This window comes from Carcharodon carcharias, chromosome 16 (assembly GCF_017639515.1).
Source record: "Carcharodon carcharias isolate sCarCar2 chromosome 16, sCarCar2.pri, whole genome shotgun sequence".
NCBI lineage: Eukaryota > Metazoa > Chordata > Chondrichthyes > Lamniformes > Lamnidae > Carcharodon > Carcharodon carcharias.
The window spans coordinates 49636033-50212748 of record NC_054482.1 but is presented as its reverse complement, the minus strand read 5'-3'; the positions used below and the strand labels follow the sequence as shown (position 1 = coordinate 50212748).

General features: G+C 41.5%; 3 protein-coding genes across 26 annotated transcripts; 2 read left to right on the top strand and 1 right to left on the bottom strand.

The window, feature by feature from the left end:
* Positions 1–211219: 211219 nt before the first annotated feature.
* On the bottom strand, positions 211220–227890 carry mettl11b (methyltransferase like 11B). Its single transcript, XM_041208148.1, has 4 exons — positions 227644–227890; positions 218206–218381; positions 212096–212345; positions 211220–211531 (listed from the first exon to the last, which is right to left on the bottom strand). Exons 1-4 carry the CDS (start codon positions 227807–227809, stop codon positions 211275–211277), a joined length of 849 nt encoding a protein of 282 aa, XP_041064082.1. The 5' UTR covers positions 227810–227890; the 3' UTR covers positions 211220–211274.
* A 4304-nt stretch (positions 227891–232194) lies between these two features.
* kifap3a (kinesin-associated protein 3a) lies at positions 232195–463038 on the top strand. Of its 3 annotated transcripts, XM_041208145.1 has the most exons (21): positions 232228–232353; positions 235145–235267; positions 259763–259894; positions 283479–283633; positions 286835–286890; positions 287706–287847; positions 288410–288509; positions 299552–299676; positions 304107–304205; positions 304743–304921; positions 313526–313688; positions 333286–333386; positions 346904–347012; positions 350234–350346; positions 354213–354378; positions 362256–362381; positions 382589–382687; positions 385219–385304; positions 393927–394116; positions 404886–404982; positions 462255–463038. In XM_041208145.1, exons 2-21 carry the CDS (start codon positions 235239–235241, stop codon positions 462361–462363), a joined length of 2376 nt encoding a protein of 791 aa, XP_041064079.1. In that variant the 5' UTR covers positions 232228–232353; positions 235145–235238; the 3' UTR covers positions 462364–463038. The 3 variants fall into 3 exon arrangements, with proteins under 3 accessions (XP_041064078.1, XP_041064080.1, XP_041064079.1); XM_041208144.1 differs by lacking the exon at positions 235145–235267 and having other exon boundaries at positions 232195–232353; XM_041208146.1 differs by lacking the exons at positions 235145–235267; positions 404886–404982 and having other exon boundaries at positions 232195–232353.
* A 3649-nt stretch (positions 463039–466687) lies between these two features.
* On the top strand, positions 466688–563821 carry odr4 (odr-4 GPCR localization factor homolog). 22 transcript variants are annotated; one of them, XM_041208798.1, is made up of 20 exons: positions 466702–466811; positions 471453–471558; positions 472235–472332; positions 477433–477513; positions 486463–486618; positions 487686–487817; positions 491601–491699; positions 499356–499462; positions 507219–507255; positions 516830–516964; positions 522205–522300; positions 523769–523810; positions 525042–525170; positions 527706–527787; positions 542329–542514; positions 548405–548431; positions 555101–555157; positions 560595–560768; positions 561687–561760; positions 563691–563821. In XM_041208798.1, exons 5-20 carry the CDS (start codon positions 486520–486522, stop codon positions 563700–563702), a joined length of 1488 nt encoding a protein of 495 aa, XP_041064732.1. In that variant the 5' UTR covers positions 466702–466811; positions 471453–471558; positions 472235–472332; positions 477433–477513; positions 486463–486519; the 3' UTR covers positions 563703–563821. The 22 variants fall into 22 exon arrangements, with proteins under 22 accessions (XP_041064745.1, XP_041064739.1, XP_041064729.1 ...); XM_041208799.1 differs by having other exon boundaries at positions 466727–466801; positions 472165–472332; XM_041208795.1 differs by lacking the exon at positions 477433–477513 and having other exon boundaries at positions 466695–466801.
* The last annotated feature ends 12895 nt before the right edge of the window (positions 563822–576716 follow it).

Sequence of the window (576716 nt, the reverse complement as noted above, 5' to 3'; positions counted from 1 at the left end):
AGTTTAGGGGATAAAACAGTGAGAGTTCAGGAGATAAAACAGCGAGAGTTCAGGAGATAAAACTGTAAAAATTCTGGGTATAAAACAACGGGAGTACAGGGGATGAAACAACAAGAATTCAGGGGATAAAACAGCAAGAATTCAGGGGATAAAATAGTGAAAGTTCAGGATATAAAACTGCGAGAGTTCATGAGATAAAACAGCCAAAATTCTGTGGATCAAACAGCGAGAGTTCGGGAGATAAAACAGCAAGAATTCAGGGGATTAAAGAGCAAGACTTCAGGGGATAAAACAGTGAAAGTTCAGGGATAAAACGGCAAGAGTTTGGGGGATGAAATAGCGAGAGTTCTGGAGATAAAACAGAGAAAGCTCAGGAGATAAAACTGGCCGAATTCAGGGGATTAAACAGTGTTCAAGGGATAAAACAGTGAGTGCTCACGGGATGAAATAGCAACAGCTCAGGGTATAAAACACCAAGTATTCAAGGTAAAAAACAATGAGAGTTCAGGGATAAAAGAGTGTTCAGAGAACAAAACAGAGAGTGTTCAGGAGATAAAACAGCAAGACTTCAGTGGATAAAACACTGAGAGTTCCAGGGATAAAACAGTGAGAGGTCAGGGGAAAAAATAGCAAAGGTTTAGGACATAAAACAGCGAGTGTTCAGCAGATAATACAGAGAGAGTTTTGGAGATAAAACAGTGAGAGTTCAGGCAATAAAACATCGAGAGTTCAGGAGATAAAACTGCAAAAATTCTGGGTATTAAACAACAAGAGTTCAGGTCATAAAGCAGCAAGACTTCAGGGGATAAAACACAGAGATTTCAGGGGATAAAACAGATTGTTCAGGAGATAAAACAGAGAGATTTCAGGAGATTTAGCTGTGAGAGTTCAGGGTATAAAATAGTAAGAATTCATGGGATAAAACAGAAAGAATTCTGGGGTAAAACAGTGAGATTTCAGTGGATAAAACAGTGCAATTTCAGGGATAAAACAGCAAGAATTCAGGAGATAAAATAATGAGAGTTCAGGAGATAAAACAGAGAGCGCTCAGGTGATAAAACAGCTAGAATTCCAGGAAAAAAATAGTGGGCATGGGATGAAACAGCGAGAGTACAGGGGGTGATAAAGCAACAATTCAGGGGATAAAACAGCAAGAATTCAGGGGATAAAACAATCAGCTTTCAGGGATAAAACAGCAAGAGTTTGGGAGATAAATAACAAGAGTTTGGGAGATAAAACAGCAAGTGTTCAGGGGATAAATCAGAGAGTGTTCAGGAGATAAAACAGAGTGTTCAGAGGACAAAACGTAGTGTGTTCGGGAGATAAATCAACGAGTCTTCAGTGGATATAACAGTGAGAGTTCCAGGGATATAACAGCGAGAGTTCAGGGGAAAAAACAGCGAGAGTTCAGGAGATAAAAGCAAGAGTTTGGGACATTAAACAGTGAGTGTTCAGCAGATAAAACAGTGTGAGTTTAGGAGATAAAACTGTGAGAGTTCAGGAGATAAAACAGCGAAAGTTCAGGAGATAAGACTGTAAAAATTCTGTTTATAAAACAACGAGAGTACAGGGGATGAAACAGCAAGAATTCAGGGGATAAATGAGTGACAGTTCAGGGATAAAGCAGTGAGAATTCATGAGATAAAACAGAGAGAGCTCAGGAGATAAAACAGGGTAGCAAACCGAGAGTTCAGGAGAGAATTCAGTGAGAGTTTAGGGGAGAAAACAGTGAGAGTTCAGGAGATAAAACAGCGAGAGTTCAGGAGATAAAACTGTAAAAATTCTGGGTATAAAACAACGAGAGTACAGGGGATGAAACAACAAGAATTCAGGGGATAAAACAGCAAGAATTCAGGGGATAAAATAGTGAAAGTTCAGGATATAAAACTGCGAGAGTTCATGAGATAAAACAGCCAAAATTCTGTGGATCAAACAGCGAGAGTTCAGGAGATAAAACAGCAAGAATTCAGGGAATTAAAGAGCAAGACTTCAGGGGATAAAACAGTGAAAGATCAGGGATAAAACAGCAAGAGTTTGGGGGATGAAATAGCGAGAGTTCTGGAGATAAAACAGAGAAAGCTCAGGAGATAAAACTGGCCGAATTCAGGGGATTAAACAGTGTTCAAGGGATAAAACAGTGAGTGCTCACGGGATGAAATAGCAACAGCTCAGGGTATAAAACACCAAGTATTCAAGGTATAAAACAATGAGAGTTCAGGGATAAAAGAGTGTTCAGAGAACAAAACAGAGAGTGTTCAGGAGATAAAACAGCAAGACTTCAGTGGATAAAACACTGAGAGTTCCAGGGATAAAAAAGTGAGAGGTCAGGGGAAAAAATAGCAAAAGTTTAGGACATAAAACAGCGAGTGTTCGGCAGATAAAACAGACAGAGTTTAGGAGATAAAACAGTGAGAGTTCAGGCGAAAAAACATCGAGAGTTCAGAAGATAAAACTGCAAAAATTCTGGGTATAAAACAACAAGAGTTCAGGGCATAAAGCAGCAAGAGTTCAGGGGATAAAACAGATTGTTCAGGAGATAAAACAGAGAGATTTCAGGAGATTTAGCTGTGAGAGTTCAGGGTATAAAATAGTAAGAATTCATGGGTTAAAACAGAAAGAATTCTGGAGTAAAACAGTGAGATTTCAGCGGATAAAACAGTGTAATTTCAGGGATAAAACAGCAAGAATTCAGGAGATAAAATTGTGAGAGTTCAGGAGATAAAACAGAGAGCGCTCAGGTGATAAAACAGCTAGAATTGCAGGAAAAAAATAGTGGACATGGGATGAAACAGCGAGAGTACAGGGGGTGAAAAAGCAACAATTCAGGGGATAAAACAGCAAGAATTCAGGGGATAAAACAATCAGCTTTCAGGGATAAAACAGCAAGAGTTTGGGAGATAAATAACAAGAGTTTGGGAGATAAAACAGCAAGTGTTCAGGGGATAAATCAGAGAGTGTTCAGGAGATAAAACAGAGTGTTCAGAGGACAAAACATAGTGTGTTCAGGAGATAAAACAACGAGTCTTCAGTGGATATAACAGTGAGATTTCCAGGGATATAACAGCGAGAGTTCAGGGGAAAAAACAGCGAGAGTTCAGGAGATAAAAGCAAGGGTTTGGGACATTAAACAGTGAGTGTTCAGCAGATTAAACAGTGTTAGTTTAGGAGATAAAACTGTGAGAGTTCAGGAGATAAAACAGCGAGAGTTCAGGAGATAAGACTGTAAAAATTCTGGGTATAAAACAACGAGAGTACAGGGGATGAAACAACAAGAATTCAGGGCATAAAACAGCAAGAATTCAGGGGATAAAACAGAGTGTTCAGGAGATAAAACAGAGAGATTTCAGGAGATTAAACTGTGAGAGTTCAGGGTATAAAATAGTAAGAATTCATGGGATAAAACAGCAAAAATTCAGGGCATAAAACAGCAAGAATTCTGGGGTACAACAGTGAGATTTCAGCGGATAAAACAGTGCGATTTCAGGGATAAAAGAGCAAAAATTCGGGAGATGAAATAGTGAGAGTTCAGGAGATAAAAGAGAGAAAGCTCAGGTGATAAAACAGCTAGAATTCCAGGATAAAAACAGTGTGCAGGGGATAAAACAGCGAGAGTACAGGGGGTGAAATAGCAACAATTCAGGGGATAAAACAGCAAGAATTCAGGGGATTAAACAATCAGCTTTCAGGGATAAAACAGTAAGAGTTTGGGAGATAAATAACAAGAGTTTGGGCGATAAAACAGCAAGTGTTCAGGGGTTAAGTCAGAGAGTGTTCAAGAGATAAAACAGAGTGTTCAGAGGACAAAACATAGTGTGTTCAGGAGATAAAACAACGAGTCTTCAGTGGATATAACAGTGAGAGTTCCAGGGATATAAGAGCGAGATTTCAGGGGAAAAAACAACGAGAGTTCAGGAGATAAAGGCAAGAGTTTGGGACATTAAACAGTGAGTGTTCAGCAGATAAAACAGTGTGAGTTTAGGAGATAAAACAGTGAGAGTTCAGGAGATAAAACAGCGAGAGTTCAGGAGATAAAACTGTAAAAATTCTGGGTATAAAACAACGAGAGTACAGGGGATGAAACAACAAGAATTCAGGGGATAAAAAAGCAAGAATTCAGGGGATAAAAGAGTGAAAGTTCAGGGATAAAGCAGTGAGAATTCATGAGATAAAACAGAGAGAGCTCAGGAGATAAAACAGGGGAGCAAACCGAGAGTTCAGGAGAGAATTCAAGTGAGAGTTTAGGGGATTAAACAGTGAGAGTTCAGGAGATAAAATAGCGAGAGTTCAGGAGATAAAACAGAGAGAGCTCAGGAGATAAAACAGGAAGAATTCAGGGCATAAAACAGTAAGAGTTCAGGGAATAAAACAGTGAGAGTCCAGGGGTAAAACTGCAAGGGTTTGGGAGATAAAATATCGAGAGATCAGGGTATAAAACAGCTAGAGTTCAGGCTTTAAAATGGCAAGAGTTCATGAGATAAAACAGCCAAAATTCTGTGGATCAAACAGCGAGGGTTCAGGAGATAAAACAGCAATACTTCAGGTGATTAAAGAGCAAGACTTCAGGGGATAATACAGTGAAAGATCAGGGATAAAACAGCAAGAGTTTGGGGGATGAAATAGCAAGATTTCTGGAGATAAAACAGAGAAAGCTCAGGAGATAAAACAGGACCAATTCAGGGGATTAAACAGTGTTCATGGGATAAAACAGTGAGAGCTCACGGGATGAAATAGCAACAGTTCAGGGTATAAAACACCAAGAATTCAGCAAGTAAAACAATGAGAGTTCATGGATAAAACAGAGTGTTCAGAGGACAAAACAGAGAGTGTTCAGGAGATAAACCAGCAATACTTCAGCGGAGAAAACAGTGAGAGCTCCAGGGATATAACAGCGAGAGTTCAGGGGAAAAAAACAGCGAGAGTTCAGGAGACAAAAGCAAGAGTTTGGGACATTCAACAGTGAGTGTTCAGCAGATAAAACAGTGTGAGTTGAGGAGATAAAACAGTGTGAGTTCAGGAGATAAAACAGCGAGAATTCAGGGATAAAGCAGTGAGAATTCATGAGATAAAACATAGAGAGGTCAGCAGATAAAACAGGGTCGCAAACCGAGAGTTCAGGAGATAATGCAGTGAGAGTTTAGGGGATAAAACAGTGAGAGTTCAGGAGATAAAACAGTGAGAGTTCAGGAGATAAAACAGCAAGATATTCGGGGCTTATACAGAGAAAGTTTAGGAGATGAAACCAGTGAGAGTTCAGGTGATAAAACAGAGAGTGTGCGGGGGATAAAACAGTGAAAGTTCAGTGGATAAAACAGCGAGAGTTCAGCTGATGAAACAGCAAGGATTCAGGGGATAAAACAACAAGAATTCAGGGGATAAAACAGTGAGAGTTCAGGATTAAAACAGCAAGAGTTTGGGAGATAAAATAGCGAGACTTCAGTAGATAAAACAGAGAGAATACAGGGATAAAACAGCGTGAGTTTGGCAGATAAAAAAGCTAGAGTTCAGGAGATAAAAAGGAGAGAGATCAGGAGTTAAAACAGCAAGGATTCTGGGCTTAAAACAGAGTGTTCAGGGGATATTCAGGGGATAAAACAGAGAGTTCAGTGGATAAAACAGCGAGAGTTCAGGGGATAGTTCAGTTCAGTTTATCCCTGCAATTTCAGGGCTAAAACAGCAAGAATTCAGGAGATAAAATAGCTAGAGTTCAGGAGGTAAAACAGAGGGAGCTCAGGAGATAAAACAGCAAAGATTCGGGGCATAAAACAGTAAGAGTTCAGGGGATAAAACAGTGAGAGTTTCACGGGTAATCTGCAAGAGTTTTGGGAGATAAAACATCGAGAGTTCAGGAGATAAAACAGAGAGAGTTCAGGAGATAAAACAGCTAGAGTTCAAGATATAAAACTGCAAGAGTTCATGAGATAAAACAGCCAAAATTCTGTGGATCAAACAGCGAGAGTTCAGGAGATAAAACAGCAAGAATTCAGGGGATTAAAGAGCAAGACTTCAGGGGATAAAACAGTGAGAGATCAGGGATAAAACAGCAAGAGTTTGGGCGATAAAGTAGCAAGAGTTCAGGAGATAAAACAGAGAGAGTTCAGGGATAAAACAGCGTGAGTTTGGGAGATAAAAAAAAGCTAGCGTACAGGAGATAAAACAGAGAGAGCTCAGGAGATAAAACAGCAAGGATTCAGGACTTAAAACAGAGTGTTCAGGGGATATTCAGGGGATAAAACAGAGAGTTCAGTGCATAAAACAGCGAGAGTTCAGGGGATAGTTCAGGGGATTGTTCAGTTCAGTTTATCCCTGCGATTTCAGGGCTAAAACAGCAAGAATTCGGGAGATAAAATAGCTAGAGTTCAGGAGATAAAACAGAGAGAGCTCAGGAGATAAAACAGGAAGAATTCAGGGCATAAAACAGTAAGAGTTCAGGGAATAAAAAAGTGAGAGTCCAGGGGTAAAACTGCAAGAGTTTGGGAGATAAAATTTCGAGAGATCAGGGTATAAAACAGCTGGAGTCAGGATTTAAAACGGCAAGAGTTCATAAGATAAAACAGCCAAAATTCTATGGATCGAACAGCGAGGGTTAAGGAGATAAAACAGAGAGATTTCAGGAGATTTACCTGTGAGAGTTCAGGGTATAAAATAGTAAGAATTCATGGGATATAACAGCAAGAATTCAGCTGATAAAACAGCAAGAATTCTGGGGTACAACAGTGAGATTTCAGCGGAGAAAACAGCAGGAATTCGGGAGATAAAATAGTGAGAGTTCAGGAGATAAAAGAGAGAGCACTGAGGTGATAAAACAGCTAGAATTCCAGGAAAAAAACAGTGTGCATGGGATGAAACAGCGAGAGTACAGGGGGTGAAACAGAAACAATTCAGGGGATAAAACAGCAAGAATTCAGGGGATAAAACAGCAAGAATTCAGGGGATAAAACAATCAGCTTTCAGGGATAAAACAGCAAGAGTTTGGGAGATAAATAACAAGGGTTTGGGAGATAAAACAGCAAGTGTTCAGGGCATAAATCAGAGAGTGTTCAGGAGTTAAAACAGAGTGTTCAGAGGACAAAACATAGTGTGTTCAGGAGATAAAACAACGAGCCTTCAGTGGATAAAACAGTGAGAGTTCCAGGGATAAAACAGCGGGAATTCAGGGGATAAAACAGCATGAGTTTAGGACATAAAACAGCGAGTGTTCAGCAGATAAAACAGAGAGAGTTAATGAGATAAAACAGTGAGAGTTCAGGAGATAAAACAGCGAGAGTTCAGAAGATCAAAATGCAAAAATTCTGGGTATAAAACAACAAGGGTTCAAGGCATAAAGCAGCAAGAATTCAGGGGATAAAACAGGGAGCGTTCAGGGGATAAAACAGAGTGTTCAGGAGATAAAACAGAGAGATTTCAGGAGGTAAAGCTGTGAGAGTTCAGGGTATAAAATAGTAAGAATTCATGGGATAAAACAGCAAGAATTCAGGGGATAAAACAGCAAGAATTCTGGGGTACAACAGTGAGATTTCAGCGGTTAAAACAGTGCGATTTCAGGGATAAAACAGCAAGAATTCTGGAGATAAAATAGCGAGAGTTCAGGAGATAAAACAGAGAGAGCTCAGTTGATAAAACAGCTAGAATTCCGGGAATAAAACAGAGTGTGCAGGGGATAAAACAGCGAGAGTACAGGGGGTGAAACAGCAACAATTCAGTGGATAAAACTGCAAGAATTCAGGGGATAAAACAATCAGCTTTCAGGGATAAAACAGCAAGAGTTTGGGAGATAAATAACAAGAGTTTGGGCGATAAAACAGCAAGTGTTCAGGGGTTAAATCAGAGAGTGTTCAGGAGATAAAACAGAGTGTTCAGAGGACAAAACATAGTTTGTTGAGGAGATAAAACAACGAGTCTTCAGTGGATATAACAGTGAGAGTTCCAGGGATATAACAGCGAGATTTCAGGGGAAAAAACAATGAGAGTTCAGGAGATAAAAGCAAGAGTTTGGGACATTAAACAGTGAGTGTTCAGCAGATAAAACAGTGTGAATTTAGGAGATAAAACAGTGAGAGTTCAGGAGATAAAACAGCGAGAGTTCAGGATATAAAACTGTAAAGATTCTGGGTATAAAACAACGAGAGTACAGGGGATGAAACAACAAGAATTCAGGGGATAAAACAGCAAGACTTTAGGGATAAAATAGAGAAAGTTCAGGGATAAAGCAGTGAGAATTCATGAGATAAAACAGAGAGAGCTCAGGAGATAAAACAGGGGAGCAAACTGAGAGTTCAGGAGAGAATTCAGTGAGAGTTTAGGGGATTAAACAGTGAGAGTTCAGGAGATAAAATAGCGAGAGTTCAGGGGATAAAACTGTAAAATTCTGGGTATAAAACAACGAGAGTACAGGGGATGAAACAACAAGAATTCAGGGGACAAATCTACAAGAATTCAGGGGATGAAAGAGCAAGACTTCAGGGGATAAAACAGTGAAAGATCAGGGATAAAACAGCAAGAGTTTGGGGGATGAAATAGCGAGAGTTCTGGAGATAAAACAGAGAAAGCTCAGGAGATAAAACTTGCCGAATTCAGGGGATTAAACAGTGTTCATGGGACAAAACAGTGAGTGCTCACGGGATGAAATAGCAACAGCTCAGGGTATAAAACACCAAGTATTCAAGGAATAAAACAATGAGAGTTCAGGGATAAAACAGAGTGTTCAGAGAACAAAACAGAGAATGTTCTGGAGATAAAACAGCAAGACTTCAGTGGATAAAACAGTGAGAGTTCCAGGGATAAAACAGTGAGAGGTCAGGGGAAAAAATAGCAAAAGTTTAGGACATAAAACAGCGAGTGTTCAGCAGATAATACAGAGAGAGTTTAGGAGATAAAACAGTGAGTGTTCAGGCAATAAAACATCGAGAGTTCAGGAGATAAAACTGCAAAAATTCTGGGTATAAAACAACAAGAGTTCAGGGCATAAAGCAGCAAGAATTCAGGGGATAAAACACCGAGAGTTCAGGGGATAAAACAGATTGTTCAGGAGATAAAACAGAGAGATTTCAGGAGATTTAGCTGTGAGAGTTCACGGTATAAAATAGTAAGAATTCATGGGATAAAACAGCAAGAATTCTGGGGTACAACAGTGAGATTTCAGTGGATAAAACAGTGCAATTTCAGGGATAAAACAGCAAGAATTCAGGAGATAAAATAATGAGAGTTCAGGAGATAAAACAGAGAGCGCTCAGGTGATAAAACAGCTAGAATTCCAGGAAAAAAATAGTGGGCATGGGATGAAACAGCGAGAGTACAGGGGGTGAAAAAGCAACAATTCAGGGGATAAAACAGCAAGAATTCAGGGGATAAAACAATCAGCTTTCAGGGATAAAACAGCAAGAGTTTGGGAGATAAATAACAAGAGTTTGTGAGATAAAACAGCAAGTGTTTAGGGGATAAATCAGAGAGTGTTCAGGAGATAAAACAGAGTGTTCAGAGGACAAAACATAGTGTGTTCAGGAGATAAAACAACGAGTCTTCAGTGGATATAACAGTGAGAGTTCCAGGGATATAACAGCGAGAGTTCAGGGGAAAAAACAGCGAGAGTTCAGGAGATAAAAGCAAGAGTTTGGGACGTTAAACAGTGAGGGTTCAGCAGATTAAACAGTGTTAGTTTAGGAGATAAAACTGTGAGAGTTCAGGAGATAAAACAGCGAGAGTTCAGGAGATAAAACTGTAAAAATTCTGGGTATAAAACAACTAGAGTACAGGGGATGAAACAGCAAGAATTCAGGGGATAAAATAGTGAACGTTCAGGGATAAAGCAGTGAGAATTCATCAGATAAAACAGAGAGAGCTCAGGAGATAAAACAGGGTAGCAAACCGAGAGTTCAGGAGAGAATTCAGTGAGAGTTTAGGGGATAAAACAGTGAGAGTTCAGGAGATAAAACAGCGAGAGTTCAGGAGATAAAACTGTAAGAATTCTGGGTATAAAACAACGAGAGTACAGGGGATGAAACAACAAGAATTCGGGGGATAAAACAGCAAGAATTCAGGGGATAAAAAAGTGAAAGTTCAGGAAATAAAACTGCGAGAGTTCAGGAGATAAAACAGCCAAAATTCTGTGGATCAAACAGCAAGAGTTCAGGAGATAAAACAGCAAGAATTCAGGGGATTAAAGAGCAACACTTCAGGGGATAAAACAGTGAAAGATCAGGGATAAAACAGCAAGAGTTTGGGGGATGAAATCGCGAGAGTTCTGGAGATAAAACAGAGAAAGCTCAGGAGATAAAACTGGCCGAATTCAGGGGTTTAAACAGTGTTCATGGGATAAAACAGTGAGAGCTCACGGGATGAAATAGCAACTGCTCAGGGTATAAAACACCAAGTATTCAAGGAATAAAACAATGAGAGTTCAGGGATAAAACAGAGTGTTCAGAGGACAAAACAGAGAGTGTTCAGGAGATAAAACAGTAAGACTTCAGTGGATAAAACAGTGAGAGTTCCAGGGATAAAACAGTGAGAGGTCAGGGGAAAAAATAGCAAAAGTTTAGGACATAAAACCGCGAGTGTTCAGCAGATAAAACAGAGAGAGTTTAGGAGATAAAACAGTGAGAGTTCAGGTGGTAAAACATCTAGAGTTCAGGAGATGAAACTGCAAAAATTCTGGGTATAAAACAACAAGAGTTCAGGGCATAAAGCAGCAATAATTCAGGGGATAAAACAGCAAGAATTCAGGGATAAAACAGCAAGAATTCTGGGGTACAACAGTGAGATTTCAGCGGATAAAACAGTGCGATTTCAGGGATAAAAGAGCAAAAATTCGGGAGATGAAATAGTGAGAGTTCAGGAGATAAAAGAGAGAAAGCTCAGGTGATAAAACAGCTAGAATTCCAGGATAAAAACAGTGTGCAGGGGATAAAACAGCGAGAGTACAGGGGGTGAAACAGCAACAATTCAGGGTATAAAACAGCAAGAATTCAGGGGATTAAACAATCAGCTTTCAGGGATAAAACAGTAAGGGTTTGGGAGATAAATTACAAGAGTTTGGGCGATAAAACAGCAAGTGTTCAGGGGATAAATCAGAGAGTGTTCAGGAGATAAAACAGGGTGTTCAGAGGACAAAACATAGTGTGTTCAGGAGATAAAACGAGTCTTCAGTGGATATAACAGTGAGAGATCCAGGGATATAACAGCGAGAGTTCAAGGGAAAAAACAGCGAGAGTTCAGGAGATACAAGCAAGAGTTTGGGACATTAAACAGTGAGTGTTCAGCAGATAAAACAGTGTGAGTTTAGGAGATAAAACAGTGAGAGTTCAGGAGATAAAACTGTAAACATTCTGGGTATAACACAACGAGAGTACAGGGGATGAAACAACAAGAACTCAGTGGATAAAACAGCAAGAATTCAGGGGATAAAATAGTGAAAGTTTAGGGATAAAGCAGTGAGAATTCATGAGATAAAACAGAGAGAGGTCAGGAGATAAAACAGGGGAGCAAACCGAGAGTTCAGGAGAGAATTCGGTGAGAGTTTAGGGGATTAAACAGTGAGAGTTCAGGAGATAAAATAGTGAGAGTTCAGGAGATAAAACTGTAAAAATTCTGGGTATAAAACAACGAGAGTACAGGGGATGAAACAACAAGAATTCAGGGGACAAATCTACAAGAATTCAGGGGATGAAAGAGCAAGACTTCAGGGGATAAAACAGTGAAAGATCAGGGATAAAACAGCAAGAGTTTGGGGGATGAAATAGCGAGAGTTCTGGAGATAAAACAGAGAAAGCTCAGGAGATAAAACTGGCCGAATTCAGGGGATTCAACAGTGTTCATGGGATAAAGCAGTGAGAGCTCACGGGATGAAATAGCAACAGCTCAGGGTATGAAACACCAAGTATTCAAGGAATAAAACAATGAGAGTTCAGGGATAAAACAGAGTGTTCAGAGAACAAAACAGAGAGTGTTCAGGAGATAAAACAGCAAGACTTCAGTGGATAAAACAGTGAGAGTTCCAGGGATAAAACAGTGAGAGGTCAGGGGAAAAATAGCAAAAGTTTAGGACATAAAACAGCGAGTGTTCAGCAGATAAAACAGAGAGAGTTTAGGAGATAAAACAGTGAGAGTTCAGGCGAAAAACCATCGAGAGTTCAGGAGATAGATCTGCAAAGATTCTGCGTAAAAAACAACAAGAGTTCAGGGCATAAAGCAGCAAGAATTCAGGGGATAAAACAGATCGTTCAGGAGATAAAACAGAGAGATTTCAGGAGATTTAGCTGTGGGAGTTCAGGGTATAAAATAGTAAGAATTCATGGGATATAACAGCAAGAATTCAGGTGATAAAACAGCAAGAATTCTGGGGTACAACAGTGAGATTTCAGCGGATAAAACAGTGCAATTTCAGGGATAAAACAGCAAGAATTCGGGAGATAAAATAGTGAGAGTTCAGGAGATAAAACAGAGAGCACTCAGGTGATAAAACAGCTAGAATTCCAGGAAAAAAACAGTGTGCAGGGGATGAAACAGCGAGAGTACAGGGGGTGAAACAGCAACAATTCAGGGGATAAAACAGCAAGAATTCAGGGGATAAAACAATCAGCTTTCAGGGATAAAACAGCAAGAGTTTGGGAGAAAAATAACAAGAATTTGGGAGATAAAACAGAAAGTGTTCAGGGGATAAATCAGAGAGTGTTCAGGAGTTAAAACAGAGTGTTCAGAGGACAAAACATAGTGTTCAGGACATAAAACAACGAGTCTTCAGTGGATAAAACAGTGAGAGTTCCAGGGATAAAACAGCGGGAATTCAGGGGACAAAACAGCATGAGTTTAGGACATAAAACAGCGAGTGTTCAGCAGATAAAACAGAGAGAGTTAATGAGATAAAATAGTGAGAGTTCAGGAGATAAAACAGCAAGAGTTCAGGAGATAAAACTGCAAAAGTTCTGGGTATAAAACAACAAGAGTTCAGGGCATAAAGCAGCAAGAATTCAGGGGATAAAACAGCAAGAGTTCAGGGGATAAAACAGAGTGTTCAGGAGATAAAACAGAGAGATTTCAGGAGATTAAACTGTGAGAGTTCAGGGTATAAAATAGTAAGAATTCATGGGATAAAACAGCAAGAATTCAGGGGATAAAACAGCAAGAATTCTGGGGTACAACAGTGAGGTTTCAGCGGATAAAACAGTGCGATTTCAGGGATAAAAAAGCAAGAATTCTGGAGATGAAATAGTGAGAGTTCAGGAGATAAAAGAGAGAAAACTCAGGTGATAAAACAGCTAGAATTCCAGGATAAAAACAGTGTGCAGGGGATAAAACAGCAAAGGTACAGGGGGTGAAACAGCAACAATTCAGGGGATAAAACAGCAAGAATTCAGGGGATTAAACAATAAGCTTTCAGGGATAAAACAGTAAGAGTTTGGGAGATAAATAACAAGAGTTTGGGAGATAAAACAGCAAGTGTTCAGGGGATAAAACAGAGTGTTCAGAGGACAAAACATAGTGTGTTCAGGAGATAAAACAACGAGTTTTCAGTGGATAAAACAGTGAGAGTTCCAGGGATATAACAGCGAGAGTTCAGGGGAAAAAACAGCGAGAGTTCAGGAGATAAAAGCAAGAGTTTGGGACATTAAACAGTGAGGGTTCAGCAGATAAAACCGTGTGAGTTTAGGAGATAAAACTGTGAGAGTTCAGAGATAAAACAGCAAGAGTTCAGGAGATAAAACTGTAAAAATTCTGGGTATAAAACAACGAGAGTACAGGGGATGAAACAGCAAGAATTCAGGGGATAAAATACTGAAAGTTCAGGGATAAAGCAGTGAGAATTCATGATATAAAACAGAGAGAGCTCAGGAGATAAAACAGGGTAGCAAACCGAGAGTTCAGGAGAGAATTCAGTGAGAGTTTAGGGGATAAAACAGTGAGAGTTCAGGAGATAAAACAGCGAGAGTTCAGGAGATAAAAGTGTAAAAATTCTGGGTATAAAACAACGAGAGTACAGGGGATGAAACAACAAGAATTCAGGGGATAAAACAACAAGAATTCAGGGGATAAAATAGTGAAAGTTCCGGATATAAAACTGCGAGAGTTCATGAGATAAAACAGCCAAAATTCTGTGGATCAAACAGCGAGAGTTCGGGAGATAAAACAGCAAGAATTCAGGGGATTAAAGAGCAAGACTTCAGGGGATAAAACAGTGAAAGATCAGGGATAAAACAGCAAGAGTTTGGGGGATGAAATAGCGAAAGTTCTGGAGATAAAACAGAGAAAGCTCAGGAGATAAAACTGGCCGAATTCAGGGGATTAAACAGTGTTCAAGGGATAAAACAGTGAGTGCTCACGGGATGAAATAGCAACAGCTCAGGGTATAAAACACCAAGTATTCAAGGTATAAAACAATGAGAGTTCAGGGATAAAAGAGTGTTCAGAGAACAAAACAGAGAGTGTTCAGGAGATAAAACAGCAAGACTTCAGTGGATAAAACACTGAGAGTTCCAGGGATAAAAAAGTGAGAGGTCAGGGGAAAAAATAGCAAAAGTTTAGGACATAAAACAGCGAGTGTTCGGCAGATAAAACAGACAGAGTTTAGGAGATAAAACAGTGAGAGTTCAGGCGAAAAAACATCGAGAGTTCAGGAGATAAAACTGCAAAAATTCTGGGTATAAAACAACAAGAGTTCAGGGCATAAAGCAGCAAGAGTTCAGGGGATAAAACAGATTGTTCAGGAGATAAAACAGAGAGATTTCAGGAGATTTAGCTGTGAGAGTTCAGGGTATAAAATAGTAAGAATTCATGGGTTAAAACAGAAAGAATTCTGGAGTAAAACAGTGAGATTTCAGCGGATAAAACAGTGTAATTTCAGGGATAAAACAGCAAGAATTCAGGAGATAAAATTGTGAGAGTTCAGGAGATAAAACAGAGAGCGCTCAGGTGATAAAACAGCTAGAATTGCAGGAAAAAAATAGTGGACATGGGATGAAACAGCGAGAGTACAGGGGGTGAAAAAGCAACAATTCAGGGGATAAAACAGCAAGAATTCAGGGGATAAAACAATCAGCTTTCAGGGATAAAACAGCAAGAGTTTGGGAGATAAATAACAAGAGTTTGGGAGATAAAACAGCAAGTGTTCAGGGGATAAATCAGAGAGTGTTCAGGAGATATAACAGAGTGTTCAGAGGACAAAACATAGTGTGTTCAGGAGATAAAACAACGAGTCTTCAGTGGATATAACAGTGAGATTTCCAGGGATATAACAGCGAGAGTTCAGGGGAAAAAACAGCGAGAGTTCAGGAGATAAAAGCAAGGGTTTGGGACATTAAACAGTGAGTGTTCAGCAGATTAAACAGTGTTAGTTTAGGAGATAAAACTGTGAGAGTTCAGGAGATAAAACAGCGAGAGTTCAGGAGATAAGACTGTAAAAATTCTGGGTATAAAACAACGAGAGTACAGGGGATGAAACAACAAGAATTCAGGGCATAAAACAGCAAGAATTCAGGGGATAAAACAGAGTGTTCAGGAGATAAAACAGAGAGATTTCAGGAGATTAAACTGTGAGAGTTCAGGGTATAAAATAGTAAGAATTCATGGGATAAAACAGCAAAAATTCAGGGCATAAAACAGCAAGAATTCTGGGGTACAACAGTGAGATTTCAGCGGATAAAACAGTGCGATTTCAGGGATAAAAGAGCAAAAATTCGGGAGATGAAATAGTGAGAGTTCAGGAGATAAAAGAGAGAAAGCTCAGGTGATAAAACAGCTAGAATTCCAGGATAAAAACAGTGTGCAGGGGATAAAACAGCGAGAGTACAGGGGGTGAAATAGCAACAATTCAGGGGATAAAACAGCAAGAATTCAGGGGATTAAACAATCAGCTTTCAGGGATAAAACAGTAAGAGTTTGGGAGATAAATAACAAGAGTTTGGGCGATAAAACAGCAAGTGTTCAGGGGTTAAGTCAGAGAGTGTTCAAGAGATAAAACAGAGTGTTCAGAGGACAAAACATAGTGTGTTCAGGAGATAAAACAACGAGTCTTCAGTGGATATAACAGTGAGAGTTCCAGGGATATAAGAGCGAGATTTCAGGGGAAAAAACAACGAGAGTTCAGGAGATAAAGGCAAGAGTTTGGGACATTAAACAGTGAGTGTTCAGCAGATAAAACAGTGTGAGTTTAGGAGATAAAACAGTGAGAGTTCAGGAGATAAAACAGCGAGAGTTCAGGAGATAAAACTGTAAAAATTCTGGGTATAAAACAACGAGAGTACAGGGGATGAAACAACAAGAATTCAGGGGATAAAAAAGCAAGAATTCAGGGGATAAAAGAGTGAAAGTTCAGGGATAAAGCAGTGAGAATTCATGAGATAAAACAGAGAGAGCTCAGGAGATAAAACAGGGGAGCAAACCGAGAGTTCAGGAGAGAATTCAATGAGAGTTTAGGGGATTAAACAGTGAGAGTTCAGGAGATAAAATAGCGAGAGTTCAGGAGATAAAACAGAGAGAGCTCAGGAGATAAAACAGGAAGAATTCAGGGCATAAAACAGTAAGAGTTCAGGGAATAAAACAGTGAGAGTCCAGGGGTAAAACTGCAAGGGTTTGGGAGATAAAATATCGAGAGATCAGGGTATAAAACAGCTAGAGTTCAGGCTTTAAAATGGCAAGAGTTCATGAGATAAAACAGCCAAAATTCTGTGGATCAAACAGCGAGGGTTCAGGAGATAAAACAGCAATACTTCAGGTGATTAAAGAGCAAGACTTCAGGGGATAATACAGTGAAAGATCAGGGATAAAACAGCAAGAGTTTGGGGGATGAAATAGCAAGATTTCTGGAGATAAAACAGAGAAAGCTCAGGAGATAAAACAGGACCAATTCAGGGGATTAAACAGTGTTCATGGGATAAAACAGTGAGAGCTCACGGGATGAAATAGCAACAGTTCAGGGTATAAAACACCAAGAATTCAGCAAGTAAAACAATGAGAGTTCATGGATAAAACAGAGTGTTCAGAGGACAAAACAGAGAGTGTTCAGGAGATAAACCAGCAATACTTCAGTGGATAAAGCAGTGAGAGTTCCAGGGATATAACAGCGAGAGTTCAGGGGAAAAAACAGCGAGAGTTCAGGAGATAAAAGCAAGAGTTTGGGACATAAAACAGTGAGTGTTCAGCAGATAAAACAGTGTGAGTTTAGGAGATAAAACAGTGAGAATTCAGGAGATAAAACAGCGAGAATTCAGGGATAAAGCAGTGAGAATTCATGAGATAAAACATAGAGAGGTCAGCAGATAAAACAGGGTCGCAAACCGAGAGTTCAGGAGATAATGCAGTGAGAGTTTAGGGGATAAAACAGTGAGAGTTCAGGAGATAAAACAGTGAGAGTTCAGGAGATAAAACAGCAAGATATTCGGGGCTTATACAGAGAAAGTTTAGGAGATAAAACAGTGAGAGTTCAGGTGATAAAACAGAGAGTGTGCGGGGGATAAAACAGTGAAAGTTCAGTGGATAAAACAGCGAGAGTTCAGGGGATGAAACAGCAAGAATTCAGGGGATAAAAGAGCAAGACTTCAGGGGATAAAACAGTGAGAGATCAGGGATAAAACAGCAAGAGTTTGGGAGATAAAATAGCGAGAGTTCAGGAGATAAAACAGAGAGAGTACAGGGATAAAACAGCGTGAGTTTGGCAGATAAAAAAGCTAGAGTTCAGGAGATAAAAAGGAGAGAGATCAGGAGATAAAACAGCAAGGATGCAGGGCTTAAAACAGAGTGTTCAGGGGATATTCAGGGGATAAAACAGAGAGTTCAGTGGATAAAACAGCGAGAGTTCAGGGGATAGTTCAGTTCAGTTTATCCCTGCGATTTCAGGGCTAAAACAGCAAGAATTCAGGAGATAAAATAGCTAGAGTTCAGGAGGTAAAACAGAGGGAGCTCAGGAGATGAAACAGCAAAGATTCGGGGCATAAAACAGTAAGAGTTCAGGGGATAAAACAGTGAGAGTTCACGGGTAATCTGCAAGAGTTTGGGAGATAAAACATCGAGAGTTCAGGAGATAAAACAGAGAGAGTTCAGGAGATAAAACAGCTAGAGTTCAAGATATAAAACTGCAAGAGTTCATGAGATAAAACAGCCAAAATTCTGTGGATCAAACAGCGAGAGTTCAGGAGATAAAACAGCAAGAATTCAGGGGATTAAAGAGCAAGACTTCAGGGGATAAAACAGTGAGAGATCAGGGATAAAACAGCAAGAGTTTGGGCGATAAAGTAGCAAGAGTTCAGGAGATAAAACAGAGAGAGTTCAGGGATAAAACAGCGTGAGTTTGGGAGATAAAAAAAAGCTAGCGTACAGGAGATAAAACAGAGAGAGCTCAGGAGATAAAACAGCAAGGATTCAGGACTTAAAACAGAGTGTTCAGGGGATATTCAGGGGATAAAACAGAGAGTTCAGTGCATAAAACAGCGAGAGTTCAGGGGATAGTTCAGGGGATTGTTCAGTTCAGTTTATCCCTGCGATTTCAGGGCTAAAACAGCAAGAATTCGGGAGATAAAATAGCTAGAGTTCAGGAGATAAAACAGAGAGAGCTCAGGAGATAAAACAGGAAGAATTCAGGGCATAAAACAGTAAGAGTTCAGGGAATAAAAAAGTGAGAGTCCAGGGGTAAAACTGCAAGAGTTTGGGAGATAAAATTTCGAGAGATCAGGGTATAAAACAGCTGGAGTTCAGGATTTAAAACGGCAAGAGTTCATAAGATAAAACAGCCAAAATTCTATGGATCGAACAGCGAGGGTTAAGGAGATAAAACAGAGAGATTTCAGGAGATTTACCTGTGAGAGTTCAGGGTATAAAATAGTAAGAATTCATGGGATATAACAGCAAGAATTCAGCTGATAAAACAGCAAGAATTCTGGGGTACAACAGTGAGATTTCAGCGGAGAAAACAGCAGGAATTCGGGAGATAAAATAGTGAGAGTTCAGGAGATAAAAGAGAGAGCACTGAGGTGATAAAACAGCTAGAATTCCAGGAAAAAAACAGTGTGCATGGGATGAAACAGCGAGAGTACAGGGGGTGAAACAGAAACAATTCAGGGGATAAAACAGCAAGAATTCAGGGGATAAAACAGCAAGAATTCAGGGGATAAAACAATCAGCTTTCAGGGATAAAACAGCAAGAGTTTGGGAGATAAATAACCAGAGTTTGGGAGATAAAACAGCAAGTGTTCAGGGCATAAATCAGAGAGTGTTCAGGAGTTAAAACAGAGTGTTCAGAGGACAAAACATAGTGTGTTCAGGAGATAAAACAACGAGCCTTCAGTGGATAAAACAGTGAGAGTTCAGGAGATAATACAGCGAGAGTTCAGGGGATAAAAAGCAAGAGTTTAGGACATAAAACAGCGAGTGTTCAGCAGATAAAACAGAGAGAGTTAATGAGATAAAACAGTGAGAGTTCAGGAGATAAAACAGCGAGAGTTCAGAAGATAAAACTGCAAAAATTCTGGGTATAAACAACAAGAGTTCAGGGACAGAAAGCAGCAAGAATTCAGGGGATAAAACAGCAAGATTTCAGGGGATAAAACAGAGTGTTCAGGAGATAAAACAGAGAGATTTCAGGAGGTAAAGCTGTGAGAGTTCAGGGTATAAAATAGTAAGAATTCATGGGATAAAACAGCAAGAATTCAGGGGATAAAACAGCAAGAATTCTGGGGTACAACAGTGAGATTTCAGCGGTTAAAACAGTGCGATTTCAGGGATAAAAGAGCAAGAATTCTGGAGATAAAATAGCGAGAGTTCAGGAGATAAAACAGAGAGAGCTCAGTTGATAAAACAGCTAGAATTCCGGGAATAAAACAGAGTGTGCAGGGGATAAAACAGCGAGAGTACAGGGGGTGAAACAGCAACAATTCAGTGGATAAAACTGCAAGAATTCACGGGATTAAACAATCAGCTTTCAGGGATAAAACAGCAAGAGTTTGGGAGATAAATAACAAGAGTTTGGGCGATAAAACAGCAAGTGTTCAGGGGTTAAATCAGAGAGTGTTCAGGAGATAAAACAGAGTGTTCAGAGGACAAAACATAGTTTGTTGAGGAGATAAAACAACGAGTCTTCAGTGGATATAACAGTGAGAGTTCCAGGGATATAACAGCGAGATTTCAGGGGAAAAAACAATGAGAGTTCATGAGATAAAAGCAAGAGTTTGGGACATTAAACAGTGAGTGTTCAGCAGATAAAACAGTGTGAATTTAGGAGATAAAACAGTGAGAGTTCAGGAGATAAAACAGCGAGAGTTCAGGATATAAAACTGTAAAGATTCTGGGTATAAAACAACGAGAGTACAGGGGATGAAACAACAAGAATTCAGGGGATAAAACAGCAAGACTTTAGGGGATAAAATAGAGAAAGTTCAGGGATAAAGCAGTGAGAATTCATGAGATAAAACAGAGAGAGCTCAGGAGATAAAACAGGGGAGCAAACTGAGAGTTCAGGAGAGAATTCAGTGAGAGTTTAGGGGATTAAACAGTGAGAGTTCAGGAGATAAAATAGCGAGAGTTCAGGGGATAAAACTGTAAAAATTCTGGGTATAAAACAACGAGAGTACAGGGGATGAAACAACAAGAATTCAGGGGACAAATCTACAAGAATTCAGGGGATGAAAGAGCAAGACTTCAGGGGATAAAACAGTGAAAGATCAGGGATAAAACAGCAAGAGTTTGGGGGATGAAATAGCGAGAGTTCTGGAGATAAAACAGAGAAAGCTCAGGAGATAAAACTTGCCGAATTCAGGGGATTAAACAGTGTTCATGGGACAAAACAGTGAGTGCTCACGGGATGAAATAGCAACAGCTCAGGGTATAAAACACCAAGTATTCAAGGAATAAAACAATGAGAGTTCAGGGATAAAACAGAGTGTTCAGAGAACAAAACAGAGAGTGTTCTGGAGATAAAACAGCAAGACTTCAGTGGATAAAACAGTGAGAGTTCCAGGGATAAAACAGTGAGAGGTCAGGGGAAAAAATAGCTAAAGTTTAGGACATAAAACAGCGAGTGTTCAGCAGATAATACAGAGAGAGTTTAGGAGATAAAACAGTGAGTGTTCAGGCAATAAAACATCGAGAGTTCAGGAGATAAAACTGCAAAAATTCTGGGTATAAAACAACAAGAGTTCAGGGCATAAAGCAGCAAGAATTCAGGGGATAAAACACCGAGAGTTCAGGGGATAAAACAGATTGTTCAGGAGATAAAACAGAGAGATTTCAGGAGATTTAGCTGTGAGAGTTCAGGGTATAAAATAGTAAGAATTCATGGGATAAAACAGCAAGAATTCTGGGGTACAACAGTGAGATTTCAGTGGATAAAACAGTGCAATTTCAGGGATAAAACAGCAAGAATTCAGGAGATAAAATAATGAGAGTTCAGGAGATAAAACAGAGAGCGCTCAGGTGATAAAACAGCTAGAATTCCAGGAAAAAAATAGTGGGCATGGGATGAAACAGCGAGAGTACAGGGGGTGAAAAAGCAACAATTCAGGGGATAAAACAGCAAGAATTCAGGGGATAAAACAATCAGCTTTCAGGGATAAAACAGCAAGAGTTTGGGAGATAAATAACAAGAGTTTGTGAGATAAAACAGCAAGTGTTTAGGGGATAAATCAGAGAGTGTTCAGGAGATAAAACAGAGTGTTCAGAGGACAAAACATAGTGTGTTCAGGAGATAAAACAACGAGTCTTCAGTGGATATAACAGTGAGAGTTCCAGGGATATAACAGCGAGAGTTCAGGGGAAAAAACAGCGAGAGTTCAGGAGATAAAAGCAAGAGTTTGGGACGTTAAACAGTGAGGGTTCAGCAGATTAAACAGTGTTAGTTTAGGAGATAAAACTGTGAGAGTTCAGGAGATAAAACAGCGAGAGTTCAGGAGATAAAACTGTAAAAATTCTGGGTATAAAACAACTAGAGTACAGGGGATGAAACAGTAAGAATTCAGGGGATAAAATAGTGAACGTTCAGGGATAAAGCAGTGAGAATTCATCAGATAAAACAGAGAGAGCTCAGGAGATAAAACAGGGTAGCAAACCGAGAGTTCAGGAGAGAATTCAGTGAGAGTTTAGGGGATAAAACAGTGAGAGTTCAGGAGATAAAACAGCGAGAGTTCAGGAGATAAAACTGTAAGAATTCTGGGTATAAAACAACGAGAGTACAGGGATGAAACAACAAGAATTCGGGGGATAAAACAGCAAGAATTCAGGGGATAAAAAAGTGAAAGTTCAGGAAATAAAACTGCGAGAGTTCAGGAGATAAAACAGCCAAAATTCTGTGGATCAAACAGCAAGAGTTCAGGAGATAAAACAGCAAGAATTCAGGGGATTAAAGAGCGACACTTCAGGGGATAAAACAGTGAAAGATCAGGGATAAAACAGCAAGAGTTTGGGGGATGAAATCGCGAGAGTTCTGGAGATAAAACAGAGAAAGCTCAGGAGATAAAACTGGCCGAATTCAGGGGTTTAAACAGTGTTCATGGGATAAAACAGTGAGAGCTCACGGGATGAAATAGCAACTGCTCAGGGTATAAAACACCAAGTATTCAAGGAATAAAACAATGAGAGTTCAGGGATAAAACAGAGTGTTCAGAGGACAAAACAGAGAGTGTTCAGGAGATAAAACAGTAAGACTTCAGTGGATAAAACAGTGAGAGTTCCAGGGATAAAACAGTGAGAGGTCAGGGGAAAAAATAGCAAAAGTTTAGGACATAAAACCGCGAGTGTTCAGCAGATAAAACAGAGAGAGTTTAGGAGATAAAACAGTGAGAGTTCAGGTGGTAAAACATCTAGAGTTCAGGAGATGAAACTGCAAAAATTCTGGGTATAAAACAACAAGAGTTCAGGGCATAAAGCAGCAAGAATTCAGGGGATAAAACAGCAAGAATTCAGGGGATAAAACAGCAAGAATTCTGGGGTACAACAGTGAGATTTCAGCGGATAAAACAGTGCGATTTCAGGGATAAAAGAGCAAAAATTCGGGAGATGAAATAGTGAGAGTTCAGGAGATAAAAGAGAGAAAGCTCAGGTGATAAAACAGCTAGAATTCCAGGATAAAAACAGTGTGCAGGGGATAAAACAGCGAGAGTACAGGGGGTGAAACAGCAACAATTCAGGGTATAAAACAGCAAGAATTCAGGGGATTAAACAATCAGCTTTCAGGGATAAAACAGTAAGGGTTTGGGAGATAAATTACAAGAGTTTGGGCGATAAAACAGCAAGTGTTCAGGGGATAAATCAGAGAGTGTTCAGGAGATAAAACAGGGTGTTCAGAGGACAAAACATAGTGTGTTCAGGAGATAAAACGAGTCTTCAGTGGATATAACAGTGAGAGATCCAGGGATATAACAGCGAGAGTTCAAGGGAAAAAACAGCGAGAGTTCAGGAGATACAAGCAAGAGTTTGGGACATTAAACAGTGAGTGTTCAGCAGATAAAACAGTGTGAGTTTAGGAGATAAAACAGTGAGAGTTCAGGAGATAAAACTGTAAACATTCTGGGTATAACACAACGAGAGTACAGGGGATGAAACAACAAGAACTCAGTGGATAAAACAGCAAGAATTCAGGGGATAAAATAGTGAAAGTTTAGGGATAAAGCAGTGAGAATTCATGAGATAAAACAGAGAGAGGTCAGGAGATAAAACAGGGGAGCAAACCGAGAGTTCAGGAGAGAATTCGGTGAGAGTTTAGGGGATTAAACAGTGAGAGTTCAGGAGATAAAATAGTGAGAGTTCAGGAGATAAAACTGTAAAAATTCTGGGTATAAAACAACGAGAGTACAGGGGATGAAACAACAAGAATTCAGGGGACAAATCTACAAGAATTCAGGGGATGAAAGAGCAAGACTTCAGGGGATAAAACAGTGAAAGATCAGGGATAAAACAGCAAGAGTTTGGGGGATGAAATAGCGAGAGTTCTGGAGATAAAACAGAGAAAGCTCAGGAGATACAACTGGCCGAATTCAGGGGATTCAACAGTGTTCATGGGATAAAGCAGTGAGAGCTCACGGGATGAAATAGCAACAGCTCAGGGTATGAAACACCAAGTATTCAAGGAATAAAACAATGAGAGTTCAGGGATAAAACAGAGTGTTCAGAGAACAAAACAGAGAGTGTTCAGGAGATAAAACAGCAAGACTTCAGTGGATAAAACAGTGAGAGTTCCAGGGATAAAACAGTGAGAGGTCAGGGGAAAAATAGCAAAAGTTTAGGACATAAAACAGCGAGTGTTCAGCAGATAAAACAGAGAGAGTTTAGGAGATAAAACAGTGAGAGTTCAGGCGAAAAACCATCGAGAGTTCAGGAGATAGATCTGCAAAGATTCTGCGTAAAAAACAACAAGAGTTCAGGGCATAAAGCAGCAAGAATTCAGGGGATAAAACAGATCGTTCAGGAGATAAAACAGAGAGATTTCAGGAGATTTAGCTGTGGGAGTTCAGGGTATAAAATAGTAAGAATTCATGGGATATAACAGCAAGAATTCAGGTGATAAAACAGCAAGAATTCTGGGGTACAACAGTGAGATTTCAGCGGATAAAACAGTGCAATTTCAGGGATAAAACAGCAAGAATTCGGGAGATAAAATAGTGAGAGTTCAGGAGATAAAACAGAGAGCACTCAGGTGATAAAACAGCTAGAATTCCAGGAAAAAAACAGTGTGCAGGGGATGAAACAGCGAGAGTACAGGGGGTGAAACAGCAACAATTCAGGGGATAAAACAGCAAGAATTCAGGGGATAAAACAATCAGCTTTCAGGGATAAAACAGCAAGAGTTTGGGAGAAAAATAACAAGAATTTGGGAGATAAAACAGAAAGTGTTCAGGGGATAAATCAGAGAGTGTTCAGGAGTTAAAACAGAGTGTTCAGAGGACAAAACATAGTGTGTTCAGGACATAAAACAACGAGTCTTCAGTGGATAAAACAGTGAGAGTTCCAGGGATAAAACAGCGGGAATTCAGGGGATAAAACAGCAAGAGTTTAGGACATAAAACAGCGAGTGTTCAGCAGATAAAACAGAGAGAGTAAATGAGATAAAATTGTGAGAGTTCAGGAGATAAAACAGCGAGAGTTCAGGAGATAAAACTGCAAAGATTCTGGGTATAAAACAACAAGAGTTCAGGACATAAAGCAGCAAGAATTCAGGGGATAAAACAGCAAGAGTTCAGGGGATAAAACAGAGTGTTCAGGAGATAAAACAGAGAGATTTCAGGAGATTAAACTGTGAGAGTTCAGGGTAGAAAATAGTAAGAATTCATGGAATAAAACAGCAAGAATTCAGGGGATAAAACAGCAAGAATTCTGGGGTACAACAGTGAGATTTCAGCGGATAAAACAGTGCGATTTCAGGGATAAAAGAGCAAGAATTCGGGAGATGAAATAGTGAGAGTTCAGGAGATAAAAGAGAGAAAGCTCAGGTGATAAAACAGCTAGAATTCCAGGAATAAAACAGTGTGCAGGGGATAAAACAGCGAGAGTACAGGGGGTGAAACAGCAACAATTCAGGGGATAAAACAATCAGATTTCAGGGATAAAACAGTAAGAGTTTGGGAGATAAAACAGCAAGTGTTCAGGGGATAAATCAGAGAGTGTTCAGGAGTTAAAACAGAGTGTTCAGAGGACAAAACATAGTGTGTTCAGGACATAAAACAACGAGTCTTCAGTGGATAAAACAGTGAGAGTTCAGGAGATAATACAGCGAGAGTTCAGGGGAAAAAAAGCAAGAGTTTAGGACATAAAACAGCGAGTGTTCAGCAGATAAAACAGAGAGAGTTAATGAGATAAAACAGTGAGAGTTCAGGAGATAAAACAGCGAGAGTTCAGAAGATAAAACTGCAAAAATTCTGGGTATAAAACAACAAGAGTTCAGGGCATAAAGCAGCAAGAATTCAGGGGATAAAACAGCGAGCGTTCAGGGGATAAAACAGAGTGTTCAGGAGATAAAACAGAGAGATTTCAGGAGGTAAAGCTGTGAGAGTTCAGGGTATAAAATAGTAAGAATTCATGGGATAAAACAGCAAGAATTCAGGGGATAAAACAGCAAGAATTCTGGGGTACAACAGTGAGATTTCAGCGGTTAAAACAGTGCGATTTCAGGGATAAAACAGCAAGAATTCTGGAGATAAAATAGCGAGAGTTCAGGAGATAAAACAGAGAGAGCTCAGTTGATAAAACAGCTAGAATTCCAGGAATAAAACAGAGTGTGCAGGGGATAAAACAGCGAGAGTACAGGGGGTGAAACAGCAACAATTCAGTGGATAAAACTGCAAGAATTCACGGGATAAACAATGAGCTTTCAGGGATAAAACAGCAAGAGTTTGGGAGATAAATAACAAGAGTTCGGGAGATAAAACAGCAAGTGTTCAGGGGATAAAACAGAGAGTGTTCAGGAGATAAATCAGCGAGTCTTCAGTGGATAAAACAGTGAGAGTTCCAGGGATATAACAGCGAGAGTTCAGGGGAAAAAAACAGCGAGAGTTCAGGAGATAAAATCAAAAGTTTGGGACATTAAACAGTGAGGGTTCAGCAGATAAAACCGTGTGAGTTTAGGAGATAAAACTGTGAGAGTTCAGAGATAAAACAGCAAGAGTTCAGGAGATAAAACTGTAAAAATTCTGGGTATAAAACAACGAGAGTACAGGGGATGAAACAGCAAGAATTCAGGGGATAAAATACTGAAAGTTCAGGGATAAAGCAGTGAGAATTCATGAGATAAAACAGAGAGAGCTCAGGAGATAAAACAGGGTAGCAAACCGAGAGTTCAGGAGAGAATTCAGTGAGAGTTTAGGGGATAAAACAGTGAGAGTTCAGGAGATAAAACAGCGAGAGTTCAGGAGATAAAAGTGTAAAAATTCTGGGTATAAAACAACGAGAGTACAGGGGATGAAACAACAAGAATTCAGGGGATAAAACAACAAGAATTCAGGGGATAAAATAGTGAAAGTTCAGGATATAAAACTGCGAGAGTTCATGAGATAAAACAGCCAAAATTCTGTGGATCAAACAGCGAGAGTTCGGGAGATAAAACAGCAAGAATTCAGGGGATTAAAGAGCAAGACTTCAGGGGATAAAACAGTGAAAGATCAGGGATAAAACAGCAAGAGTTTGGGGGATGAAATAGCGAAAGTTCTGGAGATAAAACAGAGAAAGCTCAGGAGATAAAACTGGCCGAATTCAGGGGATTAAACAGTGTTCAAGGGATAAAACAGTGAGTGCTCACGGGATGAAATAGCAACAGCTCAGGGTATAAAACACCAAGTATTCAAGGTATAAAACAATGAGAGTTCAGGATAAAAGAGTGTTCAGAGAACAAAACAGAGAGTGTTCAGGAGATAAAACAGCAAGACTTCAGTGGATAAAACACTGAGAGTTCCAGGGATAAAAAAGTGAGAGGTCAGGGGAAAAAATAGCAAAAGTTTAGGACATAAAACAGCGAGTGTTCGGCAGATAAAACAGACAGAGTTTAGGAGATAAAACAGTGAGAGTTCAGGCGAAAAAACATCGAGAGTTCAGGAGATAAAATGGCAAAAATTCTGTCAATAAAACAACAAGATTTCAGGGGATAAAACATCAGGAATTCAGGGGATAAAACAGGGTGTTCAGGGGATAAAACAGAGAGATTTCAGGAGATTTAGCTGTGAGAGTTCAGGGTATAAAATAGTAAGAATTCATGGGTTAAAACAGAAAGAATTCTGGAGTAAAACAGTGAGATTTCAGCGGATAAAACAGTGTAATTTCAGGGATAAAACAGCAAGAATTCAGGAGATAAAACAGTGAGAGTTCAGGGATAAAACAGCGAGAGTTCAGGAGATAAAATAGCGAGAGTTCAGGAGATAAAACAGAGACAGTTCAGGAGATAAAACAACAAGAATATAGGGGATAAGACAGCAAGAATTCAGGGGATAAAACAGCGAGGGTTCAGGTGATATAACAGTGAGAGTCGAGGGGATAAAAATAGAGATTTCAGGGGATAAAATAGCAAGCTTTCAGGGGATTATACTGCAAGAATTCACGGGATAAAACAGCGGGAGTTCAGTGGAAAAAACCAAAAGAATTCAGGGATAAAAGAGCAAGAATTCAGGGGATAAAACAGTGAGAGATCAGGGATGAAACAGCAAGAGTTTGGGAGATAAAATAACGAGAGTTCAGGAGATAAAACAGAGAAAGCTCAGGAGATAAAACAAGAAGAATTCAGGGGATTGAAAAGTGTTCATGGGATAAAACAGCAAGAGTTCACGGGATGAAACAGCAACAGTTCAGGGTATAAAACACCAAGAAATCAGGGGATAAAACAGCGAGGGTTCAGGTGATATAACAGTGAGAGTTGAGGAGATAAAAGTGTAAAAATTCTGGGTATAAAACAACAAGAGTACAGGGGATGAAACAACAAGAATTCAGGGGATAAAGCAACAAGAATTCAGGGGATAAAATAGTGAAAGTTCAGGATATAAAACTGTGAGAGTTCATGAGATAAAACAGCCAAAATTCTGTGGATCAAACAGCAAGAGTTCAGGAGATAAAACCGGAAGAATTCAGGGGATTAAAGAGCAAGACGTCAGGGGATAAAACAGTGAGAGATCAGGGATAAAACAGCAAGAGTTTGGGAGATAAAATAGCGAGAGTTCAGGAGATAAAACAGAGAAAGCTCAGGATATAAAACAGAAGAATTCAGGGGATTAAACAGTGTTCATGGGATAAAACAGCGAGAGCTCACGGGATGAAAGATCAACAGTTCAGGGTATAAACACCAAGAATTCAGGAGATAAAACAATGAAAGTTCAGGGATAAAACAGAGTGTTCAGGAGATAAAACAGCAAGACTCCAGTGGATAGAACAGTGAGAGTTCCAGGGATAAAACAGCGAGAGTTCAGGGGGAAAAAAGCAAGAGTTTAGGACATAAAACAGCGAGTGTTCAGCAGATAAAACAGAGAGAGTTTATGAGATAAAACATTGAGAGTTCAGGAGATAAAACAGCGAGAGTTCAGAAGATAAAACTGCAGAAATTCTGGGTATAAAACAACAAGAGTTCAGGGCATAAAGCAACAAGAATTCAGGGGATAAAACAGCGAGAGTTCAGGGGATAAAACAGAGTGTTCAGGAGATAAAACAGAGAGATTTCAGGAGGTAAAGCTGTGAGAGTTCAGGGTATAAAATAGTAAGAATTCATGGGATAAAACAGCAAGAATTCAGGGGATAAAACAGCAAGAATTCTGGGGTACAACAGTGAGATTTCAGCGGTTAAAACAGTGCAATTTCAGGGATAAAACAGCAAGAATTCTGGAGATAAAATAGCGAGAGTTCAGGAGATAAAACAGAGAGAGCTCAGTTGATAAAACAGCTAGAATTCCAGGAATAAAACAGAGTGTGCAGGGGATGAAACAGCGAGAGTACAGGGGGTGAAACAGCAACAATTCAGGCGATAAAACAGCAAGAATTCAGGGGATAAAACAATCAGCTTTCAGGGTAAAAAAGCAAGAATTTGGGAGATAAATAACAAGAGATTGGGAGATAAAACAGCAAGTGTTCAGGGGATAAATCAGAGATTGTTCAGGAGATAAAACAGAGTGTTCAGAGGACAAAACATAGTGTGTTCAGGAGATAAAACAATGAGTCTTCAGTGGATATAACAATGAGAGTTCCAGGGATATAACAGCGAGAGTTCAGGGGAAAAAACAGTGAGAGTTCAGATTAAAGCAAGAGTTTGGGACATTAAACAGTGAGAGTTCAGGAGATAAAACAGGGTGAGTTTAGGAGATAAAACAGTGAGAGTTCAGGAGATAAAACAGCGAGAGTTCAGGAGATAAAACTAAAAATTCTGGGTATAAAACAACGAGAGTACAGGGGATTAAACAACAAGAATTCAGGGGATAAAACAGCAAGAATTCAGGGGATAAAAAAGTGAAAGTTCAGGGAAAAAGCAGTGAGAATTCATGAGATAAAACAGAGAAAGCTCAGGAGACAAAACTGGCCGAATTCAGGGGATTAAACAGTGTTCATGGGATAAAACAGGGAGAGCTCACGGGATGAAATAGCAACAGCTCAGGGTATAAAACACCAAGTATTCAAGGAATAAAACAATGAGAGTTCAGGGATAAAACAGAGTGTTCAGAGGACAAAACAGAGAGTGTTCAGGAGATAAAACAGCAAGACTTCAGTGGAGAAAACAGTGAGAGTTCCAGGGATAAAACAGCGGGAGTTCAGGGGATAAAACAGCATGAGTTTAGGACATAAAACAGCAAGTGTTCAGCAGATAATACAGAGAGAGTTAATGAGATAAAATAGTGAGAGTTCAGGAGATAAAACAACGAGAGTTCAGGAGATAAAACTGCAAAAATTCTGGTTATAAAACAACAAGAGTTCAGGGCATAGAGCAGCAAGAATTCAGGGGATAAAACAGCGAGTGTTCAGGGGATAAAACAGAGTGTTCAGGAGATAAAACAGAGAGAGCTCAGGAGATAAAACAGCAAGAATTCTGGGGACAAAACACGGTGTTCAGGAGATAAAACAACAAGAGTTGAGTGGAGAAAACAGCAAGAGTTCAGGAGATAAAATGGAATGCTCAGGGGTTAAAACAGGTAGAGTTCAGGAGATAAAACACAGAATGTTCAGGGCATAAAACAGAGAGTTTTCAGGAGTGAAAACAGAGAGTGTTCAGAGGACAAAACAGATAGTGTTCATGAGATAAAACACCTAGAGTTCAGGGGATAAAACAGGAAGCATTCAGGGGGTAAAACAGCGAGAGTTCAGGGGATAAAATAGAGCGTGTTCAGGAGATAAAACAGCAAGAGTTCAGAGGATAAAACAGTGAGAGTTCAGGGATAAAACAGTGAGAGTTCAGGAGATAAAATAGCGAGAGTTCAGGAGATAAAGCACAGACAGTTCAGGAGATAAAACAACAAGAATATAGGGGATAAGACAGCGAGAAATCAGGGGATAAAACAGCGAGGGTTCAGGTGATATAACAGTGAGAGTCGAGGGGATAAAATAGAGAATTCAGGAGATAAAATAGCAAGCTTTCAGTGGATAAAACTGCAAGAATTCACGGGATAAAACAGCGAGAGTTCAGGGGACAAAACCACAAGAATTCAGGGGATAAAAGAGCAAGACTTCAGGGGATAAAACAGTGAGAGATCAGGGATAAAACAGCAAGAGTTTGGGAGATAAAATAGCGAGAATTCAGGAGATAAAACAGAGAAAGCTCAGGAGATAAAACAGGAAGAATTCAGGGGATTAAACAGTTTTCATGGGATAAAACAGCGAGAGCTCACGGGATGAAACAGCAACAATTCAGGGTATAAAACACCAAGAATTCAGGGGATAAAACAATGAAAGTTCAGGGATAAAACAGAGTGTTCAGAGGACAAAGCAGAGAGTGTTCAGGAGATAAAACAGCAAGACTCCAGTGGATAGAACAGTGAGAGTTCCAGGGATAAAACAGCGAGAGTTCAGGGGATAAAACATCAAGAGTTTGGGCATAAAACAGCGAGTGTTCAGCAGATAAAACAGAGAGAGTTTATGAGATAAAACAGTGAGAGTTCAGGAGATAATACAGCGAGAGTTCAGGGGATAAAAAGCAAGAGTTTAGGACATGAAACAGCGAGTGTTCAGCAGATAAAACAGAGAGAGTTTATAAGATAAAACAGTGAGAGTTCAGGAGATAAAACAGAGAGATTTCAGGAGGTAAAGCTGTGAGAGTTCAGGGTATAAAATAGTAAGAAATCATGGGATAAAACAGCAAGAATTCAGGGGATAAAACAGCAAGAATTCTGGGGTACAACAGTGAGATTTCAGCGGTTAAAACAGTGCGATTTCAGGGATAAAACAGCAAGAATTCTGGAGATAAAATAGTGAGAGTTTGGGTGATAAAACAGCAAGTGTTCAGGGGATAAATCAGAGAGTGTTCAGGAGATAAAACAGTGAGTGTTCAGAGGACAAAACATAGTTTGTTCAGGAGATAAAACAACGAGTCTTCAGTGGATAAAACAGTGAGAGTTCCAGGGATATAACAACGAGAGTTCAGGGGAAAAAACAACGAGAGTTCAGGAGATAAAAGCAAGAGTTTGGGGCAGTAAACAGTGAGTGTTCAGCAGATAAAACAGTGTGAGTTTAGGAGATAAAACAGTGAGAGTTCAGGAGATAAAACAGTGAGAGTTCAGGAGATAAAACTGCAAAAATTCTGGGTATAAAACAATGAGAGTACAGGGGATGAAACAACAAGAATTCAGGGGATAAAACAGCAAGAATTCAGGGGATAAAATAGTGAACGTTCAGGATATAAAACTGCGAGAGTTCATGACATAAAACAGCCAAAATTCTGTGGATCTAACAGCGAGAGTTCAGGAGATAAAACAACAAGAATTCAGGGGATTAAAGAGCAAGACTTCAGGGGATAAAAAAGTGAAAGATCAGGGATAAAACAGCAAGATTTTGGGGGATGAAATAGCGAGAGTTCTGGAGATAAAACAGAGCAAGCTCAGGAGATACAACTGGCCGAATTCAGGGGATTAAACAGTGTTCATGGGATAAAACAGTGAGAGCTCACGGGATGAAATAGCAACAGCTCAGGGTATACAACACCAAGTATTCAAGGAATAAAACAATGAGAGTTCAGGGATAAAACAGAGTGTTCAGAGGACAAAACAGAGAGTGTTCAGGAGATAAAACAGCAAGACTTCAGTGGATAAAACAGTGAGAGTTCCAGGGATAAAACAGTGAGAGGTCAGGGAAAAAATAGCAAAAGTTTAGGACATAAAATAGGGAGTGTTCAGCAGATAAAACAGAGAGAGTTTAGGTGATAAAGCAGTGAGAGTTCAGGCGATAAAACATCGAGAGTTCAGGAGATAAAACTGCAAAAATTCTGGGTATAAAACAATAAGAGTTCAGGGCATAAAGCAGCAAGAATTCAGGGGATAAATCACCGAGAGTTCAGGGGATAAAACAGATTGTTCAGAAGATACAACAGAGAGATTTCAGGTGATTTAACTGTGAGAGTTCAGGGTATAAAATAATAAGAATTCATGGGATAAAACAGCAAGAATTCAGGGGAAAAAACAGCATGAATTCTGGGGTACAACAGTGAGATTTCAGTGGATAAAACAGTGCAATTTCAGGGATAAAACAGCAAGAATTCAGGAGATAAAATAGTGAGAGTTCAGGAGATAAAACAGAGAGCGCTCAGGTGATAAAAGAGCTAGAATTCCAGGCAAAAAACAGTGTGCATGGGATGAAACAACGAGAGTACAGGGGGTGAAACAGCAACAATTCAGGGGACAAAACAGCAAGAATTCAGGGGGATAAAACAATCTGCTTTCAGGGATAAAACAGCAAGATTTTGGGAGATAAATAACAAGAGTTTGTGAGATAAAACAGCAAGTGTTTAGGGGATAAATCAGAGAGTGTTCAGGAGATAAAGCAAAGTGTTCAGAGGACAAAACATAGTGTGTTCAGGAGATAAAACAACGAGTCTTCAGTGGATATAACAGTGAGAGTTCACGAGATAAAACAGCGAGAGTTCAGGAGATAAGACTGTAAAAATTCTGGGTATAAAACAACGAGAGTACAGGGGATGAAACAACAAGAATTCAAGGGATAAAGCAGCAAGAATTCGGGGGATAAAAAAGTGAAAGTTCAGGATATAAAACTGCGAGAGTTCAGCAGATAAAACCGCCAAAATTCTGTGGATCAAACAGCGAGAGTTCAGGAGATAAAACAGCAAGAATTCAGGGGATTAAAGAGCAAGACATCTGGGTATGAAACAGTGAAAGATCAGGGATAAAACAGCAAGAGTTTGGGGGATGAAATAGCGAGAGTTCTGGAGATAAAACACAGAAAGCTCAGGAGATAAAACAGGCCGAATTCAGGGGATTAAACAGTGTTCATGGGATAAAACAGTGAGAGCTCACGGGATGAAATAGCAACAGCTCAGGGTATAAAACACCAAGTATTCAAGGAATAAAACAATGAGAGTTCAGGGATAAAACAGAGTATTCAGAGGACAAAACAGAGAGTGTTCAGGAGATAAAACAGCATGACTTCAGCGGATAAAACAGTGCGATTTCAGGGATAAAAGAGCAAGAATTCTGGAGATGAAATAGTGAGAGTTCAGCAGATAAAAGAGAGAAAGCTCAGGTGATAAAACAGCTAGAAGTCCAGGATAAAAACAGTGTGCAGGGGATAAAATAGCGAGAGTACAGGGGGTGAAACAGCAACAATTCAGGGGATAAAACAGCAAGAATTCAGGGGATAAAACAATCAACCTTCAGGGATAAAACAGCAAGAGTTTGGGTGATAAATAACAAGAGTTTGGGAGATAAAACAGCGAGTGTTCAGAGGACAAAACATCGTGTGTTCAGGAGATAAAACAATGAGTCTTCAGTGGATAAAACAGTGAGATTTCCAGGGATATAACAGTGAGAGTTCAGGGGAAAAAACTGCGAGAGTTCAGGAGATAAAAGCAAGAGTTTGGGACATTAAACAGTTGAGTGTTCAGCAGATAAAACAGTGTGAGTTTAGGAGATAAAACAGCAAGAGTTCAGGAGATGAAACAGCGAGAGTTCAGGAGATAAAACTGTGAAAATCCTGAGAATAAAACAACGAGAGTGTAGGGGATGAAACAACAAGAGTTCAGGGACAAAACAGCAAGAATTCAGGGGATAAAATAGTGAGAGTTCAGGGATAAAGCAGTGAGAGTTCATGAGATAAAACAGACCGAGCTCAGGATATAAAACAGGGTAGCAAACCGAGAGTTCAGGAGATTAATTCAGGAGAGTTTGGGAGATAAAATAGTGATAGTTCAGGAGATAAACAGATAGAGCTTAGGACATAAAACTGTAAAAATTCTGGTATAAAACAACGAGAGTACAGGGGATGAAACAACAAGAATTCAGCGGATGAAACAGCAAGAATTAAGGGGATAAAATAGTGAACGTTCAGGATATAAAACTGTGAGAGTTCATGACATAAAACAGCCAAAATTCTGTGGATCTAACAGCGAGAGTTCAGGAGATAAAACAACAAGAATTCAGGGGATTAAAGAGCAAGACTTCAGGGGATAAAAAAGTGAAAGATCAGGGATAAAACAGCAAGATTTTGGGGGATAAAATAGCGAGAGTTCTGGAGATAAAACAGAGCAAGCTCAGGAGATACAACTGGCCGAATTCAGGGGATTAAACAGTGTTCATGGGATAAAACAGTGAGAGCTCACGGGATGAAATAGCAACAGCTCAGGGTATAAAACACCAAGTATTCAAGGAATAAAACAATGAGAGTTCAGGGATAAAACAGAGTGTTCAGAGGACAAAACAGAGAGTGTTCAGGAGATAAAACAGCAAGACTTCAGTGGATAAAACAGTGAGAGTTCCAGGGATAAAACAGTGAGAGGTCAGGGAAAAAATAGCAAAAGTTTAGGACATAAAATAGGGAGTGTTCAGCAGATAAAACAGAGAGAGTTTAGGTGATAAACAGTGAGAGTTCAGGCGATAAAACATCCAGAGTTCAGGAGATAAAACTGCAAAAATTCTGGGTATAAAACAATAAGAGTTCAGGGCATAAAGCAGCAAGAATTCAGGGGATAAATCACCGAGAGTTCAGGGGATAAAACAGATTGTTCAGAAGATACAACAGAGAGATTTCAGGTGATTAAACTGTGAGAGTTGAGGGTATAAAATAATAAGAATTCATGGGATAAAACAGCAAGAATTCAGGGGAAAAAACAGCATGAATTCTGGGGTACAACAGTGAGATTTCAGTGGATAAAACAGTGCAATTTCAGGGATAAAACAGCAAGAATTCAGGAGATAAAATAGTGAGAGTTCAGGAGATAAAACAGAGAGCGCTCAGGTGAAAAAAGAGCTAGAATTCCAGGCAAAAAACAGTGTGCATGGGATGAAACAACGAGAATACAGGGGGTGAAACAGCAACAATTCAGGGGTCAAAACAGCAAGAATTCAGGGGGATAAAACAATCTGCTTTCAGGGATAAAACAGCAAGATTTTGGGAGATAAATAACAAGAGTTTGTGAGATAAAACAGCAAGTGTTTAGGGGATAAATCAGAGAGTGTTCAGGAGATAAAACAAAGTGTTCAGAGGACAAAACATAGTGTGTTCAGGAGATAAAACAACGAGTCTTCAGTGGATATAACAGTGAGAGTTCACGAGATAAAACAGCGAGAGTTCAGGAGATAAGACTGTAAAAATTCTGGGTATAAAACAACGAGAGTACAGGGATGAAACAACAAGAATTCAAGGGATAAAGCAGCAAGAATTCGGGGATAAAAAAGTGAAAGTTCAGGATATAAAACTGCGAGAGTTCAGCAGATAAAACCGCCAAAATTCTGTGGATCAAACAGCGAGAGTTCAGGAGATAAAACAGCAAGAATTCAGGGGATTAAAGAGCAAGACATCGGGGTATGAAACAGTGAAAGATCAGGGATAAAACAGCAAGAGTTTGGGGGATGAAATAGCGAGAGTTCTGGAGATAAAACACAGAAAGCTCAGGAGATAAAACTGGCCGAATTCAGGGGATTAAACAGTGTTCATGGGATAAAACAGTGAGAGCTCACGGGATGAAATAGCAACAGCTCAGGGTATAACACACCAAGTATTCAAGGAATAAAACAATGAGAGTTCAGGGAATAAAACAGAGTATTCAGAGGACAAAACAGAGAGTGTTCAGGAGATAAAACAGCATGACTTCAGCGGATAAAACAGTGCGATTTCAGGGATAAAAGAGCAAGAATTCTGGAGATGAAATAGTGAGAGTTCAGGAGATAAAAGAGAGAAAGCTCAGGTGATAAAACAGCTAGAAGTCCAGGATAAAAACAGTGTGCAGGGGATAAAATAGCGAGAGTACAGGGGGTGAAACAGCAACAATTCAGGGGATAAAACAGCAAGAATTCAGGGGATAAAACAATCAACCTTCAGGGATAAAACAGCAAGAGTTTGGGTGATAAATAACAAGAGCTTGGGAGATAAAACAGCGAGTGTTCAGGGGATAAAACAGAGAGTGTTCAGGAGATAAAACAGCGAGTCTTCAGCGGAGAAAACAGTGAGAGCTCCAGGGATATAACAGCGAGAGTTCAGGGGAAAAAAACAGCGAGAGTTCAGGAGACAAAAGCAAGAGTTTGGGACATTCAACAGTGAGTGTTCAGCAGATAAAACAGTGTGAGTTGAGGAGATAAAACAGTGTGAGTTCAGGAGATAAAACAGCGAGAGTTCAGGAGATAAAACTGTAGAAATTCTGGGTATAAAACAACGAGAGTACGGGGATGAAACAACAAGAATTCAGGGCATAAAACAGCAAGAATTCAGGGGATAAAATAGTGAAAGTTCAGGGATAAAGCAGTGAGAATTCATGAGATAAAACAGAGAGAGCTCAGGAGATAAAACAGGGGAGCAAACCGAGAGTTCAGGAGATAATTCAGTGAGAGTTTAGAAGATAAAACAGTGAGAGTTCAGGAGATAAAACAGCGAGAGTTCAGGAGATAAAACTGTAAAAATTCTGGGTATAAAACAACGAGAGTACAGGGGATGAAACAACAAGAATTCAGGGGATAAAACAGCAAGAATTCAGGGGATAAAATAGTGAACGTTCAGGATATAAAACTGTGAGAGTTCATGAGATAAAACAGCCAAAATTCTGTGGATCTAACAGCGAAGGTTCAGGAGATAAAACAACAAGAATTCAGGGGATTAAAGAGCAAGACTTCAGGGGATAAAAAAGTGAAAGATCAGGGATAAAACAGCAAGAGTTTGGGGGATGAAATAGCGAGAGTTCTGGAGATGAAACAGAGCAAGCTCAGGAGATACAACTGGCCGAATTCAGGGGATTAAACAGTGTTCATGGGATAAAACAGTGAGAGCTCACGGGATGAAATAGCAACAGCTCAGGGTATAAAACACCAAGTATTCAAGGAATGAAACAATGAGAGATCAGGGATAAAACAGAGTGTTCAGAGGACAAAACAGAGAGTGTTCAGGAGATAAAACAGCAAGACTTCAGTGGATAAAACAGTGAGAGTTCCAGGGATAAAACAGTGAGAGGTCAGGGAAAAAATAACAAAAGTTTAGGACATAAAATAGGGAGTGTTCAGCAGATAAAACAGAGAGAGTTTAGGTGATAAAACAGTGAGAGTTCAGGCGATAAAACATCGAGAGTTCAGGAGATAAAACTGCAAAAATTCTGGGTATAAAACAACAACAGTTCAGGGCATAAAGCAGCAAGAATTCAGGGGATAAATCACCGAGAGTTCAGGGGATAAAACAGATTGTTGAGAAGATACAACAGAGAGATTTCAGGTGATTTAACTGTTAGATTTCAGGGGATAAAATAGGAAGATTCATGGGATAAAACAGTAAATATTCAGGGGATAAAACAGCAAGAATTCTGGGGTACAACAGTGAGATTTCAGCGGATAAACAGTGCAATTTCAGGGATAAAACAGCAAGATTCAGGAGATAAAATAGTGAGAGTTCAGGAGATAAAACAGAGAGCGCTCAGGTGATAAAACAGCTAGAATTCCAGGCAAAAAACAGTGTGCATGGGATGAAACAATGAGAGTACAGGGGGTGAAACAGCAACAATTCAGGGGATAAAACAGCAAGAATTCAGGGGATAAAACAATCAGCTTTCAGGGATAAAACAGCAAGGGTTTGGGAGATAAATAACAAGAGTTTGTGAGATAAAACAGCAAGTGTTTAGGGGATAAATCAGAGAGTGTTCAGGAGATAAAACAGAGTGTTCAGAGGACAAAGCATAGTGTGTTCAGGAGATAAAACAACGAGTCTTCAGTGGATATAACAGTGAGAGTTCCAGGGATATAACAGCGAGAGTTCAGGGGAAAAAACAGCGAGAGTTCAGGAGATAAAAGCAAGAGTTTGGGACGTTAAACAGTGAGTGTTAAGCAGATTAGACAGTGTGAGTTTAGGAGATAAAACAGTGAGAATTCACGAGATAAAACAGCGAGAGTTCAGGAGATAAGACTGTAAAAATTCTGTTTATAAAACAACGAGAGTACAGGGGATGAAACAACAAGAATTCAGGGGATAAAACAGCAAGAATTCGGGGGATAAAAAAGTGAAAGTTCAGGAGATAAAACTGCGAGAGTTCAGGAGATAAAACCGCCAAAATTCTGTGGATCAAACAGCGAGAGTTCAGGAGATAAAACAGCAAGAATTCAGGGGATTAAAGAGCAAGACTTCAGGGGATGAAACAGTGAAAGATCAGGGATAAAACAGCAAGAGTTTGGGGGATGAAATAGCGAGGGTTCATGAGATAAAACACAGAAAGCTCAGGAGATAAAACTGGCCGAATTCAGGGGATTAAACAGTGTTCATGGGATAAAACAGTGAGAGCTCACGGGATGAAATAGCAACAGCTCAGGGTATAAAACACCAAGTATTCAAGGAATAAAACAATGAGAGTTCAGGGATAAAACAGAGTATTCAGAGGACAAAACAGAGAGTGTTCAGGAGATAAAACAGCAAGACTTCAGTGGATAAAACAGTGAGAGTTCCAGGGATAAAACAGTGAGAGTTCAGGGGAAAAAAAGCAAGCGTTTAGGACATAAAAAAGCGAGTGTTCAGCAGATTAAACAGAGCGAGTTTAGGAGATAAAACAGTGAGAGTTCAGGTGATAAAACATCGAGAGTTCAGGAGATAAAACTGCAAAAATTCTGGGTATAAAACAACAAGAGTTCAGGGCATAAAGCAGCAAGAATTCAGGGGATAAAACAGCAAGAGTTCAGGGGATAAATCAGAGTGATCAGGCGATAAAACAGAGAGATTTCAGGAGATTACACTATGAGAGTTCAGGGTATAAAATAGTAAGAATTCATGGGATAAAACAGCAAGAATTCAGGGGATAAAACAGCAAGAATTCTGGGGTACAACAGTGAGATTTCAGCGGATAAAACAATGCGATTTCAGGGATAAAAGAGCAAGAATTCTGGAGATGAAATAGTGAGAGTTCAGGAGATAAAAGAGAGAAAGCTCAGGTGATAAAACAGCTAGAAGTCCAGGATAAAAACAGTGTGCAGGGGATAAAACAGCGAGAGTACAGGGGGTGAAACAGCAACAATTCAGGGGATAAAACAGCAAGAATTCAGGGGATAAAACAATCAACTTTCAGGGATAAAACTGCAAGAGTTTGGGTGATAAATAACAAGAGTTTGGGAGATAAAACAGCAAGTGTTCAGGGGATAAATCAGAGAGTGTTCAGGAGATAAAACAGCGAGTGTTCAGAGGACAAAACATAGTATGTTCAGGAGATAAAACAACGAGTCTTCAGTGGATAAAACAGTGAGAGTTCCAGGGATATAACAGTGAGAGTTCAGGGGAAAAAACAGCGAGAGTTCAGGAGATAAAAGCAAGAGTTTGGGACATTAAACAGTGAGTGTTCAGCAGATAAAACAGTGTGAGTTTAGGAGATAAAACAGTGAGAGTTCAGGAGATAAAACAGCGAGAGTTCAGGAGATAAAACTGTAAAAATTCTGTTTATAAAACAACGAGAGTACAGGGGATGAAACAACAAGAATTCAGGGGATAAAACAGCAAGAATTCAGGGGATAAAATAGTGAAGTTCAGGGATAAAGCAGTGAGAATTCATGAGATAAAACAGAGAGAGCTCAGGAGATAAAACAGGGGAGCAAACCGAGAGTTCAGGAGATAATTCAGTGAGAGTTTAGGAGATAAAACAGTGAGAGTTCAGGAGATAATACAGCGAGAGTTCAGGAGATAAAACTGTAAAAATTCTGGGTATAAAACAACGAGAGTACAGGGGATGAAACAACAAGAATTCAGGGGATAAAACAGCAAGAATTCAGGGGATAAAATAGTGAACATTCAGGATATAAAACTGCGAGAGTTCATGAGATAAAACAGCCAAAATTCTGTGGATCTAACAGCGAGAGTTCAGGGGATAAAACAACAAGAATTCAGGGGATTAAAGAGCAAGACTTCAGGGGATAAAAAAGTGAAAGATCAGGGATAAAACAGCAAGATTTTGGGGGATGAATTATCGAGAGTTCTGGAGATGAAACAGAGCAAGCTCAGGAGATACAACTGGCCGAATTCAGGGGATTAAAAAGTGTTCATGGGATAAAACAGTGAGAGCTCACGGGATGAAATAGCAACAGCTCAGGGTATAAAACACCAAGTATTCAAGGAATAAACAATGAGAGTTCAGGGATAAAACAGAGTATTCAGAGGACAAAACAGAGAGTGTTCAGGAGATAAAACAGCAAGACTTCAGTGGATAAAACAGTGAGAGTTCCAGGGATAAAACAGTGAGAGGTCAGGGAAATAATAGCAAAAGTTTAGGACATAAAATAGGGAGTGTTCAGCAGATAAAACAGAGAGAGGTTAGGAGATAAAACACAGAGAGTTCAGGCGATAAAACATCGAGAGTTCAGGAGATAAAACTGCAAAAATTCTGGGTATAAAACAACAAGAATTCAGGGCATAAAGCAGCAAGAATTCAGGGATAAATCACTGAGAGTTCAGGGGATAAAACAGATCGTTCAGGAGATAAAACAGAGAGATTTCAGGAGATTAAACTGTGAGAGTTCAGGGTATAAAATAGTAAGAATTCATGGGATATAACAGCATGAATTCAGGTGATAAAACAGCAAGAATTCTGGGGTACAACAGTGAGATTTCAGCGGATAAAACAGTGCAATTTCAGGGATAAAACAGCAAGATTTCGGGAGATAAAATAGTGAGAGTTCAGGAGATAAAACAGAGAGCACTCAGGTGATAAAACAGCTAGAATTCCAGGACAAAAACAGTGTGCATGGGATGAAACAGCGAGAGTACAGGGGGTGAAACAGCAACAATTCAGGGGATAAAACAGCAGGGATTCAGGGGATAAAACAATCAGCTTTCAGGGATAAAACAGCAAGAGTTTGGGAGATAAATAACCAGAGTTTGTGAGATAAAACAGCAAGTGTTCAGGGGATAAATCAGAGAGTGTTCAGGAGTTAAAACAGAGTGTTCAGAGGACAAAACATAGTGTGTTCAGGAGATAAAACAACGAGTCTTCAGTGGATAAAACAGTGAGAGTTCCACGGATAAAACAATGAGAGTTCAGGGATAAACCAGCAAGAGTTTGGGACATAAAACAGTGAGTGTTCAGCAGATAATACAGAGAGAGTTAATGAGATAAAGTAGTGAGAGTTCAGGACATAAAACAGCGAGAGTTCAGGAGATAAAACTGCAAAAATTCTGGGTATAAAACAACAAGAGTTCAGGGCATAGAGCAGCAAGAATTCAGGGGATAAAACAGCGATTGTTCAGGGGATAAAACAGAGTGTTCAACAGATAAAACAGAGAGAGTTTAGGAGATAAAACAGTGATAGTTCAGGTGATAAAACATCGAGAGTTCAGGAGATAAAACTGCAAAAATTCTGGGTATAAAACAACAAGAGTTCAGGGCATAAAGCAGCAAGAATTCAGGGGATAAAACAGCAAGAGTTCAGGGGATAAATCAGAGTGATCAGGAGATAAAACATAGAGATTTCAGGAGATTACACTGTGAGAGTTCAGGGTATAAAATAGTAAGAATTCATTTGATAAAACAGCAAGAATTCAGGGCATAAAACAGCAAGAATTCTGGGGTACAACAGTGAGATTTCAGCGGATAAAACAGTGCGATTTCAGGGATAAAACAGCAAGAATGCTGGAGATGAAGTAGTGAGAGTTCAGGAGATAAAAGAGAGAAAGCTCAGGTGATAAAACAGCTAGAAGTCCAGGATAAAAACAGTGTGCAGCGGATAAAACAGCGAGAGTACAGGGGGTGAAACAGCAACAATTCAGGGGATAAAACAGCAAGAATTCAGGGGATAAAACAATCAACTTTCAGGGATAAAACAGCAAGAGTTTGGGTGATAAATAACAAGAGTTTGGGAGATAAAACAGCGAGTGTTCAGAGGACAAAACATAGTTTGTTCAGGAGATAAAACAACGAGTCTTCAGTGGATAAAACAGTGAGATTTCCAGGGATATAACAGTGAGAGTTCAGGGGAAAAAACAGCGAGAGTTCAGGAGATAAAAGCAAGAGTTGGGACATTAAACAGTGAGTGTTCAGCAGATAAAACAGTGTGAGTTTAGGAGATAAAACAGTGAGAGTTCAGGAGATAAAACAGCGAGAGTTCAGGAGATACAACTGTAAAAATTCTGGGTATGAAACAACGAGAGTACAGGGGATGAAACAACAAGAATTCAGGGGATAAAACAGCAAGAATTCAGGGGATAAAATAGTGAAGTTCAGGGATAAAGCAGTGAGAATTCATGAGATAAAACAGAGAGAGCTCAGGAGATAAAACAGGGGAGCAAACCGAGAGTTCAGGAGATAATTCAGTGAGAGTTTAGGAGATAAACAGTGAGAGTTCAGGAGATAAAACTGTAAAAATTCTGGGTATAAAACAGCGAGAGTACAGGGGATGAAACAACAAGAATTCAGGGGATAAAACAGCAAGAATTCAGGGGATTAAAGAGCAAGACATCTGGGTATGAAACAGTGAAAGATCAGGGATAAAACAGCAAGAGTTTGGGGGATGAAATAGCGAGAGTTCTGGAGATAAAACACAGAAAGCTCAGGAGATAAAACTGGCCGAATTCAGGGGATTAAACAGTGTTCATGGGATAAAACAGTGAGAGCTCACGGGATGAAATAGCAACAGCTCAGGGTATAAAACACCAAGTATTCAAGGAATAAAACAATGAGAGTTCAGGGATAAAACAGAGTATTCAGAGGACAAAACAGAGAGTGTTCAGGAGATAAAACAGCATGACTTCAGCGGATAAAACAGTGCGATTTCAGGGATAAAAGAGCAAGAATTCTGGAGATGAAATAGTGAGAGTTCAGCAGATAAAAGAGAGAAAGCTCAGGTGATAAAACAGCTAGAAGTCCAGGATAAAAACAGTGTGCAGGGGATAAAATAGCGAGAGTACAGGGGGTGAAACAGCAACAATTCAGGGGATAAAACAGCAAGAATTCAGGGGATAAAACAATCAACCTTCAGGGATAAAACAGCAAGAGTTTGGGTGATAAATAACAAGAGTTTGGGAGATAAAACAGCGAGTGTTCAGAGGACAAAACATAGTGTGTTCAGGAGATAAAACAATGAGTCTTCAGTGGATAAAACAGTGAGATTTCCAGGGATATAACAGTGAGAGTTCAGGGGAAAAAACTGCGAGAGTTCAGGAGATAAAAGCAAGAGTTTGGGACATTAAACAGTGAGTGTTCAGCAGATAAAACAGTGTGAGTTTAGGAGATAAAACAGTGAGAGTTCAGGAGATGAAACAGCGAGAGTTCAGGAGATAAAACTGTAAAAATTCTGGGTATAAAACAACGAGAGTACAGGGGATGAAACAACAAGAATTCAGGGGACAAAACAGCAAGAATTCAGGGGATAAAATAGTGAAAGTTCAGGGATAAAGCAGTGAGAATTCATGAGATAAAACAGAGAGAGCTCAGGAGATAAAACAGGGGAGCAAACCGAGAGTTCAGGAGATAATTCAGTGAGAGTTTAGGAGATAAAACAGTGAGAGTTCAGGAGATAAAACAGCGAGAGTTCAGGAGATAAAACTGTAAAAATTCTGGGTATAAAACAACGAGAGTACAGGGGATGAAACAACAAGAATTCAGGGGATAAAACAGCAAGAATTCAGGGGATAAAATAGTGAACGTTCAGGATATAAAACTGTGAGAGTTCATGACATAAAACAGCCAAAATTCTGTGGATCTAACAGCGAGAGTTCAGGAGATAAAACAACAAGAATTCAGGGGATTAAAGAGCAAGACTTCAGGGGATAAAAAAGTGAAAGATCAGGGATAAAACAGCAAGATTTTGGGGGATGAAATAGCGAGAGTTCTGGAGATAAAACAGAGCAAGCTCAGGAGATACAACTGGCCGAATTCAGGGGATTAAACAGTGTTCATGGGATAAAACAGTGAGAGCTCACGGGATGAAATAGCAACAGCTCAGGGTATAAAACACCAAGTATTCAAGGAATAAAACAATGAGAGTTCAGGGATAAAACAGAGTGTTCAGAGGACAAAACAGAGAGTGTTCAGGAGATAAAACAGCAAGACTTCAGTGGATAAAACAGTGAGAGTTCCAGGGATAAAACAGTGAGAGGTCAGGGAAAAAATAGCAAAAGTTTAGGACATAAAATAGGGAGTGTTCAGCAGATAAAACAGAGAGAGTTTAGGTGATAAAACAGTGAGAGTTCAGGCGATAAAACATCCAGAGTTCAGGAGATAAAACTGCAAAAATTCTGGGTATAAAACAATAAGAGTTCAGGGCATAAAGCAGCAAGAATTCAGGGGATAAATCACCGAGAGTTCAGGGGATAAAACAGATTGTTCAGAAGATTCAACAGAGAGATTTCAGGTGATTTAACTGTGAGAGTTCAGGGTATAAAATAATAAGAATTCATGGGATAAAACAGCAAGAATTCAGGGGAAAAAACAGCATGAATTCTGGGGTACAACAGTGAGATTTCAGTGGATAAAACAGTGCAATTTCAGGGATAAAACAGCAAGAATTCAGGAGATAAAATAGTGAGAGTTCAGGAGATAAAACAGAGAGCGCTCAGGTGATAAAAGAGCTAGAATTCCAGGCAAAAAACAGTGTGCATGGGATGAAACAACGAGAGTACAGGGGGTGAAACAGCAACAATTCAGGGGTCAAAACAGCAAGAATTCAGGGGGATAAAACAATCTGCTTTCAGGGATAAAACAGCAAGATTTTGGGAGATAAATAACAAGAGTTTGTGAGATAAAACAGCAAGTGTTTAGGGGATAAATCAGAGAGTGTTCAGGAGATAAAACAAAGTGTTCAGAGGACAAAACATAGTGTGTTCAGGAGATAAAACAACGAGTCTTCAGTGGATATAACAGTGAGAGTTCACGAGATAAAACAGCGAGAGTTCAGGAGATAAGACTGTAAAAATTCTGGGTATAAAACAACGAGAGTACAGGGGATGAAACAACAAGAATTCAAGGGATAAAGCAGCAAGAATTCGGGGGATAAAAAAGTGAAAGTTCAGGATATAAAACTGCGAGAGTTCAGCAGATAAAACCGCCAAAATTCTGTGGATCAAACAGCGAGAGTTCAGGAGATAAAACAGCAAGAATTCAGGGGTTAAAAGAGCAAGAGATCGGGTATGAAACAGTGAAAGATCAGGGATAAAACAGCAAGAGTTTGGGGGATGAAATAGCGAGAGTTCTGGAGATAAAACACAGAAAGCTCAGGAGATAAAACTGGCCGAATTCAGGGGATTAAACAGTGTTCATGGGATAAAACAGTGAGAGCTCACGGGATGAAATAGCAACAGCTCAGGGTATAACACACCAAGTATTCAAGGAATAAAACAATGAGAGTTCAGGGATAAAACAGAGTATTCAGAGGACAAAACAGAGAGTGTTCAGGAGATAAAACAGCATGACTTCAGCGGATAAAACAGTGCGATTTCAGGGATAAAAGAGCAAGAATTCTGGAGATGAAATAGTGAGAGTTCAGGAGATAAAAGAGAGAAAGCTCAGGTGATAAAACAGCTAGAAGTCCAGGATAAAAACAGTGTGCAGGGGATAAAATAGCGAGAGTACAGGGGGTGAAACAGCAACAATTCAGGGGATAAAACAGCAAGAATTCAGGGGATAAAACAATCAACCTTCAGGGATAAAACAGCAAGAGTTTGGGTGATAAATAACAAGAGTTTGGGAGATAAAACAGCGAGTGTTCAGAGGACAAAACATAGTGTGTTCAGGAGATAAAACAATGAGTCTTCAGTGGATAAAACAGTGAGATTTCCAGGGATATAACAGTGAGAGTTCAGGGGAAAAAACAGCGAGAGTTCAGGAGATAAAAGCAAGAGTTTGGGACATTAAACAGTGAGTGTTCAGCAGATAAAACAGTGTGAGTTTAGGAGATAAAACAGTGAGAGTTCAGGAGATGAAACAGCGAGAGTTCAGGAGATAAAACTGTAAAAATTCTGGGTATAAAACAACGAGAGTACAGGGGATGAAACAACAAGAATTCAGGGGATAAAACAGCAAGAATTCAGGGGATAAAATAGTGAAAGTTCAGGGATAAAGCAGTGAGAATTCATGAGATAAAACAGAGAGAGCTCAGGAGATAAAACAGGGGAGCAAACCGAGAGTTCAGGAGATAATTCAGTGAGAGTTTAGAAGATAAAACAGTGAGAGTTCAGGAGATAAAACAGCGAGAGTTCAGGAGATAAAACTGTAAAAATTCTGGGTATAAAACAGCGAGCGTTCAGGCGATGAAACAGCAATAATTCAGGGGATAAACAGCAAGAATTTAGGGAATAAAACAGTGAGGGTTCAGGATATAAAACTGTGAGAGTTCATGAGATAAAACAGCCAAAATTCTGTGGATCTAACAGCGAAGGTTCAGGAGATAAAACAACAAGAATTCAGGGGATTAAAGAGCAAGACTTCAGGGGATAAAAAAGTGAAAGATCAGGGATAAAACAGCAAGAGTTTGGGGGATGAAATAGCGAGAGTTCTGGAGATGAAACAGAGCAAGCTCAGGAGATACAACTGGCCGAATTCAGGGGATTAAACAGTGTTCATGGGATAAAACAGTGAGAGCTCACGGGATGAAATAGCAACAGCTCAGGGTATAAAAACACCAAGTATTCAAGGAATGAAACAATGAGAGATCAGGATAAAACAGTGTTCAGAGGACAAAACAGAGAGCGTTCAGGAGATAAAACAGCAAGACTTCAGTGGATAAAACAGTGAGAGTTCCAGGGATAAAACAGTGAGAGGTCAGGGAAAAAATAACAAAAGTTTAGGACATAAAATAGGGAGTGTTCAGCAGATAAAACAGAGAGAGTTTAGGTGATAAAACAGTGAGAGTTCAGGCGATAAAACATCGAGAGTTCAGGAGATAAAACTGCAAAAATTCTGGGTATAAAACAACAACAGTTCAGGGCATAAAGCAGCAAGAATTCAGGGGATAAATCACCGAGAGTTCAGGGGATAAAACAGATTGTTGAGAAGATACAACAGAGAGATTTCAGGTGATTTAACTGTTAGATTTCAGGGTATAAAATAGTAAGAATTCATGGGATAAAACAGCAAGAATTCAGGGGATAAAACAGCAAGAATTCTGGGGTACAACAGTGAGATTTCAGCGGATAAAACAGTGCAATTTCAGGGATAAAACAGCAAGATTTCAGGAGATAAAATAGTGAGAGTTCAGGAGATAAAACAGAGAGCGCTCAGGTGATAAAACAGCTAGAATTCCAGGCAAAAAACAGTGTGCATGGGATGAAACAATGAGAGTACAGGGGGTGAAACAGCAACAATTCAGGGGATAAAACAGCAAGAAGTCAGGGGATAAAACAATCAGCTTTCAGGGATAAAACAGCAAGGGTTTGGGAGATAAATAACAAGAGTTTGTGAGATAAAACAGCAAGTGTTTAGGGGATAAATCAGAGAGTGTTCAGGAGATAAAACAGAGTGTTCAGAGGACAAAGCATAGTGTGTTCAGGAGATAAAACAACGAGTCTTCAGTGGATATAACAGTGAGAGTTCCAGGGATATAACAGCGAGAGTTCAGGGGAAAAAACAGCGAGAGTTCAGGAGATAAAAGCAAGAGTTTGGGACGTTAAACAGTGAGTGTTCAGCAGATTAGACAGTGTGAGTTTAGGAGATAAAACAGTGAGAATTCACGAGATAAAACAGCGAGAGTTCAGGAGATAAGACTGTAAAAATTCTGTTTATAAAACAACGAGAGTACAGGGGATGAAACAACAAGAATTCAGGGGATAAAACAGCAAGAATTCGGGGGATAAAAAAGTGAAAGTTCAGGAGATAAAACTGCGAGAGTTCAGGAGATAAAACCGCCAAAATTCTGTGGATCAAACAGCGAGAGTTCAGGAGATAAAACAGCAAGAATTCAGGGGATTAAAGAGCAAGACTTCAGGGGATGAAACAGTGAAAGATCAGGGATAAAACAGCAAGAGTTTGGGGGATGAAATAGCGAGGGTTCATGAGATAAAACACAGAAAGCTCAGGAGATAAAACTGGCCGAATTCAGGGGATTAAACAGTGTTCATGGGATAAAACAGTGAGAGCTCACGGGATGAAATAGCAACAGCTCAGGGTATAAAACACCAAGTATTCAAGGAATAAAACAATGAGAGTTCAGGGATAAAACAGAGTATTCAGAGGACAAAACAGAGAGTGTTCAGGAGATAAAACAGCAAGACTTCAGTGGATAAAACAGTGAGAGTTCCAGGGATAAAACAGTGAGAATTCAGGTTAAAAAAAGCAAGAGTTTAGGACATAAAACAGCGAGTGTTCAGGGGATAAAACAGAGAGAGTTTAGGAGATAAAACAGTGAGAGTTCAGGTGATAAAACAGCGAGAGTTCAGAAGATAAAACTGCAAAAATTCTGGGTATAAAACAACAAAAGTTCAGGGCATAAAGCAGCAAGAATTCAGGGGATAAAACAGCGAGCGTTCAGGGGATAAATCAGAGTGTTCAGGAGATAAAACAGAGAGATTTCAGGAGATAAAGCTGTGAGAGTTCAGGGTATAAAATAGTAAGAATTCATGGGATAAAACAGCAAGAATTCAGGGGATAAAACAGCAAGAATTCTGGGGTACAACAGTGAGATTTCAGCGGATAAAACAGTGCGATTTCAGGGATAAAACAGCAAGTGTTCAGGAAATGAAATAGCGAGAGTTCAGGAGATAAAACAGAGAGACCACAGGTGAGAAAACAGTGTGCAGGGGATAAAACAGCAAGAGTACAGGGGGTGAAACAGCAACAATTCAGGGGATAAAACAGCAAGAATTCAGGGGATAAAACAATCAACTTTCAGGGATAAAACAGCAAGAGTTTGGGTGATAAATAACAAGAGTTTGGGAGATAAAACAGCAAGTGTTCAGGGGATAAAACAAAGAGTGTTCAGGAGATAAAACAGAGTGTTCAGAGGACAAAACAGAGTGTGTTCAGGAGATAAATCAGCGAGTCTTCAGTGGATAAAACAGTGAGAGTTCAAATGATATAACAGTGAGAGTTCAGGGGAAAAACAGCGAGAGTTCCAGAGATAAAATCAAAAGTTTGGGAGATAAAACAGCAAGTGTTCAGCAGATAAAACAGAGTGAGGTCAGGAGATAAAACAGTGAGAGTTCAGGAGATAAAACAGCAAGAGTTCAGGAGATGAACTGTAAAAATTATGGGTATAAAACAACGAGAGTACAGGGGATGAAACAACAAGAATTCAGGGGATAAAACAGCAAGAATTCAGGGGATAAAATAGTGAGAGTTCAGGGAAAATTCAGTGAGAATTCATGAGATAAAACAGAGAGAGCTCAGGAGATAAAACAGGGGAGCAAACCGAGAGTTCAGGAGATAATTCAGTGAGAGTTTAGGAGATAAAACAGTGAGAGTTCAGGAGATAATACAGCGAGAGTTCAGGAGATAAAACTGTAAAAATTCTGGGTATAAAACAACGAGAGTACAGGGGATGAAACAACAAGAATTCAGGGGATAAAACAGCAAGAATTCAGGGGATAAAATAGTGAACATTCAGGATATAAAACTGCGAGAGTTCATGAGATAAAACAGCCAAAATTCTGTGGATCTAACAGCGAGAGTTCAGGGGATAAAACAACAAGAATTCAGGGGATTAAAGAGCAAGACTTCAGGGGATAAAAAAGTGAAAGATCAGGGATAAAACAGCAAGATTTTGGGGGATGAATTATCGAGAGTTCTGGAGATGAAACAGAGCAAGCTCAGGAGATACAACTGGCCGAATTCAGGGGATTAAAAAGTGTTCATGGGATAAAACAGTGAGAGCTCACGGGATGAAATAGCAACAGCTCAGGGTATAAAACACCAAGTATTCAAGGAATAAAACAATGAGAGTTCAGGGATAAAACAGAGTATTCAGAGGACAAAACAGAGAGTGTTCAGGAGATAAAACAGCAAGACTTCAGTGGATAAAACAGTGAGAGTTCCAGGGATAAAACAGTGAGAGGTCAGGGAAATAATAGCAAAAGTTTAGGACATAAAATAGGGAGTGTTCAGCAGATAAAACAGAGAGAGGTTAGGAGATAAAACACAGAGAGTTCAGGCGATAAAACATCGAGAGTTCAGGAGATAAAACTGCAAAAATTCTGGGTATAAAACAACAAGAATTCAGGGCATAAAGCAGCAAGAATTCAGGGGATAAATCACTGAGAGTTCAGGGGATAAAACAGATCGTTCAGGAGATAAAACAGAGAGATTTCAGGAGATTAAACTGTGAGAGTTCAGGGTATAAAATAGTAAGAATTCATGGGATATAACAGCATGAATTCAGGTGATAAAACAGCAAGAATTCTGGGGTACAACAGTGAGATTTCAGCGGATAAAACAGTGCAATTTCAGGGATAAAACAGCAAGAATTCGGGAGATAAAATAGTGAGAGTTCAGGAGATAAAACAGAGAGCACTCAGGTGATAAAACAGCTAGAATTCCAGGACAAAAACAGTGTGCATGGGATGAAACAGCGAGAGTACAGGGGGTGAAACAGCAACAATTCAGGGGATAAAACAGCAGGGATTCAGGGGATAAAACAATCAGCTTTCAGGGATAAAACAGCAAGAGTTTGGGAGATAAATAACCAGAGTTTGTGAGATAAAACAGCAAGTGTTCAGGGGATAAATCAGAGAGTGTTCAGGAGTTAAAACAGAGTGTTCAGAGGACAAAACATAGTGTGTTCAGGAGATAAAACAACGAGTCTTCAGTGGATAAAACAGTGAGAGTTCCACGGATAAAACAGCGGGAGTTCAGGGGATAAACCAGCAAGAGTTTAGGACATAAAACAGCGATTGTTCAGCAGATAATACAGAGAGAGTTAATGAGATAAAATAGTCAGAGTTCAGGAGATAAAACAGCGAGAGTTCAGGAGATAATACTGCAAAAATTCTGGGTATAAAACAACAAGAGTTCAGGGCATAGAGCAGCAAGAATTCAGGGGATAAAATGCGAGTGTTCAGGGGATTAAACAGAGTGTTCAACAGATAAAACAGAGAGAGTTTAGGAGATAAAACAGTGATAGTTCAGGTGATAAAACATCGAGAGTTCAGGAGATAAAACTGCAAAAATTCTGGGTATAAAACAACAAGAGTTCAGGGCATAAAGCAGCAAGAATTCAGGGGATAAAACAGCAAGAGTTCAGGGGATAAATCAGAGTGATCAGGAGATAAAACATAGAGATTTCAGGAGATTACACTGTGAGAGTTCAGGGTATAAAATAGTAAGAATTCATTTGATAAAACAGCAAGAATTCAGGGCATAAAACAGCAAGAATTCTGGGGTACAACAGTGAGATTTCAGCGGATAAAACAGTGCGATTTCAGGGATAAAACAGCAAGAATGCTGGAGATGAAGTAGTGAGAGTTCAGGAGATAAAAGAGAGAAAGCTCAGGTGATAAAACAGCTAGAAGTCCAGGATAAAAACAGTGTGCAGGGGATAAAACAGCGAGAGTACAGGGGGTGAAACAGCAACAATTCAGGGGATAAAACAGCAAGAATTCAGGGGATAAAACAATCAACTTTCAGGGATAAAACAGCAAGAGTTTGGGTGATAAATAACAAGAGTTTGGGAGATAAAACAGCGAGTGTTCAGAGGACAAAACATAGTTTGTTCAGGAGATAAAACAACGAGTCTTCAGTGGATAAAACAGTGAGATTTCCAGGGATATAACAGTGAGAGTTCAGGGGAAAAAACAGCGAGAGTTCAGGAGATAAAAGCAAGAGTTGGGACATTAAACAGTGAGTGTTCAGCAGATAAAACAGTGTGAGTTTAGGAGATAAAACAGTGAGAGTTCAGGAGATAAAACAGCGAGAGTTCAGGAGATACAACTGTAAAAATTCTGGGTATGAAACAACGAGAGTACAGGGGATGAAACAACAAGAATTCAGGGGATAAAACAGCAAGAATTCAGGGGATAAAATAGTGAAGTTCAGGGATAAAGCAGTGAGAATTCATGAGATAAAACAGAGAGAGCTCAGGAGATAAAACAGGGGAGCAAACCGAGAGTTCAGGAGATAATTCAGTGAGAGTTTAGGAGATAAACAGTGAGAGTTCAGGAGATAAAACTGTAAAAATTCTGGGTATAAAACAGCGAGAGTACAGGGGATGAAACAACAAGAATTCAGGGGATAAAACAGCAAGAATTCAGGGGATAAAATAGTGAACGTTCAGGATATAAAACTGCGAGAGTTCATGAGATAAAACAGCCAAAATTCTGTGGATCTAACAGCGAGAGTTCAGGAGATAAAACAACAAGAATTCAGGGGATTAAAGAGCAAGACTTCAGGGGATAAAAAAGTGAAAGATCAGGGATAAAACAGCAAGATTTTGGGGGATGAAATAGCGAGAGTTCTGGAGATGAAACAGAGCAAGCTCAGGAGATACAACTGGCCGAATTCAGGGGATTAAACAGTGTTCATGGGATAAAACAGTGAGAGCTCATGGGATGAAATAGCAACAGCTCAGGGTATAAAACACCAAGTATTCAAGGAATAAAACAATGAGAGTTCACAGATAAAACAGAGTGTTCAGAGGACAAAACAGAGAGTGTTCAGGAGATAAAACAGCAAGACTTCAGTGGATAAAACAGTGAGAGTTCCAGGGATAAAACAGTGAGAGGTCAGGGAAATAATAGCAAAAGTTTAGGACATAAAATAGGGAGTGTTCAGCAGATAAAACAGAGAGAGTTTAGGAGATAAAACAGTGAGAGTTCAGGCGATAAAACATCGAGAGTTCAGGAGATAAAACTGCAAAAATTCTGGGTATAAAACAACAAGAGTTCAGGGCATAAAGCAGCAAGAATTCAGGGGATAAATCACCGAGAGTTCAGGGGATAAAACAGATTGTTCAGAAGATACAACAGAGAGATTTCAGGTGATTTAAGTGTTAGAGTTCAGGGTATAAAATAGTAAGAATTCAGGGGATAAAACAGCAAGAATTCAGGGGATAAAACAGCAAGAATTCTGGGGTACAACAGTGAGATTTCAGCGGATAAAACAGTGCAATTTCAGGGATAAAACAGCAAGAATTCGGGAGATAAAATTGTGAGAGTTCAGGAGATAAAACAGAGAGCGCTCAGGTGATAAAACAGCTAGAATTCCAGGCAAAAAACAGTGTGCATGGGATGAAACAACGAGAGTACAGGGGGTGAAACAGCAACAATTCAGGGGATAAAACAGCAAGAATTCAGGGGATAAAACAATCAGCTTTCAGGGATAAAACAGCAAGAGTTTGGGAGATAAATAACAAGAGTTTGTGAGATAAAACAGCAAGTGTTTAGGGGATAAATCAGAGAGTGTTCAGGAGATAAAACAGAGTGTTCAGAGGACAAAACATAGTGTGTTCAGGAGATAAAACAACGAGTCTTCAGTGGATATAACAGTGAGCGTTCCAGGGATATAACAGCGAGAGTTCAGGGGAAAAAACAGCGAGAGTTCAGGAGATAAAAGCAAGAGTTTGGGACGTTAAACAGTGAGTGTTCAGCAGCTTAAACAGTGTGAGTTTAGGAGATAAAACACTGAGAGTTTGCGAGATAAAACAGCGAGAGCTCAGGAGATAAGACTGTAAAAATTCTGTTTATAAAACAACGAGAGTACAGGGGATGAAACAACAAGAATTCAGGGGATAAAACAGCAAGAATTCGGGGGATAAAAAAGTGAAAGTTCAGGATATAAAACTGCGAGAGTTCAGGAGATAAAACCGCCAAAATTCTATGGATCAAACAGCCGAGAGTTCAGGAGATAAAACAGCAAGAATTCAGGGGATCAAAGAGCAAGACTTCAGGGGATGAAACAGTGAAAGATCAGGGATAAAACAGCAAGAGTTTGGGGGATGAAATAGCGAGAGTTCTGGAGATAAAACACAGAAAGCTCAGGAGATAAAACTGGCCGAATTCAGGGGATTAAACAGTGTTCATGGGATAAAACAGTGTGAGCTCACGGGATGAAATAGCAACAGCTCAGGGTATAAAACACCAAGTATTCAAGGAATAAAACAATGAGAGTTCAGGGATAAAACAGAGTATTCAGAGGACAAAACAGAGAGTGTTCAGGAGATAAAACAGCAAGACTTCAGTGGATAAAACAGTGAGAGTTCCAGGGATAAAACAGTGAGAGTTCAGGGGAAAAAAAGCAAGCGTTTAGGACATAAAAAAGCGAGTGTTCAGCAGATTAAACAGAGCGAGTTTAGGAGATAAAACAGTGAGAGTTCAGGTGATAAAACATCGAGAGTTCAGGAGATAAAACTGCAAAAATTCTGGGTATAAAACAACAAGAGTTCAGGGCATAAAGCAGCAAGAATTCAGGGGATAAAACAGAGAGATTTCAGGAGATTACACTATGAGAGTTCAGGGTATAAAATAGTAAGAATTCATGGGATAAAACAGCAAGAATTCAGGGGATAAAACAGCAAGAATTCTGGGGTACAACAGTGAGATTTCAGCGGATAAAACAGTGCGATTTCAGGGATAAAAGAGCAAGAATTCTGGAGATGAAATACTGAGAGTTCAGGAGATAAAAGAGAGAAAGCTCAGGTGATAAAACAGCTAGAAGTCCAGGATAAAAACAGTGTGCAGGGGATAAAACAGCGAGAGTACAGGGGGTGAAACAGCACAAATTCTGGGGATAAAACAGCAAGAATTCCGGGGATAAAACAATCAACTTTCAGGGATAAAACAGCAAGAGTTTGGGTGATAAATAACAAGAGTTTGGGAGATAAAACAGCAAGTGTTCAGGAGATAAAACAGTGAATGTTCAGAGGACAAAACATAGTATGTTCAGGAGATAAAACAACGAGTCTTCAGTGGATAAAACAGTGAGAGTTCCAGGGATATAACAGTGAGAGTTCAGGGGAAAAAACAGCGAGAGTTCAGGAGATAAAAGCAAGAGTTTGGGACATTAAACAGTGAGTGTTCAGCAGATAAAACAGTGTGAGTTTAGGAGATAAAACAGTGAGAGTTCAGGAGATAAAACTGTAAAAATTCTGTTTATAAAACAACGAGAGTGCAGGGGATGAAACAACAAGAATTCAGGGGATAAAACAGCAAGAATTCAGGGGATAAAACAATCAACTTTCAGTGATAAAACAGCAAGAGTTTGGGTGATAAATAACAAGAGTTTGGGAGATAAAACAGCAAGTGTTCAGGAGATAAAACAGCGAGTGTTCAGAGGACAAAACATAGTATGTTCAGGAGATAAAACAACGAGTCTTCAGTGGATAAAACAGTGAGAGTTCCAGGGATATAACAGTGAGAGTTCAGGGGAAAAAACAGCGAGAGTTCAGGAGATAAAAGCAAGAGTTTGGGACATTAAACAGTGAGTGTTCAGCAGATAAAACAGTGTGAGTTTAGGAGATAAAACAGTGAGAGTTCAGGAGATAAAACTGTAAAAATTCTGTTTATAAAACAACGAGAGTGCAGGGGATGAAACAACAAGAATTCAGGGGATAAAATAGTGAAGTTCAGGGATAAAGCAGTGAGAATTCATGAGATAAAACAGAGAGAGCTCTGGAGATAAAACAGGGGAGCAAACCGAGAGTTCAGGAGATAATTCAGTGAGAGTTTAGGAGATAAAACAGTGAGAGTTCAGGAGATAATACAGCGAGAGTTCAGGAGATAAAACTGTAAAAATTCTGGGTATAAAACAACGAGAGTACAGGGGATGAAACAACAAGAATTCAGGGGATAAAACAGCAAGAATTCAGGGGATAAAATAGTGAACATTCAGGATATAAAACTGCGAGAGTTCATGAGATAAAACAGCCAAAATTCTGTGGATCTAACAGCGAGAGTTCAGGAGATAAAACAACAAGAATTCAGGGGATTAAAGAGCAAGACTTCAGGGGATAAAAAAGTGAAAGATCAGGGATAAAACAGCAAGATTTTGGGGGATGAATTAGCGAGAGTTCTGGAGATGAAACAGAGCAAGCTCAGGAGATACAACTGGCCGAATTCAGGGGATTAAAAAGTGTTCATGGGATAAAACAGTGAGAGCTCACGGGATGAAATAGCAACAGCTCAGGGTATAAAACACCAAGTATTCAAGGAATAAAACAATGAGAGTTCAGGGATAAAACAGAGTGTTCAGAGGACAAAACAGAGAGTGTTCAGGAGATAAAACAGCAAGACTTCAGTGGATAAAACAGTGAGAGTTCCAGGGATAAAACAGTGAGAGGTCAGGGAAATAATAGCAAAAGTTTAGGACATAAAATAGGGAGTGTTCAGCAGATAAAACAGAGAGAGGTTAGGAGATAAAACACTGAGAGTTCAGGCAATAAAACATCGAGAGTTCAGGAGATAAAACTGCAAAAATTCTGGGTATAAAACAACAAGATTTCAGGGCATAGAGCAGCAAGAATTCAGGGGATAAAATGCGAGTGTTCAGGGGATTAAACAGAGTGTTCAGGAGATAAAACAGCGAGAGCTCAGGAGATAAAACAGCAAGAATTTCGGGGATAAAACAGGGTTTTCAGGAGATAAAACAACAAGAGTTGAGTGGAGAAAACAGCAAGGGTTCAGGAGATAAAATGGAATGCTCAGGGGGTAAAACAGGTAGAGTTCAGGAGATAAAACACAGAATGTTCAGGGCATAAAACAGAGAGTTTTCAGGAGTGAAAACAGAGAGTGTTCAGAGGACAAAACATATTTTGTTCATGTGATAAAACACCTAGAGCTCAGGTATTAAAACAGGAAGACTTCAGGGGGTAAAACAGCGAGTGTTCAGGGGATAAAATAGAGTGTGTTCAGGAGATAAAACAGCAAGAGTTCAGAGGATAAAACAGTGAGAGTTCAGGGATAAAACAGCGAGAGTTCAGGAGATAAAATAGTGAGAGTTCAGGAGATAAAACAGAGGGAGTTCAGGAGATAAAACAGCAAGAATATAGGGGATAAGACAGCAGGAAATCAGGGGATTAAACAGCGAGGGTTCAGGTGATATAACAGTGAGAGTCGAGGGGATAAAAATAGAGATTTCAGGAGTTAAAATAGCAAGCTTTCAGGGGATAAAACTGCAAGAATTTACGGGATAAAACAGCGGGAGTTCATTGGACAAAACCACAAGAATTCGGGGATAAAAGAGCAAGACTTCAGGGGATAAAACAGTGAGAGATCAGGGATAAAACAGCAAGAGTTTGGGAGATAAAATAGCGAGAGTTCAGGAGATAAAACAGAGCAAGCTCAGGAGATAAAACAGGAAGAATTCAGGGATTGAAAAGTGTTCATGGGATAAAACAGCAAGAGTTCAAGGGATGAAGCAGCAACAGTTCAGGGTATAAAACACCAAGAATTCAGTGGATAAAACAATGAGAGTTCAGGGATAAAACAGAGTGTTCAGAGAACAAAACAGAGAGTGTTCAGGAGAAAAAACAGCAAGACTTCAGTGGATAAAACAGTGAGAGTTCCAGGGATAAAACAGTGAGAGGTCAGGGGTAAAAATAGCAAAGGTTTAGGACATAAAACAGCGAGTGTTCAGCAGATAAAACAGAGAGAGTTTATGAGATAAAACAGTGAGAGTTCAGGTGATAAAACATCGAGAGTTCAGGAGATAAAACTGCAAAAATTCTGGTATAAAACAATAAGAATTCAGGGCATAAAGCAGCAATAATTCAGGGGATAAAACAACAAGATTTCAGGGGATAAAACAGAGTGTTCAGGAGATAAAACAGAGAGATTTCAGGAGATAAATCTGTGAGAGTTCAGGGTATAAAATAGTAAGAATTCATGGGATAAAACAGCAAGAATTCAGGGGATAAAACAGCAAGAATTCCGGGAATAAAACAGTGTGCAGGGGATAAAACAGCGAGAGTGCAGGTGGTGAAACAGCAACAATTCAGGGGATAAAACAGCAAGAATTTAGGGGATAAAACAATGAGCTTTCAGGGATAAAACAGCAAGAGTTTGGGAGATAAATAACAAGAGTTCGGGATATAAAACAGCAAACATTCACGAGATAAAACAGAGAGATCTGAGGAGGCAATACAGCAATAATTCAGGGAATGAAACAGAGAGAATTCAGGGGATAAAATATTAAGAGTTCAGGGATAAAGCAGTGAGTGTTCAGGAGATAAAACAGAGAGAACCCAGGAGATAAAACAGAAAGCTCAGGAGAGAAAACAGCAAGAATTCAGGGGATAGGACAGCAAGATATCAGGGGATAAAATAGTGAGGGTTCAGGTGATATAACAGTGAGAGTCCAGGGGATAAAAATAGAGAGTTCAGGAGATAAAATAGCAAGCTTTCAGGGGAAAAAACTGTAATTCATGGGATAAAACAGCCAGAGTTCAGTGGACAAAACCACAAGAATTCAGGGGATAAAAGAGCAAGAGTTCAGGGGATAAAACGGTGAGAGATCAGGGATAAAACAGCAAGAGTTTGGGAGATAAAATAGCGGGAGTTCAGGAGATAAAACAGAGAAAGCTCAAGAGATAAAACAGGAAGAATTCAGGGGATTGAAAAGTGTTCATGGGATCAAAGAGCAAGATTTCACGGGATGAAACAGCAACAGTTCAGGGTATAAAACACCAAGAATTCAGCGGATAAAACAATGAGAGTTCAGGGATAAAACAGAGTGTTCAGAGGACAAAACAGAGAGTGTTCAGTAGATAAAACAGCAAGACGTCAGTGGATAAAACAGTGAGAGTTCCAGGAATAAAACAGTGACCGGTCAGGGGAAAAAATAGCAAAAGTTTAGGACATAAAACAGCGAGTGTTCAACAGATAAAACAGAGAGAGTTTAGGAGATAAAACAGTGATAGTTCAGGTGATAAAACATCGAGAGTTCAGGAAATAAAACTGCAAAAATTCTGGGTATAAAACAAGAGTTCAGGGCATAAAGCAGCAAGAATTCAGGGGATAAAACACCGAGATTTCAGGGGATAAAACCGAGTGTTCAGGAGATAAAACAGATAGATTTCAGGAGATTTAGCTGTGAGAGTTCAGGTTATAAAATAGTAAGAATTTATGGGATAAAACAGCAAGAATTCAGGGAATAAAACAGCAAGAATTCTGGGGTACAACAGTGAGATTTCAGTGGATAAAACAGTGCGATTTCTGGGATAAAACAGCAAGAAGTCGGGAGATGAAATAGTGAGAGTTCAGGCGATAAAACAGAGAGCGCTCAGGTGATAAAACAGCCAGAATTCCAGGAAAAAAAGTGTGCATGGGATGAAACAGCAAGAGTACAAGGGGTGAAACAGCAAGAATTCAGGGGATAAAACAGCAAGAATTCAGGGGATAAAACAATCAGCTTTCAGGGATAAAACAGCAAGAGTTTGGGAGATAAATAACAAGAGTTTGGGAGATAGTACAGCAAGTGTTCAAGGAATAAATCAGAGAGTGTTCAGGAGATAAAACAGAGTGTTCAGAGGACAAAATATAGTGTGTTCAGGAGTTAAAACAACGAGTCTTCAGTGGATATAACAGTGAGAGTTCCAGGGATATAACAGAGAGCGTTCAGGGGAAAAAACAGCGAGAGTTCAGGAGGTAAAAGCAAGAGTTTGGGACATTAAAGAGTGAGTGTTCAGCAGATAAAACAGTGTGAGTTTAGGAGATAGAACAGTGAGAGTTCAGGAGATAAAACAGCGAGAGTTCAGGAGATAAAACTGTACAAATTCTGGGTATAAAACAAGGAGAGTACATTGGATGAAACAACAAGAATTCAGGGGATAAAACAGCAAGAATTCAGGGGATAAAATAGTGAAATTTCAGGGATAAAGCAGTGAGAATTCATGAGATAAAACAGAGAGAGCTCAGGAGATAAAACAGGGTAGCAAACTGAGAGTTCAGGAGATAATTCAGTGAGAGTTTAGGGGATAAAACAGTGAGAGTTCAGGGGATAAAACAGCAAGGGTTTGGAAGATATAACAGCGAGAGTTCAGGAGGGAAAACAGAGAGAGCTCAGGAGATAAAACAGCGAGATATTCAGGGGCTTATACAGAGAAAGTTTAGGAGATAAAACAGCGAGAGTTCAGGTGATAAAACAGTGAATGTTCTGGAGATAAAACAGTGAAAGTTCAGTGGATAAAACAGCGAGAGTTCAGTGGATGAACCAGCAAAAATTCAGGGGATAAAAGAGCAAGACTTCAGGGGATAAAACAGTGAGAGATCAGGGATAAAACAGCAAGAGTTTGGGAGATAAAATAGCGAGAGTTCAGGAGATAAAACAGAGAGAGTTCAGGGATAAAACTGCGTGAGTTTGGGAGGTAAAAAAGCTAGAGTTCAGGAGATAAAACAGAGAGAGCTCAGGAAGTAAAACAGCAAGGATTCAGGGCTTAAAAGAGACTGTTCAGGGGATATTCAGGGGATAAAACAGAGAGTTCAGTGGATAAAACAGTGAGAGTTCAGGGGATAGTACACTTCAATTTATACCTGCGATTTCAGGGCTAAAACAGCAAGAATTTGGGAGATAAAATAGCTAGAGTTCAGGAGATAAAACAGCAAGGATTCAGGGCATAAAACAATAAGAGTTCAGGGGATAAAACAGTGAGAGTTCAGGGGTAAACTGCAAGGGTTTGGAAGATTAAACATCGAGAGTTCAGGGGGTAAAGCAGACAGAGTTCAGGAGATAAAACTGCAAGACTTCAGGATATAAAACTGCGAGAGTTCATGAGATAAAACAGCCAAAATTCTGTGGATCAAACAGCGAGAGTTCAGGAGATAAAACAGCAAGATTTCAGGGGATTAAAGAGCAAGACTTCAGGGGATAAAACAGTGAAAAATCAGGGATAAAACAGCAGGAGTTTGGGGGATGAAATAGCGAGAGTTCAGGAGATAAAACAGAGAAAGTTAAGGAGATAAAACAGGAAGAATTCAGGGGATTAAACAGTCTTCATGGGGTAAAACAGTGAGAGCTCACAGGATGAAATAGGAACAGTTCAGGGTATAAAACACCAGGAATTCAGGGAAGAAAACAATGAGAGTTCAAGAGATCAAACAGCAAGACTTCAGTGGATAAAACAGTGAGAGTTCCAGGGATAAAACAGCGAGAGTTCAGGGGATAAAACAGCAGCGGTTTAGGACATAAAACAGCGAGTGTTCAACAGATAAAACAGAGAGAGTTAATGAGATAAAACAGTGAGAGTTCTGGAGATAAAACAGTGAGAGATCAGGGATAAAACAGCAAGTGTTTGGGAGATAAAATAGCGAGAGTTCAGGAGATAAAACAGAGAGTTCAGGGATAAAATAGCGTGAGTATGGGAGATAAAAAAGCCAGAGTTCAGGAGATAAAACAGAGAGAGCTCAGGAGATAAAACAGCAAGAATTCCGGGGATAAAACACGGTGTTCAGGAGATAAAACAACAAGAGTTCAGTGGAGAAAACAGCAAGAGTTCAGGAGATAAAGTGGAATGCTCAGGGGGTAAAAGAGGGAGAGTTCAGGGATAAAACAGCAAGAGTTCAGGAGATAAAATAGCACGAGTTCAGGAGATAAAACAGAGAGAGTTCAGGAGATAAAACAGCAAGAATTCAGGGGATAAGACAGCAAGAAATCAGGGGATAAAACAGCAAGCGTTCAAGAGATATAACAGTGAGAGTGGAGGAAATAAAATAGAGAGTTCAGGAGATAAAATAGCAAGCTTTCAGGGGATAAAACTGCAAGAATTCACGGGATAAAACAGCGAGAGTTCAGTGGACAAAACCACAAGAATTCAGGGATAAAAGAGCAACAATTCAGGGGATAAAACAGCAGCGGTTTAGGACATAAAACAGCGAGTGTTCAACAGATAAAACAGAGAGAGTTAATGAGATAAAACAGTGAGAGTTCTGGAGATAAAACAGTGAGAGATCAGGGATAAAACAGCAAGTGTTTGGGAGATAAAATAGCGAGAGTTCAGGAGATAAAACAGAGAGTTCAGGGATAAAATAGCGTGAGTTTGGGAGATAAAAAAGCCAGAGTTCAGGAGATAAAACAGAGAGAGCTCAGGAGATAAAACAGCAAGAATTCCGGGGATAAAACACGGTGTTCAGGAGATAAAACAACAAGAGTTCAGTGGAGAAAACAGCAAGAGTTCAGGAGATAAAGTGGAATGCTCAGGGGGTAAAAGAGGGAGAGTTCAGGGATAAAACAGCAAGAGTTCAGGAGATAAAATAGCACGAGTTCAGGAGATAAAACAGAGAGAGTTCAGGAGATAAAACAGCAAGAATTCAGGGGATAAGACAGCAAGAAATCAGGGGATAAAACAGCAAGCGTTCAAGAGATATAACAGTGAGAGTGGAGGGAATAAAATAGAGAGTTCAGGAGATAAAATAGCAAGCTTTCAGGGGATAAAACTGCAAGAATTCACGGGATAAAACAGCGAGAGTTCAGTGGACAAAACCACAAGAATTCAGGGATAAAAGAGCAACAATTCAGGGGATAAAACAGCAAGAGTTCAGAGGATAAAACAGTGAGAGTTCAGGGATAAAACAGCACGAGTTCAGGAGATAAAACAGAGAGAGTTCAGGAGATAAAACAGAGAGAAGTTATGAGATAAAACAGTGAGAGTTCAGGTGATAAAACAGTGAGCGTTCAGGAGATAAAACTGTAAAAATTCTGGGTATAATACAATGAGAGTACAGGGGATGAAACAACAAGAATTCAGGGGATAAATCAGCAAGAATTCAGGGGATAAAATATTGAAATTTCAGGAATAAAGCATTGAGAATTCATGAGATAAAACAGAGAGAGCTCAGGAGATAAAACAGGGTAGCAAACCGAGAGTTCAGGAGATAATTCAGTGAGAGTTTAGGGGATAAAACAGTGAGAGTTTAGGGATAAAGCAGCGAACGTTCAGGACATAAAACAGAGAGAACTCAGGAGATAAAACAGAGAGGGCTCAGGAGATAAAACAGCAAGAATTCCGGGGATAAAACAGGGTGTTCAGGAGATAAAACAACAAGAGTTGAGTGGAGAAAACAGCAAGAGTTCAGGAGATAAAATGGAATGCTCAGGGGGTAAAACAGGGAGAGTTCAGGAGATAAAACAGAGAATGTTCAGGGCATAAAACAGAGAGTTTTCAGGAGCGAAAACAGAGAGTGTTCAGAGGACGAAACATATAGTGTTCATGTGATAAAACACCTAGAGTTCAGAGGATAAAATAGAGCGTGTTCAGGAGATAAAACAGTGAAAGTTCAGTGGAAAAAACAGCGAGAGTTCAGGGGATGAACCAGCAAGAATTCAGGGGATAAAAGAGCATGACTTCAGGGGATAAAACAGTGAGAGATCAGGGGCTTATACAGAGAAAGTTTAGGAGATAAAACAGCGAGAGTTCTGGTGATAAAACAGAGTGTTCCGGAGATAAAACAGCAAGAGTTCAGGGGATAGAAAAGAGAGTGTTCAGGAAATAAAACAGTAAAAGTTCAGCAGATAAAACAGTGAGAGTTCAGGGGATGAAGCAGCAAGAATTCATGGGATAAAACTGCAAGAATCCGGGGATAAAATAGTGAGAGCTCAGAGGATAAAACAGTGAAAGTTCAGGGATAAAACAGCATGAGTTTGGGAGATAAAATAGCTAGGGTTCAGGAGATAAAACATAGAGAGCTCAGGAGATAAAACAGCAAGGATTCAGGGCATAAAACAGAGTGTTCAGGGGATAAAACAGCGAGATTTCAGGGGATGAAACGGCAAGAATTCAGGCAATAAAACAGCAGGAATTCTGGGGTACAACAGAGAGGGTTCAGTGGATAAAACAGTGTGATTTCAGGGATAAAACAGCAAGACTTCCGGAGATAAAATAGCGAGAGTTCAGGAGCTAAAACAGAGAGAGTTCAGGTGATAAAACAGCAAGAAATTGAGGAATAAAACAGAGTGTTCAGGGGATAAAACAGCGAGAGTACAGGTGATAAAACAGCAAGAATTCAGGAGATAAAACAGTGAGAGTTCAGGGATAAAGCAGTGAGTATTCATGAGATAAAACAGAGAGAGCCACGGAGATAAAATAGGGGATAAAACCGAGAGTTCAGGAGATAATTCAGTGAGAGCTCAGGTGACAAAACAGAGAGGGTCCAGGAAATAAAACAGTAAAAGTTCAGCGGATAAAACAGCAAGAGTTCAGGGGATGAAGCAGCAAGAATTCAGGGGATAAATCAGCAAGAATCCAGGAGATGAAATAGTGAGAGTTCAGAAGATAAAACAGTGAGAGTTCAGGGATATAACAGCATGGGTTTGGGAGATAAAATAGCTATGGTTCAGGAGATAAAACAGAGAGCTCAGGAGATAAAACAGCAAGGATTCAGGGCATAAAACAGTGTTCAGGGGATAAAACAGTGAGATTTCAGGGGATAAATCAGCAAGAATCCAGGGGATAAAATAGTGAGAGTTCAGAAGATAAAACAGTGAGAGTTCAGGGATAAAACAGCATGGGTTTGGGAGATAAAATAGCTAGGGTTCAGGAGATAAAACATAGAGAGCTCAGGAGATAAAACAGCAAGGATTCAGGGCATAAAACAGAGTGTTCAGGGGATATTCAGGGGATAAAACAAAGAGTTCAGTGGATAAAACAGCGAGAGTTCGGGGGGTTGTTCAGGGGATAGTTCAGTTCAGTTTATCACTGCTATTTCTGGGATAAAACAGCAAGAATAAAAGAGAGTGTTCAGGGGATAAAACAGCGACATTTAAGGGGATGAAACAGCAAGAATTCAGGGGATAAAACAGTAAGAGTTCAGGGGATAAAACAATGAGAGTTCAGGGATAAAACTGCAAGAGTTTTGGAAATAAAACAGCAAGAATTCAGAGGATAAAACAGAGAGAGTTCAGGAGATAAAACAGGGAGTGTTCAGGGGATAAAGCAGAGAGAGTTCAGGAGATAAATAGCAAGCATTCAGGGTATAAAATTGCAAGAATTCATGGGATAAAACAGCCAGAGTTCAGGGGACAAAACCACAAGAATTCAGGGGTTAAAAGAGCAAGACTTCAGGGGATGAAACAGTGAAAGATCAGGGATAAAACAGCAAGAGTTTGGGGGATAAAATAGCGAGAGTTCAGGAGATAAAACAGAGAAAGCTCAGGAGATAAAACAGGAAGAATTCAGGGGATTAAACAGTGTTCATGGGATAAAACAGTGAGAGCTCACGGGATGAAATAGCAACAGTTCAGGGTATAAAACACCAAGAATTCAGGGGATAAAACAATGAGAGTTCAGGGATAAAACAGAGTGTTCAGAGGACAAAGCAGAGAGTGTTCAGGAGATAAAACAGCAAGACGTCAGGGGATAAAACAGCAAGAGTTTGGGCATAAAACAGCGAGTGTTCAGCAGATAAAACAGAGAGAGTTTAGGAGAAAAAACAGTGAGAGTTCAGGAGATAAAACAGCAAGGATTCAGGGCATAAAACAGAGTGTTCAGGGGATAAAACAGCGAGATTTCAGGGGATAAGACGGCATGAATTCAGGGGATAAAACAGCAGGAATTCTGGGGTACAACAGAGAGGGTTCAGCGGATAAAACAGTGCGATTTCAGGGATAAAACAGCAAGACCTCCGGAGGTAAAATAGCGAGAGTTCAGGGGATAAAACAGGGAGAATACAGGTGATGAAATAGCAAGAATTCAGGTGATAAAACATTGAGAGTTCAGGGATAAAGCAGTGAGAATTCATGAGATGAAACAGAGAGAGCTCAGGAGATAGAACAGGGGATATAACGGAGAGTTCAGGACATAATTCAGTGAGAGTTTAGTGGATTAAACAGCAGAAGTTCAGAGGATAAAACAGCAAGAGTTTGGAAGATATAACAGCGAGAGTTCAGGAGGGAAAACAGAGAGCGCTCAGGAGATAAAACTGTGAGATATTCAGGAGGTTATACAGAGAAAGTTCAGGAGATAAAACAGCGAGAGTTCAGGTGGTAAAACAGAGAGTGTTCAGGAAATAAAACAGTAAAGGTTCAGTGGATAAAACAGCGAGAGTTCAGGGGATGAAGCAGCAAGAATTCAGGTGATATAACAGCAAGAATCCATGGGATAAAATAGTGAGAGTTCAGAAGATAAAACAGTGAGAGTTCAGGGATAAAACAGCATGTGTTCAGAGATAAATTAGCTAGAGGTCAGAAGATAAAACAGAGAGAGCTCAGGAGATAAAACAGCAAGGATTCAGGGCATAAAACCGAGTGTTCAGGGGATAAAACAGAGAGAGTTCAGGGGATAAAACTGCGAGAGTTCATGAGACAAAACAGCAAGAATTCAGGAGATAAAACTGCGAGAGTTCATGAGATAAAACAACAAGAATTCAGGGGATAAAACAGAGAGTTCAGTGGATAAAATAGCAAGAGTTCGGGGGATAAAACAAAGAGAGTTCAGGGGATTATACAGCGAGAGTTCAGGGGATAAATCAGCAAAAGTTTGGGAGATAAATCAGTGAGAGTTCAGGAGATATAACAGAGAGAGTTCAGGAGATAAAACAGGTAGTGTTCAGGGGATAAAACAGAGAGAGTTCAGGAGATAAAACAGCAAGAGTTCAGGAGATAAATCTGCGAGAGTTCATGAGATAAAACAGCAAACATTCTGGGAATCAAACAGCGAGAGTTCAGGAGATAAAACAGCAAGAATTCAGGAGATAAAACAGAGAGTTCAGTGGATAAAACAGCGAGAGTTCAGGGGATAAAACAGAGAGAGTTCAGGGGATTATACAGCGAGAGTTCAGGGGATAAATCAGCAAAAGTTTGGGAGATAAAACAGCGAGTGTTCAGGAGATATAAGAGTGTGAGCTCAGGAGATAAATCAGCAAGAGATTCAGGGGATAAAACAGAGTGAATTCAGGAGATAAGACAGAGAGTATTGGGGGATAAATCAGGGAGAGTTCAGGAGAAAAAACAGTGACAGTTCAGGAGATAAAACATAGAGAGTTCAGGAGATAAAACAGAAAATGTTCAGGAGATAAAACAGCAGTAGTTTGAGAGATAAAACAGCCAAGTGGAGAAACCGTTGGGAATTGAAAATAGCACAAGTGCAGGAACATAAATTTTTAAACAAGCAGACGGAAAGCAAGAATTTATAGGCACAGGAGGGTGAGCTGATTTTTGAATAAGGGTGAAGAATTTCTACTTTCTATTAATCTCCAGTTTATAGTTCATAGTACAAGAGTATGGGTTAAATAAGTAAAAGTAACTAATGTTTAAGCAAAAAAAATTATTTAAATGTCTAAGCTAAAGACATGGCAGGACAACTCACCCAAGTGGAATGCCCATCCTGTGGCATGTGGGGAGTCGTGGACACCTCTCATGACTCAGTCAAACCCATGTGCAGGAAGTGTCACCAGCTGCGCTAGCTTCAGCTCTGTGTTTCAGAGCTTGGTCAGTGGCTGGAGTCACTGAGCTGCACCCGTGAGGCAGAGGACTACGCGGATGGCACATTCAGAGAGGTGGTCACATCGCAAGTTAGAGGCAAGCAGGCAGATAGTGAATGGGTGACCACCAGGCAGCCCAAGAGAAACTGGCAGGTAGTGCAGGAGTTCCCAGAGGTCTTGCTCACTAACTGGTTTTCCTTTCTGGGTATAAGGAAGGGCGATGGATTCTTGGAGGAGTGCAGCAAGAGCCCGTGACACCATGGGTGGCCCAGCTGTACAGGAGGGGAGGAAGAAGAGTGCAAGGGCACTACTGATAGGAGATTCTTTAGTTAGGAGAGCAAACAGGCATTCCTGCAGCCATCAACATGACTCTGGTTTGTTGCCTCCTTGGTGCTAGGATCAGGGATGTCACAGAGTGGCTGCAAGACATTCTTGTGGGGGAGGGCGAACAGCCAGAAGTTGTGATTCATATTGGTGCAAACAACATAGGTAGGAAGGGGGATGTGGTCCTGCAATCGGAATTCAGGGAGCTAGGTAGAAAATTAGCAAGCCGGACTTCTAAAGTAGTAATCTTTGGATTACTCTCAGTGCCACATTCAATTGAATACAGGCATAACAAGATAAGATAGATGAATGTGTGGCTGGAAAGATGGTGCAGAAGGGACAACTTTAGGCTCCTGGGACACTGGGACTGGCTCTTGGGGAGATGGCATCTGTACAAACCAGATGGATTGCATCTGAGCAGAGCCAGGACTGAGTTCCTTGCGGGTCATTTTGCTAGTGCTGTTGGCGAGGGTTTAAACTAACTCAGCAGGGGCGAGAGAACCAGGAGAGAAAATTGGAAAGGAATACTGGGGTGTACAGAATGTTGGGAGAGGAAGATAGCACTAAAATAGAAAATAGTAAGTTAATAGATGGAGTCGGAGTAAAAAAGCAAGTAATGAAGCCTAAATCAGGGTTACACTGCATGCACAGAGTATAGTTAATAAAATTGGACCGTTACAGGCACAGATTGCTTTGTGGGATTATGATATTGCAGCGATAACAGACACCTGGTTTAAGAAAGGGCAGATCCGGGTGCTAAATATTCCTGGGGGAGAATGTTCAGCACGGCAAGCGGGGGCAGACGTGCATCCCGACGTCACCACGCATCATTTAGATTTTCAGTTTGGTGGGTACGCAGCCGACTTGGATGCGCACCCGCCGAACTGTCAAATGCCTATTAAGGCCATTTAACTAACAATTAAAATAATTAATGAATCTGCCTGTCCAACTTAATGTTAGCTGGCAGATGAAGAGCCTAGGCAGCCCTCGCATTTTTCATGGAACCTCATCTATGGATGGGATGAGGTTTCATGGAATCATAGAGTCATAGAGGTCTACAGTACAGAAAAAGGCCATTCAGCCCATCGAGTCTGTGCTAGTCAAACAAGAACCTAATTATTCTAATCCCATTTTCCAGCACTAGGCCCATAAGCCTTGTATGCCATGGCATCACAAGTGCATATCCAAATACTTCTTAAATGTTATGAGGGTTTCTGCCTCTACCACCCTTTCAGGCAGTGAGTTCCAGATTCCCACCATCCTCTGGGTGAAAAAATTCTTCCTCACATCCACTCTAAATCTCCTGCTCCTTACCTTAAATCTATGCCCCCTGGTTATTGATCCCTCCACCAAGGGGAAAAGTTCCTTCCTGTCTACTCTATCTATGCCCCTCATAATTTTATACACCTAAATCGTGTCCCCCCTCAATCTCCTCTGCTCCAGGGCAAATAGCCCCAGCCTATTCAATCTCTCCTCATAACTAAAACTCTCCAGCCCAGGCAGCATTCTGGTAAATCTCCTCTGTACTCTCTCTAGTGCAATCACATCCTTCCTATAAAGCGGAATCCAGAACTGCACGCAATACACTAGCTGTGGCCTAACCAGCGTTTTATACAGTTCCAGCATAACCTCCCTGCTTTTATATTCTATGCCTCGGCTAATAAAGGCAAGTATCCCATATGCCTTCTTAACCACCTTATCTACCTGCCCCGCTACCTTAAGGGACCGGTGGACATGCACACCAAGGTCCCTCTGATCCTTGGTACTTCCCAGGGTCCTACCATTCATCATGTATTCCTGTGTTTGTTTGTCCGAGTCAAGTGCATCACCTCACACTTATCCGGATTAAATTCCATTTGTCATTGATCAGCCCATCTGACCAGCCCATCTATATCCTCCTGTAATCTAAGGCTATCCTCCTCACTATTTACCACCCCACTAATTTTCATGTCATCTGCGAACTTACTGATCAACCCTCTTACATTCAAGTTTAAATCGTTTATATATACCACAAATAGCAATAGACCCAACACCAATCTCTGTGGAACCCCATTGGACACAGGCATCCAGTCACAAAAACACCCTTCAACCTTCACCCTCTGCTTCCTGCCACTTATCCAATTCTGGATCCAATTTGCAAATTGCTTTGGATCTTACATTATCAGTCTCCCATGCGGGACCTTATCAAAAGCCTTGCTGAAGTCCAGACAGATTACGTCAAATGCATTGCCCTCATCTACACACTTGGTCACCTCTTTGAAAAATTCTATCAAATTGGTCAGACATGACCTCCCCATTAACAAAACCATGCTGACTGTCCCTGATTAATCCCTGCCTCTCCAAGTGTAGATTCATTCTGTCTCTCAAAATTGCTTCCAATAGTTTCCCCACCACTGAGGTTAGACTGACTGGCCTATAGTTCCTTGGTTTACCTCCTCCTTTCTTGAATAATAGTACCACAATGGCTGTCATCCAGCCCTCTGGCACCTCTCCTATGGCCAGAGAGGTATTGAAAATTATTGCCAGCACCCCTGCTATCTCCTCCCTTGTCTCGCTCAACAGCCTGGGATACATTTCATCAGGACCTGGAGATTTATCTACTTTTAAGCCTGCTGGACCACTTAGAACCTCCTCCCTTTCTATGCTGATATCTTTAAGTCTATCAGAGTCCTTCTGCCTGATTTCCATACCCACATCATCCCTCTCACTTGTGAACATTGACACAAAGTATTCATTTAGAACCCTACCTACGTCTTCTGGCTCCACACACAAATTACCACTATAGTCCTTAATGGGCCCTACTCTTTTCCTTGTTATCCTCTTAATGTACTTATAAAATAACTTTGAATTTTCCTTTATTTTACCTGCCAATGTATTTTCATGCCCCCTTTTTGCTCTCCTAATTTCCTTTTTAAGTTCCCCTTTACACATTCTATACTCCTCCAGGGCTTCTGTTGTTTTGAGCCCTCAGTATCTGCCATAAGACTCCCTTTTTCTCTTTATCCAACCTTGTATAGCCCTCAACATTCAGGGATCCCTGGATTTGTTGTTCCCACCCTTTATCTTTACTGGAATATGTTGGCCCTGTACTCTCCCTATTTCCTTCTTGAATGAGTCTCACTGCTCTGATGCAGATTTACCTGTAAGTAGCTGCTCCCAGTCCAGTGTGGCCAAATCATATCTGATCTTATTAAAATCGGCCTTCTTCCAAGTTAGAACTCTAATTTCTATCCCATCCTTGTCCCTTTCCATATCAACCTTGAATCTAACAGAGTTATGATCACTATCTACAAAATGCTCCCCCACTGGTACCTCTACCACTTGCCCGGCTTCATTCCCTAAAATTAAGTCCAGGACTGCCCCGTCTCTTGTAGGACATTCTATGTACTAGCTTAAAAACCTCTCCTGGATGCATTTCAAGAATTCTGCTCCCTCTAAACCTATCACACTATGACTAACCCAGTTAATGTTGGGGAAGTTGAAATCCCCCACTCTTACTACCCTATTATTTTTACACTTCTCTGAAATTTGCCTCCATATCTGCTCTTCTATTTCTCTCTGACTGTTTGGGGGCCTATAGTACACTCCCAGCAATGTGATTGCTTCTTTTTTGTTTTTTAGTTCTACCCATATGGCTTCATTTGAGGAGCCTTCTAAGATGTCATCCCTCCTTACTGCTGTGATTGATTTCTTGATCAATATTGTGATACCCCCTCCTATTTTACCTCATTCCCTGTTTCACCTGAAGACCCTATACCCTGGAATATTGAGCTGCCAATCCTTCCCATCTATCAACCATGTCTCTGTAACAGCAATAACATCATACTTCCATGTGTTAATTTGTGCCCTCAGCTCATCTGCCTTATTTGTCAGATCACTGCATTAAAATAAATACCATCCAACCTTGCCAAATTCCCTTTTGCCTTAACTGGCCTTTAATTTCTATGCCTTCCAGACTCACTTGCTCTCTCTTCTAATTTTGGCTGTGCATCTCCCCCTGCTGAACATCCTCTCAGAATCCTAAACCCCTGACAGGTTAGTTTAAACCCTCCCCAACAGCACAACCAAACCTCCCCGCAAGGATGTTGGTCCCATTCCGGTTCAAGTGCAACCCGTCCGCCTTGTACAGGTCCCACCACCCCCAGAAATGGTCCCAATGTCCCAGAAATCTAAAGCCCTCCCTCCTGCACCATCTCTCCAGCCATGCATTCATCTGGACTAACCTTCTATTTCTATCCTCACTAGCACATGGCACCGGAAGTAATCCAGAAATTGTCTTTGAGGTCCTGTTTTTTAATTTGTTTCCTAGCTCCCTAAATTCTGCTTGCAGGATCTCATCCCTCTTTCTACCTATGTCGTTGGTACCAATGTGTACCATGATCTCTGTCTGTTTGCCCTCCTCCTTTAGAATGCCCTGCAGCCATTCAGTGACATCCTTGACCCTGGCACCAGGGAGGCAACATACCATCCTGAATTCACGCCTTTGGCCACAGAAACGCCTGTCTGTTCCACTTACTATCGAGTCTCCTACCACTATTGCTCCTCCCCTCTTTTTTCTTCCTCACTGTGCAGCTGAGCCACTCACATTCCAATGAGCGTGGCTGCACTCCCCAGAGGAACTGTCACTCTCACCATTTTCCAGCACAGAAAAATGGTTCTCGAGTGAGATGCACCCTGGGGATTTCCTGACTACCTGCCTGACACCTTTCTTCTGACTGATGGTCACCCATTCCCTCTCTGTCTGCACTTCCGTAAGCTGTGGGGTGACCACATCTAAAAATGTGCTTTCCACGAAACTCTGCATGCACCTCAATGCCTCCAGCTGCCACTCAAGCTCCGAAACTCGGAGCTCAAGTAGCTGCAGCTGGTGACTCTTCCTGCACATATGGTTGGTCAGAGCGCAAGCAGCGTCTAAGACTTCCCACATGTTGCAGGCAGTACATATCACAGGACTGAGCTGACCGGCCATGCCTCTAGTTGAAAAAAAACCCTTACTTTAAGTTAAATACAGTAGAAAAAGTTAAATTATTTATGTACTTTCACTAAAATGTATGATTGAATCATGAATGATTTTAAATTTTCTCAAAAATTTTTATTGAAATTAATGCACATATCCCAGCTCATGTGACAGCTTCACATGAGGGGGTATATCATTAAAAAATTTTCAATACTTTATTGAACTGTTAAAACCTAAAACTGATCTCCCTGAGGCACCTCCGTGCTTTCGGGAGATTTCTGCATTCTTTTGCACGTATGCGCGAAAGAGCGCATTCCCGACTCAGGGAACACCCCATCTGCCTGCACAGGAAGTGAAAAGTGCTTTCAGGTGTGCATCACACTGGGCGGGCCAATTAAGGCATAAAATGGTGGCACGGACCAAATCGGGGGTGCCGTTCGGGTCCGTGCCTGCCCCCCACATAACCCCCCTGACGGAGGGAAAGGTCTACCTCTGGTTACAAAGTGGTCAGAAAAGATAGGAAAGGGAAAAAAGTAGGGGGGTGGTTATTTTGGTTAAGTAAAGTATTGCAGTACTGGAGAAGAGGATGTGTCAGAGGATTCAAGGATAGGATCGATTTGGCTAGAGCTAAGGAATAAGGATGTGATTGCACTAGAGAGAGTGCAGAGGAAATTTACCTGGATGCTGCCAGGTCTGGAGAGTTTTAGTTATGAGAAGAGATTGGATAGACTGGGGTTATTTGCCCTGGAGCAGAGGAGACTGAGTGGGGACATGACTGAGGTGCATAAAATTATGAGGGGCATAAATAGGGTAGACAGGAAGGAACTTTTCCCCTTGGTAGAGGGATCAATAACCAGGGGGCATAGACTTAAAGTAAAGAGCAGGAGGTTTAGAGTGGATGTGAGGAAGAATTTTTTCACCCAGAGGGTGGTGGGAATCTGGACCTCACTGCCTGAAAAGATAGTAGAGGCAGAAACTCTCATAACATTTAAGAAGTATTTGGATGTGCACTTGTGATGCCATGGCATTCAAGGCTATGGGCCTAGTGCTGGAAAATGGGATTAGAACAGTTAGGTACTTGTTTGACTGGCGTAGACTTGATGGGCCGAAGGGCCTTTTTCTGTGCTGTAGACCTCTCTGACTCTATGACTCTAAGAAGGGTGCAACTACATTGCTCGGTGTGACGTATAGACCACCAGCTCGTGGGAAGGATATAGGGGAACAAATCTGAAAGGAAATTACAAAGAGGTGTAAACATCATAAAGTAATCATAATGGGGGACTTTAATTACCCATACGTAGACTGGGATAGTGTAAGGGGCGGTGAGGGACAAACGTTCCTAGATTGTGTTCAGGAGAATTTCCTACAGCAGTACGTGTCCAGTCCAAAAGAAAGGAGGCACTGCTAGACCTGGTTCTTGGGAATGAAGTGGGCCAAGCAGATCAAGTGACAGTGGGGGAACATTTAGGGGACAGCTAAGTTTAGGATGACAGCGGAAAAGGATATTGGCCAATCCAGATTAAGTATAATCAACTGGCAGAGAGCGAACTTCATGGGGCAAGATAGACTGGAATCAAACAATAGCTGAACAATGGGCTACCTTCAAAGAGGAGGTGGTTTGGGCACAGTCAAGCTATGTCCCCTCAAAAGGCAAGGGTAGGACAAACAAATCCAGAGCTCCTTGGATGACAAAAGAGATAGAAATTAAGTTAAAGAAGAAAAAGTGTGCTTACAATAGGTGTCAAGTAGCAAATACAATTGAGAACCAAGCTGAATACAGAAGGTTCAGAGAGGATGTGAAAAAACAAATATAAGAAGCAAAGAAGGATTATGAAAAAAGACTGTCAGCTAACAGAAAAGGAAATCCCAAAGTATTCTATAAGCACATCATTAGTAAAAGGGTAGTCAAAGGAGGAGTAGGGCCACTTAGGGACCAAAAAGGGAATTTACACATAGTTTCAAGAGGCATGGTTGAGGTGTTAAATGAATACTTTCCTCTGTCTTTACCTACGAGGTAGATGCTGCCCAAGCCATGGTGATAGAGGAGGAAACTCAGTCACTAGAAGGGTTTAAAATTGTTAAGGAGGAGGTATTGGATAAGTTGTTGGTACTTAAAGTTGATAAGACACCGGGACCAGATGAGATGCATCAAAGAATATTGAAGGAAGTGAGAGTAGAAATTGCAGAGACACTGGCAATAATCTTTCAATATTCGCTGGATTCGGGGGAGGCACTGGAGGACTGGGGAATTGTAAACATTACGGCCTTGTTCAGAAAAGATTGTCAAGATCTGCCCTGCGATTTACAAATCATTCAGTTTAACTTTGGTGGTGGGGAAACTTCTCAAAACAATTATTCAGGATAGGATTAATAGTCACATGAAAAAATTTGGATTGATTTGGAAGAGTCAGCATGGATTTATTAAAGGAAAATTGTGTCTAACCAACTTGCTGGAGTTTTTTGAACAGGTAACAGAGATGGTCGATGAGGGCAAGGCCGTTGATGTGGTGTATGTGGACTTCCAAAAGATGTTTGATACAATGCCACACAACAGAATTGTGAGGAAAGTTACAGGTCATGGAATTAAAGAGACAGTAGCAATGTGGATACAATATTGGCTGAAGGATAGGAAACAGACAGTAATGGTTAATGGGTATTTTTTGGACCGGAAGGTTTGTAGTGGAGTTCCCCAGGGGTCAATATTGGGACCCTTGCTTTTCCTGATATATATAAATGATCTAGGTCTTGGTGTGCAGGGGACAATTTCAAAGTTTGTGCATGACACAAAACTTGGGAGAATTGTAAACTGTGAGGACAATGTAGAACTTCAAAAGTACATTGCCACATTGGTGGAGTGGGCAGATAGATGGCAGATAAAGTTCAATGTGGAGAAGTGTGAGGTGATGCACTTTGGTACAAAGAACATGGAGAGACAGTATGAAATAAAGGATACTATTCTAAAGGATGTGCAGGAGCAGAGAGACCTGGGTGTTTATGTACATAAGTCATTAAAGTATTCTATAAGCACATCATTAGTAAAAGGGTAGTCAAAGGAGGAGTAGGGCCACTTAGGGACCAAAAAGGAAATTTACACATAGTTTCAAGAGGCATGGTTGAGGTGTTAAATGAATACTTTCCTCTGTCTTTACCTACGAGGTAGATGCTGCCCAAGCCATGGTGATAGAGGAGGAAATTCAGTCACTAGACTGAGTTGGGACTGTTTTTCTTGGAGAGGAGAAGTCTAAGAGGAGACTTGATAGAAGTTTTCAAAATCATGAGGCGTCTGGACAGAGTAGATAGGGAGAAACTGTTGCCACTTGTAAATGGATTGAGAACCAGAGGGCACACTTTTAAAGTGTTTTGCAAAAGAAGCAAATGCGAGATGAGGAAAAACTTTTTTCACACAGCGAGTAGTTAGGGTTTGGAATGCACTGCCTGGAAGTGTGGTGGAGGCAGGTTCAATTGATGCATTCAAGAGGGTATCGGATGATTATTTAAATAGAAACAATGTGCAGGGTTACGGGGTAAAGGCAGGGGATTGGCACTAAGTTAGAATGCTCAGAGAGCCGGTGCAGACACGATGGGCTGAATGGCCTCCTTCTGCACCAGAACAATTCCATGATTCTGTGAAGAAACTCAGATTGAGGCCACACAGGGCAGCTGGTGACATGTCAGCCATCCTGATGTTCTAGATGTCCAGATCCAGCAGCATGCATCCAAAATCTTGATCACTGCAATTTAATCCAGATTTTTTTTTTGCAAAACACACGGGCCTGAAATTTACATTTCATCTCTTGTGGGTTTGTAGGTGCAATGAATGTGAAATAGCATGGATGGACTTCCTGGTGGGTTCCCGCCCACCCCGACCTCTCAGAAATTTTACACTCAGACAAATAAGGCCTCAGACTTTGCCCCAATTGAGGCCCTTAAGTAGCCAATTATTGACCACTTAAGGGCCATTCCTTGCCCAGCATCAATTTTTAGGCTGGCGAGAGGATTTCCCAGTTGATAGGGGAAGCCTGAAAATAATCAGGATTAGGCCTCGGGGTGGAAGGTGGGGGGAGGGTGCCTCCATCAGAAGCCCCCTTTTAAATTTTGGCACCCTCCCCTCCCCTTTGGATGCCCCTCCCCCCCCCTTAAGGTCCGCAAACCGCTGGACCTCCCTCTTCCCCGCCCACCTATACCTAGCCTCTCCCCAGACATCCCAATCCCCCGCTGTCCACCCCCAAATGTCTCCCCTACTCTCCCCACACTGAGACACCCAAAATGTACCTTTTCCTGGAATCCCGGGACTTTGGCTGCATGCAGTCCCAATCCTGTCCACTGCAGCTCCTAATGCTGCAGAGACTGGAGAGCTGGTGGCCAATCAGATTAACCAGCAGCTCTCTCAGTCAGGACTTCCTCCTGAGTCTCGCCTGCAGCCAAATGGCTGCAGTGCAGGCAGTTCTCCGCCAACTCTTCAGATGGCGAGACAGGTAATCCTACCATCTTTAAAATCCTGGCCATGATTCCTCTGAGCATACAACTCCAGAGTTGTTCATGAACTTAAGAATCAAGCAGAAACAAAAGTCTGAATCTGTTGGAACATTTAACAGTCAATAACAGAGGCTAAAGTACCTTCAAAGAGAATGGTTGTGTGATAATGTCTTTTTACCAAAATGAAAAAAATCTTAGTTTCTCCTTTTAAAAAAAGGCAACTCTTGAACCCACGTGTATAAACTTACAATTATTTGTGGTTCACTTACTTAAATCATTTTTTCAAGTTGTCAGTATCTAATGATTCTTATAATCCATATCAACCACCTCGGTACCACAGAAAGCTATTTAAAAATGGAAGGCCAAAATATGTAAATTATGAACAGCTCAAAATTCTCTCTATGCTTTTACATGTGTATACCTGTAAAAAGTTTTACAATCAAACCATTTAACATTATACACCGTAATGTTCTTTTTCCTTTTGCTCAACATAAGTTAGTGATAGCTTGAGGGGTAATTCTCTTAAAGGCAAGCAGGCCCAACTTCCAATATGGTTTAACTATTTGCTTTTTAGATTTAAGGAGTGATTACTGAAGACTTATTATATTAAACTATGACCTTGTAATTCTGAATGAGACTTGGTGCATTCTGATTTATATTAAAATTCCTGATGATTGCCATTTCCTCACCTGTTTTCAATACATTACTATTTAGCAGTGTTATCATTAAAGCACTTCAATGCAACATTAACGGGAAACTCAGAAATTGGAGCTGTACTTCTACACTTTGGTATTAATTTACAACAATATCAAAGCATGCAGCAGATGCAAAAAATAAAACTTGCAACTGACTTTATGAAAATGCAGCAGAGAATTTTCCTTGACAGGGCCACATTGAAACACCCTCGTACACATCTGCACACCATTATTAATACTGCAGATATACTAAACAGTATTCTCTCATCCTTCTTTCATTCTCACAGTTTTCAGGCCAGATGTTGATTAGAGATTTGTGACTTGCTTCATCAGATTATTTTTGTCTAAAGGTGCACATAGGGCAATATCAGAATCCGTTGTTCAATCAGAGTGAGAGGCAAAACTGAAATTATTTACCTTTGTGGACGCTGTCATATTTAATGATACCTTTCCTTTACAAACTGGATGTTTTATAATAGGATGGAATATTTTACATGCAGTAGGCAATTGAGCCTCACACATATCAAGATTATCTGTTGCATTCTTAGTCTTGTACATTTTTTTTACCCATTTTTTGAATTGGATCTCAGTCTTTGCATGGTCAGGAGAACAATCTCGTGGGTCATGCATGTATTTAAAATTGTGAAAAAGCATCCATACATAGAGATATTTCATTGCAAAGTTAAAGAGTTCATTTAAGAGTTTTCTTGTCACCTAATTGAATGATTTGCTGTTTTAAATAAGCATGGAAACTTTCACCTAAGTAAGCATGGTAATATTTATTAAGGGTAATTTTTGTTAGATAAGGGCATTCAAGGATTTGGTGCTAAGGTGCGTAAATGGAGGAGATACAGATCAGCCATGATCTAATTGGATGGCTTGAGATGCTGAACAGTCTATCCCTGTTCCTATGTTTACTCATGAAAACAGAAAGCTGGTTCCTGTTATAGTGTCTTCCCTTTTCCTCACCTTGAATTTCCTTGTGCAAGTACTTTCCCTAGATAATTTGGAACAAAAATAGTTGATTATGATTGGCAGGAATTGAATTGGCCACATTGCCAGTGATTGTACCATTAAGTTTTTACTAATTTTACATGGATTTTTATTTAAAAGATCAATTTTGAGTACATTCCCAATTACATGGAGTCTAAGCAATCTGCACTGGTCATGAAAAGCCTTTATCAATGGCCATCGTTCAAGGAGACAAAATGGTGTTTGACAACCAATGTATTTAACTGGATAGAGCTGGAAATTTACTTTTATAGAGATTAATCCACATGTAGTCAATTTGCTGCTCTCTTCAGGGAAGGTTTCAACTCTTATTCATTTGGGCTTGTGTTGCCTTCAAGCAGACTCACCTGGAAATATGATATTAAGAACATAGTAGACCATTTGGCCCCCCAAGCCCGCTCCACCATTCAATAAGATCATGGCTGATTTTCTTGTGTTTCAATTTCCACATTTCCATCTACCCCCGATAACCTTTGATTCCCTTGCCAAACGAGAATCTATCCACCTGCCTCTGCCTTAAAAATGTTCAATGACCCCGCCTCCAACGCCTTCTGAGGCAGAGTTCCAAAGTTGCACAACCCTTTGAGAGAAAAAATTTCTCCTCATCTCTGTCCTAAAAGGACGACCCCTAATTTTAAAACAGTGCCCCCTAGTTCTGGACTCATCCACAAAAGGAAACATCCCCTCAATGTCCATCTTGTCAAGGCGATTCAGGATCTTGTATACTTCAATCAAATCACCCCTCACTCTTCTAAACTCCAGTGGAAACAAGCCCAGTCTGTCCAACCTTTCCTCATAAGACAATCAACTCATTCCAGGAATCAATCTAGTAAACCTCCTTTGAACCATCTCCAGTGCATTTACATCCTTCCTTAAATAAGGAGACCAAAACTGCACACAGTATTCGAGGTGTGGACTCACCAATTCCCTGTATAACTGAAGCATAATATCCTTACTTTTATGTTCAATCCCCCTCATAATAAAGGATAGCATTCCATTAGCTTTCTTAATTACTTGCTGTATCTGCATACTAACGTTTTGTTAGTATGTACTAGAACACCTAGATCCCTCTGCACCTCAGAATTATACAGCCATTCTCCAATTAAGTAATATTCTGCTTTTTTATTCTTCCTGCCAAAGTGAACAACTTCACATTTTACCACATTAAACTCCATTTGCCAGATTTTTGCCCACTCACTCAACCTATCTATATCCATCTGCAACCTCCGCATGTCCTCTTCAAAACATACTCTCCCACCTATCTTGTGTCATCTGCAAATTTAGCTACCATGTCTTTGCTCCTCTCATCTAAGTCATTGATGTAAATCGTAAAAAGTTGAGGCCCCAACACAGACATGTGTGGGACTCCACTCATCACATCCTACCAATCCAACAAAGACCCATTTGTGCATACTCTCTGCTTTCTGCCAGCCAGCCAGCCAATCTTCTATCCATGCTAATATGTTACCCCTACACCATGCACTTTGATTTTCCCTAATAACCTTTGATGTGGCACCTTTTCAAATGCCTTTTGGAAATCCAAGTGCAGGACGTCTACAGGCTTCCCTTTATCCACTGAATATGTTACTCCTTCAAAAAACTCCAATAAATTGGTTAAACATGATTTCCCTTTCATAACACCATGCTGACTCTTGGATTGCTTTGAGTTCTTCTAAGTGCCCAGCTACAACCTCCTTAATGATCGGTTCTATCAGTTCCCCTATTGAAATCCTATTGATATTCTCAGTAAATTTAGTAATCTGATATATGTGTCAGGTACATCTGGAGAACTCCAAGGCACTAAATGATAGACAAACCAGACTGGCTCATTGATGGGATCTGAGTGGATAGAGCTGTCGTTCTCCATTTTTTAGGATTTCCTGGTCGGTGAGTGGAGGGGGGGTGGTGGGGCCCGCTCGCCAATGCATAAAATGACTTGCGGTGACGTCAGGCGGAACTCCCGATATCACCTTGCCTCATTTAGATTTTCAGGTCAGCGGGGACTCAGCCGAATCAGCTGTGCGCCCGCTGACCTGTCAATGGCCAAATGAGGCCATTGACAAAGCAATTAGCGTAATGAGTGGACCCACCCGTCCAACCTTAAGGTTGGTGGGCAGGCTGGGAACCCTGGTGGGCATTGGAAAAAGCATGAAACCTCATCCACAGGTAGGATGAGGTTTTAAGTAGGCTTTAAAATATTGAATAAAAGTGTAACTAAAAGTGATGGACATGTCCCAACTCATGTGACAGTGTCACATGGGGGGACATGTCAGGGAATTTTATTTTATGTTTTTAAAATTTTTTAATGTGCGCATGCATGAAAGAGCGCAGTCTCGGCTCAGGGAATCCCCCGCCCGCACAGGGAGCGCATAGCGCTTCCTGGCAGATGTCACACTGGGCAGGCCTTAATTGGCCCACTCATGTAAAATGGCGGCACGCCCCCAATGGGGGGCGCCGATCAGAGGCGCGCCTCCATGCGTCCACTCCTGAACTTCCCCCCCAATGGGGGGAAAATTCTGCCCTCTATTTTTATTTCAGATTTACAGAATCCAAAGCATTCTGTTTTCACTCTGTGCCAGGCAACTGTGCAAATTTAGTTGCTACTTCTGTACAGAGAGAGAGTGTGCACTTCACTTCAGGCAAACAGTATACCTGGATCAATTTCTCAGTAATAAGATTTGGAATCTTTCAGATGTGACGGATGGTTAAAATGTGGGTGTGTGGCAAATTTCACAATTTCATAAAATAATAATGCAAACCTAACATTAGATTCAGTCACTACTAGAGACTACTTCTACAGAACTAACACGGTAACTCTTTTGAGTACAAACATGTTTCTATCTGTTCCTATTCAGATGAAGTTACATTGTTTCACCATTGTGAGATTTGAACTCTTGATAATCTTTTAAATCTTTTAAATAAATGAAACATCTGATGAGTGTAATACTCTCTGATGTTAGGGACAATGTTTCATAGTTTACCATTGTGAGATTTGAACTCTTGATAATCTTTTAAATTCTTTTGAGTACAAACATGTTTCCATCTGTTTTTTCAGATGAAGTTACATTGTTTGCCATTGTGAGATTTGAACTCTTGATCTTGGGATTACAAGCCCAGTACTATGACCACTTGGCTATTTAGGCCAAGCAGAATTAATATGGTATCTAGCTTTCATTAACAGATAGTTTAGCTTAAAGCTGCTGGCTATTACCTGCAAGGACACCTGTGACCCATTTAGGCTTGATACATTTAATGGAAGCTTACATTTCATCTCTTATTAAGGTAAGTGCTGTGTTGGCCATCTGCTTTCAATGCAAAATTGAGGATCTATTGAATTAACTTATAGCTGTGTCTGAAAGTCTCTGAGTTAAGTCTTTAAATGGCTCATTGTTCTGTTTCATCCTTGCTGTCTGACTGGACTCTTGATTAGTGGACCTTAACTTCGTTAATTTCAGATTCTCTGTGCCCCCCCACCTACCCAGCTCAATTAATTCCATGTTCCCTATCTTACTAATAACTTGAAATTTTTCAATTGTAAAATGTAAATTATATATTGTGTCCCCCTTTCACTGTTCCCGCTAGTAAAATGACCACATACATTGAAGCACCAAAAAGATGGAAGCCACAGTTATCATTAATATTAGAGGAAAGTCCTCTAATTCAGGGAATCCCCCGCCCGCACAGGGAGCGCATAGCGCTTCCTGGCAGATGTCACACTGGGCGGGCCTTAATTGACCCACTCAAGGACATGAGTCCTTCTTGGTAAGGTTCTGGGAACTCCAACTGTTCTTTTGAACATTATACTTCTAATCTGCCAGGATTAGTTTATGCAGTTGATATGCGGGGGCTATTTGTATAAGCATTGCCAACCCATTCTCTTAATGCGGAACTTTTGACTCAAAAATATAATGATTGGATATGTATTCCTGACCCAAGCATAACTTTTGTTCAATTAAATATTTTACATCCATTCTTTCATTTTAGCCAAAGACGGTGACTTCTTTCAGCTTGAATTTGACAAACCCATATTTTCTCAAAAGGTTTTTTTTCGTTTTTATTTTGCTGAGCAGTTATTCAGCAGTTGATTCAATCTCTTTAGCCAACATTTCATATCTCTTTTCCTGTCATTAACACATATTGCTATCTCACCTTTATGCCACTTTCAGCACCTTCTTTAGTCTTTAACACTACCATTAATACGCCCTTTGCCTTGTGTCCATGACATCTTTGTCAATCTCTCTTCAGCTCCCCTCTATCCCTGACCTTCTATCTTGCCCTATCTGCTCTGCCCCTTCTTAAACAATATAAATTCCATCATATTTCTTTAGCTCGGAAGAGTCATACAGCCTTGAACTATTAACTCGGTTTCTCTTTCCACAAATGCTACCAGACCTGCTGAGTTTTTCCAGCATTTTCTGATTTTATATCGCATATCTCTTTTTGAGATAAATTTCAAAAGTTCAATTTATCCCAGAAACAAGGGACAAAACTAATAAATTCTCATGTTGGTTTAAATTATGGTTTTACCTTCATCCACCATTTTCTTATTGAGATACCTTGGTGAAAGGTCAAAGGCCCGTTGTGCTAGACCTCACCAGGTTAGGAGAGCTTTAAATTAGATTATACAAAAATAGTGGCAAGATGAGTGGCTTGGGTTTAAAAATCTGTTGGCTGTGAGAAGAAAGGAAGTGCTGAGGACTGGTTTTGAGGTCCTGAAAAATTAGGTATAGAAGATAGTGTCTTAAATATTCACATTAATGCAGGGAGGAGAAAGAGAATGCAAGATAGTGTATTTAGAGCTTGGGAGAAAAAACAAAGATGATGATTCAGAAGAGAAATGTCCTAAGCAATATGTAAAATGGAGAAAGACAATGGGCAGGCTTCTCCTGTGAGCTACGGAACCCTGCCGTCAGGCTCAAATGGGGGTTAAAATCCTGCATTGTGTAGGAAACAATCAGTCATTGTGATTTTTCCCAGAGTGACCCATTAATGACCAGAGAGTGGACTTGCCATCCAATTAAGGTTGACAGGTGGGGTCACGAAGCTGGATGACCAATCAGAGATCTTCCTGCTTGAATCCAGCAGCAGGATGCTAAAGTAAGTAGGTGAGGGAGAGCGCATTCCAAAATAATGGTGCCCTCTCTCCAACCTTTTTAAAATTTCAATAAAAAATGGCCTTTGTAGCCGGACCAACACAATGGGGGTAGGGGGAGGGGTCGTGAGGGGAGGCCCTTCACAGGTCAACCTGCAGTTGTTTTTGCACCTACGCAAGCAGAAAGAGCTTCTAATCTTGCCTGGAGTGCCTGGTCAGCCGCCAGTTGGCCACCTACAGATGTCCCCTGCACCTCTGGGAACCTGGAGGCTGACTGGAAAATCCAGTCGGTCTCTGTTAACTGGCTTTAATAGGCCTTTAGTTGGGTCAATTGGCTACGCATCACTTGCAAGTGGATAATCCTTCTCCATCTGGGAAAATCGCCTAAGGGTGGGATGGAGCCAGTGATCTGGCACACAGGCTGGGGGAACTAAATTCCATCCAGATTTTGTTGCAGCAGGGCATCTAATGTCATCTGCTGTTAGATAGATTTGCCACTGCAAGATTCAGCTCAAATTTTTGCCCAATAATTTGCTGGAAGCGTGAGCTGATAATAGCACAGTGAGGGAAAAGGGCAACTGGGACCTGAGTGATAAAGACAATCAACAGGGTATGACCTTAATCAATATTTAGTGATTGGGAAATGATCAGAGGAACGACTGAGGAGTTTGAATTCCATGTCAAATCAGTTTCAGAAAGAGAAACAGAGTGAAATAAAATAAGGAAAATAAAATTGAATTCAGAGAAACAGAACAAAAAGGACAAGACAAAAAAATCAAAAGTAAAATTTAATATTTTTAAACTCTCCTAAAACAATTCACAACCTTGAGGAATAAGACTCCAAACCTCTGATATTTAATTATTGGTGTCAAGGTTGATTGGCAGTCATTAACACTTACCTCATCATTAAAATCATATTTATGCTGGTAATGACTAGCACTAATTTTACTGTGGTGAGTTCAGTTTGGATTCACCATGCAAAGACAGCAACTTTACACTATTCAATGTATGTCAATAGTGAGGCAGAGAATGAAATCCTGTGTTTGCAAGACAATGCTGGAGTGGTACAACTTGGACAGTAACTTTTCTTTATTTACATTTAACCATGCTTCTGTCCACTGCAAGAAGTTGCTGTACCATTTATGCAGAATTAACAGCAAGGACAATAAATCTCACTTATTTTGCTGGCAAAATCTGGTCCAAAAATTAGCAATAGATTGAATTGTTAGAGGCTTGAGTCGAGGGAAAAATTGTCTTTCAGGTATCAGCTTGTTTTTCATCTTCTCTAGGAACACAAGGAAAGTGCAGGAAGAATCTTTAGAGAGTAGGATCTTGTCATTACAGTTGAGGCAAATCATTGAGGCAAACTTAATCCATCCATCCAGGAATATCTGAATTTCACTCCAGAGTGACATCCAATTGGTTGTTAAATAATTCTAGATCTTTTGCCTTCATTGCTTATTTAAGGTATTGACTTTTTTTTGTGGGAAGCAAAACTACCATCTCAGTCCTAAATTTGCCTTTTACTCATTTGAACCTGTGGGCAAGGTTTTGCTGTCTCTCGGGTGGAAGGCTACGAGGTAAGAGGCCAATAAAATCCTGGGGAACCACAATGAGAGGGCTCCTCAATGCAGACCACCAGCAAACCATTTTAGTGGGAATGGCAGCAGGCCAGCAATCTGTATAATTGAAAGCCCAGTTGAGGCCATTTCCCAGGCCACTGGCAATTTGCCGGCAGCAGAGAGGCACCCCACCACATAGGGAGTCAATCAGCTGCATGGGGGCGGCTTCCCAGTGGCTTCCAATGGGGAGGGTGGTGGTGTGGGCAGACTCACATCCAGAGGCTCCATGGCTCAAAGAGGAGACCCCAGCAGTAATGGCTGCCCCCACAGTGCCAATGCTGCCGCTGGAGAGGTTATCCCCCCTCGCCACTGCCCCACACCTCACACCCGATTGCCAGGGCCTGCTGTGCAAGCCCCGGGAGAAAAATGATTTGTCTTCCTCCTCTGTAAGGGTGCCTCAAAATAGAGGCACCCTTTGTTCTCTTTGCAAACTTAGCAGGGTCTGCCTGAATGGTTGTCACTGCCATGGCTGCAGAGCTGCTGGCCCTCTGATTGGGCCAGCAGCATGGAGAAACAGCCCAGCATCCTTAATTGGACAGTGGACCTGTTGGTGGGCAATTAAGAGGTTGCATCTAGAAAGATTGCCACCGTAGTCCTGTTGTTCAGCAGCGTGGACTTGTGACCTTCATTTGGTCCCAATATCAGGACTTAACCCCTATTAGTAAAATCCCAGCCTGTGTCTCTTTGTCTTGTTCATGTAATTTAAAGTAATTTTCCAGATTCTCTTCTTTCCTGCTGTTAACCATGTAATATTTTACAGGATCACATTTTAGAGATTCCTTTCAAGGTTAAAAATTTTAGATTTCACCTATCGTTCCTCATATATCAGAGCCCTGGCATTAGAGATCAACCACATACATCATGGTTGCATTCACTCCAATGCTTGAATATCTTCTCTTGCATCTCAGGTTTCGAACTGGACACGGTTGGTGTGGTCAGACTGGAGTACTGTACAATTTGGTCAAGACTTCCTCTAAGTTCTGTTCCACTGTTTTAGCTATATGATTCTATCTCACTCTCCTGATTTTGTTGATTGCTGCTTTGCATTAGTGGACATGTTGTGCATTGAGTCTACTGACGCCACATAAATCAGTGATTTTTTGGCGGATTTCTGAGGTACTTTGTGTAAATTATATTAAAAGCACTACCATTAATTTGACTATACTTCTAAATAGAAAAATTCACAATATGACAGTACTTGGAAATATAGGTTAGGATGCAGACAAAGTGGTTGAACTGAAGTGCTTTAGATAATGAAAGTTGCCTTAGTAATCACAGTGAGCATCCACACATTTTATCATTGGGATAACAATCCATTTAAAGACAGCATTGCTTTTTTCCTGAGAATCCGCATTTGTAAATACAGAGATCAAATAACTAGGTTTATTGGAAAATCACTGAATCAAGAAATCAAGAATTCAACATATCCACCTCCTGTGTCAGAAGAGCCAAAAAGGAAACAAAATGTAAATCGGCAGTTATCCTGTTAGGTCTGAGAAGAGTGCCAGGTCCAGCAAGGACAAACTTGCTCATTTTAACTTTGGGCCTCTAAGAAGGCTGACTACAAAGAGGTAATTTAAACTATTTACTTGGGGTTTTCTGGCAAGATTTTATTTTCTTCCTTATTCATAGGGTGATATTTTGAAGTTGAGTAAACTAAGTGAGTTTTCAGTATTTTTTTATGTTCACTTGTCACTAACAAAATAAGGCAGCATAAGGATTTGTATCGGGTCTTGTCTCCCTAAAACGCTTTCAATCTCCCTACTGAAAGATTGGTGAAGTGCACAAAATGGCATGTATGAAATACATGGACAGAGAAATTGGGCTGTGCAGAGTTAGTTTTTCACAAAGTAAGTGGCTTCCCAAGTCCCCAAAATGGTGGGCAGAAAGTGCGCTCAAACCACTAACTTGAAGTATACCATCTGCCATATTGGTAAAGCCAAACAAGAGGAGTCCTTTACCTGTGCCTGAAGCAGGTGTCATTCCATTTGCATGTACAAATAATGGAAATAATGAAAAATTGGTTTGCCCTGAGGCAGTCAACAATGACTCTGAGCACTTGTCAAAAATTGTCATTGTTATGGCCTTCAATGAGATATTTTTCCAGGAATTAAACCCTTCAGAGTGGGTTTTTAAACTTTTCAAAATCTGTCAGGGGCAAATGATTTGTTAGCTGCTTTTGATGCATGACAAAAGGTAATTATTGCCACATCCAGTAGTTCCTTGCTGATATTAATGAAATTGCATTTCTCACAGACACTTGGGTATGCTACACTTTGGCAGTTTTGATTTTGCCTTATTAAGTGATTGGAAAAACAACCTTTCCTCTATTTGTTTTCAAACTGTTGAATGTCAAGCCCTCAATGACCATCTGGGTTTCCACCTATCCTTATTATACATGCTTAGCTGAGAGCCCAGATCAATAAAATCATTGGGTAGAAATTTTCGCTTGGCGGTTGGGCATGTGCCTAACCTGCTCGACCACGAAATGACACGTGCAGACGTCGGCCGAGCATGCCGACGTCAATGTGCAGTTGCACGATAGTGCCATCTGCGAGCATGCACCAGAGCTGGCAGCGCGCTCGCCGACAGTTAAAAGACGGTTGGCAAGCAGGTAAAAAGGCCAAGTAATCCTTTCCTTTGTGTTTTTTGGAAACCTCATCCAGGGGTGGGATGAGGTTTCCAAAAGCAAATAAAAACTTTAATTTTTCATTAATAACATGTCCCTGCTCATGTGACAGAGTCACTTGAGGGGATATGAACCCTCACCAGCCACCACCTCCCCCCCCCCACACCCCACAACCTGCACAAGCAGCATTTAGCGCTGGAGCTCGCATTTCATGCTGGGCGTACCTTAATTAACCTGCCAGCGTGAAATTGCAGTACAGTGCCAATCGCGGGCAGCAGTTCGGCTTCCCAACTGCCCCTGCCTGCTGTAACCTAGCACCTCCACCAAGGGTAACGTTCTGCCCTTTAGCTCAGCAGAGAATCTGTTTTGACAAGTGAATTGTTGACTTTGCTTGATTGAAATCTTTAAGCGGTTCTGTGATCTTTGTTTATTCGGACAAGATTAACAAGTGTGAAGTGTTGGAAGCCCCTGTTATTGATACTTTAACGGTCTGTCTGATTGACATCTTTGTAGGGTTGTAGGAAAAGCAACTTTTTTTTTAAAAGCAAGATTTGTGAATGGGTACTTTTTCTTTTTAGCAGTTCCAAACTTGCCAATGTTATTCTTTTTGTTCATTCACGGGATGTGGGCTTTGCTGGCTGGGCCAGCATTTATTTCCCATCTGTAGTTGTCCTTGAGAAGGTGGTGGTGAACTGCCTTCTTGAACTGCTGCAGTCCAATTGGTGTAGGTACACCCACAGTGCTGTTAGGGAGAGAGTTCCAGGATTTTGACCCAGCGACAATGAAGGAACGGTGATATATTTCAAAGTCAGCGTGGTGAGTGACTTGGAGGGGAACTACCAGATGCTGGAGTTCCCATCTATCTGCTGCCCTTGTCCTTCTAGCTGGTAGTTGTCATGTGTTTGGAAGATGCTGTCTAAGGAGCCTGGTGAATTCCTGCAATGCATCTTGTAGACAGTACATACTGCTGCTACTGATTGTCGGTGGTGGAGGGAGTGAATGTTTGTGGATGTGGCACCAGTCAAGCGGGCTGCTTTGTCCTGGACGACGTCGAGCTTCTTGAGTGTTGTGAGAGCTGCACTCATCCTGGCAAGTTGGGTGTATTCCATCACACTCCTGACTTGCGCCTTGTAGATGGTGGACAGGCTTTGGGGAGTCAGGAGGTGAGCTACTTGTCACAGGATTTCTAGCCTCTGACCTGCTCTTGTAGCCATAGTATTTATACGGCTAGTCCCGTTCAGTTTCTGGTAATTGGTAACCTCCAAGATGTTGATAGTGGGGGATTCAGTGATGGTAATGCCATTGAACATCAAGGGGCGATAGTTAGATTCTCTCTTGTTGGAGATGGTCATTGCCTGGCACTTGTGTGGCGCGAATGCTCCTTGCCACTTGTCAGCCCAAGCCTGGATTTTGTCCAGGTCTTGATGCATTTGGACATCTGAGGAGTTGTGAATGGTGCTGAACATTGTGCAATCATCAGCAAATATCCCCACTTCTGACCTTATGATGGAAGGAAGGTCATTGATGAAGCAGCTAAAGATGGTTGGGCCTCTGACACTACCCTGAGGAACTCCTGCAGTGATGTCTTGGAACTGAGATGATTGACCTCCAACAATCACAACCATCTTCCTTTGTACTTGGTATGACTCCAACCAATGGAGAGTTTTCCCCGATTCCCATTGATTCCAGTTTTGTTAGGACTCCTTGATACCACACTCAGTCAAATGTGGCCTTGATGTCAAGGCCAGTCACCCTCACCTCACCTCGGGAATTCAGCTCTTTTGTCCTTGTTTGAAACAACGCTGTAATGAGGTCAGGAGCTGAGTGACCCTGGCGGAACCCAAACTGGGCATCAGTGAGCAGGTTATTGCTAAGCAAGTGCCGCTTGATAGCGCTGTTGATGACCCCTTCCATTACTTTCTGATGATCGAGAGTCGACTGATGGAGCAGTAACTGGCTGGTTTGGATTTGTCCTGCTTTTTGTGTACAGGACATACCCAGGCAATTTTGCACATAGCAGGGCAGATGCCAGTGCTGTAGCTACACTGGAACCGCTTGGCTAGGGGTACAGCAAGTTCTGGAGCACAAGTCTTCAGGACTATTGCCGGAATATTATCAGGGCCCATAGCCTTTGCAGTATCCAGTGCCTTCAGGCATTTCTTGATATCACATGGAGTGAACCGAATTGGCTGATGACTGGCATCTGTGATGCTGGGGTCTCTGGAGGAGGCCGAGATGGATCATCCACTTGGCACTTCTGGCTGAAGTTTGTAGCAAATGCTTCAACCTTATCTTTTACACTGATGTGCTGGGCTCCCCCCTCATTGAGGATGGGGATATTTGAGGAGCCTCCTTCACCAGTGAGTTGTTTAATTGTCCACCACCATCCACAACTGGATGTGACAGAACTACAGAGCTTAGATCTGACCTGTTGGTTGTGGGATCGCTTAGCTCTGTCTATCACTTGCTGGTTATGCTGTTTGGCAAGCAAGTAGTCCTGTGTTATAGCTTCATCAGTTGACATCTCATTTTTAGGTATGCTCATCAGTTATGTACATAGTACATATTGGGTGAATGTGCATGGAAGGGCATTGACTTGGCATGGAGGGAACATGGAAGGGCATGAGCGGCATGGATAAGACCTTTTAAATTTTCCCAAATGCAGACTATTAGGTTCATGAGTCTCTTCTAAGGGGTTGTGAACCATGAGTCATAAGGAAGCTGGCCCGACTTGATGAAAATTGCAGGGGGCTAAGAGGTGCCTACCCCAACAATGGAGCCAGCCAGTTCGGGAGTGCAGGGTGTGGGCTCACTAACTGCAGCCTTATCTGGCGCTGGTGAAAATTGCTGGAACAGAAATGGAGACAAGAATCCCAGAATCAGATCCCATTGCCATCTTTAAATGGCTCCAGAGTCATCCCCATCCTGTGAAAATTCCGACCATACAGTTTCTAGTATAATACATGTATCAAGGAGCGGATCTGAGATAGAATGGGTTATGTGACTCAGTACATCCATGGGTGGTACACTCAGCAATTAAGTCATTAGGGAAGCTTAACAAAACGAATTTTTAAAAAAAGGATGAAGCATCATGTTATGAAATCCCTCATCTTGTACAGCGAGTCTCAACTGATGGGGGTGCACATCAGGAAGTCAAGTGCCCACTATCCAGAACTTTCTGCCAATAATTCTAATGGATGGAATAACATGGGAGAGCATCACGCCAAAATTCCTGATATTCATTCCTGGCAGGCACTGTGTGCAATTTTCTAAATTGCTCCAGTGATTTTATCTGGGAATTCAATACTTAAATGTATTATTAAATTGCTTTTTTATTGTTAACATTGAATGCTTGCCAACTGCGTTTTATGGGTCTGTTGATTTTGCACTATTTGTTTATTAACATTTCAGACATATTTCAAGAATGAATACAACGAAGTGGGTTTTATCATAATTCTTGGTGAGCTTTCTTTTGCACCAATTTTTGACAATTAATTTTCAGGAAGAACATTTTGCAAACCTATCACGGATTTATACAAAAACGTAATTGACAATTACATTGGTCACTAGATGAAGGGAGTGCTGTTATTAGATGGAAAAGGCAAAATAAAATTGTTTTGAGAACCTGCTGTTATGAAGGAGGACAATTCCAGGTTGCTGTTTGTAATTATATAATCCAATCCATGAACTTTCAAGAGGCTGCTAAAAGATTGCAGTGCTAAACTAAGAAACTATGGGCAGGAGTTTCCCATCCGGTTTTAAGTGTGACGGCGGGCGGGAGAAGTGGAGTGTGGGTTTTCGTACTGCATTGTCCATTTTCTGCCTCATTAATTATGCAACAACAGGACAAGTCAGATTGCAGGCTGACGGCCTTTGATTTGCCCACCACACTGTGACCTCAGTGGATCTTTCCTCCGGGCGCCATATTTAAACTGCACCCGCACACAGCCTTCTCAAAGTCTCCAAGCCAGGAAAACCCCAGGGCAGACATGGCGCCAAAAGGCAAGAACTGTGCAGCTCCCAGATTTAATAATGCTTTGCCGGGCCACCTGCTGGTAGCTGTTGAGGCCCACCGGGATGTTGCGTACCCCAGTAATGACCGGAGGAGATCAACCAATGACACCACTCTGGCTTGGGAAGCAGTCAGCGGCGGTCAGCGTAAATGCAGCACAGAAAATGTTTGCAATCCAGTGCAGAAAGAGGATGAATGATCTCATCCATTCCGGCAGAATAAGTCAACCATCTCATCGCTCTCAACTCACACACTCAAAAGCCCATCAAGCCGCAGCAGGATGACACTCCACAGAGATCTCACACATTGCCAGCTTAAGGCACATCATCACTCACTGTCTCACACACACTTCACACCTCCATCTGGACTCATTTCCCATGTAGATCGCATCCTCATCCCATTCACCCTTCCACTCACCGCCTGCATAAGGCAGGCATCCTTATCACTTGCCTTAGCATGTATCCTGCTCACACTCTCTCCATTTGTCTTTATGCAGGAGAAGCTCGCACACAATAGAAGGGGGAGGTCCCAGACCGGGGTGGATTGGCCAGATTTAAGGTCCTTACTCCCTATGAGGAGTGTGCCATTGCACTGGCTGGAGAGGACAGAGAATGTGCATGTGGTGATGATGAGACTGGCAGCACCAACCCAAGTGAGGACCCTGCACCAGCTCATCCTTCAGACAACTATATTGCAAGTCCATTGTGCTATCTTCCTGTCAGTTGCCATGCTTAAGTAATCTCTACTTTCTTTCAAAGGCACCTCTGGAAAGTGCCCAAGGGAACCATCTAGTCAGGCCCTCATCTCCAGCCCTGAAGGCACCTCAGAAGGCAATACAGAGGCGAGTACTGGTGAAGACCCAGCATAGCGCTCACCCACACGTTCCACCAGCGCAGAGACACACACTTCAGTGGGACCTAGTTCTAGAGTAGCCTGTAGGGCACAATGCACAATCTGGTCCACAGCAGGTGAAGGCAAGGACATCTGAGGTGGCTGGCACTTGAAGGACTGCTAGAGGCCAGCTACTTTCCTCAGATTGCCACGTACGATGGAGGAGTCCAACTGAGTTCAGTCTGAGGTTATAGCGCTGGCATGCTAACACACTGAGGTCAACACTGGTTGGGTGGTAGCCACCATGGAGACCTTAGTCCAGTACATCAGTCCTGCACTGCGCCAGGAGCTGCTCTTCATTGGTGTAGGCACTGGTGGCATTCATCAGTGAGAGGGGTTAGGGCAACTTGATCTCACTCCTGCTGCCTCTTCTCCTCAAGGAGTCAGCCAGGGGCCCTCAGGTGCCCATAGGGAGGGAGATCAGCATCTGACACCCCAGGGCCATCCAACCAGGTGACTCCGGGAGTATTCAGCCGATCCCAATCCCCTCTTCTTTTGAGCCCCCTCACCTCTAGCTCCACAGGCCGAGGGGGGCGCACCCGCCCCACAGCAGGAGACCTAAAGCAGGCTGGGGCCCTCCAAGTCTCGGCCTTCCAAAGGATGCCTGCCAAATTCATCACAGACGCTAGGGCGTAGCAGTCATCAGGCTGCCTCCACCTCCGCTATGGATGTCAGGGATGCATAAGATGTAGCAGTAGGGTTAGGAAATTAAAAAATACTAGGAGCACAACAGTGGCATGGGCATTAACCACCTGTTATACACTTTTGCATCAATGTAAATAGAATCCCACCTGTTCCACATCTCTTGTTTTTGCCTCCTGTTTATGATCAGCTGTGTTGTCTATCAGGTGTGACACCATGGTCCTTACCCCCACTTTTTGCAGATGTTGAAACCAGGTATCTCTGGTAGGTTTTGTCAACTTCCATATCCCCCATGGTGTGTGTGCGTGCTTTCATATCATTTCGAACATCATTGATGCCGGGTCCTTAATGTCAAGTCTGCTTGGGTAAGGAACCTCATTCACATGATGTGCTGGTTCATGCTGTCTTGATTCTTGGCTGTTTAAGATTGAGGCTGAGGTGATCACCTGTTTCATCTGCATTATTGTAAGGTGAAGGTCTTGTTTCCATCGAGACATGTATAAACGCGTGGTGAAGGGTTATAGATCCTGACACTCCATATACTCACTGTATATTTAACCCACCTGCCAGTATTCTAACAGAATTGCAAAGTTACATCAATACTATTTTCCCTTGGCATTTTAATTACTCTCTGCTTACTCAGGGATAAATATGTGACAAAAATGCTACCAGACTGGAAGAGCTCAAACAAGTTCACTCTTGCTGGTCACCCTCAGTGACTTCAATTTTCTCTCACTTCTGTCCAGTAATAGAATTTAGTTATCCTTTTTGGACGGACACCAGAGAAAATCCTCTTGTGCTTGGATTTATCGCCGTACAGACTAATGGGCTTGCTGAAGTTGGTCTGCTCCATGCCAGAATCCGCCCACTACAGCTTTGATGAGATTTGCTGGATTGCCATCATTCCATAAAAATTTGGCCAAAAGAATACCGTCAGATATGGTGCTGCTTAAAGGAAAGCTGTTAGGTTCTACCAGGAAGATAAGATCTCTTCTGCTTTGTTCCAGCAGCAATACTTCATTATTATACCTCAGTGTGGAATCATCTTCCAAACACCATGGTGCCTGGAAATTGAAAGATGGAGTTGGCCTATACCTGTTAAACTTTGGTTGTTGAAACATCCTGTTGAAAAAAATCTATGAATTGCCTTTTGGTAGCTTGCTATAGGGTTTGCAAGATTTTCTGTATTCCTGACAATCCTGGAGTCAAAGTTGTGAGAAATTTGTCCTGAGTACAGTTGCCTCTGGCTCTGCCATTTTGTTTTGCCACTTAATATTAAAAATAAATTGTCCTTCTTCACCAAACAGCTACTCAAAAATAGACGCACCAACAAAGAATCCTCCCTAACCGTCTTGTCAAAAACAGCCAAGCCTCAAAATTGGCCTCTTTACCCAAGCATCCAATTAGAAACAGACAAACCACCAAAAGTTTTTCTCAACAAAGGGCTTGGGGCGATATGTTCCACCACTTGCTAATTTTAGCAAATATAGGCATGAGAGTAAACAAAAAATTATAAGTAGCAGCAAATTTCTGGTGCTCATGGTGAATCATATTATACAATGTTTTATAGTGACTGAAGTGTTGTACAAATAATGCACAATGTTACACTGCTGCCAATGTTGAACTGTGTTTAATTTGGCTTGTTTACGAAATCCAATTGTTGTCAACTCTAAGGTCAATATATGGTTATTTACTGTTGTTGAGGGAAGTTTGACATCAGAAGATATTAAAACATCATCTATTTCTCTTAAAAAAAACACTTTTGACACTTTAAATTGTGATACTTGTATTCTAACAGATGGATATCAGACACAAGCTATACAGACATATATATAATCTTTAATTCAATAATTTTGTAGATTCACGTAAGTGACAACACAAAGTTTCATTGGTTCCAAATGCCTGTTTATTGTCTTTGTTCTGTAATTTATATTTGGTGCTTTACTTTTACTCATCAAGATGCGAATATTAGCTTTGGACAATGGAAAACCCTTTCACTTTTGACACCACATAATAGAATTCAGCACTCATCATTCAGGTATATTAATAGTCATTTGGTAATACAGAACTTGAATATTGCTGAAAAAAGGCATTTTGTCAAAGCTTTTCATTTTGCACTCATCAGGACAATGGCAAGAGTACCAATGTCAGGGGAAGTAACAACTTTATACTGTATGAGAAGACAGTGCTGATTGGTTGGCAAATGAACACTGATTGGTAGAGGCCAATGCATTGAAAAGCCAACAGATTGAGGTGAACGAAACATTTCAATTGATGGCAGTTCCATAGGTCTCCCTCCCTTGGCTGAACTCTGAGAGAGAAAATTGATTGCGTTCTAGGCCCATAAACATGTTAATTTACAAATCTGCTGTCAAATAGAGCACCCCCTGTCACAGTCTCACCATCTGAACATCTCTGCAACTTGGTTCATAGCTTATAGAGCAGAACCCAGCTGGCCCACAGAGACTGGAACCTAACAACAAATCTAAATTGGGTAGACCACAGAGAAGATCCTTCCCACATGGAAGAAATGCACCTAGATATCCAACAGTCTGGGCAGGATTCAAAACTTGATCCTAAAGAATAGAGTTTGAAAGTGCCACACCATCCAATTTGCATAATGGACATTAATTTTTCATGTAGTGTGGGCACAGTATGAATTTTGCCACTTAGCTTCAGGGTAGTATTGTTGCTACAATTAATGAGATTACTCACGCATGTTAAGTTTGTGCCTCAGAGGACCTACAGCACTAGGAGATATTTTTGGACAATGAATGAAGGAAGAATTAAGTACAGGCTGCTATGAATTTACATTAAATGTACCACAATGAAATCTACAAATTTAATATTTAAGGCATGTAAACATCTTTGAGAAGGAATATCCAGTATTCAAATCCAATTAGGGTCATGATTAAAGAGTAGAAACTCCTGTCAGTGATGGACATTAAACCCATCCATCTTAAATTCCCCTCTCCACTACTTTAATGAAGCCATTAACTACGTTACAATAAATGGATTAGCACTTCCATTAAATTATTCGAGAGAAATTTGATACCAGCATGTTAAGCATTTGTGTAATAATATCACCAGCAGTACTTTCTAGCCCTGTCACTTTAGATAGATTTATTGAAACACATGATGAAATAATTGGAATTAGTAAAATTATAATCTGGCCCTTTAATTTAAAATTTCAATTGTTTTACTTGCAAACAAAATCCTTTAGAGTAAAATGTTCCAAAGCTTTTATTTATCTTTACCTTTTGTGTTGCAGCAACAGAGATAGTCAGGTCCATCAAATAGAACTGTTGGAACTAACTGATGTTCAGCTATCCCATAATGCACATTACATTGCTGTACTAATATGCTCCCTAAACTTAGGCTGTAGGAATATGCCAATTGGCTCCAGTGGTTAAACAGCCTACCAAAACTCTTGGGTGGAATTGCATTGTGGAATATTACATTTAAAAGAATGGGTAAATTTCTGTGGTGTTCTACCGCTTGTCCACAGTAACTTTGGAGGAAGGGCCGTAGAAATTCCTGAAAGAATGGTCTAAACACCATGGAGAAACTCCATGGAATTTACCCCTGAAAGCCACCAGGGACTAGCTTCAACTTTCTACTGGTACCAGAAAGCCTTTGTACAAATACAATCTAAATGAAGCTTGATGCATGGGGATGAAATTCACAGATCATCCTGCCTTTGTAGCCAATATTGCATTGTACAAATTGCCAAATTCAGTCAGTAAATTGTGGGTCATGTCACCTGCAGAAGTTCATGTCTGGCAATAACTTTCAACGAGTTCTACAGCTTGCATCCAGTTCCAGATATTCTGTGATACGCAATATTATTATGGACAGTAATAATATTGGTTAATTGTCCATGGTTTTGCATTTGGGGAGTCAAGACCACGGGGCAGTATTTATGCCAAACAAGGTACAATGTAGCAGGCAATTGTTTGTTTTGCATATCCTCACCTGGAGAATAGTGAGGAGTGTTGGAAAGATTTTGTAGACTGATTAACAACCTGCTTTGAGACATGTGAAAGTTCCTTCCATTGTTAACAAATCTGAAGTAGGACTTGAATCCTTTGTCTTCAAGCTCAGGGGCAGGAGCACTGTCAACTGAGCCATTTGGCTCTGGGAGTGAGGTGGGGGGGTTGGGAGGGTTGGGGGAGTGGTGGGGGATTGGGGGGTGGGGGGTTTGGTGGTAATGAAAGCAAAGTATGGAATAGGGAGAAGGAGGGATAAGGGAGGGGAGAATGGGAAATAGGAAGTGGGAAGAGGAGAAAGGATGGGAAACAATTACTCAATAAAACAAAAACAGATCACATGGGGCAAGTGAACTGGAATATAACTGTGAGGAATCTCTTTTTGATCCCTGGGTCTTGCCACATTTACTGAGTCTTGGGACGATGAACACACATTCTGGAAGGAAACATGAGGTCCATTGACACTGAACCCAAGTGACATGTCGAGCAAAAGAGAAAATAACATTGTGCTCTCTGTCACATTGCACTGACAACTTTCTGTTTCTGTATTCTTATCTCACCTCAGTCTTTGTGTCTTGTCAATGTATTATTCATGAATCATTCCTTCCCAACACTGCTCCTTTTTCTTTTTAATTCCTTTCAGTCTCTATTCCTCTTCAATTCTCATCTGCATTGAAGATTGTCTCTCGCCATGTGTTCAACTTTCTGTAGTTGCCACAGCAGCTTCAATCAAATGCAAGCTAAGTGAAATGTTGAAGAAGAGGAATGAAATTCACAGACCAGATAGTGTAATTGATGACAGAAAATTAGTGGCTCACTCACTGCTAGGCATCTTAATTATTATTAACTTTTGTCCAAATTTAAATTTAACTGCTGCATTTGTAAAATTATAATAAAGAAGGTTTACACCATTATTCCAAAGAAAAATTTTCAACTGTTGGACATTTTTCAGGAATTTCCGTGGCCCTTCCTCCAAATTTGCTGTGGACAAGTGGGAGAACATCACAGAAATTTACCCCTTCTTTTAAAGAGAAGGATCAGTGCATGTAAGTGTTGAAAGGAAAGAAGGTAAAGGTGGAAAGGAATGATCACCAGTAATGAACTGGCCAGATCAGTAAAATTGAGGCAAAACAGAGCCCAATAAATGTGAGTGCCAACAATGGAATTTGAGAAAGAAGGCATTGTTATTGTGGCTCTTTGGGATGGCTATTTGTCAGAATGATGCCAGCTGGCAGACTCGAGTCTTGGTTCCAAACTGTTCTGTGCCAGAGATAATTGAACACTGCAAGCGTACTTATATGCAGCTGCTGAATTCCATTTTTGGGCCATATGAATTTTGTCTCTTACAAATTCAAAAAACATTTAAAATTTTGCTGATAAAGGCCTTAGGTTGTTCAATTGAAAATTGTTTCCTACCAGCTGCTGTCCTCCCAATGGATGTTGGTTGGCCTCTGGTGTGTTTCCGGTATTTTCTGTTTTTGCTTCTGATTTCGACCATCTGTCATGTTTTACTTTATAAAGTGTGAGAAAGTTATGTTAAACCTTTAACAAACACTGGTTGGGCCTCTGCTGGAGTACTGTGTCCAACTCTGGGCACTACATTTTAGGAAGGATGCCGAGGTCTTGCAGAGAAGATTTATAAGCACAATAGCAAGGGTGAGGAACTTTAATTATGTGCAGAGATTAGATAAACTGAGATGGTTCTCCTTGGAACAGAGAGGTTTAGGGGAGAATAGAGGTCTTTAAAATATGTAGGGTTTTGATGGGCTAAATAAGGAGAAATTATTTCTACTTCTGAATGAGCTGATAAGCAAAGGATGCAGATTTATGATAATTGATTAAATAATAAAGCAGAGACAAGGAAAAAAGTTTTTACACAGGTTGCTATGATCTGGCTTGCACACCTGAAAGAGGAGAATTAATATTAATTTTCAAAAGGGAATTGGACATATACTTGAAAAGGGAAATTTTGAAGGGCTTATGCGGAAAGAGCAGGGAAATGGGACTTGGATATCTCTTACAAAAAGCCGGCATGGTTACGGTGGATCCGAATAGCCTCTTTCTGTACAATAAGATTCTATGATTCTAATTACATCAAGTGATTTCATATCTGAGTCATTCTACACAGTTTGTTGATGTGAAGCCAAAACCATGTCACCTTGATACAAAGTGTAACATAACTAGTCTTTAAAAGAAGGACGTGCAAGAGTTTAGTATAACAGTACAAGCAAAGTTAGGCTTGGTTAGTATCTAAATGGGAGACCGCCAGGGAATATCAGGCACTTTAATATTTTAAAAAGGATTTCTGTCTTTGAAATTGAGATTGAAGATTCCTGAGGAGAAGAGAAGGATGCCAAAATCCTTGACTAAAGGACCAGCAAAAAGCAACAAGAAATGGAGAAAGTTGAGCAAGGAGAGTTACTCCATTTACAAGTGATGAAGCAGGTTCACACCAACATCTCCTGAAAGGCTATAAGCATCACAAACTCTTTTGTGAATGAGCATCTATCATTGCAACAAGCATCACATCATCATCTCATAGGTGATCCAGACCTTTGTGTTCCTGCTTCTGCCCAGGAATGCTAGCCAAGTATGATGCGTTGGAAAGAACACAGCATCAGCTCCAAGTAAAACGCCAAAATGTACTGAAAAAACACAAAGCTTAGAGGATGAAGTGAGTTAAGAAAATTAGTGATTGACAGAGAGTGGGGAATAATTCCAAAATTAGCCCTCACAGAGTTACTGTGCCGTCAACAGTAACTGTAGCACTCTGGGTTTTATTGAGAACCAACTGCACATAGCCTAATATGTTAATGTCCAGAAACTCCACCACCCTCTACACCCAACCCACAGACATTCATGTGAAAAGAAGGAAAGCACATAGTACATTTCATGATGCCAGGATATTAGAAAGCACTTTTACGACACTTCGAAAATATTTAATCGGTTTTAATGTTGGAATGTAGAGTAAATTTGCACGTAGGGAGGTTCCACAAATAGCAACAAGATAATGACCAGATAACCTGCTTTTTAGGTATAGATTAAGAGATAAATATCAGCCAGGAAACGGGAAAACTCCCCAGCTCTTCGTCAAATAATGTCACGGGACCTTTTATGTCCACCAAGAGAACAGACAGGACCTCAGTTTAACATCTCACCTGAAAGTCAGCACCTTTGTAAGTTCAGCACACTCTCAGTACTGCACTAAACTATCAGCCTAGATTATGGCCTGAATTTTCAGTTCAGCGGGCAGGCGCAATCAGTGGGCCTGGGAGCAGTAGGGAAAAGGACTCTGATCGGCCCCCCAAACATGATTTCATGCTGGCTGGCTATTAGTTGATATGATCAGCGCTGCCCAGGTTGGGGGTGGGAAGAGGGCGAGCGCTGAAGTCAGCATGGGCATGGGGGAGCATGGAATGAAGGCTCCCTGAAGGCAGAGAGCTGCCTCAGGAAGCTGAAGAATTTAAATGCAAAATATAAAGATTTTAAAAACTGGGAAAAATCAGCCACCAGAACATATGGATGATGAAAATTCTGTGCAAAATTAATACCTCATCCTGCCCTTGGATGAGGTTTCCTGAAAAATGCAAAGGCCGCCTGGCCAATTCATCCACCCGGCAACCGTAATGTTGGACGGGCAGTGAAATATCACAGTTAATTGGCTTAATAGCCCTGTTAATAGTCAACAGGTGCACTTCTGAGTTTAGCACACACCCACTGACTGAAATATTGCACAAGCGCACAATGACATTGGGATGCTCACCTGACATCATCATGCACTATTTTACGCTCAAGCGTGTCAGGCGCACACCTGCATGCTGAGCAAACAATTCTGTCCTATGTGTTCAGGTCTCTGGACTTGAACCTATTACCTTCTGACTTAGTGGTGAGTGTGCTAACATTGAGCTAACTATGTAGCCTGTGGGGTAGATGTAAAACATATTGAAGAATTTCCAGCTAAGACTGACTGCAGGAAAATATTAAAAGCTAAATCCACCATGAATAAAATAACAAGTAAAATATTTTTTACAGAGGTAACATGGAAAACAACAGAGTCCAGTTTTGGGAACTTGGTCACTGTGCCTCAACAGTGTTCGAAAAACATCCAAACCGAAATTGGGTCAAATCATCTTTCTGGCCTGCCTGACAGCTCTTCGGTCCCTTAAATATTTAAATGAGTGGACCTAATTCCTGTTTTTAAGTCCTCTTAAAGAAATTTAGCATTGGTGAGGAAGTGTCAAAGCTGCCCCAACAGGATTATTCAACCACAATCTAAGCAGCCCCCACCAACAATAGGTAAAATTCCCTAGTGGAGATGCATTTTATCTCCCTTATGTCCGCTTATACACTTCCAGCAAGGTGCATCAGAACGTGTTAAGGAACAACAAGCCTAGCTAATTTAACCCTCCCTAATTCAAGATGCTTCGGGCAACTGTAAAACTCTTACCACCATTCAACTAATTTAACAATAATCAAGGATTGAACTTGGAATCTCCTTGGTCTAGCAGAACAATTCATTGAATAAACTTGCAGAGCTTGCAGGAAGCCCTGCAATATGATTTTCATTATTATTGTATTTTGTAATATAATGATAGTTAATACATTTCACTTTGTTTCAAAATTCTCTGATTGCACCATGTGCGTTAATAAGTTCCTACTGTTGAATGATTCACATCAGATTTATATTCACAGGAAAAGTCATGAGACATCTGTAAGCAAGTATTAGGAGTAAGACAGTGGGAAGTTTGAGATTCAATTGAGACAGGGAATTTTTAACAATGAAAAATGCGCAACAATACCACTCTTGCTCAAATAAAATCCATCCCAAATATTGGCTTAACTTGCTGTTTTAATGCTCCATCGGAGCTATGCTTAACACTTTATGGACAATGCAATATTTGGAAGGGGTGGTTCTTACCATCAGCAGTAATGAACCACAATTTGTGACAGACCTGAGAGGCCAATAGTTTCTAGACGCTATGGGTGAGGCCAGTTGTGAATCGTCTATGCTCCCCAACCAAACAAGCTTCACCCATGTTTGCTAGACAGTCCTCAATATTATCAACTGTGAAATCTGTCTGCTCACTACAAAACATTTTACATCCCACAGTCACAAATACTTGAACTGGGCTTTTTGCATTTTTTTTTGTCATGAAGCAGGTGGTTAGGGGGGAAAGCTGGAGATGGGAAGCATTATAAATGAGATGTAAAGCATTACTGAAGATGATAAAAAGCCCAGTTGATTTCCCCTTTAAAGTGGCTTGAGCTTTGCCTTTCCCTCTGCCTCGTTTCTGCCAGATAGATGGGGGCAAAATCAACACCAGTATATAACTGAGGGACTCATATTGAGAATGGAGTTTAATAGAAGATATGGAAGCTAATAATCCCAACCCTTATGGTGAATTACATGCCCTGGTAACCCGAGGTTGGGGAGAGATTCCCTATTGGACATTACAGAAAGCCCAGCATTGGAGTGCCTGGAGGGTAAGGGAGGGTGGAATATACTGGATTTCCTCCGGAAGAAATTTCTGGATTGTGGTTAGAATGCATGGCTGACCCAATTAACAGCTTGAGCCATAGTTCATGCTGAGACTTGAGCAAAATGAGTACAGAAAATTGCAGGAGTGAATTGACATCCTATCGTTCTCTGGCACAGCAGGATCTAGTTGCAAAGATATTCTCTGTTCTATAAAAAGAACACTGACCAGTAACCAAGGTCCAGGACGTAGCAGCATACTGGTTTTAGAATGTTAAAAATCACTGTTAAATGAACTTAATAATATAAAATCATCATGAATGGTACAAACACAGAGAGTTGATGAGTTTTAAATTGTGGTGCCTCAGTGGATTGGGTTCTTTATTCTTACACATTTAATATAGCCCATCTTTCTTTGATTCCCATATTTGCTTGATGAAGCGTGGCTATGCTTTCCCAAATCACACAGCCCGAAGTTAATAAGTTATTATCCATCAGAGAACCGTGAGATTGAATGCTGTTGATTAACTAACACTCACGCCATTACTACTGGTAATGAATGAACCATGTTATTTTGACTGTATAAACAAAATCATTGAAAATTGGCAATATGCATTCAGTGACCAGTGCAATCTCACTTATTTCCATTATGTGACCTTTGACCTACACAGGAGATAAACCTGTATGCATCACACTGTGTTTGAAGGATGCTGTTCCCCATGGATACAGTAAAAAATGCAATGTCAGGATAATATATTCCTGACCGACAATAAAGTAAGACATTTATCCTGCTTAACTGCAAAATATCATTTTTTTCTTAAAATATATTTCTATAAAATGTTTTCTGTGTGTTTGTGTGTGTGTGTGTGCGTGTGTGTGTGTGTGTGTGTCGAAACCCATCTTTGAATGCTTAACATTTTCCACTCTGCATGTTCAGGGCATTTACTGTTGGCACCAGAAGTCTCTCCTGGTTTGATCGAAGCACTTTGAAGTATTTGCGGTCCCGACACATCTGTAAGCAAGATGTTCTTCCTTGGCTGTTGGGGGGCTCGTGTTTGTACCATGAGCCAGCACTCTGACACCATGTGACTTTGAAAAACACTTTTAACCCCTGATTACTGGCAGTCTGTCACAGCAGGCAGCAAAACACTATGTATCTGTCAAGTTTAATATCTGACCGATTTAATACATTTTTTGCATTTAATAATGTACAAGAATCAAGATCAATTTATTTATTTTCATCTTTTTCAATTCACTTGCTTTTTTTCTGATTTGGTTTTCCATTCTTCCCCTAGATTTTCACTTCTGTTATGGTATAATTCTATAGGTGCTGGTTACCATCAAGTATCCCATTCAGTTGCTCACTAAATGCCCATTCTTCACATGTGCACTCAGCAGTGAATATTGACAGGCTATTTTACCAAGTGGTGTGGTGACACAGGTCAGCCTAAACCTGTCATCACATTGTGTACTCATTGCTCTTTCGGACAGGCATTGCTGAATAGCAAACTGGACGGGGAACCTAGGCTTTCCTATTCTATGCCCCCCCACCCCTACACCCGGCCACCCCACCCCCCCCCCCCAACACACCCCACCAGGGGTACTGATGCCAACTGCAATGTTCTTTCATTGCCTTGACTGAGGTCAGCTGTCTCCAGCAGAATCCAGGGATCAGACTATGACCTTCCAGTCTATATGGCTCAGTTCCATGTTACTACTTCTCCAGAAGACAGATCCACTGAGAGATTCATTTTCCCTTGTGCATTTTATACTTTTGATACTGGAATGACTCTGCATTCAGCCAAATCCAATATTAAAAATCTAACGAAGTGGCATCAGAACAAACAAAACCTTTGCTATGTGCAAGTTTGACTCCTATGCAAAATGAATCCAGCTGTAGTATAACAGCAAGCTGTGCACTTTTGAGCAGTGCCCGTAACATATCGAATAATAATGCAGCATTATATGTGAAAGCCTTGCATTGTTACATGGAAGTTTGTGAACCTTTTTGTTTAAGCACTTGTACCGAACAATTATCAACCTAGCAGCAGAAAAACATGCTGATAAGAGGAGGAGCTACAACACCTGACTTGTTTTCCCTGTGAATAGCATTCCATGCTGGGAGTATATAAGTGCAGAATTAATCCTTACTTAACTTTCTCACATGTGTTTAGCGGCCTGAGTTAGCACTGAGTTGGAGCTGTAACAATAACTACGAATCTGACTTCCAGTACAAAGTCATTATTGATTGTGCTCTCATGTAAACGGTTGCTATGCTACTTTGGGTAAAAGTGCTGGCTTTAGCTTTAGCTTCACATTTAACTCCATGGGCATGGTGTGCTGTTCAGTGCTGTAAAGGCCCCAGGTTCAATTTGTGGTTAACTTCTGCCTGGATGCCGATGATACCTAACTCTGCCTCTCCGCCTTCTCTTGATGCTTGACTGCCTATATGCTATCAGAATGCTTGTCTGACATCACATTTGAAGTAGCAGAGGAACTTACAGGTTCCCCAACTACCAGTAGGTTTTTCTAGTTTTTCATCCTCCCAGGTGATTACATGGCTTTCAGGTGGGATGGGGAGTCTGTTTTTTCTGACATGTATTGTGGGACAGGCTGGGTAGACAGTAGTTTTTTTCCTGTTCATCATTTTTCATTCATTTGAATGATCAAACCCTGTGATTAACAATTTCCTTCTGTCTCATCATTGGGACTGAAGCCAACATCTTTGCCCTGGGCATGATCCATTCTTCCTTATTACAGATTGCATTCCTCTTCCTAGTCTCTGTGTTGGACTGAATCTGACTGTTCACCATCTTGGTGTACTATCTGACCTGAGATGAACTCTAAATGCCACATCCTATCCATCACCAAGACTGTTTATTTTTGCATCTTCAACATTGGCCACCTCTGCCCCCATCTCAGACATTCAGCTGATGAAACTCTTAACATGACTTCACCACCCTAAAGCTCTTCCTTGCTGACCTTCCATCACCCTCCCTTCATAAACTCCAACACTTAAACCTCTGCCACGTGCATTCTGCCCACAATGAGTACCAATTGTCCAAAATTTGTGATAATTCCTGGTTTGTGTTGATTTGGCTGATCCCAGTCAAATAAGCAATTAAGAACTCTAAAGTTGGCCATATGTTATGGAAGGGGAAAGTTGCAAAGCATGATAAGTTGTACAGCCTTGGCCAAGGTGGCATGCATTTAAGAGGAATCTGGTAAACACATGAGCCAGGATTTTGCCCTTGTCAGGCGGGCTCGGTGGGGATGGGCGGGAGTGACCAGGAAGCCAACCCCTGCCCCGATCGGAGCTGGACCGCAATTTCATACCGGCGGGTCAATTACAGCCCACCCAGTGTGAAACGCATGCTGCAGCAGTCAGCATTGCCTGTGTGGGGCGGGGAGGAGAGCAAGCGGAGAACTTTGTGCATGACTGTGGGTGCACACAAGAAAAGTTTGCCTCAGGGAGATGAAGATTTCAAGAAATAAATATAAAGATTTCAAAATTGTTACAAAACATGTCCTTTCCTGTGGCTCTGTCACATGAGCATGTTATTAATGAAAAGTTAAAGTTTAAATTTATTTTTAATTGCTGTTGGAAACCTCATCCACTTTCCTAAAACATGCAAAGGCTGCTTGGCCTTTCCCCCTGCCTGCTAACCCTAAGGTTGGATGGGCAGTGAAAAATTACATTTAACTGGGGCTTTAGTAGCCTTAATATGTTAATGGTCGGCAGGTTACTGCCGACTCCCGCATGCGCCCGCCAACCAAAATATTGCATGAGTGCGTGATGACGTTGGAACGCTCACCCAATATCATTGGGTGTCATTTTACACTCGTTCTGGTCAGGCGCGCACCCGCCCAACGCGATAAAAATTCTGGCTATGATGAAGGAGAAAAGAATAAAAGAAAATGTCGATAGGGTGAAATGAAAAAGGGATGGGAGGAGGCTTGTGTGGCGCATAAACTTGTTCAAACACCAGTTCCCCACCAGCTGGAATATAGTGCTGAATTGTAGGTGCACACTTTAGGAAGGATGTGAAGATTTTGCTGAGGACACAGAAGAGATTTACCAGAATGGTTCCAGGCTTGGGGCTTTACAGTTACATGCAGAAGCTGGAGTTATTCTCCTGAGACCAGAGAAGGCTAACAGAAGATTTGTTACAAAAACAGAATTACCTGGATAAACTCAGCAGGTCTGGCAGCATCGGCGGAGAAGAAAAGAGTTGACGTTTCGAGTCCTCATGACCCTTCGACAGAACTTGAGTTTGAGTCCAAGAAAGAGTTGAAATATAAGCTGGTTTAAGGTGTGTGTGTGTGGGGGTGGGTGGGGGGGTGCGGAGAGAGAGAGAGAGAGAGAGAAAGATTTGTTAGAGGGGTTTAAAATCAAGAAGGGTTTGGCTAGCGTAAATAAAAAGAAACTGTTTTCAATGGCTGTAGGGAACCAGCGTGCATAGATTTAAGATGATTGGCAAAAAAAAAAGGTGACCTTAGAAATTTTTTTTCATGCAACCTGTGGTTAGAATTTGGAGTGCATTGCCTGATAGAGTGGTAGAAACAGATTTAAGAGTAGCTTTCAAAGCAAATTGGATTAAAAAAAAAATGTTGGAATCTGGGAAAAGAGTGGAGGGTTGGACTAACTGGATTGCTCTTTGAAAGAGGTCAGGACAGACTCAATTGGCTGAATAGCCTCCTTTTTAGCTGTTCTATTCTATTTCAATGATTCTATAAGTTGTTGTTCCAAAGGAAAACCAGTTGCTATCGAAACCATCCCATAATACTAATGGGATCTATAGCAATGGAAATTCAAAAAATATGGTGGTAACCAAAACAAATCAATCAAACTCAAGAGAAGTATGTAGGCTCTAATTTTGCAGACTTCTGAATTTGGATTTTGCTTGCCTTTAGCACATGCACAGCTGTGGTGAGAATGGGAATAACTGGCTGGGTCAAATTCTGCAATTGAAGAGGCTTTCCATGCCTTGAAAACATATGTGGGGTGTGAGGGATGAAAGTTGGCTGGCTGCCAATCACAAAATCTGGCCAGCCAGCAATTCCTAAAGGCTCGCTTATGACCTCTTATTGGAGCAGAAGGCCACCCTGCTGTGAATGTGGAGATCAAAACAGCTTTGAGGGTTACGTCCCAAACAAGTAAATGCAGTGCCTTAGGTCTCTCATACCTGGATAGCAAAAAAGGAAAATATTTTCAGTGTGATGTTAAGTTTATTTTTCTTTACACATATGGGTCCAGAGTTTCTTGTGCCAGTTTATTTGCATTTCTATTGGAGGAGTCATGGAACTCAGAAGGCACAGTATGATTAGACTGCAGATAACTTCAATCATCGCCATCCCCTGCATGATTATGACCAGATAATCAATTTTGAGGTATTGATTGAGGATAAATATTATTTTTTTAAGTCAACATCTCTGGTAAGGCCAAGCTCCCCACATAAAGGGGCATTTTAATGTTGCTTTTTTGATCCATCCTTTCCTTTTTAAACAAAAGTGTAGTGCATATGAATTAATGGCCATCCTGTGAATGGAAAAGTTTGCTTCAGTGGAATATTTCCACAGGCAAAGACTTTTTCCACATACATTCTGATGGAAGACCTGCTCACTTACAAGAACAATTTTATAGTGAGACTGTTGCTTAAAGAGCAAGGTTAAAAGGCCCATCTCAGTTCTCTGGGACTATGTCCCAGTTGTTCTGTTAAATATTAAGCCCTTTAGCCCTTACCCCTCAAACCCCCTCACCTCCCACCCACTCCCCATGCCCTATTCATGCCAACTAAAGCCCACAACCCACCCCTAATGGCCTCTTATACCTTGCATACCAAACCATGTCTCTCCACCCACCTCCAATGGCCCCTCATGCCTTCGATGCCAACCCATGCCTCCACTCATCCCTATGGCCCCTTATAACCCCTATTTCAACTTAGTACCAGCTTATGTCAATCCATGCCATCTACCCACCACCCTTTGCCCTACACTCTCTGTGCTAACTCACCCAGTACCTACCATGAGCAGACCTCAGGAGCCATGCTGAGATGAAATAAAATAGAGCGCTATGTATCTATTATAGAGTTCACTATATATAAAAAAAACTCTCATTCATGAAAGCCCATAAAATTAAATCCCATCAAGTACTGAATTCCTAATGAAAACAACCATTTGTACTCATAGCCCTATTTCAAAGGCAGCTAACCCTTTAATAACCTCTTTAAGCTGTCAATCAAACTGAACTTACAACTCTCCCCACTCACTGTGACAATGACAGGCTTTGGAAGCAGCCAAGCAATAATAATGCTACAGTGATAGCACCTAGGGTTATGCCAACAAACAGCAATTGAAACTGATAGAATTGTTTTTTACTTTCACAGACACAGGCAGGCAGCTTTTTTATCAATTTCTAAAGGTCCCCAGAAATACAGCCCTTATTTTTTGCCTGGTTTCTTTTAAAGAGGGTGTTGGTGGTGGTGGGGGGGGGTGGGCGGCAGGGTTGGAGGGGTGGCGGGGTAGTAGGAGTGGCATGCAGTGACTGAGGAGAGGCCAGAGGCATGCTAAATGTTGCTGCTGTCCTGAGACTCAGATTAGTTAATTCCAGTAGTTGAAATTGCATTAGACCCTAGATCTGTGGCCCCACTGATCAGCTGACTGGTTGATCTAATGGTAGATGTCAGATTATGAAAACCAGAAAGCTGACAGCCTACATCCCAGCTGCCACTATCTGGAAGCTGCTCCACAGTACTGCTTATCCTGTTTCCAACTACCACTAAGACAGCAGTTTGTATTTCGTTAGAAGAGAAGGCACTGACTTGTGCCTGGCTACTTCTTATGGGGAGAGAGGATTTCTACTACAGAATCCAAGAAATTGTCATTATTGTCAGCAACAAATAAAATCATCCTTGATGTAGACTGGCCAGCTTTAAACTAGGGAGCTCACCCAGTACCTACCATGAGCAGACCTCAGGAGCCATGATGAGATGAAATAAAATAAGAGCTCTATGTATCTATTATAGAGTTCACTATATATAAGAAAACACGTCCTCAGAAACTGATTTTAGCACTCCATCTAGATGTGTTAAAATATGTGTGCAGAAAAAGACCTTGCTCATTTTCGGTGGGTGTCCTGCTGCCTACTCGGTTGAACAGGTTAAAATCGGGACCAGTCAGTTCTTGGTAGCTTCACGATGTGAAAGCAACTTGGACTATTTTAACTGTCCACCAAACCAGTTTCCACTGAGTAAGTTTAAGTTAAAATCAGTTCCATATTCAGGATAATATTATAGGGCACCAAGTTTGTTTCATGCTCTTATTTCCTCCACTCCCAGCAAGGTAGCCCCTCACTATCACTTCTTAACTTGCCCTGCCCCTTCATCATGTCGGTGCAATCCAAACCTTCCAGAATGGACGGGTGTAAACAAATCCCTGCCTTGCTATTCCGCTCTGCAGAATCCAATTGGACAGTGCATTTGTATAATAAATAATGACCTTTGAATTTAGTTTATTGAAGGTAAATGTAGGGTTAGAAACAGTACAATCAGTACAAAAAAAGCCAAAGGAAATGTGCTTTTTGACAAGTTCATAACCAGTCACATATCCCAAAATGAAGAACTGAATCAACATCATGTCTACTAGTTCATAGACAAAACAATTCTCATTGAACCACAAGAATGCAAGTATACATGGAAAATGGGAAATGTATAAAAGTTCATCCTGAGATGAGCTGTTTGAATACAAATGCATCTGATAAGAATCTAGAATTGTGGTTGCAAATACTCTCCAACAAATATCAACCTTCAAGAAAAGTAATAACCAGGAAGAAGTCTGAAATAATGGAGCATTGATTTCAACGCAAAAGTTAGGCTTGACCAAGAGCACTGGCAAGGTGTCTTGGGCAGACATAGCATAAGCAGCTGTAATGATAATAGTCGACTTCAGCTGGAATTCTGCACAAAGCATGAACCCAACTTCACTAATTCTCTATTCCAGCAGAAAGGTCTTTTTAAGACCACTGGGAGGCACCCTTGCTCAAAGCATTGACGCCTTTTGGATTATATTCTGATGCGCCAATGTGATGGACTACACATCAGAGTTATGCCCAGTGCTGACTGTTACATCAACCATAGTCTGCTTTGAGCTAATGTTGCCTTCAGAATTAAACCATCACCCGAAAAGAAAGGCCCACAAACAAGGAAACTACAAGTCCATAGACTATCTACCAAAAGCAATTTTACAGATTTTACAGACAAAATTTAAAGATAGACTCCACAGTGACCTGATTCCAGGGCATTGATAATAATCCAGCAGAGAAATAGGAGCAGTTGAAATCCATCCAATAAGAAACAACTGTTTAAGTGGTTGACTTCTCAACTAGAAGAAACCAAGATTAGATTGATGAAAATGCAATAGAAATCCAAAATCTTCTTCAAAAGAAGTATTCCTGTCACAATAGATTATTTACATAACCCGATGACCAGGTTACAAAAGCTCTATATAGGGAAGCCTGCAGCACTCTACAAGCCAATCTCCAAGTGATCCAAAAGGACTGGTGGATGGTGCTTACAGCGAGCATGTATGTAGATATAGGAGATGTGAAATCCTTCTATGAAGCCTTCAGATCTGTAGATGGGCCTTCCTACTAGGTGCAGGTACCAGTAAATTCTTCAGGTGGCACAACCTTGCTCACAGATAAAGAGTCCACCTTGCTCCGAAAGAAACGTTGAGAACCTGGTGACCAGAGGATGGTGTGGGAGATATTTATCACAAAGATCTCCCAGAGGGAACTAAAGTTTGAGCTGGATGAACCACCAACCCATGAAGAGATCAAGACCACTGCAGCACAATTAAAACCACACAAAGCCCCTGGACTCCGGGGCATTGATAATAATCCAGCAGTGCAGGGAGGAGACTTGATCCATGATAGACTTACAGAGCATGCTGGGAGAGAAAGACAGTGTCTCAGGGCCTTGGAGATATATAGATTGATGCCCTCTACAAAAACAAGGGAGAGAGGTCTTATTGTTCAAACTACAGACGCATCACCTTACTCTCCATTGCAAGTGAAATCTTGGCCAGAGTGCTTCTAATTAGACTTGATTTGACAATGACTGACATAAGCCTCCCTGAAGGTCAGTGTGGATTCAGAACCAATAAGGAAACTACAGACAAGATTTTTGTGCTGAGGCAGATCCAGGAGAAGTGTTTAGAACAAAACATGGGCCTGTACGTTACTTTTATAAACTTCACCAAGGCATTTGATACAGTCAGCTGGGATGAACTTTGAAAGATTCTGTCCAATTTGGGTGTGTACCAATGGTGTGCTCACCATTCTCCGTCAACTGCATAAAGACCAGAAAGGTCAGGTCATTCAGAATATAGCCCTCTCAGACTGATTCCGTCTCCAATGGTGTTAAGCAAGGGTGTGTTCTGGCACCAACTCTTTTCTCTATTTTCTTCATTATGATGCTTCAAAAGACAAAGGCAGGCTTGACAGAGAGCACATACATCCGTTTCTGAGCAGATGGCAGTCATTTCAACTTGCAATGATTACTGACGCATATCAAAACCACAGAAGAGCTTATCCTGGAGTTTTGGTTTGCTGACAACTGCACCGTTCTGGCACACACAGTGGTGGCAATGCCGTTGATTGTAAACTCTTTCTCTGAGGAAGCAAGTGCCTTTGGTCTTAGTATTAGCCTAAAGAAAAGAGAACTGTTGAACCAACCATGGCCTCCAGGAAATTACAATCAAATGCAGGTCAGCATTGACAGTAACAACCTTAATGCAGTAGAACAGTTTATCTATCAAAGTAGCATTATCTTAAATGATGCCATGTCAACAAGGACATAAATACACAGTTGTCGAAGGCCAACAGCTCTTCTTGTCACCTCTCAAAGCACATCTGGTGAAACCATTCACAACTCATCTGTCAAGTATACAGACCGATTGTCTTCACTATCCTCTTGTATGGGTCAGAGGGTTCTGAACAAAAAACAAATGTAATTGCTGGAGCACTTTCAATCAATGCTGTCTTCGATACATCATAAACATCAGAAGATGGGACTATGCCACAAGCAATGAAGTCCTCAACAGATCCACTCTGCCCATTATTGAATGCATTCTGTTACAGCACTAATTGTGCTGGGCAGGACATGTGTCATACATGGAGAATTCCAAAATGCCAAAATCAATACTTTATGGTGCTCTGTTAAGTGAGATCTAGGTGCATCTCACAAATACTTCAAAGATTAGCTGACAAGACAGCTCTCCGTGGTGTAGGAGCAGGAGGCTGCACTAGAAGCAGCTGGCACAACAACCAGGAAAACAATCTACAAGTTCAAAACATACACGAGGCTGCTGAAGAAAGGCACAGACATTGGAAGGAGTCTGCTTATACTACAGCCCCTCCAAACCAGGAGTTCTGCAGATCATGAGTTAGCCTCTTCAGTTACTACAGAGTCAATCCTTCCCGTGACCTTCTCCTGCATCTTCATCATAGACACGCATACACATACATTCATATATACCCATACAGGCTAGGCTATTATTTCCTTTGTAAAGTAAAACATCATGGTACATCACACTGGGACTAAAATCTCATTTTTGCATTTTTTTAAAATTGAGAAACCTGGATCCATAGCAAAGGAACAGGGAAGCAGACAAGGTAGATTAAGAAGCAGTGGTCAAGTGATCTGAAACCAGCTTTCAATATCCAGTACATTGCAAGGAAAAGGGGTGACTGGACATAAAGCGTTCTACATTTTTGAAGTTTGGAGTAAAATTATTTGCAATTGGGAGATGCTATAGTACAGTGAGGAAGCAAAGAGGGAGTTAAGAGTGCAGGAAGGCATATATATAGATTAGAATAAACACAATTGGACTATTCAAATTGGGAATAGCCATTATAATACTGACGAAATTAAGAGGAAAAAGAAAGATTGTGATGTAGGGAAATCCCACTGGAGTTTGTGGTGCTTTTGATTTTTGGCTTGCAGGTAGCCCCATGTAAAAGTCCTCCTAGGTGGTTGCCTCATTTTAAGATGCCGGGTACTGTTCCTGGCACACTCTTGCACTCTTGATTCAGGGTTGATCTCCTGGCTTGATTGTGATTGTGGAGTAAGGAATATGCCAGGCTATTAGGTTACAGATTGTGGTGGTATGTCTACATTGTGCTGCAGATGGCCCACACACCTCCTGGATGCCCAACTTTGGGCGGCTAGATGTGTCCCACTTGGTATGGTGGTACTGCTACACAATGGAATGGATAATGTTTTCACCGGAGGATTGCCGAATTGCCAGTCCAATGGGTACAGTTGGTAGTGATTGGCAGAATATTCCCTTGCTGCTTGATTTGATAGCAGGAGTTAATATGAAGAACTCCCAAGGCTGTGTACAGCACTGTATTCTCACATGCTGTAGGTTCAGCTAGCCAGTGAAACAGGGCATTCTGAAAGATGGTGATGGAAGAATCTGAGATGTTGATTGACAGATATGATTCTTTAATTTACATGGAGGCAGTGGCATAGTAGTATTGTCACTAGACTGGTGATCCAGGGTAATGCTCTGGGGAATTGGGTTCAAATCCCACCATGGCAGATGGTGAAATTTGAATTCAATAAACAATCTGGAATTAAAAGTCTGATGATGACCATAAATTTATGATTGTTGTAAAAAACCCATCTAGTTCAGTAATGCCCTTTAGGGGAAGAAAATCTGCCATCCTTACCAGGGCCTACATATGACTCCAGACCCACAAAAATACGGTTCAATCTTAAAATGCCCTTTGATTAAGGGCAATTAGGGGTGGGCAATAAATGCTGGCCTAGCCATGAACAAATATTTTTTTAAAAAATTACCGTGATGCCAGGCGGTTGATTGACTGGCCTGTGGGACAGTTCTCCCAACTTGAACATTGGCTTGCAAATTTGAATGGTTAATGGGAGAAATTGCACTAGTATTGCAGTAGGCATTCAGTCCCAATGTACAATCCAATAACCATCATTCAGGAAATGATGAAGCAAGAGAAAAGATTCCAACTTACGACACTGTCATGAAAGATTCCACAATATAGAAATTTCACCACTGGTATTCTGCCTGGGTTTTTTGGACTGTATACACAGAAATGAGGAACAACTGTAGTGAAAGCTGTCACTTTTTCCAAAAGCAGACAGAGGGCAGGGCCAGGGATGATGTGATGCTTCATGGTTTGAATTCTGGAGGTCAATTTCCACATCCTTCCTGCTCAATTTTAGCCAGCAGTGCCTAAGTAATGTTGATTTTATTTGTTTTTTTACAGTAAAAGTATTAAAACATGAAATCTTATCACGCAATTCTTTGCATAGGTCACTGAGAACTTCATTTTTCTTTTTAGAAGTTATCAGTCTGTGCAGAAACCGTTAAAGCGTGCATTGAATAAACTTTTTTGGAAATGTCATGAGATGAATTTCCTGTCCTTAATGTCTTATCTAAGACAGCTGTTAGACTGATGGTGCATTGCTGATATTAAGCACAGGGAGGAATGGGGCTAATGTTAAGGGGCCGCCTAAAGATCATTGTAAGTCCATGGCCTGCTGGGTCATGAACTGCTTTGACCTCAAGAGCTATAGAAGGATTATCTCAGCAAAATCCCAATCAGAGCCAAAACAGAGTTGGTGGCTATAAGTTTCTTAAAACATTTATTTTGTCAATAGAAACAGATAAAGTTAAAGCTGGGAGGATTCACCAGCTTTGTTTGTTCCAGCTTTGTTTAGATGTAATTACGCCACAGGAAGATGAGAGTTTGTGCAGGAGAGAATCAGGTATCCTTATATAGTAGAAATCAGTCAACATATCATGATCAATCTTTCTTGACAGCATTTTTGCCTTAATCTTTTCCTTTTGACTATATCTGCCTGCACTGGAGGGGGTGGATTTTATGGAGCCTGCAAGAGTGAGAAATCGGCATGTGGAGTGACTGAATTGATGGGATGTGAAATTGTGATTTCCCAAAGATAGGTTGAGATGCAAAGATTAAGTTAGAGGCACATTTGCAGCATGTCATGCCTCATGCCATCCTGTGGTGGATTCATACTTGTATACATTTGCATTAATACCCATTAGCATAAAACTCTTAAAAATTACCTCCCTACCTTCAAGATAAAGTCATCAGCACATGAGAATCTAGTGGCACCTGGTTCACATTTGTATAAAAGATGGCATGCACCAATCGGTTTTGTGTAGTTATATCTGAGGTCAGTGGTTTTTTTTGCTGAATTCTGTGGCATAAGGGGTAGGAAGCAAAAGAATGGCAGCTTGCATGGACACTTGGAACCGGAAAAGGCGAGTCAGGGGTGAAGAGGTTGGGGGTGGGTGTTGAAAGTTTGGGGTTCAGGTGCATGGAGGAGTGGAAGAGCAATCCAAGGGAGGATAAGGTCGGAGGCATGGAAGAGTGAAGTGGGAAGGCTCTGGGTCCTGGGCGGTGGGAACAGTCAGTCAAGATAAGAAAATGAGGGGCCTGAAGGGCAAGATCATACTGTCCAAATATGGGCCCGTGGCAGGGAGTTGGCTGGAGGATTCCTTACAGGGCTTTGAGTTCACCTACAACATTTCAAATATCCCTGCTGAGGGCGATCTTGGACAATGTCCTTTGCAATGCATAGAAAGGAGAGCCAGCTGAGTCTGTAAGTTCAGCCATGTTCCCCAGAGTGGCGAGTACAACACCGGACACTAACATGAATTAAAGAGTGAACAAAAAACACAACATTGTTTCTTCAAAGATAAAGGAAATGTCCCTAACTCCCCTATAACATCAATGTATGCCAACTATGAGGTGTGCCAGTACATTTAGATCTCTGACTAAACTATACTCAACAAATAATGATGATGCGCACATGAATAAAGTGAAATCAATATAATGTGAAATATTTACAGGTGAAATTTATATTCGGAAAAACATCTGTGCCACCTTTGTGGTCTCAATAGTCTTATGCTAATAGCAATGGATTTGGGCAGGAAATTTTTGACTGTGATGCAGAGCTTCCTTGTTTGACCAGAAGGTTGTTTTACAGGCTGCAGCATTGTCAGCTGATGGCAGATTTCACCACTTGAAAAGCTTTCCCCACTGCAGAATTGCATATGTCTTCCGACACAGTAAATTTTAATTGTAATTATGTAGGATATGCATGGGAATGCCACCACTTGGAAGTTCCCTTCCAAGCCAAACACCATCCTGCCTTGGGACTAAATCACTATTCCTTCACTATCACTGGGTCAAGATCCTGGAACTCCCTTCCTAACAGCAATGTGGATGTACCTACACCACATGGACTGCAGCAGTTCAAGAAGGTGGCTCACCACTACCTTCTTAAGGACAATTAGTGATGGTCAATAAATGCTGGTCCAGCCAGCGACATCCACAATCTGTGAAAGGATAAATTAAAAAACACCACCCCTATTCCCAGGTCCACCAAGTGAAGCCATACTTCAACATCATTTGGGTCTTGAACACAGCCAGGATCATCATCATCATCACCCTGAGGAAATAGGAGGGTGGAGCAGAAGAAAATGGCTAAATGGCTAGCTACAGATTAAGCAAGATACAAAGATATTTAATTGTTTAGCATCATGCTGAATCCTCATTTGTAAAGGAAGGTAGATCCTGTGCACACCACTGCCATGTCATTGCTGCTAAGTGGGAATACCTTGATCTATAAAAGAATACAATAAAATGGGTACATTGAAGCTGGGACGCATGAAAACCACCATCAAAGAATGAATGAATGACTGTGGGAAAATAGAAATAGTTGAGAGAAGAAAAATGTATATTCACAGTAGAACATTGATTCATCCAATCATCATCCAGTCTTAACAATTGCTGTTGTTTGATCCTGCAGGTTTTGCAGGAAATATGCAAAGTGAAACTCAAATATGTGAGATCACTCCCTCAGTTATAGAAAAGCAAAGCTTACTATTTTCCAGTTCTGAGAATTTGAAGCCTGATGTAAATGCGTGCATGATGTGCAAGGCGTGTAGATTCCAAGAGGAATATGTATTACATTTAATAATATTCAAGGTACTGAGGAAGTGAGCAACTTCACTGGTACTTATTTGACTTTCAGTTTCTGCTGTGGAAATTTTAGGAAGCTGACACTGGATGGGGTGTTGAGGGAGACCTTTTTGAACATAGTACTAGTGACTCCAAGAGAGGCGAGCAATATTTTTATATTGAGTAATCAATAGGATGTGGAGTAGGTCATTTGGTTCCTCAGGTCTATTCTGTCATTCAGTTAAATCATGACTGATATGCATCTTAACCATTCTTAGCCTAGGTTCTGTAACCCTAATAACCTTACCCAACAAAAATCAATTAATCACAGTTTTGAATTTTTCAATTAATCTTACCTCAACAGAATTTCTGGGAGGAGAGCTCTGGATTTCCATTATCCTTTGTGTGAAGAAATGTTTCTTGACATCACCCTTGAACTACACAGTCCAGATTTGAAATTATGCTATTTGTGACTCGCCTTCCAACTCGTTTTTGCCTATAAATGCTTTAATCATCTTAAACGCCTCAGTTAGATCACCCCCTAATCTTTTACACTCAAGAAATACATGCCTAGTCTACATAACCTGTCTTCATATTTTAACCCTTTTAGACTCAGTAGCTTTATGGTGAATCTTTGCTGTACACCTTCAAAGACTAATATATCCTCGCTGAGGTATGTAGGAGGATATAAATATGATAGGGATGAAAACATTGGGAAAGATGCAGAGTAAAGAGTTAACATTAGAAGGCTGCATGACGCCGATATAATAGTGGCATCAGATCATATGACTGAGAAGTAAGAGACATCTGGAAGGAGGCTAGGTTTCAATCTTGTGTAGAGGTCCAAATATGTAAATACTTGCTGTAAATAAAGAGTAATGGTTTTGGGAAACTACAGACTTGAGCAGCATACTTTGGGAGAATGGACAATTCCCCAAATCCCTGTCTAGACCCTGACCACATAATGAAACATAGTAATAGTGAGTAAAAGACCCAACCGACCTTAAAAAATAAGATACAGGGCTGGCAAGAAAAGAGAACCTCGAAGGAAGGACAAAAGAAAAATATTTAAGACTCAGCAAGATGTTGGAACACCATAAAGTATCAAATTTCAAACGGAGACATGGACCTGGAGACTGGACAGCAGTGAGCACAGACCTGAAACAGAAAACAGCAGCACAGAAACAGGAACAATTCTAGGGCTCAGCAAAAGCATGGAATCCACACTACCACTCCCAGAACCATTTCAAAGTGCAGAAATCTTGCAACGTGCCCAGAACTGGGATAACTGGAGAAAAAGGTTCACAAGGTACAGAAATGTTTTAGGATTACACAAAAAAGATCAAAAAGACAGGTCAGTACACTACTTTATGCAATAGAATATTTCGCTGACAACAGGATAACAAGGCAAGGGGTTGATGAGACTTCACCTTTTTATGAAGGAATCCTGCAAGCTTTCCATTCTTATTTCTGTTGGAATCTATCAGAATTTAATAATAGAGAAGGCTAAATTTAATAAACCGAAAAAGATAAGGCGAAAGCATGGATTCATTCATCAACAATCTCTGTAGGCTGGCAGGGAGCTGCGATTACAGAATATTAAAGGATGAGCTGATTCGCAACAGAATTGTAATGGGGTCCTAGACAAAGTAGTATCAGATCTCTTACAGACAAAAGAGAATTTAACACCAGGAGAAACAGCACACATTGTAAGGCAAAGAAAACTTAGGAAACAGAATTGGGCATTTGTTCATGGGGAAGTAGAGGTCCTATGAAGAAGATTGAGTGAGATCATTCAGTTTGTAGGCCATAAAAGAGAAAGCGCGCCAAAACCTAAGTCTGCCAAATGGGGAAAAGCGTGTCAAGCACCATTTTGAAATGTCTTTGATGTGGTAGGAACAAACCACATAAGCAATAAGAATGGCCAGGAGTGGATAAAGAGTGTCACAACTGTGGAGAAATAGGCCATTTAAAAATTGCCACTTGCATATCCTGACAACCTGTAAAAAGAGGGAGAAAATTAAAAAATCAAAACCATATACAATACGTGGAAGAACCACAAGCAAAGGAATTAACCTTCCTGGGAGAGGTAAATGATACTGAAGACAAGTACTGGAGCATTAAACTCGAAGTGGATAGACACTCCACAGAGTTTAAACTAGACATAGGAGCAAGGGTTTCTGCTTTATCAGATGAAGCCAAATGGCACAACCAGATTGCATTACAATCCTCATCTATCAAATTACCTGGTCCTGGTGGGACAACTTTTAAAAGTCAAAGGTCAACTCATAGCAAAGCTGAAATATAAAGACCTAGAAATCTTCAAACCTCTTTATGTTATTCAAAATCAAGAGTGCTCTCTACTAAACAGAAAGGCATGCCTAAAACTGAAATTAATCTATAAAGTGGATGAAATTGCTGATAAGAACTACAGCAGTATATTTTGAAATCAATTTCCAAAACTTTACAGAGCTAGGCAAGTTATAGACCGAGTATTATATCACCCCCTCGAGCAGATGCTAAAACAATTTGCCTCTTTACAGCGAGGAATGACCCTCACCCGCTCTTGGACAAAGCTAAGAATCAAATTGAAAAGCAGCAAAGGGTTATCTCACTGGTCACCATGCCAACAAAATGGTGTTCAGGAATGGTTACGGTCTCAAAGCCAATGGCTCTATAAGAATTTGCTTGGATTTAACTCAGCTAAGCAAGTCAGTGGAATGTGAGAGCCACCCGATGGCCTCAGTGGATGAGAGCCTTGCCAAACTAACCAAGAACTCTGGATACAAACAATGGATTTTGGCAGTTGCCTCTGGACAAAGAATCCAGATTGCTGATCACATTTATAATGCCATTCAGTCATTATTGTTTCAAAGAGTGTTCTTTGGAATAGCGTCCATTCAAGAAATTCCCCAGAGAACAATGCCTCACACTCTGGAAGGCATGGAAGGAGTAAAATACCATATGGATGACATACTTATACATGGCTCTACAAGAGAAGAGCATGACCACAGAATTAGAGCAGTCCTGAGACTCTTACAGGATGCAGGCCTAATATTTAATGAAAAAATGTGAGTTTGCCAAACCTATGATCAAGTTTCTATACATAGTACAAGCCACTGGAATCACAGTTGATCCACAAAAAGCAAAAATAATCAGAGAATTTCCACAACCCAGGAACATCACTGCGCTTCCAAGATTCCTTGGGATGGTCAACCAAGTAGGCAAGTTCCTACCAAATCTAGCAGAGATCAATGAGCCCTTGAGATAGCTATTGAGACAGAGACAACAGTGGTACTGGAATATGGACCAGAGGAATACTTTCAAAAGGATTAAACAACCTTTTGTCTCTTATGAAACCTAGGCACATTACAACCCAGAATTACTGACCACAGTAGCAGCAGATTCATCATCTACAGGCCTGGGGACAGTTTTATTTCAAGTGCAAAGAGATGGCAAATGTAGCCCACAAGTGTGCCTCCAGGTTACTAACAGAAACAGAACAAGGTATGCCACAATAGAAAAAGAAGCATTGGTAGCAACATGGGCATGTGAAAAATTTTCAGACTATGTTACAGGATCGCGTTTCAAAATTGAAACAGAGCATAAGCCACTGTGAACATAAGAGAAATTGCGGAGATGCCGCCCAGAATCCAACAGTTCTAATTAAGATTGTTGAGACATGACTCCATCACACAATATGTGCAAGGGAAATATTAAACAATGGCAGACACACTATCACGAATATCACTAGAAGGAATCTAATAAGAGGATTTACACTTCGAGGAAGTTGAAGCATTTACTTCCTAATCATTCAGTACTTACCAGCTTTTGCAAAAAAGTTACAGGAAATAGAACAAGCCCAGAAATGAGATGGAGATTATCTCCAAGTCCAAGAATATTGCCTAGAAGGATGGCCATCCCCATTAATCCGATACTATGGCAGCACTTGAACAGTGCAAGCACCTCACTGACGCTGATGGCTTACTAAACTTCAATGAGAGAATAGTCATATTGAGAACACTTCGGTTTGATATTTCTTCAAAGACTTCACCAAAGTGATCTAGGAATAACAAAATGTCATGCGAGAGCACTGCAATCAGTCTACTTCCCAGGCATTTCTTGCTCTGTAGAAGAAAGTATTTCTAACTGTCTTACATGTGCCATAAACAGCCAAGAACAAAAGGAACCACTAATACCTCCTACTTTTCCATCAAGGCCGTGTGAATGGCTGGGAATGGACTTATTTCAATTTAGGAGGAAATCCTCCCTTATTGTCAATGATTTTTGCTCAGAGTGGATTGAAGTAAACAGATTGCATATTGTCACAGTGGAAGCAGTCATCCAACCCCTCAAGAGAATTTATGCAACCCATGGCATCCCAGACAAGGCTGTGTCTGACAATGAACCACAATTTCCAAATGAACTATTCCACAAATTTGTAAATGAATATGGCTTCGTTCATGTAACCAGTTCACCTTGCTATCCTCAAGTGAATGGAGAAGCTGAAATAGGGGTACGAACTGTCAAAGATTTATTGAAGGAAAATGAAGACCTTAATCTGGCTCTTTTGAGTTAACGAACTTCACCAATACAAAATGGTTTCTCATTATCAGAGTTAGTAATGGGTAGGACATTAAGAATACAGTTTCCATCTCTAGAACAAAATCTCAAACCCAATCATCACGAACGACCACAAGAGTGTAAAATAGCGTGAGGAGAAACAGAGAAGCAACCAGGCTCAGAACTTTGATCACAGGCATAGAGCCTGCGAATGAGTTACCAATGCTGAAGCCCAGAGAGAAAGTGTGGGTCTGCAACAAAGAGAAGGAAGGCACAATCATTGAAAAAACTCCAAAAGCAAGATTGTACAGGATTGAGACAGACCAGGGTATCATAGGGAGAAACTGCAGTGCCTTAATATCCTTGGAAAGAAAGCCAGTAGAACCTTGCGCTTACTTCCCACATCCTGATGATGAAGAAGAAAGGCTTACTACAATCTCTACAGCCACCCAGGAGCAGAACATTCACACCGACAGAAGGGAGAGTACAGAATGTTCTCAACGTCAAAGGAGATCAGAACAAAATCAAGGAGATTGGTCAAGGCACCTCATAGACTAAGCTTATGAAGTCTGAAACTTTGGGGGGAGATGTAGGAGAATGTAAATATGGTTGGGATAAAGACTTGGGGGAGATGTACAATAAAGTGTTAAAATCATTAACATCAGAAGCATACATGATGCTGATGTATTAATGATGTCAGATCACATGACTGAGAAGTATGAGAGATCTGGAAGAAGGAGAAGCTCGAACTTCATGTAAAGGTCCAAATGTGTAAATGCTTGCTGTAAATAAAGAGTCATGGTTTTGGGAAACTACAGACTTGAGCAGCATACTTTGGGAGAAATGGCAATCCCCAAAGCCTCCATGTAGACCCCAACCACACAACGAAACAAGGTGTGGTGCCCAAAGCTGAACCTAGTACTCCAGATGGGGACTAACCTGGGCTTTGCAAAACTACAACAAAACTTCCACCCCTTTGTATTCCACCTCCCTTAAGATGGTGACCATCTTAAGCAACTACCCATTAACCTTTAAAAATAATTTTGTATGCATGAAGAACTATTGGCATATATGGAACAATATTTGAGGAAGAGTTAGCATCGTCAACAAGGAAGTGAGAAAATCGGCAAAGATAAAAACCTACACACTGCCCATTGTTGCTGAAGGCTGTTTGAATTTTCAAAATGCAGCCGTAACACTGGCACAAGCAAACATTTCCATTCCTAAAGCCTTCCTGCTGCTTGGATTGCTTTTTATACAGGATACCATTGATGATTGCCTCAATTTTCTCATAAAATGACAATTGTGGTCCAGTTACTCGCATACATGGCTCTTTCACTGAAGCATTGCACAATATACCACAGCTCAAGTAATGCTGCAAAAGGAGCAGGAAATTAATCATGGTCCACATGGCAAAAATACATCATTTAGAATTTAGCCTAGAGTACTCTTTGTTTCATTTTACAATCATTCAATAACAGGACATGATGGTTTTTCTATAGGCTCAATGCCCAGACACAAAAGTATAGAATATCACAAAACACAGGGAAATCTGCATGTTTAATTTCACCAGTGAAGAAGATCAAGTAACAGGGAAATGCCAATGTTCTTCCTTCATTTGTGAAGTAATCTGCAGATGTTGGTGCTTGCTGTGACGTTAATCTCATGCCAATATTTATCTTTTTGTACTTTGTTGAAAGAAAGACTCACTTGGTTTTTGGAAAAAAATAATTGCATCAGTAAGCAAAATATTTCAACGATAAATATGATTGATAATTTACATATTTTTGCAGTGTGATTAAGTAGCTTATTCCTCCATTTGGTTTTCACAACTCTTATGTACCTCTCTGAGGCTCTTTTATTTGTAAGACTCTACAATAAAATGCGGCAGGCTTTACAGCTATGGAAGATGGAAAATATTTAGCCAGACTTGACCCCAGGGTTAAGATGGATTTTAACTATTCCAATCATGTGTGAAGTGGGAAGCAGTGGGTTGACCACCTGCTCAATTTTCATTTTGATGGCCTGAATGGAAAGGTAATTCAGATGGAGGGTTGACCTTTTGCTGCTGTGTTACAATTGACCATTCCTCTGTGAAATTGCACTGACAAACTGGACCACTGGGAGTGTTCAATAATAGGGTTCCCTGTCCATTTTGTTTTAAATTGTATAGTACTGACTGCACTTCCAACTAAGTCCAACCAGAGAATTGAAGGTGCACTGCCACTGGTTCAGATGTATGGCCAGAATCTTCGGGCACTGCTCGCCAACACGTAAAATGACGCGCGGTGACATCGGGCATGCATCCTGCATCCCTCAGATCCTCAGTTCGGCAGGCACGCACCGGAGTCGGCTGCGTGCTCGCCTAACTGTCAGAGGCCTATTAAGGCCATTTAAAGTCCAATTAAAATGACAAACTGAGCTGCCCATCCAATTTGAAGGTTGGCGGCCTTTGCATTTATCATGAAACCTCATCCACAGGCGGAATGATGTTTTATGAAGGTTTTTAAAGTTTAATGAAAATTTTTAATAAAATTCATCGTCACTTGAGGGGACGTGTCTTAAAAATGTTTTCTTCTTCATTAAAATTTTTAAAAATCACATTAATCTCCCTGAGGCAACCCTATGCCTCAGTGAGGTTTCTGCGCTTTTTTGTGCATATGCACGATAGAGCGCAGGCCCCAACTCAGCCTGCTCTCTCCACCTGCACATGGAGCGCAATGCGCTTCCAGGTGCACATAACACTGGGTGGGCCTTAATTGGCCACCCACGTAAAATGGCAGCAGGCAGCCGATCGCGGGCAGAAATCTGCTGCGTGCCTGCCCGTGCCCGCTCCCGCCCAACCTCCCCCCACACCCCCCCCACAACGGGGAGAAAATTCTTCCTATGTATGGTTTGCAGAAATACACACTATTGCCTTCATTTTGAGCCAAAGAGGGGCCTCTGAGCTGATCCTTTATAAAGGCTTGATCAAAAGGGGCCAAAGTTACTTTCCTGCCTTCCAAAAGATATGCTTTCGTGTAGATTTTGAATAGATTCAATTCATGGAAATAATCCCACTGTAAATCAAGAAAGTTTGCTTGTGGTATATGTGACACTTTCTGGGCTTCTAAAATGACGTTAGGTGATTAAAACTATGCTGTTTATCCATTTTCAAGCATAAAGCTTTACCATAGAAGAAAACAAGCCTAGAATCTGCCTAGGAATTAGTCATTTCTTTGTTTACCCTGCATCCACGTAATATTTCTTTACTGTTAGAGTTTGGGCGTTTTATGGTTCAGAATGGCAGTGAACTACACAAACAACGCCTCAATTTTAGGGAAAAATTATACTTAAGATCTTTCCATGGCTTCAATCTTCCCTAATCTATCTGTAAAGTTAAATATGGGAAGTTAAATGAATACCATCATGTCCACAGACCTGACAACATTGTGTGGTGGTCCCATTACTGGCTGTAGTGGGGCTATACACTCACTGGTCATGTGAAGGCAAAAACCTGCATTATCTCAATGCAGCTTTCATCATGCTGAAACCTTAAAATTTGGTAAAATACAAAGAACTTAGGAAGAAGGGAGTGGCACCAGAATTGTATCAATTTAGATTGGAGACTTTGGCCTTGAGCTCATCAACAATAGAAAGAGAGGTGAATAAAAGAACGATGGTAGCATGGGGAAGTGTAATAAAAATCTTCAGCTTTTATGCTAGCGTGGCAGTAAAAAGTCAGAATTGGAGACTTCAGCTGTTTGGTCAGAGATTAGTGATGTTGATTTCCCACCCATTTCCTGGTGCCACTAAAAATCAAGTATGATGTCAGCTTGCAAGTAAGAATTAGCAAGAAGCTAAAAATAGTATTCATGGAATCATGGAATTACAGAATGATTTAGTACAGAAGTAGGCCATTTGGCCCATCCTGCCTATGCCGGTCTTTGAAAGAGCCATCCAATTAGTCCCACTCCCCTCCACTTTACCTATAATTCTGTAATATTTGTGCTGCTTCACAGCCTTCCATTATCACAGAAGAGTGCCTTTCATCCACAGTTTGATTGACAGCTCCAAGTGCTTATAGACCCTTTGAATTGACTATGAATTCCAATGTTTGTTTTTATAAGGGATTAAGCTCTTCAAATAAATGTTTGTTTTTATAAGAGATTGAGCAAATGAATGAAATGTTTGTTTTGATAAGGATGTAGTTGAAGAAATGTAAATGTAGTGAATGGGTTTTATGAATGGGAGTGTTTTTTAAAAAATAATAAAGTCTGCAACACACATTTAGAACTTTATTTTCTTTAATCTCAGCATGGGCCCTGGGTTCCACCCATGGTGGATACTAGGGGAGTTGGCAAGGTAGGTTTAAGCATAAAGGGTGGGGGCATGGTTGGCATGAGTTGGCATGGATGGGGAACTGGGAGTACGTGGGGGCTGAGGGGGTGTGAAGGGTTAGGGCTGGAGAGCTGTCTTTTGTGTTATTGCTTTTCTTAATATCTTGGACACAGTGCCATAGCGTAGAGGCAGATTTATTGCCCAGCCCACCTTCGCACCCGGCAGCCTCCACACTCGTTCCGGGGTCGTGGGCACAACTCCCAAAGACCCACGCCACCCCAGAACAAAAACTGCAATTTCCAGGGTGCTTTGTCCTGGGTTGGGTTTGCGGAGCCAGGAAATGTCCTGACTTTGCAGTCCCAAACTGGGAGTGAAAATCCAGGCTTATGCCTCTGTTTATATAGCCAAATATCCCAAAAGCTTTTTTAACAACCTTCTCAACATGTCCTGCCATCTTCAAAAACTTATGCGCATGCAGCTCCTTTAAAATTATACCACTTAGTTCATACTGCCACTCCTACTAAAATGAATCTCTTCACTGACACCTGGGATGGAGGAGTTACAAGGAAAGGTTGGACAGACTGGACCTGTATCCATTGGAGTTTAGAAGATTGAAAGGTGATCTTATTAAAACATATAAGGTCCTGATGGTACTTGACAGGGTGGATGCTGAAAGGATATTTTCCCTTTGAGAGAGACTAGTACTAGGTGACACAGTTTAAAAAATAAGGGCTCTCCCATTTAAGACAGAGATGAGGAGAATTGTTCTCTCTGAGAGGATTGTGAATCTTTGGAACTCTCTTTCCCAGAGGGCAGTGGAGGCAGGATCAATGAATATTTTTAAGGCAGAGGTAGGTCAATTCTTGACTGGCAAGGGAGTCAAAGGGTATTGGGGGTTGGCGGAACATGGAGTTGAGACAACAATCAGATCAGTAATGATCTTATTGAATGGTGGAGCAGGCTCTAAAGGCCAAATGGCTTACTTCTGCTCCTAATTCATATGTTCATGTATATACATCTCTCTGCATTAAATTTCACCTGCCATTTGCCTGTCCATTTTACTAGTCTATTTTATGTCCCCCTGAAGTATATTACTGTACTCATCACTGTTTTACACTTTTTTAGTTTCATGTCATCTGCTGCGAACTTTGAAATTATGTCCTGTATACCCAAGTCTAGGTCATTTCTACATATCAAAAAGAGCAGTGGTCTCTACACCTACCCCAGGGGAACACTGCTGCACATTTCTATCCAGTCTTGAAAGCAACCACTCCCCACTACTCTTTGATTTATGTCACTGAGCCAATTTCATATTGATGCAGCCATTGTCCCTTTAATTCAATGGGCTTTAATTTTGCCAAAATGTTCATTATGTGGTACATAACAAATACCTTTTGAAAGTCCATTTGCAGAACATCAACTGTCTAACTGTCAATCCTCTGCGTTACTTTATCAAAGAACTCAATCAAGTTAGTCAAATACGATTTGCCTTCAATAAATCAATACTGTGTTTTTGCCAAGTGCCGATTAATTTTGTGCATGATTAGTATCTCTAAACGTTTCCTACTACTGACATTAGGCTGACTAGCCTATAATTGCCAGGTTTATCCCTCTTGCTGTTTTTGAACAGGGATTTGCAATCATTCTGTCCTCCAGTACCACCCATTAAAATAAGCAGCATAATGGAAAGCACATGTATTTCTGCTAGAATGTACAAGTTTTGTGCTATAAATACACCCATTGCAAGTGACACATGTTGAAAATGGGCTTCTAACAATTTTTAAAGATGCACTCTGCTGTGTCAAAAAAATTAATTTTGAAAGTGATTTTATTACAAGTTGTTTTTTTCATTTGTTTACACTTCAGAAACTTTGTTAGGAGCCAGGGTGCAGTTTTTATGGATGAATCATCCCAGATTTGCATTAAGTGCGGTAGGGGGCGGGAAAGAGGATGCTTTACCCACCAATCACAATGATGACTTTTCTCACCATGTTATCCCAATATCACCTCATTAATCATGCATTCCCAGGAAACACACTATGATATGCCTGCCCCATCAGCAACTCAGTCCTTTGTTAAACTGGGTGCCATATTTAAAAGCCAACCCTGCAAAGAGCTAGCACTCTTCAAGGGATAAGAATATGCTGCAAACTGATGGCCACCAAAGGGAGGAAACAGGCTGCAGCCAGATTTAGCGATGTTTCCCTTAAGCACCTAATGGATGCAGTGAAGGCCCACTGTGATGTCCTCTACCCCATCTCTGGGCAAATACCAGCAAGCAAGATCACCAATGTACATGGGAGGCGGTGGCAGTGGTGGTCAACGGCAATGCCTTGCAAAAGAGGGCAGCCATCCAGTACAGGAATAGGATGAATGTTCTCATCTGTTCCACAAGGATAAGTCATTCTTCTCATCACTGTCAACTCACACACTCACAAATGCATCACACATCCACAGGGATCTCACAGCTCAAGAGACAACACCACTAACTCTCACACATACCCTCACACCTCCATCAGATTCGTATTCTATGGAACTCACCCCCTCAACCTGTCCATGGCTCTGCTCACCACACAAACATTCTACGCAGTGACAAGTGTCCAGCTCACACTCTCTCCACCTATTTTCATGCAGGAGAAGCTGGCTCACAACAGCAGGGAGAGATCCCAGACTGGGAGTGGAATGACCCACATTAGGCCCCGCACTCATTTTGAGGAGTGTGCCATTGCACTGACTGGTGAGGCCGTGGTCTGTGCCTGCCGTGATAGTAAGGTCAGTAGTGAACACCCACGTGAAGATCCTGCACCACATCATCCCTCTCTTGGTGCAACTGTGAGTCCTTACCAGGTCCGAGTCAAATGATGAGCCTTTGGTTGTGGTCTTTCAACTTATCCTGGAGAGTAAGTAGAAGGCAGAGGAACATCACACCAGAGTGGCATGTAACATCACCAGAGTGGCATGTAAGTCGGAGGAGTGTGTCCATCTGATGAAATAGAGCCCACACATGTGCATATTGAGGTCTCCATGGGAAGGATGGCGGAATGCAAAGATGCGCGCAGACCTGCACTCCATCACGGTAGCCATGGGTGAGTTCCTGCAGTAGCAACACAAGAGGAAAACAGGGCACCTTGACATCTCTCCAGGTGCTCCTTCCCCTTAAGGAGTTAGGCCGGCACCCTCGGTCACTCAAAGAGAGGAGGAGCGGCAGCTGGACACCCCTGGGTCATGCACTCAGGAATCTCAAAGAATGTCCTCTCTCTCTGAGTCCCCTTTGCCTGAGGCCCCTTCAACCTCATCCTCTGTCACTGTCACAGAAGGAGTAGCTGGCTCACAGGAGGACAGCCAAACCAAATCCGGGCCCCCAAGGCCTTAGCTGTACAGAGGACCCACGTGGAAGTCATCAGAGGCAACAGGGCCAACCATTGCACTGGCTGTCTCCAACCCTGCTGCGGATGTCAGGGCAGCACCTAGAAGAAGCGGTAGGCTTAGAAAAATTAACAATTCCTGATCACAAGTGGTTGCATGGGTGAACATATTTTATCACTTTATAATCTGAAAATATATTGACTTTTACTGAATAATGTGTCATGGTGTCAATCAGCTTCATATACGGGCTTTGTGAGTCCTCCTGTGTTCCCCCACTCTAGCAGTTCAGCTGCATGCAGCTGGCCCATGAGTGATTCTGGAAGGAGCAGTGTGTATGGGCTTTGGAAGGCTCATGCAAACATTCTCCCACACACACAAATCTTTCCTCCATCACGCCCATCTCAATGTCCCGAGCATTTTCAATGCTGCCTGCTGGGGTTCTCTTTCAGTCGTCCAGCTGAGCTGACCTGCATCTCCACCCACCCACTGATCACACTCCCATGCAGCACCTGTGGCTGCCCAACATGAGGCTCTGCTTACTTTTGATCTTGCAAGGTGGTAGTAGTGAAGTATTTCTTCAGCTCCCACGTCCTTTCCCCTCCCCTGTCACCTTTTCCCTTCCCCCATCACTGCTGAGCTCACTGATATCACCTTCCACCTCCCCACCATCATCTAACAGCCAGAACCCTTTTCTTTTCAGGATGTCCAGGTTGCAATTTCCCTACCTTCCTGAGAATCCCACCCACATCCACATTGACCTCCCTGGCCTCCTCCTTCCCGCCTCAGAGTCCATGACTGCCTTCAAGTCCTGACCAACCACCTTCGCCATCCCTTGTACTGCGCCCTCCCGCCCTCCCGGCGCACTCTGCCCTCTCTCATTCTCACAATTCCCCTCATTTTGTTCACCAGGAGTCAGTCATCGACTCCACAGACCCCTCCCTTCACGTTCACCCTGCACATTTACCTGGACATACTCCCCCTTATTCCTTCCTCCATTCTTACTCCCTCCTCTACACCTACTCCTTCCTTCCCCCTTACTCCTTCCTCTACCCTTATTCCTTCCTCCCCCCACAACTCCTTCCTCCCCTTGGACTCCTTCCCCGCTGCAAACTCCTTCCTCCCCCCACCCGGACTCCTTCCTCCCCCCACCAATTCTTCCCCCCTGCGAACTCTTTCCTTCCCCTGGACTCCTACTCCACTGCAGACTCCTTCCCCCTACGGACTCTTCCCTCCCTCTGAACTCCTTCCTCCTCCGAGCTCCTTCCCTTACACCTTCTTCACCCCTTTCACCTACCCTCCCAGTTGCCCATTCTCCCCCCTTCCACCCACTTCCTCCCGTACTCCCTCCCCCTCCCAACCTCACCACCTACCCCCTGACACCGTCGTTCCCCCATCCCAACCTCACCGCTCCCGGTACACCTCCCTCTCCCAGTCAAACCTAAACCTTCTTTTCCCACCTACACCATCCCCCCACCCTGCCCAGTACACTTTCCTCTCCCACTCACAGCTGGACATTCCTCCCCACCCCCTTGATGATCATCCACAGAAGACCATGGCCAAGACACTGATATCCTGAAGCAGATCCTCAACGGTGACCTTCCACTTTCTGTGAGCTGCTTTGTGGCGGAGCCACATCCATCAGAATCCACCCACCATGCGATACACATGGGTCTGGTTACTGTAGGGCTCCAGCATCTTCTGCTCCTGGATGTGAGCAAGGCCCTAAACCCTGGCTTATAGAGCCATAGAGCAGAATTTTCAGGGTGACTTGCGGGGGGGCAGGCCCCGCATGTCGGCACATAAAATGGCGCACGGTGAAGTTAGGCGAGTGTCCCAACATCACCGCGCGCTATTACAATATTTAGTTGGGCTGGCACATGATGAAGTGCAACGCGTGCCCGCCAAAGGACTTCTATGCCTAGGGCTTGGTGGGTGATCTTTGCGGTGTCTCCCAAACAGTTGTCCACACTAGCCAAAGGGCTAGTTAAAGCCCTCAACTCGGCAATTGACGCTGATTTTCAGGCGCCCGTGTGATCTCCAGCTCGGCGCATGGGTGCAACGGGTAGGCAGTAAGCGACTTTTTAACAAAACTCATCCTTGGGAGGGATAAGAGGGCTCAGTGGGGTTGTCAATGTTTTATGTGAAGTATTTATTGCAGAAAGTGTTTTAAACTTGCCTTTGTGACCTTTATCAGTTCAGAACGAATTCCAGCAGCTTTCTCTGTACTTTGAAGCTTCAGCTCAGCAGTCTGCAGTCAGTAATCTTTATCGGGCCTGCAGCTTTCCAGAGACCTCCGTTTAGCCTGAGTATGGGTTCTGACATCTCCACTGGAGGCAGCTCATCTGAGGAGGAAGGGAGGGCTAGAATCAGGAGGAGGCCAGGAGTGGACAATCAGCCTCCAGGGGAGCCACCATTGGGAGGCCAGGCGCAGGCACAAGGGGCGCAGGGCCAAGAGGGAGTCGAAGGAGGAAGGGGCTGCAAAAGACTCCACTATCCATCTGCCAGGATATACACTGGCGAAGCAGCTGCGTCAATATGACTGAGGTGCAGTACCGAAGGAGGCTCCGACTGTCAAGGGTGACAGTACACTACACCTGTCAGATGATTTGCTCTGAAATCTCTCCTAACTGTGTGGGCAGAAACCGCATACCAGCGGCTCTGAAGGTCACAGTTGCCCTCAACTTCTATGCCTAGGGCTCGGTGGATGATCTTTGCGGTGTCTCCCAATCAGCTGTCCACACTTGTGTCAAGCAGGTCACAGGCGTTCTGTTTAGGCGTGCATTGACCTTCATCCACTTCTGCTACAACCAGGCAAGTTAGGCACAATGAACCAGGGGCTTCGTGGCCATTGCTGGCTTCCCCCATGTCCAGGATGCAATAGACTGCACATATGTGGCCATCAAGGCACCAGCAGGTGAGCCTGGTGCCTTCGTCAACAGGAAGAGCTTCCACTCCATGAACGTGCAGATAGTGTGTGATCACAGGATGCAGATTCTGCAAGTCCGTGCAAGGAGCCCAGACAGCTCCCACGACGCGTACATCCTCAAACACTCCCAGGTGCCAAGGCTCTTCAGTGCTCCAGCCTGGCTGGATGTATGGCTGCTGGGTGACAAGGGCTATCCCCTCAGAAGGTGGCTTATGACACCTCTCTGCCATCCAAGAACAGAAGCTGAGCAGTGTTACAATAGGAGCCACGGCTGCACAAAGGCTGTAGTGGAGAGAGCCATCTGTCTTCTCAAGATGCGCTTCTGATGCCTGGACCGCTCAGGGGGTGCACTCCAGTACCCCCCAGATCATGTCTTAATGATATTCATTATATCCTGTGCTCTACACAATCTTGCACTGGAAAGGGGAGATGCAGTGGGTGATGAAGACCTTGATGCAGTGGATGCAGCTGCACACGATGACTCCAGCAGTGGTTCGGAGGATGAGGGAGCACAGGATAATGTTGAGGGGCAGGACGCCAACCCGCAACTACACCAAGGAGACAAGGACATCTGGGAGACTTTAATCCAACAAACCTTCAGTTAGCGCCTCACAAATGGATCTGCAGGACCAGCATTGCCTGGTGCACCCATACACGGCACTTAAGTGCTACATCTTCCACTTCATCAGCTGCAAGAAAGGGCTTTGGACATAAAACTCAATGTCCACTCAAACACTCATGATATGTCTGTGAAACATACAAATGCAGCACAAAGGAGCCACCCTCAGCCATGGTAACACATCTGGATTTAATTTTTCCATCATATTGTGCAACAAAATGAATTCATAAAGTTGTTACAATGTTAAAAAATATAAATTCCCTAATCTAGGGCCAATGCAAAAGCACCAGTGAGAAACCCGCAGTGTGCCTAAGATGCCTTATGCTTATGTCTGCGGGTGCTATGTCTTGGTTCTACCCCATCGCTTGGAGTGGCTTGTGAGACAGCCTGCTGACTCTGCTGTTCTGTTGGACTTGATGACCTTAGCAGATGTCCTCTGGTCTGTGGAGCCTGTGCTGGCCCCACGTGGGAGGGAGTGGCCAGTTCCACAGCTGGCATCTCCCCAGTCGTCGCAGCCTCAACGGATGCAACAGTCATTGGCAGAGGGGCGGAGGAGATGCTGCCCTCATCCACAGCGCCCTGAGAGGAGCCCGCAGAGACGACAGGCAGCTGCTGCGCCGCCGTGAGGTCGCTTCAGACCTCCCTGCTCACCCCAGATGGATTGGCACCGAGCTGGGACACTTGGTGCCCAGACCATCTCCCACATTGCCAATGACCACCTGTGGCCACCCCTCTGCCAGGTAGGTCTGAAGCGACCTCACGGCTGCGCAGCAGCTGCCTGTCGTCTCTGTGGGCTCCTCTCAGGGTGCTGCGGAAGAGGGCAGCAGCTCCTCTGCCCCTCTGCCACTAGCACTGTGAGGGCTTGCAGGTCCGAACATATCCCCAGCAGAAGCTGGTTATTCTGCTGGAAGCCCCTCTCCATGAGAGTCGCCAATCTCTCCATGGAGGAAGCCTGATGCTCTGACATGAGGTTCATGACATTACTAACGCTCTGCGTGGATTCCTCCACCACAGAGACCAAGTGAAGCACACCCTCATGCAACACTCCCAGATGCTCCCGCACACCCGGCCACTTTTCCTGCAGCTGCTGCATGGTGGATGACTCCAGAGGCACATCATCATGCCCCGACTCAGCATGTGCCTGGTCCCCTACAGTCCTCGAGCTGCTGGCGCCATCGGCACTCTCTGTATATGCCATCTCCTCCAGCGATTGTGAAGTGCCCTCTCCACTGTGCCCCGGGACACTAGCTGATGTTGCAATTCCCACCGATGTGCTAGTCTCTGCGCTGGTGCCTGCATATTTCTTCTTCCACCTCTCTCCCACTATTAGGTGATCAATAGATTGATTGATCTTTTATCTTTTATTTCTATTCACAAAAATTCTATTTTGGTCTTGCTGGTGCCTTCCTTTTTCTGCTGCCATGATGTTATCCCAAATAAGTGCAGCTGCCTCACCTCTCCATTTCTCCTCTATATTTTTTCTACATACACGACAACATTTAATTCCCAGTACTGATTTTCCTGTAGCCATGTCTCAGTGATCCTGATTTTGTCTGGTTGCTTGTCATAGAGTCATAATCATAGAGGTCTATAGCACAGAAAAAGCCCCTTTGGCCCATCGAGTATGTAAGCACCTAACAATTCTAATCCCATTTTCCAGCACTAGGCCCATAGCCTTGTATGTCATGGCATCACAAGTGCACATCCAAATACTTCTTAAATATTATGAGGGTTTCTGGCTCTACCACTATTTCAGGCAGTGAGTTCCAGATTCCCACCACCCTTTGGGTGAAACAATTCTTCCTCATATCCCCTCTAAACCTCCTGCCCCTTACCTTAAATCTATGCCCCCTGGTTATTGATCCCTCCACCAAGGGGAAATGTTCCTTCCTGTTTACCCTAACTATGCCCCTCATAATTTTATACAACTCAATCATGTCCCCCCTCAATCTCCTCTGCTCCAGGGAAAATAACCCCAGTCTATCTAACCTCTCCTCATAACTAAAACTCTCCAGCCCAGGCAATATCCTGGTAAATCTCCTCTGCACTCTCTCTAGTGCAATCACATCCTTCCTATAAAGCAGATTCCAGAACTGCACGCAATACACTAGCTGTGGCTATACCAGCGTTTAATACAGTTCCAGCATAACCTCCATGCTCTTATATTCTACGCCTCAGCTAATAAAGGCATCCAGTCACAAAAACACCCCTCGACCATCATCCTCTGCTTCCTGCCACTCAGTCAATTCTGGATCCAATTTGCCAAATTGCGTTGAATCCCATGGGCTCTTACCTTCATTATCAGTCTGCCATGCAGGACCTTATCAAAGGTCTTGCTGAAGTCCAAGTAGACTACATCAAATGCATTGCCCTCATCTACACACCTGGTCACCTCTTTGAAAAATTCATTCAAATTGGTCAGATATGACCTCCCCTTAACAAAACCATGCTAACTGTCCCTGATTAATCCCTGCCTCTCCAAGTGTAGATTAATTCTGTCCCTCAGAATTGCTTCCAATAGTTTGCCCACCACTGAGGTTAGACTGACTGGCTTGTAATTCCCTGGTTTACCCTTTCCTCGCTTCTTGAATAATGGTACCACATTGGCTGTCCCCCAGTCCTCTGGCACCTCTCCTGTGCCCAGAGAGGTATTGAAAATTATTGCTAGTGCCCCTGCTATCTCCTCCCTTGCCTCACTCAACAGCCTGGGATACATTTCATCAGGGCCTGCAGATTTGTCTACTTTTAAGCTTGCCAGACCACTTAGACCCTCTTCCCTTTCAATGCTAATTTCTTTAATTATATCACAGTCCTTCTGCCTAATTTCCATACCTCTCACTTGTGAACACTGACACAAAGTATTCATTTAGAACTCCACCTACGTCTTCCAGCTCCACACACAAATTACTACCACGGACCTTAGTGGGCCCTACTCTTTCCCTCGTTATCCTCTTACTCTTAATGTACTTGTAAAATAACTTAGGATTTTCCTTTATTTTACCTGCCGATGCTTTATCATGCCCCCTTTTTGCTCTCCTAATTTCCTTTTTAAGTTCCTAATTTCCGTTTTAAGTTCCTCCCTACACATTCTATGCTCCTCCAGGGCTTCCGATGTTTTGAGCCCTCAGTATCTGCCATAAGCCTCCCTTTTTCTCTCTATCTAATCCTGTACACTCCTCGACATCCAGGGTTCCCTGGATTTGTTGGTCTCACCCTTTATCTTTACTGGAATATGTTGGCCCTGTACTCTCCCTATTTCCTTCTTGAATGAGTCCCACTGCTCTGATGTAGATTTACCTAAAAGTAGCTGCTCCCAGACAATTCTGGCCAAATCATATCTGATCTTATTAAAATTGGCCTTCCCTCAATTTAGGACTCTGATTTATGGCCCATCCTTGTCCTTTTCCATAACAACCTTGAATCTAACGGAGTTATGATCACTATCTGCAAAATGCACCCCCACTGATACCTCTACCACTTGCCCGGCTTCATTCCCTAAAATTAAGTCCAGGACCTTTCTTATAGGACCTTCTATGTAATGGCTTAAAAAGCTCTCCTGGATGCATTTTAATAATTCTGCTCTCTCTAAACCTATCACAACATAACTAACATGACAGTTAATGTTGGGGAAGTTGAATTCCCCCACCATTACTACCATATTATTTTTACACTTCTCTGAAATTTGCCTACATATCTGCTCTTCTATTCTTCTCTGACTGTTTGGGAGTCTATAGTACACTCCCAGCAATGTGATTGCTCCTTTTTTGTTTTTAAGTTCTGCCCCCATATGGCTTCATTTAAGGAGCCTTCTAAGATGTCATCCCTCCTTACTGCTGTAATTGTTTCTTTGATCAATATTGCGATACCCCATCCTCTTTTACCTCCTTCCCTGTCTCGCCTGAAGACCCTATTTCCTGGAATATTAAGCTGCTAATCCTGCCCCTCTCTTAACCATGTCTCTGTGACAGCAATGATTTCTGCACTTCACACTTGTCAAGCTTTGTTCCGCACCAACATGTTTTGCTGCCAACGTAGGAGGTAAGTTTGATGTAGGGGGATGGTTCCAATGAGCAGGACTTATAATAATGTGTAGATATATTAAAATGACATTCCCAATGTCCCGATGTGCAGTGGCGGGAAAGGCATCCTGCCATTGACAGGTGGAGCGGGTGATCACAAATTGGTTTCACGATGGTGTGATGTTTGGCCTTCCCGCCATATTGTCTGCTCGCACCTGCCATGACACCCGACGCCATTGGGCATGGAAAATTCCACCCTATATCATTGCCCATACTTTGAAATTGCAAACATGAGGTTCATCTTAGTAATCATTTTGCAATTATTCTTCCTCAAAGAAAAAGAGAAAAAGTGAAGAAGAGCTGCCTGACAGGTCAAGCTGCAGCTCTAATACATTTACTAGACAATCAACTGCTCTGCAAACTGTAGCTTTAACTGAGGTAATCAGATCTCAGTATAGCAGAGTAAGAGTGCTTTGGGACCACTCCACAGCTCACTGACTGCATCCGTCAGCCCTGTATAGTTGTACCCATACATAACAACTTTCAGCTTTTCCAGACAGATGGGCACAGTATACCTGATCATACCCTGCTGTGTGCTGAGAAAGCATATTTTTGTTGCAGCTGCATCAACTGGTTGTTCAGCTGAGGAACGTCTCAAACAGGCACTTCAGATTACAATCTCCAGCCTCTCTTCTGCCTCAATCAACAGATCCTCCTGCTGAATTATGCCTTGTGAGTGACCTAGTATATTCTTGTCACTGGAGAAATATCCCAGGCTGTGTTGATCAGAGGTATAGTATGAATGGGTAGGGTGAGTGATACTATTTTGAAGCATTTGGGAGGTCAAAAGGCAATGGTTTGATCAAATTGTTTCTGTTGTACATCTAGGGAAAGGAAAGGAGATTTTCTACAATGGCTTGTTGCGTGCAAAATGATTTCCAAGAGAATTTGCCACACATTTCACTGGATAAGTGCAGTGAGTAGAGACAGTGAGAATAAAAAGGATTGTTACAACTTCCAATCTCCCCAAAGACTTCGCAACATCTGTGACAAGATTGCTGCCTCTTCAAAACAACTGAAAGGTGAGTAATCACATGATCCTCCTCTTACATGGGCCTGTTCATTCTAGTTATGTCCGCCTTCTCTAGAAGGAAAGAAGCAAAAATAAGAAGTTCATATTATTAGAGGTAATTTAGTGTTCGATAGTGTATTGATTATGTTACTGGTCTAATAATCTCGAAAGTCTACCAATCCTAGAAGATTGTAGACTACCAATCCAGAAAAGATGAGTTCAAATTCCACTTCCAATTTGAGAATTTAAATTATGTCTTAAAAAATGGAAAAAATATATCTGGTATTGGTAAAAGTGAGCGTAAATCTGCCGGATTGTTGTTAAAAACTCAATTCGTTCACTCATGCCCTTTAGGGAAGGAACTCTGCATAATTAGCCAGGCCTCTATGTGACTCCAGTCCTCCACCAGTGTGGTTTCTCTCAATTGCCCTCCAAAAAGACCTAGCAAGCCACTAAGTCCACTGCCAAATTCTCAATTTAACAAGGGATGGGCCTCATCAGCAGCAGCCACATCCTGAGAATGAGGAACTATTGTAGATGTGTCTACAAAGACATGCTTCATGCATGATAAGGATGGTGAGACAATGGTGTAATGGTATTGTCTCTGGACTAGTAATCCAGAGACCCAGGGTAATGCTCTGGGGATCCAGGTTTGAATCCCGCCATGGCAGATGGTGGAAATTGAATTCAATAAAAATCTGGAATTAAAAGTCTAATGATGACCATGAAGTCATTGTTGATTGTTGTAAAAACCCATCTGGTTCACTAATGCCTTTTAGGGAAGGAAACCCTTAGTTCTTACTTGGTCTAGCCTACATGTGACTCCAGATCAAAAGCGATGTGGTTGACTCTTAACTGCCCTCTGAAATGGCCTAGCAAGCCACTCAGTTGTATCAAACTGCTACAAAGCCTCAATAAAGGAATGAAACCGGATGGACCACCAGGCATCGACCTAGGACCGGAAACAACAACGGCAAACTCAGCCCTGTCGACCCTAAAAAGTCCTCCTTATTAATATCTAGGGGCTGGTGCCAAAATTGGGAGAGCTGCCTCACAGACTAGTCAAGCAACAGCTTGACATAGTCCTCCTCACGGTATCATACCTTACAGATAATGTCCCAAACTCCACCATCACCATCCCTGGGTATGTCCTGTCTCACTGGCAGGACAGACCCAGCAGAGGTGGAGGCACAGTGGTATACAGTCAGGAGGGAGTTTCTCTGGGAACCCTCAACATCGACTCTGGACCCCATAAAGTCTCATGGCATGAGGTCAAACATGGTCAAGGAAACTTCCTGCTGATTACCATGTACTGCACTCCCTCAACTGATGAATCAGTGCTCCTCCTTGTTGAACACCACTTGGAGGAAGCACTGGGCACAGAATGCACTCCGGATGGGGAACTTCAATTTCCAACACCAAGAGTGACCACTACTGACGGAGCTGGCCAAATCCTAAAGGAAATAGCCGCTAGACTGGGTCTGAGGCAGGTGGTGAGGGAACCAACAAGAGGGAAAAACATACTTGACCTCATCCTCAACAACCTACCTGCTGCAAGTGCATCTGCCCATGACAGTATCGGTAGGTGTGACCACCACACAGCCGTTGTGGAGATGAAGTGCTGTCTTCACCTTAAGGATACCCTCCATCGTGTTGTGTGGCACTACCACCATGCTAAATGGGATGGATTTCAAACAGATCTAACAACTCAAGATTGGGCATACATGAGGCTCTGTGGGTCATCCACAGCAGCAAAATTATACTCAGCACAATTTGTAACCTCATGGCCCGGTATATTCCCCACTCTAGCAGTACCATCAAGCCAGGGGACTTATCCAACCCAGCCAATTATGGCCCTGTCAGTTTACTCTCGATCATCAGTAAAGTAATGGAAGGGGTCATCAATAGTGCTATCAAGCGGCACTTGTTTAGCAATAACCTGCTCACTGATGCTCAGTTTGGGTTCTGCCAGGGCCATTCAGCACCTAACCTCATTATAGCCTTGGTTCAAACATGGACAAAAGAGCTGAGCTCCAAAGGTGAGGTGAGAGTGACTGCCCTTGATATCAAGGCCACATTTGACTCAGTGTGGTATTCAGGAGCCTTAGCAAAACTAAAATCAATGGGAGTTAGGGGGAAAACTCTCCACTGGTTGGAGCCATACCTAGCACAAAGAAAGATATGTTGTGATTGTTGCAGGTCAATCATCTCAGTTCCAGGAGTTCCTCAGGGTGGTGTCCTCAGCCCAACCACCTTCAGCTGCTTCATCAATGACCTCCCTTCCATCATAAGGTCAGAAGTGGGGATGTTTGTTGATGATTGCACAATGTTCAGCACCATTGATGACTCCTCAGATACTGAAGCGCTCCAGGTCCAAATGCAGCAAGACCTGGACAATATCCAGGCTTGGGCTGACAAGTGGCAAGTAGCATTTGCGCCACACAAGTGCCAGGAAACTACCACCTCCAACAAGAGAGAATCTAACCATCGCCCCTTGACGTTCAATGGCATTACCATTGCTGAATCCCCCACTATGAACATCCTGGGAGTTACCATTGACCAGAAACTGAACTGGACTAGCCATATAAATACTCTGGCTACAAGAGCAGGTCAGAAGCCAGGAATCCAGTGATGAGTAACTCACCTCCTGACTCCCCAAAGCCTGTCCACCATCTACAAGGCACAAGTCAGGAATGTGATGGAATGCTCCCCACTTGCCTGGATGACTGCAGCTCAAGAAGCTTGACACCATACAAGGCAAAGCAGCCTGCTTGATTGGCACCACATCCACAAACGTTCACTCCCTCCACCACCGATGCACAGTAGCAGTAGTGTGTACCATCTACAAGATGCACTGCAGGAATTCACCAAAGCTACTTCGACAGCACCTTCCAAACCCACGACCACTACCATCTAGAAGGGCAAGGGCAACAGATGCATGGGAACATTCCCACCTGGAAGTTCCCCTCCAAGTCACTCACCATCCTTACTTGGAAATATATCGCCGTTCCTTCACTGTTGCTGTGTCAAAATCCTGGAACTCACTCCCTAACAGTACTGTGAGTGTACCTACACCACATGGACTGCAGTGATTCAAGAAGGCAGCTCACCACCACCTTCTCAAGGGCAACTAGGGATGGGCAATAAATGATGGTCCAGCCAGCAATGCGCACATCCCATAAATGAATAAGAAAAGATGAAATAGTTTGAGTTTAGTAAAGGCTCATTATAGGTAACTGTTTGGGATGTCAAAAGTCATGAATGGCAAGCATTAGAATGAACGAAAGATAGCATGACACATGCTTTAGAGAATGTGATATTGCTCTGACCATCCTTAGCAGACTTACTAAAGTCCCTAAATGTCTTTTGCACTTGAACCCTTGTGCTTTGGCAGCTATTGGGCACAATGACATGAGTGGCTACTCCCTACCATTCATTTTGAACCACTCTTCGTGGATCTACTGGGCTTGTGTGACAACAATTGCCCTTCTGCGACTTGCCTACTCTAACAGCACCTCAATGTTGATATTTGCGAATTTTACAGCTCTTTGTGCTGTTCTTTCAACCTATTACATCTTCTGAAGTATTGAAATGTATGTTGAGCCTCTACAAACCCTTAAAGATCCATCTGCAGGGTTTTCTACCACCCACAAAGTAGTGAGCTCCCGGTTTGAAAATCATACATGCCAGAAGCTGATGCTTAATAATAATGTGGTGGCCCATAGAGGTTTGAACATAATCTCCAATCAAATCAGATTTTTCAACTGAAGTTGCACTGTTTCCCCCAGAAATTGTGAAAAATTTTAAAATTTATGTAACTGTAACTTCACAAAGACTGAATGACTCAAGAAGTGTTTAAATAGTTGTAGATACAAGAAGTATAAGTAAAACAAAGTCTCTTATTGTTTATAAATGAAGAAAATGACTTTGGGGTTGCTGGTAGTGGCAACACATCAATCACATTCTCAGCTTTAATCAGTGCATTGAATCGATGGGCCACCCTTGTGAAAATACTTTCAAACCAAACAGTAAATGCAGTTGCCTTAAATAATCCACATAATTGATTTTGGAGCAAAAGATGGTACCTGTTTGGCTACAGTTAGAAGTCAGATTCCCATCACATTGTAAGAGTAAACATTACTTGAGTTCAACAAATGAATTGTTCCACAAAAAAAGTCCCAGAATAACTTGGCAGCAGTTTTGTTTGTCACAGTCTCTGTGAACCAGGATTTAAGAGAGTGGGATTTTTCTTTTAGATAGGCATTAAGGTGAGACAGACTTGCTCTTTATGAGTTGGGAGCAAGCTAGGTTATGCCCAATGCTTTTAAACTACTGCTCCAATGGATCTAAATGCCAACTAAAGTAGTGTTTTTAAAGGGGTACCTGGTAAAGTGCTGGAAACTAGGAAATCACTACCATTTGTATGAAGGAGATCCAGCTGCAAGTTATGGAATGGATTGATTAGAATGCATGAAGAAACTGGTCATTTCAATGGTTGGCGGAGAGGAGGGCTGTGGCTGCCAGGGTGACCAGGATCAGGGATGTGCTGGGTGGCGGAGGACTGGGCTGGATGCTCCCGCAGGAGTTGGCACGGAGCGGAGGAGCTTTTTGTACGGACTGCTGCTCCACGCTTTCCATTTTCTCGCCCTTGTCCGCCGCTCGGACATGCCCTGGCGTGCCTTGTTGGCGTCCAGCGGTGGAGGCCCCCGATGGGAGGCCCTCTATGGAGGTGTCCTCCCTCTTTCTATCGGGGACCTGGGTTGGAGGGTGTTGCATGCAGCAGTCCCATATAATCATAGAATGTGTAGGTTCGCGGACTCCCAGGACACCTGCCCTTTCTGTGGTCTTGTGGAGTCCGTGGACCACGCTTATGTAGGGTGTGGTAGGCTGAACTCCCATTTTAGTTATTTGAAAAACCTTTTATTAATGTTTTGTTTGCACTTCAGCCCCACGCTCCTGATCTACGGACACCCGGTGCGGAAGGGGGGTCGGGAAGGAGGAGGACTTCCTCGTGAACCTGCTCCTGGGCCTGGCCAGGTTGGCCATTAACAGGTCCAGGCAGCGGGCGATCGATGGGGGAGTCCCGCCCAACTGTTTGTCCCTCTTCCACTGCTACTTTCACGGCCGGGTGTCCTTGGAAAGGGAGCGCGCGGTGTCTGCCGGCACTCTCGAGGCCTTCCGTGCTCGGTGGGCACCGCAGGGACTGGGGTGTTTTATTGACCCCCTTAGTCACATTTTGGTTTAAAGTTTGTAAAAAAGAAACTGGTCATGTAAGTAACATTGTAGCAGGTGGGCCGTGGGGACATTATTCCTTGTCAGGCCTCATATTATGTGGGCAGAAATCACTGATCAAATATCAGGCAGTAGATGTTTATTTTCAGCTCAATCCAAATCAGTTAGATGAGACAATAGAAATCACAACCCCAATACTAACTTGAGAAGAGTTGATATCGCATGGGAAACCCAGAGGTAAGTCCAGTGAATCTGTAAGTGGCATTTTAACTCAGCCATCTCATTGTCATTTTACTTCTGAGTTTGACATTGATTGCATGGCAGCAGGCCTGATGAAGACCTGCATGAAGCAATCTCACCACCAGTATTTAAAGGGCTGATCTAATGATAGAATTTGGAGGAGTTGGAGTTTGTAGCAAGTGTGACAATAGATTCAGGACACTCATAGGTGCATCCCATTTCAATGACACCTCCCTTGATGTACTGGTGGGGTCTGTGTGGAGACAGAAAGATATTATTCCCCAGCAATGGAAGGAAGAAAACTGTTACTGCCACAAAGTAGACATGCCACAAACCACCATTACAGAGGAAATGGATGAGTCCACCTCAAGCATGAGATGAGTGGATGTTGCAGGGCATTGTGATGATTTCTTCTTGCATGGGTAAAGTGGAAAACTCTGTGGAACATCAATTGCAATAACCAAATGGCTCCATAGACACCTTGCATTTTGGATGCCATTATGTCTGCCACCTTAAATAGGATGATAAGTCCCTTAACCTTGGCCTTACAACATTCCACTGATCTGCACCAAAGTGCTTTCCAGTGAAATGGTAGCAACAAAGTACTGTTGAGGGATGATGGCTAAAGGAGACATGGAAATGGGAACTCCATTCAAACGCTTCCACTTCTTACCCATTGCCCCCTCCTCACAGTCAGTACCCAGTATGTTGCCTCATGTCCCAATGACTAAGTCTGCCCATTCAAAAGTGCAGGTGGGGCAGACTTTGTGAGGACCCTCACAGGCTCCAAAACTAAAGGAAATTGGCCAAGAGCATCTCTGTCAGAGTAGGAATCTGAGCTTCCTGCCTCTAATACTGCTGAAGCCACAGAGATTGCACCATGTAAATGAGATTGGAAAAGAAAGAGGAAAGCTTCGTAACTCTTTCAAGTACAAACCCATTTCCATCTGTTCCTATTCAGATGAAGTGACATTGTTTCACAGTTTGCCATTGTGAGATTTTGAACTCTTGATCTTGGGGTTACAAACCCAGTACCATAACCACTTGGCTATTTAGGCTTTGTAGTTGCACAAGAGTACGCATGCCTACATGAGAAAATGTTATGTAGTGAAGTTTCTGTTCTTTATTCAAATCACATACATTTTATTATTTTTGCATCACGTTTGCCTTGCTCATTCATTGAATCATAGAATGGTTTCAGCCCATAGTATGCTTGCCAGCTCTCTGGAAGAGTATATCAGCTAGACTCATTCCCCAGCCTTTTCCCAGTAACCTTGTAACTTTTATTCTTTTTTGGGTGCATATCCAATTCACTTTTAAAAGTCATTCCATGAATCTGCCTCCATCATGGTCTCAGGCCGTGCATTCCAGAACCTAACCATTCACAGTGTAAAAACATTTTTCCTCATGTCGCTATTGGTCCTTTTGCCATTCATCCTATATCAGTGTCCTCTGTTTCTTATCCTTTCTGCCAATGGGAACAGTTTCTCTCTATCTACTGTCTAGCCAGCTCATAATTTTGAATACCTCCATCAAACCTCCTCGCAACCTTCTCTTCTCTGAGAACAACCCCAGTTTCTCCAATCTATCCATGTAACTGAAATCCCTCATCCCTTGAATCATTTCCTTAAATCTTTTCTGCACCTTTTCTAGTGTCTTTACGTCCTTCCTAAAATATGTGGTGCCCAAAAATGTGGACAAAATACTCCAGTTGAGGTCAATAGGTCAATATATACAGTTTTGTCTTCACGTCCTTGCTTTTGTACTCTATTTATAAAGCCCAAGGCCACATGTGCCTTTTTAACCACCTTCTCAACCTGCCCTGCCACCTTCAGTGATTGCTTGGTTGCTGGGTGACAAATTGCCTAGTAACTTGCTTAATGATGAATGGTAAGGCATGAGTTCATGGAGATGAATGGGGAGGTGTGCAAGGAGTGATGGTGATTTGCAGGACTGATTTGGACTGTCAATGCCATTACTGGAGGTAGGGGTGTGGGAAGAGTGACCATTGTATAAGCTTCTGACAAGGGTGTCCTGTGCAACTGAATTGCATTAATGAGGGCAACCATGGTTATCTCAGGCAGCAGTGTGAGGAGCTGCTGCTGCATTGTTCTCCTGATCTTCTTCATCCTCGTCTTCCTCCTCTTTCTTGGATGTGTGCTCTGCACCCTGTTCCTCCTGCCAGTCTAACCTTACTATTGCGCAATGTTGTGCTGTGCAAAGCAGATCTCTGCCATTCTGGATTCCCTTGCTGGTACGTATTGAAGGCTGCCTCCAGATCTGTCCAGGCGCCTGAAGTGCATCTTCAGCATGCTGATAGTTTGTTTGATCACACATCTGGTGGTCATATGGGCTTCATTGCTTGGGCTTCTTACAAGTATATACAACCAAATTTGAAGTGGATATAATATAAAAGCAAAATACTGTTGATGCTGGAAATCTGAAATAAAAACAGAAAATGCTGGAAAAACTCAGCAAGTCTAGCAGCACCTGTGGAGAGAGAAACAGAATTAACATTCCAAGTCCATATGACTCTTCTTTCTCTCTCCACAGGTGCTACCAGACCTCCTGAGCTTTTCCAGCATTTTCTGTTTTTATTTGAATCCCTTGTCTCCTAACAGCCACCCATTAAGTGTGTTTGCAGGCCCAGAGATGTCAGGGAGATTGGCACAACTGCATGGCAAAAGCATCACACAACAGCTCCCCAGGAAGCTTTTGCACACCTGCTGAAATATTTTCTTGTGGTTGATGAATACTCCTGGTTGATTGGGGGTTGGTGGTGGGGTCGGTGGATTACTGCATGTGTGCAAAATCAAAGATTTCCTGCAACTGTGGGACACCAGACAGAAATGCAGATTTCCTGGGTGGCCCTCCCGTCCCAGACCTGTCTGCAATTTCACACAGGGTGGGCGAGGTCCAGGACAGCCCACCTGACCTCCCCCCAAATTATTGGCCACTTAAGTGCCACTTTTTCTGGCTGATATTATTGCAGTTGAAGTTGACAATCCATCAGTCACCAGTTTTGCACATTGGTGAGCCTCTGACTGGGATCCTGGAAAAGCCTACAGCAGAACCTTGGAAAGCCCTGGAGGAAAACAGTTGAGGGCAGTGGTCACTTAGTCACTGGTAATGTGTGGCCACCAGGTCCACCTGAGGAAGTCATTCTTCCAGAAGGCTACACATATCTGCCACCACCTGGTACAACAACCTGAGCTTCCTGAAACACTACTGTTCCAGCATGTCAAAGAAACTCAACCACTGCTTGCACAGCCTGTGCTTCCTATCAACTACACCCTTCTGCTTCTCCCTTCCCTGCTGTCCAGCTGCAAACCACTGAACAGCAGGTTGCTCTTCCTGCTGCTGCTTTGCTATTTGTGCTGGTTATATTGCTCATGTAGTCCCAGGTCCAATCGAAGGTAGCCATGTTCCACCCATCCTGATGTAACTCAGAAAACCTCCAAAGTGCAGATGATAAACTTTCATCAAAAGTACTATGATCAAAACCTTCTCCCATTGTATGTAAGAAAGCAGCTGTGATTACTGCTTAATTTTTGAGGAGATAACATAAAGAGTAGACAAGGTTCATGCAGTAGATGTAATGGATTTGACTTTCTAAAGGCCTTTGCTCAGGTATCACATAGTAGATTCATGAGTAAGGTTAGAATATATGGAGTCATAGAAGCATAGAAATTTTGTGGCACAGAAAGAGGCCACTTGGCCCATCATCTCTATACCAGCTAAAAAACGAGCTGACCAGTCTAATCCCATTTTCAAGCATTTGGTCTGTAGCCCTGCAGGTTACAGCACTTGAGGTGCATAACCAGACACCTTTTAAATGAGTTGAGGTTTTCTCATTCTACTATCCTTTTAGGCAGTTAGTTCTATTGCCTTCTGGATGAAAAAATCTTTCTTCACCTCCCCTTTAAACTTTCTACCAATGACTTTAAATCTATACCCCCTAGTCAATGAGCTCTCTGCTAAGGTAAATAGGCCCTTCCCATCCACTCTATTCAGACCCCTTACAGCTTTGTACATCTCAATCAGATCTCCCCTCAGCCTCCCTGTTCCTAAGAGAACAACACCAGCCTATCCAATCTTTCCTCATAGCTGCACCTTTCCAGTCCTGGCAACATTCTCATAAATCTCCTCTGTACCCTCTCCAGGCAATTACATCTTTTCTGTAATGAGGTGACCAGAACTGCACACAGTACTCAAGTTGTGGCCTAACTAATGAGCCAGGGGACAAACACCTGAATGAATAGCAAACTGGGCACAAAAGAAGAAATAGAAAGTAGAGGCAGAGTTTTATGGTCCCCACTGGTGGGTTTGCATGTGTGGGGGGAGCCCACCTGACCTCCCCTCAAAGTATTGGTCAGCCACTTACCACCCAACCTCAATGTTGAAGTCGGCAGGAGGAGTTCAGGGGCAGTGAGATGCTCGGCAGATCACCTAGCTCTGGCTCAGTCAGGAAAGGGGAACTACCACCCTCAACAGCTTCCTTTCCACATTGGGCACCCCCCCAAGGACTGCCCTCTGCCCCCACACCTCCCATGGGTCCTCCCTCCACACCACAACCTCCATCAAGAACTGCACCGCTCCTTAACCCCTCCCACCCCTCGGCCTCACCTTCCTCCCTGCTGTGAGCCCCCCTACCACTGAACACTCCTGGTCCTGAACTCTGGGACTTAACATCTGGGGACTGCTTGTAGTCCCAATCACTGCGCTGATGGAAGTACAGAGCTGGCAGCCGATCAGATTGGCCAGCAGCTCTCTGAGGTGGCACTTCTGTCCCTCACTCAGGTAGAAGAACCATCTCCAGACAATTAACACTCCATGGAATGTGAAATGGCTTTGGAGCTGCTATGATCAGTGGGGATATACCCCCTGCCGACTCTTTGAGTGCTGGGGTGGGGAAACACGTCATCCAAACAATCCTGCCCCAGGAATTCAAAGCTAGTTACTCAGATTGGCAAAAAGTGGGAAGTGATGTACCATCAGATACTGCAAAGGCTATGGCACTAACAATATTCTGGCAATAGTACTGAAGACTTGTGCTCCTGAGTATCCTGCACCCCTGGCCAAGCTGTCCCAGTACAGTTACAACACTGATGGAAGGGGTGGTCAGCAGTCCTATCAAGTGGCACTTGCTTAACAATAACCTGCTCACTGATGCTCAGTTTGGGTTCTGCCAGGGCCACTCAGCTGCTGATCTCATTATAACCTTGGTTCAAACATGGACAAAAGAGCTGAACTCCAGAGGAGAGGTGAGAATAACTGGCCTTGACATCAAGGCAGCATTTGACCTAGTGTGGCAACAGGGTGCCCTAGCAAAACTGAAGTCAATGGGAATCAGGGGAAAAAACTCTCCAATAGTTGGAGTCATACTGGCACAAAGGAAGATATGTTGTGGCTGTTGGAGGTCAGTCATCTCAGCTTCAGGACATCACCGCAGGAGTTCCTCAGGGTAGTGTCCTGGGCCCAACCATCTTCAGCTGCTTCATCAATGATCTTCCTTCCATCATAAAGTCAGAAGTGGGGATGTTCGCTGATGATTGCACAATGTTCAGCACCTTTTGCAACTCCTCAGATATTGAAGCAGTCCATGTACAACCGGAGCAAGACCTGCACAATATCCAAGCTTGGGCTGACAAATGGCAGTAACATTCAGGCCACAAAAGTGCCAAGCAAAGATCATCTCCAGCAAGAAAGAATCTAACCATCTTCCCTTGACATTCAATGGCATTACCATCACTGAATCCCCAGCCATCAACATCCTGGGTTACCACTGACCAGAAACTGAACTGGACTATTTATATAAATTCCGTGGCTACAAGAGAAGGTCAGAGGCTAGGAATCCTGCAGCGAGTAACTCAACTCCTGATTCCCCAAAGCCTGTCCACCATCCACAAGGCACAAGTCAGAAGTGTGATGGAATACTCCCCACTTGCCTGGATGAGTGCAGCTCCAACATTCAAGAAGCTTGACACCATCCAGGACAAAGCAGCCCACTTGATTGGCACCCCATCCACAAATATTCACTCCTTCCACAACCAGCGCATAGTAGCAGCAGTGTGTACCACCTACAAAGTACACTGAAGGAACTCACCAAGCCTCCTTAGACAGCACCTTCCAAATCCATGACCACTACCATCTAGAAGGACTGGGGCAGCAGACAGATCGGGACACCACCACCTGGAAGTACCTGTCCAAGCCATGCACCATTCTGACATGGAAATGTATCGCTGCTTCTTCATTGTTGCTGGGTCAAAATCCTGGAACTCCCTCCCTAATAGCACTGTGGGTGTAACTACACCACATGGACTGCAGCGGTTCAAGAAAGTAGCTCACCAGCACCTTCTCATGGGCAACTAGGGATCGGCAATAAATGTTGACCTAGCCAGTGATGCTCACATCCCATGAACGAATAAAAAAAGATAATAATCCGCGGTGCTGGGACCACGATTGTTCACTATTTACACAAATGATTTGAGCTCTGGAATTGGAAGTACAATTTCAAAATTTGTGTATGACACCAAAATGGGAGGAGTGGTTAATAGAGAGTAGGTCTGCAATAAAATAGTTGAAGGTGTTAATAAACTTGTAGAATGGGCAAATAATTTGCAGATAGACTTCAATATAGCTGTGTGTGAGATGGTACATTTTGGTAGGAAGGATAAGGAAGCCACTTACTCCTTGGGAAATAAAGTGTCTAAACGGGGTCAAGAAAAAGAGAGAATTGGGACAACATATAAATCACTAAAAGTAGCAATACAGGTTACAAAGTCGTAAGAAAAGCAAACAAAGCACTGGGATTCATATCTGGAGGTATTGAATTGAAAAGCAGAGTTGTTATGTTAAACTTATACTGAACCTTGATTAGGCCACATTTGGTCTCACCATCAAGTGAAAGCATCTGTGAACAGTTCTGGTCTCCAAATTAAAAAAAAATCAAAGCGCTGGAGAGGGTGCAAGTAGAGATTTGTAAGAATGATACCAAAGCGGTGAGGTTATACCTATCAGGAAAACTTGAATAGTCAGGGCTCTTTAATTCTAGAGAAGACGGGTTGGGTGGGGTGGGGGATGTGGTGGGGTGGATGGGGGGGGGGCAACCTGATAAGTGCCTTCAAGATTGTGGAAGGATTTGATAGGGTAGACATAGAAAAGATGAGGAGAAGTTTGAAGAGATGAGGCAGGATGATAGCAGGTGGGCAGGGTGGAGGTGGGGGGGTTTAGTGGTAAAATCAGAGGGAGCCCATCACAGATCAGCTCCACGATCATGTCCCACTGTCGGGGAATTTTACTGATGGTGGGACCAGCTTCAGACAGGCCTCCGGCCACAAAGTGACGGGAAGCAAATTTAAATATCAAAATGCCATATTAAGGATCATTTTACCAGGCACTTGGCATTTTGCAGATCAACCCCTTGAGGGGTGGGGAGGCTGCCAGCTGAATACAGGAAGCTGAGGTTTTGGGGAGAGGAGGGGAGAGCACTTCTTTATTCAAAGAGGGGCAGCAGGTAGGGAATGAAGCCACTGCATCCCCAGCAATTATATCAGCAAGGCCCTTTGGCCTATCTGGTATCGGCTGCAGGGCCCCTGCCTTCCTCAGGAGTGGCCACTCTTCCTGGTGCTGCTGCTTCTGAAGCTGCTCTGGCAGCTCTTAGGGCAACACCAACTGTAACTTATTCATGAGCTATCGCATGTAAAATCAAGGGGCAAGTCCTGCCGGCTGGTCGTGCATGTTGCTGACGCACATTTCCAGCCGCTGTCAGGACTCGGAACTTTTTTGGGAAAATTTTGCTGGATGCTTCCTCATGCTGGTGAGGCCAGAGTAGGGTTCATAAATGTAAGACTATCAATAATAAATCCAGTAAGAATTTGAAGAAAACGTCTTTACCCAGAGAGTGGTTTCAATGTGGAACTCAGTACTACGGGGTTGAGGGAAATAGCATAGATGCATTTAAGGGGAAGCTAAGTAAGCACATGATGGAGAAAGGAAAAGAAGAATATGTTGTCCAGGCTGAATGAACAAGGAGGGTGGAGACTCATTTAGACCATAAATACTGACATGAATCTGTTGGGCTGAATGGTCTGTTTTTATGCTGCAAATACCTTGTGCAAATACCTTGAGTGTTTGTTGCAGTATTTCCATGGGTTTTAATCAGCCTCTTCAGTTGAACTTGTGTTCTCGCCTTGCTTTCAATGATGAGTTTCTAGAAATCTAGAAACCTGTGGATGTGATATTAAATTTAAAGTTGTGTTTAAATATTACTCTATTACTCAACTGTCATCAGTAAATAGGCAACATGCCTCTCCTGGGCAGATTGTGTGTGAACAGCTTGATGCAGTTGAGTGAAGTGTGGTAGGGAGTGGGTTGGATCCAGCTTGCCGCTGATCCTGCGTTTTTTGCCGGTTTTAAACTCCCCCATGCTTCAACTCGCACACTCCTTCAGGTTAAATTCCATTCACTCCAGCCCCATCGAACACCTTATTTCTTTCAATTCTTCCAAGGTACATAGGATAAATTTTCTGCACTGCCCCACAATGGAATGAAAATGTGAGAAGAGAGCAGTTCAGATTGATCTCTACCCATGGCGCCCATAATCTGCACTTCACATTGGTTTTTCATCAGGTGCAATGCCAGAATTTAAGTAAATATAGTAATCCTACAGGAGGTTTTAGGGTGGCCACCAATTAATTACAAGCTTTTCTTTAAACCTAAGGACCAAGACTCAGGGAGATAAATATAAGACTGCAGAATGGAGTTTGATGGCAGGGGCCATGTTCAACTGATTTGGAGGCAATTTTCTAAGTGGCTCTAAAACCAAGAAAAGTTTCAGTTGGCTTTTGGCGAAAACTCTGGATGCAAAAATTTTAACTTCTTTCTTCTGTGCGGAATAGCCCAGAAGTAAGCAAAGAGGAAAGATAAACTTAAAGTTAGTTAACAAACTGAATTATATCAGTTTCTGAATTTTTTTCAATTTTTGTGTTAAAGCGAAGGGTATTCCAAAGTCTCTTAGATATTCAGTAGGTTGGGGCAGAATCGTCCCAGATTTGCACTAAGTGCGGTAGTGGTTGGGTAAAATGACATTTTACCCGCCGGCCGTGATGGTGGGTTTTCACGCCGTATTGTCTCATACCCATTGCATTACTTATGCGTTCCCGGGAAATACGCCATTTCCATGGCACACAGGCTCTCATTTGCCCGCTACACCATCACCTCGCTGCTTCAGCACGCCGGGCTACATATTTAAAGTCCAACCACGTGCATTCATTTCAGTGCTTGCAGCCCATGACTACTGCAGGCAAGATGTCCATTAAGGGCAAAAAGACTGCAGCCCCCAGGTTTAATGATGCATCACTGGAACGCCATTTGGACGTCATGGATATCCACTGACCGCAGGACGGGCAGCAGCATCACCAATCCAGCATGGCAGGTGGTGTCAGAGGTGGTCAGTGTCAATGCTGCACAGAGGAGGTTGCCATCCAATGCGGATAGAGGATGAATGATCTCATCCATGTAGCCAGGGTATGGCAACCATCTCATTGCTCTAAACTCTCACACTCAAGCCCATCACACATTCATTGGCATCTCACTCATTGCCAGCTCAAGGGACATCACCACCCATTCTCACACACATACTTTCATATGTCCATCTGGCCTCATCACCATTGGGGGCTGCCTCCACAGTCCTCACCACCTTGATACCACTTGCACAATCATCATGTGCCCCACACACACCCTTGGCTACTCTCCTTCTCCAGCACAGCCCTCGTCCTGCAGCCCCTTCCCTTAATTGAGGCCACTTCTCCCCCTTCCCCAAACAAGCCCTCGCCCTGCAGCCATTGAAAAGCCACCCATATATGGCTGGTCTGGTAGGTAGAGACATACCCGTGAGCCCCTCTAAAGGTGATGTGGTGCTGAAGCCTGGCACTGATGACTGTGAGTGCTGCCCGAAGCAAGGTAGCCAAACAAACCTTGAAGTCCGGAACGAAGTGCAGCCCGCCAGGTACATGTCGATTGTGTGCTGTTGTGAAACACATCGGCGTGTTTTCCTGCCAACATGGGTGGACGATGTAGCGGAGGGGGAATGAGTCCGGTGGGCTGGCCTTATAATGATACGCTGACGTATTACAATGAGATTCCTGACGTCCAATGGCGGAAAACGTGGACTGCCATTGGCATTGGAGTGGACGGTTGCAAACTTGTTTCACGACATCATAAAACTGAATTTTGGCCACCTCAGCATATTGTCCCCTCCTGGCGGGCATGGAAAATCCCGGCCTTGATTAAATAATTCGATGTCTACATGCTTTAATTTAGTTAACTAAAGCCACAGGACAGTGCAGGTTTTTCAATGTGTTTTGCGGCAAAGAAGACATACCTTCAGCTAGACAATAACAGGTGAAGGCAGAAGTTAGTCAACTTTTGGAAAGTGCAGCAATTACTTAAACCTTAAAGTTTCATTTTGCTACAAATTGTGGAAATGAAACGTTTTTTCCCTCCAGTAAAGTTGGCATAAAAATAGGAAAACAAACAATTGGCATTTTCTCCAAAGCCTTGCTATATATTCGTTCCTGCAGAGAAAATGGATTTTTAAATGCAAAGATCAAATGGCAGGAAATACCTGCTATTGAACTTCTCTTTTGGTTCAGTTGTTCCCTGAATTAATCTTCCAAGTACATTCACTTCACGCCCACAAATACTGGAAACTTCCATTTTATAACTGTAACCAATGTTGCCAAAGGTCCATGACTCATCTGGAAAACTGCTAATAACAGAGTGAAATGTTGTTTTTGTGGGTAATGAATCAGAATTCAGGCTATGTGAGTGAGACATTGTGGCTCATTATTTTACCATCTTGAAGGGTTATGAAAGCCAAAAGAGAGGAAAAGGTTCCCACTGTAATTTTTTTTATTTCATCCCAAACAGCCCACTAAAGATCAGTTAAAAAAGAAACTCCAGTGAATGCATTTTTGATGTATGATGTTACTGTGAGTCCTTCTTCATGTTACACCCTTATTGTTGTTGCCACAACCACTAATCTCACGTTATTCATGTGATTCAATGTTGCTCTTAAAAGAAAGAAACTTAAATAAAGTATTTAGCTTAAACTCTTAATTGTCTTACACAACAATAGGGAGGAAAAACATTATCATTAACTAACCATTGTTAACACAAAACGGACACATGCATCAGGATGTATTCATATAATGGATGACATTAATTAATAAACATATCACCATTGATGCATGGTGACAGCAGGCTTGTCCAACGTGTGGCCTGTGGGTCAGATTGTGGCCCCTGAAAGCATTCCATATTTGGAACTGTTCGAGATGCAGGTCAGACAGGTAAGTGAAGCTGAAGATTCTGAAAGAGGCTGCTCCTCCAATCACAGGCTGTTTCTCTCTCGCGTTTGTGGAGAGAAACAGGCTGTGATTGGAGGAGCAGAAAACACCAGCACCGATGAGTATGCTGGGGACAAAAGAGGGTTTTGGACGGGTGGGGATCAAAGGGCTGCCAGGGATATGGGGGAAGGAGAGGCTGCTGGGACCATGGGGGAACGAGAGAGAGACTGGAGTGGGGGAGGGGGGCACAGGGGAAGGAGAGATTTAAAGAGAGAGACTGAAGGGGCCTTGGGGGAAGGAGAGAGAGAGACTGCAGGACCCATGGGGAGGACAGACTGAGGGGACCATGTGCTGAGAGGCTGGTGGAGAAAGGATGCAGAGCCCAGAGTCAGGGGTGGAGGAAAAGACTGGCTGCTGTGTAAGTGAGTGAGAGAATGTGGGAGAGAGTGAGCGTGTGTGAGAGAGAAACAGAGATTGAGTGGGCAGAATTGTCCGTGCCTGTTGGCAACGGGCATGTTTGGTGGTGGGAGCGGACTATGTGGCGAGAAGGCCAAAAATCGATTTCACAATGTTGTGAAACCAATTTGCGCTCATCCGCTCTGCCCGCCAACGGTGGGCTGCATTCCCTGCCATTGGACATCGGGAACCTCATTGGAACACACCAGCATATCATTATACATCCAGCCCGCCAGACTCATCCACCCCTGCTGGATCGTCTGCCCACGTCGGCAAAAAAACATGCCGGTGTAAAACACGTCTTGCCAACCATGATGTGCAGAAGTTGGGACTTAACCGCCAGGGCCTTGCTCACATTGCGAACATCAAGGAGCAGAAGATGCTGGAGCTCGACAGCCACAGGACCCTGAAGGAACATCCATGGCATGCTGGGTGGATTCTCATGGACATGGCTCTGCTGTGAAGCAGCTCACGGAAGTTGGAAAGTCACCGTTGATGCTCACAATGGATGATGGTCAAGGGGGTGGGAGAGAAATGTCTAGGATTGGCTGGGTGGGTGTGGTAGGGAGAAGGGAATGAAGGTGTCCGTGGGTAATGTTGGGAGGGGGAGAACGAAGGTGTCATTGGGTGAGGTTGGGATAGGGGGACTGAAGGTGTCGAGGGGGAGGTTGGGAATGGGGGAAGGGAGTACGGGGAGAGGAGGGGGGAATGGGGGACAAGAACAGCAACTGGGGAGGTAGGTGTAAGGAGGATGGAAGATGGAAGGACTGCGGAGAGGGGAGGGAATAAGGATGAGGAAGAAGTAAGAGTGGAGGAAGGATTTGGGAAGGGGATGGAGTAAAGCTGGAAGAAGAAGTAAGGATGCCTGTGAGAGTCAGGGAGGGAGAAGGAGTTAGGCTGGAGGAAGAAGTGAGGCTGGAGGAGGAGGTAAAGCTGGAGGAAGGAGTCGGGAAGGGGGAAGGACTAAGGGTGGCGGGAGAAGTAAGGGTGGAGGAAGGAGTCAGGTAGGGAGATGGACTAAGTTGGGGGGAGTCCGGGGGTGGGGGGTATTGGGAGGACTAAGTGGGGGAAGGAGATCCATGGGGGAAGTGGGGCGAAGGGGGGAAGGGGTCCAGAGAGGGGAAGGGGTCTGAATGGGGGAAGGAGCCCTAAGTGGGGAAGGTGTCCGGAGGGAGGAAGGGGTCCAGATGGAGGGATGTGCAGGTGAAGTGCAAGTGAGGGGTTTGATAGGCCCATGTCTGCCTCCTGGGGAGCAAACTGAAGATGGGCGTGTATGAAGGAATGGTGAGAATGACCAGGGGCAGAATGAGGCGGTAGGGCGAGGGTTCAACGGTATCAGTAGAAGGGACGGTGAAGGTGGTTGATGGGGACTCGGAGGCAGACAGGGACCCTGGGGGTGCGAAAGAGGAGGTCAGGGAGGTGAACGTGGATGGGGGTGGGATTTTCAAGAAGGAAGGGAACATATACTTTCAACTGGAGATCCCTGAAGGAAAAGGGTTGCGGCAGGTAGGTCACGGAGGGGAGGAGCTGTCCAAAATGAAAGTGAAACAACAGTCATGTTGGGCAAGATGAGGTGCTGCATGGGAGTATGATCAGTGGGTGGGTGAGATGCAGGTCAGCTCAGATGGACAACTGAAAGCCAACCACAGCAGGCAGCATTGAAAATGCTCAGGACAATGAAGTGAGTGTGATACGTGAAGGATCCGCATGCGTGGGAGAGTGCTTGTATGAGGCTCCGAAATGTCCTGCCACACACACTCTTCTCCCTCTAGTATCATTCATGGGCCTGCTGCTCCCTCTGCAGAGACAGAGGACGAGGTTGAGGGGCTCACAGGCAAAGGGGACTCAGAGGGAGAGAACAGACTCTGAGATTCTATGGTGAATGACCCAGGGGTTTCCAGCTGCTGCTCCTCCTCCCTTCAGGTGCACGAGCCCCTGGACTGACTCTTTGAGGGGAAGGAGCACCTGGAGGGACATCAAGGTGCCCCGTTGCCCTCTCGCGTTGCCACTGAAGGAACTCACCCATGGCTTCCACGATGGAGTGCTGATCTGTACATATCTCTGTGTTCTGCTGGACCAGTGTCTCCATGGCATCTGCCATACTCCCCATGGAGACTTCCATACATGCACTTGTAGGCACCACTGCATCAGAGAGCAAGTGGACGCACTCCTCCAACTTGGGTGCCACTCTGCTGAGGGCTTCCAATAGCTCTGCGTGATGTTCCCCTGCCTTCTCCACAATGAGTCGGAAGGTCAAATCCAGAGGTTCAACATCTGACTCAAACCCCACAGATACCTTTTCCCTAGCAGTCCTCCAAGTCCTGGGGAGCTTGGCTGAACCTGCCTCCTCCTGCTGTGGATGCGTGTCCATGCGGTGACCACCAGATTATGAACCTGAGACTGCTCTAGATTTAGGTCCCACTGAGGTGTGTGTCTCTGTGCTGGTCAGGGTATGGGTAAGTGCTGTGATGGGTCTCTCAGGCTACTTATTTCCAGCTCTTCAATGGAGGAGGTGTCCTCCTGGCTGCAGATGAGGACATGGGTGGAGCTGAGGGACTGGCTGGCTGAGGGTGTCGTCCTATGGGAGAGCTCCCTGTGAACCAAAGTAGAGATAATAGTGCATGACAGCAGAGTCAAAAGCAGGAGAGGGAGCACTCATAGTTGTGTTGAGGAAGGGATGATGTGATGCAGGGTCCTCAGGTGGGTGTTCACCACCGACCTCACTGTCACCACAGGCAGGGTCCACATCCTCACCAGTCAGCGCAATGGTACACTCCTCAAAGTGAGTAAGGGGCCTAATGTGGGCCACTTCACACCTGGTCTGGAACCTCGCCCTGCTGATTTGATCCAGCTTCTTCTGCATGAAAACAGATAGAGAGAGTGTGAGCAAGAGGCATGGCACTGTGTGGAATGTTTGCGTGGTGCGCGGAGCCATGGATGGGATGAGGACTCAAGCCCGAGAGAGTATGAGTCTGATGGAGATGTGAGGGTGTGTGTGAGAGTTAGTGCTGTAGTCCCTTGAGGTGTGAGATCCCTGTGGATATATAAAAGGGTTTGTGAGTGTGTGAGTTGAGAGTGATGAAAAGAGTGACTTACCCTGGCGGAACGGATGAGACCATTTATCATGTAGTGACACTGGGTGGCTGTCCTCTTTTGCAGGGCATTGGTGCTGACCACTACTGCCAGTGCCTGCCATGCTGAATTGGTGATGTCACTGTGCGTCCTGCAGCCAGAATGGTGTTAGAAGACATCACAGCATCCAAAAGGCATTCCAGTGACCCGTTATTTAACCTGGGGACTGCAGTCTTTTTGCCTTTCGTGCAGCAGTCGTGGGCTGGAGCACTGAGAGGTATGCATGTGGCTGGACTTTAAATATAGCGCCCAGCGTGATGATGCGGTGAGGTGATGACGTGGTTGGTGAATGTGAGTCCTCTCGCCATGGAAACTCCGTGTTTCCCAGGAATGCATAACTAATGCGGCGGGTTTGGGACAATACTGCATGAGAAGCAGTCATTGCGGCCAATGGGTAAAATATCATTTTAACCACCCGCCACCACATTTAGTTCAAATCTGGGACGATTCCACTGTGTATCTGTGTGTGTGTGTGTATGTGTGTGTGTGTGTGAGATAGTGTTAGAAAGAGAGTGTGTGGGAGAGAGTGTGAGAGAGAGATAATGTGTATGTATATGAGTGTGTGTGTGTGCAAGATTGTGTGCGAGAGAGTGTGTGCGTGAGAGAGAGAGAAAGTGTGTATATATGAGAGAATGAGTGTGTGCGTCAGAGAGAGAGAAAGAAAGAGAGGGTGGGGTCATCTAAGATTTGCTCAAAAGATGTTTTACCTGTCAGCCGCAATGGTGGGTTTTCGCACTGTATCATTCCCTCCCCAGCGCATCCCGCCTCATTAACAATGCATTCCTGGGAAACATGCCGGATCGCTGGAGCTGCAAAGGCAAGCTCGGGAATATCAGGGAGGGATGTCCGCTGCACTCCTCAGATTGCAAGGCGTGATGGAGGAGTCTGTCCACCTTCAGTTTGAGGTGATAGTGTTGACATGCAATACACTGAGATCAACACTGGTAGGATAGCAGCCACCATGGAGGCCTTGGTCCAGGACATCAGTTCTGTACTGCTGCTTGGGCTCAATTCTATCGGTGACACCATAGTTGGCCTCCAACAGTGTCAACACGAAAGAGTTTTGTGGCAGCTCAATCTCACTCCAGCTTCCCCTTCTCCTCAAGGAGACAGCCAGGCACCCTAAGGCACTTATAGGGAGGAGGATCAGCAGATGCACACCCCGGGGCCATCCACCCAGGTGACTCTGGGATCCCCTCTTCTTGTGACATCAACAGCTCCAGCTCCACAGACTGAGGAGGGTGCCATTACCACACAGCAGGACCCTGAAAGCAGGCCTGGTACATTCAGCTCTCGGCCCTCCAGAGGACGCCAACCAAGGTCTTCACAGATGGGGCATAGCAGTCAGCAGGCTGCCTCTACCTCTGCTGTGGATGTTGAGGGGAGCACCAAGATGTAGTGGCAGAGTTAGGAAGGTTAAGAAGATGTAACTCTTTTGAGTCAAAACAAATAGACTAAATTAACAAATCAAGGGACAAATTAAAAGACAGCGTACAGCCTGGGCATGGGTGTTAATCACTTGTATATAATGTTCACAAATTGTAAATAAACTTCCAGCAATATCTCCTTGCCTATGATGAGCAGTGTTCATGTCACTCAGATGTGAAACCTTGTTCCTGCACAAGATAAAGGCAGGTGTCTCAGACCAGGGCCTCTTCCCTGTGCAGTGTGTAGCCCTCAGACCAAAGCCATGGTCCAGCTTCACTTACTGGATACATTAGTGATGCCTGAACCTTGATGGTGCTTGTCATTGCTGTCAGAATGTAGTAGGCAGGCATCACTGAGTTCTGTCATTCTCTCTGTGTGCTCTCAATACTTTTGAGGTGGGGCTGCCCCCCCATCTCTTCAGCATCTGTGACCGGTGACACTGTGCTCCTGAAGGGGTCAGGTGCTGAAGGCTGACAAAGGATCAGGTGCATTTAAAGTTTTGCGGCTGCGTCTCCATGATATGACACTCAGCACAGAACGCAGCCGAGCTGCCCTCAGCCAGACAGGAGTCAAACATTCTCAGAGGCTATGTGAAGAACTATGGAGTGTCCTCACTGCATGTTGTCATCATCCTCCTGCAATGTAGTGACCATTAGGGCCTCCACTGTGTCTTAATGACATGAGCCTGAGCACTGAGGGTACGTACGCTGCCATCAGCCATACAGGAGTCAAATGCTAGGACTGTCCTCACTGCATCTCATTATCATCCTCCATGAATCTTGTGGCTATCAGGGACCCCCAGAGCACGCCTGCCTCATCTGACCAGTGCGATGGCCTCATCTTGACACCCTCATCTTTGAGGACCTCATCATCATCAATCCCTTCAATGTCTTCCTCATCAGAGGATATGTGCAGCTCCTCCATCTCCTCCTCAGCCAGGACCTCCCCCCGTTGCAATGCTAGGTTGTGTAGCACGCAGCGAGTGATGATGATGTGTGACACCCTCAGTGGACAGCATTGCAGTGCTCCACCGGACCTGTCGAGGCACCGGAACCTCATTTTCAAATGTCTATAGTTTGCTCCACCAAAATACGGGTCACGGAATTAGGCTTGTTGTACTGTCGCTCTGCTGCCGTCTGAGGCCGCCACATGGGTATCATCAGACACATCCTCTGTGGGTAGCACTTGTCCCCGAGGAGCCAACACTGCAGCCTCTCTGGACCCTGGAAGATGTCAGGGATCTGAGACCTGCTAAGGATGTAGGAGTCGTAGACGGTCCCTGGGAATCGGGCGCAAACCTATAGGATGTGCTTGTGGTGGTCGCACATCTGCTGAACATTCAGCGAGTGGAAGCTCTTGCAATTGACATAGTTGACTGCTTGTTGCCATGGAGATCTAAGCGCCACCTGAGTGCAGTCGATGACACCCTGCACCTGTGGAAAACCAGAGATCTGTGCAAATCCCAGTGCTCTTGCTTCTTGGCTTTCCTGATCCCAGGCAAAATGCACAAAGTTCTGTGCCTTCACGAAGATGCCATCCATGACCTCTGGATAGACTTGTGCATGGAGACTTGCGAGACCCACAAAGGTCACCTGTGTAGCACTGAAAGGAGCAACTGGCATAAAAACTGAGCGTCGCGGTCACTTTCATGGCCACTGGCAGCGGATGCCCTCCATGTCCCCATGGTGCCAAACCCTGCAGCGGGTGGCATATGTGACCGGCCAGTTCTCTGGACATGTAGTCTTTGGCGCCACTGGTTCTCAGTCATCTGCAGGAATGACAAACGCCATCTGTAGACCCTGGGTCTAGCAAGGGGCCTACGAGTGATAGCTCATTATAGATCTTCAGCTGTGTGTGCAACAGGCCCTGCCACCCTTTCATCTTGAGGAAGGTGATTCTCCCTTTGCCAAGCCAGGCACCTCCACCTTCATGCTCTCTTCTTCTCAGGTCTCTGTAAGCCATGAGACATACCACTAAATCACCAGGCTCCATGATCGTGATGTTCTTCTCCTGCAGGATCAAAGAGAGAGCTGCATGGGTTAGCATATGTGTCTTAAGAACCTCTCTTGGTTAAGACTGACGGCCCCTTCACGCATGCAGGAGAGTGCTGGCCACCACTTGGATGGCCAGTGTGTAGCGCGCTCATTAGCTGTCCAAAACCCCAGCCACCTCTGCCCCACTCCATTTAACTGATTGGCGGCAGCTTCAGCCACTGGACTGCATGCTATGCTCTCAGCTCAGGCACAGGCATTATCCTAACCTGCATGCAAGGCTGCACAATGATGGATACTGGTCCAAATCTTAATAAAGACATTGCAAGGGGTTTTGAGTTCTTCCACCAGTGACTGCACCATAGCCACCTTTCACAAGGGGATTGTGCAACTTGCCCAGTTGGGCAATTACTCTGTTGCCCCCTAAAACGCACATTAATTTGCACTCTGCACCTGAGGGGTGAAAAGTTCTGGAGTATTTGGTGGCACTTTCATGCTGTTGCATTGCTTGAGTGGATGGGAAAGCTTCAGAGGCCTGACTCCAAGCATGTCAATTGAGCCGCAGCTGCTGAATAATGCTCTTTTGACAAGCTTTTCCAAGTGCATGGCCGCTTCCCTCGCTTCCCCTACCCCCATCTCCCTGGCATGTGCCTGAGTATTTCCTTCAGCCTGTGCTGCCTTGTCACCCACCCACCTCACCCAACCCAACCACCCCAGTCTGACCCACACTGGACCCCTTGCCCTGGCACCCCACTGAAAGCCAGCTGGGAAAGAGCAACTTACCTGTGCCTCTCGGGAATGCACAGTGCCTCTTCCTTGATATCCCACGGGCAATGCTTGCAAGTGTTGCACAAAATTGTGTGCATTCACCTCTGAGTTCCTCTCAAAGTTCAGGTTGCTAGGTGCACACCTCGTAAAGGCAGTGATGAAGCACGCCGCTCTGAAGTCACGCCAATGTGGGCAGTAAATTTGACGTAGGGGATGATTCTGCCGAGTGGGGCAGCTGTATTAAAACATGTATGCAAATGTATTAAAATGACATTCCCAATGTGCAGTGGCAGGGAACACGACTCACCATTGACGGGTGGAGCGGATGATCGCAAACTGGTTTCATGACCGCATAAAATCAATTTGGGCCTTCTTGCCATATTGCCCTCCCCCTCACCTGCCATGACATCTAACACCAATGGGGCCATAAACTTCCAGCCAGAGTGTGTGTGAACAGTATGTATGTGTGAGAGAGAGAGAGTGTGTGTGTGTGTGTGTGTGTGTGTGTGTTTGTGTGTGACAGAGAGAGAGAAGGACAGAGAGAGAGAGAAAGACAGAGAGAGAGAGAGTGTGCGAGAGAGAGAGTGTATCTGTGTTTGAGAGAAAGAAAGAGAGAGCGTGTGTGAGAAAGAGAGTGTATGTGTGTGTAAGAGAGAGTGTGTGAGTTATGTGTGTTGTGTGTATGGTGTGAGTGAGAGAGAGTGTGTTTGTGAGAAAGAGAAAGAGAGAGAGCGTGTGCGAGAGAGTGTATGTGTGTGTGAGAGAGTGTGTTGTGTGTGTGTGAGTGTGTGTGTGTGTGTGTGTGTGTGAGAGAGTGAGAGAAAGAGAGAGTGTGTATGTCAGAGAGAAAGAGAGAGTGTGTGTATGCTTGTATGTGAAAGAGAGAGAGAGAGTGTGTGTGTGAGAGAGAAAGAGAGAGAGTACGTGTGTGTATGTGTGTGTGTGAGAGAGAGAGAAAGAGAGAGAGTGTGTGTGTGTGTCTAAGAGAGAGAATGTGAGGGAGAGATACTGTGTTTGTGAGAGTGTATCTAGCTCACTTTCTAGTCTCAGATTTCTCACTCATTCTCATCCCACACACCAACAGATATTCATGTCCAATCACATTGAGAGTGAGGGTGAGTGAGTAAGTACCCTGAGACTGGCAGTGAGCCAGACACACACACTCTGACCCTCTCACACTCTAATGTTAATCTGTATTAATGACTCTTTTTTAAAATGGTCAATTTACTGCTTTGACAGTGCTTTATTTTTGCTCAGCAAGTTCCTTCTTTCCTTTATACTCATTTTTTTTTAAAATTCATGTATCTTTCAGAAATTTGCTCATCAGCTCCTTTAGTGAAAAATAATGGATATGTGGCCCCCATGCATAAAGGTTGGATAAACCTAATCTACAAGATGCACTGCAGCAACTCGCCAAGATCATGACAACAACCCCTGTGGAAATACTACTCTATGAAATGTTAATTAAATTCCAGGGTCCAAACTTACTCTACAGTGAAACAGAGTGAGACCACGGAATAATATTCATCTTCAGCCTGGGATCCAGTCAAGTCCTATCGCTGGCCTCAGGCTGCATTTGCACTATAGTTGTAGGGTTAATGTGAAGAGAAGCTGCTTCTACCGACACTACTATTGCATTGCTACTGAACCATTACATGTGCTGCATTGGTGAGGTTGAGGGGGAGGTAGTGGTTGGTTGTGGATTCATAATCACCCATTTTACACTATTGCACAAAGTCAGAATTACCTCCATTAACCCCTTTGTTAAAATAATTGGCAAGGGAATTTCATCAATATTAATGTTGCTAATATCCCACTGTGTGACTTCAACCCATAAATCAGGTGGAGTTTATAGGATCACAAATTTTACACATGCTATAAAAGCACAGGCTCCATGTGTCATATCAACTTCGCTCTTCCTGTCAATGCTCTTATATAAATGTAAATGTGTTTGTATTTTAGATTGCGCCTGGAGAAGCAGGAATAAAATTGCAAGTTTTAAAATACTTCAGCAGGGTCTTTTTGTTTCAAGTGGTGCCTAATTTTGGGGGCTAATGAATGATACATGAAACCAGAACCTTAAGCACCAAGCCATTAGCCTCTCTCAAAATGGTCTCAATATTTCTGATACTGTTAGCATTTGGGAAGATTTAATAATAACATAAAACAGTGAATGGTGTGGATTTGCTTATTCCATCTCATTTTAACATTCAGCAGTAAAATCAGAATTATGAGGGAATTAAAGCAATAATTACAGGGTAGCAGGGAAGGAAATGAGGATCACAATTTTTCAAATATAGATTACTTAAATACTGGTGACACTAAAGTCAGCTTGAATTTTCTAGTAATCTCATCAAATCTCTCAATCAAGAGGAAGAAGTATCGACATTCACCAGACATGTCCAGACCCATTTATTTGCTGTGAAATGGTGATTATAAAAGGAGTAGTGGCATTGTGGGAAGGAAAGGGGGAAGGCTCTTCTCCCTCACAGAGGCAAATGTGCATACCCTGGTCCATTTCAGCAGCTTTACAATCTATCGTTATGATTTTCATGGAAGCAAAGTAAAAATCACACTGATAGCAACACTTTGACTCTGGCAAGCACCATATTAATGGACTTGGCTCTAACCTACAGGAAATGCCTGAAGCTTTTTAGTCCCTGTGGACCATCCATGAAATAAATATTTTCACAAATGCAAACTGTAGAAGTATGTCTCAGCCATTTCTCAGATGTTGCTTGGTACCCTTAAAGTGACATCACCCTCAATTTTGTTACATGACTGCTTCTGCCACAATTTTAATGGTGAGTTAGGCAGCAGGGAGTCCAATATGGCTGCAGTGGATGTGGAAATCACTACTGGACAACACTTCAAACAAAATATAAAAGCTCTCAACAACCTACCTAATACAGAAATTTTAATTACAGAATAGATGATCACAAACTTAAGTAAAGATAATACTGCTGAACATTATTGTTTTATTTATAACAGGAAAGAGATGAAAGTTGAGTAATTAATATTGACTAGTTAGACTAAACATGTAGGAGGAAGAATTGATAGAATTTGTTGTGGCCTGGAATGTGCTGCCTGAAAAGATGGTGGATGGTAGATTCAATACTGGGCTGGATGTTATGGTCCCCCACCAGACATGTTTTCATCGGGGTGGGAACATGTAAATTATGTCGGGTGGCTAGCCCACCCACCCCCAACCTGGTCCCCTTAATACAGGGTGGGAGGGAAGGGGGATGTGGTTGGGTAAGGCGGCCACAAACTGGCCCGCCCTTAGGTTTATTAAGGGCCTGAAGCGGTGAATTATTGCCCATTTAAAGCCCTCAATCTCTCTTCACTGCCATAATATGCTGGGCAGTGGCAAGCAGGCAAGAGTGGGAATGCCGTTTTTTTAATAACTTTGGTGAAAAGGTGGGAAGGGAGGAAAAATAATTCAGAAATACTCTGTATGCATCAGGGGCACCCTCCGCAAGATGTTACCCCCTAATATATATCCCCGCCTGGACTCCAAAACCCACCCTCCACTCCCCTTGCACCCCACCCAAGAGTGCCCAGCCTCTCCCTGCTCTAAAGAACTGCCAGGTTTGGTGTCCATCTTCGATCTCCATGGGCCCCCTTACAATTGCAGTAGCACCCACTATTGAGTCATGGCGCTACTAGGACTGCTAGAGCTGCTGGTCAATCAGACTGGCTGGCACCTCTCGAGGGCGGGACGTCCTCCCACTGAGGGGTGGAAATCTGACCTTCAGCTTGTTTAGGCCACCCAGAGCAGGGCAGCCTTGTTTAAATTCGGTCAGTTTGAAACTGACTTTCTTTCTGAGGGACAAGCAGTATTCCTTCTCCCACCCTGTAAAATCCCACATAACTTTCAGAAGGGAATTGGATAAATATTGAAAGTGGAAAAAAAATCACTGAGCTATGGATAAAGAGCAGGGAAGTGGTACTAATTGGATCGCTTTTTCAATGGGCTAGCATAAGCACAAAAGACTGAATGGCCTCCATCAATGCTGTATTATTTTATGGTTCTATCTCTTATTTAGCAAGTACCCAGTCCACTTCAATAATCTTCCCAGGAAACTTATTCCACAAATCTAAATACGTTTCATTTGATCACTTGTCATCCTTCTAACTTCCTAATTTTTAAAATTATGCCCCTCTATTTGAATCTTTTGCTGAAGTAACCAATATTTCTGGATCAATTTTGTCAATTCACTCTATAACTGTAAATTATTATTCGTCACCTAGGATCTCCTCTTTTTTCAAAGAAAATGCATCCAATTTCCTTAAACATTCCATTTTCATATCCCCGATACAAGGATTTTTTTTTGTTTCTTCCCTCTATATCTTGCAATAGCTAAAAATGTCCTTTCTATGATCAGGTTACAGAACTACACCCATATGGAGTTTGACCTATCCATTGCATGACTTTTTGATTTGTACTCTATGTCTTTGATAATGTAAAACACAAAAGCAGTTGATAGGTGAATGTACGATATTCAGGTTAAGCATTAGTAAAAATGTATAACTGAAGTTGCAAGCGAGGAGAAGTTGAAAGGATGTGAAATGCTTGAAAGATGCTGAGAATGAATCACTGCTCCCCCCAGAGGATAGAAGATCACTCACAAACTACAATACATTATTCATCAGTACATTACCATAATACACCCACTGCCTGTGTTTTGCATTACTAGGTGTGTGGAGCACTCATGGAATCAACAGCTTCAAATTAAATATGTCCTGTTAAATTGGGCTTATCCCATCTTATTTTTTGACCTTTGCCTTCTTCCTGTACAGCAACTTTGATTCTTATTTTTTTCCTGCCCCACAACTGATTCTGCACACCTTCTGGATCTTTATTCCCTTGCCCTAACCCTATTGTCTCCTTTCTATTGCTAGTTTTCTAACAGGATATATGTATCTGAATCTTGCTACATAACTAGGCCTACATAACTTGCCTTTTTCCTGATTCCATGAATGTTTGGGCTGCTGCTTCTCACCCATCATGATTTCTAGTTCCACTTTGTCTCTCTCCTTTTTACTCCTTTTTTTCACCCTCCAGACTCCTGTCTCCTGTTACCATGCCTTCTTTCATTTATCCCCTTTGGTACTCTGCCCTCCTAAGTCTCTACCCCAACCCTTCAGCACTTTTCAAAGTTCTTTCTCTCTTGCTATTGTAACAGGCTTGACTGTCTTAGATAATCCTTCAGATTTTCCCTATGCTGCTCTTGGCATCTTCTGGAGTGCCCACTGGGGCACTCTTTCTGCCTTCTTACAAACATCTAGTCTAACTGCCCCATCCTACTCTCTCACTGACATTCTCGCCCAGCACATATTCTGGGGCCTAATTTTGCTAATCTCCTTCCTGATCAACTCACCACTCCCATTGCAAACCCTGTGAACTCTGCCACCAGATCAGCTCTCACTGCTCTTCTCTACATTTCCCTACGAAATGCCTGTTCTCTTGTGAACAAGGCCCTTGTCATCTATGAGTTTATTGTGGAGGATTGTATTGACATCATGGCTGAAGTGTGATGTTACCTTCTCCCTAAATGAAGCCTTCCTGCCTGGCTACACCATTCACCACTTGCCTGGCCAAACCATCATCATGGTGTTGTGACTTTTATCCCCATGTCACGCCTTGGCCTGCCCCCTTTTCCTCTGGCACTTTCTCTTGCTTTGAGCATATCACCTTGTTCCACCCATTCATCTCTCATTTAAAATCGTTGTTCTCTACCACCCATCCAAATACCACGGACAGAATTTTACGCCTCACAGGTGGGCAAACACATAACCCAATTAGGCATAAAATAACAGGAGAAGATGTTGGGCGAGCATCCCAATGTCATCCCGTGCTTGTGCGATATTTCGCTTGGTGGGTGCACGCAAAACTCGGATGCATGCTTGCCGACAATTAAGAGGGCAATTAAGCCCATTAAAGACACAATTGTCTCCGATTTTTCGTGGTCTTACAGTTGGTAGATGGGCAAATCGGCCAGGTGGACTTTGCATTTTTCATCAAACCTCATCCAAAGGTGGGATGAGGTTTCATTTATTAAATAAAATAAAAATCTGGGATCAACATTTTATCATCTGTATGTTCATGTGCCTGAGTGTGATGCTTGGACATTTTTTTTCCTGATTTTCAAAACTTTATTTCATGATTTTCAGGTCTGCAACTCCCTGTGACAGCTCTCTGCCTTCAGAGAGCTTTCTCGAAGCGCCCACCCGTGACTGCTTTGATGTCATTGCTTACCCTCTTCCCACCCCCACCCTGGCAGCGCTGAGCTTTTCAGTGTGCACTTCATGCTGGCTGGCTGTTAATTGGCCAGCCAACATGAAATCGCGGTCGGGGGCCAATCTTGGTCAGCAGTCCATTTCCTGGCCAATCCCAGGCTTGCTGATCACACCCGCCTGCTGAGCTGAAAATTTAGACCCATAAAAATTTTTTTCACTAAGCTATCTTCACTGTTGTCCCCCTTGTCCTCACTTATCACCCCACCAGCCTCCACATTCAAAGGATCATCCTCCGCCATTTCCGCCAACTCCAGCATGATGCCACCACCAAACACATCTTCCCTTCACCCTCGCGCACCCCCCCCCCCAACACCACCACCACCACCAACACAACCCCCCCAACCACCCCCCCCCCCGCCCCCCCCCCCCCACCCCCCCAGGTGGCATTTTGCAGGGATCCTTCCCTCCAGGACACCCTGGTCCATTCCTCCATCACCCCCTACACCTCAACCCCCTCCCATGGCATGTTCCCATGCAACCGCAGAAGATGCAACACCTGGTCCTTTACTTCCCCTCTCCTCACCGTCCAAGGGCCCAAACACTCCTTTCAAGTGAAGCAGCATTTCACTTGCACTTCCCTCAATTTAGTCTACTGCATTCGCTGCTCCCAATGCAGTTTCCTCTATATTGGAGAGACCAAACACAGACTGGGTGACCATTTTGCAGAACACCTTCGGTCTGTCCGCAAGTATTACCCAGACCTCCCTGTCGCTTGCCCTTTCAACACACCACCCTGCTCTCATGCCCACATGTCCGTCCTTGGCCTGCTACAATGTTCCAGTGAAGCTCAAAACAAACTGGAGGAACAGCACACCATCTTCTGACTAGGCACTTTACAGCCTTCCGGACTGAATATTGAGTTCAACAATTTTAGATCATGAACTCTCTTCTCCATCTCCACCCCCTTTCTGATCCCCCTTTTTCCAATAATTTATATATGTTTTTCTTTTCCCACCTATTTCCATTATTTTTAAATGTATTTCCATCCATTGTTTTATCTCTATCTATTAGCCTATTTCGATCTCTTCCCCCCACCCCCACTAGGGCTATCTGTACCTTGCTCGTCCTGCTTTCTACCTTTAATGTCCCCATTAGCACATTTCTTAGCTAATATCACCATCATCAACACCTCTTTGTCCTTTTGTCTATGACATCTTTTGGCAATCTCCACTATCACTGGCCCTCTATCCAGCTCTACCTGTCCCACCCCTCCTTAAATCAGCTTATATTTCACCTCTTTTCTATTTTTCCTTAGTTCTGACAAAGAGTCATTTGGACTCGAAACTTTAACTGTTCCTCTCCACCGATGCTGTCTGACCTGCTGAGTTTTTCCAGGTATTTTTGTTTTTGTTCTAGATTTCCAGCATCCGCAGTATTTTGTTTTTATCTTCACTGCTTTCCTCCCTCAGTCCCAATGCCAAACAACTTCTCACCCTCGATGATTTCAACCTCCATCTTGATCCGCCATTCTCCCTCACTCTGAGTTCACTGGCCTGCTATACTCCCTTCATCTTCTCTCCATATAAAATCCCTAACCCAGAATCAGTCGCTCCTTTGACCTTGTCATCTCATGTGGCCTCATTACTCCCAGCATGCGAATCAAACAAAAAGCCATATTTGATAACTTCCTTGAATTGCTCTCCACCCACATTGACCTTCTGCCTCCCAAATCCACTTCTGTGGCTGTCCGCCCTTGGAAAAGCTCTGTCCTACTTCACCTACAGCAATACTTTCAAAATCTCCACCGTCCAGCCATTGGCCTTTCATTCACCACAACATTTCTATAGAGCTATTGATCTGGCCCAATACACCCTCAGCTCCACTTTTGATGTCCTCGACCCTATTAAAAATTTTAATTTCTCTCACCTTCTTTCCCAGTATGAGCCTCATCTCTGCTCCCTCAAGTTCATTGAGGGATACAGTCTTGAATGGATGCGGCAGACACTGCTTTAGCAATTCACCACCAAATTTGGCTGGACCACATAAAGCACTTTTGTGTCCTTCTCTCACCTACCAAAACTGCTTGTTATTCTGTGATTATGCTGAAATGCAAAAATAACCCCTAGCTTCTTTAATTACCTGAAAGCCAGCTTCTTACCACCTCTCTGCGTGTCCCTCCATCCTCACCTCCAATAACAAATCTCACTAATATCTGATGAACTCCCTCCCGTCCCCTTGATGACTGGGCCAAGCTTCCTCTAAGGCTCCCTCCTGATGAAGCCCCAAATTTGCATTTTTTCCTAGTTTCTCTCCAATTTATCCAAATGCCCTCTCTGAGCTTATCATGGCCCTGGAGTTAGGTAACAGATCAGGCATGATCTCATTGAATGGTGGAACAGGCTCACGAGACAAAATAGCCAATTGCCATTCCTATGTTCTTATGAGATCCACCTCCTACTCCTTTGGCTCTATTCCCATTAAAGAGCTAACCATCCAACTTCTATTCCTGGCTCCTATGACTTCTGCAATGCAATCATCTGCAATGGCTTCTCTCCCTGCTACTGCACCATCACATCTGATGTCTCCCAAAAATCGATCCTTGGCTTCCTTCTAATTCTCATCTGCATGCTGCTGCTTAGCATCATCATCTGAAAATACAACGCCAGCCTCCACACCTGGACCTACCTCACCACATCTCTCTTGACCCCTCTAATGTCCCTAAATTGTCTCACTGTGTCCAAAATCCAGTACTGGATCAGTAGAAATTTCCTCCAATTAAACATTGGTAAGACCGAATCCATTGTCTTTAGTTGGGGTAAGTTGGAGAGAAAGAGAAAAAGTTTCTTGTTGAGGCATAAGAGAAAGAGAAAAAGTTTCTTGTTGAGACATTGTCTACTTCGGTGCTGCTTCATGCTCTCATCGGGACCTGGAAAATTTATTAATTTTGCTTCCAATCTCCACCCCTCCATTATTTTCACATGGTCCATCTCTGACACTTCCCTTCCCTTCCTTGACCTCTCTGTCTCAATTTCTGGTGATAGACTGTCCACCAATATCCATTACAAGCCTACCGACTCCCACAGCTACCTTGACTACAGCTCCTCACACCCCACTTCCTGTAAGGACTCCATCCCATTCTCTCAGTTCTTTCACATCAGTCGCATCTGTTCTGATGATGCTACATTCAAAAACAGTTCCTCTGACATGTCCTCCTTTCTTAACCGAGGTTTTCCACCCACGGTCGTTGACAGGGCCCTCAACCGTGTCCGGCCCATCTCCCGTGCATCCACCCTCACGCCTTCTCCTCCTTCCCAGAAACATGATAGGGTCCCCCTCGTCCTCATTTATCATCCCACCAGCCTCCGCATTCAAAGGATCATCCTCCGCCATTTCCGCCAACTCCAGCATGATGCCACCACCAAACACATCTTCTCTTCACCTCCCCGGTGGCATTCTGTAGGGATCATTCCCTCCTGGACACCCTGGTCCACTCCTCCATCACCCCCTACTCCTCAACCCCCACATATGGCACCTCCCCATGCCCACGCAAAAGATGCAACACCTGCCCCTTCACGTCCTCTCTCCTCACCGTCCCAAACACTCCTTTCAAGTGAAACAGCATTTCACTTGCATTTCCCCCAACTTAGTCTACTGTATTCGTTGCTCCCAATGCGGTCTCCTCTACATTGGAGAGACCAAACGTAAACTTGGTGACCGCTTTGCAGAACACCTGCAGTCTATCCGCAAGAAAGACCCAAACCTCCCTGTCGCTTGCGATTTTAACACTCCACCCTGCTCTCTTGCCCACATGTCTGCCCTTGGCTTGCTGCATTGTTCTGGTGAAGCCCAACACAAACTGGAGGAACAGCACCTCATCTTCCGACTAGGCACTTTACAGCCTTCCAGATTGAATATTGAATTCAACAACTTTAGATCTTGAACTTCCTCCTCCATCCCCACCCCCTTTCCATTTCTTCCCCTTTCCTTTTGTTTTTTCCAATAATTTATATAGATTTTTCTTTTCCAACCTATTTCCATTATTTTTAAAGTTATACCTTTTATGCCCTGTTAGTCTTTCCACCCCACCCCCACTAGAGCTGTACCTTGGGTGCCCTGCCATCCATTCTTAATTAGCACATTCGTTTGGATAATATCACCACCTTCAACACCTCTTTGTTCTTTTGTCTGTGACATCTTTTGATTATCTGCTCCTATCACTGCTTGCTTGTCCCTACAACACCCCCCCCCCCGCCACTTCTCTCCCCCCAACCCCTCCCCCGCTCCCCCCACCCCCCACCCCCCCCCCCCCCCCCCCAACCTTAAACCAGCTTATATTTCACCCCTCTCCTAATATTACTCAGTTCTTCTGAAGGGTCAGGAGGACTCAAAACGTCAACTCTTTTCTTCTCCGCCGATGCTGCCAGACCTGCTGAGTTTTTCCAGGTAATTCTGTTTTTGTTTTCCATTGTCTTTAGTCCCCACCACAAACTTTGTTCCTTGACCATCAGCTCCACCTTTTACCCTTGCTGAATCAGACTCTTCACAACCTTAATGTAATTTAGGAAGATGGTGGCAAAGTGGTAATATCACTGGGTTAGTAATCCCGAGGCCCAGGCTAATGGTCTGGGGATATGGGGTCACAATCCCACAGTGGCAGCTGGAGCAATTTTATTTCAATTTAAAAAAATCTGGAATTGAAAGCTGGTCTAAATAATGGTGACCATTAAACTATCATTGATTGTTGTAAAAACCCACCTGGTATCTGCTGTCCTTATCTGTCTGGCCTATATATGATTCCAGACCTGCAGTAATAATGTTGATTTTTAACTGCCCTCTGAAAATGGCCTAGCAAGCCACTCAATTCAAGGCCATTTAGGGATGTGTAGCAAGTTCTGGCCTTGCCAGCGATGTCCACATCCCATGAGAGAATTTAAAAAATGGTGACCCTGAAATGAGCTCTTGACCACAAATCCACAACATCTCTAAGGCCACCTGTTTCTCCCTTTTAACACTGGGCAACATTGCCCAGTCTCAGCTCATCTGCTGCTGAATCCATTATCTATGCCTCTGTCAAGACTTGACTATTAGTACCTAACCAATAAACCGACTATTAAAACCTGACCGGCCTCTCATCTTCTCCCTTTGCAAACGAGGTCATCCAAAACTCTGACATGAGTGTCCTAATTCCATATCATATTCACCTTTCACTCCTGTGCTCGCTGACCTATGTTGGTACCCAGTGAAGCAACATCTTTATTTTAAAATTCTCACCTGCCCCTACCTCAGTAATCTTATCCAGTACTGAAACTCTGTATATTATCTGCACTCTTCTTCTTAATCTCCATCAATTTTAATCATTCCATCACTGGTGGCCAAGCCTAAGCTCTGGAAATTGCCCCCTAAGCCTCTCCACTGGTCTAACCTTCTTTCCCCAAAAGACAGTCCTTCCTTGACTAAGCTTTCGGTCACTTGTCCCAACACCTCTGTGTGGCTCAGTATCAAATTTTGCTTGATTATGCTCCTGTGAAGCACCTGGAGAAATTTTACCATATTAGAAGGCTATATAAATGGAATTTGTCATTGTTGTCAATTGTCATTTCCTATTTTCAGGTTGCATCTATTATGCATTCATTATTTCTAACTATTCATCTATTCCCTCAGCAGTGCTTTGTCCTACTTAATTTTCCAGAGCAAAATTAGGTAACATTTCTTTTGTGTTTAGCAAGAAATATTTCTGAAATTTGTCACTTTGAGATGCGTCACTTTAAAATGCAACACGTCTAAGGCTATGAATACTCATCGGATATAAGACTTCAAAATAAATAGATCAATAAAATATGATCCACTCAATTTCCAGATGGGTTCTTTTTGCCTGACCTTGCCAAGTTCACAAAGTCAAAACTCTATACTTGTGCTTTAGATTAATGAGCCAGTTGATGAAAGGAGGTGTTTATGTGTTAAATTGTGATACTGCAGGATATAAATATTTCCAGTCAATCATCTCCCTTGTCCATAAATCTAGCATACAATCAAATGATTTCACCTAACAAATTTTTAATGCAATTTAGTCGAGCCTGTGTCTGTATTTTTTATGCAATGAGTTCTGATCTTTGATGTCTGGGAGTTAGCATTTAGCCAATAGCCAACAGGAGTGAGAGAGAGTCACATTTTTAGGGGCCAGTCACATCAAGCCATTTTCACCATGCTTTGCAGCAACCAGATACAGATGCTGAGGAGGAAGTTACTTCCTCATCTTATTGACAAACCTAGAAGACAGAAAGGTAAAAGAATTTGATTGAATGCACAAAAATAAAATTTACCACAAACTTCTGAATGTTCATTGTTCTCCTATCTCCCTTCCAAGATTCTACATTTCCAACTTTTCATTGTCTGTTATTTCTAACTGCAGGACATTAAAAATAAGGCTTGTGATGTATCTGTCTTTTGCATTAAGTCACCAGTCAAGGAATTGGATTATATTTCAAATATATGGCTAGAATAGCAACTTATTGCCAATAGAGGTGGAAAACAAACATCTACTGCATTTGAAACAGGATCTCTGAGACGCCCAATGCACTCATCACCCTTTGAACCACTTTTCTGCTCTTTGCTTTGCTGTGTCAGGATGCTGATTAGTTTCAGAATCATTCTCGGATATGAGGGTAAATTTCTGCAGGTATTTTACGCGCATTCACCGTGCCTTTGGTTGAAAAGGTATTGAAACCCAGGAAAACCAGCAAAGCGGGTTGCTTTAATGAAACACTCAGGGCATCTTCCCTGGAGGGCAGCAGTGCAGCATGCCTGAAAACATGTCTGCATGATCTGAAAACAAGTGCAGGAGAAGATGCCAAACCTGAAGGAAGCTATCATTGTAATGGAAGCAAATAGTACCATTTACTCAAAAGTGTATGTTACAAAACTTTGCCTGTCAGCCTATCCCACATATACTCCTGTCCCATGCTAAACCCTTAAATGATTTTACACGTATTCTCTCAAAGTTAATCATGTTTTTCCCTATCTTGCAGCACAATGCACATTCAAGCTCCAACTTGGAATTGAAGGCTTTGCTACACTGAAATATTGGAAGGGTTTTACAGACCAAATAATTCCAACATGATATAAACGCATGATGCTTCATGTGTATCACAAGAGGTCAGTCAGTTTAACCAGCTCTTGACTCATTCCCACGCTCACACATCACAACACACTGTTAGCATCTTGTAATGTGAGCTCAATTTGTTGGCATATCCTATCACCAACATTCTAAAATGTGGCAGGAAAGGTCTCACTGGGTGAAAATTTTAGTTTGTGTCAGACATAATATATACGCCAGGGGGCGTTTTCCTGATCGGCTGGGGTATCTGCAGAGGAAGATCAAATATCCCATTTATAACATTTATCCAGTGTTTCTATCAAAGTCATTGTGGCCACTCAGAAGAAACTCAAAAGAACTTCTGAGTTAGTTGCTCCAATATGTCACACTTTGTTCAACATTTCTTTTTTTTCAACTGGGCAGCAAAACTGGGCTGGAAATCATTTCCACTGGTTTTCTTCCCCCAATATTGTTTTGTTCAGTTTTCAGTTGATTTTTGGCCTTTGGTGCTATCTACTCTTATTGAATCTCCAGCTGTTTTAATGAGGGGCACTGCAACCCCCTGTTTCCTTATTTCACACTCATAATGCACTCAGGGTGTGTTACAATGAGAAAAATAAGGTGCAGCTCTTCCCAGGATAAGCCAAGAAGGGCAAAGTTTGAAGCTGAAATGTGTGAAGAGTTCAATTAATGCTTTCTGCAGCTAATTAAATCACTTTTGGAGTGTTTTGTTGCATTTTGCCTACATTCTTAGACAACCATTCTGGCATGAGATCACAGGGAAATTTTAATCCCCTCCACCCCCTACACATAGGCTTCTCATGAGCAGATATGCATTTCCTACAAGGATCAACGGTGCCTGTTTTGTCATGCCTGTATCAAATATAACACCGGTATTGTGATGTCTGTATCAGATACAGTGCCTGTGCCATGTTACCTGTATCAGATACTTTGATGATGATGTAGTGCCTGTAAAACAGTACCTGTGCTATATGCCTGACCTGTATGAGATACAATAACTGTACCATGGAAACCTGATGGCTGGATCATTTCCGGATGCTGACTCTGCACCGTGTCAGTGATGTGATATGATTTTTAAAGAGAAAGGCCCTAACTGGCCTGAAGGTGAATTTGTCACCCAGTTCGTGGTGCCGGGTGCAGGCTGAAGGTGGGAACTCGTGATGGAAGGAATTCTAAAAAGTAAAAGCCAGCCATGACTTAGCCTACTGTTGCCTTGCAGAATGGAGCTGGCAGAAGAGCAGAGAGCCAGCAGCCTTATGCTCCACTCAAGATCCAAAACTTTCAATTACAAGATACTCAAGCCAGTGTCCTCAAACAATGGCAACATTGTGCCACTGCCTGAGCACCTTAGTCTGACTATTCTTCTTCATATATTATTTTGCACCCACAGCCACAATAAATAACAACTCCCCTCTGTGTTCCCATCAGCTGTGCACAAACTTCCCCAGACCATTCGTTATGTACAGTGAAAAGTTTAATTCTGTCCCTGTCCGGCCTGTTAACAAGCTCTTCAATTAACTTAACAGTAACTTGCAATTGGTGGCATGAGTAGGCTACCAGCTCCCCACCAGTCCTCGCTTAAGAAATTCTAGCACATGGCAAGTCTGACACACCAACTGAGAACACAACATTCAATTATTCAATGCGTGCCCACACCCAACCTCACCGCCACCCCCCCCCCCCCCCCCCCCCCCCCCCCCCCCCCCCACCCCACCGACCCCCACCCACCCACCCCCCCCCCTTCCTGGACAATTGAAAATCCAGTCCTATGTCTGCACCATGGTGCCTACATCAGGTACAATGCCTGTATCACAGTGTCTGTATCACAGTGCCTGTGCTGTGGTGTCTGTATCAGAATCGGTGCCTGTATAATAGTCCAGCGTTGACTGTGATGCAAATTTGCCATAATGGTCAAAAGAGTGAAGAATTTTCAGTACAGTTTTTTCCAGGCTGACAGTTCCTCACGATTAGCTCCTCTGACATCATTACTATGAAAACTGTAGGTAGAAAATAATATTTTCTTGGCTCTTGGATTTATGTAGAAGTAAAACTTAATACCTTTGCACAATATGCTGGAGTTATAAGCAGGTGTGATAGCTGATGTGGCAGTTATTGAGTTAATGTGTGTGCATCTGAATTGGTGACTTGACTGTATATGAGACAGATTATTTTTGGCAAGCGTCAGGATGCTATTGAAGTCACATTTGAAAGATGGAGTTGCAGTGATATAATGTTACAGAGAAAAAAATGGGAGTAAGAACTGAAATAGGACTCACAGAAATAGAATGCCTGGACTGGCAGTAGTTCAGTTCATTTTTCACTTGAAATCTTGTTTTATTTGGTCTTGTCATCAAAGATTTACAATCTTCTTTTTTAGGAACTTTTTATATTGTATCATTATTTTCTTTGATGTTATCATGTGGTAATTTGACACACTTCACACATATGATTGGATAATTGTCAACAGGCAGTAATAGAAGCTGACTACTCTGCTATTCATCTGTGATTACATCATGTGGTGTCATGTGAAACCAAAATGCTAGATATTTTTAACCCAATAAAGTTAACTGAAAATCCCCGTCCAGTTCATTGCATTACCGATCACTTACGCTGTTGTGAATGTGAGTTCCATAAATGTAGTGCTCATTACGGTTGTTAGTGTTGAAAAAGGATACCATTTCCATTTTAATTGATTAACACTGACTTATGCAAAGTGAGAATGCTAATGGAAATTTGTACCCGCAGTGTCAATTTTTCTATTTTGTCTATAATGAAACGAGGGAGTTTATGTTGCTGTAGGAAAATATCAGTGCTGAAATGTTGCAGTATTTCTATCACCTCATAACTGCTTAATGAGAATTGCCATTCTGAAAAGTTGTGTCACATGTCACTAGAAAAAAAAATCCAACTTAAGGAGCTGATTTACACTGTGAGGAACTGAATAACACCTTTATTGTTTCATGAATTCTAAAAACTTGCAAAGACAGCTGCAATAATGAACATTCAGATTGTTACTCCTTAGGGTGGCCAGTACTTTGTTAAGTTACTTAGGCCCTGAGTAAGTGAGGTAGGAATTCTGATGCTGATGCCCAAGGTTGCTGATCCTATCAGAAGTTTGGGAAGGACAAGGCTATGGCCAGTGGCATCCACTCACGGGAGTACAGATGCGAGGACGAGGAAATGGCACTTAGTGAGACACAGAACACAAGAAAACCAGAGGATGGAGTTGCACAAGTGGATTCTGATGTAGCTGAGCAGCTGCAGAAACATCTGCAAATCTTTTTCTGCTTCATGAGCGATCCAGAAAAGTCAATCAATTTAACATGGAGGCATTTAATAAAGGGTGAGAAGTCTTTGGGATCATTTGGAAAGGCCCGTGTCAAATGGATTGCAACATATATAGATCAGTATCACGATAATATAAAAGCAAAATACTGCGGATGCTGGAAATCTGAAACAAAAACAATAATAGCTGGAAAAACTCAGCAGGTCTGACAGCATCTGCGGAGAGGAACACAGTTAACATTTCGAGTCTGTATGACTTCATCAGAACTAAAAAAAAATAGAAATGAGGTGAAATATAAACTGTCTGAGGAGGGTGGGACAGGTAAAGCTAGAAAGAGGGACAGTGATAGGTGGAGGCAAAGAAGAGATTGCCAAAGCTGTCTAGACAACAGGACAAAGAGGTGTTGACAGTGGTGATATTAGCTAAGGCATGTGCTAATGGTGACATTAAGGGTAGAAAGCAGGACAAGCAAGTGACAGATAGCCCTAGCAGGGGTGGAGTGGGGGGAAGGGATCGAAATAGGCTTAAAGGTGGAGATAAAACAATGGATGGAAATACATTTAAAATAATGGAAATAGATGGGAAAAGAAAAATAAATAAAAATAAAAAATGTATATATATTTAAAAAATTATAAATTATTGGAAAAAGAGGGATCGGAGAGGGGGTGGGGTTGGAGGAGAGAGTTCATGATCTAAAGTTGTTGAACTCAATGTTGAGTCTGGAAGGCTGTAAAGTACCTAACCGGAAGATGAGTTGCTGTTCCTCCAGTTTGCGTTGAGCTTCACTGGAAAATTGCAGCAGGCCAAGGACGGACATTTGGGCTTTAGAGCAGGGTGGTGTGTTGAAATGACAAGCGACATGGAGATCTGGGTCATGCTTATGGACAGACCGAAGGTGTTCCGCAAAGCGGCCACCCAGTCTGCATTTGGTCTCTCCAATGTAGAGGAGACCGCATTGGGAGCAGGGAATGCAGTAGACTAAATTGAGGGAAGTGCAAGTGAAGTGCTGCTTCACTTGAAAGGAATGTTTGGGCCCTTGGACGATGAGGAGGAGGGAAGTAAAGGGGCAGGTGTTACACCTTCTGTGGTTGCATGGGAAGATGCCGTGGGAGGGGGTTGAGGTGTAGGGGGTGATGGAGGAGTGGACCAGGGTGTCCCAGAGGGAACAGGCCCTACGGAATGCCGCTGGGAGGGTGAAGGGAAGATGTGTTTGGTGCCAAAGGATGATCCTTTGAATGTGGAGATTGGTGGGGTGATAAGTGAGGACAAGGGGGACCCTATCATGGTTCTTGGTGGGAGAGGAAGGTATGAGGGCGGATGCGTGGGAGATGGGCTGGACATGGTTGAGGGCTCTGCAAACCACCGTGGGTGGAAAACCTCGGTTAAGGAAGAAGGAAGACATGTCAGAGGAACTGTTTTGGAAAGTGGCATCATCAGAACAGATGTGACAGAGGTGAAGGAACTGAGAGAATGGGATGGAGTCCTTACAGGAAGCGGGGTGTGAGGAGCTGTAGTTGAGGTAGTGGTGGGACTCGGTAGGCTTGTGATGAACATCGGTGGACAGTCTATCACAGAAATTGAGACAGAGAGGTCAAGGAAGAGAAGGGAAGTGTCAGTGATGGACCAAGTGAAAATGACGGAGGGGTGGAAATTGGAAGCATAGAGTATAAAAGCAGAGAAGCCTTGCTACAACTGTACAGGCAGGGATGAGACTGCACCAAGAATACTGTGTACAGTTTTGGTCTCCTTACTTGCAAAGGGATATAATTGTATTTGAAGGAGTTCAGATAAGGTACACTAGGCTGATTCCTGGGATGAAGGGATTGCCTTATGAGGAAAGGTTGAGCAGTTTGGGCCTACCCTTGTATATTTGATATATTTGCTTAGCCTCAAAGCAATGCAGAGATGGCACTAGTTTGTAACTGTACATGAACTTTATTTACACAATGCTTTAAAATGTCAGCACCATGCTTCAGCTCTAGACTTCAGTTCTTTCTACAGCCTTGTTTTCTTTTCTCTGAGTCCACACCCAAGCTTAACCAAATAAGCACCTTGAGCATCTGAGGAGGCTTGACAGGATAGATGCTGAGAGGATGATTTCCCTCATAGGGGGGTGATCTAGAACTTGGGGGGGCACAGTTTAAAAATAAGGGGACTCCCATTTAAGATGGAGATGAGGAGGAATTTCTTCTTTCAGAGGGTTGTTGATCTTTGGAATTCTTTACCCGAGAGAGCAGTAGAGGCTGGGTCATTGAATATATTTAAGGCCAAGTTAGATTTTTGATCTTCAAGTAAGTCAAGGGCTATGGAGCTGGCAGGAAAGTGTTCTTACAACCACTATCAGATCAGCCATGATCTTATTGAATGGCAGAGCAGGCTTGTGGGGTCAAGTGGCCTACTCTTGCTCCTATTTCTTATGATCTTATGATCAGTTTCTCCAGCCTCCTGTTGGACATCCATGGTCAAGATTCCATCCTCCAAGATTCCAAAGTTATGAATATATAACATGGTACCAGAATTGCAAATCAGTGCTATCTTTACATATAGAACAGGACATCTTCAGATTTATCCAGGTACCATTTGTCACAAGTTTGTTGAGCTTCTTAATGGCTTGTTCAATTCTAAGTCTTGTCTTACTTGTGCTTCATTTTATTTCTCTTTTGCAGGACTGCCAGTCCTACCAAAAGTGGTCATGAGCCATGGGAGTAGAGAGTAGTCCTTATCACTCAGCAGCTAGCCTGCACCTTGCCCCATCATCAAAATAGAACTGGGACATTGGAGTGACCAAGTGTAAAAGCAGCATAAAGCTCCCAGCTTACTGTGAATTCATGGAAGGGAAGCTTTGCCTATGATTTGCATGTTTAGGAAATGACAGCCTTTGCAATTGAGGGTTTAAATTTGGGACTTGCAATGCCACTGCACTTGGGTGTAATCAGTAACTCCAATATCTTGGAGAATTCAGTGATTCTGAAATAGAATCATTGCTTTCTTAGTCATCTGTCCAGGACTACTGCTGAAGAACAAAATCTTAACTGTGTTTTTGCTATAGAGTTGATTTTCCAGGAAAGTTTTCTTGGTGGACACATTGAACTTTACTTACAAGACAGCAGCAGCAACTACATATGTGCATCAAACTGTATAACTAAAGAACAACTTTCCCCGAGAGTTTCCCTGCACTACTAACTCATTGGTTTACACAGGTCATGTGATCTTACAATGCAGGATTATTCTGAAAGCCACAGTCCTACGTTTATCAAAACTATAATACATATGTAAAAAAAAATTAGTGATTTGCCTTACAGAAGAGTGTACAACAAAATGTCTGATATGAAAGAAGTTCCTTATGGCTCTCCAGAATAAACCTTTAGTATAAAATATCTAAGCTGTGGTTATTCTGACTGCAACAGTCAGATAAGCCTATGCTTTGGGCGGTTTTTGCAGAACCGGTTACAGCAATGACAGAACTCGTTCGAGGCTTCATGACTGAAGTGCAGCCTCCTGACTTAAAGCTCGTGATATTGGGAATGTACCAGGGTTGGTGCACCCTGCTAGGTGGGTACTGTTGGAAAGATCTGCATATCCTCTCATGCTATCTGATTAATTTTGCTGTCCGTACAGCTTCCTGCTGCTCCTCTTCCTCCAACATTAAGAGCATGGCAGAGATTGGGTACTTGTGACAAATGGTTCATCTACTGATAAAGCCTTTTCGCCGTCTACAAGGGTCAAGTCAGATGGGTGTGAGCGGGCAATAGGGTGGGATGGCCAAAAATCAGTTTCATGATGCTGTGAAAGTCATTTTAATACATCTGCATATTATTATAAGCCCAGATTACCAGAATCATCCCCCCCACCAACTGTACAAAAACAATGTGCACCTGGCAAGCTGCACTTCACTTGGGACTTTGAGGCTTGTTTGCCTACCTTGCTTCAGGCAGCACTCGCAGTAATCAGTGCCAGGCTTTGCAGGCAGCACCACATCACTTTCAGGGGGGTTCACGGATAGGTCTCTACCTATCAGACCAGCCGTAAGGCAGGGGTGGCTTTTCAATGGCTGCAGGGCTAGGGCTTGTGTGGGGAAGGGGGACAAGTGGCCTCAGGCAAAAAAACAGGCTGCAGGGTGAGGGCTGTACTGGGGAGGGGGGTATCCACACCTGGATGGATGTAGCCATAACCACACCTAATGAAGTTTGATATTATCCAGGATGTAGCAGTTTAGTGTTCCTGTCACCTATTACTATCCACCCACTCTATTATCAACACACTGTGGCTGCAATATCTATGAACTACAGCAACGCAAGTTTACGTGGACAACATTTCCCTCCCCTGTGACCACTCCTAAGAAGGACAGAAGTTCCTCTTTAAGTCACACCATTGAATTAGACATAAATCATAAGTTCCTTTATCATCACTGGGTCAAAATCCAGGAAATCCCTACCAAATACCATCAGCACAAGAACTTCAGTAATTCCAATAGAAGACCCACTATCACCTCCTCACTGGTATCAGTCCAGTTGAACCTCATGATGCATATAATGCTGCCCTGCAATCTACCGTAGCTTATAATGTGGCACTTTTAAAGTGGAGACTGAGTGGTTCTTGGATCCTGTTCCAAATTCCTCTCCTCATTGCAAACGCTGACTTCTGCACTTCGCAACCTATCAATTCAAGGATTTTGTCCTCATTTTTAGCTTTTGGGCAGAATCATCCCATATTTGCACCAAATGGGGTAGCGAGTAGGGAAGAGGACATTTTACCTGCTGGCCGAGATGGTGGTTTTTCATGTTATACCATTAATTATGCAGACCCATGAAACACACCGTTTCACTGGCGGGCGGCCTCAGTATCGACCGCCACGCCATTACCATACTGTTTCCTCATTCTGGATGCCATATCTAAACAGTAGCCCTGCACACAGTTCTCAATGCTAGCAGCCCAGGACTGCTCCAGTGAAGACATGGCCCTGAAAGCCAAGAAAAGGTCAGTGACCCATCATTGGAATGCCTTTCAGAGACTCACCACGATGTCCTCCACCCCAACTCTGGCCACAGGAGGCCCAGCAATCTCACTGCTTCAGCTTGGGAGGTGGTGGCAGTGGTGGTCAGTGCCAACACTGCACAGAGGAGGTTGGCCATCCAGTGCAGAAAGAGGATGAATGATAAAAGCAAAATACTGCGGATGCTGGAAATCTGAAACAAAAGCAGAAAATACTGGCATGACAGCATCTGTGGAGAGAGAAACAGAGTTGACATTTCGAGTCCGTATGATTCTTCTTCAGAGCTACAGGGAAGTAGAAATGTGATGAAATTTATACTGTTTAAGGGGGTTGGAGCAGGTGAAGCTGGGTAGAAGGCCAGCGATAGGTGATTATAAAGGAGAGATTGACAAAGGTGTCATGAACAAAAGGACAAAGGGAATGATAATGGTAGTGGTAAAGTTTAAAAAAAAAGGTGCTGATAGTGGCATTAAGGTAAGAAAGCAGAATGTGATAATGGCAGAACAAGAGTAAGCACTCTGAAAAGAACAACATGAACAAGTAACAGTGGCCCTTGTGCGGGTGGGTGGGGGAGGGGATGGTGGTGGGGGAAAGAAAGGTATCGAAAATGGGATAAAAAGAGGGGATAAAAAGAGGGGGGATAAAACAATAAGTAAATGAACGAAAATAAAAATGAATAAAAATAAGTAGATAAAAAATAAAAATGAATGTTAAAAAAGGGCTAAAAATGGGGTCTACATTGGAGAGACCAAACGCAGACTGGGTGACCAGTTTGTGGAACACCTTCGATCTGTCCACAAGCATCTGTCCAGACCTTCCTGTCGCTTGCCATTTCAACACACCATCCTGTTTTCAAGCCCACATGTCCGTCCTTGGCCTACTGCAATGTTCCAGTGAAGCCCAACGCAAACTGAAGGAACAGCACCTCATCTTCTGATTAGGCACTTTACAGCCTTCTGGACTTAGCTTTGAGTTCAACAACTTCAGACCATGAACTCTCTCCTCTATCTACACCCTTTTTTTATACATATAGCATAAGTCAAAATGTCCAAATATGCTCTGTTAAGTATAAGGTGAACAATTTGAGTCTGATGGGGCAGAAAATGGTTTTTGTTGCACCTGTTTTATGGGCATAAAATGGGCGTAAAAATAATCAATTTCATGGCACAGCATCCTACACCCTAAGGAGTCTGTAAATGTTGGAGCCAAAATTGGATCAGGCCATTGTTTAGATGTTTACTGCAGCCACCTAAAAAGCATTGAGCCCTAGCATATGGTAATGAGGGGATTAACATCTGTTTAAGATGCTTACCAAAAATTGATCTGTTCCAGGACATACATAGGAACATACAAATTAGGAGCAGAAGTGGGCCACTCTCTTCCTCAAGCCTGCTCTGCCATTCAATAAGATCATGGCTGATCTGAACGTAACCTCAACCCCACATTCACCCCCGATAACCTTTCACCCCTTTGTTAATCAAGAGTCTATCTAGCTCTTCCTTAAAACTATTCAAAAACTCTCCCTCTGAAGAAAGTTCCAAAGACTCACCACACTCTGAAAGAAAAAATTTCCCCTCATTTCTGTCTTAAATGAGCAACCCCTTATTTTTAAACAGTGAACCCTAGTTCTGGAAACATCCTCTCCACATCCACCTTGTTAAGACCCCTCTGGATCTTAAAGGTTTCAATTAAGTTACCCCTTACTCTTCTAAATTCCAGTACATACAAGCCTAACCTGTCCAGCCTTTCCTGATAAGACAACCAGCCCATTCCTGGTATTGGTCTTGTAAATCTCCTCTGGACTGCTTCTAATGCATCTATATCTTTCTTTAAATAAGGAGACCAGTACTGTACACTGTACTCCAGATGTGGTCTCACCAGTGCCCTGTATAACTGAAGCATAACCGTCCTACTTTTGTAAACAATTCCCTTCACAATAAACAATAACATTCTGTTAGCTTTCCTAATTACCTACTGTACCTGCTTACTAACCTTTTGTGATTCATGCTCTAGGACACCTAGATCTCTCTGAATCTCAGAGCTCTACAATCTCTCATCATTTAGATAATAAGCTTCCTTTTTATTTTTCTGGCCAAAATGAACAATTTCACATTTGCTCACATTATACTCCACTTGCCAGATCTTTGTCCACTCACTTAATCTATATCTGTCACTTTGTAGCCTCCTTACACCCATTTCACAATTTACTTTCCCACCTATCTTTGCGTCATCAGCAAATTTAGCTGCCATTCCTTTGGTCTCTTCATCCGAACCATTGATATAAATTGTAAAAAGTTGAGGCCCCAGCACTGATCCCTGTGGCACAGCATTTGTCACATCCTGCCAACCAGAAACAGACCCATTTATGTCACCTCTCTGCTCTCTAACAATGCCAATATTATTTTTATTATTCATTCATGGGATGTGGGCTTTGCTGGCTGGGCCAGCATTTATTGCCCATCCCTAGTTGCCCTTGAGAAGTTGGTAGTGAGCTGCTTTCTTGAACTGCTACAGTCCATGATATATTTCCAAGTCAGGATGATGAGTGTTACCCCTATACCACGAACATTTATTTTCTGCAATAACCTTTGATATGGCACTTTATCAAATGTCTTCTGTAAATCTAAGTATAGTATATCCTGTTTATCCACAGCACATGTGATTCCTTCAAAGAACTCCAATAAATTGGTTAAACATGATTTCCCTTTCACAAAACCATGTTGACCGTGCCTGGTTGCTTTGAATTTTTCTAAGTGCCCTGCCATAACATCTCTAATAATAATTTCTAACCATTTCCCTTTGACAGATGTTAAGCTAACTGGCATATAGTTTCCTGCTTTCTATCTCCCGCCCTTTTTGAATAAAGGAGTTATATTTGCTATTTTCCTATCTAATGGAGCCTTCTCTGAATCTAGGGTATTTTGGAAAATTAAAACCAGTGCACCAACTATCTCACTAGCCACTTCTTTCAAGACCTTAGGGTGAAGTCCATCTGGACCTGGGGATTTGTCAGCCTACAGCCCCAACCATTTGCTCAATACCACTTTCCCTGGTGATTGTAATTTTCCCGAGTTCCTCCTTCCCTTCGATTTCCTGATTTATAGCTATTTCCAGGATGTTACTTGTGTCCTCTAAAGGGAAGACCAAAGCAAAATACCTGTTTAATTCATCTATCATCTCCCTACTTTCCATTGTCAATTCTCCAGTCACGCTCTGTATAGGACCAACACTCACTTTTTTAACTCTTTTCTTATTTAAATATCTATAGAAACTCTTACTATCCATCTTTATATTACTAGCTAGCTTTCTCTCATACTCTCATTTTTCCCTCCTTATTAATCTTTTTGTCATTCTTTGCTGTTCTTTATGTTCTTTCCAATCTTCTGACCTGCCACCCGTCTTTGCATAATAATATGCTTTTTCTTTAAGTTTGATACTATCTTTAACTTTTTTAGTTGACCTACGGTGGGCTCTCACCTTGGAATTTTTCTTTCTCATTGGAATGTATATTCTGAAATATCCCTTTAAATGTCTGCCACTGAACTTCCATTGACATATCCCTTAACCTCATTTGCCAGTTTACTTTAGCTGTCTCTGCTTTCATGCCCTCATAATTACTCTTGATTAAGTTTAAAATACTAGCCTTGGACACACTCATTTCTCCCTCAAAATGAATGTAAAATTCAATCATATAATGATCACTGCTAACTAGGGATGCCTTCACGAGAAGGTTATCAATTAATCCTATCTCATTGCTCAATACCAGGTCTAGTATAGCCTGCTCTTTGGTTGGCTCCACAACATGTTGCTCTAAGAAACGATCGCAAAATCATTCTATCTCTGCCCATCTGGTTTTTCCAATCTCCATGTAGATTAAAATCCCCCATGATTATTGCTGTAGCTTTCTGGCAAGTTCCCATTATCTTTTCTTTTAAACTCTGTCCTACTATGTAGTTACAATTAGGAGGCCTCAACACTAGTCCCTCAAGTGACTTCTTGTCCTTATCATTCCTCAATCTCAACCTTTGGGTTGAACATGCTGGTTTCCTGAACTTAAGTCATCCCTCTTTAATGTGCTAATATCATCATTAATTAACAGAGCCACCCCTCCGCCTTTTCCTGACTTCTTGTCCTTCCTAAAAATTACGTACTCTATGTCAATCTATGTCAACCATGTCTCTGAAATGACTATCAAATCATACTTATTTATTTCAATTTGCACTATAATTTCATCTGTTTTGTTTTGAATGCTATGTGCATTTAGATACAGAGCCCTTAGTTTTGTCCTTTTATTATTTTTGTAGTGTCTAGCCTTATCTGCTGATTTACTCTTAGAATTGTACTCTCTGTCCCTTCCTGTCAGTCTATTTATCATTTCCAATATTAATACCTGTCTCTCTTATCTTGTCTCTACTGTTTGGTTTACCACATCTTCCCAAATTCGATCACTTAGCCCCCACTATTCAGTTTAAAACTCTCTCTACTTCCCTAGTTAGGTGGCTTGTGAGGATACCAGCCCTAGCACGGTTCAGGTGTAGATCGTCCCAATGGTACAGACCCCACTTTCCCGAGTACTGGTGCCAGTGCCCCACAAACTGGAACCCACTTTTCCCACACCAGTCTTTGAGCCTTCAGTAATTCAGTAATCTTATTTGCTCTCTGCCAATTTGCACCTGGCTCAGATAATAATCCAGAAATTATTACCTTTGCAGTTCAGTTTCTTAATTTGGTGCTTAACTTCTCATACTGATTATGCAGAGCCTCCTACCTCATCCTGCCTATGTTGTTGGTACCTACATGGACCACGACCATTGGATCCTCCCCCTCCCACTGTAAGTTCCTCTCCATCCATGAGCAGATGTCCCGAACCCTGGCACCAGGCAGGCAAAAAAGCCATCTGGACTCTCGCTCTTTGTTGCAGAGAACAGTGTCAATCCCCCTCACTATACTGTTCCCGACTACACTATATTCCTTTTTGCTCCCCCCACTTGGACCTCAGTACCATGGTCAATTTACTCATCCACACTGCAGCCCCTGCTCTCATCCAAACAAGCTGAAAGAACCTCAAACCTGTTGGACAATTGCAGAGTCTCACACTGCTGAACTCATGCCCTCTGGGTCTCCTTAACTGCCCCTCTTTCAGTCACACCTTCCTGTCCCTGGCAATTGACAAAATCAGAAGACCCTATCCTAAGTGGTGTGACTGCCTCCTAGTACAAAGCATCCAGGTAACTTTCCCCCTCCCTAATGTGTCGCAGAGTCTGCAGTTCAGCCTCCAGCTCAATGACTCTGAGCTGAAGTCCCTCAAGCCAAAAACGTTTACTGCAGATGTGTTTGGCCTGGATTCCAATGTTATCCAGGAGCTCCCATATACTGCAGCCTTGACACATGCATTCAACCTAGACAGTTGCTACCTCCGAAAAGGTAAATAAATTTGAGGGTTTTTTACCAAAGAACAGAAAAGTTCCTTCCAGCTCCATTGTGCTGACAATAGTTGCTGCTGGCCACAAGCGGCTCAACTCCCAGGACTTACCTCAGGCTACTTCCAATGAGGGAGCTAACCTGAAAATCCATGCTTCCACCAGGCGAGCTACCTCGAGGTGCAGCAGATGCTGGCAACTTGCCCTGCCTATTTCAATAAGGTCCAAGGACCAAATACTTGTGATCTTTAGGCTGCCATTTGCAGGTGCAAGGTTTATTCTTTTCGCCCATTGGTCCATGACCAAAAGGAATTTCTAAGCCATTTTCTTTTGTTCATACCCCATAATGATTTCATTTAAAACCACTAAACTCACATAGTGTGGTCAATCTTGAGAAATGTACAGCTATGAAGTATTTCGTAACTTTGCATTCTGAAACTCATAATTATGACCCTTATGTTTTAGATTTGGCAGAGGAGTGTGCAGCTTTCCACAAAGGGTCAATCTGTGTAGTGTTGCGTAATGGTTAAGCTTTTGAGGTCTGAAATAACTTTTTGAACTTGCAAACTGCAGGATTTTTTTTAATAATGAGACAGGATATTCTATACAACTGTTATGCCTGATATATTATGAAGTCTAATTAATACAATATTGTGACAGCAAAGGAAATTTTCTTGGATAAACTGGAGTATTTGAACCTTGCTCACTTTTCTTATTGCCATGCAGCAATGCTGTTGTGTGTGTATTTCAAATGATTAGTTTTGTTTGAGAGCTTGGGACTGTTAGTTTAGGGAGCTTAGGCTTTGACTAACAATAAGGAGGTTGTGAGTTTCAAATCCTAGGGCACCTCTAGCTTAAATATATTTGTCTCAGTCAGTCTCCACAGTTCTTAACAAAGGCATTTGAAAGAGCTTTGCAATGTCCTTTCTGCATTAACAGGTGTAAAGAAATTCCTAGCTCAGGTTCATTTGTTCCTGGCTGACTTGTATGCTGAATCTCTTTACATGCTTGCATTTTTGTTTTGTTTTCTAAATGCTTGCTTCTTTCAAATTGAATGGAGGTTGGGGTGGTGGGAAGCATCAGTGAAGGTTGCAGTGATTAACAAGCAGAATATCCAGCAGCTAAACCCAGACAGGAAACAAGCACAGACAGTACTTCCAACCCTTCAGAGTTTTGAATTTGGTGATATAAAGATAGGAGAGCACTAGTTACCTAAACTGCACACTAAACAAACAGATACTTATTAAATGGGGAAAGAAAACTTCTGTATTGCAACAATGCATTATCTGCAATTTGTTTGACAAATGTAATATGTTTTATTTGCTGCTGAGGAATATGAATGTAGATTGACATAATGCCAATATTGCTTGGTGTGTATTGTCATCATTTTTTTCTCTCTCTAAGTTAGGGCAGTAGATCAAATTAGGAAATGTATTTGGTAGTCTAATAAATAGAGGACATGGCAAGGCACCTCAATCCCATGGAATGCACATCCTGTGCCATGTAGGAACTCCAGGGTGTTTTTCATGTCCTGGGCAACCACAGGTGGAACTGGAATTATCATCAGCTGGAGGAGCTTGAGCGGCAGTTGGCTCAACTGTGATGTATCTGTGAGGCTGAGAGATATGTGGAAAGAATGGATGACCACCAGACACACAAGGAGGAGCAGGCAGATAGTTCAGAAGTCCCCTGAGTGCATCTTGCTCTTTAACCGGCATTCAGTTCTGAATACTGGTGAAGGCGATGGATCCTTTGGGGAAGCCAGAGCCAAGGGCATGGCACCAAGAGTGGCTCAGCTGTAAGAAGTGGGAGGAGGAAGATCAGGCGTTAGGAGATTCTATAATTAAGAGAACAGACAGGCATTTCTGTAGCAGCAAACATGACTCCAGCATGGTATGTTGCCTCCCTGGTGCCAAGGTCAAGGATATCACTGAGCAGCTGAAGAATATTCCGTGCAAGGGAGGGTGAACAGCCGGAGGTCATGGTCCATACCAGTACCAATGACATGGGTGGAAAGACGGATGAGGTCCAGCAAGCCAGTTTTGGGGGAACTGGAAAATAAATTAAAAAGCAGGAACTCAAAAATAGTAATTGATGGATTACTCCTGGTGCCACATGCTAATAAATACAGAAATAGGAGGATAGTGCAGCTAAATGCATAGCCGGAGGGATGGTGCAGAAAAGAGGGCTTTAGATTCCTGGGGCTTTAGATTCTTAAGACCAGATCTGGAGGAACTGGAACCTACACAAACTAGGCAGGTTGCACCTCAACTGGGCCTGGACCAACACCATGGCAGGGAGGTTTGCCATTGCTCTTGGGGAGGGTTTAAGTAGGTTTGGCAGGGGGATGTGAACTTGAGTGTAGATTTAGGAGGGAGAGAAGCAAAGCTGGAAATGAAAGGCCAAAAATTAGGAAACAAGAATGGAAGGCAGAGGAAACAAAGGCGAGAAAATAGACAACAAAGGAGTTTGATAGTGCTTAATGGCACATACTTCAATGTGAGGAGTCCAGTGAAAACCGCAGATTAGCTGAGGGCACACATGGATATTGTAAGTATGATATAATGACTGTTACAGCAACATGGTTTAAAGGAGGACAAGAATGGCAGCTCAAAATGTCTGGTTACAAGGTTTCAAATAGGATAGAAAGGGAGATAAAATGGATGGAGTGTTGTAATATTGGTTTAAAAAATTGCAACTGTGAAAAGAGATCTATGTTTCATTAAATGAAGCCATATGCGTTGAACTGAAGAGTAAAAATGGCTAATAATACTGCTCGGAATATACGCATTCACTCTTCCAGAATCACTTCATCCAACCCAGGGTCACGGGAAGCCGGAGCCTATCCTGACAGTCAATAGACACTAGGTGGGGTACACCCAGGGCGGGGCCCCAGTCCATCACAGGGCACAAACTCACACACAAAGGGACAATTTATCATAGCCATCCACCTAACTAGCACGTCTTTGAACAGTGGGGGGAAACCAGAGCACCCAGCAGAAACCCATGCGAACATACAAACTCCACACAGATAGGCGCCTGAAGGCAGCATCAAACCCAGGTCCCTGGAGCTGTGAGGCAGCAACACTAACCACTGTGCCGTCATGCTGCTTGTTGGAGTATACTATAGACTCCTAAGCAGACAGAGGAAGATAGAAAAATAAATATGTAGGCAAATTGCTGAAAAGTGCAGAAACCATTGGCAGTAATTGCATGGGATTTCATGTATGCTAATATTTAGCATCGGTGCTAAAGGTATAGAGGGTTAAGAATTCTTAAAATATATTCAGGACAACTTTTAGGCAGTACATAACAAGCCCAACAAGAGAAACAAGTAACTCTGGTCTTAATTTTAGGGAAATAAGCCAGGTGGGTGGTAGGCATGTCAGTGGAAGAGTATTTTGATGGTAATGATCATAATTCAGTTAGATTTAGCATAATTATGGAAAAAGACAAAGATGGGCCAAGAGTAGAGTTTTAAATTAGAGAAAGGCCAATTTTCACTCAGTTGCGATTTCATTTGGCAAAAGTGAACCAGAAAACAGCTACTTGAAGGTAAATCAGTGTCAGAGCAGTGGGAGGGATTCAAGGTTCAGAACATAAAGGAAAAAGGTGGAACTCTCAAACCTAGGCCACCTCAACCCTCCCTCCAGGTGTAAAGGAGCATACAGGGTGGGGTTAGGCAAAAAAGGAAAATAGATAAATAGAGCTCAATTATGCAGAAAGCTGAGAGAGTATAGGAATTGCAGGGGTGAAATTTGCCAGGGAGGTGTTGAAGTTGTGATTCGATCACTGGGCTAGTAACCCAGAGGCCCAGGTTAATGCTCTGGAGGTATGGTTCAAATACCACCATGGCCAATGGTGGAAATTAGATTAAATTAATAAATCTGAATCAATTGTTGTTCACTCATGCCTTTTAAGGAAGGAAATCTGCTGTCTTTACGTGGCCTACATGTGACTCCAGAACCACAGCAATTGCCCCCTGAAATGGCCTAACAAGCCTTTCAGCAATATAAAACTGCTATGAAGCCTACAAAAAGGAAATAAAATGGACGGACCACTGGCATCGGCCTAGGCACCGGAAATGACAATGGCAAACCCAGCCCTGTCAACCCTGCCAAGTTCTCCTTATGAACATTTTGGGATTTGTGCCAAAATTGGGAGAGTTATCCCACAGACTAGTCATGCAACAGCCTGACATAGTCACACTCACTGAATCATATCTTACAGACAATGTCTCAGGCACCATCCCTGAATGTCCTGTCCCACTGGCAGGATAGCCCACCAGAGGTGACAGCACAGTGGTAAAAAGTCGGGAAAGGGAGTCCACTCCACATTGACTCCGAACCCCATGAAGTCTCACGGCATCAACTCAAACATAGGCAAGGAAACATCCTACTGATTACCAACACCCTGATCTCCCTCCTCAGCTGACGAATCATGTTGAACACCAACTGGAAGCGGCACTGAGGGTGGCAAAGGCACACAACGTACTCTGGGTAGGGGACTTCAATGTCCATCACTAAGGCCGGGGTTTTACTTACGGCAGGCGGACTGGGCGGGAGCGGGCACAGGTGGTCACAGAGCCGATCGCCGCCCGCGGTTGGCTCTGCACCGCTATTTTAGACTGGTGGGCCAATTAATGCTCGCCCAGCATGAATTGCGGCTCCCAAGAACAGCAGGAAGGGTGCACATGGCAGTGGGAGGCCAATGATTGCCAGGTCCAATGGCGACCCAGCGGCCTATTCAAAAACAATGCAAGCAGCCTTCCAAAGGCTGCCACCGATGTCGCACAGGAGGACATCAGACAGCGCTGTTGGAGAGCAGGCCAGACAGAATGGCAGATCAGCGGCACAGTATGTCCCAAGAATTTTGGATGCGTGCCTCGCTGCCGTCCTCGAGGAGGTGGCAGCATACCGTGACATCCTTGTGCCAAGGGACAGGAGGAGAGCCCCCCCCCCCAACATGATGAAACGTGCCTGGGAGGAGGTGGCAGAAAAGGTCAGCTCCCACAACATGGTGAGACCCACGTGGGTGCAGTGCCACAAGCGGTTTAATGACCTCTTGCAATTGGGAAGGGTGAGTACCGTGTTGGCATGGGTCATTCATCACAGCAGTAAGGTAAGCCCCTCCCGGCTCCACCCCCACCCCCCCCCCCCCCCCCCCCCCCCCCACCCCCCCCCCCCCCCCCCCCCGCCACTCCACCCAAGTTCAAAATTTTGTTTTTGCATTCATTCATTCATGGGATATGGCCTTCACTGAGTGGGCCAGCATTTATTGCCCATCCCTAATTGCCCCTGAGAAGGTGGTGCTGAGCTGCCTTCTTTATCCGCTGTATGTGGTGCAGGAACACCAACAGTAGTGTTTGGGGGGCGAGCTCCAGGATTATGATCTAGCCACAGTGGTGGAGATCCAAAACGTTTCAAAGTCAGGATGCTAAGTGAGTTGGACGGGACTTTCCAGGTGGTGATGTTCCCATCTATCTGCTACCCTTGTCCTTCTAGGTCGTTGTGCTCGTGGGTTTGGAAGGTCTTACAGCGTGAGTGGCGAATGTAATGGAGGCAATATCTGGGCAAGGGGGTCAGCCCTGTCTGCTTGGAATGAGTGTATGGCGGCTTCAGGGTCACAAATCGGATGAGCCCTGCAATGTTTCACTCAGGTTGGGGTGGCAATGCAGGTACAGGGTGGACTAATCCATGTTCCTCTCTCCTTTCAGGAGAAGAAAGCACACAATAATTCCAAGTGGCTGCGGACTGGAGGAGGGCAGCCCCACCTTCTCATCATCACCAGATAGGAACAGGAGGCTCTCGAGGTGGAGAGGCACCATGCGCCCAGGTCTACCGGCAGCGGTGAGGTTGGGGTGCCAGTGGGAGGTAAGAGTGCCGTGCACTGAGTTCACAACGTCCGTCAGTGCAAACATTCCACTGTTGACTGTATATTGATTTCAGCATCAAACATGGGTTTCCCATTGATAATGGAAGGAGGAATGCATCCTGATCCGGGTGCCAGGCATGCACATTAACAGTGTAACCACTTCAACTAATCTAATGTCCTTGTTCTTCTTTTCAGCCTCACCGGAGAATGCCCAGACTCAGGAGGCAGATGGACTGCCACTGACCCCTGAGGGCCCTGAAGATATAAACGCACCAATGTCACCCCATCTCAGCCAGGCAGGCACCAGCGCAGATGCCATCACCTTGGTAGGGATAAGATCATCGGTTAGTATCTCGGCGCAGACAGAGACAGAGAGTGCCCAGGGTGCCGGCAGTCGGAGGACTACTCGGGACCAAGAACGTGCTCAGTCGATGGCTGATGATGTGCCTCTGGAGTTGACCCTGAGGCAACAGACACTGGAGGTCCAGCAGGGTCTCCAGGAGGATCTGGCGGAGATACATGAGGCAATGCATGCCATGGAGTCCATGATGGAGGAGTCCATGCGGAGCATGAGCAATGCAATTAGCCTCATGGCCAAGCGCCACGCTTTCTCCATGGAGAGAGTGGCGGCTCTCATGGAGAGGCTCCTCCAGGAGACCAATCAGGGCTTCCTGGGGATGTGCTTAGGCCTGTAAACCCTCACAGCAGCAATGACCTCAGGTGATCAGTGTCAGTGTGGGAGATGGATTGGGTACCCAGTATCCCAGCTTGGTGCCCATTCATCAGTGGTCAGCCGGGAGGTCCAAAGCAACCTCACATTGGCACAAGAGCTGCCTGTCATCTCTGCAGGCTCCTCTCAGGGTGCTCCAGATGAGGGCAGCAGCTCCTCCGCCCCTCTGCCCCAGACCATGGCATCTGATGAGGCTGCAGCGACTGGGGAGATGCCAGCCGTGCCACTGGCTGCTCCCTCCCAGTCAGGGCCAGCATAGGCTCCACAGGTCAGAGCATGCCCACCAAGGTCATCAAGGCCAACAGGACAGCAGAGTGAGCAGGCTGTCTCAGATGCCGGTGCCAGTGAGGGGAAGCACCTAGGTGTAGCACCCTCAAATGTAAATGTAAAACCTTAGGCACCCCACGGGCTTATCACTGGTGGTTTTCTTTTGAGCCCCCTTTCAGTTGTTTTTAAATAGTTGTGCTGTTCAACACTTTTTAATGGACTTTGATTTCTGGATGCAAGTATGCAATCATTAAATGTGTTGGTTCTGAACAAGCCTCTGGGTGCTTCATTAGTTCTGCAGGTGGACGGGAACCCATGATGTTATGAGTGACTTGTTTGTCATTGAGCTTTATTGACAAGGCGCATAGTTAATGTTCCTAACCAGGCAAATGTTGCTCTCAGGTATTGAGTATGGAGCCTGCAGCCCTGGCATGTGTTGGAAGTTCATCTGTGGTAGGCTAGTTGAAGGAGCATTGGATCAAAGCCTCCTGAGTGTCCCTGCCTCCCTGAAGGTTGCCCAGGTCAGCATCTATCCCCTCAGCTTCTCCTGAGCTCGTCCTCGGACTCACTACTGGACTTATTGTCTGCAGCCAGAGCATCTGCGTCCATAGCTTCTTCCTCCACTGCGTCCCTCCCTTTCCAGCACCAGATTGTGGAGAGCGCAACATGCAACCACTGTAAGTGATACACGATCTGGGAGGTATTGCAATGCAATCTGAGCGGTCCAGGCATCGGAAGTGCATCTTGAGAAGACCGATGGTACTCTCTACCAAGGCCCTTGTGGTGCCATGGCTACTATTGTACCGCTACTTGGCCTCTGTTCTTGGATGTCGGAGAGGCATCATGAGCCACCTTTTGAGTAGATAGCCCTTGTCACCCAGCAGCCTTCCATCCAGCCGGGCTGGAGCACTGAAAAGCCTCAGCACCCGGGAGTGTCTGAGGATGTAAGCATTATGGGAGCTGCCTGAGTACCTTGCACAGACTTGTAGAATCTGCATCCTGTGATCACACACTATCTGCACGTTCATGGAGTGGAAGCCCTTCCTGTTGACGAAGGCACCGGGCTCACCTGCTGGCGCCTTGATGGCCACATGTGTGCGGTCTATTGCACCCTGGACACAGGGGAAGCCTCTGGCATGCTCTGCCTGGCTGGCTTCGTCTGAGCAGTAGTGAATGAAAGTCAATGCACACCTGAACAGAGTGTCTGTCACCAGCTTGACACAACTGTGCACAGCTGATTGGGAGACTCCACAAAGATCATCACCCACTGACCCCTGGAAGGAGCCGGAGGCATAGAAGTTGAGGGCCACTGTGACCTGCAGAGTTACTGGCATGGGGTATCCACCCACACAGTTGGAGCTGATCTCAGCGCCGATCGTCTGACAGATGGAGGTCACTGTCTCCCTTGAGAGGTGAAGCCTTTGGCACTGCACCTCAGACATATTGAGTAGCTGCATCGCTGCCTGTAAACCCTGGCAGCAGGATAGTGACGTCTTGTGTGGCCCCTTCCGCCTTGCACTTCCTGTTGGCCCTGCACCCCTTGTGCCTGTGCCTGTCCTCCCAAAGGCGGTTCCCCTGGAGGCTGAATATGGACTTCTGGCCTCCTCCCTCTTCTGGCCCTCTCTTCCTCCTCAGAGGAGGTGTTTTCAGTGGAGAGCACAATCCCCATTCCCAGGATAAGGGAAGGCTGTCTGATACCTGCAAGGCCCCAAGTGTTCTGACTCCTCCAGGATCCTCAACTGAAGCCTGTTCTTTCTGTCAAGTCGGCTCTGAAGAGAATTGAAGTTGTCCCGTTCACACAAGCAAGCAGCAGTAAGTTTATAACTAAAGTATTGACAACTCGCATCAGCAAGCCCACTCATCCCTCTTATCCCACCCGTGGATGAGGTTTTTAAAAATGTGGCCTACCCGCCTGCCTGTTGCACCAGTGCGACACATTGAAAATCGCACAGGCTGCAAAATATCACTGTCAACTACTGCCTCAAGGGCCTTAACTGGCCTGTTAATTAATGGCGGGCGGGCCTCAGAACTCATAGTATGCCTGCCCTCTGAAATATCGCAATGGCGCTCGGTGACGTCAGGATGCACGCCCGACATCATCCTGCCCCTGCACGCTGATGGCAAAATTCTGTCCTAAGAGTGTCTCGGCACTGACAAAGTTGGCCGAGCCCTACAGGACATAGGTGCTCGACAGGGTCTGCGGCAAGTGGTGAGGGAACCAACAAGAGGGAGAAACCTACTTGACCTCATCCTCACCAAATTGCCTGCCATAGATGCATCCGTCCATGAAGGTATAGGTAGGAGTGACCTCCGCACAGCCCTTGTGGAGACAGTCCCATCTTCACATTGAGGACATTCTCCAATGTGTTGTGTGGCACTACGACCATGCTAAATGGGATAGATTTTGAAAAGATTTAGCAGCTCAAAGCTGGGCATCCTTGAGGCACTGTGGCCATTAGCAGCAGCAGAGTTGTATTCAAGACAATATGTAACCTCATGGCCCAGCATATTCCCCACTCTACCAGTACCATCAAGCTGGGAGATGAACTCAGGTTCAATGAAGAGTTTAGAAGGGTATGCCAGGAGCAGTACCAGGTCTACCTAAAAATAAGGTGCCAACCTGGTGAAGCTACAACACAGGACTACTCGCATGGCAAACAATGGAAGCAGCATACAATAGACAGCTATGAGATAGCACAACCAATGGATCAGATCTAAGCTCTGCAGTTTTGCCACATCCAGTCATGAATTGTGGTGGACAATTGCAACTAATTGAAAATGACTAATGAGAGGAGGAGGCTCCACTAATCCTCAAAGATACTGAAGCAGTCCATGTCCGATAAGCACCAAGACCTGGACAACATTCAGGCTTGGGCTGACAAGTGGCAAATAACATTTGTGCCACACAACTGCCAGGCAATTACCATCTCCAACAAGAAAGAATCTAACCATCTCCCCATGACATTCAATGGCATTACCATCGCTGTTTCCCCACTATCAACATTCTGGGATTTACCATTGACCAGAAACTGAACTGGGCCACATAAATACTGTGACTATAAGAGCAGGTCAGAAGCTGGGAATTATGCAGTGAGCGACTCACCTCCTGACTCCCCAAAGCCTGTCCTCCATCTACAAGGCACCATACAGGACTGTGATAGAATACTCACCGCTTGCCTGGATGAGTGCAACTCCAACACTTAAGAAACTCAACACAATCCAGGACAAAGCAGCCTGCTCGATTGGCACCCCTCCCACCATCTTAAACATTCGCTCCCTCTACCACCAATGCACAGTGGCAGCAGCGTGTACCATCTACAAGATACATTGCAACTTGCTAAGGCTCCTTCGTCAGCACCTTCCAAATTCACAACCTCGATCACCTAGAAGGACAAGGGTAGCAGATATAAGGGAACACCACCACCTGCAAGCTCCCCACCAAGCCACACACCATTGACTTGGAACTAAGTTTCCATTCCTTCACTGTTACTGGATCAAAGTGCACAATCATCCCAGATTTGCACAAAGTGAGGTAGCGGGCAGGAAAAAGGATGTTTTACATGCCGGCTGCAATGGCGGGTTTCTGTGCAATATCATCCCTTTCCAGTCTCATTCATTATGCGTTCCTGGGAAACCCACTGGGTTGCTGCTGGGGCGTCCTCTGATTCACCCAACTCACTGTCGCCTCAAGCCTTCAGTAAACCAGGCACTATATTTAAAGGCCGTCCCTGAAAAGAGATCGAACTCTAGGAAGCTGCTGGGGACTGATGGCTTCCAGAGGGAGGAAACATGCTGCCCCCAAATTTAGCGATGACTCCCTCAAGTGCCTACTGGACAGAGTGGAGAGCTGCTGTGATGTCCTGTACCCCAGCTCTGGGCAAAGGCCAGCAAGCAAGGTCACCAATCTAGCATGGGAGATGGTGGCAGTGGTGGTCAGTGCCAATGCCCTGCAAAGGAAGAGAGCCATCCAGTGCAGGGAGAGGATGAATGCTCTCATCCGTTATGCCAGGGTAAGTCACTCTTCTCATCACTTTCAACTCACACACTCACAAACCCATCACACATCCACAGGGCTCTCACTCCTCAAGGAACAACACTGCTAACTCTTAGACACACCCTCATATCTTCACCCTCAGGCTCGTATCCTCATCCCATCCATCGCTCAACACACAAACATTCCATGCAGTGCCATGTGTCCTGCTCATACTCCTTCCATCTGTTTTCATGCAGGAGAAGCTGGCTCACAACAGCAAGGAGATGTCCCAGACTGGGGGTGGATTGGCCCACATTAGGCCCCTCACTCACTTTGAGGAGAGCGCTATCTTGCTGGCTGGTGAGGACTGGACTGCGCCTACAACGATGGTGAGTTCGGCAGTGAACATCCATGTGAGGATCCTGCATTACATCATCCCTCTCTCACCGCAACTGTGAGTGCTCTCTCTCTCTCCTGCTTTTAACTCTGCTGCAATGCACTAATTATCTCTACTTTGGTTCACGGGGAGCTCTGCCAAATGACTGGTGCCTTCAGCCAGCCAGTACTTCAGCTCCATCCACATCCTCACCCCCAGCCAAGAGGACACCTCCTCCATTGAAGAGCTGGAAATAAGCAGCGTGGAAGACCCATCACAGCACTTACCACACCCTCCACCTGCTCAGAGACATATCCTTCAGTAGGACTTAAATCTAGAGCAGGCTCAGGTTCACAATCTGCTAGTCATTGCACAGACACCTGACCACAGCAGGAGGAGGCAGGATCAGCCAAGCTCCCCAGCACTAGGAGGACTGCTGGGGAAGAGGTGTTTGTGAGGTCTGAGTCAGATGACGAACCTCTGGATTTAGCCTCCCAACTCATTCTGGAGAGTCAGCAGAAGGCAGGGGTGCATCAACAGAGCTGCTGGAAGCCCTCAACAGAGTGTTATGTGAGTTGGAGGAGTGCATCTGCCTGCTCTCTGATGAAGTGGCACCCACATGTACGCATATGGAGGTCTCCATGGGAGGGATGGCGGACGCTATGGACACCCTGGTCCAGCACAAAGCGGAGATGCACGCAGGCCTGCACTCCCATCGCGGTAGCCATGGCTGAGTTCCTGCAGTCGCAACGCAAGAGGGAAACTGGACCACTCAACATTCCTCCAGGTGCTCCTTCCCCTCAAGCAGTTAGGCTGGACCCTCGGGCACTTAAAGGGAGGTGGGGTGGCAGCTGGACATCCCTGTGTCATCCATTCAGGAATCTCAGAGACTGTCCTCTCCCTCAGAGTCCCCTTTGTCTATGACTCCCTCAACCTTGTCCCCTGTCTCCACAGAGGGAGCAGCCAGCCCACAGGAGGACAATCAAAGCAAGCTGGGCTTCTAAAGGCCTCAGTTATCCAGAAGACATATGCCGAAGTCATCAGGGTCAACAGGGCCAACCATTGCACAGGCTGTCTCCAGTCTTGCTATGGATGTCAGGGCAGCACCTCAAATAATTGGTAGGCCTAGAAAAGTTAAGAAATTCTGATCACAAGCGGTTGCACGGGTGAACACATTTTGTCCCAATCTGAAAAATACAATCACTTTCACCAAATAACTTGTAATGTTGTCTTTCAGCTTCATTTACAGGCTTTGCAAGTCCACACACTGCAGCATTTGTACCGCAAATGACACACCCTCACCCTCCCACTCTTCTGGCTCCCACTGCCCCCCTCTCATACTCACTATTCCATCCTACCACGTCCACCCTCAGTTCACTCCCCAGGAGGTAGCCATTGACTTCATAGAGCCCTCCTTTGCACATTCACCTGGACATCCCCCACCCCTTCCTCCCTTCTCCACACTTACTCCCTCCTCCACCCTTACTCCCCTCTCCCACCTCTCCACCTTCCTCCCCACCGGGACTCATTCCCTCATCTGAACTCCTTCCCTCTACCGATCTCCTTCCCCCCCCACTCCGAACTCCCTTCCTTCTCCCCCTTATACCTACATACCCACTTGCTGCATTCCATTACACTCTCCTTCCCCACTGTACAACCTCATCTCCCCTCACAACCTCACTCCCCACTCCAGTACACCTTCCTCTCCCACGCACAGCTGGACTTTCCTCTCCCCAACTTCGCTGATCATCCGTAGCAGCCCATGGCCAAGACTGTGAGGTTCTGAGGAAGACCAAGACATCAACAGAGACTTCTGACCTTTCATGAGCTGCTTTGCAGCAGAGCCATGTCAATGAGAGTCCACCCAACATGTGATGCATGTGTTCCTCCAGGGTCCGGTAGCTGTCGGGCTCCAGCATCTTCTGCTCCTCGGATGTCCACAATCTGAGCAAGGCCCTAACGGTAAATACTGACTTCTGCCCATCGCACTTGCCCAGCTGTGTTCTGGCCCAGCATGTTTTCCCGCCGGCATAATGGAAAATCTGGTATGGGAGGTGATTCCAGCCGGGCCTTACTTTGCATCCCATTAGTGGGATTCAAATCGAGTTCATGCCGGTCTCCAAAGGGATTCGTGTTCCGTCACGGTGGACACCAGCAGATGATCCCACTGTGCTTTCACACTGGCATGAAACCAGTTTTTGGCCTTCTCGCCATATTGTTCACCCCCCCATCACCCACCCACCATGACACCCAATGCCAAAATGGCGAGAAAATTCCGGCCTTTTTTCAACTGTTGGGAGGGCCAACATTTATCAGCAAACCTTCCAATCATCAACTACATTGACTGCATATGAACATGGCAATTTAATTATTTCATATTTTGTTGACAAAGTGAATCTGTGAAAACATCCACTTGATTGTTCACAATTTCCATTGTATGTTTCATTTTGGTTTGTCTATCTATTTTTTAACTGTTCTTATAAGGTTACATTTCATTTTCACTGTACATTCTCTGACGTAACCTTTTCACATGCCTGTATACTCAAAGTGAACTGCTTCTACGCATCCCTGATTAATGGTAAGATTATAAAAAATATTTTATGTGCAGCCTCCCCTCCAGTACAATATTTTTTGGAGCTTCCATTAGAAGTCACTTAGAAAACAGTTACCATGTTTAGCATTGGTATATTATGGTGACCAAAATTGAAAATCTGAATTACAGATTGACAAATTTTCTGTCAACATCTATTATGGAATGATTCTAAATTCTGTCATTCTCTCCACGACTAATTAAGCAGATCTTAACTGACAGAGTTAAAACATATGCAGCTGTGACTAACTGTAAGATTTTTATTTGTGGAATAAACAAGGCAGGAGAAAATTTTGCACATCTGACAAGCTGATACCATATTTGGCTAGGTTAACTTGTTTTTGTAAGTTCTGGGAAACAAACTTCAAATTTATGCTTTAAGAGCATTAGCTGACCTCACACTCCAGACCAAAGATGTATGTTCACAATTTTTATTACATGTTTCATTTTGGTTTGCCTATTTTTAAACTGTTCCTATAAGGTTACATTTAATTTTCTCTGCACATTCTCTGACGTAAACTTTTCACATGCCTGTATACTCAAAGTGAACTGCTTCTAGCTTTCTGCTACTGTAACTGGCCACTAGGAGCCATGTAAGAGCAATTGCATGGCAATTGTCCCTCTGCCTTTGCAGCAGTTTTCTTGAGCAGAGATCAGGAATTTACTGCTGTATCTGAGAATAGCAAACATGAGACTAAGTTATCTCTTCCCTCTAGCATGTTTTGGCCTGCAGAATATATTTTGAAGAATTATGTTGTGGAGACTTTCTGCCAGTCTATTTCTTATTAAAAACTCCAGTTGCCAAAACTTCAGTTGTAAAGATAATTTTCTGTCACAATTATTGCGTTGATTTCATTGACACCATTGGCGGGAAATTTTCTAAGTGTGCCATGTGTAACAAACCATAGACCTGTTTATAAAGAGTGAATTTACATAGAGCACACAGCACACCAATGATATCTTCCCTGCCTAAGTGATTGTGTAGTAAAATTGTACAAGGTAATCAGTGTAAATGATGTAGAATTGCATAAGTAGAAATTGCACAGAGTAGAAATATGAGCTGATGTAGTACAACCAAACTAAACCCATCATTAAGCCATAATGCTGTGAGCAAAAGTGTAACGTTCAATGAGAAGGCATGCAAAACAAGCTCAGGACAATGGAACTGTATATGCGGCAAAGTTTGCTGGACTGCAATATAATGAAAGAAGATGGTGCTAATGAAAGGTACTGTTTCTGGTTGTAACAAATGCAACCAAATCAGCATCTGATTAAAAAACACAATGTACTATGGTGAAAATCATCCTGTTGACAGTTTTCATGAAAAAGTCCCCATTTGGTCCACACAATAATAGTCATCACAGGTTGTTGCCATGCCATTCAACAGAATTGAATATCTCTCAGATACATCCCAAGCTGCTTCATGTACAATTAATTTCTTTGGCATGTTTTTACTCTTATGATAATCATCATATGTTAGTCAGAAGTGACGTACTTGTGTTTTTGGAAATCATATAAGTGTGTTTAATGTTGTAATTCAGAGTCAGCAGCTATTTTGCATACAGCAGGGTCCAGCAAATTGCAATGAGATTTATAATCAGTTTGTTTTTTTCTGTCAAATTAGGGTGAAGGAAGAATATTTTCAGAGCACTGAGAGAGCTTCATGCTCTCCTTCAAGTAGTATCTCGAGATCTTTGATTTGCACTTCAGCATTGCATTCGGCAGAAAGAACATAAGAACATAAGAAATAGGAACAGGAGTAGACCATTTGGCCCCTCGAGCCTGCTCTGCCATTCAATAAGATCATGGCTGATCTTCCTGCATTTTGATTCCACATTCCCATCTAACCCTGATAACCTTTGATTCCCTTGCATAACAAGAATCTATCTATCTCTGCCTTAAAAATATTCAATGACCCCGCCTCCACCACCTTCTGACCCAGAGAGTTCCAAAGTTGCACAATCCTCTGAGAGAAAAAAATTCTCTTCATCTCTGTCCTAAAAGGGTGACCCCTAACTTTAAAACAGTGACCCCTAGTTCTGGATTCATCCAGAAGAGGAAACATCCTTTCGACGTCCACCTTGCCAAGGCTGTTCAGGATCTTATATACTTCAATCAAATCACCTCTCACTCTTCTAAACTCCAGTGGAAACAAGCCCGATTTGTCCAACCTTTCCTCGTAAGATAACCCACTCGTTCCAGGTGTCAATCTAGTAAACCTCCTTTGAACCGCCTCCCAGTTTTATGTCTCATTCAAAGGACAGCACCTCTGACAACGTGGCATTTTCTCAGTGGTGGACATGAATGTTAGCCTAGATTACTCGTTCAACTCCTGGAGCAGGACTCAAAGCCAATGCTCATTGAACAAGAAACATGAAGCACTCTTCCAACAACTTTCTCTGCTCCTTTCACATTCTATAATTTTTCTGGTTTTACTTTCTGTTTAGCACTCTTTTTTTTTTCTCTCTATAGCTTTCTGAATTGAAGGGAAAGCACACACATGTGCTTCCTTGCAGGACTGCAAATACTCCCACTACTTTTGATGTTCATAAATTCACCATTTGTGAACCAGAAGTGGTGGGTATTTTAAAACATTTTTCAAGTGCATCCATGCCAGGCTAGGGCAATTTCTTTACGAACATTGGAAATTGGGTGGGTGGTGGGGGAGAAGGGGAGGTCATAATTCCCTGAACATGTTTGTAAATGGAAATGACCTGCATTTCATCACGGGAATCAACTAACTACTGGATGTTTGAAAACAGCACCTTGTACTTATTTACTGTCAGCTAAATTCTTGTTTTTGTTGTGCTTCTTAAAACTCTTTTCATGAGATGACCTTATGGCTGGGTAGGGGAAAGGAAACAGATAAATTCAAATGGTAGTTTCACACCATGTAAAAAGCAACTTAGGTCACCAGGCATTTTTTACACCTAATTAAATTAAAGTTTGCTCTGTAATAGCCGGTCATGTTATCGGTCCTTGGAGTTTACTGATTACATTCGAAGTATGATTGTCTGCTTAGCTGACATGAGAGAGCCTGAGATTCAGCAGTTGTGCAGCTGTTGAAACTTAAGAAACTCATTCTAGACTTTCTCAGCTGAAGCTCCTCATCCCTTTATATAAAACCTAATGCAGTTTTTGGTCACATTGCTGCAATGGTTCTCACAAAAAAAACCTATGTTTGATGTAGTTCATTTTATTTGAAGAGCAAAGGAATCTTTTCCATTAACCCTTGGGAGTATTGCTGTGTCACTTATTATTTTATTTAGTGACTGTGAGGAGGAATAGGGATGGCTGTGGGGGAGTTCCTTTCGGTTACTTCACCTTTGCAACACTCTAAAGATAGAACTGTTTCCTCCATTCATTTTCCAGCAAAATTGTAAGCTTGTCCTTTTAGAATTTTGTTAGAAATAGGGAACATGAGAATCCTTACCTTATATTTTTGCTGTTACTCACACACTTGCTCTGCCTGCCCCATCATCCCACTTGAGAATGAAGATATCACTGTGATGCTACGCACATTTGTAATTCCACTCTTCCAATGTAGTACAGGTACTGAAAAAAACATGGTAAGTTCTTCTACATTGGACACATAGGGCTGGATTGTCATAGAGTTGCAGAGATTCCACAGACCTTTAAAAATGGTGTTTGGGACCCGATTCTGGGATTCCCGGCCACACCCCAATTTTTACAAATGGGATAAGGGTGAGGGCTGGTGCAGGTTATGAGCCCACACCATGCACTCCCGACCTGGCCAGCTCCTGGCATTTCCTAGCTCTCCTCAATTTTCATGGAATTGGGCCAGCTTTTCAAGTACTTGTGGTTCTTCAGGGATGTTGTGAACTATAGTCTGGATAAAGGACCCTTTTCAAAGTTAAGTTCAAAAGCTCTTGCCTATGCCCCCCATGCAAAGCCATGCCCTTCTACGCACTTCTCCATGGCCCCTCATATCTTCCATGCCAACCTATGCCCCTTCAGCCAGCCCCCATGACCCCTCAGACCTTCCATTCCCATTCACCTAGTATGCACTCTGGTGAACCAATGAACTCTATAGTAACAATAGCATGTGTGAAAAAGCTTTAAAAACAATCATTCATTCATAAAATAGCTTTTATTACAGCCCTATAAAAGTGTCAATCATTCAGACCCTGTAAAGTATCATAGCAGAAACTGCAAGCACTTGATTCCTCTTTATCTTGTGTAAATAAATATTGTGCAATTGACAGAATAAATCACAGAGTAACAGCTGTTAATCAAATAATGGGTGGAATTTTCCTTGCTCATTGGCATCAGGAGTCATGGTGGGTGTGAGTGAACAATATGCCAGGAAGGCCAAAAATTGGCTTTACAACATTGTGAAACCATTTTGCGATCGTCAGCTCTGCCTGTCAATGGCAGACCACATTTCCTGCTGCCAGGCATTGGGAACTTCATTTTAATACATCTGCATATCATTATCAGCCCTACTTGCTGGAATAACCCCCCCACAATGTCAAATTTACCACCCAGGTGGTGGGAAAACACGCTGGTGCAGAACACATCTTGACAAGTGTGACATGCAGAAGTCGGGACTTACCATCAGGGCCTTGCTCACATTGTGTACATCAAGGAGCAGAAGATGCTGAAGCCCTACAGCTACCAGACCCTGGAAGAAAACGTGCATTGCATGCTGAGTGCATTTTTATGGACATGGCTCTGCTGCGAAACAGCTCACGGAAGGTGCAAGGTCACCATTGAGGGTCTGTTTTGGGACATCAGTGTTTGGCCATGGTCTGCTATGGATCATCGTCTAGGATGTGGAGAGGAAGGTCCAACTGAGAGTGGGAGAGGAAGGTGTAGGTTTGACTGGGAGAAGGTGTACTGTGGTGGGGGTGGGGGTGGGGGGGTAGCGGGTGGAGGTGGGTGAGTTTAGGAGGGAGTGGGAGTTCGGAGGGGACAGGGAGTTCAGAGGAGGGAAGGACTTCCAGGGGGAAGGAGTCTGGGGCGGCGAGGAAGGAGTAAGGGTGGAGGAAGGAGTAAGAGGGGTGAATGTCCAGGTGAACGTACAAGGGAGGGTCTGTGAGCCAAGCATTGCCTCCTGGGGAGCTAAATGAGGGCGGGTGTGGTAGGTAGGAATTGTGTGAATGAGAGAGGGCAGAGTGAGCTGGTACGGGGGGAGGGTGAGGATGCAACGGCGGTAGAAGGGATGGCAGGGGCAATTGGTGGGGTCTCAGAGGCAGACACGGACCCTGGGGGTGGAAAGGAAGAAGTCAGGGTGGTCATTGTGGATGTGGAATTCTCAGGAAGGTAGGGAACATGCACATTCACCTGGACGTTCTGGAAATAAAAGGATTGTGGTTGGTAGGTAATGGTGGAGAGGCGGAAGGTGATACCAAGGGGTCAACAGTGATGAGGAAAAACACATGTGTGACTGGGGAGGGATTAGGATGTCGGAGCTAAAGACATAGTTCACTAATACCACTTTGCAAACTTGAAAGTGAAAGGAGACTAGTTTTAGGCGGGAACAAGTGCTGCAGGGATCAGTGGGTGGGTGGAGATTCAAGTCAGCTCAGATGGACAACTGAAAGGGAACCTCAGCAGGCAGCATTGAAGGGGTTAGGAATCCTGTGATGAGTGTGATGGAGGAAGGATCTACGTATGTGGGAGGGTGTTTGCAAGAGGCTCCGAAAGGCCCTGCCGCACACACACTTCTTCCTCCAGAATCACTCGTGGGCTGGCTGTGTGCCACTGAGCTGCTAGTGTGGGGGGATGCAGGGGGAGGATTTGCAAAGCCTGTAAATGAAGTTAGTCAGAAGGAATTGCTATTTCAAGGCCAGCATCCACACAGGTACAAACTGTTCAGGGATGTCCAGCTGTTTCTCTGCACAGATGATCTCCAAATCAGCTTTAGCTATTATGTTCCTCAGAATCTCAATCTCCCGAATCACACTACTGTCTGTTTGATCCAGGATGCATCCCTGACGACCAACATTATCTTTAATGATGATAACTCCTTCATCCTTCAGGCTGCACTTGCATTTTATTAGGAATTCCATCAGATCCTTATCTGTTAAATGTCCTGCATTGGGAGAAAAGTTATACATAAAACCTAACCTTTTTGGTTTATTCTTAATGTGCTTATTGTTTCCCTCTCTGTTGCTCATCCTGTCCCATATGACAACCCCAGCCAAGAAAGTAAAAAGCCAAGCTTATCCCTGACTGCTCCAAATGCCATTTTATAATGTACAGTCATGTGGTGCACAAAGATGGCATGAGTGTTCTTTCTTTCCCTCATAATGAGGAATAGTTTGGTCTTTCCTTAGCAAATTGACATGGCCAGGCTTGATTACCCTATATATTTTTTTAAAAATCCAAAGTTATCGAATCAACTGTTCTTTGCGTTTTTATTAATTTTGGATCCTGTTATTTGCTCCATTCAATTTTCAATTATTTATTTTTTAAATTTCAGCAAAATATATTGGGAAAGTTTGGCACTTCCATGAAGAATGCACAATACACAAGACTATGTATGAAATATAAATGGATGGAAAATCTAGCAATAACTTTTAATTGTTAAAGGTATCAGCATAACAGCAGAGATATAACTGTTGTTACACCCTGCAGTACTCCAATCATGACTCACCTGTTACCCACTGGATCCAAATAACATCATATTTTTTGATGGGTGGAGTGAACTCCTGTAAAGCAACGCAGAAATAATCCTTCACTTTTCTCACATCTGTTCCTATGTAGGAAAGAGCTTCAAATAAAAAGTTATCCATCATGTCCACCACATCAACAGAGGAGAAAACAGGAAGCAGGACATATCTGGTGACTCTGCCAATTCCACAGCCACAATCCAAGGCATATTTGGTATTAGCCTTTCCTGGGCCCTATCAAAATTGAATGTACATTATTAGTTTTTCACAGGTTGATATTAGGCAGCCATATAATCAGAATGTTTATGCACAGGTACTGCCTTAAAAACATCTCTATTGTTGTAGATAAGTCACAGCAAATGATCCAACTCTAAGAAGGTAATTGGAAATGTTCTCAACTGTGATGAGGATAGTCTTGAACTTCAACCGGAATAGACATGTTGGTAGATTGGGCAGACACGTGGCAGATGAAGTTCAATGCAGAGAAGTGTGAGGTGATTCATTCTGGCAGGGAAAATATGGTGAGACTGCATAAAATGAAGGGAGATCCTTTAAAGGGGGTGCAGGAACAGAGGGATCTCGGTGTATATGTACAAAGGTCATTGAAGATGGCAGGGCATGTTGAGAGGTCAGTTAATAAAGCATATAGTAGCTTAGGCTTTATTAATAGGGGCATTGAGTAAAAGAGTAAGGAACCTGTTGAACCTGTATAAGACACTAGTTAGGCCTCATCCGGAGTACTGGGTGCCATTTTTGAAGAAGGATATGAAGGCATTGGAGAGAGTTCAGAGGAGATTCACAAGAATTATTCCAGGGATAAAGCACTGTAGTTATGAGGATAGGTTGGAGAAATTGGGACTCTTTTCCTTGGAGAAAATAGGGCTGAGAGGAGACTTGATAGAGGTATTTAAGATCCTGAGGGGTATGAACAGGGTAAATAGTGAGAAACTATTCCCACTCAAGAGAGCATCAAGAACTAGAAGGCATAGATTCAAAATAATTGACAAAAGGAGTAAATATGATGTAAGGAATTTTTTTTCACCCAGAGGATGGTTGGAGCCTAGAATGAGCTTCCTGAAAGGGTGGTGGAGACAGGTTCGATCGACGTATTCAAGAGGAAATTGGATTGCTACCTGAAAAGGAATAATGTGCAAGGTTACAGGGATAAGGCAGGGGAGTGGGACTAGGTGGAATGCTTTCAGAGAGCAAGTGCAAACTCAATGGGCTGAATGGTCTCCTTCTGCACTGTAAAGATTCTGTGATTCCGTGACATTTATTAAAACTCTCTATCAGAATCTTCAATAGACTCATAGGCGAGATGTTAGCTCAATCAAATCTGACCCACTTGCATAGAGTTAAAAATCAGACTCCATGCTCTTTTATCAGTTGGCTATATGAATTATTTCTAATTTGGAAAACGAGGTCAAACCAATCTGTAATGTACTTAAGCAAGCATGCATTGTTCTGTGTTCTCCATTTTGAAAAATGAAGACAGCTGACTAAAGCTGTTCCGCTTCGAGGAATGAATATAGAATATCAGAGCCAGTTTTAGTCTTTTGGTCTTTGACTGCTGATTTAACGCAGCAGTATTCAATATTATTCACTGGACTAAGCACAGGAACTTTCTGCATGCGGCTTCAGTGGAAAACTGGCCTAAAAGTAAGAAACGTAATCGTTTTTGAACTTGAAATTACACAAGTTGAGTCATTAGTATTTAAGGGAGCAAACATAAAAGGATATTTTTGAATAATGGAAAACAGTGTTTCTTAATAGGTGATAATGATGGATGCTGTTTCCATTGTTGCCTTAGGGTAAGAGAGTAGGTTGACATTTTGAGTACAACCCATCATTTGAAGGAGAGAAACTTGGCCTCTTCTCTTTGGAACATTGATTTATCTGCTGTGCGTTTGCAACAGTTGGATCTTATTTAGTGTTTTTATTATAATTTTCTTTTGTCTCTATATTGTCATTCTTTTTTATGAGCATGAGACCCTTGTTCCCTAACCTCCGAACCTATAAATCAACCAGTGTTATGTAAACGGCATGCAGCCAAGAAGGCAGGTGAGTGACTATCAATAATTTTTCTTTCTTCTCAGTTGAGTCTTTGACATTTAAAAACCATGCCGACCACACTACAAACCAAACCACTGAGAAAATGACCACAGATAGAGTTTTTTTTGTCCTTTATTGATTATGTATATTCATCTGTAAGGATATACCTAAGAACGTAAGAAATAGGAGTAGGATGAGGCCATTCAGCCCTCAAGCCTGGTTTGCCAGTCAATAAGTTCATGATTGATCCGATCATGGCTTCAACTCTGCTTTCCAGCCTGCTCCTTCATAACCTTTCACTCCCTTGTAGATCAAAAATCTACAGCTTTGAATCTATTCAATGACCCAGCCCCCACTGCTCTCTGCGGTAGAGAATTCCAAAGATTGATGACCCTTTAACAGAAGAAATTCCTCCTCACCTCCATCTTAAATGGGAGACCCCTCATTCTGAAACTGTTCCCCCAGTTCTAAATTCCCCCAGGAGGGGTAACATTCTCTCAACATTACCCTGTCAAGACTGCTCAGAATCTTATATATTTCACTCAGGTCACCAGTCATTCTTCTAGATTCCAATCAGTATAAGCCCAACCTGCTCAAACTTTCCGCATAAGACAACCCCTTCATCCCAGGAATCAATCTAGTGAACCTTGTCTGAACTGTCTAAATGTAAGTATATCCATCATTAAATATGATTAATGTGAGTTATGAAATAGTTCCTTAAATATTTGTCACTATTTATCAACCATCTTACATTTTAACCTATTTTCTTAGCTCATTTTATTCAACACTGTCTTTAAAGATCTGTAATTGCCTTTGTTTAAGTTTAAGGCACTAGTTTCAGACCCAAGTTACTCACTCTCAAACTGGATGTGAAGCTATATCATGTTATGATCACTTTTGCCTAGAGGACCCTTTACTAGGAGATCATTAATTAATCCTGCCTCATTATACATCACCAGATCTAAAATAGCCAGTTCCCTGGTTAGTTCCACACTATATTGTTCTAAGAAACAGTCCCAAATACATTCTATGAACACCTCCTAAAGGCAACCTTTGCCAATTTGATTCACCCAATCTATATTAAGATTAAAATCACGCATGAATATTGCAATATCTTTCCTACATGCCCCCATTATCTTTTTTATTTATACCCTGTCCTAGAGTGTAGCTACTGTTAGGAGTCCATAAACTACTCCCACCAGTGACTTTTTTCCCCTGCTATTTCTTAACTCCACCCAAATTGACTCTAGGGGTGGAAAGTCCTGGACTTGCACGAAGTGCAGTAGCGAGCGGGAGGCACGGCATTTTACCTGCTGGCCGCAATGGCAGCTTCTCATGCCATATCATCCTAATCGCGCCGTATCAATCATGCATTCCCGGGCAACATGTCGTTTCAGTGGTGGGCAGGCTGTCATTTGCCCGCCATGTGATTGCCTCACCATTTCATCAAGCTGGATGCTATATTTAAAGTGCAGCCCTGCGCACACTTCTCAGTGCTTCTAGCCCACAACTGCTGCAAAGAAGACATGGCCCCAAAAGGCAAGAAGACTGCAGCTCCTGCCCCAACCCCCACCTCCGGTTTAACGACGTGTCCCTTGAGCATCTTTTGGATACAGTGGAGGCTTGCTGTGATCCCTCTATGCCTGCTCTGACCGCAGGAGGGGCAACAGCATCACTAAACTAGCATGGGAGATGGTGGTCTGCACCAACGCCCTGCAAATGAGGACAGCCACCCAGTGCTGCAACAGGATGAATGGTCTCATCTGTTCCGCCAGGGTAAGTCACTCATCTCATCACTCTCAACTGACACACTCACAAACCCATCACACATCCACAGGGATCTCACATTACAAGGGACAACATCATTAACTCTCATACACACCCTCAAATCTTCCACAGACTCATATCCTCTGGAGCTCACACCCTCATCCTGTCCATGGCTCCACTCACCACACAAACATTCCACGCAGTTTCATGTGTCCTGCTCACGCTATCTTCATCTGTTTTCATACAGGAGAAGCTAGTTAACAACAGCAGGGAGAGGTCCCAGACTGGGGGTGGAGTGGCCCACATTAGGCCCCTCACTCACTTTGAGGAGCATGCTATTACGCTGACTGGTGAGGATGGGGACCCTGCCTGCGGCGACAGTGAGGTCGGCAGTGATCACCCTCGTAAGGACCCTGCACTACATCATCCCTCTCTCAGTGTAAATGTGAGTACTCTCTCTCATGCTTTTGAATCTGTGAAATCGCGGTCAGGGGGTCGATCGCGGGTGGCAGGCCATTCCCAACCACTCCTGGGCCCGCCCACTGCCCGACGACCAAAAAATCCTGCCCAATATTTTGTTCAAAGCTCTCTCCAGCTCTGGTTATTTGATTCATCTAATAGTTCAAGCTCATTTACTTAAGTCCAGAGAGCTTAGGTCTGGCTTGATAAAGCTAAGGCTTAAGTCCCTCAGGTGTGCACAAGCTTAGTGCTGGAGCTTATAGCTGCGCACACTATCAGTAGAGACCACTCATAAGCTTCCCAGTGTTCAAGCATCTTATCTATTATGTCATTTGTCTTCATGGTTATCTGGAGCTAAATGAGGAACATCTTAGCATCTACTGGCATATCTACATTCCCAGGATCCATTAGAGAGGCAGACTAACTGTCCAATCATCAACAGTGCACTTGTGTACTGTGGCCCATAAAAGCTCAAATATTAGAATACTGAGTGCACCACAGATCATTGGTTTGGTCCCAGACTTGCAGTTCCAGATATCCCACCTTGGGGTCAGCTCATCTCCTCCCATTATCAAGAATGATAGTTGCTATGTGGTTTACTAATCAACTGATAAGGCATCAATAGATAGCTACTAGAAACTTGTCATGACTGGCATGATGAGGAGTAACATTAAGTTGTGTGTGTTCATGCCATGGTCAGGAGGATGGTGGCAACATCTCACACCATCAACATCCTGGGTGTTGCCATTGACCAGAAAAGTAACTGGACCAGCCACATAATTACTGTGGCTACAATAACCGGTCAGAGGGTGGGTATTGGTGAATAACTCACCTCTTCATCCCACTATCCCCTCGCAAAATCTTGCCACCCTCTACAAAGCAGCAGTGAGGAGTGAAATTAAATACTCTCTACTTGCCCGAATGAATGCAACTCCAATAATACTCAAGAAACTCAAATCAACCAGAACAAAGCAAATCTACTTGATTGGCACCCCATTCACCACCATAAGCATTCACTCCCTCCACTACTGGCACAGAGTGGCAGCAGTATGTGCCATCTACAGGATGCACAGCAATTTGCCAAGGCTCCTTTGACAGCAGCTTCCAAACAAGTGACCTCTACCACCTAGAAGGACAAGGGCAGCAGACAGGTGAGAAGATAACCACCTGCAAGTTTCCCTCCAAGTCACACACCGTCCTGACTTAGAAATACATTGATGTTCCTTCATTGTTTCTGGTTCAAGGTCCTGGAGCTCTCTATCTGAAACCACCATGGGAATGGAGCACCCTCACCACATGGACTGCAAAAGTTCATAAAGGAGGTTTACCGCCATATACACAAGGGCAATTAAGAATGGGCAATAAATGCTGACTTTACCAGTGATGCCCACGTTCCCTGAATACATAAAAAGAGACTGAGCCCTGATGATGATTGCAAGTTTTTCAGCTTTGGGGCATTACAGCTAAGTTTGGTGCATTCTTCACATACAGATATCCACACTTACTGATTGGGTTTGATTGCTAGCAATGAGGAGTGGAAACACTGGCTGATTTAGGCTCTCCTAAAGCTAACTCAGTCCAGACTGAAACTGAAATTGAACTTGGGACCTTCTTGGCATGATTTCAAACCTTTCGAAAAGTTCTCAAAACTTTGTGCTCTATTCTCCAACTCTGGCATATTTCACTTACTTGAACTTTAAGTTGCCTCAGTATTACTACCATATTTATTTATATGCTTTAATTTAACAATACTCTCTTTTGGCACACATTGTTCACAGTATCAGTTAACTATCTGTAGCTACAGCTTTGGACTTACTCCTACAAACTTCCTTAGAAACACACTGGAGGCCTCCACATCTATGCTGTTGAGTTCCAAAAAGTCTCCCATCATACCCTCCTCTGTTGCTGGCACCTCTTCATAGAAACGTTTAGCTCTGGCGTAGAACTGCATTTCACCATTAATAACTTCACTTGTCATAGTGAACAGTTTCACTGAAAGAAAATACAAAAATATAAATATGGTTATATGAAAAGAAACTAAACTGTTTATCAAGTGTAAAACAGAATTACCTGGAAAAACTCAGCAGGTCTGGCAGCATCAGCGGAGAAGAAAAGAGTTGATGTTTCGAGTCCTCATGACCCTTCGACAGAACTCTTTTCTTCTCCGCCGACGCTGCCAGACCTGCTGAGTTTTTCCAGGTAATTCTGTTTTTGTTTTGGATTTCCAGCATCTGCAGTTTTTTTTGTTTTTATATATGATTACCAAGTGTGTCATTTAACATGCTCACTCTCTTCACTGTTTCACTTGTCCATTTTTCAACCTCAATGAGAGCATCATTACAGGATGCTGTCGGATCTGCTGAGTTTTTCCAGCAATTTTTGTTTTTGTTTCAGCTTTCCAGCATCTGCAGTACTTTGCTTTTATCGTTACAGGAAGCAATTTTAATATGTCACAAAAGTTGTCCAAATAATTTTCAATTAAATTTTACAATGAAATGTTGCTAGATAAAAACTGAATGCAGGCTACTATTGCCACTATACTGAAGTTGCCATGCCTAATAATATATACATATGATGCATTTAAAAGAAGTGTAAGATTATGCTAAGCTACTCAATACACTATCGGTTAAACCAAGCTTTTTGGCTTGCAGCAAATATAATAGCTGAGAAGTTGGCTATTAGTTAAATGAATTGGATCTTTGGACAATAAGATATATGATGTAGTTTCAAAAAATTGAAAGCATTACTGTCCTCTTAGTTTGAATCAAGATTGAATGCTTGGCGTTTAATAGCTAAGGACCAAAGACATTCAAAGTTTAGCATTTGGCAAGTTGTTTGGCAGTGATTTATCACCCTGCATCTCCATCTCCACATGTCTGTTTTTGTAAGGACAGTGTTTTCCTGAGCTCGTTTTTAGAGCTTTTGTTTTATTCTCCATGTGCGAGCAGGCAGAATCTGCCATCAATGTAGAATCAGACCATCAATCCATACTGCAACATCATGTGAAGTCATCCAGCTGGAGTTCACCGAGGATGTTGCTGTTTCTACACACATTTTTTTTTACAAAGTGAACTAAACAAACTCAGCTTTTCATACGTATATGTTGTGATGTCCCACTTCTCAGTCATTTCAGTTGCGAATGAAAGGTTCTAAGTTGTCCCAAAGGGAGAGAGGCCATGTGATTTTGGTATTGATTCTAAAGTATCTAAAGCTGGTTGAATGCAGGCACAATATAGCAGTGCTCCTATAAACTTTGTTAGGATATGGATTGCTCCCATAATTCTGCACAAGGCAATCAAGTTACTATTCCTGATCGTGTTTTCAGGATAGAGGTGCTAAATGAAGACCAGATGTTATTGTGCATCTTGTAAAAAGTAATTCCAAGCAGGATTTGCAGAAGCCTAGGGATCTGCCCCTGTCTACCATCTCATTCAATAAATGGTTCATTGCCTGACCCAGAAAGACAAAAACATAGGGGATGACAGTGTATAAAATGGAGGGCAGGAATGACAAAAAGAACAGGCACAATTGTTAATGTTGTCACACCTTGAGCCTATTCAAATGAATTGTAAATTTTAAATCCAGTGTAACCTCTCCAATGCTGCTATTATTTGAAGGATTTCCAAAAGGGATTTTGAAGTAAAAGTATCTACTGGGCAGTGCTTTTTTCAAAGGCTTCAAAAACATTACTATTACAATAATGTCTGGGGAGCCAAATTCTGTCACTTGGAATGTATAAATTTGACAGTTTGTTCCCTATACATAGCCTATTAAAACTTTCACTAATGTTGTCAATTTACTGTAGAAATTCTATGAAGGAAGCTCAAAACCCCTGGTCACGTTTAATGGGCAACTGTGTCCTTTGGATATTTCTACAGACTTTGGGACAGCTTACCTTGCTTCCCCCAGTTTTCAAACTTGGCTCTGCAGGAAATAAGAGGTCTACAAAAGGGATTCTAAGGATCACAAGATTTATGTCCTTGTGTCATTAGCTTTATATAAAGTTACATACAGCCTACAACAGGGAAACAGACCATTAAACCCACTTGTCAATGCTGGTGTTTATGCTCCATACTAGTTTCCTCCCGCACCTCTTCATCTAACTCTATCAGCATATCCTCCTATTCCTCTCTCTCTCATGTGTTTACTTAGCTACCCCTTGAATGCTATTCACCTCAGCTACTCATTGTGGTAAGGGTTCCATATTCTTGCCATTCTTTGGGTAAAGAAGTTCCTCCTGATTTCCTATTGGACCTATTGGTGACTATCTTATATTTATGGCCTCTAGTTTTGATCTCCTTTACAAATGGATAAATTGGGCGGAATGATAGGTGGGGGTTGGGGGGGTTGGGTGGACAGCATGACCGCCCGGAAACCACGTCAGCATGGAGCCGACATGCTTTGTGCCGCTTCGCAGACATAAAGCATTGCAGGACAGACTAACCAGGGCCGAGTAGGACTTCGGCCCTTGTTTGGGCAAAAGTCCTGACCTCCAGAGTTGCTGGCCAATCTGATTGGCTGGCAGGTCCATCAGTCCCAGCAGCACCAGGAAGGTGCCAGTGGCAGCTGCTGGGAGTGCAGAAGGAAAAGGAGGTGGATCCCTGGAGCAGGTAAGTCTGGGGTCTTGGGCCGGGAGGGTTTACATAGGTTAGGTAGAGGCATGGAGTGGGTGAGGAGGTGGGTTTAAGAGAGAGAGCGGGTCGGAAGGGGGGGTAGAAACTAAGTGGGGCTGCCCTGCGATCGGCAAAGGGCAATCCCTAAAAAGCAATGCCCCCTTTCCATCCTGCCATTTAAACATTTAATTTCAAAAATTGGCTGCCCGGTGCTGCCCTGCTGCCCACGCCAAATATTTTATGGAGTGGGCAGTGTATTATCAGGGTCAATTGGCTTGAGAACAAGCCTAATTGATCCTTAATTATTCATTTAAATATGGGGGACAGGCTGCCGATCTCAGCCCCTGCCTGCCACCCCCCCCACCACCCTGTATCACGGGGGAAAGCTTAGGGGTGGGCAGGAAAGTAGTGGGATGGGCATCCGCCCCATTTTACGTGCCCACAGGAAACACGCCCATCGGGGCACATAAAATTAGGTCGTTGTCTATATGTCCAATTTCACTGGTGGGAATTTCCCTTTGTCGGGCAGGCGGGCCTGGGAATGGCCCCGAAATGGACAACCGCCTGCGACCGGGCTTTGCCCACAAATTCGCTCCGGCTGGCCAATTAACAGGCAGCCACTTGAAACGCACGTTGAGAGCCTCAGCGCTGCCTGGGTGAGGGTTTGGAGGAACATGAGCACTGAAGTCTGCGCATACAAAGCTGCCCCAGGGAACTGAAGAATTTTAAAATGAAAGGTAAAGATTTTAAAAATAATGTAAACGTGTCCCCACACGTGACTCAGCCACATGAATAGGGACATGTTAAGAATGATATTAAAAAATTTTTATTGTTTTTTTATTTACTATTGGAAACCTCATCCCACCTGTGGATGAGATTTTGTAAAAAATGCAAAGGCCGCCTGGCCTATTTGCCCACCCGCCAACCATAAGGGCAGTGAAAAATAGCTTTCAATTACTTGCTTAAGGGCCTTAATAGACCTCTTAATTGTCAGCGAGCGCACTGCCAACTCTCATGCATGCCAGCCTACCAACGTATAGCGCAAGTGTGCAATGACGTTGGGATGCTCGTCCAATGTCATCGCACACTATTTTACACCCGATGGGGTCGGGCGCGCACCCCCCCCACGGGATAAAACATTCTGCCCTCTAATTTTAAACACCTCCATTGGATCACCCTCAGCATTTTCTTCCAGAGAAAAGAGCCCTAGCCTGTTAAGCCTTTCACGTTAGATATATCCTTTCAGTTCTGATATTACCCTTGTGAATCATTTTTTGCACATTCTCTAGTGTATCTATATTCTTTTGATAATATGGAGACCAGAACCGTGCACAGTACTCCAAATGTGGTTTAATAAAAGCTCAACACATGTTTGACATAATTTGCCTGCTTTTCAATTCCATCCCTCTAGAAATGAGCCCTAGAGTCCTAGTTTTTTTTATTAACGTCTACCTCAGTATTAACGATACCCACCAATTTGGTGTTGTCAGCATAGTTTGAAATTGTACTTCTGATCGTTGAGTCCAAATTGCTAATGTGAATTTGTTGTGTAACCAGCCCTTTATATAGCTGAAACATGACTTCTACCCCTTAGTATTCTGGTCCTATAAATATAAGGGCTAGCATTCCCATTAGACTTGATCTGTACCTGTTGTGACATTTAAAAGATCTATGTATCTGGGCCTCTAAATCTCTTTTGACCTCCACAGTTTCTAGCTTTTCACCATTTAGAAAGTACTTGAATATTTACCTACACTGAAATACATTTGCCACAGTTTTGCCCATTCACTTAATCTATTAATATCTCTTTGTAATTTTATGCTCCCATTGACACTGCATACAGTACCTTTGTGTCATTGGCAAATTTGGATGTGACTTTCTATCCCATTATCTAAGTTGTAAACAAATACAGTAAATAATTGAAGCCCCAACACAGATCTTTGTGGAACATAACTAACCACATGTTGCCAATTAAAGCCTATTCTCTGTCTCCTGCCGCTCAGTCAATTTTGTAATTGGGTCAATAATTTGCCTTCAATTCCATGAGCGTGAACTTTAGCTAAAAGCCTCTAGTAGGGGGCCTTATCAAGTGCCTTCTGGGTATCCATATAAATAGCCATTCCCTCGTCCACTATTTTAGTCACCTCTTCAAAAAATTCAATCAGGTTCATCAGACGTAGCCTACCCTTTACAAACCCATGCTGGATCTCCCTGATCAGCTGAAAATTTTCAAAGTGTTCAGTCACCCTATCCTTAATTGTAGACTCTAATAATTTCCTGACAACAGATGTTAAGCTAATTGATCTACAATTCCCTGGTTTTCGTCTCTCGCTTTTCATAAAAAATGGAGTGGCATGCACAATTTTCCAGTCTGAAGGTTACAACGATTTGATGTGTGAAAACCTTTGCACATGTGAATGTAACAAGGTTTTGAATTGTAAGTTGGAACTGGAATGTGTACACTACTGGAGTATGAGAAAATGCAATAAAAACATGATTAGGTTATGTGAAGGCTCAGCATCAGTCTGTAGTAAAGTGGAAGATATTGGTAGACTTTGTGGCATATATTCCTGGTTCATCTACCTGGTAAATATTATTACTTGGTAGATTTACCTTAGCAGCATTCTTAAGGTTTTCCACATCTGTTCCCAGATTGTACAAGTAATATACTCAGCACTGTTCTTGGCTACCACCTTCTGTCGGGCATCTCGTGCTGTTGTCCTCTGGACATGGACAAAATAATAGAAGTCTTCAAAGTTTTGAAAGGGTTTGAGAAGATAAATAAAAATTATTTTTACTAATCAATGAATTAGCAACTGGGGGCTGTAAATGAGGGATTGGCAGTCGAATCATAACATGGAGTGTTGGGGAAAATAAATTCATCCAAAGAGCTACTCAATTCTAATATGTATGACCAGGAGTAGCTATCGAAGCTGGCTCAATCACAACATTGTGAGATTTAGATAAACTCTTGAAGAGGATAAGATATTAAAAGGTACAGGGAAAGATGAAAGAAATGGGAGAAGTGTAAATAGCTGCATTGGGGAACTAGCACTTGCACAGTGTGATCAGCTGAATGGTCTCCTTTTGAGTTGAAATTGCTAATATAAATTTCCTGGTGACAAAGTCGTATTAGCTGTTGGAAGCAACAAAATAGGCTATGGAGGAAGTAAAACATTCAGGGATTGATAGCTTACGTGCAGAATTTAAATTAGTGTATTGCTTCACATCACTTTGATGACTCATGAAATGACGTTATAAATCATATATAACATTCCCAGTCCTGGGTAATTTCTGCTTTTAAAACCAGCTTCTTTTCTCATCAGATAAAAGCAAAAAACTGCAGATGTTGGAAATCCAAAACAAAAACAAAAATACCTGGAAAAACTCAGCAAGTCTGGCAGCATCTGCAGAGAGGAACACAGTTAACGTTTCGAGTCCGAATGACCCTTCAACAGAACTAAGTAAAAATAGAAGAGAGGTGAAATATAAGCTGGTTTAAGGGGGGTGGGTGGGACAAGTAGAGCCAGTGATAGGTGGAGATAAACAAAAGATGTCACAGACAAAAGGACAAAGAGGTGTTGAAGGTGGTGATATTATCTAAGGAATGTGCTAATTAAGGTTGGAAAGCAGGACAAGCAAGGTACAGATAGCCCTAGTTGGGGTGGGGTGAAGGAATCGAAAAAGGCTAAAAGGTAGAGATAAAACAATGGATTGAAATACATTTAAAAATAATGGAAATAGGTGGGAAAAGAAAAATCTATATAAATTATTGGAAAAAAAGGGGGGGAATCGGAAAGGGGGTGGGGATGGAGGATAGAGTGCATGATCTAAAATTGTTGAACTCAATATTCAGTCCGGAAGGCTGTAAAGTGCCTAGTCGGAAGATGAGGTGCTGTTCCTCCGTTTGCGTTGAGCTTCACTGGAACAATGCAGCAGGCCAAGGACGGACATGTGGGCATGAGAGCAGGGTGGAGTGTTGAAATGGCAAGCGACAGGGCGATCTGGGGAATGCTTGCGGACCGACTGAAGGTATTCTGCAAAGTGGCCACCCAGTCTGCATTTGATCTCTCCAATGTAGAGGAAACCACATCGGGAGCAACGAATGCAGTAGACTAAATTGAGGGAAGTGAAAGTGAAATACTGCTTCACTTGAATCCTCATTGCTTCATCAGCCCAGTGATTGACAGATGCAGACATCCAGGGACATCCAAGTGTATGCAACCATGCAGCTGGAGTTTAACAGTAAAAAATACACAATACACAACAGAACTCTGGTAATCTCCCTGTTCTAAGGACATTGACGCAGGATTATCTGGAAATGAGTGCTCTTCCTAGATAAAGTATGTTAATCAATATTTCAAAAAGGCAAAGCTTTGTAAATTTTTTTGAGAATGTTAAGTAATGATTCCACAAAATCTGCCATTACAAATCTAACAAAAAGCTCGTTGTGTGATGGATAATCCTTTCACCTCTACCCTCTGATCTCTCTCTGTCATACCCTTTCTTGGCTTTCTCCATTTTATTTGTCATAGGCAGAATTTATGTGTTTCCTTTTACTGCTTATGATCAGTATGTTTGTACGTAAGAGGTGTGTGTTTTCTTACCCTTGGACTGTGTCCCAATTAAATAATTCAGCAGCAATCTTTTGAGTTTAATAATAAATAAGAGTATTTATTATCAAATACTGGCCCTTAAATGATGCAACATTTCACTCACTCACCCCAGACACACACACACACATTCAAATTAGTACATATAAAGGTAATATACTGCTACAGCTTATAATTATCTCAGTCTCATTCATAGGCTTTTATAGCTGAAGTGAAGGTCTTATAAGGTGAATGATTATCAATAAGCTGTGAGGTCTCTTTTAGTTGAATTTCCAGGAGGTTGGTTTCCAGGTGAACTTGAAGTTGGAACAAGTAGAGGGTGTCCTCCCACTTTCAAGATATTGCTGTCTATTACATTGGTTACTTGTATGACTTGAAGCTATTTCAATTGATTTTGGTGGAATTTTCTTTCTGTCTGCAACCAGCTTCTTGCTGATTTAAGCAGACAACCAAAATGGTTTCCTCATCACGTGACTTCCGCAAATTCAAAATCCTTTTTCCAAACAAAGGCTGGTATGTCGATTACAAATCCTGTGTTGTCATTTGATACCTTGAAAGTTTGAGACAGCCAGTGTCTTTTTGTTTGAATGACCCATTCAATTGATGATACGCCTTTAAATTAGCATAGTAAGGCATTAAGTTACCACTGAGGGGTTCAAATGATGTTGCCATGAGTTCCTTCCTGTGCTTGTGTCAGCCATGGCTCAGTTGTTAGCTCACTCTCACTGCTTAGTCACAAGGTTCTAGGTTCAAGTTCTGCTCCAGGGCTTAAGCACAAAAATCAAGGCTTGCACTCAAGTGCAGTACTGAAAGAGTGCTGCATTGTTGGAGATGCTGTCTTTCAGATGAGATGTTAAACCAAAGCCCCATTTGCTTGTTTGAGTGGATGTAAAAGACCCCATGGCATAATTCTGAAGAAGAGCAGGGGATTTATCCCTGGTGTCGTTGTCAATATTTATTTCTGAATCAGTGTCACAAAGAAACAAATTACCTGGTCTTTATCACATGGCTGTTTGATGTGTGCAAATTAGACGCCTCATTTCATACATTACAACAATGACTGCGCTTAAGAAGTGCATCTTTGGCGGTAAAGTGCTTCGTGGTATCCAACAGTCGTGAAAGGTGTTATATAAATGTAAATCCTTCTTTCTTTATCTACCTTTAGCAGACTATTTTTCATTTGTCTGCTCGGATGTGACTGAATAATCAGGAACGACAAATACCAATTGCATCTGATGTGCAGTCACCTTGACAAAAAATGCTTGTTGGTGTCAATTTCCTCCCTCCTCCCTTTGCGTTTTTATGGAGATGTGGCCGGTTAAGGGATTTTTGATCAATGCCATCCTTTATATCAAGAGAAAAGGTAAACGGTTCTAATGTTGCGGGTTACAGTATTTGCTTCACATACACTCTTAACGAGATGTTGCCATACCTAATCACATTATGACCATCATATACTGTAAAGCCTTTTTCAGTTTTGCCGCATTAGTGATCATTTCTCTTAAAATGGAAATATCCTCAGTAATTTAAAAGTCTAAGTCTTATTCTGAATAATACATTCGACATTATTCGATGGGTGGCTTTGATTCCGGATGTAGACCAATATTTATCCCTCAATCAAAATCACGAAACACTTTAGCTGGTCATTATCACATTGCTGTTTATGGGAGCTTGCTGTGCGCAAAATTGACTGCAGAGTTTCCTGCATTACAACTTCGTTGGCTGTTAAATGTTTTGAGACGGCCGGTGGTCGTCAAAAGGCGTCATACAGATGCAAGTTATTTTTTTTTGTTCTGTTTAATTTGCAAAACGCTCCTGTACGATCGGGCGGTATTTCAACCGAATATGTAATAATAAAACTTGGCGAATACATTCCAGGGATCCGAAATATATTTAGCGCCTGTTTAATCAATTTTACGTTTTATATTAGAATTCAGTGGTAGCTTATCTTTACTGGGATATGTTCTCTCGCGCAGCCTCTCCTAGTTATATATAGGTAACTGGATAGCAGCGGTCACTCCAACTCACCCAAAGGCAGTTGCTCCAAGAGAAAGAGGTAACTCGAAAAGAAGTCACTCCTGATAGTTTTATGAAGGAAGAAAGACATGCTGTTGCGGCACATATGGTCGTCGGTCCTCTCCCACCGTGATTTAAAAGCATAGTGGGCTTTTTTCCATTCTACCTTTTCTTCCATTTTATGTGAGAATTTCTAAGGATTTTCTCTCTCTCTGCCTGGGTAGTTTGCGGCCGTTTCTCTCGGTGATTCAGATCCACAGTGTCTGGGATCTCTGCTCCTAACAGCTTGGCGCTGACCCTTCGAACGACTAGGCTCTGTTCTACTAGCAGGTGTTGAAAACGCGCCTCCGCATGAATTATAACCCTCCTAACCAACCAGATCCATGTAATGTCAGCTCTGCGCACAGTGATCTTTCTGGAAAGACTAAATCCTGGTGGACAAAAAAAACTTTTAGAAAAACTTCACTGAATGTGAAATTTACTGAATGTTGCACTGAAGCTGGTACACAGTTCAAACACTGTACCAGAGGTGAAGCAGGAAAAATGAGGCTCCGTGAGATGACAGTGAACACGTGCTCAGTTTACTTCAGTTACTGATTTGTCTTATTGTGAAAAGACGTATTTTTGCGCGTCAGCCAGTGTACCTCCCTTTTCCTTTCGGAGCCTGAGGGAATAGAAACATTTTTGCAAATAAACGAGGTCCTAAAATTGTAAGAGAGTATGACAGTTTGAGTGAAGGAGGGGGTGTTATAAAGTCATAGTGAGGAAATGCAGATGAGGGAAGATGGAGAAAGAGAAGTTTGTAAGACAGAAGTGTAAAGAATATGGCAGATTGACAGGTTAATTCATGAGAGGGATAATGATAAAGGAGGACAAGCTAAGAAATATGGAAAGATGGGAGCCAGCAAAGGATGTTTATGGATTTTGATCTTTCAAGCCTACTAACTCTCTAATCAAAACATCCTATTACATTGTGTATTACACGGTGTTTTTGTCTCAACCATCATGTCTGGCAAATTATTCCAGAGCTTTATTATTCTTTGAGTAAATGCATTTCTCCTGTGTTGCCATGGAAATAGAAGCTCATGAAATTTACTTCCAAAATATATAACAGAAGTAGGAAAGTGTTATAAAAACATGCCAAATAATTATTTTTAATCCACCAGATGGAAACCAGAATTGAGCTTTTTAAAAATTGAGCTCACAGCCAAAGATGGCTACCGAATTTACACCACTGTGCCTTCCACATTCCCATCCATTGAGATGGAGACACCATGCCTGCAAAGACCATCAAGGACAATGACCAGGGGAATATGAATGAACCACACATCCTGTCCCCATTAGCAAAGCATCCAAGGTAATCACCTGAGGCATTCAACTGGTGGAAACTCAATCACTTGAACAATGGGATCCTGGCTGAGAGAGGGGAATTCCCAGACATGGGCCTATTACTTTCCAAGGGGGAATATACTAGTAATGACCATCTTTGAATCATTGGGGGCTGGTCATGTGATGGATCCACTCTTTGTCTGTTTAAGCTTCTGCTTTCTGCAGTATGAAGACAAGAAGCTGAGGCGCTGATAAAAGAAGATCCAAGTGGGCTTTCTCCTTCCTCCTCTCTCCTGCCTGCTTTGTAAGTTTTTGAACCCTTTTTGCTGACTGGAACCATCCAGGAATGCCCTTGCTGCAGACAGAATCTTCTTGAAAGAAATTACCTTGTACTGTTGTCCCCAGGAGGAGAGCCAAATCAGCCAGCTTTGCTTTAAACTATATTCATGAGGGAAACAGCAGGACCACCAAATTCATCCTGAAGCCAGCAAAGTCACCAAACTCCATGGGCAGGATCTTCTGCACCCGCCCACTGCTGGGATTGTCCGGTCCTGCCGCAAGTCAATGGACTTCTGGCTGGGGTGCCTCCTCGCCCGCGGCGGGTCCTGCCCACAATGGGGTCTGAAAATACCAGCCCATGGATCATATATCCCTGAATTTGAATTTGATTAATCCGTCCTTCTACTTGTCTGTGTACAGGGTTTGAGTACGTGTGTGTGCAAAAGTTGTTGTGTATTTTATTACTTTACTTAGACCAGGTTAAGTAAAATAAAGCTAACCTGTTTCTTTGTTGAATTCAAGAACTCAAGAAAACCTGCCTGATTGGTATTTTATGATCATAGCATGTGAATAGTTAAACATTCGCTGATGGGCAATGTGAAAGCTGGCCTAGAATGGAAGAATAAAAAATAGGCAAGTGTATCCTTTTCATGAAAACCCTGCTACAGTCAAACGAGGAGTGGGAAAAAATGGGAGCAATTTGACCCCTCCTCACCTGATTGTAACAAAAGAAAACCTTAAGATTGGACTTTGAACTGTCACACTGCAAACTGAACTTGCACTGCACACTGGACTTGGGTGGAACAGTTTGGAAACAGTGTAATAGAGCAGAGGTGTGGAGAATACACCACATTATTAATGATTTGCATTAAAAAAAGGCATGCATTTATAAAACACCTTTCATGACCAGAGGATGTCAAAAGTGCTTTATAGTCAATGAAGTACTTCTAAAGTGCAGTTACTGCTGTCTTATAGGAAATGTAGGAGCCAATCTGTGCACAGCTCCCACAAACAGCAAGATGATAATGTTCAAATAATCTCTTTTGATGATATTGAATAGGGGATAAATATTGGCCAGGACACTGGGGTTAATCGCCTTACTATTCTAATTACTGCCATTGGACCTTTTACAACACTGTAGATTAGTCAGGGCCTTGGTTTAATGGCTCATCTGAAAGACAGCACCTCTGAGAGTGCAGAACTTTCTCAGTGCTGCACTGGAGTGCCAGCCTTGGTTATTGTGCTCAAGTCTTGGAATGGGCCTTGAATCCACAACCTTTCTGACTGTACTAAAATGTTCCAGGACACTTCCCAAAAGTGTAATCAGACAAATATATTGCAACCTAGACAAAGAAGGTGGTATTTGGAAGTGTGACTGAAAGTTAGGTCAAAAAGATAGGTTTTAAAAAGGACCTTAAAGGAATTGAGAGAGATAGAGTGGGGAGAGGTTTTACAGTTTAATTTCCAGCGCTTGGGTCCTTGACTTTTCAAGATGTGGCAACCAATAGTGGGACAAAAATAGTAGCGGATATGCAAGACTTCTGAGTTGGAGGAAAGCAGAATCTTGGATGGTTAGAGGACTGGAGTATATTACAGAAATGAGAATAGGTGATGTCCTGGAGGGATTTGAAGGTGAGGATAAGAATTTAGCATTTGAGGTGTCTGGCAACCAGGAACTCATGCAGGTTAGTGAGCTCAGGGGTCATGGGTGAGTGGTTACCTGGTGCAGAATATCATATAGGCAGCAAAGTTTTGGCTTGACTGAAGTTTATGGATGGCGGAAGATGGGAAGCCGTCTAGGAGAACATTGGAATAGTTGTGTCTGAAGGTGACAAAATACATGGATGAGTGTTCAGGCAGATCACTGAGGCAGGGATGGAAATAGGTGTTGATTTTAGTAACACACTTAATATTTCCTTCTTTGGCTGCGCATCATTGTTTCTCTGATTGCACCTCTCTGAAATGTCCTGATGTTTTGCCATGTTAGAGGTGCTAGGTAAATGCAAGTTGTTTTTGTTGCTGAAAGCAAAATACTGCAGATGTTGGAAATCTGAAAAAAATTGCTGGAAAAACTCAGTAGATCTGGCTGCATCAGTGGAGAGAGAAACAGAGTTAACGCTTTGAGTCCATATGACTCTTCTTCAGAGTTAATACAAATTGTTTTCTTAAATTGTAATTTTAATTATTTATTAATTCATTTTTGAAATCCTTTTTCCCCAAATCCCCACCCACAAATACCCCACAGGGCTATCTGTTACGGGTTTCTCCATTGTGCTTTCACAGAGCTCTGACCCTTGTTCTGCTATTAACACATTCTGCTCTAACCTTCATGCCACGATCAGCACTTTCTTTAGCCTTTACCAGCACCATTAACATTCCTTTTGTCTTGTGTCCATGACATCTTTGTTAATCTCTCCTTAGCTCCCAGCTATTCTTGATCTTCTTATCTTGCTCCAAGGTCTCTTAAACAGCATCAAATCCATCACGTTTCTACTTCTCTTTAGTTCTGAAGAGTCATACGGACCCGAAACAACTTCTCTCTCCACAGATGCTGCCAGACTTGCTGAGTTTTTTTTGCAGCGCTTTTTGATTTTGTGGCTGTTGGGCTACTTTCCTTGCAATGCCACATTGACCCGGGGTTATTCTTTTGTCTGTGACAGCTTTTGGTTATCTCCACCTATCATTGGCTGCTTGTCCCAAACCCCCCCACCCGCCTTAAACCAGTTTATATTTCACCCCTTTCCTATTTTATTTAGTTCTGTTGAAGGATCATGAGGACTCGAAATGTAAACCGTGCTCTACTCCGCCGATGCTGCCAGACCTGCTGAGTTTTTCCAGGTATTTCTGTTTGTTTTTGTTATTGTTCTTGGCCTAGTGGCGGCGCTGTAGGCGGAGTTTCCGCTGCTGTTCACCAGGCCCCACCCACCGGCTCAGGCCCCGCCCCCCAGCACCGCTGCGAATTGTGGGGCGGCTGCACTTGTCTCTGGTAACCCGGGGAGATGTTGTGAGGGCGGCTGCAGGGCTGAGGAAAGTAAGCAAACAAAGAAGCTGCTTGCAGACTGAGCGGGAGGGGCCGGAGAAGATGCAACCGGAGGATGCTCGCTATCTGAAGAGGTTGGTGCAGCGGCCAGGGAGTTGCCGGTTGTTTTGCTGACGGAGTGGGCTGGGCCCAGGAAACCTGCAGCCGCCGTTATTGCACTTTGTGACCAGGGCACCTTTTGAATTCTGCAGTTATTGCCCACTTTGCAGCTACTGTCTAGGGTGCAGGTTTGGCAGACATATTGTATAAATGTGCAAAGGACACAATCCCCGCTTCCTTGGAGATGCTGACACCGTTATGGGGCACATTTCCACTGGCGCAAGGTGACTCCCAGATACATTGTCTTGGTGGCATTATGTATGAGTCGGCCTGGAAAATGAATATTGTTCGGCCCCTTTTTGGGGGAGCATCATTCGTAGCGAAGCTGATTCCCACGTAGTTGATGGTGGCAATTTCGGTAACGTTGCTGATTAGGAACGCTGACCGATTTCATTCTCTACCTCGCCCTCGTTCGGCGAGGTCAGTTGTATCCTGTGTGCCTTTCTGGCTGTGATGATTTGGGGTTACTCACTAGATGCGTTCGTTGAGTCATTAGAACCAGTGCTGGTTGCTATTAGGCTGTTTATCAGGTGGTACATGGCGAATTTTTTGAGATCGGGCATTCTGTGTTGGCAGGATATGTGACATTTTGGGAATTTGGGGATGGGGGTGTGGCTTTAAACCACATATCCGCATCATCACTAAGATCACCCATTTCCCCTCCGTAACATAATCTGCCTGGACTCTTGCCTCAGCTCTTCTGCTGAAACCCTCATCCATGTGTTTGTTTTTCTCAGGCTTGGCCAGCCTTCTGTATTGTACCCTCTGTAAACTTAAAGACATCCAAAACTCTGCTGGCCATGTCCATACCTGCCCCAAATCCCTATCACCCATCACTCCTGTGTTTGCTGACCTACACTGGTTCTTGGTTAAGCAACACCTTTATTTTCAAAATCTCTTCCTCGTTTTCAAATCCCTTCATTGCCTGGCTCCTCCCTATCCCCGCAACTCCTCCAGCTCTACAACTCTCCAGGATATCTGTGCACCTCTAATTCTGACTTCTTGAGCATCCCGTGGTGGCTGTGCTTTCAACTCCCTTACCTTGGCTCTAGGTTCTGGAATTCCCTCCTAAAGCTTACCACCTTTCTACCTCACTTTCTCCCTTTAGGACACTCCTTAAAACCTGCCTCTACGAACAAGCTTTTTGTCAACTGCCCTCAGATCATCTGTGTCATATTTTGTTTTACGTTTCTGTGGAGCACCTTGGCACTCTTTCACAAATGGCAATTGATGCTAGATCAGTTGGAGAGCTGGAGGAGATTGCGGGGATAGGGAGGAACCAGGCCATGAAGGGACTTGAAAACAAGGAAGAAATTTTGAAAATACAGGTGTTGCTTAACCAAGAACCAGTGTTGGTCAGCAAACACAGGAGTGATGGGTAATTGGGATTTGGGCAGGTAAGGACATGGCCAGCAGAGTTTTGTATGTCTTTAAGTTTACAGAGGGCACAATGTAGGAGGCTGGCCAAGCCTGAGGTAACAGCAAATGGGGGTGAGGGTTTCAGCAGCAGAAGAGCTGAGGCAAGGGTCAAGGCAGATGATGTTATGGAGGGGGAAATAGGTGATCTTAGTGATGGTGTGGACATGTGGTTTAAAGACCTCCCCCCCCCCAAGCCCATGAGGTCAAGTGTGACACTGAGGTGCAAACAGTCTGATTCAGTCTCAGTTGTCAAGGTGAGGGATGGAGTTGAATGTGAGGGTGCGGAGTTTGTGATGAGCACCAAAATTAGAGGAAATTTCTGCTCTTCCAGCACTGGATGCTGGAAAAGTAATCTGACAATTTAGAGACAGTGGAGGGGTAGGGAGAGGTGGTGGTGAGATAAAGCAGGCATCAGACAAAAATTGACAGAACCGAAGGATGAGATATCAGGACAGATGACTAAAAGTTTGGTCAAAGTAGATTTTAGGGAGTGTCTTAAAGGAGGAGTTTTAAAAATGTGTGTAGTCAGCATTCCCAATTGTCCAAACATTGAAATGAATAGACACTGTGTAGGGAGCCCCTATGCTATTTTTGTAGTTTGACATCGCATTGAATTTATACTCTAGAAAGTACAAATCAAAGTGGTACAAGATTAACTCCTCTAGAAAATCTAGAAAAGTGCTCCAGTCTGCAGTCAGATTAGGCCCTGGCTCCAAAATTAAACTAAACTTTACGGTTGCTTTAAAACAAAAATTGCATTGAAGTATGATAATGCAACCAAATCATACTGTTGACATACCAAGCCAATTGACCTCTGTGTACAAGAAAATCTAGTGAAGACTTGGACATGATCAAAAAGGATAACTCATGTTAATACATCATTCTCTGTTATCATTAAACTTGTGAACATATATTTATTTTTATGGAAATCCAGCATTTTGGGTCTTCACTTCCGCCCTCTATTGATTTTACCATGTAGGAGGCTAATTTGTGTCTGGAGCAGCAGCTTGTGTGGGTCTAGTGCTAGGAAACATCACTTTCAGGCTTGGTCACTCTTAGCATAACCACTCCATCCAGGCCAATGCTTTTCATTTAGTTTAGCAGAAAATAGTAATCCACCTTCTGCTTCTCTACCTTCTTAAATTTGGCTACATAATAATCACTGAACTTCAAAGGTAAGTCATTATATGTGAAGTACTTTGCAATGTTCTGTTGTGATGAAGTGCTATATAAATCCAAATAAATGTTAACATAATGTGTCAGCTTCATTACAGACAGCTGTGAAACCAACTAAACATTGAAACTATATTAATAATGTCTTGGTGATTCTGTTTTATTTTACCACAGGTTGTTCTGTGCCTTATAATGTAAGCAATTTACAATATCAGTGGGGAAGAGAGATACTGAAGGAGAACATTTTTCAGATGTCAGCATTGTTTCAATGGCAGCACACTCAATCAAGCCAAAAAGGTTGTAGGGTGAAGACTTGAGATTTGAATGCATAATAGAGGTCAAAATATTGATTTATTTTTCGAGGGCTCTCCTTGTGATTTTCTCCAGGTCTACTTTTTGATTTTCTGGGGCTATGTTTTGGTTTTCAGGGGCTCCTTTTTCATTCTCATAACTCTGTTAGGTGATACAATAATATAGTAACCTTACCTTCTGCATTTGTGTTCATTTTTTAATGGTTTCCTTCTTTAAATAAGATAAGGTAGCACAAATACCAAGGACTATATGTAAAATCTTTTAACTTGAAATTTATAAATATGTTTTTTATTTATTATAAATAAATTTTCCATACTTTGTTTCAAAATTGAAAATTCTCTCTATTTGGCACAAGGTAACTTATTGGGAATGAGTCTCACATTTGCGGTCCTTTTAAAAAAAAAAATTGCAAGCAATTAGCACTCTCCAGCATCCTTTGGTTTAATTCTGCCAATTTCAACTTCTTTCTCCTCAATACCTCTGTCTAGTGAATGCTGACAAACATGTCAGGATACTGACTTCCAACTGTGCAACAAGAGAAATACACGCAAATTAATTCTGCAGCACCAAACTAATCATTAGATAACAAATGGTTTAATTCATATATACTTTACGTTTCCATGAATTTTGTTTTCCCGAGGTAATGCACCTCCTTTTGCATGATCATCTGTGCTTTAATGAGACATAGACGCGTAGATACAAGGAGCAGGAGTAGGCTTTCGGTCCTGCTCCGCCATTCAGTATGATCACAGCTGATTCTCTATCTCAACGCCATATTCCCACTTTCTCTCCATACCCTATGATGCCCCTAATATCCAAAAATTTATCTATTTCTTTCTTGAATATACTCAGTGACCCGGCCTCCACAGCCTTCTGCCATAGGGAATTCCACAGGTTGACCACCCTCTGAGTGAAGAATTTTTCTTTACCTCAGTCCTAAATGACCTATCCTGAGTCTGTGGCCCCTGGTTCTAGACTCTCCGACCAGGGGAAACATCCTCCTTGCATCTGCCTAGCCCTGTTTGAATTTTATACGTTTTAATCAGATTCCCCCTCATTCTTCTAAACGCTAGTGAATACAGGCCCAGTCGAACCAGTCTCTCCTCATATGACAGTCCTGCCATCCCCAGTATCAGCCTAGTGAACCTTCGCTGCACTCCCTACATGGCAAGTGTATCCTTTCTTAGTTAGGGAGACCAAAACTGTGTGCAATACTCCAATACTTAACTGCAGTAAGACATCCCTACTTCTGAACTCAAATTCTCTTGCAATGAAGGCCAACGTACCATTTACCTTCCTAATTGCTTGCTGCACTTGCCTATTTACTTTCACTGGCTGGTCTACAAGGACATCCAGATCCCTTTGTACATCCACATTTTCCAATATATCACCATTTAAATAATACTTTGCCTTTCTGTTTTTTGCTCTGAAGTGTATAACTTCAAGTTTATCCACATTATACTTCATCCGCCCATGTGTTTGCCCACACATACAACGTATCTAAATTGCCCTTAAGCCTCCTTGCATCCTCCTCACAACTTACAACCCTGCCCAGTTTTGTGTCATCAGTAAACTTGGAAATATTGCATTTGGTTCCCTCATCCAAGTCACTTACATATATCATGACTAGCTGGGGCCCAAGCACCGATGCCTGCAATACACCCCGAGTCACCGCCTGCCACCGGGGAAAAAGACCCATTTATTCCCACTATCTGTTTCTGGTCTGTCAACCAATTCTCAATCCATGCCAGTATATTACCCCCAATCCCATGTGCTTTAATTTTTCCCACCAGCTTCTTATGTGGGACCTTATCAAAAGCCTTCTTGAAATCCAAATACACTACATCCAATGGTTCTCCCTTATCGGTTCTACTAGTTACATCCTCAAAAAACTTCAGTAGATTAGTTAAGCATGATTTCCCTTTCATAAACCCATGCTGACTTTGTCTAATCCCGCTACTGCTTTCCAAGTGTTCTGTTACCATATCTTTATTAGCATTTTCCCCACTATTGATGTTAGACTAACTGGTTTGCAATTCTCTGTTTTTTCTCTCCCTCCTTTTTTAAATAGTGGGGTTACATTTGCCACCCTGCAATCTGTAGAAACTGCTCCAGAGCCTGTAGAATTTTGGAAGATGACCACCAATGCATCCAATATTTCCGCGGCCACTGCCTTTATTACTCTGGGATGTAGGTTATCAGGCCCTGGGGGTTTTTCAGCCTTTAACCCCATTAATTTCTCTAGCACCATTTTTTTTAAAACTAATGCTGATTTTCTTCAATTCCTCCCTCTCACTAGATCCTTGGTTCCCTAACCTTTCTGAGAAATTACTTGTGTCCTCTTTTGTGAAGACAGAACCAAAATGTGTGTTCAATTCTTCTGCCATTTCTTTGTTCTCTATTATAAGTTCCCCCGTTTCTGACTGTAAGGGACCTATGTTTGTCTTCGCATATTTTGAAGTCCTTTTCTCTTCACATATTTATAGAAGCTTTTACAGTCAGTTTTTATGTTCCTTGCTAGTTTACTCTCATACTCCATTTTCCCCTTCTTGATCAATTTTCTTGTCTACTTTTGCTGAATCCTAAACTGCTCCCAATCCTCAGACTTGCTGCGTTTTCTGGCAATTTTATATGTCTCCTCTATGGATCTACTACTATCCCTAATTTCTTTTGCAACCCATGATTGAGCCACTGTTTCTGTTTTATTTTTGCACCAGACAGGAATGAATAATTTTTGTAATTCATGCATACGTTCCTTAAATATTAGCCATTGCCTATCCACTGTCAACCCTTTTAGTAATGTTCCCTAATCCATCGTTGCTAACTCGTGCCTCATATCTTGTAGTTTCCTTTATTTAGATTCAGGACCCTAGTTTCAGATTTAACTTCTTCACTCTCTATCCTAATGAACAATTCTATCATTTTATGGTTGCTCTTCCCAAGGCACCCTGCCCAACAATATTATTAATTAATCCTTTCTCATTGCACAATACCCAGTCTAGAATAGCCTGCTCTCTAGTTGATTCCTCAATGTATTGGTCTAAAAAACCATCACAGGAAATCCTCCTCCACAGTATTATTGTTAGTTTGGTTTGCCCAATCTATATGTAGATTAAAGTCACCCATGATTACAGTTGTGCCCTTATTGCATGCATCTCTAATTTCCTACTTCCCTTATCTCCATTATTGTTTGGGGCCCTATAGACAACCCCAACCAACGTTTTTTGCCCTTTGGTGTTCCTTATCTTCACCCAAACAGATTCCACATCATGATTTTCCGAGCCAATATCTTTCCTCATTATTGCATTGATTTCCTCCTTTATTAACAATGGTACCCCATCTCCTTTCCGTATTTGTCTGTCCTCCTAGATTGGAACCCCTTAGCACAGAAGCATCCTAGTTATTTTAAAGACACATACCACTTTATAGAGGTGGTTAACTCATGAGCTGTAACCCCAATGTCATAATTTTTACAATGAACATTGAAAGTGTACACAAATATAGAAACAGTGAGAGGTGTACTGACAGTCCGAAATATCTTTAATAAATTTCCCCAGCCTGACAGACCAGATGAAACTATTATCCAGTTACTACACTTAGCTTTAACAAAATCTATTATCCAGTTACCACACTTAGGTTTAACAAAATCTATTATCCAGTTACTACACTTATGTTTAACAAAATATGACTTTGAATTCAACAATGAATTTGATCTACAAATCAAAGACACAGCTATGGAGGTAAGAAATTTTTCCTAGCCTATGCAAACGTTAACATGGCAGATTGAGAAGAGAGTTAATGAAAGTGTCCCTGGCTCCCTATGTGTTACTACAGATACTTGGATGACCTATGGGGTATTTTGACTCTCAGAAGCCGAATTAGAAGAATTCATCAATGTCCTCAATAATCATCACCCCTCCATTAAATTTAAATCCACAACACACAAGGAAAGCATTATGTTCCTTGACACCACAGTATTTAAACTGGCACAAGAAAACAGCAGGTATAAGCTTGCAACAAAAGTTTTTCAAGATACATGCACACACTTCACTCCTTGGAAATTATGGGCTTTAAACTAATATGATGAGACACTACCACAAAGGAAAAGAAAAGAGAAACAGTGGATTACAAATTTAGCAGTACAGTTACCAAATGGTGTGAACGAAGTATAAGGCAGGCCAGTTTTCACCCAGACTTAAAACTGAAAATACCCATATAAATCTCCTGCTTGACAGGATTCTTAATCTCCATGGGTATATAAACAGAAGTCATTTCTTATCTCTCTGAATCCTTGGAATTCCCATTGGCCCTGCTATTCTCACTGTTCTGATCATTTGAGTTTCTTGTTTGCAGAGGGTACCTACCAGCAGCATGACACTGATGACTGAAGTGAAGGATTATGGCAGCATTACTGCTGTCCTTGTTGGATTTAGAGAACGACAACTCTGACAAAATTCCATAACCCTCATCCAATAATTAGCCCTCCAGTGATTTATATCCACTAGAGAGCTCTTCACTCCCTGACTAACTTTAAACCTTTCTCATTGAAATGGCCTCCTTTTGATGGCGACAGTGGGACCAACCAGAATAACTGCACCAGGAATCCTCTCTCCTGCCCTTGATGCTCTTCCAATCATAGATTCTGCCGCTGAAGGAGGAGCAAGAGCAGGAGAATCTGTGATTGGAGGAGCAGCTCCTTATAGATTCTGTCACTACCACATGCGGGGGCAACTTTTCTCTCATTGGCTGCCCCAGTCATTGATTTTCCCTGGGCTTTTTGAGGCTTTTGCCTTTGCCTCCATGTATTTTGATAATCCAGGTTGACTCTTCAGTGCAGAAATGAGGAAGTGCTGCACTGCCAATGGTGTTGTTTTTCAAATGAAATATTAAATGAAGGCCCCTCCTCCCTTGTGGCTTGACATTAAAATCCAGAATGATTTTTACTTATAGCTTTGAATTAGATTTTTCTTGGAACTGTTCCCAGCGTTTAAAAAAAAAACTGTATGTTGGGTGTTTTCAGTATTCCTTGTGAAAGAAATTAAAATAATCTCTGCAATGCGCAAACTGGACAGGAGACATAAGTTGCATGATTTTTAGTTAGTTTAGTTTTTTGGGAATAATAATTTGGGAAGAGGATGTGTTAATAGTAAGAGCTCTGTGTGATGGGAAGTGCAGTAAGATGACTACATAGCCCTTCCTGTCCTTTCCCTGAATTCCCCTCCGTCCATCCCCCGACCCCCTACACTAAAAAAAACTGACTCATGGATCACCTGATAGTGGTAGGTGCATGGTTGTAATAGTAAGTTAAGTTGTAATAGTTAAGTCTTTTAAGAACTGCTTTGCTCTCCTTGCTAAGCAGGATTTAAAATTCACAAACCAAATAAGTAATGTCAGTGGTTGAATATTGGTCTAATAGCTGTAATTCAGGAAGTAAATTAGTACTGTAAGTCGAACACTCCTTGTTCTCTTTATTTTCCTTTCGAGCTCATTGCTTTATACCTTTTTTCTGTGGGGATTCAGTCTGAACATGTTTGCAAATGTCTTGCTGTTCCTACTGCATAGTTTAGCTGTTTAGCTTTACAAAGTGTTAATGGCCTGCAACATGAGTGAAACTGAGTTGTAACATCCAAGCTCCCCCGCGTCGTATTTGGGGGGGTATCCCAAAGTTGTGCTGGGGAGTCCCCTTGAGAAGCCCTCAGGTAAGTGTTTGCATGGCAATTGCCCAGAAGTGCAAATTTCCTCTGGGCAATTGCACTGCACTGGGAAACATCCAAAAACGTGACTTAAATTGTAAACTTTGGATGGTTCCAACAGGATTACATCAATAGTTACCCTGAAAAACTTAGCAGAATTAATACCTGTTCTAACTTCTGGGTAACTATTGTACAGATCCATCATACTCAGAACAACCCCCCTGCCACTCCTCAGGTCTCCCACCAGAGCCCTGACCGCCCCAGAGGACCCCCTCCACCTACCCGGCGACTAACTCCCACCCCTATCCCCAGCCCCCCGCCATGGGTTCACCCCCCCCCCCCCCCCCCCCCCCCCAAACTAAACGTTGTGCCCCCCTAAGGGATACCCCCCCCCCCCACCCGGATGAGACACCCCCCCCCCCCCCCCCCCCCCCCCCAACCCACCACGGGTCCGACTGTCACTCCCACACATGCCTGGGGCACTGCACACCCCCCCTCCCCCTGCCACAGACCTGACATTTTCCCTCCCTCATCTCCGTCCCCTTGAGGTCCGACTCCCTCAGCCCTTGAGGCCCGATTTTCCACCACCTACCCACCCCCAAATACTATCCACTTACCTTCTCCCTGGCCTGTCAAGGGCATTTAAATTTCAATGGGACCTTTAACTTAACTGGTGCCGTAAAAAGGGTTGTGTCTTCCTTCACTTGGATGGAGCTGGATGTCGACGCTGGGCCCTGGGGATGTTCTGCACCACCCGGATCTTGCCTGGCCTGAGTCGGAAGATTGGTTGAGAAAGGATTGGAAGAAAAATATAATTAGTTGGGCATGGAGTGACAATCTGATGCTTCTTGCCAATCCAAGGAAGTTGCAGCCAATGTTTTTCTGTCCCAATACCCTTAGATAATTCTGAAAACAGTAAAACAGGCATTGCGGAAGCTTTTATATCTAAATTTGTTTTTTAGCAACAAAAAAAGCATGCATTCACAGCGTTAGATTAGTCTTCAGATTGATATGTGACACTGTTTTTAGTTGGTGTCTGACCGAGATTGTGGAATTAGTTTATTGTTTTCTTTTCCTAAAATTTCAAATGCATTGGCTGTCCTTTGCACATCCCCCACAAAAATGGCTCCGATTGTCACTGAGATACACAGTTAATTCTTCTGATACTTTGCTTCCTGTCTGGATTATCCTCACATGCTTTCTTTGTTCTCCCCATTTCCATGTCTTCCATTGTTACTCCTGGCAAAACCTTTTCTCAATCGTCTTTTTAATCATTTTTGGTCTCTGAATTCTTTACTCCTGCTGTTTTCAACTATTTGAGCATCTGTGTCTCTTCTGCTTGTCTCCCATGACATTTTCTAGCTCACCTCCACTCACTTTGTTGTTCCCAGTACCTGTATAGCTTTAGTTTGAAATAAATGACTGGAATAGAATGCACCAGAATAGATAATTTAAGAAGAAAACCTAGTTAATGTTCTTAAAGCTGCTTTTGAAATTCTGGAAATTGAGGATTAGTGGTTAGAATAATTGCCATACCCTTGGGATATAAAATAATAAATTAGCTCTGAAATGTTTTTTAACAAAAAAGCTCTTCACTTTTACTGCATGGCCAAAATTATTTTGTAATGAAAACTGTTCAAGAGAATTGCCTTGCCAGATATGTAAGTAATGCAATATATCCCCAAAATTGTGTTGTAAAGGATTTAGGTTACATTGGCTTATTTCCTGACTGACTTCAAAACAGGAAAAAATGTGCAAGGCTAGCTATGGCATACAAGCAGTAAACTTGAGCCTGTAGTCAAGTGCATAGACTTAAATTTCTTTTCCCTTCAGTAACACATCAAAAGTAACTTTAATTAACTTAATGTTAACAATGTTGTATATACCAGATGTAATGTTTCCAATCTATCTAAATTTTAAATAGAAGTTCGCAATGCTGTAGTTTGAATCGTTATATGCAGTATTTTCAAACTTAAGATTCCTATACTTTTTATCTGTGAAAAAATGAGATGTTTGAGGGCTAAGTGGTCAGTAACATCCATGTTTTTCTAGATTTAAACATGCTTAGGTGTATCTTTTAAGCAGATTATTCAACTCATGGTTCATGCTGATGTGTTCAACGGTTTTCTTGATTTAAAACAGAAAATGCTAGAAAACTCAGGTCTGAGAGCATCTGTATGGAGAGGAAAGTCACAGACTCAAAATGTTAACTCTGTTTCTCTCTCCACAGATGCTCTCAGACCTGCTGAGTTTTTCCAGCATTTTTTAATTTCAGATTTCCAGCTTCCGCAGTATTTTGCTTTTATCTTAGTTTTTCTTGATTTGTTACATCTTAACCTTCTGTAACTGTTGTAATATATTCCAAGAAAGGTTTCTTAAAGATTGAATATGCAATGTTTCCATGTATGGGCTTATTTGCACTTGTCCTGGGAAAAATTTTAGAAAATAGAAAAGTTGTAGCCAAGTTAAAAGGCAGAATATTTTCATTATTAAGAACTGATTTAAATGAGTTGATAGCAACTATAGTGAAATGTTCTGATACGTGCAAAGAATAACAATGATTTGCAATTGGTTAATGTTTGTGACTGGAATAGCTGATTTGTCAATTGAAACTGAAGAATATTTTGTGCAATATCTATCAATATTTTATGGAAAATGATTAATGCTTTATTTCGTAGTTAGCAGTTTAAAGGATGCTGTGAAGCGTAGTGCTTTCTTTCCCCCCAGATTCAAAGTCCTACAGAAAAATTATATATATCTCTGGGACCTTATCTTTGCATGTGTATAGCGAGATGTTCTCTACTTTGCTTATATGTTCTGCTGAAGACATTTCAACTGGAAAGGAAGGTAATATGTCAGACGTAGGCAAAGATTAGTTGTTTGGTAGTACAGGACTTGAGTATTACTGAAAAAGGAGACATTTTTTGTCAAAGCTTTTCATCTTGCACTCATTGGGCCAATTTGCAAGAAAATTCCAATGTCAGGGGAAACAACAAATTGATACCATATGAAAAAAGTGTGTTGATTCTTTGGAATTGGACTCTGATTGGTAGAGGCATTGCCATGAGGAATGCACCAGTTGATGTTGACTGACAGTTCACTGCCAAGCATTGTCTGAAATTTTAAACCGTGCAGCTTGACTCTGGTCAAGACATTGCCCTGAGGAATAAACCAGCGAATGGCTGTCACTTATTTTGTTTAGCTGAAACAGGTGCAGTGCGTGTACATGTTCTTTCCGTCTGCAAAGAACAGGGCCCTGTGTTTTATTATATGTAGCTGCCAGTACATGCAAATGCACCATACTACGAGCCTGACTGGTTGTCAGCATAATTCTTAGCACACTGAGGATTATTTAGTAAATGTTGTCAGTTGTCCAATGGCGGAATCACATCTCATGCTGGACACTGAGTTTTGCAAACACAGGCTGTTTGGGTACGGTCTGTACCTTGTCCATTGCAAATAGCGGAAGGGATATGCTGTTTGATATGATCCGCTAGTCTTTGAGATGTATGCCCTACATACCTAACATCACACTAGCACTGAAATTCATACACCACATTGCTCATTTGTGAGATAGGCATCGTGTCTTTTTGGCTTGACGGCAGCATCCTGTTAGTGGTGAATACCCACTCGTGTTGCTGCTGCATCTTCACAATTTTAGCCTCAATATGGGCTTACCATCAATTTATTAGTCACTGTCACTGAGTGGCTTTCACTTAACAAGTGATGTTTCTGATTTTTGTGAAACTTATTGCAGACTTGGCCTCTCAATTCGCTATCAGCCAACTTTGTTGAGGATTGGATCAACAAGTTGTCATTCAAGTAATACCCTTGGATTCAGAAATCTCCCATTTGGCGAGGTCTCCTGCCGTTGTCAGTGAATGAAACATTGTATGTGTGCATGATCCTGATTGTCTCAAACTGTTATGGTATGTGGGAAAACACACTTCTAATGCCCCAGCTGTGAACTTAATCCACAAACTAAGTAACTTGTATGTTGCAAGGAAAACCAATAAGAGAAATTGAAAAAGAAAACTGACCCTCCCATTTTCCACGCAAACTAAGACTGAAACTGAGATTGGAAATCAAAACTTCTGAGTAGACTGAACCTGGTTGAAATCACTTATAAGGATACAGAGGACCCAAGCTCAGTGGTAGTTGGTGAGTCCAGTGGTACAATATAGGCAGACTGAAGAAAACAGAGGCTGGATACAGAAGCTGAGAATAAACAAATACACAGTTGCTGCAGCTGTTTCTGATACTTGAAGAAAGCATTGGATCTACGCCATCCAGACAGAGTTGAGGAGATTCTGCAAACCTGTCACACTTTTGGTGAAGACTATATGTGTGGAACTTGGGTTGATTGTGTGCAGCTGTCAACTGAGGATCAGGCTACTTCCTAGAAGAGTAGGAGCTGAAATTCTTCATGAGGAAGAAAGAGTTTTGAATGACTGTGATTGAATTTGATGACCTATATGCTGAGTAGATTGCTGAGCCAATTCATTAGATTTGTCTTAGTTGTATCTGCCATTTAGTTTGTAATCTATAATTAATGATCGACCACAATTTGCCTTGTAATTCATGTTTCACTTATGTTGATGCTGGATTTGAGTGTTTAGGAAGTCCTAAGATAGTATTTAATATTTGCTTTGCTTTATTCTTGTATAGTAAAAAAATCTTCTGTTTTAAACTGTGAAGTCTTATGGCTTCATTCTTTGAATAAATAACTGGGATTTCAGATTTTTTTTTTACTTACTGCTTTTTGCCAATATCATAACAATATGGATAGAGATAAAAGATAATAAAGGATCCAACACATTACAAGGTGTCATCTGCAGACCACCTAGTAATGGAAGGGAGACGGAGGAAGAAATCTGCAGACAAATTAGGGAATTGGGTAAAAAGCACAATAGTACCTATGGAGATTTTAACTACCCTGTTATTAATTGGTAAGAAGAGATGGGTAAAGGGCATAAGGGACTGGAGCTCCAACAAAGTGTACAGGGCTGCTTTTTAACCCAATATGTATAAAGCCCAACAATGGAAGAATTGCTATTGGATCTAGTAATGGGGAATGAGTCGGAGCAGATAGAAGTAAAAGTAGACAAACATCTCGGCAATAGTGATGATAATTTAATAGCTTTAAGATGACAGAAAATGACAAAAACCAAGCTGATAGATTAGAAAAAGCTGATTTCAGGGGCTGAAAATAGAACTTGGGAAAATAAAATGGGTAACTATATTGGCAAACATCGATGTGAAACAACAATGGGAAACGGTTAAAATAGGTTCAACAGAGTGCAGGAAAATATATTCAGCTAAAGGAAAGAACAAGCTAAATGCTAGTGGGATACTATGAATGAATAAAGACATAAGAGAACAACTAAGTGTTAGAGGAATACATTAGATACATTATGAAGGAACATGAAACAAAATACTGCTGTAAAATATATTACAGTCATATCATTAACAAAAAGAAGACTGTGATGGGAATCAGACCATTAGGCATAGACAGGATAATACCACAGGTAACGATAGAGAAATGGCAGAAATATTAAATAATTATTTCACTTCACCTTTTACCGGACAGAATGGGTAGACATGATGTTGGATGATGAGATGAATGATGAAATAAGTTCATTTAAACTTATTTAAAATAAAAAAGGGGAGGTATTGAAACTAAACAAACTCGGAGGACAAAGTCCCTTGTCGGTTTGGATTGCACCTAGTATTTTAAAAGAATCTAGGGAAGAAATAGCAGAGGGTATTACTACTCATATTTAATAATTCATTAGAAAAGGATGTAGTATCTATTGACTGGCAGATAGCTAATGTATTTCCTATGCTTGCAAAGAGAGACAGAACATATCCAGGGATTTATGAACCAGACAACTTAACGTCAGTGGTAGGGAAAATAATGGAATTTTTATTAAAGGGGAGAAGAACATATAGAAATGAGAAATGTAATAGTCAGCATGAATTTCAAAAGCAAAAGTCTTGCTTGACCAACCAAGGAGGAGGTAACAGAGGATAGACAGTGGTAATGCAGGAAATGTAATTTATCTGGATTTTCAAAAGGCCTTTGATGAGGTCTGCCATAATAGACTAATGAATAAGGTTGGACAATGTGGGGTCAGTGGACACAAGTGGCAGACTGGATTGCTAGCTGGCTTCCAAGACAAAGCAGAGAGTGGGAGTAAAGATGGTTATTCAGAATGACAATGTTGGGACCACTGCTGTTCACAATTTACGTTAATAATTTGAACTTAGAAATTGTGTTTTTGGTTCAAAGTTTGCAGATGACACCAAATTGTGGGTGGGTAGTCAGTACTGAAGAGGACCGCAACAGATTACAGGAGGACATTGATAAATAATTGGGAAACAAAGATCACAGATAAATGTGAAGTAGTATATTTAAGGAAGAATAGGGAGGCCACTTATTGGAAGGCACAAGTCTAGGTGAGGAACAAAGGGATCTCAGAGCACAAACACACAAATTGCTAGAAGTTGCACTGCAGGTTAGCAAGGCCATAAAAAAGCAAGCCAAGTGCTAGGCTTTACTTCTAGAAGATTAGAATTGAAAAGTAGAGAAGTAATGCTAAACCCAAGTCGAACCTTGTTTAGATCACATTTAAGAGTACTATGTGTACTTCTGGCCACCATGTTATAAAAAGGATTTAGAGACACAGGAAAGGGTGCAGAGAAGGTTGACAAGGATGATACCAGAAATGTGTGGGTACACATATCAAGAAAAGATTGACAGGCTGGGCTCCCTTCTCTCTTGAAAAAAGTAGGCTGAGGGGAGACTTAATAGAGGTCTTTAAAATTACGGAAGGATTTGATAGAGTGAATACAGAGAGAATGGCTCAGATCTTTGGAGCTGCAGCAGTGATGAGTGGATTGCTGCTGCGCTTGAAAATGTTCCTGACCTGATGCTGCTGTGCATTTCTTCCAGGGTCGTCTCTGGGGAACTCCGTCAGAATGGAGTAGAGGTTGTGGGGGAGGAAAGGACGCACTCTTTTTATGGCACTGGCTGCCGTATAGTAAGTTTAAAGGTCCTATCTTTGAATGTTAGTGAATGGGTGAGGTGTGTAGGAAGTTGTTCCGGTCAGGAGGCTAGCTTGTGGGGGCAGTAGTCTGTTTGGGTTGGCAGAGTGGCCAGGTCAGGGGGTCGTTGGGTTGGGGAGGAGGGGATTATTGATTTGGGTTGGGGGTTTTTTGGGTTGGGGTAGTCAGGAGGAGGTTGTCGGGATGTTGCCGTAGGGGGTTAGGTCAGGAAAGAAGGATAATTCGGTAGTCAGGGAGGGGGATTTGTTGGGTGGTCAGGGAGGTAGTCGGGCTGGGAGGTGGTGGTTGGAGAGGTCAGTCGTGTCAGGGTGGTCAGGTCAGGTTAGGGGTGGGTTGTGTTGGGAGGCCATTCAAATTGTGTCGGGCCGAGGGTGGGGAGGGCGGGGGGGGGGGAATTGGGGCTAGTAGGGTCAGGGGGAAGGCGCTTTGTCTGATTGGGGGATAGTTGTGGAGTTAGCCAGGGTGATCTGTTTTCTGGGTAACTATCCGGTTAAGTACTGTGGAACTGTCTGAAGTCTCTGACTGTAGATCAGAGTCGAAGGTATTCACGGAGGGTCGCAGGGAGCAGGGGAATTGTCCTGTGGAACTTTACACTTTTGAGGCCATTCCCAGGTAGGTCCATGTGTCAGCACTTCCACAGAGTCCCGGCCCACATCTTCAGTCATCTGTCCAGTCTCTGACGATCTGGAGACCAGAAGAATTGGCCCAATGTCTCCTCTTGTGGAGAAGAGCATAACTAGAGGCCATCTATATAAGATAGTCACCAATAAGTTCAATAGGAAATTTAGAAGAAACTTCTTTGCCTAGAGTGTTAAGAATGTGGAACTTGCTGCCACAGGGAGTAGCTGAAGTGAATAGTTTGGATGCATTCAAGGGGCAGTTAGGCAAGCATTTGAGAGATTAGGGAATAGGTGGTTACGAAGTTAGATTTGGATGAGAAAAAATGGGAGGAAGTAAGAGTGAATCATAAACATGAACTGGTTGGGACAAATGGCTTGTTTCTGTACCAACTATCCTACATGATCCTATAGTGAAACATCAGGATTGGCATGGAGCGTCATTTTTTGGAACAGCATCAAAGAGCCTGTAAAGGTGGTTTGCCATGTCTAATCACGCCATGTACTTTGAAATGCAGATAGTATTTTTTTTCATGAGAAGGCTGCAAGTTGCTCAGAGTTTTGACCTACTTATTTGTCTTTCTGTAGTAATGTTGCCACATGTTAGCCAGGGTGATCTGTCTAATGTTTTCTGGGTAACTATCCAGTTAAGTACTGTGGAACTGTCCGAAGACTCTGACAGTAGATCAGAGTCGTAGATATTCATGGAGGGTCCCAGGGAGAAAATATTTGCAGTTAGTTTGCAGCCATGTTTAAACATTGGAAGTACATGCTTATGAAATGGAAAATAAGATTGTGCGTACTAAAAATACATAAATCATAGAACCATAGAAAAGTTATGGTGCAAAAAGAGCCAAAAATGGAAAAAAGAAACTAGCCACTAATTTTTATCCCACTTTGCAGCACCTGGTCTGTTGCCTTGCAGTTTGCAGCACTTCAGAGGCAGATCCAGGAACCTTTTAAATGAGTTGAGTGTTTCAGCCTCAACCACCAACCTGGGCAGTGAATTCCAGACGCCCGCCACTCTAGGTGAAAAATATTTTGCTCATACCCGTCTAATCCTTCTACAAATCACCTTAAATCTATATCTCCTGGTAATTGACCCCTCAGCTAGGGGAAACCAGTCTTTCCTGTCTACCCTATCTAGGCCCCTCATAATTTTGTACATCTCAATTAAGTTACCTCTTAGCCTCCTCTGTTCTAAGGAAAACAGCCCCAGCCTATCCAATCTTTCCTCATAGCTGCAATTTTCAAGCCCTGGCAACATTCTTGTAAATCTCCACTGCACTGTCTCCAGCGTAATTATGTCCTTTCTGTAATGTGACAAGAACTGTACACAACATTCCAGCTGTGGCTTAACCAGCATTTTATACAGTTCCATCATTACATCCCTGTTTTTGTATTTAATACCTCATCCAGTAAAGGAAAGCATTCCATAAACTTTCTTGATGACCTTGTTCAGCTGCCCTGCCATCTTCAGGGACCTGTGGACGTGCACTCCAACTTGTCTCACATCCTCAACCCCTCTCAATAACTTCCCATTTATTGAGTATTCCCTTGCTTTGTTTGCCCTCTCCAACTGCATTATCTTTCACATTTCTGGATTGAATTCCATTTGCCACTTTACTGCACCTTCATCCAAGTCATTGATATCATTCTGGAGTCGACAGCAATCCTCTTCATTATCGACTACACGGCCAATTTTTGTGTCATCTGCAAATTTCCCAATCATGCTTCCCAGATTTAAGCCTAAATCATTAACATATACACCAAACAGTGAGGGCCCCAACAGTGAGACCTGTGGAACACCACTGGAAACCGTTTCCCATTCGCAAAAACATCAATCGACCATTACCCTTTGTTTTCTGTCACTGAGCCAACCTTGCATTCAACCTACCGCCTTCACTGTATCACATGAGATCACACTTTCTTGACCAGTCTGCCATGTGAGACCTTGTCAAATGCCTTACTGAAATCCATTTGGACAACATCCACTGCACCAACCTCAGCAACCCTCCTTATTAATTCTGCAAAAAATTCTATTCAGTTAGTAAGGCACAATTTTCCCCTAACAAAACCATACTGACTATTCTTGATCCTTCCATGCCTTTCTAAATGACAGTTTATCCTGTATCTCGGAATTGTTTCCAATAATTTGCCCACCATTGAAGTCATACTGACCGGCCTATAATTTTCTGGCCTATCCCTCACACCCTTTTTAAATAATGATACAACGTTCGCAGACCTCCAATCCTCTGGGACCTCACCTGTATCTACTGAGGATTAGAAAATGACCCTCAGAGCATCCGCTATTTCCTACCTGGCTTCCTTCAACAGCCTGGGATACAATCCATCTGGCTCTGGTGATTTATCCACCTTCAAGGATGCAAGTCCCTCTAGTACTTTCTCTCTCGCTATGTTTATTGTATTTAATATTTTACGCTTCTCCTTTTAACTAGAACGTCTGTATCATCCCTCTCCTTAGTGAAGACAGAGACAAAGTACTCATTGACAGCCCTGCCCACATCTTCTGCATCAACCAACAATTGACCATGTACATCTCTGATAGGCTCTACCCTTTCCTTAGTTATTCTCTTGCTCTTAATGCACTGGTAAAACATCTTAGGATTTTCATTGATTTTACCTGCCAATATTTTTTTGTATCCTTTCTTTGTTTTCTAACATCCATTTTTACTTCAATCCTGTACTCTTCTAGGCTTTCTACAGTATTAAGCCTTTTGTGACTGTCATAATCTTTTTCTGCTTTATCTTGGCCTTTATGCTTCTGGATAACCAGGGGGCTCTAGATTTGGTACTACTACCCTTTTTCTTTATGGGGCCATGTCTACACTGTACCCATTGAATTTTGCCTTTGAATGCCTCCCCCTGATTTGACAGTTTTTTGTAATAGTATCCAGTCCACTCTCGCCAGCTCACCTCTCAGCTTTGTAAAATTTGTCTCCCTCCAATTTTGAACTCTTACTCCTGTTCTATCTTTGTCCTTTTCCATAATGATGCTAAAGCTAACTCTATTATGGGCAAAATTTAATTTTGGCAAACCTGAAGTGTAATTTTTCCAATTGGTTTCATGTCTTGGATACCAGTTAGGGTGTTGGTTACTTGGAGGAGTGCAGTCAGAGCCAAGTTTCTGACACCACAGACAGCTCTGCTGTACGAGAGCAGAGAAAGAAGAAGAGAAGAGCAGTAGAAATAGGAGGTTCGTTGGTTAGGGGAACAGACAGGTGTTTCTGTGGCCATAGATGTGACCCCAGGATGGCATGTTGCCTCCCTGGTGCCAGGGTCAAGGATGTCATGGAGTAGCAGGACATTCTTCTGGGGGAGGGTGATCAGCCAGAGGTCGTGGTCCATGTTGGTATCAATGACTTAGGTAGGAAGGGGATGAGGTCCTGAAAGCAGACTTTAGGGAGCTAGGAAGGAGATTGAAAAGCATGACCCCCAAAGCAATAATGTCAGGTTTATTCCGAGTCCAAGGTGCAAGCGAGTATAGAATTTGGAAAATTCAGCAAATAAACATGAAGCTGGAAAGCTGGTGTAGGAGGGAGGGCAACAGATTTATGAGGAATTGGCACTGGTTCAGGAGAAGGTAGGACCTGTACAAGCTGCATGGTCGACGCCTGAACAGGACTGGAATGAATATCCTTGCAGGCATATCCGCTAGCGTTCGGCCACCCCCTCCAGCTGCTGCCTGGCATTCAGCCCTCCCCCGGCCCCCTGCCATTTGGGCCCACCTGGCACTCGGCACTTGGTGGGCCACTTCTTCCGACCCCCTGGCACTCTGCCCTCCCTCCCCTGGTCCCCCCAGCTCCCCAACTCTGCCACTTGCCCCACCCTCTCCGCAGGCCCCGGCACACTCCCCCGGCACTTAGCCCCTCCCTCTCCCGGCACTCAACCCCCGGCTGCCCCAGCACTCAACCCTCCCCTACCCCACCCCCACTCCCACGGACCTGGCACTTGGCCTCCTGGTGGAGATCAGTCCCCTCCTCTCCTCTCCTCCTGGTGCTCAGCCCCTTGTGATGCTCAGCCCCTGGTGCTTGCCTGCCCCCTCTAGTTCTAGTCTCTCCACAAGAGGAAACACCATCCTGGTATTGACCCCATCAAGCCCCCTCAGGATTCTAAATGTTTCAAAAAGATCACCCGTCATCCTTCGAAAATCCAATGCATATAAGGCCAAACTGTTTGACCGTTCTTCATGGGATAGGCCCTTCATCCCAGGATGCTTCTAATGTATTTATATCCTTTTTCAAATAAGGAGACCAAACAATACGCAGTACTCCAGATATGATCTCACCAAGGCCCTTTACAGCTGCAGTAAAGCTTCCCTAGTTTTATTTTCTACTCCCCTTGCAATAAACACCAACATTCCATTTCCCTCCTAATCACTTGCTGTGCCTGCATACTAACTTTTTGTGATTCATGTATCAAGACACCCAGATCTCTCTCTATGACCAAGCTTTGCAGTCTCTCTCAATTTAAGTAGTACACTGCTTTCTAAACTTGCTGCCTAAGTAGACAATTTCACATTTTCCCACATTATATTCCATCTGACAATTTTTGCTCACTCACTTAACCTATCTCTCCCTGGGTAGACGCTTTACCTCCTTTTGACAACTTACTTTCCTACCTATTTTGGTGTCATAGGCAAATTTAGCTACCATACATTTGGTCCCTTCATCCAAGTCATTGATATAGATTGTAAATAGTTGAGGCCTCAGCACTGTCCCTGTGGCACTCCATTAGTTACAGTCTGCCAACCTGAAAAAGACCCTACCTTCTGTTTCCTTTTAGCTAACCAATCCTTTATCAGTGATAATATGGTACCCCCGAAACCATGTGCTCTTATCTTGTGTAGTAACCTTTGATGTAGCATCTTATCAAATGCATTTTGGAAATCAAAGTACATAACATCTACAGGTTCTCCTTCATCAACCTTGCTTGTTACTTTCTCAGACAACTTTTAAAAAAAAAAAATAGCTAAACACAATTTCCCTTTCACCAAACCATGTTGACTCTGCCTGATCCCATTATGGTTTCCTAAGCGTCCAACGTTTATTGGTGCAGGTGTTTTCTTTTGATAACATTTTAGTTGGAGGCATTGTTGCACTTTAAGATCTTTCATAGATCAATTCAAAAGACTACAGAATACAGCATGTTAACAAATTCTAATGGAATAAGAAATCTGCAACAGAAATGATGCTGTAGTGATGACTGGGCATTCAGCCCAGAGCTTGCTCAGGACAGGATGTTGTTTGTGTGCTAAGTATATAGTCATGGTCATATGCAATGGAGCGAAGGATGAGGTTTGCTTATTCAAACACTGTGGGTACCAGGCAGGGTGGCAAGGTTGCATATTTGTCAAACTTTTGTAAAGGAGTAGGCTAAGAAATGGGATGGTTTATTTCAAATGTGTTTCATCATAAACAAATAAGCACTGTATTTGTTATAGACTCTTGTTCTCAAGCCTTTATGGTTGGAGCTAACTATTTATTGTACAGATTACAACAAAAAATTACTTTCAGCTGAAATTACTAGCTATTACCAGTTACTATGAACGCTTTCTACATACTTGAGTGTTCACATTATTTCTTGTTTATTCTATTTTATTGCTTTTTAAAATTAGATATGACTAAAACAGTGTTGGGGATTACATTCAAAACCATACTCTCATTTTTTTCTTTTGTTGCGAAAGCACATTAAAATATAGCAAAAAATGAATTTCATCGTAGTGCTAAACCATTGATTTATTTATCTGTTTTCCTACAGTGGTTTTAGGACTGAAGCACTCAAGTTTAAAGCAAAAAACTGGATAAATATTTGAGGGAGTGCTGGTCTTGATGGGCTGCATGGCCTCCTTCTGTGCTGTATTATTATAAATGGGTAATCAGGAGCTATACATTTTTGGGACTGTTCAAATAGTCTACAGTCTTCTGATTCTATAGAAGTTCCTATGTGAAATTTTGATAATTGGGCAAATGCAAAAGATACTTGAACTAGTTTAATATAGTAGATTAATTTGTTCTGCATTATTAATGCTATAATACAGCGCATAAGCTCTGCATAGAACTATTGGACTGAGTGGCTTGTTTCTGTGCTGCACGTTCTATGTAATCAACAAAATAATTACTTCTGCCATATTGTAGCTGACAGATATGCTACCACTGTAGGATTTTTTGGAGATATTTCCCAAAACTGCTCTTCATATTGCAGCTGTAGAGCTTTACTGTTTTCTTAAATAAAAATGTTTCCTATCTATGCTTGTTTTAGAAGTTGAAATATTAGAGAAATGATTAACGTAGTAAAGCTAAAATGGATACTGGGAAGAAAAACCTTAAGAAATAATTACAGACATCCAAGCTTTTTTCAAGGATCCTTGCTGAATTGTAAAAATATATTATTTTAATAGTATTTCACCCAAGGTATTTATTTTATGAAAATCTTGGCAACAAAATTCAGTTTTCAGTAAAATTCTTAACCTATTTTTGGAAAGAAAGTAGTAAGGAGCAAACTTGCATTCACATAGCACTTCTAATGAGCCCTGGATGTCCCGAGTACTTTACAATTAAATACTTTTTAGAATGTGGTCAGTGTTCTAATATAGGAAACACAACAGCCAGTTTGTGATCAGTGAGGTCCCACAAACAGCAACGAAATAAATTAACATATTTGAGGGACAAATGTTGTCCAGGACACCAGGAGAATGTCCCTACTCTTTGAATATAGCATCTACTCTTCTCAGAATGCTGCATCAAAAATCTATTATCTTAAATCTGACTGATTAAGTTCTATGAAATTAATATTTAAATGAAGCTCTCGATTGCAGAAATTGATAAATTCGACATATAAATTTTGATTTCAATTAAAGGTACCATTGCGCCTCTGCTTCACAAACTAAAATGACCAGGCTTGAGGAACTATTTCAAGGATGTTGTAATATTCCCATGACTTTGATGAACTTGAAACTAAGATTTGTCCTATAATGTAATTTAATTTATAAGTCAAGAGAAACTGGCTTGTTTAACTAATTTTGCTGAACACGATGCAAATAATTAATTTGATAGCATTATTAAATTACAGTGAGCAAGTGAGTGTAGGCTCATTACATAATGGCAATCACATAAGTGATATAGTTTTTCACTATATAGCTTTGACTATCAAATTAGAGGTGATTCTGTGCTGCATGTTTCCAGTAGTGCATCTATAAACATTGATAGGAAATTCAGGGATACAATTTTGCAGACCCAATAACCTGACCGACATTCCTTGTCAGTCTGTGCTCCCACTTGAAACATGAATTCATGGAATCACCCCTATAGTATATTTGCAATAATACTAAATATTCTTGAAACTCTTTACAACAAAGCACTGCTAATTTTGCCTTTTAGCTTTGAATCAGGGTGTTCTCTCAGTAGACTAGCCAGATTTCCTCTTCAACCATCAATTAACTGGTCATTATCATCTGAGAGATCTTGCTAGTTGTGAAATTGCTGCTACATTTCCCTAGATAATATTTAAAATAATTGTCAGAAGTTGAGATGTTGAAATATGCATCAAGGTGCTAAACAAATACAAACTTTCAAGGTAACATGAAGAAGCTGATGCATATTGTTCTTGCATGTTTTTTAAATCAGTTTTAGCTACTGAAAGCCTTCCAATCCATGAGTTTGGCAGGAAGAATAGAAAATCAGAATACTATTTAAATGGAGAGATATTGCAAAGCTTGGTGGTACAGAGAGACCTAGATGTCCTGGTACATGAATCACAAAAAATTAGAATGCAGGTATAGCAAGTGATTAGAAAGGCACATGGTATGCTGGTGTTTATTGCAAAGGGAATAGAATATAAAAGTAGTTGAAGTTTTATTGCAGCTGTGAGGGCCTTGATAACACATCTGGAATACTGTGTTCAGTTTTGGCCTCCTTATTTGAAAAGTTATATAATTATGTTAGAAGCAGTTCAGAGAAGGTTCACTTGACTCATTCCTGGGATGAAGGGCTTGTTTTGTGAAGGAAGGTTGAACAGGTTGGGCATATGCTCATTGGATTTTAGAAGAACAAGGATGATCGTATTGAAACATACAGGATTCTGAGGGGACATGATCGGGTAGATACCAGAATGTTTCCACTTGTGGGAGAGATCAAAACTAGGGGACACAATTTAAGAATAAGAGGTCTCCCCTTTAAGACGGAGATGAGAAATATTTTCTGAGGGTCATTAGATTGTGGAATTCTGTCCTCCGGGACACAGTAGAGGCTGGCTCATTGAATTTATTCAAGGCAGAGTTGGACAGGTTTTTGATAGACAAGGGAGTGGCGGGGGGGAGGGGGGGCAGACAGGAAAGTGGATTTGAGACCATAACCAGATCAGCCATGATCTTATTGAATGGCTGGGCAGGCTCGAAGGGCTGAATGGTCTACTCCTCCTAAGTCCTATGTTCCTTTGATACACAGTAAGAAATTTTATATGTGCAGTTTAGTCCACAAAGTAAAAATGATTGAGTATCGCAGTTGGATTAAAGGATGTGTCCTAAATAACTCTGAAAGCAGAACACGTTTCACAATGAGGCTGGTGGGTTACAGTGTTAATTGTAAGATATCTTTCCACGCTCTCCACCATTTTGGTGGGCATACAAGAACTTCTAACTAGCTGTCTGCAACGCACAATCTGTTATAATGTAATCTTAAGCCTCAGGAAAAGTAATTTTGTGTTTTACGTGTCCAAAAATATACAATTTGATATATATCAAAATCATATCTTCAATGTATTTAAAGAATCGATTCTAAGAGTTAAGAAAAGTTTTACTTTTTCTATATCGTCTTTTTGGGAGTATGGTTATTTGATATTATCTTCAGGCTTTGCACCTTACGAAGAGGAAGGGCTGCATATTTGAATGGAGGCTTCTGCCAATATAGCAATTTTTTTTTTTTGGAGGTGCTAACAGCTGCCGAAAGTGATGGGTTTTAATTTTTGATGCCCAAAGGGAAATGTTTTTTTCCCCTCAGTGCTTTTCAAGTGGTGAAGAATGTTAATGCTGGGGAAATAGAATGCTTTCCATTTGCAGCATCCACTTTCAGCACTACCAGGGATGGCGCAGCCAACAGAGTCCACTTCCCAGTTCTTTGCCTTAACAATGTACCTCAGTCCCAAACTCAGATGAGCACCCCCTCAATTGGTCCTCATTTCTCACCACCCATCCTTAAGCTCGTTTGTATGATCATTTGACATTCCCTGTCTAATTAGAGGCAGCAGGCCTATACGCACCAGGAACTGGATTTAAACAGGAAATGCTGGAAAAACTCAGTAGGTCTGACAGCAAATGTGGAGAGAGCAACAGAGTTGACACTTCGCATCCATATCACTCTTCTTCAGAGCTACAGAGAAGTAGAAATGTGATGAAATTTGTACTGTTTAAGGGGGTGGAGCAGGTGAAGCTGGATAGCAGGCCAGCAATAGGTGGTTGCAAAGGAGAGATTGACAAAGGTGTCATGAACAAAAAAACAATGGGAGTGATAATGGTAGTGGTAAGAGTTTAAAAAAAAAGGTGCTGATAGTGGCATTAAGGTAAGAAAGCAGAATGTGATAATGGCAGAACAAGGGTAAGCACTCAAAAGAACAAAATGAACAAGTAATAGATGGCCCTTGTGGGGGTAGGATGGGGAGAAAAGGGATCGAAAATGGGATAAAAAAGGAGGATAAAAACAATGAATGAAAATAAAAATGAATAAAAATAAGCGGATTAAAAATAAAAATGAATATTGAGAGAAGGGATAAAAAAAGGTGTGTAGGTAGAGGAGAGAGTTCATGGTCTGAAGTTGCTGAACTCAATGTTAAGTCCGGAAGGCTGTAAAGTGCCTAATCAGAAGATGAGGTGCTGTTCCTCCAGTTAGTGTTGGGCTTCACTGGAATATTGCAGCAGGCCATGGATGACATGTCGGCATGAGAACAGGATGGTGTGTTGAAATGACAAAGCAAGAGGAAGGTCTGGGTCATGCTTGTGGACAGACTGAAGGGTCCAGAGACATAGTGAAACAATGGATATTTGCATTCAAAGAGGGAAATATGCATAATGGAGAGAAGACTGTTTGCAAGGGAAGGCATTTTAAAATCTTACAACTGTGAAAAAGCCTTCAGCATCTATGCCTCAAGCAAATATCTTCAAAGGACTGAAGTTAAGAAAACTCACTTTGAATTCGACTTGTTCAGGGTATCATTTTTTTGCCTGAGTCTTTTAAAATCTGTGTCTTAATGTTGCTTTAATGAAAGTGTAACTGGCAGATAGATTGATTAGGGGATTTAGAAGTTATCATCGAAGTAGTTTGTAGATCTATGTATGTATTTAAAATCATTTCTCTTATTAATAAATGTTTAATCCAATTTTGTAAAAACCTATAAGACTTGGTGGTCTTATTAGTACTGAATTCAAGACACGCATCTTGAAATTTATACGAATTGAAAATTAGTTGTGACAGTTGTTTCAAGTTTCCTTCTGGGATTTGACCAGCTCAGCATTTACCATCTGTGTCATAACACTTGATGCTATTTTATAATTAATTTCTAGAATGTGGGAAACCAAGATAAAATCAGCTACATATGAGATGTGGTCTCTAATTGTAGCGATATACCTTATTCACAGTGTTGAGTATGATGTGCACTACCTTTGCAAGTAGAGAAAGCACAAGAAATAAATTGTGTTTCATTTAGCAAAACAGACATTGAGACGTTGACATCTTTAACTTGCACGCCATTGCAATGGAGTAGACAATCATCCTGCTGGCCCAGCAAAGCCCACGTCCCGTGAATGAATAAAAATAAATCCATTGATTCTGAGATACTGAGAGCCAGTAACAACCCTGGAAGTTAGGGGTTTTGTACTATGTATTAATTTTATTGATATGTAGTTAGTATGAATATTTCCCTGTGACCATGGGATTCAGTTATGAATGTTGTCTGAAACATCTGGTTTTAAAATTATGGCTATGGATCACTACATTGACGTATTTGAGGTTTTGTACAGCTGCTCATTTTTTCATTCCGTTTTGAATCTGTATGATTTTTGTAGCTGTGAATAACTATTTATTTCTCTTTAGAAAAGTGAAAGCGGGTAACATAGATGTCCACCCAACGGAGAAGGCTTTGGTTGTTCACTATGAAGTGGAAGCTACAATTTTGGGTGAGATGGGTGATGCCATGCTGGGAGAACGAAAGGAGTGTCAGAAAATGTAAGTAATAGCCGACAAGATCCTTTATTTGTCAGAATGTCATTTTTAAATGATTAAATGAAAGAATATTATCCATGTACTATAATGTATGACTCATAAGAGTACATTTTAAAACAGTTACAATAGCTTGCATTCACATAATGTCCTTAATGAAGGAATGGATAGGTGTGCAAAATATCAAACATGCAACAGAACAGAAGTTCAATAAGAAAAACTATTCAACAGGAAGGACACTAAAGGATAGTTTTCTCCTGGAAAATGGGAACTCTCCCGATGTTGTATAATTGCACACTGCAAAATGTCTATGACCTCTAGGAGGCTTTAAGTTTACTATGGAGGTTCTCTGTTGTCTGCAATTGTTATTTTTTAACTGTACCATTGGGTACATTCATCTGTTCTCGTTTTACAAAGATGTTGTTTGTTTCTCATGGCCTTTTTAGCAAAAAATACATGATCAGTAAAAATGCTGAACTCTCAGATGCCAAAAATTTATTTATAAATATTTATTTTTGGTCTTGAAAGACAATGTTCCAGATATCTTGCCTAATTTCTTTATGCTGGCATTGGTCGCTGTTGACATCGGTTTTTGTTCACTGTTTCTACTTATCAAACATTGAAGGAAGTGGCTAGTTCCATTAACGTTGTAATAGAGAATAAGTCCCTAGGCCAACAAGTAGAGCGTACAGTCATTTCTTTATTAGTGCTGATTAAGTGGATATGGCCTGACAAAGAGATCACTGTCTTATCCCACCGTCTAATTTCTTAGGAAGACCTTCATTGTTCAAACCTAAGGTAGGGGACCTTGGTGACCGGTGGCAAATGGCATTTTTATTTTTAACAGTGCGTGTCATATACCTGAATTAATTTTGAACACAATGGTAAATCTGATTTTGATAATTCTGAATCCTTTTTTAGTTTGTATACTTTTTGGGAAAACAAATATTTTAGAATTTGTTAAAGGGGCTCTTTTAAAATAAGCCTGCCTGTTAAGATTGTGTATAAAGTGTTGCTTTACAAACCAGTTGTACAAGTTCCAAGGCTGCTTGTCCTTGGAATCTACCTGTGACAGGTTTTTCAAAAAGAATAGTTTTGTAGTTACTGTAATGTAATAGATTTGCAATGCATTTTAATAATGTGCCATAATGTTAGTTTGTGTCTCACTATAACTATGTCAGTTCTTGTTCTTGCCTCCTTAGAAGTAACTATCCATATACTTACAATAAAATTTTGCAGATATTTGGAAAGTGCTATATAATGCTTATTGCACCAGTTCCATTGCCTGATGGCTGATGAAATAATCACATCAGAAATTCATATGGTTACATTTGACGAAATAATATCAAACTGTAAACTAATTGATTACTTGGCTAAAAGTATCCTAAGTTCTTGTTTTTGGAAACTTTGAGCCATTTTTTTCAAAATAGCAAGAACCTCCAAAATAGATAGTGAGACTGAGAAAGCTAGAAAGGGAATATAGAGATATCATACTAGTTCAATGAAAAGTTAAAATTGAAGTGTCTGTTGAAAATGTTGAGTGTCTTTAGGGAGCTGATAGTTCTTTGGAAAGGTGCAAACAGTGATCAGTGCATGCATAAAGACTGGTTTATTCAATATCATGGAGGTTTTCAGCAAGATCCAGATTTCTTAGTCTCTATGATGATAGAGCTTTCAAAAATCTGGACGCTCAGTCGTTATTGGGCAAGGTTGATCTTTAGCAACTCTGTGTCCAGTTTCTCCCTTGCATTAAGACATTTCAGTGATGTATTAAATCTTTCTGATATCCTAAATATTCAACAAGGATGTTATCCAAGGGGATGTGATTGATGGTGGTGGTCATTTGAAGTAACTTAACTTTCATGATCTAAGATGCCAAATGGAAATCAAAATCAGGGCAAAAGACATTTTATCTACCAGGGAACCAGCAGTACCTTTGTAAGGAGATGAACAATAGTGGAGCTGACAGCTGTGCAGCATTAGATGATAAACAAAACATGAGCTTTGGCCCATTCTTCAAGACATTTCTTTCTTGCACCAATGCAAAACAAAAATTGAAGTAGTTTGAGCCTTCCTTGATGCCTTAAGTATGGCAGTGTTTCCAGTATGACTGGAAAGGAAAGTAACCAGGAATGAGATCAGGTAATGGGACCCTTTATGAACAGATATGTGTATTTGCTAAAACCAGCACCACATTTTCACTGGCAACTATTTGTATAGTATCCTTAACCAGATCATACCAAAGTCATATAGACATGAAGGGAAACATCCAATTTATCTTTCTTAAAGAAAGGGGAAACAAAAATAATGAGAGTCTGCCAAACAGCAAGAGAAACTGTGACAAATGGATTTTATTGCAGGCAAGTTTGAGGTCATTCACTTAGGGCCTAAAAGGATAGAACTGAATGAGATAGAAGCAGTGCAGGACCAAAGAGACTTGAAAATAAGAAAAACTTGCATTCATATAAGACCTTTCATTACTATATGAAGTCCCAAAGCACATTGCTGCAAATGTTGCAGTTTTGAAGTGAAGCCGCTATAGTAGTGTTGGAAAGGCAGCAGCCAATTTGCGCTCAGCAGCTCCCACAAGCAGTAATGTGATAATAACAAGATAATCTGTTTATCTGAGGCGTCCTGGTACATAGATCACTAAAATTCCATGAACAGCTACAGAAAATAATTAAATAGAAAGCTGGTATTTATACCAAGAGAGCTAAAACACAATGGTATAAGTTATACCACAATTTTACAAACCTTCAATTAGACCACACCTGAAGTATTCTGAGTATAGCTGGGCATCACACCTAGAAAGGATATGTTGGCCTTTGAGGGAGTCCAACACAGATTTACCAGAATGATACCTGGACTTCAAGGGTTAAATTATGAGCCAGATTACAGGGTTGCATTCTCTGGAATTTAGAAAGTTGATTTGACTGAAGTTTAAGATATTAAGGGGAATAGATAGAGTGGAACTATTTATACTCATTGATAAGTCTAGGACTAGGGAGAATAGTTAAAAATTAGAGTCCAACCTTTCAGGGCTGTAGTTAGGAAATACTTTTACACAGAAAAGTCGGTAGAAGTTTGGATTACTCTTCCATAAATGACAGTTGATGCTAGGTCAATTGTTAATTTTAAATCTGAGAGAGATTTTTGGTGACCAAAGGTTTTAAAAGGAAAAGGCAGGAATATGGAGTTAGGTTTAGCTGCTTGGTCCCATTTACTGGAATTGTCTCCCTAAACTCTTCTGTCACACCATCACCTCTCTTCCTTTAACACATTCCTTAGAACAAACAAATGGGAGCAGGTATGGGCTATCTGGCCTTTCGAACCTGTTTTGCTAGTCATATGTACAGAACCGATCATCTACTTCAACCCAACTTTCCCACCTTATCCCCATATTTCTTGATTCCAAAATGTATTGATCTCAATGACTGAGCATCCCCAGTCCTCTGGGGTAGAGAGGTCCAAAAGTTCACAAACTTTTGAGCATAACAATTTGTCCTTATCTCAGTCCTAAATGACTGAACTCTTAGTATGAGACTACAACCTCCTAGTTCGAGACTTCCCACCTAGCCTCTCAAGCCCTCTAAGAATTTTGTTTCAAAGCAATAGCGCCTCGTTCTTCTAAATTGCAGAGAATTTAGGCCTATTTGTCTTTGGAATTCCCAAGCCTGGTTGTGAAGAAGACACTGACTAGGACGCGTTGGTGGACACTGTTTATTGTTTGCCACAGAGCTTACTTTTCCACTGTAAAATCTCACCCAGTGCTGGCTGACTCTTCTTTAGATACACATTTGAGTATAATTAATCAATACCCAGCACCTGTTCACCTTATTACCTTAAACTATTAGGTATTTAACACCCATCAACAGAACCTATTAGATACTAACAGATGTACCTCTTGAAATTAAATTGATATGCAAACAAATATTCAGAACAAAAGTTACTAAATCATAATGTTATCTTAAAAAATCAATCTTTAACATACTCCATATTTCTGGAATTGAAAACAAAAAATATTTAATAATGTTACAACATGAAAATGCTCGTGTTCTCTCAATCCATTTTAACACGAGGTGTCCCTCAAGGATATCCAACAATTTATTTGGATAAGCAATTCTTTTTGTGAAACAATCTGACAACTGGTTACTTGTGTCGATTCATTTTATTTTTGAAATCTCATTCCTTTCAAACATCTTTTATACTTGCAAGACCAATCCTCAACCCCCTTTCTGTAGCACACTGTCGAATGGATATAGACCCAGAGCAACGGTTATCTATATAGCATTGTATAGGCACATTTTTACCCCAATTGCCCCTTATATAGGAGTTCCTTTAAAGTACTTGATAAATTCACAGCCATATCTGTTGCTACTACTAGTGCAAGGTCTCCACAGCTAAGGTGCTTTTAACTACTCTTGATTCCCATGTTAATGGACAACATTTATCGTTTTTTCATTGAATCCTACTGTACTCAAATAACCATCAGGAAGGTTAGTGTGTGAGGTTCACTAAAAATGACTAACTTCATTCCTTCTGGGTCACCCAGGCTTGGCAATCTGAGTATACATTCTTCTAAACTTAATTTCTTCAATATCTTTCTTGCTTTTAGCACTTCCCCAGCAGTAGCATATTTCAGCATGGTGCTAAATTCTAACACATCATGACTGTCGTCCAGTCTATTTTTTTGCATAACTAGTCTAGTTGCCCAATTAAGCTTCTTAATTCATCTGCTTCTCCCTTGGTTGTCGTCTTCCTTTTGTGAGGATTTGGCCCAATTTATTGGGATCCTGTTAACATTCTTCAGGTAAGACTGCTGAGTTAGGGTTATTCCCAACTTAATCTGTTTTATGTCCAACTCTCTACCCTTAAAAGCTCCAGAAGCCTGACTTCCAATTTTGAATTCCTTTATAATTTTATCTGTCACAGATTTTTTAAATGTCGCATATCCTTCCGCCGCCCCCTACCCCCACCTTAGGAAATCATCTATGTGCATTAAGAAAAGTACAATAAAGTTTTCCTTCATCGTACCAACAAAGCATTGCTGAATCTGCTTTAGTTGAAGACAAACAACTTTTAGTAGGATAGACCTAACTGAAAAATACCACACCCTCGATGCATTATTTAGCTCGTAAACACACTTATTTAGTCTCCATAATTTCCCCTCTATCTCCAATTTCTTTTGGAGGTTTTAAGAATACTTCTATTAGAAATTGTTCCCCTTGCAAAAACGCTCCCATGAGTATATCACTAAAAGTGCTAGGAAAATTCTCAAACTTACTTTTCCTGCTGTTGGGGAGTCTACTCTAACTTTCTGGTTGCCCAGTTGTTCCTCAACTCCCCAAACTGCAAGCCTGGCCTTAGCTTTGAATGTACCATTCTTTGTACATATCCATCTATGGGACAACACAGGCTGTCATTTGTCTGGCACTTCCATGTAAATGCCAAACTCTCTCCAACTGTCAAGTTCTTTTTGTTTTGCCTCCTTTACCAATTTACCATCTAGTTTGTTAGTAGCCACTAGAGTTTCTCTATTGTAGGGGCTCCTACTACTTGTGTTGCCCCTCGCCTGTTCTTTGGCCTTGTTCATGTTAAACTATATCCTCTACTAGATCTCCTGTCCCTATTTGAACTACTTCTACTTGACCTGTCCCTGCTGTGACCAGATTTTCACAAGTTCGTGATCCTTTCATTGGGCTGTGATCACTAGTAAATCCACTGCTTGAACTTACACTAAGTTTCCTGGCTTTCCACATTTTTACTTCCTGCCAGTCCACAGATCTGATATTCTGCTTCTTGTTTGTACATTCAGCCAGTTTTTATATTTCCCTGTGGCCTTCCCTGCCCTTCCAATTATGGTGGCTTCCTTCCACTCACTGGCCCCTTCTGGTATATATACCACCCTAGTATCAACTTTCGGTAGTTAATCTTTGTGATGGCTCTATCCTGATCTTCATTATCACTTGGCCTACTCTCGGTTAGCCTGTTATCTGCCACAAATCTGGCATATTTGTGTATGAAGTGCACGGTACATCTTCAGTTTCCGTCCTCTGTTCTGGTTCCGTCAATGTGTAATCAGTGCCAGTAAGCTGTGGGGAATGTACTTTAATAGTTTGGTTACACCATGTTGCAAGATTATTGTTTTCCATCAGTGCCTTTAACTTTTCCTGGGCCTCTCCATTCTTTCTGCCTCCACTTATTATATGTCATGTTCCCAGGCTTAAAATTCATTTCCGACGGCCTGATCAGATAATCTCCAAGCCGTCCTGATATTTTTCTGAAACCTCTGCCTTAATAAACGCTGTCCTCCCTGCATCCATATGTTCTGCAAAAATGGAACTAATGATAGTCCCCTCCAAAGCTGGGGTATGGCCCCACATTATTGAAGCTATCTTTGGATTCTAGCCATAAACAAATTGATAGGGGCTGTAGTCCCCAAATAGCTGGAGCATGTTTTTTCCCCCATGTACTGCCTACAGTAGAGCAGTTGTCAATTTACAATTCATTTGGTCAGCTAAAATTTTTCAGAGTATTTCAATCACTGCATGATTTTTCTCACACATCCAATTGCTGAAATGGCTTTCTGCTGCTGTATGCATGGCTACAATGTTCAAATTTTCATACAAACTCCTGATTTCATCATTGGTAAATTCTCCTCCGTTCTGTTAAGAATTTAGCTGGTGCTCCCAGCCCCTTTCCTATTCATTATTTTATCGATAATTACATTTTTGTTTTTACTAAAAATGACCTTTGACAGATTAAATGTAGCCGTTATGTATTCAAATTGTAGAAAAAAATATTTGTTATCCCATACTTTGAGGGCCATCACTACAGTTTCATTAAAGTCTCTCACCAATGGAAGACTTAACTGCTGGTCATGATGGCGCTGTCCTGTATTTTATTCAAATATCGCATTTTTCACTAATGCCTTTGACAAGTCTGGTGTATTCTCCGTCCAGTATATCTACATCTTTTAGCAGAATCTTCAACCTATGGCCAGAAGAATGTGCATATTGTCGATGTAGTTTGGTAATAATTTGTTTCTTTTCCTTTAAATTCCTATCCCCAGCTGTCATTGATACCTCTTCAACATTCGGTCTAGAGATGATAGGCCTTAAAGAAATACAATAATGTCCTGACTGTGTAAATTGCAAATCTACAGATCTAGCAAAATCAGTTGCTTTATCATGCTCCATGTCCAACTTCTTTTGGGCCTTTTCATTGAAGGCTTACTAAACGGTAAAGGTATTTCACTTGATACCACATCAGTGCAGATAGTGATTCACCCCTGCTATTTTACACAGAATTACTATTCTCTTTAGTGATTTCAATGCGTTGCCATCACCAAACCTGAAACAAGTAGAACTGTCACATTCTTTGACCTTACTTAAGTCTGCCTTACTTAACGAATCCATGTAACATTTTAGCCAGTTCACCCCACATGCCATGGATGTACACCCACCAGCTCGAATTTCACAATTGAACAAATCTGCAACTAGGATACTCATTACCGGACTGAAGCTTCTGGTGACCAATATGATTACCTTTTGGTCAATATCATCCTTCACATGTCCTGTACCTTCCATGTCGTTTTGTCACAAAAACCCTGTTTTTCATTTTTGGGTAGTTCAACACACTGATACTTAGAGCTGCATTTGATGTACCTGTTGACCACCCCTTGGTGATTCCTGGGGTTCATCCTTCTTCCATAATTGTCCAGCTCCTGCTGCCTGATATAGCTCCCAGAAGGGTCTCCAGCCTCATACAATTCTCCTTTTGTACAGACATTTTGGGCTGTATTTGGAACAGTCTCGGAATGCTGATAGCAATTTATCCTCTATCTTTGGTGTTACTGCTGAAGAGCCCACCCACTTGTGCCATAAAAGCGGCTAGAAACAAATGACTTCCCAAAAATGTTTCAAGGCTTCGGACATTTGATCCAAAAGCATATCACTCTCTTTGAACCTAACTCCGGTTAAAACCAAGAGCCTTTGATATCCTAGAACAGTCCAATAATTTAGAAATTTCCAAGTTGAATCATTACAATTTTGTATATAGTCAGTTAAACTCCATGATGTATTCTTCAATGGAAGAATCATCCATTTTTAAAAAATTTATCAAAGTCTGACCAAGCCTCATAGACATTCTTTCATATAATTCTTATCCATGAAATTCAAGGGAATATGCAAACCTCCTCCATTGTCCAGTTCCTTAGTACCTAGTTCCAAGAACACTGTGCATCTGATCTTGCTCCTCGCAGGAAGTGAAGTGCCAGAGCCATCCCTTGCTTTCTTTTCATTTGAGACGTAACCCATGTTCATACATCAGCTTTATTTTTCCATCGATCATAATGTTCTGTTTCACAAAACATTGGTGGAAAATCATAACCTGCCACCTTAGACCTGGTTTCAGTCATCTTTCTTCAAAAAGTCTCCAATTACAGTTCAAAAAATATTAACTCCAATACTAGTCTTCTGTCTGGAAGTAAACCTTAGTCTCCAATCTTCACTTTCAGGTAAGCATCTTCTGTTACCAATTGTCAGTGGAGTTTCCAAGCTTGGTTGTGAAAACACAGAGACCAGGATGCTTTAGTATCTAAAAGCAAAAAACTGCAGATGCTGGAAATCCAAAACAAAAACAAAAATACCTGGAAAAACTCAGCAGGTCTGTGGAGAGGAGCACAGTTAACGTTTCGAGTCCGAGTGACCCTTCAACAGAACTAAGTAAAAATAGAAAAGCCAAACCAACTTATATTTCACCTCTTTTCTGTTTTTACCTAGTTCTGTTGAAGGGTCATTTGGACTCGAAACGTTAACTGTGCTTCTCTCCACAGATGCTGTCAGACCTGCTGAGTTTTTCCAGGTATTTTTGTTTTTGCTTTAGTATTTATTGTTTGCCACAGAGCTTACTTCTCCACTCTTGACACCTCACCCAGTGCTGGCTGATCCTTCTTGAAATACACATCTGAGTATCATTAACTAATTGATACTCAACACCTGTTCAGCTTATTACCTTAAACTGCTCGCTATTTTACATCCATCAACGGAAGCTATTAGATACTAACACTAATCAACCTAATATCTCCTCTTTGGACAGCCCTGTCATCCCAGGATCAAAAGCCACAACTTCGAGCAAACTTTTAGCCATCCCTTCTCTCATCATCTCCTTTCACTTAGTGTCCATTTTATGATTACATTCTGAATAACACCTTTAACATAGTGCATACCTGCTTCAAGCCGCATAAGGTGATATTATGACAGGTGACCAGGAGCTTAGCGGACAGGAGGACAAAGAAGTAGTGAGATGAAGAGGCTTAGCGAGGGAATTCTAGAGCACTGGCTGCTGCACCTCACTAAATGACCTGAGAACATTTGTTCTCCTTTTGTTGGTGCTGGTGATAGCCTCAATGTATTCCCTGTTGGCCCTGTCCTGGTGTTTATCTCTCTGCACTGGATTGTCTTACCCTGCTTTGTCTGAGGAAAACCAACATCCACTGACCCATCTCATCTGTAATCACTGTGGTGATTGACCTTGCATTGCCTGTCCAAAGCGTGGAATGCCAAGCAACTAGATTAATCGCATCTAACTTGGATGCATGAGTTTGGCAAAGATTGTCCATTAGGAGGATGGCAGATTGAAAGGTGGAAGAAATGTAAGTTTCAATTGGTGGAAATTATGGTGTTGTTTCTGCACGCCGTCAGCTGAGAAGCTCCAGTGTTCCATTAGTAAAAGCAGCTCTCCCTAATTCTGCAGTGCTAGCAGTTGGTGGCAGTGATCAGTCACAGATTATTCCACAAAGGTTTTTGTCTGGAAAGAGTGTTGCATCGTCTGCAAATCTCTTGGGATGGAGAAAAAAATTATTCAAAATTTTTGTCAAAATCTTTAGAGATTTGGAAGGAAATAAACTTTCGACTAACCACAGCGGCTTTTAAGTGTAAGCTAGCTCACTGCTGACAGATCAGCACAGGGAATTCTTTCAGTTGTTTGCAAATATTTTGTTGAAATGTTCTGTCTATATTATGGTAATTAATCTTCATAATACAAGTCCAATGGACCTAATCTAACACCATTAATCTCCCATCATCTTTCATCACCTAATGAAATAAATCAGGTAACATTCACCCATAGCAATGATCAAAATATCAGCAGGCTGATGGTTAAGGGCAAGAGCTTTCACTTTTTTAATTTGTGTACTAGAAGTATTTTAATACAACAAATGAAATGTGTAGCAACGTTGTTTTCATATTTTTAAAAAATGAATCATACTTTATAAAGTTTATTCAATCTTGAGATTAGCTTTTGAATGTGTATTTAAGTTTACCAGACTGCTTTTTTCAACAACAACTTATTAAAGGTGCTACATGAATACAATTAAAGGTCTCAAGGTGCTTCAAGGGAGTGTTATAAAACAAAATTTAACACTGAGCAGCAAGGGGACAATAGGGCAGATGATCAAAAGCTTGGTCAAAGAGAGAGGTTCTAAGGAGCATCTTAAAGGAGAGAAAAGAGGTAATGAGAAGGAGATATTTAAGGAGGCAATACCAGATGTTATGGCCTTGGCAGCTGAAGGCATAGGCACCAATGATGAAGTGAAGTGATTAAAATCAGGGATGCTCAAGAGGCCTCAATTAGCTGAACACAGATATTTGAGAGTTGTGGGCTGTAGAAGATTACAGAGATAGGGAGAGGTGAGGCTATGTGGGAATTGAATCAAAGGGTGAACATTTTAAAATTGAGCCATCACTTCATTGGAAGACAATTTAGGTCTGCGAGCATGGGAGTGAAGAGAATTTTAGTGCAAGTTAGGACAGCAGAGAAGGTCTGAAGTTTTAGGGAGGCGAGAACATGGGAGGCTCCCCAGGAGACAGCTGGAATAGTTGCATCTTGAGGTAACAAATGCTTGGATCAGAGTTTCAGCAGTGGATGAGCTGTGGTACTGGCATTGTTATGGAGGTCGAAATAGGTGGCCATAGTGCTGGCATGATGTAATGTTGCAATCTCATCTCATGGTCACATATGACACATGACAGATAAAAGCAAAAAACTGCGGATGCTGGAAATCTGAAACAAAAACAAAAATACCTTGAAAAACTCAGCAGGTCTGACAGCATCTGTGGAGAGGAATACAGTTAATGTTTTGAGTCTGTATGACTCTTCACCAGAACTAAGATAAAATAGAAAAGAGGTAAATTATAAGCTGATTTAAGCGGGGGTGGGACAGGTAGAGCTGGATAGAGGGCCAGTGATAGATGGAGATTGCCAAAAGATGTCATAGACAAAAGGACAAAGAGGTGTTGACGGTGGTGATATTAGTTAAAAAATGTGCTAATGGTGACATTAAGGGTAGAAAGCAGGACGAGCAAGGTACAGATAGCCCTAGTGGGGGTGGGGTGGGTCGGGGGGGAAGGGATCGAAATAGGCTAAAAGATAGAGATAAAACAGTGGATGGAAATACATTTAAAAATAATGGAAATAGGTGGGAAAAGAAAAATATATATAAAATTATTGGAAAAAGGGGGATCAGAAAGGGGGTGGGGATGGAGGAGAGAGTTCATGATCTAAAGTTGTTGAACTCAACATTCAGTCCAGAAGGTTGTAAGGTGCCTAGTCGGAAGATGAAGTGCTGTTCCTCCAGTTTGCATTGAGCTTCACGAGAACATTGCAGCAGGCCAAGGACGGACATGTGGGCATGAGAGCAGGGTGGTGTGTTGAAATTGGCAAGCGACAGGGAGGTCTGGGTCATGCTTGCAGACAGACTGAAGGTGTTCTGCAAAGTGGTCACCCAGTCTGCATTTGGCCTCTCCAGTGTAGAGGAAACTGAATTGGGAGCAACAAATGCAGTAGACTAAATTGAGGGAAGTGCAAGTGAAATGCTGCTTCACTTGAAAGGAGTGTTTGGGCCCTTGGACGGTGAGGAGGGGGAAAGTAAAGGGCCAGGTGTTGCATCTTCTGCGGTTGTATGGGAAGCTGCCGTGGGAGGGGGTTGAGGTGTAGGGGGTGATGGAGGAGTGGACCAGGGTGTCCCAAAGGGAAGGATCCCTGTGGAATGCTGCCGGGTGGGTGGGGGGGGTGCAGGCAGAGTGAAGGGAAGATGTGTTTGATGGTGGCATCATGCTGGAGTTTGTGGAAATGGTGGAGGATGATCCTTTGGATGCGTAGGCTGGTGGGGTGATAAGTGAGGGCAGGGGGGACCCTATCATGGTTCTGGGAGGGAGAGGAAGGTGTGAGGGCGGATGCGCGGGACATGGACTGGACACGGTTAAGGGCCCTGTTAACACCGTGGGTGGAAAGCTTCAGTTAAGGAAAAAAGAAGACATGTCAGAGGAACTGTTTTTGAAAGTGGCATCATCAGAATAGATGCAACGGAGGCGAAGGAACTGAGAAAGTGGGATGGAGTCCTTGCAGGAAGCGGGGTGTGAGGAGCTGTAGTCGAGGTAGCTGTGGGAGTCAGTAGGCTTGTAATGAATATTGGTGGACAGTCTGTCACCAGAAATTGAGACAGAGAGGTCAAGGAAGGGAAGGGAAGTGTCAGAGATGGACCATGTGAAAATGATGGAGGGGTGGAAATTGGAAGCAAAATTAATACATTTTTCCAGGTCCAGATGAGACACACATGACAGGTTGTGAACAGCCTGGTTTAGCCTCAGACTGTTGCCAGTGGGTCTATGTCGTGCTCATGCTCTCCCCCTCGCGTGCGCACAAACTCCATTGTGCATGGGCGCGATAATCCCCTTGCATGTGTGCGTGCTGCCTCTCTCGCGCCCTTCCGCCTTCACGCATGCGCCTTTCCTTCCTGCCTGTTTGCGCTCATGTTCCTTCCCACGTGGGGGATTGAAACAAAGGATGAACGTTTTAAAATTGAGTCGTCACTTCATTGGAAGCCAATTTAGGTCATGCGAGCATGGGAGTGAAGAGAACTTGGTGCGTGTTAGGATGGGGGCAGCAGAGAAGGTGTGAAGTTTTAGGGAGGCGAGAACATGGGAGGCTACCCAGGAGAGAGCTGGAATAGTTGCATCTAGAGGTAACAAATTCAGGGTCAGAGTTTCAGCAGTGGATGAGCTGTGGTACTGGCATTGTTATGGAGGTTGAAATAGGTGGCCTTAGTGATGTTGTGATGTATGGTTGCAATCTCATTTCATGGTCACATGTGACACCCAAGTGAACAGCCTGGTTTAGCCTCAGATTGTTGCCACTGGCTCACCCTTGTGCGCGATCTCATACTCTCCACCTTACGTGGACACTAACTCCATTGTGTGCAAAATCCATTGCGTGCGTGCATGCTAACCCCCTTGCACATGTGCGCCCTCTCTCCCTCTTGCGCCCTCCCTCCCTCCTGCCCTTGCGCCTGCTGACCTGGCGTCCGCCCACCCTCACGCCAGCGCCCCCTCACTTGTGCCTGACACTCCTTCCTCCCTCCTCTCTGTCGTATGCGCCTTCCCTCCCTGATCCTTCGCGCTTGCTTTCCCTTCCGTTTCCTCGTGCGCTCCTTTCCTCCCTCCATCTCCCCAGCTTGCACCTCCCCCCTGCCCTTGCGCTTTCCTCTCCCCCGCCCTTGCACCTTCTTCCTCCCCCCTGCACTTGCGCCTCCTCCCCTGCCTTTGTGCCTTCCCCCCCGCCAGTTATGATGTATTGGAACTTAGTACTTTGTTGAAACATGCTACAGTTGAGGTTCTAAAACATTCAAGAAATTAAATTCAGAGAAATGTGCGCTCAAATTTCCAACCTTGGGTGACTTGAAAGATATGATGTTAGCCCTTTTTAGTTGTGGAAACTGAAATATTGTCCCTTGGCCTAGGAAGCGAAGGAAATAAAAAGGTTGGTTAAATTATTGTTCCTTCATAAACTCCATCACAAAGACTGCCTACTCCCACGTCCGTAACATTCCCTCTGTTCCTACCTCAGCCTGTCTGCTGCTGAAGCTCTCATTTGTGCCTTTAACACTTACAAACTTAACTAATCTAAGGAACTCTTGGCTGACCTCTTATCCCTCACCCTTCATATACATCAGCTCATTCAAAGCTCTGTGCCTGTACCCTAATTGACACCACTTTCCGCTTATTCATCAGCCCCATGCTCGCTATCCTACAGTGACTGCTGGATCCCAAGACTTGTAATCTAAAATTATAATCCTTTATGTTTAAGTCCTTTAATCATTAATCATTGCTCCCTATCTGCAATCTCCAACCCTGCATCCCCTTTCTGCACCTGCAAACCTTGGATTCTTGCAGGTTTCCCTTTATGCTGTACTGTTACAGCTGTTCTTTCAGCAGCCTCGGCCTCGCACTCAGGAATTCTCTACCCTGGCCTGGGTATAGGAGCCCAGTCTGATCTTTCCCTCAGCCATTCTACCTGTTTCTTTTTGTTTAAAGCTGCCCTTAAATCTGACCTCTCCAAACGTACTTTTGTTCACCTTGTTCCTTATTGATATCTCCTTTGACTCCATTTATGGCTGAATACCCCTGTTTCCTACATGCCACTTGTACAATGAAAGTATGCTGTGATTTCTGTTCGTTCGGTTATCTGCATGAGTGTGAATTTTTCTTGGATTTAGCTGACAGCTAGTCAAATCATAATTTTTTTTTGGTATTTACTAATCCTGGGCTGTTTAATTTGTTATGATCCTGGACCAGACCCTCAGATTTTTGGTATGATCTGGTTAGGGACCAGTAACTTTCTGTTTCATGTAGACAAAGTTTGAGATCCCAGGTACTTACTAGGAGAATAAAGCCTCAAGATTCCACACTTTTTGAACAAACAAAATAAACTCTACTATATCAAGTCACAAAAGTAAAACAATGTACAATATCCATTGTAACATTCAGAATCAACATGAGGTACATGTGAATTAACAGACAAACTGTGGTCGAACACACCACACTGCACGATAAATGGCAGATGCAACCAAGACAAGATCCCACTGATTTCTCAGCAACCTACCCAAACGTCAGTATCCACTGTGAGTTACACAATCTTGTTGAAACTATGGCCGGGATTTTCCAACCCCGTGGCATTCCTGCCCAAAGTCAACGGACCTTTGACAGGCCTGTCACCTTTTCCATCCCGCCCACAATGATTCTCGCCGTGGGCTGCATTGGAAAATCCTGGCCTCTGTCTCCCTCATGGAGGAGTTCTAAGTCTTTTTCAAAGATCAAGGCTCTAAATTCTCTCCAAAAGTTGCTCTGACTCAGATTGGCTCAATGACTGCTCACCTCCTGATGGTTTAACCTTTTCTCCTGGGACTATGTCCTGCAAGCTTCCCAAGGCTGCACTGACACATGGGCACAACTCCAGCTCTTCAGTCACATCAAGCAGAACACCACCGCTACAAAGGGTTACCTTTGCTCCAACAGCCTACAGCACCAAGCCACTGACCTCCCGCTGCCTTTTAAGTCCTCCGGGGCTTCTCCTGAGCCCTCACTACTTGGGGCTTGCCAACCACAGCGCTTTTGCTGCATGCAGCCTCTTTCTTTGTTCCGCTCCCCAGTACCTAGTGGTTTCTCTTCCTGGAGGTTCTTAACGTTGGTCTCCTCCTCTCAGTGGACCCTGCCCTCAGCTACACAGTGGTCTCTCTCCCTGGGACCTCCCCCTGGGTCCCCCCTCTCTGGGTTCCTTCCCTTTCTCTGTCCTGGGACTCCCCATGTTATGGCGCCCAAAACTGAGATTCTGTGATCCCTGCTTTAGCACCACGCAGGTGCACTCCTGGGGCTGAATTTTCCCCCCGTTGGGGGGGAAGTTGATGGGCGGGCGTGTGCAGGTGTGCTTCTGAAAAGCGCCCCTGATCGGAGGCGCAGTGCCATTTTACGTGGGCGGGCCAATTTAAGGCCCGCCCAACGTGACGTCCGCAGGGAGGCGCTATGCGCTCCTTTGTGGGTTGGGGTTCCTAAAATCGAGAATGCGCTCTTTCACACATGCACACGAAAGAGCGCACTCATCTCCCTGAAACTAAGTGCAGCCTCAAGGAGATCGGCTCTAAATGTGGAAAAGATAAAAATAGAAAAATAAAATTTCCCTAACATGTCCTCTCATATGACAATGTCACATGAGTTGGGACATGTTCATAATTTTCAAAGTAACTTTATTAAAATTTTTAAAACCCTACATGAAACCTCATTCCGCTTGTGGATGAGGTTTCATGTTTTTTCCATTTCCCACCGGGGCTCCTGGTCTGCTCGCCAGCCTTAAGGTCAGACGGGCAGGCCCACTAATTACTATAATTGATCTGTCAATGGTCTCAATTGGCCATTGACAGGTCGGCGGGTGTGCAGCTGATTTTGCTGCGCCCCCGCCTTCCTGAAAATTTAAATGGGGCGCAGTGATGTCAGGATTTCCGCCCGACATCACCGTACATCATTTTAAGCGTCGGCGAGTGGGCCCCGCCCCCTCTCACTGATGGTAAAATGCAGCCCCTGATGTCCTGGATAGCCAAGCCTGATAACTAAAAACAAAACTAGAAAGAAGTACGCATGGCCTGTAACCCTGTTGCACTCCGCGCATGCCCAGAGCTCCTGGGCCTGCCAGGAAATGGAGTCCTTGGCCTCTGCCTGGACTAAAGTAAGTTCCTATTTCTTATCAAATACAAAAAAAAATGTTTACCTGGAACTAAGAAATGATTAATTAAAGCTTCTATAGCTGTTAAGATTACATGAAAACATCACTTTTGTTGATGCTGAGGTCAATTGTAAAATTATAAATTGGTATAGAGTTAGAAAGCCCTATTTTATTTATTGTTCCTATTCTAGCACTTGTGTCGTCAAGTACCCACTGTAAATATAGACATTATTTATATTTATCTATTTAATAAATTAGTCAATTAAAGATTATAAAGAGATCTGTTTATATGATTCTGCAGCTTTCAAAAATGAGAATTTGAAACAGACAAAGAATGGATCCAGTAGCTCGTTATTATCAGACATGTTCTAGGAAACAAGAATGCTCTTGAGGCATAGGGAATGAAAACTCACCTATAAGAGGAGTTTGCAATAAATTACGTAAAACAATATTATTAAACACTATTAATTGCAAGTTGTGCCTCATCTATGACGTTGGAAAGATTGAATGAAGAAATACCAGGAATGGGCAGGTTGTCTTATGAGGAAAGGCTGGACAGGCTAGGCTTGTATCCATTGGAGTTTAGAAGAGTAAGAGGCGACTTGATTTAAACCTTTAAGATCCTGAGGGGTATTGACAGGGTGGATGTGGAGAGGATGCTTCCTTCTGTGGGAGAACCTAGAACTAGAGGTCACTGTTTAAACATAAGGGGCGGCCTATTTAAGACAGAGATGAGGGGAAATTTTTTCTCTGAGGATAGTGATCTTTGGAACACCCTTCCTCAAAAGGCAGTAGAAGCGGAATCTTTGAATATTTTTAAGGCAGAGGTAGATTTTTCTTGATTAACAAGGGGGTGAAAGGTTATCTGGGTTAGGCAGGAGGTTACAATCGGATCAGCCATGATCTTATTTAATGACAGAGGAGGCTCGAGGGGCCAAATGGCCTACTCCTGCTTCAAAATCTAATGTTCTTATGTAAATACCAGCAAAAGACAGATATTCAGTTCAAGTCATTAAGGGGTTCTACGTGAATCCTGAGTTATAGTAACAAGTGTGGAGATTTTGGGAAGTGCAAGTCAATCCCCATAAAAGTAGGATACCCTGACTGATTACTGACATTGCTGAACCTGAGATGGTATCTAGGACAAAACGATGGGTAGAATTAAAGCTTGAGATAAAAACTAACATTTAAAAATCACATAGTTAACTATGTATGACTATTCTGTGAATGATACAATTTGGAAATTGTGGAACAGCTAGATGATTCAACTTGAGGAAAGTGTTCTAACTCATTTAGTTTAATCTTGTGCCTCAGCAGGGTTTTCGTACTTGTGGGGTAATGGAGTAGTCTGCTGTTTTCCAACTCATGACCTTCACTTTTTATTCATGACAACTTTTTTTGTTTGAAATTAGAAAAGACAGAAATTGTGGGCTCCTTTTGTTTATGAAAATAAAATATTATTTGGGTTTCATGCTGAACTGTAGATTACGTTAAATTGATGTCTGAAAATCTAGGTTTTCAGTAACTTGTAAATTACATGTATCTAGCAAGGAGATTATGTATTTCCCATGAGAAGTGGCCATAATAGTGATATGGAATGCCTAGCTTTGAGGTCCTTTATCATCTCCATATGTTGTCAGTCAAAGCCTTCAATCTTACATCTATGTACAGAGTCCCACTGGTTGGGTGGTGTTACTTTTGTTTTACTTGTAATTTTTGAAAACCTCCATTGACGTGCAGGAAAAGTTCTGTGTATTTAAGAAGGGTAGGGCAATTTCACAGTATAATTTACAAAATGCAGTTATAAATTTTTAATGTTGGAAATCCATATGTGTAATGAAAGCAAGTAGGCTTCTCATGGAGAAGTAAACTTTTTTTTTTGATTAAAGTTTGTGTTCCATTTGGCTTCATCCCATGCCTCCCCTGGATCCTACTATCCCTCAAAAATGGTAGAGTAACACTTTTGGGCATTAACTGCCACACAAATTTATTAAACAACAATAGACCAAGCAACACATCTATCTTCTAGTTCTTCACAGGAGACAAAGATATAATTTCAGTAGTAAAAATATGACTGTGATTACTGTTTACTTGTATGAAACCATTCCTTTGTTAACTACAGAGGGGGCATAGTCTCTGAGACTGAGACGAGGAGGAATTTCTCCAACAGAGATTGTTTGAATCCCTTCCAATCAGGTTTTTGCCACTGCCACAGTACCAATTTTTAACATTCATTCTTGGGATATGAATGTGGCAAGTCCAGCATTTATTGCTTATCCTTAATTACCCTTGAGAAGGTGCTGATAAGCTGCTTCTTGATCTGTTGCAGTGCATGTGGTGTGGGTAAACTCACAGTGCTGTTAGGAGGGAATCCCAGGATTTTGATCAAGTGACAGTGAAGAGGCAACGATTATGGTTTTCAGTCAGAATCGTTTGTTACTTAGAGTGGAACCAGTGGTGTCCTGTGCATCTGCTGCCCTTGTCCTTCTGGATGGTAGAAGTTGTGGGTTTGGAATGTGTTGTTGAGGAGCTTTGGCATGTTGCTGCACTGCACCTTATAGATCGTACACACTGTTGCCGCTGGGTGCCGATGGTGGAGGGAATGGATGGGGTGTTGATCAAGAGGGCTTCTTTGTCCTGGATAGCACTGAGCTTCTTGGGTGTTGTTGGAGCTGCTCTCATCCAAGCAAGTGGAGAGTATTCCATCACACCCTTGACTTGTGCCTTGTAGATGGTGGACAGGCTTTGGGGAGTCAGGAGGTGAGTTATTCACCATAGATTCCCCAGGCACTGACCTGCTGTTGTAGCCACAGTATTTATTTATATGGCTGGTCCAACTAAGTTTCTGGTGAGTGGTAACTCTCAGGTTATTGATGGTGGGGGATTCAGTGATGGCAATGCTGCTAAAATCAAGAGGAAATGCTTAGATTCTCTCTTGTTGGAGATAGTCATTGCCTGGCACTTGTGTGGCATGAATGTTATTTGCTACTAATTAGCCCAATCTTGAATGTTGTCCAGGTCTTGCTGCATGTGGTCATGGATTGCTTCAGTATCTGAGGAGTGGCGAATGGTACTGAACATTGTGCAATCAACAGCAAACATAGCAATCCAGATCATATGTTGGAAAGAAGGTCATTTGATGAAGCAGCTGAAGATGATAGGGCTTTGGGAAATATCCTGTGACCCTTCTGCAACAATGTCCTGGGACTGAGATGATTGTCCTCTGACAACAACACCCATCTTCCTTTGTACTCGGTATGACTCCACTCAGCTTTCTCCTTGATTCCCATTGATTTCACTTTTGCTAGGACTCCTTGATACTACACTTAACCAAATGCTGCCTTGATGTCTAGGATGGTTACTCTCACCTCACCTCTGGAACTGAGCTAATTTGTCCAAGGTTGGACCAAACCTGTAATGAGGCCTGGAGCCTAGTGGCCCATAGCTAAGTATCTATGAGCGTATTGTTGCTGAGTAAGTACCACTTGGTAGCACTGTCGATGACACCTTCCATCAGAAAGTAGACTGGTCATAATTAGCCGGATTGGATATGTCCTGCTCTTTGGGGACAGGATGTAAACTGGACAGTTTTCACATTATTGGTTAGATGCCTGTTTTGTTGCTTTACTGGGACAGCTTGGCTAGGGGCATTGCTAATTCTGGAGCACCAAGTCATCCGTATACAGTGTGATTTATCGTGGCTTGCAGCCACAAAGGGCATCCTAGGTGACCTCTAGACCTGACTATTCCAAAGTACCCCTGGCTCGCCTCCCACATTCTACTCTCAATAAACTTGAGATCACCCAAAACTCTGCTTTGTTGCATCAAGTTCCATTCACCTATCACCATTGTGCTCCCTGACCGACATTGGCACCTTGAAAAGTAATATCTCGATTTTCAAACTTTAATCCTTGCTTTCAGATCCCTCATGGCCTCACCCCTCCTTATCTCCCATCTCCTCCAACCCCATAACTCTGAGATATCTGCACTCATCTAACTCTTGTTTCTTGGCCATCCCTGATTTTAATTGCTCCATGGTTGACAGCTGTGTTTTCAGCTGCCTAGGCCTGAAGCTCTGGAATTCCCCCCTATCATCTTGCTTTCCTCCTTTTAATGCTCCTTACCTGATCAGGCTTTTGTCAGCCTGTTCTAATTTTTCCTTGTGCCTTGTGTGTCAAATTTTGCTTTATATTACTCTTGTGAAGTGCTTCTGGACATTTTATTACATTAATGGAACTATATAAATACAAATGTTGTAAGTTCTGTCGGTAAAGCTAGTGATTTAAGCAGTTTTGTGCTATAACAAAATGAAAGAATTTGCATTTATATTACACAAATCATGATGTTAGCATGTCCCAAAGTACTTCACAACCAATGGAGTATTTTTGAAGTGTAGTTGTAACTGTTGTAGGGAAATGGTGACATCCATTTTGCACATGGCAACCAAAATTGCAAGGAGATAAATGAGCAGATGATCTTTTCTGTTGGTGAATAATAAATGTTGTCCAAGACATCAGAGCAACTCCTCTGTTCATTATTGAAAAGTGCCAAAGGGTTCTTTTATGTTGACCACAGAAGCCAGAAGAGATCTTGTTTAATGTCTTGTCTAAATACAATCTCTGACATTATAGTGATGGCCCATGTGCATTTGGGGGAAAAAAGATATGTGGGGTGATGGTCCCTTTAAGAACTAGGTTTCTCTGAAAGGGAATTTATGGCAAAGCACCTGACTTGCAGAAAATGATCATGTGACAAAGCTGCATGGGAGATGAACCATACAGAACCACAGTAGGAGTGGTAAACTAAAGCAGTTTAGTTTAAATTTTTGGACCAAGAGGCTGCAGAAGAGGAAACATCTCTTTCAAACAATGTTCAGTTGAATTTGTGTGTGTTGGCTAAAAGAGAGTAAAACTTTTGTTGACTAAAGGACTCCTAAAAGTGAGTTGAACTTCTGGTATAGCCAAGCTGAGAGAGAGAGATTTGGAGGCAAAACTCAAGAGTTAAAGAATCTTGGAACCAGGAGAGTTCTGACCCGAAGTCACTACACTTAAGATGCTGGAGCCGCCTGTGTTGAATGGTGAGTTTGCAACCATAGGGGTGTTGGATATATGAAGGGACAACCTTGCCAGAAGTAAGCAGAAGGCCTAAGAAATCTCAACCCTTACATAAATCTTCAAAGTAATACTCAGACCAAGTGGTTAATCAAAATTTTTGATAAGTTTCTGGCTTGAGTTTTGCGATCCAAGTCTAATGGGGTAAGAAGGAAAATGGATTTAATGAGTTCAGTTTAGATTATAAGTATCTCAATTCAATAACAACTACTATTCAAAACAGTGTAGTTATTAGGATTTGTGTTCTTTGATCTTGGTAGTAAAGTTCTTTTGTTTTATACTGTGAACCTGTGGCTTCCTCCTTTTAGTAAATGCCTGGAGCTTGGTTCTAAAAAAGCTAAACGCATTACTGGTCTCTACAGATTATAACATTATTGAGGGAAGAGCAGCACTGCAGTGTCAACATTTAGAGATCAGTATTTTGTGCATCAGATTAGGCTCTAAAGTTGCTACATGTATATCATTAAATTTGCTTTTAAACGATTGACAGTTGGAGGGATCAAATATCAATCATTGAATATCAACAATCATACTATAATGACTGTTGCATCATTACAATTTATTCTGGAAACATAGCATGATAGATTGTAATTTGGATGCAGCTTTTCTGGAGGGAACATGTTTTGGAAATAGCACTCAAATATTGTAATGTATAGGTTATACCCCTCTAATTTACAACCATTGCTTTGCAACAATAGCTGCATTGTTTCAAATTAATTTCAAACTACAAATCTATTTTACTGCTGCAACTACTTTTTTTAGCTATGTATTAATTTTATTTGGGGCTGAGTGTGATTAAATCTTGGAATAAAAATCTGTTTCACTTTTTCTTTTAGACCGGCGTAATAAAGAACCAGAATGAACTGGCAGATTCTTGGCTTTATTGCACGTGCTCATTTTCAATGTTGAGAAATACCCTACACAAAGGACCCTTGACGTCTGTTTTCATTGCCAATTTTAAAACTCAGGCCTTTGCTGGTGTTTTCATTTTTTCACACCAAAATTTGAATCCTGGCATATGCAGACCAAATGTCATGTGCTGACATCATGAGGTTACACTGTAATCAGGATAGTGCACAGTATGATCATCTGGTTCCCAGTTGGCTGAACACAGTATCATTTGGTTGGGAATTTAGTGCCCTTTATTCCTACTTAATCATTCAAAGCTTTGCTTTCTTGAGCAAGTAGACAGAGAGATTTATGTTATTCAGAAAGTTTTTTAAGGTGAATTTAAAGTGGTTGATTTCAATGTCAAATTAGGTACAGAAAGAAAAATAAAAACAGAAAGAAAGATTATATTGAGAGAGAGGGAGAAAACGAGGCAAAAGGAAATAAATAAAAATTAACATTTTTAAAATAGCACTGAAAATTCTTAGTGGGATGAGACTCCACACTTAATTCATTTTTGGTGTCAGAGAGGTTGATTGGCAATCATTAACACCACATCATTAAAAGGTTAGTTATGGTACTGGGCTTGTAACCCCAAGATCAAGAGTTCAAATCTCACAATGGCAAACTATGAAACAATGTAACTTCATCTGAATAGGAACAGATGGAAATGTGTTTGTACTCGAAAGAGTTACATTTGTAATGATCAGCATTAATTTTCTGTGGTTGGTTTAGTGGCAATTGCTGCAAGTTCCTGGCGGGGGGAATGGCAATTGCTGCAAGTTCCTGGTGGGGGGAAAACAGGGAGGCTGAAACTGGGATGCCACTTTCGCAAAACAGAACAATAGTGGGACTCAACAGCTTTCGATATACCTATTTAACTGGTGCATCTGCTCATCACCTGAAATTGCTGTACAGTTTACCTAAAAATAACAATGAGTGCCATTAGCCATGCTGTATTTTGACACCAAGTGTTGGCACATTAACTCCACGGTTATTAATTTTCTTGGAAGATACCAACAAAGTTTTCTACTTTTCAGTATCCGTCTGAAAAGCCTGAATGCTAACACTGACATTGCGTCTCTGGCACGGAAGGTTGTGGAAGAGTGCAAGCTCATCCATCCAAGTAAACTAGCAGAGGTGGAACAGCTGCTTTATTACCTTCAGAACCGCAGGGAGAGTCCTCCAGGAAGAGGTAGGAAGTCACTTGTGGAACTCTTTGTGATTTGTCTAACCACTACTTTAAAGTAATCGGAAGGACTACAATCTGCATAGGTCTAATGTGTATATATATCATAGCTGCAAATATACTGTTATGGTAATTACATCTCTTTTGAAGTGATACTGTAAAATCCAGTATATGCATGTCCTATTTATGGAGCAGGTATAGTTCCATTAAGAGTTGGGGTTTTAACTACAAATACAGTACTCTTTTTTGAAAAGTGCTTTCAAGCATTTTGATGAATAATAACATGCTTGTTATCCTAGTCCACTTCTGAAGCATGATTACTTAATTGGTGAATGCTGGTTACATTATCTTGGAAAGTACCATGGAGGAACCGAATTGTTTTTAGCCCCACATCAACAAAAACTGTCAGTAACCCAAAGGGTTTCAGTGGATTAAAAACAAAAATAGCAGGTCTGACAGCATCTGCGGAGAGGGATACTGTTGACGTTTCGAGTCCGTATGACCCTTCATCATTGGTTTCAGTGGATTGATCACTTTACTATCTGTTCTCGCAGCAATGAATTCAGCACTCTCAAAATAAGCAGAACTGTTCCAAAATCCAATAGAAGTAGGCTGTGACCATAGAAAACTTGGCCTGTGCCTATCTGTCAGCAAGCATTTGAAACTTTTCATGACCTGGCATTGTACCAAGCATGCATTACCATAATGGAGACACAGTACCGTGAATGACAAATTGGTGCTGTTGCTCAGCTATTTTGATTACATGATAGGCCTTTGTTATTAACACTTCTAGGGAAGAAAGGGTTAGTAGTTTTCAGGAGTTTTGTACAGAGCTGGGTGTCAAATTGGAAAGATGGCAAAGCTGAAAAAGATGGTTCACTTTTCATTTTAATGAATTATATGGAGCCGGCAATCTTTGTGTCTGAAAATATATATTTTATTTAAGTGGGGTGAAACACCTATGACAGCATTAGAGGTCTGTTCAATTTTTAAACACTTTCAATACAACATGAAGTTTGCTTGGAATAGGCAGTAATCGTAATTTGCTGATCCACAATTACAGGGCAGGCATACACAGCGGCATGATTTCTTTCATGATATATAATGATGGAATGAATAATTTCAGGAAATTAAGAGAGATCTGTAATGCAGGTTTAGCTTCCTCCATGAGAAGAATGAAACGTGAGGGACTATGCATAGATTTTAATTTGTTGCTTGCCAGTTAAGCTATTGAAACTTAATTGAAAGATACACACAGCAGAAGCATACTACACTATTGATATTTATTTCAGTGCAGAATGGGATTCCTCCTTATATTTTTATATGTGGTGAATATAAAATCTTTACAGTGCAGAAGGAGGCCATTCGGTCTGTCGAGTCTTCATTGGCTCTCTGAAAGAGCCAGGAAAGAGCGGAAAATCACTTAACCAGATCATAATTTTAAAAAAAATGAATGAGCCCTATGATGGGTCCTCATCTGTGAATGCTACAAAATTATGACAGAGGTTGTAGAGTTAGATCAAAAATCCTGTCGTATAGTTACCCATTTTTTCTTGTTCCAATTTTTAGGAATTGTAGATTAGTAATGGTTTTGGACCAGTAACCCTTAGGTGGAAGACTTTCAAAAACATAAGTTTCTAAGTTTCCTAAGTTCGCTGAACATTGAATAGGATGGTGGCAGAAGAGAGATCTGTAATGCAGATTTAGCTCCCTCCAAGTATGAGAAGAATGAAACGTGAGAGAGTACGCATTGATTTTAATTTGTTGCTTGCCTGTTGGTCTAATGTTGCACTGCTATACTGCAGATTTCATTAAAAATTGGCACCCGCAGAGGTCAGCTCACAAGTATCTGAATGTGAGTTTTTTTTTATTAATGCTTATGAAGAGGTGACTTTTTGCTAATCTTGCGAATTGAGGTTTGAAAAAATCTTACTGGAGAATGTTTAAAAATTTGTCTTGCTCGCTATGCGATTAAATTACGACCAATGAGAAGCCGAAGTGGAGAATCCTTGAATACACCATCATATTAGCATTTTACCAGACGCTACCAGTAATGCTGTTTAAAAACTGTGATGCGTTGTTAAAATCATTCATATTATTGGACCTTCAGAAATTGGGGAACACAGGCAGTTTATAACTTGGTTTTGTTTTGTGGTACTATTCTAAGATAAGAAGCTAGTAGATACTAAATGAATGTTGCATTTTGATTAAGATGAGTGCAATTTTTCATGCCCTCTTCAGTTGCTTTTAGACATATACTCCCTCAGATATTGCCTGCTAATCTGAATTAGATTGGTCCTTAATTATTGGTTGCAATTTTGGATTAAGTTTTTAAAACATTTCAGATAATTTGACATTTTGTAAGTGCAACTGTTACTGTAGTGCTCCATTACTTGACTGCAGCAACTTGAATGCGATAGCATTGCTGTGCTATTTATTTGTTTGAGTAATCTCTGAAATACTAACCCCATTAAACATTGTGGGGAGGATTTTCTGGTTGGCGAGTGGGGCCCGCTTGCCGACGCGTAAAATGACACGCGGTGACGTCAGGCGGGCGTCTCGACGTCACCGCGGGTCATTTAGATTTTCAGTTCTGTCAAAGGCCTGTTTAAAACTGATTAAATCAATTAAATGAGCTGCCCATCCAACCTTAAGGTTTGCGGGCAGGTGAAGAGTCCAAGCGGCCTTCACATTTTTCATGGAACCTCATCCACAGGCAGGATGAGTTTCATGAAGTGTTTATAAATTAAATACATTTTTAAATTAATGTTCCTTGACATGTCCCAGCTCATGTGACACTGTCACATGAGGGGACATGTCTTAAAATACTTTCAATTCTTTATTTAAATGTTTGAACCTTAAATCCTTAAACAAAAACGAAAGAGTACAGGCCTGGACTCACGGAATCACCCCCCCGGCACAGGGAGTGCTCGGTGCTTCCGGGCGAGCGTCAAGCTGGGTGGGCCTTAATTGGTCCGCCCATGTAAAATGGCGGCGTGCACCCGATTGGGCGTGCCGATCAAGTCAATGCTTGCTCCCACTCGCCCCTGCGCAACCCCCACAATGGGGGGAAAATTCAGCACTATGCACTTGGTTACTAAGAACCATCTTATAATCAAGATGGTGTTTTATTTGTAGTTTGAACCATAACAAAATGTTTGCATTTCTTGCATAAGGTAAGATCCATTGACTTTGTCTTCTTTTCAGAAAAGCGGGAAAAGATCAGCAAACCTAAGGACCCACCTCCTTTTGAAGGAATGGAAGTGAGTGACAAAAATAAATTCAAATTGAAACTGAAAATGCTTTCGTAGTGAGACACAAGTGCAGTGTACGTTGTATAAATAAGTTGCAATGTAAGAGAAGCATGCAGAGTAGCAGCTATTGTGATTAAACATTCAACAGTTGTAATTGCTGTTAGTCATTTATGTAAATAATTTGAAGTCAATTCTATATTGATATGCAACTGAAAAATAAAAAATTATTGTAGCTTAGCCAAAACGTGATGGAAAAAATAAAGTAATTTTTTCAGAATGGAAATGATTCTATGTAGTCATAAGTTGGATAAGAAGACAATCAAGTAGTTTTCAATTCAGATATCATGATATTGTGTTAAATATGTGCAAAATACATTATATGGAGTATGAGACAAAACAGATGAAAAATTGAACCTTTCAGATTCTCTTCAATTGGCCAAAAGAATCAATCCTAATCAGTTTATAATATTATAAAATTCAAATATTGGAAAAAGTCCAAAATTTTGTCTGGATTATAGGTTGTTCACTTTCAATTATATATTTTAATTATAATAGCCTGTGTAAAATAAAATCCTGAAGGGGTGAAATTCTAGTTTCATGAAAAGTGACAGCATGCTATTTCTTAATGATCCTCGTAACAAAATAGCATTCTCATAAAATTTTGTTATAAAGTCATGTGTTTCTGTGGTTTTGTTAGTGGCAAATTATATTGGGGAAAACAGACACTTTCATTTTTGGCTGAGTCGTTACCCCCTCAGTTTTGACATTGGATGTGTTGCATAAAGAATATCTAGTTTCTGCTGCATGTTCTTCATTACTCATAGATTGATGAAATAGCAAATATTAATGATATAGAAGATTACATTGAATTGTTATATGAGGACATACCTGACAAAGTGCGAGGTTCAGCACTCATTCTTCAACTGGCTCGTAATCCTGACAACTTGGAAGAATTGCTACAAAATGGTAAGCAAACTTTACAGTCATAAAGCACCAATACCCTGCTTCAGGTATGTGCCTTTCACTTCTTGCTTGCCCTTCCCCATCAATCCCTTTTCCTCACCAATGTCACACTAGCTTCAACAAATCTCACTCCAGTTTTTCTCATTAATTACTTTCCTATATTCATTCTCTATCCACTTTATCTGGTAACTTTATTTCACATATTTGATCATTTATCTTCTAGCTTTCCACCCTTTATAAATAAATTAAATTCACTTATTTTTCCACTTCCAACTGTAGATGGCCTCAGAACCAAAGCATGGGAACAGTGGTAGACTAACCTATCTATTCTGCCGTTCAATTAAATCATGGCCAAGGCCTTGACTTTTGATCTAAGGCAGATTCTCTTGGCTGTTTATCATACATTCCCATTTAATACATACTTGCTCTTTTGGTTCCCTGCTTCCATTTTGATTATTTTATGCTTGTTTTAGAATGCATTACTCAAGTTTATTCTGTATTTGAATTCTCCACATTTTTGATGATTTTTCTTAACATGTTAAAATTTTAAAATTTCTGTCTTTAGAGACTGCATTGGGAGCTTTGGCTCGAGTGTTGCGAGAGGACTGGAAGCAAAGTGTAGAGCTTGCAACCAACATTATTTACATATTTTTCTGTTTCTCTAGGTAAGACTATCTTTGAAATTGTAATAGTATATGTAGCAGTTGGGATGTGTTAGAATTTGGAATCGCTTTTCTTACTTTGTCTCTCTAAAAGTTGCTTACAAATGGACTTTCAAATTTCTAAATGTAAATATATCAATATCACCAGGTAAATAACTTAAAACTTGGCAGATTTAAAAATCCAAAAGCAATAGCAGGTGAGAATTAGCAGAGATAAAAACAAAAAAACTGCGGATGCTGGAAATCCAAAACAAAAACAAAAACAGAATTACCTGGAAAAACTCAGTAGGTCTGGCAGCATCGGAGTTCTGTCGAAGGGTCATGAGGACTCTAAACGTCAACTCTTTTCTTCTCCGCCGATGCTGCCAGCCCTGCTGAGTTTTTCCAGGTAATTCTGTTTTTGTTTTTGTGTTGAGAATTAGCAGAGGATGAGAACAGAAATTTTCCTAGTTCATGTCTTAAGACTAATCTTTGGCTGTCCATTTGCTACAATATCTTTGCAGCCATCAATTTTCTCAACCATCTCTTCCTTTGTTGCACTTACTCCCAGTAAAAATTTTGCTGTCTGCCATCCAGTCCCCCTTTTCCCACATAGCTATCTTGCATTTAAAGAATTCCGACTTGGCCATCCATCACCAGATCCAACCATATTTGGCTTCAATGTCCTGTCAAAACCAACCAGTACTGTAAGCTCATCCTAAAAAGCAGACACAACCTTAAACTACTTTGTTCCACTACCAACATCTCCTTCATCCACTCTCCCTGCCCTTTCAATATTCTCCTCTGAATCCCTTCCCCTGATCTCTCCATTCCTGACTCTGGCTTCATATGTATCCCTCCTCCTTCACCTTGGCTGCTGCATCTTCAGGAAATCTACACCCCATGCTCTTAAATTGCTCCCACAAACCATTTTGCCCCTCTCGTTGCCCTCTGTTCCTTCAAGAATCTCATTAAAATCTAACTCTGAAACCAGTGTTGTCCAATGCTTGACCCAGTAGTCACTAGTCACATGTGAATCCAAGCGCGGGAAATTGCAATTCTGGTTAGTAGTGAAAAAATGAGTATTGGGCATTCCCATTCGGAATGTAATCTCAATGCTTATTTGGACGGCTATGCATTTGTACTTAATTCTTTTTGTACATTTATTGATAAAATGATAAGATGAAAAACAGAGTATGCGAGTGCTTTGTGATCAGTGTTTTAATTCCTTGGATACTGAATGGTGGTAGATGTTAGTTAAATACATATAGATGTGATATATATTTACCTTTGCCAGTGTACATGGGGTGTTTTCTACTAAAATTAGTGCATGTTGCCATAACAATGATGCCATAGCCACACCTGCTAGTCAGCGATTTCTGTTGGATAGCATTGTCTTGGATGAAGATTTAGATCACTTCTCCTAATATCTCCACTTGTTCAATGTCTGTTTTTTGATTATTCCTGTGTGAAGCTCTTTTGGATGTTTTTCTATGTTTAAAAAGTTCTGTATTAATGCAAGTTAGTTTTTGCTCTAAAACGCATATCAAGCTTTGCCATGTCAACAAATAAACTATGCAATTTTAACCTAAAAACTTGGGAGACTTACTCAGTATCTTTATAGTATCCTTATTAAAGGAATATTAGAGAAATATTTGTGAAATTTCATTTGTATTTGTATATATTTAAAGTATTGAGCTTGGGGTGTAGAAATATTGAGTTTATTTGTTTTATTTTGGCTCCCAGCACCTCCTTACTAATTTACTGAAATGGGTAGTGTGGGACACTCAGTGAGGTGAAGTATAAAGAAAGTTTTATTACGAGCTATGAATGTGATCAATTATTGACAAATTCAACCTACAAGAAAGCACTGTGTTGCTAATTTTAAAAATTGTTGGAATCAATTTTTGGAAAAATTATTTTAGGGGTCAGGGTGGGTATTATCAAACAGTGATAACACTTCAGAGTCCACAGGTAGAGAATGGTATATTTTGCACACTGATGTTTAAGGTGTCGATTTAGGATTGTGAACTTCTGAACATTGGCCTTCAATGGAATCAGCACAGGAGGAGATCATTTGACCTGTCTTGTGTGTGTCCACTCTCTGCAAGAGGAACTCAGCTAGTCCCACTCCCCTGTCTTTTACCCATAGCCCTACAAATTCTTTCCCATCATTGCTTATCTAAATCCCTTTTGAAAGCTAGAGGCGACCAGTCTCTATGGTTATTTGTGCAGGAATGCGGAAGGGAGCTTGCGCTGAGATTGAAAAGACCAAATTCATGAGGATTTAGAACAAGGCTGGAAGATTTGCCTAGCTTGAGCTAGAGGAAGAATCTCTAAGAAAACCCTCACAGTGAAAGACAGTTTTGGGATTAAAAGTTACCAGGATGAGAAAGGAAAAGAACAGAAGTAAATTCTCGAGAGCTATGGATCACTTTGGGCTGGTTCCAGGAGAATTGAACATCTACTTAAGGAACAGTGTAGAGTATAACCATTAAGTGGGATTTTCGGTTGTGTTAAAGGGGGAAGGACGTGGTGTAGTGGTAAAGTCACTGGACTAGTAATCCAGAGCTAATGCTTTGGAGACATGGGTTCAAATACCACCCTAGGAGCAGGTGGAATTTAAAATTCAAATAATAAATTCTGGAATTGAAAGCTAGTCTCAGTAATGGTGACCATAAAACTATCTTCGATTGTCATAAATTCTCATCTGGATCACTGATGTCCTTTAAGGAAGGAAATCTGCCAACCATAGTCTGGCCTATGTCTGACTCCAGACCCACAGCAATGTGGTTGACTGCCCTATGAAATAGCCTAGCAAGCCACTCATTTCAAGGGCAGTTAAGCATGGGCAACAAACCCTGGCTTTGCCAGCAATGCGCGCATCCCGTGAAAGAATAAATAAAAATAGTAAAAGGGAAGGTTCTGTTCTGTAGTTTAAAATGTAAGCTGCCTAGCCAAATAGTATTTAGTCAATGGGGTTTTTGGTTTGTTTATTACAGTAAAAGGCTTAAAACGTAAGACCTTGTTATGTAATCCTTTCAGCTATTCAATGGAATTTTGAATTTCTTCTTAAAAGTTAATGTTTTCTATAGGGATTGTAAGAAATTGGGGTCGTCTTCTGAATTTTGAATCCATAGCTGAGATGGGTTAACTGGATTGGCTTTTTTTACAGTGGCTTTTGATGGATATGTTGAAAAATTAAAATGGCTGTGTCTATTCCTGAAACATTCCTCAAAAGACAGGACCTGTCGTTGAGTGCTATGCAACGATCAGCAAACATTGCTTTGAAGGTGATAGCAGAGGAGTCGAAAATAGATTAAAAAGTAGAAAGCAGAGATAGTTGAGGTATTGGCTTAATTTTTCTTCCTTGAGTAATCCAGATGAAACACTGGTTGAGTTAACTCCGATTCAGGTGCAAATTAAGTAAATTGAATTGTAAAAATAAATGAAAAAATTTTGAGTTTGAGAAAGAAAGGGAAATGAGAGAACTTGAATTAGAATTCCAAAGGGAAGGAAAAAAAGAGTTTCAGAGTAAAAGAGAAAGAAAGCCTTGAATTGCAAAGAGAAAGGGAAGCCAGAAAATTTGAACTGAACAGAGAAAGGCTTTGTTTATGCAGACAAGGAATAGCATGCTGTATTGACCATGTGTCAGATTTAACTCCTGGTTTTGGTTTGGCAGGTAATATTTGTCTTGTGCCTAAATTCAGCAAGGCAGGAATTGAAATGACTTTTGCCTCGTTTGCGAAAATTTCTATGAAATCAGAATGGCTAAAAGACATTTGGACAATTCTGTTACAAAATGCTTTGGTAGAAAAAGCATTGGAGGTTTCTTTGACCCTTTTGGATGAACAGTCCACAGATTATGATACAGTGCTTAATGCGTATGAGTTAGTTTGAGAAGCTTATGGGCAAAAGTTTTGAAATCTATGGGAGCGACAGAATCAGACTTCTGTAGAATTTGCTGGAGGAAAAGAAATGGTGTTTGATAGAAGGCATAGGACGATGAAGCCTGAACAAGATTTTGAAAACCTTAAGAGGTGTTATTAATGGAAGAATTTAAAAACCGCACTCCTTTAGGTATCAGGTCCCACCTAGAAATTCGTAAAGCTTCCAAAATAAAGGAAGCTGCTGTTATGGCCAATAGTTACAAACTATCCCGCAAACGCATAGGTGGTAGCAAACCTTTATTTGCAAACCCACAGAAGTGGGGAGATCGGAGAAGTGCTAGCGAAGAGAACACTAATTACCACAAGGAGAATGACAGAATTGAAAAGAGAGATGCTTCTCAGAATAGTAAAAAAGACAAAGTGTGGAGGATAAATATGTTTTGAGGGGACCAAAATGTTACCTTTGTCGTAAGAGGCCATGTGAAGGCAAATTTCTGGAAATTGGAAGCAAGGGCTGTAGCTTTGATGGGTATTTCTCCAGAAAATGCTGTACCAGTGGGTGAAGCTTGTGACAAACTGATACCATGTAATGTATTTACAGTTGGTCTGAATTGGAACAGAAAAGATTATGTGAGTTCTATATTTGAGAGTGAAGCAACTCCATTTTTCTCTGATAAAGAAGCCAAAAAGATCATTATTCTTATAGATACAGGGCAGAATTTTACGGCCCTGGCAGAAGAGATGCAATGTTTTAAAACAACTTGACTTGGCTGTAACTAATACTGATACTGTGGAACTATGAGGATGGATTCAAGTTTTGGAGTGCATGTTAACACTTTAGAAGGATGAAGCCATTGCTCTTGTGAGAAAGGAGTTGAACTAAATTCATACTAATTGAGGAAAACAATTTAAATCAATCCAGGGACTGACTGAAAAGAGTATCAGGATTTTTTGACTGATCATTGATCTGACCTTCACAAGACTCTTAAAGCAGTGAAAGAACCTAAATCCTGCATTTCAACAGGATGGACGATTCAGCTATTTGGCTAGCTGAAATGTTTTTTTCTGATCAGGACAATAAGGAACCTACAGCCATGAAAGAAAATGGAGATCAAGCGTTAGAACCTGGACCAAGTGGTTCACAGACTGATTCTAAAGAAAAACAAAAGGTCATATTGAAGCCATACGAGAAAGAGTTCTGACAAGGATTTTTTCTCGGGTTATAGCTTACACCTAATGAAATTTGAAGATCATGGGGATTGTCTACAACTGACAGTTTTGACAATGTTACCCAAACTGAATCGATTGGGCTTTTAACCTAGGAAATGGGAACACAGGAATTTACTCAACAGGAGAAAAGAGAATTACCACAGCCCATAATGGAAGGTGAAGCCACTAGCAGCGAAACAAATTTTCATTCTCAGAAGAAGAACTTTAAGAATCGATATAAAGTGAATTTGAATTCCTAACTGTTGCATGCATTTTCTTGATACAGGTTAAACGTTGTGATACTGCCAAGAAGGACTGTTTAATGGAAAAATGTGACGACATGGGGGAGAATATTACTTGTACTATATGTCTTAAGTTAGTAATTAAAATGTGTTGAATGTTATAAGTTGTTATATTTTGGAGAGTCGTTTTGAAAACTCATTACTTTTCATTTCTTGGGGCGGTGTTACAGATACGTTTATAAAATTGTTATATTTTGGGACTGTATCTTTAATTTAGGGTTACTGGAGGAATGAAGTGGGTGGGGTGTCCTGTGACCTGGTCTGAATTCTTTGACAGTAATCCTGGGTGGTTTGATTATTAAAGATTAACAAGGGGCTCCAGGTTATTTTACTGAGAAGAAAGTGCATGAAGACTTGTAGATAATGGCAGAAGCATCTGTGCTGACAGTTGATAGACTGTTAGTCTCTAAAGTCTCAGGAAGGTGTTAATGTCCAATTTTGCAAACGATTGTACTTTATCAATTTAGAATCTGTATCCATCTTTCCTGGAACTTTGTGTTTGAAACCCTCCAATCAGATTTCTGCCACTGCCACTGTACCAAAGTGTCCCTTATCAAAATCACAAATGGCATGCTCTGTGACTGTGACAAAGGTAAACTATCCCTCCTCGTCCTTCTCAAACTTGTCTGCAGCCTTTGACGTGGTTGATCACACCATCCGCCTCCAACATCTCTCCACTTTCATTTAGCTGGGTGGGACTACTCTCACCTGGTTCTATTCTTAGCTATTTAATCATAGTCAGAGTTATCACTTGCAGTGTCTTCTCTTCCATTGACTCCCAGTCAAGCAAAGTCTTGATTTTAACATTCTCATCCTTGTTTATCACTGTAATCTCCAACCCTCTATGAAAATTATTCTAATTTAATTGTGGCCTCTTGAACATCCCTGACTTTAATTGCACTACCATTGATGGCCATACCTTCAGCTGCCTAGGTGCTAAGCTCTGAAATTCCCTCCCTACACCTCGCTGCTTCTATACCTCATTTTCACCCTTCTAGTCACTCCTTAAAGTCTACCTTTTTGACCAAGCTAATATATTCTCCTATGGCTTGGTACTATATTTTGTTTTACGATGCTCCTTTGAAGTGCCTTGAAATGTTTTTTTATGTTAAAGGCTGATAAAAGAGACATGTCTAAACTTTCTATCTTGCGCTCATCAAGACACTCGCAAGAATACCAATATAAGGGGAAAAACAACAATTTATACTGAATGTAATGAGAGTGTTTGTTTTTGCGCATGGTTTCAATTTTGGTGTGCCTTCATCCCAAATAAAATGGGAAGAGGTATTAGCTGAGTTTGAACTCCTCTTCTCCCAACTATCCCATCACAAACCAGTGTCCGTTGAAGAAGCTGAATCCTTGAAAGCGCACCTAGCTGATCTAGCGCATGCATATTGGGGGAGTCCAAACGACCTGGCCAACTTTCACATGCAACGTGAATGTCTTATAGTGTTGTGAGGCCTTAAGACAAACCCGGGCATACACATAGGTAAACCTGACAAAGGGATGGGAGTAGCCATCCTTAACAAGCGTGACTATATCAACAAAATGCATGCCATTCTTAATGTCCGGTCCAAATTTGTATCCTTTGGTCCTGCCGCTCAACATGACTGGACAGCCTTGCTCAAAAGTAAGCTTAAAAAACGCTTGCTGGATTTGTGTAAGAGCGATGAGCTACCGCATGATATATATGACAGTCCTCATGGGTCGCTACGTCTGCATATGTATGGCTTGGCTAAGACACATAAAAGTGATGTCTCTCTACCCCTCATCTTATCTGTGACTGTTTCTGTTCAGCATGAATTGGCTAAATGGTTGGACAAATTGTTGCAACCAGTTTTGACCAAGATTTTCACATACACGGTGAAAGACACCTTCACATTTGTGAAGGCCATACAGGACTTACATATCGATAGCAATGCTGTGTCCATATGCTGGTTTGACATTGCTAGCCTATTCACCAGTGTTCCACTTAAGGAAGCCATAGATATCTGTGCTGCAGTACTATATCATGGCGATCTAGACCTGCCACCATTGTGTGAATCAGTATTCATTGAACTTATGAACTCGGCAACTTGCGCAGTTGAGTTCAGTTTTAGTGACACTATGTATGCCCAAATAGATGGTGTTGTCATGGGATCCCCTCTAAGCCCGGCTCTTGCAAACATCTTTTTGTTGGGTTCCATGAGAAACGTGTCTTTGATGGAATGACACCCAACTTTTTACCCCTCGCATATTTCTGATCTGTGGATGATACTTTTGCTGTATTTAAATCTGCAGCTGCATGTCACAATTTCCTTACGTCTTAATGGGCTCCACCCTGCGCTCAAATTCACCTATGAAATGGAGCAGTCAAATGAACTCTCCTTCTTTGACTTACTAGTTGAGAAATCTGCCAGGGATACTCTACCATGGTCTACTGCAAGCCTACCTTCACTGGTCAATATACGTGTTAGGATTCTTGCAGTTCCACATGCTATCAGATTGGTCTTATTGGCAACCTTGTAAATAGGGCCCGAGCCATTTGTTCACCATACAAGCTTGACACTGAAATATGGTGTATCAAAGACACCCTGCAGGATAATGGCTACAATTATCAAATCGTTTCACGTTGTATATCATGCAAACACATGAAGGGGCCTAAGGCCATCACTTTCAGCCCTGAAAAGTGCCTAGTCTACTTCAGATTACCCGTATCTCAAAAATTTGAGCAACAGGTGAAGCTAGCTGTCTCACACAGATACTATGCAGTAGCAACATGAGTGGTATTTGCCACTAACAGCATGGTGCAGTCAAGCCAAAAAAGACATTCTGCCTCTCACATAAATGAGTAATGTGGTGTATGAATTTGTGTCAGTGTGATGCTAGGTATGTAGACTGTATATCCCAAAGACTGGTGGATTGTACCAAACAGCATGTCCCACCTGCTGTTCGCAACAGACTTGGTGCAGACTGTACTCAACCAGCCCATGGTTGCAAAACTCAAAACAGTGTGTCCAACATTAGATATATTTCTGCGATTGGACAATGTTTGCTAAGTAATCCTCAATGTGCTAAGAATTACGCTGTCAACCAATTTAAAATTGCCAGTCAGGCTTACAGTGAGGCACATTTGCATGTACTGGAAGCTACATATACTAATACACAGGGCCCTCTTCTTTGCAGACAGAATGAACATGCAGATACATTGTGCCTGTTTCAGCTAAACAAAATAAGTGACAGCCATTCACTGACTCATTCCTCAGGGCAATGCCTTAACCAATCGGGATCAAGCTGCATGGTTTAAATTTCAAACAATGCTTGGCAGTTAACTGTCAATCTCTGGCAACACCACTTGCCAACCAATCAACACACTTTTCGCATACAGTATAAATAGTTGTTTTCCCCCTTATATTGGTATTCTTGCGAGTGTCCTTTGAGTGCGAGATGAAAAGCTTAGACACGTCTCTTTTCAGCAAAATTCAGGTTATGTACTACCAAATAGCTATACGTTAAAGGAAATGTAAAATAAAAGTTGTCCTTGTTGAGCCAATGGCATGTAGTTGCTGGGTGTATCCATGCACCCTTTTTTGAATAACCATGTAACATTTGTAATTCTCCAGTCCTCTGGCACCACCCCTATATTTAAAGATGTTTGGAAGATTATGCCTAATCCCATCTGTAATTTCTGCTCTTAATTTCCTCAGCAATGTTGGATGCTCCCATCCAGTCCTGATGACTTATCAACTTTAAACACAACCATTCTTTCTAATACATCCTCTTTATCAATTGTCTACCATTCCAGTATCTCAATTACAGTACTTTCATTTTGTCCTTCACAGCATCTTCCTCCTTATTAAAGACAAATGCAGGCTACTCATTTAATACCTCAGCCATACCCTCTGCCTCTTCGTGTAGATCCCCTTTTTGGTCCCTTATGCCACCTGCCACCACCACTCTTGCTTCCTTTGTACTATTTATGAGCCCATCGGAGATTTTCATATTACCTTTTCTGTTAGCTGCCAATCTCTCATATTCTTGTTTTTGTCTATCTTATTTACTTTTTCACATGCTTGCTGAACTTTATACTCAGTCTGTATTATTAACTTGGTACTTTTCATATACATCCTTTCTCTGTTTTATCTTACTGTCTATTTTTTTTCATCGTCCAGCGAGTTCTGGCTTTGGATGCCCCGCCTTTCCCCTTGAGAATGTACTTTGATTGTACTTGAACTATCTCCTCTTTAAAGGCAGCCTATTCTTCAGTTAAAGTTTTACCTGCACTCTTTGATCCAAATTTAGCTGGGACAGATCTGTTGTCACCCCACTGAAATTGGCTCTCTTCCAATGAAACAGTTTTACTCCAGATTGCTCCTTGACCTTTTCCATAGCTAACCTAAGTCTTAGGAAACAATGATCATTGTTTCTTAAATCTTTCTTTCTTGATCTACTTGACCCATCTCATCCCCCAAAACTAGATCCAGCAATGCCTCCTTCCTTATTGGACCAGAAATATATGGATCTAGATAATTCTGCCGAGTACATATGAGGAACTCTTCACCCTTTCTGCTTTCGACTATGCCAGTACATATTAGGATATTTAAAGTCTCCCATTATAACTATTCTATAGTTTGGCACATCACTGTAATATCCCTGCAAATTTCCTCCTCCATATCTTTCCCGCTAGTTGGTAGTCTATAGAATACACCCAGTAGTGCAATAGCGTCTTGATTGTTTTTTAATGCTGACCAAATATATTTTGTCCTTGACCCATCTAGGACATCCTCTCTCTCCAGCTCTGTACATTCTCTTTAATGAATATTGTTGCCCCTTCTCCTTTCTACCCTTCCCTAACTTTACTGAATACTTTGTATCCAGGAATATTTAGGACTTGTGGTGCCCTTTATTGAGCTAGATCTGGGTTATAGCCATCATATTCCCATGTGACTATTTGCGCTTACATTTCATCAACCTTATTTAGCATGCTTTGTGCATTTTCATAAAAGCATTATAAACCTAATTTAACCTTATTGGCTTCACTCTTCACTAGTGCTACACGTTTCTCTTAGTCCTTTGTGCACCTTCTTACTACTTTCTCATGTCAAATCCTCATTCCCATCCCTTTGGCATCCCAAACAGCACTGACAAATAACCATGCCAGGACATTTGATCCCAGCCTTTATTGATCCTACCCCCCTCAGAGCTGTTTCCTTAGAATCTAAGCCCTCCCTCCTGCACCAACTGTCCAACCATGCGTTCATCTGTTTTATCCTCTTATTTCTGTACTCAGTGGCACATGATACTGTGAATAATTCAGATATTACTAAGTTTGAGGTCCTGCTTACTAAGTCTCCTTCTTACCTCCCTAAAATATGCCTTCCGGACTTCATCCCACAACCTCTGGCTGTTCACTGTCCTCCCATGGAGTGCTCTGCAACCACTTAGTGGCATCTTTGACCCTGGCACCAGTGAGGCACCAGACTCATTAGTTGTCGGTGTTTGGAATTACACTTTTTCAAGATTGTTCTTGCTTTCATAATCCTGCAGTGCACATTTCATAGGCACATTTTAGTTATATTAGATGGAAATTCTTCATAGTGTGACATTATAAGGATCAGTTGGGGCTTGGGATATTAAGAATACCAGTGTTGCTGTGCGCAAACTGATTCTACTTTGTGTCTTGTAGTTTTTCTCAATTTCATGGGCTAATCACTCACTATAAAATTGGTGCACTTTGTATGAACATTATCGACCATGAACTGAAGAGACATGACCTATGGCAAGAAGAGCTTCATAAGAAGAAGAAGGTAGATATCCTTTGCTGTATGTAACAAAATCTAATACCAGTAACAAATGGCAAAGTTGTCTATTTTACCTCAACTAAAAGGTTTCATAAATAATTGTCACAGCAGCACCACTCCACATAAAGTTTGACTTATTTGTATGTAAGAAATAGGAGCAGAAGTAGGCCATTCGGCCCCTCTAGTCTGTTCCATCATTCAATAGACCATGATTGAACCGATCACGGCCCCAATTCCGCTTTCCTGTCTACCCCCAAAATGGCTCCCTTGTAGTTCAAAAATCTGTCTAACTCTGCCTTGAATATATTCATGGACCCAGTCTCCATTGTTCTCTGAGGTAGAGAATTCCAAAGATTAATGATCTTCTGAGAGAGGAAATTCCCCTTCAGCCCCCTTTTAAATGGGGAACCCCATATTCTGAAACTGTGCCCCTGATTTTTAGCTTTCCCCATTGGGAAAAACATCCCCAACATCTAAACTGTCATGCCCTTTCAGAACCTGGTATATTTCAATAAAATCATTTTCATCAACTCTATTGACCTAATCTATTCAACTTTTACTTCTGAGACAACCCCTTCATCCCAGGAATCAAACTAATGAACTTCTTCTAAACTCCTCCAATGCAAGAATATCCTTTCTTAAATAAGGAGACCAAAACTGTATGCAGTATTCTTGGTGTGGTCTCACCAATGCCCTGTAAGTTGTAACAAGATTTCTTTACTTTTACACTCCACCCCACTTGCAAGAAAGGCCAACATTCCATTTGCCTTCTTAATTACTTGCTGTACCTACATGCTAACTTTTTGTGATTCATGTATGAGGAGACCCAGATCCCACTGTACCACAGTATCCTGTAGTGTGTCTCTATCTAAATATGTTGTTTTTCTATTATTCCTCCCAAAGTGGACAACCATATTTTGCCACATTATATTCCATCTGCCAAATTTTTGCTCACCTCACTTAACCTATCTACATTCCTTTACAGACTCTTTGTATCCTTCTCACAATTTGCTTTCCCACTTATTTTATTGTGATTTTCTATGTGTCCTCCTAAATGTCCTTCCTTAATAATGAATTCCAACACTTTCTCAACTCCTTTTTTTGAATAGGAGTGTTACATTTGCAATTTTCCAATTTTCAGTGACCTTTCCAGAGTTAAGAGAATTTTGGAAGATTCGTACCATAGAACCATAGAAAGTTATGGCACAGAAAAAGGTCAATTCAGCCCATCATGTCTGCGCTGGCCAGAAAAGAAAAAGTAAAGGAGTAGCTGCCCATTCTAATCCCACCTTCCAGCACTTGGTCCATAGCCTTGCAGGTTACTGCCTTCAGGTGCAGATCTAGGTACCTTTTAAATGAGTTGAGGGTTTTTGCCTCCACCACCAAACCAGGCAGCGAATTCCAGACACCTGCCACCCACTGGGTGAAGAAGTTTTTCCTTTAATCTAACTAATTACAACTAATGCATTCACTATCTCTGCAGCCACTTCTTTTGAGATCCTAGGATGTAGGCCGTCAGATCCAGTGGGTTTGTTAAGTCCTATTAATTTTCCTAGTATGTTTTCTGTATTGATAATGTTCGTTATAAATTCCTCCTTTCCTTTTGCCCCTTGATTTTCTTCTATTCTTGGGATGCTTTTAGTGTCTGTATGTGAAAGATCCAATACTGCTTGCTTCCTTGTTGGGTTGTCAATATGCAGGTTAAGAAAGTTCTATGTAAACATTCCAGGAGTTCCTCTCCCTCTTTGCCATTCACACTGTTATTTTCCCAATCTGTATTGGGTTAATTGAAGTTCCCCGTTACCGCTAATGTGAAGTTCTTGTATTTTTTGCAATTTCCCTGAAAGCATGCTATTTCCTTCACATTGTTTGATGGCCTGTTGTATACAACAGCACCATAATTGTTCCTCTTGACTCTGAATCTGAAGGTTATGGATTCAAGTCCCCACTCTAGGAATTGAGCACAAAGATCAAGGCTGACACTTCAGTACAGTACTGGGGGAATTCTGCACTTGTCAGCGGTTCTGTCTTTTGAAAGAGATGCTAGACAAATGTCCCATCCATCTTCTCAAGTGCACATAAAAGATCTAATTACACTATTTTGAGAAAGAGTAGGGGTATTATCCCAGGTGGCCAATATTTGTCCCTCAATCACTTTCACTGTTTTCACATTATCTGGTTGTTATCGCGTTGTTCTTTGTGGGGGCTTGCTGTGCACAAATTGGCATGATGTTTCCTATATGACAACAGTGACTATACTTCTCGGGCAAGATTTCCTACTCGGTGTGTGGGTGCGCACCCGACTTGCTCAAGTGTAAAATAGCGCGCGATGATGTTGGGCAAGTGTCCCAAAGCCATCATGCACTCGCGTGGCATTTCGGTTGGCTGGCGCGCACGAGAGTTGGCAGTGCACCCGCCGATACTTAAGAGACCTTTTAAGACCATTAATCAATTAATTAACTGCCATTTTTCACTGCCTGTCCAATCTTACAGGCGAATAGGTCAGGCGGCTTTTGCATTTTTGAGGAAACCTCATCCATGGGCACGATGGGGTTTCCGACATTAATTTTAAAAAAAAGTTTTGACAGAATTTTTATTATGTCTATATGTTCATGTGAGTAAGTCCTTTTTGGGGACATTTTTTTCACCTTTTCCATATCTTTATTTAAGTGTTTCATAATCTTCAGCTCCCTGAGGCAGCTCTATGCCTTTAGGGAGCTTTCATTGCGCGCTCCCCCTTGCATGCACGGACTTCGGTGCTCGCCCTCCTCCCACCCCCATCCCGGCAGTGCTGAGCTTCTCAATGCACCTTTCACACTGGCTGGCTATTAATTGACCGTTTCTCGGCTGCTCTTGGGCCCACCCGATGACCCGAAAATCCTGCTCCTGTAGCACTTCATTGACTGTAATTTGCTTTGGGCTGTCCCATGGCTGTGAAAAGTGCTATAATTAGTTGCAAGTCTTTTTATTAATTCTTCATTCTAACCAAATAGATTCAATGTTTGAACCCTCAAGTACATCACCCCTTTCTAGTGCTGCAGTAGTATCTTTGGTCAATACTTCCAGCAAATGCCAGTCCCTTATTTTCTCCTCTATCTTTCCTGAATAAATTGTAGCCAAGCATATTAAGTACCCATTCTGCTCCTTATTTGAACGAGGTATCTGTTACTGCCACCATATTACCCCTTATGGCTACTTGTGCTTGCACGTGACCAATCTGATGAATTAGTTTCCAGACATTTGGGCTCATGCACTCTAAACCCATCTTAGCCTGCCTTGCATTCCCTCATCTGATTCTCTCATTTCTGAACTGCTCCTCGTTCAAATGCTGTTTGTGTCTCCTAGTCCTCGGTGCACCTTGTATTCTCTAATGGTTCAACCTGGTGCTCCTGCCCTGCAAATTAATTTAAACTCTCATCCATTATTATCGAGGGAAATTGATGTTTATTCCAATGGAGATTTTTGATATGTTTGATTTTGGCCTTTGATGGTGAGATCAGAATTGCTCAATGCACCAGGCCTGAACCAAAGCAAATGGATACTTAAGGTATGACCAGTTGAGTACCTGACAGGGGGAAGAAACACTCTGGACACTGTTACACCAATGACTTCTTAAAAAAGAATTTCAAACCCTCCTTCAGAAGTTAGGAGAGAAAAACGTTGAGGGGAAGAAAGGTAATAATTGTGTAAAGGAGGAAGAATAAAAAATAAACTATTTGCACTTTATGAAATATTCCAAATGGATCATAGGAGATCAGGTATTTCCTAACCTTCAGTGCTCCCAGGGGCTCTGAACAGGCAAGTGTTACCCAGCTAGCTGTTAGGTTGCCTTAATGTTTGTTCTGATCTGACCCTCCCTGTGTGTCCTCTACAAATATAGTTTACAGTGGGTCTAGTCTGTTCTATGTAACTGAGCATGGTGCAATTAAAAGTAAAGTGTAATTCAACTTGCTGAATTTGAAGATACAGGAATTTTAATGTTGAAACTTCTTCCTAATACAGTGCCTTATTTAAATGAAAACAGTGAATTTCCTATTTTTTCATTAAATAATATTTCATAAGCATGATAAATTTATATCTGGTATATTGTTTAATTACATCTGCATTATCATTTTTAGTGAAATTAGTCATTTCTTCTGTATGTGCATTTATGGTTTTGTCAAAAATTAGAAATTGAAGAAATCCCCTTCCCCTTCCTCATGTGTTCTGATGTACCATAAAAATTGATGTATAATGAACATATAGTTGATTTATTTGCATGAAAATTCTGTTATGAATGAAAGCATTAAATAATATGTCATAAGCATGTTAAATATTTATGGTACTATTTAATTACACAGATTAACTAAAAAACATGAGCTTGGTGCATTTATATCTATGTATATTATTTAATCGCACAAATTAATGGAAAGGAAATGATTCCTTAACGTTAGTCTTCACTTGAGGATGATGCTGATAACCAAGTACTGAAGAAAGACTATGAGAAAACATACAAGAAATATCAGGGCTTAGTTATCAAGCAAGAACAACTGTTGAGAGGTAGGTAGTGCTTTTTTTAAGAAAAGTAAAAGTAAACTGCTTCAAGACATTAGAAGTAGGATTAAGGAATTTCTGATCTGTCATCTTCCTTCAAGCTATTGGAGAAGATTTTTTGTATTATAAGTAGTGAAAGAAGTCATTTCTTCTGTATGGACATTTATGATTTTGTTCAAAATAAATCTCTTTTCCTCTTTCTCCTGTGTTCTGATGTACCTACAAAAATTGACATATAGTTGATTTATTTGCATGAAAATTGTGATATGAACGAAGGCATTTTTTTCAGTTCCATTGAACAGTGTAATTATTTTCAAATAAATGGTACCTAATGTGTAACCTTTGTTTGAGTGAGACCAGTCATGGTCTATGTTGGTATATTTAGTTTAGTTTCATATATTTCCTTATTTTTAATCACTCTAGTGCTTGTGTGTAAATCTTTACATTTTACACTATTACTTATAGCCCAGAATTGTTTAATAGAACAGAATTCTGTTTTTTTTAGTGATTTTTAAAAAAAACTTCTTTTGTGTTCTTTACTAGTTGCTTTCTATCTTCTATTAAATCTGGCTGAAGACACGAGGACTGAACTGAAAATGAGGAACAAGAACATTGTCCACATGCTTGTGAAATCACTCGATCGAGAAAACTTTGAGTTGCTGATCCTAGTGATGTCATTTCTAAAGAAACTCAGTGTATTTGTGGAGAACAAGAATGATATGGTAGGTAGACTGGAGCATGTATACTGACCAGATTAGAAAGAAAAATTGTGGGTATCACAACATAGTTTTATCGCATTGAAATCAGTCACTGTCAAAATGGAGTTGAAAATATGCATATCAGACCAACAGTGGAATAAAACATGATGTCTCTGGCGAAACTAGGGATGAGCAGTAAATGCTGGTCTTAACAGTGAAACCCAGTTGAGAACAAAAACAGTCTGAGCTGGTACAGATTGTAGACAGCTGCAATTTTGAGTCAAATGTTTGGGAATTTTAGTTCCGACTAGCCACTGACCACTCTGGGAATGAAGCATTTTATATAAACAGTAGTAAGTTAAAGAAGCAGAATTACAAGGCGTACAATAAAATGGTATTTAACAAGGCGGTAGTCACAATTTGTTCTTACGAACACTGGCTCTAGACGCTCCGGTTGATTGGGGTGCTATCCCTTGCTATTGCCATGTTCTTGGTGCGGCAAAAAAAAAAAGGCCTGTGAATATGTAGGTGTTTGTTTTTTTTTGGAGAAACCCCAACCTTTTCATCTGCTCTCCCCACGAGGCAGGTAGCAGGTGAAGAAGGGGGAGATGGATGAAGGAGGGGGGAGGGCGGCGGGGCGGAAGGAGGGGGAGATTGGGCATGATCAATTCCTTTCTTCCCCTCTCTCTCAAAACACCCTGCTCAAATACTCTGCACCCTAATTTTCACCCAGGGACACATGAAGTCTGAGGCAATGAAATGGGGCCATGCTCGGAAAAGGTTTGGGAAGCACTGTCTTAGTCAGTGAAATTGTTTAAACTTGGGTCCAGATTGGCTGACTGTTGCCTAAAAAACAGACACCAATTTAAAAAAAAAATCTGTTAAATTGCTTAGCCATTTTTTTGGCTTTAAGATAGAACTGAATTAAAGTTTTAAAATGCTATTTACTCAGCTAAATCCATGAACATTACCAATGCCTTTAGTAATTTCAATTTAATTACAACTTCAATTTTCAACTGGGCAAAAAGCAATAATATTTTGAATAAATGAATTTTGTTTGGACTTGGAAGTACCTCTTCTCAGCTGATTGTACTTGAAAGGAGATGGTTGTTAGGTAGATTGTCTAGTGAAGGATGGACAAAGATTGAATGACTTTGTTTTTGTTTAGTCATAGAATCTTACATCACAGGTGGAGACCATTCAGTCTATCATGCCTGTGCCAGTTGATTGAAAGAACTATCCAATTTAGGCCCACACCAAAGCCTTTCCCCATGACTCTGCAACTTAGTCCTCAAATCCATGTCCAATTTGCTTTTGAAAGTTCCAATGAGATCTGCTTCCCCCACTCCTTCAGGAAGTGCAAAACACATCTTAACAACCTTTTGTATGGGGGTGGAGGTGAAGAAATCATCTTATTTTCCTCCTAATTCTATATGATATATTTTCCTCCTAATTAAATCTGTGACCTCTGGTTACCAATCAACTTGTTAGATGAAATAGGTTCTTATTGTCTCTATCAAAACTCCTCATAATTTTGAATACCTCTGTAAACCTTCTCTGTCCTAACAAGAGCAATTATTGCTTCCTCAGTCTCTTCAAAAACCCTGTTTTCATCCAGGTAAATCTCTTTTGCCCCCTTTCCAAGGCCTTGACATCCTGAAGTGTGTTGCCCAGAAGTGTACACAATACTCAAACTGAGGTTTAACCAATGTTTTCAAAAGATTTAGCATGATTTCCTTGCTTTTGTATTCAGTGATCCTGTTTGCAAAACAAAGTACCTTATAGTTTCCTAACCGCCTTAGCAACTTGCCCTGCCACTTTCAAAGATTTGTGAATCCATAACTCTCAGCCCCTCTGCTCCTTCATTCATTCTCAAAATATTACCATTTAGCTTCTAATTCAGATGAATATTTAATGTAACGGTAAAATATTATACTATTAGATGACAGGATTATACAAAAGCTATAAATTTGAAAATTAAATATTTGTAAACCGTAATGAGGCTTTATCAGATTTTTCTAAGTAGTCACCAATCAAAATAAATTCACCTCATGAAGAGTAGAAGAATATGGAAAAAGATTGACCAGCGATATGACGGGAAATAGTAAGAATTTATAAACAGTGAAAAGGAAGAAGAGAAAATGTTTTTGCATTTGACCAGAGTATGCATGACCAATACAAAAATAATATTCCAATCAAGCTTTATATCAGAATTATAATTGAAATTCAATATTTTTGCCCTTGCTCCTTGTATTTCTTTCAGGAGCCAGTTATTATCATGAGCAGTTCTGTAGCTTCGTGTACCTGACAGGCTGTGTAGCTGCTATTCAGTATTCTACTGGAGCTTTGCTCTTTATTAAAATTAAAAAAGCTAATATTCTCTGCTCTTCCTTTTAATGCATTTTTATGTATAGTGACTGGAGGTAATTTTATTTTCTGCATCTTTCATCTTGTAAATGTTGATCACTTCATTGTTCAACTGGCTGGCTAGAATAAGTTAACATCTTAGTATGTGGTGACTAACTATTCAATTCTAGACAATGTAATTACTCCTATCTAAGCCATCTCTTGGTCTATAACCATCTGTATCTACTCATTAAATTTTAATGTGATTTGTGTAAAAGAAAATTTAGAAAAGTCAGTTCTATATTTAAAGACCTACTCAAGCACATCATGTAATCATGGAATTTTTTTGACCTCATCTTTGTTGATGTAGTTTTATGGTTGCTGGCAATTCTTCAGCATCTCATTGCATTCTTCACATATTCCCAGGCCGTAAGTGTTGAACATTGTTTGTGCTATTCGATTGTGAACTGAGTCAGATTGTTTCTGCCACCTGCACTTGCAGACATTGGGAATGATAATTATTGCTGATTTTTCCATCACTACCCATTAAGATGCTGAAACCAATTAGAACTCTTTTACTTACTCTGGCTGGCATCAGTTACTTAGCACACGTGGTGATCAAGTCTGGGACTTTCTCCTGGTCTATATGATGTGCTGAAGTAGTCTTTAAATATAGAACTGATTTCTCATAATTTTCTTTTGCACAAATTACTTTCATACTTAATGAGTACATGCGAAGGTCATCGACTATTAGATGGCTCATAAGCGTGGTTACGTTGCCTAGAGTTGTAATAGCTGCTGAAAAGTAAAATGTTCACTTAATCTAGCCTGGTCTGTACATTGTGGTGCCTCGGTACCACATGAGGCAGTGTATCACCCATTGAACCTTTGAGCGAACACAGCCTGACCGTCGTTCTAACATCGTTGTTCTCTTATCCTGCATGCATTTTGGTGCCAGCAAATAATTACACTTACAAGCGCACTCAACCTTTTTCCATCTTAAGTAAAGAGATTGTTTTCCTCTATTCTGGTACTTTGTTGAATTTTAAATAAATGTGTATCCACATGTTTTTATATTTTTGGGGGTAGGAAGAAAATATCATGTTAATGCAGCTCATAAATTTTCCAGGCTTTTCATTCTTTTTAATCAGCTTTGGAAGTCTTTGAAAAGTCACACCTGGAAGTAATCCTATATGAGTAACAGAGGAATTCATCAAAGCTGTAACATGAACAGTCGTTTTAAATCATGCCACTTTTCCAAATGCAAGTTTGTTTAGTGTTGAATTATGGAGTGCTTTTTAATGTGTTTAAAACCAGAGATTTGTGTATTGTGTCCCAGAAAAAGAGCCATAGTTTTTTAATGAACATATTTACCCTGAACATTTGGTAAAAGTGAATAATCACTGGGGAGATTAATCAGACTTTTGTCTGCCTGAAAATCACGACTTTAATAACATAGTAAATTGTTAATCTCAAGCAAGTTGTTTTAATTTTTTAAATTTAATTTTGAAGCATCAAAGGAACTTCGGTTGATTTTTTACTTTCTTTAAACAAAAATAAAATGGCACATTTGTAGCTTGCTGTGTTTTTGCTGAAAGCTAATTAATCACTTTAATATTAGAATTAGTAATGGCCCCATATGCGCTTGCCAAATGGAGCTCAGAGTCAGCACAAGTGCAGGAAAGAAAATTTTAGCTTAATTTTATATTGAGCTTCATTTCATACCAATGAGAACTATGAAATAAATGGGAATTTCCATTGTATCTTGTATGTTGCATATTAATCAAAGAGCTTTCAATGCAGTTTACCTATTAAACATTAATAACCCTAATCATTAAAAGTACATTATGAGTAATTTTTGCATGCTTTCTAACCTTTTTCCTGAAGGTCTTAAAAATGTGAAACTATCATGGGATTACATACAACTGTCTGAAGACCTTAAATGCTTTGTAATGATGTGCTAAATCTTAACCTGATTGTAATTAAAGCCAGCTTTTCTTCAATGTGTTTTGTCATTAGCCTAATGCTTTTGTATCAAGAAAAACCTATAAAGACATTAAGCACTGTTTAATGCTGAAAATGAGTTACAGGAAAAGCGATTTGGACATGCAGATGTTTCAGGTTAAGACCCAGATGATCTGTACATGGACCCCCATATGTGCGGCGTCCTCACAAGTTCTCAATTTCTTTTTCATCCCACCTGTGTACACATGGTATGAATTCATTGAAAGTGGGCAACTCACCAAAATTTTTTTAATTAGTTCATATATAAAGTGTTCACTGAAGAGAGCTGAGTGCCGTAATGGTATTGTATGAAGACTAGCTTGTTGGTGGAAAATAAGCAACTTGCTTTTTTTTTAAACTCTCGCTGATCTGTGTATATATTGTTGTTTGCTTGTCTTCTCTTTCTTTTAATGCATCAACAAGTTGTTCTGCATCTATGAAAACAAAACTAGGTGTCATCATTGATAGGTATCCAAATGAAGTATGATGAAGAAAATTCACTGTTCTTCAGTAATGATATTTACGCATCCATTATTTCTTAAATATTACATGCACCTCCATGTCATGTTTTGTACAATGCAGTATTTACGACTTTCATTGGTGAAATCCAATGGAAAGAAATTCGTATCTCAAAAATATAGAATGTGTTTTAATTTTGAGGTAAATGTTTTATTAGTGTTCGATATTTAGAATTTTGTATTAATTTGACAAAAGTATAGGTCATTCATTTTAAACATTTAAACAGAATTACAGTCTTTCTTTGCATTTTTGCCTCCAATTTCCCATGTAATTGCCTCCCTAAATTGCAGAAAGGAAGGACTAAATGGACTTGAGGACTTCTATGCAGAAAGGGAATTGTGTTTTGTAAAGTAACTTTAAGCTGATTCTTTGAGGATGAATCAACTTGCCCTCTTGAAATTATCCAAGGCATATAAGGCTCAGGGGTAGAATATTTGTGACTGTTAGTTACCTGAGAATTGACGTGGAGGGTGGATCTAGATTGTTCAGCATAGTAAAGTTTCAAGAAATAGGTAACATATCTGATTTTAGCTTGCATTAATAATGCGGGATGTTAATGGGATGTGTTTTAAAGTATATGCAAAATTCCATGAATTGCTTCATAGTAGATGGTTTAGCAGATACTGCAGTTTGATCTGACCAGGGCTGGCTGTTGAGTGCTGGTTCTGGTTATGAATAGATTTCTACATAATGTATAATAATACAGCAAATTAAAAATTACATCTGGTGTGAATTTTGTTCTGGCTGCTGTAAAATGCATCTGACAGTTTGTTGCTACAGATCATAGGTTTTCAGCCATAAAAGATTGTACACATGAAAGAAGAATGACCAAACTGTTGGAAATGTGACTGGATGGATAGTAGTGCTGTACTTCTAGGACGTGTCATGTTAGTTTTGTGTCTCTTTACCGTTCACTGTATATAAATTATAAACTCGATGTAGTTAAACATAAAATCAAGTACTGATGTTTTTAAGATGGCAGATTCACGTTTCATTTATATTAAATATGGCGCTAGGTAATGCAGATCTTGTCAGGGTAGCTGAGCGTATTAGCTTTTTAAAAGTAAATAAAATTTATTAGAACTAACACTTGCATTTGGTTTACGGTCAAATTTGGGAAATACATTATGCTGCTGTTATAGGCGAATTAGTCAATGTGCCCTGTTTATAATTATAATAATGCTTTGACTTGGATTTCTTCTTTGTACCAGATAGCTGGTTTCCAGAGAAGCTGCCATTTAAATTTTATACACTAAACAATATTTGTTCCATTCATATTTTCAAACATTTTTAGATAGAAGCAACTGAAGTAAAAGAATGAAGTGAAGTAGAGGTTGTGGAATTTATTGACTAGAGAGTTGCAATTAAATTGTAGTACTTGCAGTTGTTAGCATTGCTCAAATATTAGATCTGAGATTTCTACTCACACCTGTGATGTAAACAAGCGGCAAAGGTATAAGTACAGTTAAACGAGCAATATGAAGCTACCATATAAGCACCACTGGATCGTCAAGTGAATTTTCTTACATTCCTTATGTTTTCTCTCTTTCCTTTTCTGTCTCTACAACTCTGGCTTGCTATGGAATTTGTAAATATTTTTCTTGTTTTTTTTCCCAATAGCTGGAGGAGAACAGTCAAGAGGTAGCTATGAAAGTAGATATACTGACAGAGGTACAGCTAATCCAGTATTCATATTGAGTTTTGAAGAGGACATAAGGAGGCTACAAAGGGATATATATATAGATTATGAGTGGGCGAAGATCAGGCAGATGGGATGGGGGAAAATGTGAAATTGTCCATTTTGGCAAGAAGAATGAAAAAAGAAACACATTATTTAGATAATGAGTGATTGTAAAGCTCTGAGATGCAGAGGGATCTGGGTATCCTAGTGCATGATTTGCAAAAGGTTAGCATGCAGGTACAGCAAGTAATTAAAAAAGATAATAGAATATTATTGTTTATTGTGAGGGGAATTGAATGCAAGAGTGGGGAGATTATGCTTCTGTTATGCAGGGCATTGTTGAGACCACATCTGGAGTACTGTGTAGAGTATTGGTCTCCATATTTGAGGAAGGATGTAAATACGTTGGAAGCTGTTGAGAAGGTTTACTAGACTAATACCTGGAATGGGAGTGTTATCTTATGAGGAAAGGTTGGACAGGCTAGGCATATACCTGCTGGAGTTTAGAAGAGTGAGAGATGACTTGATTGAAACATATAAGATCTTGAGTGTTTCTTCTTGTGGGAGAATCTAGAACTAGGGGTCACTGTTTAAAAATAAGAGGTCACCCATTTAAGACATATGTGTGATTTTTCCTCAGAGGGTTGTGAGTCTTTGGAATTCTCTTCCTTAAAAGGCAGAGCAAGCAGAGCCTTTGAATATTTTTAAGGCAGAGCTAGATAGATTCTTGATAAGCAAAAGAGTTATTGGGGGGTAGGTGGGAATGTGGAGTTGAGGTTACTATCAGATCAGCCATGATCTTATTAAAAGGCGGAGCAGGCTCGAGGGGCTGAGTGGCTTACTCCTATTCCTAATTTGTATGTTCATATAGTTAAAAACACACTTGAAACTTGTTTGAATGGAGAGCTTTCACCATTCCCATGAATACTGACTAGCCAAGCTTTTTGACTTTCTTGCTATTAGGATCTTTCATATGAGATTCCTGTTTTTTATATATACATATCTATTATATATACGTATGTGTGTATATATATATATATATATATATATATATAAAAAAGTTAATAAGTTTAAGTACAATGGGATGATTCTTAATTTGTGCTGTTTCTAGAATTTTGCTGTCTGCAAAACAAGTTCAATGTATTTTAGCTGTCCTTTTATTGTTACAAAATCCTTGGATTTGTTTCGCAAATACCCATAGGTGTCATTTACAATCTCAAAAAGTATTTGATGTTTCCCACTTAACTTGATTTAACTGCTGCTATATTTTTATGCCACCTTCACCCTTTCCCCTCAACATTTGCTATTCAGGTGTCTGAATCATCAGCTGCTTATGTGGTGTTAAAACAGATGATGTGGCATTTATTTTTAAAACCTTTTGAAAGCTGGGGTTGTACTTCAGCTGAATAAAGAAATAAAGCAAATAAAGAAATGGTGAAAATGTGTTTTCTTTCACTCTAGTTTATCAACATTCCAAATTTGCAGCGAATCTTTTTGTTGGATGAACACTGAAATTAAATGTTCCTTGTTAAAAGAGACAAGTTGTTTTTAAATTTAGTAAATTCTAAACTTTGTGTGACCAAATTCTAACTATTTGATATGATCAGTGGAATTGAGATATCCTTTGACCTTGACCTTTTTCAGAAAAGCAAATACTTTTTGAGGGAAATTGTTTTGATGAAAGATAAGTTAGTGGAACTGTGTGGTGGAAGGCTAGTTTTGCAAAATTACTTCCTTGATTTCTCCTCCTCAAAGGTGTGATGATCGCTAAACTGCAATAGTCTACCACGCATTAAATGCATATAATTTGTGTATTATTTCCTTCCCTGTCTCTGCTCTTTACCCATTGCTACTTATATTTGAGAGATCCAAAGTAACAAACCACCTTTGTTTTTACAGCTAAAAACTACTTTTAAAACCCCTGATCTTTAGGAAATAACAGTAAAAATCAGTGAGCTATAATGTTAAATGACGGAAACTAAAATAGTTAATCAAAACCTGGAACTTTAAAGAAGAAAGAGCTATAAACACGAAGAGAACAATAATTCAGTATTTGTTTTTTTTTTGTTAAACTGCAGATAGAGTTGAACATCATTGAGAAGTTGTCCAAGTTGGTGCCCTGTGAACATGAGGATCTTCTGAATATTACCTTGCGCTTACTACTGAATTTGTCCTTTGATACTGGGCTTCGGAACAAGATGGTCCAAGTGGGGCTACTCCCAAAATTGACTGCCTTGATAGGTAATTTTTAAAAATCAAAATCAGCAGACCATATTTTCTCAATTTCTTATTTCAAAATTTGCTCAGTTGTATAGTATGCTGCACATGTGACTGTCGAAGCAAATAACCCCACGAATGTAATTCAGTAATAAATACCAGGAGCACGGGTTTCTTAGATGAATCATGATCCAGGCTCGCAGGGGTTAGCCATTGCCTCCACTCAGCCAACCTCTCACTTGCTTTGCAGAGGCAAAGGCTGGTGAGTTGCAAGATTGGCACAAGATGAAAACTAAGGGAAGTTGGTACAAGCCTGCATGATGTGCTGTTGGTGATCGCACACTGCTTGCACATTAATGGGATGCAAACCTTTGTATTTCATGAAGATAGAGGGTGAGTTTCAGGAACCTTCATGGCGACCTTTGTGATATCAGTGATGCTTTTACATGAGCCATGCAAGTTGTGCAAACTTATTTGGTTTCCAACTGTCTATAGGGAACATAATTAAATTTTATTATTTAATAAAACATTAAATTATTTACTTTAGCAAATATGATACAAAACATTGGGGACAGGAGTAGGCAATTCAGCTCCTTGAACTTTCAATTTGATTGTAACAAATCTGCACCTCAACTCCATTTTCCTGCTTTTGCTCCATATCTCAGCATTCATCTTCCATGATAACATAGTTCTTACCATACTTGCCTGCCCTGTTCCTTTTTGGCTCTTTTACCTTCATCCAGTATCCAATGTAATCTTGAATGCTGATAACATTTCTGCTTCAACCACAAGTCCTGGAACTGAATTCCACACCCTCATAACCTCTGCAAAGAAAATTCTGGTGTTCGCTGTCTGAAACTGCATTTAATCTTGCATCAATGGCTTCTCAGCCTCAACCACTCTGTAATAAAATCAGAAAATGTTGCAATCACTCAGCAGGTCAGGTAGCATCTGTGGAGTGAAACAATTATGGTTCAGGTCAATGACCCTTCATCAGAATTCATCTGTCTGCCTTGCCCCATCTTTTCATAATTTTAAACAATTGTCACATTGCCCTGTTACCTTTGTTCTTTAACCAGAAAACACAGTTTTTAAAGTCTGCCTTATATTTGTATTTCCTCAAACTTGGCAGCATTCTAGTGAGTTTGTGTTTTTAACCATTAGGGTTTTTTTTGCAATTGTATCAGCCTAAGGCATTGCCTTTAAAGTCCAGAAAGCCTATACCTTCAAATTCCTTTTCCACAACACCGAGTTAACCTTAATTTAATTTACAATTACTGCTGTTTCTTTCGCCAAACACTTACTGATATTGACTTGCACCTGTCACTTTTTAGTCCATCGTATCTCATCGATAGCCTGTTGCAGTTTTTGTTTATTTCCTTATGCTTTACTCCTCTGATTCTTAATACAATCCATTTTGGTATCATCTGCAAATAAACAGAAGTGGGACCCAGACTTGAACCCTGGACTCTACTGCCCTTATCTCCTACTCAGTTTTCTCCCTGTAAACTATTTTTAATCCAGTTTTCTATTCTGCCCTAAATTCCATACCACTTAATTTTCTCTTGTAAATGCATGAAAGATACCTTGAAAAAGGTTTTCCTAGAGCATATGTACACAATATGCATTGCATTTCTTCCATCTACCATGGTGGTTATTGCCTCAAAGAATTCTGAGGTTTGTCAAGTACAGTCGTCCCTTTTGAAATCCACACTGGTTGCTTCTAACCATTTTCCTTTTATACTTGGTAATTTCATCCTTAATTAAGGATTTTAGTATTTTTTCTGCCACAGATATTAAACTAACTGGTCTGTAATGATCCTGATTTGCTCTGCTTAGCTTTTTAAAATTATGTGCTAGATTGGCTAGTCTCCAGTCCTCTAGTAGAAATCTATACGCAAGAGAATACTGAATATTATTTCACGGGCCTCTGCAATTTCCTCCGTCATTTCCCTCTGGATCCTACGATAATCCTGTTTTCAATCATCAGCAAACTGACAAGCTTCTTGATCCCACCTCACGTTTAAAAGTTATTTTCATTGATGTTGCTGATAACCTCTGTTTCCGTCTGGAAGGAACTGGACACAGAAATCGAGGGCCTCAGTAACTTGAGTTGCAAGAGGCTATCTGTCACCTGCAGTGGGTTGCAGGTTTGTTGCAGAAGGCAACACAGGTCCATGACAGCCTCCCTGGAGAAGTGCAGCCTCCTTATGCACTATTCTGAGTGCGGAAGCTTAACTCTGGGCCTTTATGGCCTGTTGGAGGGTAAGGATGTAAGCTCTCCCTTTTTCTCCCTGCAACTTTAGGATGATGTGGTCTTTCCACCCGGGCTGTTGTTCTGGCCTGAATTGAATGGCCAAAATGATTCCCATTTTCAGAGAGTTTTGCCAAAATTCCTTTACCCTTAAGCAACATGGTCAAGCAACAAGCAAAAAAAATGTCATTCTGCACCCAAGCACGACTGGAAAACACAGGCAAGATATCTTCCAAGCCTTTTCAACAAGCTTAAATTTAGCAGATAAGTGTCCCATTAAATACCACTGGAAGTGACCATTTCCCACCCTGTATCACCCATGATTTGTGGGTAGGTTTAAGAAGCTGCGGTGACTCAGATGAAAATGAAGTCCAGCCCTGAATCACATAATAGGACCCTCATTTTTATATTTTTTTGCTTCCTTCCCATTTTTGGTTGGAGCTAAATCAAAACTTCCTCAAAAAACTCAATAGGTGGGCCAGTGACAGAAACTGCACTCCCCCTCCCTGATTTTTGTTTTGTGAGCCCCCCATTCATGTTGAAAAAGCATGATGTTATGCATACCAATATTAGTCCCAAGGACTGCAATTGATGTGTTTCTGAAAAAGATTCAACAGTGACCTCTGGTGGGTAATACTTTTGCATCACTTTCATTCCTGTGGCTATTACTTCAATTGCTGAAGACCAGCTGTTGCTGCTTGTGTAATATGTTAATTGGTAGGTTGTTGAGTGCATCATAACCATGAGCCTAGCTATTAATACCAGTATATGTTTGGCATACAAAATAAAGCTAAAATTATAACCTTCCCAGTGACGGCATTGTGTGTATTTCCAGACATATGGGTAGCTAAGTGTTAGCTGTGACAAATAGGTTTAGCTCAATACAAGTTTAAGCTATATTTTTATTACAGCCCTTCCAGTTTGCTGACTTGACATTTAGTTGTAAAAAGTAACCTTGTGAAAATGACTAATTGGGCCTCAAGAGTTAGAAAACAATGATTCATTTATTATAGCTAAACTGTTTGTAATGCAAGAGTCCTCTTACGCTCATTTCAGGGCAAAGGAACTTTTTTCCGAAACCATACCCTCTAATTGGTATGATGACAGCCGTTACTGATGGATGTAAATGGCTACAATTTTATTTTGTGAGTGATGTTTAAACTATAGTGCTGTCCCCCTGTGCTAGTCGAGCCTCTGTGATTTGGAAAGAGTTTAAATTGAAGTGTTGATACTTGAAGAAATCATTGGAATAAATCTGCAGCAACAATGCTCTTGAAAACCTTAAGTGTGTAATGAGAAAAGATGTCTGATTGTATTTAACAGTAGTTTCTTCTGCTCTGTCTTCATCTGTACATGTACAATAGCCAGAATCTGGGGGAAAAGCATCAGTTTCATATGAAATTAACATTCTGTTGGGATTCTTCATTTGAGTTTCCTTTTTTCACTTTTAGATGTCTAGCACTCCTCTTGACCCCATTGCTGCCAGTCTAATGTTAAACTTGGAACGAGGCAGAATTTCTACCAGTTGATCATCAAGAGACTTAAGTCATTATTTTCCAGCCCCCAATAAAAAAATTCATGCACCCTCATCACCAACTCTGTTTCCCATTATGGTCGCTCAAGCTGAACCAGATCTTGTTTAACTTTGTCATTTTGCTTGACTGAGCTATGCCTCTCCATTACTAAGATCTTTTTACTTTTCAGCTTCAAAAAGCTGTCCACCTCTGGTTGCTCCTTTCCCGACTGCCTTGGAAACTCATTCCGTATTGTTGTCACTCAAAGTATGATTTTTTTTCCAATGTCCAGCATCCCAATCTCTACAATTGCTAAATTATTCACATTGTGCTGTTGCCAATTAATCTACTCTTGCTTCTGAGCCGCTTCAGTGCTTCCTATCAAATGTTGAATTTAAGATCTGCTCGTCTACAAAACCATCCATACCCTTTCTCTACCTCTACAGCCTTCCCCAAGCTTACACTCCTTTTTCTAACTTCTCATTCCCTGTCCCAGCTCTCCTTGTGAATCTCCTCCTTTCTCCAAACTGCAGTTGGTGGCAGAACCTTCACCTTTCTCTGGAAATCCCTTGCTACTTTTAAAGGTTTTCTCAAAACTCATCTCTTTGGTCACCTGTCCCATTAAGATTTAAAGTAGGTACCTGTTCCTCCTTATGATGCACTGTGTAATTTTTTTCTTTGTTAAAAGTATTATGTAAATAGAAGTCTGGATGTGTGGACTTATTTTTATTAAACCCTTTCACTCTCTGAAAAATCCCATCAAACTAGGTGGACCTGAACCCAGGTGACAGAGTGAAAGGACTGTGTTGAATGCAACTGTGCCACCCTTTTCTATGATGGAATGCCTAGGTAAACACAGCACGGAGGGGATCTAAATCAGGCAGATCACATTTCATTCTTCTGAACTCCAGTAATCCTTCTGTGATTGGCTGACACTGTGTTACATGTGTCAATTGTTTTATATCACCTTTTATGTCATAACCTCCTGTTAACTGAAATTCCATTTAGAAAACTTTGCTGCATTGAGCCCAGAGATGATTTAAAAAAAGAAACGTATATAAAAACCAGAAGTTTGAATTAGGAACAAAACATGTCAAAAATTCATAGCAAATTGGCCAGCAGATGCAGAAAGCAAGATTTGCACCATATGTCGGTTTTGTTTATATTATGTCCAGTTACATTTGGCAACACTGCTGTATGATCTTTTGTACTTTGTGTATTTACCATCCTGCTGATTTCTGAGCTCCATGTATTGAGACCACCTCAAAAAGGTTGTCACAGGACTTGGGAGTAGGAGTAGGCTATTTGGCCTTTTGAGCCTGCTTCACCCACCATTCGATAAAATCGTGACTGATTTGATCGTGGTCTCAACCCCATTTTCCTGTCTGTAGTGCCACCATAACCTTTGACTCCCTTGTCAAAAATATATCCAACTCTGCCTTGATTAAATTCAATGACCCAGTCTCCACTGTTTTTTGAGAAAAAAAATTCCACAGACTAATGACTCATTGAGAGTCTTAAAAGGGAGCCCTCTTATTTTTAAACTGAATACCCAGTTCTGGTCTCCTGCACAAGAGCTTCCCACCCTATCAATTCCCCTCAGGACCTTGTATCTTTTAATAACATAACAAGAAAGTTGAACTAACTTTGTTGTGCTGCTGGTTTCTAAATTTACTAATTGAGAGTAAGGAGCTAAGACGCCAATCAGCTCTTTGACTTTGAAAATGGCACCAGTGAGCTTTAAGAAACACAAAGCTTCACTTTCCCTGACTTGAGAGGTGCAGTTTGATTGATGTAATCCCGGCTGCCTGTTTGCACCATTTTCCAGATATTGCACTGTAGTGTTGTATAACTGGAATGTTACTATCTACAAAACTGCATTTCAGTTTATGGGTTCTGAATTTGTTGCATCTAAACTTATTAAATTACAGTGAATCCTACATTTAACTAACGTAATGACCAAGCAATCTGTTTTATGATGAGTTAATCATTTAATTTATGTTCACCATACAATTAGTTAATATATTTACAACCTATTGGTTCCTGCTTTTTGTGATTCATTATTACCTGCTCGTCAACCATTATGTAGTATTCCTGTAAAAATGCCTCAGCTTTTTCTTTACTCCTTTGGGGTTAGTCTCAAAAACTCTCACTCCAGCTTCAAACATGCACAGTCTTTCATGTAGGTGCTGAGCATCCCTTAACTTAAATGAGGCTTGTGTGAGTTATTAAGTATTAGGTATCTGTGCAATGTGAGAAAACATCACATACGTAAGTAGGAAACTTTTTCATTATCCCCCTCTCCTTCGACCTTCCCCCTGCAACACCCCCACCAACTCCCCACCACCATCTCCTAGTGTTACTTTTACATGGAAACTAATGTTGAAGTATCTTATAAGTGGAGGCCCTATTTTTACTGAAAAACCTCAAATAAAAAGCGATTGCATTATCCATTACTTAAGTTAAATGGTTTTTGAGCTAGAAATTAGAATCTTAGAGCCATTCTTGCTTGTTGCATCTCATCTGTGTTCCCCATTTCATCTTGATTTCTTTTCACAAGTCTGTTGAATGCTATTCATTTTAGCCAGGAAATCTATTGTGTTGACTTAACTCTACTTACCAAGTCAGGACATTTTAACTGAAGAATTAGTTGGAAACAAAATTCTAATTTTGAATCACCAGTTTATGTTACCAGGACACAGGGTGTTGTCCTTTACATTGCTTATTCTTGTTGGGGTAGAAATTGTGATGAGCTTTTCCTATTTCATGTATAGATACAACATTTCTTGTCCATAAAGCAGTATTTTATGTCTTCTTAGATTTAAAAAAAAACGACACTTGTCCTTTTGAACGGTTAATGCTATTGAGAATAATCCTCAGTTTTTGAGCTAGTCTAAATGATTTCAATGTAGCTGTTATGCCTTTGAGAAAGTATCAGTGATCTGCAATCCTCTGTTTTATTTTATGCATTTGCAGCTATTTGAAAATCCCAGTTCATAATTTTGTTTTCTTGTTGACAAATATTCCCTAATACCTGGAGAAAGTCCATATAGGCCAGAGATTTTTAAGTGACCTTGCTAGTATGTTTTGGCTCAGTACACCTGCAGCCAGAAACAATAACCTTTCCCCTCTCTCTTTCTGATCTGCTGTCTCTTGAGGCACAGAAAAGAAACACCTTTTTTTGTCGGTCTCAGACAACAGGCCATCACTCACTTTGCTGCAAAATTATAGCTGGCTTTGGCAGTAACACTGTACCGTGAAAGAAGCATTGAAGTTCCTTGATTTTGAACCTTGCTTCAAATTTCTTTCGAATTTGCATTCCATCTGTAAGAGTCGCTGGTTCTCGAGTAAGAGTTCCGTTTAGTGATGTGAGTGAAGGAACGTGGCTGGGCACATCTCCTGACCCATGTTGTGGAATGACGTGAGTGATATATTGAGGCACAGGCCATCCTATCTTTCCAACTGAAGGGCAGCTTTAGGAAGAAGGTGTGTTAGTTCTAAAATGTGAAGCTATGGTCTTGCACTATTTTTAGATCACCGTTCCCTATGTGCACATTGTAATTCTGGTTGTGTGATACCCTTTGCCTGTCCAGTTTACATAATGCCAAAATGTATGCATTGAACTTAACTGCCTCACCAGATTTAGGGCGTCAATTAATCTTGCAGATTACTATAAAAGAGGCCCTTATTGCTACTGTAGTTCTTCTTTAGTTTTAATAGACCATTGCTTGTTATTTTTAGGGCCAATCTTTTACTATTCAGCTTATAAACAATCATACATTCTTCCTACAAATGAAGTGAGGTAATAGCAGGGGTCAGATGTGGCAAAAACCCTAAGTAAAACCATCTGCCACAGCCGGTGGGGGTGCAGTAAAGTTGTATCAGGATTGCTTGAAGTTATTGATGGCAGTAAAATTTATGCTTCCTCCTGTTTTCTCAATTAAGTGGAGATGCTTTTTTTTCTCCTGGTGTTGGACTGGGCACAGATGGTTTTAATAGATCATGTGCAGATATTGTCGGAGTTTCTGCCTCTGTAGGGCAGACTCCTTAAAGAGGATGTAGTTTACAAGTAGGTTGTTAAATGTGAAGTGTGCATCACTCGAGAAACAACTGCACCAAACTGCAGTGTCTCTTTGAATGATTCATTCAATCAATTCGAGTCAATTTCATACATTCTTCTCAATGCCAACTCCCAATACAATTGATGTACCTGAGTTGGATTGAACCGCCCACTTATTAATAAATCACTTCATTAAGATTTTAATTTAAGATTTTAAAGATGGTGCTCTATCATGTTTTAGATAAATTTTATTTTAATATCACCTCTGCATATTTAGCCCAATAGTTGCATTATATTTTTAAAAACATAAATCAATAATGTGAAAATTTTGAATTACGCTTTCAGAAACAAAGAAATGCTTGACATGTTCCATCTCCTAGTTACCTTTTTCAACTTATTTCTTTCTCCTCACTTAGTATGTTACGCTACTGGTCTGTCACTATCTATAGAGTGTGAAGCACAATTAGCATGACTAGAGTTATGCTGTGACTGACACTGTGCTGTGAGCAGAGAGCTCTGCTCACTTCTATAGTGTGACTTTAATCTACATGGAGACTGGGAAAATTAGATTGGTAAAGTTTGCCTGGAAAACATTCATAGAGTGTTTTGAGGACAATTTCTTAGAGCAGTACATTCTTGAGCCAACCAGGGAGCAGACTAGCCTCGACCTGGTAAATTGCAATGAGACAGGATTAATCAGTAACCCATTAATCAGTAAAGGAGCCCAACTGATAGCGATCACAACATGATAGAATTTCACATTCAGCTTGAAAGCAAGAAGTGTTGGGTCCATGACTCGTGTTTTAAATCTAAATAAAGATAACTATGAGGCTATGAAGGCAGAGCTGGCTAAGGTGAACTGGGAAACTAAGTTGAAAGGTAGGACAGTAGAGTTGTAGTGGCAGGCTTTTAAGGAGATGTTTAATAGCTCTCTGCAAAGCTTTATCCCAGTGGGAAAGAAGGGTTCTGAGAAGGATGCATCATCCATGGCTGAATAGGGAAGTAAAGGATAGTATTAAATTGAACGAAACACTGCACAAATCTATAAAGATTAGTGGTGGGTCAGGGGATTGGACGACTTTAAGAACCAGCAAGGAATGACTAAAAGGATAATGAAGAAGCAGAATGTATGAGAGAAAGCTAGCTAGTAATATAAAAAGAGATAGTAAGAGTTTCTACAGGTATGTGGATAGGAAAAGAGTAACTAAAGCAATGTTAGTCCTCTAGAGAGAGTCTGGGGAATTGATAATGTAAAACAAAGAAATGATGGAGGCGCTGAACAGGTGTATATGTCTAAGATAAAAGCAAAAAACTGCGGATGCTGGAAATCCAAAACAAAAATAAAAATACCTGGAAAAACTCAGATCTGACAGCATCTACAGAGAGGAACACAGTTAACGTTTCGAGTCCGTATGTCGGTCTTCATGGTAGAGGACCTAAGAAACTTCCCAAAGATAATTGAAAAGCAAGAGGTTTTGCACCATCATCAGGGAAACAATGATAGGAAAGGTATTAGATCTAAAAGCTGACAAGTCTTCAGGACCAGATGGCCTACATCCTCGGGTCTTAAAAGAAGTGGTGGCACAGATAGCATACACATTGGTTATAATCTTCCAAAATTCCTTGTATTCTGGAAGGGTCACACGGCTTGAAAAATAGCTAATGTAACACCTTGATTCAAGAAAGGAGGGAGGCAGAAAGCAGGAAAGTATAGCCAGTTAGCCTAAAGTCTGTAATAAGGAAAGTGCTTGAATCAGTTAGTCATTGTTATACAGCACAGAAACAGGCCCTTTGGCCCATTGTGTCCGTGCTGGCCATCAAGCATCTTTCTATTCTAATCTCATTTTCCAGCACTTGCCCATAGCCCTGTATGCTATGGTGTTTCAAGTGCTCATCTAAATACTAATTAAATGTTGTGAGGGTTCCTGCCTCTACCACCCCCTCAGGCAGTGTGTTCCAGATTCCAACCACCCTCTGGGTGAAAAAAGTTCCCCTCAAATTCCCTCTAAGCCTCTTGCCCCTTACCTTAAATCTATGCCTCCTGGTTATTGATGCCTCTTGGTTATTGACACCTCTGCTAAGGGGAAAAGTTTCTTCCTATCTACCCTATCCATGCCTCTCATAGTTTTATATACCTCTGTCAGGTCCCCCCTCAGCCTTTTCTGCTCTAGGGAAAACAACCCTAGCCTATCCAGTTATTAAGGAGGTTATAACAGGATACTTAGGTAATCACAATGTGATCAGGCAGAGCCAACATGGCTTTGTGAAAGGGAAATCATGTTTAACTGATCTGTTAGAGTTTTTTGACAAAATAACATTCAAGATCGATAATGGGGAATTGGTAAATGTGGTGTAATTGGATTTACAAAAGGCATTTGATAAGGTACCACATCAATGATTACAACACAAGATAAGAGCACATGGTGTAAGGGTTAACATATTAGCATGGGGTAAAAGATTAGTTAGCTAATAAGCAGTGAGTAGGGATCAATGGGTCTTTTTCGGATTGTAACTAATGGAGTGCCACAGGGATCAGTGATGGGTCCTCAACTATTTACAATCGACATCAATGATTTGGATGAAGGGACTGAATATATGGTAACCAAATTTGCTGATGACACCAAGATAGGTAGGAAAGTAAGTTGTCAAGAGGAGATGGAAAATCTGTGAAGGGATATAAACAGGTTAAGTGAGTGGGCAAAAATTTAGCAGTGGAGTATAATGTATGAATTTGGCCATTTTAGCAGGAAGAACAGAAAAGCAGTATACTACTTAAATGGAGAGCGATTGCAGAACTTGGTGGTTCAGAGGGTTCTGGATGTCTTGGACCATAAAATTAGCATGTAGGTACAGCAGATGATTAGGTAGGCAAATGGAATGTAAAATAAAAGTGGGGAAGTTTACAGCAGCTGTACACAGCCTTGGTGAGAACCACATCTGGAATATTGTGTGCAGTTTTGGTCTCCTTATTTGGAAAATCATATATAATTGCTTTAGAAGCAGTTCAGAAAAGGTTCATTTGACTCATTCTTGGGATGAGGGTCTTATCTAACGAGGAATGGTTGAACAGATACGGCCTTTACTCGTTGGAGATTAGAAAAATGAGATGTGATCTTATTAAAACATATAAGATCTTGGGGGGACTGGGTAGGATGGAAACCAGGAGGATATTTCCTCTTGTGAGGGGAGCTAGCACTCGGGGTCATAATTTAAGAATAAAAAGTCTCCCTCTTAATTCAGGGATGAGGAGAATTTTTTCTCTGGCCATTAGAGTGTAGAATTCTCTTCCCCAGAAGATAGTGGCTGCTGGGTTATTAAATTTATTGAAGGCAGAGTTAGATAGATTTTTGTTAGACAAGGGATTCGTGGGTAATGGGTTGCAGACAGAAAAGTAGAGCTGAGACCACAACTAATAAGATCATTCATGATCTTATTGATTGGTGGAGTAGGCTCGAAGGGCCGAATGGCATACTCCTCCTAAGTGCTATGTTCCCATGTTTTTTTTAAAAGCTTGGGGAATGTGGGGTGGGAGTCTGTGACTTGTTAAAAGGCTCAATGCTGTGTTCTGGGACCCAGTAGATGGTGTGAGCACTTTTAAAGCTGTTTCATGTTGGACTAGTTAAAGAAATGCTTGTACCTTTGACAACCTCAGAACACTCAAAACCATTTCACAGCCAGTGAAGCACTTTTGAATGTAATTCACGGTTGTAACATAAGACTAGTTATATTGTACCTGCATTAAAGTCGAAACAGTGTGAAATGGTTTACTGGCATGTATTTCCCACTGCTCGGCTTTAATATACTTGGATGTTAGGTTTGAATAGAGATACTGAGTTATACTGCCTCATGTACACACAAAATCATTTTGTATGAATGTGACATGCCAGAATAACTGCAACTTTGGAGGTGTAATTTATTTGATCAGTCTCTCATTCACAACAGCTCAATAAACTGAAGATCTTTTCACCTCTGGATACCCCACTCTGTCAAATGACATTATGTTTAATGGCATCTGTGTGACCCCAGTCTGCCTATACCTGCCAATAAAGCAATTTTGTATTTATTTGCTCATACAAATCTTTTGAACCATTGTTCGAAGTGTTGGGAAACAGAAACTAAGTTGCAGTCAATTTTTTAGTTGTTTATGTTGTAGCTGCTGTCACTTTGCATATAAGTGGGATGATTTTTATTGCGCAATTTCCTGATGCAGTATTGCCAAATGGGTTCTATGATGTAAATGCGCTGTTAGCATTAAACTGTGCTTCCAGTGGCTAGAGTAATGCTTGTTGCAAAAATGCATAGTCGTGGTTGGTGCATGTCAGTTATCAGCCCCAGAACATAGCTGCAGAATTTCCTCTGGGCCGCATCCAATGCCCACCTATCTTCAGCTGTTTTATCGATGACCTTCCCTTTGTCCCAAGTGGAGCTGATTTCTGACAATTGCAGTATTCAGCTCTATTCATAATTCCTCAGCTAATGAAACAGTCCATGTCTGCATGGAGCAGAATCGGGGGAACATTCAGGCTTGGGCTGATAACTTCTGCACCATACAAGTGCCAGCAAATAGCCATCTCTAAAAAGAAAGAGCTAACGCACCTCTCCCTTGCATTCAATGTCTTTATCGTTGCTGAATCCCCAAACGTCAATGTCTTGTGAATCACCATTGACCAGCAACTCACTTGGACCAGCCACAAAACTGCTGTGGCTACCAGGTCAGAAGTTGTGTATTCTTTGATGAGTGGCTCATCTGACTGCCCAAAGTCTATCCACTATCCACAAGGCCCAAGTTAGGAGTGCTTAATTTGCTTGGATGGATGCAACTGCAGTAACTCTCAAAGCTGAACATCATCCAGGACAAAGCAATGTGCTTTATTGGCACCTCATTTATCAGCCTAAAAATGTACTCCTTTCATCACCAACATACAGTAGCTGCAGTGCTTTCTAAATAAAGGAAGCTACAACTTGCTACATCTTCTCTGGCCGTACCTCCCAAGCCCACAAACTCCATCACCTTGAAGGATGATCTGTAGGTGCACTGGAACACTCACCTACAAGATTCCTTCACTGTTCTGACTTGGATATATATCGCCATTCCTTCATCAACACTGGGTCATTTTTAATAGCCTAGTGGGAGCGTCTTCAACACAAGGACTACAGTGGTTCAAGAAGAAGGCAGCCCACCACCAACTGCTGGAGGGTAACTAGGAATGGACAATAAATGCTAGCAAGGTCCATGTCTCAAGAATTAATTTAAACAAGAAACTACTTATGTGATAGCACACTGTACATTAAACATTTGCATGCATGCAAAAATCCAAAGTACAGAAAAATATGTGCATCCTCTTTTGGCAAACCTTTTATTCCACTGAATACGAATAGCTTAAAGAGCTGCTTCAAAAGAACATAAGAAATAGGAGCCGGAATAAGCCATTCGGCCCCTCAGGCCTGTCCTGCCATTCAATAAGATCATTGCTGATCTGCCCCAGGCCTCAACTCCTCTTTCATGCCAGCTCCTCATAGATTTTTGAAATACTGGGGAGTTGAGGGCTATTTGCCTCCTCTTTAAATGCTTTCAGTGATCCAGCTTCCACAACTCTCCTAGGGTAGAGAATTCCAGACGTTGACTACCCTCTGAAAGAAGAAATTCCTTTGCGTGCCAGTCTTAATTGAGCACCCCCTTATTCTGTAACTATGTCCCCAAGTTCAAGATTCCCCCACTAGTGGAAACATCTCAACATCTACCCTGTCAAGCCCCCTCAGAATCTTGTATGTTTCAATAAGATCACCCCTCATTCTTCTAAACTCTAATGACTAAAGGCCTAACCTGTTTAGCTGCTTTTGATAAGTCAACCCCTTCATTCCCAGGAATCAGCCTAGTGAATCTCTTTTGAACTGCCTCCAAAGCCAGTATATCCTTTTTTTAAATATGGCGACCAAAGCTGCAAACAGTACTTCAGGTGTGGCCTCACCAACACCCTGTGCAGTTGTAACAAGACTTCCCTATTTTTAAACTCCAAAGCCCTAGCAATTCAGGCCAAAATTCCATTTGCCTTCCTAATTACTTGCTGCACCTGCGTGCTAGCTTTGTGTTTCATGCACAAGAACACCCAGATCCCTCTATGCTGCACTTTTTTGGAGTCTCTCTCCATTTAAATAATAGTCTGCCTTTTGATTTTTCCTACCAAAGTGCATGACTTTCCTACATTAAACTTTATCTGCCAAGTTTTTGCCCACTCACACAACCTATCTATATCCCCTTGTGGATTCCTTATGTCCTCATCACAACATGCCCTCCCACCTATTTTTGTATCGTCAGCAAATTTGGATATATTACACTTTGCCTCCTCCTCCAAGTCATTAATATAGATAGTAAATAATTGAGACCCTAGGATTGATCTTTTGGCACTCCACTAGTTACATCTTTCCAATCTGAAAAAAGCCCATTAATACCGACTCTGTCTTCCATCAGTCCATGCTAATACATTACCACCAATACCATGAGCTCCCATCTTGTGCAATAACCTTTTATGTGGCATTTTATTGAATGCTTTCTGGAAATCCAAATACATGGTATCTACCCCTTTATCAAGCAAACTGCTTGTTATATCCTCAAAGAGCTCTAGCAAATTTATCAGACATGATTTCCCTTTCACAAAACCGCGTTGACTTTGTTTAATTGCATTAAGCTTTTCTAAATGTTCTGCTATTTCTTCCTTAATAATGGACTCTAGCACTTCCTCATTGACAGATATTAGGCTGACTGGCCTATAGTTTCCTGCTTTTTGTCTCCATCCCTTCTTGAACACATTAGCGGTTTTCCAATCCGCTGGGACCCTCCCGGAATCCAGTGAGTTCTGGAATATTTCGACCAATGCCTCCACTATCTCTGCAGCCATTTGCTTTAAAATCGTTGGATGCAGGCCATCAGGTCCCGGTGATTTGTCTGTCTTTAGTCCCATTAGTTTGTGAAAACTTTGTCCCTCATGATAGAGACTGTTACAAGATCTTTATTCCCATTAGCTCCTTGCTTACCTGATATCTTTGGGATGTTTATAGTGTGCACCATCATGAAGACTGATGAAAAATATTGATTTAAATTATCTACCATTTCCCTGTTCCCCATTATCAGTTTTCGAATCGCATCCTCCAAAGGTCCCAGGCTCACTTTAGCTACTCTTTTTTTTATATACCCATAGAAGTTCTTGCTTTTTGTTTTTACATTTCCTGCCAATTTACTTTCATAACCAATTTTCTCCCTCTTTATTAGCTTTTTAGTCATCCACTGCTGGTTCCTAAAAAATTCCCAATCCTCTGGCCTACCACTAGTTTTTGCTGCTTTTTATGCCTTAGTTTTTGATTGGATACTCTCCTTGACCACCTTTGTTAACCACAGGTGGTTCATCCTAATCATCGAGTCCTTTTTGACCAGGATAAATTTTTGCTGAGCGTTATGAAATATCTGCTTAACTGTCTGCCACTGCCCATCCACTGACCTTCCCCTTAGTCTATTTCAGATAATTAATTGGCCTTTTATTTGTAGACAAAATCCTTGAAAATTATTCTCAACTATTCTTGAAAATGGTAGGTAACAGATCTCCACTGTCTTGCAAGTCTCTAAGACTAAGGTAATTGGATTTTCAGTCTTTTATTCCAACACTGCCTCATGCCTTTACCTTCATTAAAGCAGTTGTTGAGGAATTTGATGGGAGTTAAAATTTGAACATGTAGTTTGGGCACGAAACCTTGATAATTGCACAATAGTTCATATGGGAGATCAGCTGCTGCATGGTGACAATTAATATTTTGAGAGATTTCCTTTTTATTTCAAAAACACTTGAATATTATAGTTATTCAGACATATAGCTGTGCTGAAAAGCAGCAAGCATTGAAATGAACAAAAAAATGATTTTGAGTGTTTAAAAGATTGTGCTTTATTTCTTGATTGCTTGAAACTTGTTTATACTGAAGGGAAGAAAGCGAACTTTAAGTGTGATTTGAGTAAGAGAGCTGCTTAGCAGACCAATTGCTCGCTTTGAAAAGTGAGCCCACAGAACATAAAACACAATTTCCCATCCATCTATGAGCCTTGATGTAAGAATTTGTTTTCTTGCATTCAACTAGTGGATTGCAAAAACCAAACTTGTTTTATTAGTTCTGAATCTGGCTATTTTAATACATGATGTTGAATTGAAGACCATTAATGAAGACCATTTGTAGTCTGGTTGTCTTTGAACTCTAAACCTACAGCAATGTTTTTGACTCTTAACTGCCCTCTGACATTGTAAAATGGAAAAGTCAAATAAAAATGTACAGGAAGGACCACTGGCATCAACCGAGCATATGGTGCGACAAAGGCCCACCCAGCCCAGTTCACCTATGAAATACTCCTTTACAAAATCCACTGTACTAACTTCTGGGGACTTCTCTCAAAATTGGGAGAGCTGTTCTACAGACTAGACAAGCAACAGCCTGACAGTCATATTCACAGAATTGTACCTTAAAGCGAATGTCCTAGACTCCTCCATCACCAACCTTGGGTATGTCCTGTCTCATTGGCAAGACAAACTCACCAGGGCTGAGCATCATTGCCACTGACCACAAAATCTGGGCCATTATGTAGCCCCCTTTGTGCTCAATAATCCAGTAATATATCCTTTTAGAATTTCATTTTAGGAAACAGTGCTTGATTTCTTTTGGAAAAAACAAGCTTAACTTTTCGGAAGTGTTAGATGTGATGAAATGTTAACATATTATGATTTAATGCAGTAATTATTTATAAAACATAATGACTATGTAAGCAGACATACCATGAATCGGAAATTGGGAGTAATTTACTTCCATATTACCAACCCAAAATGCATTTTCGGAGGAAAAGTGTTCAATTTGGTCATGTAACATATAGTGGCTAGAAAAATAAACACAGACATTTCCTAATGAAGGGTTGTGCACGCATTTGTTTAATAGAAACATAGGAACAGGACCGACCAGAAGTTGGCATAACACTTGACTCCAAGATAAGCTTTCAACCTCATAGTTATGCCATCCCTAAGACCACCTCTCCAACATTGCCTGACTTCACCCCTGTCTCTGCACTTGCTGCTGAAACTCTCATGTCTTCATTATCTATAGACTTGACTATTCCAACACAGTCCTATTTGGTCTTTTAATTTTAACCCTGTAAACTTGAAGTCATCCAAAACTTCTGCCTGTGTCTTAACTAGCACCAAGTCCCGTTCACCAGTCACCCCTCTTCTTGCTGACCTATATTGGTATCCGGTCAAGCAACATCTTGGCCTGAATTTTGCTTTCTGAGGTCGGGCGCGTGCCTGACCTGAACTTTTGTAAAATAGCGTGAAAAAACATTGGGTGGGCGTCCCAACGTTGTGGCGCATGTGTGCAATATTGAGGTTGGTGGGTGTTTGTGGGAGTTGGAGCAGCGTCTGTCGACAGTTGAAGGGCCAATTAAGGCCATTAAAAAGCCAACTGTCAGCAACGTTACATTGCCTGTATGATTTTTAGCTTGTCGCACGGGCAAAATGGGTGGGCGGTTTTCACATTTTTATCATTTCCTCATCCACGGGTGGGATAAAAGGCCCCCGGAGCAGTAGCACTTTCTCTGTCATTGTCAGTTCATTGCTGTGTGAGTAAAGAGTTGTCCCAGAGCTTCTTGGCATTTTGTTTGATTGTCAAGTGCATTCAGTAGATTGAATCATCAAAGCCATGCATACTAGGTGGGCTGAGGAGACAGTGGAGAGCTGCTACATGATACCATCTGCATTGGAACTTCAATGGGCTCCCTTTCTTCGACCACTCAGTTTCTGATGAGAAGATCCCGTTATGTTTCCAGTACCCATCTGTCACCTGCATTCTTACCTTCATCCGAAACCCCCACCTCACCACAATTGGAGGAGTGAGCTGGCTGGTGGCATTCAAGCTCCAGTGCGTCACTCTTGTGCTTCATGCGGATGCACAGATTCGGCACTCCTCCGCCCGTTCTGCGCAGTTCCGTGGCGTTATAACTACTCTTTTCCTGAAAAGGAAAAGTAGCCTCATTATTGCCCTATCTCCCTGAAGGGCCTTTCCTGGCTCCGGGCATTAGGTAGGCCATGTCACTGTGGCACACCTCACCCTGCAATGCAATGAAGCCAGGTGTGCTGACATTCCAGCTGTGGCAGGGTGGGCTTAAGTGCCAGTTGGCATACACACTCTTAGACCCCTGAACGTTCTGAGAAACGGGCACCCAGCTGAAGTTTTTTGCACAGGTTCATGCCATTTCTGCACTTACCCTTGCTGACTGCAGAAGATCATTGAATCTTTTGCGGCACTGAAGCCACGTGTGGCGCCCCATGTTGTGCCCACTGACCTGGTAGGTGACCTCTGTCCAGGCCACCTTGGTCAGGTGGGGTGGCCTTCTCTTGCTGTTCCTGGGCATTAAAATGTGCTGCCTGGCACTGACCTCTCCGCCAGTACTCCCAGGCACTCATCTGAGAAACGGGGCCAGAGTGCCCTCCCAAGTTGCCCTCCCATCTTCCATGACTTCCAGGTGCTGAGGCCATGACTGCACACCAAGATACTTCTTGGGTAGCCTCCAGACAGCTCCCTCACCCTCCCCCACAACTCCTGGCAGCTGTCAGGGAGCTGCCTCTTCCATTTTTGAACACCCCGCTGGGTCCCCATTGGACCCGGCACCCGACACGTTCCTGCCCGCCTGCATGGAGAACACATGCGGGTGGTCACGTTTCACGCTGGGTTGGCCTTAATTGGCCACCCAGCCTAAGATTGCGTTCACAATGCAGTCTCGGCCGGGAGCGGGTTTTACATCCGCTTCCGGCCGCGCCGACCTCAGGCGCGCCCCAAGGGTAAAATCCTTGATTTTAACATTCTCATCCTTGTTTTCAAATCACTCCATGGCCTCACCCCTCTCTATCTTTGTAATTTTCTCCAATCCGAAACCTTCTGAGATGTCTGTGCAGCTCTAATTCTGGTCTCTTGAGCATCCTGATTTTAAACATGCCATCATTGGTGGCTGAAACTTCAGTTGCCTAAACCGTAAGCTTTGGAATACTCGCCCCTCCCCACCTCTTTTTCCTCCTTTAAGACAGTCCTTAAAACCTACCCCTTGGACCAAGCGTTTTGTCATCTTACCCCTTACATCATCCACGAAGAGCCTAGCTCTAATTTGAAGGTTATGCACCTTTGTTCCAGACTGTACCACCACAGGATACGGTTTCTATTAACCTTGCGAATTCCTTAATCTTAAATACCTCAATTAGATCACTCCTTGATCTTCAATACACAAGGGAGTAAAAGCCTTGTATGTACCCCTTTTTCTGATAATTTAACCTTTTCAGAACTCTGGTGGATTTGCACTGCACTCTCCTCAAGGCCAATATATTCTTTTGCAGATGCAGTGCCAAGAACTGAATGCCGTATTTCAAATGCGGTTACTGAGGCATGACATTCTCATTTACGCTATACAAGCACTGGAGAAATGCATTAATCCCTTTAATATACTGCAAACTACACCTGATATGCAGTGATTATACATGGATATCATCTTTTAATGAGATGCCACTCATTAACAAAATGCCAGCCTTGAAATCCTTCTGGGGCGTCCAAAACTGAATGCTGTACACCAGTACTATAAGTAAACAGGAATCAAAGTTTTGTTAATACACCAGCTACAATATTTTTCAAACTTTTCTTTGGTTATCTTGGAAACTGTTTGGAAAAGGAAAAAGTGTGAGATTTTGATGTGGGTGACAACATTTTTTTTCTTATTTTCTATTTCAGGAATTGAAAACCATAGACAAATAGTGATGTGCATTCTGTACCATGTCACCATGGATGATCGCTTCAAATCCATGTTTGCATACACCGATTGCATCCCGCAGGTAAAAATAACTTCATGACCAACTAATTATGCCTTTAATTTATCACTTTCACTAATGAATAATAGGGAATAGTACTAATGAAATATGCACCAGGATCATTTATAAAATATGACTATAGGTAAATGTATTCATATGTAATATGAGTGATTTTTTAATGTATTTCCTCCAATCTACATGCTACTTATGGTGCACTTGATCTAACACTGTTTAGGTGACTACTTTGCTGAACACCTCAGTTCTGTAAGGAAGTGTGACTGTATTCTCCCTGTGGCTCACCACTTTAACTCTTCTTCCTAGCATTGGCCTCCCACACAAGGTTCAGGAGCAGTATTGATCTTTTGTCTGAATGATCTAGAGTTTTTGGTTCAGTCTTGATTTTGGTAACTTTCTTTTATAGCTGTGAATGCTAGTAGGATGGAGGGGGCAGATCTTTCAGCATTGTGAAGGAAAGCAGACAGATTGATAGGATAAATACTTACATCAGAGCACCATGTTAGCGCCTGGTACTACTCTATTCAGTGTGTCACTCTTTAATTTCAGACTTCTATGTTTGCAGAGGTATGCATCTGGTGCATTAACTTGTGCTTTCTCCTTATTGACACTGACTAATTTGCTATGTTTTCCAGCACCACTTGTTTTATTCCACTCTTTACAAAGTTCTTGAATATCTCAGTTTTTATAAAAGATTAAGCTATATGTTCTTCTCACTATGTGCAGGTCTTTTTCATGTGATTTTATACTTTTGATTATTACCTTGTGTTTTCTGATTTTGTAATCTTGCTACTAGTGTTTTCTCAGTTAGCTGCCTTGTTTGCTACACTGGTCCTGTCCCATGAGTGAAAACCGGTTATGGGGAATATCTTGCAGAAATGTCAGAAAAGTTAATGGGTCGTTATATATTGGGTATCTTTGGTCCATTTTGAAGGACTTGAGTATATGTAGTTTCCAACTGTTCATTATTCTTTGCAATTACAGTTTTTGCTTTTAGTTTTTACATGATAAATTGGAAACAGTAACCAGGTCTACGCAGCTGCTATTCCTACTGATGCAAATCTGTAAACAGCAGTTGTGGCCTCGATGTCGTCTTTCCAGTGTTGCATCTGAAGAAAGCTTCAGGAGATTCAGTAGTAGTATTGCAAAAACGTCTCCACCTTCACTTTGGATTTCCTCAGGCTTAAATTGCCAGTCATTTTTTAAATGCCTCAGTGAGCCTTAAAAAAAAAAGTTCTTGTGCAAGTGGGACAATTCTAATTTTCCACAATGAGAAATGAAATAAGTATCCACTATATTGGATCCCCTTGCTGATAAAGATAAGCTCAGGTGATTTTGGTGGTTGATTCATCTTTGGGCAGATTGCATCATGATCTCTACCAAGCTGATTTCTTACTAGAAATTTTTTTTCTCTAGGGTAAGAATTTTCTTTACAGTCTTCTTTCTTCTTTCGTATGGCTTTAGGAGCAGAAGCTGTCGTTACAGTTTTAATGTTCCCTAAACAGTCCAGTGCCTTGCTGGAGAGCAAGTATAACTCCAGGATGTCACCCTCAAACTTGAGTCACGGTCAAGATGTTATTATGCGCTCCATGGTTTGGTCAAGATTTCCACAGTCACAGCCAGGCAAGGTTTTGAGTTGCCAATTGTACATTAGATAGCCAGATTGGCCATGTCCAGTCTGTATTCTGTTGGAGATTGTCCGCATGCTCCAGGGGAGATTGAAGCCTGGTTGTTGCGATGTTGGGTTGGAGACAATGTGTTTATTTAGAAGAGTGTTTTCTGCCCAAGTTTTCCCTCAGATTTCATCAGTTTTATGGAGTTGGAAATTTTTTATTTGTGTCTAGTGGTGGTTTCGTAGAGCTATGTAGTGAGCTGGGGATCATGAAGATCTCTATGAGTGGGGAGGTCCAAGTTTCTGCTTATTGGTTATTTCTGTATCTGTTGCTGCATCCTGTTGAATGATATTTGAGAGGACTGATGATCCTGAATTGAGTTGATCTCAGAATTCCAGAAATTATCCTCATTACTGAGTGTATTGTGTGTGTGTCAGTGAGTTTAGTGTGATAACTTGTGGCCCATATAGGTACACGGTACTCATCTGTCGAGAAGACCAGAGTTCCAACAGTAGTAGGAAGGATGGCGATTTCTGCATCCCAGCTTGTGCTGGCGATCTTGCAGACGATAAAAGCAAAAAATTGCAGATGCTGGAAATCCAAAGCAAAAACGAAAATACCTGGAAAAACTCAGCAAGTCCGGCAGCATCTGCAGAGAGGAGCACAGTTAACGTTTCAAGTCCGAATGAGCCTTCAACAGAACTAAGTAAAAATAGAAGAGAGGTGAAATATAAGCTGGTTTAAGGGGGTGGGAGGGGGACAAGTAGAGCCAGTGATAGGTGGAGATAACCAATAGATGTCACAGACAAAAGGACAAAGAAGTGTTGAAGGTGATGATATTATCTAAGGAATGTGCTAATTAAGGGTAGAAAGCAGGACAAGCAAGGTACAGAAAAATCTATATAAATTATTGGAAAAAAGGGGGAATCGGAAAGGGGGTGGGGATGGAGTAGACAATCACTCTCTTTTCCCACCTATTTCCATTATTTTTAAATATATTTCCATCCATTGTTTTACCTCTACCTTTTAGCCTTTTTTGATTCCTTCACCCCACCTCACCCCCACTAGGGCTATCTGTACCTTGCTTGTCCTGCTTTCTACCCTTAATTAGCATATTCCTTAGATAATATCACCACCTTCAACACCTCTTTGTCCTTTTGTCTGTGACATCTTTTGGTTATCTCCACCTATCACTGGCCCTCTATACAGCTCTACTTATCCCACCCCGCCCTTGAACCAGCTTATATTTCACCTCTCTTCTATTTTTACTTAGTTCTGTTGAAGGGTCATTTGGACTCAAAATGTTAACTGTGCTCCTCTCCACAGATGCTGCCAGACCTGAGTTTTCCAGCTATTTTTATTTTTGATCTTGCAGATGATGTTCGCTTGTGTCTTTTTTGACAGCATTTCAGAGGTGGCGATGGTAAGTTAGGGAGCGACCAAGGGTCACTCCAAGATGGTTGAATGTCAGGTTATACTACACTTTTCTCCACAGAAGGTGACATTTAGGGTGTTGTGTGCCTTGCGATTTTCAAGGTGGAATACAGAGACGATGGACTTGGATTTGGTTGCAGTCTTCACTTATAGAAATATTCAGTCATTTTTGTCAGGTCTGAATTTGGCATTGCTTCCATATCCTGGAAAAGTTTTGCCTGAATTGTCAAGACAATATTAGTGGCGTAAATAAATTTTCGTGATGATGTCGGGTGCATGTCACTTATGCAAATGTTAAAAAGTATCAGTGCTTGGACACTGCCCTGTGGGAGACTGCTATTGAGTGTTCTTGGAGTGTTGACCTTGTCTTGTGGGTAGATTGTCAACTTTCTGTTGCTCAGAAATGTCCACAACACCGGAGTAGTTTGGCACATGGCAGCAGCAGGGATAGTTTGAGCATCCGTCCATATTTCCATACAGTATCTTAGGTTGAGGAAAAATCTATGAAAACAGCTCTCATCTTGAGTTTGTGATGAAAACTAGTGTCAATGTTTGTGGCAATAGCAAGGACTTGTTCAAACGACTGCTTTGGGGCCTAAAGCCAGCTTGCTCATGGAGAAAAGATGCGTTGTTAATAGGGTTAATTCTTAAAACAATGAGCTGCTCCAGGAGCTTATAGGTTGTACAGAGCATTGACATGGGCCTGCAACTGCCAGGGACTTTTCCTGCTTTTCAGGTTTTGGCAGGGCTATTATCATCATCTCATGCCAGATTTGGGGATTGTGGCCATTCTTCACCACTACAGAAAAGTGTGCCAGTAAACATTATATTGCCAGTGGACCAAGATGATGCGGGAAGTCTGGTGGCATGCCCCTATTTGCGGTTACTAGGCCAGCATCCATTTCCATGAGGGCAAAGTGGGAAAGACTCTGAACAACTCGGCATTGCTTCTGAGTTTTTTTTCTTAACCTCCTGTTTGTGTTGTTTATTGAGGGGTCCCTTTGAGTTGGCCAGTAGTTTGGCAAAGACAGCATTTATGGTAACATGTGGGTTAGTGGCCTCTGCTGGGTTTGATGCTGCATCTTTCCTCAGAAGGTTCCAGGTCCAGCAGCTTGGTTGTATAAAGTCCATGGATGCCATGCAGTCCAGCCAGCCTTGATGTCTTTGATTTGTCTAGAGATTCAAGTAGTTCTGTGGCTGCTGCTGGATCTCCAGTTTGTTGGTATTGTTGAAAGAGTGCTTTGTACGCAGGGCTCAAATAAGGGCTGTACTGCACTCTGAAACCTCGAGGATTGTTCTTCTTTGCTGCAGCAATAAGCAGGGTCATAAATCGATTATAATAACAAAAAACTGCGGATGCTGGAAATCCAAAACAAAAACAGAATTACCTGGAAAAACTCAGCAGAACTGAATGTTAGAAGAGGGGTCTTCTTCTAACATTCAATCAGTTCTGTCGAAGGGTCATGAGGACTCAAAACGTCAACTCTTTTCTTCTCCGCCAATGCTGCCAGACCTGCTGAGTTTTTCCAGGTAATTCTGTTTTTGTTTCATAAATCGATTATACTGTTTTGGTGTTGCGGGGGATATGGTGGATGGTTTTTCTCCACCTCGGCAGTAAATCCAGGCCAGTTTGCCTTATGCAAGTTCCATCTTGGCACCTGTTTTGATGACATTGCAGGGATTTCAACTTCCACATGACTGATAATGGGCATGTGTGGGGGAAGCTTGGGAGGATCGTTTGGGACAGGCGTACAGAGACACCTTCAAGATGTGATGAAACAACGGTGAGGTCAGAGTTATATTCCCTCTCCCACCTTGCTGATTGAAAGGTTGCAAGATGCTTAGTGTTATGCACAAGGTGAACTTCCTGTGCTGACATTCACCCGCAGGGGTTCCCCAATGTTATCACTTGAATTGTAGCCCCATTCCATATGGTGACATCTGTTGGATTAGGCCATTCTTCATTGGGGGGTTTATAGACTTTGGTAACTGTCAGCTCACCAATCTTTCTAGCTGTTATGGAGATACCTCTGTGTTTCATGCCTGAGTTTGTAATATAGTAATTTTATCTTTCACATAAATTGCCCGGCCATATTTTGCATGTTGTAAGGTTGTGGCAGGTTTAGAACCATAGATTTTGTAATGATCTTAGTATGAAAGCCAAACTTAACTCATTGGAGAGCGCGGAGGTTGGGAGCTTCAACTCCTGACCGGCCTCGGAGATTTTGCACATGTGCAGACTGCCATTTTTCAAGTAGTTCTGTGGCTGCTGCTGGCTAAACCTGCCACAACCTTACAGCATGCAAAAAATGGCCTGACAATGATGTGAAAAATGAAATTACTATATTACAATTTCAAGCACAAAACATAGAGCTACTTCCACAACAGCTAGAAAGATTGGTGAGCTGACAGTTACCAACGTCTATAAAACCCCCAACGAAGAATGGCCTAATCAAACAAATGTCACCATATGGAATGGGGCTATGATTCAAATGATAACAATGGGGAACCCCGACAGGGTTTTTTTTAAGCTCAGTGTGCTTGTGCACAAGGAAATGGTGCGAAAACCCAGGTTAGGTGACCAGGAGTGCCATTGAGAAGTGTCCCAGGCAGGGAATAGGGAGAGGGGATAAGATAATGCGTAGAAATTTTGAAAGAATCTGAGGAATCCAGTTTGAATCTTTCTGATCTCAAGACCACTCCTCCTTGGTCCTGAAGGGAGAGGGTACAGGGAGAGGTCCCAAAAGAATGCAAGAGAGGGGCAGGGACAAGAAAAGGTCCCAAGTAAGTTTAAAAAAAAAGGGAGGAGCAGAGAAAAAAGGCTCTTAAAAAAAGAGCAGCAAGTAGCAGACTTTAAGTGAGGAGGGCTCATGGGAAGCTCGAAATTGAAGAGGGCTCAGGAAGAGCCCTGAAGATCTAAGAAGGCAGTGAAGGTTAGTGACTCTGTGCTGTGAGCCGTTGGGGCAAAGATATCCCTTTGGAGAAGTAGTGTTCTGCTTGGCTCAGCCGAAGATCTGAAATTGTCCTTGTGAGTTGGTGCTTGAATGTATGCTTGGGAATCCATGGGAACAGAACCTCGAGAGATGAGATTGAAACCCTGCAAGGTGGGCCGTTATTGATGCCTTCCAAGTTGGAGCGACTTTTGGAGAGAATTCCAAGGTTAGACTTTCAAAAGCGAAGACTGGAATCTCTTGTGAAAGTGACAGAGTTTCAGTGAGATTGGTTGACTCAGTGTTACTGACGTCTGGGTGGGTTGTTGAGAAATCCATGGACTCTGTCTTTGTCGTATATGTTATTTATTGTGCATTATGGTGTGTTCGACCAGTTTGCCTGTTAATTCACAAGCACTTTATATTAACCCTGAAAGTTAGAATACAGGATATATATTGTAAATTGTTTTATCTTTCTGACCTTGAATAGCAAAGTTTATTTTTGTTTATACAAAAACCATGGAATTTTGTAGCTTTATTCACTTAGTAAGTGTTTTGAATCTCAAGCTCTGCCTACTTTGAACAAAATGTTATTGGTCCCTAACCGGATCTTACCAACAATTTGGGGGTCTAGCTGGGGATCATAACAAATTCCTGTAACCAAAGAACATCAATGTTATTTATCCTCAGCAACTTTTCCAGGTAGTCACATTTGGCCCATGAGAGACTTTCAATATTCAGTTGACAGGGTCCAATCTTCGGAATGCTTGGCATTGAGAGGGGTTGTTGTGATCGCTTTGATTTTTAGTTTTGCTTTGTTGGCCAGGAGGCTCGTAAGGGGTGTTCATTTGCTGTTTTGACGACATTAGTTATGGATTTGAGAGTTCAAGAATCTGCTTGAAGGGTGAGCCACGAGAAGGCTGTCATCACCCAGCCCTTCTTTACAGTAATTGCGATGGTTGGGAGGAGGATACATAATTAATGATATGAATCCTATATATTCTTCCAAATTTGCATTTTTAAGGTACTGCATAGAACTTCCCAAAGAATCCTGAGGAATCTAGTTTGAATCTTTCTGATCTTAAGACCACTCCCCAACCATTCACAAATGTGAAGTTCACAAGTGGACACGAACATACAGATTTTGCATTTCACTGTTCAGGGTGGCTACTGTGTCAAGAGCAATGGAGCTGCAGTCTTCAATAGTGCTGTAAAACCTGTATTCTATTGTACCTGGTCATGCACGTTATTAAAATTAATTGGAATTTGGGGCCTAAATGTTCCAGGATGCTGAAGGATTCACTACAAACAGTAAAACAAGCATTTTGAAACCAACAGGTCTATGTACACCCAGAAGTATGTCAGCCATTTGTGCTGTTAAACAACTAGTCCGAGTGTAACTATTAACATCACAAGCTTATAAGTTTCATTTCATGATTTAAAACTAATTTTGTTCGATTTTATATTCAATCCCTGCAGTAAACTGTCACTTCTCAAAGGGATGGTGTGAGCGCACCTTTTTTCTTGAAATTTTAATTTCCCAATTTCTAGTTCTGTCTGGAAGATGCTGTGTTACACTTCAATGCAGTTGATTGCCCTCTATAATGCAAGCAAATTGCAATTCACCATTTGAATCTAGATATTCTTTATTCATTCGTGGGATGAGAGTGTGCTGGCAAGACCAATATTTATTACCCATCCCTAATTACCTTTGAGTAGCTGGTGACGAGCCACCTTCTGGAACTGCTGCAGTCCATGTTGTGTAGGCATACCCGCAGTGCTGTAAGGGAGTGAGTTCCAAGATTTTGACCCAGTAACAATATAGGAACGGCGATATAGTTCCAAGACAGGATAGTGTGTGGTTTGGGGTGAGCTTGGAGGTGGTGGTGTTCCCATGCATCTGCTGCCCTTGTCCTTCCAGGTAGCAGAGGCCATGGGTTTGGAATGTGCTGCTGAAGGAAACTTGGTAAGCTTCTGCAGTGCGTCTTGTTGATAATACACACTGCTGCCACTGTACAACGGCGATGGATAGGATGCCAATGAAGCATGCTGCTTTGTCCTGAATGGTGTCGATTTTCTTGAGTTTTGTTGGAGCTGCCCTCATCCAGGCAAGTGGAAATTATTGCATCACATTCCTAACTTGTTCCTTGTAGATGGGCTTTCGGGAGTTGAGAGGTGATTTACTTGCCTCAGAATTTCCTGCTCTTGTAATCGCAGTATTTATTTGGCTAGTCCAGTTCAGTTTCTGGTCAATGGTAACCCCGAGGATGTTGATAGAGGGGAATTCAGTAATGGTAATGCTGTCGAATAACAAGGGGTGATGGTCATTGCCTGGCACTTGTGTGTCATGAACGTTACTCCCACTTATCAGCCCAAGCCTGAATGTTGTTGGGTCTTGCTGCGTGCAATCCCAGACTGCTTCAGTATCTGAGAAGTTGCAAGTGGTATTGAACACTTAGAAGTCGACAGTGAACTTCCCCTCTTCTGCCTGACCTTCATTGGTAAAACAATTGAAGATGGTTGGTCCGAGGACACTATCCAGAGGAACCCCTGTAGCGATGTTCTAGAGCTGAGATGATTGGCTTCCAACAACCACAACCCTCTTCCTTTATGCTACGTATGATAACAACCAGTGGAGAGTTTCCGTCTGATTCCCTTTGATTTAAGGAATAAGGAATAAGAAGGGTGCAATTACATTGCTCAGTGTAACATATAGACCACCAGCTATTGGGAAGGATATAGAGGAACAAATCTGCAAGGAAAAAGAGGTGTAAACATCATAGAGTAGTTATAATGGGGGACTTTAGTTAGCCGTATATAGACTGGGATAGTGGTAGTGTAAGGGGCGCTGAGGGACAAACGTTCCTAGATAGTGTTCAGGAGAATTTCCTACAGCAGTATGTGTCCAGTCCAAAAGAAAGGAGGCACTGCTAGACCTGGTCCTTGGGAATGAGGTGGGCCAAGTAGATCAAGTGACAGTGGGGGAACATTTAGGGGACAATGATCATTGTATCATAAGGTTTAGGATGACGGTGGAAAATAATATTGGTCAGCCCAGAGTAAGAATAATCAACTGGCAGAGAGTGGACTACAGTGGGGCAAGAACAGACCTGGGCCAGATAGACTAGAACTAAAGGTTGGTGGGAAAAACAGTAGCTGAAAAATGAGCTACCTTCAAAGAGGAGATGGTTTGGGCAGTCAAAGTTTGTTCCCTCAAAAGGGAAGCTTAGGATAAACAAATCCAGAGCTCCCTGGATGACAAAGGAGATGGAAACTAAGGTAAAGAAGAAAAAGTGTGCTTACAATAGGTGTCAAGTAGCAAATACAATTGAGAACCAAGCTGAGTACAAGGGGTGGTTCAGAAGGGATGTGAAAAAGCAAATATGAGAAGCAAAGAGGGATAATGAAAATAGACTGGCAGCTAATGTAAAAGGAAATCCCAAAGTATCCTATAAGCACATCAAAAGTAAAAAGATGGTAAAAGGAGGAGTAGGGCCGATTCGGGACCAAAAAAGGGGATTTACACGTAGAGGCAAGAGGCATGGCTGAGGTGTTAAATGAATACTTTGCATCTGTCTTTACCTATGAGGCAGATGCTGCCCAGGCCATGGCGACAGAGGAAGAAACTCAGTCACTAGAAGGATTTAAAGTTGATAAGGGGAAGGTATTGGATAAGCTGTCATTATTTTAAGTTGATAAGGCACCGGGACCAAATGAGATGCACCCAAGAATATTGAAGGGAGTGAGAGTGGAAATTGCAGAGGCACTGGCAATAATCTTTCAATATTCCCTGGATTCAGGGGAGGTGCTGGAGGACTGGAGAATTGCGAATATTATGCCCTTGTTCAAAAAAGGTTGTAAAGATCTGTCCTGCAATTACAGACCAGTCAGTTCAACTTTGGTGGTGGGGAAACTTCTAGAAACAGTTATTTGGGATAGAATTAATAGTCACATAGAAAAACGTGGATTGATTCTGAAGAGTCAGCATGGATTTGTTAAAGGAAAATTGTGTCCAACTAACTTGCTGGAGTTTTTTGAAGAGGTAACAGAGTTGGTTGATGAGAGCAAGGCCAATGATGTGGTGTATATGGACTTCCAAAAGGCATTCAGTAGAGTGCCGCACAACAGATTTGAGGAAAGTTATAGGTCATGGAATAAAAGGGACGGTAGCAACATGGATACAAAATTGGCTGAGGGAAAGGAAACAGAGAGTTAATGGTTAATGGGGTATTTTCTGGGCTGGAAGAAGGTTTGTAGTGGAGTTCCCTAGAGGTTGACATTGGGACCCATGCTTTTCCTGATATAAGTAAATGATCTAGATCTTGGTGTGCAAGAGACAATTTCAAGGTTTGTCGATGACACAAAACTTGAGAGAATTGTAAACTGTGAGGAGCACAGTGTAGAACTTTAAAAGGACATTGAGACATTGTTGGAGTGGGCAGATAGGTGGCAGATAAAATTCGATGTGGAGAAGTGTAAGGTGATGCACTTTGATACAAAGAACATGGAGAGACAGTATGAAATAAAGGGTCCTATCTTAAAGGGTGTGCAGGAGCAGAGAGACCTGGGCGTGTATGTACATAATTCAGTAAAGGTGGCAGGGCAGGTAGAGAGAGCTGTTTGTAAAGCATACAGTATTCTAGGCTTCATCAATAGGGGCATAGAATACAAGAGCAGGGAGGTTATGATGAACTTTTTTAGGACACTGGTTAGACCTCAGCTGCAGTACTGTGTACAGTTCTGGGTACCATACTATAAGAAGGATGTGAACGCATTAGAGAGAGTGCAGAAGAGGTTTTTGAGAATTGTTCCAGAGATGAGACACTTCAATTATGAGGAAAGATGGGCGAAGTTGGGATTGTTTTCCTTGGAGAGGAGAAGGCTAAGAGGAGATTTGCTGGAGATGTTCAAAATGTTGAGGGGTCTGGATAGAGTAGATAGGGAGAAACTGTTCCCACTCGTAAATGGTTCAAGAATCAAAGGGCACAGTTTTAAAGCGTTTTGCAAAAGAAGCAGATGCGAAGTGAGAAAAAGCCTTTTCACATAATGAGTTGTTAGGGTTTGGAATGCACTGCATGGCAATGTGGTGGAGTTGGTTCAACTGAGGCATTCAAGGGGGCATTGGATGATTATTTAAATAGAAACAATGTGCAGGGATACGAGGAAAAGGCAGGAGATTGGCACAAAGTTAAAACGCTCAGAGAACTGTAAAAACACTATATAAATGCAAGCTTGTGTTGTTATACATAATTTGCATATCATGTAATGGGTTGGCTTTGTCTATAATGGTATGCATACAACAATAACTTGCACTTTTAGGAGCATCTTAAAGGAGCAAAGGCAGAGAGGCAGACAGGTTTATTGAGGGAATTCCAGAGTGGCATCAAGCCAATGTAAGTCAACGAGCACAGGTGATGGGTGAATGAGAGTGTGAGTGCAAGTTAAGATACAGGTAATAGAGCTATGAATGAGCTAAAGTTTATGGAATGTGGAAGATGGGAGATTACCCAGGAAACTATTCAAATAGCCATATCTAGAGGTAATAAAGACATGGATGAGGATTTTAGCATATTGGAATTGCTATTAATTTTCTTAACGTTGACCACAGCTGCACAGAATTGCAGGTATTTATTTATTAGAACCAATTAAAATAGATGCTTACATAGCGTTGTAATGATGCAGTTTAAAAGTAGTTGTGTCATGGAACAACATTCTGCTGCCTTGGCTTTCCAATCTTTATAAAGGCCATTGTTTTGATAGGTTTCCTTTGATCTCTCCTTTTTCTCGCACTAATGGAATGCTGCTAAGGGTCTTTTCATACAGTGCCCTTTGCTCTTTGAAGTCATTATCTGCAGAATTTCATAAGCTGCTTGATTGGTTTCAAACAGTGAGTTTGGGAGTCATTGGTCAGGATAGTGATTCTAGAGGAAAGCAAGTTTTTTGCTGTAATCATTCAAAGATGTTGGAGGGGAAGGTGTGTGGATGTGGGAAGTGCAGAGTAGGCCTCTGGTTGCTGGTAAATAAGTGAAGTCAGGTGCCAGAGAGTCTAGACACAGTGATTTCAGCCTGGGACTATGGTATCTGATACTCAATATGGGAATTGTCTGACGGAATACCATCGCTTCTTCACTATAGATTCAACATCTAACTACTTTCCTGTTTAAAAAAAAGTGACTGGCAAGAATAAGCACACTTAAAAGAGGTATACTTTGGGTGATAATCAACTGTTAGTGTAGTGAATAGGAAGCTCTTAATATAGGAATAATCCGTGAAGTTTTGAAACCATATTTACACTTCAGCTGCAGACTTGGATTTGCAGCAATTACTGAAGAATAAATAGTGCACTATCATATTTGACCTCAGTTGTAGATTGAAGCAACAGTACACACCATTTGGTGTTGGAATGGACTTATATTACAAAGTAGATGATCAGGCAGTCAACCTTTGCATCAAAAATAATTTGTTCGGAATTGTGAATTAAGCTTTACTAAGTTACTCTATCTGCTCTTAATTTTTCTAACTTAATTATGCAGCATTTTAAAAAATTTTCTCTTCTTATCCTTATTCTCTTCCCCCCCCACCACTCAAGGCTCTGATTTTTGCTAGCGTGTGACTTCTCTGACACTGGCAGGATCTTGCGCAGTTTTTCACAGATGAGTCCAGGCAGCATGTATTGCCAGGCTGGTTGACAATGGAAGGCTTCATTGCCGTGGCTCATCATACCTCGCTCAACTTCCATAAGTGTACACTTTGCAACCGGTGCCACTGGACTCCAATTAGTATTGGAAATCCTGATTGCATTAGGAAGCAGGAAAAACAAAAGATGCTACTGTCATTTCCAGCAGCCTGTTGTGGTGGAGATCCTTTCACTTGGCAATAATCTGGTGTTGAACTTAGACTTCTGGTCTGTGTGGCTCAACATCATACTAAGTTTATTGACTGGACTTGAAGGAAATGATTCAGGCAGTCGAGCTGGCCTATGTCACGTCACCATCCTATAACCTCACAAAAAGGACCTTCTTGCTCTTATGTGGCTTTCTTCCTTATAGCCTTTTTGAAAAGGGGTGCTTGCAATTTTAAGCCATGGTTTTATTAAGAGTGAAACTTTATTACCTTTCTCATATTTAAATTTTCAACTATTTGAGATTCCAGAAGGAAATTTTAACTTGCTTGTCGGGAAACTGGATTGGCTGTCCGTTTTGCACTGCCCCCTCGCCATTGTAATTTCCATTGAAATTAATAGAATATAATATCAGGCAGTTTTAAAATGCCAGCCAATCCGATCTAGTCAGTTTCCCCACTGGGTTGGTTAGGTTAAAGTTACCAGCAAATAGCTATCAAACATCGTGTAAAATATTTTACAGTTCAAGAGTGGGTTGGATATTTGCAATTCACTTGAAAAGATGATGCAAATTGTATTTCTTCACATTTTTAAAGCCATGAAATAAAGTACAGCTGTGAATATATTGTGGAGGAAGGATGCAGTAGTTTTTGAACATTGAAGAGCAATTGCAGGAACTGATGTATTTGTGTGCTATTCTGTTAACAGTTAATGAAGATGTTATTTGAATGTGCAGAGGAGCACATTGATATGGAATTAATATCCTTTTGTATCAACCTAGCTTCTAACAAGAGAAATGCGCAACTGATCTGCGAAGGTAAGATTTATCTGATATCTAAAATGTAGTAGAATCCTAACTTTTATATCCAGTTCAGACAGAGTGGAACCTTAGATTTAATTTATACATCTAGCACCTTTTATTTATAATTGTGACTTTTAAAAAATAGGTGATAACAGATACAAATAGATTAAGGGTGCAATTATACTTATCCTTTTGTGTTACAGTGAATAAGTTTACAATATCCAATGTTGAAATGACAATGTAACTGAATTCAGGCCCCAAGCTGACTCTTGGGATACAGTGGTTTGGGTCTTAATCAAGAGTATTCTTCCCTGCCATGTCACAGGGTATACTATTACCATACCATAATAGTATGTTATCAGGACAGTCATACTAAGAAACACCATCAGTATTCGTAAGCATTTTTCACACTAAAGCAAGGCTTTTTTTTTAACCATGTTGAAAATGTAAATGTCCCCATGTATGCCATTAAAATACTGAATGTTTGCAGACAAGGAGGGGAGTAACTTTCCCTGTGACTCAACCAGCAGAATCACTTTGGTATTTCTGGCTGCAATGCTCAGTCTGGTAATGACTTTAACTGTAGCATTATTTTTTGAATTCACATTTTAGTGTTATATCCTTTTTAAGTAGCATGCTGTGCATTATGGGATTTTGGGTGACTGGAGTGTAAGTTGTCCACGCCTTTCAATAGCTTGGAATATTTTAAATTTGTGATATGGAAGGTCTTACTTATTGTAAGATAGCTTGTGGATAACTCTTCGAGTCAGTTTAGTTGATAAGGTGCAGGTTAACAGATTTTACATTTGCTAGCAGCTTGTAAACCCTTTCAATCTACTTTCTTAAATGCTTGAAGTTCAGAAACACACCGATGCTTGATTGATTGCACGTTTTGGGCAGTATTTTGTGCTCTTCCTAGTAGTGAGTTTGGAGTTAGGGCGGGCATTTAATTGCGTAAGATGTTAGTGGGTGGGGACTCGCCACTTTTTTGCCTTCACCCGAATTAAGTCTGTGACAGGAAGACCTATGGACAGCCTTCCTAACCTGCTGACAGTTGAAGCTCTTAAGTGGGCAGTTTAATACCACTGTCGCTGGTATTAAACAGTGGTAGGCAGGCCTGTCACCACATGAGGAGCACACCATGGACTTCTGGTGGGTGTATTCCTGCAGCAACCACCATCTCCCTGGCGGCGCTGCTGACTAAAAGGACTGCTGGTCTCTGATTGACCGTGGGCTTCCTGCCCACAGGGTACTGATTCCATGGAAGACTTGCCGATAGCCTGCTAGTTGCCTGATTAGCTTGTAAGTTGGCAGGACCTCTCCAAAGGAGGCAATGCGGGTCTCTCGCTGGGTCTCCAGTGGGTGGTTGAGACACCTGTCGCCTCTATAAAATTCCCCCTTTTGGAAGCAAGACTATTGAATGTTTCCAGTTCTTTTGTCTTGACTGTCACAAATGATAAGTAATTTTGTCAAAAAAACAACATACTTTTTCATGTACTTCTACTAATATATGTACAAGGTACTTATACAACCCCTGATTCAAAAGGGGTTACAGGATGATGTTTTTTGTTTTTGTTGCAATATTGTAATTAAGATTGTTAAATCTTAACCACAAAACTATTTGTCAAGAAAATTTATATTGGGGAGTTACTTGTAATTTGTAAGTCACTTACGTTTTATTTGAAAAATGAGAAACTGAAATCTTACACCTCCTTCAGTTGTAGGTAGCATTTCTTGTGGTTTGTAGTAGGTTGTTTCTCTTGTGTAACTCCATCAGAAAAAAAAGTAAAATAAATCTATTTTTTCATTAAAACTATGTAATTTGCGACAGAGACAAATTGAATAATGAGCAAAAAGACTATATTTTAATTCCTCTGTTTTTCAGTGTAACCTCCCTTTTCTTTTCGCTTTTAATTCAAATCAAAGTTAGGAATCTGAAGTATCTCCACGAAGGACATGAATGGATCATATTGTGAATTATTTAGATAAAAATATCATTTATTAATGGTGCTAAATAAGCATGTTTAATATAGTTCGCTAGCCAATAATGCTAATTTTTGCAATTAAATAACGTGTTTGTGTTGGGCTATCTAGGATCAAATATTTCAACTAGAAGGAAAGAAACAGAATTTGCAGAGGCTTTAATCCCACTAATCTCCTCTGCCTGTGCGCACTCTGCTGGTTCTGGACTACACCAGTGCAGCAGCACTGTGCGCATGCACAGACACCTACCATGATCAAACAATGACAATAGGAGAGAAATCTGGGATAAATGCTATCCTGGGAAGCCCACTCCCAGGACATGGGAAGGAGGGAAAATTCCGGGATAGTTCTGGAAAATCGGGGACTGTTGGTCACCTGGTTTTAATATAGAAGCATTGTTTAATTGGGAGCCAATGTAGATCATCGACAAAAGAAGTGTTGGATGCAAGTTTAGGGCATTTTGAACCTCAAGTTTGTGGAACCAAGGAGGCCTGTCAGGTGTGCATTGGAATAGTCAAGTCTGAAAATAACAAGACATGGATGAGGGTTTCAGCAGCACATACGCTAAGATTAAGGGTGCAGTTGTGTGGTCATAGTGATGGTGGAGTTATATGTTAGGAAGCTCACCTTGGGGTCAAATAACACAAAAATTGTAAACAGCCTTGAAGAAAGATTATTTGTAGGCTGCAAAACTTGCAATTCTTTTACTGGTTGTGACCTTTCATTCTATGAATTTATGGCGTCTTTTGCTTTAAGTTAAATTTAAGCATATTGAAACACTGTCATAGTACTGCATAAGTGTACAGACGTCAGTAATGAGACCCCTTTTGAACAAGTAATCTGTGGGTAACTTGAACTATACCTTGTTAGTATTATTTTAACATATCTGGAGTCCCATGTGTTCTTCCACAGTATGTTTTCTGTGTTTGTAATCCTTGCTACTTTGATACTGTTACACAATCAGTGTGGAATTTCATTTACAAACAAATGTGATATTCCACTGCAAGAAACTTCATGTTTTTAAATAGTTTCCATGTTAGCTTCTATTTTTGCTAACATTCATTTTTAAATCAATAGAATTAACATTTATAGTCCCTTGATTTGAGATGTAGTTATTCCTGTTTACTTACAATACTAAATAATTGACATGAAACATAGTTAATCAGAAGTGCCACGTGGGTATATGTCTAGCCATATTATTTTGCTGCGGAAATTGACTCAACATGGCTGACTTTGAACATTATACCTTTTAGGAAATGGCTTGAAAATGCTAATGAAACGAGCCTTCAAATTCAAGGATTCACTATTGATGAAAATGATCAGGAACGTTTCTCAGCATGAAGGTCTAACCAAACATTTATTCATTGTAAGTACTGTAGAGCGATTTATCTCATTGTAAACACTGTAGAGTGATTTACCTGGAGTATTTAGGAGAGTGCTTGTGGAGTATGTTTTTTTGGGGGGCACCTATATATGGTTAACTCATTCGCTTGATGATTGCCTTGACCTGGCTCCCCATTTGTTACAGGGAGCTTTTTTTCACAAAAGCACAAATTTAGTAATGCTTGCTTCTCTCATACTGTTGTTTTGAATCCACTTTGAGCACAAGATTCAAATTCTTGATTATCAGATACTATCTATGGTTTGAGAGTGTAGCCCCTCAGAATGAGGGAACATAGTTTCTCCGGATTGCATTTCCTTGGCTGTTATGAAATTGAATCCTATGGTTCACTCTTAATTCTACTCCCAAGAAGGTGTCTTGTCTGGACTGTTCTCAAAATGGAGCACTCTGTCACACAAGGATGATCCCGTTGTCAGCATCTACCAGTTCAAAAAAAAATCCACTTCATAAAACAGGCAGACTGTAATGCTTTATAATTAACCTGAGCCAGAAATATTGTCTGGTTATATTGTGCTATTGTAGAGATGAAGGTGGCAAAGAGCAGTGTATATTTGTACTTACCCACCTTTGGGTAAGATATAAGGTGCCTTTTACGACAAGAAATCCCCCAAATTTTAAGGTTTTAAACTTCAAAATGATTTAATATTTATCAAATTGAATATAATGTACTACACTTACTTACTACACGTGTCTTACAATAGTTTGGGGAAAATGAGACTCGGCCAGTCTCTACTATAGCAAAACTTGTCCTCTCAATACATTAGTTTGTACACATTTGTTTTTCACAGATTGAGGAAAACGCAAAGGAAAGTGGTAGGTTTTTTATATCCTCTTTAAGTATGCAGTGGTTATGTTAATTAGTTTTTTCCCTAAATCCTCTGATGCAGCAATTGATTATATTTGCAAATAGCACAGCCCAACCTGAGTTTTGCCATGTTCAGGTTTTTCTGATGAGAACGATAATTGATACATATTAGGAATCCAATGCTGGGCAAAGTCTTATTAGCACAAATTATCCCGTTCAAGAGCAGTACTCTATTATCTCTCTGTATTGTTGCCTGCCATTCTCATTTTAATTTAAAACCTCCATCTATTAATCTTTAGATCCATATCTTGTGCAGTATTTATCATACACCCTCTAGGAGCGAAAATATATCCAACTATTTTTAAAAATTGTCCATTGCTATTGTGTCAGCACGTTTATTCCATATGTGGACTTTCTCTTAGATAAGAATTAATGGATACTTAATTTGGAAAATAAATAAACAAAAATTATGCATTCCTTCTTTGCTGTCCCATGCTTAAATATTTTTTCCACTCTCTCCGTCAATTTATCTTTGTACCATCTGTGGCCCAAACAGTACTTTAGTCTTAAATAGCCCAATTAGCAGTCCTTTCCAAGTTAAAACAAAAGGAGTTACCCACTGATATAAAAACGAAAAAACTGCGGATGCTGGAAATCCAAAACAAAAACAGAATTACCTGGAAAAACTCAGCAGGTCTGGCAGCATCGGTGGAGAAGAAAAGAGTTGACGTTTCGAGTCCTCGTGACCCTTCGACAGAACGAAGGGTCACGAGGACTCGAAACGTCAACTCTTTTCTACTCCGCCGATGCTGCCAGATCTGCTGAGTTTTTCCAGGTAATTCTGTTTTTGTTTAGGAGTTACCCACTGTCTGTTTATCCATGAATGAATTTGTGATGAATACCATAGTCTTTTGACCTATTTCATTCTTTATACTGTTGGGATTGCCATTGCTAAATTGCAGAAACTCAGGATTGGGGGAGGGGGGGGGCAATATCTTTGGCTGCAGATTTGTGCCTTTTATGCTTTTTTTTTCATTTTTAATGCTACATTGTTGTCTAAGTGAAATTGAACAAAAAATTGGACTTTGCCAGTTTGGTAACTTAACTTTGGATGACTGACTTGTTTGTAACTGCAGAATCTAATACAATGACTGGAATTTTACAGCCCCGCTTGCTGCTGGGATCTTTTGATCCCATTGAAAGTCAATGGACTTTTGGTCAGCCCGCCACATCCCCCATGGTTGGGCCTGCCACAGCGGGGCTGGAAAATCCTGGCCAATATCTTTCAAGCATCTGGTTTTACCTTGCTGGAAAAAATTGTCATGTGAATAACGTATGCCATTGTTGATGTGCAAATCAGACAGCAAATTCAGGAGGTTGAGATAAACCATGAGTTGCAAATCTACAGAGCTTGCTAGATAATTACACTGCTCCGCTGTAAGCTTTGCACAAATGGGATCTCACTCTTAGCCACTTTATAAGCTTTAAGAATGTGCTGGATTTACATATTAGTTTTCCATTAAATTTGCCACAGAAAGTTAACTCTGGTGATTAATGACATAAGTAGCTTTTTAATGATGTGATAGTTGTAAGTGCAATGCCAATCAACTTCTCTGATCCAGAGAGGGAACCGTTTAAACTGAAATTTCATTCCTTCAGGTGATAAAATTGATCATCAAGATTTCAGAAGTATCAAATTTAAAATTTTTAGATGTTGTTCCTTACTTTGCTTTCTGTCTGTCTTTCTCAATTAAATCTTTTTTTTTCCCCTCTTTCTATTTCTCTTTTTGCCCTGATTTCACATTGAATTCACCCTCCTTCTCAGTTCTTTTTCTTGCTCAGTCCTTAAATTTCATCGATAAGGAGATATACTGTTGATCCCATTGTTCATTGGGGTTGATCCCATTGTTCACTGTCCTGTTGCCTATTCCACACCATTATCAGCAAGTTACAATGCAAAATTAATTTTGAGCTCAAGGGCATAGATGAAATGTAAGAGGGGACATGACTGTTTGTAGCTGGTGTGTTCTGTTTGAGTTTCAAGTCTAACACCTGGATTATCACAAAGCATCAATTTTCATGTATGTAATGTTATCTCTGTCTTTGCCTTGATGCTTTCAGACTCAGCTTCTGTAACACTGTCCATAGCAGCATTCTGAACACTACCAATATCCAACTGACCCAGAATCCTGCTGTCCAAATCAAATCCTATTTTGTTGACATATACTTATTGTCCATTCCTCACTGGCATTGAATGAATTATTCCCCAATATATGGATTCATTCTGAAATTCTTTTCCCATCTTACTCTGCAGCTTCCTTTAGTTCCAGGTCCTAGCTCACACCTTGTCTGAGTTACGAACATCTCTTTCCCTTCCTGTTGTTACTCCTCATTTTGTATCCATGCAAGAATTCCATTTCGACTTATGAATCAATATTGAAAAGTTATGTTAATCTTTGTGATAAATTATAGAAAAATGCATTCTGAGTTATGAAGAAAGAATGTTAGCATATCAAGTTGCTATTTGAAGCAATATGCTTCACGCTTGTACAGTCAATGCTAGTTACTACCCAACTAGGAATACAAAATGTAACCCAATTGAGCTAGGCAGACCTGAGTATCAGGCAGGCACTGTGAACAGATAGGTGATAGGTGCTGTGATTAAATTACTATAATGCTATATTTTAATGTTTACCAGTCGTGGTATCATTTAAAAACATCACTTTTAAAAAAATCTCATGTTTAACATCATTAAATTTGACTGTATTTTTGACTTTGAATATTGAGCATGGATTCCCACTAATACTACAGCTTTTAAAAAAAAAACTTGAATGATAAATTGTATTTATTACAAATTGATCATTTAAATTTCATTAACTGCTAGAAAACTAAACTTACAATGTACTCTGGCATGCAACAGAGTTCTTCATGTGGTATTAAATTTATTTTTTTGTATGTAATTGTGCAGATCCAGGTTCTTCAGAGACAAAACAAAATAAAACATGAATATTTTATTCTCTTTCAGGATTATGTCGGGGACCTGGCAGCTCAGATCAATAGCCATGAAGCTGAAGAATTTGTTATAGAATGTCTCGGAACACTTGCTAATCTTACAGTACCGGATCTAGACTGGGAGCTTGTTCTGAAGGAGTACAACTTGGTTCCATTCCTTAAGGACAAATTGAAACCAGGTTTGTTGCAGGGGTGGATTATACTGACTAATAGGTAATGAAAGCATTATTGTAAAATTTAGTTAAGGGGTTTATATATTGCTAAACATATTTCTGATATTGAATAATTATAATTTTGTAACCTGCAGGTATTCAGCCTTGTAAAAAGCAAAAAAAAAGGCAAACATATTTATAATTTCCTTCATTGATAAAACACAAGAAGTAATTTTTCCTTTCGCTTGCCCAACAAGCTGAACCTCTTGCAAGTCTCCACATTACTCTAACCCTGAGCCTATGTATTTCTCTAGCTTCCCTCATATGCTCTTCAATCTCATGTTCGAGACCCAGCACCTGCTCCCTTCATATCTCCACTAAACTGCTGCTATCCAACTTTCCTTCCATGGCCTTCTGCTGTTTCTTATCTACATGTTACTCCAAGACTACGTCATCCACAGGCATAGGACCAGATGTACACCGACAGCACCCATCTCTTACTTCTGCAACCGCTCACAACCCTTCCACTGTGTTTGTTGTTTCACTGCCCAATGTGAACATTTGCTTCATTTTAATATGAGGAGGACCAAAAGTATAGTTTTTGGCCCCCATCAGAAACTATTTATAAAGCCACCGATTCCTTCCCCCTCTCTTGTTATTGTCTCAAGCTGACCCATACCTTTTCTAACATCTTCGACTTGAGCAGAACTTCTGACCCTATATCCTCTCCATTACAAAGATTGTCTACTTCTGTCAGTAATATCATATCGCGTCGTCCCTACCTCAGCCCATCTGTTACCGAAGCCTTCATCCATGTCTTCCATCTCCAGACTGTTAAAATGCTGTTCAGGCCAGTCTCCCAAACTCCACCCTCATAAACCTTAAGCTCACCCAAAACTCTCTGACCTGTATTTTATCTTGCGCCAAGTGTCAGCCACCCATACCCCTCTGCTTTTGCACACTCAGAAATACCTTCCAGTGTATAGCAGTGTTCAAGCTCGTGGAACAGCAGCAGCATCAACAAATTGGAGCTATTGTGGGAATGATTTTTGTATGGTTGGGGAATCGATTCTTTTGATTAAAAACATGGTCATGATTATTCTCGTGGCCCTGCTTACAGTGTAAGATCAGGATTACTAAAGTATTGTTAACAAATTTTGGAAAGAGTTTCTAAGGTATTTGGAAGGAATAAGAAAACCATCCTGATGTGGTTGTTTAAAAAAAATGAAAAGTTACTTAAAAATGGAATTGCTTCCCATACAGTTACTATTTCCCCATTTTTGATTTGTCCCTTATGAGCTTCCAAGACCATAAGTTGTAGGAGGAGAAGAAGGCCATTCGGTTCATCGAACCTACTCTGCCACTCAGTGAGATCATGGTCGATCTGATAATCCTCAACTCCACTTTCCTGTCTTTTCCCCATAACCCTTGATTCCCTTACTGATATAAAATCTAGCTCAGCCTTGAATACACTTAACTCAGCCTCTATAGCCCTCCGTGGTAAAGAATTCCACAGATTAACTACTCTCTGAGAGAAGAAATTCCTCCTCATCTTTGTCTTAAATGGGCGACCCCTTACTCTGAGATTATGCTGTCTGGTCCTAGACTGTCCCACAAGGGAAAACAACCTCTCAGCATCTACCCTATCAAGCCCCCTAAGAATCATTTATGTTTCAATAAGGTTGCCTCTCACTCTTCTGTACTCAAATGAATACAGGCCTAACCTACTCAGTCTCTCTTCATAAGAAAATCCCTCCATACCTAGGATCAACCTAGTGAACCTTCTCTGGACTGCCTCCAATGCTCCAATGCCAGTATATCTTATCTTAGAAAAGGGGACCAAAACAGTTCACAGTATTCTAGATGTGGTCTAACTAGTACCTTGTATAGTTTTAGCAAGACTTCCCTATTTTTATACTCCATTCCCTTTGAAATAAAGGCCAACATTCCATTTGCCTTCCCTATTACTTGCTGAACTTATATGCCAGCTTTCTTGGATTCATGCACGAGGACCCCCTAAATCCTTCTGTGCTGCAGTTTTCTGCAGTCCTTCTCCATTTAACTAATATTCAGCTCTTCTGTTCTTCCTGCCAAAGTGCTTAACCTCACATTTTCCCGCATTATATTCCATCTCCCAAGTTTTTGCTCACTCACTTAACTTGCCTATATCCCTCTGCAGACTCTATCATCCTCACCACTTGCCTTCCCACCTATTTTTGTGTCATTTGCAAACTTGGCGATAGTACATTCATTTCCCTCATCCAAGTTATTAATATATATTGTAAGTAATTGTGGCCCTCATAATCAAGGCTACAAATTTAGTTTCCTTCATAAAAAGGGTAAAATTTCATTTTCATAGGAACATAGGAAAAAGGAGCAGGAGCAGGACATTCGACCCCTCGAGCTTGTTCTGCCATTCAGCTCAATCATGGCAGATTTTCTACCTCAATGCCATTTTCATGCTCTATCCCTATACCCCTTGATATTTTTAATATCTAGAAATACATCGATCTCTGCCTTGAAAATATTCAATGACTGAGTCTCCACACCCTCTGGAGTTGAGAATTCCAAAGATCCACCATCCACTGAGCGAAAAAATTCCTCCTCATCTCAGTTCTAAATGGCTAACCTTTTATTCTGAGACTTTGCCCCCTGGCTCTAGCCCCAGCCAGGGGAAACATCATTCCTGCATCTACCATGTTGAGTCCTGCAAAAATTTTGCGTGTTTCAATGAGATCACCTCTCATTCTTCTAAACTCTACAGAATATAGGCCCAGTCTCCTCATTCTCTCCTCATAGGACAATCCTGGCACCCCAGCGATCAGTCTGGTGATCCTTCATTGCACTCCCTCTAAGGCAAGTATATCATTCCTTAGGTAAGATAACCAAAACTGTACACTCCAGGTGCATTCTCACGAAGGATCTATACAATTTCAGCAAAATTTCTTCACTCCTGCACTCAAATCATCTTGCAATAAAAGCCAATATATCATTTACCTTCCTAATTGCTTGCTGCAGCTGCATGTTAGCTTTCAGTGACTTATGAGCAAGAACACCCAGGCCCCTTCGGCCATCAACACTTCCCAATCTCTCATCATTTAAGAATTACTCTGCATTCCTGTTTTTCCTACCAAAGTGGATAACTTCACGTTTTTCCACATTATATTGTAGCTGCCATGTTCTTGCCCACTCACTTAGCCTGTCTAAATCCCCTCGACTCCCCTTTGCGTCATCCTCTCAGCTTATATTTCCACCTAGTTTTACATCATCAGCAAACTTGGATATATTACATTTGGTTCCCGCATCTAAATCATTGATATAGATTGTGAATAGCTGATGCCAAAGCACTGATCCATTGTCTGCTAGTCTGAGAATGACCTGTGATTCTTATTCTGTTTTCTGTCCGTTAATTAATTCTCAATCCATGACAATATATTATCCCAAATCCCGTGTGCTCTGATTTTCCTTACTAACCTCCTTTGTGGAACCTTATTGGCAGCTTTTTGGAAATCCTAATACACCACACCCCCTGGTTCCCCTTAACTATTCTGCTAGTTACCGTCAAAAAACTCCCAGCGGGTTTGTCAAAAGTGATTTCCCTTTCATGAATACATGTTGACTGCCCAATGTTACCGTAATTTTCCAAGTGTCCAGCTATCACATCCTTTATAATGAACTCCATTTTCCCTACTCGAGATATCAGGCTAACACGTCGGTAGTTCCCCATTTTCTCTCTCCCTCCTTTCTAAAATACCGGGGTTACATTTTCTACCTTTCAATCTGGAGGAACCATTCAAGAACCTAACACATCTACTATCTCTACAGCCACCTTTTTGAACACTCTGGGATGTAGATCATCAGGCCCAGGGAATTTATAAGCTTTCAATCCCATTAATTTCTCCAGCAGTACTTTTTTATAAATATTAATTTCTTTCAGTTCCTCATTCTCATTAGTCCCTTTGTTCTCTAGCATTTCTGGGAGATTTTTTGTATTTTGCTCTGTGAAAACAGACACACAGTATTTTTTTAGTTTCTCTGCCATTTTTTTATTCCCCATTATAAATTCTCCTGCCTCTGCCTGTAGTGGGCCCACGTTTGTCTTTTCTAGTCTTTTCCTTTTTACATATATGTAGAAGCTTTTACAATGTGTTTTTATGTTTCTCACTAGTTTACTTTCGTATTCTATTTCCTCTTTCTTTATCAGTTTCTTGGTTATCCTTTGCTGAATTCTAAAATGCTCCCAATGTTCAGGCTTACTACTTTTTGGCAACTTTATAAGCCTCTTCCTTTCATCTAATACAATCATTAACTTCTGTTGTTAGCCATGGTTGGATCACCTTTCTTGCTGGGTTTGTGCCTCAAAGAAATGTAAATTTGTTGTAAATCATGTAATAATTCTGTAAATGCTAGCCATTGTCTTTATATTGTCATACCTTTTAACGTAGTTTCGCAATCTATCACAGCCAATTTGCCTCTCAATCTTTCGTAGTTTCCTTTGTTTAGATTTAAGACCCTAGTTTTGGATTGAACTATATCACTTTCACACTTTGTAAAATTCTATCATATTATGGTTACTCTTCCCTGAAGGCTCTTTTACAACAAGATTTAATCAGCTCTTTCTTGTTGCACAATACTATATCTAAAACAGCCCATTCTCTAGTTGGTTCCTCAACATGCTGTTCTAGAAAACCATCTTGGACACATACCAGGAATTCATCTTCCACAGCATTAGTGCTAATTAGGTTTACCCAATCCAAAGGTAGATTGAAGTCTCTCATGATTACTATATTACCTTTGTTACATGCACCTCTAATTTCCTGATTTATACCATATCTGATACTATCACTGTTGTTTGGTGGCCTATAAACAACCACCAATGTTTGCTGCCCCTTGCTGTTTCTTAGCTCCACCCAAACAGATTCTACATATTGATCTTCTGAGCTGACCTCATCATTTATTAACAGCACTACCCCACCTCCTTTTCCTTTTTGCCTATCCTGCCTAAATGTCGAATACCCTTAAACATTCAGTTCCCAGCCTTGATCACACTGCAGCCACAACTCCGTAATGACAATTAGATCATACCTGTTTCCTTCCATCAAGTGCCATCAATTCAGCTACCCTTTTGCGAATGCTGTATGCATTCAGATAGAGTGCCTTTAATTCTTTTTATTATCTTTGCTTTTAGCTTTAGCTTTATCTGCTAGCACACTCAAGTTTGTATGCTTTTTGACACCAGTTGGAACTCCATTTTTTTTAATGGAATATGATTTATTTAATTCCTGTAATCTACTGCCCTGCTCACAAGCAGCTTCTGTGTCTGATGAGTTGCCTGCTTTGAGACTTAGTGGATAAAGGTAGTCTCGGAGCTGCATTGTGCATCAGTGATTAATCAGGTCCCTTAATCGGTTAGTGCAAGCCCTCCTCACCCATTTCCCAAGATAATTTATTCTTTGATTTCCCATTCTTTCATAATAAATTGCTTTCATCATAAGATCATGCTTCAGTTTATAAAACTGTTTTTGTATTATGCTCAGTTGAGTTGGATTTGCAGTTGGCATCTCATCTGTTTTGACAAACAGAAAACAATTCATATAAATTGGGACATTTGCACCCAATGCCATGAAGGATCTTTGATATGATTTAGATTACTCTCCAATGACAACTGGATGTTTTTTTCTAATCATAAATTAGTCACAATGAAGTTCATCAGGCATCCTGTTAATTACAGTGATGTGACTCTTTCAGTAAGTAGAAATAAATTCAGCCTTGTTACACCTAGTACAGGTTATTCCACTGAACAATGTTTGTTCAAAAGATATTTGCCTTTCCAGAATGAAAGCTTTTTGATTCTGTTTATATTTTCTGTTGACCAATAATTCTTGGTGATTCTATAATTTGCGTGTTGGGATTTCCCTCCACGAAGTATTCATAATCTCAAAATTTTCTGTTGCATTTAGTTCCTGTTCAGAGCAACTGCTTAATTTGTAATAAGTTTTTGTTCATTTTGTACAGTCCTCCCCAGTAACGTGAGTTGCTCTTGACCGTTCTCATGCTGTATCCGCACATTTAAATGGTACCTTTTAAAACCAAATTTCTTCAGACCACTTTAATTTAATAATAACAGAAATGTAAACTCCTTCTGGTACCTCTTTCTCTTGGTGAGGGAGGAAAAGTCCTTATTTTCATTTGGTAGTGTTGACTTATGAACTGAAAGATCTTCAATTTGACAATGTACAGAAATGTATGACTAAGATAGTAATAAACAGAAAAATATGGTTGAACTTTCCACTACTTGGAGGTTAGTTCTAAGTCGCTTGGTAGTACAGAACTTGAATATTGCTGAAAAGAGAAATGTGTTGCCAAAGCTTTTCATCTTGCACTCATCAGATTGGTTGGCAAGATGACTCCAATTAATCAATCAGCACCCTTTTCTCCTGTAGTATAAATTGTTGTGACGATTTGAAATTTGGCATTCTTACATTTGCCCTGATGAGTAAAAGATGAAATTCTTCAACAACATCCCTCTTTTCAGCAATTCTAAGTGTACATGTGACATTTTTTAGTGCATGCCAATTTATGAAAAACAGCGCATTTGTACACAAAGATAGGAACAGAAGAGATTTTTAGCCTCTTGAGCCTGTTACATCATTCATTTGGATCATGATAGACCTGTACCTCAACCCTATTAATCTGATTTTGCTCCATAATTCCTTGATACTAACAAAAACTTAACAATTTCAGTTTTGAAAATTTCAGTTGATTGAGTACTGTTACTATTCCACACAAGCACTCTCCTTCCTTCTATTGTAGATCTCAGCACACCGTTGTAATTATTTTGCTCAGTTCCGAGCCTGTTTTCTATGGAATGTATATTTATATGAATATATCCATTTTAAATGTTTCACATGTCAACAAGGCACTTCTAAATTTCAGACATTGTTATTTAGGAATACTTGGTGGCCAATTTGTGCATGTTAAAATGCCACAAATAGCAAAATAGGCAAAATACAGTTAACCTGTTTGTCATGGTGGTTGAATGAGGATTTTGGAAAATTCTCTGCTTTTCATTGAATAGTGCTTTGTGAACATTTATATTTACCTGTTTCAACGTATGCTTTAACGTCTCGTATGTAAGGCAGCACCTCCACCACTGCAGCACTCAGCACAGCACTCGTTGCGTTGTATGCTCAAATTACTGAAAAGGAACCTGAATGCACAGCCTTTTGAGTTCGAGGTGAAAGTACTACTACTGAGCCAAGCTGTGATACTTGAATTGCGCAGTGTTCTTTCTTTGTTATGCTATAAAGCCTTTTCAGTTTTGCTATGGATGCTGGGATGCTTGTATTTCTTATTTGTGTTCTATTGCTTTCTTATTCTGGAGATCAAATTAAGGAGAAGAAATGGAGCCTCCATCAAAACCTGGGAGTAGTTCTCAGGCAAGTGGATCATGTGCAGCATGAGGTAGAAACAGAAAGAAACAGAAATCTACTCTTCGAGTCTGCCTTTTATCTTTTTTCCTGCCATTTTGTTTCTATGTCCTGGACGATAGCCAGACCTCTGTCAATACCATCTGTAACCCAGTCAGTCTGCAGTGTGCATAAATGGCCCGGCATGTCTCTGGTGTTTGATTAGTTCTCCCACTCCACTCCGACCCCTTTGATGAAATGGGTCTGGCTTCCATTCAGTGAATTTCCACAACAGGTCAGTTGAGAGAGGAAATATTTAACTTCATTCTAGGATGCGGCATTCATGCAAGTGATCCTTGAATGTATCACTTGGAGCCCTCAGTGAAATAGCAGGCTAAGTGGAAGTTTCAAGCTAGGAACTAAATGTAATCATTTTCTGTCAGTAGGTATTGTCGCGCAGATTACAGTAATACATTTGTTTTTCTGATTTATCAGGTTCAACAGAAGATGACCTGGTTCTGGAAGTGGTAATAATGATTGGTACCGTTTCTATGGATGATTCATGTGCTGCAATGCTAGCAAAATCGGGAATTATTCCTGCTCTTATTGAACTTCTAAATGGTAAGGATTCACGGAATATACTTTATTCCTTTTTACTTTGTTCTCATTAATTCAGGAATGTTCTGGGTAATGGAACTCTTCACAAGTCAGGCATGCAGTATCAGCATCAAACAGTGAGATTTTTTTATTCATTTATGGGAAGTGGGCATCGCTGGCTAGACCAGCATTTATTGCCCATCCCTAGTTGCCTTTGAGAAGGTGGCAATGAGCTGCCTTCTTGAACCGCTGCAGTCCCTTTGGTATAGGTACACTTAGTGCTGTTGGGGAGTGAGTGCGTTTGCGGGGGGGTTGGGGGGGGGACCCAGCAGTAGTAGAGGAATGGTGATATATTTCCAAGTGAGGATGGTGGGTGGCTTGGAGGGGGACTTCCAGATGGTGGTGTTCCCATCTATCTGCTGCCCTTGTCCTTCTGGATAGTAGCGGTTCTGGTTTGGAAGATGCTGCCTAAATAGCCTTGGTGAGTTTCTGCAGTGTATCATGTAGATAGTACACACTGCTGCCACTGTTTGTTGATGATGAAGGGAGTGAACGTTTGTGGATGGGGTGCCAATCAAGTGCGTTGCTTTGTCCTGGTTGGTATTGAACTTCTTGAGTGTTGTTGGAGCTGCACTCATCCAGGCAAGTATTCCATCACCCCCTGACTTGTGAATTGTAAATGGTGGACAGGCTTTGGGAAGGTGGTGCGTTACTCGCTGCAGGATTCCTAGCCTCTGACCTGCTCTTGTAGCCACAGTATTTATGTGGCTAGTCCAGTTCAGTTTATGGTCAATGGTAACCCCCAGGATGATAGTGGGAGATTCAACAAAGATTATGCCATTGAATGTCAAGGGGCGATGGTTTGACTACAGGACATACCTGGGCAATTTTCTACATTCCTGGACGGGTGGCAGTGTTGTAGCTGTACTGGAACAGCTTGGCTAGGGGTGCGGCAAATTCTGGAGCAGAAGCCTTCAGTACTGTTGCTGGAACATTGTCAGGGCCCATAGCCTTTGCGTTATCCAGTGCTTTAAGCCATTTCTTGATATCACGTGAAGTGAATCGAATTGGCTGAATACTGGCACCTGTGATGCTGGGGACCTCTAGAGGAGGATGCACAGTAAAGCTTCCTTTACTCTGTGTCAACCTCATAAGAACACTCCCTGATTTGGTGTGGCATTTTTCCCATTCTCAACTAGCATCATGTAGCCTTTACGAGTGAGATTTTCAGATAAAGCCATATTAGGAGCAGAGACTGGATTATGAGTACCCAAATTCAATATGATTCTTACAGCCAAAATACAGAGGAGACTTTCATTCCATCAGCCTGGACTGGATTTAAATCCAGATTCTAGAGCTAAAGGGTCTGCTGTGTCATGTAGTTTCCTATACATTACAATGTCGATTGTCTATTCAACACTTTATTTCTTTAATTGAACTTAAACTCTAGTATTGGTACGAATGCTATATTGGGAGGCACCTTCATTAGATAAGGCTTCAAATTCAGATGTGCAACTAGAGACAAGCAATAAATATGGCCTTACTGGCATCTCAAAAACAAATATATTTCTAAAATTACACCCTGGAGTCCAAACAATTTCCAGCAGAACAAACTAAGATACTGGCTTCCCATCAGAAATTTCATACACGAAGCAAAATGCAACAGTGCTGTACATATTTGTTCATTGGTTTTTTGACAGTACTCTAATTGCTACCCCCAGAATCTGGGAAGTACAAGGGCATATTTTGTTCCCAATTCCCTCCATGGCCTTAGCTTCTCTATTTCTGTAACCTCCTCAAGCCCAGTAACCTTTCAAGATATGTGTTTCTTCAATTCTGGCCCCTTGTGCATCTCTACTTTGAAATGCTGCACTATTGGTGGCCTTGCCTTCAGCTGCTGAAGCACTAAGCTCTGGAATTAATCCTTAATCGTCTCCAAATCTCTACCTCCTTTTCCTTCTTTAAGACCCTTTCTTAAAATTTTCCTCTTTGATCTAGCTTTTAGTTTTCTCATGTAATATCACCTTACCTGGCTCAGTGTCAAATTTTGCTTTATAATACTCTAATGAAGCACCTTAAGATGGTTTATTATGTTAAAGGTGCTATTTTGTTTTCCACACAGGTCATAATTTACAGATAATACCACTACTGAAAATTAGATTAAAGGAACAAAAGAAAAAGTCAAGTACAGAAGTGTTAATGCACAATTTTAATCTCAGGCTTAAAGCTCATTTTTTCTTGTTAAATAAATGTTTTATTCTTTTGTTAAAAGTTCATTAGCTGACTCCGGTGACATTGTTCAGTAGCTACTCTCCACGTATCTAAACAAATCAATTAAAAGTTAGGCTCTATCAAGCTGGGTTCCACTCTGGGATCAGGCTTGTCCAGGGGTACCCTCAGCTGGGATCATAACATCTGTTACAATAAAAGTTTTAAAATGTGAAATCTTGTCAGGTTGTTCTTTCAGCTAATGACTAAGTTAGAATCTCTCTTTAAAATTTACTGGTCTCTACAGATATTGTAATACTCTGAAAAAGGTAAAAGTACATCCTTTACGCAGGCAAGCTGAGTCACCTTTTTCTGGTGATAGGTTAATTTGTCAAATTTTAATTTTGGAACTCTATTTGTGAAGTACAGAAAAATACAGATGGCATTATTTAATAAAACCTAGCTGCCCACTTGCCCATTTAGAGGTTGAATGTGGTCACTGTTCTTAAAGGAAGAAATAAGCCTCAAAGTCAAAGTTTTAAGAAAAGCAGTTTTGTGCAGTTTTTGGGCCAAGAGTAGATTGCATCCTGCAGGTAAGGCAAAAAACTAACAATTCATATTAATGCCTTGAATTCCTTTAACAGGCTTGTGTTGGCAAAGCATTGTTGATGCAGAATTCAAAATATTCAAGTTATTGGCTTGCATCAGAGCCTAAAGGTGCATTTTGATGAAGCAGCAAATGGCCACCTACTCAAAAATATGAAGTACATATTAGTACAAAGATATTCCAACGATATAGCTATCAGGATTTTACTCCTGTGTGCATCATATTTATACCTTTGCCAACACAAGCCTGTTAAAGGAATTCAAGGCATTAATATGAATTGTTAGTTTTTTGCCTTACCTGCAGGATGCAATCTACTCTTGGCCCAAAAACTGCACAAAACTGCTTTTCTTAAAACTTTGACTTTGAGGCTTATTTCTTCCTTTAAGAACAGTGACCACATTCAACCTCTAAATGGGCAAGTGGGCAGCTAAGTTTTATTAAATAATGCCATCTGTATTTTTCTGTACTTCACAAATAGAGTTCCAAAATTAAAATTTGACAAATTAACCTATCACCAGAAAAAGGTGACTCAGCTTGCCTGAGTAAAGTATTTACTTTTACCTTTTTCAGAGTATTGCAATATCTGTAGAGACCAGTAAATTTTAAAGAGAGATTCTAACTTAGTCATTAGCTGAAAGAATAACCTGACAAGATTTCACATTTTAAAACTTTTACTGTAACAGATGTTATGATCCCAGCTGAGGGTACCCCTGGACAAGCCTGATCCCAGAGTGGAACCCAGCTTGATAGACACTAATTTTTAATTTGTTTGTTTAGATACGTGGAGAGTAGCTACTGAACAATGTCACCGGAGCAGCTAATGAACTTTTAACAAAGGAATAAAACATTTATTTAACAAGAAAAAATGAGCTTTATTACAATACTCTTTCACCTACAAAGATACCTTTACAGATATACAGCTTTGTAAGGATAACACAAGTTAAAAAAGCTAACTTGTACTCTAATGTCCACATTAAGTACACAGTCTGTGTACCATTAGGCACCCAGTGGTCAGATACACCACACTCTGAAACCAAGTGACAGATGGCACTTCAACCAGATGCTATGAATCTCTCCTCAGCTATCCCCAGATGTTTGTCACACCATGAGCCAACTGGTCTCACTGCACTCTGTCTTTCACACGAGGGTTTCCAATCTCCACTCTCCAAGACCTTGCCTTGGAATCTTCTCCCAAACCAACACCTTCTCTCAGATGCCTTCTGCAAGGGTTCACCCTCAGGATTTTGAACTCTGCTTCTGATGTTCCTCTTCCCTGCTGTCTTCTACACATTCTCTCTCTCAACTGACTCAGCTGTCAACAGTACCACTGCTTCATATGTCTGTAGCAAAAAGTTAAAGACCTTCAGCTGTCACTTTCAACCTTTTTGAAAGCTGTTCTCACTTTAAATCTGCTTTCTGCAGCTTTTTTGTCTTTAAATCTGAAGCTTGGAGCTCTTCTCTCTGTCCTTCACTATTAACTTCACTTAGGACCTTTTCCAGGTGCCTGTCCTTCCTTTGACTAGATTGTCTTCTTGGGACTTTCCCCTGTTTCTTTGCCCTTGGGACCTTTTGGTTCTTTTGGGAAATCTGCAGCTCCCTCTCCCAGTGTCCAGTCTCTCTGGGGTCCTGATTTCAAACTGAAACTTAAAACTGCTGTTTATTTAGTTTTTCTGTATGTCTGGGGAGGATCCTGCCTCTCTGGACCCCTGTTGCTAGGCAACAGTCCAATTCTTCTACCCTTGTTTGTTTACCTTAGGTAAACTTAAAACTTAAGTCGTAAAACTCTCATTAGAAATGCAAGCACCTTTTTAAAGTGAAACTAAAACTCTATTTGACCTTTCTTAACACACAGATACAAAAATACAAATCAAAATTAAACATTAAAGCTAAAACTCATTCCTAACATCCACAAATACCATTATAACTTAAACTGTCTCTAGCTCCTAATACAAATGACTAAGAGAACACATTTGATTAAACAATATTTTCTTTTTTGCAGGCAACTTATACTTTACCTACAGAAAGTGACATTCTGCTGCTATACTTATCACCCATCACCATGGAATTGCAGGCCTTGTAGCAAACAATCCACTGTTATTCCCAGCTTCCATTGGGCTCCCCTATCCCCGTTTCGTTGAATAGTAACTTTGAGAAACTGTCTCCAGTCAATATCCTCAGTTTTTGGAGAGTTTCTTAAATCCACCACCAGCAGTAAAGCCTCTTCTTCTTTCCCCTGGCCATGCTCGAACAAATGTCCTAGAATCCATAGATGCCTGCAGGATGTGTCTCTTTGACCAGAGACTGTCTCCTTCCTGCATCTGGCTATGGTAGCTTGCAGAGCCAAGCAGCATTTTCTCTCTGCTGACTACACAGAACCTCCTCTATCTGCCTGGGATATTCACTAATTTGCAGGGAAGCCTGTAATCTGATGTCAAAAATGGTTTCCTTTTCCCCCTTTCCCAACATGAAAAACATTAGCCTTGTATCTGGGTAGAAATGCTAATTAGCTGTCACTGATCTCGATTCCTTTTCATCATAGACGTAAATGGATAATTTATAGCACAACCTGATAAAACAACTGATACCTAAACACCTTGCTAGTACCTCGAGAAACTCAAGTCCAGACTTCCATGCCTCCGTGGTTGGAAAGGAGACGGGCGGGTTTAAAAATGGCAGATGGGACCCAATTCCGGGATTCGTAGCCCCATTCCTGGTGTCTCCTGTTTTCACTGGCGCGGGGTATGGGCGGAAAGACCACACCCTGCACTCCTGACCTGGCTAGTTCACTTGCTGGGGTAGGCATCTCTTAGCCCCTCCCCGCAATTTTCATGGAGTCAGGCTAGCTGTTCCACGACTCGTGGTTCAAAGATCTCAGAAGTTCTGACCCGTAGTCTGGATTTGGAAACCTTTTGAAATGTAAGGCCAAAGGTTTTGCTCATGCCCCAACCATGCCAGCTCAATGCCAATTCATGCTTCCTACCCACCCCCAATGACCCCTCAACTGTCTTTGCAACTCATGACTCTTCCATGCCCATTCATCCGATATACACTATATACAGAGCCAGTGAAGCCTATAGTAATAATAGCATGTGTGAAATTGCTTCAAAAATCGCATTCATAGTTCTTTGAAAACAATGTGTGTTCCTACAACTCTATTAAAGTGTCAATGAAACAGAAGCTTTAAAAATTTCACAACTCTAATGCAAATAAGCATTGAGAGATTGAAAATAGAGATCAGAAAAAGGACAACTTATTACAACCATATAAAGATGTCAGTCTTTAACAACAGTTCTGTCCAGCTATGTAAAAAAAAAAATCTCCTGCTCTCATCCTTTTATGAGTCCCACATCTCAGCTAAGCATGTATAATGAGGCTTGGTGGGCGGGGGTGAGAGCAGTGATGGGGTGTGAGGGTTGAGGGCTGGAGGGCCTAAAATATAACCAAACAACTGGGACAAAGTCCCAATAAAACCAATGCGGGCCTTCCAACCAGCCTGCCTCAGCACTTGGTCGCCTTCTGTGGCCACCTCCGATCTGCTTCTGCGTGTGGCAGGCCGAACTCTATCCTGCACGCCTATTCCACCCCCCCCCCCAGCCGACCCTTCCCCGGAGCAAAAACTGGGTCTCATGGAGCACTTTCTACCAAGGATGGTCTGCCGGGTCGGGAAATTTCCCAACTTTAGCTACTTCTCTCGAGGACGAAAATCCAGACCTCAGGATCTATTCACCATAAACTCAGAAGCTACTGCCATTGTCTCCAAATACCATGCGCCTTCTTCTCTGTGAAACTTTCTAAACCCTCCCTTTATCTTTAAAAATCAAATCACCCAGGCTTACTGTCAGGCAAACTCAGAACAGGTCATATTATCCCCCTCCATTTACCCTAAATTTATAGTCACAAAATATGGCAATTTTATAAACCTCATTTTTGCAACAAGAGACATAATATAGTAGCAATAATTTTGTTGTTTCTTGTGTGACCAAATTGCGCGTAGATGGACTTTTGTATTTTCTGCCAAAATGCACAGATTGGATCAAGTGAAGCCACAACTTCATTTTCCTTTTAATGGGTATTTGTTTGGTATGTTATCTGCAGATTTAAAGGGATTTGTAAATTAATACATAGGAACATACAAACAAGGAGCAGGAGTAGGCCATTCGGCCTCTTGAGCCTGCTCCACCATTTAATAAAATCATGGCTGATCTGATAGTAACCTCAAATCTGCATCCCATCTACCCCCGATAACCTACCACCCCCATGCTTACGAAGAACCTATCCACCCCTGCCTTAAAATATTCAAAGACTGCTTCCACCGCATTTCAGGAAGAAAGTTCCAAAGATTCACGACCCTCTGAGAGAAAAAAAATTTGCCTCATCTCCATTTTAAATGGGCTACCCCTTATTTTTAAACAGTGACCCCTGGGGTTCTAGATTCTTCTACAAGGGGAAACGTCCTCTCCACATCTACCCTGCCAGGACACCTCAAGATCTTAATGTTTCAGTCATTTAGCATAAATTGCTATGATATTGAAATTGCTTTTTGATATTGGATCTGGTAATGACTCAAGAACCTTAGTTAAAGCAAGCAAAATTTAAACCAAGGTCAGTGCAAACTTTTCAGCAAGTAGACAATGATCATTGTCACAATAAAAAAAAACAGAATACTGTAATTACAAAGCAGGTCACTTCGCTGAAAAAATACAAGTTTCATTTGTGACCCTTTGGTGCAATGGAAATGCAACTTTCATTTTTTGGATGCTGACTGGCCTACTGTGTGTTTATAGCATTTTTGTTCTGCACAGGTAGAGGCAGCTAATTAATAATGTATTATTACACTTAAAAATTGGTTTACTACTAAGTACCTAAACATAAAAATCCTTAATATTTGAGCTTAGTTTGCCAGAATATTATTTTTTTCATAATTTTAAATATTAATATGCATATTTATTTTGTAGCTTAAAATTACTTTACATTTGGCAAATTGAAAAAAATTAAGCACTTATGTAGTTTATGAAGAAATATGATTGATTTGGTTTGGCACTTGACATTAAGATATGTTAATGCCGGACTTGTTTTAATATCTCTTCTTTTATAAATAGCATTCTTATCTTTTGAAACTATATCTTGATTGAAACGAGCTGAGTACAAAAGTGTAGGACATTTTGTGACATAGGCATTTCACTTCAGTGCGATCATGATATAACTGTGACTAGAGACGTGTAATAATGTGATTGTTTCCTCCTCTTTATTCTCAATTCTGTTCAACTGACTGGCAGCCAAAAGAAACTTCCTGTAATCTCACCAAAATACTTTGAAGTTTCCTAACATTTAAGTTTCAAAAAATGTTGGATAATTAAAGTGTCATATTTTAATTCTGGCATGAGTACTATGCTTATAAAATGACATTCAGACATTTTGGTGATTCTGAATAAAATAAAATAAGCCTTGGTGTATTTGCTACTGGAGAAACCATGTAAAGTTCCATTCACAACTCTTGTTTTATTCTCTGATTCCAAAAGATCATCAGGCACATCTTTAACACTTCAGTATTTATCAAAGGACAGCTTGGAGTTCACTGTCCACTCTCCATCTAAGAATTCTTAGGTGCTTGAATTTGGCTCCCTGTATCATCTTCACCAACTAATTGAGTATGCTAATATTTGCATAACCTATATCCCCTCACCTTCCACCCTAGAAAATGAGGACTATGTAGAGGATAATATATGAATGAATGAATGAACGAACCCCTTCTTACAAAATCATTAGAGATAGTTGGATCATGAAGTTGCAAACTACATTTCTTAACTAACCTTATATGAACATAACTAGCACCATTTAAGTATTAAATGATAAAAATGTTTGGTGGATGCTGTCAACTAATGGAATTAAGACTTGGAAATTCAGTTATGTCACAACAATACAGCATTAGCTGACTTTCCTGATTATAAGTTGCTATTAAGCTAAATGTAAGAGACTGAAATAAAGTATACATTAGTTTATAGTTAAATTCTTTATATAGCTGACAAGTTAACAGTTTTAGATAGCAAGTATATCAAAAGACTGATCAGCTTATTACTGATGTACTTGCTGCTTTGGCAATGATTCGACAATCTTATACAACATTATCACTGAGTTTGTACGGCAGAAAAGGTTGCCTTGCCTAGCCTTCTGAAATGCTTGCCAATCTCCTGGTATGTCAGAGGAGTGGGCCTACATCCATATATGTGATATCCGTCTGTCTTGAGGATAGGTCCAATTTACATGTAGGTAGATATACTCGGACAACAACTGATTTAAGTCTTATCTCTTTTTCTGTAGCCTATGTTTTGATTTGTAAAGTCCATAAATTCAAAATTTTAAATCTAATGAAAATGTATTGTTTTTATAGTAGAGAGCAGGGTGGTATTTCTTTTACCCTTTCTCACTGCATGATTTCATAGGAACCCAGGAACAAGAGTTGGCCATTTTAGCACTTTAGCCCGTTCCAACCTGTCTTTGCCCAATGACCCTTGTTACCTTTTGTTAACGAAAATCTATCAATCTCAGGTTTAAAATGAACTCAAGATCTAGCATCAGTTGCAGTTTGTGAGAGTTCCAGCTCTTACCATCCTTTGTGTGTAGAAGTGTTTTGTCATTTTCTTGAGTCAAAAAACACCATCTTTAATACAATTCATTCTCAAATAAACTTTGCGTTTGACTATGCCAATTGAGATGTACTGAAAAGTTCACGCCTTTCAGTGTCAAAACAGATATGTAAATAAATTCTAGTGACCTTAGACTTGCTACTTAAAAAAACAGACATGCAGGTTGGTTTTTCATTCTCAACTTCTCAGCTTTCTAAAACAAAGGGATCATTTAAAGTAACATTGTTTTTAGCCACCTGCCATTTTGGGGGCAAAATTGGTCAGGGCCCGCATGTGGTAGGAGATTACCCCATGCCCAATGCTTCCGATGCAGGTAGTTAAATGTTTGCAGTGTTCAGTCAATGCTAAGTACGCTGTTTGGTGGTGGCATGGCTGAGCAGGAGGCACAACATTGAGAAGCTAGCACCAGTTAAAGCAAGCGTGCAATCCTTAAAAGGCAGCTGTACCCTTTAAGAGGAGGAAGATTATGGCCGGTACAGGTGTTGGCAGTCATTCTTCAAGTGCTTTTGATGTGGGAGCACTCAATAATGGCAAAACCTGGCAGAGAGCAGTCTCCTATGATTTTTTGGCACTGCGCTAGAGATCTTGGTGTAAGAGGTGGAGAGGAGGAGAGATGTGATCTATTTACAGGGACCCAGGAGGCCTTCTAGACAAACTATGCAAAGACAATGCAACCAGATAGCTATGGCAGTCACTGCCTAGAGTCTAGCTCTGATGACCTGGATACAGCTCTGCAAAAAGTTCAATGATCTCACACGGGTAGTTAAGATCAGCAAATGAATCTTCAAGTGACATACCCCAACAATTGCACCACTAGCTTACACACTGTTCAGTGCATCATAGCTCAACCAATTACCTAGCAATAATCTCCATTAATCAAGATTCATATCCGGCATAGCTTCACCTTGCCCTCATCCAGTCGCTGCAAGCCTTGGACACGCATCTCGTAGCTTGCACACACTGCCAGCTATTCATTCATGGCAGCCCCATGACCCAAACACATTACACCACACTCAATGACACAGTTCACTATCTCTTGCAGAACAAAGTGGTGCATAAACGGAGACAGCAGGACCTAACTGGTGTGAGATGGGCATAGCTGCATGCGTTGGAGGAATGAGTTGTTACTGTCATCGGCGCAAGCATCGGTGAGGCCGTGGCCAAAGGCTGAAACTGTCGAAGCTATGCTCATGTCTCGCTGTCCTTCTCAGATCCTATTTCTCCCTCATCCCATGCTCTCTTCTGATTTACAAGCTACAGATGGTGTAAGCATGCACATCTTGCTTTCCCCACCTTTACTCACCATAACCGTGCCTTTCTCCTTTCAGTTGCCTAAGTATTGCAACTTGGCCAGGCAGTGGTGAAAGAGCAGGAGGATGCTGAAAAAGAAACACTGTGATTTGCTTTTGCACTCGCAAACACAATCTCAGACACTGACATTGCACAAAATTCAGAGAATAGATTGGAGGTGTGAAATGCAGATGGTAAAACACTTAGCGTGGGTGGCGTACAGCCATGGGAGGGGCACAAGGTGCCAGTTCGTCAAGAGAACAAGGTTGCGTATGAGTACTGCGGCAGAGGCCTTAGACGAGAACTTTCATGAAACAGGCCTACAGATGAAGGCTATTGGATGTGCACTGCCAAGTACTGCAGGGCTTTACCAGTACAGTCCACACAGCAGAAGCATTGTTTAAGCACACCAATGGTCTTTTCTATTAAATTTTGTTTGGCAGCAATATTTTTGTTTCATGCATGCTGCCCATATGTGGAAGGGTTGCACACCGAAGCCATGAGCACTGTCATCAAGTGGATAGTCCTTGTTGTCTAGTAGCCACCCTCTGGTTTGTCATGTTGAGTCAAATGCAGTTGGTACAGTGGACTGCTGTAGAATGAAGGCAACATGGTTGCTTCCAGGATACCAGGCACTGACCTACATGATGTGCTGTGTAAAATCACATACCAGCTGAACATTGAGGAAGCGGAATCTCTTTCCAATGTGGTACATCTCAAAGTTGGTATGCAGTGTCTACAAATCGACTTGCGTGCAGTCAATGGACCCTGCACAACGGGGAAGCCAGAAATAGCGCTTGACAGGAGTACTTCCTGCTACAGAATGCATGTCCACCTGTGCGAAGTTAAGAGAGGCTATTAGCTGGAGGGTTGAGATCCAAAATAGCAGCTCTGGTAAATCATCACGACGAAACATCACTATTCGGCTGTTCTGCATACTTCTGGCGGCCACCCCTTCTGCGTGCTCACTAACGCAGTCACCAAAATCGTGTTTACTCGACTCAACATCAACAGTGTGCGCATGCGCCATGTTTGTCATTTTAGAGGCAAAACAACATGTGCTGAAACACAGAGTTAAGGAACCAAATTACTATTTCTGAATTATGATCTTGACAACTCAGATCATTCAATTCCAGTGAAAGTCAGGATGTTAGGATTGGCTCCTCCTATTTTCCAGTTTAATACGATTGTTGATAATACCATCTTGAGGATATATTTAGGGTATTTTCACTATTGTAATCAATTGGAATTCAGTTTCTGTTCCTGTAATGTGGACCTAGATAGGGTGCTGGTCCGGCAACATTTCAATTTTAAAATTCTTGCCCTTGTTTTCAAATCTCTTCCTGGCCTCAACCCTCCCTCCCTCTGTAATCTCCTCCAGGACTTCCAACCCTCAAACTTTTTAAAAAATAATTCACAGGATGTGGGCGTCGCTGGCTAGGTCAGCCTAAATCGCCTATCCCTAATTGCCCTTGAGAAGGGGGTGGTGAGCTGCGTTCTTGAACCACTGCAGTCCATATTGTGTAGGTACACCCACAGTTCTGTTAGGGAGGGAGTTCTGGGATTTTGACCCCATGACTGAAGGAACAGCGATATATTTCCAAGTCAGGATGGTGAGTGGCTTAGAGGGGAGCTTCCAGGTGGTGGTGTTCCCATGTGTCTGCTGCCCTCGTCCTTCTAGATGTTGGTGGTCATGGGTTTGGAAGGGGGTGTCTAAGGAGCCTTGGTGAGTTCCTGCAGTTTACCTTGTAGATGGTACACACTTGCCACTGTGTGTTGGTAGTGGAGGGAGTGAATGTTTGTGGATGGGGTGCCAATCAACAAGGCTGCTTTGTCCTGGATGGTGTCAAACTTCTTGAGTGTTGTGGGAGCTGCACTCATCCAGGCAAGTGGAAAGTATTCCATCACACTCCTGACTTGTGCCTTGTAGGTGGTGAACAGGCTTTGGGAAGTCAGGAGGTGAGTTGCTTGCCACAGGATTCTGAGTCTCTGATCTGTTCTTGTATCCACAGTATTTATATGGCTAGTCCAATTCAGTTTCTGGTCAATGATAACCGCCAGGATGTTGATAGTGGGGGATTCAGCAATGAATGTCAAGGGACAATGGTGAGATTCTCTCTTGTTGGAGATGGTCATTGCCTGGTACTTGTGAGGCACAAATGTTGCTTGCCACTTGTCAGCCCAAGCCCAAGCCTGCATATTGTCCAGGTTTTACTGCATTTGGACATGGATTCCTTCAGTATCTAAGGAGTCGCGAATAGTTCTAAACATTGTGCAATCATCAGCGAACATCCCCACTTCTGACCTAATGATGGAAGGAAGGTAATTGATGAAGTAGCTGAAGATGGTTGGGCCTAGGATACTATCCAGAGGAACTCCTGCAGTGATGTCCTGGAACTGAGATGATTGACCATCAATAACCATAGCCGTCTTCCTTTGTGCTTGGTATGACTGCAACCAGCAGAGTTTTCGCTTTGATTCCCATTGACTTCAGCTTTGCTAGAGCGCCTTGATGCCACACTAGGTCAAATGCTGCCTTGATGTCAAGGGCAGTCACTTCCGCCTCACCTCTGGAGTTCAGCTCTTTTGTCCATGTTTGAACCAAGGCTATAATGAGGTCAGGAATTGAGTGACACTGGCGGAACCCAAACTGAACGTCGGTGAGCAGGTTATTGCTAAGCACGTGCCGCTTGATTGCACTGATGATGACCCCTTTCATCAGCGGAGAAGGTGCTGTGGTGATATTGTCACTGGACTACCAATCTAAAGACCCAGGGTAACACTCTGGGACCCAAGTTTGTGTCCCACCACGGCAGATGGTGGAATTTGAATTCAATAAAAATCTGGAATTAAAAGTCTAATGATGACCATGAAACCATTGATGGTGGTTGTAAAAACTCAGCTGGTTCATTAACGTCCTTTAGGGAAGGAAATCTGCTGTCCTTAACTGGTCTGGCCTACATGTGACTCCAAATCCGCAGTAATGTGGTGACTCTTAAATACCCTCTGAAATGGCTTAGCAAGGCAATTGGTTGTATCAAACTGATATCTCTGCAAACCTGGCCTCTTGCGTTTTCCTGATTTTAATTGCTTCATCAGTGACAGTTATGAGCCCAGGAATTCTCTCCCTACACCTCTCCTCCTTTAAAATACTCTTTAAAACTAAACTTTTGGTCATCTTTCCAATAATCTCTTTGTGAATTGGTGTCAGTTTTGTTTAATAACACTTGTGAAGCACCTTAGAATGTTTTACTACAAGAATTGCAAATTGTTGTTATAAATTGCAATGGTTTCTGTTCCCTCTCCCACACTATTACATCTGGATACCCTCAAGGATCTATATTTCTCATCAACATGTCCCTTGGCAATATCATCTGAAATCACAACATCAACACCACATGTACACTGATGACACTCAGCTTATCTCATCACCATCTCTCTCGATCCCCTCCATTGTCTCTGATTTGTTACACTGCGTGCCTGACATCTAATATTCAGATGAGTAGACATTTCATAGAATTAAATATTTGGAAGCCCGAAGTCATTGGGTGGAATCGTCTTAGGTTTGCAGTAAGCTTAATAACAGGCAAGAAAAAGGACTGGCTGGCTGCAGTGGTGCCTTTTGGCACCGTATTATCCCAATCTAGCCTCAATAATCATGCGTTCCCAGGAAGCACCCGGGTCGCTGGCGGGCGGGATCCGGTTCACCCACCAAGCCATCACTTCGCTGCTTCTTCACGTTGGACGCCATACCTAAAGCACGGCTGTGTGCACACCTCTGTGCTTTCAGCCCAGGACTGCTGCACAGAAGACATGATCCCAAAAGGCAAGAAGACTGCAGCCCCCCAATTCAGTAACGCGTCCCCGGAACACCTTTTGGATGCTGTGGAAGCCCGCCGTGATGTCTTCTACCCCCCTCCCCCCCTCCACTTTGGCCACATGAGGGGCAGTAAGGTCAGCAATCCGGCTTGGGAGGCAGTGCCAGCAGTGGTCAGTGTCAACGCTGCCCATAAGAGGTCGGCCATCCAGTGCGGAAAGAGAATGAACGATCTCCATGCCGCCAGGGTAAGTCAACCACCTCGTCACTCTAAATTCTTTCACTCTCAAGCCCATCACACATTGACTGGTATCTCACTCACTGCCAGCTCAAAGGACACCACCACTCACTCACACATACCCTCACATCTCCATCTGGCCTTATCTGCTCTGGAGATCATCTCCTCATCCCGTCCATGGCTCCACTCAGTGTGCACACATGCACACCTGGCATCCTTCTCATTTTGGCTGGATATGTGCTTTGCTTACGTTCTCTCCATCTGTCTTTATGCAGGACAAGATTGCACACAATAAAAGGGAGAAGTCCCAGACCGGAGTGGGGGTGGAGTGCTGGGCATCCATGTCCTCACTCTCTTGGAAGACTGCATATTAGAGCTGGCTAGAGAGGACATGGATCAGATCACCCTTCTGGCACCTCAACCGTGAGTCCACTATCCTGTGTACCGTGGTGGTCATACACTTATAATCTCCACTTTCTCTCATAGGCACATCTGCCATGTCGTTCCCAGGTAGCCTGGGCCCCGACTCCAGCATTGACAGGCCTTCGAATGAGGAGCCTGAGGACAGCGCTCACCCACACCCTCCACCAGCGCAGTGACACAAATCTTGGCGGGACCTACATGGACAGTAGGCTCGGGTTCACAGTCTGGTGAGCACAGCACACAGTTGGTTCCACAGCAAGCAGAGGCAGAAACACCCGAGGTCACTGGCACTCAGAGGATTGCTGGGGTCAAGGGACCTGCTGAGTCTGAGTCAGACGATGAACCTATGAACAAAAACAGAATTACCTGGAAAAACTCAGCAGGTCTGGCAGCATTGGCGGAGAAGAAACGAGTTGATGTTTCGAGTCCTCATGACCCTTCGACAGAACTAGGTGAATCCAAAGAACGGGTGAAATATAAGCAGACTCGAACTCGGTCCTCAATCAGTTGTTGGAGCTGCAGCGACAATCACGGGAACAGCAGGAAGAAATAACAGCTGCACTCCTTAAATTGCAAGGCACGATAGAGGAGTCTGTCCGCATTTAGTCTGAGGTGATTGCACCATCATGCCAATACACCGAGGCCAACACTGGTAGGATGGCAGCCGTATGGAGACCTTGGTCCAAGTACATTGGTCCTGCACTGCCGCGTCGGCTGAACTCCATCGCCTTTGCCATAGCTGGCCTCCAACAGTATCAATGTGAGAGAGATGTGAGGCAGTTCAATCTCCCTCCAGCTTTCCCTTCTCCTCAAGGAGTCAGCCCGGGGCCCTCGGGCACCCATAAGGAGGAGGATCATCAGATGCACACTCTGAATCCCTTCTTCCTGTGACCCCAGCAGCTCCAGCTGAAGAGGGTGCTAGTGCCACACAGCAGGACCCAGAAAGCAGGCTGGGGCGCTACAGGTCTTGGCCCTCCTCAAGGCATCTGTCAAGGTCATTGCAGACAGGGCGTAGCAGTCAGCAGACTGCGTTGGGGGAGCACCAAGACGTAGCAGCAGGGTTAGGAAAGTTAAGATGATGTAGTTGAGTAGCCTGGGCATGGGTATTAATCACTTGTACATAATGTTCACTTTGTTAATAAACTCCCAAGAATGCCTCCTTGTCTATAGCTCCTTGTTCTGATGAGCAGTGTTTGTGTCACTCAGATATAAAACCTTGGTGCCTGCACAAGATAAAGGTAGGTGTCTTAGTCCAGGGCCTCTTCCCTGTGCATTGTGCAACCTTCCTAGCACACTGATGGTGTGCCTTCACAGTCACATCAGTCATGCCTGCAACTCGATGGGGCTTATCATTGCTGCCAGAATGTCCTGGGCCGGCAGCACAGAGTTCCCTCATTCTCTGTGTGCTTTCAGCGCCTTTGAGGTGCGGCTGGCAGCCCCATTCCATCAGCATCTGTGTCCGGTGACATTGTGGTCCTGAAGGGTTCAGCTGATGAAGGATGCCATAGGTTCAAGAGAAGTTAAAGTTTACCTGCTGCGTCTCCATGATATGACCCTGTTCACAGAGCACAAGTGATCTTCCATCAGCCAGACTGAAGTCAAACATTCACTTAAGCTATGTGAGGATCTATGCAGTGACTCACTGCATGCTGTCATCATCCTCCTGGAATATAGGGACTATGGGCATCCGCTGCATCTTCATGACAGGAGCCTTATCACAGAGGGTATGTGCGCTGCCACCAGCCAGACAGGAGTCAAACTTACACAAATGCGATATGAGGATCTATGGTGTCTCCTCACTGCATGTCGTCGTCATCCTCCATGAATCTAGAAGCTATGAGGGCCTCCCGAGCGCAATAGCCTCATCTGGCCAGTGCGAGGGCATCATCGCCGTCATCCACACCTTAGAGGACCTTCTCACCCTCATCCCTGTTGACATCGTCCTTATTGGAGGAGACGTGCAGCTCCTTCATCTTGTCAGCCAGCTCCTCTCCCTGCTGCAGCATCAGGTTGTGAAGCATACAGCAGGTGATGACGATGTGAGACACCCTCTGTGGACTATAGTGCAGGGCTCCACCAGACCAGCCCAGGCACTGGAACCTCATTTTCAACATTCCGATGGTTTGCTTCACCAAGGTCCAAATTGCAGCACGAGCCTTTTTGTGCTTTCCCTCTGTTGCACTCTGAGGCTGCCAGACGGACGTCATTAGCCACGTCGTCTGCAGGTAGCCTTTGTCCCCGAGGAGCCAACCCTGCAGCCTTTCTGGACCCTGGAAGATGTCAGGCATCTCACACCTACTGAGAATGTATAAATCGTAGAAATTCCCTGGGAACCATGCGCAGACCTGTAGAATGTGGAGGTCGCACACCAGCTGAACATTCAGCGAGTGGAAGCCCTTGCAGTTGATGTGGTTGACCGCTTGTTGCCACGGAGAACTGAGTGCCATGTGAGTGCAGTCGATGGCACCCTGCAACTGTGGAAAACCTGAGATCTGGGCAAATCCCTGATCCTGGGCGAAATGCGCAAAGTTGTGTGCCTTCGCGAAGATGGCGTCCGTGACCTCGGATGCATTTGTGCTTGGAAGCATGCAATATCCCACAGAGATCACCTGTGGAGCCCTGAAAAGAGCTGCTGGTGTAAAAAGTGAGCGCCTTGGTCACTTTCACTTCCACTGGCAGCGGATGCTCTCCATGTCCCCGTGGCGCCAAATCCTGCAGTAGGTGGCAGATGTGATCGACCAGTTCCCTGGACATGCGCAGTCATTGGCGACACTGGTTCTCTATCATCTGCAGGAATGACAAGTGCCATCTATAGAGTCTGGATCTAGCAAGGCGCAGGAGCCCCAGCTGTCCCTTCTTCTTGAGGGTGTTGCTCCTCACTCAATCCAGCTAGACGCCTCTGTCGCTCTCTTCTCCTTCATCTCCGCTCCCTGTAAGCTATGAGGTATACAGCTAGGTCACCAGACTCCATGCTCCTGATGATGTACTCCTGTAGGATGAAAGAGATAGATGCGTGGGTTAGCATGGGTGTACTAAGAACCTCTCTTGTGTAAGTCTGAAAGCCCCTTAATGCATCCCAGAGAGTGTTGGCCACCAGTTGGATGGCCAGAGTTTAATGCGTTGCATGGCTGCCCAAAACCCCACCCACCCTCTGTCCCACTCCACCTGACCGATTGGTCGCAGCTTTGCCCACTGGACTGCATGCTATTCTCTCAGCTCAGGCGCAGGCAGTCTCCTAAGCTGCACTGCAAGGCTGCACTGTTAGCTTGATCCCTGGGGGAGACTGGTCCCAACCTGAATGATGAAATTGCAAGGGGCTGTGAGCACCTCCACCAGTGACTGCTCCAGGGCCAGCTTTAGCAAGGAGATTGTACAATGTGTCCAGTCGTCCAATTGTTCTACAGCCCATTAAAATTTTCATTAATTTGCAGTCTGTGCCTCAGGGGTGAAAAGCTCTGGAGAATTGGTGGCACTTCCATGCTTCTGCTGCATTGCTTGAGTGGGCAGTTAAGCTAGGGGCCCAACTCCAAGCATGTCAATGTGGCTGCGCCTGAATTGTCTCAGCTGTGGAGGAATGGTCACTTTATACAAGATGTCCCTGATGCATTGCTACTTCAACTTCTCCCAGGCCCCCTCCTCCCCCACCCCCTGCCTGCATGTGCTTATGCACTACCATCAGACCAGGCTGCTTTGCCCTCTCCAACTCGTCTCAGATACAGGGCTGCCCTTGACCTTGCCCCAGTTGCAGTGCAGTTCTTGTCCCGGCACTGTCAACCAACAAGGAAAAAGTGACTTGCCTGTGCCCTTGCCTGAATGCATGCGCCTCAACCTTGAAGTCAAATGGGCGACCCTTGCAAGCGCTGTGCAACGTTAGTGAGCACTCACCTCTGAATTCCTATCAAAGTGCAGCTCGCCAGGTGCAGCCTCATAAATGCTGTTGTGAAACGTGCCCAGATGACCCAGCGTGGGGGCTGATTAACGCGTAGGGCTTATAATGATATGCAGATGTATTAAAACTACGTTCCTGATGTCAGTGGTGGGAAATGTGGCCTTCCCTTGATAGGTGGAGTGGACGTTTTCAAACTGGTTTCATGATGTCGTGACACCAATTTTTGACCTTCCTGTCATATTGTCTGATCCAGACAATGACGCCATGACGCCTGACACCAATGGGCACAAAATTCCGCCCATTGTCTTTGATCCCTGCCATGTAATCCGTTCCCTGGCCAACCATTTGTCCCTCTTGTTGGTATTTGTCTGAGCCTTAGCCAGGCCATCCTTGTGTTTGACCACAAGATGAACTTCTGACCACACTGTCCATCACTAAGACTGCCAACTTGCACCTCTATAACTTCACCTGATTCTGCCCCAATCTCATCTCATCTGCTGCTGTAAACAAATCCACCTCTTCATTTTCTCTCCACCTGACTATTCCAGTGCTCTCCTGGCCAGCCTCTCGTCTTCCATCTTAGATAACATTGTGCTCATCCAAGACATTCTTGTTGTATTTTAACTCTCTCAAAGTTCACCCAGCATCCCTATGTTTGCCGTTCTACACAGGCTTCTGGTCTGACAATGCCACAACTTTAAAACTGTCATCTGTTTTTTTTCAAATTCCTCCTTGGCCTCACCCTGCCATATTTTGAAACCTGTTCTTACCCTATGAGCCTTTGAGGCATAATAATTTTGGCTTCTTGTGCATTCACGATTTTAATCGCTCCTCCACTGGTGGCTGTGCTTTCATATGCAATGGTCCTAAGCTCTGGAATTCCCTTTCTCAACCTCCCCATCTCTCTTCCTCCTTTAAGATGCTCCTTAAAACATACCTCATTGAACAAACCGTTGGTCATCTGTTCTGATAATCTACTTCTTTAGCATGATGTCAACATTTGTATTGGTAACACTTGTTAAGCATTGTGGGCATTCGACACATTAAAGGCGCTATACAAATGTGAGTTGTAGTTGGAATCTCCTTTCATTGTATGTTTCTGCTCTTTTCCACAGCCAAACAAGAGGATGATGAATTTGTCTGCCAGATTGTATATGTCTTTTACCAAATGGTTTTCCACCAGGCTACCAGAGATGTGATTATAAAGGAAACACGTATCCTTTCTGAATAACATTTCTTTTTCCCCTTTCTGTTTAGTTCTTAGGTCAACTTGATTCAAAAGAGAAGGGCACAAGGCTGAAAAATTAAACTTGTTCAAATACTGTACAATATATTGGCATTTTAGGTCAACAGAGATCAAAAACTTCACTTGATTTCAGTGTCCTGTTAATGTTTAAAGACAAAAATCTGTAAAAGTTAATAGCATATATTTTAAAGTTAATTTTTTACTGATGAATATATAATTACGATGTACAGGCTGCATATGGAGTTAATTAATGCACAGACCAAATACTACATTTACAGAGTGACTGAAAATAATTATGAAATTGTTCATTATGTACTTTATAATGCATTTTGGCAATTTAACTTACTGAAAAGTGTGTTAAAGTCATTGAAGATGATGAGTGGTGATGAATTGAGTAGTTCTGTTCCATTCATTTTACCTACTTCAACACCTTTTGTGCCTAAGAATGCTAGAGATTTACTTTGTAATTTTTAAAAATGAGCTTTGTTATTTAGTCTTGATTTATACTATGGATATTAATATTGGCAGCTTGGATTTTAATATGATGTATTCTTTAGAATCTTTAAAATAGGGGACAGGTGGGTTTTGTGAAGATTTGGTAAATGAAATGATTAGATTGCCACTAAACCTCACAGTCCCCTAGGATTGTTATGACATCTAGTCCCATTTGGATCCAAGCTTTGAAATCAAGATTATGATAGAGAGCATACATAATATTGACTTTTTAGAGTAAACCCAATAAACCCTAATGAAACCTAATTTCAAACAACTTGAAAGGCACATTTGGTCTGTGATGGATAATAACTTTCAACTATGTGAATAGACAAGGAGGTGCTAAGTAAAACAACATAAGGACAGACCCAACATCCTGAAAGAAGGCATCTCTGAGCTGCTGTGGGCCATCAGCTGTAAAATTGTAAACTCTGGATTCTTTAATCTGATGGCCCAATCATTCCTTGATCACAGTCAAGCTAGGAAACCAATCCTGGTTCATTGCAGAAAGCAGAAGCACAACAGCCACACTTCAGAATGAGATACCAATCTACTGAAGTCATTAAGAGGGTTACCAATATGATAAACACCAATCTCAGTATGCTATAAACAGCTAGGTAGTTCCACAAATAGGTCAGTGCAAATCTGTCCTAGGCTTACGAAATTCGCTCCTTCACCCGAATTCATGCCCGTCTTTCCCAGAACTCCCAGGTTTGAATCCCTCCAATGGAGTTTTTGCTCCTGCCACCATCAAAAATTGCCTTTTATCAGTCAAAAATGACATCCTTTGTGACTGTGACAAAGGGAATCTATTCCTTACTTGTCCTTCTTGACCTGACTGCAGCCTTTGACTTTACTGATTGCACCATCCATCTCCAAAGCCTCTCCAACATAGTCCAACTGAGAGGGACTGCATTTATCTGTTTTCATTCTTATCTATGTAATCATAGCCGGAGAATCACTTGCAATGTCTTCTCTTCCTGCTCTTGCACCTTCACCACTGCTGTCCCCCAAGGATCTATCATTGGTTCCTATTTCTCATGTACATGCTGATCCTCAGCGAAATCTTCCAAAAACACGTAAACAACAGTCAGCTGTATCTCACCTCCACCTCTCCTCACCCCTTCATTGTGTAAATTGCCAGACTGCTTGTCTAGCATCTAGCACTGGACGATCAGAAATTTTTTCCAATTAAATATTGGGAAAATACTGTCAAAACCAAAGCTGTTGTCTTCAGTTCCAGCTACAATCTGCGCTTCCTAACCATTGATTCCATCCTTCACCCTGGCAGCTGTCTTGGGCTGAATCAGACTGTTCGCAATCTTGGTGTCATATTTGATACTGAAATGAGCTCTAAACCACATGCGTGCCATCAATAAGACTGTCTGTTTCCACCTCCATATCATCGTCTGACTCTGTCCTGCCTTAGTGTATCTGCTGTTGAAACCCTCATTCATGCCTTTGTTACCTCTGGATTTGACTATTCGAATGCACTCCTGGCTGGCCTCCTATATTCTACCACCTCTAAACTTGAGGGCATCCAAAACTTTGCAGCCCTTGTTTTAACATGCACCAAATCCCTTTCAGCCATCACCCCTGGGCTCATTGACCTTGACTGGCACCTGGTTAAGCAATGCCTTGATTTTAAAATTCTCCTCTACGTTTTCAAATCTGTCCAGGGTCCTGCTCCTCGCTCTCCCTAATTTTCTCCACCCTCACAACCCTCTGAGATTCTGCACTCCTCTAATTCTGGCCTCATGAGCATTGCTGATTTTAATTGCTCAGCTATTGTCAGCTGTGCCTGAAACTGGAATTTTCTCTGTGGTTCAGTGTCATATTTTATGTGTCTGTCAAGTGCTGTGTGACATTACTTTAAAGGTACTATATAAAAAGAAGTTGTTGTTAATGTGCAGTCTGAAACACAATACTTCTTGCTTCCAAAGGCACTTTGTAATAATATAGCATACTTGACTGGAATGTTGCTTTTCCTTAATGCGCTGTTCATAGAGGCTCCAGCATACTTGATTGACCTGATGCATGATAAAAATGCAGAGATACGGAAAGTGTGCGACAATACATTGGACATTATTGCGGTAAGGAAAAGATGTTGAGTCTGCATTTATCTTACAACTTTTTGGCCCATATCAAATGGGAATCAATTGAAGAAATAAGGGAGATGTGTAAAATGGGGAAAAAAAATAGATTGTGATGTATATGATCGAGAGTCATAGAGTCATTTACTACACAAGAGACAGCCATTCGACCCATGCCAGCTCTCCATAGAATAATCTAGTTTGTCCCCTTCGCCTGCTCTATTCCCATAGCCCTGCAAGTTTATTCCCTTCAAGTGTCCATCCAATTTCCTTTTGATTTGTCACACTGCTTGACGTCTGGTACTGGATGAGCAGCAATTTCCTCAAACTCTTGTCGTCGGTCCCTACCTCAGCTCAGTTCCCTAGATACCTACCCCATCCTTTTCCATGGCAGTTGTCTAAGACTGTACCAGAAAGCTTGCAGCTTTGCTGTCATAATAAACACTGAGATGGGCTTCGACCACATAGCCGTTCCACCATCAAGACAGCCTACTTCCAACTCCGTAACACTAGCCAAATCCACACCTGCCTAAGTGCATCTCCCATGAGTCCTCATCCGTGCTTTTGTCACCTCTAGAATTAACTATTTCAGTTGTCTGTCAGCCGTGGCTCTGTTGGTAGCACACTCTCCTCTGGGTCGCAAAGTTCTGGGTTCAAGTCCCACTCCAGGGCTTGAGTACAAAATATCATGTTTGACATTCCAGTGCAGTACTGAGGGAGCCCTGCACTGTTGCCATCTTTCAGATGAGACGTTAAGCCAGGGCCCCATCTGCCTGTTCAGGTGACTGTGAAAGATCCCATGGCATTCCTGTTTCCTGGCCAATATTTGGCCCTCAGTCAACATCACAAAAAAACCATATGATCTGGTGTTTATCATATTGCTGTTTGTGGGAGCAATGCACATGTTGATTACTGTGTTTCCTACATTACAACATTGACTACATCTCAGAAGTACTTAATTGGCTGTAAGCTCTTTGAAATGTCTGGTGTAATGAAAAGTGCTGTATGCAAGTCTTTCTTTTCTTTTTAATGCTCTCTTGGCCGGACTCCCATCTTCCACCCTAAATAAGTGAGGGCTCATCCAAAACCTTGCTATCTGTGTCATAACTTGCACATAGTCCTATTCACCCATCATCCCTTTGGTCACTGACCTACATCTGGAAACACTTCAATTTTAAAATTCTCTTCAACTCCTAGCTCCTCGCCCTGCCATCATGTGTCATCCCTCCTTATCTCTGTAACCTCCCACAACCCACATGAGATGTCTGCGTTTCTCCAATTCTAGCCTCTTATGCATCCTTCATTTTAATCACTCCATCGTTGGTGGTCACACCTTTAGCTGCTTATGCTCAAAGCTTTGGAATTCCCTCCCTCAACTGTTCTCCTCTCTACTCCTCTAAGCCCTCCTTAAAACCTGCCTCCAACCAAGCTTTTGGTTATTTGACCTAATATCTCCTCCTGTGGTTCAATGTCAAATTTTTTTTGATAATCTTATGGAGCACCTTGGATGTTTTACAATATTAAAAGTGCCATATTAATGTAAATTAGCAGTGTTGTAGGATTGACATTGATGATTGATTGTAGACAAGTGAACTTAATGCATTTGGCCTAATTTCTGTACCAAAATTAGCTGTGGATATCCAATAAAAATAATGGGAATTTTATTTTTGGATAGGACAGGGTTAATTCTGCAAGCAATATAAAGTTTAGTATGTTTTTAAAAATGGATTCCTTACCTGGTCAAAAATAACCTTATGCTTAAATCATTCACATTAGTAAAGTGTACTGGATTTTTTTGTTGCTTACTTTCCTCTACATTACACAATTTCTAGAAATACATTATGCGGATAATGTTCTTCTCTAAATGTCTGAGTGGATAAATGCACTGCACAGTATAGTATTTAGCCTTGCAACCAGGAAGATCTCATAAGGTTACTCCCTGGTCTGGTCTGAGTTAATTGCCTTTGCTGCAACTGAAGGTGAAATACAGTTGACTACAGCCTTTCAAGGCTATTGAGAGTTCCTGATCCTAATTCTGATTTTGCATCTATAAATAGTGCATCTCTATGTTGGGTGAGGACAGTGCAGGTTTACTGTACTTATGATCATCCCCATACCACCTCCCTACACTTAGGTTTGAGTATTAAGCATTGACAGGTTGCAAAGGCTTACTTGAAGAATGCTAACTTGGTCAGCATACCAGAGAGCTGTGAGCACTCTTGGAGCTGTACCCAGCAGTAGTGTTTATCTTCTGGAGAACAGGAAGAATGGATGTTGTTGGTTCTTTCTTGACAATCTGTAGAAGGGGTGCCAGAATATCTTTGTAATTATGCCATTAAAATAAATGGAAACAAACCTAAAGCAAAGTTAATCTGGTGCTCTAGAGGAGAAGGCCATAAAAGGAAAGACCATATTATTATTAAATCAAAAACCCTTAATTGACCTTTATTACAGATTAATATTTGTATTTTTTTGTCAGCAATGTTGTATAATATATTGTACCTTGTCATTGACATAGACCAGTTAACATTGTGGCCCCTTCCTCAAGTAAATGCTGGAAATTGTATATTTTTGTTGGCGTTTTGTCTACTTAAAATACATTTGATTAATACCTTGGTAGGTATGTCCTGTTTCACCCCAAATCCTGAATAACTTGCCAGGCTTTTAGATCATTTGTAAGTGACATAATTTCTTATATTTTCATTTGAGATTTGTTTACCACATGCAGCTTCAGATGTGAAGATTAAGAAGTGTACTAACAGAACATTAAGTTTTGATTTTCTTTCGTACCAAACATTGAAGTTGAAGTTCAGTAGTATTGCTAACAAAACTGTTCATCTACGAATTTGGAAATTAAGCCTATCAGAATCTCTAAACAGAAAAGGGAATTCAGTATTTTGGGTAAAAGGCTTACATCAGGCAAATAAATTCTGGCCAGGGCTCTACATCCAAAATGATAACCTGTCTTTTTTCTTTACAGGTGCTAATGACTCTGCTGTACATGACAATTTCTGCTTTTGTTTCAAATTATTAGCATAATACCTCTCATATAAAATTGAATATATGAAGGAACAGTGTTGATGGGCACTCTCTACATTTGTTCAGTGCTTGTCTTCTCATGTAACATTAGAACATAAGAAATAGGAGCAGGAGTGGTCTATATGACCACTTGAACCTGCCTTGCCATTCAATAAGATGACCTTATTGAATGATCTTGGCCTCAACACTTTCCCACCTGCTCCCCATAACTCTTGACTGGGAAAATCGTTCCGTTTGTGCTCTTCAACCTTCAACTCTGAAACTATATAGAAGGTGTAAGTTTTTAGTGTTGGTAAGCATGTCAACTTGATAAAATGGATAGCAATTGTGAAGTACATTGTAACGCTGTTTGTAATAATAGCTTTGGATAGACTAATGTTTAAGCAATGGGAATTAATAGGTTAGGAGCAAGCGAAGGCTTACTAAGAATGAAACAATTTCTCAGTTTTTATTTTAACATAGCTACAAACATTTGTAGCCAAGATCTGGCTTTTTTTTTCTGGTTATCAAATTCTGTTCACTTAAATTAATACCATGTATGAATACATCTTATTCAGGACCATTTATTTCACCCTTGTTTTCTTCTCAATGTAAATTTCAGTTGGCAATATTCGGTCAATAGAAAATTCCAGATTTAGACTCACTCACTTGATTCCCATTTTCAGTCTTTTCCAAGTTAGATTTATATTGACCTTGCTTGAGGGAAATTTGCTGCGAAAATAATTTTGTTACTGTAGGAGTTTGTGATTGACTTATTAACTTTGAGAAGTTACTAATAGTTCCAGTCAACACCAATGTTTCCCCCTTTATTCTTTAAAATAATAATATTAAATAGGTAAGGAACAGCAGGTTTTGAATGTGAAAACCTTTGATTTTTTTGTTAGTTACAAGATTCAAGCCCTTGTGCCAATTGTGCACCTAATGAGTTCATGGCATTAATACTAACTATCCAGAGACAAGCAAGGCAATCATCAATAATGAAATATTATCCAATGGTGGCTGAAATGCTTAATAACCTAATAAGAAACATAAGCAATAACAGTAAGGGTAGGCCATATAGCCCCTTGAAACCATTCAGCCATTTAATAAGATCCTTAACCTAAAACCTACTTTCCTGCCTGATCCCCAAATCACTTGTTACCTCTTATTGTCCAAAAATCTATTGATCTCAGCCTTTAACATAGTCAGTAACTAAACCCTCTGGGGTAGAGGATTCCAATAATTCACAGCCCAGAGTGATTTCACCTCATCTCAGTCGTCAATAGTCAATGCTTTATCCGATGATGTTTACTAGTTCTAGACATTCCAGTCAGGGGAAACAGCCTCTTAGCATACACCCTTTCAAGCCCCATCAGAATCTTTTATCTTGCACTGAGATCACTTCTTGCTGTCTGGAATTTAGAAGAATATAGATCAATTTTACTCAATCTCTGCTCATTGGCCAACACTGTCATTCCAGGAATCAGATTTAGTGAGCCTTTGTTGCATCCCCTTTCAGGCAAATACATGCTTCTTTAGATATATAGACCAAAACTATACAGCATTACAAGCATGGTCTTACCAAAGCCCTGTGCAATTCCAGCAAGACTTCCTTACTCTTGTATTCCAACCTCCTTACATTGGTGGCCAACATATAATTTGTCTTCCTAAATGTTTGCTGTACCTGCATGTTAACTTTCTGTTCAGAACTTTCAGTTCTCATGAAAGGTCATCAGCCTGAAATATGAACTCCATTTCTCTCCACAGATGCTGCCTAACCTGCTGAACATTCACAGCATTTTTTTAAAGTTCAGATTTCCAGCATCTGCTGTATTGTACTTTTGTGTTAACTTTGTATTTATTGTACAAGGACACCCAAATCCCTCTGAACACCAACATTTAATAGTTTCTCACCATTTATAAAGTCTTCTGTTTTTTCTATTCTTCCTACCAAAGTGAATAATCTCCCATTTCCACACATTTTCTTCCATCTGCCACATTGTTGCCCACTCACTTTTAAGTTATTTATATCCCTTTGCAGGCTGTATCCTCACAGCTTACTTTGCCACCTACTTTTGTGTATTCGGCAAACTTGAATTCATTACACTTGGTCCCCTCATCTAGTTCATTAATTTGGATTGTGTAATGTAATAATAAATGGGAGATGTAACTAAACACTTGCATGGGTAGAAAAGACTAGGGGAGAAGTTTTTGTCAGCATACACCCTTGACATGGAAGAAAGTAATATATACATTGGAGAGTTTTTTTTTTCCAGATATTAAGAGGAACATAAATTTTCTTGGCAGCAACCTGGAATAGTTTCTCTGTGTTCAAATCCTCGATTAATGGGGTGTGTTCCTTGCATCCACAAGTGACTTCATTGGAGATAGAAGAGCCACAACTTCAGACTGACCCGAGAAACCCTCTGGGGCTGTCTGATTACAAAGAAACCACATTATTGGTTGGTGAATGGGCATTCCCACTTAGCAGTATTGTTCCCAGGGTTCCATTGTTCTCCAGCTTTTTAAAGTCATGGCTTTTGCTGTTGCCTATGACGCTGCTCAGTGGTGCTTGTTTTGAAACATTGTGGCGAGGGGGGAGACCTATTTTAAAATGTCCATTCTGACAATTAAATTGACATTTTTACTGAACTTTCAAAATTATATTATGTAGAACTTTATGTTCTAGAAAAATGGGGAATATTTTGAACAAAAAAATTCCCCTTAATTTTTCCTTCCCTTTTAATTATATTTTATATCTGTACTTGTAGTTTTTTTATTAAACGTATTCATTACAGAGGAAAGATCTTGTTTCATGTTTGATTGAGTGAGTGCAACTAAATTCCTGATTCAGCTTATTCTCTGGCTTCTTTCACTGCTGCTTATTGTTTATCCAGCAATCTTTATGGCCATGCACATTTTACACACATTTGTCCTTTTGATATGTGTGTGTTGCCAAACATTAATGAGGTTACATGTTTGAATTGTGATTATATATAATTTTATCAGTTGCTAAAATTGAATTGGGGTTAAGTGTATATACTACAGTGTTTTTGTTGCTGTGGGAATGCAATTCTCCTTACCTCGAGCGTATCAAACTCCAGATGTACGAAAGTGAAAGAAGACCTGTTTTTCATCAGTAGATATGGAGGAGAGGCAGAAGGGAGTAGTTTGTTTGTCCTACAAGATTGTTAATCAGATAGATATGGTTCAAACGAGTGACATGAACACTGAGGTGTTGAAGAGAGGAAACAGATGAAATATATATAGAAAGTTTGCAATTATAACAGATGTGGTAAAGTTTTAGTGCATGCCTCTTGTTTCATTTATGATTTACCTTAATTGTACTGATGAGTGATGATTTCTGTTTAACTGCAAACAGATTCCTAAATGTCTATTCTCTGATAATGTGCAAGAATGTGTTAACAGCATCTGTTAAAATGTTGCTTCAACTTCACTTGTGATATCTCATTTGCTACTGAATAATTCTCCTTTTATAACATGTGAAATATACTATATTCATTTCTTCTCCTCACTCCACACTATGGAAGTCATCCATCAGGCTTGCTATCTTAAAAGCATTAAATTGCATAATGTGATCTTTAGTTCTATATACTTTATTGCAAGATTTGTGACCATTTTTAATGTTGCATGTGGTCATGGTGCTCCCTTCCTTCAGGGATGGATTGTGGCTGCTGTCAGGTTGGCAATCTATGGTCAACATCTGCTCATTCGAAGTCTAAGTATATTTCAGTTGTGAGTCTCAACTCCTTTGATGGAAATCAGATTGTATTTTAGGTATTTAAAGCCCCAAACAGCTGCCAGGAATGTTCCTTTACAAGGTGTCTGCCCCCTGTGGCCTAATGAGGCTTTAAACATGCTACACAAAGTGCTACTTCACCACTACCTTTCAAAATAGCATACAGACTCTGGCCATAAAGAAGCTTGGAGCCACCCCATCAGATTGCCTTGATGTAAGGGGCACTAACTCTGTTATTTTCTTTTTTTGTTCTTGTATGCCTTTTTCTATTATTTAATTTCCAAAATACTTCTAAAAAGATTTTGGCAAAAGAACCGAATTAGTCCTCATTTTGATATTTCTCCAGGGAAAAGGGGGACTGAGTCCAAAGGAAAAAAATTGAACAGTTTCTCTACGGAAGGTGAAGAATTTAGAAAGAAAATGTGGGGAAGTCAGGTCAAACAACTTAGACAATCAGATTGACCCCTGCCTCTGACAGTTTGAAGATACATTTTCATGCAAGATATGACACTGCATGCTATGCAATTAAATGGTAGTACAGAAATTAATGACAGTTTTTCTGATCTATGGATTCAAAACAGATGTATTAGTATTGTATTTATATCTAAAGCATAGAATGGCTCAAGGTGTTTTGCTAGCTTTTTCTGTTATAATAGGAATTGCTCCATGCTGAGCTTTACCTGTTCACTGCAGTGTTAACTATGGTAGCTATTACCTTTTAAAAACTGGGTTCCTGATTTTTCCCCCACAAATTTGAAACCTTTACTCTCTTTTAAACATCTCTATTGATTTTGCATCTGTAGAATTAAGTATGTTCCAATCCTCACCCCTTTTTGTAACCTTCTCTGGACCTACAGCCACCCAAGAACTCTTGTGTTCCTCAAATTCTGACTACTTGTGCATTCATTACTTTCTTTGCCTCACCATTGGCAGCTGTACCTCCAGCTGTCTGGGCCCTAAGCTCCGGAATTCCCACGCTAAACCTCTCTCTCCTTTAAGAAGCACCTTAAAACCCAAATCTTTGACCAAACCTTTGGTCAGCCAAATGGTCAGTCAATGTTCATTTTTTGTCACACTTGGATGAAGCACCCTGGGGACCTCTTTCTGTGTTAAAGGTTTTATATTAATGTAGGTTGTTTGTGAGAACATATTTTCTGGTGCACTTTTTATTGGCTTTGTTCAAGTTCTAAGATTTAGTTTCTTTGATCTATTTGACAGTATTAGAAGAATCTTAAATTAAACAGCTAAAATTAGTTGATGCAGTTGTCCTTTGCTGGTAACTACATTCAGTTTGCAAAGTTAGAAATTACTTATGATTGTATTTCCTAAATTACGGATTTTAAGTGTGCAGTATAAATTTTTGCATTGTTTTTGATAAATAACATTAAACCTCTAGATATTTTAAACCTCGTATTTCATAATCGCTCAATTTGTAGTATAGTGGCATGGCAATAGAGCTGAACAAGGAAAAGTGGGAGAAAGATAACTTGTATTTAAAAACGGGAAAGATAATGACTCCTTTGCATCACTAATTTTCAAACTCCCTTCGTTTGGTGATGTTTGTCAAAATTAAACCAGAAAGAACAGAGATCCAGATTACCCTTTTGGAACAAAGTAAGCCCTAACCATTAATTCTGCCAAGTGAAACAATATTTTTGAATACCTAAAGATAAACGAGCTCCTTGCATTCCTGACAGGTTCATAAGGTTAAGTGGTGTTTATGTTTACATAGACAGTCTGTGGAATTAACCCTCCTCCCTTTCCAGGATGTGGCATGTCCATACATATGTCTGAGGATTCCTACCTCATCACTCAGATAACATAACATGTTTATATTTTGACAGGAATATGATGAAGAGTGGGCCAAAAAAATTCAAAGTGAGAAGTTTCGCTGGCACAACTCTCAATGGCTGGAAATGGTGGAGAACCGCCAGATGGATGAAAGTGAGCCCTGCATATATGGTGATGATGGAATAGAGACATATATCCATGAAGGAGACATTCTTGAAAGACCTGACCTCTTCTACAGTGCAGGTGAGGAAACAGTATATGAAGAAGGAAAGATAAGTAAAGTAAGCAGTAACTATTGGAAATTAATGTATAAATTTATACCATTAAGAACACTAGATTTTCATTTTGAAACTTATAAAACGCACTTCATGATTACTAAACCATGACAGATTAACCCAATGAATCTGCCATTTCAGCTGTTTGTATCACTGTGTACATGTGCACGTGTGAAATTTCAGCCTCTTTTCATTTATCTGGGTTAGTAATCTTTTGTAGCCATATTTCCAAACATTTTAATGTGTAAAAATGCATAAAATAAATTTGCTGGAATTATTTCTTTGTAGCTAAAAAAAAAAATGCCATTGCACGGCAGGGGTATTAAATGAGTAGCAAAGAGACATAAGATTTATAGCTCCGAAGGAGACCATTTGGTCCATTGCATCTATGCCAGGCGAAAAAGTGTTATCCAGTCTAATCCAACCTTCTAGCTCTTGAGCTGCCTTCAAGGCTACAAGTCAAGCAAATATCCAAACATTTTTAAAAAGCATCGAGAGTTTCTGCTCTAACACTCTTCCAGGAAGTAAGTTACAGACTTACCCTCTGGGTGAAAAAATTCTTCTCAACTCCCCTCTAATTTTTCCACCAATCACTTTAAATCTATACCCTCTGGTTATGGACCTCTCTTCTTATGAAAATAGGCCCTCCAAATCCACTGTGTCTAGGTCCAACATGATTTATCCACCTCAATTAAATCTCCCATTAGCTGCCTCAGTTCCAAAAAAAAGCACAGCCTATTTACTCTTGTCTCATTGCAAGAATTCTCCATTCCTCGCAACCTTCTTGCAAATCTCTTCTGTATCCTCTCTAATGTGATCACATCCTTTGTTTTATGTGGTGACCAGAACTGTATGTTGTACTGTAGCTGCTGTCTAATTAGTGTTATTATACAGTTTTCACAGAACCGTTCAGTTTTTTTATTGGTTGAGGTCTAGAGTAAAGAAAAATTTCCCGTATGCCTTCTTAAACACTTACCTACTTGTTCAGCTACTTTTAGGAATCTGTAAACATACACTCCAAGGTTCCTCTGCTTCTCAGTATCCTTCCATTGATTGTGTATCACTCAGCTTGATTATCTTCCATGCATCTCAGGATCAAATTCCATTTGCCACTCTACTATCCAACTGAACAGTTCATTAACATCTTCCTACATGCTATAACTTTCTTCCTTACTGCCAAAACAAAGGCCAATTTTCGTATCATTGCAAACATCTTAGTCACACCCCTACATTTAAGTTTAAATCATTGACATGTACTGCAAACAAGGGACCCGGTAATGAGCCCTACTGAATCCCACTGGATACAGCCTTCCAGTCACACAAATGTGAGCCTTTGCTTCCTGGGCACTGAGCCAGTTTTGGATCCATTGTGCCACTTTACCTTTGATCCCATGGGCTTTCAATTTACTGATTATTCTAACATGTGGGGCCTTGTCAACAGCCTTGCTAAAATTCATGTAGACTATGTCAAACCCACTGCCTTCATTGACTCCTTGTTACCTCCTTAAAAAAATTCGATCAAGTTAGTCAGATGCAGCCTTCTCTCAACTGATCCATGCTGAAAGTCCTTTATTAATCCGTGCCTCTCTCAATTACAATCTATCCCATCTCAGCATGTTTTTTACACCACCAGGATGACTGGCCTGTAATTCCTAGCTATTCCTCCCTCTTTTTCAAAAATGGCATAACTTTAGCAATCCTCCAGCCCTCTGGCACCGTACCTGCAGCCAGAGAGGATTGGAAAATGATGGTCAGAACGTCTGTTATTTCCTCCTTTTGCTTCCCTTTGCTGCTTGGGATACATTTCTTCCAGGCAAGTGTTTTATCCATTTTTCAGGATGTTTAACACCTTACTATTTCCTCCCTCAGCATGTTTATGCGACCAGTATTTTACACTCATCCTCCTTAACTCCAATGTCTGCTTTATCCCTCTCTTCAGAGAAAATGGGTACAAATTATTTGTTAAGAACCATTACATATCTTGCGCCTTCACACTCAAGTTCGTCTTTTGGCCTCTATTGACCCTACTCGCTCTTTAGTTATCATCTTGCTCTTTATCTATTTATTAAACATTTATGAAACAAATTTGGGTTTTCTTGATTTTACTTGCTAATTCCTTTCATGCCCTCTATTTTCCCAATTTCGTTTTTATTTTCACCCCTGCATTTTCTATACTCCTCCAGGCTTTCTGCAGTATTAAGCTCTTAGCACTAGACAAACACTTTTTTTGTCATATTCTTCTCTGTATGCTGTTTGGCACCTGGTGGTATTGTTCTGATCCTTTTCTTCATGTGAGCATATTTGTTTTGAACCCTTTTAATCTTGTCCTTGAATGTCTCCCATTGTTCTCCATGAATTTACCTTGCAATTGCTGTTTCCCATCCACTTTTTCCAATCACAACTCGGCTTGTTAAAATTTGCCTTTCCCCAGTTTAAAACTTTGACTAAAGCAAATGCTGGAAATCTGAAAGAAAAAATGTAGGAGGGGTATCAGTGGAAGAACCATGATGAAAGGTCATTGACTTGAAATGTTGGTTTTTCTCTTCATAGCTGCTGCCCGACCTCCTATTTCTAGCATTTTCTGCTTTTATTTAAAGTCTGTTTTTATCCTTTTCCACATCTGACTGTAATATGAACACTACCACTAAAATGCTCTCCAGCTGATACCCCTTCCACCTGCCCAGGTTTATCCCCTAAAACTAAGTCCAAACCTTTTGTTGGTTTTTTAACATTCTGGCTAAAAAGCTTTTCTGAATATGTTGTAAGAATTCTGCACATGTCTATCTATGCCCTCAGCTTATCTGATTTATTCACTAGATTCCTTGCATTGAAGTATATACCATTATTCATGGAACAACTCCTTTGCTGTCTATCTTTTCTTTAATTCCTGGATCTTCAATACTCACTTATTAATTTTCAGCTTTGCTTCTCTCCCTTCTGAATCTACACTGAGGTTCCCACCACCCTGCCAAGCTGGTTTAAACCCTGCCCCAAAGTACTCGCAAACCTCCGTGTCATGTTATTAGCCTTGGCCCCGTTGAGGTGTAACCTGTCCAGCTTGACGCTGGCCGGGGGGAGACAACATACCATCCTGGAGTCTGCAGTCACAGAAATGCCTGCCTGGTTACCAAGCTATTAACTTTGCAAATGCATTCACTGAGGAAGAGGATGTTGCCAATGTCACAGTAAAAGGAGAGGTAGTACAGCAATTTGGTAGGATAAAAATAGATAAAAAGGAGCTACTTAAAAGGTTGGCATCACTCAAAGTAGAATAGTCACCAAGTTCAGATGGGATGCATCCTATATTGCTGAGGGAGATGGAAAAGGATAACAATCCTCAGCAGACTAGATGATTGTAAATAATACACCACAGTTCTAAAAAAAGGTGAGGAGTAAATCCGCTAATTACAGGCTAGTCAGCCTAATCCCTACGGTGGAAAATTTTTATACAATAATCAAGGGCAAAATTGTCACTTGGCAAAATATAGATTAATCAATGATAGTCAGAAAGGACTTATTAAAGGCAAATTATGTTTGACTAAGTTGATTGACTTCACTAATAGAGCAATAAAGAGATTTCTGTATTCTGTATATGGACGTTCAAAAAGCGATTGATAAAGTAGAATGTAATAAAATAGTTAGCAAAGTGGCTGAGTGGACACAAAATTAGCTAAGGGGCAGAAAGCACAGTAGTGTTGATAGCTTGTTTTTCCGACCGGAGGGAAGTATACAGTGATGTCCCACAGGGCAGTGAAGGGATTGAAGAAGAATGAGGGTAAGTAATATAAACAATAATATAATTTTTAAGGGGGTACCAGAGCAGAGACACCCCAGGTGTATGTACACAGGATTTTTGAAGGTGGAGGACAAGTTGAGAAAGCTGTTGAAAAAATATATTTGATCCTTGGCTTTATGAAATAGACACAAAGTACAAAAGCAGGGAAGTTATACTGAACCTTAATAAATCACTGGTTAGACACCTGGAGTTTTGTGGACAATTCTGGGCACCACCCTTTAGGAAGGATGCTAAATCCTTGGTGAATATGCAGAGGAGATTTATTAGAATGCTATGAGCGGGGATTTAGATACATGGAAAGACTAGGAAAATTGGAGAGTTTAAGGAGTGATTTAATGGAGATGTTCAAAATTTTGAATGGTGCTGATAGGTTAAATAAGGAAAATCTTTTCAGTGGCAGAAGGATCGGTAACCAGAGGACACAGCTTTTAGGTAATTCACAGAAGACCTGGAGGTATAATGGGAATTTTTCTTAAACAGTGAGTTATTACCTGGAGTGCTGTGCCAGAAAGTGTGATGGAAGCAGGTTCAACAATAATTTCAAAAGGGAATTGAATACATACATGAAGAGGAACCTTTGCATGGCTATGGGGATAGAACAGGGATGTTATTGGGTAGTTGGATAGCTCTTTCACAGTGGACCACATAACTTCCTTTTGTGATGTGTTGTTCTGTGATTCTGTTATATATTATGTTGTAATGACACACAGTACAGCTCACTGTCTCCCAAAAGAAAGTGATACCAGTGCTTGTTTAAGGACAGATTGAAGTATAAGGTAAAATATGCAAGATCCAAAAAACATTAAAGAGCATTCAGTCGACGAAAACCCCAAGGCCTAGCTGGTGATCAGTTGAATTAAGCAAAATTCTAAATTGATATCACCACTCTACATTATACATAGAAGAGAGAGAGATTTTTCCAATATTTTGAAGACGGCAACAGTTACAACAATAGGAAGGGCAAAGGCGGTAGTTAATAGAAATTCTTCAACTTGTCTTTGTCCTCAGTTGTGATTATAAAATGAGCCGTAGAATGTTACAGCACAGAAGGAGGCCATTTGGCCCATTGAGGCTGTTCCAACTCTCTGCATGAACAATTTAGCTAGTTCCACTCCCTGGGCTTCATAGAAACATAGAATAAAGAAGCAGGAGTAGGCCATTCGGCCCTTTGAGCCTGCTGTGCCTTTCATCATGATCATGGCTGATCATCCAACTCAATAGCCTGCTCCCACTTTCTCCCCATATCCTTTGATCCCTTTAGCCCCAAGAGCTATATCTAACTCCTTCTTGAAAACATACAATGTTTTGGCCTCAACTACTTTCTGTGGTAGTGAGTCCCACAGGCTCACCACTCTCTGGGTGAAGAAATTTCTCCTCATCTCAGTCCTAAATGGTTTACCCCGTATCCTCAGACTGTGACCCCGGTTCTGGACTCCTCCACCATCGGGAACATCTTTACTGCATCTACCCTGCCTAGTCCTGTTAGAATTTTATAGGTCTCTATGAGATACCCCTCATTCTTCTGAACTCCAGCGAATATAATCCTAACTGACTCAACCTCTCCTTACATGTCAGTCCTGCCATCCCAGGAATCAGTCTGGTAAACCTTCGCTGTACTCCCTCTATAGCAAGAACATCCTGCCTTAGATAAGGAGACCAAAACTGCACACACTATTCCAGGTGTGGTCTCACCAAGGCCCTGTTTAATTGCAGCAAGACTTCCCTGTTCCTGTACTCGATTCCTCTCGCTATGAAGGCCAACATACCATTTGCCTTCTTTACCGCCTGCTGCACGTGCATGCTTACCTTCAGTGACTGGTGTACAAGGGCAACCAGGTCTTGTACGTTCCCCTCTCTCAATTTATAGCCATTCAGATAATAATCTGCCCTCCTGTTTTTGCTACGAAAGTGGATGACCTCACATTTATCGACTTTATACTGCATCTGCCATGCATTTGCTCACTCACTCAGCTTGTCGAAATCACACTGAAGTATCTCTGCATCCTCCTCACAGCTCACCCTCCAACCCAGCTTTGTGTCATCTGCAAATTTGGAGATATTACATTCAGTTCCCTCATCTAAATCATTAATATATATTGTGAATAGCTGGGGTCCTAGCACAGATCCCTGCGGTATCCCACTAGTCACTGCCTGCCATTCGGAAAAAGACCTGTTTATTCTTATTCTTTGTTTCCTGTCTGCCAACCAGTTTTCTATCCATCTCAATACACTACCCCTAATCCCACATGCTTTAATTTTACATGCTAATCTCTTATGTGGGACTTTGTTGAAAGCCTTCTGAAAGTCCAAATAAACCACATCCACTGGCTCCCCCTCATCAATTCTACTAGTTACATTCTCAAAAAATTCCAGTAAATTCGTCAAGCATGATTTCCCTTTTGTAAATCAGTGCTGACTTTGTCCGATTCTGCCACTGTTTTCCAAGTGCTCAGCTATTAAGTCTTTTATAATGGGCTCTAGAATTTTCCCCACTGCCAACGTCAGGCTGACTGGTCTATAGTTTCCTGTTTTCTCTCTACCTCCCTTTTTAAATAGTGGGATTTCATTAGCTACCTTCCAATCTAGAGGAACTGTTCCAGAGTCTATAGAATCTTGGAAGATGACCACCAACGCATCCACTATTTCTAGGGCCACTTCCTTCAGTGCTCTGGGATGTAGATTATCAGGCCCTGTGGATTTATCGGCCTCCAATCCAATCAATTTCCCTACTAATACTGATTTCTTTCAATTCCTCGCTCTCACTAAACCCTGCGTTCCCCAACATTTCTGGTATGTTATTTGTGTCTTCCTTTGTGAAAACAGAACCAAAGTATGTATTTAGTTGGGCAGCCATTTCTTTGTTCCCCATTATAAATTCTCCTGTTTCTGACTGTAAGGGATCTACCATTGTCTTCACCAATCTTTTTCTCTTCACATACCCATAGAGTGCAGTCAGTTTTTATGTTTCCTGCAAGGTTACTCTTGTACTCTATTTTCCCCTGGTTGATCAATCTCTTGGCCCTCCTTTGCTGAATTCTAAAGTGCTCCCAATCCTCAGGTCCGTTGTTTTTTTTTTAGCCAGTTTGTATGCCTGTTCCTTGGATCTAATACTATCTCTAATTTTCCTTGTAAGCCATGGTTTGACCACCTTTCCTGTTTTACTTTTGCGCCAGACAGGAATAAAGAATTGTTGCAGTTCACCCATGCGCTCTTTGAATGTTTGCCATTGCCTATCCACCGTCATCTCTTTAAGTAATGTTTCCCAATCCATCATAGCCAACTCATGCCTCATACCACCGTAGTTTCCTTTATTAAGATTTAGGATCCTAGTCTCAGAATCAACTATGTCACTCTCCATCTTGAGGAATTCTATCATATTATGGTCGCTCATCTCCAAGGGGCCTCGCACAATTAGATTGCTAATTATTTCTTTCTCATTACACAATACCCAGTCTAGGATGGCCTGTTCTGTAGTTGGTTCCTCAACGTATTGGTCCAGAAAACCATCCCATATACACTCCAGGAATTCCTCCTCCACGATCTTGTTACTAATTTGATTTGTCCAATCTATAAGCAGATTAAAGTCACCCATAATTACAGATGTTCCTTTATTACGTGTGTCTCTAATTTCCTGTTTAATGCCATTCCCAACATCGCCACTACAGTTTGGGGGTCTATATACAACCCCCACTAACATTTTTTGCCCCTTAGTGTTTCTCAGCTCTACCTAGACAGATTCCACATCGTCAAAGCTAATACCTTTCCTCACTATTGCATTAACTTCCTCTTTAACCAGCAATGCAACTCCACCGCCTTTTCCTTTTTGTCTGTCCTTCCTAAATGCTGAATACCCCTGGATGTTCAGTTCCCATCCCTGGTCACCCTGCAGCCATGTCTCCGTAATCTCGACTATATCATACCTGTTTACATCTACTTGTGCGGCTAATTCATCCACTTTATTGCAAATGCACCTTGTGTTAAGGCACAAAGCCTTAAGGCTTGTCTTTTTAACATTACTTGTCCCGTTCCCACTATTTCAAACCAAAGGAACTACTCCAGAATCTAGGGATTTGGGAAGATCACAAGTGGTGCATTCCCCGCCTCTGCAGCCACCTCTTTTAGAGCCCGAGGTTGTCAGGTTGAAGGATTTGTCAGCTTTCAATTGAATTAATCTCTCCAGTACTTTTTCTTTAATTTACTAAGCTCCTCACTCCCAATAGACCCTTCGTTCCCCATTATTTCTGGTATTTTTGTGTCCTACTCTGAGGACAGAAAAACAATATTTGTTTAATGTCTTTGCCAGTTCCTTGTTCCCCATTATAATTTATCCTGTCTCAGCCTCTAAAGGATCATCATTTTGCAATTTTTTTTATATTTGTATTGTTTACTCCGATTTTCTGTTTTCACCTTATCAATGTTTACATCCTTTTTATCTAAAACTCTACCAGTTGTCAGGCTTATTAATGTTCTTGGCAATATTATAAGCCTCTGCTTTTAAGCTAATAATATCCTTTGTCTCTTTAGTTAACCACAGATGGGTCTTTTTTCCCGTGGTGTTTTTATTTCTTGATGAAATGTAGATTTGTTGAGGATTATCAAATATTTCTTTAAATCTGTGCCATCACTCTCTCACTGTCATGCCTTTTATTCTAATCTACCTGCGCAAACTTGCCCCATACTTGTTCAATTGGTTTTATTTAAATTCAATATTCTAGTTTAATGCATCACACTCAAACTCAATGTGGAATTCATAATATTATGATCCATAGAACCATAGAAAAGTCACGGCGCAGAAAGAGGCCATTCAGTCTATCATATCTGTGCCGGCCAGAAAAAGATGAAAAAGAAACTAGCCGCTCATTTTAATCCCACTTTCCGGTACCTGGTCCATAGCCTTGCAGGTTACAGCGCTTCAAGATGCAGATCCAAGTACCTTTTAAATGAGTTGAACATTTCAGCCTGAACCACCGATTTAGGCAGTGAATTCCAGACGCCCACCACCCTCTGCTGAAAAAAATTTCCCTTATGTCCCCTCTAACCCCTTTAACCTTAAATCTATGTTCCCTGGTAATTGGCCCCTCAGTTAGTGGAATTAAGTCTTTACTGTCTACCTTATCTAGGCCCCTCATAATTTTGTACACCTCAAGTAAGTTATCCATTAGCCTCCTTTGTTCTAAGGAAAACAGCCCTAGCCTATAAAATCTTTCGTCATAGCTACAATTTTCAAGCTCTGGCAGCATTCTCTCTGTACTCTCCCCAGAGCAATTATGTCCTCCTTGTAATGTGGTGACCAGAACTGTACACAAAATTCCAGCTGTGGCCTAACCAACATTTATACAGTGCCATCATTACATCCCTGTTCTTGCATTCAGTAACTCATCCAATAAAGGAAAGCATTCCATATGCTTTCTTTATCAGCTTGTCCACCTGTCCTGCCACCTTCAGGGTCCTGTTGACATGCACTGCAAGGTCTCTCACTTCCTCAACCTCTCTCGATATCCTCCCACTTATTGAGTATTCCCTTCTTTTGTTTGCCCTCCCCAAATGTGTTATTCTCACTTTTCTGGATTGAATTCCATTTGCCACTTTTCTGCCCACTCAACCAAACCATTGATATCTTTCTGGAGACAACAGCTATCCTCTTCACTATCAACTACACGGCCAATTTTTGTGTCATCTAAAAATTTCCCAATTATACCTCCCTCACTCTTTCCCGGAGAATATCTTACTATGAGAATAATAGTTGACTCTTACCATTAAACAAAAGATCTAAAATAGCCTCTTCCTTGGTTGGTTCCAAGATGTATTGTTCCAGGAAATTGTAATGCATTCCATGACTTGTCCTCCAAACTACTTTTGTCAATTTTATTAATTGAGTCTATATGAAGATTGAAGTCTCCCACGATTATTGCATTGCCTTAGTTACATGCTCTTATTGATTAATCCTGAATCCAGCAGTAGTTGTTAGCTATTGTTATGGGGTATATAAACTCCTCCCACCATCATTTTCCGACCCTTGTTATTTCTTATGTCCACCCATACGGACTCTACTTCCTGCTTTTCTGACCCAAGATCCATGCCATCCTTTATTATCAGGGCTTCTAGTCCTTTCCATTTTGTACGTATTAGCTGTCTTAACCCTGGCATCAGGCAGGCAACACAACTTTGGAACTCCCAGTCAGTGGCTGCAGAGAACAGCATCTCTAACTTAGAGGCATGGACATTACCCACTGCGCCACAAGACCTCCACTGCCTGAATTGCCAACCCTATACAACATATTTATTTAATTAGTTCATGTATTTAATCAATTTAGTTTATAGTTTTTAGTCTTTTAACTAATTACTTATTTTTAGTTATAGGTTGATTAAATATTTATCTGTAACATGAACCACCATAAATATTGGAGGCAAAAAGCAGCATCTCCTGCCCTTGTGCACTGAATTCTGACTTGAATCAAGTATCCAACTTGTACGCTCTATTTGTATTGCGTTCTGCTTATGATCACTCTGGGCAAGGGCCAGGCAGTCTGTTCCCCTCCCTTGCACTGTGTCAGGCATGATTCCAATTGCCATTTGTAAATAAGTAACTCTGCTGAAAGAGGCTGCAGTATTATACAAGGATGGGGGAATGATGATAGGAAAGCCAAGACTTCATAAAGAATAGTGACCCAATTAAACGTCAAGCCTGGAAACAATGTAGGAAAAAAATTATACCTTTCTGCTTGATTATTTCCTCCTGCCCTTTTCATTGCCTGCAAGATACTTGACCTTTAAAGTATGTAGTATTTGCAACCATATTAGCAAAGGTAATGTATCAATGTATGTTCTTGTATTTAGTTTCAGCGGCAATATGTATGCCTTGAGCAAATTATCAGCCTGTGAAGATGTAAAACAAAATTCAACTATGGGCAGTGATGAATATTTGTTAACTCTGTTTGCAGATGGACTTTTACCCCCTGATGGAGCTATTAGTCCAGATTTTTTAAGTGACTATCAATTTCAAAATGGTGACCTGGTTGGACAGCATCCTTTTAGCAGGTATGCTTAGCTGATGTGAGAACAAACTGCAATATCATGGGAAGTGCAGTTGATATAGATTAATGTCTGATTTATTTTTACAATAAGATTCAAATTTTGGTTCAACCTTGACATTTCTTAAATATTGTCAGAAAATCACCTATAATGTTCACTGAAATTTATTTAAAAAATAAAATATGTTAAAATACATTTGCTGAAAAGAGATTCATTGAATTAAGGTAAATAACTGCTACAAAAAGTGATGTCTCTAAAACATTAGCTTGTTCAGATTGATTACTGCTTGTATATGAAAAAAAATTGTAAATATTTTTGTATATTAAATACAATGGTTTGCCCCATCTTTCGATTCACTGTAATTGCTCTCAGCCCTTGTGCTGGTATGACTCAAAGTATGGTTCTTACACTGATACAGTAATGTTGTTTAAACCTTGAGTATGTAGTTATAGTCTTCATTGTAATGGAACAAATATTTTTTCAGTTGCCAACAAGGCATCTGGTGCTTTTTTCTACCTGTTGATGGTGGTTTGCTCTTAGGGATGTTTGAGTGTTGTTATTCTCTACCTCTGCTCTGCAGCTTCTGGGGATTTCATTTCTGCATCAAATATTTGCAATTGGTCGTTGTGTAGTTGATAATTATACAAACTCATTATTGTAAAAATAACCTGCTGACAACTTAATAGAAACAAATATTTGAAATCTGATTATGAATGTGTTTCAGTACTTAGTAACAATTATCTCAGAAATACTAAGTGAAAGGTTCATGTGTTTTTCACTTCAGCATAAGACTATAGTGGGACTTTGAAACATAGCAGGTTGTGTTCAATAAATGCCTTAAGTTAAGTATACTGGATACTTTCCTCCGCTTCAGCGTCACAGACAGCCCCCAACAGCAAACCTGCAGTCTGGAGTATGCCTTTATCCACCCAACACCTAAGTAAATGTAGCAAGCCCAGGCGTCAAACCAAACCCTTATCAAGGTCTTCCATAATAGCTTCAGAACAAATGCCATCTGGGAAGAAGTCAATTTCAGATATATCATTCAAATTTCTTTTGAAAATATAATCAGGACTGCCAATGAAATATATACCTTAAAGGATGTATTTGATTTAAATTGAATGGCTTTGTTTTGGAATGCCTCCCTTGTCTTCGGGCTAAATTCTCTTGTCCCATCTGAATATTGTGCAAAGAATCTAATTGACAGTTATTAGTTACCACATTTGAACACAGTGGACCAGTTAAGTCGGTACAAAATTGTAGTTAAATATTTATGTCTCCTACTAAATTAGGAGGCACAGTAAGTTGTGTAAATGTGTTACAAAAGCGGCATAGACAGACAACGTGGGCAAAACTGTAGCAGATGGAGCTCATTGTGGGAAAGCGAGGTCATCTACTTTGGATCCGAGAAAGACATATTGGAATATTTTATTCATGTCGAGAAGCAAAGAAATATACATCAAATATAAAAAAGAAAAATCACTTTTTAACAAAAATTATATTTCTCACAAGTCCATTCTGATCACAACATCTATGTGCCTCCACATTTAAACTCTCGAGAAAGCGTCTGCAATGATGTCGTCTCTTCATGCTACATGAATAATTTTCAAATTATATGGTTGTAGCATTAAACTCCAACGACATAGTCTCAAATTCTTGGTATGAAACTTTGCGAAAAGGTTAAAAGATTAACAATATAAACAATAGTCTCTTCAGTGTTGTTAGAAATGTAGATTTCAACACGTTGTAGAGTCAACACCAAATTCAAAGTCACTTTTTCCCAGTCGAAAACTTTTGCTGGCACAAATTCAACTTTTGAGAAAATAACTAATTGGCCATTTGATCCCCATCTCATCTTCCTGTAATAAGACTGCACTAACACCTCCGTTGCTGGAGTCAACAGCCAGTTTAAACACCTCAGCATAATTTGGCACTGCTGAAACCAGTGCGGTCGTCAGTATAGCTTTCAAGCTGTCAAAGACACTTTGACACTCCTTTGTACACTCAAATTTCTTGCCTTTAACAGGTTTGTCAGGGGAACCACCACTACCAGTGCTGACATTCACAATGAACTTCCGATAGAATCCACTCATACTTAAACCGCAAAATCTCTCATTTTGCCTTAGGCACCGGAAAATTCAAAATACCCCTTATATTTTCTTCTCTCGGCGCTACTTAGCCTTGTCCCATAGCGTGGCTCAAATAAGTTACTTTCATGTTGGCAAATTCACTTTTTGCCAAGTTTATGACCAAATTGGCTCTTTGTAACCAATCAAACAATTCATTTCAGTATTGTAAATGCTCCTCCCAGGTTTGGCTGAACACAACCAAATCATCAATATATACCACACGGTGGCATAATCCTTCAATGACTTTGTTGGTTAAACTTTGAAAAGTTGCTGCCGCACTTTTCATTCTGAATGCATAACTTTGCATTGACCAAGTCCATCCAGGGTTCCAAAAGTTGATATTCTTAATGGAACTTGCCAATATCCCTTAAATAAATCGATTTTTGTAATAAACGTATGTCCAACTTCTCAATGCAGTCTTCTAACTGTGGGATTGGATATGAATCTACCTTTGTTACTGCATTAACTTAGCGATTAAGTTTAGATTATCGCAGTTTTACCCATCCAGTTTCAGTACCGTTACAATAGGTGAGCTCCAGCTACTGTGATTTGATTCAATAATTTAATTTTCCATCATGAATTTGACCTCTTCCCTCACTTGAGCTGACTTCTCTGAATTTAGTCTGTAAGGATGTTGCTTTATGGGTAGCGCATCCCCTACATTAACATCATGTGTGGCCAAAGATGGTTTCCTGGGACTATTCTCACAAATCAATTCATGAGTTTGTAATAGCTTTTGTAAATCACCTTGACAATTTTCTGGAAGGTAGCTTAATATTACCTCTAAATTTTTAAGCACCTACATATGATCCAATTTGATTAGTGGAGGGTTGCCATTAGAATTTTCAACTTCTGATTCATTCTCAGAGTGTGGTCATATTTTATTTCACTTCCTAATTCTTTACTACTGTAAATATATTCCTATTCTGACTTTCTTCCCTGTCATAATATTGCTTTAACATAGTCTTGTGACACACTTGCTGACTTTTCCTCCTGCCTGGAGTACTCAGTACATAATTTAAAAGTTTCTTTTTGATTTGATAAAGTCCAGTAACTTTGCTTTTAAGGGTTCACCAAATACAGGTAATAATACTAACACCTTGTCGCCAGCGACAAAATTTTGAGCTTTGGCATTTTTATCTGCTCTAGCTTTCATTCTTTGCTGAGCAATTTTCAAATGTGCTTTGATTGATCTTTCCCAGAAATTTGATATGTAAGTCAAAAGTGTATTCTCTTGAGCTTTGGTTAATAAATCTTTCCATAATTAATTTAAGGGTCTGCTTACCTCATACCCGTATATCAGTTCAAAAGAACTGAATCCTTTTGATTCATTAGGGCCTTCCCTAATGGTAAACCATAAAAATGGAGTTCCTTTATCCCAATCATTAGGACATTCCTGACAATAGGCTTCAATCATGGTCTTTAAAGTTTGATGCCATCGTTATATGCTCCTTGTGAAATGATAAGCTGAAAACTTAAATTGTTTTATTCCCAAACTATTCATTATTTCTTTGAATATTTGTGGCATAAAATTTGAGCCTTGATCTGATTGTATTTCCTTAGGTAATCCATTATCTTGTGAAAAAAATTGAACTAACTTTCCGCTATCACTTTTGCTGTAATTTTCCCCAAAAGGCCTCAGGAAATCTTGTTGAAACATCCATAATTGTTAAAAGATATTAATTCCCACTTCCGGTTTTAAGTAGGGATCCTACACAGTCTTTTAAGACCCTGCAAAACGTTGCTTCAAAAGCGGGTATCTGAATTAAAGGTGCAAGTTTAGTTGTCGATTGGGGTTTCTCTACTACCTGACATGTCTGGCAGAATTTAACTATGATTTTATGCTATTCTGGCCAATAAAAATGTTTAATTATTTTAACCTGTGTTTTATTAATACCTAAGTGACCTGCCATTGGAATTTTGTGAGCCACTCCTAAAATTTTGTTACAATACTACCACCTGATGAACTACTGCCCATTCCTCATCTGCTGGTATTTGATGTGGTCTCCATTTCCTCATTAGCACTTTATCTTTTAAATCATAACACTCAGTTTCTTGAGTAGGCTGTTGATATAGTTCTTTCAACCCAGGATCAGCCTATCGCATTTCTTCTAAAGAAGGTGGGCTAAACATGTCAGCCTTATTTTTTTTTCCTTCTTTTTGCTTAGGTTTTCGAAAATTGTCACATAACTGAGTTTTTACTTCATCTCCCTTTCTTACAGATTCTTTCTCCACCTGTCTAATTTTATGGGCCTGAGATCTAGTCACTACACAGTCAGGAATAAAATCCAGGATGTTCCTCCTGTAACATCTCAGTTTCTTTCACTTCCACTGTTGTTCCAACATGCTCGGTGAAATTAATATTTTTGTGCCAGCCAGGCTGTTCCTCAAGAAAAAAATAAATTCCTGTTATAGGCAATTTATGCGCTACTCCAACTGAAACCTCTCCATTTACTAAATCAGTCTTTAATCCAACTGTATATAATGGAACTAGTTTACAACATCCATGGATATCTCTCATTAATATATTTTCCTCCATTAACCTCTATGGAAGACAAAGTGTATCATCAGCCAACATTAGTGACTGACTTGCTCCAGTGTGTCTCAATATCTATTGGTTTACCTCCTTGATTAGAAGAATATGGAATACCTCTCCTCTATGAACAAAATATTTAAATCCTTCCATAATTTGTTTTTCTGAATTTACTTGACTAGTCTGAGGAATTATCGCTACCTCTGGTAGACTCTGAGCCTTCGCTTTGTACTTGCACTATGGCTATGTTGTGTCACTTGTCTCCTTCCCCAGGTTAGTTTTTTCTAAAGATTCTTTAGTTGTCCCTATACTGCAGGAGGTCTCCTAATTAATTTCCAGCAATTAACTTTAGTATGTTCAGTTTTATTGCAATGGAAGCATACTGTTTTCCTTTCATCACTTTTAGGGCCTAGCTTATCTCCTTTATTATTATTTTGGCATCCTTCTGCACGTTCCCTAGAACTAGTACCTTTTCCATCACCAAATTTTCTATTCCTCCAATTTCCCTGTTGATTCCCGACCATTTCCCCAAATGTAACTGTCTGTGTGAAATATCATAGGTATCAGCCTAAGCTGCCTCATGCCGGATCATTGATATTTGATCCTCATCTAAATATGTCTTAATGGTTACTGGTTATTCAGGAATTCTTCCATAATCATAATTTCTCTCACATTAATAAAAGTATTTTCCAACTTTAATGAGTGAAACCATTGGTCCCACAGCATTTCTTTTTCCCTAGCAAATCCTACAAACATCTGATTAGGCTTTTACATTATGGCCCTAACCTTTAATTGATAAGTTTCAAGGAAAAGCTCATAAGCATTGAATATTGCTCTTTCAACTGCTTCATAGCTGCAGATTGCTCTTCTGACATTCATGGCTGTACCTGTCAGGACATTTTGTAACATTAAGGTCCAAGCATCTTTTGGCCACTTCAACTTCACAGCTATCTTTTCAAATGAGGTGAAATATGTTTCAACTCCATCCTCTGCAAACTTAGGCACTAAACACAGATTTTTAATTAAATCAAAATCTTCAGTGGAATCAGAATCATTCTTTGAACTACTGTCTCTACTTTTTTCCTTTAGTCCAAGGTTTTTTCTAGCCAATGCATGCTGAATTCTTTCACTCTTTGAAACTTGAGCTCAAACTTTTGCATTTCTATTTCAATTTCTTTTTTTTTCAATTTGAGCTTTCTCATTTCCATTTTTTCTCTTTTTTTTTACCAACGTCTCTCAAATTCAGGCTTCTGCTTTTCTCTATCTCTTTCTATTTTAAGCAGTCAATTCCTTTTTGTTTTCTATGTCAAGTTGCTTCGTTTGCAACTGATTTCTAGCTAACCCTAGCTGTGATAAACCAATTTCAGGTTTCCCTTCTTTTAATTCTAAATGCTGGTTAATTTCTTTAATCATATTATCCTTATGACATCCTGCTTTTATTTCTATATTCAATTTATCTGCTAACTCTCTTAGTGTAGCCAAAGTCAAGAATGTCAAATAATCTATTGTTGCATTTTTGACTCCCAGAAAAGTCTTAGCAAACAGTCAAAGCCGTTTTTGAGCTCCAATCAGTGTAATATACTTCAAAGAAAATCCTCTTCCTAAGGCTAGTACCTCCATGTACTTGTTTCTTTAAGGATTCATGGATCCCACTTAAATTCAAGGATTTTTGATCCTGCAAGAGCCCCCACTTCATTATGATCCCATATGATCTTAATACTGGACAAGTCAGATCCCAGAGTGAAACCTGGCTTGATGGATCCTAACTTTTTTTGGAAACCATTGAAGAAAGTTACTGAACAAATTCATAGCAGTCTGCTGATGAACTTTTAACATGAAAAAATAAAATATTTATTTAGCAAGAAAAAAATGAACTATATTACACCAGACAAAAAAAAGTTTGGAAAGATCTCAAGATAACACAAGAAGACAGTTCAAGTTCACACTATTCCTTTACCCCAGCAATATCTTTACAGACACACAAACCAGTGAAGAGTTTGACACCAAGGCTTCTCTCTCGGACTGGCACTGGTGTACACAGTTTTCTTCTGGAGGATTCCTGAGCATTCACTTGAAGCTTCTCACCCAACTTGTATCTCTTCCGGAGACACCCAAAAACCGCACTCTAAACACTCTTTCTCCAACTGCAGAGCAAACCAATGAGCTCCCTAAACTCAGTCTTCCAGTAGCACCTCTGCTGAACGGATGATTCTACTGAGTTCTATAAATGATTATTTGGTCAACTACTGTCTCCAGTAGCCTTGTGTTCTTTCTTATCAGGGAGCTTAGAATTCCTGTCCTTTCTCTCTGACACACACTGAACTCTTCCCTGTTTATTCTGTGTCTGTGTCACTTGACCACTGTCATAAGGCAACAGGAAAGTTTTTTCTACTTTAGTGATTGTGGGGGGAAAGACACAAACTTTTAACCCCTTTTAATCTATCTCTTTAGCTTCAGGGGTTGCAAAACCCCATTAAAATGTATATATACAAACAAACCCAAAAGACCTGACGTTTTAGTCAGGAGTCTATCCAGACTCCCATGCACCAAGGCTCACAAACAACCTAATCAAAACTGAATGCATTTTACCTTTCTTAACACACAAATATATACCTATTCAACTGAAAAAAAATGCATTGTTCACAGCACTTGTGTATATGTATAGAAACTTCACTTTACCTAAGTGTCTTTTACTTTTCAAAATTGTCACAAATATAGCAAATATGAATTAATAAAATATATTGTTCCAGTCAGCAGTTTCCTGATAAGGAAACTGCTGTTTAATAACTTCTGCATCTTCATGTGGTACAACCAGGATATGCTGTTGGAAACAAAATGAATGGATTTCATTAATGAGTATGAATTTCAATTCATGGCTGATTTTGGCCAACCCAAGACCTATCAGTATCCATTGTTTTATCTCCACCTTTTAGCCTGTTTCGATCCCCGCTCTTCCCCCCCCCCCCCCCACACCCCACCCCCGCTAGGGCCATCTGTCACTTGTTCATCCTGCTTTCTACCCTTAATATCACCATTACCACATCCTTTAGCTTATATCGCCACCATCAGCACCCCTTTGTCCTTTTGCCAATGATATCTTTGGCAATCTTTCCTTTGCCTCCAGCCATCCTTGGCCCTCTATCCAGCTCCACCTGTACCACCCCCCTTAAACAGCTTATATTTCACCTAATTTCTATTTCTCTTCAGTTCTGATGAAGAGTCATTCGGACTCTAAATGTTAACTTTGTCTTCCTCTCCACAGATGTCAGACCTGTTGAGTTTTTCCAGCTATTTTTATTTTTGTTTCAGATTTCCAGCATCCACAGTATTTTGCTTTTAACCTACTAGTGGGATATAGTTTGTCTATTTTGATAGCTAGAAAGGTGTATATATTTATACACAGCTGCAAATAATTGTTCACCTTAGAATCATAGAATCGTTGCAGCACAGGAGGCCATTCTACACATGTCTGTGCTGGCTCTCTATAAGAAGTACTTGCCTGTCCCACACTGCCTCCTTTCCCCATAGCCCTGAAAATAATTTCACTTTAGATAATTATCCAATTCTCTTTTGAAGGTCCCAAATGAAACTTCCTGCACACCCACACACTCAGGTAGAGCATTCAGATCCTAACCATGTGTTGCGTAACATGTTTTTCTTCATGTTACGTTTGCTTCTTTTGCCAATTGCCTTGAATCAGTGTTCTCTGGTTGTTGACCATTCCACTATTGGGAACAGTTTCTCCCTACCATACTTTGTCCAGTCCCCTCATCATTTTGAAATCCTCTATCAAATCTCGCCTTAATCTTCTGCTTTCCAAGGAGAACAACTACAGCTTCTCCAATCGATCCCTGTAGCTGAAGTTTATCACCCCTAGAACCATTCTCGTGAATCTTTTCTGCACCCTCTAAGAAGGAAGTGAGGGCATTATAAAGGTTGATGCCTAGTATTAGAGACACTACTCCAGTAGAGGCCAAACCAGGTTTTATACAGGTTCATCGGAACTTGCTTGCTTTTGTATTCTGTGCCCTTACTTATAAAGCATATGATCCTGCATGCATTGTTAACCGTTTTTCAATTAGCCCTACATCTTTATCAAGTTGCACATATATACCTAGGTCCCACTGCTCCTGCACCACTTTTGGAATTGTACCCTTTATAGTGCTGCTCTTTGTTCTTCCTATCAAAATGAATAACTTCACAATTCTCTGCATTAAATTTCATCAGCTATTTGTCTGCCCGTTCTACCAGTCTGAGAGTTATTTTGAAGGTTATCACTATCATCCTTACAGTTCACAATTCCAAGATTGTGTCAGCTGCAAAGTTTGAAATGGTGCCTTGTACACCAAAGTTTAGGTCATTAATATTGATCAAGAAAGCAGTAGTCATAACACTGACCCCTGCACACCCCCCCCCCCACTATATGCCTTCCTGCAGTCTGAAAAACAACCGTTCACAACTACTCTGTCACTTTGTCAACTTTGTATCCATGTTGCCACTGTCTTTCTTATTCCATAGGTTTCAGCTTTGCTGAAAAACCTGCTAGGTGGCACTTTATCAAATTTCATTCATTCATGCATGTGTGCTCTGAAAAGCAGGTCTTGGCTCATTGTCTGCTGATGCTTTATCCTGAGCTGTTTTTCTTGGCAGTATTTTTTTTGTTATTGATGGTATGCCATCGCCTTCCACTTTTAGGGCAAGGTGAGGAGGCAGGTTTGCCTCGTTTGCCTCAGCCATAACTGGAATCAAATCCGTGCTGCTGATGTTAATCTGAACCACACACTGGCCATCTAGCCAAATGAGCTAACTGCGCCTCTGTACTTTACCAGATATCTGTTGGAAATCCATGTACAGCACATCAACTGCATTACACTCATCAATCAACCCTCTCTGTTTCCTCACCAAAACACTCAAGTTACTTGAACACAATATGCCCTTAACAAGTTTGAGCTGGCTTTCCTTAGTTAATCCAAGTTTGCTGAAGTATCAGTTAATTTTGTCCCAAATTATCATTTCTTAACGCTGTTCCTTAAACATACTTGCCTATGGCTGCTGGCTTTATCCTTAGACTCTTTTATCCTTATCCTTCTTAGACTTTATTTTGAACAAGGGTCTAACATTTTCAATTCTCCAGTCTTCTGGCACCACTCCTGTATCTAAGGAGGACTGGAAGACTATGACTAGTACCTCTGCAGTTTCCACTCTTATTCTCTTCAGTATCCCTGGAAGCATGCCATCCGGTTCTGATGGTTAATCAACTTTAGGTACAGCCTTTCTAATACCACCTTTTTATCAATTTGTGGCCCATCCAGTGTCTCAATAGCCATCTCTTCATTATGCAGAGTCTTCTTCCTTGGTAAAGGCAGATGCAAAGTACTCATTTAGTATTTCAGCCATGCCCCCTGCATCCATGCATTAAACTCCTCAATGTCTCCGGCCTCTAATCGGCCACACTCCAACTTTTAGAAACATAGAAAATAGGAGCAGGACTAGGTCATTTAACCCTACGAGCCTCTCCACCATTTATTGTGATCATGGCCAGTCCTCTATCTCAACGCTGTACTCCTGCCATACCCCTTAATGCCTTTAGAGTCCAGAAATCTATCTATTTCCTTCTTAAATATACTCAGTGAATTGGACTCCACAGCCTTCTGTGGTAGGGGATTCCATAGGTTCACCATCTTATGAGTGAAGAAGTTTCTCCTCATCTCACACCTAAATGGCCTACCCCATATCCTGAGACTGTGACCCTTGTTCTAGAACACCTCCCAGCCAGAGGAAGCATCATCTCCGCATCTATCTGTCCATCCCTATCAGTATGTTATGTTTTAATGAGATTCCGCTTCGTTCTTTTAAACTCCACTGAATACAGGCCTAGTCAGCCCAATCTCTCCTCATACAATAATTCTGCCCTCCCAGGAATCAATCTGATGAACCTTTGCTGCACTCCCTCTATGGCAAGTATATCCTTTCTTAAGTAAGGAGACCAAAACTGCACATAGTACTCCAGGTATGGTCTCACCAAGGCCTTGTACAGCTGCAGCAAGACATCCTTGTTCCTGTACTGAAGTCCCCTCACAATGAAGGCCAACATACAATTTGCCTTCTTAACTGCTTGCTGCACCTGCATGCTTGCTTTCAGTGATTGGTGTACAAGGACACCTGGGTCTCTTTGTACATCAACATTTTCCCAATCTATCACCATTTAAATAATACTCTGCCATTCTGTTTTTCCTACTGAAGTGGCTAACTTCACACTTATCCACATTATACTGCATTTGCCATGTATTTGCCCACTCACTCAACCTGTCTATAAATCACCTTGAGGCCTCTTAACACCCTCCTCATCACTCACGTTCCCACCAAGTTTCATGTCGTCTGCAAACTTGGAAATATTATATTTGGCTCCCTCATCCAAATCATTGATATATATTGTGAATAACTGATGCCCAAGCACTGATACCTGCGATACTCCACTAGTCACTGCCTGCCACTCCGTAAAAGGCCCGTTTATTCCTACGCTCTCTGGTCTGCTAACCAATTCTCAATCCATGCCAGAATATTACCCGCAATCCCATATGCTTTAATTTTACACGCTAACCTCTTCTGTGGGACTTTATCAAAAGCTTTCTGAAAATCCAAATACACCACATTCACTGGTTCTCCCTTATCTATTCTGCTAGTTACGTCCTCCAACAACTCCATTAGATTTGTCAAACATGATTTCCCTTTCACAAATCCATGTTGACTTTGTCTAATCCTGTTGCTATATTCTAAATGTCCTGTTATCACATTCTTTATAATAGACTAGCATTTTCCCTACTATTGATGTTAGGCTAACCGCTCTGTAATTCGCAGTTTTCTCCCTCCCTTTTTTAAATACATTTTGCATTTGCCACCCTCCAATCTGCCGGGACTCTCACACCCTTTTATTATTTATTTCCCTATGGAAGACTTTTGGATTCCCAGTGGAGATGATAAGTGATTTAAATGATGGGTAAAATATCAGAAAATAGTTTTAAGATATTCTCTGGAACTAGTTAGATGTACAGGGATCAGAAATAGAACAAGTCTTTGAGTAATTGGTATTAAATTTCCATCAGGAACCTTTTTTCTTAATTCTCAGGATGTGGATGTCTCTGGCATAGCTGGCATTTACTGCCCTTCCTTTGTTGGCCTGAGAAAGGCTCTGTCTTGAACCACTGGTAGCTGTTTGATGCGACAGAATAACTTGCTAGGTTATTTCAGAAAGCAGTTAGGAGTCGATTATATTGGTGTGAGACTGTAGTTATTTCTAGACAAGACAGAGTATGAATGGCATGTTTCCTTCCCCTAATAAATTGGTAAACCATTTAGGCTTTTATGCAATTCTGCAGCTTCATTTTTTTTTTTGTATTGATACCACCTTTCTATTTTCAGACTATATTTTAACTTGAATTCAAATTCATAAACCGTCATGGTGGCATTTGTACTTTATTAGTTCAAATGGGTTACCAATCTAGTTACATAACCACTGCCCAATTAGGTAGTTCATGAAACTTGATGACATCTGAGCCAATTAGCTTCCTTTTTTATTGTGCTTTAATACTGGCTGATTTAATTAAACTGCATGTTATTTGAGCTGGTAAAATCTTCAAGTCTTAGAAATAGGAGAAAAGTGAAAGGGACATCTACTTTTAGTGTCTTTATAAATTAAAAACAAAATTATACTTCCATGAAACCAAAGCTTACCTCACTTTAAGAGAGTATCTAATTGGATCAAACTTTAAAATAGATAGCAATTCGGGCCAAGAAAGACTACCAGGAATCTTACTCTCATTGAAGTACAAAAGCAAGTTTGAGCAAATCAGTTGTGAATCCTTTCTTTAGATGCTGGTCATGGCAGTGATGACATTTTTGCTTACTTAGGAGAATGAATGTTAGATCCACATCGTGTTGATCAAATGCTGTAATCTTTAAATCCTATCAATGTATAATGTGTAAAAAAAATTCTGATTTTCTGCGCTTGGGCTATATCATCTTTATTTTGCTTGCCAACCTATTGCAATAACAAATCTATTTGAAACTAAATCTAGTAATTTCAGTCTTATGCTTGTTGTTTGTATAACTAACCTGAAGGTTAATTCAAAATTGTGTAGTTTCAGACTATATTACCATGTTAGTGCAACTGAAGAACACAAAATAGGAGTAGGAGTAGACCGTACAGCCCATTGGGCCTGTGTGAATATGGCTGATTTTGAACTTCAAGCCCATTTTCCCAACTTCTCGCCATGTCCCTTGATTTCCTGAAAGACCAAAAAATTGGCTATCTCAGCTGTAAATATATATTCAATGATGGAACATCCACAACCGTGTGGGATTGAGAATTCCAAAGATTCACAATTCTTGGAAGCAATTTCTCCTCATCTCAGCCCTAAATGATCACCCCCTTATTCTGAAACTGTGCCCCTCTTTTTTCGATTCCCCAGCCAGTGGAAACAACTTCTTAGTGTCTACCCTGTCAAACCCCTTCAGAATCTTGTATGTTTCTCATTCTCCTAAACTCCAGAGAGTAGAGGACCAATTTATTTAGCCTTTCACACATTTACAATATGCTATGCCATATCAGTTATGATGTACAAAACAAAGCATTTTCATTATTCCACTAGCAAGTACCATCAAATTAACCCTTTTCATTCTGGCTTATTACATCCATTCAAAGCTATTTTCCAACATACCTCTTTGTTTTTGGGACCCTGCTGTGTGCATGTTGGCTTCTATGTTTGCCTACATTATAATAGTGACTGCACTTTACTTAATTGGCTGTGAAATGCTTGAGGATTCTTAAGGATATGAAATGCACTAAATAAATGCAAATGTTTTCAGATGGTTTACAATATTTTGACACCAGAAAAAATACTTCAAACTCGTTTGTTATCTGATCCTACAGTCGAAGCGACACGTCTGCGCGTTTCCTGTCAATTGAATAATTTACATTTTTGATTCTTGTTCGCTTTATCCTATATCCTTCAAAAATAACTGAAAAATATGTGGCAACTGGAAGCTGCTTTTTTTTTAAACACATGATGGCTGTGTTTCCATGTTAAGCCAAGTGTTTATTTCAGATTTCAATTTTTCTTTTGTATCCATAAGGGCAAACTTCATGTTGAATGATCAACCTAATAAGTATTATAAAACTGTTTATTTTTACTAAAATTTACCAAATATTTATTAGTTTTATCTCTCTATGGTTTTCCATAACAGCTAATTTTGATGATCTTGCCGCTAAATGAGATTCAGGCAGCTATGTTTAGTAATAACATTATTGCATTATAATTTCAAGGGTAAATCTCTGGTTCACTTCTTTAGCTAATTTTGGCTGCTTCAGCCAAATGTGCAGAGTAAAGTGAATAATGTCTAATTTCAGTTATCATACTGGCATTCTTATAAATAGCATAATGAATTGCCATTTATTTAATCTATTTAGAAATATTACTCAAGTTCTGGCTACTAAAAAGAAATGTAATGTATTGCATTTTGTTATGAGATTGGGCAGCACTGGGATCTTTATGGCATTAAATATAATTATTCTACTTATTGAAAGGTCTCCATGGGCATTGTCATATTGTTCAAACTAGAATTATTATAGCACTGTAAATCAGTAGTGGAAACAGAGCAATAAAGAACTGGCATGATAAAACAAGCTTGACATTCGTAATTCCAGAAGTTTATGTAATTTATTCAGACAATGACTGCTAATTTGTGCTTGTTCATGGAATGTTAATAGGTCCATATATTTGGAAATCATATTTGTTTTAAAGACATTTATGTTTTTCACAAATGCTTCACCATGTCTTGCTGAATAGGCATATGGAGAAAACAAAAGTAGAATAAGCAATAACAACATAATCCAACATAAGAGCATGAGAAATAGGAGCAATAGTAGGCCATTTGGCCCCTTGAGCCATTCAATAAGATCATGGCTGATCTGATCATGGCGCCTCAGGCTCTACCTTCTTGCCTGCTCCCAATAACCCTCGACTCCCTTCTTCCTTCGGATTCTCCCATTTTACTTCGGGTCGCCAACAAGGCTGGTTGACCACCCTTCTCCATCTCCTTCTGTCAGTCATTCATTCCTCTTCCAGTCTCGCTGTGATTAAGTCTCTCACCACTGCATCTATCCATCTGGTCTTAGGCCTTCCTCTTCTCTTTCTTCTTGGCAACCCCATCTCCATCACTTGCCTAACCATATTTCCTCTCTCTCCACAACATACCAATCCCTTCTTGGCTAGCTTCTTCGCTTCCACAACCTTAGCATTTGATTGAGAGTTGCATCAAAGAGCACTAGCAAAATTGAAGTCATTGGGAAGCAGAGGGAAAACTCTCCACCGGTTGGAGTCATGCTTCACACAAAAGATGGTTTTCATTGTTGGAGGCATCATCTCAGCACCAGGACATTGGTGCAGGAGTTCCTCAAGGTAGTGATCTAGACCCAGCCATCTTCAGCTGCTTCATCATTGACCTGTCCTCCAATATATGGTCAGAAGCAGGGATATCCACTGACGATTGCTGTCGTGATCCTAGTGGTTAATACTGGATAAGGCAGATCCCAGAGTGAAACCTGGCTGGATGGATCCTACGAAAGTTACTCAAAAAATGCATAGGAGTCTGCTAATGAACTTTTAATACAAAGAATAAAATATTTATCAAAGCAAGAAAAGTGAACTATATAATACCAGACAAAAAAAGGTTGGAAAGATCTCAATGTAAGTACAAGAAGACTATTCAAATTCTCACTGTTCCTTTACCCCAGCATTATCTTTATAGACACACAAACCAGAGAAGAGTTACCACTAACTTGACACACAGGCTTCTTGGTTTTCTTCTGGTGAATTCCTGAGCATTCACTTAAAGCCTCTCACACAACTCATCTCTCTAAACTTACTGTTTCTTCCACTGCAGTGCAAACAAATGAGTTCCCTAAACTCAGCCTTCCAGTAGCACGTCCACTAAACTGATCACTTTATTGAGTCCCATAACTGATTATTCAGTTAACTACTGTCCCACTAGCTTTGCAGTTTTTTTTTCTCTCAGGCCTTCAAACCCCTGTTTTCTTTCTCTGACACATACACACTCTGCACTCCCCTCTCTCAACTCCTTTCTTTTCTGTGTCACTGGATCACTGTCGCGAGGCAACAGTAAAGCTTTTCTACTTTTTTGTGTTTTGTTTTCCAGAAGCTCTGAACTTTCAATCCCTTTTAACCCATCTCTTTAACTTCAGGGGTTGTATGACCTCATTAAAATGTATATATACAAACAAACCCAAAAGACCTGAAACCTTAGTCACAAGTCTATCCAGGCTCCCATCGTGTGAGGCTTTAATCATCTTGTATGCTGGACAAATCAAATTTGTAGCAGTAGTGTGGAGGTCAGATCCTTGGAATGTATTCAAAATAGTTCTCGAGATCAGTACATCAAGAAATCAACTTGGGATCAGACTTTTTGGATCTAGTATTGTGCAATGAGACAGAATTAACTAATACCCATGTAGAAAAGGAGCCTCTAGGGAACAGTAATCATTATATGGTAGAATTTTATGTTGTGTTTGAGTGATTTAGTTAAATCCAAAACTATGGAATTAAAGGGGCTGCTGTGCAAGATGCTGATAACCAAGCTCTCCCTTTCTGCTAGTGGCTCCCAGAAGATTTCCAATAAGGTAGCACAGCATTCTTTTTAGGTGAAGTTCTCAGAGAATTTGTAGAATAAACGCTTGAAGAGTTTTGAAATCTGTTTTTCAAAAGTCCTCTTCAAACCTTCAGAAGCAAGTGAACAGTAAAAGGTGATATTAAGTAGTGTTCCAAATCCTCTGTCAACTGGTTGCTTTTGGAAGTACTACCCACCTTGTCTGTTTGACAAGGTGTTTACTAAAACCCATTTTCACAGCCATATCCCCTTTCTCAGTGACTGTCTCCATCTCCGACTTACCTCACGTGGATTGCAACTGAAATTCCATCCCTCTTGTTTCGAAACTACCCAGGATTACAGGTATCTCCGAGACATAAAACGTTTCTTGGACTGCTGTTCCCGTCACATTCTGAGATCCACACTCAATGCCATGCGCCGCCATATGAACACACTTGATCACTCCCTCCAGCAGCACCGCCGCACCCTTTTTCAAAGCTGCGCGTGCCCCCAGTTTCATTTTATTCTTCGTCTCATCTGACGCCCCAAAAAGAAACTTTTTCTCTTTCTCTCAAGTGCTAAGGAACACAAGCTCCAACAACTCATCGACACAAACACCCATCTAGGACCCTCCACCCCTGCCTGTCCCTCCGTCCCCACCCCATCTTCCAATCCCAGCCCCGGCCGTGTATTCACTAGACCCCTGACCTTCCCCTCTCCGATGCTGAACGTTCAGTGCTCAGCAGAGGACTTAGTTTCATACCCTTACGTCCTCATCTCAATGAATATCGGGCTCGGCACGATGCTGAACTCTTCTTCCGCCGTCTTTGTCTCCGTGCTCTTTAGGCAGGAGTCCTCTCCCCATTCAATGGATCCTTTTACCCACCTCCAATATTCTCCCTCCACCTGGACCCCTCCCTCTGGATTCTTACCTTCTCTTGATCTTTTCATTGAGAACTGTCGGCGTGACATTAGTCGTGTCAATTTCTCTGCTCCTCTCACCCATTCTAATCTGTCTCTCTCTGAACTTACTGCACTCCGTTCTCTCAGGTCCAACCCCAACATTGTCATCAAACCTGCTGACAAGGGTGGTGCCGTTGTTGTCTGGCACACTGACCTCTACCTCACGGAGGCTGAGCGTCAACTCACAGACACTTCCTCCTACCTCTCCCTGGACCATGACCCCACCACTGAACATCAAGCCATTGTTTCCAGGACTGTCACTGACCTCATCTCCTCTGGAGATCTTCCTCCCACAGCTTCCAACCAGATAGTTTCCCAACCTCGGACAGCCCGCTTCTACCTCCTACCCAAAATCCACAAACAGAACTGTCCCGGTAGACCGATTGTGTCAGCCTGTTCCTGCCCCATGGACCTCATTTCTCGTTATCTTGACTCCCTTCTCTCTCCCCTTGTCCAGTCCCTTCCCACCTACATCCGTGATTCCTCTGACACCTTACGTCACATCAACAATTTCCAGTTCCCTAGCCCCAACCGCTTCCTCTTCACCATGGACGTCCAAACCCTCTACACCTCCATCCCCCACCAGGATGGTCTGAGGGCCCTTACCTTCTTCCTCGAACAGAGGCCCGAACAATCCCCATCCACCACTACTCTCCTCCGTCGGGCTAAACTTGTTCTCACACTGAACAATTTCTCCTTTAACTCCTCTCACTTCCTCCGGATAAAAGGTGTGGCTATGGGTACCCGCATGGGCCCCAGCTATGCCTGTCTCTTTATGGGGTTTGTGGAACATTCCTTGTTCCAGCCCTACTCTGGCCCCCTTCCACAACTCTTTCTCCGGTACAATGATGATTACTTTGGTGCTGCTTCATGCTCTCTTCGGAACTTGGAAAAATTTATTAATTTTGCTTCCAATCTCCACCCCTCCATCATTTTCACATGGTCCATCTCTGACACTTCCCTTCCCTTCCTTGACCCCTCTGTCTCAATTTCTGGTGATAGACTGTCCACCAAAATCCATTACAAGCCTACCGACTCCCACAGCTACCTCGACTACAGCTCCTCACACCCCGCTGCCTGTAAGGACTCCATCCCATTCTCTCAGTTCCTTCGCCTCTGTTGCATCTGTTCTGATGATGCTACCTTCAAAAACAGTTCCCCTGACATGTCCTCCTCCTTCCTTAACCGAGGTTTCCCACCCACGGTTGTTGACAGGGCCCTCAACCGTGTCCGGCCCATCTCCCGCGCATCCACCCTCACGCCTTCTCCTCCCTCCCAGAAACATGATAGGGTCCCCCTTGTCCTCACTTATCACCCCACCAGCCTCCGCATTCAAAGGATCATCCTCCGCCATTTCCGCCAACTCCAGCATGATGCCACCACCAAACACATCTTCCCTTTACCCCCTCCCCCGGTGGCATTCCGTAGGGATCGTTCCCTCCAGGACACCCTGGTCCACTCCTCCATCACCCCCTACTCATCAACCCCTACCTATGGCACCTCCCCATGCCCCTTCACTTCCTCTCTCCTCGCCGTCCAAGGGCGCAAACACTCCTTTCAAGTGAAGCAGCATCTCATTTGCATTTTCCCCAACTTAGTCTACTGCATTCGTTGCTCCCAATGCGCTGTCCTCTACATTGGAGACACCAAATGTTAACTGGGCGACCACTTTGCAGAACACCTGCGGTCTGTCCGCAAGAAAGACCCAAACCTTCCCGTCGCTTGCCATTTTGACACTCCACCCTGCTCTCTTGCCCACATGTCTGTCCTTGGCTTGCTGCATTGTTCCAGTGAAGCCCAACGCAAACTGGAGGAACAGCACCTCATCTTCCAGCTAGGCACTTTACAGCCTTCCGGACTGAATATTGAATTCAACAACTTTAGATCTTGAACTCCCTCCTCCATCCCCACCCACTTTCCATTTCTTCCCCCTTCCTTTTGTTTTTTCCAATAATTTATATAGATTTTTCTTTTCCCACCTATTTCCATTATTTTTAAATCTTGTATGCCGGGCTAGTCTTCCCACCCCACCTCTACTAGAGCTGTACCTTGAGTGCCCTGCCATCCATTCTTAATTAGCACATTCGTTTAGATAATATCACCACCTTCAACACTTCTTTGTTCCATTGTCTGTGACATCTTTTGATTAACTGCTCCTATCACTGCTTGCTTGTCCCTACAACCACACCACCCCCCCGCTCCACTTCTCTTCCCCAACCCCCCCACCTTAAACCAGCTTATATTTCACTCCTAACATTCAGTCAGTTCTGTTGAAGGGTCATGAGGACTCGAAACGTCAACTCTTTTCTTCTCCGCCGATGCTGCCAGAGCTGCTGAGTTTTTACAGGTAATTCTGTTTTTGTTTTGGATATTCCAGCATCCACAGTTTTTTGTTTTTACCACCAAAAGTGCCTTGTGTTGACTCAACAAATACACTTGAGGCTCCCTGCATAGGACATCAACAGTGTTGGGGACAAATTCCACCCAGATTTACCAACAAACATCTAATTAGATTAGAATGACATGTTAGGCAGGGTTTATTCAGCAGTGGTTATCACTCACTTGCTAGAACAAATGAGATTGGTTCCTAGATCACTCATCCTTTGTTTTGCAGTTTATATTCTGTGAAAAGATCCAGCAGAAGTTGTTCAGAACATTTTCAGGAGTCTGAGTATCCAGACATAGAATTGTTAGGTCTCTGTTCAAGAATACAAGTCTACTGGCTGTTTGAGAACCCATCAAGTTTTGGCATCTGTTTTTTTAAATTTTTGTTCAATTCTATTGCCACTGGCTCTCGATACATGTGTCTCATGCAGACCATAGTAACACCAAATAAAATTGCTGCATTTGCTAAGCTGGCAAGTTGTCTTTGATCTTACAGGTAATACAAAGAACATATTCAGACAGCAACATTTAAATCAGAAATACCTGGAAAAACTCAGCAGGTCTGGCAGCATCGGTGGAGAAGAACAAAGTTGACGTTTCGAGTCCTCATGACCCTTCAACAGAACCATGAGGACTCGAAACTTCAACTTTTTTCTTCCGCTGACGCTGCCAGACCTGCTGAGTTTTTCCAGGTATTTCTGTTTTTGCTTTGGATTTCCAGCATCCGCAATTTTTTGTTTTTAACGTTTAAATTAACTTAAAACAAGGACTTGATTCATAAAATGCCCTACCATGGGCAGAATTTTTAGCTTGGCAGGTGGGCACACGCCCAACCTGCTTGAGCATTAAATAAAGCGCGTTGACGTTGGCCGAGCGTGCCGACATCAACGTGCACTCTCACGATATTTTGCTAGTGGGGGCATGATGGAGACGGAGGCGCACCCGCCATTAATTAAGTGGCCAGTTAAGGCCCTTGGGCCACCAATTGTCTCCAACTTTACGTAGCCCATGCGATTTTTAGGCCCTCACACAGGCAAGAAGGGCAGGCAGACACGCCACAATTTGTAAAACCTCATCCATGGGTAGGATAACAGGGGTCAGCGGCTTTGTCAAAGTGATTAGTGAGTAGTTTAGGATATCATTTGCTGCTGGTTGCTTCTGTGAACAGGACAGCTTCATTTCACTTCAGAGCTGCATTCAGATATTTTAGAGGCTTCAGTTCAGGACTCAATTGTTGTTTTCTAGACCCCTGGAGGATTCACACTGCATGGGGCCTTCCAGGTATTAGACAGCCTTCCCTTACTCTGGTAATAGGGATTGTGGTCTCCGCTGGAGGCTACTCCTCTGAGGAGGAAGAGCAGGCCAGAAGGGGAAGGTGGCCTGGTGTCCCTATTCAGCTTTCAGGAGAGTGACCTGCGGGAGGAGAGGCACAGGCACAAGGGACACAGGGCCAAAAGGAAGTCCAAGGTGGAAGGGGCTGCAGAAGATGCCAGTATCCCGCTGCCAGGGTTTACAGGCGGCAATGCAGCTACCTTAATATGTCTGAGGTGCAATGCCGACTGAGGTTCTCTCTCTCAAGAAGATTGGTCCTGAGATGAGCTCCAACTGTGTGGGTGGGCACTCCATGCCAGTGGCACTGAAGGTCATGATGGCCCTCACCTTCTATGCCTCTGGCTCTTTCCAGGGGTCAGTGGGGGATCTGTGTGGAGTGTCCCAATCAGCTGTCCATAATTGTGTGAAACTGGTGACAGACACTCTGTTCAGGTGTGCGTTGACTTTCATTAATTACTGTACGGGTGATGCCAGCCAGGCTGAGCAAGCCAGAGGCTTTGCAGTGTTGCTGGGTTCCCCTGTGTCCAGGATGCCTTCGACCACACATGTGGCCACCAAGGCGCCAGTGGGTGAACCGGGAGCCTTCGTCAACAGGAAGCGATTCCACTCCATGAATGTGTAGATAGTGTGTGATCACAAGATGCAGATTGTGCAAGGTACCTTGGCAGCTCCCATGACGCTTATATCCTCAGGAACTCCCAGGTGCCGAGGCTCTTCCGTGCTCCAGCCCGACTGGATGGCTGGCTGCTGGGTGACGAGGGTTATCCCCTCAAAAGGCGGCTCATGACACCTCTGTGCCACCTAAGAACAGAGGCTGAGCAGCGGTACAACAGGAGCCATGCCTCTACAAGGGCAGTGGTAGAGAGAATGATAGGTCTTCTCGATGCACTTCTGATGCCTGGACCGTTCAGGGGGCACACTCCAATTCCCTCCAGATCGTGTGTCACTGATGTTGGTTGCATGCTGCGCTCTCCACAATCTGGCACTAGCGAGGGGGGATGCAGTGGGGGAAGAATATCTTGACGCAGCTGCACAGGCAACGGATGATGAATCCAGTAGTGACGACGAGCATGGTGAGGAGAACACTGAGGGCATAGCCCATGTTGTGCTTAAGGTGCTTTATGTTTTCGCATGCGGGTGCTATATCTAGGTGCTCCCCCCTCGCTGGCACCGGCATTGGAGGCAGCCTACTCACTCTGCTGTCTTGTTGGCATTGATGACCTTGGCGGGTGTCCTCTGGCCCGTAGAGCCTGTGCTGGCCCTGCCTGGGAGGGAGCAGCCAGTGCCATGCCATCTCCCCAGTTGCTGCAGCCTCATATGCTACGGTCACTGGCAGAGGGGTGGAGGAACTGCTGCCATCATCTGGAGCGCCTTGAGAGAAGCCCGCAGAGACGACAGGCAGCTCGTGCACCAAAGTCGGTTTGCTTTGGACCTCCCTGCTCACCATTGATGCACGGGTACCTAGCTGGGATACTGGGTGCCCAATCCATCTCCGACACTGACACTGACCAGCTGAGGTCATTGCCGGTGTGAGAGGCTTGCAGGTCCGAGTGCATCCCCCAGGAACCCATGATTGAGTCCCTGGAGAAGCCTCTCCATGAGAGTCGCCACTCTTCATGAAGGAGGCATTGCACTCAGTCATGGGGGTCTACGCAGTGCTTATGCTACGTAGGGACTCCTCCACAACTGACATCTTGGCACACATTCCCTCATGTCTCTCCACCAGATCCTCCTGCACACCCTGCCTCTCCAGAGGCCCATCATCAGCCATCGACTGAGCATTGTCCTGGTTCCCAGCAGTCCTCCGACTGCCTTTGCCCTGGGTGCACTCTGCCTCCGCCTGCACCTCGAGAGTGTGAAGTGCCCTCACCAATGTACACTGATAGACTACACAGCGATGTTATGCCCACCGAGGTGCTGGTATTCGCGCTGGTCCCTGCTCGAAAGAGAGGCTGTGGTGCAGGTGCGTGGTGAGCATGGTGGTCCTCGGCTCAGGGGTGGGCCTTCAGGCTCCTCATAACGAACGGCTGCTGGTGAGCCTAAAAGGGAGAAGAAGGACATGTCATTAGTTTAAGTCATGAAACTGTCACCGTGCATGCCTGGCACCCTGATGAAACAGAGATATGCATCATGGTACCCACGTCTTTTGATTATCAACGGGAGTTCCAGGCTCACATCAATATAGAGACAATGCTGGAATGGTAGCAATAACTGACTTTCTCACCTCAGTGCACTGCACTCTTACCTTCCTCTGGCACCCCAACCTCACCACAGCCGCTTGACCAAGGCGAATGGCGCATCTCCAGCTCCAGGGCCTCCTGCTCCTATTGCGAGAGGATGGGGAGGTGTGTGGGTCTCCCACCAGTCTGCAACTTCTCAGAATTGTTATGGGATGTTTTCTCCTGAAAGGGCAGAGGAGCATCAATTAATCCACTCTCTACCTGCAGCACCCCCACCTGAGGAATACCTCATGGGGTTCGGCCGATTCGTGACCCTGAGGCCTCAAGGCACTCAGTCCAAGCAGCCAGGGCTCACCCCCTTGGTCAGCTCCTGCCTCATTGACATTTGGCACTCTCACTCTAACATCTCTGAGGTCCACAGGGGGATGGGCAGCCCTCAACTGTTCTGCAAAGTGACCCATGCCAACATGGTACTCACCCTTCCCGATTGCAGCAGATTGTTGAAGTGCACATGTGCGCCTCACCACGTCGTGGCTGCTGACCCTGGATGCCACCTCCTCCCAGGCATTTTTAGTGAGGTCGTGGGGGGGGCGGGGCTCCTCTTCCTATCCCTGGGGACAAGGGTTTCTTTCCTCGTTGCCACCTCTTCCAGGAGGGCTGTGAGGCACTTATCCGAAAAACACAGCCTGCCCTCCCGCCTGCCGTGTCCACACGCTATGGTTTCCATTCACAACACTTCCGCATCCTTCGGTGGCAGCTTTCCAGGGGCTGCTGAGGACGCATTTGAATCAGCCACCGGGTTGCCATTGGACCAGGCGGACATCATGCCCCCACCCGCCCCTTCGCACACATTCCTGGCCACGAATCATGCTGAGCTGGCCTTAGTTGGCCAATCTGTGTAAAATCACAGAGCGCTGCCAATCGTGGGCGGCTTCCCGATTGCCCCCACTGGTCCTGCATGCCAAAGGTAAAATTCTTCCCCATGTCTTATCAAAAGCATCTCAAGGCATTTGATACTCTGTAAATTACTTTGAAGTGCTTGAAGATTAGGCAAAAATGTAAACCATTTTGCACATAGCAGAACTCCACAAACATAATGAGATGGATGACTAGCTTGCATTTATGCTGGGACTGGTTGAGGGAGAAATGTTGATCAGGGTGCTGGGAGAACTTGCTGCTCCTCTTTTGGGATTTTGAACTACCTGAAACATTAAAAGATGCAAACCTTAGTTACAGCCTTCTGTCCCATTGGTGAGAATACCGGAGTGTAGCTCTGCTTGAGATATATTTTTTGTGTGTTCTTGGGTTTTACGGCAATTATATATTGCCAGCATGTGCAAGGTATACACACTTTGAAAAGGAAAGAAACCCAGTGAGTAGATCTTTTACTTTAAAAAACAGAAATAAAATCCAGGTTTCCTTTGCTCTCTCATCACCTACCACAATGCGAATGAGGCATTAGATCAGAAAAAAGTGAAATAAGTTGGAGTCTGTGGTGACCATAAATTGACTGTTACTGCACTGTAATTTTAATCAAAACATTCCCAAGGCAAAATTATATCTTTGATCATGCTTCATGTCATTTAAATATGCAGCACTGAGTTGTCATTTTCTGAAAATGTTCTCTTAGAATCAGTGGCAACTCTTCCTCCAGGCATTGCTGGGCCATGTATGCTGAGATAAAGGAATAAGGAACTTGCATTCCTGAAGTTCACTAAGTACTGTCCACTGAAAAAAAATCAGAATAACTTTTCTTTTGCGATATCTTTTTGTGTTCTGTATTAAAATTCAACTCTAGCTGCAACATATTTCACAATATCTATTGCTGATTATAGTTTTCTTGGAAACAAACTTTGAAGCCAAGTAATTTGTACCTTCTTTCAGTCTTTTTTTAAAATATAGAGACTTTGGACAAAGCTTAAAGCTGTGAAGAGATTTGAGGTTTCTTCTTGTAGTAGGAATCTGCAATAACCACCATCACAAATGCGCACAAAGTAATTATTCAGGAAATATTAACTAAATCCCTTAATTATTTTGTGACATACAGTAAGTCCTCACTTAAAGTTGCATTTGCATTCCTGAAAAGTGCAACTTCAAGTGAAATGATTTTAAGTGAATCAGATTTTCCCATTAAAACCAATAAGAAAATCAGAAAAAAAAAACCAAAAATCCATTATACCCTGTAAGTTGAAATACTTTACATTGCTACATTCCTATATTAGTAAATTAAGTAACTTGAAATAAAATGACTTTTAAAAATAAAAGAAATATGGTAACTTTCTGGTTAGTTCCCGCTCACCACAGAACCTGTTTGCCCTCAATTCAGCTTGCCACCAATCCTGCTTCCCAAATCTTCCACTCCCTGGCCCTCTCTCTCACTGCTAACCCTGCAGGCTTGCAGCCTCTCCTGCTCCCTAACTCACCCTCTCGCTGCCAATCCTCCAGGCTCATAGCCTTGGCCACTCCCTGTCCCACACTCTCGCCGATCCTTCATCTCACCAAATCTCCTGCATGCTACTTCCCTCTCTTGAACCCTTGCTGTGAATGAGCTCTCTGGAGAAAAGCAGCGAGAAGTAGGAGGATAGACAGCTAGCGCAAAGTAATTTTAAAATGAAACTTGCGGTGCTGAATGAGAATATGGACCCCATTAAATGATGGATGTTAAAGTGAAACAATGTAAAATGGGGGGTGATGTAAAATGGGAACTAGCTGTATATTACAGGAGATATGAGGATTTTAAGACAGCATGTTTAAAATCAAATAGCACAGTGGATTCTGAAAATACTTTTAGATTTGAATGCATGGTATTGTAGTTGATTTTACTTCTTTCTTAAGTTCGGACTCAATCGCACACTAAATCCAATACCCTCATTGAGAATTTTAAACAACAGTTTCCGCAGAATCATAGAAAGTTACAGTGCAGAAAGAGGCCAGTCTATCATGTCTGTGCCAGCCAAAAAGAGAAAAAAGAAATTAGTCGCTCATTTTAATCCCACTTTCCAGCACCTGGTCCATAGCCTTGCAGGTTACCGCAATTCAGATGCAGATCCATATACCTTTTAAATGAGTTGAGCGTTTCAGCCTCAACCACCAACTTAGGCAGTGAGTTCCAGATGCTCACCACCCTCTGGGTGAAAAAGTTTTTCTTCATGTCTCCTCTAATCCTTCTACCAATCACTTTCAATTAAATCATACAGTTACCCTTCAGGTAGTCAGTCAGAGATGATTGTAGGTTGCTAAGGAGTGATCTTTGACTGAGATCATCCTGCTTGGTTCACAGGGTCTCTTCCAGTCGATATGTATCTTCTTTTTGGAGCAGTGCCCGTCAATACGTATCTTCTAACTGCTTTCTGGAGCATTGCCTGTTGATACATATTTTCTGTCTTCCTTCTTGAGTGTTTGGGACTTTTTCAGGGGTTTACACACAGAGTACTATTTTTGAAAGAGCTCATGCACAATCCTATTCTGGATGCCGATTGGTTAGTTTGGGTTTCACCAGGATCACTCAGCTCCTGACCTCATTACAATCTTGGTTCCAGCATGAAAAAAAGAGCTGAACTCCAGAGATGATGTGAGTGACTGCCCTTGATGTCAAAACAGCATTTGGCTGAGTGTGGCATCAAGGACCCCTAGCAAAACTGGAGTCAAGGGGAGTCAGGAGGAAAACTCTCCGCTGGTTGGAGTCATACCTAACATAAAGAAAGATGGTTGTGGTCATTGGAGGTCAGTCATCTCGGTTCCAGGAGTGCCTCATGGTAGTGAACTAGGCCCAACCATCTTCAGCTGCTTCATCAATGACCTTTCTTCCATCATAAGGTCAGAAGTGGAGGTGTTCGCTTATGATTGCGTAACGTTCAGCACCATTCACATCTCATCAGATACTGAAGCAGTCCATGTCCAAATGCAGCAAGACCTGGACAATATCCAGGCTTGGGCTGACAAGTGGCAAGTAACATTTGTGCCATACAAGTGCCAGGCAATGACCATCTCCAATAAGAGAATCTAACCATCGCTCCTTGATATTCAATGGCATTGCCATCGCTGAATCCCCCACTGTCAACATCCTAGGGGTTATCATTGACCAGAAATTGAACTGGAATAGCCATATAAATACTGTGGCTACAAGAACAGGTCAGAGGCTAGGAATCCTACAGCGAGTAACTCACCTCCTGACTCCCCAAAGCCTATCCAACATCTACAAGGCACAGGTTAGGAGTGTGATGGAATATTCTCCACTTGCCTGGATGAGTGTAGTTCCAACAACACTCAAGAAGCTTGACACCATCCAGGACAAAGCAGTCCGCTTAATTGGCACCCCATCCACAAACATTCACTCCCTACCCCACCGATGCACAGTGGCAGCAGTGTGTACCATCTACAAGGTGTACTGCAGGAACTTATCAAAGCCCCTTTGACAGCATCTTCCAAACCCACAGCTGCTACCATCTTGAAGGACAAAGGCAGCAGATGCATAGGAAGACTACCAAGTGGAAATTCCCCTCCAAACCCCATACCATCCTAACTTGGAAATATATCGTCGTTCATTCACTGTTGTTGGGTCAAAATCCTGGAACTCCCTCCTTACCAGCACTGTGGGTATACCTACACCACATGGAGTGCAGTGGTTCAAGAAGGCAGCTCACCACTACCTTCTCGAGGGCAATTAGGGATGGGCAATAAATTCTGGCCTAGCCAGTGATGCCCATATCCCATGAATGAATTTAAAAAAAAGTTGGGTGCATGATCAGCCATTGGTTGGTTAGCATATTCCCAAATTGTCTTCCATTGATTAGTCATAAAAAGCCGCCTTCCTTTCCTGCTGTGACAACCTGTCAGGTTTTAGTCAGCCTCCACTGATTTCAACAGTTCGCTGAAATTAACAGTTCTATTCAATTAAAATAGTTCCATTCAATTCAGGAGCACTAAAATTAACGCGTGTCAAGGTAATTAACAAGTATTGCACCCAGTTTTTTTTTCCACATAGCAAACACTGCTCTGAACTCGTGGCCAGTCCTTTAACCCTTTCCTTACATATTGATGTTCTTGTTAAGCCTTCACTGCTCTTGCTGCTGTACCATTTCCTCAGCTTCCTGAGAAGCTGATTGTTAACCACTGCTGTACTAAACTCTGTTAGGATGGAGCCTGTTGTTTCTGGGAAAGCACCCTCATGATGAAGTATTCTTGGCACATGCTGAAAGTGTCGTGCTCTGCTAAATGGAAGGCTGCACTCGTCAAGCATGATCAAGTTCTGTTGCCTTAAGGTTATATTGAAGTTTTTGTAGCATTTTTCTGCAAATTAAAAATGTTGATACTGTAAACCAAGAAAACAAATACAATGGATTATAATGTAACTAGTTAAGTTTTGTATTACCATTACAAGAACAAACCAGAATAATGGAGGAAATTTGAATATGAGAACTTGCAAAATAAGCGTTTTCACATTTTTTTTTACCCCAAGATAACCCAGAATTTATGCCATGGATGTTTTATGCTCTGTGGTAGAGGAGTTGTACTCAATTCCGATATTTCTTGAGACCAAACTGGCTGAGGTTTGGTATTGAATAATATGATTTTAAATGACAACATTTGCCTGTTACTGAAATGAAAATAATGCCCATTTCATTCTTTGTACAATTAAATGCCGCCTTTCTGCACAAACCTACTAAAATAATTTCATACATTGAACTTAATTTATTTGAATGCCATGGATTTTTTAAATATGATCCAAGTCTAACAAGTACATTACTTACAGTTTTTTTATAGTTTTGATTTATAGTCCAGGAAGGCATATAGAAAAGAATACAAGCTCTTAAAACTTTTGGCTTTTCTCCTTTGTTTGAGAGTTGCATATAAATTGAAAATGACTATCAGGCACTCTAGAGGGAGGAAAGGATATGAGCTAGTTTAATATTTTTGGAAAAGCCAAATGTTGCTAAGATTTTATTGGCACATCAGAGATTTTGAACCTGATGATGATTAATTGTTGCAACCATTTTGCTTCATATTTTGGGGTAGCATTCTTTTGTGATGGACAGGTAAAATTGAGAATTAAATGTTTTTAAGAATCAATGCTGATATATTGAAATGTGGGTATTAGTGTTAATATTAAGCAACTTCCCCCATTTCCCTCAAAACAATCCATTAGATATCACTTACTGAATGGTGTTCCAAAGCAAGTATTATTTGATTTCAAAAATGTACCTAGCAAGCTGAATCACCACCTAGAAGGACAAGGGCAGCAAGTGCATGGGAACGCCATCACCTCTATGTCATACACTCCCTTGATGTGTACATATAAATTCCGAATGCTATTTTGGGATAATTTTAACTCCACAGACTGCAGCAAGTCAGGAAGAATACCCAACACAACTTTCACCTACATCCTGAGAAAGCGTTAAAAGAAAAGTCAAGTCTAGTGTAAACAGTATGATTTGTTCTTGAAGCTGAAGTCCTAGATGTTGTCTGTTACCATTTGATGACTTTGCTTAATATTTCAAAAATACCTGATGGAAGTTACCTCAAGCTTTATGACAAGGTGGGTTAAAAAAAAGTTAGAAGTTTCAGAAAACTGAGATTTTCTTTTGACAGGACTTTTACTTCTAAACTGGAACAAGTTGAGAAAAGGAAAGGTGTGTTCCAGTATCTTATAACCTGTATGAGAAGTTCTAAAAGAGCTTTCTCCAATTATGCAAGTAACAAAATGTTGTATGAGATTCTGTGGACCTTTGTTCATATTCTGTTCAACTAATTCTTAAATAGCCCGACTAAGTTTGGATCCTTCCTCAAAGGAAAATGTTCTATGGCTGAGCTCCTTTCCTGCCATGTTTTATCATTTTCTTGGTCATGCTAACCTTGTTGATTTTAATTGATTTGTTTTTGGTTTGGTGCATATTGGAACAGGAAATTGAAAACTTTTGTATGCAATGAAATGCCTTTCTGTTGTAAAAGGAAGAGAAAGAAAAAGATTCGGTATAAATATTGATAATTGGAAATTAGATATAAGGTGATACCTTGTCTGTAGAATGATATTTGACTATTTTGGAAGTAGTGGAGAGGGTCCAGAGAAGAGAATTCCAGAGAAGATGTTTCCAGAATTTAGCACTAGAAGTTTGAGATTTATATGTTTTCTCCTTGGAGAAAAAAATATTGAGTGTTTTCACAATGCTTAAATGATGTAGATATTTGATTTTGACTGTAAGAGACACAGCTAAATTGAACAAGGTTCAAGGTTAGAAATTCAAGAATTGAGTGTTTGAAAAAGACTCCAAGCAAAAGTGTTAAGACTGATCAGAAGTTGGTCCCTGACAAAAATGAAACATTTTTTTGTCATATTACGTAGAGTTAAAAAAAAAGCAGCTTCACCCGTGAAACCGGTCCTTTTTGTTTTAATGCACGAAGCAGCAAATTATTGATGTCATGTCTGATTTAGGAATCCAAAGAAATGGTGAAGTTATTAAATTCAAATACAAGCATCCTGTGACTGGCAGCTCACTTTGAAATGGAAACACATTTACATATCCTTTGTCACTGTCAGATTTTGTAAAATATTTCTAGCCTGTCTTGCCCAAATTGGGGAAGCCTGTCCAGTCATTGGAGAAAGTTGAGAAATCACACCTGACTACACATGAGGCAGCCAAGATAAAATGCAGTAACATTTGTTCTTGAGGCTCACTCCAAATTACTTAGTTATTAGTCAAATATGGGGAGGTGATGGCGTAGTGGTATTGTTGCTGGGCTAGTAAATCCAGAGACCCAGAGTAATGATCTGGGTACCTGGGTTCGAATCCTGCTATGGTGGAATTTTATTTTAATAAAAATCTGGAATTAAAAGCTAATGATGACCATGAAACCATTATTGATCGTTGTAATTTCCTAATGTCCTTCAGGGAAGGAAATCTGCTGTCCTTACCTGGTCTGGCCTACATGTGACTCCAGACCCACAGCAATGTGGTTGACAAGGGCAATTTGGGATGGGCAATAAATGCTGGCATAGCTAGCGACAGCCACATCCCATGAATGAATTAAAAAAACATAAAGCCCGTACAATGGGACATAGGGCTTGCCTACTAAAGTGATCTCAGCAGCTGACCCAGTGGAAAATATCTAGAATAAAAACCCAGCAGTCTCACAAAATTGTCTATTTTGTGGATGGATCCTTGCTTCCTCACCAGCCAGGAATTTCCAAAGGCAAGGGCTGCAACAGTTGGGCATGCACTGAACAAAATCTTTCACTTTCCAATTTCAACCACTTGGAAGAATTAAAGACTGAGTATCTCCCCCAGCATTTGAGCATGCGCCCGATCATTTTCAATTGGCTAAACAACTAAATAACTTCTTCCAAAACAATTGGGATAGCTATATATTTGAAAAAGGATTAGAACAGTTTTAGATGAGATGACTAAATTTACCACAGACATTAAACATTGAAATGAACTGGGGAGAATTGTCTGTGTGCAGCAAATGGGGGATACATTGTGGCAATGTGAAGATGGATAAATATTCTGAAATATTGTTTGATTAGCTTTTTTGGGACCAAACAGTTTTCCATGAGGAGATTAACCCATGTTTGTATGTAGTCTGTGAAAGGAATGGATTTGATAGGCTAACATTTTTCTTTCCTTGCCATGCTTATGCCAACACATATGATTTCAGTGGCTTTGTGAACAGTTGGTACAAGCTTTCTTCTCTGCCAAATGTAACAAAATCCTGTTCTTTATAAACAATTTTATGAATTTGTTTCTCACAGTATCAAGGAAATCTTCCTGCATGGAAAGCTGACATTGTTTAAAAATTGATGTTAAATATGATTAGACTATAAAAAAATCCCTAAGTTGCATATTCAATCTGTGTAAATTTAAAATAAATCACTCAAAACTTTAGTGTGTTGGAAACATTGTTGAAGATGTGGGGCCTTTTTTTGAGGTGTAGAAGAGAAAGTTTTCTCCTACCTTTTGCAAAAAAATTCAACAGGGCATTAATAACTTTCAAACATCTGTTAAGTATGGTCAGTATACAACCTTGCCAATGACATTTCTTGAAGATAAGCTTTTTTTGTAAAAGCAATTCAAGAAGTCCTCTAATTGTAATAATTCATTGGAACCATTTCCTACACTTTTATCAGGAGAAACTTCATGTATGATACCACATTCTTGAATCAACAGTTTCTCTAATACTGTGCTTTTCAGCTACCAAGTTGTTCTACTTTTAGTGTACTGTAGCTATTTATCACTAGATAATAAACTCATGTGCACATGCTTTGCAAATGAGATTATTTTGTTATTTTACAGCAAACCCAGATACTCTAATAGGGTTGCAAGCTAAACTAAATAGTGTTTCAAGAATTGTAGCTGCATTTCAAAAGGAAATATACAGCTGGCAGTTGTTGTGCCCTTAACAGCATGTGATCATTTGAAAGGAATTTTTTAAAAATTGAATAGAATTACCAGCTAACCACTTGATATTTACTGCATTTTGAAAGGACTGTGTAACCTGAGAAGTGACAGGCTAAAGAGATCAAAGGCATGGTTTAGTGAATGACTAAAGGGCCAGAAACTTCCTGCAAGGAAAAACTAGCTTACTATGGCCAAAACCCAGTTTTGTTTAAAGCCTTATTTTATATGCAGTCATTAGTCCAATTGTGGTTGAGGACCGACCTAAATGGTCTCACAGGGTTCCCTTGTAATTTTCCATTTTAAAAGTTTTTTTTTTAAAGATAGCTTATCCGAGCTGTAATTCTCAATTTGTAAAAGCAAAATTTAATGTTGTTATGTGTGTTTTATTATTCCTCAAATGCCTTAACATATCAGTACAATTTTAAAATGAAGTATTACTGGTGGATATAGAATGAGTTTCATATAAAGTTCTAAATATTTAGAAGAATCCAGAGAGGAGGATGTTTAAAAAGAAATGTACAGTATACTGTTTTTTTTAAAAAAGTTCCTTGACAATGTGGTCCTTAAGGGGAGAAGACAAAGTACAACTTGTGTTTAGGACTTCTGATGGTTTGACTATTGAGCAAATGAGCTGCACAGGTCAGGAAGATTCAAGACCTGACTCTTGCTGAGTTAGCTGGTCTTAGTTGGGGCAGCAGTTAGGAAACTACAATGACCTCAGGTAATAGAATATCAGCCATGGTCTTGTTTTATTGCTATCCATTGACCAAAGCAAGAAATATACATGTACAAAGGAAGGATATCAGGTAAGACGGGATCAGGGTTAGTTCTTTAGCCTTTGCTGGCCAAATGGTCTGCCTGTCTTGCGTTCTGGCATTGTGCATTGCTAATCAATTGTATCTGCACTTAGCCAAAGAAAATCCATATTCCTGCACGGAGTCAACACTATTAGCAGAAGTGGTGAGAAACCAGGCATAAAGGAGAAAATTAATAAAAACAATACTGATAGGAACAGAAGTTGGATTGTGCACATGAACAGTAGTAAGCCTCTGAAAAAATGCTGATAGAAATTTGTTTAATTCTACTGTTATGAAATTAAGCTTCAGAGAATACATTTTGCTTTTAAATAGTCAGTGGTAAGAGGAGATGTTTAACCACTTTTTATGGGGCTTAATTAGATAGCCCTGCATGAAGAGCAGCAACTCTGCCTAATGTATTTGGCCATCTTTTTTGACCGTAGAGCTGGTTGCAAAACTGCAGTAAAGTTACTGCTGTAAGCTCTGCAGTTACTCACTTCAGTCAGGACAGAATGCTGCCCCTCCATATTTGCAAGTTGGCCGGAGTTATAGGCAGCCTTGGATCTACAACGAGCAGCCATCTGTTTGGGAATAGAGCGCCCCTGCTGTTTTTAAGCTACTAGATGCCCCACAGCTTACCACTGATAATTTAATTATGCCCGAGGCATCAACTGAAACATAGTAAAGAATAGTGTGAACTTGACAGAAGTTCCAGTGGTTAAAGTGAAGTATTTCTCAGTATAGTTGGCATTATCTACTTTGCATTGTTTGAAACTTTAGCAGGTTTATTCAAAAATCAGTTTAATATAGCCACTTTATCCTCACTTGGAGGCCTCTGTCCAACAAAAAGCCATTCATTTTAATGATTTTATTTCTCTGCACCTCACTGAAGGAAAAGGGTTAATAGTTTTGACCTAAAACCATATAGACTATAAAAGAGCTGCTGCCAATTTTAAGTCTGAAGATTTTGAGTTTACAAAAGCGCAAAAAATGGCTATATAATGAATGTTCCAGGAACTGAGACAGATGATAGTAACTTGGGTAAAATCTTAAAATGAAATGAATAAACATGATTTTTAACCAAGGATCTGATCTGAAATCTGACACTTCTGAGCAATTTCCAGTTTTAAGGCCGATTTTAAGAAGAGCTGTCAGCTTTGATGGGCTGAGGATCAAGTACTTCAGCCATACGTATAGCCAAAGGGCTTTCACTTTGCCGAATGGAATTTTTAATGACAGGATTGGCAAGCCATTTGGAAAAATTAGAATTCTGTGCACTGAAAAAGCCACAGTTATAAATGATGACTAGATGTGATTTAATTAATCAGTTGAGCAACTGCCTGGTGGTGAACACTTCATATCCTGAATGTTTGCTGGTTTTAAATATATTTTAAATCAGATTGGACTTCAGTTATTGGGAGGCTGGTTAGAGTTTAACTCTTCACTCTCAACAGACAAAATTCATCACAGAGAACGGCAGTATATTAATCAAGATGGAATAAAAGTGGTTTACATAGCTCACTATGAATTGCGTTGATTTATACATGTGCTTAGAAATATCCTCACTTAGTTCTATTTTAAACTCCCTGCATCTTTGGTTTTGTCCTGTGTGACGGGCCTTGCACCTTCATCTTAATTTTGAATCTTTCATTAATTTTTCCATTGTGCTGAATATAAGAAATAGGAACAGGAAGGAGAAGGCATAAGCCCCCTTGAGTCTGCTCAACCATTAGTAAGATCAAGACTGATTCTCAACCTCAACTGATCTGCATATTCCTTGATTGCTTTAGAGTCCAAAAATCTTTAACAATCTCAGGTTTGGATATATTCAAGAACTGAACCCTCTGGGGTAGAGAATTCCAAAGATTTACAACTGAGTGAAGAAATTTTTCCTCCTCTCGGGCTAAAATGGCTGTTTACTTAGCCTGAAACTATGAATTTTTGCCTGTCAGGTGGGCAGGCCCGACCCAATCTCCGGCGGGTGGGGAGCTGTTCCCCGCTGCAGAAGCGGGCCCTGCTGCCATTTTAAGTGGGCGGGCCAATTAAGGCCCGCCCAGTGTGACTTCCGTCGGGAAGCGCTATGTGCTTCCTGTGCGGGCGGGGGGAGATTCCCCAAATGCGAGAGTGTGCTCTTTCGTGCATGCGCTCGAAAGAGCACACATCTCCCTGAGGCAAAGTGCTGAAAGTCTTTCTTAAAAATAGAAAAATAAAAAAATCATTGACATGTCCCCCTCATGTGACAATGTCACATGAGATGGGACATGTTAATAAATTGTACAAAAACTTTCTTAGACTTTTTAAAAACCTATATGAAACCTCATCCTGCCGGTGGATGAGGTTTCATGTTTTTTCAGAAGCCCGCTGGGGCTCCTGGCCTGCCTGCCAGCCTTAAGGTTGGACGGGCAGGTCCTTTAATTGTGTTAATTATCCTGTCAATGGCCTCAATTGGCCATTGACAGGTCAACGGGCAGACAGCTGATCGCGCTGTGCCCCTGCCTTCCTGAAGATTTAAATGGGGCAGGTGACGTTGGGGATTCCCCCCCGACGTCATCCCGCGTCATTTTTGCGTCAGCAAGCAGGCTCCACACCCTTCTCGCCAACTGAAAAATTCATCCCTATCGTTGCTAGTTTTAGACTGTACAGCCAGGAGAGGAAACAGCCTCTCAGCATCTTCCCCATCAATCCCTCTAAGAATTCCATAGGTTTCATTGATATCTCATTCTTTTAAACTCCAGAGTATAAACAGATTCTGCTCAATTTCTCATTCAATAGCATTCTCATCGCAAGAATCAAATTCATAGACTCATGGACGTTTACAGCACAGAAGGAGGCCATTCGACTCATCGTGTCCACGCCAGTCAACGAAGATCTGACCACACTAATCCCATTTTCCGGTGCTTGGCCCTTAGCCCTGGAGGCCATGGCAACACAAGTGAATATCTAAATACTTATTAAATGTTACGAGAGTTTCTGACTCAACCACTTTTTCAGGCAGTGAGTTCCACATTCCCACCACCCTCTGGGTGAAAAAATTCTCCTCAACTCCCCTCTTCGCCTTCTACCTCTTACCTTAAATCTATGCCGCTTGGTTATTTACTCCTCTACTAATGGAAAAAGTGCCTTCCTATCCACCCTATCTATGCCCCTCGTAATCTTATACACTTCTATCAGGTCCGTTCTCAACCTTCGTTACTCCAAGGAAAATAACCCAAGCCTGTCCAAACTTCAAAATAGCTCAGACCTTCCAGCCCAAGCAGCATCCTGGTAAATCTTCTCTGCACCCTCTCCAGTGCAATCACATCCTTCCTATAGTTATCAGAACTGCACGCAGTACTCCAGTTGCGGCCTAACCAGCGTTTTATACAGTTCCAGCATAACCTCCCTGCTCTTGTATTCTATGCCTCGGCTAACAAAGGCAAGTATCCCATACGCCTTCTTAATCACCTTATCTACCTACCCTGCAACCTTCAAGGACCTGTGGATGTGTGCACCTAAGTCCCTCTGATCTTCAGTACTTTCCAGGGTCCTACCATTCATAGTGTAACCCCTTGCCTTGTTAGCCCTTCCCAAGTGCATTACCTCACATCTTTCCAGGTTGAATTCCATTTGCCACTGCTTTGCCCACCTGACCAGCCCATTGATATTTTTGTGAGCCTTCACTGCATCCCTCTTAAAGCAAATATATCTTTCTTTGGATTTGGAGACCAAACGATTCACAGTATTCCCAGTGTGGTCTGACCAAAGCCTTGTACAATTGCAGCAAGACTTCCTTACTCATACTCCAGCCCCCCTAACAATAAAGGTCAACATGCAATTTGCCTTACTAATCGCTTGATGTAGCAGCTGCATGCTTACTTGTCCCAAATCCCTCTGAATGCCAACATTTGATAGTTTCTCATTTATTTAGTTTCTCATAAATTATTTTTTCTGTTTCCTGACAAAGGTGAATAACCTACTTGTCCCTACATTATACTCCATCTGCCACCTTCTTGACACTCATTTAACCTATCCCTGATTCTTTGCATACTCATTGTGTTTCCTCACTGCTTTCTTTCCCACCTAGCTTTGTATTGCGAGCAAGCCTGAACACATTAGACACTGTCTTTTCATCCAAGTCATTGATATGGATTGCAAATAGCTGAGGTCCCAGCACGAATCCTTGCAACACCCCACCAGTAACAGCCTGCCAACCTGAAAATGACCTGTTTATACCTACTCTCTGTATTCCGTCCTCTAGCCTGTCCTCTATCCATGCTAAGATATAACACACAACCCCTTGAGCCCTTTTGCAACAACCTTCCATGTGGCACCATATCAAATGCTTTTTGAAAATCCAAGCATACCACATCTACATCACCCTTTATCTACTCTGCTAATTACACATTTAGAAAAGCTCTCTTAAATTTTCAAACACTACTTCCCTTTCATAATATGTTGACTCTGTCTAATCATATTATGATTTTCTAAGTTCTCTGTTACCACTTTCCTAATAATAGATTCCAGCATTTTCCTGATGACTGATGTCAGGCTAACGAGCCTCCAGCTCCCAGTTTTTTCCCTCCCTCTTTTCCTGAAAAGCAATGTTTCATTTGCAACCCTCCAATCCACTGGGGTAGTTCCAGAGTCTTGGGTGATTGTTAACCTGCACATATAAATTTGAACATTTTAAGTCCTTGCAAAAAATAATCTTGTTTATGAAATGGACATCCTATTATAATATCAAATCCTGTAACCTAAACATTAGGATTTTCCCCTTTGCATCTTATTTTAAAAAACTAGATATTACATGCAGGTTACAAGCTGACACCAGAAAATTAGCTGACGCTTAACAATTAATGACCTAGATATAAACATTTGTTTAAATTGTAACACTTCATTTTTTTGGAAAAGGGAAAGCTGTCAATGTTCTTCATGCTAATGTAGTATTGGTCTGTATTCTCATTATAGCATTTACAGGAGGGTACATTGGCAACCTAATTATGTGTATATATACAGTCATTTAGTATGTTTCTTTAAAAGTTCAAAACAGAGCAGCAGTCTTTATTGCCTATTCTTCATTTGAACGGAACTTGTCCTGTTTGTTGATAAACAAAATGTATTCCCTTTATTGCTAAATGGAATGATGAAAGCAAACTTGAGGTGTATGAAACTTAATTCATTCTGGCACCCTAATGGTGTAGCAGTATGCTGCTCAAAAGAGATATAGGATACAGCTACAAGATTGCCATTCCTTTTACCATGAAACCTATCAATCACCGAATGATAAAGTGCTGCATGATGGAGTTAGAGAGAGTAGCAAAAGCCCAATCATAACTGGAATGGTTACCTTACTTGTTTTCAGTCAAGGAGTATCAGCATGCAGAGAGTGAAGGGCAGGACTGATTAAACAACATAAAAGATAATAGTGCAAAACAAAGTGAGGTGATTATGAGAAGAGTATAAAAACAAAATATGGACCCAGAGGAGCTTTAAATGGTTACAACAGAATAGCAGAGGAGGAGGAATGGCAGGTGGATGCCTGGATCTATACTCGGAGTTTAGAAGGATGAGTAGGGATCTGATTGAAACGTGCAGAATACTGAAAGGCCTGGATAGAGTGGATGTGGGGAAGGTGTTTCTATTAGTAGGAGAGACTAGGACCTGAGGGCACAGCTTCAGAGTAAAGGGAAGACCTTTTAGAACAGGGATGAGGAGAACTTCTTTAGCCAGAGAGTGGTGAATCTATGGAATTCATTGCCACAGAAGGCTGTGGAGGCCAGGTCATTGAGTATATTTAAGACCAAGATAGATAGGTTCTTGATTGGTAAGGGGATCAAAGGTTACAGGGAGAAGGCGGGAGAATGGGGTTGAGAAGCTTATCAGCCATGATTGAATGGCGGAGCAGACTCGATGGGCCGAATGGCCTAATTTCTGCTCCTATGTCTTATGGTCTTATAGAGAGTGGATCACCCCGATGGCCTTGTACCAATAAGGGATCCCCACCCTATACCTTCTGCACTCCCAAAACACATTGATGTTATCCCTCATTTTTAAAAAATTTTGAATCAGCACATTGAAGAAACATTTGAGGGCTATTTTACCACACCTTTTGTTTCTCTCCATCATGATGCAACTGTACTCCTGTCAGGACACTCCTGGTGAGTCTAAAAATGGTGAATTCACATGGCTTATTAAATTGAGGGATGTGCATGCTGGGTTAAGAATTAAGGTTGTTACTATTGGACAACGGTAGACTCAAGACAGGCTCAAATTAGGGTACATGCACTTTCTTTGATGTTGTTTAAAACTATCCAAGACAAGATCGTTTTTCTTAACCCAAACTCACCTGTGAAGTATTTCTATTCCCTTCTTAAGCCTCGATGAAGTTCTTCTGAAATTGCTAATTTAATGTGAGAGTATGGACTGTTTTGTACATGGCCACATGCCTACTTCAAACAAAATTGAAGCTGCCCGAATTCTGCTTGGTACCTCCTTTAAGGAAAAATTGATAAATAATTTAATTGGGACAATTGAAACAGATTGACTTTGACCGCAGGTGAGCCATCTCCACAATGAAGTAAGACTAAAGTTGGAAGATGAAACTAATCTGGAGTTTGCTTGATTACGCTTTGCGTTGGGAAGAAATTATTTGGACCTTTACCTTGTAGGCTTAGCTATGAGATTGAGTGAGCTGGATTGGATTCCTGGCCTTTGAAGAGAATGGACACATTGGGTAGAAATGCCTTTTCTAATTCTGAATTTAAAACAAAAGAATATAATTTCACTGACCTGGGGCAGAGGGTTACAAAGCTTTCTTTTACACTCTGTTGTGTCAACTGTGTCTATGATAATTAAGGGTGAGATTTTAACTTATTCAAAATCTATCCATGTGAACAGAGTTAAATTCTGACCCAAAGTCTCAACTTAAGCTATCTGAGTTCATAAAGTATATTTTGGACAATTTCTTAGTGCACTACCTTCTAGTGCCAACCAGGGAAATGGCTATTCTAAACCTGGCAATGTCCTGTAGGATAGGATTAATCAGTTACCTCGTAGTAAAGGAGCCTGTAGGCAACAGCGATTATATGATAGAATTTCACATTCAGTTTGAAGGTGAGAAATATAAGCTTAAGACTAATGTTATAAACCTAAATAAAGGTAATTATAAAGGTATGAAGGCTAAAGTGAACTAGGAAACTAGATTAAAAAGTAGGACAGTAGAGCAGTGGCAGAATTCTAAGGAGATATTTAATAGCTTTCAACAAAGATATATCCCAGTGAGAAAGAGAGACTCTATGAGAAGGATGCATCAGCCATGGCTAAATAAGGAAGTTAAGGGTAGGATCAAATTGAAAGAAATACTGTTAAATTCTGTGTAGACTAGTGATTGGTCATAAGGTTGGACAGATTTAAAGAATCATCAAAAATTGACTAAAAAATATTTAGAGGGAGAAATTAGAGAATGAGAGAAAGCTAGCTAGAAACACAAAAACAGATTGTAAGAGTTTCTACAAGTATTTAAAAAGGATAAGAGTAACTGAGGTGAGTATTGGTCCTCTCAAGAGTGAGTCTGGGGAATGGGAAACAAGGAAAGTTGCAGAATTATTGCACAGGTATTTTGTCTGTCTTCACTTTAGGAGACTTAGAAAACTTCCCAAAAATACTTGAAAATCAAGAGGTGAAAGGGAGGGAGGAGCTTAAAACAATCACCATCATCAGGGTGAAGATATTGGGAAAACTATTAGAACTAAAGGCTGACAAGTCCCAAGGATCTGATGACCTGTACCTCAGGGTTTTAAAAGGAGTAGCTGCAGAGATAGTTGGTGCATTGGTTGCAATCCCAACAATTGGAAAATAACAAATGTAACACCTATATTGAAGAAAGGAGGGAGACAAAAAACAGGAAACTATAGGCCAGTTAGCCTAACATGTCATGGGGAAATTGCTGGAATCCAATATTAAGGAGGTTATAGCAGGATACTTAGTAAATCATAATGCAATCAAAGTCAACATAGTTTTGTGAAAGGGAAATCGTGTAACTAATTTGTTAGGTTATTTGAGGAAGTAACAAACAAGGGATAAAGGGCGACCAGTAAATGTGGTGTACTTAGATTTCGAAAAGGCATTTGATAAGGTCCACATCAAAGGTTACTACACAAAATAAGAGTTCAAAGTGTAAAGAGTAACATTTTAGCATGATTGGTTAGCTAACAGGAAGCAAAGATTAGGAATAAATGGGTCGTTTTGAGGTTGGCTACCTGTAACTAGTGGAATGCCACTGGGATCAATACTGGGGCCTCAACTATTTGCAAAATATATCAATTACTTGAATAAAGGGACCGAATATATGGTAGCCAAGTTTGCCGATGAAAGCAAGATAGCTCAGAAAATAAGTTGCCAAGAGGAGGCAGAGTCTACAAAAGGATTTGGACAGGTTAAGTGATTGGGTTAAAATTTGGCTGATGGAGTATAATGTGGGAAAATGTGAACTTGTCCACATTGGCAGGAAGAATAGCAAAGCAGTATATTTAAATAGAGAGAGACTGCAGAACTCTGATACAGAGGGATCTGGATGCCCTGGTATATGAATCACAAAAGGTTAGTAGGCGTGTTCAGCAAGTGATTAGGAAGGCAAATGGAATGTTGGTTTTATTGCCAGAGAAATGGAATATAAAATTAGGGAAGTTTTGCAGCAGTGATTCTGTATCTGAACCATTGTGTACAGTTTTGGCCTCTTTATTTGAAAAAGGATAAAAGTGCATTCAAAGCAGTTCAGAGAAGATTTACTCAACTCATTGCTGGGTTGAAGTGCTTATCTTACAAAGAAAGGTTGAACAGGTTGAACCTCTACCCATTAGAATTTAGAAGAATGAGGAGTGAGCTTATTGAAGCATCTAAGATTCTGAGGGGACTTGATATGGTGAATACCAGGAGGACATTTCGTCTTATGGGGGAAACTAGAACTAGGGGACCCAGTTTAAAAATAAGAGGTCTCCCATTTAAGACAGATGAGTTTTTTTCCTCAGAGGATCGTTAGTGTGTGGAATTCTCTTTCCCAGAAAGCAGTGGAGACTGCAGCTTTGTCACTGAATTTATTCAAGGCTGTTGTGTAGATTCCTGATAGACAAGGGAGTCAAGGGTTATGGGGACCAGGCAAGAAAATGGAGTTGAGGCCCCAGTCAGATCAGCCATGATCTTATCAATGGCACAGCAGGCTCGAAGGGCCAAATGGCCTATACGTGCTCCTATGATTTATGTTCCTTTGGTTTTTTTGGGTCGGGGTGGAGAGGGGAGAAATAAATTTTTAATTTTTATTTCTCATGTGCTAATTCATTCTTTTAACTTTATTTTTTACATCATAACCTCAGGTGACGCATAGATTTTACCTTACCGTCCACAGTTTCTCATGTTTCTGCAGTTTCCTACTCATTGTGACATTTGCTGAAATCAAAGAAAAAACAAGCTGTTGGGTACATTTCACATGCATGTATTTAGAACTTTGCAGATCTCTACCAATTATTCACGTTTGTACACTGTATGCTTTGAATTACTCAGACAACTCATGTACAATAAGCACCATCAAGTGGACAGTAAGTGAACTACAGTGAACTATATAAAAACAAAAAAACTGCGGATGCTGGAAATCCAAAACAAAAACAGAATTACCTGGAAAAACTCAGCAGGTCTGGCAGCATCGGCGGAGAAGAAAAGAGTTGACGTTTCGAGTCCTCATGACCCTTCGACAGAACTGTCGAAGGGTCATGAGGACTCGAAACGTCAACTCTTTTCTTCTCCGCCGATGCTGCCAGACCTGCTGAGTTTTTCCAGGTAATTCTGTTTTTGTTACAGTGAACTATATGTTCGGTCTCACAGCTCCATGCATTTTCTCCAACACTTGAATGTCTCTCACTTCATGGTGACCAGAACTTGATGAAAAATTCAAGTTTGACCAGAGCAATGTAAAATATGATCATTACGTCCGCTGACTTGTATTTCAGTTTGGCTGTGCGGTCCAACATCTTTTTGGCTTTGGCCACTCTACATTGGTTAGACATGTCAGCTCAAGCTTCTAGGTCTCTTTCAGTTCCATTCTTAGCAACATTTGTGGAGCATGTATGCCCCTCATCTGCCATTGTTGTGACTACTCAAACACTTGGCTTATTTCTCTAAATTAGGAAGAGTCGTGATCTCACTATCGAGCCTTGAGAGCCCTACTCCTGATAAACAATTCCATCATTTTACATGGAATGGAAGTAAGACTAATGGTTCTACTGTTGGCTATGCCTATCTTGTAAGCTTCTTTGAATATGAGCACCTTGCATATTTGCCTGTTTCCACTCTATTTGTACCTCTCGTATCCATTGATTCCGTTGTAATGATTATCAGTGCCTTACAGGTCATCTTATTGCTCAAGGATAAACAGTTAAAAACTTGAGATGTTTCAGTCAATAAATTAATTCAACTCCTTTAATAGTAAGGCTAAGCTCTTTCATGTCAGTTCCTCCAGAGATGCAACTAGATTTTATATTCCATTTTTTAAAGACTTAGGATGTATTGATGCAAATTTTGCTGTCACCCACTGCTGACCTTGAGGAAAGTTATCCATAAAGATCTGGTGATCTCTGTGGCATGGATTTCTCCTTTCCAGACATTACTTTCATTCTAGTGCCAGCTATAGGGGATCTCTCGTGTCCAGCAAGTGTCAAGGAATGAAGCAATTTGACATTCCAAAGTATAAAATTAATTTTTTAAGGCCCAACTAGGTTGTTCAACAGTATTATGACAAAGTATATAATTAAAAATCCAGTTATGGCTCATGGGGAGTTGGGCTGGGGGTAGTGGTAAAAGGGCCTCCAGGCTAGCAGTGGTTTGTACTATTTTTGTGGACTTAGAAGAAGAAATGTGGCTCCCCAATCTCTACAAAAATGAAATGATTGAAAAGTTTTCTTTATCTGATAAATTTTATTTTTCAGCCAGACCATTGAAGAACAAGAATGACCAGAAGGTGCAAGCTCACTCTCTGATCAATTTTAATCAGAGCCCTGTAACTGGCATTAGATCTCCAATTTGTAAATGCGTGCTAACCATCTTCCAATTTTGCTGCTGGTGCAGTTCTAGGGGAGATTGGGTACAGAAGTTTGCAACCCATAAAAGTGATTTAATGCCCAAAAAATTATCAAAATATTGTTGAATTTTTTTGCCACCATATTTTAATAGGAAATTAAGTTTGTTAAATCAGCCCACTGTTAGGTGGTCAAAAAGCAAGACTTCATAACCATGCAGAAATACACAGAATAAAACCCTTTCACTTGCTTGGCCGTAGGAGAATGCAGTAAGCGCCACGGGGAATTGAAGAAGAACTATGAAATAAGTGCTTGAGACTGATATTTTTGCTGTTTGCTAATAAAGACACAACTTTAAGCAGGGAAATAAACTGTAAAGTTGAGACTGAAAGGCTAATATATCTGAAAATGTATGTCAAGTAGGAGCAATCGTAAGTAAATAAAATAACCTTATATTAGCATAGCTCTATTTTGCTAAGTTGTTTATGACTTTAAATTGTAAATGGCCTGCTGATATTATGCAATTTTGAAATCTTATTCTTTACTGTTAAGTATGTCTTAATTATTCTCAGTTACTCTTTGAATAAGATTGAAATAAGCAACATGGGAGAGTTTGAAAGTTTTAATAACTAATCAAGAGGCAGAATCAAATTGTTATTGGAATCCTACTTCTAATCATTACATTTAAAGGACATGCACAGTCACTTCTGAAAACTATTTGGCTCTGTCCTGTTGCCATCTTCCTGCCATATATATGGTCATTTAAAAGTGTAAAGTGATTTCAATTGGCTAGATTTGGCTTCCAGATAATAATGAGCTAGGTAGTTGAAGTTCAAAGCTAATGGAATATAAATCGTCATTGTGTTCCAAAATTTTATAGCAATGGATGACATTCTGGCAGCAAAAAATACTTGGGATATTTGAAAATAAAACATAGTATGAGGAGGATACAGTTGCAAGAAAGAGTCTAATTAATGCAACAATCAGGTTTATGGAGTTATTCTAAAAAATAAATTCCAGTTAACTGCTTCAAGTAGTTCTGCTGTCTGTCCAGAAGTGCTAATAATTTGGAGGTACAGCAGCCCAACAAAAGGATTAGTCACGCTCGTATAGCTCATGCTTAAAACTATAGCAGCCCTTTTATAATCTCAGTTGTGGCTTTGCAGGAGCATGTCACTGTGGACTCCATTATCTATGTCCCAAATTATAGACTATCATTCTTTGTTCTTCAGTTTTTCAGCGGAGACACAGGTGGGCACAGGTTTAATTCCGCTGTCTGCAGTTAACAGTTGAGTAACTACTTGACAAGACTTTGCACTTAGATGGTAGAGGATTACAACACAAGCTTGGATTTGAGAGGCTGTCAGGAGGTTCCAAACAAAACGCAGCTGCTTACACATGAAAACCTAACTGGTGGATATACTGTTAGCCTAGATGGACAACTTCTGTCATCTGCAATCATTGAATGAGTGAAGCAATAAGAGGAAAGGGACATGCTTTACTTGCAATGCAGTATTTCATTGTGCCTGAAAGGTAGGATCATGTCAAATTTTAGGTCTCCAAGCAGTTACATTGGGTTTGTAAAGAAACCCATTAAATTGTTAACATTGCCCAAGCTCATTCAGGCAGTCTGTCCAGGAAATCTGCTGGGCCAATAGCTCTAAGTGATGGCTACTTTTTCATAATAATTCAGCGAATTTTTTGAAAGTATGTCAAGTTCAATTTTTAGAGTCATAGTTGAGAAAAACATATTCCCATTTAGTCTTTGCTTGTTCTCCATGATCATAATGAAATGTTTCTTGGTCACTGTAGCCACTGTAGCATATTTCACTATGGCACTTATATATCTTGTATGGAGATCAAGTAAATGCTTATTTCACATGAATATGGACAAATTCTTGCATTGTCCCGCTGACAGTTCTCCTGAGACTGGTGTATCCTTTTCACCAGGAGATCCAGCATTGATCCAACAGAAGTTTATTCTTGTACTTCAGTCTGTTGGTGGCAGCAAATCTTTGAATTAAATGCTGAACTATTCATGAGATCTCGACATTTATTTCATCGGTGGTGGTCTTATACTGAAAGTGAAATAAGCTGTGGTTTTAGAAGCTGAGCTGGTAACTGTAGGAGATCTATGTTTTGTAAGATAAAAGATGACTTATATCTGTTCTTTTTGTTTAACCAACAGGGACCACCAATAAAGGAGAGATATAAATTAACATTACTTTGGCAATCAAGATAAACTTTACTTATGAAGTTGCCACTGGTAATGCAAGGAATGGCAGATGGAAATTTAACCTTAACTTTGAGAATGAAACGCAAGCTTATCAGATCCTCAGTCTTGGGAGATGATCTGATTTGTCATCCAATCCTCCTTTACCAGCATTTTCTAAACATTCCCCCCTCTTCAGAATTTCATGATTCTGGGTGCATAGTGTAGTTTAGGTGTTATGCCTTCTTTATGCCTCATTACTACTTTTGTCTGTGTCAAACGAGCTCAGGTTAAGGGATTGATTGAAGCGCTCGATAGTTGTCCAGCCAATTTAAAGATATTATTTCACTCTGGCCCTGGATTTGTTGGTACAGTTCCTGCTCATAATGCTTGAGCCTTTGTATTGTTGTATGTACTTTGACATCTATTTTCTTCGAAGTCTCAGTTCCAGATATTATTGATTTTTCTTTGAAATCTCCTATGGTTTCTTGTCACTTTGAGAAGCTTCTGCACACAGCAGGCAAGCACTCCATCATGCTCTCTGATGTTACCAATGGACCAGAATCCCTTTAGTTCTGAAGTCAGTATTACCTAAACCACTAATAAACTGCCTACGTACCTAATATTTTGCAAGTGAACCTCTCTCGTGCAGGGAACAACACATTGGCCTTGACTTCCAGTTCAATTTATCCAAACCATCAACCAGCCTGAATTATGGACAACATGTCTAGCTCTGAGATACTTTGACTTTGTATCAGATAACAAAATATATCAATGAATAAGATAGGATCTAATGCCATTTACGGGAGGAAACATGTACCCCTTACATGGTCTGGCTGAGGCTGTGATCTCAGTTCTGCATCAAATAATTGACTCTTACTGCCCTAACATTTGAAAGGAAAACAATAAATCTATCCTAAGAACTCTAAGCCAATGATGGCCAAGATGCTCCTACATGTTATCCTTTCTTTGTGCTTGGGCACAAAGCTGACTTCAGCACCTAAAGCTGCAATAAGAACCCAAGGCTGGATGACTACATTGGCTGTTTCCTGATTCATAGATTTTGCTTAAACATGGTTGTGGGCTATACCAGTCCTCCAGGTTCTGTACAGAAGTAAAACATTCCCTCCTCGTGCTGCTTTAGCGCTTGTATACTACTATTCTTACGAATAACAGTAGGCCATTCAGTCCTACCTTCTCAAGGGCAATTAGGGATGGGCAATAAATGCCTAGCCAGCGATGTGCACATCCCATGAATTAATTTTTTTAAAAGTTTGTTTCACCATTCAATTAGATCATAGAAGATCTGTAACTTAGTCAATTTACCCAACATGGTTTCATTAGATTCTTGTTGGCAATGTTACAACCAGGTAAGGAGGGGGATCGAAGAGTTCCTCTCTTTTCTCTCTCCTCGTTTGGCTGCAATAGGTTTTTTTTTAAAGATAAGGATATCTGTGCCATTTTAGTTTCTACTTGACTGTTTATGTGATGTGATCATAAAAGAACTAGTTAGACAGGTTTCCTTGAGTTTAACCAAGAGGTTAGTTTTATTATGCTAAAACCAACCAGAGTAAAAAATACGCTCTGACTTCCATGCACACGTGCACTTGAAATTCTCTCTCACACAAATACAGGTTACAGAGTAGGGGAGAATAGGTTTAGCCAAATTATGATGTGTAAGAAATAAAAGATGTTCAAAGTTCATAGCTTATAGTAATTTCTGGCTGTAGGCAGAATCTGGTTGACTTGCTTTCGGTGCTGAGGTGGTTTAAAGCTGTAGTTCATCTTTCTGTCTTGGAGATGTTGCTTTGGAGTTGAATTCCTTTAAGAGATCTCTGTCTACTACGGAATGGAGACAAAGTCAAATTAGTAGATAGGGTCAAAGCTCGTTGTAGAGAGAGGCAGGAGCTCCACTTGGCGCAACTGCTAATTCTGTTGTGCTGAGAAACCCATGTGCTTAAAACCACACACATTACTTGAGCTGGTCATGTGATCTCTCCAACTGCCAGTAATTCCCACATAATTTCATATTCACTTATAACTCAATTAGCTCAACTGGAGAGCTATCTTAAAAATCAAGGAGCTGAAATTTTTGCCTGTTGGGCGGGCGGGCGGAGAGCTGTTCCCCACTGGAGAAGCGGGCCCTGCCGCCATTTTAAGTGGGCGGGCCAATTAAGGCCCGTCCAGCGTGACGTAAACCAGGAAGCGCTATGCGCTTCCTATGCAGGCAGTGGGGGATTCCCCAAATGCGAGAGTGCGTCTTTCGCACATGCACACGAAAGAACGCACATCTCCCTGAGGCTAAGTGCTGCCTCAGGGAGATCGCTGAAAGTTTTTCAAACTCTAAAAATAGAAAAATTAAAAAATCATTAATGTCCCCCATCATGTGACAATGTCACACGAGATGGGACATGTTAATAAATTTCACAAAAACTTTAATAAACTTGTTTAAAACCGACATGAAACCTCATCCCACCGGTGGATGAGGTTTCATGTTTTTTCAGAAGCCCGCCGGGGCTCCTGGCCTGCCCACCAACCTTAAGGTTGGACAGGCAGGTCCTTTAATTGTGTTAATTATCCTGTCAATGGCCTCAATTGGCCATTGACAGGTCAGCGGGCGGACAGCTGATCGCGCTGTGCCCCTGCCTTCCTGAAGATTTAAATGGGGCGGGACGATGTTGGGGGTTCCCCGACATCATCCCATGTCGGCAAGCGGGCCCTGCCCCTGCTTGCCGACGGAAAAATTCAGCCCAAGGTCTTTTTGTCCAAGCAATTCACCTTTGAATGGTTTTCCTCAGCTGTTGAATACTGCAGTTGGCTTCCATAGATATCTTATCAAAGGGCAGAAAGGAAGGTTTTTCACATTCACTGATGATGGGGTCATTGCCTTTGGTGAGTTTTGCAGACTTGGTATTTCTTCTCCTCAGGGTTGGAATGTGGAATATATATAGTATTATCAATTAGTGTTGGCCATCTTGATATAAGTTTCATCTGTTTCAAAAATCTGTCTTTTTAAATGTTCAATTCCTGTTTCCAGCAGATGAATTAAAAGTCTTCATAGCAGTAAAACTATTATCGATCTCAGTTTTAAAATTTTCAATTTGTCCAGCCTCAAAGGGAACATAAGAGTGCAGGATTCAATGGTGTCAAATGGTTAGTCATCTGTGAAGGATCTAGCAGCTCCTTAATCTATGAGACAGAGATAGTTTTGACAATAGCTAATTCTGCTTAGAAACTGATTTCACTTAAGGTCAGTGAAGGTATGGCAAGCTGATGATCTCTAGTGGTTAAAGTCACAAATCTGTTCATGCTATGTTAATGAGAATTTCAAGTTTTTTTTTCCTTTTATTCTGCTAGCTAAAGTGAATTTACTCTGGCTTGACAGGAAAACATGATACAAAAGAATATGATGTGAAAGAAGTATCAGCAAAAGGGATAAGGAAGTGGAAAGATTAATTTTTGTCTTTGGGAGTTTTGCCTTTTTGCATATGGGGATGTCACTTTTTAAGCATAGGCCTTGCATTTTTACATATTATATGTATCCCATTCACAGGTTTTGATGGGTATTTGGCCCCTAACTTCAAAACATTTGACATCCCTGTTCTTAACCATGATATATTGCTGTGTTATGCATAAATCCATTTTGCAACTTGTTTTTTCATCACTTCCTTGACAACCCATTTCTTCGTAAAATGGGACAGTATCCAACATAATGCTGCTCAGTAAGATAGAGGCAGAGAGTGGGGATAAGGGGGTCCTTCTCAGGACGGTGGCCGGTGACTAGTGGATTTCTGCAGGGGTCAGTGTTGGGACCACAACTTTTCACTTTATACATTAATGATCTAGATGAAGGAACTGAGGGCATCCTGGCTAAGTTTGCAGATGATACAAAGATAGGTGGAGGGACAGGTAGTATTGAAGAGGCGGGGAGGCTGCAGAAGGATTTGGACAGGTTAGGAGAATGGGCAAAGAAGTGGCAGATGGAATACGTGGGGAAGTGTGAGGTCATGCACTTTGGTAGGAAGAATAGAAGCATAGACTATTTTCTAAATGGAGAGAGAATTCAGAAATCTGGAGTGCAAAGGGACTTGGGAGTCCTAGTCCAGGATTCTCTTAAGGTTAACTTGCAGGTTGAGTTGGTAGTTAGGAAGGCAAATGCAATGTTGGCATTTATTTTCAGAGGACTAGAATATAAAAGCAGGAATGTGCTGCTGAGGAGTTATAAGGCTCTGGTCAGACCACATTTAGAATATTGTGAGCAATTTTGGGCCTTGAATCTCAGGAAGGATGTTCTGGCCCTGGAGAGGGTCCAGAGGAGGTTCACGAGAATGATCCTAGGAATGAAAGGCTTAACATATGAGGAACGTTTGAGGACTCTGGGTCTACACTCGATGGAGTTTAGAAGGATATGGGGGGATCTGATTGAAACTTACAGAATACTGATAGGCCTGGATAGAGTGAACGTGGGGAAGATGTTTCCATTAGTAGGAGAGACTAGGACCTGAGGGCACAGCCTCAGAGTAAAGGGAAGACCTTTTAGAACAGAGATGAGGAGAAACTTCTTTGGCCAGAGAGTGGTGAATCTATGGAATTCATTGCCACAGAAAGCTGTGGAGGCCAGGTCACTGAGTGTATTTAAGACCGAGATAGATAGGTTCTTGATTGGTAAGGGGATCAAAGGTTACGGGGAGAAGGCTGGAGAATGGGATTGAGTAACTTATCAGCCATGATTGAATGGCGAAGCAGACTCAATGGGCCAAATGGCCTAATTTCTGCTCCTATGTCTTATGGTCTATAAGAAATAGGAGCAGGAGTAGGCCATTCTGCCCCTCAAGCTTGCCCTGCCATTCAGTAAGATTATGGCTGATCTGCCCCACACCTCAACTCCTCTTTCATGCCAGCTCCTCATAGCCTTCAACTCCCCAATATTTCAAAAATCTATCCACCTCCTCTTTAAATACTTGCAGTGATCTAGCCTCCACAACTCTCTGGGGTAGAGAATTCCAGACATTCACTACCCTCTGAGAGAAGAAATTCCTTCGCATTTCAGTTTAAAATGAGTAGCCCCTCATTCTGTAGCTATGTCCCCTAGTTTGAGATTCCTCCACTAATGGAAACATCTTCTCAACATCTACCCTGTCAAGCTCCCTCAGAATCTTGTATGTTTCAATAAGATCACCCTTCATTCTTTTAAACTCTAATGATTAGAAGCCTAACCTGTTTAGCTGTTCTTGATAAGTCAACCCCTTCATCCCAGGAATCTGCCTAGTGAATCTCTTTTGAACTGCCTCCAATGCCACTATATCCTTTCTTAAATACGAGAACCAAAACTGTATGCAATACTCCAGGTGCAGCCTCACCAACACCCTATACAGTTGTAACAAGACTTTCTTATTTTTAAACTCTAACCCCCAGCAATACAGGCCAAAAGTTCATTTGCTTTCTTAATACTCGCTGCACCTGCATGCTAACTTTTTGTGTTTCATGCACAAGAACACCCAGATCCCTCCGTGCTGCATTTTTTTGGAGTGCAAAAAAAAACCCATTGTTTCCACTGATAGATCAAAGTAGAGAATTTTCTATTCAATTGTTTCGAATTATGCATCTCACCTGACTTTTATTTCTGGCATACTAGCTTTTAAAGGTCAGTAGAGAGGGAGGAAATCTAATGTTACAATTTGCATTTCTGCATACAAGATTTTGTTTGAGTCAAGTATTGAATTCAGTGTACAGGATAATTATTTTTATATTTATTTTAACTTTTATGGAATATTCCTGTAAAATATAGGCCCTTAAATCAGATCATGAAATACTAGAATAAAACCTAACGTGATTGTAATTAAGATGAACGTCAATTGTTTTTAGACCAATCTCCTACAGTCTAATCAGAGTGTAATGTACTTTATTTATTCAAATTGTACTTAGATTCTCAAAATTCTTACAATTCAGAATTCAAAATTAATATTCATTCTTGTAAATGTTTGCAATGTGATTGACTTAAATGTCCGAGCAAGCTGCTCAGTTGTATCAAACTCCTAGAAAGTCAATAAGGAAAGAAACAGGATGAACCACCTGGCATTGAGCAAAGCACTGGAAACAACAGCAATGTCAGCCCTGTCAACCCAGCGAAGTCCTCCTCACTACAATCTGGGGACTTGTGCCAAAATTGCGAGAGCTGTCTCTCAGACTAATCAAGCGACAGCCTGACATAGTCATACTTATGGAATCATACCTTACAGGTAATATCCCAGACATTACCATCACCGCCCCTGGGTATGTCCTGTCCCACCGGCAGGACAGACCCAACAGAAGTGGCGGCAGAGTGGTATACAGTCTGGAGGCAGTTGCCCTGGGAGTCCTCAACATAAACTCTGGACCTCAGGGCATCAGGTCAAACATGGGCAAGGAAACCTCTGCTGATTACCACATACTGCCCCACGCCTCAGCTGATGAATCAGTGGTGCTCCATGTTGAACACCACTTGGAGGAAGCACTGAGGGCGACAAGGGCACAGAATGGACTCTGGGTGGGGGACTTCAATGTCCATTACTTCAAAGTCCATCACCAAAAGTGGCTCGGTAGCACCACGACACACTGAGCTGGCCAAGTCCTAAAGGACATAGCTGCTAGACTGAGTCTGTGGCAGGTGGTGAGGGAAAAACATGCCTGACCTTATCCTCAACTTGCCTGCGGCAGATGAATCTGTCCATAACAGTATCGGTAGGAGTGACTACTTCACAGTCCTTGTGGAGACAAAGTCCTGTCTTCGAATTGAGGATACCCTCCGTTGTGTTGTGTGGCACTGCCATCGTGCAAAATGGGATAGATTTCGAACAGATCTAGTAACTCGATGAGGCGCTGTGGGCCATCAGCAGCAGCAGAACTGTATTCAACCAGAATCTGTAACCTCATGGCCTAGCATATCCCCCCCATTCTACCATGACTATCAAAGCCAGACGATCAGCCGTGGTTCGAAGAAGAGTGCAGGAGGGCATGCCAGGAGCAGCACCTAAAAATGAGGTGTCAACTTGGTGAAGCTACAACACAGGACAAATTGTGTACTAAACAGCATAAGCAGCAAGCGATAGACAGAGCTAAGTGATTCCATAACCAAGGAATCAGATTTAAGCTCTGCAGTCCTGCCACGTCCACTCATGAATGGTAGTGGACAATTAAACAACTCACTGGAAGAGGAGGCTCCACAAATATCCCCATCTCAGTGATGGGGGAGCCCAGTACATCTGTGCAAAAGATAAAGCTGAAGCATTTGCAATAATCTTCAGCCGAAGTGCTGAGTGATTGATCTATTTTGGCCTTCTCAGGAGGTCCCCAGCATCTCAAATGCCGGTCTTAAGCTAATTCAATTCAGTCCACATGATATCAAGAAATGGCTGAAGGCACAGGCTACTGCAAAGGTATGGGCCCTGACAATATTCAGGCAATAGTACTGAAAACCTGTGCCCCAGAACTTGCCAACCCCTAGCAAAGCTGTTCCAGTACAGCTACAACACTGGCATCTACCCGGCAATGTAGAAAATTGCCCAGGTATGTCCTATACACAAAAAGCAAGACAAATCCAACCCAACCGATTACCACCCCATCAGTCTACCCTCATCATCAGCAAAGTGATGGAAGGGTTCATGACCGCACTATCAAGTGGCATTTGTTTAGCAATAAGCTGCTCACTGACGCTCAGTCTTGGATATACCAGGATAACTCAGCTTCTGACCTCATTACAGCCTTGGTTCAAACATGGGCAAAAGAGCTGAACTCCAGAGGTGAGGTGTGAATTACTACCCTTGACATCCAGGCAGTGTGGCATCAAAGCCCGAGCAAAATTGGAGTCAATGTGAATTGGGGGGAAAACTGTCCACTGGTTACCTAACACAAAGAAAGATGGTTGTGATTTTTGGAGGTCAATTGTCTCAATTCCAGGACATCGCTGCAGGAGTTCCTCAGGGTAATGTCTTAGGCCCAACTATCTTCAGCTGCTTCATCAATGACCTTCCTCCCATCATAGGTCATAAGGGGGGGTTGTTTGCTGATGATTGCACAATGTTCAGCACCGTTTGCGTATCCTCAGATACTGAAGCAGTTCACGTCCAAATGTAGCAAGACCTGTCAATATCCAAATTGGACTGACAAGTGGCAAGTACCATTCTTGCCACACAAGTGCCATGCAATGACCATCTCCAACAAGTGAGATTTTAACCATTGCCCCATGAGATTCAATGGCATTAACATTGCTGAAATCCCCACTATCAACATTCTGAGTTATTGAAACTGAACTGAATTAGCCATATAAATACTGTGGCTACAAGAGCAGTTCAGAGGCTAGGAATCCTGCAGCAAGTAATTCACCTCCTGACTCCCCATCTACAAGGCACAAATCAGGAGTGTGATGAAATACTCTCCACTTGCCTGGATGAGTGTAGCTCCAATAACACTCGAAGTTTGATACCATTGAAAACAAAGCAGCCTGCTTGACATCCACAAACGTTAATTCCCTCCACCACCAACAAACAGTAGCTGCAGTGTGTGCTATCTACAAGATGCACTGCAGGAACTCACCAAAGCTTCTTAGCTTTCCAAACCCACGATTGCTACCATCTAGAAGGACAAGGGCAGCAGTCACATGGAAACACCAGACCTGGAAGTTCCCGTCCAAGCCACTCTCAATCCTGACTTGGAAATATATTGCCGTTCCTTCACTGCTGCTGTGTCAAAATCCTGGAACTCCCTAACAGCACTGTGGGTGTACTTACACAACATGGACAGCAGCGGTTCAAGAAGGCAGCTCATCACCATCTTCTCAAGGGCAGTTAGGGATGGGCAATAAATGCTGGCCTAGCCAGTAATGCCCACACCACATAAATGAATAAAAAATGTTAAATTAAATATACTACTCAGCCTTCTAAATGCACGTGAAAATAGCTGGCTTGCAGAAAGGCTTTCAAGTTGGATGTGGCTCAAACCGGTTGTTCTCTACAGCTTGCATTACCAATGTAATGTTTACAGTTTTACACATGTCACTTCCTCACTTTTAATTTCCAGCAATGGTCTTTTTATTTAACTATGGATTTGTTTGAAATAAACAGGTGTCCAAAATTGTTAATTTATGGCCTTTTTTGATAAGCTTCAAAGAAGGAAACTTTAATCAAGCTGTTCTGGGTTGGAGCTGAAGTCCTGAGAAGAATACTATAGTAAAACTGGGAAGCAGCAGGCATTTAGTGATTAACAGCATGAAAGTGTGCACAGGTCAAGTGAGCTCATTTGTAAGATTTTTCTTCAAATGCAGGACTTGAAAAAGGGACCTTTTACTGTAAACATTATACTGATATGTAGTGTATATACTGGAATGAGGCTAATTAACAAAGCACATAACATTTCCTGTAGTATGTTCACTACCTTTAACTGTCTAGTCTGCATAACTTACACTAGATGCTTTAAACATAGATTAATTTTTGAGACATAAAGGCGTTAATTATTTAAAATGATCAAGCCACCACAGCTTAACTGTAAGGTTGATTCATTGATGATGAAATTGTTTATAGGACCTGTACAAAGACACATGTCTACATAGCCAGTAATTTGAGTGACAGACTTGAAGTCTCAAATGTGGTTAATCTGCTAACCGTCAGCTTGGAATAGTTATTAGTCTCACCCAGGTATACCTAGAATGAGTTTACTTTCTGAATGGTGGTGCATTGTCATAGAGGCTGTCCTTTGAATAAGATGTTAAACTTAAGTTCCACCTACGGCCTACTTCTGCTCCTGTTTCACATGTACGTATGTTTCAGTGGTTCACGTTAAATGATAATAGTCAAAGAAAAGCAGGAAGTTCATCTGGTATCTTGGTCAATATGTTTTGATTCGACACCATTAAAAATGGATAAGTGCTGCTCCAATAACACTCAAGAAGCTCGACACTATCCGGGCTAAAGTAGCCCATTCAGTTGGCATCCCATCCATCACCTCAAATATTCACTCCTTCCATCAGCGATGCACAGTGGCAGCAGTTTGTACCATCCATAAGATGCACTGCAGCAACTCACCAAGGCTCCTTGGACAGCCCTTCCAAACCCATGACCTCTACCATCTACAAGGACAAGGACAGCAGATACATGGGAACACCACCATCTGCAAGTTCCCTTCCAAGTCGCACACCATCCTTACTTGGAAATATATCGCCATTCCTTCACTGTCTTTGGGTCCTACAAATCCTTGAATTCCCTCCATGATGGCACTATGGGAGTACCTATATCACATGAACTGCAGCGGTTCAGGAAGGCAAGGGCAATTAGGGATAGACAATAAATGCTGGCTTGTGAAAGAGTAAAAAAAAATGGCCATTGCTTTGTGGAATCTTGCTTTGTGCAAATTGACTGTCACATTCTGTCAAATTAAGTCATTTTTTTGAAGAAATTCATTAGATCTGAAGTGATGACATGCAAAAATATTATAGGCTACTATTACAAGTCTGTTTTTGTTTAGCATGCTTTATCAAATCTGAATCATTTTCTGAGCTAAATTAAAAAATGAAAGTTTTGTATAGTTACTTGCAAAATATCTGAAAAATCTAGTGCTGAACCTGAAATCTTATACCCTATCCTTTGACGTATTAATTTTTTTCACTTTTTTCCTGATTTCAGTATGGCAATTGATGGGTTTGGTCAGGCAGTTAACTTTCCCGGGCGCCCAGTCACTGCCTATGGTTACCGTCCAGATGACCCTTACCTCTATCCATTTGGAAGCAGATAAGCTCAGCAAGAAATATTTATTACTGCTTTTGTAATACTCCTTGTATATAATTGAATCTGTAATGTTTTGTGGATTCTTGCCAGTATTGCATGTTGTGATAACTAACTTGTGACCTGTACAGTTTTGGGCTGTTTTTATTTTGAGTATTTATGTAATGACCAATGCTCTGACATAATTGAAAATATTAGTTGTATTTTATTCTCATGTATACTACAATTTCTGTCCATCCTTTTGGATAGCTAAATGAGTCTGAAGAATGTAACTGAAGTAGATGGTCTGATTTACAAACAGTAGTCTTAAATAAGTGAACACTAAAAGCTAATGAGTCTGCTATTTAAATTATAGGGTTTCATGTTTATCTATCTTTAAAGATATTTACTGTATTGAATATAGTATTCCAGGCTGGGTTTATTCTGCCATTTATAGAAATGGTTACATAATTGCAAAGATACATATTTTAGCTCTGAATAACTTGAATTGTATTACTTGCAGGTTGACGCACTACTTTTGTTCTGTTTGTGCTTTAAACTTGTTTCTATTTCTATTGCCATTAATGTGATCTATGAACAAATGTAAATTTTAAATAGATTTGACACATGTTCCACCTTACATTAGCATTGTATTTGTTTTGCATTATATGAACCTATTGAATTAATAAATGAGAACTTAAACAACCAAAATGTTACTGTCCTTTTACAGTTCTATATTTATTTAAACAATTATTTCATCTGGTTTCTGACTGAAGATTTGCTGGAAAATATCATTTAGAGATTAGATAAAAACAGAAATGGCGTTAAAACACTCTACAGGAGAAGTCAATAAATTAATAATTACAGATTTAAAAAGGAGTCCCTTTTACCTAGTTGACTGGAAAGGCTTCTAATGCGCAGTCTCTGATGACAGGCCAAGTAAGATGCTTGTTCTATTGTCATTCACAGGAAATTACATGGCTTCTAGGTAGGGATCAATATGCTGAATTGCACCATAACAGTCTGGGATAGACTTGAAGGACCAGTTGGTTTTTTCCCTGATATTTTTGCATGTAAATAAAGCAATCTTTTCCTTTCTCTCCCAAAGGATGTCAGTGTTACTTTGTGCCGTGGAATTATAGGAAATAGTTCTATTTCAAACTCCCCAGAGGTGGTGCTGAGTGGGAGCTAGATGCTTCTTTGTGGAAGAGACACTCAAGACAAGTTCGTCTCAAGCTATATATGCACATTTCAGCAATCTTTTTATTGACTTATATAACAGCTGCTAGATTCTAAGCACACCATTTTTAAAATTTATACAGCGAAAGGACCAGTGTTGGGCTGGGATGAATTATGTTAGGCAGGCTTTACTTTGAGATTATCATCAGACAAATGACTTGTCGAACTACTTATTTCTTTCTAATGATGGAGGATTCCTCACCTAAATGTTGCCAATTCAAACTCTTTCCTATTTCTCATTGTCGAAAACGGCCACATTGTGACAAAATTACTTCTCCGAAAGGAATATGTGATCCAGACCTTTCCAATTTTAACTGATACAACTAACATGCCCCACTTTTAAATACATGTGCAAGAAACATGAACTGTATCTTGCAATTTTATCCTGTAGATTGGTGCCAGTGAATATACGCTGATGCATACTTCTTGGATCACCTATCAGGTATTCACCCCATGTGTAAAGTGTACACATAATCTATCAAGAAATTTATAATTATTTTGAGATCCGCTGGGAATATTTCAAATGTGTTTGGTGGAAGCAGAACTCAAATGGGATGCTAGAGAAAACAAAATCTGACCTCAAACCATGGACACCAGGGAGATGTGGACTGCACCACCTGTATGTGAATAGTTGAATTCCACAAAGTATGTGTTCAGGAGGAGCTTTAAAGTTTAACCAACTGCATTGTAAGAGTACAGTCCACCAAGCAAGAAGCCCCCACAGAAGAAAAAGAATGAGATATGAAAAAAGCACAAATCTGTGACAAAATCCCTTCAACACCAATGCCTCCGCTGTGTTGTATAATTCTAAACTAAAGAGTTTGCAAGGAGGTCTGCGCAAGTGGTTCCTAAATTTGTAAGGTAGGAAAGCCAAGGCAAACCTGAAAAAGGTGACCATTTTCAGGGAAAAAGGACTAACTTAAGCACTGGAAAGTACAGTGACATGATAAAATGAGGCAGAAAGCACCCATATGCCTGCAATAATTGCAGTTACATGGAAACCTAATTCAACAAAGGGTATATCACAGATAGCCCAGAGATGAAGAATAAAACTGGAGTTGATCTTTGCATACTTCTATAAGCTTTTACTTACACATCACCGACATACACATTGCCTCCCACCAAAAAAAAAGTTTTGATGTTCCTCTTTAAGTTTCTATAATGTCCACCACCTGCATACAAGAAAATATAGTTATCAAAGGATTATGCAACAATCTTCAAAAAGGCAGAATAGGTGGAAGTGTTGGCAGGCAATTCCACCTCAGAAGGCGTCACAGGCAGGGCAGAAATGTCGCCATCCAACATCTGCTTTCCAGCAGGGGTCACTGGCTAATGATCAGGAGTGAGCAACCTCATTGAGTTCTCTTCCCTAATTCAGAGCTGCTGAATTCAACTCTAAAACACGCTACTGCCATTTCTGCTGAGGAATTAATTCAGTACAGAGTACTACTGTAATCCACACATTTTTATTCGATATGGCTTAAGCTGATCGAGTAAAAGACTATCAGTTATTTGACCTTTAAAGTACTTGGGTTTTATTGTCCAGAGATAGAATTCTGTGCTGTGAAATTCTAAGGTTAAAATGACCATATAGAGATAAATCCCATTAGGCTATTACCCCAAGTGTCTCAGCTGATTTATCAATTGTCAGATCAGCCATTTCCTTTGTATCTTGTCCTGGACTGCATTTTGTTAGGGAAACCGCTCAATCATAAATGTTTAGACCATCAGCCTTGCTCAGTGATAGAACTCACATCCGCGTCAGAAGGTTGTGGGTTCAAATCCCATTACAGACCCTTGAGCACATAATGCAGATTAATAAATCTCATTGCAGTACTGTTGAAGGAACTACCCATCAGATCAAGGTATTTCCCTCTTTGTCCATGGCAGGGAAAATCTTGACATGCATTCTCCTGAACTGTCTACTTCCTGTGGCTGAGGAAATCACCCCAGAGAGACTGTGGTTCTAGACCTTCTAGGGGAACCTCTGACATTGCCTTTGTTACTGGGCAAATCCAAAAGAAATGTCAAGAACAACACCAGGAACTCTTCATTGTATTCATCAACCTGACCGAAGCATCTGACTCAATAAATTGCAATGCTCTGTGGATTGTGCTCCAAAGACTTGAATGTCCAAGAAACCTTCATCACAATCCTGCAGCTTCTGCACGATGATACGACTACAACTGTCTTGAGGAGGAAATCTTGAAACAGATGCCTTCAATATCTGGACCAAGCAAGGCTGTGTGATAGCCCCCATACTATTTGCAATCTACTTGCCAGTGGCTTTTTAAAGATCAACTGCTCTCTGATATGAGTGTTAAATACCACCTAAATGGAAAACTCTTTAACCTCGTCAACTCCATGTCAAAACTAAATTGACCACCGTAGACATACATGATCTACAGTTTGTGGATGACTATAGTGTCTTTGTCCAAAACACTTTTTACAGTCTGGTACTTTTTTTGAAGCAGTAATTAACAGTTAATTTGTCTGTGATGTTCATTGAGGGATAAATTTTGGTTAAATGTAGCAACTTTCACGTCTTCCCTACATCCTAAAGTGGTTCACAATTAAGTACTTACGTACAGTCATTGCTGTAACTTAGGGAAATACAACACCAATTTGTGCATGGTGAGATCCTGCAAAAAGCAATGAAATGAAATCATGAATTAATTTACTTTTGGAAGTGTTGGTTGAGTAATACATGTTTCCCCAGACACCAAGATAGCTGCTTATTCGGAAAGTGCCATGGGATCTTTCAGGTCCACTTGAGATTGAGAGGGTAGATGTTACCTGAGTTTAACATCTCACCTTAAAAGCAGTAGGAATTATGTGCTCAAGCCTCTAGACCTTGCATTCAAATTGGCAATAAAAATACACAAATACATTTTTTTAAGAAGTATGTTAAATCAATGTTTCAATCCATTCGCGTAGCTAAAATAGACTCCGGAACCTGGAATCATGACGCTGCCCAGTTGCACTGTTCGCTGTACGGCCGCCGGCCTGCAGGGGGCGCTGTTTTCACTTGAACGCGCAGCGCGCGCCCAGCCGTTAACCGCAAGTTTCCCGCCCTCGAGCGCGTGCGTCGCGATCCCGGCGGTTAGGGGCGACACGTCATCAGTGTGGGCCAACCTGCGCTGATTGGCCGAGAGCCGGAGCGGCGAAATCTGCTAAAAAAAAGGGTCGCTACTGGAGAAAAAGTGAGAGAGAGAGAAAAAGCGAGCGAGGTAAGAAAAGGTACATTAAATACTGATATCTGCAGAAGCAGTGGTACAGGGGGCCGCGTTTCACTAAACTTACTGAAAGATGGAGCCAGAGAGAGAGCCGAGAGTATCGTGTCTCTAACTTATTAAATCTACCGACTGTTCCTCACATTCAACATAAACTATTGTTTTACACGGCTGGAAATCCGAGACAACATCATCCAACAGTAAGATGGGAGGCATTCTCATTCAGGCACCTGCTACTTTATTATTATTTGATTATTTTTCCTGTTGTTACTTTGCTGACCTATTATTGTTTGGAAGCTGTTTGTTTGGTGACATATCCTGAGATGACGTCTTCACTGTGAGATCACATTTCCTTGTGACCTCATAAGATGATTGTTGCCCATTTCTCCTCCCTCCCCCCCGCAATGGACAAAAATGGCTCAGTTTTTAAACTTTATTAGTGAAAATACTGGATCAGATTGTGATCTTGCAGTTGCTGCTACTGTGGCCATTATCCATGGTTGACCCTATTTTAACCCATTATTTCCTGAAGGCTGATGCTCCAATGCTGGAAATGACATCTTTCAGGTGAAATGTTAAGCCAAGTCTGCCCTGCTATGTGAATGTAAAAGATCCTTAGGTGCTATTTTAAAGAAAAGCAGAGAAGTTATCCCTGGTGTCCTGGCCAATATTTATCCTCCAATCAACATCCCAAATCAGATCATCTGGTCGTCATTGCATTACTATTTGTGGGAACAACATCTCCAGTTCAGAAGTATTTCATTCGCTTCAAAGCAACACAAGAAATAGGAGCCGAAGTAGATCACTTGGCCCTGGCCCGGCTCCACCATTCAATATGATCATAGCTGATCTTGGGCTTCAACTCCATTTTCCCATCTGCTCTTCACACCCCTTAATTCCCTGAGAGACCAAAGATCTGTCTATTCCAGCCTTAAATACATTTAGCGATGGGACACCCACAACCCTCTGAGATAGAGAATTCCAAACGTTCACAACTCTTTGATTGACATAATTTCTCCTCATCTCGGTTCTAAATGATTGGCCCCTTATCCTGAGACTGTGCTACCTTGTTTTAGATTCCCCGCCCATCGGAAACAACCTCTTAGCGTCAATTCTATCAAGCCTCTTTTGAATTTTGTAGGTTTCAATGAGATTGCATCTAATTTTTCTAAAGTCCAGAGAATATAAGCCCAATTTACTTAAACCCTCAATATAAGACAACTCTCATCCAAGGGACCAATTTAGTGAACCTTTCCTGTATTGCCTCCAATGCAAGTATACCCTTTCTTAAATGTGGAGACCAAAACTGCACACACCACTCCAGATGTGGTCTAACCATAACCATGTACAACTGATGTTTTATTCTTGTACTCCAATCCTCTTGCAATAAAAGCCAACATGGCATTTGACTTCCTAATGCTTGCTGCACCTGTATGCTAACTTTCTGTGTTCCTGATATGAGCACACCCAAGTCTCTTTGAACATCAATGGGTACAAGTTTCACATCATTTAAAAAATACTTTCCTACTTTATAAACCTTCTGTCATCTTGTTACCCACTCAATTAACCTATCTATTTCTCTTTGCAGCCTCTCTGTGTTCTCCCCACAGCTTACCTTTCCACCTAGCTTGGTATGATCAGAAAACTTAAATACATTCTCTCTGTTTCTTCATCTAAGTCATCAATTTAGATTGTAAATAGCTGAGCACTGATCCTTGTGGCACTCCACTTTTCACTGCCTGTCAACTTGAAAAAGCGCCGTTTATGCCTACTCTTTAATTTCTATCTGTTAGCCAATTTTCTATCCATGCTAAAATATTACCCCCAACTCCACGAGACCTTATCTTGCCTATTAGCCTTTTGTGTGGCAGCTTATCAAATGCACTTTAGAAATCCAGGTATACTACATCTACTGGTTCTGCTTTACCTACCCTACTAGTTATATCCTCAGAAAACTCTGAAACATTAATCAAACAGGATTTCCCTTTAGTAAAACCATGTTGACTTGTTCTAATCATACCAAGCATTCCTAAGTGCAGTATTAAGACTTCCTTAATAATAGATTGCAGCATGTTCGCAACAACTGATGTTAGGCTAACTGATTTGTAGTTTATTGTTTTTTTCTCTTCTTGAAAAGCTGTGTAACATTTGCCAACTTCCAATCTAATGGGATAGTTCTCAAATCTAAGGAATTTTGGAAAATCATATCCAGCATATGTAATATCTCTGCAGCTATCTCTTTTAGACGCCAAGATTGTAGGCCATCAGGTCCCGGGATTTGTCAGATTTTAGTCCCTTAAGTTTCACCAAAATTTTTTTTTTGCTGATATCAATTTCCTTAATTTCCTCACTTTTTAGCCCCTAGGTTACTGCCTACTTTCTTGTCTATGTATGAAACCTATGTGTATACAGACAAAATATTTGTTCAGTGTTTCTGCCATTTCCAGATTCCCCATGATAATTTCTTTTATCTCTGCTTCTAAAGGAACATTTATTTTAGCTACTCTCTTTTAATACTTTTAAAAACTCTTACAATCTCTTTTTATTTTTGTGACTAGTTTATCCATATTCTATTTATTCCCTTTTTCTCAAACTTTTGATGGCCCACTTCTGCTTTCTAAAACTCTCCGAATCCACAGATTTGCCACTGTTTTTTGAACATTGTAAGCATCTCCTTTTAATCTAATACAGGTCAAGTATCCACTATCCGAAACCCTCGGGGCTGATTGTGTTTCGGATTTCAGATAATTTCAGCTTTCGGATACCGCGTATAGACCTAGGCTAACTATAGTCTAAAGTAAATAAAAAGGCAGAAAAGTAAGATGTAACACTGCACAACAAATAAAGAGTACCTGTGATAAGTTCCCACTGGTGGTGCCATCTGCAATCCTGCTTATAGGAGAAGGTAAACTGAAGAAAAAATGGCAAGGTAAATAGTGCAGACAAACAAATAGACTTCTGTGCTGAAGGTCGATGAGATTAAAAAAAAATGCAGTTTTTAGATTTCAAATTTATGGATAAAGGACACTTGACCTGTACTATCCTTAACTTCCTGAGTGAGCCATGGATGGGTTTTTCTTGCTGAGTTTTTGTTTTTTCAATGGAATGCATTTTTGATTGAATTGTGTCTTTAAATGTTCGTTAACCTTCATACCTTTCAGTCTATTTACCCAATTAACCATAGCCAGTTCTCCCCTCATACCTATGTTTTGTTTAAGATTCTAGTTGGTGATTGGAGTATGTCACTTTCAAACTTAACCTGGAATGCGATTGTTTTATGATCGCTATTTCCCAATGGACCTTTTACTATAACCCTGCTTCATTACGTAATACTGAATATAAGATAATTTTATCCCTAACCGGTTCCACAAAGTACTAGTCTAAGAAAATATCACAAAAACATTCTACAAACTCACCTTCCAGACCACTCTTGCCAATTTGATTGTCCCAGTCTATAAAAAGATTAAAGTCCCCCACAGGTAATACATTTCCAATGTTACAAGTTCCAATAATTTCTTGCTTCATGCTCTGCCCAATGGTATAACTACTGATAAGGGGCCTAGAAACTACTACCACCATTGTTTTCTGACTCTTGCTATTCCTAATTTCCACCCATACTGATTCTACTATGTGATCTTCTGAGGCCAGATTCTCTCTCATTAATGTCCTTATGTAATCCTTTCTTATCATAAGGACATAAATAAGAAGCACTTTGAGATGTCAAGTGACTGAAAGGAACTAATTAGGTTTATCTGTTTTAATTGAATTTTTTATTTATAAAGGTAGTGAAAGGGAAGCTTCTGGTAGCAGGAGTCAAATAGATTATCTTCATGGATTTCAGTCTTTGAATTTTCTGCATGTTGACTGTACTTTTGAGTTCTTTTACTGGACTGATCACAAAAAGGTACCATCTGGTACCATGTTTTCCAGTGTATGGGTAACTTGGCATTAATTTCCAGGCCAGTCCAAAGTTGTGATGCCTATTAAGACCTTTTCATTAAAATGTTGTACAGTGCTTTGAAAACCTTCTCCTTAAATGTATGCAACGTTCCATCTAAGTTTTTAAAATCTTTGCTAAAGGCTGATTTACATATTGGGATACCAGCAGATGCAGATGTTTCCCATATTTAAAGTTGAAAATTTGTGTTCCCAGGAATGATAGGCGAATTCTCAATTTGAGTGTGAGCTGACCAAAAATTGCCCTTGCAACACGTGATCCTTTTTGTACAAATTCACTGTTTGCATTTGCAATAATTATACTTTATTGTATGCTCAATATCATAATACTTTAACATTACTGTTCAATTTATCTTATCAATTTACCTTTACTACAAAATCTCCTCAATATTTCCCCATTCCAAAAATGTTTGCTGATTGCCTGCTCTGTGTCTTACGACTATAATGTGTGAAAATCAATGAAAATATTATCAAGAAGACTCTGCTAAACTTCACTTACCAAAATATTTTGGAGGTGAAATTCCTCTTGTTTATAATTTAATGAAAAGGCCTGGTTGCTCAAAGTTTTCTGGTATGACTACCCATTTGAAGAATTTAAATCCAGGGTTCTTCCCTTGCTACTTCTTTCTCTGGAGAATTGGTATATATTCAACTTGCAATCTGCTTTTCCAATCTTCGTATTTCTTCCTAGAATTTCCATTCCTACCAAAACAGAATGTGTATTTTGAGGAACTTCTGGAGTCTCTTATGTTCAGTATATGAAGCACTGTAAACCATTCGAAAGGAGATATACGAAGGTAGATATCTCAGCATTTCTATAAACATAAGTGTCTGCAATCCATATTCTTCTCAGTTTAGTTAACATTTGTCAATTCTATGTAGCTTATGGGGGATCTATTTGAAAGTTTCTGTGCTGGGATAACTCACATTGTGAACCTTCCCTGTAATAGTCACAAAAATGTAAAAGTCAAACTTGAGGAAAGCTCAACTCTCTAAATTTCCAGCAGACCCAGACTAGGATTTAGATGTGCTTTGAACTTCCCTGAAGGTTATAGCTCTAACATCCTGCCTGGCATATTATTTCTGTACATTTTCTTCTGGTGTCTGATATGCATTTATTCTTTTCCTCCTTATATCTATGACTTCTATTGTAGTTATTGTTTTAAATAATGTTCAGGTTAGTAACTGCAGATAAATCCTCAATAAACTCAAAATATTGTTGAAATAATTGTTAAGAAGAAAGTGCGGTCTACATTTGCCCTAGAATCATAGATGTTAGGAAAGGAGATTGTAAACCCTTATGTTGTTATCTTGTATGCTTTAAAGCTGCTGCTAGAGTTTCTCAAAATAGATTTTTTTGTGGAATTACACTCCTTTAATATTATGAAGTTTAACTCCTTTAGGGGATATTGAATTATGGGCAGCTTTTCTTCATTCATGATGTCACTGGAGTCAAACTTTATGTTGTCACAGGAAGGGAGTTCTAAATAGAATATCTGTTCCAAAGTAGCTGCAACCAGCAGCTCTAAAGCGTACAACAGGATAACAAAGGGTGACTTGAGTAAATACCGGTAAGTGTAAAAGAATCTATCTCTCTTTATATAAAAAAGCATTGTGTGGCATTAAATCAGCTATACTTTTCCTTTAATCCTACAATGTAAATAGCATAAAATGCAATGACACTGATATCTCGAAAAAACTCAGCGGGTCTGGCAGCTTCGGCGTAGAAGAAAAGAGTTGACGTTTCGAGTCCTCATGACCCTTCCACAGAACTGAGTGAACATGAGGAGAGGGGTGAAATATAAGCTGGTTTAAGGTGGGGGGGGCGGAGAGAATTTGGGGTGGTGGTGTGGTTGTAGGGACAAGCAAGCAGTGATAGGAGCAGATAATCAAAAGATGTCACAGACAAAAGAACAAAAGAGCACAGAGGAGTTGAAGGTAGTGATATTATCTAAACAAATGTGCTAATTAAGAATGGATGGTAGGGCACTCGAGGTACAGCTCTAGTGGGGGTGGGGTGGAAAGACTAGCGGGGCACAAAAGATTTAAAAATAATGGATATAGGTGGGAAAAGAGAAATCTATATAAATTATTGGAAAAAAACAAAAGGAAGGGGGGAAGAAACGGAAAGTGGGTGGGGATGGAGGAGGGAGTTCAAGATCTAAAGTTGTTGAATTCAATATTCAGTCTGGAAGGCTGTAAAGTGCCTAGTCGGAAGATGAGGGGCTGTTCCTCCAGTTTGCGTTTGGCTTTACTGGAACAATGCAGCAAGCCAAGGACAGTCATGTGGGCAAGGGAGCAGGGTGGAGTGTTAAAATGGCAAGCGACAGGGAGCTTTGAGTCATTCTTGCGGACAGACCGCAGGTGTTCTGCAAAGCGGTCGCCCAGTTTACGTTTGGTCTCTCCAATGTAGAGGAGACCACATTGGGAGCAACGAATGCAGTAGACTAAGTTGGGGGAACTGCTTCACTTGAAAGGAATGTTTGGGCCCTTGGACGGTGAGGAGAGAGGAAGTGAAGGGGCAGGTGTTGCATCTTTTGCGTGGGCATGGGGAGGTGCCATAGGTGGGGGTTGAGGAGTAGGGGGTGATGGAGGAGTGGACCAGGGTGTCCCGGAGGGAACGATCCCTACGGAATGCTGCCGGGCCGGTGGCGGGGGGGGGGGGGGTGAAGGGAAGATGTGTTTGGTGGTGGCATCATGCTGGAGTTGGCGGAAATGGCGGAGGATGATCCTTTGAATGCGGAGGCTGGTGGGGTGATAAGTGAGGACAAGGGGGATCCTATGATGGTTCTGGGAGGGAGGAGAAGGCGTGAGGGCGGATGCGCGGGAAATGGGCCGGACACGGTCGAGGGCCCTGACAACGACCGTGGGTGGAAAACTTCAGTTAAGGAAGAAGGAGGACATGTCAGAGGAACTGTTTTTTAAGGTAGCATCATTGGAACAGATGCCACGGAGGCAAAGGAACTGAGAGAATGGAATGGAGTCCTTACAGGAAACGGGGTGTGAGGAGCTGTAGTCGAGGTAGCTGTGGGAGTCGGGAGGCTTGTAATGGATATTGGTGGACAGTCTATCACCAGAGATTGAGCCAGAGAGGCCAAGGAAGGGAAGGGAAGTGTCAGAGATGGACCATGTGAAAATGATGGAGGAGTGGAGATTGGAAGCAAAATTAATAAATTTTTCCAAGTCCCGACGAGAGCATGAAGCAGCACCGAAATAATCATTGATGTACCGGAGAAAGAGTTGTGGAAGGGAGCCGAAGTAGGACTGGAACAAGGAATGTTCCACATACCCTATAAAGAGTCAGGCATAGCTGGGGCCCATGCGGTTACCCATAGCCACACCTTTTATTTGGAGGAAGTGAGAGGAGTTAAAGGAGAAATTGTTCAGTGTGAGAACAAGTTTAGCCAGACAGAGGAGAGTAGTGGTGGATGGGGATTGTTCGGGCCTCTGTTCGAGGAAGAAGCTAAGGGCCCTCAGACCATCCTGGTGGAGGATGGAGGTGTAGAGGGATTGGACGTCCATGGTGAAGAGGAAGTGGTTGGGGCCAGGGAACTGGAAATTGTTGATGTGACGCAAGGAGTCAGAGGAATCACGGATGTAGATGGGAAGGGACTGGACAAGGGGAGAGAGAAGGGAGTCAAGATAACGAGAAATGAGTTCCGTGGGGCAGGAGCAGGCTGACACGATCGGTCTACCGGGACAGTTCTGTTTGTGGATTTTGGGTAGGAGGTAGAAGTGGGCCGTCCGAGGTTGGGCGACTATCGGGTTGGAAGCTGTGGGAGGAAGATCTCCAGAGGTAGAGGTAAGTATGCCAGACAACAACAGCACCAGCCTTGTCAGCAGGTTTGATGACAATGTTGTGGTTGGACCTGAGAGAATGGAGTGCAGTAAGTTCAGAGAGAGACAGATTAGAATGGGTAAGAGGAGCAGAGAAATTGAGACGACAAATGTCACGCCGGACTAATGTCAACTCGCAGACACTTCCTCCTACCTCTCCCTGGACCATGACCCCACCACTGAACATCAAGCCATTGTTTCCAGGACTGTCACTGACCTCATCTCCTCTGGAGATCTTCCTCCCACAGCTTCCAACCTGATAGTCGCCCAACCTCGGACGGCCCACTTCTACCTCCTACCCAAAATCCACAAACAGAACTGTCCTGGTAGACCGATCGTGTCAGCCTGCTCCAGCCCCACGGAACTCATTTCTCGTTATCTTGACTCCCTTCTCTCTCCCCTTGTCCAGTCCCTTCCCATCTACATCCGTGATTCCTCTGACACCTTGCATCACATCAACAATTTCCAGTTCCCTGGCCCCAACCGCTTCCTCTTCACCATGAACGTCCAATCCCTCTACACCTCCATCCCCCACCAGGATGGTCTGAGGGTCCTTAGCTTCTTCCTCGCACAGAGGCCCGAACAATCCCCATCCACCACTACTCTCCTCTGTCTGGCTAAACTTGTTCTCACACTGAACAATTTCTCCTTTAACTCCTCTCACTTCCTCCAAATAAAAGGTGTGGCTATGGGTACCTGCATGGGCCCCAGCTATGCCTCTCTCTTTATGGGGTATGTGGAACATTCCTTGTTCCAGTCCTACTTCGGCCCCCTTCCACAACTCTTTCTCCGGTACATCGATGATTACTTCAGTGCTGCTTCATGCTCTCGTCGGGACTTGGAAAAATTTAATAATTTTGCTTCCAATCTCCACCCCTCCATCATTTTCACGTGGTCCATCTCTGACACTTCCCTTCCCTTCCTTGGCCTCTCTGGCTCAATCTCTGGTGATAGACTGTCCACCAATATCCATTACAAGCCTACCGACTCCCACAGCTCCTCACACCCCGTTTCCTGTAAAGAATCCATTCTTTTCTCTCAATTCCTCCGCCTCCGTGGCATCTGTTCTGATGATGCTACCTTCAAAAACAGTTCCTCTGACATGTCCTCCTTCTTCCTTAACAGAGGTTTTCCACCCACAGTCGTTGACAGGGCCCTCAACTGTGTCCGGCCCATTTCCCGCACATCCGCCCTCATGCCTTCACCTCCCTCCCAGAAACATGAAAGGGTCCCCCTTGTCCTCACTTATCACCCCACCAGCCTCCGCATTCAAAGGATCATCCTCCGCCATTTCTGCCAACTCCAGCATGATGCCACCACCAAACACATCTTCCCTTCTTCCCCCCCCACCCCCACCAAACACCACCTGCCCCGTCCCCTGGCGGCATTCCGTAGGGATTGTTCCCTCGGGGACACCCTGGGCCACTCCTCCATCACCCCCTACTCCTCAGCTCCCACCTATGGCACCTCCCCAAGCCCACGCAGAAGATGCAACACCTGCCCCTTCACTTCCTCTCTCCTCACCGTCCAAGGGCCCAAACATTCCTTTCAAGTGAAGCAGCATTTCACTTGCATTTCCCCCAACTTAGTCTACTGCATTCGTTGCTCCCAATGCGGTCTCCTCTACATTAGAGAGACCAAACGTAAACTGGGCGACTGCTTTGCAGAACACCTGCGGTCTGCCGCAAGAATGACCCAAAACTCCCCGTCACTTGCCATTTTAACACTCTACCCTGCTTTCTTGCCCACATGTCTTTCCTTGGCTTGCTGCATTGTTCCAATGAAGCCAAACGTAAACTGGAGGAACAGCACCTCATCTTCCGACTAAGCACTTTACAGCCTTCCAGACTGAATATTGAATTCAACAACTTTCGATCTTGTACTCCCTCCTCCATCCCCACCCCCTTTCTGTTTCTTCCCCCTTCCTTTTGTTTTTTCCAATAATTTATATAGATTTCTCTTTTCCCACCTATTTCCATTATTTTTAAGTCTTTTATGCCCCGCTAGTCTTTCCACCCCACCCCCACTAGAGCTTTACCTTGAGTGCCGTACCATCCATTCTTAATTAGCACATTAGTTTAGATAATATCACTACCTTCAACACCTCTGTGTTCTTTTGTCTGTGACATCTTTTGATTATCTGCTCCTATCACTGCTTGCTTGTCCCTACAGCCACACACCCCCACCCCTAACTTCTGTCACACCACCTCCCCCCCCCCCGCCCTCGCCACCTTAAACCAGCTTATATTTCACCCGTCTACTTATATTCGCTCAGTTCTGTGGAAGGGTCATGAGGACTCGAAACGTCAACTCTTCTCCGCCGATGCTGCCAGACCTGCTGAGTTTTTCCAGGTAATTCTGTTTTTGTTTTGGATTTCCTGCATCCACAGTTTTTTGTTTTTTTCTTTGACACTGATATCTCTCTATATTGCCAGCAGCTGTCAGCAAACCAGAATACTGAGAACTAAGTTAAAGAAAAAAACAACAATTTTATTTCAAAAAAATACCAGGAGGAATTATGGTCCCGTAATCTAACAGGGACAGTTCAAATTACGCAATAAACTGTAAGCTAATCAAACAATTTCATTGTTTCGTAAATCTCCCAACACACCAATAAAGAGAAAAAAGTTGCCTTCCAAACACAATAGTTTGAAACAAACTCTTAAAGATTAACAGAAAAATAATGCTGTTTCTGCACGTCATTACCTTGGATTAGTTATTTCACATCTAATTTATGTTGCCAGATAAGCAAAGGTGGCTAATGCTGACTACATTGGCTTCTCCTCCTAACAACAGAAACACAGATTTATATATTCCCTTCAATGTATTGAAAGGTCCCAAGGCACTTCGTAGGAACATTTGACACTGAGCCAAATGAGATATTAGGACATATGATGAAAAGTTTGGACAATGAGGTAAGTCTCAAAAAGTGTCTTAAAGGAGGAGAGAGAGAGAGGGACATAGCGATGTGGTGAGTTTCCCAGAGGGAATTTCAGAGTTTAGAGACTTGGCAATTGAAGTCACAATGATGGACACTTAACACAAACCCAAAATCAGAGCTACGCCAATTTACTTTGACTTACAATGATTGAAATTGAAGACATATACACAATAGAAAACACTATACTGTGTTTGCCTGTATCTATTTTTTAGAAGTTATGGATGTATCTAGTAACGCTGCTTTGTCAGTAGTGCTTTCTAACTCTAACTCCATTGTTGATCCCTAACCATGAAGCATAAACCTAAATTATGTGGTGTTAATTGTGATTTCTAACCCGAGTCCTAACACTGTAACTGTCTAACCCTAAATCACACAGTATTAGTAGTCAATTTGTTGTTATCTATGGTGCAGGGTGACTGGGCATTAATACTTCTTCCTCTGCAGATTTAGGTAAAAACAAAATACCTGATAATCAGAATATGGTATGTTACTGTGTCTCTTTTCATTATCTGTGTATCCGGACTGTTGTTGCATAACAAAATGCACAATTTTTCACTCCTAATCCGCATTAATTGCAGTCTTCAAAAAGGAAATCTCTCAGCTGCTAATTGGCAACTATGATCACAGTAGCTTATTCTTCAAGTAAGAGCACACGCTGTGTTACATTACTTATTTTTGTTTCTTGGAAGTCACATCTGGTCACCTTTCCAGCCCTATTGTTTAAATCTGAGGAGTTTCTGCAGGGCCATTTAGCTTCAATGCTAGTTGCAGCCGTGGTCCAAACATGGCCAGAAGGGCTAAACTCCAAAGGTGAGAGTGACCATGTTTGCCATCAAGACTTCTTTCAAATGAATGCAGCTCCAAGGAGACCTAATAAAATTGAAGTCGATGGGGTTCAGTGGGAAAACTCTCCATTGGTTGGAGTCATACCTGGCACAAAGGAAAATTATTATTGTTGCAAGCCAGTCATCTCAACTCTTGGACATCACTGCAGGAATTCCTCAAAGCAGCACTTAGGCCCAACCATCTTCAACTGCTTCATTAATGACCTCCCTTCCATTATAAGGTCAGAAGTGGGGATATTTGCTGATGATTATACAGTGTTCAGCTCCATTCATAGCTCCTCAGAAAATGAAGCAGTTATGCCCACATATAACAAGACATAGACAGTGTTTGGACTTGGGCTAATGCATGATATGAATGCAGCTTGCCACTTAATAGTCAGTCAATGACCACCTCCAACAAGAGAGAACCTAACCACCTCTCTTTGACATCCAATGAAATCACCACTTTCATCAACATCCTGGGGGCTAGGGGTTCACCATTGACCAGAAGCACAGCTTGACCAGTAACTCAGCTTGACCAGCTATGTAAACGATCTGGTTACTACAGCAGGCCAGAGGCTCAGTATTATGGAGGAAATACCTCAGATTCTGACTCCCCAGATCCTTTTCTCCACCTACAGAGCACTAAATTGGAATTGGGATGGAATACTCTTCACTTATTTGGATAGGTGCAATGAACAACAAGATGTTTTGTATCCAGCACAAATCAGACTTGATACGCACCTTCTCCGCTCACTCCACCACTGGCACACCCTGGCAGCTGTGTACATAATCTACAACAGTGTTTCCCAGACTATTTTCCAGTGTGACCCCATTTTAACAACTGAAACTCAATGTAACCACAGACAGCATCAAAAACAAAAGAGTAATAAAGCAGCATGGTAACATTCAGTATACAATTATTAAAGTTTGCATATTAGAGATGAGGATATAATGCATCATGTAAATATGAAAACCTGTGTTTTTAAAGTACTTTGTAAAAATGTTATTGTATGTACTCATGAGATTTTTAGCCAAGCTTTCCATATTCCCTAGCGATTGAAGACTCAATGATGCCCCTCTCCCCTTACCCCCTCCTCCACACACAGTAATAAGCCCATCTCACCGCCCCCACACGGTAATCAGTCCCTATCCTCACCACACACAATAATCAGCTCCTCTCCCCCCACACACAGTAATCAGACCCTCTCTCCCCATACACTGTAATCAGCCCCTCTCACCCTACACACCGTAATCAGCCCCTCTCCCCCGACGCAGAGTAATCAGCCCCCTCCCCCCCACACACCGTAATCAGCCCTCTCCCCCACCCCCCCAAAACACTGTAATCAGCCCCTCACCCCCCCAACACACACACCGTAATCAGCCCCTCTCCCTCCACGCAGAGTAATCAGCTTCTAACCCCCGCACACATTGTAATCAGCCCCTATGCCCCCTGCACACAGTAATCAGCCCCTAACCGCACTGCACACAGTAATCAGTCCCTATCCAACCCCTGCTCACAGTAATCATCCTCTAACCCCCACACACAATAATCAGCTCCTCTCCTCTTCCCCTCCACCCACCTCACACAGTAATCAGCCCCTCTTTCATCCCCCACCCCCTGCCACTCCATACACACCTCCTCCCCCCCCCCCACCCCCACCTGCCTTGATCTCGTTGCCACTGCGTGCAAAGCAGAGTCATCAGCCTGGAGTGAGGAGCCTGTACACCAGGCTGACAAGCACAAAGACAGTAAAGTTTTAAACCACCACTCACCACTTCACCTCAGCAACATGACTTCTTGGTTTTTCCCATAATCAGTCACTGAGTTATGCTGTCCCTGCCTGCATCAAGTTGATGCACAAACATCCCGAGTCTGCTAGGCACTCACTCCTAAGGTTAAAGGGTGCCTTGGGGTCACCACCCATTCCTTGCTTTTTGGTGGCATCAATCCAGAATGTCCAGGGCTGTCCCGCTAGAGTCTCCTCTCCACAGTTGCCATTTCTGCACTGTGTGAGGTGGGGGGTTGGGGGGGTGGGGGGGGGGGGGCGGTGGTATAGAGGAGCACGGTGGGGCTATCCCTGCAATCTTATTGGCAGTTGTGACCCACAGTTTGGGAACGGTAATCTACACGATGCATGGTAGAAACTCACCAAGACTTCTTTGGCAACATCTTCCACACCCACAACCTCTACCATCTAGGGGGACAAGGGTAACAAGATGGAACATCATCACCTGCAGTTTCTCCTCCAAATAACACATCATCCTGACTTGGACATGTGTCATTGTCCTTTCAAACACCATTGGGTGAAAATCCTGGATCTTGCCACCTACCATCAGCACGTGACCTTCAGCTGTTCAAGAAGGAGACCTACTGCCACATTCTCAAGTACAACTGGGGAAGAGCAATAAATACTGGTCAAGAATAAATTTTAAATAAAACATCCTGTGTTGAACACATGACCTTCTGACTCACAAGTGTACTAACAACTTAGCTAATCAATCAATCCACATTGGTGTTTACTGGGCACACAAGAAAATAGCCTGAAATGCGTTGGCCCACCCTATTCCTCCATCCCAACTTATTTCATTCATCTATCTAAACTAATCTTGAATGTTGTAAAGCTTGTGCCTCTTTCACTAATTTTGGAAGTGAATTTCACAGTTTTATAACTGCATAAAGAAGTTTCTCTTGCTTTTAGTTCTAAATCCCTTGCATTTAATCTATGGACTTCATTTTTGATCCCTTGAATACCGAAAACAGTTGGCTTCTAGCTACCTTCTCTCATTCTATCATAATTTAAAACATTTCAATCGTATCACCTCATGACTTGTGCTGTTCTAACAAAAACTGACTCATTTTTGTCATCTTTCCTAACCCTTGTATTTCCTCATACCAGGCTGCATCCTATTAAATCTGCATAATGTGCTATCTGATGCCTTAATATCTTTCCTATAAGCGTGGTGCCCATTACTGTACTCTGAGGTTTTATTAAGATTTATATCAGCTCATCTTGACTTTTATATTCTACATGTTTTACAATAAATCCTAAAATTTCCTTAGTTTTTGCAGTCTTAACAACTTCATGGCCATGTTGATGGTATTTGCTGCCCACCATGTGGAGTAGCTGGACAAAAAGACATGGAGGTCTCCAGATGGTGGTAACACCCTGACCAAGATTTACTATATACGCATCAGCAGCGGATGGAGGACATCCCTACAGGATGTCCGGACTTGTTGAGGTGCTGATGTAGGATCATACCACCACCTTGTGTTTGGCAGCTGGTGGAATTTGAATTCAATAAAATCTGGAATTGAAAGCTAGTCTCAGTAATGGGTGACCATGAAACTATCATCGAGTGTTGAAAAAACCCATCTGGTTCACTAATGTCCTTTAGGGAAGGAAATCTGTTACCCTTACCTGGTCTGACCTATGTGTGATTACAGAGCAATGTGGTTAACTTTTAACTGTCCTCTGAATGGCACTAGCGAGCCACTCAGTTCAGTGGCAGTTAGGGATGGGCAGCAAATGCTGGCCTTGACAGTGACGTCCACATCCCATTAAAGAGTTAAAAAAACCATGACCTGCCTGCACCCATTCAGATCAAGGTGGGCAACATAAATACCTCATCTAAATGATTGCAGCATTGGCCTGAGTGGCTCCTGCACTGCTTTCTACTCCTGAATGTTGCCTGAGGCCCCTGAATGCAGCAGGAGGACACAACACCTCTAAAAGCATTCCAGAGTACTTCCAGATACTCTGTAATAGAAAAAAATCCAAAATTTAACTTCACTACAATTGGGATTCTCGCCCTTTAAATTATTCTACTGTGGGACTCATCTTGCAGCTTTATGCATGTTTTTTCTTGAGTAAATAAAACAAGTGCTGACTCAACCTTAGATGCCCAAATTTGAGATCCTAGCATCACATAAGACATTGGGCTGTGACATCAGGATAAGTCTGAATCAAAACCTCTGGTGCATTTAGGACCACACCGATATGCTGCCTCATCCTGGTACAGGAAGCAACCGGCATTGCGGGTGGTACTAGTGGAGTGGCACATGGCCTCCGCAGTGTTACTGCAGATGGCACTACATGAGGAAACTTCTCACCCTAAAAGTCCTTTGATCTCAGCCTTGACTATGATCACTGACAGAGCACCCTCTGGGATATAGAACTCCAAAGATCCACAATACTCTGAAGAAATTTCTCTTAATTTCAGTCTAAAATGGCCCTTATCCTGAGGCTGTGCGATCCATGTCTACACTCCCCAGCCAGGGAAACATTCTTTCAGTATCTACCTGGTCAAGTCCTCTCAGAATCTTTAATATTTCAATGAGACCATATCTAATTCTTCTAAATTCCAGAGAGTATAGGTGCATTATACTCAATCTCTCCTCAAGGAACAACCCTCTCAACCTAGGAATCAATCTAGTGAACCTTTGTTGCACCCCCTCCAGAGCAAATATATTCTTTCTTGGATTTGGAGATCAAAACTGTACACAGTGCTGTACTTCAGGTGTTGTCTCACTGAAGCCCTGTGCAATCGCAGCAAGACTCCCTTTCTCCTTTGCACTCCAACACCCTGGGAAAAAATGCCAACACAAAATTTATCTTGCTAATTGCTTGCTGTACCTGCATTTTAATTTGCTGTATCTGTTGTACAAAGACACACAAATCCCTTTGAACATAACAGTCTTTCTGTTCTTTCCCCCAAAGTGAATAACCCCACATTTCCCCACATGGTACTCCCATCTGCCAGCTTCTTGCCTACCCACTTTCTCTATGCCTTTGCAGAATCATTGTTTTCTCCTCATAGTTTACTTTTCTTTAACTTGATACATTACACTCAGTCTCTTCGCCTGAGTCATTGATATAGATTGTAAATAGCTGAGGCCCCAGCACTGACCCTTACGTCACTCCAATTGTAACAGTCTGTCAACTTGCAAATGACCCATTTATTCCTACTCTCAGTTTTCTGTCCTTCAACCAATCCTCTATCCTTACTAATATACAAGTGTTACTACAACCCCAGGAGCCCTTATCTTGAGCAGCATCTTTTTGTGTAGAACCAAATGAAATGTGTTTTAAAATCAAAATATACTACATTCAGTGGCTCTCCATTACCTAGTTGGCTGGTTGCATCTTCAAGAACACTCTTAATAGATTTGCCAAACATGGTCAAGTCCTCTCAATCTTTAATATTTCAATGAGACCATATCTAATTCTTCTAAATTCCAGAGAGTATAGGTGCATTATACTCAATCTCTCCTTAAGGAACAGCCCTCTCAACCTAGGAATCAATCTAGTGAACCTTTGTTGCACCCCCTCCATGAAACTTTGCTGACTCTGCATACTCACGTAACTTTCTAAGTGCCCTGTTACCAATTCCTTAATAATGGATTCCGACATTTCCCAACATCTGATGTCAGGCTGATTGACTTGTAGTCCCCTGTTTTCTCTCTACTATTATTCTTGAATAGTACTATTATATTTGCTATCTTGCAATTCCATTTTAGAATCTAAGAAATTTTTGAAGATCACAACCTGTGTATTCATTGTCTTCACAGCCACCTCTTTTAGAACCCTGGGATGTGGGCTGTCAGGTACAGGGGATTTGTCAGCTTTCTATCCCATTCGTTTTTCCAGTACTTTTTCTTTACTAATACTAATTATTTTAAGTTTCCCATTCTTATTAGAATTTTGGTTCCTCACTATTTCTAATATGTTTTGGTGTCTTCTGTGAGAAGATAGACACAAAATATTTGCTTCACTTCTCTGCTATTTCCTTATTTTCCATAATAATTTCTCCTGTTGCAGCCTCTAAAGGACTTTTGCTACTCTCTTCCTTTTTATATATTTGTAGAAGCTCTAACAATCTCTTTTTGTATATCTGGCTAGGTTTTTTTCTCATTTTAGTTTATCCCTGTTTATTAATGTTTTGGTCATTCTTTGCTGCTATTTAAAGCTCTCCCAATCCTCTAACTTATGAATCATCTTTGCAATATTCTTAGCCTTTTTTAAATCTAATACTATCCTTAGTGACAGATGAATCTCTTTTCCCATGGTGTTTTTATTTCTCAATGGAATGTTGATTCATTGAGAATTATGAAATATTTCTATTTATGTTTACTATTTCTCATCCACTGTCATGCCTTTCAACCTAATTTCCCAATCTACCTTGGCCAACTCACCCCTGATTTGTGTCAGGACTTGCTATGTCGTTCTCAAACTCAGCGTGAAATTCATCATGTTATGATCACACTTTCCCAGAGGATCCCTTAATGTGAGATTATTAATAACGCAAAAGAATATCTGAAATAGCCTCTTCCCTGATTGGTTTCATTTCACAATGTATTATTTGAGGAAATGTCTTGAATTCATCCCATGAACTCATGCTCCAAACTAACCCCTGGCCCTCCATCATCTTTCTAACATTTTGCTAGTCTTTTCGAAATGCCAAGTAACTTTGAATATTTAGTCACTAACCTTGCTCGCCATGCAACCACCCACATTCCTGTAATGGCTATTAGATCAAAACCATTTCTCTCTATGCCATTAATTCATTTCTCTTGTTATGAACATTTTGTGCATTCAGATAAAGCACCTTTAACTTTTTACCATTTTCCTTGATTTAAACTTATTCACTGATGCATTATTACTGTTAACCTTTTCTCGCTTCCTACTGCACCCTATATAGCCCTGGCTATATGGTGTTCTAGGATACTGGTCCCAGTTCAGTTGAAGTGGAGCCTGGCCCAAAGAAACAGTTCTCTCTTTCCAGTGCCTCATGAATTAAATTCCTGAACCAGACACCACTCTTGAGCTATGCATTCAACTCCTTCATCTGTGTGATCCCATCCCAAATTGTGCTTGCTCAGGTAGTAATCCAGAGATCATTATCTTTAAAGCTCAATATTTTAATTTTGACTCCAGTTCCTCAGACTCCCTCTGCAGGTCAAGCTTGAAGTTTTTGGCTAAAATTTATTTGCATAATCACAAGCTTCCATGAACAAGTTCAATTAGGCAAACTAATAGAATTTATTGTTTTGTTTTCAAAAAATTCTATTGCTAGTGCTCCTTACTGTTTTAAGAATGTGAATCTGATGCAGAATTTAGCTGCTGAATTTGGGTTTATCAGCAAAATAAACATTTGCTTTCTTTCACCAATGACTAACCCGATTTAATGAAAATGAAAGTTACTTTAAAAAATGATACTGAACTAATTACTAGTTTAATTGGTGTACGCAAGACTGTTTCTTAGTAAATTTAAAGTTTTTGACATGAAAGAACTTTTATATTATGTCTATTAGCATCCGTGCACCAAAGATTATGATTACAATTTGAATACCAATAAAATGGCAAAAAAAAACTGCAGATGCTGGAAATCTGAAATAAAAACAGAAAATGTTGGAAATACTCAGCAGGTTTGGCAACGCCTGTGGAGAAGGAAACAGAGTTAACATTTTAGATCAATAACCTTGCATCAGATTGGGTTTGTAATTTGAAGAGCCTTCCTGAATCAGCAGAATCTCGCAATTTCGGCCTGATTCAGGGGTTCGATTCAGGCAAATTGAACCTTGAGCCACCATAAAAGATCACGGAACAAAGGAGCATAAATTATTTTGGGTGTAGCTCAATCGTTTAAAATTCTCTGCGCTGTTTAGGCCCATCCACTTGGATTGAGTTGATATAACTAGTGGAAACTCACCAACAACGATTTTCCAAATTCGTAACTACTTTTAACTGGTTTTCTGTCAGTGCATTCTCAGTTCTTGCTAATGTAGACTGACAGCAAGACTGAATCTTAGTAATTCCAATTCCATCATGTAAAATATTTATCTGAAACTTGATATTGTGTGAATATAAAAATACATTGCAAATCTGACTGTTTAAAATTGTTATTGAAAATTAGCTGCTGACTTCTACAAGTAATCAAAATACAAGGAACAATTATTAGTCATGCCTAATTTTACATCTTTCTTGATATTTCACAAAACGAAAGTTTTAGATGCAGCTCTATAAGGTTTAATTTCTCAATCTTCCACAGTTTCAGTCTAATACTGTAAATATATTGTTTGTCCATCTGAACATAAGAGTGAAGATTCCTTTCTTTGTGTGTGATTTGGACCAGTTCACCAGTGACATTTCATCATGGGAAGATCTTACGTCATTGGGGAATACAGTGAGAAATATCTTAAAAAACTGAAGGCAGAAGAACGATATGGAACAACTGGGATTTTATTAGGGCAGGTAAGCAAACTGACCATGTTCTATTGGCATGTTAAACATGATTAATTGGTTTTAAATCTAGAACTTATTAGAAGAAAAAAGAATGAACTTGCATTTATTGTCTAAAGAAGATAAACCATTTAAATAAAGACAAAATACCGCAGATGCTGGAAATCTGAAATAAAAACAGAAAATGCTGGAAAACTCAGCAGGCCTGACAGCATCTTTGGAGAGAGAAACAGAATTAACATTTTGAGTCCATATGACTCCGAATAAAATAACCTATCATTTAGACTTTTTAGATTGGCATTTTTGATTTGTTTTTTAATTACCATATTTAAACAATACCGCATCTGAATATTTCATTACTTTTAAAAAATGGTCAATGGTAGCTATGTCTTGCAGCTGTCTTGTGTCCTATAATTTTGTTAATAGAGGATTGTAAGCTAATGCTGAATACAAATTCTTAAACATAGTTTTAACTTAGTCATTTTGTGCTAATTAAACTGTTTGAAAGAAACACAGGCCCTTGTACAAGCCCTTCTAGAATGGCAAAATTGAAACATATTCAAGCTTCTTCATGAAGAAATAGAGTGATAATTGGAGGGCATTACAGTGCATCTTTTCATTGGAAATACCTCAAAATGTTTTTTAAAAACTTTACTTCCCGTTATATTATGTTGACTTTTACATTATATGGTGAAATCTTTTAAATTAATATTCATAATTGCTTGTCTTTGCCCTAAAATGTGAAGGTAGAAACTGTGCCCCATGTGAGTACCCAATGACCCTATTCTCACACTCAAAAAGTGAATCCCTAATGAGAGCTGAAGAGCATTGGAGCTTTCTCTGGGTGGGGGAGGAAATCACTTCCTATTCATGATTAATTAAACAGGATTTTTCAGAATTTATGTGCTTTCTCTTCTAAATGAGCAGTTGTAAGTAGTGACCAGATTTAATTCTCATGTGGTGATAACCCTAGTCTTGATTCAGGTGTGCAGTTAAAAATATAGAGTCCTGATGTGTGGTGAAATTTCAAATAACCTTTTTATTTTGTGGTTTTGTCCAAACTTTCTATTATTTTTCAGATTACGCCAGTGAAAACCTATATAGTATTTGCTGCTCGGACTCCACTTAAAGATCACGCTGAACTTCCACCAGAAAATCCAAATGAAATGAATGCAAATGACATTGAGTGGGTGTCTGAGCATGCACGACAGGTCAGTGCTACCTTAAAGTAATTGCTGTTATTTCCATGGAGTAAAAGCTTCTTACGTTTATATTTAAACTCATTTTCTCTGTAGTGTTGCACACAGTTAGCCAGGATTAAGTTCTGTCTTCAGATCAAGCAGGGAAGAAAAGGAAAGAGAGAAGAAATGGAAGAAAAAGGCAAAGTTGTTACTGGAGGGAGAGGGGGAAAGGAAGGGAGGGATAGGGTAAGAGGCCAGAGAGAGACTACTTTATGTCTGAGAGGGGTTAGAACGGTACCTCAGTGTATTTTTAAAAGGCATGTCAAATGAACCTATGCAATAAGATGATATGTAGGATGTACCCATTGGGGATAGTTGGCCAAAATCAAGAAAAGCACTTTCTAAGTATGGAGGAGCTCATGAAAACTGTATTCCCTCAATTTGTGTCTCCTGAATTAAACAGATGATGGCACCTTATATTGGAAGCTTAGTGTTGTCCCTTGGAGGTGGTATGGAATTGTATTTTCCTTGGCAATAATATCAGCATTGGATAGTCCCAGAATGGGCTATGGACTGGAATAACAAATCAGCAGGGATTTAGGGGAAATATCACATCTTTGCTTAGGATAGGGAATGACAGTGACTGACAACTAATCCAATGCAAGTGGAGAGCAGGAATCAGTTTCAGAAGGTGCACTGACAGTGGGCAATGTAAGGCCTGTAACGGCTGGAGATAGCATTGAGTAGGGATTGGCACGGGCTTGCAATAAGTTGGCAGTACCATTTGACATGCATTGCTGTTATGTAACGGTAGTAAAGACCAATTTTAATTTTTTTAAGACAAGCAGAGCTAGGGCCTTGAGTGAGGATAATAGATCCAGTGTGGGACAGTTAGGAGGGAAAGAATGTAAAGTGGCAGGGTGGAACTGTGTGAGAGGAATGGAGAGAGAAAAGAAGGGAGTGTTAAGAGGAATTTAGATTTTTGGGCATAGGGGATTGAGGGTGATGTGAATGGAAAATGCAGTTTTGATGGCGGCAGGGGAAGGCGGTGTTGGTTAGTGTAAAAATAGAAATAAAGCAGGGCAGCGGTGGCCTGAGAAGGGCAACTGCAATCACTGGGAGATTGGGTTGGAATAGAATTAACAGTGAGTTGAAGAAATCTCACTCATTGGTGGGATGGGTGTGCAAAATCTTGTTCGTTATGAAGAAGTGTGACTAAAATCTTGCTCAGAAGTGGGAGGAGAGATTTGGGGCTAATAATGCTTATATGTTAGAAAAGTGTTTTTCAGTTTTGGTGGTAAGTGGGATTTAAGAGCAAACTCTGACAAATACCATTAAAATCCTGAGACATGCCATTGTAATTGCAAATTTATGTTGTCTAATGATGCAAAATTCCGAGGAAATTATAGTGTATATGGATTAGGTAATGCCATAGCTTTCTAGAATTATGTGCTGCTCTGCTGTTTCCTTGCCAAAATAGTTGGAGAGCAAATGTTCACAGCTTTTCTCCACTTCTGAATTCAGTGACAGTTTGAATTTTTCTGAACTAATATCACTGTGATTACCACTGTTACTGACACCATTGAAGAATTGTTCTGGTGGGATTTATAATGTAATCATCTATTGCAATTTCATCTCTCACTTTCATTCCACTGTGTGTTTAATCTTTAATTATATATAACAGTTTCTGAAATCAACTGAACAAATAATTAGCTTTCCTTTTTTAAGATAAGAATCAGTACAGTGCTCACTAATATTCCTTTTATAATCAGATATGTGTTACGTTTTTATTTAAGCAACATAAGAACGTAAAATATGGCAAAACTGCAGAAGTTGCAACTGCATTTGCTCCAGCGACAAGAGACAATGGGGAACATTTTTCCCCCCATTGGGGAAATGCGGGAGCGGGCACCACTAGCCAGCCTTCCGATTGGTGCCCCCCGATTGGGGGTGGCGAGGGGGGGCACTTTATGTGGGTGGGTCAATTAAGGCCCGCTCAGTGTGACGTCCACCAGGAAGCACTATGCGCTCCACGAGTGGGCAGTGGGGAGGATTCCCTCAGCCGGGAGTGTGCTTTTTCGCGCATGAAAGAGTGCACAGATCTCCCTGAGGCACAGTACTGCCTTAGGGAGATTGGCTCCGATTCAAAAGTTGACAGAAAGGTAATAAAAAAAATTTCCCTGACATGTCCCCTCATGTGACACTCACATGAGTTGGGACATGTCCTTAACTTTTATTTAAACATTTGATAAACATTTGAAAGCCTTCATGAAACCTCATCCCGCCCATGGATGAGATTTCATGCTTTTTCCAAGATTCGCCTGGGCTCCCAGCCTGCCCGCCAATCCTAAGGTTGGACAGGCAGTTCTACCAGTCAAGTTACTTAGTTTTTTAATTTGCGTGCCTGCCGAACTGAAAGTCTAAATGATGCAGGGTGACGTCAGGAATCATGCCCGACGTTTCCCTGCGTGATTTGACGCGTGGGCAAGCGGGCCCCGCTCCCGCTTGCCAACCGGAAAAACCTGCCCAATGTAAAAGTAAAGCCTAACCTAACAAAGACTTGTTTATTCATTCTTTATTAATTAATTTTCCTGTATTTTAGTTGATTGTTTGATACAAAAAGCTGATGTATTGTTGAATCAAAGATCAGCCGTGATGTAATTAAATGGCAGAACATGCTTGAGGCGCTGAATGTCTAACTCCTGTTCCTGTGTTCCAAAACAGATGTTGGTTTTAAGAAATGTTGGGAATACTTTGCTTGTGTCACTCACATGCATATGGCCTCTGCTTATTTTAAAAACTGTAATTTTTACCTGAACGAGGATTTTAAAATTTCTCTAGTTTTCTTCATTTCATTCTGAAGAAATACTTTAAGCAGAAACTGCTAGACTCTTTTTTTTCAATGCAGCTGACAGAAGTATAGTGATGTATCTTGGGAAGTTAGGCACTGCATAATCCAAATACAGCTCACAGCCATAGCTTTGGTCAAAAATAACAAGTTCAAGCCTAGGCTTTTGGGAGAGGTTGAGGCCTTAAACTGAAAGTTTTAAAGGCGTTAAAACATAGGTCAGTGGCTAAACTTAATCAAATATTCTAAGTGTAATTTTTTCAATTTATGGACATTAGAAACTCAGGCTGAAGAATAAAATTAATATTGAAACATTTTTCAGAATGCATTTTAACTTTTAGTTAGTAGAAACTAGGTGGCCAGATTGCAATAAGTTGATATGTTCTGACTATAAAATAAAGCAGCTATCATGTGTAATGCAGGTTGTGGCAGGAAAAAAATGACATCTTTAACACTGAAGCACTACCCACAGAAGTAATAGGTACTGCAAGTAACTAAAGAATTTTCAGGCAAATATGTACCCTAAGTACTAAATTTAATATATAACTAGCTAATTGCCTACAGTGTTGCGCACTGTAATTTGGATAGTATGGTCACTTTCTTACCTGTCTCTTGTACCTTATTGATGATTCTCTTTGTCTCTAATCATTAGCTCCTGCCTCTCCTCGCTACTGTTTTTCTTCCCTTAACTTTTTTTCTTCTTTATTTCTCCTACTCTGTCTTTCTCTGTCTTTTTCTTCTGCACTGAATCTCAGGACTGCTATTTTAATCATTTTAACAAAACTCCCTAGACTAATGACTATTTTTCAGTTTAATGAATAAATGTTATTCTGGTTTAAATTAGGATATGTGCCTTCATCGTATTTGGGATTTTGTCTTTTATTTTTATTTGTATACTTTGATTAAACAATAAAGCTATGTAATATAGGATGTTTTAATATATGCATGTTTCCCATGTATACCAGGTTTCCAGAATGTTGCCAGGAGGGATATTGGTACTTGGAGTGTTTCTTATCAGACCTTCAAAAATGACAAAGGAGGAAGCTCATGATATTTTTCGAAAAGTGAGTATAAGTCCTGTAGTCACTTTGTTTTGCTATCTTTAGGCGCTTGTATGTGCGATGTATATTATGAAACATAGATGGAGGGGAACAGTGTTCATGACAAAGATCCAAACTGTAGTATTGCCTGGATATATAAAAAATGTTTGCATGTTTAAGGACACATTGATATAAAAATTCTTCTTTTTGGTGTCTTCTATATAACTACAGAGATGGATTAGTTTCTGTAAAAATTACCAAGATTTAGTCTTGCTAAGATGTACTTGATTTTAGTCTGCTATATGATTTTAATGTCATATGTAGGCTTTATATGTATTAACGTAAAATAGTTAACATACTTTGACGTAAATGGCGCAATATGCATTATAGAAAAGTGACTTTGCTCACTGCAGACAGACTATCAAGCCAACATTTAGATACTTCACAGAATCAAATATTTGGAATATAACGAGATAAGGAGGTAGAACAGGACACTGTTTTTAACCACAATATAGGTTTAAGCAAAACTAAATGATAGAATAGATTAGATATAGATTATAACGTGTGATGTTTATACCTATGTGAAACTAAGAAACAACATAATTAACAGTAGGCAGGTTAGTTCAAGGGTAATGAGAAATTACTAAAGGAAAGCAACTGAATGCTGCTAGGGACCAAGAATATGTCATTAATTGGAGAAAGGTTGCGGAGCAAAGAGGACAAAGAAGAGTCAAGTGACAAAGATGATCACTACAGGACATAAAAAGTCGGGCAGCTTGGACATAAAACACTAAAGTTCCATCCAGTGTTTGTCTGCATGTAAGTAATGTGGATGTGCAAGACTTGCATGCTTATTACGATTATTAATATAACATAAGGTAAAGGACAGTGAATCTGCTAATCTAATAAAGTATTAATATTGCTGACAGATTCTCAAAACTAGGAATTTGTAAGGCTAATTTTTAGCTTGAATCTTATACTGGCTCTTTCTTGTGCCGAGTATACTCTTTGACTTGTGACTAGATAATGTTGCAAAGGTTTGAGTTTACTATCTATTTTTGTTACATTTAAATCAAAATAAATTAGATAAATAGCCAATAGTTACATAGAAGACAGTTGTTGTTTTATTTCAGCTGTTTCTTAGCATAAATACCCAGTCGAATGTTGAACAAATATAAGTATATAGGGTATATAGGTAATTTGAATCATGATGTGTGGTAAGTTGTAGCATGCTTGGAAGAAATGGATGACTTTGGACCTATGGTTTGCTAAGGTCTTCACCACTGAGATTTTTCATGTCTTATGTTTGGGTCTGTTGTAGACCAAATGATAGAGATGGATTGCTATTTTTAGTCAACTATTCCATTACTGTTGCGATTATCAGGATACAATAAATCCTTACTTAAAGTTGTGGTTGCATTCCTGAAAATTGTGAGTTTAAGTGAAACGATTTTAAATGAATCATAGGTTCCCACAGGAATCAATGTTACAGTCAGAGTTAGATTCCTTCAGAAAAAAACAAAGTACAAGTTGAAATGCTGTACCGTACATGTGCAGCACTGTGCTTCCCTAGCTGAAATAACTTGCAAAATAAAATCCGTCACTAAATGTGTAAAAAAATACAATATACGAATTAAATTCTTAAAAAAAAAATTACAGCACAGTACTCACCTCAGTACACCATACGTTTAGATTGACCAGGCTCCATATAGTCGCAGAAATTGGTTGGGGCAGTTAGCAACTACCTGCACTAAACAACTTCTACCACTAGATGGAGCTCAGGAATTTGTGCAAGTTCAAGAGTGGAGCCAGTAGCAGGAGTCAAGAACCGCTGAAGAAAAGACCCCAAGACACAGGTAAGAACAGAGGCTGGGAGGCAAGGGGTGGGGAGGTTGGCAAGGCGAGGTGCAGGGGGTGGGGAGAGGCGGTTAAGGCCGGGAGTTGGCAAGGTCGGAGAGAGAGACAAGACTGGGGGGAGAGGCAGTGGAGGCTAGGAGTGGCAAGGCAGGGAGTCGGCAAGGAGGTGCAAAGGCAATTAACATTGGAAGCCAGCAAGGTGGGCGAGAGGCAAGGCTGGAAGCAGGAGGAAGAGGGACTGAAAGCAAGGGTGGAAGTTCTGGAGGAAAAGCAGATAGGCTACGGAAGAGGAAGTCTGTGGCAAACGATGTTAAAATGAAACTGGCTTCGTTAAATGGATTTACTGACACTTTATTAACAACGTTAAAGTGAAACAACATTAAGTAAGTGGATGTGAGGATTTACTGTATTGGATGGCTAACTAGATGGATCTAAGTCATTTTGATCTAGAAATTCCTATATTCCTGTAACTTATTGTTGCTCAAACAAATTTATTTGCTTCTTACATTTGGCCACTTTCTAAATCAATCTTACCGTCATAACAAATACCATACTTTTCAATGTTAGGTTAAGAGTTCCCCAACAGCAGTGTTCCTTGCTTAAATGGAATTGAACAGAGTATTTCTGTTCTGACAATAAAAGTCTATACACATCTGCTGTTAATTTTTTGCCACATCCAGTCGTCAATGGTGGTGGACAGTTAAATAACTAACTGGAGGAGGAGGCTCCACAAATATCCCCACCCTCAAATTGGAGTTGTGAACCCTGGTGTACATGAGAGGACCTATTAAAAGGTAAATTAAAAAGCTACCCCTCATGCCCTCTATGCCATGTTACAACCCCCCTCCACCAGTTCCCTCAAGCCCCCATACCAAGCTCTGTCCTTCCACTCAACCCTTACATCCTCTCATGCTCCTCTGCCAATCACTGCCCTTCACAAGCAATTAGCAAATCATGCTGCACTCAGGCTGGGTCAACATGGCTTTGTGAAAGGGAAATTGTGCTTCACTAATTTAGTAGAGTTCTTTGACGAAGAAGCAAGCAACATGAACAAAGAGCACTATAGAAGTGACGTATTTGGATTTACAAAAGGCATTTGACAAGGTGCCACATCAAAGGTTACTTCATAAAACAAGAGCTCATGGTGTAGGGAGCCCAACACTTCAGTGCAAAAGAAAAGGCTGAAGCATTTGCAACTATCTTAAGCCAGAAATGCCAGGTGGATGATTCAGCTTGGCTTCCTTCTCAGGTCCCCAGCATCACAGATACCAGTCTTCAGCCAACTAGATTCACTCCTCATTACACCAAGAAACTGCTGAAGGCACTGGATACTACAAAGGCTATAGACCCTGACAAAATTCTGACAATAGTACTGAAGACTTGTGCTCCAGAATTAGCTGCGCCCCTAGACAATTCTGTTCAGTACAGCTACAATACTGTCATCTACTCGACATGTGGAAAATTGCCCAGGTGTATCCTGTCTACAAAAAGGTCAAGTCCAACCTGGCCAAGTCCTGCCCCATCAGTCTACTCAATTGTAGAAGGCATAAATAACATCCTAGAAATAATTATATATCAAGAGGTGAAAGAGAGGGAGGAACTTAAAACAGTTACAATCACCAGGGGGAAAGGGTACTGAGAAAATGATTAGAACAAAAGGTTCGCAAGTCCCCAGGTCCGGATGGACTTCATCCTAGAGTCTTAAAAGAAGTGGCTGCTGAAATAGTATTGGTTTTACTCTTCCAAAATTCCCCAGATTCTGGAAAGGTCAGCCAGGATTTTTACCAACCCAGGTTGACTTGGGAGCCCTTTAAAAATGCCAGATGGGTCCTGATTCCAGGATTCCTGACCCCATTCCTGGGCTGTCTGATTTTTGGGAGTGCCTTTAAAGGGTGCAGGCTGCTTCCTGTCAGAAGCCAGCATCTGGCACTCCTGACCTGGCCAGTTCCATAGAGGAGATAGGTATCTCCTATCCTGCCTCAATTTTCTTGGAGTTATGGTTCATGGCCCCTTGCAGGAGTTGTGAACCCTGGTGTACATGAGAGGACCTATTAAAAGTTAAGTTAAAAAGCTACCCCTCGTGCCCTCTATGCCATGTTACAACCCCCCCCCTCCCCCCCCCCCCCCCCCCCCCCCCCCCCCCTCCAGGGGTTCCCTCAAGTCCCCATACCAAGCTCTGTCCTTCCACTCAACCCATACATCCCCCTCATGCTCCTCTGCCAATCACTGCCCTTCACAGGCACTTAGCAAATTATGCTGCACTCAGGCTGGGTCAACATGGCTTTGCGAAAGGGAAATTGTGCTTCACTAATTTAGTAGAGTTCTTTGACGAAGAAGCAAGCAACATGAACAAAGAGCACTATAGAAGTAGCGTATTTGGATTTACAAAAGGCATTTGACATGGTGCCACATCAAAGGTCACTTCATAAAACAAGAGGTCATGGTGTAGGGGTTAATGTATTAACCTGGATAGAGATTAGTTAGCTAACAAAGCAGAGTGTAGGCATGAATAGGATATTTTGGGGTTCATAAGATGTAACAAATGGAGTGCCCCAAAGAACAGTGGTGGGGCCTCAACAGAGTTAACATTTCGATTACTTATGACTCTTCTTCAGAGCTAAAGAGAAGTAAAAATGTAATGAAATTTATGCTGTTTAATGGGGAGGTGAAGCAGGTGAAGCCGGATAGAAGGCCAGTGGTAGCTGGAGGCAAAGGAGAGATTGTCAGAGATGTCATGGACAAAAGGACAAAGGGGTGTTAATGACAGTGATACTGGCTAAAGGAGGTGCTGATGGTGGCATTAAGATCAGAAAGCAGAATGTGATAATGGCACGACAAGGGTAAGGCTCTGAAGAAGAGTCATAAGGACTCGAAATGTTAACTCTTTTTTTTCCTCTCCACAGGTGTTGTTAGACCAGCTGAGTTTATCCAGCATTTCCTCTTTTTGTTTCAGATTTCCAGCATCTGCAGTATTTTGCTTTTATCTTAGATAGATTCTTGACTTGCAAGGGTATCAAAGGGTATAGGGGGAAAGTAGAGGTCACAGTCAGATCAGCCATAATTTTATCAAATGAAGAGCAGGCTTGAGGGGCGAATGGCCTACTCTTGTTCCTAATTTGTATGTTTGTAAGAATTCAACTTGTGCTGCTTTCTCTATGTTGACATCTGTCAACGTATCTACATTCAAAGCCCATTCTGGTCCAAGTTCAAAAATGACATCCGTTCTGCCTCTTTGACATTATTAAGAATCTGTTCTTCTCTATCCATCCACCTTACAATCAACCTAGAAGGCATGCGCTCATGTAATTTCAATGCCTTCACCTTATCTTCCCAGACAGTATCTTCTTTACTGCTGAAAAAAGAGACATTTTTTGTCAAAGCTTTTCGTCTTGCACTCATCAGAACAATTCACAAAAAATACCAATGTCAGGGGAAACAACATATTTATATGTATGAGAAGAGAGTGCTGATTAGTTGGCCAGAAGACTCTGAATGATTGTCTCTTCTTTCATATTTGCATGGCTGGCTCAGGAGTATTGTAGGAATCCATTCTGGGTTCATCCATTTATGACTTTTTTATTCATTCATGGGATGTGGGTGTCACTGGCAAGACCAGCATTTATTGCCCATCCCTAATTGCCCTTGAGGAGGTGGTGGCGAGCTGCCTTCTTGAACCGCTGCAGTCCACGTAGTGAAGATACTGCTTCAGCGATGTTAGGGAAGGTGCTGCAGGATTTTGACCCAGCAATGATGAAGGAATGGCAACATATTTCCAACTCAGGATGGTGTATGACTTGGTGGGGAACTTGGGGCGGTGGTCCCCTCATGTGTCTGTTGCCCTTGTCCTTTTAGGTGGAGAGGTTGTGAGTTTGGAAGGTGCTTTCAAAGAAACCTTGGTGAGTTGCTGCAATGCATCTTGTAAATGGTCCACACTGCAGACATGGTGCACCAGTGGCGCTGTACTTTTGGACTGCCTGTTCAAGAGCAAGTCCTGATTTAGCTGAAATTTCTTACAGCTCAGTGTGAGCAAAGTTGTAGTCTGCTATTTTGGTCGTACTTAGGTGCCTTTGACTTTAACCCAACAACTTTCCTGGCTGTCCATTCAAATAGTTTTTATCCAAAACTAATTTTTTTAGCGCAACATACAACCTGTCACCAAGATCACCAACTGCCCCTCCACTCTGCCCCACCCCAGGATTCTCTTGGACCCGTTATCACCTTGAAGAGCTATGTGGATAGACTGGAGTAGTTCTTGTTAGAGCAAAAATGGTGAAGAGATTTGATAGAGGTGCTTAAAATCAAAGAAGAGTTTAGATAGAGTAAATAAAAATAAAATATTTCCAATAGCTGAAGGGTCAATAACCAAAGGGCATTTAAGGTGATCTGCAAAAGAATCTGAGATGACATGAGGAAAACTCTTCTTATTCAACAAATGGTTTGGAATGCACTGCCTGATTGGGTGGTGGATACACATTCAGGAGTAATTTTCCCAAGGGAATTAGATAAATACTTGAAGGAGCAAAAATTGGGGGGATTATGGGGGTAAGAGCAAAGGAGTGGAACTAACTGAGTTATTCTTTGAAAGAGCCAGCACAGGCCAGATAGACCAAAGGGCCTCCTTCTACTTCAGTGATGTTAAGGAAGGTGCTGCAGGATTTTGACCCAGCAATGATGAAGGAATGGCAACCTATTTCCAACTCAGGATGGTGTATCTACCAACTTCTTCAGTGCTCTTCTCACTTCACAAACTTCAGCTAATCCAGAAATCTTGTGAATCCAACACTCTGGATCTCTGTGCCTTAATGAATTAATTTCAAGATCCTCATCCTCATTTTCAATGTATCTACTGCTTCATTTCATCCTATTTGAGTAATCTTTTTCAGCCAGACACTTGTTCACAACTTCTGCTCCAGGAATATTGCTTGTTCTCCACCTTCTGCTGACCTTTGAGCCAACATACCCCATTCTTCTGGAATTATTTTCCGAAACTACTTTATCTGAAAATGTGCATCATTGTCCAGATCTTTAGACCCCCTGCCTAACTTGATTCACTCTCTGCATAATAGCTGACCACTCTAACATTCTAAAGCATTCTTTTAAATGAGAAGTGCTATATCAAAATGTGTTTTTTAGCAATTGAAGTGGAATTCTACAGAACAATCTGGAATAATAGGTTTCAGATTTTATGGGTTTTGTATTTTTTGCAATTTTAAAAATTCTAAAAGTTCTATCTTTGATAGTAAACTTTTCAGCAATATGTTGCATCCAGGAAAAACATCAAATTTAACACAGGGTGGACAAGCTAAAACTTAGCAACCTGTGGTATAAACAGGACACTATAACAATCTGATAAACATGATCTGTGGAGTTTACCTCTATAAAACATTATTTTATGTACCACTCAAATGGATTACCATGCAGCAATCCTTTACTGATGTGCAGGCTGATACTATAGCATTCAGTAACCCATCATGCAACCTGCCATATTATTCCTTGCTAAAAGAAAGAAACAGCATTTAGATTATACGATAGCATGTGTCAGAATATTCTAAAGCGCTTCACAGCAAATGAATGACTTTGAAATGTAGTTGCTGTAGTTATGTGGGTAACCACGGCAAGTAATTTGAGATGTAGTCAGTTCCACATTGAAAATGTGTGATTATTCTCATAAAAGCACAAAATGTGACATCAGCAAACCACTAGTGTTCTACAAATCCAAACCTTTTGGTTGACAGTTTTAAATGATCAGTTATAAACCGAGTGTTTAAAAGGTCAATGTCCATTTTAACTAAGTATTTTAATTGTTTAACTTTTCTGCTACAGTTGGCAACTGCTGTCGAGGCTGCTGTCACAAAGGAAAGACTCTGGAGTTTTACAGAGGAGGAACCAGCCGAACGAGTTGTTCTCCAAGTCTATGCTGATTCAAAGAAGTATCCTTTAATGGTTAAACAGAGGGACATGGAATTTTATGTAATAAAGTGTACTACAGTCAAAACATAAGTAAAACCATGCTGAGCAAACTTATTTCTCAAGTGCTTCTCTATTTGCATTTTTTAATATTCAGGAAAGGGGAACATGAGTTTCTCCCACAGGCTTCTGCCATTTGCAGGAGTCCTTTAGTCAGCTGAGAACAAACTGAAATCCCTTTTAAGTGACAGCATGTTGCCCTTGTAAGGAGACAGGAAAAATGCAATGGAGAGACGTAGGCGTAGGAAGAGGAAGAAGTTGACAGAGATCTTTTGGAGGCATAAAAGACAGCTTTCTCAAGGAAAGTATGAGGGAGAAGAGGTGCCCTGCCAAGGAAAAAGAGAGTATATCAGGAAGAAAGAGTATAACCTTTCTCTGGAAAGAAAGCAAAGTCCTGCTTGGGACTCCCGGTTGAGTCACCATGTTTATTGGAGTAGGAAGAAAGAATGGAACACAAAGCTTATTGAGGTGGAAGAGAGAGAAAGTCTCTTAAATGTAGCAAGGAGAGTAGGAAAGGCAGACCATTGCAACACTTTCTGACCATCAACCAATCCTCAATCTGTGTTAATATATTTTGACTTTAATGATAGATTTATTAATAATAACGATTTCCTACTTTGATGTCAGGCTAACTGACCTATAGTTCCCAGTTTTCACTCTCCCTCTTTTCTGGAACAGCAGAATTATATTTTCTACCTTCCGATCCATGTGATATGTTCTAAAATTTAGGGAATTCTGGAAGATCAAACCCAATGCATCCACTATCTCTGCAACTACCTCTTCTAAAACCTCAGCTTTTTTCCCTAGTGCTATTTCTTTATTACTCTTTCTTGTTAGCATCCTTCTATCTGTGAGTGATGATGGAAATGCAGCCTCAGAACTTTGATGTGGTCAGCTGAGATCATCTTCAGTTCTTTTGAAGGTCAAATAAGCTGGTTCTAGAAAGGCTAAGCCTGCCACAAGTGCCACACATAAAGGTGGAGGATGACCTCTGCTGATGCCTTGTTTGCAGGACTGGCATTTGCGTTAGAGCTTCTGAAACCACATATCGTGGTGGTAACTTGCTGCCCAAAAGATGTTGCCATTTGCATTGATTGTCAGTTGGAATCTCCCATGTCATGAATGATATTGAGGGTTTTCATTTCTCTTTAGATAGCACCCTTGAATCAGAGCTTTGGATACCCTGCTGGCTTGGCACAGTATACCTCCCCATGTAGCATGGGGATGCGGCCCATATTCCGTCCTGGTCACATACCCTAGCCAGCATAGTGCTCTTTGCTTGATTAGTGCTAGCATGCTTGGCGTGTTTGCCCTAGAAAAGACTGCTTCATTGCTGACTTTGTCTTTTCATGTGATGCTGAGGATGTGTCATAAACACTGAAGATGGAAGTAATTGAGCCTGTTTTCTTGGTAAATGTAAGTTAATGCCCAAGCTTTTCTTGGTAAATGCCCAAGCTTTGATGCCAATCAGCAATGTGCTGAGGATACAGGCCTTACAGATAAGCATCTTGATCCTGCGGTCAGTTTGTTTTTTTTCCATGCCCGTTTTGTTAATCAACCAAAGCTACTGGCCAGCTTTCCAATGCGTGTGCTGAGTCCTTCATCTTCTGTCATTATAGTTCCAAGGTGATAGAATTTTCTGACTGCTTCCAGTGGTGTATTGTTGAGTCTGATCACAGGCAAAGACACAACACCATGTCACATAACTATAGCTTTCTTGACACTAATTGAGATAAATGACTGAGCAACTAGTGTAGCCTCATTTTTTTATTCATTCATGAGATGTAGGTGTTGCTGGCTAGACCAGCATTTATTGCCCATCACTAATTGCCCTTGTTTAGAGGGCAGTTAAGAGCCAACCACATTGCTGGAGTCACATGTAGGACGGCAGATTTCCTAACAATTGACAATGGTTTCATGGTCATCCTTAGACTTTTAATTCAAGATTTTTTTTTTTTAAATTCAAATTTCACCATCTGCCAAGGTGGGATTCAAACCTGGCTTCCCAAAGCATCAATCTGGGTCTCTGGATTACTAGTTCAGTGACACTCCCACTATGCCATTGCCTCCCCAGTGTGCAGAAGTTCTCTCGTCAGGACATTCCACACTTCTGTCTTGCTTTGCAGCCTTGATAAGTTGAAGAATTTTCCTCCTTGGTTATGTATGTGGAGGTACACTCCTTCCATGTTGACAGGGAAAGCATAGGTCAGGAGGACAGAAAAAAAGATGCAAAACAGCATAGAAGTCAGTGGGTACACAGGTGTTAGGGGAATGGAACTTGGTGCAAGGTAAGGCACAGACAGCAGAGTTTCAGATGACTTCACTGTGGGAGAATAGCGAGGAGAGCATTGGAATTTTCAAGTATAGAGGTAACAATGGCACAAATATGTGTTCGGAAGCTCATCTCGGAGTCAACAATGACAGCAAGCTTATGAACAAACTGGTTTAGTTTTGGTCTGTTGCAATGGAGAGGAATGGAGTTGGAGCTAGGGAATGGAAATTGAGTGGGCACCAAAAACAATGGCTTCAGTCTTCCCAATATTTAATTGGAGGTATTTTCTGCTTATCCAGTCCTTGATGTTAGATAAGCAGTCTAGTTATTTAGGAGATGCGGAAGGATCAAGGGAGGTGGTGGTGAGGTAGAACTGAGTGTCGTCAGCGTACGTGTGAAGACGAACATTGTGCTTTCAGATGATGTTGTCAATAGGCTGCATACACATAAGAAATAGGAGGGGTCCAAGGATAGATCCTTGAGGGGCACCGGAGATAACAGTGAAGGAGTGGGAAGAGAACCCCTTGCAAATGAAACTTTGGCTAGATAAGAATAGAGTTAGGTGAGTGTGCTAGTTCCCAACCAGCCGACCAACAGTGGATAGGTGTTGGAGGAGGATGGTGTGGTCAGCTGCGTCAAAGACTACAAACAGATCAAGAAGTACAAAAAGGAATAGTTTACCTTCGTCACAGTTTTTTCAACATTGTGGCAAGAATGGAAACATGATTGGAATTTTGGGAAAAATGGCACTGATTTGGGAGGAAAAATCATGTTCGAAGACTATGGTGGGGAAAGGGAGGTTGGAGATGGTGGGATAGTTTGCAAGGACGGTAGACTCGAGGGTTGGTTTTTTGAGGAGAGGTATGTTGATGGCAGATTTAAAGGAGAGAGGGACAACACCTGACGATAGAGACCCAAAAACAATATTGGTTAATTTGGGGATCAGGAGGAGAAGTTGGGTGGCAGCATTCCAGTGGGAATTGGATCAAAGGAGCAGGAGGTGGGTTTCATGGGCAAAATTAGCTCAGAAGTGGCAAGAGGAGAGATAGGGGAAAAAAACTGGAGAAAGGTGTATATTGAAAGGTAAAGGCAGGGGAGCACTTACAGGAAGTTGTCCCCAGTGAGCTAGTGGACTGGAGGAATGTGGTAAAGGCAACTATCGTATGGCCTCGAACTTAGTGAAATAAGCCCATGAGCTCTTCATACTTATTGTTGGATGTGAGGACGGAGGAGGTAAAGGAGAGGTGTTTAAGAAGACGATTTGCCGTAGAAAAGAAGTTATCTTTGTCTTCCAGGATAGTCTTGGAATATTAAACCGTTTTAGCAGGCGATAGCAGAACCCCGATAGTGCTTTATGTGTTCCAGCAGATCTAGCGACGGTTTGCTAAACCAGATGTCTACCACATGCTTGCAATTCTATGTCCTTTAGACTTGAGGAACAGGGATGAGGGGCATAGCAGGGGAAATGGCCAGAGTGAAGGAGAGTAAAGTTTTTTATTAGGGACTAGGACATCAAAGTTGGAGGTAAGGTTGTCATTGAGTAAATCAGTAATATTATGTTGAACAGTGGACTAAAGGCCAGGCAATTGGAATTTTGGAAGTGCCATTGTAATTGGGGGTTAGTTCTTTCAAGGGACAGGTACAGAAGGAAGTAAGGCTGGGAACAGAAGAATTAGGAGCAGGAGTGGGCCATTTGGCCTCTCAAGCTTGCTGTGCCATTCAATAACATCATGGCTAACCTGATTGTGGCTTCAACTCCACTTTCCTATGTTTCCCCCATAACCTTTGATTGCCTTGTTGATCAAAAATCTATCTAACTCAGCCTTGAATTTATTCAATGACCCAGCCTCCAATGCTTTTTGGGGATGATAATTCCATAGAGAAAAGGTTTCTCACCACCGCAGTCTTAAATAGGAGACCCCTAATTTTTAAACTCTGTCCCTTGTTCTTGATTCCCCAACAGGGGCAAACATCCTCTCAGCATTCAACTTGTTAAGTCCCCTCAAGATCTTATATGTTTCAGTAAGATCACCTCTTATTCTTCTAAACTCTAATGGGTATAGGCACAACCTGCTCACCTTTCCTCATGAGTTAACTCCTTCATCCCAGGATTCAGTCGAGTGAACCTTCTCTGATCTGCTTCTAATGTATTTATACCCTCTCTTAAGTAAAGAGACCAAAACTGTACACAGTACTCCAGATGCAGTCTCACTAAGGTCCTGTACAGTTGTAGCAACACTTCCCTGCTTTCGTATTCCATTCTCTTTACGATAGACACCAACATTCTGTTTGCCTTCTTAATCACTTGCTGTACCTGAATACTAATTTTTTGTGATTCATGTAGCAGGACACCCAGATCCCTCATACAGTTCTGCAGCCTCTCCCCAATTAAATAATATACTGCTTTTCTATTCTTCCTACCAAAGTGGACAAATTCACATTTTCTCACATTATACTCCATCTTCCAAATTTTTGTCCACTCACTTAACCTATCTAAACCCCTTTGTGCCCTCTTGACAACTTACTTTCCTACCTACCTTTGTGTCATCAGATTTAAGTACCATACATTCAGCCCTTTCATCCAAATCGTTGATATTGATTGTAGATAACTAAGGCCCCAGCACTGATCCCTTTAGCACTCGACTCCTTGCAGGTTGCCAATGCAAAAGTGACCCATTTATCCCAACTATTGCTTCCTGTAGCTAGCTAATCCTCTATCCATGCTGTTATGTTACCCCCTGCACCATAAGCTCTTACTTTGTGAAGCACCTTATTGGATCCAAGTACCACGTTTACAGGTTCCCCTTTATCCACCATGCTTGTTACATGCCTGTAAACACTAGATTTATCCCTCTCCTTTTTTGAATAAAAAGATTTGCAATCCCCCTGTTTTCATAAAAAGATTTGCAATCCCCCTGTTTTCCAGCACCACTTCAGTGTTCAAGGAGGATTATGATCAGAGCTTAAACTATCTCCGTCCTAGCTTCCCTCAGCAATCTAGGTTGCATTTTATACAGTCTGAATGATGTGACTGAGCAACAGAAGCAGCATTCAATAGACAGAGCTAAGAAACCCCACATCCAATGAGTCTTTAGTCCTACCACATCCACTCATGAATGGAGGTGGGCAATTAAACAGCCAACAAGAGGAGAGGCACCATCCTCAGCAGAGCCCTGCACAGGACTGTAAAAGATGAGGCTGAAAAATTTGGAACAATATTCAGATAGAAGTGCCAAGGTGGTGGGTCATCAGTCTCTGCCTCTTTCTAGGCCCACACCAGCAAAGCTAGTCTTCAGCTAATTTGATTCATCCCATGCACCATCAAGAATCAGCTGAGCACAATTGAAAAAGTAAAGGGCCCCAAAAACATCCCTGCTATTTGCTGAAGACTAGAACTAATCACATCTCCAGCAATGCTGTTCCAGTGATTTTGTTTATTTGGTTTGTAACAAAAGAGTTACAACTGCTGGCATTCAGCTGATAAAATGGACAATTGCCCATGTAAGCCCTGTCACAAAAAGCAAGACAAATCTAATCTGACCAGTTATTTTTATTACTTCTTCATGGGATTTTGGCAGCGCTGGTAAAGCCAGCTTTATTGCCCATTCCTAATTTCCCTTGAGAAGGTGGTGGTTAGCCACCTTCTTGAACCACTGCAGTCTGTGTGGTGGAGGTATACCCACAGGGGGAGGTGATGGTGTAGTGGCAATGTCACTAGACTAGTAATCCAGAGACTCAGGGTAATGCTCTGGGGACCTGGGTTCGAATCCTGTCACAGCAGTTGGTGGAATTTGCATTCAGTAAAAATCTGGAATTAAAAGTCTGATGATGACCATGAACCATTGTAGATTGTTATAAAAACCCATCTGGTTCACTAATGTCCTTTATGGAAGGAAATCTCCTGTCCTTACCTGGTCTTGCCTACCTGTGACTCCAGACCCACAGCAATGTGGTTGACTCTTAAATGTCCCCTGAACTAGGGCAACTAAGGAAAGGTAATAAATGCTGGCCTGGACAGCGATGCCCACATCCCATGAATGAATAATAAAAAAACCCCTACAGACCTATTAGGTAGGAAATTCCAGGATTTTCAGCCACTGACAATGAAGGAATGGTGATATATATCCAAGTCAGGATAGTGTGTGACTTGGAGGGGAGTTGCAGGGGGTGTTTTTTTTTTTATGCACCTGCTGCTCTTTTTCTTTTAGATGGTAGAGGTTATGGGTTTGGAAGGTGCTGTTGAGGGAACCTTGGCAAGTTGCTTCAGTGCATCTTGTATATGGTACACACTTCCCACTGTGCGCTGGTGGTGGAGGGAGTGATTGTTTAAGGTGGTCAATGGGATGCCAATCAAGCAAGCTCCATTGTTCTACATGGTGTTGAGCTTCTCGAGTGTTTGTTTTAGGTAGTTGGAATACCTCTCCTCTGAGCTGCTCCTGTAGCAGCACAATTTATGTTCCATGCTGGCCGAGTTAACTTACTGGTCTATGATGATCCCGAGGCTGTTGATGATGGATTCGGTGATGGTAATGCCATTAAGTGCTATGGCGAAGCAGTTGGGTACTATGGTCGGAGCTAGTCATTGCATTAACTGTTCCAATGTTATCCTGGCACTCGCTGACTTGCTAGGTTCATGGTACACCAACATCCTGATTTTAAAAACTCTCATTCTCATTTTAAAACCTCCCATGGCCTCACCCCTTCCTATCTGTAATCAATAGTGTGGGTGCTGCATGTTCCTTGAACCTGGCAGCAAGGGTGATACACATCCCCCAAACTCAGCAGGATGGGCACTGTGCGCTCCCTGAACACAGCAGGGTGGGCGCTGTGCATGCTCCTAACCTGAGAGTTTGAGTGCCCTGTTCTCTGAAATCAGTAGCCTTAGCACTAAACTCTGTGGCCTACTTAGCAATGAGCAAATCAAATTATACAGTGCAGAGAACATTGAATTACTCTATAGTGGACATGATCAAATTACCATCCCTAACAAACTTTGGTGCGCCATATTCTCTAAGCGGACCAGTCAAAAGCCTGGCTTCACCAACTTGTTTTTGTACATTGACATTGCCAACTAAGCACTGAAACATTGAACAAATTTGAATGCTTCCTGCTTTAAGCTTACATAAAAGGACAAGTATTAAAAGCAAAGAGGAGCACCACCTTCCCTTTCTGAAGTGAATTCCCACTCATATCCAGATTTCAACTTTCCATACTGTTCATGATGAGCTCTGTTCATGTGGCACCCTGTGGTTTAGCTCCATGCCTCATCTCTGGAACAGATCATCCAAAACCCAAAAAAGTCTACAAGTATTGAATTAATGTGAAATGACAACCAGTAGAAGCAATTACAAGTTAGAATCGCAGTAACAAATAATTTATACAATTTAAGAGGAATCAACTCTAGTTGAAAAATGAACCTGAATTTTTCCTGAGCTCATTACATACAGAATGAAGGTGCGAGCTTATGATCTTCACAATCCACAGGTAAGAATACTGTGATGCAGTCCACTGAATTTGAATTCAACTAATTCAAATGAAATGATATTTCCATTATTTAAGCACCAAATTACCACTTTATTGTGTTATTTCTGTAGCTGTTTTTTTTTGCAAAATCAGGAATAGACTGTAGCTTTAAATTTTCTTAAATTTTAAATTTCTGTCTGTGGATGTGTATGCCATTAGAAATATAACGGGTTAACTGGGAGACTTTGCAATCAGTGTGGAAACTTATTAATGTGAGCACAGGCTCTGCACTGGCATTTATGCTTTCAAAATTGTCCCTGTAATATCTTACGTTATGACTTACATAGCTTATTAGTGTATTAACTAATAAAGATTTTTATATAAAATTTCAGTTGGTATTACCAAATCTGAATATTGCTGGAAAGTGAGGCATGTTGCAGAAACTTTTCATCTTGCACTTATCAGGAACGAACATAAGAATGTCAAATTTCAAACACTGAACAATTTATACTGCAGGAGAAAACGTTTTGATGGTTGGCAATTTGACTCTGGCCAAGGCATTGCCATGGAGAAAGCAATAGGAAATTATAGGTTCCTCAGCACCTGGATAATTCAAAAATAGCGCAAGGCTTGAAAATATTACTTTTCTCTGCAGAGAACAGGTTCCTGCGTATGAATGTATGTCACTTCTAGCAAGGGTAAATGAGCCACGTTATGAGCTCGACTGATGATCTTAAATTGGTTGTTCGTGTACCAATTAGAGCGCTCAGGATTGTTCAGCAAATGCTGCCCAATTGCGAAATCACATCTAATAGTAGACATTTTGTTTTGGGTTTGCAAACGTGGGCTGATTGAGTACGTGTTTTCTGCTTATTACAAACAACCGAAGGAAAATGCTGTTTGATTCAATCAGTCAGTCATTGGGATGCACAGGCTACATACCTGGCATTACACCAGCACTGAAATTGAATACATGAAGTTGCTCAATTGTGTGGTAGGCAGAACATCTCTTTGGACTGATGGCAACATCCTATTAGTTGAAATTACCACTTGCGTGGCCACTGCATAGTAGCAGTGTGAAATGACTTGCTTAATCTGTTGTTCAAATTTTTGAGACACTTTGCCTTTCTAGGGTAGTTTGAGGTAGGCCAGGCCCTTCTCAGGTTCGAAAATTGTGGTTTTTGGCGTATTTCGATTTTGCATGCAACACAGTGAGCGATCTGATCAGAATCACAGAATCACACAGTGCAGAAGAGGCCCTTCGGCCCATCGAGCCTGCACTGACACGTGAGAAACACCTGACCTACCTACCTAATCCCATTTACCAGCACTTGGCCCATAGCCTTGAATGTTATGACGTACCAAGTGCTCATCCAGGTACTTTTTAAAGGATATGAGGCAACCGCCTCCACCGTCCTCCCAGGCAGTGCATTCCAGACTGTCATCACCCTCTGGGTAAAAAAGTTTTTCCTCAAACCCTCCCTAAACCTCCTGCCCCTCACATTGAACTTATGTTCCCTTGTGACTAACCCTTCAACTAAGGGGACCAGCTGCTCCCTATCGACCCTGTCCATGCCCCTCATAATCTCGTACACCTCGATCAGGTTGCCCCTCAGTCTTCATGATCCTTCGACAGAACTTGTTCAAGTTCTGTCGAAGGGTCATGAGGACTCAAAACGTCAACTCTTTTCTTCTCCACCGATGCTGCCAGACCTGCGGAGTTTTTCCAGGTAATTCTGTTTTTGTTTTGGATTTCCAGCATCCGCAGTTTTTTTTTGTTTTTATTTTTTCGCCCCTCAGTCTTCTCTGCTCCAACGAAAACAACCCAAGTCTATCCAACCTCTCTTCATAACTGAAATGTTTCATTCCGGGCAGCATCCTGGTGAATCACCTCTGCACCCCCTTCAGTGCAATCACATCCTTCCTATAATGTGGTGACCAGAATTGTACACAGTACTCCAGGCTGTGGACTCACCAAGGTTCTTTCCAACTCCAACATGACCTCCCTACTTTTGTAATCTATGCCTCGATTGATAAAGGCAAGTGTCCCATATGCCTTTTTCACCACCCTGCTAACATGCCCTTCTACCTTCAGAGATCGATGGACACATGCCAAGGTCCCTTTGTTCCTTAGAACTTCCTAGTGTCATGCCATTCATTGAATACTTCCTTGTCAAATTACTCCTTCCAAAGTGTATCACCTCACACTTTTCAGGATTAAATTCCATCTGCCACTTATCTGCCCATTTGACCATCCTGCCTATATCTTCCTGTAGCCCAAGACACTCAACCTCACTGTTAACCACCCGGTCAATCTTTGTGTCATCCGCAAACTTACTAATCCTACCCCCCACATAGTCATCTATGTTGTTTATATAAATGACAAATAGGGGACCCAGCACAGATCCCTGTGGTATGCCTCTGGACACTGGCTTCCAGTCACTAAAGCATCCTTCTGTCATTACCCTCTGTCTCCTACAACTAAGCGAATTTTGAATCCACCTTATCAAATTACCCTGTATCCCATGTGCATTTGCCTTCTTTATAAGTCTCCCATGCGGGTTCTTGTCAAAGGCTTTGCTGAAATCCATATAAACTACAACTGCACTACCCTCATCTACACACCTGGTCATCTCCTCAAAAAATTCAATCAAATTTGTTAGGCATGACCTCCCTCTGACAAAGCCATGCTGACTATCCCTGATCAAACCTTGCCTCTCCAAGTGGAGATAGATTCTCCCTTTCAAAATTTTCTCCAATAGTTTCCCTACTACTGACGTGAGACTCACTGGCCTGTAGCTCCCTAGCTTATTTCTACAACCCTTCTTAAATAGCAGAACCACATTAGCCGTTCTCCAGTCCTCTGGCATCTCCACCGTGGCCAGAGAGGAATTAAAAATTTAGGTCAGAGCCCCTGCGATCTCTTCCCTTGCCTCCCTCAGCAGTCTGGGACACAAATCATCTGAACCTGGAGATTTGTCCACTTTTAAGCCTGCCAACACCTCCAATACCTTGTCACTCCCTATATCAATTTTCCTAAGAACCTGGCAGTCTCTCTCCCTGAGTTCAATACCTTTATCCTCATTCTCTTGGGTGAAGATGGATGTGAAGTATTCATTCAACACTCTAGCGATGTCATCTGGCTGCACCCATAGATTGCCCCCTTGCGTCCCGACGTCACCCCACATCATTTAGATTTTCAGTTCGGCGGGCGTGCAGCCGACTCAGCTGTGCGCCCACCCAACTGTCAACAGCTTATTATGGCCATTGAAAAAGTAATTTAAATGATAATGGATCTGCCCGCCCAACCTTAAGGTTGGTGGTTAGGCGAAGAGCCCCGGCGGCCTTCAGAAAAAACATGAAACCTTATCCATGGGCGGAATGAGGTTTCATGAGGGATTTTAAATTTGTGTTACATTTTTAATAAAAGTAATTGACATGACCCAGCTCATGTGATAGTGTCACATGAGGGCACGTCAATAAAATTTTTCCCATCCTTTATTATCTTTTTAAAAGTAACACCAATCTCCCTGAGGCAGCACTTTGCCTCAGGGAGTTCTGTGCATGCGCGCGAAAGAGCGCATTCCCGGCTTAAGGAATCCCCCGCCCACTCAGGAACCGCACAGCGCTTTCAGGCGGACGTCACGCTGGGTGGGCCTTAATTGCCCACATAACATTGCGGCACACCCTCAATTGGGGGCGCCAATTGGGAACCCGCCTGCTCCCGCACATCCCCCCCCGACGGGGGGATAATGCTGCCCTTTGATAAGAATGAAGAGTAGCTGTATAAATTAATTGATAGTGGGGCTGCGAGAACTCAGAGACCTGGGAGGATGTTTGTAAACATATCTTTGAATGTGGTAGGACAAGTTGAGAAAAAGTTTTAAAAAGCCATTGTAGACCCTTGACTTTTTTAGGAGAAGCATAGAGTACAAAAGCCAGAATGTTATGCAAAATAGTGCTAAAACACTGACTAGGCCTCAGCTAGAGTGATATGTTCAGTTCTGTGCACTACACTTTAGCAAGGATATAAAGACCTCAGAGAGGCTGCAGAACAGAATGACTAGAATCGCGCTAGAAATGAAGAACTTAATTTATGTGGAGAAATTAGAAAAGCTGGTGGTTGTTGACCTTAGAGCAAGGAAGCTTAAGAAGAGATTTGATGGAGGTGTTCAAAATCATGAGTGGTCTTCCTGGAGTAATTAAGGAGCATCAAAACAAGAGTAAGCTATTTAGCCCCTTTGAGCTTGTCCCACAAATCAATGAGATCATGGATGATCTGTAACCTAAGTCCATTTACCCACCTTTGCGCCATATCCCTCAATACCTTTGCCTGACAAAAATATATCAATCTCAGTTTTAAAATTAACAATTGATGTGACATCAATTACCATTTGCAGAAAGGAGTTCCTAATTTCTATCACCCTTGTGTGAAGAAGTGTTTTCTAATTTCACTTCTGAAAGGCCTGACTAATATCTAGGTTATGCCACATAGTCTTAGGCTCCCCAACCAATGGAAATAGTTTCTTCATATTTACCCTATCTGTTCCCCCAAATATCTTAACTTCAATCAAATCACCCCTAAATTTCAGAATTCCTGGGGAGACAACCCTGGTTTGTTTAATTCATCTCCATAGCTTAACCCTTGGAGTCTAGATAATCACTCTGGTAAATCTAGATTGTACTCTCTCCGAGGCCTGTATATTCTTCTTAAGGTGTGGTACCCAGAATTACTTACAATGCTCCAGGTGTGGTCTGACCAGGGCTGTGTATAAGGAGAAACTATTTCCAGTGGTAGAAGGTGGGTACCAGAGGAAACATTTTTTGACAAAAAGGGACACATTGCTGCCACTGTCCGTCAGTGGTGAAGGGAGTGAATGTTTGTGGATGGGATGCCAGTCAAGTGGGCTGCTTTGTCCTGGATGATGTCAAGCTTCGAGTGTTGTTGGAGTTGCACTCATCACACGCCTGACTTGTGCCTTGTAGATGGTGGACAGGCTTTGGGGAGTCAGGAAGTGAGTTACTTGCTGCATGTTTCCTAGCCCCTGACCTGCTCTTGTAGTCACAGTATTTTTATAGCTAACCCAGTTCAGTTTTTGGCCAATGGAAACTCCCAGGATGTTGATAATGGGGGATTTAGCGATGATAATGCCATGGAATGTCAAGGGGTGATGATTAGATTCTCTCTTGTTGGAGATGATCATTGCCTAGCACTTGTGTGGCACAAATGTTACTTGCCACTTGTCAGCCCAAGCCAGGATATTGTCCAGGTCTTGCTGCATTTGGAAGGCAAATTTAATGCTTGCCTTTATTGCAAGGGAGTATAAGACCATAAGACATAGGAGCAGAAATTAGGCCATTCGGCCCATCGGCCCATTCAATCATGGCTGATAAGTTTCTCAACCCCATTCTCCCGCCTTCTCCCCACAACCTTTGATCCCCTTACCAATCAAGAACCCATCTATCTCGGCCTTAAATACATTCAATTCAGCCTCCACTGACACAATAAGAGTAGGGAAGTCTTGCTACAGCTGTACAGAGCAAAAGTGAGACTGCACCTGAAGTACTGTGTCCAGTTTTGGGCCCTTTATTCAAGGAAGGATATACTTGCATTTGAAACAGTTCAGAGAAGATTCATTAGACTAATTCTTGGGATGAAGGGGTTGCCTTATAAAAAAAGGTTGAGGAAGTTGGGCCTATACTCATTGGAACTTAGAAGAATGAGAGCTGATCTTAAGATTCTCAAGGGGCTTGAAAGTGTAGATGCTGGGAGAATTCTTCCTCTCTTAGAGGAGTCCAAAACTTTGAGGCACAGTTTAAAAATAATGGGTCTCCCAATTAAGATGGAGATGAGGAAGAATTTCTTCTCTGAGAGTTGTTACTTTTTGGAATTCTCTTTCACAGAGAGCAGTGGAGGCTGAATCATTGAATATAGTCAAGGCTAAGCTTGTCAGATTTTTGATTGACAAAGGAGTTGAGGGTTATGGGGAATGGGCGGGAAGGTGGAGTTGAGGGCACAGTCAGATCAGCCATGATCTTATCAGATGTGGTGAGTGGCCTACTCCTCTTCCTATTGCTTATAATTTTGAGTTATTGTGATCTAGAATGCACCACCTGAAAGCATGGTGGAAACTGATTCAATGGTAATTTTCAAAAGTGAATTGATTAAATACTTAGGGGGAAAGAATTGCAAGGCTATGGAGAAAGTGCGGGGGAGAAGGACTAGTTGGATGGTTACTACCAAAAGACTAGCACTGGTATGATAGGCTGATTGGTCTCCTTTTTGTTGCATCATTCTGTGATTCTACATGACAATAAATTGTTGGAACTACACCACCATTATCTACCTCACTAGTTTAATTTTTGCAAAAAGAAGAAATATAAAACCTTCTGAAAATTCTACAAACTGCCAATAATGACAGCAAATGGAGGATAAACATTAAGATTTGCAGAATTACAGAAAACAATTAAATGCCAGCAACATGGCATGATATAGATGTGAATGGTTAATTTTCTTGTGATTTACTGGCATTCTTGTTATATTTTGTTTAAATTATGTGTTCATCCATTATATATAACTTATTCCTCTTTGTGCATGACATTACCTGCTAGCTTTGCCAGAACAAATGTATTAGAAAATATGAAATCAGCCCCTGGTACACTTTGAAGATGTTTTTGATCTGCAGGTTACCCATATCCTTAATGTTGGTCTAGTGATATTTTGTTAGTAATTGCTACCAAACAATATTATGAGTTTAAAATAGATTTCTTATTGTTTGTGATCTCAGTTTCACCTGACAAGCTATTTTCAAAACAATTCTCTAGCAATCAGGTGCTGACAGACCTTTACCCAGTGATTTTGGGCATTAACCAGCCCTTTCCCACCAACCATGAAGCTTTTAGCTCTTTCTTCTTTCTGCTATATATAACACTATCATGAGATACCACCCTTCAAACCCAAGTGCTTGCCTTGTGGAGGCTGAAACTAAACTGGCTAGAGGCATTGAAGATCTTTATTTTTTTCCACACTAGATCTAACTCTTCCTGATCTGACTGCCTCTTGTTTTTATTCCTTCTGGTTACTATTGCCAGTACAACTGCTGAAGGATGGGGGATACCACCAGCTGAGCAGCAAAGTCTTGTTGAAGTTTTGATTCATTAGTCCTTCACAGTCTGCAACCCTTATTTAATGAACTCCCATATCTTTGTGACTGCTGAATACATTTAAAAGTCAGTCATACCTCAACTCCAAAATCCTTCTTCAAGTCAACCGTTGTGTTATCTCCTTTGACCATCTCCTATTCCTGCACTGGTCACACTGCCAACTTTGTGTTCCTCTCCGCAGATACTGCCAGACCTGCTGAGTTTTTCCAGGTATTTTTATTTTTGTTTTGAATTTCCAGCATCCGCAGTTTTTTGCTTTTATCAATGTGTTTATTTTTTCAGCTTACTAATAAAATTGGTGCTATTAAAGGGGTTTTATTGTTAGGAGAGCTGAAATTCAAAAGGCCTAGTGATACAATGGAAGATTTATATTCAAAGGGAAAGCTAGGTACATAAAGAAAGGTGTTTGTGTGCGTAAGGTAGAGGCATTTAAGACCTAACCAACCTGTATGCCTTCAACCAATTTGCAAAGGAACCACATTTAGAATTCATAAGGTCAAATGTGCTTTGCCTGATGTCTATTTAAAGTCTGTGGGAAGAATTTTCCCCCTGCCAGGAGTGCAGGAGCGGGCACATGCAGGCATGCCTCCGATCGGCACCCCCAAATGGGAGTGCGCCGCCATTTTACGTGGGCGGGCCAATTAAGGCCCACCCAGCATGACATCCACCAGGAAGTGCGGAGGGGGGTGGAGGGGATTCCACCGCATGTGCGCGAAGGAGCGCACTGATCTCCCTGAGGCTAAGTGCTGCCTCAGGGAGATTGGTGCCAAGTTTAAAAATGGTCAGTGTACAAAAATAACATTTCCCTGACGTGACCCCTCATGTGACACTGTCACATGAGTTGGGACATGTCCACCACTTTTAATTAAACTTTTATTAAATTTTTAAAAACCCTCATGAAACCTCATCTTGCCCGTGGATGAGGTTTCATGCTTTTTCTGAAGCCCGCCAGGGCGCCCGGCCTGCCTGCCAACCTTAAGGTTGGATGGGCAGGTCCATTGATTACTTGAATTAGTTTTAAAATGGCCTTAATAAGCTGTTGACAGGTTGTCGGATGCACTGCTGATTCGGCTGCGCCCCCGCTGACCTGATAATTGAAATGACATTGGGAGTTCCACCCGATGTCACCCCACGTCATTTTACGCGTCGGCGAGCAGGCCCTGCCCCCCTGCTCGCTGACCTCAATATCCTGGCCTATGGGTTACTGTTGCCTCAGTGGAGATTTACCTGGGGGTGATTAATTTAAGGATTTGTTAAAAGTTATTATAGTAGTAATTTGTAGCCATGTGTATGTGTTTAATTTGTTATTAAATTAATAAATGTTTAATTTTATATAAAAACCACGAGACTCGGTGGTCTTATTCCTACTGAATTCAAAGTCTGCATCTCAAAATTACAAATTGTGAAAAATGGATTATGACAGTTGTTTCAAGTTTCCCCAGCCTTTACCATCGCTGTGTCATAATACACATAATGAAAAGAAATGTTGGAAGGAAAGTACTCAAATGATATTTCACAAACATGTAGCTGTTTAACAGTTTCATGATGCACTTGTTTGCATTCAGCTGTTTTTCAGTTGTACTGCTTGTAGCTACATTTGTAATCTAACTAATTCTTAATTTTTCTAGTTGCCTTTTTCGCATTAAAAATCAAATGATGAATTGATGTTGGGATTTTTAATGCTAGCTTGGTTCAGCTCTGGCATTTTTTGCCTCTGAGTCAGAGGTTGTAGTTTTAAGTACTACAACAGAATTTGAACACTGTAGGACCACTATATTGTTGGAGGTGTGCTGTCTTTCAGAGGAGAGATTAAACCAAGGCTCTGCCTGTCTGTACATGTGTATGTAAAAGATCCTATAGTATTGTTTGAAGAAGAGGTAGCTCTTTCAATGCCTGCAAATGGCCGCTATTCCTCTATCAGATTAGCACCAGCAAAAACACAAATTAACCAGTCAGTTATCTCACTTGCTGTTTGTGGGACCTTGCCTAGTGGAAAATGTCTGCTGTGTTTGTCTAAACAGGCAGTATCTGTTCATCAGAAGTAATTAACTGTCTGTGAGGTGCCTCTGGGGATGTCCTGAACATGCAAAATATGTTGTGGAAATGCAAGTTTTTTTTATCTTTAAAAACCTTAAAATATATTTGTAAGACAGTTGCATGACATAAAATTAATTTTTTGAGATAATACAAATAAGAAAACAACCAATAGTAAACGTGTCACAACAAAGAAAGAACTGATGGATGTGCAGAAACTGATTTTAAATTTCTTGGTTTAAAATTTTGGCCTTGGAGTATTAAATAGAAATGTACAAGAAATATTTGGACATTATTAACAGCAGAAATAGTACTCTGTGTGCTAAATATTCATGTTATAATTCCAGCAAGAAAATATACTATCTACTAATGAATCTTAATTTCCTGTTTTTTCAAGACTCCCATTAAAATGTTAGACTGTAAACCCAGCAGCTTGACAGCTCCCTGGCAGATCATGGAAGCCACAATCAACGTGGATGTTAATATCCCTGTACCAGTAGCTGCAGAACATAAGTTTGACAAGGATTCATTGGTATGAATTATTTTGTTTTAAATTTTTCATTTTTGCACTAATTAGGGTTTCATGAGTCAAAAATTCTTGTTTTGGAAATCCCCACTGTTTGGTTTGAACTTGGTTGAACAGTGTAGGAAACTAAAGATGGATATGGTGTGATAAAGGGTGAGCGATACAGGGATGTTTGATAAAGTAATCACCAAATCACCATTAAAATTGCCAACATAAAGAAAGCAGTGAATACAAATACAATATGTTAATGGAGGTACTTAGAAATCACTTTATGTCCAAGGCCATTTAAGGGAGTGGAGAATAGTGCAGGCTTATTCCACATGCTGAAGTTTGAGGTGAATAAAAAGCTGCTGGTAAAGTAAAGGAAAATCGAACAAGAATATTGTACAGATAGTAGTACCTCTGGAAAGGTATGAGGGAAGCAGCAGATGCATTTGATACTGTTCATGTGGAAAAAATAGTAGAAGATGATCCATCAGATGCATTGGCTAATAAGATTGAGAAGAAATTCTGTCATTATTCTGCGAGAAGCGAGGAGTTATGGGCAGGTGGGTAGTAACTGGAAGAGAGGACGAGAGGATGGAGTCAAAAAAACAAAAATGATTTTGGTGTTAGAAGAAAATGCTGAAGCAGTGGGCCTCCCAGGACGGGGCAATTTGAATCTTGGGCATAGGATAATGAGTTTGGGGGCAGGGAGAAGATGATGTTCAAAAGGATAGTGATCTTCTTCAAGGTGATTCCTTCTTAGTTTCATTTATCCTTTTCATGGGACGTGGGCATCACTGGCTAGGCCCTTCCCTTTGCCTTTTAGAAGATGATGGTGATGTGCCTTCTTGAACTGCTGCAGTCTATGTGGTGTAGGTACACCCACAGTGCTATTAGGTAGTTCCGAGATTTTGACCTAGCCACAGTAAAGGAACGACGATATAGTCCCAAATCAAGATTTTGTGTGGCTTGGAGGGGAACTTGCAGCTTGTGGTGTTCCCATGCATCTGCTGCCCTTGTCCTCCTGGATGGTGGAGGTGGCAGGTTTGGAAGGTGCTGTTGAAGGAGGCTGTGCATCTTATAGATGGTACATACTGCTGCCACCGTGCTTCAGTGATGAAGGGAGTGAATGTTGAAGGTGGTGGATGGGGTGCCAGTCAAATGGGCTGTTTTGGCCTGGATGGTGTCAGGCTTAAACGTTGTTGGGGCTATACTCATCCAGGCGAGTGGAAAGTATTCCACCACACTCCTGACTTGTACCTTGTAGATGGTGGACAGGCTTTGGGGAGTCAGAAAGTGGGTTACTGCAGGATTCCTAGCCTCCGACCTACTCTTGTAGCCACAGTATTTATATGGCTGGTCCAGTTCAGCTTCTGGTCAGTGGTAACCTCCACGATGTTGATAGTGGTAATGGTACAATGTTAATGCCATTGAATGTCAAGGGGAGATGGTCGGATTCTCTCTTGTTGGAGATAGTCATTGCCTAGCAATTGTGTGATGTAAATGTTACTTTCCACTTATCAGCCCAAGACTGAATGTTCTCCAGCTCTTGCTGCTTATGGACTCAGACTGCATCAGTACCTGAGGACTGATGCAAATGGTGTTGAACATTGTGTAATCATCAGCGAACATCCTTACTTCTGACCTCATGATGGAGGGAAGGTCATTGGTGAAACACCTGAAGATGGTTGGGCCAAGGACACTATCCTGAGGAACTCCTGCAGTAATGTCTTGGGACTGAGATGATTGACCTCCAACAACCACAACCATCTTCCTTTGTACCAGCTGTGACTCCAACCAGCGGCGAGTTTTCCCCCTGATTCCCATTGACTTCGATTTTGCTACAGCTCCTTGATACCACACCTGGCCAAAAGCTGCCTGGGTGTCAAGGCCAGTCATTCTCATCTCACCTCTAGCATTAAGCTCTTTTATCCATTTTTGAACTAAGGTTGCAATGAGGTCAGGAGCTGAGTGGCCCTGGTGGAACCCAAATTGAGCATCAGTGAGCAGGTTATTACTGAGTAAGTGACACTTGATAGTGCCGTTGATGTCATCTTCTATCACTTTGCTGATGATTGTGAGTAGACTGAAGGGGTGGTAATCGGCCGGGCTGGATTTGTCCTGCTTTTTATGAACAGGCCATACCTGTGCAATTTTCCACATTGCTGGATGGATGCCAGTGCTGTAGCTGTACTGGAACAGCTTGACTAGGGGCACGGTTTGCTCTATGTCACAAGTCTTCAGCACTACTACTGGAATGTTGTCAGGCCCATATCCTTTGCCTTCAGCTGTTTCTTGATATCATACAGAGCGAATTGAATTGGCTGAAGACTGGCATGTGTGTTTTTGTGGACCTCAGGAAGAGGCTGAAATGGATCATCCACTCGGCACTCCTGGCTAGAGATGGTTGCAAATGTTTCATCCTTGCATTTTACACTGATGTGCTGTGCTCCCCCATCAACTAGGTGGAAATGGGAGTTGTGAGAAGAATGTGAAGATGCTTCAAGAGGAATTGGAGAGGCTGAATGAATGGGTGAAAATTTGGCAGATGGAATACAGTGTGGAGAAATGTGAGGTTATCCACTTTGGTAGGAAAAACAAATGCAGCGTATTTCTTATATGGTAAGAGGCTGAGAAGTGTTAAACTTCAAAAGGACTAGGGTGCCCTTGTTCATGAGTCACTGAAAACTAACATGCAGGTACAGCAAGAATTAAGAAGGCAAATGGTATGTTGGCTTTTATTATAAGAGGATTTGGTATTGGAGTATAGATGCCTTACTGTAATTATACAGAACCTTGGTGAGACCACACCTGGAGTATTGTGTGCAGTTTTGCCCTCTTTGGCAAAGGAAAGATATATTTGCCGTAGAGGGAGTGCAGTGAAGGTTCACTAAATTAATTCCCGGGATGGAGGGATTGTCCTAAGAGAGGAGATTAAATAAACTGGGTCTTCATTCTCTGGAGTTTAGAAGAATGAGAGATGATCTCATTCAAACATATAAAATTCTTACAGGGCTCGACAGAGGAGATGCAGGAAGGATATTTCCCCCAGCTTGGAGGGTCCAGAACCAGGGGACACAGTTCAGAATAAGGGGTTGACCATTTAGCACTTTTAGATGAGGAGGAGTTTTTTCTCTCAGAGGATAGTGAATCTTCAGAATTCTTTGCCCCATGGAGCTGTGGAAGTTCAGTCATTGAGCATATTCAAGACTGAGATCGATAGGATTCTACATATTAAAAACATCAAGGATGTTGAGGGATAGTTCAGGGAAATAGTTTTGAAGTAGAAGATCAGCCATGATCTCATTGAATGATGGAGCCAGCTCAGAGGGCTGAATGGCCGACTCCAGCTCCTATTTTTTATGTTCTTATGCTCTTATCATTGAGTTCTCTTCCAGTTAGTTGTTTAATTGTCCATCACCATTCACAATTGGCTAAGAGAGAATTAGGAAAAAGCCTCCAACAATTGCTGTTTGGCCTCAACCAAATATTGCTCTTAGGGTTGCACAGAGCCATGAACTTTGTTGGTGGGTTTGACTGAAGCTATTGTTTTGGTGGCCAGGCAGCCAGTAGAGATGGCTTGTTAAATGTGACTTAACTTGAGATAAGATGGAGTAGCTTAGTTGAAGGTTTTGTAGATGGAGATAAGTGGGCCGGATAAGAGTTGAGCCTGGAATTGACATAAGTCTTTCTGTAGTCAGTTCAGATTGAAGCAAACATTTAGAGGGAGTTAGATTGGAGAGAATAAGTGCAGAGAAATCAAATAGTCAACTTGTGAAAGAATCAACCAGAAGGCAGATTACAAAAAGTGCAGGAAGAGCTGCCAAAGTAGAAGGTGAAGATGATAAAAACAATGGCAGCATTGATTTGTTTTACATTCATTTGTTTACATCCATTGAACAAGATAAAGGAGGATGAGTGTGATTGCAAGAGTTAGAAAGTGGAAGGCTGGAGGGTATAGTGAAAGCTTGACAAATTGACATAGACAGGAATATGGTTGATGTGAAGGTGAGAAGTGAAAGTCTTTGATATGGCCAGTCAGTCCTTTTTTAATCCTCTTTGGACTTTTGTAGTTTATAATAAGAGCATCTTCTTTGTGAAGCAAGTAAACAGAAAAGCATGCATACTAACCTCCTGACATCATAACACCAAAGACATCAAAATATTCTGGAGAGGGTACTAATTTAAAAAATGCCCACTTGCCAGTCTTCTAAAATTTGTGGTTTGAGATGTCTAACCAAAGCTAGAACATTCAAAGAAAACTAATAAGGTTGGTAACTATTTATTTCGTTTACCAGATGTTTCTGTTCAATATTTTGTGCTTTGCACTAATCTTTTTTGCTGAACAAAAAAGTTCAGATTCTAGTACAGAAATTAATTCAGTTTAAATGATTTTGTTTAAAATTCAGAGCAGAATTATAGCAACTGTTATCTACTATTGTATTTGACATTCTGTTCCTGCTGACAGATATCCACTACAACAGCGAAATAATGTGACTGCAAGAATGCAGGTGTTTGTGTGTCATCTGTGGTTCAGTTGGTGGCACATTTGTCTCTGAATCACAAGGTTCCAGGTTCAAGTCCCACTCCAGGACTTCAGCACAAAATTCAGGATGAGACTCCAGTATAATATTGAGGTAGCATTTTACTGTTGGAGGTGCCAACACACCTTGGATGACACATTAAACCAAGGCCCCATCTGTTTGTTTAGGTAGATGTAAAAGACCCCATGGCCCTATTTTGAAAACAAGCAGGGAGGTTATCACTGGTGACCTGGCCAATATTAATCCCTCAATTTACATCACTAAACACTGATTATCTGGTCATTATGACATTGTTGTTTGTGGGAGATTGCTGTGCGCAAATTAGTTGCCATGTTTCCTGCAGCCAGGAGTGACTACAAGCAATAAATACTTAGCTGTGAAGCGCTTTGAGATGTCTGGTGGTTGTGAAAAGTGCTATATAGAATGCAAGTCTTTCTGTTTTTTTCTCTGAAATCTAGGCCAATGGAACTTATATTTCAAAAAATTTAATTTCTAGTATATTCCTTGTAATGCAATATTCTTGAAATTGCATTTTGTTTCAAATGGAGCTCACAGTCATGTTATGTTGAGCATGTGAGCATGTCTATGATGACACTTTGAGGAAAATACCAGAGTTAAAGAAAGGATAATCAATTTAATAAGCAACCTTTGTTGTTTGTGTAATTTTTACTTAGTATATTTTTGTTCTCTTCCCTTTCACCATTTCCCCCTCCCCAGAAAGGTCTGAATTCCTGGGCAAAACAAATTATGCACAGCAGTTACCTGATAAATGGACAGTTTAAAGAACCAGAGAACCTAATAGGGGAAGGATCGGTATGGAAGCACAATAATGATTTTGGAATTGTTCCTTTTAAAAGTGCATTTAATATAATCTGTCTAACTTATTTATAATAACTAAAATTGCTGACCAAAATATGTTTTTTTTTCTTTCGTTCATTTTGCATTTATAACTTATAGCAGTCTCTCCATTGTCTCTCTAGCTGGGTGGGATTGCTTGTTCCATTCTTATCCATCTAGTCATAGCCAGAGAGCTAGTTGCAATTTCTTCTCTTCTGGGTCCTGCACTGTTACCCCTTTTGTCCCCCAAGGATTTTGGCCTTGGTTCTTTCATGTGTCTCATCTACATACTGCTACATGGCAACAACATCCAAAAACACCTCATCAATTCCCACATGTATGTTAACAACACCCAAGTCTACCTTGTCAGATGGCAGAAATTTCCTACAACTAAATATTAGGAAGACAAACTTCTGTCATGCCATAAACTCCATTTCCTAGCCACAACTCCATCTCTGACCTTGGCAACTGTCTAGAGCGGAACCAGACTGTTCAGAATCTCAGTGTCATATTTGATCCCGTAATCAGCTTGTGAATATATATCCGTAGATGCATTAAGCCCACCTATTTTCACCGAGGCTCCTTAGGCAGCACCTTCCATACACACCACCGCTACCATCTAGAAGGGCAAGGGCAGCAGATACATAGGAACACCACCACCTGGAAGTTTCCCACCAAGCCACTCACCACCTTGACTTGGAAATATATCACCGTTCCTTCACTGTTGCTAGGTCAAAATCCTGGAACTCTCTCCCTTTCAGCACAGTGGGTGTACCTACACCTCAAGGACTGCAGTGGTTCAAGAAGGCAGCTCACCACCACTTCTCAAGAGCAATTAGGGATGGGCAATAAATGCTGGTCTGGCCCACATCCAATGAATGAATTAAAAAAGAAACCCGATTCTGCCCTTAACTCACCTGCTGAAACACATCCATGTTTTTAATACCTGCAGACTTGACTATTCCTTTGCACTCCTGGCTGACCTCTGACATTCAGTCCTCCCTAAACTTCAGGTCATCCAAAATACTGCTGCCCATATCCTAACTCCCAACTCCTGTTCCCCCATCAACCCTGTCCTTGCCAACCTATATGGGTTCTCGGTTATGCAACGCCTTAATTTTAAACTTCTCATTCTTGTTTGCAAACCCTCCATAGCCTTGCCCTCAATCAGCCCTCCCACCCTCCAAGATAAGTGGCCTCTTGACCATTCCCAAGTTGGGGGTGTGTTACCGCTTTAAAGGTGCTAAATAAATACAGGTTGTTGTTGTAGTTATCGCACTTGTAAAATTATAAAAGTACTTTATTTTTAAAGGAAGTAAACAGTATTCTTTGTGCAATGTTTACTAAAACCCTAATGTATTAGAGTGAATCTAATTTATTATGTGCAGTTTGTTAATCTTTAAATTGCTACTGATTTTTTTTTTGTTTTTTATTACTTCCACAGAAGAAGAAATTACCAGTGGAAGTCCAGTTCCTGACAGCTCCTGTTAGTTCTCACTATTAATTATTCAAAGTTTCATTGTTTTTTCATCTGACTCATCATAAATGTTTGTTAAGTGTGGTTGTCTTTGTTAATTAATATTGAATATTTCAACATGTGTCGATTTAATTTTATTTCTTATTTTGCAATGGAATTTTTACCAGACAGTTCACAGGTTCTGTGCTAAGTAAATAGAGTTATTACTAATCCTTGTATATTGTGTATACACACTAGTAGGGTATGATGTAAAATGAAAAAAACTGGCAAGCAAAATTTGTGGCGTTGATAGATGTATTATTCAGCATGACCTTGAAAACAAACAACTCAATCCCATACCCCAATAAAACATGCCAGCCTAAAAAGATATTACTAGTAAAAAGCAAATAAACTGCAAATACTAGAAATCTGAAACAAAATAGAAAATACTGAAAACACACAGTTAGTCAATCAGCAGCTTTAGTGAACAGAAGTTTGGTCCATATTGAGGAATGGAGTAATAGCCAAGGTAAAATGGCAGTTTCTGTTTCACCACCATATTTACCAGAGCCCAGCTTAATCAGGTGGGAGCCCCATCACTATGTGCAAATTGGGTTTCTTTGATATAAATAGGATGATGATGTAATTTCAGGGGGCAAGTAGGTGGAGCACTCTCGAAGCAAAAGTCTCCCCAGTTGTACTGGGGAGTGAAGTGGAAGATGCCCCAAAAACATACATGTAAGACAACTTTTGTGGGACAGAGAAGCAGGAATGCTCCTTTGAGCTCCAGGTGAATATTCTCTGCCTCATGCAGTGTTGGTTCCTCTCCTTCCCCCATACCTCCCTAGCTGATAGCTAGGCTGATCTCCAGTCTGCCCGATATTGCAGCAAGTCATAACAACTTATATAATGGAAAACCTACTCAGGGTGACATGGTAATGAGGCCTGGCCCTCTAAATCGATTGGACCTCCAGCCAACAGGAATGAGCAACTGGGCCACTTAATCCAACTGCCTGACAATCCAACAAGAGTTGTAGCTACACTGTTGTCCTTCTTCACAGCATTATGATGAACACTGTCCAAAATGTTAACCTGTCTCTTTTCTTATTCTACAGGTACTGAATGACCTGCTATGTGTTGTTGGCATGTTCTGTTTTTACATTAAAACTTTCTTTTTAAACAATGTGTTACTGTACAATGCCACTACAACTGACCTGTAAATGAATGTTTTTCTTAATTGTTAAGATCCTTTTGTTTTAAGGTTCCTATCGCTGATGGTGAGGTTGATGCTTTAATTGAAGACTGCGGCAGCTCTGTTACTGTGAAGGGTACTGTACGCTGCAGAGCTTATCTCCATGGCAGTAAATCAAAAGTAAAAGATGCCATACAGGTACAGTATGATTTGTGTTCTTAGAAAGGAGTTTTTGCTCCTCAACTAAAACATTCTCAACAAGATAAATATAGGCAAGATCTTCTGTGATTTTTAATTTGTTGCTTGATGTAATTTTGTCTGCAGAGAATCCTTTGGATTTGGGTGATACAAGCATGCGGTTTACACAGATTAATTTTACAACCAGTATAGGTATTCTGTAGTGGAGATGCACAAAAGCTTTACATTGTGCATATTTAAAGAGCGTTTCTAATAATATTTTGAGGTAGAAATGTTTAGGCTAATTCTTTTTTATTATATTACACATAACATGGGTATACCAGCAGGAAGATGAAAGTGATTTCTATGCCACAAAGACTCTTCATTTACTTTTCTATTCTGTTAATTTGCCAACTTTATTTGGTGTAAGGTGCAAGTGTGATCTTATGAACACTTTGTCATATAAGAGTAGAAGTAGCCTAAAACAAAGACTCTACATTACCCTTATTTTGTTTCTGTTTCTTCTAATTTTGAAGAAGGTATTTTCTGCCTGGACTTTGTTTCCTGTACTCACACTTATAGAATAACACTATTGCCTCCTGCTAAATTACAATTTTATGATTTGTGAAAATTAAATAGAATAGAAAGAGGCAAAGCTGAGGCAAACGCCACATTAGGTACAAACATTAGTCTTTTTGTAACCTACCTCCTCTACATTGACGTTTTTCCAGCAGCCTAATATGCTTAATCAGGCATGTATTGTAAGTGCTATTACATCCATCTTCCTAAAGGAAAGGCGGACATATAGTGTAAATGGGGTTTTTGAGAATTCAACACTAAAAAGGGATCATAGCAAAGCTTTTCTGGGGCCAACATGAACACTTGTGTTATCCTAATTTTCAGAGATTTTGTGGTCACTGGCCGTCACTAATGTTCATTAATCACCTTGCATCCATCAAAAGGTCAGATGTAGAAATGTTCGCTGATGATTGCAGTGTCCAGTTCCATTCAGTTCCTGTGTCCACATGCAGCAAAACTTGACAACATTCAGGATTGGGTTGATAAGTGGCAAATAACATTCATGCCACACGAGTGCCAGGCAATGACCGTTTCCAGCAAGAGAGAATCTACTCACCTCCCCTTGCCAGCTGAGCCCCCACCAGCAACATTCTAAGAGTAACCATTGAGCAAAAGCTGAACTAGACTAGCCATATAAATACTCTGGCTACAAGAGCAGGTCAGAGGCTGGGTTTTCTATCTTGACTAACTCCTGTGCTGATTCACCAAAGTCTTGCATCACCTACAAGGTACAAGTCCGGAGTGTGCGGGAATATCCTCCACTTGCCTGGCTCAGTGCAGCTCCAACGACACTCAAGAAGCTTAACACCATCCAGGCCAAAGCAGTCCACTTGATAAGTACCCCTTTCACCACCTTAAACATTCATTCCCTCCACCGCCAGCACATCGTAGCTGCAGTGTATACTATATACAAGATGCACTGCAGCAACTCACCAAGGCTCCTTCGACAGGACCTTCCAAACCCATGCCAGCTACTCACCTAGAAGAACATGGGCAGCAGGCACGAGGGAACACCACCACCTGTCCTGACTTGGAAATATATTGCCAATGCTACATTCTTGCTGGACCAGAAGCTTGGAATTCCCAAGGTAACAGCATTGCAGGTGTTCCTGTACCACATAGACTGCAGCAATTCAAAACAAGGTTTACCATCAGGGCAATTAGTGATGGACAATAAATGCTGGCCTTGTCAGTAATGCTCATATTCAATGAACAAACAAAAGATCTCTCATAATACCATCAGCCTACACAAAAGTTCTGTCTTAAACTATCGGAAGTAATGTCATTCAAAACTTATTCTCCAGCTGGTCCTTTTATGGTTTTTTTTTTAAAACACTGTTGGGTAAGTACCAACCAACTGTGAAAAGAATTTTTGACCTGATTGCCTTTAACCATAGTTGAACCATATTGCCGTAGTTGAAGTTACGGTGCTGATTTGTTGTACTGGCTGAATTACAACAATTCAATAGGACTATTTAATCAGCTTAAACACAACTGTTAAGTATCTTAAGGCATAATTCAACATTTTTGCACCTACCAAAATGCCGACACTTTAGCTGGTTGATGAACTTCACACATGATTTTATACTCTAGTTCCCAGGCAATTCTCAGTTTAGTTACCATAAACAAAATATTAATTCATGTTTAGTTGGCAAATAAATTTCAAGATATATTTCAACTGCAAGGCTTGCTATATATGTTTTACTTTCTTCATTTCTAAACATGCTTCAGTTAACTTTAGGTAATTTTGTTCCTTAAAATCTGATGCCATCAGAAAAATATGATTGATATTAAGTTGTATTGTGGTATCATGCTTACCATTTGACCAGATTGCAATAGTTTTGTTTGTAAGCACAGAATAACGGATGAACTCTTTTAATCGTGTTATTGTGTTATCAAAAAATAGAGTATTGTGTATTTCCTATAATTGCAATCTAGATGTAACAGTTAATCAAAACCAAACTCATTTTTTCCCAGTCGCTAAAAAGAGATGTGCTGAACACTGTGTTTATCCGCTGTCAAATGGTATTTGAGGATCAAATTCTGAACAAAAATGTTGGTAAGTAACTGATAACCCATTGATTGTTTTCCCTATCTTCTTCAGTGTAGTAATGTTTGTATTAGACTCTAACATTTTTTGGCGTTGTGTGACCAGAATAATATTTAGGAATATTAATGATATTTTGATGTCTGATGAACAGCTGAGGTTTCACTATTGCATTATGTCTGCTTAACATTAATGTCATACAGTGGAATATCAGGAACTCCTCATTTTATAAGTTTGCTGTTCTTCACTTCCCAGTATTTGCTGTTTTCCTAGTACAGACTCCTGGTTGTTTACTGATTAACTTGTTGCCATTCTGTGATGGGCAGGGCAGATAGGATCCCTTTTCAGTCATATTGCCTGCAAGGTAACATGCTTAATACGTGAAAGGTTGGAACTGAGTCAACCTTCAGCAGTAGACCTGAGCCAAGTAGGGCACCGATGATAATTGATCAGCCGCCCTGACTCATTAATGAGCCTTGGAGGACGTCACATGGCATCCTATGCATCCATTTCCAGATAAGTCTGCAAGCTAGTGTCCCAACAACTAGGATGGTCATAACTTGGCAAGCAGTGAGAAACTTACCAGCACTGTGGTAAATTATTCTATTCCAGCTGATTAAACTCCAGCAAGTCTATACAGAGTGGATGTTGCCAAGCTGCTCCTATGCCCTCTAAATTCAGATAAGTGTTGTGTATCTTTACTGGGAGAGATTGCTTTATTTCAGGCAAAACAAAAGCTCTAACTATATGAAGTTCGCAGCAATAAGAGGAAATACTAAAAATGCTCACCAGGTCTGGCAGCGTCTGCAGAGAGAAATTGACTTAACATTTCAGGACCCTTTTGCAAGTACCGTTCTGATGAAAGGTCATCAACTTGAAATGTCAGCACTGTTTCTTTTTCCGCCAATGCCAATGACCTATTGAACATTTCTAGCATTTCCTGTTTTTATTTTAGATTTCCAGTGTCTGCAGTATTTTGCTTTTGAATTTATCAGCAAGTGGTTTGGAATTCTTGAACTTATGCATCAAGCACTAGGATAATCAGAAAGTAAACAAGAATAGTGTATCTTCAAAGATATAGGTATATCAGGCCTGGTAAGACAGGTCATCTGATGATAGTATTGGCAAGTTACTGAAAATGCATATACATGAATCTAGATAATTTGCATAAAGTAAACTATATAAGGTATATACAGATGTTTTTTGAAATATGTTTATGTATTGTGAGAAGTATTGTAAATAAAATCCTGTATTTACGTATGCTTCCATAGAAATTTAGAAGTAACTGCTATCTCTGAAGTCTGGTTGGATAATAGTGAAAGATCAGAAATGAGTTCAGAGGCTATGTAAGGTTGGGTCACAAAGGAGGATGTATAGCTTTATTTGTAAAAGAAGAGATAGTTGCAATTCTATAATCGAGAGAAAGAATATTAGTTATGAAGAAGGGGTTAAAATTAAAGGATTTGGGAACAGTTAAAAGTATGAGCGGTCCAAGGTTGATCATTCTTTGCCATCTTTTGCCACTGATGGTCATACCTTCAGTTGCCTAGCCCTAAGCTTTAGAATTCCCTAAACCTCTCCACTTCTCTAACTTTCCTTCCTTAAGACACTCCTTAGAACCTACCTCGTTATCAAGCTCTTTGCCATCTGCCCTAATATCACTTTATTTTGCTCATTTTTTTTATGAAAGGCTTCCTGTGAAGCACTTTGAAATGTTTTAGTACTTTAAAGGTGCTACATACATACAAATTGTTGTTTCTCTGCCAATTGCCTCTCTTCCACTGTTTAGGTTTCCCGTCTCTAATTGTGCGTACATTTTATATTTGATATGACAATATCAAGGTGCAAGTTTAAAGTTAGCTTTCATGAGCCCATAACCATCTCCTGACTTTACTTGTTTCTTATCTTCACTATGTTCTGAATATCTGCTTAAATTTGCACTCCCCACCCTCGACACCCCCTCCCTCCCACCGAGTTGCTCTGGACGATGATACTCTGCTGGACCACTGGGGACTGCATTGTAAGACTTGAGCAATGTGACTGATCTGATACTTGATTGCTTTAAGTTTTAAGGTAACTATCTAGCCTACAGCCCTGTTCCTATTGAGGTTTGGACTGTCCCTCACTGCAGTACTGGTTTTCAGCATTATTTTGCAGCTATGTCAGTCCTGGCCTGAAGCCCATTTCTTTGTTGCTTCTCGATATTATCACGTTGTCCCACTTCGTTGTTGTTTCTGCTGTTTTTGTATTCTATGGATTATCTTAATTCTAATACCTTATCTGCTTTTGCATCTTTGATTTTCTGCATCTCTTGAGGGGAATTTTTAACTTTACCCTGAGTTTGCTCTGATCTGTTTCCACTGATCCCCACTCCACATTCTGCTCCACTGCAACTAAATGACATTTATTCTATCTCTTTCAAAAACAGTGACTTATATTTATATAGCATCTTTAGCATAATGAAATGTAATAAAGTGCTTCACAAGAACAGTATAAAAACAAAATATGATACCGAGCCACATAAGGATATATGATCATTTTTGAATAATTAGGGTTATTCACTTTGGAGAAACCAAGATTTAGATGAAAAATAAGATTGAAGATTTTAAAATGATGAGAGATTCAATGAACTATTAAAAGCTACCTAACATGGTGCTAGGAAACTTTGACCTTACTTCACGAGCTTGTTCTGTTCTTTGAGGAAGTGAGTTATGAATTAAGATAACCTGGTTGATGTTCTGCAGCTTAACTTCCAAAAAGTATTTAGTAAAATGTGTATTGGTGGCTATTAGAACAAATGACATTTCATGGGAATATAGGACAGTTATTATATTGTAGAAGTACCTGATTGAAAAGTGTTTTTTTTTATTATTCATTTACGAGATGTAGGCATCGCTGGCTAGGCCACCATTTTTTGCCCTCCTTAATTGCTCATGAGAAAGTAGTGGTGAACTGCTGCCTTAAACCGCTGCAGCCCCTGTGGTGTATGTACAGCCACAATGCTATGTTAGGGAGGGAGTTCCAGGATTTTGACCCAGCGACAGTGAAGGAACGGTGATATATTTCCAAGTCAGGATGGTGAGTGGCTTGGAGGGGGACTTCCAGGTGGTGGTGTTCCCATGGTATCTGCTGCCCTCGTCCTTTTAGATGGTAGCACTTGTGGGTTTGGAAGGTGCTGTATCAGGAGCCTTGGTAAGTTCCTGCAGTGCATCTGGTAGTGCTGCTGCCACTGTTTGTCAGTGATGGAGGGAGTGAATGTTTGTGGAAGCGATGCCAGTCCATTGGGCGACCTTGTCCTGGATGGTGTCAAGCTTCTCGAGTGTTGTTGGAGCTGCACTCATCCAGGCAAGTGGAGAGTATTCTGCCACACTCCTGACTTCTGCCTTGTAGATGGTGGACAGGCTTTGAGGAGTCGGGAGGTGAGTTATTCACCGCAGGATTCCTAGCCTCTAACCTGCTCTTGTAGCCACGGTATTTATATGGCTTGTCCAGTTCAGTTTCTGGTCAATGGTACCCCCTGGGATGTTGATGGTGCGGGATTCAGGGATGTTAATGCCATTGAATGTCAAGGAGCAATGGTTAGATTCTCTCTTGTTGGAGATGGTCTTGTGCATGTTACTTGCCACATGTCTGCCCAAGCCTGGATATTGTCATTGAGGATGAGGATATTCGTGGAGCCTCCCCCTCCAGTGAATTGTTTAATTGTCCACCACCATTCATGACTGGATGTGGCAGGACTGCAGAGCTTAGATCTGATAAGTAAGGGTTGTTATTAATGGGGTACAGTTGCGCATAAAACAGGGATTTGACTTGGGATCACTGTTATTCATCATTTTCATTTATGATTCAGAGGAGGATCAAATGGAATAATTTTTAAATTCACAGATAACATAAAATGCTCATAGGAATTAGTAATACAGAGCAAAACAATCTGATGTAGGTCAATTTCTATAAGTTAGGTGAATGGGCATTTGTATGCCATTTAACGTGGACATTTGCATCACTGTCACAGGCATATCTTAACTTTGCAAGAGGATTGCATAGGATATACTGCAAAGAAACAGGCCATTCAGCCCAACCATTCCATGCTGGTATTTATGCTCTACTCAAGCTTCCTCCTATCTTTTCTCATCTAAATTTACTATCATAACCATCTATTTTTTTTCTCTCTGGGACTATCATCCCTGCCAATCCTGCAACAAGTGGGAGACTAAGAGGATCCAGGAGAGGGGCAATAGGTGAGAGGCTGTGAGAACAATGCTCTCTTCTGGCTGAATTTAATCTGTGCCATCTTTGATGCAGGCAGCTGTCTGGGATGGCGCTGCAAGTGACTTCACACACACTGCAAACTCAGGCGCAGGGAGCACATTGTCCGCAGTTGTGGCGTCATCAAACACAGCCTTGCTTATTTAACTTCTCCCTAATCTCTTTGTACCCTCTTTTATCCACAACTATCTTCTTTTGTGTTAGGCATGACTCCAACCAGCAAGTGTTTCCCCCTGATTTCCATTGACTCCAGTTTTGCTAGGGCCCCTTGATGCCGCACTCGGTCAAATGCTGCCTTGATGCCAAGGGCATTCAGTCACCTCACCTCGGGAGTTCAGCTCTTTTTCCCATATTTGAACTAAGGCTGTAATGAGCTCAGGAGCTGAGTGGTCCTGGCAGAACCCAAGCTGGGTGTCAGTGAGCAGATTATTGCTAAGCAAGTGCAGCTTGATAGCACTGTTGATAACCCCTCCCATTAATTTGCTGATGATCGAGAGTAGACAGATGGGGTGGTTATTGGCTGGGTTGAATTTGTCCTGCTTTTTGTGTACAGGATATACCTGGGCAATTTTTCACAAAGCCAGGTAGATGCCAGTGTTATAGTTGTACTGGCTAGGGGTGTGGCAAGTGAATTGAATTGGCTGAAGACTGGCATCTGTGATGCTGGGGACCTCCGGAGGATCATCCATTGGGCACTTCTGGCTGAAGATTGTTGCGAATGCTTCAGCCTTATCTTTTGCACTGATGTGCTAGGCTCCTTCATCATTGGGAATGGGGATATTTGTGGAGGGTCCTCCTCCAGTGAGTTGTTTAATTGTCCACCACCATTCACGACTGGATGTGGCAAGACTGTAGAGCTTAGATCTGATCCATTGGTTGTGGGATAGTTTAGCTCTGTCCATCATTTGCTGCTTATGCTGATTGGCACACAAGAAGTCCTGTGTTCTAGCTTCACCAGATTGACACCTCATTTTTAGGTATGCCTGGTACAGCTTCTGGCATGCCCTCTGCACTCTTCATTGAACCAGGGTTGATCTCCTAGCTTGATGGTAATGGTAGAGTAGGGGAATATGCTGGGCCAAGAGGTTACAGATTGTGTTCAAGTACAGTTCTGCTGCTGCTGATGGCGCCTCGTGCGGTGGTCACTCCTACTGATACTGCCATGGACAGATGCATCTGTGGCAGGCAAGCTGGTGAGGATGAGGTCAGGTATGTTTTTCCCTCTTATTGGTTCCCTCACCACCTGCCACAGACCCAGTCTAGCAGCTATGTCATTTAGGACTCGGCCAGCTTGGTCAGTAGTGGGACCTCCAACCATTGAAGTCCCCCACCCAGAGTACATTCTGCACCCTTGCCACCCTCAGTGCTTCCTCCAAGTGGTGTTCAAAATTGAGAACCAGTGATTCATCAGCTGAGGGAGAGAAGTATGTGGTAATCAGCAGGAGGTTTCCTTGCCCAGGTTTGACCTGATGCCATGAGATATAATGGGGTCCGGAGTCAATGTTGAGGACTCCCAGGGCAACTGTCTCTCGACTGTATACCACTGTGCTGCCACCACTGCTGGGTCTGTTCTGACGGTGGGACAGAACATATCCAGGGATGGTGATGGTGGTGTCTGGGACATTATCTGTAAAGTATGATTCCGTGAGGATGACTGTGTCAGGCTGTTGCTTGACTAGTCTGTGAGACAGCTCTCCCAATTTTGGCACTAGCCCCCAGATGTTTGGGAGGAGGCCTTTGCAGCATCGACAGGCTGCGATTGCCGTTGTCATTTCCGGTGCCTAGGTTGATGCCAGATGGTCCATCCGGTTTCATTCCTTTTTTGTGACTTTGTAGCGGTTTGTTACAACTGAGTGGCTTGCAAGACCATTTAAGAGTCAACCACATTGCTGTAGGTCTGGAGTCACATGTAGGCCAGACCAGGTAAGGACAACAGACTTCCTTAGCTAAAGAACATTAGTGAACCAGGTGGGTTTTTACAACAATTGACAATGGTTTCATGGTCATCATTAGACCTTTAATTCCAGATTTTTATTGAATTCAAATTCCACCATCAGCCGTGGTGGGATTCGAACTCGGGTCCCCAAGCATAACCCTGGGTCTCTGGATTATTAGTTCAGGAACAAAAGCACTACGCCATTGCCTCCACTAGCTCAATATATTTTTCCTGCACTCTGTGAGAGTATGAGAAAACATTGGCTCGTAATATAAAGATGGATAGTAAGAGTATAGATATTTCAGTCAAAAAAGAGTTAACAAGTGAGTGTTGGTTCTATAGAGTCAATGTATGGTCTGGGAAATTGATAATGGAAAGTAGGGAGATGGCGGATGAAATAAACAGGTATTTTGCTTCGATCTTCACTATAGAGGACACAAGTAACATCCCGGAAATAGCTGTAAATCAGGAAATGGAAAGGAGGGAGGAACTTGGGAAATTTACAATCACCAGGGAAGTGGTACTGAGCAAATTGTTGGGGCTGCGGGCTGACAAATCCCTAGGTCCGGGTGGACGTTATCCTATGGTCTTGAAAGAAGTGGCTTGTGAGATAGTTTTAATTGTTTTGAGTTTTAACTAGTTGTAATTTTCCAAAATTCCCTTGATTCGGGGAAGGTTCCATTAGATTGCAAAATAGAAAATATACCTCCTTTATTCATATAGGGAGGGAGATAGAAAGTAGGAAACTATTGGCCTGTTAACCTAACATCTGTCATCGGAAAAATGTTAGAAGCTATTGTTAAAGATATTATAGCAGGGCACTTAGAAAAATTCAAGGAAATCAGGCAGAGTCAACATGGTTTTGTGAAAGGGAAATCGTGGTTAACCAATTTATTGGAATTCTTTGAAGAAGTCACATGTGCTGTGGATAAAGGGGAACTGGTAGATGTACTGTACTCAGACTTCCAGAAGGCATTTGATAAAATACCATATCAAAGGTTATTGCAAAAAATAAAAGTTCATGGTGTGGTATAGGGGGTAACTTATTGGCATGGATAGAAGATTGGCAAGCTAATAGGAAATAGAGAGTTGGCATAAATGGGTCTTTTTCTGGTTGGCAGGGTGTGACAAGTGGTGTGCCTCAGGGGTCAGTGCTGGGGCCTCAACTTTTTACAATTTTTATAAATGACTTGGATGAAGAGACCGAAGGAATGTTGCTAAATTTGCTGGTGACACAAAGAGAGGTAGGAAAGTAAATTGTGAAGAGGGCATAAGGAGGCTACAAAGTGACATAGATAAGTTAAGTGAGTGGGCAAAGATCTGGCAAATGGAGTATAATGTGGGCAAATTTGAAATCATTTATTTTGGCAAGAAGAATAAAAGAAGAAGTTATTATCTAAATAGTGAGAGATTGCAAAGCTCTGGGATTCAGAGGGACCTGGGTGTCTTAGTGCATGAATCACAAAAAATTAGTAAGCAGGAAGAGCAGGTAATTAGGAAAGCTAATAGAATGTTATCAATATTGTGAGGGGAATTGATTACAAAAAGTAGGGAGGTTATACTTCGGTTATACAGGTGAGACCACATCTGGAGTATTGTGTACAGTAATGATCTCCTTTAAAGAAAGATGTAAATGCGTTAGAAGTAGTTCAGAGAAGGTTTACTAGACTAATACCAGGAATGGGCAGGTTGTCTTATGAGGAAAGGCTGGCAGGTTAGGCTTGAATGCACTGGAAGTAGAAGAGTAAGAGGCGAGTTAAGGAGTCTTGACATGGTGGATGGGAAGAGGATGTTTCCTCTTGTGGGAGAATCTAGAACTAGGGGTCATTGTTTAAAAATAAACGGTCGCTCATTTAAGACAGAAATGAGGAGAAATTTTTTCTGAAGGTTGAGAGACTTTGGATTCTATTCCTCAAAAGGCGGTGGAAGCAGAGTCTTTGAATATTTTTTAAGGCAGAGCTAGATAGTTTTTTGATTAACAAGGGGTGAGAGGTTATTAGGGATAGGCAAGAATGTGAAGTTGAGGTTTCATTCAGATCAGTCATGATCTTATTGAATGGCGGAGCAGGCTTGAGGGGCTGAGTGGCCTACTCCTATTACTATTTGAACGTTCTGTTGGACACCATTTTAAATGTTGCCTGTTGTCGTTCCAGATTGATGTTTGTCAAATTGTTGTCCTTTTTTTCTCCCAAGCTTTATTCTCAGCTCTTAAAAATCAGCTTTTCTTTAATCTATTAACTTGGTTTTCATCATACTTATGTCTTTATCATCTTATGGGTATTTTTATTTAAGTCACTATTGCCTAGATGTTCCCCTAATTTTACTTCTCTTGGCTGTTTTGATTCATTCCCCATTACTAGATTTAATAGCAAATCTTCCCTTATTGAGCATTTTACATTTTGGGTTAAAAAGGAGCCTTGTATACGTTGTAGTTCCAGTCCCTCATCCCCTTTAACTACCTCTTCTGTCCAATTAATATCAGGGTTGAACTCCCCCATGATTATTATCCTGTGCTTTTTACTCAATTCCTTAATTTGCCTGCATGTTTCCCTTCCATCTCCCTTCTACTATTAGGTGGTCTGTACCCACCTATTCATGTGATTGATGCTTCATTATCTTTTATCTCAATCCAAATGGATTCTATTTTTGTCTTGCTGAGAGCTGTGACCCTTTTTTTGTACTGACATTATGTTATCCTGCATAACTACAGCTACTCCCACTGCCCATTTTCCTCTCTATCTTTTCTAAATATGTTATACCATGCAGTGGTAGAGTCATGTTAATCCATGCAGTGCTCCTGATTTTTCTATCGCCACGTCTCAGTAATCCCTACTATATCTTGTTCCTCCCAGCACAATTGCCTTCAACTCCCATGTTTTATTACGGACACTATGCATTGCTGAAAAGATGTTTTTACTGCATTTTAATATAATATATTAATCTTCTTTTTGACTTTCATTCTATAGGTGTACTTATTCCCTTGCCACCAATGTTCCCCATTACTTTATTCTTCCCTGTGTTTTCCTGTCCTGTTCCATTCCCATTTAAGCCGCTTATATTCCTTGTAGAATCATTTTCACCCGCTGCCGCCTTACTAGTTTAAAACCTTTGCCACTTCCCTATTTTCCCTTTCTGCCACAGGTCCCATCCTAGTTCAGGTGGAACCCATCCCATCAGTAGCGCTTCTTCTTGTCCCACCGGTAGTGCTATCCCAGAACTAGTGCCAATGTCCCATGAAAAGGTAACCCTCTTTCCCACACCAGCCCCTTAGCCTTGTGTTAATTCTCCTGATCTGTCTGCTCCTATGCCAGCTTGCGTGTGGCTATTTAAAAGGAACTGATAAGAAAGAGTCCTGGGATTTCTGTTCACTTGTTAAGCATGCCCAAGCAGTGTGAAGTGGCTGTAAGGAAAGCAAGTAAGATTTTAGCTTGTATTACTAGAGCCGTTGAGTACAAAATGAAGAGCACTATGCTTGGGTTGTATAAGACTCTGGTATATAAATAGTCATTTGGTGGTACAGACTTGGGTATTTTTGTCATTTTGTCGATTCAGACATTTTGTTGAAGCTTTTCGGTTTACACTCATCAGGACAGTTTGCAAGAACACAGTGTAAGGGAAAACAGCAAATTTAGACTGTATGAGAAAGGAGTACTGATTGGCTGGCAAGTGGACTCTGATTGGTCACGGCATTGCCAAGGAGAATGTACCAATTGTTTGTGACTGACAGTTAACTGCCAGGCATTGTTTGATATTTAATCCAAGCAGCTTGACTCTGATTGGTCAAGGTATTGCCCCGAGGAATGAACCAGACAATGGCTATCGCTTATTTTATTTAGCTAAAACAGACGCAATGTGTGTACATGTTCTTTCTGTCTGCAAAGAACTGGGCCCTGTGAACAGCTTCGACAAAATGTATCTTTTCTCAGCAGAACTTTGGCATATCTACACTTGAAGTTTTTGGTGCCTGCAAAATGAAGGATGCTGAATCTCTGAGAAGGGACCCTGGGATGGCACCAAGGGCGAATTTTACATTAATTTAGGGGCGAGAACAAAGATGAGTGGGCACTTCAATTAGTGCTGCAGGCCATGATGCCGATTTACGGTCAGTAATTTTGCTCAGGAGGGGCGAAGGTGGAACCCAACAATCTGCCTGATTCAGATTAATGGCCACTTGCTGACAGATCATTGAGAGCCAGTTTGGAATTTAATGGAGAGGCACAGGTTCCACGATGGATCCAGAGCAGTCCAAGTGGAAGAAGGCAGCAACACAGCGGGGAGCCAGTCATGGCCGTGCCATTTAATTAGATGGACCCTTAAAAGGGTGCGTGGCTGAGAGAGACACTCCGCAATTGGTACACAGGTGCCATCATGTGAACAGAGTTAGCAGAGCAACTGATCTGTGTGTGTTCACTCCCTGGCGAAGGTTGTGAGCCCCCAGGGATCAGGGGATCATCAGAGGCAGGTCCCTTAAGCATTGGGAGACTGAGACTATCTAAGTAGATGGTGACTGAGATTTGTGCCCTGATTGGGAGAAACCACAGTTAGTCACTGTACCTTGAACAACTTCATCTCTGGCTCATTCCCAGGATCAGCAGCGGACCTAGGTAGCTTCTGTTAAGCAGCAGCACACCATTGCATCTCACCCTATTTGTGATAGCTGAGCAGTTCATACAATTTCAAATAAATGAAATCTTGCAAGCACAAAGACAGCGGGGCTTACCTCCATTGCTGGATTCCCAAAGTTGCAGGACCTCATCACTCACACCCATGTGACAGTCAAGGTGCCGAGTGAGCAGCCAGTGAGATTCATCAACAGGAAGGACTTACACTCCCTAAGCTTTCAGCTGATAAGAGATCACAACAAAAGATTTATGCATATGTGTGTTTACTAACCTGACAGTAATCAATTTTACATTTCAGTTTAAAATCTTATATTTCGTGATTTAATGTGCTATGTCAGAAAGTTATTGCTGAAATTGATAATAGTTTGAGACTAGTTATTCACATTTCCCCCTTTTTAATTTTTTTTCAATTTTAAACTTCATCACACGAAGGGTAGCGGAAGTCTGGAACTCTACCCCTGAATAAAGCTCTCACTGATGGGAATTAAGTAAAAACTTAAAAACTGAGATTGATGAATTTTTGTTAGGTAAGGGCATTAAGAATTATGCAACCAAGGCAGGTAACCCTTTTTGGCACCTGCCTTGGTTCCATAACTCTTAATGCATTTATATAATAAATAAAAGGGCATTAAGAGTTATGGAAGGTAGATGAAGTTAAGATACAGATTAGCCATGATCTAAATGAATGGAGGAGCTGAATGGCCTATTCCTGTTCCTATATTTTGTCTAGCTTTGCCTCATCTTCCAGCATTCCATGGTTTTGCAGCTCTTCATATCACCAGCAAAACTCCATGAATGAATTATCGGACAAGGATGAGGCGGCTACTCAATCTTTACTTGACCCCTGAGGCAGAGGTGCTACAACCAAAGCTGTTTGCTCACAAGGTCCATCATTGAGCAGATCATTGGGCTTCTGAAGATGCAGTTTTAGTGCCTGGACCGGTCGGTCAACACCCTGCAATACACTCCTGCCAGTGTCTTTTGCATTGTGGTGGTCTGCTGTGCTCTCCATAACCTGGCAATGCAGGGAGGTGTGGAACTTGAAGAAGATCAAGCACTAGACCGACACAGCTGTTCAGAAGAGGAGGAGGAGGAAGATGTGAAATGGAACGGCTCCCATGCTTTGCAGGGAGGTGTCTAAGGCTGGCTCAGAAGTCAAAGCTCTCATCAGGATGGCATAAATACCAGCACACATCTGATTCAGGCACATTTCTCCTGAGTGCGATTCATCCAGCAGTACCATATGCTTAGGCACTCACTTTGATCTCCCTTTCAGTACACATCCATTAAAAACACAACCTTGAATAGATCCATTCTTGCCACTCTTCCCCGTTCAAAGACCATAGCTTCCCTTCCCCATTTCTTCCCTCATTTGCAGTCATGCCATTAAAGAATCAAGTTCACATGCCGGGAACATGGCTCAAAATTTCCAGTGATATTAATAAATTACAGAGTACACATTTACAAGTAAAATAAACCCCAGTGCTCTGGCTGGTACTGGCCTTCGCTCACAACAACTTCTACACAGTGCTAGTCTTTGGCCTCGGATGAGGTGCAGGTAGCCCACTTGCATGTGTCTGCTTATGGCCATGATGCATGGAACAGTTGTCGTCATCATGGAGGTGCCAGTGCAGATACCTCTAAAGGTTGCGGCACTGGTATCAGTTCAGGACAGCCAGTCACAGGGCCTCAGTCAGAGGCCAGGGAAGGTAATAAGGATGATGGTGCGGCGTGAGGGTCAACACCCTCATCCTCATTGGTGACTGTCTCAGCCCTTCGATAGCATCCTGATTGCTGAAAGGGACCACCATCTGGGAGGCAACAAGCATCCACTCCATGCTTCTTTGCAACATTAATGCCACTGACCAATCAATGCTACAGAACGTTGCATGTATTTTGTGCATGTCAGTGTATTGTTCCTGCATCTACTCCTTGTATTGTCGCACATGGCTCTCCATGAGGTTGGCCACCTTCTCAGTGGAGGAACACATGCATCCAAAGCGCATCAGAGTTGAATGGACTCTTCCATTCTGAACCCATGACTCCACAGTGCCTCAGGGAACTCTGATATGTGGGCAAACATCTCATACAGCTGGTCAAAGTAACTTGTAACTTCTGATGCCCTACACCTGAACCCAGCTGAGCATGGCTGTGTCTGTCCCCTATTTTCTGAGAGGGACTACCCACAGCTGCCTCTGCCTGTCCCACCACCTCCTTCTTACAAGTGGCATGCTGTACACCCAGTGCTTTTCTAACTATGAGCAAAGACCCACCAATGTGAGTGTATCTGTGCTGGTGGAGGGTACACTCAAATGATGTGATGGTGCTGACCATGCTAGTTTGATGTTGTTGGAGACCTCTGCTGATGCTGCTGCTTCATTAGTATGTTCCTCCTCCACAGCTTGTGGGTCACACCAAAAGGAGGTCATGAGAATTCATCTCTGACAGCAAAAGGCTCTGCAGAACCAATGCAGCTGAAGCTTTGGCATACTGTCAAACAGAGAGAGTGCACTCCATCCCCTTCAACTACAAAATTCAATGTCTTTTCACCCTCTCCTCCAGGTATTTCCATCTTTCCAACACCAGCCTTGTCATGTAGCACCACCCTCGCAATGTCCATTCCCACCTTCTCCATAGCTGTGAGGATGATAAACAAGGACACCCCTCCTCTAGTGGGAGCCCTCTCACTTGTATTCTTTGCCCTCCTCTCCTGTGAGGACTGAAAAGAGAGAGATAAGGCAGTGCTGACCTCTATCACCAATGCCAGCGGCTCATTTAAATAAGCTGCATGTATTAGTGCTGTCAGGCCCTCAACAGCACTAGGGTTCTGAGCCTTGCTGACATGCCCATTATTATCCTGGATACACAACTCTCCCATGTTCAGAAGCACCATGTGTCCTAAGGCTGATGAGCTGATATGTATACTGCTATGACATATCTGGAGACCTATCATCGGAGTGCCACTTTGCACTCATCATGCCAGAGCAAAGATCATTAAATCTTTTGTGGCACTGCACCCAGGTCCTCTGGACAATGTTTAATAGGTGAATATCCATTTACCGAACCAGGCAGCAGAAGACATACTGTGAATCACAACAGTTTTATTGTTAAACTATAGTTAATTACAAATGCCATTTCCCACTTTTCCCTTCTGGATTCTTTCCCTATCCAGGAGCAAAAACCCAGCTCTTAAGTACAGCTTAAATGAGCATCACCTGCTCTCAATTCACTCAGAAGCATGTCCTGGTTCACTCTTAAAAGGACCTGCTTTTCTAATAGTGTCAGATATGCTGATTCCCTTTCTAACTCGCTCATGGAGTATATACAGCTCCTGTGTCTTTGTGCTCCTTGCATGCTGCCTGCTGCAGTTGTGCTTGATCTCTGAACATATGCTCTCTTATACTTGGGGATTGATTCTGCACAGGAGTACAAAGAATACAGTCAATCTGTCTCTCTGTCTCTCTCTCGCTCGCTTCCCTCTCTCTCTCTACCCTCTCACCCTCCTCCATCTCCCACCCCACTCCCCCACCACTCCATCTATGTCCCTGTCATTGAACTGTTATAGCAATAGTAAATTGGAACAGAGAAATTTAAATACTTGCTGAACTAGTGTTGTTCAGCACCCATTAGATTACACACTTTGCTTCATTATTTTAAGTATTGTCTGTGGTAAAAGTACAACATAGTTGTCTCATTTAAAAATTAATGTTGTGCCCTGTTTTTCACCAGATGGTGATTCTTCAAGCCTCAAAGCTCCGCACAGGGTATTTGCCCCAGTCTTGCCTTCCGGGGTTGCTTTTTGTGATTACGGGTTTTCAGATGAGGGAAATAAGGAGCTGGAAGAACATTTTAAGGAATTGTTGGATTATGAATTAAACCCAGCACAGTTGGATAGGACAGAAGAAGTCATGTTGGGTGAGTCATTTATCTCTCTTTTCCATGCAAACATATAGTAGACTGTATTCCTTTAAAATTGAGATGTATTCTGGTTCTAGCAGTATGTTTACTTGCAATTAAATTGCTGGATGTGTCCATATTAAAAAGACCTGTTCAGGTCCTGAAATAGAAAGAGCTCCACTTTTTAGGTTTTGAGCTACTTGAATGAATTAATTGATAATGATGCCTTCCTTGTTATAATATTTGATTGAGCAGTAGGAAATTAAGTACAAGTTAATATGTTTGCAGAAATGGTTACATGTTATAAAGCTTAATATAAAAATAATCTGCTATCAGAAGCTAGACTGTTCAGTTAGTATTAATTCAGTTTTCTGTGGATGTGTTGGGAGATTCTTATGGGAACACTGCAACTTAATTTTTTTTCATGTAAGCCTTCTGTAATATTGTTTTAAAAAGACGGTTGCAGATATCTTATCCTCAGGCAATTTGACCAGATAAGCATGGATAAAGTAAAAAAATATAACCAAGAAAATTTGAGGTGTTTTTGAGAGAAGAATTTCTATGAATTGCTATAATGATGGTACAGTCATATTCAAACATCCATCTAGACTGCAATAACGTTATCAGGCATTGAGAACATTTGTTGCATCCCAAGTGGTCCATTGGTCCCCTATGTTATGTTATTCAAGAACCATTTCTAGTTTCTGGGTGTAACAGGAGGATACAGCTTGGGTCAACTAAGGGAAAACTTTTGTTGGAAATGATAGTGTTGGTGATGGACAGTGAAGTTTGTTAGATTATAGTAAAAAGTTGGACGAGACAAGGAATCTGTAGCCTTGAAAGGAAACAAACAGGAAGAGAGCAATTAAAGATGCATGACAAGTGCAATAAAAAAAGACCTGGAGCATTACTTCAAGTTAAATAATGACTAACAAAGGCAGATGAAGGTACAAATGCGAGAAGGGTATGTTCAGAACAAAAACAAAAATACCTGGAAAAACTCAGCAGGTCTGGCAGCATCGGTGGATAGGAGCAGTACTGTTAGAAAATAATCCTCGCAAATATCTAATATCATATTCTGGGAAGGAGAGGCATGTCAAGATTTCTAATGAAGAGCAAGATAGAAGACAAGTGGCTTCCCTTATCCTTACTGACCTTTTGATGTCTAATATATTATGCGGTTTTGGATTTCTACATCATGGTTCTTGATTCTTGAAATTTCTGATCAGAAGCCTAGCCAAAGCCAGAGGCAGTTGCATCTTTTGATAAATTGATAACTATGCAGTTAGCTCTGAAATATATATTGTTTAACTCAAACAATTTTAGCCTTCATGCTACTTTATCCTGTAAAGATGTTGTAGCCACTGAAAATTATCCTGAATTGCACAGGTGGCGACTAAGACTGTTTGTACTCATGGTTTTCTGTCTTGTTGGGACTGTCATGTACTTTCGTCTATACAAAATATATAACTTGCTGCGTGTTCCAATAATCATTATCATTGAGACCTTGCTTTCTGTTTGCTGAAGTTTGTTCATATAAGGAGACCATCAAGTAAAGCAGCAATGCCCAGGTTGAACAAAGCATTCTTGCACTATCAGCTGCTCACAGGAAATGTCTTGAGTGAGGAATTACATAGTTGTGTGCATAATACACAATTAGTGTTTAGTAAAAACTTAAGGGCCGATGCAGCAGATTCTGCTCAATTACAGCATTAAACTTAGAACTCTTTTGTTCATAAAACAATAACCTCGAACATTGACCAGCTCCCACAACACAAAACTTATAAGTAAAAATAAGACTAACATGTGAAACCTTCATGAGGTCACTTTCATGTTGATTGAAATGGTAGAATTAACGGTCAGAGATTTGTTCAGGGTGATAGCTCTCTTGACACTGCTTTGCGCTCAGAAGTCAAACGATAGAAAGGTTAGAAAAACTTTTGTATTGGCCAGTATTAGACCATGCTATATGGCTAACAATTGATGCCAGGTCGTTAAGCAGGACACAGCCCAGACAGTACCCATGATTCTAATTCATGGCTCCAAAATCTCCTAATGGTTTTCCAGCTTCAAGAGACTGTCCACTGTCCATAATTGGATGGCGAGCCTGCCCTTTGATCACTAATTGACCAATTCAGGGAAAATCACAGATGAATGCCTGTTCCTTGCACAGTGCAGCCTTCTGACCCCTATTAGACCATGATGGTGAGGTCCTAAAGCCCACAGGGAAAATCCTGCCCAATGGTTGAGAGTAGATTTGCCTCCATTCTTGGGGGCAAGCATTGCCAATGGCTGATACCTGTGTGACTCATGTGCAGTCCCTCATTAATATGGACTTATGCAACCACATCCTCTGCATTTGCCTAAACACGTGATAATGGTGGCATCTTGACATCACATAGCTCAACCAGCTGATGTACTAGGATACCAAAATTGGGCAAGCAGGTCTTGGCAACATCTGCATTGACTACTCTTTGTACAAAAAAAAACTGAAGTAGCAAGATGGGCTCTGCAGTATCATTACTTAAAGGACCAGGCATCCTGATTGCAGATAAGTAAAACTTATGGAATCTTTTCCTTTGGAAGGTGCCTGAAAGCACTGTTGATTGTTTTTGGAGATGTCTTGCTGTATTTGCTAGAGAGTGTTACTGCATCCTGACAGGGATGACTGTGTGCAGAAAGGTTGCAATAGCTTTAAGGGACAAACTAAGCCATGACAGTGTAAAGGAAAACATCAGAAGTATGCATGATGCTGATGTAATAATGATGTCAGATCACATCACAGTAGTAAGAGAGATCTAGAAGGAGGAAAAGCTCCAACTTCGTGTAGAGGTCCAATTTACTGTAAATAAAGAGTAATGGTTTTAAGAAACTATAGACTTGAGCAGCATACTTTGGGAGAATAAACAATCCCCAAAACTGCTGTCTAGACCCCGACCACACAAAACAAAGGGTGCCTCTGGGTCTGCAACATGACAGGGAGAGGGAGCAGATGCTGCAGAAAGGGCACACTCCATGCCATTCCCTCTGCCAACTTGGAAACTCACTCCGGCATGCTCCTTGACAATGATAGGAGGCTGTCTGGCAAGCCAGCCAACTTACTCAGTGTCTCAGTGAACATACCCATTCAGAGTTCTCCTATATACCTCCTCATCAAGGACCACTTCTGCGTCCCTTGCAGTAGAACCCATCTGCCACCTCTTGCTCCAGAGAATGGGAAAGCAAAACATCCCTTATCCCTGGCCTGGCTACATCCCCCTCAAGTCCAAATGATTCATCATGTGCTGATCCTAACTGTATAATAACTTCTGAGAAACCTGCCATGCCAGTATCTCAGATCAAATGATGAGGCCCCTTCAACTGTGCTGTGCTGTTGCTCTCCCTTCCTCTATGTGTCTGGGCTGGCGGCTATTCTTGAAAGTCTGAAAAGCAGAAACTTTAAGAAATATGCCTGTCCCATGTGATTGGGAAGTTTCGTAGACAGCACCACTAATAGAACAGCTCATTTTTGATCTTTCCTGATCTCTTTGACTTTCCATTATGAAATGATGGCATGAGGAGTAGGCAGCAAATTCTCTTATAAATCACTACATAATTTCAATCCCTACTGGTGGCCACCCAGGATTCAACTAGTCACATTATAATTGTGAGATTCTCAACTGTTTTTGAACAAAGCAGGCATCGCACACCTCAGATTTTCACTCCTGGGTGTTAGGAAATGGAGATAGTTTAAATACGTTATATTGGTATTTGTAGGTATTAGGAATGAGTTTTAGCTTTAAAGTTTGATTTGTATTTCTGTATCTGTGTGTTAACAAAAGGCCAAATTGAGTTTTAGTTTCACTTTAAAAAGGTGCCTGCATTTCTAATTAGGTTTTTTACGACTGTTGTAGCTAGGTTAAACAAATGTAGGTGGAAGAATTGGGCTGTTGCCTAGCAACAGAGGTCCGGAGAGGTAGGTGCCTCCCACAGACACAGACACAAAAGCTAGAAACATCAGTTTTGATTTGGAAGCTGTTGGAGTTCAGGTTTTGAAGATAGCTGCCAGGCAGGGACAGCCTAGAGGGGGACAGATAGCCAGTCCCAAGATAAAGAAAAACCCAAAAAATCCAGGGGAGTGGAACAGGAGGAAGTCCCATGCAGACCTTCTAGTCAAAGGAAGCACAGGAGCCTGGAAAAGGTCCTGTCAATGAAACTAAGAGTGAGGGGCAGAGAGACGCTCAGATTTAAAGAAACAAAAGCTGCAGACAGCAGATTTAAAGTGAGAACAGCTTGCAAGAGGCAAGAAGGTCCAAAGAGACAACTGAAGGTCTGCAGCTCTTTGCCATGGGCATGTGACACAGTGGTGCACTGTTAATGCTGAGTTGGTGAGAGAGAGTGTATGGAAGATGGCTTCAATGCATGTGGTGATCCAGAGAGGAGGGACATCGGAAGGAGAGTTTAAAAATCTGGAGGTGAACCCTTGCCTGAGAGAAAGCATTGGTTTGGGAGACGGTTCCAAGGCAAGGTCTTAGAGAGTGGAGATTAGAAACCTTCATGTGAAAGACGGATTGCAATGAGACCGGTTGGCTCAAGGTGTGACAAACTTCTGGGGGAAATTGATGAGAGATCCAAAGCATTTGGTTGAGGTGACACCTGTCACTTGGTTTCAGAGTGTGGTGTGTCTGACCACAGGGTGCCTATTGGCGCATGGACTGTGTACTTATTGTGGACATTAGAGTATAAGATAGCTTTTGTAACTTGTGTTATCCTTACAAATCTGTATATATCTGCAAAGGTATAGTTGTGGGTGAAGGAATATTGTAATATAGTCCATCTTGCATGTTCAATAAATGTTTTATTCTTTTGTTAAAAGTTCATCATCTGACTACTGTGACTCTGTTCAGTAGCCACTCTCCTATATCTAAACAAATTAAAAGTTAGGATCTATCAAGCTGGGTTCCACTCTGGGATCAGGCTTGTCCAAGGGTAACCTCAGCTGGGATCATAACATGGAGAATTTGTGATGCCAACAAATATCCCTGTAATCAAATACAAGCTATGTCCCACATCATGTTCACCAACTTATTGTTGGCCTACATACTTTGCATATGAGTGGTGATTATGACCTAAAATACAGAAAACCTTTTATTAAAGTTTCCATGTAAGTATTGTGGTGCTATTTTATCTGATTTTACTTCTGTATATACTTCTTTCTCATAATGAATTTAATTTGTAGTCTAGTTTGAATATAGTGTTTTACTGCCTATTAGAGAAGTATATGCATTGTAAATATTTCTTATATAAACCCTGTGGTAAAAGGGTAGTTTATTAGCTTTTGCATCTCATTCAGTGCATGCTTAAGGTTAATGTTCGATTCATAAAAGATGTAAGTCAAAATATTGAAGTTGTCTTGGGCAGTGAGCATGGGAAAATAATTTTGGCAGATGGTCAGCTTTAAAGATAGCCAGTAGCTTTTCTTCATATCCATTTTACTTTCTACAGGGATGTCTCAACAATTTTCTTAATACAGCTACTTATAACACATAAATGGCCCTTGGAATTAAATATCAAAAAGAACAAATGTTTATATTAATCCTTTATAAATGTACAAAATCTTCCAAATAAACATGTTTTTCATTGTTTATAGAAATATTCACCAGAACTTTTAATTTCAGCAAGTGCATAAAATGCAATATCAGATTGGTCAATCATTGCACACCTCATTGGGGAAAGAAAATTCAGGCAGCAAATCCTTTTATACCCAGACTAATGTTGAAAGTTCCATGCAGTACATTAAAGTAAATTTAATATTTATTTCAATTTGTAGCTCTTCATGAATAGCGAATATGCTTCTTTTCTACTACTCACTTGTCTAACATTCTGTTTAATTTTTATTTTGTTTTATACTTGGATGCAACAATTGCAGAAGAGATGGGGACCGAAGGAATCCAAGGTAAAATTGGTGAGAATGTGATTCAACAAATGGGAGATTATAGGTCCGTAGTTAAACATTGTGAAGAGTGAGAGATATTTGTCAACATCTTCTGCGCATTCCTAGAGAAATGTAACCCTAATGGTGACAACTTTAAGGTGGTTAAAATTAAGACTTCAGTGAAGATACAAAATGTAGTGTATTACAACAGTACTGGTATTTTCATGTAATTTGTAAGCCTGTTCAAGAATATAACTTAAAACAACCTTTCTTAAGGTATTATACCTTCACCTTGTGTAATATTGCATTTATGGGCAGTATTGGTCCTTTTTGAAAGGATCACAGTGTGAAACAGTGATTCACTTCAGAATCAGTCTCCATGCTGTACCACAGAATAATGTGATTCCTTCCATGGTGGACTTTTGGATTTAATCAAACAATTATGTAGGTTGTGAATTGGGGAACTGGCACCACCTCATAAGAGAAAGAAGGGAAATAAAACTTCAGTCAGTAGCCCTGTCAATTTAAAACCACTCTTTCACCTGTTGTATGGATACAAGGATAACCCTGTTTTCTAATAGGAATGACATTGAATTAATGCTATGATCTTTGATCTCAGTGCATTAACATTTGCAGCATCTACGTACTTGATATGAAAAGAGAAACACAGTGTCGTTGCAACCTTAGAACGTGGCAAATCTTTTAATTGTGCCTTTAATTAATGATGACCCACTTTACAGGTCATTTCGAATTTCATTTTACTTCCCATCATTCATACCAGTTGGAAGCTTACAGTTTTCTATTACGTATTATGCAGATTTTCTACATTGTCACTTGGGATGTTTTACTTTGATCAGTGATGTTGTCAAAGTTGAATAATATTAGGTTTTTAAAGTTTGGTTTTGCTGTTTATACCTCAGAGATTTCATTCATGCACTTAAATATGAGATAATTCTGTTTAGCTATGAGCCATGTGCTTTATAGCTTTGCACCGTTCGTATAGACCCTCGGCCTTAACTGGTATCTTTTGCACTTGAATATTCTGCCACCAAGCACAGTTTCAGGAAGCATTGTGTCAGTACTGCAGATAATTCTCAAATTGAGACAATGGAGATGAAGTTCAACTTTGACATATCACTGCACTTCTCCTGCCTTTACCCATAATTATTAAAATGAAGATGTATTTTCATAGAGCCATCATTGCACAGAAGGAGTCCATTCATCCCATCAAGTCCATGATGGATCTCTGTGAAGCAATCCAACCAGTCCCATTCCCCCGTTCTATTTCCGTAGCCCTGCCTGTCTATTTCCCTCAAGTGTCCATCCAATTTCATTTTGAAACCATTCATCGTCTCCACTTCCACCACCCTTGTAGGTAGTGAGTTTCAAGTTATTATCATTCACTGCTTAAAAAAATTATTCCTCACATCCCTCCCTGCATCTCTTGCTCTGAATCTTAAATATGTGTCCCCTGGAATTTGAACCATCAGCTAATGGAAACAGCTTGGCTTTGTCTACCTATCCAAACCTGTCATAACCTCGTACTCCTTGATCAAACCTTCCCTTCAATATCCTTTGCTCCAAGGAGAGCAACCCCAGCTTCTCCACCCTAAACTTGTAGCTAAATTCCCTCACCTGATAAAGCTCCTGTGCACCCTTTCAAAGACCCTCACATTCTTCCTAAAGTGTAGTGACCATAATATGAAAACAGTGTTCTTGTTGTGGCCTGCTTTTGTATTCAATATCTCTATGAAGCCCAAGATCCCATATACTTTGCTGACTACTGTGTCAACATGCCCTGCCACCTTAAAAGATTTATGCACGTGAACCCCAGGTCCCTTTGTCCCTGTACACTCTTTAGAACTGTGCCATTTAGTCTATGCTGCCTCTGTCTGTCCCTTCTGCCAAAATGTATCAACTAACAATTCTTTGTGAAAAATTCCATCTGCCACTTGTCTGCCCATTCTGCTAGCCTCTCCATGCCCAATTGCAGTTGATTGGTATCATACTGACTGTCAGCATACTTCTAAGTTTGGTGTCATGTCAAATTTTGAAATTTTAGAAATTTCTCTCCTCCTTTTCCCTTTATCTAACATTAACCCAATTAATATTTGGGTAATTAAAGTCCCCCAATATCAATAATCTATAGTTTTTGTACATTTCTGAGATTTCCTCACAGATGTGCTCCTCTATCACTATTTGGAGGTTTATGGAATACCCCAGTTGCGTCATTATCCAAATTTTGCTTCTTAAATCTAAACAATTCTGTCTTTGCCCCCTTCAAGGACATCCTCACCTTCCAAAACTACGTTGTCTTCTCGAATCAGTACTGTTACCCACATCTTTTTTTCCTTCCCTGCCTTTTTGAACACTGTATCCTTGAATGTTAAGCACCCAGTCCTCAGCGTTTTTAAGCCGCATTTCCATTATTGCCATTACATCATACTCCCACATGACTGTTTGTGCTTACAGCTCACCAACCTTATTCACCACACTTTGTATGTTTGCATATCGTAAATCTGTCTTTGTATTCCTCATAGTCTGCTACTATCTAGTATGGTACTACTTCTCCTTGTCCCACTTTAGTAGAAAACCTTCTCCAGCCAAACTGGTAAAACTTGTTGACCCATTTAGTTTGAGCTTTATCCAGTTCCTTTCTAGTGATAGTGATTGCTTCAATTTGAAATTTAAATTTAAGTTCAGGGGCACGTATTTTTCCTCGCAGCCCTCTCGTGTCAGCATTGGAGCAGCTGTTCCAATCTCCTTTATTGCATTCCTTTCCTTTGTTTCATCATTAGCTTTGAATACTGTTGCTATCTGCTTGCCATGTTTTCCTTGAATTTTTAATTAAGATGGATTTTTCTCATCTCTAACTGCCATTAACTTCCCCCTTATCATAGCCTGATGTTCCAATGTCCTTTTAAAATTAGTAGGCTGAGTTCTGACTCTTTGGACACATCTCAAGTAGAAACATAAAATTTTGCAACAGGCTCATGGAAAGTTATTGATTTTTTTAAAGGCACTCAGCCTTTCCTGTACAACTTCAGTTTTCACAACCTCAACAGACTTATCCAAAACCGCTGCGGATAGCAACGCCTCATCCCCGCCAAGTCATTTCCTATTAGGCAAATTATGAATCACACCCACAATTACAGAACTATTAATTAAGCCACATTTTAAATTAACTCTATACAAAGGAACAGGTATACAATTTCCATTAACACTTCGTGTCAATATGTTTTTAATTTAGTGAATGTTCTGGAGGAAAATTCTGTCACCTGCCAACGTCTATAACTGTGCTGATCCTGTGTCTCTAAGAACGCAGAATTGGCTTCCCTGCCTTACCAGACAAGAATGAGGATATTTCAGATTTAAACAAGAAACTTCTATAATTTCTGGCACCCTGTCCCACTTTAGTAGAAAATACAAGGGAACGTACCAATTTGTCATCACTTTTACCCACTGGAACAGTGTTTTCTGGAGGGGCACTGTGCAATCTTACAAATGCTACAGTTTTGCTTTTTAATTCACCTTCACATGTCTTTTTTTATGACAAAGGTAACATGTTAGTACCCATAAGTTAGGAGCAAGAGTAGGCGAATCGCCCCTCCAACATTCAATAAGATCAACCTTAACTTTTGAACTGTCTCTCTTACTGCTCTGAGGAAGGCCTGTTTCTTCCTCCAGTTTTCACCAATATAATCAGAACCCTTATCTCTCCAGTTTCTCTGAGGCTTATTACTAACATGCTTGTGAGACAACTTGTAGTTGTCTGCCATTACTACAATTCCCCTCCCCCCCCTTATCTTAGAAACTTGAGGCTCTTCCAGGCAGGATCTTACTCCCAAAGGAGCGCTATTTTTAATTTTTTCCAATAGCATCACCTCTCTAAGATTTTCAAAGTCTAGTTCCACCTTCATTGACCTATACTATCTCTAAAACATAATATCCTTTTCTCTAGCAAATTCCACAAAGGTCTGGATTTCTTCCTTAAATATCTAAATTTCTGTCTGTAAGCTTCTGTAAGGCGTTGAGAATAGCAGCTTTCACTGTTTCATAGTCACCAGACTATTTGTCTGAAAGAGATGAACCCTGCAACAAAATAGCCTAATCTTCTCTAGACCACTGTGGTATTGTGGCAATTTTCTTCCTGCCAAATCATCACCAGGAGTTAATCCTGAGCCACCCTCACATTTTACCAACACTTCCTGTTCGTATAATCAAAACTTTTCTCAGTCCACTTCAAATTTCCTTGCTTCCTTTTCTCTTTCTCTTTGAGGCTTTCCTTTTCTCTTGCTCTTTGAATTCTAATTCAGGCTTTTGCATTTCTCTTCCTTTCTCTTTTTCCCCAAATTCTTTCTCGAATTCAAGTTTGTCTTTCTGACTCCAATTCAAGTTGTTTCATTTGTAATTGAAGTCTAGCTGACTTAACTTGAGTGCTATCAGGATTTCCCTTTTCCTCCTCAAGGTCCAAGTGCTGAGCCAATACTTCATAGGAGCAAGAATAAGCCATTTGGCCTGTCAGGCCTGCTCTGCCATTCAAACAGATTCTGGCTGATCATCTACCTCTACGCCACTTCCCCCACTACCCCCATATCCTTTGATGCCATTAGTATTCAGAAATATATCGATTTCAGTTTTGAACAAGCTCAATGAGTTTACACAGCCCTCTGGGTTAGAGAGTTCCAAAGATTCACCAGCCTCTGAGTGAAGAAATTTCTCTTCATCATAGTCTTAACTGGTATGCCTCTCATTCTGAGACTGTCTCCTGGTTCTAGACTCACCAGCCAAGAGAAACATCCTATCCACATCTACCCTGCCATACTCTGTAAGAGTTTTGTAAGTTTCAATGAGTTCACCTCTTACTCTTAGAAACTCTAGAGAATACAGGCCCAGTTTCCTCAATTGATCCTCATAAGAAAACCCAGCCATCCCAGGGATTAGTTTGATGAACCTCCGTTGCACTCCCTCTATAGCAAGTACATCCTTCCTTAGATAAGGAAAGCAAAACTGTGCAGTCTCACCAAGGCTCTGTACAATTGTAGCAAGACATCTTTACCCTAGTGATGAAAACCAACATACCATTTGCCTTCCAAATTGCTTGTTACATCTGCACGTTAGCTTTTGGTGACTTACTAGCAAGGAGACCCAGGACCCTTTGGACATCAACACCTCCCAACCTCTCACCATTTAAGAAATACTCTGCCTTTCTGGTTTTTTTACCTAAGTAGTCACTTCACATTATATTCCATCTGCCACATTCTTGCCCATTCACTTAGCCTGTCAAACCCCCTTGAAGCCCCCTTTCGTCACCAATGTAAGAACAAGCTCTAGAGGGTGAAAATGTAGTAAAAGAAAGGAGCACCTCCTTCCTCTCTTCACCAAATTTCCTCACTCACCAAACTTCTTACTCAGCTCAAGCCATTTTCCTGTTTCAATAATCTCTGCTTTTTTAGCCCTACTTTCAAGTCAGCCTCTAATTTCTCTGCCACAGCCATCAAATTAACCTTGTTAACTATTGCAAGGTAGTAACAGACAGGTCTTCTCTCCCCGGCAATGTCTGAGCATTGAAAGTAGCCATGTTGAGTTTCCACAGAATACAGCAAAAGTAATGTGAAATCTTGCTTCTCCAGACTCTGGAAAATTCCAGTCTACCCATTTTACAGCCTCTGTTTCAATTCCGAAAGAGCCCCCAATTTGTTACGATCCCCGTAGAGACTGATAACTTTTAAAAAGAGATGAATTTCCCAAACAACTAACAGAAATAACCAAAGGACAAGATTTCACATTTTAAGACTTTTACTGCAACAAACAAACTGAAATCAACAGAAATCAAACATTACTTAATAGGCAGCTAATACAATGAACTAAAGGAAAGCGACTTTTGCATTAACTAATGCAATCAAAATATGTCTTGTAGCCCCTTTTGCTGTGCATCGCACTACAGGCAGATGTGTAGCATAACAAGACATAATGTTACTGCCGGTTCTCCAGCATGTTCACTTCTCCCTGCCATGCTAGGTTGTAACTTCCAGTGTCCTTTGAAATTGTTCCACTCAGCCTGAATTCTCCAAATCTGACTTCCAGCTGCAAGGCCCACCTCTGCAACTCCTGTTCCTTAAATCTCCAAAAGTCCCATCTGTTCTGTTCCCTTCCTTTTGAGCAAAAAACAAACTCCTAAAAGCATCCTAGTCCTCCATAGCTACTTTGTTCCTCCACACAGCAGTAGTTGTTTTCTCTCTTTCTCTGTGTCTCACAAAGCGACTTTTCATTTCTGTGAATTACTGTGTAAAGGTGTGAAAATTGTCACATGATTTCAGTAGGTTTCAGTTTGAGTTTCAGTCCTACGGCAACCAGACCACATAGCCATGTCTCCGAGCTGGTGTGGTTCTGAAATTTCCAATATCACCTTAAGTTAAAGGAGATATTTTAAAACCTAATAATCTTGTAAAGTCTGGCATTTGTAACAATTGTCAAACCATATAGCATTGTTAGAGTTTAAAATTGTGTTGTTCCTCATGAGTTAGCTAGTTTGAATCACTTGGGAAAAATAGCTTACTGACATTTAATACTCCCCTACCATTCATAGGTTATAGAAAATTACAGTTAAGATGTTTGAGATGTGGTTGTATAGGAAATAAAGTTAGTTTTGACTAATTAAAATTCTATTTTCTATGTTTAAATGGCAAGATCTATTAAAGAAACCAGAAGAGCAGGAAATCATAGAAACTGGGTTTAAATACAAGGGTAAGTTGCAAATAACTGGCATTTCCAGTCTTTCTGAAATCAATAACACAAGTATCTGCTGGACTGTTTGCTGTGTTTATGGATTTGTTATCTTCCAGTTTTCTGGAAATAGACAGTGATACCATCTCACAAGACATGCAAGAAAAAAGCTATCAGAAAGAGTGCTTAATCTGAAGGAATTTGCCTTCCGTTTGTCTCTTTCAGGCTAAATTATTTGTGTTCAGTCTCCCTTTTTGAAGTTTTGGATATGAGGGATAGAACTGCGCTCCTCTTAGTGTTCTCAGTTCAATCTATTCAGTAACTGTACTTGAAGATGCAATGATTTGGAGGGCTCAAGTAGCTTTCCACTGGGCAGCAGACTGCTACCGGAGGAGTAGTGAAACCATATAATCTTTCATCCATTTAGGAGATGATGTTGGCAATATTGGGATGGGGCAGAATGGAAGCCATGGCTCCCGACCTAATTACAGCCTTGTTCCAAACATGGACCAAAGTGCTGAACTCCCGAGGTGAGAGTGACTGCCCTTGACATCAAAGCTGCATTTGATCGATTGTGGTGTCAAGGAGTCCTAGCAAATCTGAAGCCAATGGGAATCAGAAGGAAAACTCTCCACTGGTTGGAGTCATATCTAGCACAAAAGAAAATGGTTGTGATTGTTGGAGGTCAATTATCACATCCTTTAAAAAGTACCCGGATGAGCACTTGGCACATCATAACATTCAAGGCTATGGGCCAAGTGCTGGTAAATGGGATTAGGTAGGTAGGTCTGGTGTTTCTCATGTGTCGGTGCAGACTTGTTGGGCCAAAGGGCCTCTTCTGCACTGTGTGATTCTGTGATCTCAATCCCAAGACATCATCTCAGGATTTTCTCAGGGTAATGTCATTGGCCCAACCAACTTCAACTGCTTCATCAATGACCTTCCTTCCATCATAATGTCAGAAGTTCACTGGTGTTTGCTCAATGTTCAGTAACACTTGCAACTCTTCAGATACTAAAATAGTCCATGTCCAGATGCAGCAAGACCTGGACAATATTCAAGCTTGGGCTCATAAGTGGCAAGTAAAATTCACACCACAGAAGTGCCAGGCAATGACCATTTCCAGCAAAAGAAAATCTGACTATCTCCCCTTGACATTCAATGACAGTACCATAGCTGAATACCCACACTCTCAACATCCTGGGAGGGGTTACCAAGCACCAGAAATTGAACTGGAACAGCCACATAAATACTGTGGCTACAAAAGCAGGTCAGAGACTGGGAATTCTGTGGCAAGTAACTCACCACCTGACTCCCTAAAGCCTGCCCATCAAATAGAAGGCACAAATCAGGAATGTGTTGGAGTGCTGTCCATTTGCCTGGATGAGTGCAGTTCCAACAACATTCAAGAAACTCTACACCATTCAGGACAAAGCATCCTGCTTGACTGGCATCCCACCCATCACAATAGACGTTCACTCCTTCCCACTACTGACGAACACTGGCAGCAATGTGTCTAACACATAGAAGGACAAGGGCAGTAAATGCATGGGATCACCACCACTTGCAAACTTCCCTTCAAACCACACACAACCCTGGCTTGGAGCTATATCTCTGTTCCTTCACTGTTGCTGGGTCAAAATCCTGGAACTCCCTCCCTAACAGCTCTGTAGGTGTGACTGCACCACATTGACTGCAGTGGTTCAAAAAGCAGTTCATCATCACTTTCTCGAGGGCAATTAGGGATGAGCACTAAATACTGGCCTAGCTAAGAATGCCCACATCACTTGAATTTAAAAAAAAAACACAAGTTTACAAGAGTCGGGCATGGGGAAGAGATTGCAGCAGGTGCCAGCTCGCCAGTGGATGTTCTGTTATTTGTTCTGCTGCAAAGGACTCAGGTATGGATTTCAATACACCGGGCTACTGAAAGAGGGTAATGGGCTTACGCCAAGAAATGTTTGGTACACTAGGAAGCCTGCTGTCAGGCTTGCAGACAATGTCACATAGCCTGGACAATTCTACCTGCAACTTTGTACAGAGCTTTGAGTCTGCCCCCTCCTATATGGAGCATTTAATCACCTTAATCAATGCCACAGTGCAACCCACCATGAGCGTCCAGGTAACCCCAAGAAAGAGGAATCTGCTGTCCTCTCTCAGTGTAACTGCTTCCACATTTGCCACTCTGTCAGTGCCCTTGTTGTTGCCTGTCAGTTAGCCAGCCCAGACTGCAGTAGCTGGGGCTGAGGTAATGCAGACTGCATTCAGCCCCTCTAGGTCCAGAACTGCTCACAGTTGTCCTATAAAACCATCTGCAGTCTCCTCAATTGAAGCTCCGCAGCCATCCTTCTTCCAAATTTCAACCACTGGGGAAACACCTCAGAGAAGCATCAAAATTGGGAAAGCAACCTGATAGACAGGTAATGTGCAAGTGATTTGTTTTAATGTAGTGTGAGATTATTGATTTGATAAATTTTGAATTTATATTTGGTTTGCAGTCACTGAGGGGAAAAAGCAGTGTTGAGTGAAGCAGGATAAGAAATGGTGATTGTCAGAAGAAAAGTATGAAATATGGGACTGCTGGTAAAAGGGAACTTGGCATTGTGGCCATTAGATTTGCTGAATCAGAGCTTGGGCAGAATGGGGCTCTCTTGATTGCTGCCTCCCTGCAACCCATCCCCATGGCAACATGACACACCTGGGATGTCCCAGATAGAGATTTCAATTAACATGTTTAATGAAGACAGGACAGTTCTCCTCAGAATTACTGTCTTCAGTTCCCTAGCTAAATGGGCCCACCTGTTTTATGGCCCTTCTAACTCTGACCTTGTAAGTACACATGGAAGGATGGACATTTGTGCAAATATCTTGGGATATCTTGCAACTTACGAATTCCAGATTTCAATGACCTTACATTTACAAATTTAATTTTCAAGATATGTGAATCGGAAAATTAAATATTTTCACAATTATGTCACCTTTTTGTAGCCTGCAAGCAGCCCAAAGCATAAAAGTTGAAAGTGACAGTGACCTTGACAGCCTCAGGTAGTACCCTGGTTTGAGGCTACAGTTGTAACTACAACAACTGACATAGCTCATACACTGCTCCCCAGTGAAGTTGAAGTAGAAGAAATGCTCCCTGAGACCCTCTATGGACATGGCCTCCTGCTGAGATCCTTCCTCCTTCTTGTGGCAACTTATTCTACTCTTTCCTGTCTTTTTTCATATTTCCCAGTCATGCTCTATTCCCAAAGATAGTCTTACCAGGCTACCTATGACTGGAGACAGATAATTTGTGAAGGAGCTATCAGTAACAAAAGTGCATGAGCAGTCAGATCCCCCTCCCTACAAACAAATTGTGCTTTGAACTCAGTAAATATCACCTAGAAATCGAGCAGCAGCCGGAAGTAATAATCAACTTACCTGTAAATCCTGTATCATCTCTTTAAACAGTGTTAGTTTAGTAACATTCCGCTTACCGGCATGTTTTGCTGAGCAAGGTCAGCACATGCCATTCAATCAGTGGAGCCTTCCGAAATGACCATCGCACGATAATCAGTTTTGCATCCAAGTACTTATTTCTCTCCTCTGCACCTTGTCAATAATGATACTTTTGCAAATGATCCCTCCTGCACCATAGTGCATACTGTGGACTTTATGCATTAAATGCCTACACACATCTTGGGCACCATTTTCGATCATTGGCTGAATGCATAGCACCTGAAATAATGGATGCTGTGCAGCCCAGTTTAATCACCATCCTCATGTTTTAAAAGATTCCAAAACATGATAACCTACATTGGCACGGATGTGGAAGATGTTGAGCAAAAGTACATTTTTTTACAGTTTGTTAGCAGCGTGTGTTAGGGCCACAACACAGTCTGCCCTTCAGAGATGATAAGGTTGTAGAATTTTGATTAAATTTTCCAGTATGAATGAACTTGTTAAAATTATTCGTCGATAGTGAACATTGTGTTGTTCTGTGAGTATGCAAATCCCTGGTATGCGATTGTACTGACCTCTTTCTTCATTTTCTGTACCTTTCATCACAATAGATTTGCTCAATCCTAATGCGCTGCTGTACATTGTATGATTTGATCATTTTGCAACAATAAAATTGTAAATATTGATCTAATACGAAAGTGTAAATTATCCACTTTGGCACATGGAATTGTGCCCATCAGGAGTGTATATTAGAAAAAAATCATAGACTCAAAGCTCTTGACTTTCTATCTGTGGCTGAAGTGGCCATGTGGCAAGCTTACCGTTAAACAGTGTACTCCGTATATAAACATTTTTTATTAATAAGAACACCATTTAATGATTAAAATGTATTTTGCTGTTTTAGAGAATGGACTAAAAACTGGTTTACCCCGTTATTTTTGGGTGCTGGGGTTCATGATTTGCGACTGGCCTGCACTGGTTTCCTTGGGGGTGGGCAGCAAATAAATTTGATGCTGTTATTTAATTACCCTCATCGTAGCATTGGGATGAGTGGATTCCCTGCTGCTGCCTGGCTGTCTGTTGCTGCTGCCTCGGGATTGAACAGAATTGTACTGATAACGGGTGGTGCATTCGACCTGCTCTTAAAGGCAGGCTGCCGCTCTTAAAGGGAAGTTGCACCAAATAATATTAGTACAATTTAAAACATGGAACCTGGAACACCCGAACAGAGAGGGATTCCGGGACAATGAATGCAAGCTTTGGTGGTGCAGGTAGGCAGGAGAAGAAACACTATGGTCCATGAGGGGCCAGGATACCCTCAAGAACGACACTCAGAAGGGAGTAGGAGCAGTAGTCAGGGTAGTCAATTCTGCCATCTGGCCTTGAGGATGACAGTACTGCCACAAAAAGTCGAATTACCTCATGTGGAAAGTGAGGGTCAGTGAATGCACCTTCACATGGTATCCCTAAACCACCGCACCACCAGTCCCTCACACTGCTCAATGCACCACACCCCCAATATGCACCCAGCAGCATTCCCTGACACTCAGAATTCATACTTTAACACCCAGGTACCTGTACTCCACCTCACGCTCAGACCCACCACTCGCTGCCTCCACATACCTCCAGCTATACAGCTATAATAGGCACATCACCCAAGTACAGTGCAACACAACCACCGACATTCTGCCATCTCTCTTCCAAGTGAAGGTGGGGCATAATGAAAGGGAGCAGAGCAGAACTGGTGGGGGACCATTTCCGGAGATCTACAGCGGAGATGGCTCTCTGCATCACAGCACCGGCTCCAACAGAGCCCATGTCATCCAGCATTGTTGAAAACTTGAGGATGACGATATGCTCCTGCTTTATGCCCTTTCTCAACTCCCAGCTCACCCTCATCCTGAAACATGATAGATGAACAAGTTGCTAATGGTGCAACCATGGACCTCTTGCTTCCCACCCCACCCACTTACCCTCACACCAAACTTCCTCTTTTGATTTGTTTTGTTTTCAGACACCCAGGAACTGCCATCCGCCCAGCCACAGCAGCCCGTGGAGCCAGAGGAGGAGAAGGAGCTAGAGCACAGCACTGATGAAACGGCCCCGTCATTTGATATGACATTTGCGGCCAGCTGCCCAGATACTTCAGCTGAACGTATCTTGGAGGCTATTGTTGAGCTTGCACATGGTGAGTCACTGGGCATGAGTGGGCTACAGCCACAACAGCAGAAAAGGATGGTTCATTTGTCAGCTTGCCAGAAAGCAAGGTTGCAGATGAGTTCTACTGCAGAGAACTCAGGTGAAGACCAGGAGGGGTGACATAAAGGAAAGTACTGATGAGCATGCACACAAACACTAAGTGCATTAGCTGGCCAACCAGACAGGGTCCTGTTACTGTCGAAGAACATGGAGGAATCTGGCTTCAACTTAGCAGAGGGCATCACACACAGCTTGCCCACTCTGCAGCCTCTGCTCCATCTCCATGTTGTCCTGCTGACTGTAGGCCTCATACCTGTTGCAGCTTTTGTGTGAGCAGGTCACCTACTCATCTGCTACCTGTCAAGTCCAAGAACTCACCACAACACCTCCAAAAGCACTCCATAGAATATTCAGACATTTTGTAATAGCCGGAAGTTCTTCGAAATTACATTCCTTGAACATTGGGTGGCTGGACCCTCTGACAGCTCAACACTTCTTTGTGGATTGACGCTCAGATTTGTTGCCTGGATCTGTGTGACTCAAATTCAGAAGTTGTTGTCTCTTGTCACATCAGCCAGTGGGGCTGTGCGACATCAGGATAGCGCCCCATCACTTACTTTCAATCCACACAGACAACACCAACCCGGGCATGCTTCTGAAGATGGTATTCCAGAGTTAGCTGGAGTTGTGCACCTCCAAGAGGGTACAAGGTTTGCACAGCAGATAACATTCACACCCTAAGTGTTCTGTGATCTATGGTTTGATCTAAATCCCTCAATTTAAATTATATCTCTGTTATGTTCAAAGAACCAATGTTTTTAATTATAGCTATTCATGGTCAAAGTGCAGACTAACATACACCATCTGCTCCATACCCCAATCCTCATAAAGTCTGTTTGTATCTTAGGTGTGGCAGCAGCGGCAGGTGTAGGAGTCATCGCAGTAGCAGTCTCTGTGATTTATTTTGGGAACTTCATTGGTGTAAGTCGAGCTTAACTATTATAAATGAAACTGTATAAGAAGGCTATTTATTGTCTTTCTTTATGAATCAATCATTTGTTTTACTAATGTTTTTCTTTGTTAATGTCAGCAAAATCATGCTGTCCTAATACCTTCTGAAACTAAGCAGTACTTTGGCTCAGCTCTTCGGAAACAACCCCAACCCCTCCCCCCCCCCAACCAAATGTTCCAGCTATGAGGAAGCAGTTCAGGTGAAAGGGTCAATTTCTGAGTGTTTTATCTTGAATATATCCATACGGAACCAAGTCTGTATTAATTATGTGGTAAATTAAACTCCCCTAAGACATAATGAGGTAATAGTTCTTTCTTGCTCTCTACATGCATGTTTTTTTTTTTACAAAAGGGCATGTGTCAGGGCAGTTGATTCTTTGTGAGGATAAAAATTAAAACATGATCGAAATGAGCATTGACCAGTATCTCATCGCAAATTTGCTTATTTTTGGAATTGCACTCTTATAAATCTCATTATAGAAAATGCCTTAATTAATTTCCACTTTTGACGCATACATATTGCATGAAAACCTCTGAACCAGCCTGCTCATAAAAAGGTTTTGCTGCTTTCAGTGTGTTTGTACCTTCAACTCTAATTCTCACCTCTGTGCATAGTGTGGTATCTGCTTCCTCATATCCTCTTAAATCTAGAAGTACTATCTGTGAAATTATTTTGATACTGTTGTTGGTGCCTTTTTGGGTATAAAACCAATGAACAAATACATATCAGTGCCAGATATTTCCTTAGAGTTATCCCTGCTTCACAACTGTAAACTGGGTTCCTTCCACAATTTTGGTGGAGTGGAAACAGCCGTGACGTAATTCCCACCTGGTATATTGTTTATTAACTGAAAGAAATGAGGGGCCAAACAAGGTTTGATTTCAACTGGCTGGCACAGAGCCCAACCCAGAAGAGAGAGATGTTGAAAGTTGAAAACAAAATTTAATGTCACTGTTAACATTTTAATGATTGAAGGGTCAACCTTTCTCTTTTTTAATCATTAAGAATCCCTGTGGTACTAGTAGCACACTTTGTATGCATTTGACTGCATGCATGAGGCTCCAACTGCAATTTCACTACTAGATGAACAGCAATATTGATCCCTGCTTACATTGGCTGCCTAGGCTCAGCGTTCTTGGTCAGAAAGGCATGCCCTCAAGCCTCACTGAAGAGACTTGAGCACATAACTAAGCTGACACTTACCATCATCTGCCTGTTCAGATGGATGTAAAAGAATCTATGTCACTACTTGAATACTATCGATAGAATACTATCGTTGAACTAGCCAACATTAAAACAGATTATTTGTTAATTTGTCTCATTATGTTTGTGGAAGATTGTGAGCATGATTTTTATTTCTCCCTCTGCCTTCACAGGCTGGCTTTGCCTGGGGAATTTCCCAGTGTTATAACCTGGCATACTTTCTCTTGCAGGAGAGCATGAGAAAGACAAAAAGTTAAGGAGGCAGCCTCTGCCAATCTTGGTAGAGAGTATTAACAGTACTAACAGTGTGCTTTCATCTACACTTACATGAGAGGGAAGTCAAACGGGTAAAACAATGATCCATGCATAATCGCACTTTGAAGCCCCAACATTGCCACATGTTGAAAGTACTTCTTTAAATAGGTAGTATGGCCTGATTACAACATTTAAGATTTGCACCACATGACAACGTTTGACATAAAGCTTAACAGTTTCCTCTGTAATCAGCTAACTGAAATTTAAGAAGTTGGATCTCCTGGTACATGGCTGGGACAGATGGGCAATAGTTCGAAACTGGTCATACAATGTTGGGAAAATTGTACAGTTTTATTAAAAACATTAAAATTATGCAGTTTTACAAAAAATGTAACAAGCATATGAGGAATTTTGAACTTGCCTTCTTTTATTCTATTGCAGGAATCAGCTTAAGCACTGATTAACAGCATTCCAACTCCTTTTTCAAGGAACATATAAGATCCAGTTCCCATGCTTTTTTGACTGAAACTGTATTCTCAGCTCCATTTGAATAAAAGCATTACACAGAGAGAGAAGCAATAGATTTTGGTGCAGTTTTTAGTCTTGTATTATTATCACAGAAATGGACAGGCTTTTTTTATCACTATTGACTGTCATAGTTGATAACGAATCTGAATATATAAGGAAGTGACTGCTTTGATATTGTTTTTAGACCTGCTGAAATTGTTGAAGAATTATAATTACAGTATAAATCAAGTATTTGTACCTCTCTTTGCCTGATTATGATCTTCCATCTTTTTTGGGTAAGGGAGATTGCAGTCTATAAATAACCAAAGATAATCAGAAATCACCCCAGGAGGTATTACATTTACAGATGTCAGGCTAGGTGTTCCGAAAATACGTTAGATTTGCCCTTTATGCAATCCTAACTCAGTCAGTGAACTTTGGCTCCAAGTAGCATGAGTCACACTTCAGCTGTGGATCAGCAGAGAAGCTCATAACTTGGCAGTTATTATGCAGGTATGTGAATGTGTCTAATAAAAATTGTCTCAACTTTTCTGCTATCTCTCCCAGACAAAGCTGGCTTGCACACCCGTCCAGTTCTTTTCTCTTATTTGGCTATTGCATGGTAACCAACTGGAAGCCGACCAGGGAACTTTTACTTAAAACAAAAGCTTCAAACTCCAGGTTGTTAATCTTCATTTTGGGCAGCAAAGATGGTGCTAGGCAAAGGAAAGATTAGAAAAGGACCACTGCTTCTGGTCGTTCTTCATTGAACCCTTCTCCAAAGCATGAGTTAACAGACAGTTGAAGTAAATTTACAGACATTAGGGGGCCATATTTTTGTGAAAGAGATGGGAAGCGTGAGTCGTAAAGGTTAAGGAGATCTCCACCCTCCATGTTTTCATTCCAGGTTTGGGGACAAGAAGGAGTCAGCCTGCAGCCTCCAACCAAATGGCAGGGCCAGCAGGCTAGAAGGCCTGCCTCTGTTTACTGAGACATCGGCCCAGTTTAATCATGATTGTCAGGCCCTCAGTCCCAGCAATTTGTCAACAGAAGCAGTTAGTACATATGGCCAGGCCAAATGGCCTCATTATGAATTCTTAGCTGAGCTCCAAGAATGGCTAATAATGCACTCAACAGGTAATCTTGTCACAGCTTGCACGGGTGTGATAGCTTGTTTGTTTGACATCTTTATAATTACCTAACCCTTGAAGAGTTTTTTCAATGCCTATGATTTTACTTACACAATATTAAGAGGTTAATAACTTTGTCTCATTGATCCTATGAATGGCTGTGATTGAGTGACAGCTTTATGAGGTCAGAGGGCAATATACCTCAAAGGGAATGTTGATTGACATTTTTTGGTTGCTGTCTCAGGACTAGGGTTCCTCCATTGTTTACAAGTCCTCTAAGGTGCCATGAACCACATCTACTAACAGATCGGGCCTGACCCCATTAACAGTAGTGGGAGGATTAAAATGTCCACTCCTGCAACGGAGTCAGCAAGGTCAGAAGCGCTGCATGCGGGCTGGCTGCCACACCCTTATCTTATGCCGACACATATTGCTGGCAATGGGGATGGGGGCGTGAAACCGGGAATCAGGTCCCGCGCACCCTTTTTAAAGGCCACCCAAATCTGCCCAATTCAACGTATATCCAGGCCAAGGTGAGGACAGCTTTATCTTTTCCTCTAGCTGTGTAGCCTGATGACTCCTGTGCTCACACTTGACTTTGCCAATTCCATTTTGAGCTACAACTTTCCATTGCAGAAAAAAAAATGTGGAAAGTTTTTTTTAATGAATTACTGTGAATGCATATACCCTATGTCTACAAGTGCGTGCACATTTTTTTTTAAATGCAGCCTTTCCTTACAATGGCCAAGTTTGTAAAATTGCTGCACAGAGATGCTGCCAGCCACAGCAAAGCAGAAATGAGTTGGGGAGGTATTGGTCATTGTCTATTCTATCATTTAGCAGTGAGTTTTATCTGCAGAATAAATGTACAACCAGGAAAGTAAGTTGGTCAATAAATACAACAAAGTTGCTTTTAATAAATTAATCACTTATTTGTGCTGCAAGCATTGGTGGTTTGGTTGCCTGGGATCCAAATTTCAACATGTGGGGAATAGACCAAAATTATTTCTGTCTATACCCAGTCAGGCTTTGAAGGGGATAGCCTCATGTGTCCGTGGCTTTATTTAGCAAGGCACCCCACCAGAAGTAGTGAAAATTTTTAAAAATGTTTTATTTCTTTGTAAATTATCCCATATCTACATACCCTGCTTAGTAAAGACACTTCTGGTGTAAAGGAGGGAAGGTAAGTCAGTCTGCACCCAGTTTGCCACCTGTGTCATTTGAAGTTGATTGGCAATGGCACAATAGGGATAGACTGCAAGTGCAGAGAAATGATCAGCCCAGCTTGACGTGGATCAGATCAGGAACTGAGCAGAATGATATTGGACCTCCATTTGTCCCCCTGTTTTGAGTGTTTGTACTCTTGGGGCAATATTTTCCCCCCGGTCGGGGGGGATGCGTGGGCGCGGGCGGGCAGGTTCCCGATCGGCACCCCCGTTCGGGGGCACACCGCCATTTTACGTGGGCATGACATCTGCCAGGAAGCAAAGTGCTGCCTCAGGGAGATCAGCTCAGGTTCAAAACATCGAATAAAGATTAGAAAAAAAATTACTGACATGTCCCCTCATGTGCCACTGTCATATGAGTTGGGACATGTCAATTTCTTTTATTTAGACATTTAATGTGAGTTTTAATACCCTCATGAAACCTCATCCCGCCAGTGGATGAGGTTTCATGTTTTTTTGAAAGCCCGCCTGGGCTCCCAGTCTGCCCGCCAACCTTAAGGTTGGACGGGTAGGCCCATTGAATGATTCAATAACTTTATTAATGGCCTTAAGTGGCCCTTGACAGGTTGGCGGGCACACAGCTGAGTTGGCTGCGTACCTGCCGACCTGAAAATGTAAATGATACGGCGTGACAATTTACATGTCGGCACACCCCCCCCCCCGTTGTGGAAGACGTAGCCCTTGAAGTTTAGATGGTCAACTGTCTGTTTTGCTACACTCTTGAGTATTAATAGGGTACGACGAGTAGAGTGGCACTAGGATCAGTACTTGGGCCTTGGCTATTTACTGGAGAATGTAGATGTAGGAGGTCATAGTTTTAGGAGAAGCCATTTAGGGCTGAAATGAGAAGAAATTTCTTCACACATAGGATTTTGAATCTTAGGAATTCTGTACCTCCGAGGGCTGATTGATGCTAAGTTGATGAGTATGTTCAAGAGTGTGATCAATAGATTTTTGGGCACTAAGGGGATTGAGACACAAAAAGAACTCGTATTTGCATAGCACCTTTCACAACCACAGGACATCCCAAAGTGCTTTACAGCCAATAAAGTACTTTTTAAATATAGTCATTGTTGTAATATAGGAAACATGGCCACCAATTTGTGTACAACGAGCTCCCACAAACAAAAATGTGATTATAACCAGATGATCTGTTTTTGTGATGTTAAATATTGTCCAGGACACCCGGGGTGACTCCCCTGCTCTTTTTCAAAATAGTGCCATGTGATTTTTTTGCATCCACCTGAAAGGGCAAACTGGGCCTCGGGTTAATATCTCCGAAAGACACGTCAACCTTCATTTTGTGCTCATGTCCTGGAGTGGGACTTGAACCCTGTGATTCAGAGGTGAGAGTGTTACCAACCTAGCCATGTAGCTATGTAGAAGTGCAGCCAAAATCTTATTGAATGGTGGTGGAACAAGCTAAAGGTGCAATATAGCCTACTCCAGCTCCTAATTCTTATGTTTCTATAGTAAACCTATAGGAATAAATAAGGAGTTCATGTCTATATGGGGCTCCAGATGAAGGCTAGCTGTTTTGACAACATTCCAGTTCATTGTGGAGATAAAAGTCAACTCCAGCAGCTCTAGCTCATCACCTATTTCACCACGGACTTTGATGGGTGATTGGGTCATATGGCCAAAGTAAATACAGAAAACACTGGAAAAACTCTGCAGGCCTGGCAGCATCTGTGGAGAGAGAAACATAGTTAATGTTTCGATTCCACATGACTTCTTCAGAATCTTTAGTTTCTTTAGCTCAAACTCTTTAGCTCTGAAGAAGACTCATATGGACTCGAAACGTTAACTCTGTTTCTCTCTCCACAGATGCTGCCAGACCTGAGTTTTTCCAGCATTTTTTGTTTCTATTTCAGATTTCCAGCATGCACAATATTTTGCTTTTATCTTAGGGCCATATGGCCAGTTTGCTTCCATGTAACGCTACGTCTTTTGCAGAGCTCTCCACCCCTTATCCATCCTGATTCAAATCTGACACACTGTTTTATCAATAAGAGGTTACAACATACAGGGCAATGTAACCTGCATAGATAATGGACCACTTCACAGATATCACTTAAATATACAATAGAAAAGATTGACTTCAAGATACTTTGAGGAGTACTGGCATTCGTACATTAGATGGTGAACTTTTCATGGCAGGCATTTCCAATGAGATAATTTTACAATCTACTATACAATTTGTCAGTGTATTGTGTTAACCTAGCTATCTAATCTTGATGCAGTTGCCAGATATACAAATGAAGGATATGATCAATCAAGAAATCATGCAACCTTTTTCCTTCTAACTCAGCTTACCCTATATATATTACAAGGTCTTGCACATGGCTGGTACTTCCTGTAAAACTTGTGATGTCAACAATTGCAATGAAACCTGTCTATACCTTACATAATGGAGAAATTAATTTAAGCATGTTAACATTTCATAATAGAAAAACCTTTTACCATCATAGTTCATTGATAAACCAGTCTAATCAGTCAAAGCACTTTTTTTAATAAGCCACTTTTTCTTCTAAGTAGCTGAAAATTCTTGTATCCAAAATAAAGTTTCAAATAAAAATGTACCCTTTTCACAATATGCATAAGTTTATCCATTGAATTCTCATGTTTTTTTAAGATTCTCCTTGAAGGCCTTGGCCTGTCTCTCAACTGGCTGTAGGCTTGTTATTCTTGCCCAAAGCTGTGATTCTAGGAGCTGGGGATAGATTCTGCAGCCTGAATGTCTGCAGTGTGCACAAGGAAGTGTTCCACTAAAATAAAATGGTGGAATGTTTCTCTCTTAGTCTCTATCAAAATCAGTGCGGTTATTTTTCAAAATTATTTGAAGAAAAGGTGAGGAACAAATTTCAAAAACTTTATTCAGGCAAAGTTTATGCTTGTAAATCGTGAGCAGCTGTGCCCAATTTGGCAAGAAAGGCTTTCCTCATACCACACTCTTAAGTGTTAATGCTGAAGAGGAATTAAAGAATTTTAACACCTTCTGGAGTTCCCCTACCCTATCATTGCTATTTAAATGAATAGACCTCTTCCCCACCTCCCAACCTTGTGTACTTTGGCAGGGTTAGCAGCAGAGGACGATGTTAGAACCTACATAATTCATAATAAGATGATTACGTTTTTCTATTAAATTGTCTCTTAATGCCTTGATTCTTTTTTTTAATTGATTTCATGAGTGGAATCTTCCCTTCTGGAGATTAAGTGCAGCGGCAGGCAGGTTTCATAGCGCATTTCCTGCTGGGGTTGGGGGGGGGGGGGCACATTGACCTTTCTCCAGGTGACCCTTCTCAGGGAGTCAGGCAGGGCCCTCAGGCACCAACAGGGAGGAGGACCGCCAACTGGAGACCTGGGGACCATCCATCCAGGTGACAGCCGATCCCAATCCCTTTTGCCTGTGACCCCATCACCCCGAACTGTACAGGCCAAGGAGGTTGCACATGCCCCACAGCAGGAGACCCAAAGCAGGCCGGGGCCTTTTAGGTCTCAGCCTTCTAGAGGACACCTGCCAAAGTCATCAAAGACAACAGGGCTTAGCAGTCAGCAGGCTGCCTCCACCTCTGCTGTGCTTGTCAGGGATGCACCTAGACATAGTGGTAGGGTTAGAAGCAATGAGAAGCTTTGACATCACTCTTAGTCATGGGTGTTCAATCACTGCATATGTCATACACCTTTGTAAATACATTTGCTTCCCATGAGAATGGTCTTGTCATTTGAAAGCATCATGTATATGCATCTATGTGCCCTCATGGTGAGGGTGAGCCATGCCCCCACTCACGGTTCACCTCACTTTGTGAGCCTCATATTCATGGTGTGTAGCTGATACTTACTTGACACTTGTGTTATGTCAAACTCTTTACTGGAAGTGTTTGCAAAATGCATTGATAACCTCTACTTCTTACAAAACAACATGGAGCACACAGAGACAGGGTTCACCACTGACCTTTCCAAAGATTAGGATCTGGTGAATCATGAAGGTTGAAGGTGCAAGTCCGAGTGTTGAGCTTGTTCTCTCTGATTGTAAAAACCTTTCAGTGCACTGGCATGGCATTAAGGGACAGAAGGAAGTGGCTGTGTCCCGTTGTCTACACCTTACTCCTCCTGGAATCTTGTGGCTATCAGTGTGGCACAGACACGTCTTCCAGATCGTGCTTCTTTGATGACACCTTCATGTGAAGCTGACCCTTATCTCCCTCTTCAGGTTCTTGCTCTACCTGCTCTTCATCCAAGGAACTCCAAGCCTCCTCCATGTCTCCCCCTAGCAAGCGACCCCCCCCTTGAAGCGCCAGGTTGTGAAGGGCACAACAGACCATGATTATGCAGGGGCACCCTCTGTGAAGAGTACTGCAGAGCCCCACCTGAGCGGTCCAAATATCAGAAGTGCATCTTAAGGATGCCGATGGTCTGCTCGATGATGCATTGTGTCAACCTATGCGCCGCATTGTACCTCTCTTCCGAGGCACTCTGAAGACGATGTCTGGGTGTCATGAGCCATTGTTTGGGACCCCTTATCCCCGGTAATTGCTGAGGCCCTTTTAATATATGCGGTATCTGAGAGTGACTTCGGATCTATAAGTCAAGGGAACTTACAGGGCACCTGGCACAAACATGCATGATGTGCTTCTGATGATCGCCACCAGTTGAACATTCAGGGAGTGGAACCCTTTCCTGTTAATGAACATCAAGGGCTGCTACCATGAAGCTCTCAAAGCCACATGTGTGCAATGGATTGCACCCTGTACTCTAGAGAAGTCTGAGATAGCTGCAAACCCCAAAAATCTAGCAGCATAACTACTTCATTGAGTGTGAATTTAATGATGAGCCTCACTCTAGAAGGCATCTGTCATCTTGATACATTTATGTGCTGAGGACTGTGAGATGCTGCATAGGTCCCCTGTGGATCCCTGGAACGATCCGCAGGCAAAAACATTGAACACGGCTGTGACCTTCAGGGGCACTGGCAGGGGATGTCCTCCCAGTTCATGGAGCATTAGATCCTCCCACAGAATGTGGCAGATATGATCCACTACATCTCTGGACAAGTGTAGATGTGCGCCACATTGTCTTTCGCTCAACTCCAGGTAGGAAAGTCTTCAGTAGACCCTTGACTGTGCGAGTTACCTCTGTAGGATGGATCTAACCTCCTTATCCTGTGGGTGTTGTTGGGGCTCCCTGGAACATGGATTTGAAGCCGGCCCTCCTTTCAAAGCTGTGCTAGGTAGTGCCAGGCCCTTCTCCTCCTCAACCAGATCACTGCCATCAAGAAGGCAGCATTGAGCACAGGCTCCATTATTCAACCCTCCTTCTCCCTGTGGACTGACAGATGCAATAAATTAATGAATACTGGGCAAATATGGTATAATGAAGAGGAGAAACTACTGTCAGATATTTAACTTAGCATGCAGGCTTGTGTATTTTTTCTATGGATCTAGCAAGGGATAACTTTATGTCATAGATATATACTTCCTGTGCTGTTCCACATGGCAAATTCGCAATGAATGTATTCATAAGATTAGAGGGTGGTGGAGTAATTTTACCGTGAGTGCAATGTATGGAGAATAAATGTTTGAAAAATATTTTGAAGTTAGAGAACTTAAAACGTTAAATATTTGAAGAAAAGCATTAACATTGATCTCCATGTTTGGAAGAAGCCAGATGCAATTGAGCTGACAAGATTTTCACTGAAGCTTTCCATGAGTGCACAGAGGCAGTTTCCATTCTCAGTATGAACACAGGAATTATTAATGAAAAAGTTAATATAATAAGTGCAACAAAAATATGACAACAGCAAGTTAAATAACACAGGCAAGAAATGTATATTGCCAATTTTCACAATTAGGATAGGGTTGTGAAATCCTGAGTCCCAAGCTTGGTTCTATTTCTTAACCAGCCATGGGGGTAATTTCCAATTTTTCCACCTTGACATTAACCTGATGGAGTGGGTCATCTGTCTGTTTCCATCAGCTTTTTGTTCCATTGAAATTTGAAAATTACCCCAATTCCAATTGTTAAGAAATGGACCTGCCAGAAGATGAAGTAGTCTACTTTGAGATGATTGTTTCAAGATTTAAATGCCCTAAGCTTGACTTGAACATCACAGTGAGTATCAGTCATAGTCATGAGAATTACAATAACCACTCCCATTTATATAACACCTTTAATATGGAAATCATGCCAAGGCAAGACACTGAGCCGTGGAGGAAGAGAATAAGAAGAGTTAACAGGATGGATGAAAGTTTGGTCAAAAGTGAAGCAATGATGAATATTCAAAATTTGTTCAATCACAAAGATGCTGTCTAGAGTCCATCATTGACCATTACACAATGTGTCAATGCTGTAAAGCTGAGCGCGTTGATAACTGGTTAAATTGACTGCTTTCAGTATCTGAGGAGCCGTGGATGGTACTGAAAATTATGCAATCATCAAACATACCTACTTCTGACCTTAAGACAGAGGCAAGGTCATTGACACTACTCTGAGGAACTCTTGCAACGATGTCCCGCAACTTAGCTATTAGTATGATATTTGAAAACTGTTTGGAAAAGGCAAGCCATTACAAAGCAGCAAGGTGATGGATGCATCTTAAAGAGATAGCGGTGTGTGAACTGGTGACAGTATGTCCAAGACTTATAGATAAATTCTAGCTCCCCTGGCGTGTGTGTTGGGAAGGGTGGTTGTATTTGATGATTCAACAGATGAGTTGCCCTTTGCCCTTTCCCCATTCACCCTCTGCCACAGGCTCTGCCCTACCATATCCAGTCTTCAGATGGTCTGAACTCACTATTCAGTCAACTGTCAGCAGCTGCTTCAATAACCCATGAGACAGGAGGTCTAGCACCCCCTTGCACAGCACTTCCCCAGAATTGGAAATGAATATGTTCACCACATGATTTGATAAAACGTCCCATTTATAAGGAGGTAAAAAGCAAATTACTACGATGGTGCATATACTGGAAAACAGCAGTTCAGGTAAAAGCTAAAGGAAGAGCAGGTGACATTTCTTTGGAAGGGGTTGGGATATCTGATTTTTTTGTTCATCCACCCAGGCTATATGATCCTTTGCTTATTCATGTGGGGTATCCAGTGATATATTTGCCCCTTTGTGGTTCAGGTATCACAATTTGCTCACCATTTGGGTGAGGACTGTAATTTTTAATAAATATTTTAATTCTTGGGACGTGGGCAAGGCTGGCATTTATGACATTCCTTATTGGTGTGAAAGCACAGGAATTAATGTTCTCAAGCTACATAGTGTTCTTTATTTACGTAAGAAAGAGAAAAAGGTGAGGCTTATGACAGATACCGGGAGCTCAAAAATAGAAGCCCTAGAGGAGTATAGAATGCATAGGGAAGAACTTAAAAAGGAAATTAGGAGAGCAAAAAGGGAGCATGAAAAAACATTGGCAGGTAAAATAAAGGAAAATCCAGTTATTTTACAAGTACATTAAGAGTAAGAGGATAACGAGGGAAAGAGTAGGGCCCATTAAGGACCATAGTGGTAATTTGTGTGTGGAGACGTAGGTAGGGTTCTAAATGAATACTTTGTGTCGGTGTTCACAAGTGAGGGGATGATATGGGTATGGAAATCAGGCAGAAAGACTGTGATATAATTAAAGAAATTAGCATAGAAATGGAGGATGTTCTAAGTGGTCTGGCAGGCTTAAAAGTAGATAAATCTGCAGGCCCTGATGAAATATATCCCAGGCTGTTGAGTGAGGCAAGGGAGGAGATAGCAGGAGTGCTGGCAATAATTTTTAATACCTCTGTGGGCACAGGAGAGGTGCCAGAGGACTGGAGGACAGCCAATGTGGTACCATTATTCAAGAAGGGAGGAAGGGATAAACCAGGGAACTGCAGGCCAGTCAGTCTAACTTCAGTGGTGGGGAAACTATTGGAAGCAATTCTGAGGGACAGAATTAATCTACACTTGAAGAGGCAGGGATTAGTTAAGGGGAGGTCATGTCTGACCAAATTGAATTTTTCAAAGAAGTGACCAGATGTGTAGATGAGAGAAATGCATTTGACGCAGTCTACTTGGAGTTCAGCAAGGCTTTTGATAAGGTCCTGCATGGGAGACTGATAACAAAGGTAAGAGCCCACAGGATCCAAGACAATTCGGCAAATTGGATCCAGAATTGGCTGAGTGGCAGGAAGCAGAGGGTGATGGTCGAGGGGTGTTGTTGTGACTGGATGCCTGTGTCCAGTGGAGTTCCACAAGGATCGGTGTTAGGTCCCTTGCTGTTTGTGGTATATATAAATGATTTAGACTTGAATGTAAGAGGATTGATCAGTAAGTTCGCGGATGGCACAACAATTGGTGAGGTGGTGAATAGTGAAAAGGATAGCCTTATATTACAGGAGGATATAGATGGGCTGATCAGTGGCAAATTTAATCCGGATAAGTGTGAGGTGATACACTTGGGCAGGACAAACAAGGCACGTGATACAGGGTGAATGGTAGGACCCTGGGAAGTACCAAGGATCAGAGGGACCTTGCTGTGCATGTCCACCGATCCCTTAAGATAGCGGGACAGGTAGATAAGGTGGTTAAGAAGGCATATGTCATACTTGCCTCTCTTAGCCGAGGCATAGAATATAAGAGCAGGGAGGTTATGCTAGAACTGTATAAACCGCTGGTTAGGCCACAGCTGGAGTATTGCATGCAGTTCTGGAATGCGCATTATTGGAAGGATGTGATTGCACTAGAGAAAGTGCAGAGGAGATTTACCAGGTTGTTGCCTGGGCTGGAGAGTTTTAGTTAAGAGGAGAGATTGGATAGACTAGGCTATTTTCCCTGGAGCAGAGGAGATTGAGGGGGGACATAATTAAGGTTTATAAAATTATGAGGGGCATAGAAAGGGTAGACAGGAAAGAACTTTTTCCCTTGGTGGAAGGATCAATAACCAGGGGGCATAGAATTAAGGTAAGGGGCAGAAGGTTTAAAGGGGATGTGAGGAACAATTTTTTTCGCCTAGAGGGTGGTGGGAATCTGGAACTCACTGCCTGAAAGGGTGGTAAATGTAGAAGCCTTCATAACATTTGAGGAGTATTTGGATGTGCACTTGTGATGCCATGGCATACAAAGCTATAGGTCTAGTGCTGGGAAATGGGATTAGAATAGTTGGGTTCTTGTTTAACCTGCGCAGACTCGATGGGCCGAAGGGCCTTTTTCTGTGCTATAGACCTCTATGACTCTATAAAGTGTAATAGAGTTATTTCAGTGGGAGCAAGATTAAACAGGAAAAGTTATTGTAAACACACACAATATCAGATATGTATAAATTTTTAACTCAGCTAACTGTTTCACAAGAACAAATCCACAGAGTGATAGTACAGAGCTTCCTTCATCAAGGTCGACCTTAAGGGCTGAAGGACATTGAGGAGGCGAAGGTGTAAGTAAAACACATGAAGTTGACATTAACCTTTCTTGATATTGTGTGGAGTGAATCGAAATGTCTGAAGATTGGTGTCAGTGATTCTGGGGACCTCAGGAGGAAAATGTGAGCTTAAATAATACTCTTGTGGATTGCTGCCCAGAAAGAGGTGGTAGGGCAGACAATGTTCCCCCTCGTGGCAGCTTCAATTTGTGAATCAGTTGTGGGCAGCAGAAAGCTTGATGTATTATGTTGAGGTGGTCCTTAGCTAGCTAGAAATAGAAGGACGGATAGTAAGAGTTTCTATAGTTATTTAAAAAGAAGAGGTAACAAAGTGAGTGTTGTTCCTATAGAAAGTAAGTCTGGGGAATTAATATTGGAAAATAAGGAGATAGCAGATGGATTTAACATTTGCATTGGCCTTCACTATAGGGAATATAAGTAATGTCCCAGAAATAACTGTAAATCAGGAATTGGAAGGGAGGGAGGAACTCAGGAAAATTACTATCACCAGTGACGTGGTACATAGCAAATTATTGGAGCTGTGGGCTGACAAGTGCTTGGGTCCTGATGGACTTCATCCTAGGGTCTTAAAAGAAGTGGCTAGTGAGATAGTTAATGCGACGGTTTTAATTTTCCCAAATTCCCTAGATGCAGGAAAGGTTCCATTAGATTGTAAAATAGCAAATGTAACTCCTTTGTTTAAAAAGGGAAGGAGACCGAAAGCAGGAAACTACAGGCCACTTAGCTTAACATCTGTCATAGGGAAAATGGCAGAAGCTATTATTAGAGATGTTATGGCAGGACACTTAAAAAAACTCAAGGTAATCAGGCAGAGTCAACATGGTTTTGTGAAAGGGATATTGGAGTTCTTTGAATGAGTCATGTGCTGTGGATAACGAGGAACCAGTGGATGTTCCTTACTTAGATTTCCAGAATACATTTGATAAGGTGCCAAGTCAAAGGTTATTGCGGAAATTAAAAGGTATGGCATAGGGGATAACATATTGACATGGATAGAAGATTAGGAATAGAGATTAGGAATAAATGGGTCATTTTCTGATTGGCAGGATGAAACGAGTGCTGTGCCACAGGGATTAGTGCTGGGGACTCCACTATTTATAATTTATAAAAATGACTTGGATGAAGGCACTGAAGGTATGGTTGCTAGTTTTTCTAATGACACAAAGATGGTTAAAAAGTAAGTTGTGAAGAGGA

Excerpts from the sequence above, each read along its gene's own strand:
- odr4 (XM_041208811.1), top strand. The coding sequence starts at position 486,520 with ATGGGAAGATCTTACGTCATTGGGGAATACAGTGAGAAATATCTTAAA. Across the intron at positions 487,818-491,600 it reads TGTCTGAGCATGCACGACAG|GTTTCCAGAATGTTGCCAGG; the intron begins GTCAGTGCTACC and ends CATGTATACCAG. Across the intron at positions 525,171-527,705 it reads AAGTAAAAGATGCCATACAG|TCGCTAAAAAGAGATGTGCT; the intron begins GTACAGTATGAT and ends ATTTTTTCCCAG.
- kifap3a (XM_041208144.1), top strand. The coding sequence starts at position 232,322 with ATGCAACCGGAGGATGCTCGCTATCTGAAGAG. Across the intron at positions 304,206-304,742 it reads GCAAGAACAACTGTTGAGAG|TTGCTTTCTATCTTCTATTA; the intron begins GTAGGTAGTGCT and ends GTTCTTTACTAG. Across the intron at positions 347,013-350,233 it reads TGCGCAACTGATCTGCGAAG|GAAATGGCTTGAAAATGCTA; the intron begins GTAAGATTTATC and ends TATACCTTTTAG.
- mettl11b (XM_041208148.1), bottom strand. The coding sequence starts at position 227,809 with ATGGAAGAAAAGGTAGAATGGAAAAAAGCCCACTATGCTTTTAAATCA. Across the intron at positions 218,382-227,643 it reads CTTGGAGCAACTGCCTTTGG|TGAAACTGTTCACTATGACA; the intron begins GTGAGTTGGAGT and ends ATTTTCTTTCAG. Across the intron at positions 212,346-218,205 it reads TTCTAAGGAAGTTTGTAGGA|GGCCCAGGAAAGGCTAATAC; the intron begins GTAAGTCCAAAG and ends CAATTTTGATAG.